This window comes from Talpa occidentalis, unplaced genomic scaffold (genome assembly GCF_014898055.3).
Source record: "Talpa occidentalis isolate TD23 unplaced genomic scaffold, MPIMG_talOcc4v2.1 talOcc4.8, whole genome shotgun sequence".
NCBI classification, from domain to species: Eukaryota; Metazoa; Chordata; class Mammalia; order Eulipotyphla; family Talpidae; genus Talpa; species Talpa occidentalis.
In genome coordinates, this window is record NW_023605194.1 from 60,224,623 (window position 1) to 60,776,883 (window position 552,261).

Sequence of the window (552,261 nt, forward strand, 5' to 3'; positions counted from 1 at the left end):
TATTATGCCTCTTCCAGAAATAGCTCAGGTTGGTGATATGTTAAACTGTGACAGAGGGAAACAGAAGGTACTGCTTTCTTCTCATTGTAAATCATTGCTTTTTTTCCTCAAAACAGAAATAATCAAAGTCCAAATACTATTATTACTGCTCCAATTTCATCAGTGATTTAAGACATATGTTACTAGAATTTCCATTTAAAAATCCATCCCTTGTTCTGTATAAAATTCAACAGAACACAGGGTAAGACTTAAACACAAAGGTACTGAAAAGTTTGTGAGTTCTTGAATGGAATTCTGTGATCTAAAATCAATCCAGACTTCAATCAAAATGGTGTGATGAATGTCGATAGTAAGTCCTGACAACCTTTCAGTTCTCTTATCTCCAATCAGATATCAGGGTCTCCAAGCAACAGCTGAAATGCTGAAAAACATTGTGTTTTCAACTTAATGTTTTATTTCTCATATTGTCTGGAGCACGTTCTCAAAGTTAAAAATACTTGGAGAGTTTATCAAACTCCCAATGCCAAGATTATACTTCCAGCCAATTATATCAGAATGCCTTGGGGTCTGAATCTGGCATAGACTTCTTTTAAGGATCTTTAGATGATTCCAATGTGCAACTAAGTTGGGAACTGCTATAATCTTTATTATTTCACCTTTTTTTTAATCTTTTCTTTTCTCACTTTTGTTAAAAAGAAAAATACAAGAAAAAATATGACTAAGTTAAAACAAATAACCACATCATATTTTGACATATATTTATCTCATAGGAAGTATGAATTTGGATATAATTCACATTGACCTCAAACCAACTCTTGGATCAAACTAATTCTAAGAATGAGAAAGTCTCTCTTTAAACAATTCTTAGCTTCAAATTCATACTACCCTCTCCACTTCCTCCCTCTCCCCCACCATAGACCTGCTTTAATTTTCAGACAGTAATTACCTAGGGGGCAGACAAATTTCTACTCAGTCCTAATAAGTATTCTAAATTCCAAGAACAAGAGTCTTGATGTTATTTAAAATCTTTGAAAATAAATGGAAAAGAGTACTCTGCATGTATAATCAATGTAAGACAGAAGGTTTGAGAAGAGTTTTAAATTTAATCAAAATGAAAAATTAGTAAATACAGGAGTCTCCTTATGAGAAAAATCATTAGTTCTGGTCAAATCATAGTTATTTATTACAAAAGTTAAGCAGAGAGACTTAAGCATACAATAATATCAATCCATTAAGAAAATCACTGGAACATCTTATTACTTATTCCCAGAAAAGTGGAAGTACTCATGATGTTTACCTCCTGAGGACTGAATTTGAGTAGATTTTATTTTATTTATTTGTTGAAATATCACCTCATTCTAGTAAAAATCTACAAAATGTTTTTAATTCCATTAAAGCATAATCATAGAAAGTGTTAAGTAATCTACCATGCCATATGCTTGTATTTACTTTGTCCAAGTTAACTAATGTAGAGCAAGTATTTTTGTGATGAGCTAGAAAAAAAAAAATGGGACTTTTAAAAAGCAAGCAGAACCATTGGGTTGTTCTGTTTTTTTGGTTTTTTTGGTATGATGTTAATATTTGGGGGCTTTTGAAATTATCACTTTTTAAATACCTATCATAACTTGTGCATCAATATTTGTCTTCTGTTATTTCTTCATTGCTTCCTAGAAATAAATCTTCATAAAAATATTAAACTAGTCAATCAACCAAGTAAGAAAAAAAAAAAAAACCCAAACCAATCATTTAAAAACATCAAGCAGGGGCCTCCCCTGTAGCGCAGTGGTTGAGCACTGGGTTGCTAAGCTGCCCGCAGCCTCTGCAGTGCCAGTTCGATCCCCGGCCACAGAGCGAGGGTCCCACATGGCGCGCACACCTCTCCTGCCTCTGCAGTGCCAGTTCGATCCCCGGCCACAGAGCGAGGGTCCCACATGGCGCGCACACCTCTCCTGCCGCCCACTGCTCCCCTCAACAGTGCACTTCGTCGGTCTGCCTGCTCTGCTCTCCCCTCTGGCTCTGGTGAATTCTCTCACCCTCCTGCGCTTCTGACTGTACCCAGTGCTTGTATATTTAAATAAATAAATCTTTAAAAAAAAATCAAGCAAATTAGAACTGGGTTCTAAATTTTAGCAATTAATATATAGCTTAGTGAGAATCAAAATCAGTCTCTGTTACACAGGAAGAACTAAAAAACAGTGAGATTCGATATTTATTTTATTACCCGTAAAAAAGCTGCATCTTCTCAAATTGCTGTTCTTCTACCCTATTAGAATATCTAGATTACCTTTAACTGAAACAAAATAAAATTTTCTTAGATTACTAGTTTTTCCCACCCAAGACTGCTCTAAATAGTGAGATTACTAGGAAAATGAGATTTTCTCTGTTTCCATCTGCTATTTTTTGACTTATGAAGTAGAACATTTTTAATATTTTAAATAAAAAAACAGGTGTAGAATAGTCTATTGCCCCCAAAATGTTGACTATTTTAAAAACCAGTGTTCCCATATAGTGTCCGTACACAAAGTAAACGCACAGGTTTAATAGGGATAACAGTGTCTATCTAACACATAGACTCATTCATGGGAGACAGCCAACTTGATGCATCCACAGTTCTTTATTTTATAGGAGACCTTATACTTAAGCTAATAGTGAAAAGAAATGGATAACCAATCTAGAAATGAAAAATAATTAAGAAACTAAAAGACTCCATTCATTCCAAAACAGCTAGGATAAAATACAGAACACTTCTGGATCTGCCTCTCCCTTTCAGACTTTTCTCCTATTGTGAGAGAGAAATCAAGAAAAAGAATATGCCTTGTTTACTCTTCTCATACTGTTAGCATGTCTAAGGGGAGGAGAGATATCAAGAAACAGCACTTCAAAGAAAGTGAACCACCCCAGGAACTCACCCCAGGAACTTCTTCAAGCTGAAAGAATATTAACACCACAAAAGCTTTAGCATCTTCTCTCTGGGACACACATTCTGGTTTGCAAGGACAGTGCTAGCTTGTGTCTGTTGTTACACTTTATAAATATTTACTGAAGCCATCCCCTTACTCTCGAGTGTTCCAGTTTAGACAATTAATGACACAGTGATTCTGTCTTTATAGCTCTTTTTTTAATATTGTAGAATCAGCAGTTACAACTTAAACTAAAGGGTCCGCTGCTTATGTATAACTGGGATAGAAAAACAGTTAAACAGAGAAGATTGTATCATCTTCCCTAGCTGTCCTACCCAGTCCCTACCAAGTCCTTGTTTTCCTCCCTGTCCCAGGGGTGGGTCCCTAGTTCTGCCTTCAGTTGACAGACCCAGCAGCCTAGAGGCCAAACTGAACAGGGAACAGATGATAGAAAGTTCATGGGGACAAATGCTGAGGTCATCAAGATCCACAGGGTGTTAAAATGGTCACAAAGCATTTTTCCTTGAATCAAGTTACTTACACCCCATACAAGAAAGGACTTCTTATGTAAACCTTCACTTTAAAACATATGTTGCCATTTCCCCTCTTCTGTGTTTTACAAATTTTCCCAAATATTAATTACTTTTCAACTTTTTAACTACGCCTTTATAATTACTCATCAACTATTTTTCACAAAAACCCCTCATCTATTCCTATATAACGGTTTTATTATTTGTAATAGAAAATAATATTGACAGGTATTTCCCCTTTTTATAGAACTTAAGTTTTCCTTTTTCTTTATTCTCTTTACTAATATTGAAAATTAAATAAACTTGACAGTCTCTATTACTATTAATTCCCAAACCTATTCTTCATAGGCTATACTATCAGTCTGTGTTTACTATGCATCTACTCTTATGCCAGAAACTGTGAATACAATTTTTTTTTTCTATTTCTTTCCTTGGTGGGATACACAGTCTAGTGGTCCATTCTCTCCATTTCTTTATAGAACTGATTATAAGTATCCTTATTTAAAGTGCATCATCTGGCAGGTTTTGTCACTTAGTCAGAATCCCAAAAATAAACCAACTCTATTCTAAACTTTAAGTTTCCACTATTATTGCCAAATGCCAGGTTGGTATAATAAGCTTTTTAAAGATAAGTTTAATGCCTGAACTATTATTCATATTTAAATAAAGTGAGTTTTTAAATGTTTTCCCCAGGAGAAAAAAACCTATGTACAAATAAAAAATTTTTAATTAGAAGTTCAAAAGCTTTAAAATATGAATTGACACTCTAATGTAGATTTTTAATGCTACTGAGCAGGTACCCATGATTTTATTTACTTGAAAACATTTTGGTCATTAACTATTTCTGTTATCTAAATAAGCTGTGTTTATAAAATTTAAAATCCTATTTAACAAAGTTTATTATATCTATTTTGCAATAAATGATTTGCAAATAATATGCATCCTTTTGTCAAATGTAAACACTATTTTGAAACTTAACATTATCTGTTGTAAGTCCTGAGAGACTTTGGGGCTCACAGGCTTATAATTTTTAATGTAATTATTGGTATTCTATTTCTATACCTTCAGGAGTTTTCTACTTTTTCTGAATGTAATATAACCACATCTTATTATCTCCTACCTCTTAATGAAAAGCAAACTGTCAACAAAATGCATTTCTAGTTTCTCGGTGTTAAACAATTTCTTGCTTTGTTTCATTTTGTTATTATTGACTTTATTTATGTGAAGTTATTTAGCTGATAGCAGAAGTACGAGACAAAAACAGTATTAACAAGTGTGCATAAAGCACTTATTTTTGTACTTTGAGTACAACGTTTTATAGAATTCTCTGATCTATCTAAATACATTAAGCAAAATTACACCATTTCTTCTTGGGAAAATACTAATTGGTTTGGAAGATATAAACATAATGGGCACTGTAGAATCATCAATCACATGAAATGAGCAACAAACAATACAATATTGTGATGATTAGTGTAATTCCAGGATGTTGAAATGATTTTAATTGAATTTTCAAGTACCATTATAAAGTTTTTAAAAGTATCAACATGAGTTGATGATTTAATTTGTTTCTTTTCTGAAAATGAAAGTTTTATTCTTTTTGAGTAAATACCAGAATATTAATAATCCATAATTGCAATGTCCTTTTGGTGATTTGGTGAATTTACATTTCATCTTTTATAAGCACTCCCTCTTGTGCAGCTCCTGAGAGTAAAGGTAACTTTTAATGACAATTGAGGGCATTATTTTCCAATCAATAAAGTTTACAAGAGAAATACAAACTGAAGATGAGAAGACATGGCTCCAGGAAGGGGAGGGTCTCTCAAGTCATCATCTGTCCTGGGTGCATCTGCTGATCCCTAATGGATGAGAGCAGAATAAACTATCCCCCAGAGCCAAGTCCAGCCACCTATCTCTGGTTACTCCTTGAGTCAAGAATGATTGCTATACTTTTAAAGGACTGAGCTAAAATGTTATCTACATTTTTAAAAGTTGTTATTTTTAAAAAGAAGGAAGACTTTATGATCAAGACTACAGATGGTCCAAACAACCTAAAATATTTACCAGCAGATCCTTTACAAATAGTTTGCCAACCCACCAACTACGCTGATACCATAGTTTCCTTAGTAGGGAGCTCCCCCCTTTTATGTACCAAATCCTGCATAGCAATGATTAAATTTGGTTGCTAGTAACAATACCCAAAATAGCAGTGGTTCAAATAAGATAGCAATTTGAATTGTCCCTCACCCAGACATCTTAAAAGGCAGCACAGGACTGATATTGTGCTTTACAGCATCATGAACAGAGGTCTTTCTTCTTGCTGCTCTACCTTCATGGTTTCCCCATCATGGTCTAAGGTGATGGCTTTAACATTCCAGATAGAAGGAAGACAAAGAAGAGGAAAGGACACCTACGAGATCTCCTGAAAGATTTACTAGGTGTCACCACAGCAGTATGGTTTACAACCCATTGACCAAAAGCTAGGTACATGACCACCTCTAACTACAAGAAAGGAAAATGGAGTCAGTCTGGGTGACCATAAAAATGTGCTCACTATGAAAGAATGGAATGAAAATTGAGGAAAGTTAGCAGAGTCTGACAAAAACAACTACATCATAGAAAAGATCTAAGGATTAACTTAAGTAAAATCCATGAGAACATCTGGTGCGGGCTGGGCACAGGCTAGATACAATGAAATTGTGGCTTCCCTTCACTAACTAAAAGGAAACTGACAATTTGCCTCAGAATTTCTTAGAGTATTGTCACTTCCTGAAAGTATAGCTGTAGTAGGGAAGGTCCTACTGATACCAAATCCTAATATTCACACTGCTGTATAATCTGTTTCCTTTGAGAGTGGCTGCACCTAGTGGTTCACTTCTAATGACAGAAGATAGCAAAGTGATGGGATCACTTCTGGAATAAGTTGATACAAGATTTTGATTTCTATTTTGCTGACATCTTGCTGACTCTTCTCGTTTGCTCCCTCTGATGAAGTCAGGTGCCAGGTTGTGAGTTGTGCTATGATAAGGTTCAGATGGCAAGGCACCAAAGGCAACCTCCAGTTAACAGTCTGTGGGGATCTAAGTCCTGTAAATAATCATGTGATTGGTCTTGGCAGCAGATCCTCCTCCTCCTGAGTGTCGCTGCAGAACCACAGGCCAGGCTAATTGGCTGATTGCAGAGTTTGAGATTCTGAAGTAGAGGACCCAACTACTCCCATATAGACCATGAGGTAACAAATACAGTTTTCTTAAACTGCTAAATTTCAGGATTATTTGTTATGAAACAACAGATAGCTAATACCATTGGTATAAAGCAGCAAATGCAAATGTGCTTGTCATCTGAGATTCACTGAAGCAGTTATGTAAAATGAGAGAAACCAATTCTCAATCTTTGAGATTATGAAAAACTTGCTGTTGTCAGTGTGCAGGAACATATGCCCAACATAGAGGATACAGGCTAAGGAGTTAAATATACTTGATAAAAAGGATGTGCTCAAAAATGCTGGTTTAGAAGAAAGAAGTAGGGGGTGGGGGTAAAGGAAGGAATGAAGAATATGGTGAAATAAGAGAGGAAGGGAGAGAAGAATAAAGGCATCTAGGTCAAGCATCAAACAGAAATGCCATACAAACCTTTCTGGCTATGGTTTTCTTTTTTTTTAATGTATAATACAATAACATTTTTATTTTTTATATATTTATTTTATATATTTTATGCATATTTTATATATTTATTTTATATATTTTATATATTTATATATATAATTTTATATATTTTTACATAATTTTTCATTTTTGTACAATGTATGCATTTTCGTCTTGGTTATAGTCCCCATACAATTCCCTCTACCCATTTGCCTGTGAACTATCACCATGGTCCCTTGTGCTCTTCCACCCTTGTTTTGATCCTACTCCCTTCTCCCCCACTGTAGTGTGTCTCTGGTATATAGTTGCCTGTTCATTTTGATTTTTACTTTATTATAATTAGTTTTTTTTCCTGATCCCTTATCTGGAGCCTCTACATTCCTGCTATAATAGCATTTTTATAAGAAAAAGCCCAGGAAACCTGTATTTATCTATGAATATGAGGGGAGGGCTCATATATTTATGGACCCACACACACATCTATGCATATATAATAATTGTACCTAATTATGTGGACTCAAAGGAAATCTGTAAGACACACAGCAGGTTGTGACAATAAGAGGGAGATTGGAACAGGTAGAACAATTGGAAAAGGAGTAAAAAACTGCACTAAAAAAAAAATCTCATAAGCATGTCTGGCTGTGGTTTTCCAAGAGCTTTAGCAATTCAAAGAATGTATAAGGTTTTACCATGAGATACCATCTCACACCAGTGAGAATGGCACATATTAAAAAAACTAGCAACAACAAATGTTGGCGAGGATGTGGAGAAAAAGGAACTCTTCTGCACTGTTGGTGGGAGTGCAAACTGGTCCAACCACTATGGAGAGCTGTGTAGAGATTTCTGGACCTACTAAACATAGAGCTTCCATATGATCCAGCAATTCCACTCCTAGGTATTTACCCAAAGGACACAGAAACATCAATTCCAAAGAGCACCTGCACTCCTATGTTTATAGCAGCACTGTTTACAATAGCTAAGCTTTGGAAACAACCCAAATGCCCAAAAGTAGATGACTGGATCAAGAAGATGTGGTACATATATACCATGGAATATTACTCAGCATTCAAAAAAGATAAACACATGCAATTTGCAGCAACATGGATGGCGCTGGAAGGGATCATGCTCAGCGAAATAAGCCAAAAAGAAAAAGAAAAATACCGGATGGTCTCACTCATAGCAGGAATCTAGAAAACTTAAATAAGGGACCAGGAAAATGAATATAAGAAAGTGAAAATCAAAATCAACAAAAAACTATGAACCAGAGACACTTTTTGGGGGTGGGGGGCGGGAGGGGAAGGATTGGGGTCAGAATGGGGCGTTTGCAATTGTATGGGGGAATATAAAAATAAAATTTAAGATTAAAAAAAAAAAAAGAAAAAAAGAAAACTCTGGAATTGAGAAAAATGAAAAAAAAAAAAAAAAAAAAAAAAAAGAATGTGACTGTCTACAAGATTAAAAAAAGAGTGCCCTCACCAAAAGTCACATCAGCTGGCACCTTGATCTTGCACTTTCCAGCCTCCGGGACTGTACGAAAATAAAATTTTGTTGTTTAAGCTAAAAAAAAAAAAAAAAAAAAAAACAAAGAATGTATAAGGTTTTTGGAAGAAGTGGAAAAAGTGGGAGAAAGTGATTTATTGTAGAGACAGAGTATCATAGAGAAGCAAGGAAAAGATTGTGTGCTCTCATCCCCCAAACAGAAAACAGAAGGGGAGAAAAAAAAGAAAGCATTAAAACCCTTGAACACAGGGACTTTGAAGGCCACTCCCAAGCAGCACCAACCACAAGATAATAAGATCTCAGAGAACAATAACTGCAGAGCAGGTTCAGGCAACCTTGAATGCATGTCCATGCCCCAAACATTGTGGGGACTTCTAAAAAAAAATCAAAAGTACAGGTTGTCAGAACAGAGACATTGACATTCTCACAAGTTATCTCTAATGACCCACTAATGGAGAATAAATCAGGTATGTTCACTATACCAAAGGTTGAGACACAATCACAGAAATGACAGGAGAACGCTTGGCAAGTTTTTGTTATCATCTGTCCCACAAGATGACAGTTCATCCAAAAAATCAAGTTGGTTATAGAAAAATAAAGGGATGATTTGTCTTTTGTGCTTATGCTTCATAGACTTAGACCTACTGTTTCAGCACTCAAGGTCCACCTCAACATGGTTCCAATTGTTCTTTTTAATGGTATGCTACCTCTCAGAGTTGCTAAGAGCATATTCTTTGGAGTCTCATCATAACTGCATTTGCTCTGCCAATTGCTAACTTTGGGGAACTTGAGAACTTCCTTAATTTATCTGATTGTGTTTCTCAATCATTAAAGAGAAGCTGTATCTCCCTCATGGGGTTGATGGGTGATTGATCATGACTATGTACATTATATTATTCACCAGTGTATCAGACATGGTAAAGAGTAAATATTGATGTCACTATTATTATGAAAATCTATGAATGGGGCTTAGTAGCATTCTGACGAACACATAAAAATCAAGTTTACAGATTTGTAGAGCTGTCCAAATGGAAATGAACCAACTGCAGCCTATTCCTCCCACTGATATCAAAATAAAACCTTAGCAGGCAGCTTGGGATAGGAAACCAAAATTTTAAAAATGATCCATAATGGTACTGGGCTGGGGATGAGAGAGGGTGGAGAAAGGAGTTTGTCCTTTTCAACTCAGTATTTAACCTGAGGATGACCCAAGTCACAGAATTGTGTGACAAGTATAAACACTAAAAACTTTCAGATAAAGTCCCCTTCCAGCCAGAAGACAAGAGAATGGAGTTCCTGAGAACCCCACAGTATGGGAGAAATAAAACCTTCTGGGTGGGTGTAGGGTAAGTAATTTTCAGGTTTTTCTTCCCTCCCACCATTAGGATTGCCCTGCCAGATGGGGCATCTACATTTTGTTACATTGTTATAGTTGTATTGTTTACTCTGTGGGGCTTACTGCAATATTGAGATATTCAGGGCAAGAAGCAGAGACAGGAGAGAGAACATGGGAGAAGGGATGAATGAAAGCCGGAAGAGAGAGAGAAACCCAGAGTGAACACTTGCTGGGGGCTTGGAGGCTTCCTGGCCCCCCAACACTCCTGTCTGCAGAGTACCTGGTTGCTGCACTACATGTAAAGCTCAATAAAAGCCTGAGAAAGCCACTGAGGGCCCCAGGACTCTCCTTTACCCGGTCTGCTCGAATCATAGAAAACCTGCTCAGTGGCCAATCCTGCCACTACAATTGGCGTAATCGGTAGGATGGATTCAATGCAGATGAATGTGCAGCCCTCCGAAGACCTCAGGAGGGACTGAAGAGTAGCGGACTGTGTTTAGCTGTGACAATGCTGGATTTGCCATGGTAGCAAAGGAGGTGACCAGAGTCCAGGAGCTGCGGGAAGCAGACTCTCCTTTACCCGGTCTGCTCGAATCATAGAAAACCTGCTCAGTGGCCCATCCTGCCACTACAGTGGGGTTTTTTCTTATTTTTGTTTCTTGTTTTTTCCTTTCTTTTTTTCCTCTCCCATCCCTACCCCCCACCCTAACTCACTGGAAGACTGAGCAGCTGCAATGGCAGTGAGGAGCAAGCAGCAGCAGTACAGGCACGACAATCCTTCAAAAAAAATTCATCTCCTTCTTTCAGCAAAGGGATCACAATGAGGCCCCTCTGCTCTGAAGAGTATGGGGGAATTCTCATTTTAAATAATGATACTTTCTCCTGCCACTTTACCTAGAAAACAAACCCAATAGTGTAGATCTGCATGAGAACACAGGAAGCAAAAACCTGAGGAAAAAAAAACTCACCTTTTTAGCTAGAAGAACTAGAAAAAGGAGTCCCTAGTGATAAACATAGAAAAATCCCAAAAAGAAGAGTGCTGAAGAGGGAAAATTCCTGAACTGTGCAGATGAAACTTACTTAGAAAAAATGAAAACGGCATGACAAAGATTATTATCAGGATAATAAAGTTCACTTCATAATGATAAAGGAGTTAGAAGATCTAACAGTCCCAAACACATATGCACCTCATAATGGAACTTCAAAACACATGAAGCAAAAACTAATAGAACTGAAAAGGAGAAATGGGCAAATGCATATTACGGTAAGAGACTGATATACCACTTGCAATAGCTTGTAGAACAAATTGGAAAAAAAATGAATGAAAATATGAAAGATTTGAAAAATGCTATCAACCAACTTGACTTGATCATCATTTTAGGCTGCTTTGCTCAACAACAGGATATATATTCTCTTCAAATGGATGCAGAATATTTACTTAGACCATATTCCTGGCCACAAAACATCTCAATTTTTTTTTTAGATTTAACTCTTACAGAATATGTTCTCTGATTGCCTTTTCCACTTTACCTCAGTGGAATTAAATTGAACATCAATGACAAAGTTATCTGGAAAATGCCTTATTTGAATGCTAACTAGCATACTTTCCAAAAAATTAGTCCAAAGAAAATTAGAATATATTTGAACTAAATGAAAATGAAATAACAATTTTCATATCCAAATATGAAAATATTTGGAATACCTCCAAAAATAGTACTTAGGGAGAAATTTGTACAATTAAACACAAGATCTCAAGTCAGTAGTCTCTCCTATTGTCATCTTTTTTAAATATAAAAAGAGGACAAAACAAAATGTATAAAAATAATAAGATGTGAGTGAAAAGCAATGAAATAAAAAACAAGTAAACAATACATAAAATCAATGAAACCAAAAGTTAATTGTTTAATAATTTGATCAAAATATTAGCCTGTATCCAAACTGATCAGGAGAAAAGGCAGTAAGTATCAGCTACACCAGATTCTATAGATATTCAAATATAATTAGAAAATTATTATGAACAAATTTATGAAAATAAATTCAGCAGTTCAGATGGGGAAATTCCTTGCAAGATACAAACTGCCAAAGTTAAATCAAGAAGAAAAAGATAATCTGAAGAGTTGATGATATTAAAGAAATTGAACCTATAGGTAAGAACGTCCCCATAAAGAAAATTCCACATTCATATGGCTTCATTGATGAATTCTACCAAATATTTAAGGAAGAAATAATACCAATTCTACACAAACTCTTCTAGAAAACTGAAAAGCAGGAATATTTTCTTGCTTATTTTATGAGGCTGATTTACCCCAATATCAAAATCAGCCAAAAGAAACTTCAAAAGAATACCTATGTTCATAACAATGTTCAATCCATTAGGAATCAAAAGGAACTTCCTCAAAATGCTGAAAGCATGTTCAAAAAAACATAATTAACATTGTTTTTGGGAACATAAAGTGATACAATTCCTTTGTAAGACAGTTTGGTAGTGTCTTAAAAAGTACACTTACTATATGATCGGCCATTTCACCAATCTATTTATTCAAAGTAAATGAAAACACGCAAATGTTCCTATCAGTTTTATCCATATGACCAAAATCTATCCAAATAATAGGATACTACTAATCAAGAAAGATATGAAATACTAATATACTACATGAAAGGATTTAAAAATAATTATGCTAGATGAAGGAAACTAAATATAAAATAGCACATACTGGTTTATTCCCATTTTCTAAAATTCTAGAAAACACAAAATAATCTATAGTGACATGAAACAGATGAATGGTTCCAATGGTCAAGAGTGAGAAAGGCAGGGATTTACAAAGGAACACCAGGAAATATTTCTGAGTGAATTCTATGTTCACTCTCTTGAAAATGGTGGCATTTTCACAGGTGAATAATTATATAAACATTTATCAAATTGTGTAACTTAAATATTGCAGTGTATTATATACATCAAAAGTTAAGCATAGAGCTATCATACGTTCTAGTCATTCTACAGCTAAGTAAGGACCTGAAAAAAAAAAGCCTACCCATACAAAAACTTTTACATGAATGTTCATAGTAGCTTTATTTGTAATAGTCAATGACTGGAAAAAGCCCAAACATTCATCATCATGAATTGTAATGAGGTTTTTTTCTGAGTATATATCTCTCTCAAAATGTATCAAATTGTACAATTTTCTTATACATATAAATATATATGTAGTTAACTACATGTCAGGAAGACCTCAATGTTAGAAAAAAATGGATATGAAACAGTAAAGATATCAAATATTAATAGTAAAGATAAGTAGAAAATCAACAGATGAGGATTCTGGAGATTTGAGTATTAAAAAGTATTGACAGGTGATGGTACACAGGTGACCTGGTGGACTACACCTGAGAAAATGGGACTATGTGGGGACTACACCTGAGAAAAGGGGACTACATGGGGACTACACCTGAGAAAAGAAAGTGAATGCTGTGAAAAAATGAAAAATGATATAAAAATATATAAATAAAAATAAATAAAATACTCATTAAAAAAAAAAAGTATTGACAGGAAGAAAGGACAGTAAATTGCCTTATAACCAAAACCAAGTCCTTCCTGATACTATGATGTTAAAATGATTGGACTTAATGCTCTTTAATATTTGTCCCAGTTCTAACAGGCTACACTACTATTTTTAATCATTGACATCAGGGTTCTTCAAAATACACTTAAACAGACAGCTAATGAATTTCTTTAAGAATCTTCAAATTCAAGTAAACCAAGCCCACCCTCCACACTTCCCATCCCCAGGGAAGAAATCATATCCTCCCCAAACTATGCAGAATCTCAGAACAACTGCCCTAGGCAGTGAAATGTTTTCAAAGGAAGTCTAGTTTATTCTTATCTTTGTAGACCCTGCAGGCCTGCAATTTTACTGACATAATCCTACAAATAACCTTCTCCAGTTCTAATGAGAACATAACCAGGGAAATCTTAATCTGAGAGATAATTACCCTCTCTGACCCGTTCTTTCCACAGGCAGTGGGTAGAGTGTGAGCAGTATTAGCCTATATTCTCTATCTGGTAATCATAAAAATTTAAACGTGTATGTGTGTGTGTGTGTGTGTGTGTGTGTTTACATTATAACTCATGAGTAGTCAGTGAGTTCTGGCTTACTTTTGCTGATAAGAGCTGGGATAAATCATGAAACTTGCCTTGTCTCACTGGCTTCCTGTTAAAGGTTTTGGACTTTATTGTTAGCCTAATGTATCTCTAAGCATTTTGGGAAGCAGGTTTCAGTGTTCAGAGTCCCATTCCCCTCAACCAAATTCATAAGTTAAAACCAAATTCATAAGTTAAAACATTGATGAGATTAAACACTCCACTTGCTGTTGTAAAAGTGAAAATATTCATAGGCTTGTGATTGAGCAGAACTTGGAAGACAATAATTCTCTCATCTTCTGCATAGTAGAAATTTCTTAAATGTGCATAATCTTGATAAAGCTCTGAAGTATCTGGCTCAAAGCCAGGCACCAACATGGGAATCAAAAACCTGAGCTCCAGTCCTATTTCTGAGCTCTACCAACCTAACCTGAGTCTTTGTTGAAACTGCATAAGCTGTCTGAATGGTCAGTTTCCTCCTCTGCAAAATGAGATCAGATGTTCCACACTCTGTTGCTTTGAGGAACTAGGTGGGTAACCAAACAAATGAAGGGTCACACTAGGACTCTACAGAGTAGAACACAGTCCATTCCCTGCCTCAGTGTATTCGTGTCATTAAAATTGGGGGGAAATATATGAATAAACTAAAACTTGCCTGTGGCTGGCAGTTTTCCAACTCTGGGTCTCAAAGATTGCTAAGGTTCACTCTAGCTCAGGAAGCCCCACAGTCCGAATCAAAGCAAGCACTGTCTGTCATGGTAGTTAGATCAAGTGTGACATCCAGTGGCCAAGTTGGCTAATGACACCTGAGACTCAAATGTCTGGGGGATTCTAACCTCTTAAGCACCTGATCTTGTTGAAAAGAATTCAATTCAAGGGAAATAGAACTAGCCTTTCCACTGGGTTGCAGGCACCTGAAGGGGAACTTTTCTCATATATGCTAGTCATAATCCACAAGAACTGTGAGACCAATGTTTTCATCCACCAAAATGATTTTTTTTTAAAAAAAGGTATGGAGGTTAACTAACTTGCCAAACTTACTTGCCAGACCTACAAGTAAGAAATTGTAAAATAGGGGCCTCTCTGGTGGCACAGCGGTTGAGCACTGGGCTGCGAAGCTGCCTGCAGCCTCTGCAGTGCCTGTTCGATCCCTGGCCACCGGTAAGGGTCCCACTTGGCGCACAGACCTCTCCTGCCACACCAGCTGCTCACCTCAGCAGGGTACTTTGTCAGCCTGCCCTCCGTCAGCCCAACTCTGGTGAATTCTCTCACCCTCCCGTGCTTCTGACTGTACCCAGTGCTTGTATAAATAAATAAATCTTCAAAAAAAGAAAGAAATTGTAAAATATACTTTGACCTTTAAATCCAGAATCCAGGCTGGATCTATCATTCTAGGATTTTAGGGAGCATGTTTCCAAATGTGTAGTCTATAAGTGTAGAAGTCTGAGGCTGTTTAAATAATGAACCCCCCCAAAATAGCTAAATACTTAGGAAGGATGGAACCCAAGTATTAGAGAAAATCCATAAATTTAATCATTCCACAATTGAAATAGGCTTTACCAAATCTTCTGAATACAAACTGTGGTCACAAAGAACCTTTGCTTTACCCTCAATGTAAACCATCACTCTGACAATTGGGAGATTAGAAATGAATTTATTAACTCCTTCATGGCAAGAGTTGGCAGCAGAAAGGAGATAAAAGAAGTAACAATGACTTTAATTTTTTTGAATGTGTAGATAATGCCATCAGTACAGAGACAAAAAGTCTGATGCCCTTTAAGGTCCAAAGTTTTGCTCTGTACAACCTAGCATAATATTTATGTCCATGATGACAACCCTGAATGTCATTAACAGCAATGAAATTATTCATTGAGTTCTATGTTTACTCAAGTAAAGAAATATGTAATCCAATTTCAAAAGATTTACCATCCAAAATAGTGAGTGAATACTTTCTGTGCAGTCAAATAGGTTATCTTGAATTGGTATTGGTTTGCCCATTCTAATTCCCAGGGCACAGTCTACTGGAGTTAGATGACTTCTCCTACAGAGGCAGAAGTTTTTCTAAAATTGGTCTTGGTCTATGGCACAAATATGGGGGCACTGTTCCCAGACAGATCTATTTAAAATACTCATTGTTTGCTTTGTTCTGATAAAATCTTAGACTCTCTCAGTTCAGTCTCACAGCGGCACATTCAAGAAGCAATTTATAAAGAATTCCATTCTTTCTTTATATTACCAAAATGACTTTGAAGGCAATTCAAATATAAAGTTCACTGTAACCATGGTTAAAATAAAAGTATCACCTACTCTCTCTACTTTCCTCATACACTGCATTTTCTCTGGAATCTAACCTTTTTGAAACCCCTAGGAAAAGCTCTCGAAGCTCCTCTACCAACCATGCTATGCCTTCTGCCTGGAATTTCTCCCATGTCCACCTCCCTTCTCGACTTCATTATCTTCTTAGCCATTCCCACTTGTCAAAAGTTAATGCCTGAATTAGGGTTTAACTCAAATATAATAAAAGCTCCTCTGCAAAATACTCCCTTGTCCTCTCACTGAGAAAAAATTTCTACTTATAATTTGGCTCTTCTTATTGCAATGTGTAATGACACCCCCTTGTATTAATTCCCCCAGAGCTTCTGAATGCTTAGAGCATCACCTTAATATTTTTATCCTCAGTGTTTCATTTGTTGCCTGACCGGTAATTAGGTGCTCGATAAACATTTGAGGAATGAAGTAAAATATACATAGATTAATTTGGTTTTGGATGGTAGGAGGAAATAAGGATATCTTCAAATTTCAAACTCCTATAATAGAATTGCTTGGGATGTTGATGTGGAACAAGTGAAATATTTCTCTACCTTATGAAGACCATAGAAGGAAAGAAGTCAGGAGAGAAACAGAGAGTGGCTCTGACCATAAAGTACACTATAAATATCTTACAACTTTATACAGCTAATATGCCTCAGTAAAGGTGAAAAAAATTATAAGTCATCACTGCGGTAGCCACACATTTCAAGTTTATGAGGACTGCAGAGAATTCAGGACACTGCTAATCTGTATAACTCCCAACATAACACTAGAAGAGTGAGCAAAGTTAGATGCTATGCATAAATAAATAATAAATAAACTCAATAAATATTCATAAAATAAAGAGGAATGCAGTAGATTCTTCACAACATTTCCAAGAAAAACAGATTCAGAGAAAACATGAACAAGTTCTAGAGTCACCAATTCTATGAATTTTTAAGATCTAATTGTTAGCAAATTTCAAATACACAATGTACAGTATAGTTAACTACAGTCTTTATGCTGTTCTTTACATCCTCATAAGACATTTATATTAAAACTGGAAGTTTGCACCTTTTGATCACCTTCACCCATTTTGAAAACTTTGACTCCCAACACTCACCTCTGACAGCTACTAATCTGTTTTCTGTTTCTATGAGTTTAAAGGTTTGGTTTCAATTTTTCAGATTCCATATAATAAGTGAGAGCCTACAATGTTTGTCTTTAATATATTTCATTGGGCATAAAGTCATAAATACCCATTCATGTCACAAATGGCAGAGTGCCCTTCTTTTTAGTGGCTGGATAACACTCACATGACTGTAAATAACAGATGATGCCTAAGAACCTGGAGAAAGTGATGGCCCATGCTGACGGAACTAGAAATGCCTAAGTTTCCCTGGAAAACGACAGAGAAAACAATGAAAAAATTCAGAGTAGCAGTATGCCGGAATGATACACTATTGTGATGCTAGCACTGTCACTTTCTACTACATACTTTGCAAAAATTGCTTCAACTCAACTCCTCTGTTTGTAAAGCAGACATAACTCACAGGCGGTAATGAGGTATCCATCAGTGAACACATGTGAAGCACCTAGCACTGTATCTGGCATGTGAGTAACCAATACTTCAAATGTGTTAAAATAAATCTATGTTGGGCCTCCCTGGTGGCGCAGGGGTTAAAGGCAGTGCTATCAAGCTACTGGCAGCCACTGCAGCATGAGTTTGATCCCCAGCCAGGGAGCAACCCACATGGCACAGCAGACCTCTCCTGTCTCACCTGCTGCTCCCCTCAGCAGTGCATTTCAGTAGGTCTGCCTGTTCTGTCCCCTGCTCTCTCTGGTGAATCCTCTCACCCCCCACATCTCTGGCCTATAACCTAGTTCTTATATACAAAAATAAATAAATCTTTATAAATAAATAAACAAACAAACAAACAAATAAATAAATAATAAATATGTGTTCCACCAGTCTAAGAAACATTGAGTCAGACAAAGTTAAAAGTTTTGCCTCCACGGTATCTAAACGTCATTTTGAATCAGTGAGAGAGGGACTGGGTAGATACCAGTTCCCAAACTTATTGGACCACAGAACTTTTTTCATAACATTAATATAAGCAGTACTAGGAGCAGCAATTTGGAGAAAATCTAATGGACCATTAACAAATGTTCCTTGCCTTCCTTCTCCCACCCAGACTTGTTTACCTCTCAAAACTATCATCCAAAACAGATACTTTGGTCCTTGAGACTACAAATATGTCAGTACTACCAGGATTTGAGTTTTTAAATCTTCAACTTTATTACTGAATGCTAATTTTAAAGAAATAAATGATTCAACATGTATTGACAACATACTCATGATTGTTGTTTAAATTCAATTAAGATGGTGTGAGTTTCTCAAAAGGAATCATCTATCAGAACATCACAATTTAAGTGTAGCTAAATGATGAGATTAAAATATGTGTTCTTAGATAAAAGGCAGATTTTCTCTCACTGTCAGATGATAAATTTTTAGTTTTAATTTTAGTTTACTTCCTGTCTGATTCAGTAGATGGCACTGCAGATTTAACATAACGAAAATCCTATACAGTGAGTGTAGATTCATCCTGGGGTGACTATATCCTGCATTTCTTCTGTTCTCTCTTTTTTCCCCATGTTGTTAGTCAGCCGAGATGGAAAAATGTATATTTTGCTCAAGGGAAGAGAGAATGGAGTAGAGTAAGAAATGGTTTACTGCCCCTTTTCAAAACTCTAGCTGTACATCTTATCTCTTTCAGAGGGGCATACAAAGGACTCTAGTCCAGGGAAGTCAAATATAAAACGAACATTTGCCACTAATCCAGTATCCACCCATGTCAGACAATAGTAATCAGAACATACTTCCCCACTGCACCCAAACACCATCTCTCAATCTTTTTCAATCTACTTCTCCAAATTGCCACTATGAATTAATCAACAAAGTCACCAAAGATGAAATCTATTTATAGTACCTCTCATAGAGTTAAGAGACTTTTTTCCCCCGCAGATCAAATCATTAATAAGAGTTAAGAAAGTTTTCTGAAACTTACTAGATGTTTTATGACAGAACGAGGACAGCTTCCAAGCCTCTTGACTCATTGATGAGTTTTATTCCTCCCTCTTTTACTGCTAGCAAACTATTTAAGTACAAGCCCTGAGGACTAAGTCCAGATAATTAAGTGCAAGGGGTCTGTCTGGTCTCACATGGCTTCATTTCCTCTTTTGCAGAAAATGAGGGAAAGAATAGGCTGAAAGTTAAACGCAAAAACTGTCTGTGGGCGCCTCTATTATTTGTGCAACAAGTCTTGCAGACCAATTTTATCTTGGCTCAAGAGAGAATCCCACTGTGTTGACCTAGAATAGCTTCTGCGCCAGTGCTCACCACTCAATATGCCAAATCTTTTTACCCCTTGACTTTTAAGGCAATACGATATCAATTGTGAGTCAAATGGCAGTTCCATTCATTATGATTGCTTCTTCAGGAACTTTTCTATGGTTTTTCTGTTTAGAATTCTGTTGCTCTTATAGTGCTTCAGGAAAAGCTGAGTGTGAAGCCCTTAAATTACTTCCTGCTTCTTTTCTTCCCAAAACTACTAATCATGTTCGAATGGGCATTTCTAGATGAATTCCAACCAGAATTTTAAATATCATATGCCCAAAAGTAATGTGTAATCCTTCATCTCATTCCAGATTTCCAGTTAGCTGCAACTCTTAAAGGTAATGCTATTCTCTACTAGATTTGAAATCTCAGGCATTCTAACTCCTGCCTGTATTCACTCCTCTTAAAAATGTCAACACCTCCAGTGATAAGGGAAATAAAATTAAAAATAAACAAATGGGGCTAAGTCAAACTAAAAAGTTTCCGCACAGTGAAAGAAAGCTGCATCAAAATGAAAAGACACCCCACTGAATGGGAGAAGATATTTTCACAGCATATCTCTGCCAAAGGGTTAATATCCCCCAAAAAAAAACCCTCATAAAACTCAACAACAGAATTAAAAAATGGGCAGAGGACCTGAATAGAAACTTCTCCAAAGAAGACACACAGATGACCAACAGGCACATGAAGATGTTCATTATATCTTATTATTGGAGACAAGCAAATCAAAACAATAAGGTAACACCTCACATCTATGAGAATGATTATTATTATCCACAAAATAAAAAAGTTTTGGAGAAGATGTAGAGAAAATGAACCCTTTTATACTGTTGGTGGGAGTATAAATTGGTGCAGCCATTATGGAAAACACTATAAATTATTTCTCAAAAAATTAAAAATAGAAATTCCATCTGATCCAATTTATCCCCCCAAAACAAAAACACTAATTAAAATATGTAGATACACTTCCATATTTACTGCAGCACTGTTTACAACAGCTAAGAATTGGAAACAAGTGCCCATCAATTGGAAAACTATTCAACAACTTTAAAAACAGATTCCTTCTCTTTGCAACTACATGAATGACCTAAAAGGAATTATGTTTAGTGAAATAAGGCAGGCAAACACAGTACAATGTTGCTCCTATGTGATATAGAGAAAACAAACAGATGAATTAAATGACTATGGGACCTATTAGTGGCTACTAGAAAACAAGAGGAAGGGGGAGTGGGTAAATCAGGAAAAAGGGGACAATGATATGATGAAGACTGGATTTGGACTTTCAGCAGTGAACTTAATGTGGTATATATATGCATGTTGATTCTCAATGACAAACACCTGAAACTGGCATGATGTATATTATAAGGCAATGTTACATTAATAAAAATAAATTAGGGGTCCTCCCCGGTGGCATAGTGGGTTGAGCACAGCGAAGCTGTCCGCAGCTTCTGCAGTGCGTGTTCGATCCCTGGCTGGCCAGGGAGATACCCACATGGCATGGCAGACCTCTCCTGCCTCGCCCGGTGCTCCCCTCGGCAGTGTCTTTGGTCCATCTGTCTGTTCTGCTCCCTGCTCTGTCTCTGGTGAATCCGTTCATCCTCCCAAGCTTCTGGCCTATATCCCAGTTCTTGTATAAATAAATAATCTTTTAAAAAATTAAAAATAAAAATAAAAAAATTCAAAATTTCAATGTAATATTTCAAGCATATGGTAAAGTCAAAAGAATAACAAATGGAACCCATGTACCTGCATTAAATTTTATCAAAAGTTTGTATTTTGTCATAATTACTTAACGTTTTTCAAGAAATTAAAGTACCATGTACTTTAGTTGGGGACCTAGGAAACCCATTAGTTGGGGACCTAGGAAACCTATTCCTGATTTCATCCCTTGCCCCCCTATTTTTCTCATTGTTTCAGTCAACAAACATTTTCAAGTATCACTAAGTATCTGGCACTGATCTAGGAAGGGGAGAAAATCAGTTAATGTAACAAAACCCCTGCTTACATGGCACTTACATGGTCTCCAGGTTTTTTTTTTGATACATATTTTTCTCATTTATTTCATTGTGTATATCCAAAAACATCATAGTGTGTTTTGCATGTTTTCAGACTTTAAATACTGCATCTGTTGCATCTGATTCTGCAATACACCATTTTTGCCTTCTATTTTTGATCATTATCTTGAGACATACTACTCTAGTTGACATATGTTAACTATTCTACAGCCTTCTGTTGTGTCAGAAATCATCACTTATTCCATTTTCCTTGTTAAAGGGCATTTAGGTTATCTTGCAATTTTTGACAATTACATATTATTCTGAAATGAATAGCTTTTCTCCTCAGTGTCAAGTTTGCAGGGCTTCCTTCCTACTCCACAACTTGTCATATTGCCTTGTTCCTTCGAAGTGCTCAGTCTGTACGTGTTCTTTTGAACAATATTCTAGGATTGGTCAGAATTTTACTAGTGCACTAAACTAGCTTTCAGAGGGCATTCCAGATCCTCTAAATATCTTCAAAAAAGAATTTACTTATGCCATAGATAAGATAAAAACTATGCCCTGTTCCAAAGATGGAATTTTATTGGAAGAAGTGTTCAAATAAGATGAATTGGTGCAAGATATCCTTTATCATCTTTGGCACAAGTTTCCTTGAGCCCATCATGCCTTTATGCTCCTACCAATACAGTGATAATGACTGTAACAGTGCTTCTCAATAATGATGCCCGTTAGCAGCACCCGGGAAGATTTTGCAATCCGCTCACTATGGGCCTTTTATCACAGTAATAAAATGAAAATGTCTGGGGGTGGATACAAGGCAACTGTACATTTTTTATATGCTCCTCAAGGATTTCTAATGTGCAGCCAAGTTTGAGAACCACTGAGCTATGACAGTGGTGAGCCTCAAATGATGGGCCCCCCTTCACTTGGCTGTTCTGAAGAGTTCTGTGCCAAATTTTGGTCAATATGTACAACATACTTGGCTCCAAAAATGCATATTGTTCTGATACTCTAATTGATCACCACTGGCATTCTTGTTATTTTTGTAGAATTGTTTACTGTCCTGACTATGTAGTTACATACTTCCAAAGCTAAGTCCTTCCATGTTCCACTAAACATGTGATATTTCTTTGGCATCACCTGAATGTTGTTATTGCCTTTTATCTGCAGAAGTTTGAATGCCCTTTACCCCTCTACAACATATCACAGAAATACTCATTTCAATGTTCTACATCACAGGTGTCATTATTATGGTTTGTTTACTTGTTAATAATTAAAGTAAATTGCAAACATTCATCAAATTTCATAATATTGTCTAATCTCAGGTCCTGGAATTCACACAAATTTTTTTATCAGTCCTGAAATTTGTTCTTCCTACCAGTTATTAATCTTTTCAAATGACTTTGAGAAGGGGTGTTCTGATAAAAGAGATAGAAGTACAACTATTGGGAGAGGGAATAGTACAAAAATACATTATTGACAAACCAAGGGAAATTTCAAAATATCATGAGATTATTTTGTACAACTCTAAAATAAATATAACACAGCTAAATTGATAACTTCCTGAGAAAATTAATAGTAGAAAGTTTAAGTAGGCCAGTATTCACAGAATAAAGAATATCATGAAAAAACATTTCCACAAATTATAGATTACAGGCAGGTAGGTAGATAGGTAGGTAGGTAGGTAGGTAGATAGATAGAACCCACCCATCCTAGATGGTTCCACAAGGAAATTCTATTAAACTTTTAAATCAGATTACACCAGATTATTAGCATATAACCCCAGAGATACAAATACTCCAGAATACTAAAAATGAAAAGCTTCAAGGTTTTGAAATTTTTATATAGTTAGTATTAATACTAACCTCTGACAAATTATGAAAACACACATACAACAGATGCCAATTGCATTCATAAATACTGTTGAGAAATCTTAAATTTTGGAGAATTCAATAATATAAAAAAGTACAGCGCTACCAAATGAGTTTTATTTCAGGAATGCAAAGATGCTCAATAGTGGAAACTCCATTAATTTAGAAAATCATATAACTAAAGCTAAGAGAAAAATCATGCAATCACTCCATATATGTAATCATGTAATCAATTCATATATGTCAAGAAGACATTTAAGAAAAACAATATCCAGTCAGGTTAAGAGTATTCAACTATGGCCCAGAGAAAACCAGCAATAATCCACAGTTGTGATTTTGTTGACATTTGTTAAGTAGACCCTGGGTATGTCAAATGGTGAGTTGTTGCTGGTAAGCTACCAAAGACCACACGAGCTATAAAACTTCCACAAAAGACAACCAGGGGGATTGAAATAGAGACGTTTATTGCTCAAGATCCTGGAAAAAGCATACAGCCTGCCTCAAGGGGCCACAGCAGTGAGTCAAGGCTGGGTGCAGGTAGAGAAAGCAGTAGAACCTGAAGCACAGATCTTTACTAGGGTCCCTACATGAAGATTTTTGGCATTGCCAGGGCAAATCCAAATGAAGCAATTCTGAGGTAGATGCCTCAGAAAGTTGAAAGTAGAACTAAACATGACAGAGTAGTCCCACCTCTGGTCACTGTAGGGTAAATGATTATCAGGCTTTTCTGCCCTCCTGCCATTAGGATAGATGATGGATCCCTGCAGTCCTGAATGCATGCCTGATGGCGGGCACCTGGAGTAGGGTGTGGGCACATGTAGATGGGTACACCTGGGCTAAGACTGGGCTTATAAGGGCGGCGTCACAGGGACACAATCAGAGTGAAACAGAACCACCAGAAGGAGAACAAGCAAGAGCCATAGGGGAACCAGCAGAAGGGAGAGAACAAGACCATGAGAGAACGCAGGAGAGCCCAGATAGAGTGAAGATTTGCCAGCGTCTAGGAGGCTCCCCACCTCCCCCCCTCCCCAACCCCATCATGTACCTGGTAAAATCGCAATAAAAGCCTGAAAAGCCAAGGAGGGCTCCAGGACTCTCCTTTACCTTGTCTGCTCGCATCACAGAGATCCTGCCCTGTGCCATCCTGCCCTTACAGTAAATAGCCAAAGAAAATTGTAAAGGCAGGAATGACCACAGTACTGGTTTTCTGATCCCATGCAGACCGGGTAAAGGAGGAGTCAGAGTCCTCAGTAGTTTTGCAGGTTTTTTATTTGGGGTTCACCAGGCATATGGCAGGCAGGGGTGCTGGCTGGGGGGCTGGCAGGCCTCCCAGCCCCCAGCAAGTCTTCACTCTATCTGGGCTCTCTAGCATTCGTTCTGCTGCTTCTCGGCTTCTCTTTCGGCTTCTGCTTCGGCTTCTACTGCTGCTTCTGCTGCTGCTGCTGCTGGCGTCCCCGTGACGCCGCCCTTAAAAGCACAGTCTTAGCTCAGCTGAATCCCATCTACCTATGCCCACACCCTATTCCAGGTGCCTGCCATCAGGCATGCATTCAGGACAAGGATCCATCATCTATCCTGATGGCGGAAGGGCAGAAAAGCCTGATATTTTCTCTACCCTACAGTCCACCCCCTCAGGGTTTTCTGCCATATAGTCTTCATATATACACAATTTTCCTTAACAAACATAAACAATGCAGCCATGGCCCACAAAAGCAAATACATCAAATATAACAAAATACAATATAACAAAATACAACAGAACACAAATAAGTCCAGGCAGGGCACCAACCTAGTGCAAAAGACAATTATTGGTACCAGCAGATGAGCCACCAAATCTGGTGCCAAAGGCACTGCTCATACGAGGGAGGGGAACCACTCCACGGCATCTACTATATCACACCAGGAGCCGTCAGGCTTCCTGGCCTTCTCTGGCTGTAGTCTCGGCTACATGCCACACACCGCATCCACCCCCAGGATGCACTAGCTCTGGGATTGGCAATTTTATTCTGTTGGGGGTAATCGCCAACCCTCAGGGTTTCTGTCTGCAGTCGCTCCAACACTCGGCCTTCATAGCCACAATGCGACTCGCAGACCCCTGCACTCAAGCCAACCCACTGCACAAGCACATGGGTCGGGAATCCAAACTCTACATGCGGCTTGGGCTCCACCCCAGGCCACATTCCCCACCCATCCCCCAAGGACAGGTTCCTCAGCTCCTCACCCTCACTCAAGAATGAGCAGGGCATCACCCACAGGTGATTTTATGAGACTCACAGTGCTTCAGCATACCCAGGCTGCTTAACAGCCGCTTAGGGCTTCTCAACTTAGCATCAGCACCAGCTTTTGCCTTCTCAGTTGGCTTTTCTCCTCCACCTGGTTGCTGGGCATGCACAGGCTGCTTTTGGCCATCAAGGCCCAGTGGTCACCCCTAGATTCCCATCTCCTGGGGTTTACAAACAAAACTGTTCCACCCCCAGGGTCCCAAAACATATCAACCTGCAAGTCCTCCGCCTTCTGGCAGGATTGTCAGTCCATCAGTCCATCAGTTCAAGTCCATTGGCCTCTCCCTGCTTCAGCAATGTCCTGCTGCCTCAGGGGTCATTGGCTGGTCCTTTCCGGTGTCATTGCCTGGTCCTCTCGGGCGTCTCCTCCATGCGAGGTCTCGTCCCACAGCTCCGGACCGTATCCACCTTCTGTGCCGCCATGGCACCTCCAGCGTCATCACAGGCAAACAGTCTGTTCTCCTTAGTCCCTCCAGGTCTTCCGAGGGCTCCAATACCCGTCTGCATGTATCTTGCCGACTTACGCCAATTGTAAAGGCAGGAATGACCACAATACTGGTTTTCTGATCCCATGCAGACCGGGTAAAGGAGGAGTCAGAGTCCTCAGTAGTTTTGCAGGTTTTTTATTTGGGGTTCACCAGGCATATGGCAGGCAGGGGCGCTGGCTGGGGGGCTGGCAGGCCTCCCAGCCCCCAGCAAGTCTTCACTCTATCTGGGTTCTCTAGCGTTCGTGCTGCTGCTGCTGCTGCTGTCCCCGTGATGCCGCCCTTAAAAGCACAGTCTTAGCTCAGCTGAATCCCATCTACCTATGCCCACACCCTATTCCAGGTGCCCGCCATCAGGCATGCATTCAGGACAAAGATCCATCATCTATCCTGATGGTGGAAGGGCAGAAAAGCCTGATATTTTCTCCACCCTACAAAAATATAAACAGAAAAAAATCTACACTCTCACATTTTTTGCAGCTTAGATAGACAACGTGTCAAGAGGCTGGGATCACCTCTTCCTGGAAAACAACCATTAAAAAAAGAGAGAGAGATGCATCCCTAGAAAAATCCAGGCACTGGAACAAACTACACAGCCCCAGGACTTCCCCAGGGAGTTCAAGAAACAAGGTTGGTGGCCACTGCGGGGAACTGCCAACCTGGGAAATTGAGAACCCATGGCGTAGTATGACCACTGAAAGCCCATACCCAGCAGGCCAGACCCCATAAAGAGCCCAACAGCAGAAAGAATGACTTTAGCGTGAACTCAAATTCCCCGGGAAGGCAGAGGAAGGGCGTGCGTGCTTCCCAGCCCCGAGAAGCGGCAGGGCGGCCACGGTGGACACCAGAGTGTTAACTGGGCACACCTGTGCTGGCCGCGCACCCAGGGCTGCCTCTGAGGCGGCTGCAGATTATTCTGGATGGGAGCCTGGAGACCCGGATATTGCCCGTCCCACTGGGAGGCCCGAGCTTCATAGGTCACGACCCTCAGCTGAAAGGAATAACGGGGAAGTGGCGACAATCTAAGCACAGAATACAATTTACCGTGGGACAAAAACAAGAGGTAGGTGACTAACGTCACTCCTCAAACCAAGATCAAGTATTAGAGCCCTGGACACCCCCTCCTACCTCCACCTCATACCAGTATAAACAAAGACGAGGACCAAGATAAATCCGCAGCGCCCTAAACACAAACACATGCATAAGTAGCTATAAACAAGGCACTATTCATGCCTAGGAAGCAAGGTACATCTCAACACAAGGTGGAAAAGCAAAATGAGAATATTATATCCTACAACACTTTCCTACAGATAGGAGTTTAAAGGCCTATTCAGACAATCAAAAGCTGAAGATTTTGCCAACTCTGTCCCTCCCCTACAGGAAATGTGGAAAAGAACTCTCCTATCTACATCAAAACAAGAAAATGCACCCAGAAAAATGGATGTAGGGTCAGGAATGGACACAGTGCAGGTTTTCTAAGATCCCATGCAGACGGGGTAAAGGAGGAATCAGAGTCCTCAGTGGTTTTGCAGGTTTTTATTGGGATTACCAGGTACACAGCAGGCAGGGGCGCTGGGGGGCTGGTAGGCTGGCAGGCCTCCCAACCCCCAGCAGGTCTTCTCTCTAGGCTCTCCCGCCTTCTCCCTGCTTCTGCTTCTCTTGCTTCTCTCTTGGCTTCTTCTGCTCCTTTCTCGGCTTCTCTTTTGGCTTCTACTAGTGTCCCTGTGACGCCGCCCTTAAAAAAAGCACAATCTTAGCCCAGGTGAATCCTATCTACATCTGCCCACACCCTGCTCCAAGTGCCCGCCATCAGGCATGCATTCAGGACCCCAAGGATCCATCATCTATCCTAATGGCGGGAGGGCAGAAAAGCCTGACATTTTTCTCTTACCCTACAATGGATAAGGAAATAGATGGAATAAGAAAACTGAAGACAAAATGGCAGCAGCCAATTTTCATGTATGAACAATCACCATAAATGGAGAATCACACTTCCTTAGCCACCTCCACCTACTGATGTTTCCTGAATTCCTTTTCAGACCAGATGGCAAGAAGGAAGCACACTGGGTCTGTGAGATACTGCTGTTTCCTGGTTAGGTTTAATTTGGAGAGGAACTGGTGGGTGCCTATACTAATCAATATCACTACTGTTCACATTATTTATTACCAATTTTTTTAAAACTGGAAAACTATTATTTCATCCATTCACAAAAATACATTGAATAATTTTGTTCAATAATAAACTGAGATATGGGGAAATTCTGATATCATTAAGAAGATCAGAGGGAAAACAGATGACAGAATTCCTAAGAAGTTCACATAGATTTTAGTGAAAGGGAGAGAAAATCTTTTCTTATTAACCTAAAACAGCAAACTAATAGATAGCTAATGTCTTCTCTGAGCTTGGCACTGTGTTAAATTTGTGCATAAACCAATGTGTGAGATACAGATTTTGTTTTCAAGGGGTTTAGGAGTCAATTGAACATGATAAGCACATTACCACACACTGACTTCTACCGAACACTATTTTGTAGAGGAAAGGTAATTCAATATGATGACAGATGTTAAAGAAGAGAAAAGGCAATTCAATATGATGACAGATGTTAAAGAAGAGAAAAGGCGATCCATGAAGACTCAGATAATTATTTAAAAGTATTGGATCTTGAAGGATGTATAGATATGGGCAGGTGTAAGGCAAATCAATTATCTTTGTAGAGGAAGACAGTCTTCAAGGAAGGGATGATACCATCACGGAGTTTTTCTTTAGATTGAAAAGATTAACATAACAGCTGGTACAACAAGGAAGAATTATTTTAGCACAGAGGTTAATTGTTCTAGGCACTTTTAGGTTTCATTTCCTCAAGAAACCTTGCCCCAACTAGGTTTCTACCTTTCTTTTAAATTTAATAAGTCCTTCAATTATAATTATCTTTGGATCATTGTCCTGACTAAATTCCTTGTGTTTTTTTCTATACACATTTTCCCATAAGATTGAAAGATCTGAGAGGACAAGAACTGTTCTCAAATTCGTATTATGTATGATTCATATTTTACACATCTTTCTCTCTCCCTCTCTCTGTCTCTTCTTTCTCACACACATGCACACGCACACACAACACGCGTCCCTTTGGCTGCTCACACATGGTATGTATAACATACGCTATGCCCCAGTGTGAATAGCACAATTTCTTGTTTGAGTAGTCACTCAGTAAACATTTGAAGTATGGATAATTTGCATTTGAAGAAAATATATCACCAAGTCTTTGTGAGTGCATTGATTTATATTACAATGGAACAAAATGGAATCAAAGAAAACCTTTAAGGTCCAGGTTGTTTGGCAGAGAGGGTGGTGCATTAATACATTGCCCTTACTTTCCATCTGTTAGTTGCTCTTTGCTTTCTTTCCCCCACTCTTTACCTTTGTCACTCTTCTCCATAGAGTTCAAGGCTTACGTGAAGGTCTGGATATAGTGGTACTTTTCATTCTTTTTGTTCTATTCCAATTTAACAGTACAAAATCTTATCATACAGTGAAAGAAAATGAAGAAACATGGTTTTATTTTTTTTTAAGATTTATTTATTTATGTATACAAGAGCTGGAGTGTAGACCAGAGGTGCCGGGGAGTAAGAGGATTCACCAGGGACAGAGTTGGGAGCAGAGCAGGCAGATCTACTGAAATACACTGCTGAGGGGAGCAACAGGCGACACAGAAGAGGTTTGCTGTGCCATGTGAGTTATTTCCCTGGCCTGACCTAACTGGTGCTGCAGTGGCCCTGGATATCTTCACAGTGCCGAGACTTAACCCCTTGTGCCCCCAGGGAGGCCCCAACATGTTTTTTTTTTTTTAATGTGGCCTCCCTGTATGAAGCGTAACTTTTTCAGAGGGCAAGTCAGGCTGAAGTTAGGTTATTTCCACACATACGTAGAACTGTATGTGTCCTTCATCATTTCACATAAGAAAAACTAATCCTTTGAAACAGTATCACTTTCTCGAATGGGAGAGCATTTTAATTTTTTTTTTCAACAATTCATTAGTCAATGAGAAATTCCATTGGAAGGGCCTCTGTGGAGACATAACAGATGCTCAGGGCGAAGGCAGATCTTTCATCTTCACTCCCCTGGGGAGAGGCCTCTCAGCCTCAAATGAGTAAGTAGTCTTATGTCAAAGAATCAACTGAGAACAGGAGTTATTTAGTTAAATGATGTGTGTTTTTAGGAGGTTGTACAGGGTGGGCAAAGGATCATAGAAATGGCACTGGTGTTCAGTGGGTGGGGTTAGACTCTGGATTCTACCACCACTTACTAGGGGCGGGTTTAACTGGAGCTATCTCAGCTTCCAGAGTACATTAAAATGCTCTGATATATACTTTTGAATGAAAATATAGACTAAAGTTTTTCTTTCCATTCTTCTCTACCTAGGATGATCTTTATGATTGTTACGTACAGATATTTTTTTTTTTCAATTTCCAATTGGTCAAAACTTTCTCACATGCTACACTTATGTGCACAGGATTCTAGGAAGTGTAATCTTTATTCCATAGATCATAAGCTGAGTTAAAAATAAGGGACTCAAAAAGTAAAGAAGTAGGGGAATTGGACTTTGGTAGATAATCAGCAGCTTCGACCAAAGACTATTATTAAACAAAGTAGTAACACCATCAGATATTTATTGAACATTAAATGTGTGCAGTGAAAAGTAGCCTTATTGTGTTGCTCTATGTTTATCCCTATTTTATAGATGAGGAAATGGAATCTCAAAGGGCTTAACAGCTTGATCATTGTCACACAGTTGGATAATAGAGCTAAAACATTAACCACGTTCTATTTAGTTCAACATTTTCCATAAGACAGTCTATTTACACTACCTCAGTTTGCCCAATGGACCTACTAGTTACAGTTTTTATGTTCTTTAAATTTAGACAAAACATTTAGCTCTTATTGACAATGAAATGTCCACAGTCTTTTATCCTTCCGATAAATATCTACTTTTTAAATTTTATATCGGGCCTCCCCGGTGGCGCAGCGGTTGAGCACTGGGTTGCGAAGCTGCCCGCAGCCTCTGCAGCGCCAGTTCGATCCCTGGCTGCTCCCAGGCCACCAGAAGAGGGTCCTACATGGCGCGCAGACCTCTCTTGCCGCTCGCTGCTCCCCTCAGCAGTGTGCTTCGGTCCTTCTGCCTGCTCTGCTCCCCGCTCTGGCTCTGGTGAACTTTCTCACCCTCCCACGCTTCTGACTGTACCCAGTGCTTGTATAAATAAATAAAATAAATAAATCTTTTAAAAAAATTTTATATCTACTTTATTTGATTAGTTCTAAATGGGAAAAGGAAGTGACTATAAGGTGGGGTGGGTATAGAGTGTCAGATGTTGTTTAGTAAACTTAGCAATAGTTTCAGTTGATAGTAATCAGCTGAATTTCAGTTAATTTCAGTCAATAATCCAGGTGATCATATATAAACACTAGGAAATTTTGGAGTCTCAGGGATCCTCCTAAAGTATGAGTAATGGAAAATCTGGTTTAAATTTATAAGCTTATATTGGCCTTTGTCCATAATAGCTCATGAATCAAACAGAAAAATGCTTGTTAAAACTTTATCATTTTGAGATAACAAACAGTAGTACATTATAAGTCTTGTCCACCTAGAAAGAGGCCAGTTAATAATGAGCCCCTCATAGTTAGGTCCATCCATAAGATGGCTATTATCATCAAAATAAATTTTTGACTCCTTGTATCACTGAATCATATTATATATAATATCAACCCAGAGATGTTTTTATAAACTGTTTTTTTTAAAGATTTATTTATTTATTTATACAAGAACTGGGGTACAGGCAAGATGTGCAGAAGGGTGAGAGGATTCACCAGAGACAGAGCGGGGAACAGAACAGGCAGACTGATGAAATACACTGCTGAGGGGAGCAGCAGGTGCGACAGGAGAGGCCTGCCTCGCCATGTGGGATCCTCGCCATCCCGCGGGGATCGAATCCACGCTGCAGAGCCTGCAGACAGCTTCATAGCGTGGCGCTCAACCGCCAGCGCCACCAGGGGAGGCCTTATAAACTGTTAATATATCGAATATAATTTATAAAATCCATGACTGACCTTCCGAATTATAATCTTGTAAAATCCATGACTGATCTTCAAAATCATAAGTAATTCCTAGCACACTGGTCACCTCCGGGAGGTATTTCCTCTGTAAGCAGTTATATAGGTTCAGACATAGAAAAGCACTAATCAGTTTTATTGTCCCACATTTGTCTCCTTTTCCTGTGGTTAGATAAATGTTCTGAGAGGGGGAGGAAAGAGAGATTGACTTTTTTATTGTACTATCCCACCCAAAAAACTAGATCCTGATAAAATTTCAACAGCTGTTGTTTCTTCTTGTATCACTTAGCTACTTCAAAACAGGTTCTTGGAAACTCTTACTAGATTTCAATACTAATTAAACCCTATTTCATTCTTCATCAATGTATGTGTGAGCTCATGACTATATACTTTTGTGCAATTGTAGCTGGATGTGGGTGGTTGAATGAAAATAGAAGCTGCGAATGAATCTAGATGCAGGTTTCACTTGCAATTTATATACCTGGGACTATCCTCAGAGGTAGAAATCCAGGGAAAGAAGAGTTTATCTTTCTTGGTTGCCACTAAGTACTGTAGACAATTCATCAAATGAATAACTTAGTGGAACATTATTAAATTACTTTACCTCCTGCAAATTAATCTTTATAACAAAAGAATTAAACCTATTTTGTCCTATTAATACTGTTTGTATATTGTGTCATAGTTGAGCCAATACATTTCGTTAGATACAGAGTAATACCACTAAAGAAAACTAAGAGGACTGCAAAATAGTAAATTGAGAGACAATATTTCAATAAATTCTTCCCATAACATAAAGGGAGGAAAGAATCTCAATATTTAATTGGTCTGCTGTGATAGTATCTTCCTTCAAGAAAGGATTCTTTTCTTATAATTCTTTTTTCTTTCTATTTTCATCAGAATTATTACATAGATTTCAAACTTGGTACTGTCACATTAGCATAGATATAAGTAGATGGAGAAACAAAATGAACTAGCATTTGTTGATATCTCACCAAAACCTTGAGAAGGAGGTATTGTTATTACCATTTTACAGAAAAGTTAAACCAAAGTTAGTCTGAGGAGGGCCACTTTCTGACTTCAAGGGCCATAGTCAATGCCCTTCACCTTGCTGATTTCCTGTACTGGCTACTTCTAATATAGCCACTGCTATTTATTTATTTATTACATCATTATTCATTTTTGAACAATATTTGCTTCCCCCCACTGCCTCAGGTATAGTTCCCATTGAATTTCCTTCACCAATGCACCCATGCACTCTCACTTCAGTCCCCTGTGCTCCTCCCTTGCTCCCTCCGATCCTCTCCCTCCTCCTCCCCTGCAGGATGTCTCTAATTTATAATTGTCTGTTTTGTTTTGTATTGTTTTTTTACACTTATGTCTCATTTGGTTCCCCTATATTCCTCCTGTAAGTGAAACCATCCGATATTTTTCTTTTTCCTTCTGACATTTCACTGAGCATAATTCCTTCTAGCTCCATTCACTTCTGATTGCTGAATAGTATTCCATTGTGTATATATGCCACATCTTCTTGATCCAGTCATCTACTTTTGGATATTTGGGTTGTTTTCAGGTTTTACCTATTGTAAATATTGCTGCAAGAAACATATGGGTACAGGTGGTCTTTAGAATCAATGTTTTTGTGTCCTTTGGGTGGATCCTTAGGAGTGGAATTGCTGGGTCAAAGAGACATCCCAATGACTAGGAAAAAAATTTTGTACTTAACTGATAAGGGACTGATCACAAAGATATATAAAGAACTCACATGACTCAACAAAAACAATGGAAACAATCCAGTCAAGAAATGGGCAGAAGAACTTAAAAGATATTTCTGCAAAGAGGAAATGCAAATGGCCAACAGGCATATGAAAAAATGTTCAACATCCCTTATCATCAGGGAAATGCAAATCAAAACCACACTGAGATACCACCTTATACCAGTAAGAATGGCACGTATCAAATAAACTAGCAACAACAAATGTTGGCAAGAACGTGCTGAGAAAGGAACTCTCCTACACTGCTGGTGGGAGTGCAAACTGGTCCAACCACTATGGAAAGCTGTATGGAGGTTCCTCAATCTACTAAAAATGGAGCTGGTCACTGATTTTTTTAAAACTTTCTATTGATTTCATTATGGAGTACCTATACTCCATAATTGTACAAGTTTTTGTTTTGTGTCTGTATTTTTCCCCTTTGCTTTTGACTTTCTTCTACTTAAAACACAAAATATTTGTAAAGCTTGTTAAATGTTCAAATGAGTTTTATTTTTTAGAATTAGAAATCAGTTGCAATTTTATTCATAAAATTATTAATCAAAACAGCAAAAGTAGATTTGAAATGGCGGTAAAATGAACATTAAGATGCTACTTAGTTAATTCAAAGAAATAAAATACCCTACCCCCAAAATGAGATCTCTCCTAAATAGGGTCTTTAAAGCATTAACTTAATCACAAAAGCATTTCTTTTTTTTCATTTTTTAAAATTTTATATATTTTTTACATCATTTTTCATTTTTGTACAATGTATGCATTTTCATCTTGGTTTTGATCTTGCTCCCTCCTCCTCCCACCCCCGTAGTGTGTCTCTGGTTTATAGTTGGTAGAAGATGTGGTACATATACACAATGGAATATTACTCAGCAATCAAAAAAGATAAATTCATGCAATTTGCAGCAACATGGATGGAGCTGGAAGGGATCATGCTCAACAAAATAAGCCAGAAAGAAAAAGAAAAGTACCAGATAGTCTCACAGCAGGAATTTAGAAAACCTAAATAAGGGACCAGGAAAAAGACTAATTATAATAAAGTAAAAATCAAAATCAACAAAAGCATTTCTTGAAGTGGAAAATATTCACTTGTTTTAATATGAAGAATTACCCATAGGGAGAAACATCTTGCTGTTAGTACGTCACAAATCCTTTCTGCAACATAAATACAATCATCTTCTGCCTTAATTTGAAGCTAGCACTACCAAATTCTTAAAGTATATTGTGACTCCTTTTTGACTTTTGCTCAATGTAAATGGATAGATGTGTTTTATACTGACATTTCCCCTATTTGCTGCCAAGCTTATAATACTTACATAATAAATTAGAGGGGAGGCCTCCCTGGTGGCACAAGGGGTTAAGATGCAACTTATGAAGCTAACTGCAACTATTGTAGCACGAATTTGATCCCTGGCCAGGGAGCTACTGACATGGTGCAGCAGCCCTCTCCTGACTTGCCCACTGCTCCCCTCAGCAGTGTAGTTCAGTCAATCTGCCTGTTCTGTTCCCCACTCTGTCTCTGGTGAATCCTCTCACCCCCTGCATCTCTGGCCTGTACCCCCGTTCTTGTGTGCATAAATAAATAAATCTTTAAAAAAAATTAGAAGGGGAAAAAAAACTCAGTTCAGTAGTATATGTTGTGATTCTTTCATCTTATAAATATATATAATAGATGTCAAATCTTACCCACAACCCATATAATCTCAATTCCCAAAATTATAGAATATTTATTTCCCATCACATTTTAAGAGTTGCATCCTAGATGATTCATTTGGCTTTTTACAATAGGTAAATCAATTTTACAATTTACTCTAGTTGTTGATAGTGATAGATGACTCTCATAAGTAAACAATGATAGATGAGACCAGTTACCATAAAATGACCATATTATGGCGAATAAAAAATAGACATATTACTAGGTCCTCTAAACTGAAAGAACCAAAGAAACTCTTTTGGCAGGTGACTGAAGGAAGGATATTAACCCACTGGCTAGTGTGTTGGTTTCCTAGAACTAACATTAGCAAAATACCATAAACTGGCTTAAACAACACTAACATGTTGTCTCAAAGTTCTGAAGACAAGAAGTACAAGACTAAAGCATCAATAGGGTCGGCCTCTTCTGAGAGCTTGAGGGAGAATCAGTTCTATGCCTCTCCCCTTTCTTCTCATGGTTTATGGGCAACCTTCGGCATTTCTTTGCTGTAGACTGTACACATTGGTTTCTATCTTCATATTCACATTATATCTTCTTGCGCGCATCTCTTTACATGGCATCCCTTGGTAAAATACCAGTCAATTGGATTAGGAGCAAACTCTTCTTGGGCATGACTCCATCTCTACTAAATACCTTCCCAATGACCCCATTTCTAAATACAGTCACATTCTGAGGTCTTGGGAGTTAAAACTTCAACGTATCTTTGGGGTGAGGACATAATTCAACACATAGTAGAAATTCAAAAAAAAAAAAAGGGAAAAAGTCACCATGACATTTTCCCAGGATGACTTGTAAAGATCTGTTTTCTGGCTTTACACAAATTTGTTGAAATTTGTCCTAGTCACAGAAGAAAGTATCTAAATTATAGACTTCATGGGGACTATAATCAGTACAGTACGCATAAAGCAGCTTTCAGCTGTTCTACCAATAAAATGTAATAGTGGAAAACAAGATGGAAGTTTATTTTCCCCTCAGTTAATCTTCTGAGAATAAGCAGCCAAAGAAGTATTTGACTGTCAGGGGCCCAGGTATATTATCGCCATTTTTTTTTTTTTAAGATCTATTTATTTATTTATACAAGCACTGGGTACAGTCAGAAGCGCGGGAGGGTGAGAGAATTCATCAGAGCCAGAGCGCGGAGCAGAGCAGGCAGACCTACGAAATACACTGCTGAAGGGCGCAGCAGGCGTGGCAGGAGAGGTCTGTCACGCCATGTGGGACCCTCGCCAGTAGCCAGGGATCTAACCAGCGCTGTAGAGGCTGCCGGCATCTTCACAGCCCAGTGCTCAACTGCTGCACCACCAGAGGAGGACCTATTATCGCCATCTTAACATGAGACTTCCATCTTCTGGGAGCTTGAGGGAGAATCAGTTCTGATGGTTTACAAGCAACCTTCAGCACAAGTCCTTTTGAGAACACAAGTGGGGAAACAGAACTTATCACTTCTCCTATCAGAACTTATCAGAACTTAGATGGCCAGACACACATGTCAAATGCAGTTCTGGACTGCTATCAGCTGAGGAAGGCAGTCCTCGCCCTGTGACTGACTCAAACTATCACTACAGAAGAATGGGAGAGCAGATATCAGGTGGCCACATCCGATCAACCCAGTAATACTTCTCAACTTCCTGCACATTGCCTTCTACCAGTCCTATGTAAATGCTCACTTATAAGTTTCCAAGGCTTATTCAATCCTTAATTCATTCAGCTTCTCTGCAACCTTTGATATAATTGACCTTACCAGCACTCTTTCTTCCTACTCTCCTAGTTTTCCTAATTATTTTTGATCCTCCTCCTGTTCCTTCCTAAAAGTGCATATTCCCCAAAGGCCTGTCATCTCAGGCTATTCCCATTGCCCCGTAAGCACTTCTTGCAAAGTTATCAGCTTTCTTCATTTCGACTGCTGTTTTCTATCTCTCTGTATTTTGCCATATTTTATCTTCAATACCCACACTTCACCTTTCCAACTCTGGGTTGAACGTCGCTACCTGGACATCATGTTAAATTTCAGACACAGAAAATCAAGTTTACCATCATCCCTCTGAAACCTCTTCCTTTTAATCCTAATTCAAGTGTATACTGTTATAATTGCCCAAACAATGTTTCAGGGTTTACATTTTTTTCAACTGTCTTTCTCACCCTCCCAATCTAGTCAATCAGTAAAAATGTACATCCATTTCAACTGTAGAGTTTCATATATTCCCCTCTTCGTACCCATTCATGAAGTTGGTTGTTGTTCTCATAATGACTTTAATAATCTCTCAGTCTAGACTATTTCAGTAGCCTCAGCTTTTCGCTCACTCCAATTCTTCCAACACTAATATCAGAGATATTAAGAGAACAATTTTTTTTCTTCTTCTTTTTTTTTTTAAGATTTATTTATACAAGCACTGGGTACAGTCAGAAGTATGGGAGGGTGAGAGAATTCACCAGAGCCAGAGCGGGGAACAGAACAGGCAGACTGATGAAGTACACTGCTGAGGGGAGCAGCGGGCAGCAGGAGAGGTCTGCGTGCCATGTGGGACCCTCGCCTGCGGCCAGGGATCAAACCAACACTACTACAGAGGCTGTGGGCAGCTTCACAGCCCAGCACTCAACCGATGAGCCACCAGGGGATTCCCAAGAGAACAACTTTTAAAAAGAGTAAGAAGAACATAATGTCATTGGGGTCAATCGTGGATTCAGTTCTCAGTGGAGGAATTTTTTAGTTCCTATTGTTTTCCAGAAACTTACATGCATCATCTTACATAATATTCAATGACAGCTAAGTTAACAGCTAAGCTATTAAGCATATACCATATGCCAGGCACTGTGTCAACAACTTTAACTTATTTTAATCTCACAACTGAAAGAGTAGATACCATTAATGTTCTCATTTTATACATTAAGAAATTGAGATGTAGACGTTGAGGCTTTAAGAAATTAAGTAATTTACTCAGGATATGCTACTGGATAAGTGGTGGAACTAGGATTTGAAATAGTTTCCAAAATTCCTTCTCTTGATCATTAACATATATAACCTCATAGAAATCATAGCCATTTTTGTTATCACCATTTCATAAACCAGAGATATTGAGTAAGCCTCCCAAGGTCACAGCCATAATTCAACTTCATGTTGACCAGACTCCAAAGTTTAGGGCCTTTCTACATTACACAACGTCCATTTATGGTAAAAACTACTACTCAGTCCCTGTGAAACATCTTGCATTTGTGGACTTGAAGGTAAGAGTAACTGATAAAAGTGACAATTAGTGAGCATAATAGCACCACCATAAGTTTCAGAAAGACATCCAAAGTATATACACCCCTTTTGGTGGTGGCATCCCTTTTATTTACAAAATCCTACATGCTAGGTTGTTTAAATTCCACTCAAGTCTTTTCGTCTGCATTATAATCTGGGTTTGTTGGCCATTTAGGGGACACAAGTGGATGGGTAGAGCCCTTTGTACTTTTTGTTCCAAGCTTGTCACTATTGTGATATTAAGCTCTTATGCTCAGTTAGCTTAGCTGATATTAAATAAAAAATGAGTATGTTATATTGAATAGGAAAGCTACAATAAAAGAGAAAATATTATCAAGTCAATCTTTCCCAACTGCTGGGGCAGGCATGGGAGTGTTGGATCTCCTGTTATCTTCTGCTAGTGTTCAGCCAAGACCTCAGACTTCTAGTTTGTTCCTGAAATTATGCATGCCAAAATACTTTAAAGTTTATATGGATGGCCATTTTTTAAGAATATGTAAGTACTTAAATGACATAGGTTGGAACTCTGAGTTCCATCTAAAAGAATAGTGTCATCTTTATTGACTGTACTTGACAATAGGTATAGGAGAGGAAAAAAAAGATGATACATTTGAAACATGGATGAAAGCAAAAATAAAAAGGCTCTTAAATTCAGTTTCAAGACACATACTTACAGTCCATGAAGACAGAATGGTGGCATCCAATGTCACTGAAATCTGAAAGCCAAGATTAGTTTCCTTAGCTATAAAAATGTTTTATTAGCATAGCAAAGAGAAAATACATTCAAAACACATTTATGATATTTGTTATGAGGCCCAAGAAGGAAAATGTTAATACAAATATAAAACCAAATGCTTACTTATGAAGACAAAAGATTAATGCTATATCTCTGACGATTCATCTCTTATACTCCACTATAGCTCAAGTAAGCCTACCTGCTACTCTTTCTACCTAGAATGGCCTACTTGCCCTGCACACATACGTGCAAACATAAACACACCATTACATTTCTCCTAACTGATATCCTTTAGGTCTTAGCTAAGATGTTATTTCTTCCAGGAAACTTTGTACTGTTGTTCACATGGTCTTCAAGACCATAGAAGCTGCCATCTCTAACCCCCTCAATTCTGGTAGCAATATGGGTCATCTGTACAGCAATTTTGTCTGTCTACTTCATCCATTAAACTCTAAATTCCTTGATGGCAAGAACTAGCTCTGCCTTCATCATTATTTTATCTTTAGGGCTCAGCATAGTGCCTGCCATAAAGTATAAAGGTGTTTGATACAAATTTGCTAAATGCATATATTTTCAACAGAGAAAGCAAGTGTTGTCATCACTAAGGTTACGAAATGTACTCTTTTCTAAAATGTATTTCCTAGAGTAAAACTAGTTCCAAGTATTTCAAAGATCCATAAAGAAAGACATACAGTTATTACTTCTTGTCTATTGTAGTAATAGTGACAAAGAGGCTCCTTCTAGCTTTTACCAATGAAATTTGAGAAGTGATAGGTGTCACTTCCTGGTGAAAGCTTTAAGAACTGGTGTAAGATTGATTCCCATGTTCACTTGCTCCATAACTGAAGCATGTGTCTCCTTCCCTTAATTAGAGAAGCATGTTTTGAATGAGAACTTGTCAGGCTGCATTCCTGAGTGAGAAGATATGGATCAGATCCTGCAGCTGATCTTGATGGATGTGGTGAGATCAGAAAATTTCTAATGTTGCAACAACTAACCCATTTTGGCTGACACACTTAAATAATAGCTACTGCCCTATCTCTTCTTTCTTGCTATCAGAAATTTCCTCCCTTTCTAGAGGCATAAAATGCCAAATATTCTTTCTTAGCCTCCACTGTAGCTATGTGACACAGTTCTGGCAGGGAAATGTAAATTCCACTGTGTTCCTACTGAATATTTTTCACCTACTAAAAAGTGATTCTAAGGAGAATTCCCCTATCCCTTTTGCTGCTGTTTGTAATTGTATGAAGTAATGAGGTAGCCATCTTTTAACTGAAAGGTCTAATATTATAGTTAAAAAGTAAAAAAAAAAAATCCAAATACCAGTAATATCACTGAGTGTTCAAACCTAAAATTTGTCACTTCAAGAATTGCTGCTACATGAGATTATAAATGTCTTTGGTGTCTGGAACCCATGTTGATCAGGAATATTTTGTAACTTACAGCTGAATACATTCTAACTTAGATGCAGAAATTGCAAATTTCTCTCTCTGGCATCTTATATATCATGAAATTACAAAATCCAGTCCCAGCCAATATATCAGATTGGATGCACAGAAACCAATAACATTTGGAAAAACTAAAGACATGAAAAGATCATCTAATGATGAAATGTTTCAGGTAAAGATGAAATCCATATGCTAATATTACAAAAGTAGTGTTCTTCCTTACTTTGGAAAAGCATAAGAGGGTACATTGGGAAAGGATATTTTCAATACTTTCATTCTTAGCCTCTTTGTTCAGAATTATCTCATTAAAAAATTTTAACATTAAAGCTATTTGCCTAAGAAACTCTTAGTTGTCCTAGTATTAAAAAATGTCAACCATATATATTTTGTCATCACAAATCTTTGCAAGGCAGGAAGAAATTGATGAAGTGATTTTCTTATGTTTAGCTAGTTACTTACAGAAGTCATTTATATGACTTATAAATGACCTGATTTATATGGAATCTACCAGAATTTCTTCCATCTCTTAGAAAGAAAAAAAGGTATTCATTTGTCTCCATCTCCATCAGAAAATATTTTTCCAGGTGTAATTAGTAATTTATTATTAAACATTCTATTAAATATTGGCAATTTACATAATACTTATTGAAAAATATAAAGGAATTATTCAGTCCTTTTTGTAGTCACAGCATCCTTCAAAACAGAGCATACATAGTTCAACAAATAAAAATAGACACTTTGACATGAAAAACAAAATCTTTTCTAAAGAAGTTCACCCGCCAACCCCAAATCCTGTTTTGTACATAGTGACCAATTTCAGGAATTTTCTCCACATGGTTTGGCTCATGAGCCACTCCCGACAGCAGCCACAGACACATAAGATCTGTGTTTTCATATTAATTGATTTGTCTCTATGTGGTGTTCTTTTATGCTTGGGAGTAATTATGGTTCTATAATACAGGGATCTGGTTTAATTTTATATACAAACTACAGAAATGGAACTGCATGGGTTAGAATAGATGGTAGCTTGTGATAAAACAGGTTTCTGTGAATTATTTTGGATCAAGAGTACAGGTGGACAGCGGGCTGGGTGCAGAAAGATCAATAGCAGGTGACAGATACAACAGCTGCCTTGGCTCAGCTGCCAATAAACAATCAAGATTCACAGGATCACAGGCTGAGTTTCAATGGAAAGTATGGAAGTGGTGGAAAACAATTCATCAACTCTCTGAGTCATGAGAAACACATTTTAAAATCATATCATCAGTTCTAACAGGGGGTCAATTATTTATAGAACCAAAGTTCTTGTAGACCTCTGAACTTTTATACTAAATAGTGGTGTCATTAGGAAAAATGATTGCTACCCTTTGAAATATTGATTGGTTAATTCTTCAGCATTAACTTTTGTGGAATCAGCTTTTAGAGTAATGATTAATCAAAAAGTGTTCCAGGTTCATTCTAATGCAATATAGCATGCTTAAGTGGTTGTTATATAGAAGTGGAAGTTAGTATCATCATTATCAATTATTGTTATATTAAAGCTTTAAAACTTGCCTATGGAAATAAGGATAATTTCCCCTAAAATTCTAAAAGCTTTTACATACATACAGAAGTGTGACTTCTTTTTAGAAATTTATTTTTTCAGTCTGGGAGTTCCTAATTAATTTGGATAATTTTAAATGCAGATAGTAATTTCAGGCAGTTGATGCCAGATTGTCATCTCATTCTTTAGGATTTTCAGTTGGGTATTCACAATGCCCTAAAATAACTTTCAAATCCTTTTTCCAAATAATCTGGTACCGCTCTCCCCCCAGATTAGAGTACCAGACACATGATACACAAGCTGTAATTGCAAATTACTTTTAATGCCTCCCCAGAATTTATGCATTGAATTGGGTATCTTCACCTTCAACACAGTCACCCTTTGACACTTAAACACTTTCATACCAAACATGATCTCCCTAGCTATCATCCTGGGTATGAGAGCACGTAAATATTCCATGATTGAACGGCTCCAAGTGAGTGAGTTAGTGAGAAAAGGATAGATATGAATTAAACTCCTCTCTGAAGACTCTCCAAAACCAGTAATATTTTTCTTTTAATATCTACACTAAAACAAAGTTTTGTGATTAGGGGGTAAACCTGATTAGTGAAAACAGTAAAAAAAAAAATCATACAGAACAAGTCTTAGGAATGAGAGACACAATTCAGTGGGAGAAGGGCACTTAGGAAAACACAAGGCATGATCAAAATGTTACAAGTCTGACTGTCTCATAATTGGGCTCCTAAGGCAATTGCAGAAATGTTTTGAGTATCACCAACAACTCTGGATTATGCATATCAACTCCAGGATGACTGCTTTCAAAGCCTATGCTCAGTATAGAAAAACTGGTCTCTAATTTTCATGCTAATTTTTTTCTAATTGGGCTTATATATTTCTGGTCAAGCTTACATAATTTTTTTTTTAAATATAACTGTGAGAAAAGGCCCTGTTGCTTCATGCTAATATCAAACCCACAAAACTTCATTTTTCTCATCTGCAAAATGAAATGATCAGATTAGGAAATTAGGTGATCTCTTTAAACTTTTCCAGTGCTAATGTTCAATAATTCCATCAATTACTCCAACATTTCAGAGATTTCATATGAAGGGAACTGTCCCTTTAAAAAGTCACAGGGTTTTAGACCAGCAGATACAAAGCTGCTAGAGCAAGATAAATGGGACAGAGTTGTGCACACTTGTGCGCACGCACACACAACACACACACAACACACACACCACTTCTGTCCCATTAGCAGTAAACTCTCTGCCCCAAACAGGGACAAATGTAGAAGTCAACATAATGTTTGCATTCATGTAAAATCAATTATGTAAATAAGAGTGCAGCTGTTCTTCAAATGATTTGTCAACTTTTTACCAAGTAGTTGTAACTTCAAAAGTGGAGGAAGAGCTTTCAAATGGAAGCAGGATGGGCTTGAATAAGTTCTGCTTTCGACTGTGTCCAAAGTATTTTATTCTGTAGGTTCCAGGCTGGGCAGTCTCTGGAATATGCCATTGTATTGTTGTATTGCTATGACCTGAAAGTCCTTTGTGCCAATAGAAACTGTGGAAAACAAACAAGCCCATTTTTGGTCTTTAAATTTATGATTAGAAAAGTGTATAATTATTCATTCAATGAAGATTCAGTTAGTTCCTACCGTTAGGTGCTATTCTAGATATAGAGGCTACTAGCAAGAAACAGATAAATATCTACTATCTAGAAAAGGAACTTTAAGAAACAGTCATTTGTATAAACACTTTATTTTCTCTACTTTTCTAACTACCTAAATTCTAGCCATCCCAGGAAGCCTTACCTGATATTCAGAACACAGGATATCTTCTGCTTTAGTACTGGACAGCATCCTTTCAGCCCTTACCATTCTTTGCTTCAACTGACACTTCTTTTCACATCTAGATTCATTTGTTATAAATACATATTTACTTAGCACACATGCCAGAATTTATTTTAGAGGCACTGGAGATACAGCAGTGAGCACAATAGACAGGGTCCAAGGTTTCATGGAGTTTTTGTTCTAGTAGGGCAAGAGTGGAAAGAGAGGTAATAGACTAGAAAATCAAGAAATGATCTCAAAAGTGAAATGTGGAATGAAGAGATTAAGACCAGTATTCTGTAAGATGTCATTTTTACTGAGTATGTCTAAGGGAAAAACATTGTAGGAAAAAGAACAGAGAATTGAAGTCTAAAGCAAGAACAAAGTTGGTTCAGCCAAGGTATAGAATGAAGGTTAGTATGACCAGTAAGTAGAAGAGTGAGATGAGAGCTAGATGGAGTCAGATAAATTAGTTCTTGTAGCCATGACAGGCAGCTAGACACTCTTCTAGAGATAGTGAAATACAATGAGCTAACTGACTGATATCCTCCTCCAGTTACTAAATCCCGTGGGCATAGATGACATTTTCAACATTTGATGTTTCTCGGTGATAGGCCCAGTGCTCCTAATAAATAGTTGGTGATACTACTGCTGATGAACAAGGGAGAGACCTTTACATATCCTGTGTGTATAGCTATTATGATTTGGGGTTTTTGAAAATAAGTCATCCTTTTATAATTACATGAATAACTATTTTTAACAATAAATGCATATTTATAACTTGTTAAAATATACCCTAACAAGTCCTAAAGATCAGCAGAAAGATTATGCCCATATTTACATTTGGCTATCACATGGACCACAACATGGCATTTATTCTCAACCATGTGCACCAACCCAACATGCAAATAATTACTTAGTTTGGGGCTGTCTGAATTAGACATACATTGCTAAAAAATTTTTTCACTCCCATACCACTGTCCTGTGGTGTGAAATGTATACACAAAAACAGAAACATTTTCTATTTTAGACACATTGTCAGATCTTCTAAATATCTATTCAATTGCCATATTTGGTAACAACAGTCATAGACTTGTCACCATGGAAACTCCATGAGCGTAGCCCATACTGTACACAAGTCCATAAGAGTTTTAGACTCAAACTTCTTGTGATTTAGTAATTCTAATAAAGAATCATCAACCATATGCAAAATAGATTGGGTTTAGATTTGTCATTTTCCCAGAAGGAATGTCGGGTTCTAAAGGACCATCTCAACATCTTCACCCATTTCACTCTATTTGCAAGAAGGCTATCTAGCTTTTAGGGGAGCTATGAAAATGGGAAAAAGCAAACTAATAGTGTTTATAAGAGCTTATAACAAATGTTTATAAGTGACTGTAACCCATTAGCACCTAATCTTACAGAAGCACATATCACACTGTTTTGTAGAAAAATCAAATCAAAATGAAATCTAATAAATCAACTAAATATGGACAGAAGATTCCTTGGGAATTTGATATCACCAATATCATGTATTGAGTCAGTTTTCTCATTTGTTTTCCCTGCATTACTAACCAATGGTTTTCAAGACTTAACAGACAAAATATTAGATAGGCTTACCGAGTCTCCCAGGAAGCATCATTATGCACTATCTCCCATTTGCCTGAAATGGCCTCATATTTCTCCACAGTGAGAAAGGTCGGATAGGTCTGAAATGCAATTAGTATAACTGATCAGACACAGACACTCACAGATTGAACCTGTCTGCAAATGCTCCCTATGTTGATTGTTTGCTAACTTACAATTCCTTCTGTGAAAATCATATAATTTCACCTAAATTCTTAGGTGTTCCTCTTAACAGTCTCAGCAATGTTTCAGAATGCAGATTTATCCAGTTTATGAAAACCAACACTATTTTTTATAGAAAATCAAATTAAGGGCCTCCCCGGTGGTGCTAAAAGCAATTCCTGTATTTTGTCCAAAATGGATTCCTAGAAACCAAATAAGCAGCATATTTTATTTTCCCACTGGAAAATAGCTATAATAATTTGTCTCAGAGCCAAGAATCAGCTTCAAACACAGAAAAGATTTGAATAATGTAACAACTTAAAAGATATGAAGGTCACAACTCTCGAATTTTCCTTAGGTGGGACTTTTGTCTAACTCACCTTTCCCCATCACAGGTCTTTGTACCTATTATTTATAGGTGTTCAAATAAACCTTTGTGAATGGATCACTTATTTATGGAATTGCTTAAAATTATTCTCTAATTACTCAACTTATGGCTTCTGTTCAATGAAAAAGTTTTTATAACCATGAAATTTGTAAAGAGATTGATTTCTGGCCAATAGGGCAGAGTGTCACTCGGAGGCCTGAGATGATATAGGAGAAAGGGTAAGCCCCAGTGTATAGATCTAGAGTATAGATTAGAGAACAAGTCTTAGCTGCTGAATAAGAACTATGTGACTGTCTTTTCCCTACATCTCAACTTTAATCTCTTCCAGCCACATAATTAGTTATCACAAATAATTTAGTCTCTCTAGGGCTCAGTTTATTCATCTGTAAAATAGTGATAGTAAAACAACTCACTGAGTAGTAGTAAAGATTAAATTAGATTCATGTGATAATGTATAAAACTACTTAGCCTAGTCCCTGCAAATACTTAAGTGTTCAATAAATAGTGGTGATAATGTAATGAATACTTATTTTTAAAAAAGGTGCTGGAAATTGTTTTATGCCAGTCCTACAGCATTTGCAGAGATTCTATTCTCATTATAGTCTTTTGTTTTCTTTAAGTTTTTTGTTCTCCTGTTCTCTCCATGGTAATAATAATGATATTTCCCCACTCTAAGGATCAGATGATAACACATCCTGCAGTTCTGCTATGACATTTTGATATCTTCAGAAAATAATATTATATACATATAAGTATTTGGAAATAGCTAGGCTGTTTAGTGAAATTATTTCAAACAGGTGCATATTAATTATTTTAACAGCAGTATATTCTTCCCAAAGTCATACTTGACAATGCCATATTATCACTAGAATGTATCTAGTTATTGCTTGCATAGTGATATCAATATTCTAAGGGAGTTATGGAAAAGTAAAATTACTTCATTTTATTAACAGGTATTATATATGTATGTACTTTTACATGTACTTATGTATGATTAAAACAAGTGCATGACATGATATGTAGCAAACTATTGACAATGACTATCCAAAAAGGCTTATGGAAAGGGGTACTCTCACATTCTATTTGATGTGCAGATGTCTGTTTTCACATTTGGACATGGATTTCTTATGTCATTTTTCAAGATTAATAAATACCCTATTAGAACCAGTGGCAAAGAGCAGAGAAATGGTCTGCAAGGCAGAGTAGAACACATTGGCAGCAGCTCTGAGCCAGTGGTATTTCCACCGGGGTCCACAGTGACTCCACAACAGTAGAGGCAGCACTGCTGAAGAGAGAGAGGAGCCAAAGACTTCACTCTCGCTTCCTTGATTTTTTTAATTTAATTTTTAATTAATTAATATATATATTACATCATTGTTCATTTTAAAACAATGTTTGCTTATTTCCCCCCTCAGGTTTTCACAGAGTTAGTGGAGTTTAAAATTTTGAATAAATAAATATTTGACTGTTTTCAAATGTATATCTCAAAAGTCAATCCAGTTCTTTATGACTTTTGTGGTAGGTGACCCTAAGTGAATGCCAGTTAAATGTTTCTTCTACGCTTTTTTCCAGACTCAATTTCACATTAATTGTACCCACTGAAAATATTCCCTCATTTATAAAATAAGATGAAAAGCAAGCCAGACTATTTTACCTTTAGTTGTTAATCTCTGGAATATTCCAATGAATGAAAGGCTAAGAAGCAGATTTAAAATTTAAAAAAGGATTATTGATGCTTACCCGGTTTTCTGCTGAATTCTTTGGGTTAGCACCTACAAATGTAACTTCAGCAACTTCTCCCTGAAAATAAAAATTCAACATATGACATCTAATGGAAGAATTTTTTGCTGTACTCATATTTGGGTCATTACTTATCAATTGGTGTATGGTCCTGAGTGCCTGCCTAGATTTTATTCTATCTAATCAAGCAAGTTATCACGTAAGAATATTAGAGAAAATACCCTTGGCAGAGATAGGCACAGGAATCTGGGACCAGTAAGTTATTTCAGAATTTTTAGCCAGTAAATTTGTTTTGGTAGAGTCAAATACCGATAAAGATGCAGAGCTATAGTTAATATTAGAGACAGCATAGTAAATAGCTTCTTCAGTCCTTAGTATTTGTTCATACCGTTGTCCTACACACACACAGAGGAAATGAACTGAAGCAAGTAAGAACAATTAAAACTTTCCATGGATGATTCATACATGTTAAGTTACACTTTACACGTAAGATACAAGATGAAGTAACAAGATGTATAGATACCTTCCCACCTGAAACTAGAAAAACTGGACAAACATACTAAACAATGGTTCAAAGAGGCGTAGGCATCAGGCAATGAAAATGATGATCCTTAAGTGACAGAAAACAAATGAGTCCTGGAATAGACCATGCATGATGCCTTCAGAGAGTTTATAGGCCACAGTACAAGGAAATTTCAAAAGATTTGGGCAGTCAACCTAAGTCAAGTAATAGATGTGGAAATCCAGGAAGGACAAACAATTCTGAGTTCCTAAGGTGGGGTAACAAGAGGAGAGCCACAAACATGGAAATCTCTGGAGATTTGTGGAGTGTGCTTCTGAGCTCTGCAAGCATGCAAAGAATTTACCTAAAGGGCCTCCCTGGTGGCGCAAAGGGTTAGGACACAGCCCATGAAGCTATCTGCAGCCACTGCAGCACAAGTTCAATCCACAGCCAGGGAAATATCCACGTGGTGCAGCAGACCTCGCCTGTCTTGCCCACTGCTCCCCTCAGCAGTGTATTTCAGTCAATCTGCCTATTCTGTTTCCCACTCTGTCTATGGTGAATTATCTCACCCCCCACACCTCTGGCCTGTACCCCAGTTCTTATATGCATAAATCAATCTTAAAAAAAAAAAGAAATTACTTAAAGCCAGGAAAAGAACACTTAAAAAGAATTCGAGAAGATAATTACCAGATTTTTCACAATTCACTATTAAACACAACTGTGAAAAGTTCTAACCCACCAGCTAGACTGGGAAAACTCATAATTTTAGAGTTTTACCACAATGTGTGCAGGAGCAATTTTCCCTAACATAAAAGCTGCTTTGGCCCTGCCTAAAATATTTAGTGAGACCCAACAGGATCAAATTGTTTCAATGTAACTTAATAACCACCTAAAACAAAGCTCAAAAATATTTATAGTAATAGAAAAATGTCAAGCACCTGACAAGAGAAAATTTACTGTGTCTGATGTTAATCAAAAATTACCAAGCATATGAAGGAAAGAATAAAATTATTCTTAATGAGGTAATTCTCAATCCAAAGTGACCCATAAATGAAACAGATGATCAAATTCATTGATAAGGACACTAAAACAGTTCTTGTAACTGTAATCTGTATGTTCAAAGCTAGTAGCATGAATACATTAAGTTTGGATGCAGAAGAAATATAAAAGACCTAATTCCACCCTTGAGATATAAAAACCACAGTTTCTGAAAAGAAAGTACCTGCATGAAGTCATCACATTAGACATTGCAGAAAAAAAATGAATGTGATAACATAGCAAAAATTCTGTACAAATAAAAAACAGAGAGAGGGGACAGAGTGGGGGAAAGTGAATAGAGAAATGGTGGGCTGTAGAGCAACTTCAAATTGCTTCATATATAGTTGGAGGTTTTAAAACATAGGAGAAAGGAATGCAGGAAAAAAATACTTGAAGAAATAAATTTTACAAATTTGCTAAAAATTATAAGCCTTTAGCCAAGAGACTCAATGAAGCTTATTTAAGCACAAGGAACTTAAGGAATAAAACATGAAAGCTCATTGAAATCAAATTGCTTAAAACCAGAAGTAAAAAGAAAAACATTCTACAGCAATAAAAGAAAAAGACACATTAGAAAGAGAACATGTAAGGGTGACAGCAAATTTGTCACTGAAACTATGCAAACCACAAAACAATGGAGGAACATCTCTAAAGTACTGAGGAAAAAAACAAATAAGAATTCCAAAGAATTAAAATATAACCAAAGAGCTAGAGAGAGCTAAGCGCTCTCACCAGGGAGATTACCAAATTAGTCAATCTCATCAGCATTTATCAAAATTCTCCAACCACAATCAATTTGCATTTCGCTTCAGAAATCACTATGTCACTTATAGAGCAATCATCCCTGCAGTCACCGTTATGGCTCATATATATATTTTTAATTTTACTTCTGATATCTGGTTATGCAAATTGCCCTAAACCTTAAAAGTGGTTCTTTGTCCTTGAAATGTTTTCCCCATTCACAATTTCCTGTTTACTCACACTCAATCTTAACAAGGACAAACAACCTCACCATAAATACAGTATGCCAATTCAAATAGTAATGATAGAGGACAGGCAATTTTTTTTTTAAGATTTTATTTATTTATTTATGCAAGCCCTGGGTACAGTCAGAAACGGGGGAGGGTGAGAGAATTCACCAGAGCCAGAGCGTGGAGCAGAACAGGTAGACCGACGAAGCACACTGCTGAGGGGAGCAGTGGGCATGGCAGGAGAGGACTGCGTGCCATGTGGGACCCTTCCGGTGGCCGGAGATTGAACCAATGCTGCAGAGGCTGCGGGCAACCTTGCAGCCCAGCGCTCAATCGCTGCACCACTGGGGAGGCCCAGTACAGGCAATTTTGACATAACATATTAAGAAGATCAATATGTCCTTCCTTATTTCAAAAAATAATCATGTATCTAGACAAACCATCAAAGCAGCCATTTTTGGTACTTTGTATATCAACCAAAAACTAAGAAATGCTTATTAATCAAAATTGCACAGATATTTGGCATTCATGCCTAGGGTTATTTTGTGGTGCTACAGTTCAATCAGAGCAGGGAGACCATGAAATCAACTGCTTTGGGGTCTCCCTGGTGGTGCAAAGGGTGAAGTGCAGCACTGTGAAGCTGTCTGCAACCTCTGCAGCATGAGTTCAATCCCCGACCAGGGAGCTACCCACATGGCACAGCAGACCTCTCCTGTTTCACCTGTTGCTCCCCTTAGCAGTGTATTTCAGTCAGGCTGCTTATTCTGTTCCCCACTCTGTCTCTGGTGAATCATTTCACCCCATGCACCTCTGGCTTGTACCCCAGTTCTTATATGCTTAAATAAATAATTTTTTTTTTTGAAAAAAAGAAGTCAACTGCTTCGCTGCTGTAGCAGAAAGAACACACTTGATTTGGTACATAGTCATTTATGGTGGATGGAAAACTCCTCAGGCTAGCAGCTAGGGTAATGGACAATTTTGGGCATTGAAGTGTTTTCAGAGGTAAGATAACCATATTGGTTTTGATAAGCTCTGCTCAGTCCTGGAATGACCAGAAGTTATGAAGCTTTCCCTATCCTTGATTTAAAAGACTATTTTTCTGAGCACCAATGAAGAAAAGGAATAATTTGGATTTTAGAAAAACAATAGTAATCACCTGAGCATGCACAGCAAAGACCACAGTAGGCACAAGCAACCCACATATCCCTGGCCAATGGAGTCTATGTACGGAGACCTGAGAGAGCTCCAGTAGGAAACTAAAAGTTAGGAAAACCAAATGATCTGACACAATGAGATACCACCTTACACCAGTGAGAATGGCACATATTAAAAGAAATTATAAAACAAATATTGGTGAGGATGTGGAGAAAAAGGAACTCTCCTACACTGCTGGTGGGAATGCAAACTGGTCCAACCACTATGAAAAGCTGTCTGGAGTTTCCTCAGTCTACTAAAAATGGAGCTACCATATGCCCAGCAATTGCACTCCTAGGGATCTACCCAAAGGACACAAAAACATTAATTCAAAAGCATACCTGCACCCTTTTGTTTATTGCAGCACTATTTATAATAGGTAATATGTGGAAAGGAAACAACCCAAATGCCCCAAAATAGATGACTGGATCAGGAAGATGTGGTATGTTCTATGAAACCAACATTACACTAATACCAGAACCAAACAAAGACAGCACAAAAAAAGAAAATTACAGGCCAATCTCCCTAATGAACACTGATGCAAAAATCCTCAATAAAATCCTTGCCAACATAATCCAACAATGCATCAAAGGGATAGTACACCACAATCAAGTGGGATTCATCTCAGGGGCACAAGGATGGTTCAACATATGAAAATCCATCAGTATAATCCAACACATCAACAAAAAGAAAAATAAAAACCATATATCTTATCAATAGATGCTGACAAAGCATTCGACAAAGTCCAACATCCATTTATGATGAAGACCCTTGAAATTCTCGGGATAGAAGGAACATAACTTAACATGACAAAAACCATATACAACAAACCCACTGCCAACATTATTCTCAATGGTGAAAAGCTGAAGGCCTTTCCTTTAGGATCAGAAACAAGATAAGGATGTCATCTCTCACTACTGCTTTTCAATGTAATACTGGATGTCCTAGCCAGGGCAATAAGACAAGAGAAAGACATACAAGGAATCCATATAGGGAAAAAAGAAATAAAAGTATCACTATTTGCAGACGATATGATAATATACATAAAGAACCCTAAAAACTCCACAGAAAAACTACTCAAAATAATCAACCAGTTCAGTAAAGTAGTAGGATACAAAATCAACACACAAAAATCAGTAGCCTTCCTATACACAGTCAATCAGAAGAAGAAGAAATAAAAAAAAAAACCACCCATCCCTTTTATAATTAAAACCAAAAAAAAAAATCAAATACTTGGGAATAAACCTAAGAAAAGAGGTGAAAGACCTATATAAAGAAAATTATAAAACACTGTTAAAAGAAATTGAAGAAGACACAAAAAAATAGAAAGACATCCCCTGCTCATGGATTGGAAGAATCAACATTATTAAAATGGCCATCCTCCCAAAAGCAATATACAGATTCAATGCTATTCCAATAAAAATCTCAATGATATTTTTCAAAGAAATAAAACAAATACTGATGAAATTCACATGGAACCACAAAAAAACCCGAATAGCCAAAGCCCTACTGATGAAAACAAAGGAGAAAGGAGGTACCACACTTCCAAACTTCAAGCTATACTACAAAGCCATAATAATTAAAACAGTTCGGTATTGGAACCAAAACAGACACACAGACCAATGAAACCAAATAGAGAGCCCAGAAATAAAGCCACAATTATATGAACAACTAATCTTTGACAAAGGAGCAAAGAATATGCAATGGAACACGGACAGTTTGTTCAATAAATGGTGCTGGGAAAACTGGACCTCCATGTGCAAAAAAATGAAACTAGACCACCACCTCTCACCATACACAAAAATCAACTCAAAATGGATAAAAGAACTAGACATAAGACCTGAAACCATAAAATACATAGAAGAAAATATAGGTAAAACACTACAAGACATACATCTCAGAAACATCTTTAAAGACTCATCACTGTGTATAGGAAGGCAGTGATAGTGAAGGCAGAGATAAACACCTGGGATTACATCAAACTGAAAAGCTTCTGCACAGCAAAAGAGACATTAACCAAAACAGAGAGACACCCCACTGATTGGGAAAAAATCTTTGCACTCCATCCAACTGATAAGGGACTCATCACAATGATATACAAAGAATTCACAGGGCTCAACAAAAACAAAATAAACAATCCAGTCAAGAAATGGGCAGAAGAACTCAAAAGACATTTCTCCAGAGAGGAAATACAAATGGCCAACAGGCATATGAAAAATGTTCAACATCCCTTATAATCAGGGAAATGCAAATCAAAACCACACTGAGATACCACCTTATACCGGTAAGAATGGCACATATCAAAAAAAAACAAGCAAGAACAAATGTTGGCAAGGATGCGGTGAAAAAGGAACACTCCTACATTGCCGGTAGGAGTGCAAACTGGTCCAACCATTGTGGAAAACTGTCTGGAGGTTCCTCAGACTACTAAAAATGGAGCTACCATATGATACGGCAATTCCACTCCTAGGGATCTACCCAAAGGACACAAAAACAGTGATTCAAAAGAGCACCTGTACACCTATGTTTATTGCAACACTCTTTACAATAGGTAAAACCTGGAAACAACCCAAAAGCCCAAAAGTAGATGACTGGATCAAGAAGATGTGGTATATTTACACAATGGAATATTACTCAGCAATCAAAAAAGATAAACTCATGTTATTTGCAGCAACATGGATGGAGCTAGAAGGAATTATACTCAATGAAATAAGCCAGAAGGAAAAAGAAAAATATCAGATGGTTTCACTTATAACAGTAATATAGGGGAACCAAATAAGACATCAGTGTAAAAACAATAATAATAACAGCACAAAACACAACAGAGCAAAAACAGACAATTATAAACAAGAGACATACTGCAGGGGAGGAGGAAGGAGAGGGGTGAGAGGGAGGGAGGGAGGAGCACAGGGGACTGTGGTGATGGTGCACCGGTGCCTTGGGGAAGGAGATTCTATGGGGACTCAATCTGAGGGGGTGAGGGGAAGCAAATATTGTCTAAAAAATGTAAAAAAATGATAAATGTTAAAAGAAAAAAAAGAGAAAAAAGATGTGGTATGTATATACAATGGAATACTCTTCAGCAACCAAAAAAGATAAACTGAGGCCATTCTCATCAATGTGGATGGAGTTAGAAGTATGCTCAGTGAAATAAGTCAGAAGGAAAACGAAAAATATCAGATGGGTCACTTATAGGAGGATTATAGGGCAACCAAATATGGGATCAGGGAAAAATAATTTAAAAACACAACAAAACAAAAATAAAGAGGCCACTATAAATCAGAGATATTCTGCAGGGGAGGGGAAGGAAGAGGGATCAAAATAGGGGCAGGAAGAACACAGGGGACTATGGTGATGTTGCACAGGTGATTTGGTGATGGAAATTCTATGGGGACTACACCTGAGATAAGAAAGCAAATGTTGTACAAAAATGAACAATGGGGCCTCCCCGGTGGTGCAGCAGTTGAGCGCTGGGTTGCGAAGCTGCCCGCAGCCTCTACAGCGCCGGTTCGATTCCCGGCTGCCGGGCGAAGGTCCCACACTCCCCTCAGCAGTGTACTTCATCAGTCTGCCTGTTCTGTTCTCTGCTCTGGCTCTGGTGAATTCTCTCACCCTCCCACGCTTCTGACTGTACCCAGTGCTTATATAAATAAATCTTTTTTAAAAAAAAAGAACGATGTAAAATATATATAAATAAATTAAAAAAAAATGATCTGAATAGTAAAAGCATACCCCAGCCCACACATATCTGTCAGCAGAGATTAAAATTCTTACTCCCTAAGACATCAATATACAAAATCTAACCAATATTTGTCAAGTTAACAAGTTATGCAATTACAGGGATAACAACATGTGAGATTTAAAAGTAAAATCAAGAATAAAAACTGAGTGGTTATCAGCAGCCAAATCTTGAACCAAACTCTCAAAAACCTGATCATAGAACTTTTTTTTTTAACATGGTACAGGGCACCTACCAAAATCCAAAAGCGAAAAAAAAAGCACAGACGGGTGAAAGATTGACTGTTTTTTCTCCTAAAGTCAGAAACAAGACAAGGATGGACAGTCTCACAACTTCTATTCAACATTGTGTTGGAGAGGCTAGTCAGTATAATAAGAGGAAAAGACGATTAAAGGCAGCCAGAAAAGAAATCCCAAAGGCAATAAGAAAATCTGCTTTTATTTGCAGACATTTAACTATTTATAGAAATTTCTAATGAATTCACATATGCACCCAAAAACTTTTGAAATAAATGATTTGGCAAAGTTACAGGATATAAGAACAATGTAAAATAGGAGCAGTGCAAATCTTTATTTTTTTTAAAGATTTATCTATTTATGCATACAAGAACTGGGGTAGAGGTGTTGGGGGTTGAGAGGATTCACCAGAGACAGAGTGGGGAACAGGCAGATGGACCAAAAAAAAAAATGCTAAAGGGAGCAGCGGGTGAGCCAGGAGAGGTCTGCTGCACCAGGTGGGTTTCTCCCCGGCCGGGCATGGAACTCATGTTGCAGTGGCTGCAGATAGCTTCATAGGTTGCATCTTAACCTCTTGCTAACAGGGAGGACCGCAAATCTTTATTTTTATGTGCTTTTACTATCTTTGATTTAAGAGATTTCTTTTCTGAGAGCACCAATGAATGGTCCCATGAAGAAAATGAATAATTTGAATTTTAGGAAAACAATAGTAACCACCTGAAAATTATTTTCCCAATCTCATGTTTTCAAAGTCTCTGCAGATATAAGAACAATTATTAAAATTATCATCACTAACAGCTATTCCATGGCATAATTAGAAGAAGATAATGACAGTAAACACCTTTGCCCTCTCCTAAAACACAGGTTTGTGAAGGATTCCAAGATCCCTTTGTGAGTCTTACCATTTTATATTTTTGTTTCAGTGGTATCAGGACATCCCCAAATTTTTGGCCTATCGGTGTATTATCCTCAATATTAGGAATTAATGAGATCAACAGTTGTTTGAAAAATGGAGGTTCTGGACCACTGTTCAGGTCGGCTACTGTATCCTAGAACAGAGAACATTTGCGTAAGGAATACACAAAGCAGACTTAAAACCCTTTGCTTACCCCCCACACCAGCAATGCATTCATAAAACACAAACACACACACACACACTTTAAGAGCTAACACATTTAGAAAATGTAAGCGGAACTTTGCTAGAATGTGAGCTTAGACATCTGCAACTTAAATTTCTGTTACTGGAAAAGAATTTGGGTTAAAAACAAAACTTTCACTTCCCTAGGATTATACTCCAGTGACCAGAGATCAAGATCGGAAGCACATTACACAGGGTTAGATTGGGAACATTTGTTTTTCCATTGCATGACTGTAAAGGGCTTAACACATGATAGTCTTTGTAACATGATACTGTAATTAGTCTCTAATTTTTAAAAAGTGTTGAGTCACTCCAGGGAAGCTTTCTTCCTGGATCCTTTTCTGAGATAATTAAAGAATGTAATATTTACATTTTAAATTTAAAATGTTCAGATCAGCCCATATCCTGACTGGTTTTATCTGTATTTTCCACATTTGCCACCTTTAGTAAAGTCATCATAGTGCTAATCTCAATTTTTTTTTTAAAGATTTGTTTATTTATTTATACAAGCACTGGGTACAGTCAGAAGCACAGGAGGGTGAGAGAATTCACCAGAGCCAGAGCAGGGAACAGAATAGGCAGACCGACGAAGTATACTGCTAAGGGGAGCAGTGGGCGGCAGGAGAGGTCTGCACGCCATGTGGGACCCTCACCCAGCGGCCAGGGATCGAACCGGTGCTACGGAGGCTGCAGGCAGCTTTGCAACCCAGCACTCAACCGCTGCACCACAGGGGAAGCCCTAATATCAAATTTTAAATAGCTTTTATACATATTTACTGTACTTTATTCCTTACTTTTTACTTTTTAGATTTAATATTTCCAAAAGCCCCATAAATAATGTGTTTAGATTTCCATTTTGCAAATGAGGAAAATAGGCTTGGAAATACTCAAGATCACATAGCTCATCTTAAATACATAACCATCAAATTTATTCTGAAAAATATCTCTGCAAAATGAATCAGACTTTTCTTCCTAAATATTACTATGAAATTTGAATATATATTTCCACAGGAAGAACTACAGGCCTATGACTGTAATAAATAGTGGTTGTCTTTAGGGATGGGTTATAGGTTTTTGCTTTTCTATATAATTTGAATATTCTACAAAGTTTTTATAACTTTTTTTAAAAAGGTATCAGACCTAAAATTTGGGGAAATGTTATAATAATCATATAATCAAAATATATCCTAAGTAAATATATCATACTAAAATTCCAAACACAAAATTAGTAAATAATTATGTGAAGGTATATATAATTACAAATATTCAACTCTTTGGGACTATAGTTGTTGCAATTTCATTTCATTTCATTTCATTTGTTTTAATTTAATATATCCAGGTTCTTTCTTTGGATGGACTTTATCTTTGTTATACAATGTTTGTTTCAGTCTTCATTGGGCTTAAAGGTATAATAAAAGGGACTGCTAATTAAGCTATTTATTCTGATTGTGACTAATCTTCAAACTCCACAGTACAGCTGCATAAATAACTCTTCCAAAGAGAAGATTTCCATAAGTAGAGTTCCTTTAAGTAAAGGAACTCTTTACTTAAATCCTTTACTTAAAGGAACAGATATTTTAGGTAGATATAATGTGAATATGCATTCCAAGTTACTACTACACTTAATAAATCTAAACCTTTATTGATAATAACAGCTGTTATTTTTAAACCAACAGTAAAGTAAAAACATGTCACTAATTATAAGATTCCTGTGATCAGAAGACACATTCCACTTTCAGAAATGTTACAATTGGGAAAATGGGCATGTCAGAATTGACCTGTTCAATTTGTGAAGTGATTGGAGAGAATGGAACCAGAATTAAGAGAACACTGATTCAACATTAACTTGTAATTACAGTAAACTTTTCACCTCCAAGCTTATTTGCTCATCTGGAAAAAAAAAAAAAAACAGTGAAAAATTTTATCTCCATAAGTCACATCATGATTATGAAGATAGTATGAAGTAATATATATGAAAAAAGTTTGTCACCACCAATAGATGTTAATACTATCAGCTTTATTTCTCAAGGATACTTCATAACTATAACTGTTTTTAATATGAAGGTCTTTAAAGAAATTGAACACTCAAAGTCAAAGTTTTCTTTTGTCTCCTACATCTCCCCACACCTTAGATACACATGTAAACAATTTTGGCTTACCGTAGCAATGGCTTTAGCAAGGACTCTGAAAAGCTGGATGTAAGCAGACAGAGTATGAGGTCCATAAATTGTAGATGCTGCCTCATACCGCTGAGCCTGCAAGAAAGGCAGAGCAGACTCGTTCACTCTGCTTCCTAGCTCAGTCCACTTACACAGCGATCATGTAGGTAAGGGGTGATATCTGGTCAGCTCACAAAATTCAAGATTCATTATGACAAATGAGGGTGGGCATTTTTCCATTTACTAGCTAAAGTAACTTTTAAAGACAGTGGAATATGCCGTTTGGATTGTTAATCCTCTTAATCTGAGAGTAATAGCTCCTGAGTTTATGTCTATTTTAAGTGCCTGTAATATAAATTTTAAGTACCAGTGATATAAAGAACATGGAGGGGGAAAGAGTAAAAATCAGAGTTTTGGTCATTTTCAGATGAACTGGTTGCTGTTGCTACTATCTGCAGAAGGACATTTAACCCATCATAGAGCTAAGAAATAGAACTAAATGCATCTCCTTTTAACTGAACTCCAAGCCTGTAGTTGTTCTAGTCATAACATCAAGGTCATCAAATCTAAAATGGAATTCACCATTCCATACATATCAGCCTCCCCTGCAATATTGCTCATCTTTCCAATCTCCTATGGCAATGATCTTAGACTCTCTCATACTTACATCTCTCTCTCATCCAGTAAGCCTCCAAGTCTTGCCACTCTAAAATCTCTTTTAAGTTCTATCATTTTTCCTCTGTCTCTACTGCTTTATCAAATCCCAAATTTGAGCACTCCTTCCTTGGGATTTGATTGCAGTTCCCCAAACCTTTCCTATTGAATCAAAGTTCTGCAACATATCATATAAGATTTCCATCAACTAACTCTGCCTCCCACTCAGCCAATCTCATGCTTACTTCATGTTTACTCCATGAAACCCAACTAATTATGGACCTTTAATATACTTTATCTTTCCTCTAGACCTTTGCATATTTAGCTCCCTCAATATAGACCACCTTTCCTGACTTTTATTTGCCTAATTAGTCTTTATTCATTCTCAAGAACTCAGACAGATGTTACATCTTCCACAAAGTTCCCACCTTCAAATACTCAGTCTAGATTGGGGTGCTTTCTCATACCTTATGTGTCCTTTTCACAGAAACGTAATCATTCATTTTCTTCTCTTTTATAAATTCTAGTGGTCTTGAGAACAGGGGCAGATTCTTATCCACTTGTATACCCTGATAGTGGCTAGTATAGTATATAACAAGATATATATATATATATATATATATCTGTTGAATGAATGATAATTACTTAATTCACTAGGCAATCATAACTAAACTTCTTAGACTTAAGGCTTACTGTGAAGATTACTTAAACTCACATTTACAAGTCCTTAACTAGTACATTTAATAAATAATAACTATCAGTGGGAGCCCTCCCAGTTTCTATAAAAGATTAAGTAACCTAAAGCACTACAGATAAAGAATGCTGAACAACACAACCTAGGTTTATTACCAGTGCTGGTGAGAAAATATTTTATTTCAGGGAAAATGGAATTCAGTGAGATTAGTATTCTGACTGGAATTTAGAAATGGTAAACCTACAACTCCCAAATATAACAGCTGGCTTATCGTTTTCTTATCTACCCGAAAAAAAAATCATTTCTCTAATACACCATTATGGGAGAATATTGACACAGGGCATAATTCAATTAAATGACAAGAACTTTTTACTTTACTTGCTGTGAAAAATAATAAAGCAGGGTAAGGGTGGAAGGGAATGGTGGCAATCATTGTGGTAATGGTATTCTTTACCTGGTATTCTTCATAGGTAGTAATGTAGTGTGTATAAACATTGCATAGACCGGAAATAACAACAGTCATATTCTGCCTCCCATAAGATGCAAATTCCTAGAGAAAGGTAGAGTCCAATAAAATGATCTTTCATCTAAAAGCACATCATTTCAGTTATATTTAACACACACTCACTGATGAGAATTATTAATATATCTCTCTTAATATTCTTCCTAATGATCAAAACTATCTCAGTGTGCTGAAGATTAGAGTCTTAAGTTAAACATCATAACTCTGCACTATACACATTGGCAAGTTGATAGATCTGAGTATCTTAGTGATTTCATTTACAGATGTCAAATCTTTATTAATAAAATATAAACATTTTATCAATACCCTAAAAAGTATAATGGATATTGTGGTTATTTCCAACTCCAAGTAATAAGACATTTGTTAATAATGTCATATGGGAATCATTTGCAACATTTCTAGACTGTAAAGAAAATCATAATAAAGATTAAATACAGAATTCCCAACATATGTTAAGTTTCATTTAGATAGAACTTTAAGGGGCCTCCCTGGTGGTGTAGGGGTTAAAGTCTCAACACTACCAAGCTATTGGCATGAGTTTGATTGCCAGCCAGGGAACTAACCACATCACACAGCAGACTCTCCTGTCTCACCCACTGTCCCCCCTCACCAGAGTGTTTCAGTAGATCCGCCTGTTCTGCTCCCCACTCTGACTCTGGTGAATCCTCTCACCACCACCCCCATACCTCTGGCCTATAACCCAGTTCTTATATGCATAATAAATAAAAATAAATGTTAAAAATGTTTTAAAAAATAGATAGGACTTCAAGATAAGGTACTTAAAGATTACTCATATTTAATCAATAAAACCATATCAATTTTTTAAATATTAATACATAAATATCAAAATATTTTTAGTTTAACCATACCGCTCACATTTTTTTTAGATTTCTTATATAGTTACTATTTCATATTCACCTCTAGCCATTACTTTTAAAAAGTTTACAACTTATTCATCTCAGGAAAAATTAGTTTAAAAGCTACTAGATCATAGGTTTGGGGAATTCTTTTTTTTTTTTTCACCCAACATGAATACACAGATATTTTATTTCATTTTAAACTTACTGCTTGAACTGCCTCCCGAAGTCTTCGTCCAGACATGGTCCTGAGTCAAGAAAAGAGAATTATTGAAGTATTTTCTATTCAAAATATATGCAAAACATACACATAAACTTACAGTGAAATCCAAAAAGTTATCCTGGCTCAGCAATATAATAGTAAAGTATGAAGGAATTCATCAACCTTGCAACACTAAAGTAGAGCTTTTCTTCTACAACTATTCTATCTTCAAGGCAAATTCTAAACTGAAAACAGACAACTAGAAGGTGGGAAAGAAAATCAATGAATAACACTGGCAAAAGATCACAGTCATTTTTCTTTCATGGATTTAATACAATATATTGCTAGGTTAATAAATGCTGAGGCAATTAAAGAACATACTGCTCCTGTCTACACAGGACTTACCATGCCATTCATCTACTCAATCTTTCAACAAAACACTAAGCACCTACTACAAACCAGGCCCACTTCTAAGTGCTACTGATACAATAGTACGGAGTCTACATCCTAGGAAGGGAAGATGGCCAATAAACAAATAAAAAATGACAATTTAGATAGACCAAATAAAGAAAAAGATGAAAATAAGTGCTATGGAGAATAATAAAGTATGGAAGAATGAATGGTGATGGTGTCGTTGTGGTGTTGATGATGGTGCTGGTGCTGATACTGGTAATAGTGGCAGTTGTGGGTAGACAGTGGTGGAGACCATGACTTGCTTTTGTGTTAGATATCTGAGCAGAACACTGAAGGAAGAAAAGAGTTGGCCATAGCAATAACTGGATGTTAAGTGTTTCAGAGAGAAAAAAGCATAATTTCAAAGCTCTAAGGTAGGAATGTATGCTTGGTAAGCCTGGCAATTGCAATGAACCCAATGTAGCTGAAGCAGGGTGAGAAAGTTAGGACAGTGGTCTGAAACCAGACTGGAGAGGTTGCTGAAGAGAAGCTAACATAGGAAAATGTATGATATTGTAAAGGTTTGAGGATTTGCCTGGAATAAGATGAGAAGCCTTTAGAAGGTTTTGAAAAGTGACATGATTTCATTTCTGTTTTAAAGGGATTACTCTGCCTGTTGTTTTGAGAAGACTATAGAAGAGTAAGGGAGGAAGCAAGAAGATGGGACAAGAAGTTATGGTAGTAATATAGGAGAGAGATAATGGTGACTTAAGTCAGTGTGGAAGAGATATAAATTGTTGGGTGGAATGTACAAAATTTGCTAAAAGATTCAATGAAGGGAAAATTGAAAAAGAGAGAAATCAGGGAAGACTCCAATATTTAGGGTCTGAGCAACTGGGTAGATATAAAAAAGATAGGAAACACTGCATAAGGAGAAAATTTTAAACATTCTTCCTTGTGGTGAGCACTCCTAAGATTTACTCTGTTAACAACTTTCAAATATATCACAGAGAAGTGTGAACATAGCCATCATGTTGTGTTACATCCCCTATACTTATCTTACAACTGAAAGTTTGTACCCTTTGACCACCTCCATCCAGTTCCCCCAAGACCCATTATTTATTTATTTATTTATTTATTTTTTAGACTTTTTTAAGATTTATTTATTTATACAAGGACTGGTATACAGTCAGAGGCGCAGGAAGGTGAGAGAATTCACCAGAGACAGAGCAGGGAGCAGAACAGGAAGACAGATCAAAGACACTGCTGAGGGGAGCAGTGGGCATGGCAGGAGAGGTCTGCTGCACCATGTGGGATTCTCCCTGGCCGGCTGGGATCGAACCCGCGCTGCAGAGGAAACCCACCCCATTTCTAAAAAAGATTTATTTATTTATGCATACAAGAGCTGGGGTACAGGCCAGAGATGCAGGGGGTGACAGGATTCACCAGAGACAGAGTGGGGAGCAGAACAGGCAGACTAAGTGAAATACACTGATGAGGGGAGTAGCGGGCAAGACATGGGTTTCTCTCTGGCCAGCCAGGATCGAACTCGTGCTGCATTGGCTGTAGATTGCTTAATAGTGCGGTGCTTAACCCCTTGTGCCACCAGGGAGGCCCCAAACCCCATTCTTTTTTAAATATTTTGTCTATTTAAGATAATGGATATTAATAATACTTATTTGGCTATCATTTCCACAATATGTAAGTCAAATACAGTGTGATGTGTTGATTATATCTCAATAAAAGTGGAAAAATTATTTCCATATTTCTAATATCAAAGCTGATTGCTTCAAGTATATATTTTAATATTATTTCAAGTCTTTTTATGGACACAATAATTCACAGGATTGTGTAAATACAGAATGAGTTTTCCAAATGTTATTTGAGTGAACTTGATCCACTAGTAAAAGGCATCAAGAAAATTATGCTTCAGAGGCCCCACCATAAGAGGTTAGGAATATTTGTAATTGTTGCCAAATATAGCACAGAAAGGCTCAATACAGTGTTATCTGCTCATGATAAAAGGGATTCCAATAGAAACTTCTATACAATAAGCATATTCAACTACAAAATTAAAAAAAAAAACTTACGTCAGTTCCCCAGGAATAGCAGTTATAGCCAAGGATCCAATAGTAATAATCTGAACATCAACAATATCTGGGTGCCAGGGATTGGGGAATGACAGCTAGAAACCCAAAACATGAAAACTGTGTTAGGATTATTCTTCTTTCTATGGTCAAGAGATTGTGTTCACAGAGGTTTCTTTATTAAAGGATTTAAGATTTTTAAGAGCACAGAACTGAGCCTACCAGAGGAGGAGGGAGAGAGAGTCAAGTAAAGAGGGTAGGGGACCCAGAGGATTGTGATGGAGGACTATGGGGTTTTGGTGGTGGGTGTGGTATGGTAACATACATCTGAAGGCATGGGCTTAAATCATAGACAGTATGATAAACAAAAATTAACTCAATAAAAATAAAACAAAGAAAAATACCAGATGATATCACTCATAGCAGGAATTTAGAAAACCTAAATAAGGGACAAGGAAAAAGACTAATTATAATAAAGTAAAAATCAAAATCAACAAGCAACTATAAACCAGAGAAATACTTCAGGGTGGGGAGGAGGGAGTAGGATCAAAACAAGGGGGTGTGGGAATTGCATGGGGACTATAACCAAGATGAAAATGCATACATTGTGCAAAAATGAAAAATAATGTAAAAAATACATAAAAAAACAAAAATAAAACAAATATAATTAAAAATAAAAACAAATACAAATACAATAAAAGCAATACAAAGCCATTCCAGATGACTTTTGGTATTTTAGCCTTCTATCATAAATTTTCTTATTAATTTATGATATAGTTTTAAGTATTCTTTTGTCATGCTCCAATCATCATTTATTTTCTCTTGTTAATGGTATCATTTTTATTGAGATAACATTGATTTACAACATTGCATATGATTTAGGAGTATATGTCATACCTCTTCAGATATATGTTACCATGCCACACTAAAATAGTCATTTTACTCAAAGCAATATATAGATTCAATGCAATTTCTATCAAAGTTTGTAGTAAATATTCTATCTAGTCCTATGAATCTCAATTGCCAATGTTTCTATGACTTGGACTTGATTTCTCATCAATTAAGTTTTTGATGGACATGTTACTGGAATAATAATGTATAAAAGATGACCAAGAGTTCTCCTAGAGTACTGTGGTAACTAAACTTATAGAAGATGAGTAAGGAATTCCATCTTTTGGAAGAGTTAACTTAATGGATTCATTTTTTACTCTAATAGCACCTTAATTTTTCAGTTTCCAAGTCTTGCCTTAATTTCTAAGTTTTCTCCAAGAGTTTATCTTTTAATATGTTTACATTAATGTAGAATCTTTCGCTTTATTCATTTCTTCTCTTTCTCCCTCCCAAAGAATTTTGATTGAATATTAGGAAAAATTGTATTTAAAAGATTTTTCCTATGTAAACAATCCAAGACTCTAGGAACACTGGAATGACCTTTTGAAATTCAGAATGTAAAAACCCCTGTTCCAAACAAGGATCAAAACAATATTGCTGTTGTTAAAATTATTATCTGAACTAGAAGAAAACTGCGACATGAATGTGTTCCTTTTTATATGACCTGAAATATTCTTTCTCTACAGAGATTCTGTGTGAACTCCCAACCTGGAGTCAACATAAATTAATCCTAATAAGGTAAATGTCAGCCTTATTCTTTACTTTCTGATATTCCGATAGATTCTATTATCATAAATGAAAAATTTTAAGTCAATATATTTAACAGTCATACCCCTTGTTCCTTATAACTAGGCTTACAGCATCCTATCTTAAATATCAAAAATTTGATGTGATGTAGGAATATCTGAATAAGGTTGTTAATGTTAATAAAGATTTACCATTCATATTTGATAACACAAATTTTTAAATAACAATATGTTAATTTCATCATAATAATCAAAATGCATTACCTCACCAGTGTGAAGAAGAATTGGCTTTGGTTTATGACATTCTTTGATTTCTTCAGATGGCTTGCCTAGGATCTGATCTCGAATAGTTTCCCAAAATGGAATCCCTTCAGTCATCCCTATTAGAAATATTCTAATTAATAAGATTCCAATGCACTAACAAAATGTCATCATCTTGACAGTGTACACAAATACTTTTAGGAGTTTCAAAGATTTTATTAAGGTTGCTGTTCAATGATTCCAAATATTTTGCATAATAGAAGAGGTAGTCTAAAACAGGAGACTTTATTTAATCAGATCCTCAGTTTAGTCAACAGAATGAAAGAACACATTTTTTTCAACACTCTTGACACAAGCAAAAGAATTAGGTTGGGCCCTTGATTCATACCGTATATAAAAATTAATTCAATATAGATTAGACATAAATAGAAGAATTAAAACTACAAAATTCTTAGAAGAAAATAACTGTAATTCTTCATGATATCAAATTTGGCAAAAAAAAAAATTCTTAGAAAGGATACCAAAAGCATGAGAAATGAGAAAAAAATAGATCATTTTTATTTAATTATCATTAAACTTTTTTTTCTTTGAATAACATAGTCAAAAAAGTAAAAACATAACTAACAGGAGAATATATTTGCAAATCATACTTCTGATAAAGATCTTGACTACAGAATAAAGAACTTTCACAACTCAATAATAAAAATAACCCAATTTAGAAATGATAAAACTATATAAACAGACATTTCTCCAAGGAAGATGAACAAAGAACTAATAAGGACAAGAAAAGATGCTTGGTGTCACTGAAATGCAAAATCAAAATCATGAGATTCCACTCCAAAGCCCTTGGGTGGCTAGAATTGAAATGTCAGATAATAAAAATTGATGATCATATGGAGAAATCAGGGCCCTCAGAACTTCTGGTGGGCATGTAAAATGGTATAGCCATTTTGGAAATCGTCTGGAAGCTCTTTGAATGTTTAAACAAAGAATTTCCATATGTTCTATGATTCTACATCTAGATATATACCCAAGAGGAGAATGAAATTATATACCCATGTAAACACATGTACCTCAATGTTTATAGCAGCATTATTCTTAATAGGCAAAAAGTGAAACAACCCAAACATCCATCAGCTGAGGAATGCATAAACAAAATATGGTATAACCATTCAATGAAATATTATTGAACCCTAAAAGAGGAATGAAGTACTGATACATATTGTAACACAGATAAACTCTGAAAACATGACACTAGTTGAAAGAAATAAACACCAAACATCACACATTTTATGACTCCATTTATAGGAAATGTCCAAAATAAGAAAATAAAAAGACAGAAAATTAGGAGTTGCTTAGGTCTGGGAAAGATGGGACTGGAGATTGTGATAGCCAAAATATATAGGATTTCTTGTTAGGTGATGAAAATGTTATAAAATTGACTGGTAATGATTGCTCATATATGTGAATATATTAAAAACCACTGAATTGTACATACTAAATAAGTGAATTATATGGTATTTAAAACTTCAGATCTGACTAAATTAAATATTACCAGGAAAGATGACACTGAACACAGAAAATTGCATCTGTATTCATTATTTTTTAATTAATGGTTCCAAAATATGATATAAAAAAGACAACAAAAAATTAAGCCAAGTTGTTGCCTGTGGATTATTCCATGTTTGTTTCTACTTTTTCTGCTTTACAATGCATATTACAGTGATAATCAGAACAAAAGTATACAACCTATTTTGATCAGTGATAAATTTGTGGAAATACAAACAGGAAGAAGACCTGGGATCACAAGTTTTAGAATCCTAAAGACCTAAGGAAATTTTGCTCTAATAAATGAATCAAGGAAAAGACATAGATAACCAGATGGAAGAGCTGACTCATACTGTTGAAGGTACAATCCTTCTCTACACCCCCTCACAGCTCTAGTCCAATTTAAAATTATCCATCCATGGCAGACGATTGGATAAAGAAGATGTGGTCATGCATCCCTTAACAACATTTTGGCAAAGGATAGACCACATATATGACAGCAATTCTAACAGCCAGGTGTGTAGGAGGCTAGACCACGTAGGTCTGTGTAATTATACTTGGTGATATTCACACAATGATGAAAACACCTAATGACACATTTCTTAAAATGTATCTTTGTAGTTAAGGAGCAAATGACTGTATTTATACAATGGAATGCTATTCAGCTATTTAAAAAAAGATGAAATGCTGCCACATAGTTATCAACAACATGGATGGACATAGAGGAGATTATGTTTAGTGAAATAAGTTACACTGAAAGAAAGACAAAGACACTGGATGATTTCACTCATATATGGAAGATAAAGAAGCAAAATAAATGAACAAGTAAAATAAAAACAAGAACAAACTCTTATAAGAAAACAACAGTGGTTACCAGAAGGGAAAGGAATAAAAGGATTCAGTGTATGGAGGAGGACAGTAACTAGACTTTGAGTGGTGAACACACTGTATATACAGATGTTGGAGTATAAGACTACACCTGAAATCTATATGATATTATAATTGAATGTCATATCAATAAAAACATTTAATTTAAAATAATAAAAAATTTAAGTCATTTTTAAAAATTGTCTATCCACAAATTGAAATACAAAGAAGTTTCTATTTCTACTTGAATCAGTGGAAAGCTAATTTTAAAAAACACCTATTCTAGGGCCTCCATGGTGGCGCAAGGGGTTAAGCACCGCACTATGAAGAAATCTGAAGTTTCTGCAGCACAAGTTCAATCCCCAGCTGGCCAGGGAGAAACACACATGGCGCAGCAGACCTCTCCTGTCTCACCTGCTGCTCCCCTCAATGGTGTATTTCAGTCAGTCTGCCTGTTCTGTTCCCCACTCTGTCTCTGGTAAATCCTGTCACCTCCCGCATCTCTGGCCTGTACCCCAGCTCTTGCATGCATAAATAAATCAATCTTAAAAAAAAAAAAAAAGACGCCTATTCTAGGGAAATCTGTCATGTAGAAACCTGGAAAACCTACACACTCCTGAGCTAACAAAAATAGCAAATATATTGGCTACCAATGAACCTGAAGAAAATAAGAGATCGGAGCCTTCAGAACCTGCAAGCACAGATTTCATCAAACTTCCTCACCCTGTGTAAAATTGAGGCCTCCAACTCCGTCAATAGTGCCAGCTGCAAAACTGAAGCCCAATGCTGGTTTACAGGTTTTTGCCTAGGGGATAGAATTTGAAAATAAAAACAAAAAAGAAACACAAGTTGAACTTGCAGTAAATCATGAGTTAGGGCCAGAGCTTTACCCTCACGTCATCATCAGTGCGACTCAGTGACACTTACTGTATGTGTGGAATTGAGAAAGACAGTGACATCTGTCATATTCACCCACTGATGAGCTGAAGCCAGGGGTCCAGTCACCTCCTGGGTTGCTAAGGCATATAATTCCTAGAAAATTGATACATGCTTAGTGTTGCAAGCAAAAAAGCCAAAATGAATACTATCACTCTATCCAATAGTATTAGCTGTCAAAGTTTATCTCTCAACCACATTTTGCTTGTTGGTTGCTTACAAATGGCTACTACAGATCTCTCTTCTTCCCTCTTCTCCTGTCTCCTTCCCTTCCCTTTTCCCTCCCCCCAGCCCCAGTTGTTTGCCAGAATCTTGAATCCCCAGACATGCCTGGCCCATGTCTAGTCCCCAGAAATATGAAATTTCAGGCATAAGAAATTCAGGAAATTTCTATGGCACAAGAGAGCCCAATCTCATTTGGAAGACAGTCAAGAAAACCAAAGTTTAGGAGTAGGTAAGCCAAATTACTCTCTCTGCCAGGTGAGAGGGTGCCCTTGGGTATTCCCTGTCAGGGCTAGTGCCAGGGATGCTTTGAAAGACTTCAGGCCCCACTCAATCTGTATTAATTTTTCTACCTGCAACCTACTGTTTAATGTCCTTTTTTTAAAAAAAAGATTTATTTATTTATGCATACAAGAGCTGGTGTACAGGCCAGATGTGTGGGGGGTGAGAGGATTCACCAGAGACAGAGTGGGGAGCAGAACAGGCAGACTGACTGAAATACACTGCTGAGGAGAGCAGTGGGTGAGTCAGGAGAGTTCTGCTGGACCAGGTGGGTTGCTCCCCGGCCGGGGATCAAACTTGTGCTTCAGTGGCTGCAGATTGCTTCATAGGTTACATCTTAACCCCTTGCACCACCAGGGAGGCCTGTCATTGTTCATTTTTGTACAGTAATTGGTTTCTCCCCCAGGGATAGATCCCACAGTTCTCCTGCTACCACATCATTGGTGAACCGTCACCATATTCCCTTGTGTTCTTCTCTCCTCTGTTTGGTGTGCTTTTTTTTTTCTTTCTAATATGGTTAATTGCTTTTTTTCAATTCTATAAGAAAACTGAGTCTAAACCTGTTTTAAAGTGTTTGTTGTTGTTTTTATTTTATCTGCATCATAATATAAGCTAATCCTACTTTAGTACAAATCCCTTTGCCTGATACTAAATCATTTCTATTCTGTTTGCATCCCAGTTTTAATAACCACATGGGAGCACTCAAGGTAGGTGGTCAGGAGGTTGTGCCTTTCTGAGAAGAGATGCAAATATGGAGCGAATCTCTGTGACTCCCAGGCCCAGAATGGTGACAGAATTTCTGACACCAAATAGTGCCATGGGTGCTCACTCTAAGTAGAATCTGTTTATTTAGAACAACTCACTGACAATAAATCCACAGTAATTAAAAGAAACTGCAGTAGAAAGTCTGATGTCTAGTGTTTTTAAGTGTGCTTTTGTTATTCCTTAATTGCTCCTGAACCATTTTTAAATCGTTGGAATAAATAGTCACACAAACATATAAACACATGCACATACACAAAACAAAGGTATGTAAATGATAAAAAGTAAGATATTTCAACTATCTTTATCAGACATACCTCTGCTACAGGTCATCCTATGTCTTTTCAATCAGAAACCTGTCTCCATAGCCCCTGACATGGAACATGGGGGTAAAATGGAAGACAACATTTGGGAAGGGTATAGGGTAGAGTATTTCACAGTAATCTCACTGGATACCCATTCTCTCTCCATCAAAAAGTTAAGACATGGTTAGGTGACTTCACAGGCAGAGATCTGAGAAACCTCTGAACATTTGGATCTTGGGGTCCAATCTGAGACCACAAAAATTGAGAGCTTTACAATTAAGCATCCCACTGTCAGAAGTACTCTGGCTGATACAGAATGTTTTCCTGAGTACTTCGGCTTACATGTACTTCCTGTCAGAAGTCAGACGCAAGCAGAGTGCTTGTGAAAGCAGACTTCCAAAACACATGAATCAACTTTCCCTCTCAGACTCCTCAGCACAGCTTGTGAGCTTGCTGCCCTCCTTAAATTCCTTTCTCATGAGCACCATGAGGAGATTTTAAAGAACAATTTCAAATGAAGATGAAAGAAGCTGGGCCCACAGTTTACCTTTGCTTTCTGAAATAAGGCCCGTCCTATAATTTGTGTGCTGTCCAGCATATCTTGTCCAGGTCCCATGGCCATGCACATGTTGGGCTAAGTCAAAATGATAAAAAAATGTCTTCTTAGTGAAAGCGGTTATTTTAAAGAATGGAAAATTACAAGTGAATCTAAGAAGCAGTTTTCTTAAGCCACATTCTAGCATTTCTTTTCAGATACTCTTTCTGTTTACAAATTATGAAAGACAAAAAGCACTTATGGAATTAGAGCAGTGAGCATCTTTAAAAACCTTCTATTCTCTTCCCCATTTATTAAGGAAACTGAAGAAAATAATGACACTGAGGCTAAAGTGGGTTAGAGGATTTACCAGAGATTATACTGATAGCTAACATCTGACCTTATGCAATGTTATATGTCAGTGATATCTCTATAAACTTGAACAGGGGAATAAAAGCAAACAAAAAGGCTCTTAATTGATACACGATGAAATATGAGTAGAATAGGTAATTCACAACAATGGAGCTGTAAAAGAGCGTTCAATATTAAAATATGATCAATTTCATGAACAATTCAATATAATTTTAAACGACAAAAAGAGAGGTCTGCATATCACGTTGGCCAAGATTGAAAAATTGACAAAAGTGATATCAGTGAGCAACAAAAGTGTTGCTCATGCACTGTGGAATGTGATTGAGAGGGCACTGGGTAACAAGTAGCAGAAGTTAGATGTGCTTTTTCTTTGACAGCAAGTGCACTTTTAAGAATCTAATCTAAAGTGACACACATCCACATGTGAAATACTCATAAGCTTAGTGACCATAGCATATTTACATGAAGGAAGGAAAAATTAAAAAGAAAAATGGTGTGAAAGAAAAATGAAGGGAAGGAAAAGAAATACTTTATGGTAGGAGACTGGCTAACAAATTATAGTACTTAAAATTGAAAAATCACAGTACCAATGATGTTTTAAGTAAATACTGGTAATAAGGAAGCAGTAAATAGAACAGCATAAAATTACGCATACATATATGTGCAAGGAGGCATAAAAAGTAGTCTGGGAAGAGGTATATTAAACAGTGATGTTAAATGGTGTGGGGGCGGGGAGCATGTTCCTTTAGATAAATTTCATTTTCTGAATTTTTCAGTATTATTATTGAATACATTATTGATGTATTCAATCATATATCATTCTTTTTTAAAATGTTAAAGTGATAGTCTAAAATTTTTTAATTATTTTCAAAGGATCACATTAAAGCAGAAGACAGGCAATACTTATCCACTTCCCTCCTCTTCTCTTAAGTGATTCCCAATTTGGTTTAGAAAGTCATCTTTTCTTTTATTTTTTTTTTTAGGATTCTATTCTTTTTATTTAAATCTATTACAAATTTTTTTTAAATAATAAATTTTATTTTTATATTCCCCATACAATTGCAACCTCCCCATTCTGACCCCAATCCCTCCCCTCCTGCCCCCCACCCCCCAAAAAGTGTCTCTGGTTCATAGTTTTTTGTTGATTTTGACAATAGCTAAGCTTTAGAAAGTCATCTTAAGCAACACCTCTCTCATTTCCAGCTCAATCAAAGGAAACCAAGGGATTCCTTAGGCCTTGCCATAGATTAGTCAGGAACTCCAAGTTAACTCAATCTGTACATAACCTCCCCGCAGCAACTATTTTGGTTCAGGAACAGGCATGGGACATAGTTTGACCCAATCAGACTAATGAGAACTTAGATTCCATGGTTGGAATAGAAGTTTTCTTGTTTTAATCCAGAGAAATGTCTCAAAATGTTTTTGGTACTAATTTGTGAAAAAATGCCAAGGCAAATGTTTCAGAGAGTCCAAGTTTGGGGAAGGTTATTTAATACTTGACATTTAAATTGTCTTACAAATAAAAAATAAAATAAGTCAATTAAGGGGTAAAACAATTTTACCTGAGAAATTTAGCAGGTACTTTTGAAAATAATAGGTTGTAAAAGGTCAATGTACACTTGATGAAGACATATTTGTAAATTAAAGATGAATGTATATGAGATACAAAACCAAAGATTTAGTGTGATAGATACCTACCCCACCAAGGGGACAAGAGCTATTGGCATTATCACAAGATTCTCCCGTGTCGATGCAATGTGGACCAGCAGTATTGGGAGACACATCTCCTAGGTTTGATGAAGCAAAAGCTGCTACATAGGGCCCCTGGCAAAAAAAAAAAAAAAAAAAAAAAAAAATCCAATGGTCTTTTATTCTTTATTTCCTATAATGTTTCCAAGAAAAGTGTAAACATTCAATCCACTCTGATGAACTATTCAAAATCTTTTATATGCATTGAAGGATATACAATATTCTGAGAAAATTTTTATTTTTGAAAGTCTCACAATGCATTCAGCATATTATTATTGACACATTATTATTAATGATATTCCAACTATTGATAAAGTTGTTTCAAGTAGGAGTTTCAAATTTGTGCCTCAAACAGAAATATTTTGACAAGAAATACAGTGTACAACAATAAATTATAAAATGCCAACCCATCAATCTATTCTGTGTTATTTTATCTGGAGCTGAGAAAACCATTGCCCTTTAAAAATAAATATCCTGTTGGTTTTAAAAGAGTCAATCCAGGTTTTCCTGTTGTAAAACTAAACCTAAATATAGCATCTACATTCCAGTCCTTCCTTCTCTACACTTTATCTCTTCAACCTAAAAAAACAACACATAACCTTTCAGGGGGTTGCAAGGCATTAACCTCAACCCAATAGGTCTACCATTTCACTTTAAATGTCTTTAGTTTTCTTAGAGAAAAAGATAAGCAAATATCAGAGATCATTTTTTAAAACCCTTTTTTTATGTTCTTATATATTGTTGTTTATTTTTGTATAATATTTGATTTCTCCCTCAGTGGTAGTCCCCATAAATCTCCCACCACCACATCACCCATGAGCCATCACCACAGTCCCTTGTGCTCTTCCCTCCTCCATTTTGACCCCTCTCCCTCTCTCTCCCCTGCTGTCTGCCTCAGATCTATAGTTTGCCTGCAAGTTTTGAGAGATGACTTTTTTTAATTCTAAAAAGATAATTTATATTAAAATGCTTATCATCCAGTCAGTGATCATAAACCAGAGCCTCCTTTCTTTTTCCTAGGATGCTGGATAAAATTGAAAAATAGAGTTCTGTCAACAAAGGAGCTAAAAGGTCAGATATTGATAGAATGTTCTTGATGCTCATATCTTTATATCAGAATGTCTGTTCTAGACAAGGACCTGGACTCTTATCCTTCATAGGCTATTCTGCATTTGTGGCTTCTCCCATTTATCCATCTGTAGCCTGTGATTTACACAGAGCTGAAGAGCTTTGGGGCACACAAGGACTGGGTTTCTGGTCCCGCATTTCTGATGCCAGCCCTCACTGCATTGCAAAGTTACAAATATAAGTGTGATGGAAAAGGGTTGTCTCTGATTATGCCTTATTGCAGAAAAGTAGAATAAGGTCCTTGGAAGGAAATTTGACTTTAAGAGGGAAGTCTAGATTAATGTGAAGGACTTACCACCTGTTGTTCAGAATCTTACACTATTCAGAATGCATTTAAAACTTTTGTAGCTCTGAAAACAAAAGTAAACCTCAATATAGTTTTCATATAGCCAAGTTGATCCAAAACAACTATATATCATGAAAATCTTGAACTTGTCCTTCCTTATCCAACTAATTGTAACTTTATAATGTCATCAAAATAAGTACTATTTGAGACAGAGTTTATTAGCCATTTCTAATTTTTCATTCCCTACTAGGGAGAAATAAGAATTATTTCCATCCCTAAGTATATGACATTCATGATGACACTTTAGAGATTAGAAGCAGCTCTTCTAAACATTGCATGGATAATGATAATTAATCAATTAAGAGGAAATTTTTGACAATATAAATTCTCACCTCTCCAGGTAGATATCCTTTGTTCTTCTCTTGTTCAAAAAGGTAAGCTGCATAGCCCACATTGTCACTATTTACAAGATGGTTGGTGTTATTCATGCTCACTGGGTGGATGGCAAACCAACTATAAAGGAACAAGAAGCCTTATGTTAATGAAGAGATCAGAGAATTAGGCCCAAAAACTTCCTACTGGAATTTTTCTCCAATAGTAAATACATTTTTGACTATATGCATTCACATTTAGTTTCTTTCATTGTTAATAAAAATTACAAATATGTACTCAAGAAATCTGATCATTTATTTAAAATTATAAAATAATGTTTTATAATTTTTAATTACATTTATTTTTAATATTTAAATTAAAAATACAAAACTGTATTTTTAGATTTCATCATCATCTTCATTATAAGCTTTTAACAAGAGCCACAGATCCACTCTATAGATGGAATTCAACCTCTAATGTACATAGTTGCCACTGTGTAAAAATATAGATGTTTAGGCTGAAGGTGTTCTAGAGTCAACCCCAAAAAGTTACTTGCAAGCTTTTTATATTTATGGAAAAACATTTTTAGTTCCTTTTTTTTTTTGTCTCTTTCTCCTAACACTCATGTTCTGGGGGTAATTCTAATTAATTAGCATTTTCCAGGTATAATTTAGCATTTTCCAGTTATAATTTAGCATTTTCCAGTTATAATTTTATTGTATTCAGTTTGAATGGAAAAAGGGGTGGTGGCCATGACCATTCCAACCAAATATTTCCATCCCATGTGATCGCACAGAGGTTAGTTAAATTCAGCCAGACTGCAACCCCTCCAGCACAATCAAAGGAAACCTGTAAAACAATTCTAACAACATCAACATTTAGCACTTCTTAAGCAGAAGATTTTACACAGGATTTTATTTTATTCTCACAAAATCCCAAATCAGACACTATCATTATCCTCATTTTAAAATTAAGGAAATGAAGTCTCCGAGTAGTGAACTAAATTGACCAAGGTCACACAGTTGTAAGTCAAGAAGCACAGTTGTAAGTCAAGATTTGTCAAACCAATAAAGCCCATGTTGTTATTTGTTCTCTTATTTGCTCTGTCCCTTCTGTTCATTCACTTACTCATTCAATACATAGTTATTTCACTTTGACCCTGTGCCATATGCTGGAGACATAGAGATGAATGAGATATTACTCTTGAAAAATGCTTCATGAGGATGTGACATTTGAAAGATGGGTCTTAAAAGACCCATAGGAACATGGCAAGGGAATCGCTGGAGAAAACTAATTTATAGCCATGGACGAAGATGGAAAGGGGTGCAGTGGTTGAGTAAAAGTACAGTTAGGGTGGCCAGAGCAAAATGGATCAAGACAAGGAAAGAGAGTGGTTGAGAACATACTGTAAAATTCTGGAGACCTGACTGACCCTTGGTCTAATAAGTCATCTTCACAAGCTCTATCCTATATGCCAGAATTGCTGCCTGAAGATAGTCTTTTTCAGAATGAAAAATAAGATTTAATAATGGGTAACTAACTTTTGCATCTCTGCAGAGTATTCCTTTAGCAAGGAAAAATTAAATCCTGCACTACCTTCCCCTAATATCAGCATATCTGATACTAGTTGTCAGGACAACTTAGAACTAGAAGCCCCTCCTATCAATAATAATTACATTTTTAATGTCAATTACTCATTGTTCTCATCTCTATATAAACTGAATTCAAACGTGCATTTATTGGAGAGAAATCTGCCAGCCTGCTTCCCAGATTTGAATCCTCAGTTTGATTAGCTAGTAAACTCTTTTTCTATCATGAGACTTTATTTTCATTTAACATGATTATTCCATTCATACAATCAACATGAAATTATTAGCAGCCAAGTATATAGTTGTATTGTGAGATATCATGTGTATCTACTACTTTCAAAGAGCCACGATGTATCTGTGAAAACAAAGGCTACAAATTTTGGTCTTAGACTGTAGACTGGAATGCTTATTTATGTAATTTATTTGAGGCCTTAGAAAATTATATTTTTCTCTACAAAACAAAAAAAATGCGTTCTAAAAGTTTATATGAATTTCACAATAAGAAGCTGTATAACTCCTCCTTTGCCCTTTGAAATATATGCTATTAAAATATCAGGCTTGTCAAAGTAAACAAAGTACTATCATAAGAGATGAATATTCCTAAAGACATGTAGAAAGACAGTCACTTTAAGAAGGCTGCTCACATTTTTATCTGGTCGAAAATATTCATCAAACAATGCTTAAAAAAGGGAAGAATGGTGCGAAAATGAAGTTCAAAAAAAGGAAGAATGGTGTAGGTAGTTTCAAGAGAACTTAGAAAACATACGTAAAAGGATGAATATACCCCTGGTAATAAATTTTTTTTTTTAATATTATGTCACAGTACAACAGGAAAAAGTATTCAACTTGAGTCTTCATGCTGAAATGAAGAATACTGAGGAAAAAAGAGATTTTGAATCTTATCCTAATTTGCACAAAATTAGTTAAAATTTCTGAATCTGTGTACCTCCCTGGTGGCACAAGAGGTTGTCAGCACTATGAAGCTATCCCCAGCCAGGGAGGTGACCCACATGGTGCAGCAGACCTCTCCTGTCTCGCCCATTGTTCCCCTCAGCAGTGTATTTCTGTCAGTCCACTTGTTCTGCTCCCCACTCTGTCTCTGGTGAATCCTCTCACTGCCCCCGCTCTGGCCTGTACCCCAGGTCCTGTGTGCATAAATAAATCTTTTTTTAAAAAATTCTGAATCTGTTTCTTTTTTTTTTTTTATTAAATAATAAATTTTATTTTTATATTCCCCCATACAACTGCACATGCCCCATTCTGACCCCAATCCCTCCCCTCCCGGCCCCACCCCCCAAAAAGTGTCTCTGGTTCATATTTTTTTGTTGATTTTGATTTTCACTTTCTTATAGTTATTCTTTTTCCTGATCCCTTATTTAAGTTTTCTAGATTCCTGCTATGAGTGAGACCATCCGGTATTTTTCTTTTTCTTTTTAGCTTATTTCGCTGAGCATGATCCCTTCCAGCGCCATCCATGTTGCTGCAAATTGCATGTGTTTATCTTTTTTGAATGCTGAGTAATATTCCATGGTATATATGTACCACATCTTCTTGATCCAGTCATCTATTTTTGGGCATTTGGGTTGTTTCCAAAGCTTAGCTATTGTAAATAGTGCTGCTATAAACATAGGGGTGCAGGTGTTCTTTGGAATTGATGTTTCTGTGTCCTTTGGGTAAATACCTAGGAGTGGAATTGCTGGATCATATGGAAGCTCTATGTTTAGTAGGTCCAGAAATCTCCAAAGAGAAACCCCACCAACTGGGAGAACATTTTTGCACCCAACACTAATGATAAAGGACTGATCACAAAAATCTGCAAAGAGCTGATGAAACTCAACAACAACAAAGAAAATACTCCAGTCAAAAAATGGGCAGAAGAGCTAAAAAGAAACTTCTCTGAAGAGGAAATGCAAATGGCCAACAGACATATGAAAAAATGTTCAACATCACTTGTCATCAGGGAAATGCAAATCAAAACTACCATGAGATACCATCTTACACCAGTGAGAATGGCACATATTAAAAAAACTAGCAACAACAAATGTTGGCGAGGTTGTGGAGAAAAAGGAACTCTCCTGCACTGTTGGTGGGAATGCAAACTGGTCCAACCACTATGAATCTGTTTCTTAAACCAAAAAAATTAGATCTCAACCATGCTTGTAAATTAATAAATAGTAAATTAATATAGAATGTTATTTTCTCCTATATAACTGAAGCATTTGAAATAAGTATCTCTGAGGTTTCTTTTAATTCATTGTGCACTTTTTACTTGGTAACAGAAAAGAAAAACCCATTACAATATTGAGCTTCTTAAATGTTCTAAAACAATAACAAACCCATCCCAGGATCCACTGGACCACACTTTTTCATGGACTGATTGTACCTTGCACAAAACTAAAGGGACCAGTTCCTTCTTGGTTCACTGAGCTAAGGAAGAAAGAGCTTTCATGTGATTTGCACATAAAAGCTGCAGCCATCTTCAAACTAAAAGTCCACCAATAGGGAAAGGGAATATCATGCATCCATTCAAAGATGTCTATGAAGATGAATGATAACATGGGAGCATTGGGATAAGTGCAATATAAGAAGCTATAGTGGGTTGAATATTGTTCCCCAAAAATTTATGTCCACTGGAATATAATGTGATCTTACTTCAAAATAAATTCTTTAGATAGCAAGAATTTACCTTTACCAAGGTAAAGAGCAAGGGAGATTATACTGGTTCAGCTTAAACCCTAAACCCAATGACAGATGTCTTCATGTTACAGGGCAACCTCAAAGGGAAACAGGATGGCCTGGATGTGAGTCCTCACCCATGTGCTTAAAATAACTCTTTGGCATGAGGTGGGTGGGGGTAGACTCCATGAAACAACACTGAGTTGAGTTTATTCAAGACATACTGTTCCCCCAACAATAAGAGTAAAGAAATAGAGACACTCAGACATAGAGAAGTAAGCAATAAGAAGATGGAGGCTGAGATTAGAGTGACATATCTACAAGGATTTCTGGCAATCACAAGAAGCTAGGAAAAAAGCATGGAAAAGATTTTCCCTCAGAGCCTCTGCAAGGAACAAACTCTGCCAACACCTTGATTTTGGATTTATGGTCTCAAAACTTGTGAGAAAATACATTTCTATTATTTAAAGTCATCCAGTCCATAGTATGTATGGCAGCCCTGAGAAATTAACATAGGAGCCATATGTTTTCGTGGCTTAGAGCACTAGCTCTGGGGTTAACAAATTACTTAGCCTATTTGAACCTCAGTGCTCATATAACTAATGTAATAATAATATCTATCTCACAGAATTTGACAATTAAAGGAACGAATACATCTAAAATAGTTAGCATTCAGAAAGGGGGTCAGAAAATCAGAGAAAATGAGTCAATAGTATAATGAAGGAGGGAATTGGACTTTTAGAGGTGAACATAATTATATACAGATGTTGCTTTATAATGATGCACATCTGAAATCTATATATTGTTATAATACATTCATAATAATAAAAATAATTTAAATTTAAAATAATTTAGAATTTTCAAAGTGTTTAGCATAAAGATTAGCCTATACTAAGAAAGAAATATATCATGGGGCCTCCCCAGTGGAGCAGCGGATAGAGCGCCATGCTGTGCAACTGTCTGCAGCCTCTTCGGCATGGGTTCGATTCCCAGTCAGCCAGGGAGATTCCCACATGGTATGGCAGACCTCTCCTTACTTGCCCACTGCTCCCCTCAGTAGTGTATTTCAGTTCACTTTCCTTTCTGCTTCCCACTTTGTCTCTGGTGAATTCTCTCACCCTCCCTATGCCTCTGATCTGTACCTCAGTTCTTGTATAAATAAAAAAATAAATCTTTTTAAAAAAAAAGAATGAAATAAATCATTACTGATGATGTTGCTCATACTGATACTGATGCTAATGAACAGGAGGAGGAGGAGGAAAAGGTAAAAGAGGAAGAAGAGAGGGAAAAAGTGAAAAAAAAAAAAGTGTGTATTTTTTTCCATAAGATTAATACAATCTTAAAATACATGCTCTGTGTATATGTGTGCGTATAACCCATGTGATAGGGGCATGAAATACTTAAATGAGGAAACTCTGCTCTCTTGTAGCAGAGCTTTGATGGGTTGCAAAACAACCATATGCCCCCCTATTTCCCAGTCCCATCGTCAGGGTGGAGGCCAAGCCCTCATGTACAGAGGGACCACCCAATTTTTATTAGATATTCATAAATGGATAATAAGCCTTCAGCATGTTAAGTTACTGGACTATCACACCTGCCCGCTGTTCCTGGCTTTCATTACCTGGGTTAATATAGGTTTTCTTCCTCCACAAGTCTCCTCATCCACCTCAGTACAAATCATTTGGCGAAGGAAAAAAGGGTGTTTCATTGTATTATACTGGAAGTTTTATTGGATCAGGAATTTTGCCCAAAAGCTAATCTTAACTTTAAATAGGCAGATGTAAAACATGGAGATCAGACTGCTCAGATTTTTAGAAAGACAATGAATTGTAGCCAAAGAGGGTCTTCTGAAAGAACAGGTAGACTAGGGCCAGCATCCTAAAGAAACTTTCTACATTCTCAGATTCAGAGAGGCAAACTCTCCACTACTCCTGTTGGCTTCATAAGTCATGGATAAAAAAAAAACAAAAAAACCTTTGATATTATTATCAGATATCCAGTTTGTGTGGATTCCATTAAATTACTACTATCAAAATGCTTGAGAGCTAAATAGTATGACTAAGCAATCAACAAGAGGAAAACAAGCAATGGCCTAAAGAAGATTTTTCAATTTTTTGGTGTAATACTTAGCAACTGTTGTAAGGTATGAGAATGTCAACATTGCCAAGAGCAACTCTCTCCTCATGCTTCAGTAACAGGAATGTAAACCATCAAAGCCTTTGTAGAAGGCCATTTGGCAACTTAAAAGAAAATTTAGTATTAAGCAGCTCTCTCTGAGCAAGCAATCTCACTTCTAGAATTTAGCTCAAAATCATTGGCAAATATACAAGATATATATTCAAGAATGTTTATCATAATGTATTTTATAATGAAAAAACTATAAGCTAAATATGAAATGGTTGCTGGTTACCTGCATACCTTATCATACATAAAATGGAAGACTATATAGCAATATTGAAGGTGATTTTAATACTAAGTAGTATTGAAAAATATAAAGTGTTTCTAAATTTAAAAAAAGACAAATTATATATGTGGAAAATATCACTTTTTAAAAAAATATATATTTGATTAGGAAAAGGTCTAAAAGACTATGTAACAAAATAGTAATAAAAGTTACTAAGTTCCAGGTTTACCTGAGGAGTTTTTAATTTTCTTTTTTCTTTCACTGATGAAATTTTAGAAAATATATGTGAAAAATTAAGATTAAAAAAAAAAAAAACCACTTGGTACAATACCAAAAGCAATCTCTAATACAAACTCTGGACTTTGGGTGATATAATGATGTGTTACATGAATTTATAACATATGTACCACTCTAGCAGTGGATGTTGGTAGTGGGGCAGGGTACATGTGTGGGATGGGAATTTCTGTACTCCTGTTTAATTCTGCTGTGAACCTAAAATTGCTTTATAAAATAAAATTTTATAAAATAATAAAAAACTACCCTTTCCTAACATAGCATCACTTCCATCATCCTGTGGACCAAAGCAGTTGGCAAGTGTCAATAGGAAAAGAAATCATTTTAAACCTCTTGCTGGAGATGTGGAAAATCACTATGTATAGAATACAAAGGATAAGGGTGATTGTTGCAGACATCTCTGTAATCTACAAATGCCATTAAAAGTATTTTTTTTTAATTCTACCAATCCTAAAAATGTAGAAGAAAGAGAAGCACTGAAAACATGAGACAAATAGCCCAAAGTGAAGATATGTAGAAAAGTTCAACTTTAAAATACCTTTTGTGTCCATCAGTAGATTGTAAGAAAGTCTTCATAAATTGGGTTTTTCTAAGTGTGTGCACAAATAATTCAGTAAATTGAACAAATCATCATCCATATTTTTTTTTAAGGAGCCTTTAAAGGGCCACCTTACATAACCCTTCTCTGTAAAATGAGTTTTCATTGTGTAAAACAGAAGGAATGGAGCAATTACTCAAACATCTGCTAGGCTTTCTCACAGGGCCAATGGATAGGAGTCAGAACATACCAACTCTCACAGGACTGGTAAGGTGAGAAAAAGAAATAAGTCCTGCTACTTCTGCAAACTCAAGGAAGAAATTTGGCAGAGGCAAAGCAATCAGAGGAGGCAGAGTAATGAGGCATCCTGTCCTGTGACAACACGCAGGGGCCTGCCCTATGGCTTTCCTTTTGCTGCAAACATTCAAAACCTCTGTTTTCTGTCTTTAGAGTTTTTTCATACATGTGGAGTCTTCCTTCATTGGGCCTCTCGAGACTGAGTTTCACTTTCTCCGTTAGACAGCAGACTTGTTCTTGGAGGTGTCGCCTGGAGTTCATAGTCCAGCTTCCATTTTAATTCAGAGTACAAAACATCACAAATATATTCTCCACATCTGGAGACAAATCATTTCCTTTTCCTGCATGAGTACTATCAGTCAAAAATGACAGAAATATTTTTCCTACTTTCAGATCAACTGGAGCAAATAGCAGCCTCACGATAATTGAGGACTTGATGATGGAATGGTTTCACACATGTAATTCTGTTTCATTCCTCAAATCACCCACTCTTCCTAGACATTAAAAAGGCCCCCAATTCCCAATTTCCAACTTCAAATACTCTAATGATTTTCCATTCCCATGGTGGAAAAACCAAACAAAGCCTTTACTGTGGCACCTAAATTCTACCCCTAACTTTAGCTCCCAATGCCCTGCCCCTGTTGTCTCTGCACTCCAGCCACACAGACCTGCTATCAGTTCCTCAAATGGGCATCAGAACTGCACATGCACTCCATCTGGGTTAAATGTTCATTTCCACCCCCAATTTTGCCAGTTGATCCCTAGCCTTTCTGCAGTTTTCAGTTTCATTTCACTTCCTTGGGTAAGCCTTTTCCAATCTCCATAAGCAAATCAAATCCCTGGAAGACAGCTCAACTTAGCACTTACCTCAATTATGTTGAATGTATTTGTATGACTATTTTAATACATTTTGTCTCCATTAGCAGACTGTAAGTTCTATAATAACAACAACTACCTCTATTTTTACTTATCAATGTGTCCATATTATCAGTTCAATTCATAACACATATATTCCATAATAGTTAATAAATCTGTAGGGTAAGAAGACCCTACAGTCACATTTTTAAAATATGAAGCTGAGTCTCAAGGAGTTTAAGAGATTTTCTTAGGGAATTACACAGGCATTTGGTTGCAAGGTATTTGATTCCTGATTTCAAGGCCAGGAAATGGACTGAATCCAAGGATCTTCAGGTCTGGGCAGTGTTGCATGACACATAGCAGGCACCTAGCGCAGACTATTGAATGAAGAAATGAAAATAAAAATGAAAGTAGGAAGGAATAAATTTGACCTTCAATGTGGCCTTCAGTGTGCAGAGAACACTCTTGGTTGTGACATTGAGAAGGTCATCACCTTTCTAAGGCTCAGCTGACAATGATCTCCATGAAATTCAGAGATCCTGTGCTTCCAAATTCCTATACGTCGGCATCTGTCTAACAGCAGGACCCTACATGTGGTGGTGGAGTTATTTAGCAGCCCAGGTTTGACTCTACGTTTTGTATAATTTTTAATGTACTCCAAGAGCAATTATCACTGTGCAACAGAGGTAACTGCAGAAGCAATTACATCAAGGATAACATATGGTGACTATGGAAACAATGGGAAATTATTGCAGAGTATCAAGCAAAGCAGATGGAAAAGCATTATTATAACCTTGGCAATTGACCCTGGGACTTCTAAGTATTCTCAGAAACAAAAAAAACTGGACAAAAGGATAGAATTTGAGTTTTAGTTTTGCATTGTTAAATGATTCAGCAACTAATATAATGGAATCATGATGGAATCATTCAGCCAAGAGTTAAATAGAAACTACAAAGGAAAAGGCACTTTCTAGGGAGGCATAGATATATGCTGTTACCCTGGACCATTTCCTAACCAAACTTCCCACTAAATTGTTCCACTGTCTAGAGCTAGTTGACCTCTCCAATTTTATATCTCACTCTCTCCCTAATCTACCCCATGCTCTGGACTCACAACTCACTCTGTTTTGTTTTGTAATTTTTTCCCATTACTCCATGATAAACCCCATGGTTCTTTCAGGTTTAGCAGAAATGTCATTTTTTCTGTGAAACCTCCTAACATGCTCCCATGAAGAATTAAGTGCTACCCCATCTAGTTATCACTTGATGCCCAAGGTCTTGATGCCTGTAAGACCTCTGAAGACAGGGGTCATGGCTTATTTATCCTAACATACCCCAAGCATACAGCTGAATGCCTGACATTCAAGAAGTCTACTGAGTTAAATACTTAGTGGAAATTAATCAATAGATGGATTCATTGTAATCAAAAAATGAGTCCTATTGCATTAATCCCTAGAATCAAGTATATCTGGAAGTAATTAGTGATTCCCACATTAAACCCAGAGAAGTAACTCTAATGCTAAGAATTTCAAGCACTCTGATATGTCAATAATAGAGTTATTTAGAAGGCATAGATATTAATCATCTTCTTACCATGAAATATAATAAACTCTTCTCTCTTTCAGGCACAGAATGTTTCACATGAATTATCTTATTTAACCTCCCAACAACCCTTAAAAGTATTATTATTCTTATTTTCAAATAGAAAAGTAGAGGTATCAGTGGATAAGTAAATTTCCCCCAACCATAGGCTTAGTAAATAGCAGTATTGGGATCTGAACCCAAATCCTACACATAAAACCTGAACACTAAACCCTGAATTTCTTATCACCAAGTTATTCTCCTTCTGGTTAGAGGACCAACCCTTGTATCTGAACTGTGAGTCATACTCTTTATCTTTAGTGTTTTTCTTCGCTTCTCATTACTGTTAATTTTACTTTCATAGAAACTTTCATTTAGATATTTCATAATTATACCTGGAAGATTCCTCTCACCTTCACTAACATTTATAAACATTTTAAGGACTCACTTTATCCCTCAATTATAGAGAGAAGAACACCAAGATATGGAACAGTTATATAACTTGGTCAAAGTCACATAGCTAATAAGTATCAGAGTCCAGAGTAACCCCAAGCCATCTGATCCTAGCAGCCCAACACTATCGTACATGTTCCAGAGGGGTGGGGGATTTCTGTATCATTTGGAATCCCACATGGAAGGTGTCTGGGTCTACGTTACCCACCCAATTGGTTCCTGAGTCAATCCAATTGAAACAGCCAACATCACATAGGAATATGGATGCCTTCCCAAATCCATGCATTTTTGTAAATATAAAATAGTGCAAAATATCTGTATCAAGTGGTGTTTTACCTCATCTGCTTCCAGGCCTCATTTCTGTTTTCATCACTAATTGGTATTGTCCTGCATTAGTGTCAACTTAATCCTTTTAGGAAAATAAAGGTAAATATCTCAATCCCATAATTACTGTCCTGGTTGATCAGATTGTTTTCTCATTTTGTTGAGAGGTCATTGTCTACCATCACAGTTCTCCAGATGAGGTCTTGACAAAGCAATAATCACTAGCATTTAATGAGTCTTTATAAAACGTGCCAGATAGTGCTGATCTCTGCATCCAGATCTGTTTATAGAGAATCAATTTACTAGCTTTGTCTTACAGTAAAGAATCCTGGGATACTGAGGACACTGACAAGGTCCTTTGGATGGATCTCACAAGTCTCTGACTTTGCAATCTAGACTCTTCACCATTCAGCTGTTCTCAGTCTCTGCTGCCACTAATCTAGTATCTTTCTCCCACTCCCCTCAGCCCCTGTAATTAAGGAAAATTATTCAGACAGAATTCAATTTTCAAAAAGTAGAGTACCTTAGAAGGCCCAGGTCATCGCCATTCAAATCTACCATTTTCAAGACTACCATTTCCTTGTCCGTGTCTGAAGAATACCTAGTCAGCAAAACAAAGAAACTTAGTCAGCTCTTTATTAGAACCCAGTCCTCTTACATTACAAACAGTGGAAACTGACACAAAAACAAAACCACACACCTCTCTGTAAGTGAGGCGATCTGACATGCTGTGTCCTGGGTACTAACTGTACCCAGGACTCAGAAATGGTTTGTGATCAGAGATTAGGGCACTAGGCCAGCTCACTGGAGATGAAATACACATTTTTCTGTAATATATGCAATACTACATGTCATTGAAATTTCTTAAAAAAAGAATTTGTCTTTGAAATTTCTACTTATATCAAATTTAATGGACTATCATAACAATAGCAGGGAATATGCAAAATCAAAAGCACTTATGACCTGTAACTTAATGTATTCTTTTATGCCCTTTCATAGGAAATCAGATTCTATTTTCTAAAAATCAATTCTTTTGAAAGTTACTGAAAAATTGCAGACAAATGTGAAACGATAGTCATCAGGTTGAACTGAGGTCTTACTTTATACTGACGTAATAGCAAAGTACTTCTCTGTGACAAACCTTGTTTGTTGCTTGAAAAAAAAAAAAAAGAAAAGAATCATCTCGCTTAGTTATTCCATGTAATTGCACTAGTTTTATTTCTTCTTCCTTCCAGTTTCCATATTGTTCTATCCCCTCTCTCAGATGCATTCTCCTGAACTAACATGACTTCTTCTGAATAACAGTAAGAAAAGCTATTCATTAACTTAATGAATACATGTTCTGCACATTTTTATCTCCATTTTACAGATGAAGAAACTGAGAGCCATTAAGTAAATTACCAGAGGTCACAAAACTAGGAAGAGATAAAGTTAAGATGAGACCATTATTGTACCCAATTCCAAAGCTCAGAGTCCTTCAAGTGTGCCCAACGACACCCACAGCCAGCAGAGCGGGAAGGCACAAGCGTAGGTCGTGTGTTTTTCCAACTCACTTATTATTTCTGCTTGTCATAGGTTATAAACATGTTTTTAAAATTATATTAACTTTTGGGCCTCAGTGGCGCAGGGGTTGAGAGCTGGGCTGCGAAGCTGCCCGCAGTCTCTGCAGCACCAGTTCGATTCCCGGCCGCTGGCGAGGGTCCCACATGGCGCGCAGACCTCTCCTGACGCACCCGCTGCTCCCCTCAGCAGTGTACTTTGTCAGTCTGCCTGTTCTGCTCCCTGATCTGGCTCTGGTGAATTCTCTCACCCTCCTGCACTTCTGACTGTACCCAGTGCTTGTATAAAATAAATAAATTAAATTAAAAAAAAAAGTTTTAAAAAATTTAAAAAAAATTATATTAACTTTTAAGATCCCATGGAATTCATGAGGTAACAACCCCATTCTTAGATTCTATTTTCTAAAGGACACACATGATTTTGTTTTGAAAATTTTGCCCTCACCTTGCTCTCTCTGACTGTGGATTCTGAAGGTAAGAAGAAGGGCTTCGGTTGATCTGGGTATCATTCACCATTCCTTTACTGATAAAGATTTTGCCTGGTTTCATATTTCTGTGTGCAATCTCAATGCTCTGTGGGTTAAAAAAAAAAAGGTAGGAAATTTAAAACCATGGTGGGTATAATGACTTAGTCATTATAAACAGAAAAGAGCCCTGTGGACAATTAGCTTTGTCTCCAAACTCTCCCCACCTGGGACAAAAGCTGGAAAACCACAGGACTGGTGTCACTACAAAGGTTAACAGATGTGGCCTTCAGCATTGAGATAGAAGTGCTGCGCATAGAGAGATACCTTTATGGATCAGCACCTTTCTCTCTCAGGCAGGCTGGGCGAGGAATGCTCTGCCATTTCAGATGGCCAAAATGGGAGACATGCCCCAACAATGCTGGCATCAGATTTGTTAGTATGTACGTGTTCCCAACCTCCCTACCCACCCTATACCACCACCTCCTAAGGCAGTTTTGACTTAGAACCACAGTAAGAAATGCATTTTTCATCATAAATATACACACCAATATACATATCTTAAAACAAAGTTCACAAAAGAAATGATATTCTTACTGTGTTATGCACTCTATTTTCTAGTCTATTTTACTCTGGTATTTTAATGTTTATTGCAACCCATAAAGTTGATGTCATAAAGACTTTTATAGATAACTAGCCAAAGTATGAAAACTTTGTTGTAAACAAACTGTTGCCTTTGCCAGTTAGATTTCCAGATTTAGGGGCTGACTTTCTGAAGAGAAAAAATGAGAGAGAGACTTAACCCAAAAGGCAAAGGAATGAAGAAAATATTAGTAAGCGTTGTATGCAAGAAAATAATAAGCTGGAAGACAGGAAAGAGAGGGCCTAAAAACTATCCAAACCAAGACTAGGAGGAGGATTTGGGCTATTAGCAGAGAGTACCATGTGGGTCTCGAGCTGCTATAGAGGACTTGAGAGGTAAGGGTGTGTGTTTATAAAATGGTTTCCCTTCTATGCTTTTTGGAAATACAAGGAAAGATTGGAATCACTTGTAATTACTTTGGATTCATTGATGCATTTCTTTAAGTGTGACTTTATACAAAGAAACCAATCACAAGGCACTTCATACATACAAGGGTTATATACAAAATGTTTTGTCTCTTTAGACAACTGCATGAGGCTTACTGACATAAAACTCTCCTCTTCCAATCAATTAGTACCTCAGGCCTAACATCCCACAGCCTGAGCTACAAGGGAGTTCAGTTAGGGAAAGACAGATACTAAAGCTATCCTCAGGTTAAGCTCCTCCATGGACTCTTCACATCACATCAAATCACTCCTGAACACTGTAAACAGCAGTAAGTAATGGCTGCAAGTGGCGCATCTGCCTACCTTCATGATGCCCGTGACCATGTACTGAAAAGTTCGATTGCTAAATCCCTCACTGGCTAATACAAAGATAGTATACTGGAAATATCCGGCAGGACCTGAGTGTGTGTGAGTACCACTCAAGATAACGTTGTCTCTTCTGTACAGGGAGCCATATTTACTCTTCAGTCTGTTCAGGACCTTTAGGAAACAAACGAATAAAAAACAGAAATAAGAAAAGGCAAACAGGAGCATGAGCAAAGGCTCTGATGTGTCTAATCACTAATCCAAATCAGTGACATCTCTTATGAAGTGCCCTTCACTCTATGCTTACCCATACCATGTGTCACCATAGTAACAACAATAATTGCAATAGCTAACATTTTATAGGTTCTTGGTATGTGTAAGCACAATGCTATGTATGTATTACATATTATCATTTAAAAGATCTTTAAAACAACCCTCTCAAGGTAGGTGTTTTTGCTGAGAACACAGAAATGTAAAAAAGGTAAATACTTTGCCCATTGATCTAATCAAGACAGAAGAGCCAAAATCCAGATCCAAGTCTCCCTAATTATAGAACCAATACCTGTACCTATTCATCATTCAGCACATACTATTAATATCCGGTTACTGTTCTAAGCACTAGGAATATAGAGGTTATTATTCTGAAAAAGCTTTTATTCAAATAAAGGAGAAAGAGTAAATACTTAATGTATCATGTAGTGATAAATGCTATGAAGGAAAACATTGCTGTGTAAGAAAAAGAAAGTGATAGATGTGATGAAAGCTTTTTCAAAAGAGGTTGCCTTTCATCAGAGGTTTAAATAAAAAGTTCAAACTTGTCATGCAATGCCTGGGGGAAAAGTATCCTGGGCACAGGGAGCAGACCATGCAAAGATGTCCTTAATGCCTCTCTTTTAAAAATGAAGAACTCAGTATTCCCAGACAAATTATTGGCCTGGGGGAAGCCAATTTCTATGACCTAAGGAAACCCTACCAATTCTGTGCAGAGGGTCTTATGGAAAGGGACTATCACTCACTAGTAACCTTGGAAATGAGCCTTTAGCCTCAGCTTCGCCTTCAAACATCTACATCTCCCTACCAACATCTGAGTTCAACCTTATGATACAGAAGTGATCAGATATGACTTCTGTTCTAGCATAAATCTTAATCTAGCCACTCAGGCATTCCTAACCTACAGAAATCATGAGCAAAAATACATGAGTATTGTTACTTTAAGCCTCTGAGTTTTCCGGATGACTTTTTGCAAAGCAATAGATAGTTAATACAAAAATCTCAGTAAATGTTTAATGGGTAAGTCAATCAATGGACATCAAAATGCATAATTAGTGACATTATGTGGCACATCCACCTCAAGAAAATAGCACAGATAAAATTCGTGATCTTGAGGAGTACCTATTTCCCATTATGCTTTAATCAGCAGCAATCTTAAGTTTGGTATTATTGTGGTTTCTTTGTGAAAGATGTTTTGACTTTTTTATGTCAAAAATCCTTAAAATGATCCAGCAGAAGTACCAAAACCAAAGAAACCACTTTCAATGTAGGGTTCTATCACATAATAAAATGATGTAAGCTCATTTATAGCTGGGATGAGCTTATCTTATGTACTTTGTCCTGTTTACTTTTGGTTTCTGTCAAGAGTAGTGTGTTGAGAAGACATCTGATTCCAAATCTGAGCTTAGCAAAAAAGACTACTTTTTGATCAACAACACTGTCTACCTCAAGAATGGCATAGGCAGTGGCATGCTAGTAAACTATATCCCTGAAGGAAAGGGAAAAAAGCCCTCATTCGTATTGATTGCCAATTTTTGCAATCCTTAGCCATTGTCAATTTCAAGCTACCGAAAGTTTAACAACTAGCTTGTAAAATTCCTGAATACTTAACAACTGACACTTGTGAGTGGGTACAAGCCAATTTCCATCTATCACAGGTAGATAGGGAGTCACAGCAACCTACGTGCTACATACTTAAAAGACATAAAGACATCCATTCAACCTCTTCTATTTTAGGTGAAGAACTACACCACCCTCATTCTAGTCATGTGGTTACTGAATCAGGAAAAGGATCTTACAGATCATCTTGCCTCAATAACCTCTTCATGGCCCAAACATCTATTGCTAAGACACCACACATCCTCATTAGCAACCCTGAAATACCAGGTAAATAAGGAAAGGAAATATGATACAGCCAGACTACATCCCCCTGACCAAGTAGCCCACATTCCATTTCAATAAGTTTTCACAGGAGTCCAACAAGATGGCAGAGTGAAGACACTGGGCTTGCCTCCTCCACACACTCACAAATAAATTTTAGGAGAACAAAGTCAGTAACCACTGAAAGATAAAAAGACAAGTCCAATATATTTGGAGCAAGGGCTCAATGAAAGAATAGGAGAAACTTCAACTGAACTGTGTTTACAGTCCAACCAGGGCAGCACAACCCACAGAGAGAGGGGCAACTGCTATCTGGAGCATTCCTACAGGTGTTGATTCAGAAGTGTATAGCTTCGTTGGGGACTTGAGATCCAGCACTGCCCTCTATAAAGGGATGTACAGAGTTGGTGCCCAAAACAGAGGGCACACTTTTGGGGAATTATAGGAGAGGGGCATAGAGCAACGATTACGAACTTGAGTCTGAAGCTCCCAATACAGAACAGTTGGAGCCCATGGGAGGACCAGCAGGGAGAACCAGATGAGATCACCTTTATCTCCTCAGAAGAGGCTACTAATTGCAGTGAGACTAGAATATTCAAAACACCAGTCACCACCACCCCCACCCAGGCTAAAACCAAAATAACAATTGAACACTTTCACTAAATAGTTTAAGCACTTCTTAACAACTGAAGTAAATACTCCGGGGTAAAACTCTGTATGGAAAGGGAGGCCCAGTGTGCTTACAAATATTTGCTAGGAAGGGAGGGAAGAAGGGAAGAGAGGGAAAAGAGAGGAAAAAGGGAAAGAAGGAAGGAACAAGAAAGGACAGAACTGCTGGTCAACTTTAAAATTCCCCTAGGCCTACTCCCAATTTTTATTCTTAAAGAAGGATAACGTTAGGATTTTGGAATCCAGTGTATTTCTTCAGGTTTATTCAAGAATCAAGATCTAAAAAACTAAAAATTATAAATTTTTAATTTCAAAATAAAAGAAAGAGTATAAACAGCTCACAAATGCCTTATCCTAAACTACAATCTCTGAGGGAAGCCAATTTCTATGACCTAAGGAAACCCTACCAATTCTGTGCGGAGGGCCTTATGGAAAGGGAAACCCTACCAATATAAAGTCAGACACATAGGACTTGTGGGAAAAGAAAAGGAAATAAAACACTAAATCATTTAGTAACAGTGTCTGCAAATAATCATTATAAACAGCATGTTTCCTATTTTATAAAGAAGTGGTATTTTAACACAGAGCAAAGTTACGTTAATGTCTGCAGCTCACTTCCTAGCCTTCAGTCACCATTCCATTTCCTATTACTGACACTCCTGAGAACATGACAAAGGGTTGGTAGGTCATTCTATTTTCCTGCCCTGCCTCACTGCTTAGAGAACTTCCTTAACCATTCCACGCTGGGAATGCCATCAATCTTGAAGCTGAGAGTGAGACCCTGCCTAAAAACAGGTCTTATAAATAAGGTTAAAGGCAATTGCTTAGATACTTTTATTTTTCACATCTTCCCATGACTTAACTTAATTAAGAGAGGTCATTTACAAGCTTCCTACTGGGCCTCAGATTGCATAGGGAAGTAAAAATGAAGAAGAGATGGTTCAATGGTGCCTACTATTGACTTGGCAGCATCTACAAACTAACACATGAAATCCCTCTCCTCTCCACACTCCGCCCTGCAAGCCTACCTTCTGATTCTCCTACTGGGCTAAAGACCCCATCATTTCCCAAACAGAACTATTTTGGATTCCTTAGAAAAACAGTCGCGTGCAGTGGGACTGTGTACACACAAGATGCCTAAGATTGAATCCCACCTTCCACTGTTCCTAGCTGACAAATTATTTTATTATTTGCAACTCTGTTTCCCAATCATCAAGTGGCATAATAATAGTACCTCCCTCATACAGTTGTTTGGAAGATTAAATTAATTGATATATGTGAAGCACCTGAAGGAATAAATTAATTAGTGTAAATGAAGCACTTAGGGCAGTGCCTGACTCATCACAGAAACAATGTTAAGTGTTATTTTTATGTCTTTTCATCCCCAAATCTCATTAGCACTTAATTTGACTTCTTGTCACCATTTTTTTCTTATACTCCATTGGTTTCAAACATTTGTGCCAGTCTCACATGAGATAGGGAAAATTGCCAGGCAAAGTTAAAAGTTCTTCCTGAAACCCTGACTTTCTAATTATTTCAACCTTCAAAAGCCTCATACTCCCCTGATTAAATTCTCTCTATTTGAAATGCTTCCTGTGATACTGTTTTCTCAACTGGACCATCACCAATAGAGCCTTAACATTAATGTAAAGAATCTGCCAATTTGTGTCCTCATTTCTAGTTCCAGTCTATACCAATACACCTAAAGCGTCATTGATTAATTATTCAAAGGAAAATTGTGTTTGCTTCATTTCTCCACTCAAAGTTTTCAAGAATCCTCATCACCTGCAAAATTAAAATCAATTTTGCATCCCAGGACCCCTCCAAATATAACCAATACACCTCTTAGCTGTATCTCCAACTACATGCCTACATACACCCTGGAAGAACTAAGCTCTGTCCCTTGGAAGAAGAGTCCACATTCCTCCTTGTGTTCATGCTGCCCCTCCATATGCTCTCGCTCCCTCCCCAGATTAACCATTTAAAAAGCTGCCCATTTAGAAGGGGGAAGGATAGTGGGCAAATCAGGTGAAAGAGGACAATTGTATGGTTAAACAGACAATTGGATTTTTAATGGCAAACTTAATGTATATACACATGTTGATTTTTAATGATGCACACCTGAAACTTCTATTATGGTATAATGTTGTATCACATCAATTGGAAAAAAGCACAAAGTAAAATTCTGTCCATTCCAGTGTCACTTCCACTTTGAAATGTTGCCCCTAATTTCCATTTCCTGAATCACCAGTGATGGTTTTAAAATACCATTTGTCCACAAATTTTTTGCTATTCCTGCCTTCATGTGCAGTTTAACTTTCCTACAGTTGAGGGTAAGCTGGACTTAGTGAATTTCTCCTAATGAATAGAACAAGGTGAGAATGATGGTGTGTAACTTCTGAGGTTAGGTTATAAAAGGCACTATGGCTTCTTCCCATTTCTTTCTCTTGAGTTACTCATTCCGAAGGAAACCAGCTATTATGTCATGGGAACACAGATTGGGTAACTGAGGTCTTCGCCAATGGCCACAAGTGAATCTTCATGAAAAAGGGTTTTTCAGTCCCAGTCAAGCCTTCAGATCCCTGCAGCCTTTGCCAACATCTTGATTTCATGACACCCTAAGCCAAATCCACCTCATTAAGCCTGTCCTGAATTTCTGACACACAGAATGCCTGAGATAATGAATGCTTGTTGTTTTAAGCCTCTATGTGTAAGAGCTATTTGTATCAGTAGGAAGAGATAACTAATATTATATATCATTGCATTTTACGCCAATGAATTTTGGTTATGTGCCTATTTCTGCTACAGTCCTTTCTCCTTCTCCCCAACTAAGCAGTAAGCTCAAGAGGGACATGGACTATGATTCATTTAGTTATGTGTTCCCAGAAGTGACTAGCAGAGTCTTATAAAAAGCAGGTGGTCGATGCAAGATAAAAGAATGATGCCTCTTTTAAGAATGTGTCTTAGGGATCAGAAGTGTGTGTTTAGAACTCAGCTTGTAACTTACTAACTGACTTTGGGAAAGTTATGCACCTTTATCCATAACATGGGGATAATAACAGACCCATTTTAGTTATGTGGTAAGTGTAGATAGGGAAAATGCTTAATTTTCAGCTCCTTGTGTTTCCATAGATGGCAGAGGCTTCCATTCTATTCCCCACAGGAAGTGACCTCAGAGAAATGTTTTTAAGTCTTCTCATCACCCCTTCTCACAGGCCTGTTCACAGAGCAGAAGACAATTATCTAAAGAAGGGGGGTTCAGGGCGTCCCCTGGTGGCGCAGGCAGTTGAGCGCAGTGCTGTGAAGCTGCCCGCAGCCTCTAGAGCTCTGGTTCAATCCCGGCCGGCCAGGCAAGGGTCCCACATGGCGCAGCAGACCTCTCCTGTCTCACCAGCTGCTCCCCTCAGCAGTGTATTTCTTCAGTCTGCCTGTTCTGTTCCCCGCTCTGTCTCTGGTGAATCCTCTCACCCCCCCCGCGCATATGGCCTGTACCCTGGTTCTTGTATAAATAAAAAAATAAATCTTAAAAAAAAAGAAGGGGAGTTAGTGATTAATTGGCACTCTCAGACTTCTAACAAGTATTAAATAAGAGAACAGAAGGTCACCTGGAATATAATAAGCATTCAAAAAACATTAGCATGAATAAAGTGGCTGAGTCATCAGCCCATCAGTGAATTAAAAGCAAAATTTAATCAAGAGGACATAGAATGAAAAGGTAATTATACCTCATATAATTATGTGCTGGATTGTCAAGAGTTTATAAAGTTGAGGGCAGGAGAAACTTACTGGATGAGAAAACCAGGAGGGCTTCGTTGTTGTCACATTCATCCACAGACTTTTCTTATAAATCGTGTCTTTGCTTTCTCACTTCACTTACCTCTAGCCTGAGTCGCTGAGATATCATGCCTATGTCAACGCTGACAAACACCGTTCGATTTGACCCATCAGGTTCCGCCATGATGAAAGCACGACTGTATAATCTTGTGAGGATGCCCCTTGCATTCTGACCATATTTGCTATAACCCATCTAAAGAGGAAAAGAGAATCAGAGCCACTCTGTCACAGTTTCCTGCTACCAGAAACCAGGCACACCCTGACAAGAATAGCCCACTTAGGGAAGACAAATAAGATAGCACATGTGTTTTCAAAAACAAGGTCCACATCATAAAAGAGGCTTTACTCATTTGTGGAGAAAAATACAGAAGCTGTATTAATGGCCAACCTGCAAAAAAGGAGCTGGTGTGGTTTAGGAATTTCTTTACCACCATGGAGATCTTTCAGGGTTTTTCTGTTCTTTGAAAGAGAAGCTTTTCTCCCACCTGTCTAAGGTAATACACAAGGAAATAATTCCCCTCCCACCATCCCATATTGCCCAGGAATGTCCTGAAGATTGAAGGCTCCCTCAACTCAACTGTTTGATGAGTGATTTCTTTTTCTGGGGGAAAAAATGGTTGCTTTATGATGAAGTAATCTTTACTGAGAATACCTAATCCTGGCTTTTACCATATGGTCCCACCCTAAGCCAAGTGAGATCAAATACATCTACCCCAAACCCCTTCTTTCATCACATCATAAAATCCACCTTGAACACTATACCCAGGTCTTCAGGATGCTTTCTTTACTGCTTACTCTAAGTCTCCTGTGAGTGTTCATTTAGGATTCACATTCCAGAGTCATTTTTCAGAGCAGACCGGAGGGAATAAATCCTGGAATCTGAAGATTATTTGGTATGAAGGAGAGAATCCCATCAAACAATCTCCATGCTCTGCTTTACTCAGGAAGGACTGGTGTAAATAGACACAGGTTTTCCCCGTCAACCAAAAGTAGCGTGTCCTATGAAACCTAGCAGAAGCCAAAATGGCATAAAGCAAAGATGCAATTGCCACTAACTTAAAGAGAAAAATTTCTGAACATTCCCAGGACCAAAAAAATAACCAACCAAGATCATGTGAAATAATACATAAAACTTAAACTAACACCAATATATAGTAACATCAGGAAGTTTATGATAAATACACAGCTTAAGAAAGTAGTTCCTAAGGAAGATGCCTGACTGTGCCACCCTGCCTTGTATAATAGCTGCTGCAAACAAGTACTGAACACTATTTTTGCTTTTCTTGTTTTGTCATAAAAGCATAAATCCTCTTCTGATTTCCCTCAGTGAAAGCAGGTAGTCATAATGTAGTCCTTTTGTAAATGCAAAGTGGCATAATGTAAACTTTTAGAAAGTAAAGGATACCTGTATTTCCGCAATCAGAGCCAAGAAGTTGCATGCTTCTTATAGCTAATAGATTGGCAGTCTACAGGCCACGCCCAACACATAGAAGTGTTTTACTTGACTCATACAGTGTTGGCCCATACTGGGTTTCCAGTTTTAACTAGAGTTGCTACATTTTCCACTTGAGAGATGTAAATTCTCAGATCTTCAATCCAAAAGTTCTCTGGCTTCACTTGAAAAAATACTAAGGGAGAGCAACCCTAAGTCCACAATCTTACAAGGCAGCAAACAATTACAGCCATGCATTTTGTAGTTGCAACATAATCCCCACCACTCCCTACTGCCCCCCACACTGAGTATTCATGAGCTACTGATCTTCTTACACTGACCTGCCTGAGTCATTTATGGTACCTGCTTATTCCCTGTAGTATTTGAGCTTGCCCACCCTACCACTTCATAAAACAGTCACTATCTTAATAAGAGTTATGGTTCAATATAAGTTTCTATCTTCCTTCTAGTTCAATATTCATAGTATTAGACATCTAGAAGATGATGATGTAATAATCCGGAATAAGTGCAGGATAACAATAAATTTCAGTCTTTTTGAGGGATCCATGCTTCACCTACCAAATTGATATCCGCTACTTGTCCTGTGCAGTCAGCTCGCCCAACTCCAATATGGTAGCCACTGAAATTCTGAAATAGAGGAGGCTCTGTAGGTGTGGAGCCCTTGGTGGTTGGAGGATTCTGGGTGCTTGTGGTTATGGGGTGCACTGAGCTTTGAGGTGCTGTGGAGCCCTTGGTGGTTGGAGGGTTCTGGGTGCTTGGGAAACCTGAATTTAAAAACAGAATAAGACATATAAGAAACAACATTTCAGCCCAGTTATTTGTCCACATCAATTTGAACACATAGGTTCAGGTTCCTGATGAAAAATCTTTGTAGTTTCTTATATTTAGTATGTATGAAATAAGAAATGTCTCAGGAGCTTGTTTCATATCATGATTCTGAGGAGAGTTTTTTCTTAGATTGAAGATGTTTTGTATGATCAAGTCCTCCATAAAATGTCCTTTAGCTTTTCATCACAAGCCATTTCATGTCAAATCATTACCCTCATTCACTCACCCTGCACTTCTGCTCCAGCTGAACAAATCAGCTGCCAGTTACAGGAGCACGGCCTACTCATCCCATTTCCTGTGGATTTGTTTCTGTCATTCTTTCCTCATACAGGTAAGGATGTATGTACACACACACACACACACACACATATGTGCAGGTGCACATGCAGAATGATATACAGACTAGAAGGGCAGGTATCAAAAACAAACACTCTGGGTTTGAAATCTGACTTACTGTTACAAGGCAACTTCGGTGTGAAATGGGTTGGCCTGACTGTGGGTCCTCACCCATGCACTTAAATGGGATTTACAATGAGATTCAACTGCAGGCACACACAGAAAGGTTAATAAAGGGTTCGTTTACAAAAAGGGGGAAATGAAGAAAGGAATAGCTCAGGGAGAAAGAGATAAATTGGTGAATGCATCCTACAAGTTCCACTAAGCTGGAACCCCAATAGCACACTGAAAGCCAGCAAAAAAACAAGGACCCCCCCAAGGCCCACATGCCCAGTTATACACCAAACCTGGCAGCTTAACTCCACCCTCAGTTCCCAGCAATCCTCCCTTTGGTGACATTTTGGGATTTGTAGTCCTTGTGCCTTGGATCTCTTTGGACTGGGGCAGCAGTGGGGTCCATATAATCTATTTGTGGAGTTTGTTCAGGACATCCTTTCCCCCCAACATTACCTCTTACTTGCTAAATTAATGTCTTAGGCTATTTCACTCAAGCTTTCTCATATGTAAAATGGAGGTAATAACAATACACTACTTAACTGAGGTTGTTTTGAACAATAAATATACTTAAACATATTAAAATTCAGAACAATGACTGGCATACAGCATTGGTTTTATTTACATATTTAGATATCTTACATGTATGTTACTTGTGTGTTCATTTCTACCAGGGACAACAATCAGGAGTGGCCAAGGCAGCAAATATCAGTGTCACAAGGTATTAGTCATCAGAAAGTAACTAGACAAGATATTAATAACTAATTTCTTCTCATATTAGAGAATTTTGGACCTCAAAAATAACCTAGAGCTTACCTACTAGTCCAATCGCCTCCATTTTACATATAAGAAAGCTGAAACCCAGAGAAGTGACTTACAAACATTTCAAGCATATAACGAATCTGGTACCCAAACCAGATGCTTCAACTCAGAACCTGTTATCTGTTCAGCCACAGTCTAGCTGGAGTTAGATGCCCTATTGTCTTATCCCCAAACCCATGTTTCCAGCAAGACATCAAGAATTGCAAGGAAGGAAAGAGGCATCTTTGCTATTGCTTCATTGCTACCAGTGGAAGACTGTAGTGCCGCAGCCAAAGCCAAACCTCGTCACATAGCCAAAGGCAGGTTCTTAGCAATCACTCTCAGTTTTCAAGTCTGTATGATGGTGCCAAGACCAGTGCCTACCTTTATAGAAGTTTTATGAGATTTTAGTAAGAAAATGATGTAGACTCCTGACAACAAGTTCTTGACCCACAGTAACCATTCAATAAACAGAAATTTCTACTCTGAAAATAGTTACTTTAATAACTATAACCTCCCCGAGTTGCAGCCTCCAGATTCTTTAATTTTAAAAGCTAAAACTGAGTCCTATGGAGCCTTTCATTTCTAGCAGTTCAAGACTCTGCTTTGCCCACTACTGGAACAGAGAATCTCTATTGCAGTTTGCAGGGAATTCTAAGCATGAGAATATGCTAGAGAATATACTGGAAAGGTGAAAAGGTAACCAAAGAGAAAATTGAGGTGAAAATTGCTCTTTCCTTCACCATTTGGCCTGTGGTCAGTCCTCCTTTTACTTTGGTCAAAGCATTCAATCTCTACCACCAACTCTACTCATTTTGCAGGTATATTGTCTAACACACCAAAAACTGCCTATAAATGCAGTCTATACTGCTTTTGCTGCATTCCATACATTCTAGAAAGTGGTTTCCTCCTTGCCATTCAACTCAAAGTGTTTTTTTAATTTCTTCTTTGATCCTCTCATTAGTCCAGTGGTCTTCCAGTAGTGTGGATTTCAATCTCCAGGAAGTGGGAGGGTTCCTTGTTTTCTTTTCATGATTTATTTCTAGCTTGATGCTTTTATGATTGGACAAGAGATAGTTCGAATGATTTTGATCTTCATGTATCTGTTGTTGTTTGTCTTGTGGCCCAGAATGTGATCAATTCTGGAGAATGATCCATGCACACTTGAGAAAAATGTGTACTCGGATTTTTTTGGGTGCAGTGTCCTATAGATATATGTTAAGTCAATGAGTTCTATGTCTTTATTTAGGGCTCTAGTGTCTTTGTTTATTTTTTGTCTTGTTGATCTGTCCATTGCTGAAAGTGGGGTGCTGAAGTCTCCCACTAGATATGTATTTTCTTTAATGTCTGTTTTCAGAGCTGATAATAATTGCCTAAATATTTTGGTGCCCATTAATTTGGTGAGCATATGTTGATGAGAACAAATACTGATGAAATTCATATGGAACCACAAAAAACCACGAATAGCCAAAACCCTGCTGATGAAAACAAAGAAGAAAGGAGGTATCACACTTCCAAAATTCAAACTATTCTACAAAGCCATAATAATTAAAACAGCTTGGTATTGGAACCAAAACAGTCACACAGACCAATGAAACTGAATAGAGAGCCCAGAAATAAAGACACAATTATATGAACAACTAATCTTTGACAAAGGAGGAAAGAACATGCAATGGAACACAGACAGTTTGTTCACTAAACGGTGCTGGGAAAACTGGACCTCCACATGCAACAAAATAAAACTAGATCACTACCTTTCACCATGCACAAAAATCAACTCAAAATGGATTAAAGAACTAGACATAAGACCTGAAACCATAAAATATATAGAAGAAAATATAGGTAAAACACTACAAGACATAGATCTCAAAAACATCTTTAAAGACTCATTACCCAAAGCAATGATAGTGAAGGCAAAGATAAACACCTGGGATTACATCAAACTGAAAAGCTTCTGCACAGCAAAAGAGACATTAACCAAAACAGAGAGACACCCCACCGATTGGGAAAAAATCTTTGCAAGTCATTCAACTGATAAGGGGCTGATCGCAAAGATATTCAAAGAACTCACAGGGCTCAACAAAAACAAAATAAACAATCCGGTCAAGAAATGGGCAGAAGAGCTCAAAAGACATTTCTCCAAAGAGGAAAAGCAAATAGCCAAGAGGCATATGAAAAAATGTTCAACATCCCTTATCATCAGGGAAATGCAAATCAAAACCACACTGAGATACCACCTTACATCAGTAAGAATGGCACATATCAAAAAAACAAGCAACAACAAATGTTGGCAAGGATGCAGTGAAAAAGGAACTCTCCTACATTGCTAGTGGAAGTTCAAACTGTGGAAAGCTGTCTGGAGGTTCCTCAATCTACTAAAAATGGAGCTACCATACGATCCAATCTGGCAATTCCACCCCCAGGGATCTACCCAGAGGACACAGAAAGAGTGATTCAAAAGAGTACCTGTACACCTATGTTTATTGCAGCACTATTTGCAATAGGTAAAACCTGGAAACAACGCAAATGCCCAAAAATGGATGACTGGATCAAGAAGATGTGGTGTATATACACAATGGAATATTACTCAGCAATCAAAAAAGATAAACTCATGCCATTTGCAGCAATGTGGATGGAGCTAGAAGGAATTATGCTCAGTGAAATAAGCCAGAAGGAAAAAGAAAACTACTGGATGGTTTCACTTATAACAGGAATATAGGGGAACCAAATAGGACATTAGTGTAAAAAAATAATACAGTACAAACCACAACAAAGCAAAAACAGACAATTGTAAACCAGAGACATCCTGCAGGGGAGGAGGAGGAAAAGGGGTGAGAGGGAGGGAGGGAGGAGCACAGGGGACTGTGGTGATGGTGCATGGGTGCCTTGGGGAAGGAGATTCTATGGGGACTCAATCTGAGGGGGTGAGGGGAAGCAAATATTGTCTAAAAAAGGTAAAAAAAATGATAAATGTTAAAATAAAAAAATTTTTAAGTGCAGTCTATACAATATTCAAATTCATTTTTAACAGTAAAAGAGAGAGAGATGTATAAAAATACCATATGAGTCCATAAAATGTCATGAGGACAGATAGCTGGCATTCAGGAGGGCCTGTGGATCCCATTCAGAATTACAGCTGCCCCCACCCTGGCCCATCTCCCCATTTCACTACACTTACAGAACCTTATTGGCCCTCATGAGTATCTAAGTTCAAAACTCCCCTCTCTAAAGGTTTATACAAATTAATATTAAATGATTCTTTCATTCTCCTTTGTCTGCAGAAGAAAATGATGCCAAAAAAGTAGACAAAGGTAAAGAGTAGTTACGGAAAAGAACACATTACTGTGAGTAGATCAGCAAAAAAAGTATAAGACAAGCAAATGCATGACATAATGCCAGCCAACTGGTGATTTGGGGCAAAGGTAAACAAGATAAAAATTTCTACCAATACGGAAATAGTAATTAATATAAATGTTGCATGATCATACCAGACTGTTTAAGTAAATATTGAACTGTCCTGCTATCAGCATTATCAGTAGACACTGTCTCTTGCCTAAATGTCCTGTAATCAAGAAATTTCATGCAGGCCAAGGAACACCATCCAAGAAAGCTACAACACTTGCCTTTGTGGTTTTCAATGTTCCCACTAGTGATAAACAAGAGGCTGAGAAGGGCCACTGTGATCGCCGTCATCATCACAAGAACAAAAATCAGCAATGATTCCAATGTGGTAAAGGTGCGTTTAGCCATTTTTCCTGGGGAAAAGCAGAGATGGAAGAAGAAATATGAAAAGCAGAAAAAGATAGAATCACATATTTAAAATGTATGTACTTCCAGCTGTCCATGGGTTAAGATGCCTTCTTTTTTTCATAAGACTAGGTAATACCAGGGACAGTACGTACAGAGCACACTTGCTACTACTTCTATAATGCAAGCCTGTGGCAGTCAAGGCCAGTCACTCACTCTTTGATAAACTTGGATGGGGTTTTCAAAACCTTCTCAGCACAGTGCTCATCCTGGAAGCTACCATCTATCACTTGGAAAGTACGCTAAAATCTATTTGCATTCCTTGGCTACATCACACTGCTTTCATTTATGGCACTGATGCTGTTTGTGATTCTGTACACTGGTCTCATCTGGAACACTTCTGTCAACAGAGATGATGGATGCCCCACACTACCTGTACTTGTGCAAAAGCTGGCCGGGGCTTCTACTGGCCAGAGTTCTACTCTGTGATCACATATTAAGTAAAACTGCCTTTCCCACATGGACGTGAGACCCATAAACTTTGGTCTTTAAATTCCATGTTCTAACTTTCAAATATTATGTGATAAGTATGGAAATGGGGCTTGGCATAAAAAAAGGGGTGGGTATCTTTAGCCTCAAACCAGCTGTTAGTAAAATTTCCCTCTTCGATGATCTAAAGGATCCCACCCATTTTGCAAGCCCTGTATCAAAAGACAGGGGAAAGAGTAACTGCGGACAAAGGATGAGGATAAAGACCATGCCTTATGTTCTACTAAAAAACAAAATGTCCTTACAGATTCTTTAACATATTTTAGGAGAATTTATTATCACTACTATAAAAGGTAAAAACATATTTAATTAGCAGGAGAAGGTGTAATATGGTAGTTAAAAAATACGGTTCTGAAATCTCCTCCAGTATTTAAATCTCATTTTTGTCATTTACTAGGTGACTGGGAAATCCCAGGCAATGAACCTCAGTTTCCCCATCTTTAAATAGGGATAGGATGACATATAATAATTTTAGTACCCAAGTTACAAAGTTTCTATAAAAATAAGATCAGGGCCTCCCCGGTGGCGCAGCGGTTGAGCGCTGGGTTGTGAAGCTGCCCGCAGCATCTGCAGCACCGGTTCGATCCCCGGCTGCTCCCCGGCCACCTTTAGAGGAGAGTCCCACATGGCGCGCAGACCTCTCCTGCCGCCCGCTGCTCCCCTCAGCAGTGTACTTCGGTCCTTCTGCCTGCTCTGCTCCCCACTCTGGCTCTGGTGAATTCTCTCACTCTCCCGCGCTTCTGACTGTACCCAGTGCTTGTATAAATAAATAAAAATAAATCTTTAAATAAGTAAATAAGATCAAATGATATAGGTAATTATCTGTTCCATGTAAGGTAATAAATGCTCGAAAATGTTAGCATTTATCACTAGGTTCCTAAATAGCAAAGACTGTTCCTTCCTGTCCTTAAAGGGAGGTTATATAAGGTTATTATCAAAATATTACCGGAATCATAAGTAGGATATTAAAACCCATTTTCTTAGCCCATGATTTAGTAAGCCTGAACAATGAGATGGGATTAGACCACAGGATTTGCCCAATATGAATAATACTTGGCTAAAATGTTGCTATCATCAAGAGTTGTAAATTGGTAACAGGAATGTTTAGTATAACCTGGAAAAAACTGGTTTCAATTTGACTTAGTTGACAAGATAAAATGAGGTTATAATTTGTCTATAGGACCTACATTCACAAATCTGAAACTTCGAATTTTCTTTTAATGTATTTCATAAAATATGGCAACACTGAGTCAGCATTCCCACATGCCAAGTATTTCATAAAACTTAGTGGCTTCTGTTCCCTTTAGATGGGGCATGCCTTCTCCAACCTGCCATAGTGCCTAGCTAGTGGGCTTCATCCATCTAAGTTGTCACATGGTATATGTAGTTGTTTTATTTTGCAATCCCTGCGCTCAAGGTTAAAATAAGTGTAAGCACTAGCAGTAAGCACTTCAAGGGTTGTTCTAAACTCGAAGTGGACAGACACTAGAACATCTTCCCAGATTTCCTGATTATTTTTCAATTTTCCTCATCTATCAATGTCACCACCACCAGCAGGGATAATTTCAAAATTAGGGCAAAATAAAATAGTTCTGTATCTTGATCTCAATTTTCACATGTAAAATATGCCTCTAAAATGTAATGATCCCAAGAGTTTACTAGTTATTAGCTGCTATTTCAGTAGAAAACTTCAAACCCGGTACACCTTCTTCTTCTCAAGGTTATGGTGATATGGTTTTGGCACAAAGAAGACAATTAAAAATGGAAGACAAACAGATGGAACTTCCAGCCCCATAAGAATCTGTGTGCAGATTTTGTCTGTAAATGTGGTCACGTGGTAGGGTCTGCATAACAAACAAAATCATACTATATCTTTTTTTGCTAGTTTTGATCTACTAAACTGGTTGGCGTCACCGGCCTTTTAAACAAGTCAACAATAACACTTGATTTAAAAATAGAATTTTCACCTTAGTAGAATTTTAATGATATACCTCATATATTTCTCCACCCTATGAGGTAGCCAACATGTTGGGCCAGCATATTACCGCACTTTTTGAAACCATTAACACTAATTTTCACTGATTGTTAAAATCTGAATTTTAAGTATAGAGCAAATGCCTGTCTGTTCTCAGAAGACAAAATGTACCTTGAAAAATTGGATCAATTATTACATTTTAAAGTATTCTACATTTCCAAATGGTTATTATTTAATCCTGAAAGGTCAATTATGAAGCTCTAATGACACAATAGTACTTGCCATACCTTTTCCACACTGAGGCCCTTGCTTTTCTAGAGTGTGACAGTAAAAAAAAACACTTTGGCAAAGCAGATTTTCAAAGCTAAGAAAATGCAGTGAAATTTCAGGGTTTCATCATCTCTGAGATGATTAATGATTCAAGATATCTCCCTCCCCCTCCAAGAAAATATATGCATTCTTACCTGATTCTACCACTCAAAACAACTTTTGTGTCCCAATAAAGTAAATGGTTGTCCAGAATCTTACTTCCTTCCTCGTTGTAGGATGCTATTACAGGTCTGACTTCTGAGACTTATTAAGTAAAAGATTTTCACAGTCCTGTCAGGAATGTTAGAGATCTTATTAGCATACCTTTATGGGCTAAAGTTTATTGATAACAAAAAGCTTATATGCAAACTCTTCCTAGGATAGCCTGATAGCGAAATAGAAATTGCAGAAGGTCTGCTGATTGAAGGTCATTTCAGTCTGTACATAATTATTCCAGCATGACAGGTTCTGTGCAGTATCTACATCCTAGATCACCACCTGCTTTACTTACCATAGGTCACTAACAGCAACCAAGAGTGAGAATATATGGTGGACATCAGTGTAGGCTATGGGTCCCACTGGGTAATATTTATACCAGTTTCAAAACAGAAAAAGTGATTTAAATTTTTAATTTTCATGTATAAAAGAATACAGTTTTACATTAACTGAGACTATGAATAATGATTATACAAAAAGGCAAGGATCCTGTGCAACCATTAAACATTAGATCGAAGTGTGCTGGACAGGCCTTGGGTTTGTCTCTAGCTTCAACAGTGTTTGCACGGAACAGACTTGGGATGCCCTTTCTATCAGCCTCCGACCACCCTCCAACATTTTTTACAGTTGCAAATTGAGGAACCATTCTCTCTGCAATCTTCTTCAAGAAAACCCACAACCATTGTTTGGGTTTAGCTCCACATTGCCTGACAACCATGAGCTCCCAGGTTCAGAAGAATTACTCCACCAAGGTAGAGGCCACTGTCAACCGCTTGGACTACCTGCATCTATAGGCTTCCCTACACCTACCTCTCCCTGGGCTTCTATTTCGCACACCACAGTGTTGCCCTGACTGGCACAGTGCGGAGAAGCACGAGGCCGCCCAGCATCTCTTGAAGCTACAAAACCCACATGGCCACTGTGCCCCTTTCAGGGTGTCCAGAAGCCATACCCAGATAAATGGGGTAAAATCCTGGAGACTATGGAAGCCCCTATGGTCCTGGAGAAGATCCTGAACCAGCCCATTTTGTTTTTGCATGCCCTGGGCTCTACCCCTGCAGACCCTCATCTCCATGACTTTCAGGACAGTCACTTCCTGGACTAAGAGGTGAACTGCCTCAAGAGGATGGGCAACCTCCTGACTAACCTCTGCAGGCTGACCCACCCCAGGCTGGGCTGGGCAAGAATTGCTTAAAAGGCTCACCCTTAAGCACAACAGGAATCCTTCACAGCCCAGCAGCCTCTGAGGAGCCCAAATGGCAGCCCATTGGTTTCAAGGGCTTCAGCCTGAGACTCTCACTGAGCTCACCCAGTCTTGGACCAAATGAAAACAATAAAGCTTTTGCAGGAAAAAAAAATGATTTTGAAATATTGATTTATAATGATGTATACCTGAAATCTATATAGATAAATCTATATCTATAAACCAATGTAACTTCAATTAAAAAAGTATATTGATCCCATTTGTGTAAAGTATATATTATATAACTCATAGTCACAGTGCAAGAAAATACAACAAAGTGTTAAGTAATTTATCTCCCAGCCAAGCACTAACCAGCATCAGCCCTGCTTAGCTTTCAACATGTGGGTGGTCAGGGTGGTATGGCCATAGACAAAAGGGATCATGATGAGTGGAATAAGTCAAAAGGAGAAAGACAATAACCAATGTGTCCCTTATACATAGAATATAGAGAAAGTAAGCAAAGGAACAGATAAAGCCAAACTTAAAAACTAACCCTAGAAAAGCTAATTAATAAACACAGGGATCCAAAGAGAGAGAGGAGTGAGGGTCAGGTAGGGAGGAACATGGTGGATAAGGTGACAGGCCCTGGGTGCTTTGGTAGTGGGCGCACTACAGCAATAACACTGGGGGAAAGTGGCAGGGGGGTCCTATACTCCCTAAATACAAACAATGATGTAAACCAACATTACTTCAATAAAAAGAATATTAATTAAAATATCAATATAAAAAAGAATAATTATCTAGAAGATTATTGGACATTTTTTCATCTTTTTGATTCTTGATGTTTTCTAAAACAGTCACATAGTACTTTTGCAATGGAGAAAATAAAATGTTTCCCTTGTTTTGGAAAGTATATATTATTTAAAAATGGCCCACAAGAGAAAGAGATGAAGAAATAGGCCAAACTCCTTTTTCTGTAGTAAATCCAAGCTATTCATGAAGCAGGTTATTTAATTCTTTGCAGAGTTTGTAGTGAAATGGTCTCCCAAGTTTCAGTGGAAACACTTGAGATATATGGAAAAGGAACTCAGTGTCTCAGTTACCTCTCTGCCACTACAGGGAGGAACAGGGTAAATTATATTATTAAACAAGTATGTACATTAATGTTAGAATTCTTGGTGTCCCTCAACAGAGACCAAATCTAGCTAACTTAGAGCAGAGAGGAAAAGAGAAAAGTATATCCACTGGAAGGCAGCAGCACAAGAATTTGAAGATCCATGCTCAGGAAGGCTAAAGGTCAGGGCAAAGTGTTGGTATAGGAGCAGGAGCTCTTGACTGAAGAATCTTTTTAGGGCTTCACCAATGAGATGGATGCACTCCACAAATTTTAGATTTTTGGGTTGCTCCACTCAGGATTCAACATGCATACGACTGGCCTAGCTCAGATCATTCACTTAATCCTCCCTTTAAGGGGATACTTAAACAGAAGTTTCAACAAGATCACGCCCTAGAGGGAAGGTTAGTTTTCCAAAATAAAATTCAGGTAGATACCAACTAGCAACCTGCCATCAATTTTCCTCTCCCACCCTTCTCCTTTGCAGTGGGATGCCGCGGACCAGCACAGCAGTAGACGATGAGGCCACCTCAGGGTTGAGAGAAGCGTGCAGGGTGGTCAGGGCGTCAGTGAAAGAAATGACAAACAGACACACTTCAAGAGTGAAAATCTGAGTGTAATTTTCTTTGCGTTTGTGACCAATATATATATGTTTTCCAAAAGCACAGGAATGAATATCAATGAAATTAGCTTGCTCATGGGCTCAGTCTATCACCATCAGGGAGGTGATCTACATAACAAACAATGACCATTATAGAAGAAAGAAGGAAGTTTAGAAAGACAAATAAGGGATTAAAGTTTGTAGTTCTAGAAAGACGGGATAAGATTTTTAGCATTCTTGTAGTGGTTCTTGGTGGTCGTTATCTTTTGATAAGCTTCTGCCTTTTCAGGGAACTTCCGCTGAACTTCCTCTGCTTCAGGGTGTTATGCTGTTTTCCCCCTGCGCGCTGGTTGCCCAGCCAGACCTAGGGACCGTGGCGAAAGCCATTCCTAAAGATCACTGCGGGGGGAGGTGCAGCAGGTATGTAGGGTTTTGCTGTTCTCCCCCTGCGCGCTGGTTGCCTAGCCGGACCTAGGGAATGTTAACCCTAAAGGTCACTGCAGGGGGAGGTGCAGCAGTGGGATAACCTTTAAAGTGCTCTGGTCATCTCTTCCAGACCTCTCCAGCCATCTTCTTCCCCCTATACAAGCAGCCATAGCTTCTCATTTACTCAGCAACCTGCTAGAAAACCCATAATCTAGTCAGATTATTATCATAGCAAATAGGATTTTCATAAAAGACAATGACATAAAACAGCATTTCTTTCAGACAACATTTGAGTCTATACCTGAAAAGTAAGGGGGTGAGAATCAAGGAAATTCTAAGCACTGTCATAAAGTCAGTGGAGGAAAGAGGTTGGGCCAAGGGTTTTGTGATGCACATTAAAAGAGTTAGTTCCTGTGTCCAGGAATAAGACTACCTTGGGGTGAGGGGCAGATATAATCATTGCAAATATTTTAACCCTTTCATATATTTTATTTCCATCTAGAAAGCCCTCAGGTAAATCCTATTAGCTAAGACACGATAACTGTCCTTCTCTACACTCCATCCCAAGACACTTACTCATGCACACATATTCCATTCATTTTACAGATGAGCAAACAGGCACAGATAGTTTAAATGGCTTCCAGAATAGGTAAGGATGGTTTTGAAGTGAGCATGATCCAGTAATAATTATCCTAGGATGTGAACCCAAGTCTCCAGATTCTTAGACAAGACTTCTTGCTTTTTACCAAACTCTTACTGTCTACATCACCCCGGCTTTGGCCCTGGCGTGGCCATCTCTGCAGACTAGCCAAGTCCATGTGTCCACACTGCAGTACCAGATGATGAAGCAAAGCAAAGTCCTCTGCCTCTTATCCTATCATAGAGAAAGAATGTACCCAGCACAGGATAAAAGCAGCTGGGGAGAAACAGGTAAACTGTATTTAAACTAAAAAAAGGTTTCTCCCAAATCCTAACTCCTAAATCATCAACCGATAGTCACTAGCATCACAAATTCTCTTAATATTTTACTAATGCATACAGGGTAGTAATCTTAAAAATCTTAATAACAAATTTCTTTTTTTTTTTGAAGATCTATTTATTCATGCATACAAGAACTGGGGTACAGGCCAGATGCGCGGGAAGGTGAGAGGATTCACCAGAGATAGAGCGGGGAACACACCAGAGACAGAGAAGGGAACAGAACAGGCAGACTGACTGAAATACACTGCTGAGGGGAGCAGCGGGTGAGAAAGGAGAGGTCTGACACACCATGTGGGATTCTCGCTGGCCAGCCGGGATTGAACACGCACTGCAGAGGCTGCGGACAGCTTCACAGCACTGCGCTCAACTGCCTGCACCACCAGGAGAGGCCCTTAATAACAAATTTCATATGTTCCATTGTCATATTCTTTTTCAATGCTTTAATTCTTGGAATAAAGATTGTTGTTTTAAAAAAACACAGTGTTTCATATAACAATCAGATTGTGGACTTCGAACACTATTTACTGCAAAAGGAACAAGATATCTTCGAAGAAATAGTTAGTTCTAGACCCGGGGAAGGAAATAGAAAAACTGAATCTGCAACATTTTTTCACTCTAGAAATCGAGAAGCTGATCAGGATGGTTAGAATTGTGTCAAAAAGTCTAAAAGTTCCCAGCACACACACACACAAAAAATGAATCATATTTAAGCATCAATCAAAAAAAGATAACTGCATTCAATTAAAGCATTCAATCATTTACTTAAATCCATGTCATAATAAATTTTTAAAAATTCAATGATTACCTCTAAGAAATGCTAGGATTAACTTGTTTTTCAGGAAAAAAAGATGAAAGGAAAAGGGAAAAGGTGGGGAAGGATTAAGAAATTAAAAATGTACACAGCTTCTCCCATATAAGGTGTTGGGAAAGCCAAATTGTTTTTAGGGACAGTTTCTCACCATTGAAGGATTTCAAGCTAATAAATGAGGAGAGAATAGCAGACTTAGAATCTAAATATTTTGTAAACTACTGAAATGATGGATCTGGCAATCAGCATCAATAACTGACTGCTTATGCCACCAAAAGAGACAAAAAGATTGATGTGCACAATCTCCCTTCTCAAGCATTCTTACCAAAAAAAAATAAATAAATAAACACGAAGTGTATCAGCCTCTACTACTAAGTGTCTGATTACAGCACTGAATGTGTTAGAGGACAATGGAGGAATTCAGTTAGCAAAATTCATACTATGAGCCTCTGTATGATAAATAACACTGTTCCTTTAAAAGAAATTGAAAAGGGGAAATTGGAAGGAGGAAAGATACGGAAGGCAGAGGAACAGGAAGGAACTGAGGGAAGATGATGAAAAACAGGAGAAGGAGAAATCGTGGAGACTCATGAGAACGGCAGGGCCAAAAGAGTGGAAGGCAGAGGGAAGCTGTAGATTAAAAGAGGCCAAAGAGACTTATCAATGGACCGTATGGCGTTAGCACCAAACTGTCATTATTTGGAATCTGATTCAAACAAGCTATTTTAAAAACATAAGAGGCAAGCTTCAGAGATGTCTGAAAATTCATCTCTAACAAGGAAAACAAAAAAGAACATAAACATTATTATAATTAGTCTTTTTCCTGGTCCCTTATTTAGGTTTTCTAAATTCCTGTTATGAGTTAGACCATCCGGTATTTTTCTTTTTCTTTCTGGCTTATTTCACTGAGCATGATCCCTTCTAGCTCCATCCATGTTGCTGCAAATTGCATGAGTTTATCTTTCTTGATTACTGAGTAAAAAGCAAAATCAACAAGCAACTATAAACCAGAGACACACTGGGGGTTGGGGGGAAGAGGCTGTAAGATCAAAATAAGGAGGGTGGGAAATGTATGGGGACTATAACCAAGATGAAAATGCATACATTGTGCAATAATGAAAAATGATGTAAAAAATATATAAAATAAAAAAAATTTATGGTCTCCCCTGGTGGTGCAGCAGTTGAGCACTGAGCTACAAAGCTACCCGCAGCCTCTGCAGTGCCAGTTTGATCCCCACCAACCGGTGAGGGTCCCACATGATGCGCAGACCTCTCCTGCTGCGCCTGCTGCTCCCCTCAGCAGTGTATTTCATCGGTCTGCCTGTTCTGTTCCCCACTCTGGCTCTGGTGAATTCTCTCACCCCCCTGCACTTCTGACTGTGCCCAGTGCTTGTATAAATAAATAAATAAATCTTTAAAAAATAAAAATTTTAAAATTTTAAAAAAAGAAATTTAAGTAATATACTGCAAAAAGGGAGAACATAAACAATTGGGACTACTTCAAATGGAAAATCTACACAGATAAAGAAATTGTAACTAAAACAAAGAGATGCAACTGAATGGGAGAAAGTATTGCACACCATATATCTGACACCATATAAGTAACTGATATCAAAGATATATGAAGAGTTCATACAAGTCAACAAAAAGAAAATTAATATACCAATCAAAAAATAGGCAGAAGAGCTAAATAGGCACTTCTCCAAACAAGGACATGAAAAAAAAAAAAATGCTCATCACCACTTATCATCAGGGAAATACAAATCAAAACAAAATGAGATACTATCTCCCCTCATACCTGTGAGAATGGGCCATTTCAAAAAGACCAGAAACAACAATTGCTGGTAAGGATGTAGCATATAAGGAACTCTCTTACACTGTTAGTGGAAATATAGACTGTCTAGACCTGTAGAAAACAAAGTGGGGATTTCTCAAAAGGCTAAAAATGGACCTGTCATATGGCTCAGCAATTCCACTCCTACGTATCGACCCAGAGAATACAAAAGCACTAATTTGAAAGCAAACTTGCACACCTATTTTATTATAGCACTATATACAATATCCATGCTGTGAAAACAACCTAAGAGCCCAAAAGCAGATGATTGCATTGATGTATATATATACATATAAATAAACACAATGGAATATTACACAGTGATCAAAAAGATAAACTCATGCCATTTGCAGCAACATGGATGGAGATGGATGGGATTGTGCTATGCTTAAATAAGCCAGGAGGAAAAAGATAAATAATGATGTTGTCACTTATATGCGGAATACAGAGCAAAGATTCAGACATAGCCAAACTTTAAAAACAAACTTTTTTTTTTTAAAGATTTATTTATTTCCATAAGCACTGGGGTACAGGCCAGAGGCACCGGAGGGTGAGAGAATTCACCAGAGACAGAAAAGGTTGCAGAAAAGGCAGAAGGACTGAAAGCACTGCTGAGAGGAGCAGCGGGCGAGGCAGGAGAGGACTGCCGCGCCATGTGGGAATCTCCCTGGCCGGCCGGGAATCGAACCCGTGCTGCAGAGGCTGCGGACAGCTTCACAGTGCTGCGCTCAATCCGCTGCACCACCAGGGAGGCCCCAACTTTAAAACCAAACTTTGAAAGCTTACCATACAGCTGAGGCATCCAGAGGAGGATGGGGAAATGGAGGGATGAAAATAAGGTGGAGAGAGCACACTGGAGTGTGGTGGAGGACTATGAGTACCATGCTGGTGGGTGTGCTATGGAAACTACACCTGGAGGAAATTCTATGCTTCCAAAATACTAACAATGATGTTAACCAATGGTATTACAATTTTAAAAATCATTCTAAAAAGAATGATGAAAGGGAGAGAGGGAGGAAAGGCAGGAAAGAAGGGAGGGAAAGAAGAGAGAAATAAGAAGGGAAGGAAAATGGGATTGCAAAAATAAAATCAGAAAAATAAAAATATTTCCCCCCCCCAAAAAAATAAGTGAAAATAACGAGACAATTGGGAAATTTTGATGATATTGAAGAACTGCTTAAAACATTAGTGTGATAATGATATTGTGATTATACTTAAAAAAAATCCTTCTCTGGATACATTCTAAAACAAATTTTAAAAAGAAACAACAATGAAAATACCAGATTGATGGATGGACAGACAGATGAGTGATGATCAGATAGGAAAGAAGTGTTCTTTAAAATGTCAGTGTCAGGAGAGAAGTGGGTTAAAGACACATTGGCAGATTTTATAGAGCGTTCATGCAACCTATTTTCTAAACCAATTTAGTGAGCAGACTGGACCTCATCTGCCTAGAGTTCCAGATTCAGTCTAGGTTCTGCCTTTCAGATGAATTAGTGTGAGACTTTGATTCAGAACTGAGCCACTTAGGGAGAGAGGCAAGTCATGATACCCACTTTATTGGTCTGGGTCATGGCTGCATGACTCAATGATGAGCAGTCTGTCACAATGAATTTTTTAGTAGATCTGAAAAGAAATTAATTTTAAGGACACAGGCTTGCCATAGTGGTAACTTAGCACTTCATGGATTTTGCAAAACTAAAAATTTTGAACTCCAGTGCAGACCCATAATCAGTTGACTAGAGATTCTCTTTTTCCCCTGTCTCAGTTCACTCTTGACCTCAAACTGCAAGCCATCGAAGAACGGTCCCTTCTGTTCCCAGCTGTCGAGAATGTTTCTTATTAAACCCCTCTGCACATGACATAGACTGAGCTTGAGAATGCCCCTAGGAGATGTCTTTACTGCCATAAAGGCCCCAAGTTCATTCAGTGACTGTCAGGGCATGCGAAGAGGGTGCATGATGGAGAAGCGAACCACAGTTTTCCTTCCCCTGGGATTCACAAAAGCCCCTGTCCCCAATGTTACTGACAGTTCTGCTTTCTCAGAGAAAAGGTTACATAAACCACTCCAGTGTTACAAAGTTTACCCCTCAATTTAATCCCAGACCTTCATTTAATACAAAGAAAAAAAGGCAAGAGAAGAACTAGAATTTGGAATCTGCAGAGTGAATCTTTTTCCTTGGTGATCTTCATCCCTCTGTGTTTCATTTTCCTTATTGGAAAAATGGAGAGTAACAAAAATCTACCTTGCTGGAAGATTCACATAGACATATTTTTTAAAGCTCTTTGCTAAATCTACAACATGAAATAAATGACTCATTCGTTTTATTAATTAGGTTGAATGTGAATGCCCAAGAGTGGCAGATTCCTTAAACCTTAAGGACAGTTCTTTTCTTGATGTGTTTATCATGCTTAGGCCTAAAGATCTTCCCATCAGAGTTTGACAAACTGGGCCTTGGAAAGGAGTGGTACTTGCTATTTTTAAAACCTCCATAGGATTTTAAAATCAGATAAAATCAAAATTGCAAAACTTCCCCATTTTTCCACTGTTAAACAGTTTGGAGTTATATAACCTTTGCAGTGTATTTGAACATTATTCATCCATGATTTATCTTTTTCCAGGACCACCGATAAGAATTTATTGCATTTAGCAGTAACAAGCTTGACCTGTTTGTCATACAAGATTATGAAGGCAGATTGTGGGGATCGTGGACTGCCGCTACATTTATCATTATTTCAGAGACAGGATGATAATATATTTTGGTGTAATTCTTCTCTGTTACATAAATCTCAGATGCTTAGTATCTCCCATCTGTACTGTGCACTTGTGCACTGTCCTTTGATAGAATTTAGAGAAGAGGGCCTCCGCGGTGGCGCAGCAGTTGAGCGCTGGGTTGCGAAGCTGCCCGCAGCCTCTGCAGCGCCGTTTCCATCCCCGGCCGCCTGGCAAAGGTCCCACATAGTGGGCAGACCTCTCCTGCCACCTGTTGCTCCCCTCAATAGCGTACTTTGTCAGTCTGCCTGTTCTGCTTTCTATTCTGGCTCTGCACCCTCCCCAGCTTCTGACTGTACCCCAGTGCTTGTATAAATAAATAAATAAATCTTTTTTTTTTTTTTTTTTAAAAAAAAAAAAAAAGAACTTAGAAAAGAAAGAACCAAGAGGAGCAAAAAGCAACTTGCTTTTATCAAGGTCAAGTGTGCCTCGATGTTCTCTCCAGCCATTAGTGGAAAGCCTGACTGGAACCTGACCTGAAACCATAATGTTCTCCTTGTCCTGGGCAGAACCAAGGCTAGGAGAAACACTGCCTGGTGAGAATTGCTCTCTTCCCAGTTCAGAACAAAGGTATGGCAACCAGTCACAAAAGAACCTTAACTGGGTCAGTCAAAAAAGCCAAAGGGGAAGGAATCTGGTCCATCCCCATTGTGGAGAGTAAACATATACCGTGTCTCACGTTAACTCTTGTTGTAATTTCTCTGACCCATTCCCAAGGATTTAAGAGCCATGGATGAGAAAAAAGTTCTTTCTCATTTGTATCTACCTGAAAAGACAATGCCTATGGGAGAACATCCTGGGTTTGTCATCAAAAATACCCAAGCTTAAAGGATACAGTCAATGAAATGAGAAGGGATATCTATCTGATGTTCCCGCTACATCAATGATCAAGGCTTGATGTGAAAAGAAACTGAGAGTTTGCGTCAGACCTGAGGGGTTGAAGTTATGGTGGGAAGTTCCCACCTCAGATTAGGAGGTTTCCTGGGAGTCAAATTGAGCAGCCCAGGCAATCTATGACAGAAAATCAGAGTTGTATGACATTGGGAGAGGGGAGTGTGGACAAGCAGGAGCATTGAGCCTGCAAGAATCAAAGGAGGATCTAACTCAGATATAGAGTCAAGGCAGGTCCAGGAAGGGATGGAATCTAAGAAAAAGCAGATGAGGCACAAGTCCAAACAGCCTGGGGGTTTTGGGCATAGACACAGATCTTCCACAGGAACTGCTTGTGATATCCTTTTATGAGTCAGTAGATTAGAGACTTAGATGGGCTGGGCAGGCTAATCACATCAGGACATGAAGGACAACTATTTATTGAGATATTACTATGTAGATACTTGTAAATCAGGGCAAAAAGGACAGCTGTCTTTTAAAAACAATAAGACATAAAATGAAACCAATGTTTGGACTTTTAGTATGATCCATACACTGTTCTAAGAAAATTACATTAAGTTAACCTTATTTAATATTTACATAATCCTATGAGGATTTCTATCCCCATTTTACTTTTGAAATGAATAGCTGAAAAAAAAGCATAGAGATATTAAATAAGTCAAAGATCATACTAACTGGAAGACTGCAAGAGACTAAGCTGGATTCAAAACCAGCCTTTAGAGGCTTCTAGCTTAACCAATTACACTATGAAATATAACTATCTGTCCTTTACTAGTATTAGTATACCTGATGCCCTTAGGGTAACAGAAAAATAATGCCTTCAAAGTAGTCAAAAACACTAAACTAATAAGAAGAAATCAAAAACTCAAGAGATTGCAAGAAGAGGTAAGGTTCTAAGTTATCTCTCATCTCGTCCAACCCTCCTGTCATATAGATAAGTTACTTGCCCAAGTCACCAGGCACGAACCTTGCAGCTCTCATCCATATCTGATCTCCACTCCTCTGTGGGTACACAGAAGGTTATGCTTTCCAGCCTCCTGGTAGTTTTGGATTACAGGTCAGTGGGCTGTGAGTGGCAGTGATGTGTGTCACTTCTGAATTGAAGTATTTAATGTGAAGGCATTTAAGCTACGTGAGTTCTCCATAATTTCCTTCTCTGCTGCAGTGACCCTGATAACTGCAATTTACAAGATCCCTGAGTCACCACATAGAAGAAATCTACATCAGAGTCATCAGACCAGAAGTGTACTTTGCATAGACAATAAATAAATGCTTAAGTGTTAAGCAATTAAGATTAGAGGGGTTTACTTGTTACCACAGCAAACCCCTCATCTATCCTGATTCACAATCATCTGTGCAATCATAACATAGTTAATGATTATCACCAGTTCACAGATTAACATAAGTTAATGTAATGACTCTTAAGCTAAATTATAAAACTTCCTTTAAAATTTCTTCAGTCTAAATAATGCTCCAAATCAAATGGTTTTATTTCTGGATAAACACATGCAGAAAACTGAAATTGGGCCCCTAACTTATACTACTCACAAATATCATCTCAAAATGGATTAAAGATGCAAACATAACACCAGAAACTGTAAAACTCTTAGAAGAAAATATAGAAGAAAGGCTCTTTGACATTGATTCTTGGCAATGATATTTTTGGATCTGACACAAAAACATAAGCAACTATCAATAAGGGGGACCACAATGAACTAAGGTGCTTATGTACAGCAAAGCAAGCCATCAACACATGAAAAGGAAACCTACAGAAGGGAGAAAATACATGCAAACCAGAGGTGACATATAGGGTTAATATCAAGATATAGAAAGAACCCATACAACTCAAAAACAAAACAAAACAAAAGTCTGATTTAAAAGTGAGCAAAGGAACTAAATAGATAGTTTTTCCTAAAGAAGTTTTTCCTAAAGAATGGAATGCCATTTCCCTTCAAATGGCAAACATATACATGAAAATGTACTTAGCATTACAATAGATCTGAGGCATACAGTAAGGGAAGCAGAACAAGGAGGGAAGAACACAAGGGGATTTGGTGATGGTTCATGGGTGATATAGTGATGGGAGAACTATGGGGACAATTATGTAAAAAAAAAATTCTTAATAATAAAATTAAAAAAGAAAATGCACTTAGCATTATATTTCAAAGTATACTAAAATCTGTGATTCTTGGATCACATTCCATGCTATCTCAATTCTAAGACATGGTTAAATATGAAATAAATATAAAAGGTCTCCAGAAATTTACAAAATAAAGTCCATGCATTTAATACCAGAGGGGTTCTTTGGCTCACACAGAGCTTTGTGACTTTTAATTTATATACAATCCAAACCAACAGCTCTTTTTCTTCCAATCATAGAAAATAAGATTACTCCAGGTCTCTGGAAGCAGGCCCACTGGTAGTAAAAGTGAAAATGAGTCACTCAGTCCATGACAGTCAGTGGTTAGAGTGACAATTTAAGTCATTTTTAATAGTTTTTAAGACCACATAGAATGTATAACGATTAAAAACATTTCTTCTGCAATGATCATGTACTACTTCTGTGATACAAAGGTAATTTTTTTAATGGATGAAAGTAGGATATATAAAAGTCACATTTAATTCTCCAACTGGGTGATAAGAGGTGGACTACACACTTACAATTCCATGTTGGTTCACTTCATAAGTTGGTGGCATGATTATATGAAACATTTAGAAATAATGAAGCATCAGCTAATTTAGTCAGAGCAAAGGGAACAGAGTCTGTTCTACCTGCTTATATATTTTGCTAATCAGAAAACTGGCTAAGCTGACTTTTCATGCCCCAGTGAGATGGTCCTTGGATCCACCATAAGAGATAAAGGCTCTTCAGAATTGGGTAATTATATTGGCATTTACCTAAGATAAATGATAACATCCAGTCGCATAGAACTATAACCAAGTTGTCCAACCTGTTGCTTCATAAACAAGTCCAAAGGTAAAGACATGATTGAAGACAAGCGTTTTTTCCATTCCAATGTATAATTCAGGGTTGACATGTTCAAAAGATGTCACTACTGGTTTGACCAGAGCACTGACCAATCAGGAGAGATCCCAGGATAAGCAACTGGTATACCTGTAGCGATCATTACTGCTGAACATCAACAAACCTTGCTGAGTTTATTTTTAAAAACTGGAATTATTAATTGGCTGAAGTTTCTTTTTTCAAAGACCAATTCATTGACATATATACTTTATGAAAAGAATCAGTCATCAAGAAACAATAAAGCCCTCCAATCTGCTAAACACTGCTAAAAAATTGTTTCAATCCATCATGAAGACAGGCCACCAATTGTAGGTTTTACATAAACCCTTAAGAGCACCACCAAAGGGAAAAGCAACCAGAAAACTGGCACTGTGTTCCTGACAGGGGCACCAGCACTGTTGATTTAGGATACCTCCAGCCAACCACAGTTCTGCCATAATGAAACTGAATTATGAGATGAAAGAAAACATCTTGTGCTAGTTTAGGTGGGTTGTAAGCCCAATTATCCTTGAAAATCCTTTGGAGGAAGAAAATACAACCCAATTTGTAGAAGGGAAAAATGAAACCATAAAAATACTTACAATCTTGCCTGGTAAGAGATTCTCTATATTGCACTTAACGAATAGCACAAGTCAGAATGTGGACACATTTATCAGTTCTCCTAAGTGCTGAGTGCTTTACAGCAGGTAAATAACTCAGTGAAACTTGCCCATGGCTGCAACAGGAATGCACAGAAGTGAAGATAAATAAATAGCAATGGGTGTTGGAAGATAAAGGGGCCTGTCCCAGTCAGAAAATGTGTGTCCAGCTAAAGAGAAAATTCACTACTCATTGGCGCCCTGCAGATGTGAAGTCCTAACATGGACAGACCTTCCCATTTATTAATGAAAAGTCAGTAGTGTAGAAATTTCTCTTAAATTTCTTGATATTAAATGTAGGCAAAAAATATTGAAAAAATACCTTATTATGTTATAGTTCAACACTATGTGTAACAAAGTGAACATATGCAGGCCACAAGTTACAATCTGACTTAATCAACTGCTTCCTTCATTCAAAAATATTTTCTGAGCATGAGATACTGTGGTAACAGATGCTGCACTAAGCATGAAGGATATAGTTCTTCAGACACAACTCCTGCCTTCAAGAATCTTATAATTTTTTATCGCCATTTCATTTATTTTTTTCCCACCACTTATACTCCTTTGACTCTTTCTCACTCCTCTTCCCTTTGAACCTCACTTCACTTATGACTCTCTCACAGTTTATAACTATTTTGCTTTGTCAGTTTGATACAGGGCAGCAAGGGGCACTAAAACTGGCCAAGGACACTGTCCAAATAGTTTGCCGGTTACTGTCTTAAGTATTTTACAATAGCGCACAATTGTAAGACTACTTAGGCTCAGGGAACAACAATGGGATTTATTTAACAAACCAGGGAAAAACAAAGAGTGACTGAGGCCAAAAATTACCTTTATCTCACCCAAAGCAGTGTCCAGTGTTCTTTAGTCTTAAATAAAAGCAGCTAAAAAATGGTGTCTTTTTGCCACTGAGGATGCAGAGTCTCTCTCTCGAACAATAGGCCACACATCCAAGATGGGGTCTTTTTGCCTCTGTCAACCTGGACCATGCGACAGCCAGACTCCAGGTCAGGTTTTAACTCACAAAGACAGCAGAAGATGCAACAGGAGAAGCTTGCTGGAATGTCCCAGCACAGCACCAGACAAGCAACACTTAAAGCAGCAATTGTAGTGGCTAAAAGACCTGACAAAAGGCCACACTCATGCAGCTCAGATTGGCACCTGGCTCTGGCTCTGCCAGGCTTAACAGCAGCAAAACCAGGAACAGTTTCAGTCACTCAGCTACTTGCAAAGCCTCCGAACTTTTTCTCTCTGAGGTTGGCTCCAGGAGGTCTCCACCTTCAGAGGCCCACAACAGCCTGCTGGAAGTTCCGTGCGGTGGGGGCCAGAATCCATTGACCCCAGATGCTAAAGATCCAAACACCTTGAATCCTGAAGACTGAATGAATGCGCTGCTGCTTTTGTAGTCACTTGTATTTCTTATCTGATAACCCACCCCAAAAGGTGATACTTTTTAGCATTTTCCCTGGGGCTGTCTATTCTTACCAACAATTCTCTTCAGGGGACACCACCTGTTACTGTCCATGGTTTCAGCCACCAGTTACAAGTTCATCTTCTATGACTCCTTGTTTAACTCCCAATTTGTCTTTGTCTTTCTGATTTGCTTTACTACATATAATTCCCTTAAACACCTTCTGTTTTTTGCTATAAATGTTAGCTAAAACTTCATCTTTTCTTATAAATGTGTGTATACACATTTTTGCGTGTATATACCACATCTTTTAATCCAATCCTCTTTCAGTGGGCACTTAGATTGCTTCTAAATCCTAGCTATTGTAAATAAAGCTACAATAAACATTTTGGTGTGTACATTTTTTGAGTTGATGTTTTCATGTTCTTCAAATGGAGTGGGTTCGGGGAAGGGTGAAGAACTGTGACCATTTGCGACTCTCCTTCATAATAAGAAAGCATGACATGCCCAAAGGCCCAACAATAAGAGAGTAGATGGAGTTTGGGAGACTCCAAGTTGTTTGGTAAGACAAGAGGTGAGAAGGCAAAAGGGGTTACTGGAGAAAGATGTGGCAAGTGTGGTCAGGAGAAACCAGATCAAGAAAGGCCTACCATGTATGTGCCCAAGAAAGAGTGAAAAGAAATGGGGGAGAAAGCGTTTCTCTCTGTTGATTATCTATCTGGGGAATACAAAGACAGGTACAAAATAAATATGATGGAAGGTTGCACATAGCCATCTTAAACAAACGGCTCTGGGGGATCCTAAAAAAGAAACATCAGGGCCTCCCTAGTGGTTCAAGCAACCGGTTAAGCACAGCACCATGAAGCTCCCTGCAGACTCTGCAGCACCAGTTCCATTGCTGGCTGGTCAGGGAGCTACCCACATAGCACAGCAGACTTCTCCTTAAGCTAAGACAGGATATGGTCTTATAGGAAAGGGCCAACTCTCTGGTTTTAACCACACCCTCTCTAGCCCATGGGCCCATTGAGACCCTGAGACTGAGAGACACTAATGTATAGACTTTTATAGGAGAGCAATCAAAGAGGCAGCTGAGAAAATTAAAGAAGAAAACCTGGAGGCTTTAAAATGTGAGGTTAAGGAATTTTAACGTAGTGACAGCAATGAAGAGTCAGTCCTGGGTGTTTTTGAATAAGGTAAAGACATAAAGAGCTGCATTTTCCAAACATTCACATAGCAAAACTGGGTATAATGGAGCAGGCACAGGCTAGCAGAAGGTGTTTCTTTTCAATCCCCTGGTCATGACAGGCATCACTAACCAATCAAGAGATTTTTGCTAGAGAAACCCAAATACAGCCTCCAATTCTCCCCAGGTTTAGTGCTCTGATGATGTAGGAGGTGGAGTTGAAAAGCAATTCGGAACCTAATGGTCACCCTGATGGTGGAGACAACTACCTACGAGGTGACCCCTTTTTCAGAGGGAAGGAGAATTAAGGTGGCATGTGGAGGTGGCAGTAGAAATGGAAATGGGGAGTTAATTCAAGAAGTGTGGGTACAGTATGTCATTTGGAATACTCAGTGTGGGAGATAAAAGACAGGGAACACCAAATACCACTCCCAGTTTTTAAGATTGTAATGAGAATTGTGGTGCCCTTAACCAACAAAAGAAACTTGGGAAAACAAATAGATTGTATGAAGAAGAAGAAAATGGATTCATTTGAGTGGAAAAGCCAGGCTTAAACACATTAAAATAAGGGTCCACGCTGAAGCTTGGAAATATGGATTATAAGACAAACCATTCATCTCATGAATAAAAATTTCTTGCAAGATCCCAGTAACATTGAAAGAATGTGTATGGAAGAGGAAGATATTTCTTATTTTTCCTAAAGAATATTGCTACATTGTCAAAGACTTCTGGTGGAACTCAGAAGAGAAAGAAAAGTTTAAAAGTGGCTGCAATACAGGTTTTTCTTTCACATGAGAAACGGTTGGCAGGAAGGGCCCTTGACAGCACAAGTGGAAACCTGAAGTTCCCTGCCCCAGCCCTCCACCTCCACACTGTGTCTAAGCTCTGACTTCATGGAAGACTTAATCCAATTAAGAAATCTATTGTTCTGCTACCTCTACCTTGAGATGGGTTTTCACACAACAAAAATGGAGACCCATGCTCAGAGGAGAGGTGTGGAGTGGTTAGTCAGTTCCTATACAGAGAGATAAATTAAAAAATAGGGCTTAAAGTATGGGTTCTGGATGAAAAGTTTTTGACTTCAAATCCCAGCACTGTCCTGACTCAAGAAAGTCACTGAACTCTATACATCCATTTCCTCATCCGTAAAATGGGGAGGATAAAAACTATAGTTTCCCTCTTCTTAAGGTGTTGTGAGGACTAACTGATAAGTACATTTTAAGTGCACTTATTAAATATGACTGTATTCCTATTACCTTTTTTTTTATTATCGACACTTTTATCAAGCACTGATGAATAATTCCTCTCATACATGAGTAAAATCCATTGGAAGTTCTCAAACTTTCTAAAGGGAAGATTTCCTTTATTTTAGCATGACTAAATGAGGCACTTTAAGAATCTGCTAATGAATGAATGAATGCCGTCTATAAAGGAATGTCCCAGAGACTTTCCTATCATAAATACATTTGCAGGTTTTTTCATCAGCTTTTCTTCCCCGACCAGGCCAGTCTGAAAATGCAATCGGGAAATGTGGGTAGTAATAAAAACAATAATGGGAACATTTCCAGGAGACTCTTGAAGGCCCTTAGGAACCTCATTTCTTGGCAGATACCCAAGAAACTTGCTTTTATCTCTTAAGTGGAGGTTCAAATTCTCCTTCAAGGTCACCAGTGCCAATCTCTGCACTGCCCTCTTGTGTTTTCAATGACTGTCATAACCTGGCAATGACTAAGCCCCGGCTACTTTCTTCCCTTCACTTTAAGTGTCTTATTGTCCCTGAAGCTGTTCTCAATAAGGTGTGAGGAAAAGTCTCATAAACCATGGATACAACTGTTACAAGACTCTCCTTTGTGGAGAAATGTGGGACAAATTAATTCCCTCATGCTGAATGGGAAGACAGGTGAGTGGTACTACTTAGAGTCATGGCCAAGTGACCCCTCCCTTGCTACAGGGAATATGGGTGCCATAGTTCCTTCTCTTCAGGGTGATCCCCAACTTCAAATCAAATGATACTGGTGATACTTGTCCTCCTGTTTCTGGGCATGGATAAGTGGCCTTCTCAGAGTTTCTATACCATTTTCTTCAAAGTTATCCATCCCCACTGACGCTAAGAGAACTTCTGGAGGCTGCCCTGAGAGGTGGTCTGAATTTGATGGTTTCCTTTCCTCCCTCTCAATTTACACTAGAGATTTGATATGCTCTCATCTTTTCTCACCTACTGGCGACTTGTCCTTGTCTCTTAGCAGAAAGATAGGTACTTCATCCTCTAAAAGAAAATGAAGAGACTGGCAATGATGTCACTGCAGAAAGGTTTTGGAAAGGTGCCTATTTGGAAGAATGTTCATAGCCTAATCCCGCATCTCTGCTTTAGCCAGTGAGGCTAGGTTTCTAGGTATCCCTTCATAACTGTTTCCTTTCCACAGAAATGATGGGAATAGAGCCTGCCTCTTTTCATCCTCCTACCAAGAATCTACTTCACAGGATTCTAGATGCAGGAAGAAGAACAACTGTATGACTTTGCTGTGTAATCTACAGATTGTTGAAAGATGTTAACTGTCAGAACAGTGATTCCCCAGAGTTAATGCCTTAACCAATTTCTTCCTTTTCAACGTTATACAGTATTCTGGAACCTACTATTTAATGAGTATGAGTAATTTGGTGTTACAGTCCCATCCTATTCCTCTCTGTATCATCAGGATCAATCACCCAGGATCCTAATTTTACAAATGAAACAACTAAAGCTCAAAGCAGTTCAAAGAGTTAATAAATTTTAGGCATGGATTTGAATTCACCTCTTTGACTCCAATTGCAGTGGTCACGTCAACCTGACACATAATAAATGACCACAAAATTACTGGCAGATACATTAGCGAATAAGCTCTTGTCTTCAGCAACCCTCACCTTTGGAGAACTTTCTCTGCTATCACACGCCCTATTTTCAAATCACTAGGCAACTACTAAGAACATAAAAGAAATCAAACAGCTTGTTACATAGGGTGTAGAGTGGAAGCCGTGGAATAAAGACTGAACACACAAAACTGCAAAATCCTGAAATTGTACAGAAAAGCAGGAGGACACAGAAGGCATAAGACCAGGAGTAGACTCTGGGCAGTCTGAGGGGAGAGCTGCTTGCTGTCAGTCTCATCTCACCTCAAGGACAATATATACCAGTGGTTTTCACAAGTTATTTCTCATGAAGCCCCTAAAAGAATATTCTTTCTTATATAATCCACTTCTTTGCATAATTTTCAAGATGACATCTCAAGTTAGTTGCAAAAACTGTATTATCTAATTTTCTGTTTATTTTACACACATTTAAATATATTCTGGCCAACACTGGAGAAACACAATCAGCTTATTAGATTTACAGAAAATAACCACCACAGATCCTAATTAGCCAAACCAACTTCATCATCATAGAAGACAAGTCATGATTTCTTTTAATATCTGAATTTTTTTTTTTTAATTTTCAAGAAACATGTCCAAACATGTCATGATAACCTTCTCACTCTTTTTTTTTTTTTAAAGATTTATTTATTTTTATACACGAACCGGGGTACAGGCCAGATGCATGGGAGGGTGAGAGGACTCACCAGAGGCAGAGCAGGGAACAGAACAGGCAGACTGACTGAAATACACTGCTGAGGGGAGCAGCGGGAGAGACAGGAGAGGTCTGCCGCACCATGTGGGACCCTCGCCGGCTGGCCAGGATTGAATCCACGCCGCAGAGGCTACGGACAGCTTCACAGTGTGGCGCTCAACTGCCTGTGCTACCAGGGAGGCCCACCTTCTCACTCTTTATTTGTAATTCTCAATCAAAAAGACAAGGCACAGAGTCCATGGGACGAGTTAGAAACCTAGACAAGTGAGATGTGGTCAGTATCTGTTTGATTTGTTCCTACTGGTTTCTTTCTAGAAAAGTGTGTTCTGAAATCTCCCCTTTGGATGATGCCCAGGAGTTCTCCATGTACCTTAGAACCGTAGTGATGTGTGTGCCTGTGGTGTGATTCCAGGTGAGTGAGTGAGAAGTTTTGCCTGTATTTTCCACACATGAGTTCTCAGGCAAAATTTTAGTTAGAAAGCAGTTCAAATGATAGTCATGTATTTAGAAATTCACTCACACACATGCTCACTATTGCCCATATGCCCCTGGGAATCTTCAGGCAAACTCACCTACAGTGCCATGTGCAATGCCTTCACTGTCCTGCTCATACCAACTAGTTGCCTTCTTCTTGGGACTCCAACCACTCAAGTACCTGTGCAGGTCCTTTCACTCACCAATCCTCTGCTTCATAGCCCAGCTTCCAAATTATTGATCCTCACTACCTTTTCCTTCATTCAGGAAAATTTCCATCATGTTGGAAAACAGTTATTTACAGAGGCATTAAATTGATTTATGTGAAGGTATTGAGTCCCAGGTCAGGCTTTCAGCAAGCAGCAGCCTGGACCTTTGCTCTAGTGCTGGGATTATTGGTATGCCTCTGCTGCCTTCCAGCTGTCTGGGGAAACTGGACTCTCCTTTTGTCCACCTTGAGATACTGTTCTAGTCTGTTCTGTGGGCAGAAAATTCCCATGTCTTCCTAGTCCTTAAAAGTCTAGGCTGTTTAAAGTAAAAACTGTTAACTTGGACGTGCTAAAAAGCTAAGCAGCATACTTACTGGTTCAGTAAAAAATTCTAAATTTTTTATTTGACCTGTGAAAAGTTTAATTTCTTATTAAAATTATTTTATTTGGCAAAAGAAAACTAGAGAGAGAAATACAGCTTTCTGTGAGCTAAATTCCAAACCTCAGATTTCTGATAAGAGTCTAGGAACAAGAAAACTGCAAAATATCTTCATCTGTCTATCTCTTCTCCTGTTCTCCTCATGGTCATGAAGTAAGTGTTCTTTTCTCTTAGAAATGCTCTTGGTCTCAGTGAGGTGGAGCAGAAACAATGACTTTGAAAACAAGTTGATTTTTCTCCACTTGCCTTTAAAATGGCCCTACCCTTGGCCCTTAGAGCTTTTCATAATGGTTATAACAAGACATTTGCTTTACAATACAAGGATCTAAACCTCCTGATATAAAAGCATTTTAGAGAGAAATTTAGCTAAATAGGTGTATCAAACCTAAGTTATTTGAGAAAATAGGCTATCTTTGTTTCAAAATGGATACAGTTCTGGTAAAACTGCCTAACCCTCTAAAATTTCTTTAGAAAATTAATTTAAAATGTGGCTTGAGAAAACTAATGCAAAATTTCTGCCTCAGTTAAAGTCAAAGGACATGCAAACTTAAAAATGTTTTCATCTATAGGAATTAGTAAAAACTATTTGAAATTTTAAAAAAGTTCTCAGTGTCTTTACAAATATCGGTAAAATTAGTATTTCTTAAAATTAGCACATGTAGTCAAAATTTTAAATGAAAGTCAAGAGATTTCTCTGTGTGTTTGTTTTTCACCTCCAGAGGGTTACTGTGTTCAAATTATAAATGGTGCCTATATAAACTCTAAATTAAAAAAAGAATTGAGATCATGATTTAGAATTCTCATTAAACAAAAATTAGTTTAAAACTTAATGGTTAAATTTGAAGCATGCATGCCTTAAAGTTGTCATGTTCATTTTGAATACTTTTATTCTATGTTTAAATGTGTTGACTTAAAAAATAGGAAGCTTATGGTATTTAACAAAAAGAGTAAGCTAGTCTATGTTAACAGAGATAAATTTGCTTATTGATGTTTATACCTAAACCTCTCTTGATTAAAGTTCTTTTCTAAAGAGATTAATCTACTGCCTCTTCCCTTGGAGAAGTACATTTACTCCCCAGCTAAATGCCCTAATTGACTTCTATCTTCCCCTTGTCCTAGCTAAGAAATTCAAGATAGCATCTAAAGACATGGAGGAGTTACACAGTAGTACTGAGACGTTCACATGTAAACAGAAAATATATATGATATTAAGTCTATCTAATTTTTCTTGCTTTTATTAATCTATGTAGTGCTTGCCTAAAAAAAAAAAAAAAGAAAGAAAGAAAGCCCCTGGTGTATGAAATTGTTCCATTTGTAACTCTGTGATTAATTTGAAATTCCTGATCCTAAGAAAAACCAAAGCTACAGGGGCTCCCCGGTGGCGCAGCGGTTGAGCACTGGGTTGTGAAGCTGCCAGAAGCTGCCCGCAGCCTCTGCAGCACCGGTTCAATACTCGGCTGCTCCCCGGCCACCAGAGGAGGGTCCCACATGGCGCGCAGACCTCTCCTGCCGCCGCTGCTCCCCTCAGCAGTGTGCTTCGGTCCCTCTGCCTGCTCTGCTCCCCGCTCTGGCTCTGGTGAATTCTCTCACCCTCCCGCGCTTCTCACTGTACCCAGTGCTCGTATAAATCTTTGAAAAAAAACTAAAGCTACAATTGGCCTCTCTATCTTAAATCTGTTCTTTTTATCATTACTTAACTGGTGGCCCACATCTCCAAAAAACAAAGATTTTACCAAGCTTAATAATGAGAATTTGTTGACTCTCTAAAGTCATTTTATATAAAATTACTGAGCTTTCAGGTTTATCTTTTGCTCCTTATTGTAAGAAAACTAAAATTTAATGTCATCTCATCTAAAAGAAAATTAAATCATATATTGACATGTAAGTCATCTAGTCCAAAGGGATGATAGTATAATACTATTAAGATGTCTTACAATCTAGAGATTAAAAACTAGGATATAACAACTGGATGAAAGTAAAGTGAGGTGTGTGTTTAAAAACAAAAATGTAGTTAGAATGGTGTAAGGACACAGGGCAGGAATGGACACAGTGCAGGTTTTCTATGATCCAGCAGACTGGGTAAAGGAGGAGTCAGAGTCCTCAGTGGCTTTTGCAGGCCTTTTGTTGGGATTTACTGTGTACATGCAGGTAGGGGGGCCCGGGGGGCGGGGAACTGGCAGCCCTCCCAGCCCCCAGCAAGTCTTCACGCCATCTGGGTTCTCGGGCGTTCTCTGCTTCTTTCTCAGCTTCTGCTGCTGCTGGCGTCCCCGGGACATCGCCCTTAAAAGTCCAGTCTCTCAGCCCAGGTGTACCCACTTCAGGTGCCCGCCATCAGGCATGCATTCAGGACCACAGGGTTCCCTCATCTATCCTAATGGCGGGAGGGCAGAAAAGCCTGATACCTTTTACCTACCCTACAAATGGTTATCTTACAGGTCTTGAAAAGAATTTAGTGTTGAAATTAAATGGTTATCTTGCAAATGAAATGGTATAAAAATAGAAAAGCAAAAAAGTGTTAAAGTCTAAGAGAGAGTATCTTAGGAAAAGAAATTTTATGTGCCCAAATGACTTGCTACAAGAATATTTAAGTTTAATATCGATATTATACCTATGTAAAACCAAATATTAGGGCCTCCCCTGGTGGCGCAGGCAGTTGAGCACCGCGCTGTGAAGCTGTCCACAGGCTCTGCAGTGCAGGTTCCATCCGGGCCAGCCGGCGAGGGTCCCACATGGCGCGACAGACCTCTCCTGTGTCGCCCGCTTCTCCCCTCAGCAGTGTATTTCGTCAGACTGCCTGTTCTGTTTCCCACTCTGTCTCCGGTGAATCCTCTCACCCTCTGGCAAATCTGGACTGTACCCCGGTGTAAGGGCAGGATTGGTCACGGTGCAGGTTTTCTGATCCCATGCAGACCAGGTAAAGGAGGAGTCAGAGTCCTCAGTGGTTTTTTGCAGGTCTTTTATTGGGGTTCAGCGGGTACATGGCAGGCAGGGGTGCTGGGGGCTGGGAGGCTGGCAGTCCTCCCAGCCCCCAGCAAATCTTCACTCTATCTGGGCTTTCTGGTGTTTGTTCTGCTTCTGCTGCTGCTGGCGTCCCCTTGACACCGCCCTTAAAAGCCCAGTCTTAGCCCAGGTGAATCCCATCTACCTATGCCCACACCCTATTCTAGGTGCCCGCCATCAGGCATGCATTCGGGACCACAGGGTTCTGTTATCTATCCTAATGGTGGGAGGGCAGAGAAGCCTGACATTTTCTTTACCCTACACCCGGTTCTTGCATAAATAAATAAATAAATCTTTAAAAAAAAATGTTAGTCCTTTATGATAGAGAAAGGGACTGAAGTATTCTCAAACTGCTTATATTAACTTTCCATAGCCGAGTAAAGACTAGGTAATTTGAAAATCTAGGTGCTCTTTTACCTTCAGATTAACTGAGAAGAACTTTATCCTGTCAGCATGGCTGAGCCTTGTCAAAGAATTAGATCTGCGCTTTAAAATCTTTGTTACTCTCAGTATTTTATAAAATTCTATGCTTGTTATCCTTAGGACAACTTCCCTAGAATCAAAATTCTAAAATAATAAAGTTTTTGTCTTGAAAGCGCACCTAAGACACCTGATAATGTTGTTTTCAGGGTGGAAAACAAATTAGGTCAATCTGGGTATACTGATACCTCCATAGGAAACATTGTCATAAAAATTATAACACCTTTTCAACATGAATGTGAACTAAGAGGAGTGTACATCTAAGACTTCTGAAAACCTAATATGTTCTGTGTGGCAGACCCTAGCACCAACCCCAATGGAGTTTGCAACTCCAAGACTCTGGTCACAGAAACAGGGACCATATGATTACCTGCCTCCTTCAGAGCATGCAAAAGGTAATTTTTAAGCCCTTCAACTATGACAAACCAAGTGAAATTACTTAGGAGCCTAATGAAACACTTATGTTATTTCAGACTAGACTTACTGAGGCCATCAGAAAATATCCTAATCTGGATCCAGAGAAAAGCCATTCTAGCAGTTCACTTCATTAGTCATTCTTGCCCTGACATCAAGTACAAGCTCCAGAGACTGGATCAAGGGGCTCAGATTCCTTTTCCCACTTTTTTGAAATATAGCCTTCAAGACCTCCAGTGACATGGAGGAGACCAACAAGGCTGAAAAATAAGGGCCCAATATATAGCAGCTGCCATTGCCAGCACCTGCCACCTCAGACTCACCTGAGGCCCCAGGCACCCCCACAGTGTTTGGGACATCATTCTCTCCTTTTTTTTTTTTTTTTTTTTTTTAAGATTTATTTACTTATTTATACAAGCACTGGGTACAGTCAGAAGTGTGGGAGGGTGAGAGAATTCACCAGAGCCAGAGCAGGGAGCAGAACAGGCAGATGGACCGAAAACATTGCTGAGGGGAGCAGCGGGCGAGACAAGAGAGGTCTGCTGCGCCATGTGGGATTCTCGCCAGCTGGCTGGGGATTGAACTGGCGCTGCAGAGGCTGTGGGCAGCTTTGCAGCCCGGTGCTCAACTGCTGCGCCACTGGGGAGGCCCCGGAACCTCATTCTCTTAAAGGGCCACAAGCTTGCCTCCACTACCACCAACTGGGACCCCTCAGTCACAAGTGTCTGATGAGAGCACCCAAGGGCCATGCCCATCATACAGGGCACCAAAAGAGGGACAATCCCACTTTCCAGAGAGGGAGGGCACTAGGCCTAGGCCATAAGCAAGATGTGTGGAGAAAATGACCTTCAGCTGCCTCTGATTATGAAGAACCCAGTGCAGGAAAAGACATTTCTGATGGAATCCAGAGGTGAGACAGGGTTCCCCTATTTACTGTTTCTATAGACAAGACTCAGGTGACCTTAGAGTGGCAAACAAAGATAACACCTTCTTGATGGATATGGGAGTCACGTACTCTGCCTTATTCTGATTCTCCAGACTGACCTACTGGTTGAGTGGCCTCCTCACTGATACTGATGGCCAACCTAAGCGGGGATGCTTTTGTTACAGCACTGCTGCCCTAATCACAACACGAACATATTGTTTATACATTCATTTTTGGTCTTGCCTTCCTAAAATGGAACATCATGACCAAACTCCAAGGTAGTCTCCAATTAGCAGAAAAAAAGAAAACAGGAAACTATGGTAACTGTTGGGTTTACTCAAAAGGAGACCGGACTTGCTCATGACTGAGGTTGGGAGATTTTGTGCCTTTTTAATGAAACTTGCTGGGATTTCTTTGCTTGTTTTCAGTTTTATTTATTTTTGCATAGGAGAACTGGGGTACAGGCCAGAGGTATGTGTGTGGTTATTCACCAGAGACAGAGTGGGGAGAATAACAGGCAGATCTACTAATAAACGCTGCTAAGGGGAGCAATGGGCAAACAGGAGAGGTCTGCTGTACTGTGTGGGTTTAACTCCCTGTCTGGGGGGTCTAACCCAGGCCATAGTGATGATAGTGCTGAGACTTAACCCCTAGGCCACCAGGGATGCCCCAACTTGCTGTTTTTGAATTCACACTTCTAAGAAAGTCAAAGAAAATTTAGAAGTATTAAAAAGAAGCATCTGGATTACAGATACTCTTAAAAGGCAGGCTATACAAGGGCCTAGCTGGCCAGTCGATCCTTGGGTCTTTAAAAAATCAACTCCTGTCCTGACTGTTCTGCTTGCTTATTTCCTTACTAATTTTCTTCATTTATTTCTTGTTTGGGCCCTGCATCCTCAATGGCCTCATCAAGATCATCTCCTCTTGCCTGGAGGCCATCAAACTCCAAATGGTCCTCCAGTTGGAGCCCACTATGAAGCCTCCACCATCCTTCTTCTCAGGTCCCTTAGATCTCATCCTGCTATGGAACACCCACTGTTCTTCCTTGATGCCAATACTCAGCAGGAAGCAGTTACAGATCAATTGATGCCCCTAGTCCTAATAGCAGTTAAGGGTTTCCATCCATAAAGGTGACAATGAGTCATTGGGTAGGCAGACAGCTGCCAGGGCCAGAGTTGTGCAGGGTAGAGGGCCTCAGAAGATTAGGGAGCCTCCAGAGATAAAGATAGTAAATTCCAGTAAATTTACTGCCCTGACAGGGGCAGTAAAAAAAACTCTTAGATAAGGCCTGAGAAACAGGACAGAATTCTGGCATAGCCGTATTAACGCAAGGGGAGTAAGACCACCGAGGAGAGTAAAATAGGACCAATCACAAAAGGCCAAGGTGGCTTTAGAGGAACTAGAGGGAAACAATATAACCTCTAGACACAATCCCACTTAGTGGCGACTATTGCCACTCCTGGAGTACCACAGGCCTCAGAGTTCTACTGTGTATCTATCCCTAAATAAATTTCCTTCTTGCTCCCTTGCCTGAGCATCAAAGTTCCTTCTGTGGCTTTATGAGGCATGAATTTGTATTTGTGGTAATAGCATTAACTGACAGATTGTCCAAGTTTTAAAGCAGTGTTTGCATTTTTGGGGGGAAATCATATTTACCAAAAGCAGTCTCCCATTGGTTAGAAGCTATTTGGACACTGGGCAGGAAATAGGTAGGTGTTTCCAAAACAGTTTTGGACGAGTTTGATCATTGTGCAGGGGAGACCTAACTTGTTTACTGGGGTTAACAAGCCTCACCCTAGCCTGACCCCATTACCCCCTAACTTAAATCTGCAGGAAGTGCCATCTGGGAAAAAGCCATGAGTGAGGGCTGGTTGGTGAATGATGCTGCAGCACCAGGACAGAGATGGATCCAGACAAACTTTAATTATGTCCCTGTAATCTCGGAAATTTCATCAAATCCAAGTCTTTGGGGATAATTCTAATCTATTCTGAATTTCAATTTGTTTTTTTTTTTTTTTTAATGCATAGAATAGAAAAAGTTACCAAAGCGACAAAGGTGACCAGGCTGAGTACTCATGAAAAGACTTGGAATTCTGAAGGTTATTTCAGGTCACGCTGCATTCACCTGCCACTGAAGTTGTAGAAAAAAGCAAAAAAAAAAACAATCCAAGCCACTGCTGCTCTCACTCATATGGTAAATTTGTAGAAATTTGCTCTCTAAGCCTAAAGATCTGAGTCTTACATTTAAAACGATGAGTCCCAGGGCTAGGAAATGAAAATGGGCTAGGAAATGAATTTCTGCCACTTCACAAATTCGGCAAGTAACTCTTCAGAACAAATCTGTCTCTCTGAATGTAGATATGAAGATTTACAGACAAAACAGCCAAAAGACAACTTCTGAATTCCACTGTAACTATGACATTCAAATGACCTGACCAAACAGCATTGGAATTCAGATAGAATTAAAGAAAATCTGCCATTGCAGAATGGAGAATATGCCCCCCCACCTCCATTCCTGCTATTTTCATACTAAACAGCAGCCTAATAAACATCTGTTCCTTTTCAGTGTCCAAGGGATCTTTGCTTGCAAACATGAAAGACCATTGCTTCATTCTCTCGGGAGAAAACAAAACACTATTAATCAAAGCAAAGCTACGTACCTAGACCTGCTGCGGTATCTGCTTGTTCAAAACAGCATGTCATTCCTTCTTGCCAGCCAGAGTGCCAGGACGCTTCTGAATCCTCATCCTCTGCTCCTCTGAACAGAACTGCAGGTTAACTCTTGGAGGCTGGATGCTCTAGCCAGGGAGCCAAGGTGCACCAGCTTAACTACTTATGTGCTGACTCATGCTCAGGGCAGGACGATCCCCTACTGAGCCTGCTTTTGTAGCCCAGCTCTTGCACCATCCTTGGAAGGTCACACCTGGGACTCATCGTTTTAAATCCTGCACAAACCCAACCCAGGAAGGAGTCATCATCTTTTTACAGACTAATCTGCTTCTCCTATTTCATTTGGAAAATATTACATTATTTCTTTACCACATCAACTGCACACCCTTGAGGGGAGTTGCGAACAAATGAGGGGAGACCATGCAGAACAAATCAACACAGAGATGTAAGTTCAGACCATTCTAAATGAATGAATTACGCGCTGGGACAGGGGATGCACCCACTTTTCTAGAAATGTATCTAGATACTGAAAATTGATCACACGTGGTCCTTTGGCAGTTTAGGGAAACAAGTAGTACAATGTTTACATTGTCCCTGGTGTCCTTCCCAGGCAAAAGCAAACTTGAATTTCCTGCAGTTTTTCCTCGGTTGTGACCTACATGGTTACTAGGGACCCTAGGGTGAAAGTTCATTCTAACATTTTGGGACCCAGATTAGCAGGTATCAAAGGCAGGGAAAAAGAAAACAAAAATTTTTAGCGCCTTGTAGGGTAAGGAAAAATGTCAGGCTTTTCTGGCCTCCCGCCATCAGGATAGATGATGGATCCCTGCGGTCCTGTATCCATGCCTGATGGCGGGCACCTGGAGTAGGGTGTGGGCATAGGTAGATGGGATTCACCTGGGCTAAGACTAGGCTTTTAAGGGTGGCGTCACGGGGACGCCAAGAGAAGCCAAGAAGCCAAGAACGAACAGAAGCCAAAAGAGAAGCCGAGAGAACGCCAGAGAGCCCAGATAGAATGAAGATTTGCTGGGGGCTGGGAGGCCTGCCAGCCTCCCGGCCCCCAGCACCCTTACCTGCTGTGTACCAGGTAAATCCCAATAAAAAGACCTGCAAAAAGCCACTAAGGACTCTGATCCCTCCTTTACCCAGTCTGCATGGGATCATCAGAAAACCTGCTCAGTGTCCATTCCTGCCCTCCACACATCTGATAGAGTCTTTGCAGTCCATGACATTCCAACAATTTCACCACACAGGAAGCACAAAAATCTAGAATTCCTAAAGAAAACTAGTGCTGCTTTTCCAGTTATTTTTTGGTTATTTAGAGGAGTACCTCTAGGGACAAAAACGTACCCCTCATCTCAGGGAAGTCCCTGATTTTTTTTCAGGCATAGCAGAGTCCATCCTGAGCCATACATGGATGTAGAAGTTGGATGCAAGGCAGGGAGAAGAGGTACAAGACTTGGGTAGGAAATGTGTTTTGGAGGCAGGCAAGACAGCCATGCAGCTGAGTGGAAACCTGGGCTTAGGGAGCTATGACCCAGGTTCCTTATTCTTAAGACCACCTAGAGTAGTAGTCCTGCCAGCTAAGGTTTATTACCTACTAATGGGGATCCAAGGCTCTGGGGCCTTTTTGCCTAAAGTGCATCCACCTTGGGGACCTACAAACTCCGGCACAGGGAATGCAAATCCATCGGTGCATAGAACACATCCTGGAAACTGAATGTAGAGTAATAATTATGGTGACAGCAATAGGTGTGGCTACAGTGCTGAATGCTTACTGAATGCCAGCAAACGTGCTCAATGCTGTGCATGCAAGCAAAATTGTTCTGTGTAGAAAAGAAAAATGAAACTCTTGAAAACAATATAATAGAGTTATTTTGTAGGGTAAGCGATTATCAGGCTTTTTTGCCCTCACGCCCTTAGGATTGATGATGTATCCCTGTGGTCCTGAATGCATGTCTGATGGCGGGCACCTGGAGGGGGTGTGGGCATGTGTAGGTGGGTGCACCTGGGCTGAGACTGGCTTATAAGGGCGGCATCACAGGGATGCCAGCAGGAAGAGAACCAGCAGAGAGAAAGAGCAGAAGAGAGAAAACGAGACCACAAGAGAATGCCAGGGAGCCCAGAAAGAGTGAAGATTCACCGGGGGCTGAGAGGCCTGCCAGCCTCCTGGCACCCATGCCTGCCATAACCTGGTAGACTCAATAAAAGCCTGCAAAAGCCACCAAGGGCGCCAGGACTCTCCTTTACCCGTCTGCATGGGTTCATAGAGATCCTGCTCTGTGCCGTCCTGCAGCTACATACGTCTTCAGGAATGTCACATATTTGGACAGGGTTTTAGGTTTTCTTCTCTTCCCCAAATCATACAGATGAGAACTAATGTCAGATAGGTAGGCCGGAATAAATCTTATACATTTAAGTGATGAGAAAGAGACTCCAACATCAGGCAGAATCTGTGTCCTCTCTTCTTCCAGGCCTCCTCCAGAGGAGTCATCATGTCACTAAACTCTTGTAATGGAAAGTGAGCAGAATTGATACACGCCAGGTTCATGCTGGCCTATAAACCTGCCCTCTGTGTGATCCTCCAGGTTCCAGGCACAGACTAGGAGGGAGAGGCCCACAGTGACCTTGGAGGCTACAGAAAGATGGAAAATCTTCCAACAGCCTGACTGACTACATAGGGATATCTGCTTACCTTTGCTACTGCTTTTAAATTATGAGGGCAAAAATGAATGCCAACCTAAAGATGCATTTTTCAAAATTTGAATCCAGGTGGGTTTGTGACTGACAATAGAGAACATGAGACTGAGGCCATGTGACATCTGAGAATGGGTGTAGGGTAGATAAATTAATCAGACCTTCTGTGCCACTAGCCTCTGTGGCTATCACCGGCGGCCTCGATCATGTTAATGCAGAAGGCACTTGGGCTGGAGCATGCATGCCTGATTGTGGACAGCTGGGCCCAAAGAGCATGCACGGGCACGTGCATGTGTGAATGTGCATACCTGTGCAGAGAGGAGGGGATGAAAGGGCAGCATCACCCAGGGACTGTGACTGCAGCTATGAGAGGACCACCTGGAAGTGAGCCACAAGACACTAAACTGAGAACACCAGAGAGAGGCAGAGAAAGAGGCCAGAGAGTGGTCTCCTGCCTCCCAGCCTTCCTACCGGCCTGTGCCTCCCTCCTCTCATGCCAGCCTCCCTGCCCAGTGTGCCTATGAGCCTAGTTCCCTGAGAGAGCAATAAAGTCCTGTAAAGATCCACTGAGGGCTCCAGGACTCTCTTTATCCATCTGCCCAAATCAACAGTGAACCTGCCCTGGGCATGCTTGCACTAGACTGGGCAACAAAAGGCCATGGCTTCCATTGTTTCCAGGACACTAGCTCTTGGAACTATTAAAACACAAAATTCAACTTAGCGTATTTTCAAGATCATTTTGGCTTTATCAGTGATTCATGTATCAGGCAGCTTCCACATTAGCAGAAAGAAAGGTGGAAAGGAGATTTGAGGAGCTGTACAAAAAGAAAGACTATCACTGGCAGAAGGGAGGAAGTTACACTGGGGGAAAAAAGTCAGTTGATAACCTCAAGGTGTTTTTCCTTTTGGGCACAGCAGGGGTCTATCGGGTAAATTACTTAACTAGTGCAGATCAGGGGATTCCTGATTGACTGATTTTAAGATTCTATTTCTGGGAGCCTCAAAACTAAGTCTCAGTTCAGTGGTGCGGGGCTTAACAGAAGCAACTCTATTTTGGGGTTTGTTGACTTGTCTGTAAAAGAACCCTGAGTCACTGTGCAAGAAGTGTGGATACCCAGAAGCTGCCACGCAGAAATGATCACATGTATGGTCTCAACCATGGTTCAATCACAGTGGCTTAAACCTGCCTTCAAGCCCTCCCCATGAAGATTCCAGATACACAAGTAGTCTCTTAGACTCCAAACCAGCCTATTCACCCACTGAACACCATGGAATGAACCCCAGCAATACCATATGGAACAGAAATATTACCCAGTCAAGCTCTGCCCAAATCCCTGACCTACAAAATCATCAGCTATAAGAAAACAATTGTTATTTTAAGCAACTGTGTTTGGAGCCGTTTGGTATTTAGCAAACATAATTGTAATATTCCCCTTCAGGGCCTGTGCAAGGTCCCCAGACCCAAATCCAATGAGTGCATGATGTCTTCTTAACATTAACAAGCAATTCTCACACATCAGCAGGATATGTGAGAATTAAAGTCAGTTCTGTCACAGTCCACCCAGAGATAATATCAGACTCAACAGGTAAAGGGCTCAGTCTCCACGTCAGCTCAACAGCCGCTCAGGAATTCCTGACCTTGGCACCAGCTTTTGCCCTGTCTCAGTTGCCTTTTTTGATGCATCTCCCGGCTGGCTGCAGAGGACCTGGCAAGGGTTTCCTCCCTCAGCCAGCCTTGGGCTGCTCTCACACCTGCCCCTGCCCCCACTCTAATCTATCCACAGGGCTGTTGCCCCTGCAGCTCCCTGGCTGGTGGAGAGCAGCTCCCTGGCTGGTGGAACACAGCCACCTGCTGTGGCCCTGGGCATGCCGGGCAGTGCACAGGCTGCTTTTGGCCCCGAGGCGCACCAGCCACCCCTTGATTCTCATTTCCTGGGGTGTGCAATTGATCCCTTCCATCCCCAGGTACCATAGCCATGACATCAACCCACCAAAGTGCCCCCACCTTCTGTTGGAATTGTTAGTCCATCAGTTTTTATCTTTGTGTCACCACAGGGTGAGCTCTGAATGCTGAATCGTGGTTCTCTTTCTCCCCAATGAGTCTGCTGCCTCAGGGGTCCCCTTGGGCCATCTCCATAAGGTCTTGACCCACAGCTCCAGGACCTTGTTCATCTCCTGTGCTCCTGCGGCATCTTTAGCTTTTCCTGCAGCTCCTGGACTTTGGCTACCACTGTGCTGCCATGGTGTCTCCCACCTTGTCCTCAACTCCATCTGCAGAGCCATGAGGAATACCCGCCCCTGAGTCCTCAGACAGGCATCATGTCCATTCAGTGGTTCCTCCACTGTGTCCAGAGCCTTCTCCACCTGCACTGGGGACTCAGCTGCCTCAGGCCACTCTGGAAAGGCACCCACACAGAGGAGCCCGCCAGCCCTCAGACTCTCCCGAGGTCTTCAGTGTCCTCCATGCCTGTCTGCAAGGAATCATCCTGCCTTCTTGCCACTGGTTGAGGCAAGCCCACAGCTGGCAAGGCAGGGAGGCCGAGGAACTGAGGGACCAGGAAGCCGGCAGCAACCAAGCCCCCAGACCCCAGCGAATCCTAGTGCTTTCTCTGAGCTATCTCTGGCGTTCTCTGGTGGTTTTGCCTCTCCTGTAGTCACTGGCTTGTCCACCTCCTAGGGTTTCCCCGTAGCCCCCACTTCTGAGTGATGCTGCCCTTAGAGCACTGCCCTCTAGGCTCAGGTGTGCACAATTACCCACACCTGCACCATGCATGCTTCAGGTGTCCACAATCAGGCACACATGTGCCACACCACGCTTCCAAGCATCTTCTACATCAACACCATCAAGGCTGCAGTGACAGCCACAGAGGCTAGTAGTGAAAAAAGCCTGATGAATTCACTAACCCTACAGCATCTGAATGACTGTAGTGTAAATGGAAGTGATCAGGTTTTTTTCTGCCCTCCGGCCATTAGCATCTGTGATGGACACCTGTGGTCTTACATGCAGGCCTGATGGCGGAACCTGGAGTGAGGTGTGTGGATGCATGAGTGGGCATGCCTGAGCTGAGAGGCTGAGCATAGATGGGTGGCAGAGAAGAGAGGCACGGAGGCAGAGGACTGCGTGGCGGAGTGCAGTGGAGACAAGTGAAGTAAACCATGAGAGAACGCCAGAGAGTGAAGATTTGCCAGAATCTTGACTGCAATGATCCTGCAATGATCAGGCAGTATTTATGCAATTGGTATTTATTAATGTAGTTATTAAGTGTCTACTGTTTGCCAGACACTTTTACTGATGACAGAGGAGTGCACAGTCCTCCTTTTCATGGTGCTTCCATTCTAAATGGAGGACGACAAACCAAAAATAAAATTAAATAGAATTTATTAGGTTATAAGTGCTGAGAAGTAGCATAATTAGAGGTGAGAGAAGATTATTTGATAGAGTACAAGCAGAGAGTCCATCTCTGATAGGTGATGCATCTGAAGGCAGTGAGAAGAAGTATAAGTCATGCTTATGCTTGGGAAGAAAGCATTCCAGAAAAAAGGAGTAACAGACATGAAGGTCCCCAGCAAAATAATGATCAATGGTTTGAAGAAAAGGTTGTCAGGATGACTTGAGTAAAGAAAGCAAGGGAAGAAGCAGATGGAAATCTGGTTAAGTGTGTTGGGCAGAGGTGCAGTGGATGGTCAGGAACGGTCTTAGAGGTCAAGGTGAGGACTGCAGATTTTGCCTCAATTAGATGGAAAGTCATTCAAGAGTTTTGAGCAGAACGGTGTCATGATCTGGCCCTTAGAAAGCTTACTCTATTATTTACTACCTAGACTCTCTGTGGAACACACTGCAGAGAGGCATTCATATGAGTATATGCACATGTGTGTATGTATATACATATACATGCATACACATATAGAAAATGTATACCATAGTCAACCTTATCCAAGGCTTTGCTTTTGACTTCTGGCTGGTGTTAGGCTGTGTTTAGCTCCTGAAGGGGCAAGGAGTGAGGATGCATTATGTTCCCAGCACAAACTTCCTTGTCACAGCAGGGACCATTATAACCACTTCAGTGGTCATGAGGCGTCTATACCAAAAGGGCAGGTAATTTTGCAGGAGTTTGTTAGCTCCATTTCTCCACAGGATCTAAAGATAAACATATAAAGCAAACAATCTTAAAAAAAAAAAAACTGTGTCTGGTAATGCTTTTCATAGTTTCACCAATCCATGGTTAACCTTGGTCAGAAAATACTACAGATAATGAGATATTTTGAGAGAGAGAACACATAATAACAAAGCTCTTATTAAAATATATTGTGGCAATTGTTCTATTTTATTCCCACTATTGTTGATGTCTCTCTGTGCTTGACTTATAAATTAAGCTTTTTTATAGGTATGTATGTACAGAATAAAAAACATAGTATATATAGAGTTTGGAACTAGCCACAGTTTCAGGCATTCACTGGTGGTCTTGGAATGTCTTCCCCAGGAGTAAGGGAGAACTACTATACAATAATGTTCTTAACTGTTTATTTATTATTTTTTTTAAAGATTTATTTATTCATGCATACAAAGAACCGGGGTACAGGCCAGATGCATGGTAGGGTGAGAGAATTCACCAGAGACAGAGCGGGGAACAGAACAGGCAGACTGAAATGCACTGCTGAGGGGAGCAGCGGGCAAGACAGGAGAGGTCTGCTCGCCATGTGGGATTCTTGTTGGCCAGTTGGGATCGAACCGGTGCTGCAGAGGCTGCAGACAGCTTCACAGTGCTGCGCTCAACCGCCTACGCCACCTGGGGAGGACCCTCTTAACTGTTTTATTAATAATATCCAAAATTTAGAAACAGTACAGAGTAATGGGTAGACAAACTGGTACATTTATTCAATGGAATGCTACTAATAAAAAGAGATGAATCATAAATACAAAGACAAATGATTGAATCTAAAAATATTATACCAAATGAAAGAGGTCAGGCATGAAGACTACATACATAGCACACTCTGGGGAAGGGAATGGGGGGAATCAGCAGTGGAGGAAGGGCAAGTGTTTGCCTCTGGGATAGGTGAGGTGAAGGGCTGGCCAGGACTGACTGGGAAGGGTCATAAGGGAACTTCCTGGGAGATAGTAATGTTCTATGTCATGATGACATGATAGAATTTCTATTTAAAATTGAACCAAAGGATAGAAAACAGAGTCTCACTCATGTGCATTCCAAAAACAAAATTTAAGGACCAATAAAAACTGAGAGACTGATTTCCCATAAACATCTGATTTATAGAAACTGAAACTCACCTCTTAACCAATGAAAATTCTCCAAAAATCTCTCCTCATCCTTGTTCATAAATTTGCAACTAGGACTTGTCAAACATTCAGAAAAAAAGCAAAAGCAACATAGTAATTGGTAGAAGGCTGGTTATACACTTATCAAGAGAAAAGGTTTAAAGTTGGAAGATTCAAGCCAAAACACAGAATGAGACTCAGGTAAATTATTACAAAGCAACTTATCAATGAGCAAACAGCTTATTCTTATTCTTCTTAGGATTGGTTACAATATTCAAATTTTCTTAAATGATAGGTAGTTAATCAAAGGTGACATTATGTAACTCTTGGAAGTTTTACTTATGGTTTCCAGAAGCATAGACAAGAAATGCTCTAAGTTGGACTGACTTACAAAATAGACTGAACTGAGCTTTATTTGTATGATTTTGGGCTGGTTTTGTTTGCTTGAGAAAGTTTTAAGAGTTGGCCTTTGTTTTTGAGTCTAACAGACTCTAACTAAACTGTCCCCTCCATCCCTGCCCCAACCACTCCATGGGCTGACACAATCATGATTTATTACAGTTTTCTTGTCCTGAATTTCAATCCCCGTCATTCCCAAATAAACTTTTTTTTGCGCATTTGAACTTGCCTTGGCTTACCTCTTTGTTTAAATTGACATAGGAATTTGAGTTACATAGGTGCTGAAGTTTTTTTTTTTTTTTAAAGATTTATTTACTTATTTATACAAGCACTGAGTACAGTCAGAAGCACGGGAGGGTGAGAGAATTCACCAGAGCCAGAGCAGGCAGCAGAACAGGCAGACTGATGAAATACACTGCTGAGGGGAGCAGCGGGCGGCAGGAGAGGTCTGCGCACCATGTGGGACCGTAGCCCGATGGCTGGGGATCGAACCGGCGCTGTGGAGGCTGAACCGGGGTTGCAAAGGCTGCGGGCAGCCTCGCAGCCCAGCGCTCAACTGCTGCACCACCTGGGAGGCCCTGAATGCTGAAGTATTTGGGAAGAAATGAGGCGATAGCTCCATTCATTTTGAAATGCATCCAAAAAATAAGAATAATAGATAATAGACTCAAAAGGTAGGATTACACATGATAAAGCAAGTTACAATAACAATAGAAACTAGTAATTCCTACATGAAACTGAAATTATTACAACTTTAGTGTCCACTTAAAATTTTTCAGAAAGGGTTTTTTGTACAGAAAAGTTTTGTATAGAAAGGGTTTCAAGGCTGAATAAATTTGGAAACTACTAGTGAATTAAATTTGAATAGAATACTTTTAGAGAAGAGCCTTAAATATACTGATAAAAATGCTGAATGTGTGTGTGTTCCCTAAAGATTCCCCTTCATCTCCTTCAAAATCAAATGAGAGAATTGAGAACTGGGAAACAGCCTTGAGTTTGCCAGTACTAACACGTTGCCTGCCCTCCAGGGGTCCGTGCAGGGTGACTGGGGTCCCCTGGTCTTCAGCCCTAATCCCCTAGCTCATTCCCCCCCACAGTTCTGGACTCTAAATGAGAACAGAAACCAGCAGGTCTTTCTAGTGTGCTTGGCTGCCTTCCTGCTCTGACCTCCTTTTAGCAGTAGGAAGGTTGCCATCAATTCCTCATCATTTCTGTCAAATGAAAAAGACTTGGATTCGGGCCCCTTTCATTCCCAAGAAGAAAATGGATTTCCTAGGGCGTGGGCAAAAATCATTGTTGTTGCTGATTTTAATTGGTGATTAAGCCCTGAACATCTTGAGAAATTTAGCCAGTTTTGATAGCCCAGATCTGCAGGAAGCCAAATTGTCACAGTTCTCCATACTCGCCATGTGTTAAAGTGACATTTCAGATACCTTCCCAGTTAATTTTGGCTACTTTTTGTTTGAATTCACACTTGGTGAATGTTAATAGTATGTGGGGGTTATGTGTGGTGAATACATTGACATTTTCTCTACTGAAGAAAGAACCTTAGCTCCCTCCTTGCTCTGAGAAAAGAAAAACCACCACCACACACAAATTTTGCTGTGTGTTGGGGTACATTTGGCTCAGGGGATTGTGCAAGAACAAGGAACAAGACCTTCTGGCTTTATTCCTTGTTTCTATCCCTTTGTCCTCCCACAGTTGCACCCCTTATTCCTCAGGAAATCCAGGTTCCAGGGGAGACCTGGTTAGGCATCCTTCTGGCCCTGAGGGTTCGGGGTGTCCACTGTAAGCCAAATGGGGACAGAGATCCAACTCCATGGAGTTACCTGGTGTCAGCACACCAGCACACAAATGGGATTCAGAATCTGGGGCAATGACGCTTCCAAAGTAGAGATGTGACAGCAGCGTGAATTGGACACAGTTTCTTTTTAAGTCATTTGCTTTATATGCCCATTCTTTTTATTTTTTTAAAGATTTATTTATGCATACAAGAGCTGGGGTATAGACCAGAGATATGGGGCGGGGCGGTGAGAGGACCCACCAGAGACAAAGTGGGGAACAGAACAGGCAGACTGACTGAAATACACTGCTGAGGGAGCAGCGCACGAGACAGGAGAGGTCTGCTTCGCCATGTGGGTTGCTCCCTGGCCGGGGATCAAACTATTGCTGCAGAGGTTGCAGACTGCTTCATAGTGTGGTGTTTAACCCCTTGCGTCACTAGGGAGGCCCTCTATGTTCATTCTTCCAGCCCATGGAGAAGTGGAGCTAACAAATGCCTACAAATTCACCTGCCCATTTGGTATAGGTGCTGGAGAGATCACTAAGCAGTTGTAATGGTCACCACTGTGACAAGGAAGTTTGTGCTGGAAACCCACAGCCCCTCCCAGGGGCCTGCACACAGCCTAACACCAGCCAGACGTCGTAAGCTTCCGTTGGCCAACAAAGCTCACCATGAACACACATCTCCTAAACCTGCCAATGATTTTAGAGAAGCTTTCAAATAATTTATTTTAACTGTCCACTTTTTCCAAAATGATGTATTTTTTTTCCTGTTCCCAAAAAATCCTAAACTATCAGGGAGCATTGTAACAAAGGGAAATCTGACTTTTGCCTTTCCATGGTCTCTTTATTAAAAAAAGAATGCATGAAAGACAGCTTTAGTTGAAACCTCCTTTTCCTTTCCCAACAAAGTTTCATGCAGATGAATACTATTACCACAAAGCAATTCAAACAACACAGGGCAACAGAACCAGCAAGGGGACCAGACCCCAAGTAAATCATAGTCTCCAAGCACGCTTCTACTTCATTGCTAACCTGGCTCATCATCCAAGTGACAGTGTCACATGCTTTTCCGGGCGATCAATACTCTAGGTACTATAGTACATGCATATCAGACATTCAGAACACTATTTTACCAAAGGTATTAAGATGTAAATTGGTTCAGACTGCTCATAACAATATGCTCAGGAGTTCAAATTAAAGTCTTAGTCTGGGCTTGGTTTCTTATCTATGAGATTTTGCCTGAGAGAAAAATTTGCCAAAGGGCACAATCTCTGTGAACAGCAGAGTTGAGATTGAACCAACATTCGAGTTCACAATCCATATCCCTCATATATACACCATCATTCCTCTGGCTCCTCCTGGGTCTGTCTTTCTCCCTAGGCAATTACTTTCTTCTGAAAACAAAGGAGTCATTTAGTCACCAAATCTTATATTAAGTGATACACACAAGATAAACAGAAGTGTGTAGCTCACTTCCCAGAGAAAAGACAATTTCTTTCAACTTGTGATTTTTTTCCTTTATCCATTCCCCAAGGTTTTTGGGTCTCACAAATAGGTACCAACACAATCCACTATGACCGTCAGACCATAGTCTCCATAGTTGCATATTTTCATTCCAAATGGCACCACAGTGAATGGTTAACATTGATTTCAAGAGTGGACAGGATGTCTCTAGGTTAGATACTTTAGCAATGATCTAAATGATTCACATCCTTTCAGAAACTACTCTGGGTTAATATTTGAACATGTCTGAGCACTACTGCATCTTAAAAATAAATTCATAAGAGAGAAGTTGGAAAAAAGTGAAATAAAGGTAAATGTAATACTCTGGTTGAAGTTCTTGCTAGAAATAACATGGATAGGATAAATCTAAAGCACTTTTTTTTAAAGATTTATTTATTTATTTATACAAGCACTGGGTACAATCAGAAGTGCGGGAGGGTGAGAGAATTCACCAGAGCAGCGCTCAACCGCTGCGCCACCGGGGAGGCCCTAAAGCGCTATTTCTTAAACTGAAAAAATCTTTGGGTCATCAAGTATTTAAAGTTTATCTTAGTTCACGTTTGAAAAATGGTTTATTAAAAATATGAGAAGCAAGCAATCGACTAAACAAACAAAATACTGTCATTTTGACATTAGTAGGTCAAGCATCCTGGACTATAGGTGCCTGACATTTTCCCATAAGTTCCTTTATGTAATTATACTGTTATGAACCTTCCCAGGTATCAGTTTGGGATATGCTACAGCGCTGGACAAATAGAGAAGTCAAAAGGAAAAAAAAATTTTTTTTCAAGGGAAGCTCTAGAATTTGGGTTGAATGCTGGATTCCACCCTAGGTCCTCTGTAGACAGCATATTAAAGATTATATAAGTATCATAATTAAGAAACCTAGAGAGCACACCTGAAGTTCCCAGCACATACTAAATAAAATTCACCTGAAATTATCCCTCCATTCTCTAATCCAGTGTTAACTTCCTGCATATTCTTTTAGACATCTGGGTATTGAAAGTTATGTCATTAAAGCAGACCCTAAAAGCCATTTTTAGTTATATACATAAGATGCTTGACTTGTAATGACAGCAAGACAAAGTTGTTGTTTATTGTCTAGGCCCTTAGCTTACCTAACTGACAAAAAAGCACATCTCCTCTCAAGCAGGTGTTATCAACTGTATTACAATATTCCAGAATGCATGATTGCTCATTTTTCCCGGGTTTTGCAGGCCAGAGCACAATGAGGTATGTCAGTTCATGAAGCAGTACAGCTAGAAAGGAAGAGTAATCAAGAAGTGAAATTCTTAGTACATATGTTGCATGTAAACTTGTACTAATGCATTTTTTAAATAAAAATATAATAGAGGAAAAAAGATCTTACTTTTAGCATCCACCAATAATTCATTTTCATTACTCCTTACTTTCCATGTTAACATGCAGCACCCGGTCAACAGTCAAAGTCTGGGAAGACTGAAAGTTAAATACAAACCTATCCTAAAATTTTGCCCTGTTTGCCTGAAGACCCCCCCCCCTACATTTTATCTGAGATACTTGTCCAAAGCTCCAAGCAGGAAATCTTACTAGTTTTACGTTTCTAGTTTAGATACATTTTTTTTTTTTTAAAGTAAAGACAGGTGTGTCTACCGTGAATATCTTCCTTTTTTAAACCACATGAGGGGGCCTCCCCTGTGGCGCAGCGGTTGAGCGCTGGGTTGTGAAGCTGCCCGCGGCCTCCGCGGTGCCGGTTCGATCCCAGGCCACCTGAGGAGGGTCCCACATGGCGCGCAGACCTTTCCTGCCGCCCGCTGCCCCCCTCAGCAGTGTACTTCGGTCCTTCTGCCTGCTCTGCTCCCCGCTCTGGCTCTGGTGAATTCTCTCACTCTCCCGCGCTTCTGACTGTACCCAGTGCATGTATAAACAAAACAAATAAATAAATAAAATAAACCACATCAGGTCTGACCTTTCACTTTTTAAAGTTACTCTGCATTACCACTGATTATCAAGGTACTATTATTGTAGTTCTCATTTCAGGTTTACTTTTCTGTCCATCTAAACCGAAAAATCAGTATTACTTTAAATTATAGAAAGCTCTTGTTAGTGGACTTGATTGAAGAATTCAAAGTTGTTAGTAGTTTGAATTTACTGTGTCTGTGATTATTTTTAATGTATTTAAAAAAAACATATTTAACCTGTAGGTTACTGAAAATTAGAGTATATATAAGGAATCTCTAGGAAAAAGAAATGTGATCAACAAGCACCACATCTTCAACAAACTTAAAGAAGAAATTCCAAACTCAGATTTTTATCTTGCTTTAATGACTTCCTTTATGTCTTCTGTGAATAAGATGAACATATTCGAAATAACAGCCATTTATTTTAAGTATCAGTTTTTATTAAAAAGTGCATTTTGATTAATTTATGATCTAGGTAAGCTGTTAAAGTATCAGTATACTCTCTGGAATAATAACTTTACAAAGATTTAAAACAAATAAAATTTTAAAAGCCTTTTTATTTCCTTCACCATTATTGTTTTACAATACAAATATCACCTTGTGAATACACAAAAAAGTCCTACGGAAGATAATTCTGCTGCACGTAAAATACAGAATGGATAGATATACTTTTTCATTCTTAAAAAACTATTTTGTTCTCCACACTGGCAAGAATAGAATAGAATACTTCCCCAAACATACTTATGTTAGGCGTAAACTTAGAGTTACATGCAGTTTCTGCACAAATATGTTTTAAAGAAATAGATCTCTGTTTTGTTGTTTATCAACAAAATTGTCATGAGAGTATGGATAACTAATTTATAGCTTTCAAGTTTTAGTTAAGTGATCATTTTCAAAACTCTCTTTTTTAAAAAAAAAAAGTATTCATGGCTGTTTTCATAGTATAGTTAAAATCGAACTACCAAATAGGAGATAAAATAATTCAAGCGGTATATGACAATGCCACCTGCTCACAATATGGGAACAGGCTCTGACTTTCTAATTAACTCCCCAATCTTTAATTCATAGCAATTTAAAAACCATAAGCAGTCTTCTGATTTCATTTAGCTATAAATGCAAAATTTAGTAGTGTATACATATATTTATATTTTCATGGAATACTTTATTTTAAATAAAAACATTAAGATTGCCTACTGACCATACAATCAAGACAAGAAAGGCACTAGAAACATAGACAAATTTCTCTCCCAAGAAGCATTTTTAAATTTCAACTCTCTTCTCTCTGACATGTAAAAATCTTTAAATTTGGTTTTCATAACATCATTTTGAAAAATAAAGTTAGGAAATACTTATAAAATCACTTTATAACAGAATCTTTTTTTGCACTTTTTGACACACTGTCTTGGCTGATTTTTACAAAACCCAAAGTTACCAAACCTTTCTGTGTCTGTCATTTTTATTTGAATATCGGTGCAACAGGTAGAAAGATTTCAGAATCAAACCCCATTCAGGTACTTAGAAACCTTCATAGAGACATTTGCTAGAAAATGGCTTACAGCCCAATCTTTGGGGCAAGAGATATGAAAGTATGTTTTCCCAAGAAAATAATACGCTTTATTTCCAGATGTGACTGGAAAGACCAGAACTTATGATATAAAAGCTTACATTTATGCTGTTGCATCATATACAAAGGAACATGGTGGTCGCAGGTTATGTAAATACCAAACTTATGAACAGGGTATGTGTACAGTGCATGATAGGTTAAATTTTCTTTATTGTTGTCCAACGCAGGTCCTTTGGAGAGGAAAAAAAGATCACAGTGCTGACCAGGTAAATCAATAGGTTAAGTCAAGGTAACTGTTGAAAGATAATAGGATTAGGGAGGTGTTTATTTTATGGCATCTTCTCTCATGGAGTTCTTAGCACTTAGGACAGTTCCTCTTTCCCCCCCCCCGCTTTGTACAGCTGTTATGTGTCGTTCACCAACCGGCTGTATTTAACTTGTCTACCAAGGTGGACTACTGGCCAGGGGAAGGGCCAATGGTAAGATCGAGGCACAATTCCTTGGACATTCTTTTCAAAGTACTGAAATGGCCTGTACCACCACACCCTGGCCAGGAGGTTCATCTGGGAAGCTTCTTTTAGCACCTATGATAACAAAGAAAAGCAAACCCAATCAGGAAGAACAATTCATCGTTCCAGCTCCCAAAGGAACACACACCTTTCTTATCATCTTTATTTGAAGTTCAAACATTTTTCATGTTAAAACTCACAAAGGACTCCAGGCCCACCCTATGTCTACCCACACATCCAGTTACTCAGTTTCACAGTAACACCACAATTCTATACTCTGCAATCATCTGTACACTGGGTTAACACTCTGGCAGAAAAACCCCAATTCTGGGAGTGCATGGAAAACTCATGGCTTACTCAATCTCCTATCTATAAGTAAATACCTCAATTCAGTTTTTAGTTACTCTCTTCTACAATTAAAATGAACAGACTTAATGAAAGGTTGGTGAGGGCCAAGGATAGGAAGAAGGCAGGAAGGTAAATCAAGCAGCAGGTAGGCACAACATAGAAAATAATTTTCAAGGACGAGAGTGTTCTGGAAGGATGTCAATATATTAATTTATGTCATTATATAATGTAATACTGTCCCTTATGTCATTATATTAACCCATTTCTTGTCCGTTTTTGATTCTGAAGTGGAGTGGCATTATGAAAGACAAAATATTAGCCTACTCCCCATTTAGAAAAGAGAAACCTAAGACATCTGCAGATTCTTCATACTTTTTCCCCCTGCCACACCAGTTGCACCAGGCCAGGAGCAACTGAAGTTGAAATCAAATGGGGGTAAAAACTTACTTGCTGATTGGCCATAGTGTGGTACCACCAGAAGAGTCTCGTGGTGATGTAATATGCCACCACCACGTCCACAGTGTAGTGGTCATGTGCTAAGAGAATACAGAAGATTCCAACCACGCTGAGAAGCCAGCAGATCCAGTGATACCACCAGAGTCGTCGAGGGGAATCTGAACAGAGGAAAAATGCAATAGCTCCATTATTCTAGTGCCACTAAGGGCACACAATGCCACCTTTACTGCAGTACCCAAGGTTTAAAAGGACAGGTAAGGACAGGTTAATGTATCAAGTTCCACTGAAAACATTGCTCACTGACATTTAACTAAATTTACTGACAAATACCTTGGGGTTAATGCTCTCTATAAAAATAAATACTTTTGGTCTATAGAACCTTATACATGTACTAGGCAAAACTGATGAAACTGTTTTATCTGCTTTCCAATCTCTGCAACCACACACTAGTTTGAAAGTCTTTGAAATTTGCATTTTCCAAATACAACTAATAGACTATCCAAATGCCCAGAGATTCTAGTCCAAGGGCATTCCTAAAGTCAGGGCAGTGTCAGATAAATACTTGTGATAGTCGTCTAAACTCTATAGGAATGTCAATTGAGGGAAGCATCAAAATCTCTATTAGTGCAGGTCTTTCTACCTGTATTCTCATGAATGGGCTTCAGAGGGTCTGAAATTTTAGGCAAAAATGTTTGAATGTGATCTACGCTCCCAGCATGGGAGAAAGTTCAGGATTTATTGGATTCTCAAGGAGACAAGAATCACTCATTCATTCAACTAATATTTATCACACATTTACTACATGCAGGACAGCACCTGCTCTAGCTACTGGATGAATGAACAAAACAGGCAAATAATCTCCTTTGTGAGGAGTTCCCTTCTTAGTAGGGAAAAGAGATAATAATTACAAAAAATAAGTAAATTATATATCATGTTAGGTGTTAAATGTTATGGAAAAATAAAGTCAAACTGGCCAAGTCAGATCAGTAGTAAAGGTAAAGGGATGTTTGCAATTTCAATGGAGTGGTGGTGCTGGTAGAGTTCTTATATATGTGCAGGGCTCCATATGCCCTTTCCAGGAAAATGTGTATTTGATACCTTAACAATACACCACCACAGAGAGGCTACTATTCATTCTCCAAGCGATTTTATTAATGTCTACACATACCATCTATTCTAATTTTCACCACCTCTCCCTTACCCATGAAATAGTTATCAGCATCTTGTTCTAAAGATGAGAAATGCAGACTTAGTGTAAAGTTTCCCCCTTCTACCCCTGCCACTGACAGGGCAGTGACAGCACCAGGATTCACCATCAGAGCTGGTGGCCCAAGTCTTCAGAACTTCCCACCATAGCACAAGACCTTATCTTTAAGAAGAGTAAGGCTTAATCTCATTAAATTATTTCAGGTACTAGCTAGAAGGGGGCAGGAACCCCTATCCTCACCCCCAGGGCTGCTGACATCAGGCCTGTTCAGCTCCCATTTTCTATGCCTGGTAAATCCCAGACAAGGACAAAATCATACCCTGCCAATTGTGAGCAGACACAGTTAGAATTCACTCTATTTGATCACATACTAAGTATAAGCAGAACATCTACTCTCCCTTCTCTTTCTTAGGCCCCGAACTCCATCATCTCTTCTCCTCCTGTTTTCCCTTCATATTTTAAAACCAAAACTGTGTTTCCATCTTTCAGTCCAACAACTGTCCCCTTTATCCTCACAATCAATCCTGTTACATGCTGACTCTTCTTTGTTTATCACGCTGAGCTCCCTCCACTCTTTTCCATCCCTAAAAGCATCATGGTAGGTCAGACCATCACCATCTCTTTCCTGGATTACAAAAGCAGCTAGTCTCTAAACTTTCTTCTTGGTCTCCAATCTTGCCCCTCTCCACTCCATCCTGCCAGCTGCTACAAGAGTGATTTCTCTTTCTAGAGGACAAATAAGACAACACTGCCCCTTCTGGCTACAGTGGGCACCATATTTCCATAAAGTGGAACTTTGGGTTCCTTCTTGTGGCTCATAGCATGTTCTGTGCTCTGGTTCCAATATCTCAGTTCATTTTTCATTTCTCATGATTACCTCTGAGTATTATTCTCATTACTACTCTGAATTCCAACAACACTAAAGTTCTAGAAAATGTCACATGCTCTTTCCTAGACACTACCTGATTGCAGTGTGTGTCCCTTCTCTGGGGTGCCAGCAACCTGGTTCTAATTGTCACTCTCCATATAAACTATTTTTTTTTTTTTTTTTTTTTAAAGATTTATTTATTTATTTATACAAGCACTGGGTACAGTCAGAAGCGCAGGAGGATGAGAGAATTCACCAGAGCCAGAGCAGGGAGCAGAGCAGGCAGAAGGACCGAAGTATACTGCTGAGGGGAGCAGCGGGCGGCAGGAGAGGTCTGCGCACCATGTGGGACCCTCCTCTGGTGGCTGGGGAGCAGCCGGGGATCGAACTGGCGCTGCAGAGGCCGCGGGCAGCTTCGCAACCCAGCGCTCAACCGCTGCGCCACCAGGGAGGCCCCATATAAACTATTTTTATAGTTTCTTTGAGACTGTTTCTAATAGTAAAATATTGAGGATAAATGAATTTTTGACAAGTAGAGAAATAAATAATCTGTGGTTCATTTACTACTAAAACAGTAACAGCAATACAAATGAACCAGAGTCTGATGTCTCGCAGAAACACAGTATGAAAGAGAAAAGCAATGGATGCTATATATAGCATGCTATCATTCATGGAAATTTCAAAAACCACAAAACAATGATACACAAGTATAAAAACATGTATGTTTTTTGACCAAGTCAAAAGCTGTAAAAACCAAGAAATGATATGGGAAAATGGGAAGAGGGAGGGATGAAAGGCTTCATTCATATAGAACACTTCAGTTTTAAGGATTATTTGAAATAGATATGGCAAATATTAATATATATATATATATAATTATACCTGCACAGTGTACAGGATTGTTATTTCTGTGTTTCATTATAAAATACATTAAGGACATTTTAAAAGGAAATGTCCTACTCTTCATCATTAGAGTTCCTAACCCATTATTTCTATGAGGGTGGTGACATCAGACCCATACTCTCTCTCAGCTTAAAGCTCAGTGCCATGCCCTTAAAAAATGGCTATTGAGTGAACCCATCATCCACCATTATCCAAGCAGGCCCTGACATTACAATTTGTGTCCTTATGGGAATTCCGTCTGCCTCCTTCCAGTAGCTGTAAAACAATAGAGTACTACAGCTGACATTGAAGAAACAACACTCCATCCAGAAGAATAATTCCTTCCTCCAGATATATTTCTCTGGGTGCCTGCTACATCTGGGTCTGTGGCAGAAATAGTTGCTGTTCTCTCGATGTCTCTAGTCTTGCTTTCACACTTTCCAGAGACCATGGGCAATGGCAGGTGAGAAATTTTTATGCAAGGTAGACTTACACTCTTTGATAAATAAGTAGGTGAGTGTGAGCATGACTGTGTGGCCACTATACAGATAGTCCCCACACATGTTGTGAGAGCCAGTGATAGACAAGCCACCGCCGGCAATGAGCTTCATTATTCTCCGTAGTTGGGCTTCCCAGTCTCCAAAAAGCTGGTGGGAAAAGAGAAAACAAGATTCATTATTAGCCCACATAAAAGTGTTCTATGATTACTATTTATCTTCAGAGTTAAGCTATGTGATATTGTGATTTATAATAAATACATATTTGGTCTTTGTCTCAGTTCCTTGCATAGAGCTTCTACAACCTTTGGAATTTCCTGAGAGATAAATGTATGTTATTCATGGCAAACCTCTTTCAACCACACTTGAGTTCTTGGGAATGAGGTGACTTGTGGAAAGCACCTAAGGATGGAGGCTCTTTGCCAGGAGAAACAACCAGGTAATTATAGGATTGCATTTTCAGTGCTACTTCTCCATCTTCAGGGAAGGAAGAAGGACTGGGTTGAGTTAATCACTAATGGCCAAAGACTTAATTAATCATGCCTACCCTAAAGAAGCCTCCACAAAAAATTGCAAAAAGATGGTGGTTGGCAGAGCCTCCAGGCTGGTGAAAAGTAGAGAGGCATGTGGAGACCACAGCAGTCCCATGCTCTTCCCTAGACCCTGCCCCATACATTTCATCTCTCTGGCAGTCCCTGAGATATGTCCTTCTGTAATAAACTGGTAATCAATAATTAGAAGGTTTTCCTGAGTTCTGTGAGTCGCTCTAGCAAATTAGTAGGGTCTGAGTATGGTGGGTGATTGAAACCTGATTTACAGCTGGTCAGTCAGAAGCACAAGTAACAATCTGGACTTGTGAGACTGATGTCTCACAAATCAGTCAGTGTGAGACTGAACTCGTAACAACTAGGCTCTGACTCTGTATTCATAATGTCAGTGTTAGAACTGAGTGAAAGAGAGTGAAAAGAACAGTTTGGTGTGAGGGAAAATTGCCACCAGCCCTACATCTGATCACAGAAGTGCTCAGTCTAGGTCTTGAGAAGTAGAAAAGACACAGAGGAGTGTCTGTCTGTCTTTCTTTTTTTCTTCTGTTTTTTTTTTTTTGGTCCCAGGAAATTACAGAGGAATAAGCCCTGAACAAAAGAAGAAATGAAATTGGCCAGGATGTCCATGAAGGGAGAGCCAATAAGCTATGTGTGAAGCAGACTTAGAAAGTGAGTAGCCAATGAGTGAGTCAGTGTTAAGGGGCATCTTCAAGGCAATGAGATAAACACAGCAGTCAATAGCTCACACTGTATTGAGAGGAAAGTCACATGTGGGGCTGATAAGTACACAGAAAAATATTAAGCAAAAGCAAGGTGATTACTGACTCTATGGGAAACTGCATAACTTGGCTGTGAATAGTACTTACAAAACTATAATAATGTGAGCACTAAATATTGAGATAAATCAAGTACAGGAGACTACACTGAGAAGATGGGATAAAAATCATGAACTCTTGGAGTGGGATGGTGGGCATAGGGGAGGAAAGGAAGGAAAAAGACCAGAACACATGCAATTTTATATTAGCCCTAAACTCCGCATGAAAGAACGATTGTCCAATATTAGCAATTGAAATTTGAACTCTGGTGAAAGAAATCTATTACTGACATTGTTTTGAGAAAGAAGATAATTCTATAGGGATTGGGAAGCACAAGTATTTAATCCTGGTCTTTCAAAGCTGGAAGAGTAGGCTAATATCCTGTATTAGAAATTATAGGAAATATTATAAATTTTAATATTTTATATATATAAATACATATTCCAATATTGCTATGCAACTTAGAGACCTAAGGGCAAACACACACACACACACACACAAAACAATAAAAAAAACCCTGTAATAAGAGTTAAAGATAAAATTTGACATAAGGAAATGGGAAGACATTCCATGCTCATGGATGGGGAGAACAAATATAATTAAAATAACTACCCTACCTAAAGTGATCAATTTAATGCAATCTTCACTAAAACACCATCAATATTCTTTAAAGAAACTGAACAAAAAATAATGAAGTTTACATGGGGCCACAAAAAGGCCTCAAATTGCAAAGATATATAAAAAACTTACATAATTTAAAAACCACTAAAATCTCAATTAATAATGGACAATAGAGTGAAAAAGACAACTCACCAAGGTGAATAGATACACAATAGATACAAGCCAATAGATACACAGAAAAATATTTATCATTGCTCTAACAAGGGCGATGCAGATTAAAACCACATTGAGATGCCATGTCACACCTGTGAGACTGGCACAGGAGCAGGTGCAGACAAAGAGGGACCCTATTGCACTGTTGGTGAGGATATAAACTGGAGTGGACATTTTGGAAAGCAATCTGGATTGACCTTTAAAAAAAAAATCCTAATAATGGAAATATCACATGACCTAGCAGTCCCACTTCTGGTCACCTATCCAAAGATGAAATCATCAATTAAAATAAACTACTTATTCTACAATGTTGATTGCAGCTATTTACAATCTAAATGCCCGCGAATAGAAGACTAGGTCAATAAGATATGTCATATCCCCAAATGGAATAATATTCAGTCATAAGGAAGTTGCAAAAATGGAAGGAGTCCAAGGGCATTATGTGCAGCAAAGCAAGTCAGAATAACAAAGACAAATATTGGATACTGGACATTTACATACCAGGCACTGTAAAATACTTATTGAAACTTGTGGACATTAATGCATGAAGTGAGGTTTCTGAGGTTAAGAGGGAGCGGGGTGAGGGCTAAAGGCATATAAGAGTTGGTAGCAGAAGAAAAATGATGCCAAAAAAAGGATTAAATTTAAAAACAAGATTCAGTAAAATGACAGTAGGAAAGTAGACTGGAGTAGGATTAAGGTTAGGTTTTTCATAAGTCATACAGAACCATTTTATTTTTTAAATTGCATGTAGGTATAAACATGATTAATTTTTTTTTCCATTTTAAATTAAAAGTTTGGCTTAGGTCTGTTATAATTCCAAATTGTCCTTTCAAAGCTCCAGAAATCATGTTTTCAAGCCCTATCACCACAAAATTTGCTCTCTTACTTTAGCTGAAAAATGTGTGTGGGAAAACTATGTGTAGGCTAGGAGAGAGAAATTATGAGGCAAACAACACACGGAGGAAATGATGCCACATTTACTACTCATGCCCTATGACACCTAAGTTTTCTTTGAAAAATATCTTCTTGTGTTTGTTGAATCTCTGCAAGGGAAAGTCTCTTTAAACTCAAGGGGACCAGGAAAGAAGATGGATGTTTCTAGCTACATAAACAATTTTAATTTATATCTTAAAAAGCAAACAAAGTTAGAGACAAATTTTAAAATCACTGGAGCAGAAGCAAGTTATCTTTATCATATATACTACAATATAAATCATACAAATCAAGTAAATAAAACTAATTGAAGAAATAAAATTTATCAAAGGACAAAGGATGTGACAGGCTGGAGGCACAGATGCTGTCAAACAAATAAAAATAAATATTAACTTGAACAGTTCATTTTTTCCCCACGTGAAATTAGCAAACCTAAAAAAACACTAGTCAAGGGCGGGGAAGGTACAACAGCAGAGATCTTCTCAGGCAGGCTCCTGGGAGAGGAGGGGACAAGGTGCAGAAAAAAGAACACAGACTTTCACATTACCCTTCATACTTCTTATTTTAGTTTCCTCCCCAAATCTGCCACTACCATTTTCAGAGTCCTCCAAAAGCTGCTCCACACATTCTGCTCAGTGAATTTTGTTGTTGTTGTTGTTGTATTTGGTGGGAAAAAAAGATGGAATGTGCTTACTGCATTGTAACTGCAAGTGTAACCTCCGCTTCAGTGGGCTTTTGAACGTGCATTTTTGAAAGCAGAACTATATTGGGAGGCATGGGCATCAACACTCTCTCAGTAGGTACTGCAAAGCTGTGACAAGAAGGTCTCAGACCTACACTACTATATGACTTAAGGTCTCCTAGGGGCATAGAGAAATCAATATTCAGTAAAAAAATAAAGCAATTTTCTTCAACATCTAATGACTGGTTAAGAAATTAAACTGGTCAAATCACTTAAGCAATAATAAGGCACAGAAAGAAACCAAGAGCAGGAGAATGTGGGAGAGGCATATGATTAAGACCACTCAGTACAGTCACAACCAGGGAGCCTCTGATCATTGAAACAGTATTTTCTCAATACTCCCAAGTATTTCCTCAATATTCAATAACACAAAGCACTTATGAGTGCCTGTTTACCTTCATTCAGTCTGCAGATGGTCTAGTGTACTTGTTCTACTTCTCTTACCTGCACTTGAAGAACAGTGAATGTCCCATTCACTGTTTCAGTCCCTAACGGCAGGAGAGGAAAGATCTGGAGCTAAAAATGCATCAAAAAATGCTGCATAAATCAATGACTGGTGCTAAAGAACAGAAATGCCATTAACTGGCCCTTATCAAGGCTTCCTCTCACAGCAGCCCTGAAAACTCAGTAAGGCAGGTCCTGAATCTCCTGGCTTTGGTGCTGCAATGGGACCAACTTTTCTGACTCCATGTGCCAACTCTGCTACCTGAGCACTGTCAGTCCCTCAAAAACTTGAAGAGAAATCAGGGCCTGGATACATATGAAGTAACTTGGTACTTTACGGAGTTAATTTCGTGCTGTCACACTTGACTCCAACAACATGAACAGACAGGTGTATCTCAAAGTGCTCATTCATTCATTCATTCACTCATTCACCGAGCAACTCAATCTTTAATCTTGTTATGGAAGAACAGTCTTCCTCCAAAATGGAAAATTCACTATTATGTGACCTTGACACACCAGGAAAACTGCCTTTAAATAACCACACTGCAAATCAGACCTGCCGAGGGAATCAAGCTGTGGGGAGCAGGAGGCCAGTGGTGTCCCTGTCACTCCATATCCTAAGCAGCCTGCAACTGAGAAACACACTACACACTGCAGTTCCACGCGCAACTTCAACTCCCCAAATGTCTAAGGCCCTAAACAGCAAAATCATGCCACGTACTGAATTACAAATGCCAGAGCACACTTCTAACCAATGATGGGTACTTAAGAAATAATACAGGCTAGGAAAATGTCCTTTAGTGGGACCATGAAGTTTACACAGGGATAGTAGTGTCTTTATAGGTGCCTTTTAGAGTTCACAGAAATGGTAAGAGGCTCAAACTGCCCCTTATAATTTCTCAAACCTTTCTACTGTTACTTGAGTAGTCAGTAAAAAAAGACAGTAGGGTGGTTTTTATAATAAAACATTAACTTTTTTGGTACAGAGTCCAACATTTTTTTGCACACGAGAATCTAAGCAAAGGTTACAGTAGCTTTAGTTAGAGAACCAAGTATTAAAGAGTGCACTTTCTTATAGAAATTACTCCTTTACTTTGGAAGGGGTGGGGCAGCTCTCATGTTTGGTTTTGTTTTAGAAAGTACCCAAATGAATTCTAAAAAATCTGTTTTTATAAACATAACATTTTAAACTTTAAACTAATTTCTAAAATTCAGTTCATCTTTCAAACATCTGCATTCTGGAGTGGCAGTGAAATCCATAATCCTGCACTAAAAGCCACTGCTTTTGCTGCCAGCACTAACGTTCACCTTTCTTTCTCTTGTCCTTTGATGGAATTTCATTTACTCTGGCAATTACGAGAATTGGAGATTTTAGTTACTTAGTTTTCCATTATGCCCCTTTTGACTATTTCCCTCTCCCCACCCTCTTGACCTTAGTGACCTCACTTCATTTATTTGTGTCTGCTAGTTTTTGTAAGTATTTTGCTTTGGTGAATAGTTCACTATGTAAATACACAAAACTTTATCATTCTGTCTTGCTTTACCACATAATTTCCTGGAATTTCTTCCATTTTTCTGTAAATGACAACATTTCATTTTTTCTTATGGTTGAATGGTATTCCATTTTGTAGAATCTTCTCTATCCAGTCCTGTATAAGTGGACATTTAGTTTGTTTCCATGTTTTAGCTATTGTAAATAATGTTGCAATAAGCATAGTTTTTAACCAGAGACACTCTATGGGAGGTGGAGGGTGGGGAGGGGAGGGATTGGGGTCAAAATAAGGGGGTTGCAATTGTATGGGGAATATAAAAATAAAATTTATTATAAAAAATAAAAAAACAATAATAAAAAATAAATAAAAAAGGCTTGGATTCAAATACTAGCCTTTTCAGATACTAAAAAAAAGAAAGAAATGTAATCCATTTTATATGTTATTTAAATAAATATAGTTAAATAGAGAAAATAATATTGATTCTTTGCTCAATGAAGATTTATTGTTCTTGACTGTTTTATCCTTTAAATCAAACTTCCCGTCCCAGTTATTTTCATGGAACTCTTTTGCAAATTGCATATTTTTTTGCCTCCTTATACAAATTGTTTTCAATTTGATTTTAACTTTCCTTGCTTTATACTGCACTGTTACAGGGATGGTCCAAAGGTGTCCTGAGTTTACATTCATAGGTCAACAATGAGAATAAGTCCATCCCACACTCCAGGTTGAGTTAACCATCTAGCGGGGGCTCTGGATAAACCATTTTTTACCCATTCTAGTTTCAATTCTCTCGTGTGTAAAATGGCAAGAACAAGACATCTTATCCTCGACCCTCACTGACAAGAGAGGTAATGTTTGTAAAAGTGATTGCTAAAATTATATACCACAGTACAAATTTAAGATAGCATTTCAACAACCAAGGTAGGTGAATCTTCTGGTGGAGGGGTGAGAAATTCAATGCCTAGCAGCCAACAAGTGAAATTTGGAGGGTTCTCCTTAATAATACAGGCTTCACAGATGCTCATCTGTGATCATAAGAGACTTTTTAAAAATCTTCCTCCAGATGGTAATCGTTTCACTCTTGGAAGATTAAATGTCCTCCACAAATACTGTATCTACCTCGACCGATCTAATGTAGAAAATGTTCACTAAACATATCCTCTTAGAACACACACATACACCTTTTAAATAGATTTTTCCCTCCACTAAGCTCAAAGGATTTGACTTTGCATCTATTGCTCTGTTATCAAATGTATCCATTAATTCCTATATCAGGCAGGTTTGTTATCAGGGTGGGGTGAGTTGGGTCTCCAGATGATTATCAGCAGGGAAACACTGCTGATTCTCCAATTAGAATCCCCTTTTCTCCAGTAAAACCTTTAACATTTTTTCATAGGTTCTTGTAAGGAGACTTATCAAAGACTTCATAAAATCTTAAATAAAGGTCAGCTATTGATTCCCATTCCCCTACAATGTTATTCATCACATTAGAGAAATCTACTATTTCAGCCAGCCAAGAGCCCTTTTAATAAAATTATATTTGCTTAAAGCGTTGAGAGATCCTTCGGCCTACCTTGACATGAAGAGAAAATTTAAGAGAAAAAGAAAAAACTTTTCAGATTTTTCTCTTGAATATTTCTAAACTAAAGAAGAGTATAATGAACACTTGTAGCCCCTTAAGGATCATATATAAACAACATTTTTCCATGTTTGCTACTCTGTCTCATCCTTTTTTTGTTTTCCTGGGCCATTTGGGTATAAGCTAAATACATTATGACATTTCATCCCCAAATATAAAGATCAGGATATTCATTTTCTTTTCTAGTCACACTCAAAACTTCACAGAGACACAATCCTGTCACAGATAACAGACATCCTGAATTGAACTTCTGCACTGTCTCAATAATACCTTTCATGGCCTCCCTGGTGGCGCAAGGGTTAAGATGCAACCTATGAAGCTGTCCGCAGCCACTGCAACACGAGTTCGATTCCCCTGGTCAAGGAGCTACCCACATGGTGCGGCAGACCTCTCCTGGCTTGCCTGCTGCTACCCTCAGCAGTGTATTCAATCTGCCTGTTCTGTTCCCCACTCTGTCTCTGGTGAACCCTCTCACACACACACTCCCCCACACACCTCTGGCTTGTACCCCAGCTCTTGTATGCATAAATAAATCTTAAAAATAATAATAATAATACCTTTCATAGCCCCGCCCCCCAATCAAACTAGGATCTAATCAGAAAATATATATTGATGTCATTTGTCGATACTTTTAATTTTCCCTAGTCTACGACAGTTTATTGCTTTTTTAAAAATGAAAATGACCTTTTTAAGAGTCCAGTCTACTTTCCTTTTCGAATACCCCTCAATTTGGTTTTATCTGATTGCTTATGTTTAAATTCAGGCTAAATGGTACAAATATTACAGAAATGATATGTCCACTCAGTGTATCACATCCAAGCATCTAATGTCAATTGTCCTGCTACTGGTTTGATCCCTGGGTTATGGAAGTGTTTGGAATATTTCTCCACTAAATACACACCTTTGCCCTTTATAATCAGTGAAGACTTTGTGATATTGTGGACATTATGCAAATATTATTGCCCCAACCTTTTACCCAATGGATTCGCATCCAATGATGAGTCTTACTTGACTTGTTATGATAGTGGTTGTAAAGGGTGATTTTCTATTACTAGTATTTCCTTTACATCTTTTTTCTTCCCCAACACTAATTTTTAAAATGCTTAAGATTAATGTATTATAATCCATTACTGTCATTATTCATTGTGATGATCAAACAAGGTCACTGGGAGTCTATCAGTGGAGCAATATGGCTTTTGAATGGAACCCACTGGCCTGTACTGTCTGGTGTCTCTGGAATCCTTCCTCAGAATGAAAGGCTCATTGTCTGTTGTACTTGGACACTTGGACAGTGCTTCACACTAGATGGCTGCTGCTATGTAGAAAATCTCTGTCATCTTCCCTATGTCTCCCACACACAGACCTCTCTGCATCCTCCCTATGTCTCCCACACATAGACCTCTCTGCATCCTCACCTCTAATTCAGACCACCACACAAAAGTAGCCTCACCTGTCTCCCTCAGGCAAAGTAATAGGAACAGATTAAGGTCAAACTTTTCACCTCTGCTGCTTATTACTGTTAGTACCTGTAAGCAATAGGGAGGTCAGGCATCTCTGAACCGACTGCAATCTCCTCCTTGTCACTGTTGTGAGAATTAAATGGGAACAAAACCTTTAGTATTCTATCTGCGCGAGCGGGTTTATGTAATGTGGCACCACTCTGAGTCTACCTCCCCTCCTCCCTCCCAAACAGCCTATTCACTACATCCCTGGAGAGATGCCTCTAAGAGACAGATGCGATCACATAATACTCCCTGCTAAAAATTTTCCTGACTTTCTAGAGCCAAACTCCCTAAACAAAGCCCAATCCTTAGAAGGATGACATGACCCCTTAAAATCTGCTCACAACTTGCCTCTCTGGCTTTCTCTCTGACCACTCGGCCTAGAGGCTCACATGCACAGAGGCATATCTAATTTTATCTGCTCCCACAGATTCCTTTCTATCTATTCTCTTTCTTCCACCTGGAAATCTCCCTTTTTCATGTTCACCTGGCAAACTCCTACTCAACCTTTGGAAACTTGGCTCAGAACAGCACCTCCACGCATGCCCAGCAGAGTTTGCCACGTTCCTCTGTGTATCCATGACAACTGAGCACCACGTGCCCATTACAGGGAGGACTGAACAAGGAAGAGAGTAATCAGCAAGGTTACATGTCCACCATGGCTTCGGGATGTCTATTTGTGAGAGAAGGGTGTTCTTGTCTTATACATTTGTGTATCCTCAAAATTTACCATGCACAGCACAGTTTCTATAAAAATGATTGTATAAGAAATAAACAACCAGCTTTTTTTTTTAAAATCACAACAAGTCACATTAAAAAATCTGCCAGTCTCACATTCTGGGAGTGTGAGTCTCCTGGTATCTCTCACTTAAATAAGAAAATGATTTAGAAAGTGTAGGGTTTATAAAATCATGTAAAAATTCATATAGCAAGTGTTCACCATAAAGAAACAGGAATAACTGTACATTAAGGAAAAAATGTATAAGTAATGGACAAATAAGTGTACTGAAATAGTAACAGTAGGTAGGGACAAAGATATGGTCAAATTTTTCTTTTTGTATTTTTCATTGCATCTATAATGACTATGAAATTTCTTTAAAATGGAAAAAATCATCTTTCTTTACAGGGAGAGAAAGAAATGATTTACTGCACTTCTATTTTTTTAATCCCTGAAAGTGGAAGAGAACAATGGAGCAAGAAATGGGTAAGTGAAGAAGAAACTTGGCGTGGGGAAGGATACTAGAAATCATATGCAAGAAATAACAAAAAAGGAAAATGAACAAAAAAGGAAAATTACATTGACAATGACAAACTGGAGGCAAGTATAAAATTAGGTAAAACCAGGCACTGACAAAGTTCCACACAATTCAACAGGATGACACAAAGCTATTTTGGCAATAGAACACAGGCTCTATTCTGAACTACTGAAAAGGATGGCAGAAGCTAATCATAATATCAAAATTTGTCAGTGAGGAAGGCAGGATGGGACTCAAGAGAATGTAAAAAAGAACTAAAATAGGCTATAAAATCCTAAAGAGAGGTGGGTCTTTTGCATTGTAAAATGGAACTCATATCAGAAAAGAGATCCATTAGGTTGGTGACTACTACATCACGGCTCAGTAGTGAATTGAAGTAAGTGCTTGATCTTTCTAATACGTGAAATGCAGAAAAGCTGACAGAGACAGAAGAGAATGTGTAGGTCTTTGTTGTTATATTTGATTTGTATTGTTCCACTAGACAATTAACCTCAGACGCAATCCAAACATAACTCTTGTCCAACAATAGGCTATGTTCACATATGTTGGGGTGCGGGAAGAAACATGCCTTTCAAGTTCAAGATCATCATTTTTGCTGAAAACACTATATGAGATTAATACATTAGCCAGCTAAGTACAGGTTTTCTCCACTATACAGAAGTAGAACATTCTTATTAGGTTATATTTTGGGTTTAGAAACACTCAAAAACTTTCCCATGTAAGTGAATGGCAAGAGCACTCCCACACCCCAAAAACAATCTATCAGATCCTACCTAGTTGGAACAGTCTACTTTCAGACAGCAAGCAAACCTGAATTCTGCTGTAACATAATTCTCTTTTTGAAGGAATTTATATCTAAGGTCACCATGGAGACTATAAAACAGAACCCAACATACATCTTACTTTAATGATTAACCACTAGATTAATTCATATGATTTCTAAAATTAAAGTTGAAAATAGCATAAGTAATTTCTTCTCTTCTGTTAACATTAGGCTGCTGTTTTTGTGAATCTGGGTCCTAAGGTATTTTATTTTCTTTTGTAATTTATTAAAACAAATTTTCTTAAGAAAGCTTAGAGCATCATCAAATTCTCACATGCTTCTACCTTTAAGACAACAAATGAATCCTAAACAGCTTTGGAACAAGACAATAAATGGTAGTTTTCTGGTTTGTATACATACTCCTTGGGGAGAAACTGTGATCAGAGTGTGTCAAAACTGTGACTGTGGAATATACAGAAATTGAACAAAAGGTCCAGAAAAAGACAAAACTTGCAAGCTGACCATAGAGCTGAGGCATACAGCAGGTGAGGAAGAGGGAGAGTGGTCAAAACAGGGGAAGGGAAGAGCACAAGGAACTCTGTTGGTGGGTCACAAGGGCTATGTTGGTAGTGGGAGAACTTACAGGGACTACACCTGTAAAAATGAACAATGTAAGAAAATAAATTTAATAATAAAAAACCAACAAAAACTGTGGCAGCCTCCAGCGTAAGCCCTGCACAAAAATATACTGGGATACAGGACAAGTGCTTCCCAGAAAGTACTATTCTAGAAACTGGACACACCTACTTCCTTCCCATGTTTCACAGGGGCTTGCCATGATTGCAGTAGCATTTAATGGGAGGCCCACTTTTCTTCCTCACCTAATCATTTCACAAGATTACTTCTCCAAGCCATTATATTCTGTAAAGAGTTCAATGCCATCATATGAATGAACAATAAGAATAATTTTCAAAATTACCACTGCATGTACTTTTCTTAGAATTCATGAATTGTAATACTGGTGTTAAGGGAAGAATTAAGTATAATAATCACAGTGTTTAACATAATGGGGGAACCAAATTTTGGTTCACGTGACTATGATAAACAGAAAGTCATACTCTCATGCTAAACTCTCTTCCCTTGTAGCTTAATGATGATTGATAACTCTAGAGTATCCACCAAATGACATGACTAAAACGGTGTCTTAAATCAAGGGCTATCCAATCAAGGGAGCACTGCACACTTACACCTGTTTCTGGTCTTTTTATTCATACCACAGCTTTCACACCATCTAGAATATGACGACTCACAAATATTAAATTTCTAGCTCTCATTTTCCCCTCAACTTCAGAAAATATTGCTAACTGTCCCAGATTCCACTTAGATATCTCTCAAGTATCTCAAACTTTGCTCAAAATGAAATCATCATCATCACATTCCTCTTTACCTTGTAATTATCCCAGGCTAAAATCAAATCACCTTTGAAATCCTTCCTTTCTATTTTCACTCCCTACATCAAATGTATTATCAAGTTGTATTGATTTGGCTCTTACATATTGTTCAAATCTCTCTTCTCCTTTCCATCACTAGAGCCAGTGATTTAAAGTTATTATGATAGCACTTCACACATTTATTATATTAGGTACATGTCTGGACTAGATGATCTTAAGGTGCTTTCCACAAAGGCAGGGACTTAGCCTTGTACTCTAATACCTAAGACACAGTAAGTGCTTAAACTATGTTTGCTAAATAAATTTTCACTTGATGAGTAAGAGTCCAGGACTTGGTTGAAGCATGATAGAAACCAATCGCAGAAAAAAGGCATTTTTAAGACAACCATGATATTCCATGAACCGGTAACTGGTACCAAATAATAACTGTTAATTATGTTCAGTGTATCAACAGTACTAAAGTTATGCAAATAAAGTGTTCCAAATTTTTAGAAGCATAACAAGGGATATAGCAATAAGATGACATTGTCTGTGATTTGATTTAAAATACTTCAAAATAGAAAAAAATAGGGGAAGCAAATGTAGCCAATCTTGGTCATTACTGATTCTGAGTGTGGAATAAATATATGCAGGGTTCCATAAGTTTCCCTACTTTGGGATAGATTTGGAAATTATCAGAAAAAAAAAATTCTTCAGAGAGCACTGTTCTATAAGAGTCATTACATTCAATGAGTTTTTACTAACAATTTTTGCTAAGTGTCCTAACTTTTTACCCCTTGTATTGCAATTTCCAAAAGACTATCACAGAATGATGCCCTAGTCAGGATTTCTGCAATACTATAAATCAGGAAACATTTAGATTTTTTTTTTTTTGCATCAGTTCCTGCCATTACCCCTGCCTTTTACCAAGAAACCCTTAAGTTACTTTCATCATGAGAGCTTAGATATTCTGATGACTCAAGCTGATTTTTGTCAGCAGTATAAGTGCCAATGCTAAGCAAGCTTGGGCTTGCCTGAAACTGGGTACAGCTGCAGATCCTGAGAAGAAACAGGCCTAGAACCATGTGCTAGAGAGCACGTACCCTCAACATTGGATCTCAGATCCATCTTCAAGTGTGCATGGCCAATTGCATTTCTATTTAAAATGGCATGGCCTGTCCTTGGTGGAACATGTTCCCAGTGCAGACAGACTTTTTCAGGAGTTGAATGAAAACTTAAGCAAATGTCCTAAACCATCAGCTACCAATGAGAACATACTGCTTATCAAGCCAGTCCCAGCCAAAGTTTACATCATTGGATTCTCAATGGCAACAAGTTATTTTCTAAAAACTAGGAGCTGCAGGCAAGTGCTTGAGAACTTTTATACAGATTAAAGAAGCTGTGAGGTTGGTTTCTTGGAAGGGTTAAAAAGCAAATGGAATGTTCAGGGTGGTAAGACTGCAAGGGGAAAGTTGGGGTCATTTGCTTTTTATGAAACTTTCTCCAGAGTTAAGGTGCAGTTTGTAGCAAAAGTGGAAAAAAAGTAAGAACAAGTGACCGCTCTTTGTTTAAGTGGGAAGGAAGGAGGATCACCGTAAGGAAAACATCCAAAATTTCCAAAATTGATAAAGACAATGCTTTAAAAATCCAAAGTGGACTTTCAGCCTTCTGAGGTTCTATCAGACAGAAATGCCTTCTAGAAGGAACAAAAATACAAAGGGATGAAATGAAACTGAACGGGTATAGATGTTTCACTAGCACAAGGGCAACCCAAAGACATGATTCCAAGCCCATCAGAGTATTCAATATTTTCTCCTACCCAAATTAAAAAGCTTAACTAATCGCTTTTGCTAATCATTTCATAAAGTTCCAGTGATCTCCCTAGTTGAAATTATTCAAGGTAAAAGTTAGAGGTAATAAGTATCATGCGAATCTGATAGGTAGAGAAAATAAGAGAAGAATAAAGTCTATTAAAAAAAAAAAAGCAATAACAACAAGAAGGCTTTTGTGCTACTAGAGAAGATCAATATGGCAAAACTCCAGAGAGTAGTGATCTGGTCTGGGTGGGTGGAGGGTGCGAGGAGACAGGAATAGTGTCTCTTGCTCTGCTGCTATGGATCACCACTGTAGAGATTAATAGAAGGAAAAAAAAAAAAAAAAAACACCATCATTTGAAACTGAACTTTCTATCTGAGAGAGGGAGAAAGCATATAAAAGCTTTTGGATCTGTGTCAAGGGAGCAAAGATATTTTGAAAGTTTGGCAGGAAACCAAAGAGCTACACCCACATGCAAAGCTTAACTGCTTCCAGCACACTAACTAGACCACATATTTCCCTAGCTGGGAAGTGCTGGCAGGGCTTGGAAAATTTGAGAAGGGTAGGGCTGCCTAGCCATATTGCTTAGTAACATTCCCAGATGAGGATGGAGAGACGAGACTATATTCTGAAGAAATTTTCACCTTTAGCTTTAGTCAAAGGACTCTTAGGCAAGAGGAAAAACAAACAAAAAGGGAAATTATAGTGTGGAATGGTTTACCTTCGGAGAGCAGTTGAAATGCATACCGGGTACTGGTAGTGTAGTTACATACATTGTAATACACCGATACAGGTACAGCGTGCCAACTATGCAGAAAAATCTTCTGCTAATAATAGACCTAGAAAAAGGGAAAAACAGGGCAGACACTCAGTCATGAAATTCCACAGGTTCATTTACTTTAAGCTTTCAATGACCCAACAAAACAAACCCCACAGCTTTTTGAGAAGTTGAAACTAGAATGTTACAGCCATAGCTAATAGGAGCTAAGGATTTTGAGAATGGTTTTTTAAAAATAGTCACTGGTCAAAAGAGTTTAAAATGTTCTGCAGTGTTAATTAGGCTTTGAGAGGCCTTACATTTGAGTTGACATTCAACTGATGTACAACTGGGGCCTATTCTGATTTGTTGGAGCTGACTCGGTTCCCGTGGTTAAACATTAAGAGAGTGTCTTTTCTGTCACAAAGGGAAGATGTTCAAAAAATTAAAATGACATTAAAATGAGGATTCAAAACGATTTTGACATTTAATGAGTCAAAGACATTAAACAATTTTATTCATATATCCCAGAAACGGATTCTTTTAGCTGACCTTCAAGAAAGCACAATGCCAAGAAAAGAGCCTGTCCGGGTGATGGCACCTGAGCCTCACCTCTCTCTGTTCACTACGTGGTCTCGCGATAGCCTATAGCAGACATTTTTGAGTCTCAGTCTCCTAATCTGTAGACCAGGGATAATAACGTTAGAAATAATGTAGAGAGGGCCTCCCCAGTGGTGCAGCGGTTAAGCGCTGGGTTGCGAAGCTGCCCGCAGCCTTTGCAGCTCCGGTTCGATCCCCGGCTGCTCCCCGGACACCAGAGGAGGGTCCCACATGGCAGACAGACCTCTCCTGCCGCCCGCTGCTCCCCTCAGCAGTGGATTTCATCAGTCTGCCTGTTCTGTTCCCTGCTCTGGCTCTGGTGAATTCTCTCGCCCTCCCGCGCTTCTGACTGTACCCAGTGCATGTATAAATAAATAAAAAATAAATCTTAAAAAAAAAAAAAAGAAATAATGTAGAGAAAATCCTTGTCTTATATGCACGATGGCAGCCATTAAGTGCATAGGATTTGTAAATGTTTAACAAAATAAGCAAGAATTAGAAAGAAAAATCTTTTCCATTTCAAGTTGATCTGTGGTTCTAATGAAATTATTTGCTGTATATATGTGACTATGCAGATTGAGATTGAGAACTCCCCCTTAATAGCAAACCCACATAGGCTTACTTTACTTAAACTGTACACATTTCAGTTTATCCTGGGACAAGAATATTCCTTTCTACTTCCCTGTTCTACCAGAGGCCAGAATCAGTTTTACAAGTATCTGCTTTCTCAATCTTGAGTTCAAGTTTCAAGATTGGTCTGAGAAATCTGAGTTGAACAAAACAAATAAAGACAACACACAGGCATTCCCCTGAGAACAATTAAATAATGTAAAGTGGGGCAATATTAGATAATAATAATAATACTAGCCTATAAATATCTAACCAAGAATACTTGAAATACCAAAGTGAATTTTACCAAGGTGGATTTTAGATCTAAAAGGCATATATATTCAAAGACATATTCTAATACATAATTTCTTAAAAAAGAAAATACTTTCCCACCATCACTAGCCATCCTGCTCAAATCAACATAAATTATTTGCAATTTCACTTGAGCTATAAAAGAAAAACCTGTTGACAGAAAACTGTTAAGTCTATCCAGATCATATTCATCTCTTTAGAGGAACGACGACAACAAAATCACTGCTCTCATTCAATTTTGGAAGAGACTACTATCTTAAAATCACTTTGTTTGGTTGTTTCATGGTATATAGTATACCCACATACCTCAGCTAATTATTTCCATATCTCATATCTCAGACTGGAGTCACAGGAGTAGCAGTGAAAGGATTTCAGGTTAATCTGAGAATGAGGTGTATGAAAAAAATGATAGAGAATGAGGAAAGACAAATCCTCTCACAAAAAAATATAATTTTAATGCAACAGTCATGGATGATTTAGTCACATTTATTCTTTGACTTGAAGTGAAAAGTCAAATGACTTTTTCCATGTGACTCCATCAGCATTAATGAGGTAACAAGTTGGAAGTAGCAGTTCATAAGAATCTTCTGATCTTTGGCATTTTTTAATCTTTTTCAAATCAAACTTAGTGTGTAATGCATGCTAAATTTTTGTGTGTGAATCTTTGTGTGTAATGCATGCTAAATTAGGATCTCTAAGCACAAATTTAAAAGAGCATGATATGTTTTGAAGAATTGTCTGCAGTTAAGGTATTTCCTTCCTTAATCAAAGAATTTCACACATTAGAATTCTTATTTAAAGGTTTAAAATAAGTTCAAGATGTGTTTTTTTAAAAAAAGGTTAAAGTAGTTAAAAATGTAAGAAGGCAACAAAAAGTCACTGAGGAAAACTTTATGAGATATTACCAGAGACTGAGTGCCAAAAATAAGATGCACATGTAATTCTCACAACCACAAGGGACTATGGTGATGGTGCATGGGTAAATTGGCGGTGAAATTCTATGGGGACTACACCTGAGAAAAGAAAGCAAACATTGTAAAGAAGTTAACAATGATGTAAAATATAAATAAATAAATAATTTTAAAAAATCCACAATGGTCCTTTTATCATATGGGAAACATGTCTCCTTTCAAGTTGGAAAGAGGTCTGTTTTCCATCTGCTCACACTTTGCAATTACTATCACTTCACAGACACTTAGAATTGGTCAGAGTTATCTATTCTCCCAAGTATTTGTGTGAATAGACACAGTATTTTTTTCCTGAGAGGAAAAGAAAAACATACTTGTTAAGTTTGATTATAATAAAATATGAATAAAAGTGTTAATATTTTATAGATAATTATTAAGACTTGCTAGAAAAGACTTGTGAGAACAGGTGACTTTATTAAACTTTTTCATATCCCTACTTAAAAAGGCAACAGTGGTCAGACCTGGTTAAATACACCCAAATCAGGCTTTTCAGAGCAGTACTACACTGTTGTCAGCATCTAGTACAACAGTCTAAAACCTTAAAGGGAAAAAAATGAAAAAAAGGAATTAATATAGTGGAAAGTAAAATGAAAAACTAGAAAGTTCTTTTGCTTCCTACAAGTTCTCTCTTTCAACTAAACCACTGCCAGAAGACATACAATTCTTTCAGCACTCGGACCTAGTCTGTAAGCTCTTGATGGGAACTATTCAGCTCTTAGCCAATAGATCCTGAAATGCAGTGGTGGAGCTAGGTAACAGTCTAAAACTAAGCGGTGATAAAGAGGAAGGCACACACAACTGGAATAGAATCAAGGAGGCAAGCATGGAGGTCAGTGTTTAATTCAGGACCATGACTAGATTGCAGTAGATGCTACGTGGACAAGGTGACATTGAGCTTATCTTTCAACAGGGCTTGCTCAGCCTTTAACAAAAGCTCACTTGGTAGCCTGGACCATCTTTAATAACTTCCTTGTAAATTTGTTTCCTGTCCACAAAAGAGTATCACTTTCTTATGAACTATAAAAATATTATTGAGGTATTTCCCTAGGCTGTTATGAATAGTAGCTAGAGCTTTGCCAAGTTCCCCCTGTATACCACTCTCTGTGCTATTTAATTTTTAAAATAAACTGTAGGGCAAGACTATCATCCTATGTAATGGACATGGGAATTGTAGCTCAGAGTTTAAACTGAAACAAATATTTTACACAAGACATAAATGTTTAGGAAATTGTTTCCAATTATGTAAGAAGTCCCAAATTTGAGAGTGCACTGCTGTACAGCTATAGATGACTCATATTTAAATGACATTTTAAAATCTACTTAACTCATATTTTCCATTATTTTATACAGTATTTCACACTGATCCAAACTCCACAAAATAAGCATTTTGATAACTTACTAATTATTAAATTAGTAAAAAATAGTATATTCTTTTAGCTATCCAACACTAAATATATCCATTTTCCATTATTTCCAGTGTATGCCCAGTTAGATTTGCTAACAGTTTCTCCATTTCATTCTGAAATGTCTTATACTTCTCATTCTAACTCACCTGAACCCACAAGGTTCCTGTTTTTACTCATGCCTTCCTGAAGTCCATTCCACATATAGCAGTCAAAATACAGAGTACAATTTGTTCTTTAAAATTCTTCCAATGATTATAAATACAATTTGAGCAAAATCTAAATCCTTTACTTAGGCCACAAGGCCCGCAATGATGTGGTTTGCCTTTCTCCAACCTCCCCTTCCCATACTCTGGATGCCAGCTTCAGTCCAATGCCATTGGAGTAGTTTGAACACACCATGTACAATCCCTTCTGCCTTAGGTAGGACCTCTGTGCTGGCCATTCCTTCTGCCTGGAAGCCTAGAACACTGCCTGGCATTCAGATTTCTGAGACACCATCTATCCTATATTTAAAAAAAAAAAAAAAATAAAGTTCTCTATCTCATCCTGCAACTGCACTATCTTCTTAACAACCTCCTCAACCCCCTATATTCTGTTGAAAGTAACTCTAAACAGTTTCTGAAATCTGTTTTTCTCCCTTTAATTCCCTGCTACTAACCCTAGAGTCCCTGAATTATGACAACCACTTGCCACTAACTGCTGAATTTCAAGTTACTTTATCTGTCTTGTTTTAACTATGAATCCCAGGACCTGAGCAAAAGGAGCCACTCATTATTCCCAAAACCCTGGCTTCTTGCTTTTGCCAGCAGGTTTCTTCCTGTCCTCTCCTATTACCTGGTCTGCTATAATCCTACCCACCACTCCAAATACCACACCTCCCCATAAACCCTTCCAGATGTCTCCAACTGGAGCCATCCTTTACTTCATCCTTCACTTCAGAACTTGTCTCTATTTTATACTATTTTTAATCATGAGGCTGGCATAGCCATTACCAACAGAGGGCCCAATCCTTCTATTAGAGAATGCTCTTAAAGTTGTACTTTACTCATCATTTTGTCCCAGTAAGTTGTTGCAATACTGGCAACAACATGTGGTTCTGTGATTAAGAACTTCACTTCTTACTTCCTGTGACTTTACTGCTTCTTCCCATAAATGTTTATCCTTTAAACCCCTTCACATATCTGCTGGGATTAACTGGCCCTGAAGTAACCAAGCCTTTACTTTGCATCCTTTCTGCAACTGTGGCCACCGCTGCTTTCATCCAAACAGGACCATAAACCCTGGGAACTGGGGATGATGTGAGTCCTGTCCTCTTTCCCCGCTCCCTCCCTGTGTCCTTTCTGCCCTGATTGGGTTTCCCTACCCATTACAGGAGTCTCCACCATTCCAGTTCATGATAACCCAAAGCTAATTTGGTATTTAGGAAAGAAAATTCCAAGCAAAGATCCATAAACAAATGAAAGGGAAAAGAACAAATGCTACACAACAAACAGTAAAGTGAAAATACATATCCCCTCTGGCAGAGCTACTGCTCATTAACTATTTTCTGGGTACCACACTGGTGAATCAGGGGAATGAGCAGACCCATGCACCAGCTTAGAAATGCATCTGTCCAGGGCCTCCCTGGTGGCACAGTGGATTGAGCGCAGTACGGTGAAGCCGTCCACAGCCTTTGCTGCACCAGTTCAATTCCCAGCCAGCCAGGGAGATACCCACATGGCGCAGCAGACCTCTCCTGTCTCACCTGCTGCTCCCCTCAGCAGTGTATTTCAGTCCTTCTGCCTGTTCTGTTCCCTGCTCCGTCTCCGGTGAATTCTCTCACCCTCCCACGCCTCTGGTCTGTACCCCAGTACTTGTAAAAATAAATCTTTTTTATTTTATTTATTTTTTTAATAGAGGCATGTTTTATTTATATATTTGTTTGTTTGTTTATACATGCACTGGGTACAGTCAGAAGCGCGGAAGGGTGAGAGAATTCACCAGAGGCACAGCGGGAAGCAGAGCAGGCAGAAAGGACCGAAGTACACTGCTGAGGGGAGCAGCGGGCGGCAGGAGAGGTCTGCGCGCCATGTGGGACCCTCCTCCAGTGGCCGGGATGCAGCCGGGGATCGAACTGGCACCGCAGAGGCCGCGGGCAGCCTCGCAACCCAGCGCTCAACCGCTGCGCCACCGGGGAGGCCCTGTAAAAATAAATCTTTAAAAAAATAAATAAAAAACATTAAAGTTAAAAAAAGAGAAAGAAATGGATCTGTCCAGAAATCTAGTGTCTTTTTGTCTTTTAAAAATCCAACTCAAAGCGATTTTACAACTTTGGTTTTAGTTATTTTGACCACACTCCTGATTAACATGTATTATTTATGCCATTTAATAAAAGGAAAAATTAGAGTGTAAAGAGTTCAACTGTTAGCCTGGGGTCCATCACTCAGAGGGCCACAACACAGCACAGGTCTCAGATACCAGTTAGTTTGTATTTTTACTAATGAAACTGTCAAATTTAAAAAAATGGAGAGCCACCCTGGTGGCTCAAGGGGTTAAGTCTCAGCACTATGAAGCTATCTGCAGCCACTGCAGCATGAGTTCGATCTCTGGCCAAAGAGCTAACCCACATGGCATGGCAGACCTCTCCTGACTCGCCACCTGCTCCTCTCAGCAGTGTATTTCAGTCAATCTGCCTGTTCTGCTCCCCACTCTGTCTCTGGTGAATCCTCTCACTGTGTTGTCCCTTCCCCTGCACCGTCACTGCACCGCTGGCTTACACCCCAGCTCTTGTATGCATAAATAAAATTAAAAATCTTTTTAAAAAATTTTAAAAAGGAATGGGCTTAGATTATTTTTTGAAGCCCCATTTAAAAGACTGCAAAAGAACTTCACAATTAAGTTCAGAAAATGATCCACACTAGTGAATTTGCAAATAGCAGGTGATTTTATAAAATTATTCCCACTGAACCCATCTTTAAAAAAAATTACTTCCTGGGTTAAAAATAGATTGAAGCATAAAGCAAAGAAAAAAAATGTTGCTCTATATGATACGAAAGACATCAATATGATCTATTTGAGACATGACTATCTATGTAACAAAAGGAGGGGCATTTCTTGTTAGCATTTTGGGATATTAACAAAATAAATACGTGCATATATGTGTGTATAAACATATGTGTATATATACACAAAAGTGTATTTATACAGTGTAAATACATCTATGTATAGCCAGGTCTTTCCTCATTCCTTCCCTCCAACAAAACTTAACCACTTAGAATCACACTCTCAGGGCTTGTTCAGTGACAATTAGTAGAACTGAATGATTAAATATTGCTCCTGGGCTAATGGATTATCCTTAAAAGTAACCCATTTTAAGAGGGTTTTTCTAAAAACATCGTAAGACATATGTCACCAGCAGTGGTTAACAGTTATTAAGTTCTAGTGCAACACTAGCATAGTGCAACACTCAATAAATGTTAACTGCTGCTCTTATTATTTATTCACAAAAGTGCATATGTGCTAGGCACTGTTCTGGCTTTAAGATACAGCAGTGAACACAAGTGACAAAAAGGCTGCTTGATGGTACTTAGTTCTAGTGGAGGAGGTGGACAATAAACAACATAAACAAGCAAAATATAGAGCACACTGGATAAGTACTGAAGGGTAAAACTAAGCAAGAGTGCCACTAAGGGAAGGGAGGTTACAATTTGGAGGTAAGCTGATCCGATGAGGTGTAGATAGATATGAGGAGGTGAACAAGGAAGATACCTGTGGGAAAAGGTTCTGGAGGTCAGCATATGTGGGTGTTTGCTGACCAGCAAGGGGGTCAGGGAGCAGAGTGCATGAGGACATGAGATCCTGGGGGGTTCTTTAGTTACCATGAGGATTTTGGTGGAAGGAGAGCACAAAAGCCAACTTAACCCTTACAGAAACACACAGTACTGAATGGATAAGTGACTAAAAGGAAGCAAGAACAGAAACCGAGGCCGGAGGGGGCTCTTGCACCAACCCTGGTAACAGATGATAGTAGTGAAGACCTGGGGCAGCAACACAGGAGGTGAGCACAGGCCGGATATGCAGTGGAAGCAAATGCCAAACCCAAAATCGAGACAATTTGGCTGAAAATAATGGAAAGGAATAACAATATTTACTTGGGCATGGGGCAGGCGTGGGGGCCAGGTGGATGCCAAAGCTCAGTCAAATGCTTTACATATATTATCTTACTCAATCCCACACACAACACTGGAATGGACACTCCTTATGAATCCCATTTTTGTAGGGAGGAAACAATGTGACTATGGCAGTTGGGTAACTTGACCAGTTACACTCAGATAGTAGGTGACTGTAGAAAGAAGATCATCTTAAACTAGCAATATTTACAGTATCCTAATGCTTTACTGCAGCTGTCACAAAACGAACATCTTGGTGGGGGAACAGATGTCACTTTTATATTGGATCATGAATTAATTAGCCATCCCTGGTGGGTTTTTAAAGAAGAGAGGAAGAGATAATCCCTGGTCATGCTATCAAAATAGAAGGCAAATACATGATACAACTCAAAAATACATAAACAGATTACATGTATATGAGCACACAGAAAAATATCAAAAGGGACATGAACCTACATGATACTCATTTCTGACAACATAAGTAACTTTTCCCTACTTGTTTATCTTCTAAATCACCTACAAGTCAGATGCATTACTTCTTGTTAGTATTATAAATAAAAATTAACTCACAAAAATTGCTATTTACTACTTTTTTCCCCTCTCTTGCCCTTTTATCCTAATCCTTGGCTTAAAAGCCTTTTATAATGTTTATGTAAATTTAAAACCCAAAATTGCTGGGATTATGAATTTAGGGAGTTTCAGTGTGAATCTAGTTTCCATACAATTCCTAGGGCTTAGGGTAGTATTTAAATCTTGGGACCTCCGCTACATGCAAAAGAATGAAGCTTGACCACTACCTCACACCATACACAAAAATCAACTCAAAATGGATTAAAGAACTAGACATAAGACCTGAAACCATAAAATATATAGAAGGAAATATAGGCGAAACACTATGAGATTTGCACATCAAAGACATCTTTACAGACACATCACCCAAGCAGTGATAGTGAAGGCAAAGATAAACAGCTGGGATTACATCAAATTAAAGAGCTTCTGCACAGCAAAAGAGACAATAACAAAAACAAAGAGAAACCCCACCAACTGGGAGAACATTTTTGCACCCAACACTAATGATAAAGGACTGATCACAAAAATCTGCAAAGAGCTGATGAGACTCAGCAACAACAAAGAAAATAATCCAGTCAAAAAATGGGCAGAAGAGCTAAAAAGAAACTTCTCTGAAGAGGAAATGAAAATGGCCAACAGGCATATGAAAAAATGTTCAACATCACTTGTAATCAGGGAAATGCAAATCAAAACTACCATGAGATACCATCTTACACCAGTGAGAATGGCACATATTAAAAAAACTAGCAACAACAAATGTTGGCGAGGGTGTGGAGAAAAAGGAAATCTTCTGCACTGTTGGTGGGAGTGCAAACTGGTCCAACCACTGTGGAGAGCTGTGTGGAGATTTCTGGACCTACTAAACATAGAGCTTCCATATGATCCAGCAATTCCACTCCTAGGTATTTACCCAAAGGACACAGAAACATCAATTCCAAAGAACACCTGCACCCCTATGTTTATAGCAGCACTGTTTACAATAGCTAAGCTTTGGAAACAATCCAAATGCCCAAAAATAGATGACTGGATCAAGAAGATGTGGTACATATATACCATGGAATATTACTCAGCATTCAAAAAAGATAAACACATGCAATTTGCAGCAACATGGATGGCACTGGAAGGGATCATGCTCAGCGAAATAAGCCAAAAAGAAAAAGAAAAATACCGGATGGTCTCACTCATAGCAGGAATCTAGAAAACTTAAATAAGGGACCAGGAAAACGAATAACTATAAGAAAGTGAAAATCAAAATCAACAAAAAACTACGAACCAGAGACACTTTTAAGGGGGCGGGGGTGGGAGGGGAGAGATTGGGGCCAGAATGGGGGGGCTGCAATTGTATGGGGAATATAAAAATAAAATTTATTATTAAAATTAAATAAATAAATAAATAAATAAATCTTGGGACCTCAACTGGCATAATTTAGAGAAGGTTAGCTAACTTGTTGGCTAACATGAGAATGAGGAGGTACAACATGGCGTTCAATCTGTCACCTGTCTCCTTGATAACTATTTTTCCCACTCCAATAATGCCCCAGTAAAGGAGGCCTGCAAAAGCCAAGGAGTTTCAGATTATGTGGGAAGATAACAGGATAGAAAAGATGCCCAGAAAAGGGGGAAAAAAACCAGGATCTCAACCAGATGCATGATGGGTGGAATTAGAGGAGGAAGACTTGCTAGAAATAGAGAGGAAAGAATCAGATTAGGCACTGCCGATCAGCTGTCTTCAAGTCAAAAAGCATGACTGAAGCTGGTGGCACAGGGGACTCCCAGTGTGGTGGTGAGTCACACCTCAGAGGCTACAGGACAGCAGTGGTTACAGCAGGGCTCAGCATATTTTCTGTAAATCACAAGGAAAAACAACATGTGATAGCTGTCAGCGTTCGCAGCTCCACCCTGGAGCAAGCGTACATGTTTCCTGAATGCTAATGACACATAAATCTCTTAATTGAACCTGTTTCATTCTATCTGTCCTGTGTATGTCGAATCTTGCCACTATATCTGCTAAGGAAGTACAGTTCCAAAGGACAGGTGTCTGCTCTATCAGGACATTTCTAGCCTAGATTTAGACTGAAGGCCCCTAAATCCCTACAACATTCCAAGTGGGACCCAGGGCAAGTCAAGAGCTACTCTGAGTTTCAGTTAAACTCACTGAGAGAGGGAATGACACTTACTTTAAGGGTTGGATTGCACTAGATCAAATGAAAAGGCATGTTTAAAAAAATCTTATTATTCAAATAGCTGTTTTGGAATCTGCCATGTGAACAGAGCGATTTTCTGACAACATGGATGACAAGGCATGGAAAAGAATAGACTCAGAGGGAACACATAATGATGTGTCTGCATGTGGAGAAGGAACAGAAAGGATGGAAAGACATGATCCTGAGTTCCTATCTTGCTTTATTGCTGGAAGATCGTTTACTGGCCAACTAAATGGGCCAGGTACTGTAAAGCTACAATAACATGGGAGAATTTTTGTCCTTGTGAGTTTATATTTAGATGGTTTGGACAGTACACATTTTTAAAAACTTAGATGTTGCTATGAGAACAAACAAAAGTTCTTCCAGAAGATAACCTTTGCGCAGCTTTGTTTTGCTCATGGCTGTATCCCTAGCATATAGTCTTCAACAATTCTTGATAAGTAATTAAATGTAAATATGTCCTGAAGTTCCATTAAAAGTTAACCTGTGTCTGTTGCATAAAGTCAACCTATGTGACATGATGTTAAGAAAAAGTTCTTGAAAAATAAAGTGTTGAATAGAAATGTGGAGAGATCTGCTTTATATTAAATATTCTGTATCAGGAGCTTTAATGTACTTTAGTCACAACCTCAAAGACTTAAAAACAATTGAAAAAATGTTGACAATAACTGTGGTCATAAACTACCTTGGGGAATAGGAGCACTTTGATCCAATCAACTTAATACAACAAGAAGCAATGACAGAATTAAAATGGGATACAATGAAAGATAAATGTTGGTGGTAAGTCTAGTCTGTGAATAAGACACAAACCAAAAAAACCAAATTAGCATCTGACAGCAACAGCTGCCAATCAGCACAATGATGATGTCCTTGGAAATTATATTTCTTTCCCAGAAGTGAGTATTTTGGCAGATACCCTCCCAATAAACAGTCCCCAAAGCCAGAGCATTATCAAAGGATAACATACAAAGCAGCCTCTGAATACAAAATACAGACTGGTGCCAAACATCTAAAAATCCATATCAATAGTTTCATAGTGTCACCCCAGAAAAGCCACAATGGAAAAATCTATCTGTTCTCTTCTGCAAGATGAACAAAGATCCCAGAAATACTTTTCAATAGAGACATCATGGCAGGTCTTAAGCAGGATCTGCCAGCACCATTTCCTTTCCTACTTCTTTCCCTTAGGCATGTGATCAGTTTTCAAAGAATCCACTCAGTTTCCCTGTATCTCTATGCAACTGTTTATGCCAGAATCTCTTCTCCCCAACATGCCTCAACCCCTAAGCTCCTTCAACTCTATTCCAACTATCCAATGGCTCCTTCTCTTTTTTCTTGGAATCTTTTTACCTGCAATATTTAATTTATCCTTACAAAACACCCCCACCAACCACAACTCTCACCAAATGCTTGGTACTACTCCTCTGGGCCAGTATCCAATCCCAAATAAGCCACAGTAGAAAACACTAGGATAAATATGTGACCTGACTTTGTTTTGCAATAAAATATATTCAAGCAAAATTGTGTAAACTCCCAAATTAGTGAATCTGATCTCCTCACTAAATTCCACACAAAATTAAGACATTCAGAGAGACCCAACATCTTTGTATGAGAAAGATATTATAAAAGAGCATGCCCTGTGGCAAAAAACATAAGGAGCTCTAAATTTAGCAGAAGCCATAGCTTCCTCAAAGAGTTGAAAGAGTTCATGCCTTCCACCATTGGAGCACGAATGTATTTATTGGTCAAACTGAGGTACGTGAGTCTAACTCACAACCACCTTCTACCTGCACTACTTTAATGGTGTCCTAATGGGTCCCCTACCGCCACTTTTAATTCACTGTTCTCTACATCACAACCAGTGTGATTCTTTCCAAATACAAATTCCTCTCATAATTTATCACACTTGAAACAAAATCCTAACTCTTTACTTGTGGCCCACATACCCTACCTGACACACCACACACACTTCACTGACCTTCTGTGTCACCACTTTCTTCTAGCCCACTTGGCACAGAGTCCTTGACACTTAGTCAAGGAAGCCTCAGATTCTGTACTTACCATCTCTCCTGTCTGTACTGGTCTGTCCCAACGCCTTGCCTGGTATTTTCCTTCATTTGATTTTGGTGTCTACGCAACTATTACCACATTGGAAGTCTTATCTAAAATACTATTCCCCTTCCCACCAGCCAACACTCTGTAACCCTTTATATGGCTTCATTTTTTTGCATTTTCCCTATTACTAACTGACATTATATGCTAAATTGTTTACTGACTGTTATATGCAGGCCAGAATGTAAGTTCCATGAGAGCACCAGGGGCCTCTGCTCACTCTAACTAACACCACTGGGGTCTACAACAGAGCCTGGCACATACTAGGTTGCTCAGTATACACAAGCTGAATGAATAAATTTTAAATGAGCACTTTCTATGTGCTAGACTCTGTACCAGATCATGCAATGGAAAGATAAGTGACAAAAAAAGGATCTACTCTTTCCCTTTGAGAAAGTTACAATCTAACAAGGAGACACTTAGTATAATGGAATGTGGTATGAGTTTGTTCAAGGAAAACTGTGGCACAGAGTAGTTAGAGATGAGGTAGGATTATACATTGAGTTTGATGCTAAGGAACTAGCCCCACCCCCATCCCATATCCCCTGTACATCATTAAGTAGAAAGAGAGAGGTAATGGATTTGAAATCAGAGTTCACAGAACTTTCTGAGTATTTATATACAAGGATCTAAGGAGTTCTAAGTTTCTAGGTACAGCCATTGCCCACATGAAAGAAAGAAGGTGAAAGAAAAGAATGTTAGATCTGGTTGCCAACAAGGTGGGCAGGATTATCTGTGATCACCATACTAAGTCATGATGACTTCTCTGCTAGCTGGAACACCCTTGCCTTAGAAATTCTGCAGTCCTGCTCCTTGAACCTCTCTGCCAGGTGTCCTAATAGAGCTGAGCCACGCGTGTCACACATAGGTGTCACCATGTTAGCCATGACTTAGCCATGCATGAAAAGTCCTTATCAAATCTGTAAGTTTAACAAGTTCTTTATCATGCTTTCTTAAAACAAGGGATACCTGTTTTGCAGTGAAGTCTGACACAAATGCAGAGATTTCCAGGAATTTTTCCTAGTCAGTGGCTTGAAAGTCCAATTCTAAATGGGGAAACAACATTATTTACAATTTTAAAAATTAAAAAATTCTCTAGGTTAGGCATTATTGTTTTCCACTTCACAATGTCATGGAACTCCCACATGGATATATGTATATATAAACATATATACATACAGACATGAGGGGAAGATGTTAAGAATGAAAAAAGGCAAAAAAAATTTTTTTTTAAGTACAAAAAACCCAAAACATGTTTACCCATAAAGGACAATTACATAGAACATAAGGATAGAACCAAATGTCAGAAGGTCACAAATTCAACATCAAGGTTTTCTAGCACCTCAAACATCTGGCTGATGTCAAGATTTCAGTGATCTCACTTCTCAATTAATAAATCACCCTCTAAATCCAAGTTTCGGATTTTCAGCCTTTGATGATTCTTCTCTAAAAAGTAGAAAATACAGAAGCAAAAGGAGTAGGCTGATTTTATTTTAAAAGGCCCCAAGACTCTTAAAATGAAAGCAACATGCCCCTTTGGGAATTACTGTTCAGCCTTAACTCCTAGAAGCCGTATAAAAGATGCTCTAAATGGAAAGCCTTCTGATGGAGGTTGGGGAAAGGGGTCTAGGTCTAGACTGAGAAGAGTTAAGCACAAAAACAGCAAGAGTTTAACTCTGTTAAATAAAATATTCCTTAACCAGAAGAACCCATTTCTCCAACATCTGAATAAAACTGCTATGCTGCAACAGGCAAATAAGTAAAAACAAGGGGTGTCTCTGATTCTACACAGCATTTTAATCTTCTTTCTGAGGGCCAGGGAAAGGCTCACCAATACCTACTGCTTGAACTATCAATCTGCATCTGTCTGGGGTGCTACATACACCAAAGTAAGGTCTCCAAGAGGCAGCTGGGAAACCAGGAGTGTGTCCCCCTGCACCCCTCCCCCCAGGAGGACAGAAGCAGGAATGTTCAGGATTATCCTACCAGTTGGCTTCCATTTCCCATGTCTCTGACTTGCCAACATGGAAACCAGAGAGTGAACTTCAAACAACTCCTTCACTGGGCGTACTCTACATCAAAAGAATGCTCTGCAGCTAATAATACTCATAATTGGCCCATTCAAAAATGTTAGAATCAAAAAAAACGTAGTTATATAGAACAATAGAAATAACTACACTGAGAGGCCCCTATTTTATCTGTGAGGAAGACAAGGCTCCTGAGATTTAGATCAGTCCACCCCACCCAGCATGTTAGGGCACGGCCAGGTTGGCTGTCTGTAGCCCATTCATTCTGCCAAGGCACAAACCAACTAAGTTACTGCTATTAAATAATTTATACAAATGACTCCAGTGCTGGCAATAAGTGCCATTAATATACAACGTTAGAAAGCATAAAGGGAGAGAGATTTGAATAAAAGTCCATGCTGAGAGAAATATACTTTATAGAAACTAGTCCTAAAGATAGGACACTTCTTAGAACAAGAAAAAAATTACTTAAAAGTTACACTTCTGTGACAGATTTGGATTCAAATATGGTATGACCTGCACAACACTATATAATGGGGCTGTGAATTATTTGCTTGCATGTAAAATTTTTTAAGGAAAACAAGCACACAAACAAAACAACAAAAATTCAAGAAACAAATTTGAGTTGATCCTGCCTTTGTGAAGGAAAAGTACTGCAGTTACTTTCTAAGGGTCTTTTAGGAAAAAGGTTTAGAAATAGGAAAGCGAAGTCAAGTTTGGCAGCTAATGAATGTAATTAACAAATTCTAAGCATCTCATATTTCTAAAGCATGTTCTTAACAAATAGTTAAGGCTAAATAAGCCTCTTAAAACTAAAGCAAATATAAGGTAGTCTTCTTCCACCAAATCAAATGCAGCCCAAACCATTTTTTCTATTTTGAAGCTAGCTTAAAATCTAAGACGCTGGCCCCAAAATAAACATCAGCCACTTAGTCAGTTTCCTTCATACAAGGTTAAGATAGTCCTTTCCTGGCAAAGAATCAGAAACTGCTTTTATTTTCATTTGCAGATATATAATTTATAAGGTGAAGAAACACAGTCCTTATGAAACATAGCAGGAAAAAACACTCATCATTTTATGTTAGATAAAACACAGCATAAACTCAGTCAACACTTTATTTTCTTGATTCAAAAATGTTTTTCTTAATATTCAACCATATTGTGAGGTCACAGAATACAGTTCACTAGAAACTCAGTTCCCCAACAAGCCAGTTTCCAGCTCCGTGCATGGAATTTATAAGGAAGTTCTGATAATGAGTAAATCAAACACATGGGTGATGGTGTTTAGTTTGCTGAAGGCAACCTGAAAAAACAGCCTGCCTGAGGTAATATGTATTTCTAGAGCTTGGTTCATGAAAACGATCTTGGATCCACCAGAATCTAAAAAGAGATGCCTGTTTACAATCCCACGAAACTTGAATGGAATGGCCACATATAGCTGTAAGTCACTAGATTCTAGAAGGTACTGAACCATTCAAATTCATCCACAGCCCACTGACCTAAGTCTTTCCCCAAGTGTATCATTTTCCCAACAGCCCGAGCCACTGTGGAACAGCATTCTGCACTGTGTATGAAACATCCTTAAATACATATTGCTAAGTTCCAGATGTCTGACCTGATGCAATAGGTTATACAGGCACTCCTGGTATATAGGCCAACTGTCAACAATTTATTTGATGGGTTAGTAACACCAAGACTAGGCAGTTTATCTGTGTTCTCTGATGGTGTCTGAGGGTTTTCATTCCTGTGAAGTGAAACAGAACATCATTCCTAACAATTCTTTTCCTCACGCTCTATGAATCTTATACAAAACAGGCAATAAGCCAGCATTTTCTAAAAGCTACCACAGTTTCAGTTGGGTATGTGGTTGTTTTATCTTTTTTTATGGAAATAATATACGTTGATTACTAATCCTTGCTATATTTCATTTCCAAACAAAACATAACAGGCGTGAGCTGTGGATACTCCCCAATTATGTGATTTACTTACTTGTATTTTAGGAGCAGCCACTGAATTAACCAGAGTCCTACAAGGATCATGCCGTTAATTTCACAAATAGAAAAGGCCCACTGCACCCGGTTAAAATGGTCAAAAAATGTGTCCGGTAGTGGAGGCTGCACCTCCTTAGGAGGTACTCGTTCATGGACGACCGAGATCATCACTGTGGTGAGAACGAAACAGGAAAGTGCGTAAAGAAAGGCCAGAAACGTCTTGCCCCACTCCATGGGGTACTGGGAACGCTCTGGTTCTGGCATGGGGATCTTTATCATCTCCTTCCTATATCCATTTGGCATCCCATTGGGTTTGACCTTGATGCTGAAGCTACCATCAGGTGTGGGGATGTCTGTGCCAATGCTGAGGTGCCCGTTGGCGTGGCCGTTCTTGTGCACTTCCATGTGGTGTTCCATTTTTAAGGTCTCGATCATGTCCAAGAGCCGCTGCCCATTGTCAGAGGAGACTCGGCACAAGGGGGGCTTTGTGAAATCCTCTTGAGTTAGGTTGATCAAGTCCCGGCCTGTGAAATGTTCCAGAGGCTCACAGTATTCTGGCATAGCATTCTCCAGCAGCCAGTCTGCCACCTTCTTGGGTGACCAATAAACCACTTCCTTCATTGTACTGGCAGACAAGAGGCCGTCCCCAGCTTGTTCCCGCAGGTCAGCAGCCTCCGTTCCTACAGAGCAGGACGCTGTCCCTCCGTGGCTTGTTCATCCTGTCAGGCCTCATGACAGAGACGAGGGCAGCAAGACAGTCGGGCAATTTTTAAATACCTCATGTAGCTGTCGGGGGTTCCTGCGTGCTTGGGTATTAATTCACCTCATTTTTTGACAAGATTCTTCCTTCTGTGGAGGCAAGAGAAAATGTCAAAATAGTTAGACTTTCAAACTAATCCCCTTGAAATGTAAATTTAGTTACTGGTGAAGTATAATACACAGTCCTCAACTATGTTATTAACTTAAAGAACTACTGATTCTCTGGCTAGTGTCCCCATGAAAAAGCATCATAAATTACCTGCAATGGATAAGATCAAGGAGAAATGTTTCCCAGTCTTTCCAATGACATATTTGCTAAGAAATAATTCACTAGTGCTTTGGACACTGCTCAGTATGGATCAGTGATTCTTCGCACACATGCTTCCTGAGGTAATATGAAAGAATATGGCAAATATGCTTCATCTACCATTCTATCTGGTGAAGACATGTTTTAAGATGTACATAACAGGGCCTCCCGTGGTGGCGCAGCAGTTGAGAGCAGGGCTGTGAAGCTGCCCGCAGCCTCTGCAGCACCGGTTCGATTCCCGGCTGCCGGCGAGGGTCCCACATGGTGCGCAGACCTCTCCTGCCTCGCCCGCTGCTCCCCTCAGCAGTGTATTTCATTAGTCTGCCTGTTCTGTTCCCCGCTCTGGCTCTGGTGAATTCTCTCACCCTCCCACGCTACTGACTATACCCAGTGCTTGTGTAAATAAATAAATCTTAAAAAAAGAAAAAGATGTACATAACACAAGAGCATTTAATAATAAATATTACAGAAGAGAAACAGAAATTTCATTCAAAATCATCTATTCAAATATTTTATACTCTTTCACTCCCCCTCCCCCAAATCAATGAGTCCCTTATTTCAAATGTGCTGGGACACCAAATTTGTAAGAGTTACAAATGCAGCTGCTTGGGCTAAAACACAAATGTAATGAAGGGTCAGGTTCCTCTTGGCTCTGATGACCTTTACATCCCTTTGTGGGATCCACTTTCAAAGTCAGTGATCTAGTCCAACTCCCTCATTTATAAGTGACAAAACTGAGTTCCAGAGAGGTCAAGAAATTTGCCGTGGCCAAATGGTAGCTCACATAGAAGAGCTAAAACTTAAGTTTCTCATCCCAAGTTCAGTGTATTTATTTATTAAAATACTTAATCAGTGATGTGGTAATACCCAAAATGTATATCTGTAGGGGAGATTCAAAATCACATAAGTTTATACATGCATGAATATAAGCATGTAAGTTAGGTGTTTCGCATGACATATATTTATAACACACATATATGAAGTCTATCTATTTAACTACACATGGTTTGTAAACACTGCATCAAACAATGGGGAAGAAATATATAACATATTAACTTTTATACTTGATGATGGGCCTAGAGGCATTTTCTACTTTTTTCCTACTTTTCTTTCATTTGCATGTATTATTTTAATAATGTCATAGTCGGGCCTCCCCGGTGGTGCAGCAGTTGAGCGCTGGGTAGCGAAGCTGCCCACAGCCTCTGCAGTGCTGGTTCGATTCCCAGCCACTGGGCGAGAGTCCCACATGGCATGCAGACCTCTCCTGGTGGCCGCTGCTCCCCTCAGCAGTGTATTTCGTCAGTCTGCCTGTTGTGCTCCCAGCTCTGGCTCTGGTGAATTCTCTCACCCTCCCGCGCTTCTGACTATACCCAGTGCTTATATAAATAAATAAATCTTAAAAAAAAAAGTCATTTGAATTTTTTTTTTTTTAAAGCAAGACAAATTCAAAATAAAAGACCTAGTTCTATAACAAAGCATTGTCATTTTAAAAAAAATGGCCTCTGGCAGAAGAAAAACCAGAGTTTTGTTCTTAGCATTTCCCATGCATAACCCATCAGTTGAGTTTCAGTTTATTCATCTGTAAAATGGGTGTAATCCTCTTCTCACAAGGTTGTTGTTAGTGTCTTAAGAACCAGATGTGACAGTTGATGATACATAATCTAGCATCAAAAGGGGTTGTAGGTGCTAAATCCTTGGTTTTTCTTTCTCAAATTTTCAATCAAATCTTAATGGCCAGTTTAAAACATACTGTGAACCTTGTGCAAAAAGCTGGTATTTTCTTTTGTGCATCCACTGTGCACGCCCCTTACTCCCCTTCCTTGGCACACAGCCTGTGGTTAGCGTTTGCCTAGAATCCCCCTCCCCTCACCCCTCACCCCTGAATAGTATGAGTGACCAGGAAAGGGCAATGATCTAAAGTGTTGATATATCACATCCTCGGACTCAGAAGGTGCCCAATCAATGTCTGCTGGACATTTGGGATATGTCTCTTACACCTAGATGGTTTAATGGACAAGCAACCTACTGACCAATATTGAAAACGCCTTTAAAACTATTTGGATGGTCAAGGACAATAAGATATTCCTCAGAGAAAAATATGAAACTGAATGAATTTGTGATCACTTAAAAAACACTCTAGAGCCTCCCCTGGTGGCACAGCGGTTGAGAGCTGGGCTGCGAAGCTGCCCGCAGCCTCTGCGGTGTCAGTTTGACCCTGGCCGCTGCTGAGGATACCACATTGCGCACAGACCTCTCCTGCCTCACCCGCTGCTCCCCTCAGCAGTGTACTTTGTTGGTCTGCCTGTTCTGCTCCCCACTCTGGTGAATTCTCTCACCCTCCCGCGCTTCTGACTGTACCCAGTGGTTGTATAAATAAATAAGTAAATCTTTTTAAAAAAAAAAACACTCTAGAGGAACTTCGATGGTCACTAGTTCTGTCCAGAGTAACCAGAAGACATGCTAAAATAAAGTCCTGGCAGAAGGTCTTATGGGGATGGGCATCTCTTAGCATCAGAACCCAGACTGCTCCCCAAATTATCTTTAGTAGAATTAGAGTACTTGCCAAGGAAGCCCTCAACATTTTAAAATGGCTGTGAGAACTTTAAAGAAAAATTCTCAGTGGAATGATCAAGCCCAAGGCATGAACAGGGGCTTTTCAGGTAGATTCTCCAGCTTGCCCCTTTTCCCAAAGCAGTAAGTCTGCCAAGAGAGGAAACTCCTCAGAACTACAAAGACTAGAACAAGATCAAGGCACATTTCACTCTTTTTGAAAAGGAAATCTCCTCTAAAGACATAATACTCTTGGGCTTCACTGGTGGCCCAAGGATTTAAGCACCGCGCTATGAAGCAATCCATAGCCTCTGCAGCACAAGTTCGATCCCCAGCCGGCCAGGGAGAAACCCATATGGCGAGGTAGACCTCTCCTGTCTCGCCTGCTGCTCCCCTCAGCATTGTATTTCAGTCCGTTTGCCTGTTCTGCTCCCCACTCTGTCTCTGGTGAATCCTCTCACCCTCCCCACCACCCGCATCTCTGGCCTGTACCCCAGCTCTTGTATGCATAAATAAATAAATCTTAAAAAAATATATTTTTTAAAAAAGACCTAATACTCTTTAAAATAGAAAAAAAAAAAACAAATGGTAGGGAACAATAGAGTGTCATGGGACAGATGGACACACACAGACACACACAAACACACACTTGCAAGCCTCCATCTAAATGAAGAAACACTAATCTTGCAAAATCAACACCATTAGACAGTTTTGATAGCCAGAAGAGCTCTTAAGAGACAGCAATATATTTCAATGGCTTCCATTAATTAGGACAACAAAATTCTTCACTCCTTAAGAGTCCCTGTGCTTCCCCTAACTTGGAATCATCCACCTACTCCCTTTTAATGAGTCCAGATTCTTTCCTTGGTTTTTAAAGCCCTTGTTTGCAAAGTCTTTTCTTTCCTCTCCCCAAATTCCTACATCACTGATATCTGTGACACACAATATAATTTAACTATCTTGTGTGCATGGCATGGTGGAAAAAATATCAGCTGTGAATCAGGGAGCCTGCAGGTAAGACCCAACTCAGTTACTTCCCTTCTTGACAAAGTCCTTTAACCTCTTCAAGCCTCAGTTTGTGTGGGGTAAATGAGATTAATAACTACCCTGCCTTTGTCACACAGCTACTACTGCTGTGATACTTCGATCATATACAGGGAGTGAAAGCTATTAATTTACTCCAGGAGTCACATTTATTCTTTATGTAATGTCCTGCTTCCTTTCTAACAACCAACTAGGCCCACAGTGACATTTCACACATATTTACTGAAGCTGCCATTTCCAAATAGCAGTGTTTTTAAAGCTCAACCATTCTGACACACATCAAATATAGAGTCGTCCAAATTTCACAAGAAAATAAACCTTTATTTTTCAAGCAAGTTTTGAAGCTTGAAAATAAAGGAATACATGCTGTTTTCCTGCAGCTGATGCTGAAATCATGGCGGTAACTGCTGGACAGCTACTCAGTACTTCAAAGACTACAGCTAAAAGGGAAGGATTTACTCAAAGGCCTCAGAATGCAGCTGTGTAAGCAGAGGTGAATGTTATTTTTCCCTACATCCACACCCTCAATTTAGAAAAATTGTGGCATCAGTGAAAAGGGAAGTGCAATTTGTTTTTTTCACATCTAGACATAGAAGACTGTATGGTAGGCTGGGTGAAGAAAACACAACTACCATCATCACACAGAAAAAGTTACACTGAATCTATTACTAGGAGGATATTAAGAAATAATTGTCAGCTGAAATCATTGTATTAGCGTATCAAAACTTAAGAAGAGGTAATGGAAAAATAAAATCTGTACATAAAGAGTCTTACAATACCCCAGTATTTGAGAGGTAGACAAAATGCTAGAACCCCTGTTCTTCTGTAATTTTTAGACACTAAAAGTCCAGTGACGTTGCAAAGTAAAGAACTAATCCTGGGTTAGATGGAGGCCCAAGATGCTTTCTGGGGTAAATAACCCTTGGACAACAATCCTTGCTGTTGTTAAGTGACAACAACACATGGCCACTGTAGAGTCTAAACTCAAGCAGGGTTTTTAAATGGGTCTCAATTAAGAAAAAATAAATCTGTTAATTTGGTTCCAATTCTTGAAATAGATATTTTAGACTTCATATCTTGTAAGTCATCAGATAATATGTCATTGCACACTATAAACTATTTATAGTTAGTTATCAAAGTCAGACCTTTAAAAATCAGAAAAATAAGGGTGGAGCAATTGTCCAGGTAATGAAAATAATATCAAGCAAAGACACTAAATAAATCATTTAAGTTCATTTAGCTTTGCTCAAAAAGAATCTATTTTCTTATCTTACCACTTGCCACTGCCCAGAAATAAGACATTGCTGTCCTACCAGAAAGTTACTATATAACTTTCACAAATGAACATTTGTGTTCACAAATGAACACAAAGTACAATACCACAAAAGGTACAAAACAACTATCCATGGACCAATTGCTTAGAAAATTTGAGTTCTGACACTTATACTTGTAAGTGAACAAGACCCTGCCACAACCAAGTATGTCTGGCAAAAGGCTGATTTCCTGGCTGGGTTCTGAAGGCTGCTTCTGAAAAAGATAGTAACAGACAAATTCTGTAAAGGCTTGTAATGGGAAGAACTATATTCCTTATCCCTTTCCAACGAAGAATGCAGAATGTAATCTACCTATCTTTGTTTACTGTGCTTTCCTTGGTAGCTTCCCAAACTAATCTTCCCTTTCTCTAGGTGACCCCCTGGCGCCCACCAAGACCTTTTGTCTTAGCTAAGCTGTTCAAATGGGACCTGAAGCCAAGTGGATCAGTTGCTCAGTCATGCTGGGTCTCTCCCATGTATGCAGGGGGAATACAAGTTATTATTAAATTTCATTTTGGCCTTTTCTATTGTCAATTTGCCAGTCTTGATGATGTTTATTTGCTAGTCTTGAAGAACCCAGAGGGATACAGAATCACTTCTTTCGCACTCCAACACTCTGTGATTAACTTGTACTGAAACCTCAGTACTTCCATTTCCTATAATGAAATAATTTATTCCATTTGGTTGTTTCATTAACTTGGGAAATGTGCCTATACCTGATAGTGCTTTGGATAACATAAAGCAAAACATAAAAAATGTAAGGATTTATTATACTGAATATAATTTCTCCTACTTCAATGATTCAATGGATTTTTGAGTACTATGAAATTAAGAATTGATTTTTTTTAATGATTTTTAAAGGTACAATGGACCCAAGATTGAACAAACATAGCTGGAATGTCAGTGAAGAAATTACAGAGAAGTTCTATATTTCTAAATGCTGACAGTGGCAAATGACAACAGGAAACAGTATATACATAATTAGTTTTACAAATATATATTGAATTACTGCTTTTTGCATCAAATCCCTAAAAACAAAAGCAAAGGTATATAGGGATATACACATGTTTTAGTAGCCCATACAATCAACTTAACGAAAGATCAAAATTTGGTCAACAATACATAGCTTGTTGGACTTTCTGACATGAAACTATCTGTGGGTTATTAAAGAACAACACAAATAAAGAATTGATATTACTTTATTATGAAACATGTTTTAAGTCCAGATAAAGGTCTTGGTAACTCCTAGAACTTTCCATAAAAGTCAGTAATAATTTAAATGAAACTTTTAGGGAACAAAAGTCCACTAAAGAGGTAGGTGTTTAATTCCTCTCTAATGCAGTTTGGATAGTTTCTGAATGCTTTTCTCTAAACCAATTTAATTTGCTGTATTTTTTTTTGTTATATAATATACTAACTTAAATAGGTATAATTCATAAAATTACATTTATTTGAAGAAGAATAAGACTAGAATAATAATCACGTGGCTTCAGTTGAAGGCCCTACATATTTATTTCAACCTACAGTTTAGGAAATCTTAGAAGATTATTTTTGATGACTTAATCTTTAAATTGTCTTATATTTTAAATTTCTATTATATGCTATATTCACAATTCCACAGTTAAACTCTGTTTAGCAAATAAAATCATCACCCCTTATCATAAGGCCCCTTGAGCTAAGTATATGTTGACCTATTTTGCTTAGATAAAAGAAAGAAGGACTAGAAATGTACATATTTCCTGTCTGGTCTACCTCTAGATTGTCAGAAGAGCCTCATGTGATGACATCTTTTGGTCTCCTCCATGCCTATTTAATGATGTTTGATACTTTGATTTTCCAAGTTACCCTTTAACTTACCCAATTGATAGCCTCCATTTATTAGCCTCCATTTATATGTTCCCCTTCAAAATGACCCATTTCAATGTAGATAGACCTCAATGTTTCACAGGGAAATAGATGATTCTGACTGACAAAATTAGTAGATACAACAAGGAGACATATTCCTTGTACATTATAAATTATGGTTCTAATTTGTACTCTAATAATATGGAATGAAAATTCTTACTCATTGTACATATTTAATAACCAGAAAGCTCAAAGAATTATTTATTCTGGCAAAAATCAGAAACGACCTAAAAGTTCTATAGTAATAATTGAAGTTGTCATTATGTAACAGTATGATATAAACTAGTAAAGTCTCTACTAAAGATTGGATTTTATTTTTGTATGTACAGTTTTGTCAAACAGGTTACAAAAGAGAATGACACCCGTTTTGTAAATGCACATGTATTAAAAATACTCCTAAGGAAAAAGTCTGGACAGTTTAGATCAACTTCTAACTGCTACCGTTGGGTAATAAAATTATGAACTAATTTTTGGGTTTTTTTTTAGTATTTTATAATTTCTCTGATAAAAATATGTAACTTGCATTTACACTTGATCTTAGCCAAAAGGCCGAGAAGCGATTGTAACTTGCATTTAGAAAAGGACTTTTTCTTTCAAGTACATTCTCTGCCTTAAACATGTAGGCTGCATTCTAAAATTAAAAATTGGTATTTTTTACATTAGCTTTTTAAAAAAAAATATGAAAAGGGTTTGCAGATTTCTCTAAATAACCAGAACTTCTGCCCTTTGTGTATAATTAGGTTCCTAAATCCTTCAAAATCCCCAACATAATGGTCCCAGGATAAGTCAGGATATAAGCTAAACCAACAACAAAGATAAAGTTGAAATTTTAACTAAGTGCATAAAGAAATCCTGGTCTCAGATATTTCCCATGATTTCAGAGAGAAAGCAACAACAAATTGTCAGAATTATAATCGTTCCATCACCTAGATTTTCTTCAATATCCATATAGGCGATCTACTGCCAAAAGTAAAGAACTCTCTGGAAAATATTGCCTTATCGTAAAATAAGGACAACTTGCATAGCTCTAATGATGAGTAATCAGGATACATTTTCCTCTTGGGGGTTCATTCTTAGAACCCAATTACAAAAATTCTGAAGATAATCTGTTCCCACTCAACTGATTAACTGCCTCTCTAAGCCTGAAACCAGCAGGACCATTTTCACATTCATCTAGTTAATATGTATTCTTGGACACAGACTCAGTCCAGCAGCACTCAAGAAAGTTAGGATATAATCAATGTTTTCAAATTCCACTGGCTCTCTCGCAGCCAGTGGACATGCACAGCGGTGATCTCATCTGGCACAAGAACACTGGCAGCATCACACTTAACATTTATTTCCATTACACCCCACTCTATTCCTTTCTTTTGTTCCCATTTTATTTTATTTTTTTTAATGAGAGCTAAAATTTCTCTACTTTACTGCAATTGAGCTGGAATAAAAGACTGCGTGTACTTCCTGAGTCTATCATAAAGTCAAAAGGGCAATGAAGAAAAGCCAAGGTGTGGAAAAGGTGAGGTAATGTTTTACTATCCCTTACTTTTAAGGAACTTTAGGACATATTTTAGAGCATATCAACAGCCTTGGTTATTTAAACTGTCTCAGTTTACTCATCTGTAAAGTCAAAGTAATACTTAGAGCTGCAATAAGCATTAGAATTATCACATGGAATTTAGCACATGGATAATAACAGGAGCTTTTCAAAGCATCCATGGGAGGAAAAGTTCAGATCCTTTCTCCTTTCCTCTCTTTCCTACATAGTCAAGAGACTGGGCAGGAGATTACAGGTGGCTTCTGGAAAGTGGGGATGGTGGCAGAGTCAGCATCAGAGTAATGAAGTCATTCTGTCCTTGGTCCTTCCTCATCCCTGTGTCTCCACATCCAAGATAAGCAAGCATAATAAAAAAGAGCTGTGCAGGGAAGTCATTCCACCAGGTTCTCAATTTCATAGGAGAAGGTTCCTCGCCCTCAGGATCCAGGCAGGAGAAGTCCATCAGGGTTACAGAGACTAAGACATTGCAAGGACTGTGGCAAACAGGACAGGAAAGTCATTCCCATGTGATCAAACTCAGTTGTTGTTTTTTTTTTTTTCAATTTAAAATAACTAAACAAAATAAACTAAAAAGAAACGGAACCTGGTCCATGGATTGACACTGAGTGACTTCATGACTATGTCTAATGGGCCACTAATTCCTGGAGATTCTACCATGACAGCTGTCTCAAATCTGCTCTCCTTTTCTTATCTCCATTTGTTTCTGCTTTAGCTTTTCTCCAGTCTGACTCAACCCGCCTCCATACTGTCATCAGATGGGTCTTTCTGGCATCTGACCCGAATGCCTCACTTGATGCGCAACACCGCGGGTGGGCTCCCACAGCTTCTGAACAGGGCTCAGAGTTCTGAGCTTAGTGCTAAGGCCTTCTATGCTACAACTTATTTCTTTAACTTTACCTTGCAACTTTTCCCAACAAGGAAAAGTCTGTGTCATACACATGCACAACTGTGTACTATCTATAGTTTCCCTCACAAACCATTCATTGCATGCTTCATAAGTTGTTTTTTCCCCCTCACCTAGAAATCCTTCCCCATCTTACACTTTTGCTCTTTTAGGATTATGACCTGCAGAAAGCCTAACACACCGTACATACTAAACAGATACCCACTGAACATATGAATAAGCAAGACAACTGCTGGTTCCAAAACAAGGAACCAGTGATACAGATCTTCCTGGATGTACATCAAGCATAACAATCTAAATAAACTTAATTGCTAAAATTTTAATATCGAATCCATTTCAAAATAAAGAAAGGGGATATCCCAAGTGCTGAAAGAAAAGGAATCACAAAATTCATATGCCAAAAGATACAAGCTAACATATTCAGGCCAGAGGGAGACCAGCCCTGGACCTAGCAGTCAGGTGCTAAGGGTCTAAGATCCAAGCCTGGGCAGCCAACACAGCCTGAGGCCACATCAAGGCAGGAAACAAGGGCTAGAGAAACTGGATCAGGAATTTATCACATAACCATGAAGACTCCAAATTTATACCATCTGTGGGGTGTGGGCTTTCCAAGCAGAGAAATTAATGAAAATATAAAAGAGAAGTACAAATGGCCCCCTAGGGGCCCTTCAACAGACACAGAGTTCACAGGAATCCCTGGAAAGAGTAATCTCTGCCAAGGATGAACAAGCAATTGAAAACAATAAATCACATGAAGAAATAATCTATCATGAGGGTGGCAAATGTGACAAACAGGAAGTTTAGCATGCTATGAACTTGAGAAAATGTTAGAGGATGCTGTGGGTGAGACCGTTTAAAAGATTGTTTAAGGAAGGCAATGGGAAATCTGAGCCTCTCTCTTTGGCCTGTGACCTGCTGATACCTTAGTAGGAAAGGAGAGAGAGCAAAAGATTCAAGGGAGGTTATTAAAGGAAGTGGAATCAGAAAAAAAAAAATTAAAGTATATATGTTTAAAGGCAGCTGACAGGGGATTTTTTTCATACCACCAAAACTCAAATAACCTACCACTCATGGGCTCTTTTGTGGGGAAAGAGAGGGATAGAAAACGGCATCTATTTGATTAAAAGATAAATCTGATTCAAAAAAGAGGTCTCACTGAACATATGTATTCATTTCTGTTGCCTCTTAAAACTCTCCTGAAATCATAGTACAGAAATTTAAAAAAAAAAAAAAAAAAGGCAGCGAGAATGAAAGAGGTGTTAACAGCAGCACAAATTGCGAGACTGAGAAGCAGATGGGCTGGAGATAACTGACAGTGTCCCAGGAAAACAGAGCTCTAACGCAGCAAAGGGAGAAAGCTGAGAAGCAATCAGACTCTAACAGGAGTCTTAAAAGGAGGAGGACTTGGTGGCATAGGTACTTTGCAAAATGTGAGTGAAGGTGGAGCCATAGAAGGACTGGTTGTAAGACTGTTTAAAAAGTTACCAACAGAAAGAAAAAGAAAAATACCAGATGGTTTCACTTAAAGGAGGAATGTAGAGGCACCAAATAAGGGATTAGGGGGAAAAAAGTAATTTTAATAAATTAAAAATCAAAATCAACAGGCAACTATACATCAGAGCCATTCTGTAGGGGAACAGGAGGGAGAGGGATCAAAACAGAGGTGGGAAGAGCACAAGGGACTATGGTGATGGTGCACGGGTGAATGGGTGGTGGGAATTTCATGGGGACTACAAAGGAGAAAGCAAACAAAAATGAAGAAAGATGTAAAAAATATATTAAATTTTTTTTTTTAAAGTTGCCGCCAGATTCTCACTTCAACAGCTAAACAAAGACCTCTCCTTCCAGAGGGGACGGGGACCTTTACTTGCTGGAAAAGGGAAATGAAGAGTCACCAGGATAGAAGATACCAATATAGCTGACAGCAGGGGCAGTGCACTGAAAACAAGGGATTAGTATAAGTTGCAAACAGAAGTTAAATCAGACGTGCCCAAATCCTTTAGATACCCAGAACACGGGAAGCTAGGAAGGAAACTAACAGGAGGATGAATAGATTTTTTTTTTTCCCCCTGGGAACCCCAGACAGTGTAAGAGAAAAGAGCACTGATTGTTTTGTACTGAATCCACACAAACAAGCTCATGCAAAGAACTTTCAGACACTGTATTTAATGCTTCCTTTAAGACCTGAATGGAGGGCCGCCCCTGTGACACAGCTGTTGAGCGCTGGGTTGTGAAGCTGCCCACAGCCTCTGCAGCGCCGGTTCAATCCCCAGCCACCGGCGAGGGTCCCACATGGCATGCAGACCTCTCCTGCTGCGCCCGCTGCTCCCCTCAGCAGTGTACTTCGTCAGTCTGCCTGTTCTGCTCCCTGCTCTGGCTCTGGTGAATTCTCTCACCCTCCCATGCTTCTGACTGTACCCACTGCTTGTATAAATAAATAAATAAATCTTTTAAAAAAAATCTGAATGGATACATAAAAACAGACATTTAATGAAGAAACTAATAAATATGAAAGCCAGAGATTAAAACAAGAATAACAAAAAAAGAAACAGATTATGTAACTATGTTAAGAAAAACTACTATTAACATTTTCTTTTTTTTTTTTTTTTTTTTAAAGATTTATTTATTTATTTATACAAGCACTGGGTAAAGTCAGAAGCGCGGGAGGGTGAGAGAACTCACCAGAGACAGAGCGGGGAGCAGAACAGGCAGACTGACGAAATACACTGCTGAGGGGAGCAGCGGGCGGCAGGAGAGGTCTGCACACCATGCGGGACCCTCCTCCAGTGGCCGGGGAGCAGCTGGGGATTGAACTGGTACTGCAGAGGCTGCGGGCAGCTTCGCAACCCAGTGCTCAACCGCTGCACCACCAGGGAGGCCCATACTATTAACATTTTTAAAGAGATAAGGAACAAAGACAAAATGGCACCCCAAAAGATACTCACTTAAAAAGCTCTTGGAAATCCAGGGTAAATATGAAAAATTCAATTAGAATAAACCTGGAAATATCTCTCAGAAAGTAGAATAAGACAGATAGATGGAAAACTGAGAGACAAGCCACAAAAGCAATCTAGGAAGTTCAATATGACAATAGTAGGAGTTCAAGAAGAGCACAGGAAAAAAAAACAGGGACGATACTGTCAAAGAGATCATTCAGGAAATCTTCTCAGAACTCAATGGGTTATGAATTGTCAAACTGAAAGTGTTTGCCAAGCATCCAAGAATAACAGCTGAAATGTATAAAACATGTTTCTGTTGTTACTATCCTGTATTAATTATTCTAAAGGGAAAAGAGATCTTGAGATGTTTCAGCCCCCTCCTTCCCATTGTAACTATGCTTTCTGCCATTTGACCCTAGTCACAGCTTCTCATCTCTATCCCTGACCTAAGAGCCACTGCAGACACCAAGAGAATGTTCATGCTATTGAGGGATGACCACATGCAATTTCAAAATATGCTATCTGGCATAAGTGTTACTTTGAGCTGAAGGCAAATAAAAGGAAGCAGACATAGGGTGAACTCTCTAACTTCCCCCAATTTGCCTAAAAGTAGGACATAAATTTTTGGAAGTATTCCGCCTCCCCTCTAAACATAAAAACAAAACAAACAAACAACAACAAAAAAACCAACCAAAAACCAGAAGTTAATCACTGGAGGTAACTTTTGAGTCTTATTAATTCAAGAGACAACATCAGAGGAATCTGCAAACTTTGCTAAAACTAGCCCTTACCTATCATTAATTTCCCCATATATTTGTTTTCTGCCCCTAGAAACTCAAAGTCATTTTCCTTCCTCTTGTCACTATTCTAAAATATATTCTTCTTTGGGTAACATGCTATATAAATCCAAGTTCTTAACCATTCCTTTGAGTTACTCATCAGTATGTGTTCCCATGTTTATGTGCCATGCAAGTTAATTTATTGTTTGTTTTACTCTTGCTAGTCTTTTGTCAGCCTAATTTATGGGATGCCAGTCAGAGAACCTAAGATGGGTAGAGGAAAAATATTTTCCTCCCTACAGAATCTAAAAGTAGAATTTTTATTGTATTTTCAAACTGCAATAAAGGCAGTGATGCATCCTTAATATTATACAAAAGATGAAAATAGTAGCATAATATTTAGATACATTTTATATACAATGATAATCCCCAGATTTTCTAAGGCAGTTCAGATTTCAAATGTATTTTTCCTTGTCTCATACACCACCAAAGTGTCCTAACAGATTTAATACTGAAGTTTCTGAACTACTCGCCTAGAATGCTTCTGTAATTAGAAAGCCTTAGTTAAATGTGTGCTGATGTTTTACTCAGAAGCACGGCCACTTTTGGCAATTCATGGTCTTCTGAAAACTTATGGGGGTCCAATCACCATGAGTGAAATAAGACAACTAATTTAGAAAATACCTTAGGTGCTTAAATACAGGGATACCTAGTGCTGGTAAACAGCAGACAGTAAGAAAAGGACACATTTCTTTAATAGTCCACTGAGAATTAGAAATAACCACTAGCCAAGTAAGCAAAGCTTTTCCATTTCAGTGAAAAAAAGTCTAACATATCTTTTCTAAACCTACATTTATTAAAAATAAATTTAACACACTGAAGCAAAAGAAAAGCTAATTTAAGGAACATGATCCTGGTGTACTAACACTGTATTTCAAAATTAATAACACAGGCCTAGCTAGGAGATGTCAAGTTCAAGTCCATCTCCCAAAATAAATTTCTAATGCTTACTTTGATAGTTAGATGAGTACAAACTAGTTTTAGACTAGACAGAGTCCCAAAGGATAAACTATAAATTGAAGGCACAGTCCATATCCCACCACATTCTAATCTTCTCATATAAATGGCTTCCCCTGCCTGTTTCTACCCCTGGCCCCTTTCTCTTGGTCTCCTGGATGTTAACAGAATCAAGGACTTCAAGGAAAGCAAGTGTAGGTCTTCTCTACCTTTATCTCCACCCTCCAAAAAACTGCTATCTTAAGATAGCAATTAAGCCAACTCTTAAAAACGAGTATCCATCAACTGATCAACTTCTCTCCATTTACCACTGACTGTGACTTCTTGGTTTTAGCTGATAACTTCCTAATCTTCTGGGGTCTGCTTTCACTGTGTTTCTTTATGAACTGACTAATGGTTACTAGCACCAAAGCTCAGGACTCTAAAGGGATGGTCCTAATCCATCAAGGTGGCAGCGCTACAGCACAGGTTCAGGTGTAAAGAGACACGATACATCTCAAGCTTTGGACTAAGGCAGACCACCACCAGGGGGCAGCAGAGAGTTTAATGAAACTACTGAATATATACTCATCCCACAACATTTCCAAAGTTATTAGGAGTTTAGAGACATCTCCCAACAGAGATCCTGACCTAAGTAACACAAGAAGGTAATAGAATCACAAGAACTATAACCCCTCTTTTCTAAACCATTGGCTGACATTCCTTCTACTATAATTATGTAATTCTAATGTGCCTCTAGTGACTCTGTGAGGAACATTTACATCGTTTACTAGGCAAACATACTATATATCTGAACTATTTGGCAATCTCACCTAAGCCAGAAAATGTCTAGGATGTAAGACCTCAAAGAAGTACAAAAGCCTACAACTAACGATCACAGAGTTTACAAGAACTAACCCTAAGACAATCATTTAAATATTATTTTTAATATAAAAATTTAATAAGCTTTATTCTTTGGCTTCCATAATTACAACTTAATGCGACAAAATTAGAACCTTGTAACTAAACCAATGATGACAGTTGTAAAGAAATTAGTAAAATTATGCAAATTATAAAATCAGTTGACAAATAGAATGATTGAATTTCTTTTAAAAAGATTTTAAAAGATCTGGGCCTCCTTGGTGGTGCAGTGGTTGAGCCCTGGGCTGCAAAGCTGCCTGCAGCCTCTGCAGCGCCGGTTCGATCCCTGGCCACCGGCGAGGGTCCCACATGGCGCACAGACCTCTCCTGCCGCGCCCGCTGCTCCCCTCAGCAGTGTACCTCGGTTCCTTCTGCCTGTTCTGCTCCCTGCTCTGGCTCTGGTGAATTCTCTCACCCTCCCACGCTTCTGACTGTACCCACTGCTTATATAAATAAATAAATAAATCTTTTTTAAAAAAATAGATTTTAAAAGATCTGAACAAGCAGAGCTAAAGCTAAATTAGATAAAATCAGTTCTTTACTATTAAAGTCACAAACATATACCACTATTATGTTATACTGAAATAAGTTAGAAATATGTTCTATGTATCTTTCTATCAAGTACACATGCATGTATGAAATCTAACATTAACATAAATGTGACAGCTAATGTATACAGTTTTAAAACAGTAATCACAAAAATACCTGCCCAAATAATCCAAATATGAGAAGACAAGTGATAACAAAGACAAAATATCTTTTAATCTGCCAGAGATTGCAAATATGAATAGCTCTTAAAAATCAGCTAAGACATTAAACATTCAGGTAGGTCAATTACACACAGGCACATTAAAAAAAAAATCCAACAAATATGGAGGAAAAACACATTCAACCTAACTATGAAAAGTAAAAAGAATGGGAAAATGCCATTTATCAGCTATTGAGTTCTCAAAGATGAAAAAGAACAACCATGTAAAAAAACATGACCAAGTATCCAATTTCTTCCAATTCTACCTCTGAAGTATATCATAAGTCCATTTATTTCTCTGAACTTCTATGCGACTACTTCAGTCAACACCGCATTTATTTATATTACTGTCATAGTCTCTGTAATGCTATTCCTGGTTCATCACCCCATCCAAACTCCAAATGAATTCTCCATGAAGCAGCAAAGAGAACGTCTTAAACTGTGTTACTTCCATATTTGAAATCCTGCAATGCTTCCCACTGCTCACAAAATAAAATCTATACTTGTTATGTAGTTAAAAGACCCTTCCTAGCTTTGTAAGAACAAACACCATCACTGTACAACTCCACTTCAATTACTCTAGACTACTTTTACGTCCTATATGCCTCAGAGCCTTTGAACACACTGTTATTGCTACCTGGTAGACTTTCACGCTACTCTTCACTATTGGCATCCACTCAAACTTTCAGGCTTCCTGAAACAAGTTTTCTGTGATAGTTCTCTTACCTACATCTAACTTGTTGAGTTTCTTTCTGCCTACCAGGATGGAAGCTCCATGTGGGAAGATCCCTGTGTTTTTTCACGATCTACCCCCACGAGCCAGCACAGACACTAAATATAAATTTCTGTTCCATGAATGAAAAAAGGAATAGTAGAGGAGGGAGAGAGTCAACTCTATTTGTTTCAAGAACGTAGGTCTTAATTCCAGATTCTTTACAGCATGAAACTGACCAGATTATTCTCTTTAAAACTCACTTTCTCCTACCTATAGAAAGAATAAACCCATAAACTATTTCATTAAAAAAAAAAATATTTTGTAGGGTAGTCCAAGTCAAACATGGGAGTGGCGTTGGATGCTGGATTTCTAGATTGCTTGGTCGGTTCTCGCCTCAGTTGGGGTAGCCTATGTTGAAGGGCGCCCATGGCAAGGAATGTTTAGCTAGCATATGGAAAGAGCTTACCTGCTTCCGTATGTTTCGTGAGTGGGAGTGAGCATGTGAATGTCTTCTTGAAGTCACACTATGGAGAGCATAAGAAAGTGTAGGGGACCTTGGCCCCACCTTTTAGACTTGTATCAAATAATGACCATCATACTGACTCTTCCACCCCTCTGCTTATGGCAGGAAGTGGATTAAATAGATTGGTCATACAATTATAAATCAGAGACATCCTATAGGGGAGGAGGCAGGAGAGGGATCTGAGGGAGGGAGGAGCACAGGGGACTGAGGTGATGGTGCACGGGTGCGTTGGTGAAGGAAATTCTATGGGGACTACACCTGAGGGGGCGGGGGGAAGCAAATATTGTTTAAAAATGAACAATGATGTAAAAAATAAAAAAAAAATAGATTGGTCATAAAAAACATATTTTAAATAAGCAGTGTCGTAACAAAGAAATACAGCTAGAATTTCCAGATGGGAAAATAGTATCTTTTTCCTTTAATCATATTTCTTCCTTTTAAATTTACTTTAGTAGGAGAAGAAAACAACACTGAGGCCTGTTGGCCTCTATAAAGAACTTAATTCTGTAAGCATATAAAATGAACCAGCAATCCAATTTTTGTACTAAAGTAAGCTTCAGGAAATTTCCTTAATTTTTGTTCTTCAAATTAAGCCTTATATTTTTCAAAGTTAGCCTAATCCTGGGGTTGGAGATGACCTTACATGTCTTATGCTCTCCATGCTGTGACTTTAGGATGACATTCACATGTCCATGGAGCATGACAAAGTAGGTAAGCTTTTCCCATATGCTGGCTAAACACACCTTGCTATTTAATCAAAAAGTATCATAGTAAGAAGCACAGCCTAAACACAGGACTTCACAGATGTTTCCCAACAGCTTCTGAAGGTATGCTAACGTCTAGATCCTTAAAGGTGAGTTATTCATTAATCTGTAGTATCATCTGAGACCTTGATTGGAACTGTAAGAGATACAGGCATACCTGAGCAACACAAAATCCAGATGGCATGTCTCAAATCATTACCTAATGTTTCTGGTGCCTGCAGTTCCTAAAGCAGACCTGCAGGTGTCACTGTCCTGAGTTGTATTTTTTATACCCAGATGAATTTTTTTTTTTTTAATTCTGTATACATCAACACCTAAACCATTTGGCAAAATGTCAGGTTCACACACAATGAGAACATTATGTTATCATAACCTGAAAAAGTAGCATAGCTCATTAAAAGCATTTCAAAATCTTGTCAAATGATCTAAAGATATAAACTGCAATAGCAAAAGAATTAATTTTCAAACATCATAAGTTATTTCAGTATAAAAGACAACCAAGGAGCTAGGGAAAATATGGATTTAATTTGTAAAAGGACATAACACCATTCATGAAGATCATAACTGAAAAAATGACTAAATAGCAATTATGTGCTACATTGTAGGGAAAAGAATTTCTTGGGCTGAGGGTAGGATATAAATTTTAACACCTAAAAATGACAAAAATGGCTTCCCTATAACTTCTGAAAACTAGATTCTTACCACAAAATGACAGTGTCAGTTCCATAGATGCCTACTCCATAGCTTGACCACATGCCACACCTATGCTAGAGTAATCAAGCGACACACATAAAAAAAAAAATCCTAAGTAAGTCTGCTTGTAAAGAGCTGAGGATATATTACAAGATGATCTTGTTCTTTAAAGGAGCTTGATGATCAGCATTCCAAGAGCAGTTTACCAAAGCACTCTGGCATGATCAAAGGCAAATCAATTCCACTGAAGACACAGCTCAAATCCATCTTCTATTTGTAATCATAATGAGTTTGATATAGGAAAAGCCAGCACTAAAGAGTAAGAACTGATAGTTATACTGAATTTTATAAAAGTCAAATTACTGGACCAAAATAAAGCCAAACATTTTTGAGCACCTACTATTCATAAGGCATTATCTTGGGCATTCTGTGATCCAATGGGATACATACATGTGGTTCCTGCCTAAGTGGGTTGCAGAGTCCAAAAACCAAATTCTTACTCTCCTGACCCTTCTCCTCCAAACCTACTCCTTCTGCAAGTCTTCTTCAACTTAGTAAAATTGAAATTCCATCCTACCCTTTGCTCCGGCAAAGACTAGTGACTAGGACTTGGAGTACTCTCTCTCCGCCACCTAGATTTAACCTCAACAGGCATAAAATTATATTGCTCATATCAGTATTCAGACACTAATTGGATTTCTGTTGCATGAAAATATACAGTCTGATCTAAAATTTTCAGAGGACTAGTATAACCCCTAGCACAGAAAAGGCTCCTAATAAATACTGCTAAATGAATAAGTGGCCTTAATCATTACTAGAGTCTAGCAAATCTCAACATTTATTCTTAATTAATACCTCTGTTGCCACCTGATGGCTAGTATTCATCATTAATAATGATTTATCAAGCCAGTCTCTATAAGAATGGCAGAATAATAATGCCCTGAACTTGGAGTTAATTTACTATTCCCAAATTATTAGGGAGGAATTTTGTTTCCAAAGCTCATTATTGTATTTAATATTTATTCTTTTTTTAAAAGATATTTATTTATTTATTTATTTATTTATTTATTTATTTATTTATTTATTTATTTATTTATACAAGCACTGGGTACAGTCAGAAGCGCGGGAGGGTGAGAGAATTCACCAGAGCAAGAGCGGGGAGCACAACAGGCAGAAGGACTGAAGTACAATGCTGAGGGTAGCAGGGGGCGTGGCAGGAGAAGTCTGTGCGCCATGTGGGACCCTCGCCAGTGGCCGGGGATTGAACCCGGCGCTGCAGAGGCTACGGGCAGCTTCGAAGCCCAGCGCTCAACCACTGCGCCACTAGGGGAGGCCCTTAATATTTATTCTTAATGTACTATGCATCCATGACAATAATTCATAATACAAGAAGGGTAGTACAGAGAATATGTTAGAATTATGGTAGAGATGTGCAAAGAGTGTGAAATAGGAAATAGAAATAACATATGTGAAGATACAATACAGGCAAAAACAATTAGATAAAAACTAGTCCATGATATGCATTATTTGCCAAATTTTGTAACATACTTTATGTTGCAGAAATTCCATTTCAAAGAATATTATTTACAGAAATGTTAACAAACGAGTCAAGTTATGTTAAAAATGCTCACTATATCCCTGCTTACATAACAGAATTTCCAAAGGCATCTAAACATCCTTCACTGTGGTTTGGATAAAAAAAAGATGGTGCCTCAGCACAACAGAACATTATGTATACATTTGAAAGAATGATATGTATTTGAAAATGGCAGCAAGTCTAAGATACAGAAATATTATTTTCACTTTAAAATGTACTGTCCATATTTCACTGTATAAATGTGCATATGTATGTGTAAACAAAAAGTCTAGAAGGATACACAGACATTGGCTATGGGGGAACAGGGATGGAAGACTAGATTAGGTGAGGGAATTTCACTTGTTTGTACATGACTCATATGAGATAATTATGTATCAATTTGTGCTTTAAAAAAATAAAGATTAGAGAGAATGCAAGAAAAGAAGAAAGAAAATAAGAGGAAAGGGAAAGGAAAGATGACTGAAGAATTCTCAAGTCCAAGGTTACATTATATTGTTTAAATGTAAATAAATGATTGTCTAGGGACAGCTGCCTGAGCCAGACAAATCACCGGGTTCACCACCTCTTGCGGTACTATCTTCTAGGGACTACCCCACTCCTTTGGAAACCAGGTTTCCTGGGACCTGTCTCAACCTTGCTGGCAGTGGCATTCTGGTAAGAAAAATAAGTAAAGAAAAAGAGAAGAGAAGGAGGACCTCTTTCTGCCTCCTTCCTATGCCTCCTGCAGGCACTGCCATTCAGTCCCAGGGCAGAGATCACTCACTCAGTCCAAACCCAACAGCGTTGACAAAATCCCCAGCAGATGCACCCAGATTGAGCATTCCCCATAAAGACTCATCAACCAAGACCTACCATGGTTACCAAAATAAACCTCTTTCCATCTAGGATTTGAATAGACAGGTTTCTAGAATACAGACTTTTTTATTCTCTTCTAATGCTGCAAGTAGTAAAAGCATGACCAGCAGAACACAAAGAGATGGGGCTAGCATGGCACTGGGGACCAGGCTAGAAAGAAGCTTGGATGTTGTCAGTTCCTCCATGTCCTTAAGCTCATCACCAGTCCATGTGATAAATCCCAGACAATTAGAAGAATCCATAGAAAAATCTCCACGTCACTGTCTACTTGGCTTCATCCTGTTGCCAGAGGTTGCAATGTCATGATAGGTGGTATATAAAGACCATTCAGAACCTGCTTCCCTACTGTTATTTATTTGTACCCAATTTTCCACCCCGCTATATTATCTGCACTATTATTTATTGAATAGTGTTCTTTAAAATGACTTTGTTCTGAATTCTTGCCCTAGGCAACAATATCCGTCAAAACAGATGATTAATACTCTGTTAACCCCCTTAACTAATGAACATTAAAGTATACAGAAAACTGAGAATTTTGAAAGTGTTATCTAATTCCCAAGATATATGAAAACAGTCTGAAAATAATATCTGGGAAAATGTACAGAGGTGCAAACAAACTGCAAATGTATTTGGAGAACATTGCCTATGCAAAAATGGGGTGCTGCCCACAACCACCATATCTTTTGTCATTAACTTAAAAAATCACAGTAAGTAGAGAAAGAGAAGAGTGTGGGGCACACGGGGTGGGATGGGGGAAGAGTCCCTTTGTGAGCTTCCTTTATCACTATTTTCAGTTACTTCAGATTAAACTGCTTTGAGTCTAGGAAACCCACTTTTGTTCTGAAGCTTATGTTTAAAATACAACTAAAGTGGGGCCTCCCCGGTGGCGCAGCGGTTGAGCGCTGGGTTGCGAAGCTGCCCGAAGCCTCCGTGGCACCGGTTCGATCCCCGGCTGCTCCCCAGCCACCAGAGGAGGGTCCCGCATGGCGCGCAGACCTCCCCTGCCGCCCGCTGCTCCCCTCAGCAGTGTGCTTCGGTCCTTCGGTCCTTCTGCCTGTTCTGCTCCCTGCTCTGGCTCTGGTGAATTCTCTCACCCTCCCGCGCTTCTGACTGTACCCAGTGCTTGTATAAATAAATAAATAAATCTTTTAAAATAAATAAATAAAAATAAAATAAATAAATAAATAAAAATAAAGTGCTTGAGGTGGGGTGATGAAAACTTTTCGGAGAGGAGTTGTCCAACATAATGAATATACTTAGTATCACCAGTTTGTGTGCTTTAAGCTGGTTAATATGGTAAATTCTAGGTTATGTACATTTAACCACAATAAAAATCTTAAAAATAAAAAAGCCAAATATACTCAGCTAATAAGCTGCAGACTCAAGAAAATTCTCACAGTACATGTGGGCAGATATGCACGGCTGAGAGGGATATGTCTGACTTTGCTTCTTTTCTTCTGTCCCATCTACCTTTTATGGGGTTGACAACAATGTAGGATGGAACACAGAGCAGTTTAGAAAGAATCAAATGGTATCCAGCCAGTGGGATAAATATTAGCATCCCCTTCTGCAAGAATATAATATGATGCTTTTATTATGTGGCATAAAGAAACCAGAACACCAAGGCTAGTTTATTTATTGTACCTGTACTTGACTCAGCGGATCCATATCTAAAGGCTGAGGGCCCCTTTAAGGGCGTTATGGACTTACATGCATTTCAGCTTGTGCTGGGTGGGTTAACACTGTAACTGTTCAAGGTTAGACATGACATGACTTGCAGCCCAAGAAATGTAGCAAATTGCTTATCATGGGACCCAGGGCTGCATTGCTCAGGCACCTTGCTTCACTCTGGGTAACTCACCTCTGCAGATATAAAACCAAAGTAGAAGGAAGGTCTTTTTCTAAAATTCTCTGGTACTGCTGAGGTTAAAATTATTAGATAAAATCACATTGTCAGGTTATTATCTTGATACAAACATATATACTTTTCATATTAGGTAAGTTTTACATAAATAAACTTGGAAATTAAGAACTATGAATTTCAGTTGGCAACAATCTCAGAAAAAAAAAATAGTTCACATGTACAACAAGAAAATGACCAATGAATCAGTGCCCTTTAAAGCAATTCCACAGAATTTTAAGTTCTCTTCTCAGAAAATATTGAAGATTTGGAAAAATGCATATGACATTCTATCTTGTCAATTGAAAAGCAAGTTTCTAGTCAATATGTGTATGGCATGGTTGTGGTTTTGTGTCTACATTACATATTCACATAAATATTATGTCTGTATAAATTTAGTTGTACATACCAAACTGACAAAGCGATCCCTGCTGATTTAACAATTCTGTATATCGCTTCATAGTTCAACATTTCAGATGAACACATTTCTTTAATCAACAAAAGGCTATAAAAATAAATACATATTTTGAAGGTGGATGATCTCCCCCAATATACACACACACAATATACACACACAAACGTATTCTATCTTCCCACCCCACCTGTACCCCAAAACTCCCAAACATACTCCCTTTCTCTATTATCAATATAAACTGAGGGAAGCGACCTGGTGAGTCAACAGACTAAATTTAGCAGATAGATCTAAATTACAGTTCCTCTCAAAACAGCCCTGAAATAGCTCTTGTCTTATGAAACTGAGTTTTGTAGGTTGGTCACTCTACGCTTCATTTTATGAGCTTCCGGCTTTATCAAATGGCCATGGGAATCACATATTATTAAAAATAGCACCACAGCATTCTAGCTGACGCAGTATCTTGGCAAATAGCAACTGGTTTTTGTATTTCTGTGAAACTCCTAACACACATAAATCATAATAATAAAGGTGAAAGTCTTTAGTAATAAGTTATTAACTTCAAGAGTTATAAATGATAGTACTTAAGAGTACTTAATAGATTCTTATTAAGAAAAAATACAAAAAGAAAAACGAATGCTTAAATCTCTTATTTAAGTAGTTCATAAACTGTAAGATTATTCAATTCTCCTAGCAAAACACCTCGAGTAGATTTATTGTACCTTTTTTGTAGGTGAGGACAGGGAGGCTCAGAAAATAAATCATTTTAAGTTACATCTTTGTGTACGGTAATTCTATTACATCAAAGAATTATGCAAAATTCATGGCTAAATTACTTAAAAATGAACAGATCTCCTTTCAAGAAGTAGAACTATCACTGATATGATAATATACATAGAGAATCCTAAAAACTCTACAGAAAAACTAGTTAAAACAATAAATCAGTTTAGTAAAGTAGCAGGTTATAAAATGAACACCCAAAAATTAGTAGCCTTCCTAAATGCAAACAATCAGTCTGAAGAAAAAATTAAAAAACCTATCCCATTCACAATTGTACCCCCAAAATTAAATACCTGGGAATAAACAAAGGAGGTGAAAGAACCTATACAAAGAAAATTGTAAACATTGTTACAAGAAATGGAAGACGACACAAAGAAATGGAAAAACATTCCCTGCTCATGGATTGGAAGAAACATTATCAAAATGTCCATCCTACCTAAAGCGATCTATAGATACAACACAATTCCGACAAAAATTTCAACATCACTTATAATCAGGGAAATGCAAACCAAACCCACAATGAGATACCACCTCACAATGGAAGCAACACAAACTGCTGAGGATGTGGAAAAAAGGAACCCTCTTACTCTGCTGGTGGGAATGCAAACTAACCCAATCATATGGAAAGCTGTGTAGAGGACCTTCAAATTACTAAAAATGGAGTTACCATATGCCCCAGCAATTCCACTTCAGGAATCTACCCAACGAACAAAAACATCAATTCAAAAAGGACACCTGCACTCCTATGTTTATTGCAGCACTATTTACAATAGCCAGGATATGAAAATAGCCTAAATGCCCCCAAACAGATGACTGGATCAAGAAGATGTGGTATATATACACAATGGAATACTACTCTGCAATCAGAAAAGATAAACTAATGTCATTTGCAGCAACATGGATGGAGCTGAAAGGGATTATGCTCAGCAAAGTAAGTCAAAAGGAAAAAGAAAAAGATCAAATGTTTTCATTTGTAGGAAGACTACAGGGAAACCTAACAAGGGGTCAGGAGAAAAAAAAAGACAAAACTAGGAGGCACACTATAAATCCAAGACACAGCAGGGGAGAGGCAGGGGGAAGGGAGAGAAGAGCACAAGAGACTATGGTGACAGTTCATGGGTGATTTGGTGGTGGGAATTTTAGGGGGATTACACTGCAGGGAGAAATCAAACATTGTACAAAAATGAACAACAATGTAAAATAAATAAATATATTTTAAAAAAGATCTACTTTTTAAAGTTGAAAAAACTATTGTACTATATTTTGTCAAGATTTTAAAAAACATGCATGATTTTCTTTCAAACCTGCATTCTACTCTTGGGCTTAAGCTTTAAAACATCTTCTAAATTATACACTATAAACTTATATGTATTTAAGAGTATATTTACAAAAGTTTTAGAGAGCTGAGTAGTGAGAGAGAACCACAATATTTTTAATATTGAGATGCAGAAGGATATAGAAATTATTTGAAAAAACTGCAACTAATGACTAGTTTTTGTTTTCCTTGGTAAAGGTATAAGTAACTTTGATTTGGACTGCTCATGTGATTTTTAAAAATTCCCTTAAATATAAAATTCTCCACTGATACTGCCCCACATATACACACAAAGCTATACTTACATCATAAAATTTTATATGCTTAATGAAATTTATGCACTGCTTTTTTTTTTTTCAATAGGCACAAAGATACTGCGTAATGGAATGGAATTTAGGTCAAGGCTCCTGTTTTCTAACACACATACTTAAACCGGAGGCAGGTACACACATAATGGTAAAATGGGCTTTACCAACTACTAGATGACATTAAATTCTTGCTCTTTCCTTCACTAATAAAAACTACCATTTGAATGATCTTGGGGGAGATACCTAACATTTCAGCTTCTTGTTTACTCATCTCCAAAATGATATGAAATAATATAAATCTCAGATGGTTTAAATTTTAATTTTAAAATAATTCTAGATTTACCAATACAAGCTGCAATAATACAGAAAACTGAAGTATATCCTTTTTCCAGCTTCCTCTGGGTTAACAGACAACCACAGCGCAGTTATCAAAACAGGAAATGAGTGCTAAATAATACTAACTAAAAAACAGATCATGTTTGAATTCCACCAATTTATCCCCCCACCCCCATATATTTTTTCTTTTCCCACAACCATTTACTATGCGGAAATTCCTCATCTCTTGCCTTTCAGCCTTTCATGACCCAGATACTACTGAATAATAGTATTCTACAGAATGTCTCTCAGTTTGGGTTTCTTAGATATTTATCTCACTATTAGAATGAGTTATGCATTTTTGGCAAGAATACACCAAAGTGATACTGTGTTCTATCCAGGCTGTCACACCATGGGGGACAAGATGTCAGTGTCTTATTACTGGTAATGTTAATCCTGAGCTGCGTTTGAGTCAGTAACCGCACAGTTGTTTCTGTACACGCACAGCAAGTCTTCAATAAATGGCAGGTAAAGTGATAAAGTTCAGACCAGGAACAAAAGTTGTAGGATCAGGCTGGACTTGGGTTCCAGTGCTCATTCCACAAATTCCTGCCAAGTAACCACATTAAATCTTTTTAACTCCCCTGGTTTCCTTCTATCCATAATAAAGTCAAAATTACCTGTGAAGTTGTTAGAAAGCTGGTATAAAGTGGCTGAGAAAATGAGATGAAATAAAATTAAAGTACTCCGTGACTGGAATTTATGAATTCCGTTTTCCTTGAAAACGGTCACTATTATAAGCTTTTTAAGTAAGTTACTATTTTTCTGTAAAATAAGCACCAAGACTTAAAGAATCCTGAGATCTGAGGGGAAAAAGTGAGTCTGGGGCGCTCTGAGTCGAGGTTTGAATGATGTCAACAGTGGGGTCTGCGCATGGGAGTGCCAACAGCACCTGTCTTATTACTCCAGCTCAACTTTCCATGTAGTAAACTGCCACTGAAAGTAGAGCCTGAGAACTTTTTGTGTCTATGCTTGATTTTTAATACATTAATCACTTTATTTTGGATCCCTGCAATATATCCTGGAGGCCTCCGTCTCATCTGTTCTCTTGCAAAAGCACCACCCTCTTTGCTTGCCAAGAACTCTTGCAGGAATTTTTAGGCTGTGACACAGGACATCAACTTTTTTTTCTCCTACAGCTGCCTCTGCTGTTGATACCTGGGTGCAGATTAGCTAAGAGGACAATTCCAGCACACATGACATGTGGTAGTTAAACTATATTATAAAGCATTCCCGCCTTTTAAAATATAAATCTAATCCTGAAGGAACCAGAAAACACAGGAAACTTAAAACTAGCCTTGGCAGGTAGGGATACAAGGATCAACATTTTAAACACTTCTCCATCATAAAACTAATGAATGACTGCACAACACCTTTGTGGATTTAATCTCAGCTTTGGAAAGTCCTATCATTATATAAACATGAAAATAATGTATTGTACTACATCACAGACTTCTTATAGCTTAGCTCTTAGTCACAAAGTGTTAAAGTATTATTATATGTTGAAATAATTAGAAAATCTTTATGCGATATTATAGCCTTCCATTGGATATTAATATCACTAGCCAAGTTCTACAGCTTCCATGCCTCACAGACCAGGAAGTTAACAGTTACTGACATGCTCAGTGCCAAAGTAGGAACTGCATGAGCAGTGCTATGAACAAACCAGTCTGACAGCTGGAGATCAGGCCTATGGCTCCAGGTCAGGGCAGTACCTCGGCCCTGATGCGTCTATGTTACTTTGAGGACCAATGAATGTTCAAAGGCAGCTGGATATCAAGAGTTCAACATCTTTTCTCACCACATTTCTATACACACCCCCTCCCTCAAAGGGCAGGCTCATTACTTCTTTGCTTTCTCACGATTCCTCCTCTTGGTAAGGGCAATGAGAATTGCTAACATTATTGACAGTTTACTAGAACCTTGGCTTTTTATAATTGCCAGCTCACTGAACTCGAAGCAATTCTATGAGAAGGAATAAGAAGCCTTATCTCTTTATGAGGACAAGTGAGGACCTGGGCTCCAAAATGTGTCACACCCAGGGCAGCTCCTCCAAGTGGATGCTACCACTTCCCTCAGATCACTGGGTAAAACTGACACAAGATTCTCATTTTCTCAAAATGAGATGCATTATTACCACAAATCTTGTATCATGCAAATATTGTCACTTCTTACCCTCCATTGTGAGAGGTATACTTGTGGGTCAAAATATTCCATCACCAGGGAGGCCCCAAACACAGGGCTCTCAGCCTCGGCTCCTTACCCGGGTTAACATGCTCACTGTCACCAGACCTGCCTCACCAGCCTGTGTCCAGCAGGTTTCCCGCAGAACCTGAGCTGCAGACCTAGCATTCCTCTGGGGCCCTGCAGAGTCTCATGCATCTACCACACAGAAAATTCTGAAGGACTAGTTATGTTTTCCACAGTGCGAGTCACATCAGGGGACAAACTGCCAGAGAAGGAATTTGCACATAGTTTCACGTTCCTCAACTAGTTAGGGAAAAGTGTAAATATGAAACTGGGGGATTCTTCCAGAGGAGCCTTTCCCAGGCCAAGAGCAGTCTGCCTATTCTGCCCTCTCCCCCCAAGTCCCAAGCCCCAAGGAGCCATCAGAAGAAACAAATATGCGATTTAGATGTACTTGTGTGAACTTAGTTACCTTGTATTATCTCTTTCTTCAGATAGAACTTGACCTCCTTATTATAAAAGCAGTATTTTCCTTTTAAAATAGTCACATGCTGCAAAGGTGCATTACAGTTAGATAGAAAAGGGAGGGAGGACGAAGCAGAAAGCCTCCTCCACCCCTTCTTTCAGGGACAATCACCAGTGCTGACAGTTTGATTTATATCCTTCAGGACTAAAAAAATACCATGAATCTAATTATCAAATAAACAAACAAAAAATCCCTCAAGAGAACAGATTTATATGCTCTGTATAATACCATCTGTGTAAGGAAAAGGAGGCAAAGAGACAAATACATACATAAAATATCACTTGAAGGCTTCAAAATAAAGTCAATACAGCTTTACTCCAGGGGGTGGACCTGGCGAGGGAAAGATTATACTTTTCACTGTATACCTTTTCTTGCCATTTGCATTTGGAACCAAACTAATGTATTACCTACTCAAAATACTACTAGAGCTAAATATTAAATCAGAGAAAATGCACTTGTTAAAACTTCAAAGCAGTGCCTATGATAGAGCTGACATTTCATATTGCAGAATGAAACGAATGAGTCTATTTTAGCATAAGAAGAATTACACTACCCATATGACTCTTGGATTGCAGTAACCTAGCACATTCAACAGTAAAATAAAAACACTTGATTAATGACATGGAAAGGTATCTATGATTGATTCTTACAGTGGAATGATATAAACTAAGAGTGAAAGACGGGGCCTCCCTGGTGGTGCAAGGGATTAAGTCTCAGCACTATGAAGCTATCCACAGCCATTGCAGCAGGAGTTCCATCCCCAGCCAGGGAGCTACTCTAATGGTGCCGCGGACCTCTCCTGACTCACCCCAAACTCCCCTCAGTAGTGTATTTCAGTCAATCTGCCTGTTTTGTTCCCCATTCTGTCTCTGGTGAATCCTCTCACCCCCTGCACCTTTGGCCTGTACTCCAGTTCTTGTATGCATAAATAAATATATCTTTACAAAAAAACAGGGCCTCCCCTGGTGGCGCAGCGGTTGAGTGCTGGGCTTCGAAGCTGCATGCAGCCTCTGCAGCACCGGTTCGATCGCTGGCCACCCGTGAGGGTACCACATGGTGCGCAGACCTCTCCTGCCACGCCCGCTGCTCCCCTCAGCAGTGTATTTCGTCAGTCTGCCTATTCTGTTCCCCACTCTGTCTCTGGTGAATTCTCTCACCCTCCCGCGCTTCTGACTGTACCCAGTGCTTGTATAAATAAATAAACAAATCTAAAAAAAAATTTAAAAAAATAAAAACAAGCTACTACCTGCCATTCCTGTTACCTCATCTGGGTTCAAAGGTTCATATGTAGGTACAGAACTGCTCTTTTTGCAAAGACTTCACCATAACTGGTGAACTCTATCCCACAAAACATAAAAGTGCTACAAGGCTCACCCTGTGTCTCATCAGACATTGTAAGAAGCTTTTTGCTTTTACAAATAGAACTGTTCCAAGTACTTTTGTAATTATTCTGGCTGTCCCATTTGCATAATAGTTATGTACTAATTGCAGATGTGTGTTTTATTTGTTAAAACGAGAACCTTGTTTTGACAACATTTGGCTAACCAACCACTTTGACTAAGTTAATGACTGAAAATAGCACTGCCTATTATTTAACATATTCTATAACAGACATTCACTCTGATTCCAGCTGGCTTTCCCTTCATTTTTTCAAAGTAACTTCATATTAAAAATGAGATTAATCTATTTTTCATGAAGAATTTGTTGGCTAGAAAACAATGGTCAAAATATCTACACTGAAACAATGTTCAGTTCTTAATAAAAAAAATTGGTATGTTAAATACGTGTGCTGTCCCTGAACCAAAGGCATAAGCCATTTTTTAGGAAATACACCTGCAGCAGGCATGCTATTTCAGCAGGAAACCAATTTTAACTGCTGAAAGAAAAGAAAGTAACTTTGGAGAAGCTTTGGAGAGAAAAAACATTTTTAGGTTGGTACTACAAAAAGAATTCCTGAATAAAGCATACACTCTGAACAATGATTCCATCCCCTCAAGGAATGTGAGTCTATAGATATTTCATGTCTAGATATTTTGAAAAGAAATGGGAAATTTGCTGCTTGTGCCAAATTCCTATGGAGGTGAAGGAACATCTGAATAATTTCTCTACTGGATCAAACATCTCTAGTCCCCAGGAAAACTTTCAGAAATTTTAGGCTCAAATGAATTGCATTCTGTCACACAGGTAACCCGTGAAGGAAGACAAAAGTGGCAAGGGTCACAGTGGGACTGTAGTGATGAGAGGAGGAAAGTACTGTCATGGGGAGAGATGGTGAAGTCAGGAATTGGATGGCCCCAAAAAGACTGGGCTTGCTGCCCTGGTGCTGCCATGGAGTATGAAGTGGTTAAGGGCACAGTCTTCCTAAGCATCTCCAGGACCAACTGATTTGCTGCGTATTTTCCAAACAATCAACACAACAATATTCAAGTATAAAGAAAAGGAATATTCTAATTTCACAACACATTCTAAAGCAACTCAAAAACCATTCAAAACAGAAAGACTAGGAGACACCAGACTAGAGCAGAATCACTGGCTGTCTCCTCCTGTTCGCCAACTTCTCTTTTGATTTAAATGGTCAGGATGGGGCCTTCCTGGTGGCGCAAGGGGTTAAGCACCACGCTATGAAGCAATCTGCAACCTCTGCAGCACGAGTTCAATCCCCGGCCGGCCAGAGAGAAACCCACATGGCAAACCAGACCTCTTCTGTCTTGCCCTCTGCTCCCTCAGCAGTGTGTTTCAGTCAGTCTGCTTGTTCTGGTCCCCACTCTGTCTGTGGTGAATCCTCTCACCCCCCCATCTCTGGCCTGTACCCCAGCTCTTGTATGCACAAATAATCTTTAGAAAAAATAAATAAATGGTCAGGATGGAATAGTTTTCTCTCACGTGCAATACCACTATGAGACTTGAATATGACAAACTATAGGGAAATCTTTAAAAACTGAAATTAGTATAGGTAGTTCATTATAGTACTCATAGAGTGACAAATGTATAAATGATTAAATTGTCCTGTCAACACTTTTCTGTCTAGGTAACTATAGAAATAAAACAAGATCCAGCCACGAGGTTTTAGAGATTCTTACTATTACTCTATGCTATGGTTTCTGTATGAGTTTATTTAAAAAATACAAATAATTTTAACTTAGATTTCGATTCATCATACAACAAAGGCACAGCCTTTCACCTAACTCTACAAGCTGGGGAGGTAGCAGTCATACCTCTGAGTTCTACTAACTGGACCGTGAACTTCTCACCAACTGGGCTGTCCTCAGGATCCCCGAAGACCAGCATAACAAAGTGCAATGGACAACATTTCCAGAAGAGCACACCTTTACAATGTCACCAGGGCACAGTCCAAGAGTCATTTCAGTAACGAGAACAAGTAAATAACTGAATGACAAACTTGAGACCGAAGTGTTGGCGTAAAATGGTATGATGTCTGGGTTTGCTTTAACAGATTGCCCTCTCCCTCTTTCTCCCCACCATGAAAAAACAGTAGGGCAGGGGAAAGATAGAACAAGAACCACAGAAGGTCAAAGGCTGTTAATGTTGGTGATAAGAATATGGGGTTCAACTTACCAGACACTCTACATTTAAAAAAAATTGTTTTCAAAAATTGCCATAATAAAATGGATATTTAACTGCATTTTAATGTGAGTCCAATTTATTTTACAAATAATATGTGAGCACCCAGAAAGATATTAAGAAAAACAAAATGCACCCAAGAAATTCATGTTGAGTGGTAGGATGAAATCAAAGAAGTCAGCTGATTTCACACAACTACTAAGCAGAGACATTTGCCACAGAAACAGAAGCTTTTGACCAAGCCTCATGTATTCATCATTTACTGGAACACCTCTCTATTTTAAAAAAATTTTTAGACTGTACAATGATGATGATTTAATAAACACTGTGAAATTCCCACACCTTTGACAGTCGACCACAACATACACAGCTGCCCTGATGCTGACCCTGAAAGTGCACCCAAGCACCATACACCTGACACTCCCTGGACTTTCCCAGCAGTTTCCTCAAGAACAAAGCCGTATGCACAGTTTCTCTGCCTGAAGAGACGGCTAGTCTCTGAACTGGGAACTTGACTGTGGTCAAAGCACAATAAAAGAGAAAATAAGGCAAAAAGATGCAGGGCTAGAAACTGAAAGAAGCCAAACCACGGCATACCATTTATTGAGAAAACTCACTCTTAAAGCTTTATTCTGCTTTCTTACTATTTCCTCGTTGCTACCTTTATTCTTCATTTTGAGCTCCAGAGGGGGACAAGAAGGTCAAGAAATACCTGAGAAACTCCAAAATGGTAAATAAGGAGGTGGATCAAGCAATGAGAGACCACTCTGGAAATTTCATTTGATAAAAGTACTGAGTCCTGAGACCAATGACTAAGGGTCTTTGTAGAGACCAGGGACCTTTTCTGTATCTGTCCCTTCTAGACAAGAAAAAATATTTGCTTGGCAAAATGTTTCACAAAATAGGACAACTTAAAATGATTTTGTGAGTGAGCTGATAAAAGCCCAACCCCCAAACCAAGGGGAATCTTTTGCTCTTGCATGTCCCAGAGACTGTACTTAGTTCATCTTCCTAAAGCAAGGTATTCATTACCCAAATGTTTAGAATCCTGACCTTTGCTACCTGAGTCATAAATCCTATCTCTATATTGAAACAACAAACTGGGGGAAAACTGCCATGCAAGCCAATCCTCTGGAATAAAGAGGAAAATTATTTGCATTCCATTCTTACTTCATCCCTCCCAAAGCTCTCAAGAGAAGCTTACTTGTCAGTTCCTCAGTTATGAAAATGTTTATGTTTCCCATTTTGCTTTGGTCACCAGGAAACTCTTTGAGTCAAATGTGGATGTGAAATCTGTGACTGGACAGGAGCTAAAGATGTCAGTATTAACACTAAGAGGCTGAGTGTTTCCTTTCTGTTCTAGAACAAAATTTGCTAGTCACGTGAATTCCTACTTCAGGAAAGATAAGTCAGGAAGGTAACACGTGTGCAGGCATAATGTTGGATTTCCCTTGGCATTTCAGATGTATTTTACGACATATGACAGAGCAGAATTTGTTCAGACTTGATCAAGAATCATATCCACTAAGAAACTCCTGCTATTCAGTTATGTGTGCTTTTCAGTATTGTGGGTTTACTCAGAGGTTTTGATACTTCGGGTGTATGGAAATTCTAGTGCCAGGTGATACAAAATAGAAATGAAAATAAATTTGAAGTTATGTGAAGTAAATACACAAGAGCAAAGAACTAAAATGTTTTATAGCTGCCTATGTGGTTTGCTTTAAATCATATCATACTTAATTTCAGAGGCTGAAAAGCATGTTAATTTTGACTCTAACCTATAGGCTGTAAGTTGTCTTGTTTTTTAGGTTTTTGATTTTCATTCAACACCAATTTGTTTAGCAAGTAATAAGTGGTATGAATCTTTTGCCTAAGAGAAAAGTAAAAATACTGAAGTTAACATTGCTTCTTTTGAGAGGGAGGGCAAAACAAGGGCACTTGCTTTATTAGAGTGTTTCCTGAGAAGTGTTTTAAGGCACAAAATCCAGGCCAAAAGCAAGTAATTTCCCTGTGTATGAATGCTTCTTCAAGTAAGCCAAGTAATAATAAGACACTCTATGTAAGTACCAACACATAAAAGAATGACCAATTTTGAGCTGTCATTTTTCTAAGTTTAATAAAAATGTTTATGGTGGGCATGTATCTTATTTCCACTCTTAACTGACTAATCACTCAAGGACTGGTCCTCCCAATTGCAGTTGACAAGATTTTCTCTAACTAAACCAAGGTCTGGACACCCCACAGTTACTTTCCTCTTGATGAAGAACTTGAACAAAAATAAAAGGGGGGAAAAGTCTATCTTACTGAAATCTCATCTCCTTTAAGTGGTCATGTCCTCCAGAGTCTGCACTTTCTTAAGTTCTGCAGAGTAGGGTGCCTAGACCAACCCCTCCTTTCTGAGGTTAGAGTCTCTTTTCTTACCTTTGCATTTACAATCTTGCCCCTCTAGCCTTACTCTCTCCTCCCCCAACACTTATCTCAATTCTTAGACTGAGTATGGCCCAGCTAGGAGTTGCGCAAAGCAAGGCAAAGGTCAACTCACAATATAAAGGTGAGTTTCTCTAGCCTGTGGATGTTTTAAGATTAATGTTCACCTCCTGTACACACATAGTGGTTGCATTTTAAAAGTACAGAAAGTAAAAAAAAATTCACATCCGTGGAAAGGGAGATATTTTGAAATCATGGATTGCAAGGAACAGGTTAATCTTAAGGCAAATGAGTTACAAAGTGGAAAGAACTAGATTTAAACTCCATTGCTGACTTTGGGAAATTTAACAACCTCTCTAAGCCAGTTTCCTTACATATGAAAACAAAGGTTAACACCACCTACTTCACAGATTAAAGGAGATAAAGAGTTGCAAATCACCTAAGTATAGTTCAGGGACAAAGTAGGTGCTCAATAAACCATGGCTGCTTTTAGTACTCGACCTTCTCACATCCAACCCTACCCTATTAAAAGTAGCTGGGTCCCCAATGTCTCCCCAAAGCATCTCAGGGGTTCTATTACAAAGAAAGTCATACAGGGCAAGATAATGTTAGTTGCAAGATCTTGCATGTTTCAGTAGCGTGTTTTCTGTAAGACATATCCAGTTGCCCATCCATTTAAGGAATCCCTTGACACACTATTGGGAACTCAGAAAATAGGAGGCACACAAAATGTGAACATCAGTTGGTTGAGAAAATTTTGCTCAAAATTAAGATCTTAACAGTAAGATCAAAAGCCAAAAAAAAAAAAAAAAAAAATCTATTCTCTTTGTATCAATACTCCCAGCCCATTCACTAAGAATGAATCTGATCATCCAAGATCTCTGACATGATTGCTAGATTTCAAGATCCAAGTTGTATACTCTGCAAAGAGCATATCTTCACCCTTAAGGAGCTGGTTCACTGCACTAGATGAGAACTCACTCAGGGATGGGCACTCTGCAGGTTCCAGGCAGAATACATGTTCTTTTGCAGTCTCTTTTTATATGGTCACTACTCAATTCAAAAAAGTGCTGAATCTTTAACTATACACATACACACACACACACACACACACTCTCTCTCTCTCTCTCTCTCTCTCTCTCACAATAAAGTGAAATGAAGATGATGAAGAGTAAGAGGAAATATACAGTATGGCTGGCCTGGCCTAGTTCTTAAATGAAAGGACATCGCCATGACACCAAACCAAAGGAGAAGGGAGAAGAGGGCACACGGCCAGTTTATTTTGAACAACATTCTAGCACACATCTGATCACAGCTCATTCCCCCTTTCACGAAAATCAAATTTTAAAAGTCCCAAAGAACAAAGTATCTGTCTTTAGTTAGATTCCTACATCTCTTTGCCTCTGTGCACATGAACTATCTTTTGCCAATAAGCAAGAACTACATTTTACTTTCATTTTTTTTCCTTTTTAGAAGACAAACCAGCTACTACATTTTATTTTCACTTTTTTCTTCTTAGAAGACAGACAAAAGTTGAGGAAGCTGCCTTTCCCATTTGCCAATGTAAAATGTAACAGCTGTTATCTAAGCCCAACCATTCAGATTTCAAATATATTCAAGATAAACATCTATTATTTCCCTCAAAAAAAATAGCTTTTCTCTTCAAGTTAATTACTGATTCATCAAGAAGCCACTAAAAACAGGTGATTTATGGGACCAGTGAAAGGATGATGGTGACAGAATCTGTCTGGAGAGGTGGCATGGCAGCTGAGATGCTAAACTCATTTCATTTCTCTTCAATATGAAATCAGCGAGTATCTTTTGCTTATAAGGTACAATGCTAAAGGCACCACACAGAAATAGATCCATCCCTGGACTCTGTTCTGATGTGCTAATAAATATTTAGGACATAGTTAATATCATACTGCCTAATTTTTTCTCAGTAAAAGAGGAAGTCTTGTTGCTATTTTTTTATTCTCTCGAACGTCTTAGAAAAATTGGGTGGTGGAAAGCAGTAATTATCACTTGAACTCACAATTTAAAATATATATATATATATATATATATATATATATGTTCATCAAATGGAGACCCCAAATCAGACAATATAAAAAGGGTGATTCTTAACAGATCTACAAATGCAGGGAATAGACATATAAAATAAAACACTTGCAGGAACCATGAAATAAAATTATCCTAGATTTTTAAATTACCAGCTTTTAATCCAATGGTTTTAGAAAGAATAAAATAGTAACTTTAAATTTAATTTTTTTAAATTATTTTAACATTACAGAGTTGGTCAATCCAAATGAATGGTGATTTTCTAAGCAATTGGACACAAACAGTACCCCAAAAACAGGCTTGGGATGCCATGACAGAGGCTTTTTAATATCACTTCTCAAAGACAAGGTTCTAGTAAATTCTTTCTATGTTCTAGTAGCATGTTTTCTGTGAAACCATGACATATTCAGTTTTTTATCCAACTACGCCAAGACTTTCCCAATTATTGTCAAAGCCACCACATGAAGAAATTAAGTAGTTGAAAACCATCCCACAACTCTCTTTTCATATAGTATCACAACCATACAGATAGTCTGGTCTCTGTGGAATAGAACAGCAAGAGGGAATAGGAAAAAAAATTACTATTATTCTTCAAGACTGTGTTGAACCCTAATATAACAAACAATTCTAGCCAGCAGTTTTATATGAGCCAAATTACTAAAAAAGTAAGAAAAAAAATATTGATCATGAATATCAAATTCTTTAAAAGTGATCATTTATGTGAAATGCCCCCAAAAGGCAAATCTGTAAAGACAAAGTAGATTAGTAATTGCCTGGAGTGGGGATTAACAATTAAAAAAAAAAAAAGGAGATCTTAGGAAAGTGATGGCAATGTTCTCAATCTGGTTTTTGGTGCTAGCTGCAAATCTTGGCAAATTTACTAAAAATCTTCAATTTTACACTTAAAAGAGGTGAATTTTATGGTATGTAAAATATGTAAAGTTGTGTTTTAAAAAAAAATTGATAGAGTGATGATTTTGACAGCATTTTAATTGAGAATGGAATATAAGGAAGGATGGATGTTCTCAAAGGCTCAGTTCTGAAAACGTTCACCCCAATACTTATTAACATAAATTTCAAGAGATCAAATTATATTACTTTTTTTAAATTTGTTTTTTTAAAGATTTATTTATTTATACAAGCACTGGGTACAGTCAGAAGCGCAGGAGGGTGAGAGAATGAACCAGAGCCAGAACGAGGAACAGAACAGGCAGACTGATGAAATACACTGCTGAGGGGAGCAGCGGGCGGTAGGAGAGGTCTGCGCGCCATGTGGGACCCTTGCCAGTAGCCGGGGAACAAACCAGCGCTGCAGAGGCTCCGGGCAGCTTTGCAACCCAGTGCTCAACCACTGCGCCACCAGGCGAGGCCCTACTTTTTTTTTTTTTTTTTAAAGATTTATTTATTCATTTCATACAAGCACTGGGTATAGTCAGAAGCGCGAGAGGGTGAGAGAATTCACCAGAGCCAGAGCGGGGAGCAGAACAGGCAGAATGATGAAGTACACTGCTGAAGGGAGCAGCGGGGGCGGCAGGAGAGGTCTGCACACCATGAGACCCTCGCCAGCAGCCGGCAAATGAACCGGCGCCGCAGAGGCTGCGGGCAGCTTCGCAGCCCAGCGCTCAACCGCTGCGCCACTGAGGAGGCCCAAATTATATTACTTTCGTGCAGTAAAATGTACACACTGTAAATGATGTCGGGAAAAAGACAACAATCTAAATGTCAATCAATGCAAGTGGTAGAATGAAAAAAATTACAGTATAGTTATCCTCTGAAAGTAGTACAGTCCATACCAAATGGTCATTGAAGAATGTATTAGGAATGTCTCACATAGTCACTCCCACAGCTACAATCTTCACTGTGTCACCCCAGCCATCTCCAAGGTCAGGCTGAGCCAAGAGGCCCATCAGGCTGCAGCCTGTTGGGAGAAGCGGGGAACAACTTGCTATCCACTAGGGGTTTATTCCTCTGGTGATTTACCTGGGATTTGAAAGGTGTGAATTTCTGGAATACCTGAACCAATTGTTTTGAGCTTACTTTGGGGGAAAAGGACTATCTGATCATCTGGATTGGGAAGCAATCAGTGAACAAGAACAACCAGGAAGTGTGCCCTCTGGCTGGGATAAGAGGTGAGGCATAATTCAGATATTCGCCAGTTGGAAGCCTCAGGGCTCTTCCCAGATGCATCTGTGGCACAGTTGAATACCTATAGATTTATTTATGATAGTCTGGGTGAAAAAAAATCAATGTTTTTGACAATGCCAGATTATATATTACACAGATAGATACCTCTTCAGGATATAATGAATGAAAAAGTGCCTAGAACAGAGCACAGAGCAGGACTATGAAAAACTGTGTGTGGATTACTTTTCGTGTACATGTGTTTCCATTTATACTTGGGAAGATAAATATCAAACTGTTCACAATGCATATTAATTAGTCCTTGGAAGTAGAAACTGGGAAAGAGAAAAAGGATTTTCCATCAAAATTCAAAGGGAGTTTGGAAGTATATGCACCAAAGTGCTAAGAAGGATCATCACAGAATACATGGGATTTATCAATACATGGTTTTTTAAAGTTCTTTTTAGCTGTCTATACTTTCTTTTTTTTTTTTGACGTTTTGAAAAATATAATATTTTTTTATATTTTATTTTATATAAGTCTTACATCATTTTTCATTTTTGCACAATGTATGCATTTTCATTTTGGTTATATTCCCCACACAATTGCACCCCCCCTTATTTTGACCCTAATCCTTCCTCTCTCCGGCCCTCCCCCCGCCCCCCGCCCCGCAGTGCGTCTCCAGTCCATAGTTGCTTGTTGATTTTGATTTTTACTTTGTATTAATTAGTCTTTTTCTTGGTCCCTTAGTTTTTCTTTTCTTGACCTACTAAAGATAGAGCTTCCATATGATCCAGCAATTCCATTCTTAGGTATTTACCCAAAGGACACAGAAACATTAATTCCAAAGGGCACTTGCATCCCTATGTTTATAGTAGCGCTATTTACAACAGCTAGGCTATGGAAACAACCCAAATGCCAAAAATAGATGACTGGATCAAGAAGATGTGGTCCATATACACCATGGAATATTACTCAGCGTTCAAAAAAAGATAAACTCATGCAGTGTGCAGCAACGTGGATGGAGCTAGAAGGGATCATGCTCAGCGAAGTAAGTCAGAAAGAAAAAGAAAAATAGCTGTGTATACTTCCTAATTGGAGAGGAAGGTTAGTGGAATTGTCAAGAAAAGGCCTAGATTTAAATCTTGGCTCTTCTGTTTACTTGCTGTGAGCTCTTGAGCAAATCACTTGACCACTCTGTGCTGCAGCTTTCTGTCTCTATACACTGGGCAATAATTGCACCTACACCATCACTTGTGACAATTTATTATAGACAGAAGTCGCTCAGAACAGAGTCTAGCACATATAGAGCGCTCTCAGTGTTCATCAGCATATATATACCATTACCTCATTACTAACAGGAAAACATGAAAAAAAACTTTATTTTTCTAAGGAAAAACGAAATAAAAAACCACAGGCACTTTCTGTTTCATTACCTCAAGTACATGTAATATCAATATCAGAATGTAAGCAGGCACTGTCAGGCACTAATCAAAATATGGGTAGTTTCGGAGGCTGTTTTATGACCAACACTGATGCAACCAAGCTCCCTGTGGGCCACACTGAGGCCAGAGGGTACATGGGCTGAAAGCTCCCAAGAGCCTTGGCTCAACGTATCGTGGACGACGCATGATGTGGCTGCTGCTAAGGCAACAACGCTGCCTCAGGATGGCATAATTAGCATGTGTGGCCAGACCAATGGCAGAGGATTCTTGAAACACAAAAGTTCTAATATAAACACTTAGACCTAATAATTGACCTCAATGGGACTTGTGGCCTCATCTTGAGACATACAATATAAACCAGGGTCAATTATAAGACATTTGAGCCAGCAATGGGAAAAAAAATCACTCACCGTCACATACTAATAACACAAAGCAAAAGTTTGCCTTCCTAAAAAACATCCAGTTCTAAGCTAGTCCTATTTCCTGCACCTTATGCCATAAGAGGTACTTTAAACTTTAGTAGTCCTTAAGATCTTTTCCAATAGCTATCCTCTCAATCTGCAACAATACTAGAAACGCTTTCTAAAGTAAGGACACTTAACACTGGTGGAGTCATTACTCTGTAACAAATTCCTCTTTCTCTCAAAACTCTTTGAGGTGGGTATTTTAAACTCCATTTTAATAAATCAAGGATACCAGAGCTCAAAGAGAGTGTATTCCTTACTCAGGTACACCCAAGTGTGGGAGCACTGATAATCAAGTGCAGAAACGTCCATTTCTAAAGCCTCTGCTTTCCCACTCACTTTAAATCCCACGGTTTTCATTCTCAAGTGGTTCACGTTTTGTTTTTTTTTCCAAGTGCAAAGTATCCTTCTAAGAGGTTTATATGCCACCAAAAATTTATACCACTTAACAAAAAATATTCCACAAAAGCTCCTGAAATTTCCTGGAATTGTATATTTTTACAAAGGTCTCAGGACAGTAATGTTGAATTTTTGGCCTTGTTTCTCCAAAGTGACTGGTTTTCAGCAATGCACCAAGATCTCACCCACAGACCTGAGCTCACTGAGTAGGACGAATCACAGTCACTCCTGCATTCAGAAACTCATTCTAAAAAGTAGAATCCATTCATCTCACTTGTTTATCCTGCTGTTTAAAATGTCAAAGATAAATTCACAAATGAATTTCTTTAAGCCTTATTTAGTCAACTTGATTTATAAGTTAATGATGCAAGGTGGGCCAAAGTGGTGCAAAACTTTTGTGCCTAAAAAAATCACTTCTGAGCTTCCCTCGAAAAAAGCTAGAAATTTTTAAACATGTCTATTTATGTCTATTTATCTCTCATTTCTAGATACTGTATAGAAAAACACACTGCAGTAAATTTGTCTGGGCAAAAAACTAATTAAAGATATCACCCATCAATTTTTTTATCAGTCTGCACCAAAAATGGATGTTTAATAAGTACCATGATTATTCAAAGCAACAATTGTCATTTCTCTAACAATCTGATGTCCAGTTATTTTTGCGTCAAATGCCATTGAATAATAACAGAAGTCAAAGCTTATCATTAAGCTTTGCTATCTCAAAGCTTAGATAGCTCAAGGAAAAACGTATTTTTCTATTCTAAGCTTTTATTTCAGTAAATTCAAATTAATGTCTTCAGAATCTTCATAAAATTATGAAAAATAAACGAAGTCATTAGAAATCTCATCTCATGTTTAAAGGGCATGAAAAAGAGGTCATTGTCCTATTGGTAATTAAGATTAACTGATCTTCTCAGGAAGCTTATCACAAATCAAGAAAATACTGTATCATAACAATGTCCTTTAAAAAGGATACTACTGAAAGCCTTTCATAAGCATGAATAAATATATAAATACACACCATCTAAATGGTCAGGAAATCCTGAATTCTTCTATAGAGATCTTTAATTGAATAAAAAACTAGTCAATGATTTCCCTTGGAGTTAGGTGAGTCACAGTTCACAGAATATGTAACAAGTTTTTAAACACTCAGTATTTTTGTCCAGAATCTTACATTTTAAATGTTCAAAGTAGACGTTTGCTCCTTGAACAAATTCAGAGAGAAATCTATTCTTAATTTATTCGTTATTTTAAAATAGGACTTTTAAAAAATATAACTTTAATTAACACTCTACTTACAAGAGGACAGACATGATTCTCTCTCACTTAATAAGTGCCATGATAGTTCAAAACAATTGTCATTTCTCTAACAATCTGAATGTCCAATTATTTTTGCTTCGAGTGTCACTGAACAATAACTGAAGTCTAAGTTTATCATTAGCTTTCTCAAAGATCAACCTATTTTCCTACACTAAGCTTTTATTTTAGTAAATACAAATGAAATGGCATCAAAATTCTTCATAAAACTATACAGGTCTAGACAAGTAACCATGTTAACACAAAAGAAAGAAAAGGCTGGTGGGCCTCCCCTGGTGATGCAACCTATGAGGCTGTCCACAGCCTCTGCAGTACAAGATCGATCCCCGGCCGAGGAGCAACCCACATGGTGCAGCAGACCTCTCCTGACTCGCCCACTGCTCCCCTCAGCAGTGCATTTTTCAGTCAGTCTGCCTGTTTTGTTCCTTGCTCTGTCTCTGGTGAATCCTCTCTCTCACACACCTCTGGCCTATACCCTAATTCTTGTATGCACAAATAAATAAATTCAAAAAAAAAAAAAAAAGCAAGAAGAGGCTGGTACCAACACACTTTTCACATTCAATATTCTGTCAAATGTATCATGAGATAAATGATGACCTATTACCTTAGAACTATCTCAGCTGTCTAAAAGCTAACTGAACAGTATTTAGGAAGATAAAAATGGAAGAGTTTTGGGTATTTAGTCAGGCATCTATGTTGACTAAAGCTATTCATTCATTCATTCATTCATTCATTCATTTATTGGTTAAAATGGTAAAAAAAAAATTTAAACAGCCTTGTTTATTTTTTCACAATATAAGGATTTCTCCCATCATGTGTAGTCACCATAGTTTTCCCACAACCAATGCCCATAGTCTTCCACCATACTCTTCTCCCCTCCGTTCTTTACTCTCCTCCCTTCCGCTCCATTCCTGAGTGTCTCAGATCTAAAGTCCGCTTCAAGGGTCAGTCTTAGATAAGTTTGTCTTTGTCTGATCCACTGTTTGGATTCTCTAGATTCTACATAGAAGTTAAACCAGCCTGTATTTATCTTTCTCCATCTGGCTCAGAATAAAGCAATTTAAAGTGAAGTTCTCTATTCCAGCTCATTCTCCATCACATCTTGCTCTTCTTGGTCTCTAGCCATCCATTCAACACACTGCATTTCATTTCAGTAATGTTCTAATTGCTGGAGATACAGAAGTGAGCATTACCTGTGACTTCTGGCCACCAGAAATGACCTTGCCAAGGGGCTAAATCCTGATGTTTACTCACACATATGGCTGCTCACAAGCTACCTATTCTTTTTTTTATATAATGCTTTTATTTCTATACATATAAGAACTGGGGTGCAGGCCAGAGGTGTGGGGATGAGAGGACTCACCAGAGACAGAGAGTGGGGAGCAGAACAGGCAAACTGATTGAATACACTGCTGAGGAGAGCAGCAGGTGAGACAGGAGAGGTCTGCTGCACCATGTGGGTTAGCTCCCTGGCCAGGGACGGAACTCATGCCACAGTGGCTGGAGACAGCTTGATAGCACTGAGACTTTAACTCCTGTGCCACCAAGGAGGTCCCGAGATATCCACTCTTAAGAGGCCCAAAAATTGGTGAGAGTTTAGGCAAATAAAAGGGAAAGACTACCAACGACTATTACTCCTTCAAGAGTGGTCGTGGTGTAACAAAGATGGCATGGGGTTTCAGGGCTATGGACCAGGTCATACTGGGATCAGTGGGACCAACTCTTTGTCCTAACTACAACTACTCAGCCCTAAAAATAGCAGAAAGTATGCCCAACTTCTTTTCTCAACTCCCACTTTTTAATTTTTTAAAAGAACATGTTTTTATACTTCTTATGCCAAAATAAAAACAATGTTTTCAATGAACATCAAAAGATAGAATATAACATGGGAAAAAATACAACTGATTTCCTGAATTTAAAATCAGTTCATATAAGACCATACTGTAAAGACAAGAAAACTGAAGGGAAAAAAAGGAGAAAAGAAGTGGAGTTAAAAGGAAGAAGATAATAAACAAATCACTGGAGCAGGCAATTTACAGAAAGAAATCCAAATAGAAAATGGACCTATTGAAAAGATCCGTAAGATAAGCAAGTAAAACCAACGAGATAATTTTTAACTTATCAGACAGGCAAAAAAATGTTAATGTTATAGGGCTGGTGGGGTCGTGGGAAAAAGACGACGTTGGCAAAATAAAACCAGTGTTTCTAGACTAGTAATGTTTATTCTGTTTTACCTGACTATTATGAATTTAACTTATAGTTGTATCAGTAAGGTGCTTATTTACCAAAGACAGACTATAACAACTCCAACAGATAACAACCACTCCCCCCAAAATGTCTGGCAAAAACTAAAATGGCAGAAGACAAAGATGAAATCAACTATTGCACATCCATCTGATGAGATCTTGTACATATCATATTAAACTGAATATGGAAGATTTGTGTGTACTGACAAGAAAAATCTCTAAAAGTATAATAGGAAAGGTACCCCCAAAAAGACTACAGAAAAATATGTACAACTTAATCTCTTTAATAATGTAAAAAGCATAGACCCAGATAGATGCATATTGGTACATATTTAGGTACCAAACATTTTTTTTTTACTAAAAAGATTCACAGGGAACATAATAATGGTTATATTTAAGGGGAGGTATTTACTTTTCTTTCTGTATCTTTTGATACTAGATGTATATTAGCAATGTAGATGTACTTTTATAATATATTTTCAGTGTTATCAGGGGTTACCTGAACCTAAGATTGTGGGCAATTATCTTATCCCCCTTTACTCTGTTTTTTAACAAAATCTAATTAAAAAAATAAAATTTAAAGCATATATTAAGCCATTAACATGTGAATCTCAAACATGTATTTAATAAGTAAAAGGTTTTTGTTAGGAGTGTTCTGGGGGAGAAATACAACAAAGTAAGAAAACAAAGTAGAGAAAAAGAAGGGCATGCAGACAGATCAAATATCAACTCAGGTTCAAGGACAAGGATGATTTTTTTCTTCCTTTCAAATGTTTTAAACAAAATGATAAATAACGCATTGCCTGGCATTAGGGAGCAAGAAGCCACAAAAAATCCAGTCGTTCAAAGCTGTGGCATGTACAAATCTACCTGGAGGAAGTCTTTCCAAAGCTTTCTGGAACAACTGTTTTTTTCCAAATTAACAAGGAAGCAGTAAAACATACACTAGCAAGCTAATTTTTAAAAGCACCACAAACAAATACAACAATGACCCTACAATGAATTATGAAATCCTTTGGCAAATATTTGAAAAGCCTGAGATAAAATCTCAATTAAAAAACTGGCACAGGGAGGAAAAAGGCCCACATGTAACCATAATTCTAGGTTGTAGAAAATATCTTCACAGGCATTAAACAAAAAGTCTGGGATGTCATCTGGCCAGATGGCATTTCATAAATGTGGTGCCAATTCCTCATTATCCATGTATCTATCCAAGGTTTAAGAGGCAAACAGTGAAAGAAAATTAAAGAAATGTAATCTTTAGTCATTAAAGTCGTGAAATAAATAACACAAATAAACAAATTCAAAAGCAATCAGTATTAAAAGTGTGAGGAAAATAATGGAGTACGATTCGGGGGGGGGTGGTGGGGAACCAAAAATCCACTCAAATACAGATACTTCATGCCAATTGCCCTGACGAGTAAAAGAAAAAGTAAAGATTCTGAGAAGAACAGGCTTTTTTTCTCTCTGCCAGTTAGCAATTTACTATCATTCACTCTACCACCTCTGTTATAAAAGTGAATCTGGGCTGCTTCAATCTTTTTTCACTTGACAACACAATGTTGAGTTTTGTGTAAGAGACGCTGTAAAGACAGTGGGGGCTAGGGGGGTTGCTTCCTGGTTCTGGGGTGCTCCCTCAGCAGGCTCCTTCAAAACATGCAGGCTCTCCAGCACCTGTCCATTGGTGGTGTGGTAGTGGACAGCCTCCAGCTACACATCTCCCTGTGCACACCTTTCCTGGGCATACCAAACTATGGGTTTTCAGCCAGTTCTGGAGGCTCAATTTCAGCAAGTTCTACCGGTATGGCGCCATAACAAGTCTCTTTTAAACAGCAGGCCACAGATGTATCCTCTCCAACCAGATCTAGTACACATTCTAGATCTCCATTCTGAGAGGGGCACGTGGTGTGGCCTCCTCCAGGGGTATTGGGTGCTCCCGATTATCCATTACTGTTACTACATTCTATAGAGTTCTGTTTGCTTCTTATTAACCAATTCATCATTGCTCTAAACCCTTGTTACAGCTAACATTCTTAATATTTGTAGGAACACCAAAGTGAGTCCATTTTATATCCACGGCACCACAGGCCCATGACCAGTAATTGTCCTACCCTGGAAAGGCAGCCAATTCCCCATAGTTTCCTTCACATATATTAATCTGTACTTGTGATCTATATACAACACTGTTAATCTTACAAGAACAAAGAAACAAGTGTCATGTCAATGGCCAGAGCACTATCACACATGTACTCAGCAGGGTATAAAAACAGGTATACCTGTGTGAGCAGGTGCTGTGGATCCTGCTCCACCTGAATTCCTGTCTGTGGGCTCTAGTGTATATTTAAACTTAGTAAAGTTTAGTGTGATTAATGGAGGGCCTGTTTCTTTTCTCAGTTAAAATTATTGTCTCAAGTTGGAGAACTTACTTTTCACATAATCTCACAATATTAAAGTGTTCCTTGTTCAAACTACTGTACCTCTTCAATCCACTGTGATTTCCATCCGCAGATTGCAAGGACTGATACACTCTTACCAACCAGAATTCCTGACATAGACCCCACGGCAAACCACACAAGCTTTTGAAAGAGCAAAAACTTGCATTTTTTTTTTTCCAGTTCTGCCACTGGCTGCACGGCCTTAGACCACCTAACATCTCTTATATTCAGTTTGTCTCTCAAAAATAAGAAAGTAGGGCCTCCCCTGGTGGCGCAGGCAGTTGAACGGCGCGATGTGAAGCTGTCCGCAGCATCTGCAGCGCCGGTTCGATCCCCGCCAGTCGGCAAGGGTCCCACATGGCAAAGCAGACCCTTCCTGTCTCGCCCGCTGCTCCCCTCAGCAGTGTATTTCATCAGTCTGCCTGTTCTGCTCCCCGCTTTGTCTCTGGTGAATCCTCTCACCCTCCTGCACATCTGGCCTGTACCCCGGTTCTTGTATAAAATAAATAAATAAATCTTTAAAAAAAAAAAAGAAAGTATTATTTTCCTATTTATAATTTGTGAGGATTAAGCTGGCAGAAGCCAAATGTGAGTCCAGTGCCCAGCATGTATTATCTGACATTGAATATTCTGCAGCTTTCTATACCTAGCACCCTGGTACATGGACAGAGCCCAAATGTACTGAATACTTTATGCTCCAGAGACTAAGAAAGGTTACTGATTCAGAAAACAAAGATAGGTAAGATAGATAAGAAAAAAAAAAAAAACAAAAAACACACCATATAGCAATTCCTCACTTTTTAAAAAATTTTATATATTTTTTACATCGTTTTTCATTTTTCCACAATGTATGCATTTTCATTTTGGTTACAGTTCCCGTACAATTCCCACCCCCCTTGTTTTGCTCCTACTCCCTTCTCTCTCGCTGTAGTGTGTCCCTGGTTTATAGCTGTTTGTTGATTTTCATTTTCATTTTTTTTTAATTCCAATTTTTGGGTAGTTTGCTTGTTTATACATTTTCTTTCTTTAATTTTACATCCTTGTTTATTTTTTTCACAACATAGGATTTCTCTCCTCAGATGTGGTCACCACAATTTTCCCACACCTAAAGCATCCATAGTCCTCTACCATAGTCCATGACACTCTCCTCCACCCACCCCAACACTGTTTTACCCCTGCCCCCTCTTCACTGCCTCCCTCCACTTCTGAATGTCTCAGACCTATGGTCTGCTTTCAAGGGTCAATCTTAAAGTTTATCTTTGTTTGATCTTTTGTCTGGTTTCTCCAGATTCCATATGTAAGTGAAACCATCAGTATTTTTCTTTCTCCTTCTGGCTCATTTCACTTAGAATAGCCCCTTCTAGTTATATCCATGTTGCCACAAAAGGCATGAGTTCACTATTTTTAATCACTAAATAGTATTCCATTGTGTGTATTTATACATACATCCTCTTGATCCACTCATTTGTTTTAGGACATTTAGGTTGTTTCCATGTCTTGGCTATTATAAATAGTGCTGTGATAAACATAGGAGTGTAAGTTTCCTTTCAAATTAGTGTTTTTGTGTTCTTTGGATAGATATCTAGGAGTGGAATTGCTGGGTCATATGGTAGATCCATTTTTAGTCTTTTGAGGGCAATTCTGCACATTTTAAGTTTGTTTCATTATAAAATTCTAAATAACAGTTATAGTCAAAATGCAGAAAGAAGTCATATGATTTTCAATTATATTAAAGCTATTCTACCACTTAAATTAAAAAAAAAAATCACTTCAGGGAGGAAATCTTATTACCCCATGAGCATTTCCTGATTAGGGTACACTGATGCAAATTTCCATTAAATCGCATGTCTTGATAAAAAGGGCTTGGAGGGTGCTGGGGGAAGAAAGAGCACTAGGGAGGGGCACTGTCTTGTGGGTGCAGGACTGTCATCATCCCAGCCTTTCCCGCCCTTCCTCTCATAAAAATCTGGGCACCAACCCCCACTGATTCCTCTTGTCTTCTAAATGGAATCTGGCCTCTCCTGCTTGTAACAACCACTGTCACTACCCACACCCTGGCATTCATGAGGTGTCAAATGGATTACTGCAATCCAGGGAGGTTTACTTGCTTGCAAAACAAAAATGGATCAGGTTATTTAAAAATTTCCCCTGACACCATGATGCCACTCTTCCCATCAATGCATTCAGGACTCCTTTAACCACTCATGAAAATAAGAAGTGATAGCCCTTTCCAAGTTGTCACAGGGGCTCTGAGCAAAGTCAAAAATGGTTCATGCAGCCCCACTCCCTTTCCTCAGCAAGCCCCCCTCACCCTAAAGCACCTGGCAGAGGCCCCTCAAAAACAAAATGAATTCCACTAAAATGGACGCATGCTCTAAGGTCTTGAGTTCTTCAACAGGACAAAGACCCAGTCACACTCTTTTTTGGTTGTCTGGCCATTAAATGGAAGCAGCAACAAGTTTCCTCATGACCAATAATACCTACCTTATGCTGCAACTGTGAAGGAAAAAGATAAAGCCTGACCCTAATGAGCAGCTCTAAGGAAAGGGTGAATACTCTAGGATAATTCAAATAATGAAACATACAGATTGAGATTTCTACAATGATCTCATGATATGAAACATAGCTGATTCCTAATCATTTGCTTCACTCAATGATCACATATCTATTAAATTCCAACTTCGTGCTAGAAAAAAATTTACCGTTATCATAAATTGTTATATGAGTCAGGGCAATAATGGATTCTGCATAGAAAATATTTAGCTGAATTTAACATTTTCATGAGATTATAGTAATTGTAAGAAATTCTGGAAGAGTCAGTGACCCATGGTGCACAGTATATCAGGAATTTATTTTCAATTTCTGTAGATTCAAGGTAGAATACTTTTAGTTGCCAGTGGAAGTTCTCCTCAGAGACTTTCACTTCTCTCAAGTGTTGGTTAAAAAGATAAACACAGGGGTTCTGAGAAGACAGCACTCATGAGGAGTAGTCTAGCCCAGACATTCATTTACCAGACAGTAAAGAACTGCCCTGGAACATTCCTATCCTGACTCCCTATCTCCCTATCTCAATTCTTCTTGTCCTGAACCTCCATTCCTAGGTTCCTCCCATTCCCTGCCAACTTGATAGAACATCAGTTTCTATCTTCATAATTCAATGGCCACATGTTTTAGAAAACATGAAAAAGGTTTCTGTTTAAAAAACCTTCCAGGGCCTCCCCGGTGGCGCAGTGGTTGAGCACTGGGCTGCGAAGCTGCCCGCAGCCTCCACAGCGCCTATTCAATCCCTGGAGGCCGGCGAGGGTCCCACATGGTGCGCAGACCTCTCCTGCAGTGCCCGCTGCTCCCCTCAGGAGTGTACTTCATCAGTCTGCCTGTTCTGCTTCCCGCTCTGGCTCTCGTGAATTCTCTTACCTTCCCGTGCTTCTGACTATACCCAGTGCTTATATAAATAAATAAATAAAATCTTTACAATAAAATAAAATAAACCTTCCAGTTTTCTTTATTCATTGTGATGGCATCACGCAGGAGTCTTTGAAACAGCCTCTTCATTCATAAATTCTGTGTGTCATAAATATCTGTGTGCTCACATTTTTATATAAAAATTCATGTAAAATTGTCTCAATATGTACATTACTATAACCACAATTTTTATTTTTAATATTTAGCCCATTAAAATGATACATCATGTCATACACTTATCCAGTCAAAAAATAAAAAAGTAAAAAACCTTCCAAACCATGCATTTCAGTGAGTTCTGAAACAAGTTGTTCAAAACCTAAACAAGTTGTTCCTACTGTGTACCAGAGACCTGGAATATCAAGATTCATGTGCCATAGCCCCTTGCCCCAAGGAGTCCACAACTTACCTCAGGACAGAAACATGTTTAATGCAGCCTGCTAAAAGAGGATATGAAGAAACGCTTGATTCTGCAAGCCTGAGGGAGGTGGGAATACTGGGAGTTTACTTTCTATAAAAGAGGTGCTCAGCTCAGCAGATACCAGCTGTATCAGGTCTAGCTCTATTGACCTGTGGATCCCTGACTCTGCGTCATCATAAGGAACCCAGTCATCACAAGGAATCCACCACTGGATTCAACCAATGGAGGGAGTTGGCCAAAGACCAGAGGGCAGAAAGAATGGAGAAGTTGCCAGGGGCTCTTCTCACCTGCTTCTCTGCTGAAATTCCTCAATCTTTTTTGGGCTTTAGCTCCTACCTGCACCTGAGTTCCAATAACAGCCTCCACTGTTTGTCCCTCCAGCCAGAGGTGGGTAATGCCTTCCTGCTGTGGCGAATCTCTAGGTCTAGGAGTCCTCAATGTGCCCTGTTGGGCTCCCTCCTGCACCATATACCATATACCTCCTGCAAGTAACTTCACTGAATTTCCTTGTTGTAATCAACCTGCCTTCTTTTTTTCCCCCTACTTAAGCCTGACTAACCAGTTATACAATAACTGAATACACACATGCTGATGATTCATTTTGCTCTCAAAAGTCATCATGCTCTGCTAGAATGCAGTTTAAACTTGAGAAGACATAAAAATTTCAACAATACATATTTCATTTGGTCTAAAAGAGCCAGTGTTAAACTCTAGAAATGGTTGGGGGTGGGGGATTGGTGGTTTTATTTATTTATTTATTTTGGTTTATACTGGAATTCCTTGAAAATAAATCAAATGCCTTAATACCATTTTCAGGGAAGACTGAATCACCTTCCCTAAATGAGATGATGAAATTGTTCTGTATCTGCTCTGCTCAGTGCAGGAACCACTAAGAACAAGTGGCTATTGGGTACCTGAAACAGTTAGTTCGTAAGACTAAGAAATAGAATCTATAATTTAATTTTTATTTAAATATATGCACGTGGCCAGTGGCTAAGGTATAGGAGAGCAAAGGTCTAAAAAATGGTCGTTTTTGTTGTGGGTAAGAGATGCTGCTCCTGGTGATTTTGTGTGGTTTGGTAGGGACTGGGTAAGTGTGGAAAGAAGCACTATAGAAGTATTAGCCCCTTGATTCATTCTATACCTTTTTAAAAACAATTCCTAACCTAACTGACCCCCACAATTATTCAGATAAAGTAGCCAACATGGACACACAATTTATTCAGATAAAGTAGCCAACAGATTCATAGGGAACAAGACTCTTTTGAACACATGGTAGGTTGTGAAGAAAGAGATTTGGAGGAAATGGGGTGGTTGAGGAGAAGAGCAGAGTTGACCCCAGATCCCGTAAGGAAGGAGCTCTCTTTGGAAAGATGTCACATTAGAAATTTTGCTTTGTTTTCCCTGTTTGCAACTCTGTGGGAATAACTGCCTACCCTTTCCTTACTGAACTGTGCAGGTCACTCCTCATTCTCCTTTCATGAGGATTCCCTAGGGCCTTCCTGGGACTGGGTGTTTTATACTGTATACTTCTATATGCCCTGTCAGTGCTGAAACTCAAAGGATTCCCTCCGATCTAGATTCTGTTTCTGGTTAAAAACATTTAATTTCACATCTCTACATGGACATAACCAAAGTAAATGACATCAGACTCCTAATTTTCCTGAGAACTCAGCTTCCAGAAATAAATGTTAAGGATTTCAGATGACTCTCCCAGTCAGTCGTCTGGTATTTATCGAAAAACTGCTCAACTGTACAAAAATCACTTACTATCAACAGCACTTAACTGCAGGAAACTATTCCAGGTTAGCAGTGGGAATGTAAGTATATAAAAAGGAACATCTTATATTAATGAATAGACTTTAAAAGTACCACAGTTTCTATAATCCAGATGCCCAAAAGACTTGGAAATATTATTCTGAGAAATGAAAGTATGTAGTTCAGTGATCTTTAAGAATCTTAGTAATGTAAAAATACACTGAAAAATTCTGGGAAATCTTGGCTATGGACAGCTTTGATTGGGGACGTCTGTGCTTGTTTGGTAATCTGTATAATTTAAATGAGAGTTATAGGCTATGCTAACTAGCAAAGGAGGAATTAGTTTATTATAACTGTAACCATAACAATATACTCAAGAGTTTGTTTTACTCATGTGTACATGAGTCACAGAACAGAGCATCATATTTCCAGAAAGAATAAGTACTCAATTATACTCATTTTTCTTTTTAACATTTTCTAAAGAGCAAAAAAAAAAAAAAAAAAGAAAGAAAAAAACACTATTATTATTATTATTGTATATTATTGTATTATATAGTATAATACCACTATTATGTTATGGTGTCATCACATTCTAATGCTGCTAGTGGCATGGAAATGGACACTCATGATGCCCCGACATGCAATGACAGGGAATCAAGTAGTCCTTGCAGCGTGCTATCACACTGGTATACTCCCCAGTCCAAGGCTGGCCCCTTAATCTTGCAATTTATAAATGTGATGATTGGAGGAGAGGTTCAGACTAACCACATTCATGATAATATTAAAGTAAAAATGCTAATTTACTATCTTGTTGTGAGACAAGTAAACCATACTGTAGACCGGATGCTGGGATCTACCAATCATGTGTTGTGTTTCCTAAAGCATTATTCACAAGGAGGCCAAATTACAATCAGAAGGATGCAGAGTGGGTATGTTTTTGCCTTTCTGTGTGGCCTGACACAGCATTGTGAGGTTAAGAGAGACTGGGAGGTGTAGAGTGACTAGGGCTACACACACTCTAAGTCAGGTTTAGAAGCTAATTATTTGATTTCAAAAGTCCAGTCCCAGGACTAAGATCAATACTGAGACCAGTTTGTACTGCACTAGAGGCAGGGAACCTTCTCCAGAGGCCAGGCTGGCCTCTCAAACTCAATCTCCCACCCCATTTTCCACAGTCCATCTCTCTCAATTCTTCTTCAAATTCCCTTTCAAACTAGCATGCCAATACTTTAACCGAGTTACAATCCTGCCTCAGAAACCATTTGGCCTCAACTTACTTTATCTTTGCTATGATGCATTCATTATTATAAAAGTGTTTAGTGATTTTTTTGAGGGAGGTCTGATATTTTTTTCAAGTCGGAAAGAGGAAGGGATCTGACTTGTTGCTCCCACTTCTGGCACACAGATGCCACACTTATGATAGGACTCAATGAAATGAAGTTCTAGATGAAAGACTTCAGGAATTTCAGAAATGAAGGTTTTAGTAATTTCAGAGCGGGGGTAGGAATCATCTAAAAGTAAGTAAATAAATAGGAACCCATAACCTATATTTATTTATTTATTTATTAAAGATTTATTTATTTATTTATACAAGCACTGATACAGTCAGAAGCGCGGGAGGGTGAGAGAATTCACCAGAGCCAGAGCAGGGAGCAGAGCAGGCAGAAGGATCGAAGTACACTGCTGAGGGGAGCAGCGGGCGGCAGGAGAGGTCTGCACGCCATGCGGGCCCCTCCTCAGGTGGCCGGGGAGCAGCCAGGGATCGAACCGGCGCCAGAGAGGCCGCAGGCAGCTTCACAACCCAGCACTCAACCACTGCACCACCAGGGAGGCCCCACACCTATATTTAAAGAAGTATGTTAAAGAATTCATTAAATGCCAAACTTAAACTACAAAATACGCACTGTAACTTGATTAATGAGGTATACTGTTCCACTCTCCCTTGACATTTTAAATCCCCTCATTCCATCTATGCTTAAAATGTGTTTGGGACCTTTGGGTGAGGCTCTATAGTTTCCAAATGCTAAGAAATCTATGTCTAGATTCACTGACTCAGCACAAGTCCAGGACTGGGGATTTTAGTACAAAACAACACAGAATTTCACCAAGCTGATGCCCATGACTCTTTCAAAAACTCCTGACCACTTTTAGTAGCTCCTGGATTTATCTAACTTCATTCACATCTGAGAAATCAAAGTGATGGGGATGAATCAAAAGGGGGAAAACCATCTGTCAAATCTCAGGAGTTGAGATCAATGGCACCTCTGACAACTACAATTTGTCTATTTTAGTTTATTATTAACATGGCTTGAATATCAAACTCTTGCCTTCTGATCTCAGAGATACACAGTTTTGTGTAACTAGTCAGGGCTCTTCATTAGAATCACTGCATTTTTTGTCAATATTGCTTACCCAGCAAATCAGGAGCCGCTTGAGACCATGAGCATCTGGAACATCACCTTCTATTTCTGTACAACCAGGAGAGTTAAGCAAGCTTGAAGGTTAGCTTAATGAAGGCCTCCAAGCACCAGCAGGGCTTTGTGCATGTTATAAATTTCTCAGAAATGTGTTTTCATCTTCAAGTTATTCGCATTCTAAATGCTACTAAGGTGATAGCTGCTGCGCTTGCCCTGGAGCTGCCACCACTCAGGTGGTGTGAACCAGTCAGGAATTGTCCGAACTGCACCAGGAGGAAAGATTTCCAGATACCCAAGGAAAGGCAACCTCCTGGGGGGTGGGGAGGGGGCGACAGGGGGGCGACAGGGGGATGAGGGGGCGGGCAGAGGCCTTTTAGGGTGGAGAGGTAAAGGGAACTGTTCTAACACTAACATTTGCTGCACATGAAGACTCAATTCACGTGTTTTTATGCAACTTAAACAATTCAGTTCAAATGCAGCAGAAACCTTGAGACAAAAATTTAAGAAGAAAGTCTCTTACTAAAAAATCACTAACTTTAGTCTCCAACCTGCTAAGAGCCTCTTCCTAAGTCAGAGAACTTCTCATTAGAGGTTGCTTATTGCTACCTCCTCAGAAGATGAAAAACTGGGAGATGATCTGCCTTTACAAAGCAGACGGAGGGTGTGTTGAGCACACTCGACGATTTTTCCACCCAAATTCTATCTCAAAAAAATCACGCTCTTAAGTATATACATTAACTCCCAAACTGATGTTAGAGATAAACTACATGTGCCCGGGTTTGCCAGAATGGCAGGAAAACTGGGGGACCTAAGGTGGGTCTCGGGCATCTTGCTTCTTTCTGCATCTGATACACAGGGAGGTGACAGGAAGAGGGATCACGTGAAAGCTCTGCTATATCTTTGCTGGGTAAGGCTAGGAGGGTACAGGAAATCACAAAAGCTGTAAAATTAACACATCTGCACATACACTAGCTGGGTGTGTGGCTTACATCTTAAGGCACTGGAGATTATATATTAGAGAAATCACAATATCAAGAATAGGATGAAAATAGAGCTGTGAATTACACAGCTTAAGAACAGCACTATACATTTCTGTAATGGAGCAATTCACAAACACAAAAATTATTTTCTTGCCTAATTCCAGACTATTATGAAATAGATAGTTTTTGTTGTTCAAGCAATCCATCCCCTCCCTCTATTAAGTACCTCTCACCTTAAGATCGGTTGTTCCCTGCAATACCGAAGCAACACCTCCAAAGGTATTTACCTCTCTTAAATTCTAAAGACTAGAGCCCTATTCATTTTTTGTCTTTTAACCATTAAAAAATTCAATTTCTTTATTCATCCCCTTTCCAAATTGTACATCTTAATAAGCACCATGGAATCCCATCACACACAAAAATGCTAATTTAAAAAACAAAGGCTTACTGCTGTGCCTACGGACTGCGCTAAAGACTTAACAGAAATACCTTGTTTATACTTCAAAATTCTATGAACAGGGATTGGATTTTCACAGATAGAGAAACTTACCCAAATCACGGAGTAGGTTAAATCAGTAGGGTTGAGATTTATGTATAGATTTATCTGATTCTCAAACCACTATAATATAGTCCTCCAGGGAATGAAGCAAATAATATTTTACTATGTTGGTTGCTATTGCAGGATGTCTATGCTGTAAACATCTGCAGATTTCAGAACACACTGATTTTCAAAGGCCCTTTCATAAATATACTCTCGAACCTACTTTGTGGTTTTGCTAAAGCAAAGATCAGTATTCAAATTTCACCAACAGAAACACATAGATTGAAGAGTGTAGTTAGGGTTTGTCAACCTCAGTACTACCAACATTTTGTGAAGAGAATTCCTTGTTGTATCTTATGATTTGCGGGATGCCAGCAGCACGCCTGGCCTCTGCCCATTAAATACCAGCAGCAAACCTCCCAACTCCAGCTGCATTGATTACAAATGCCTCCTGACATTGCCAAATGTCCCAGAGGGGTAAAATCAAAGTGAAGAACCAAACCAAGGAGTAAAGCTAACTACCTAAGAACACATAACTGGTTAAAACTGTATTGATACCAGGATACTAGGTTAGTGGACATTTCTCTCATACTAAGCTCACAGATCCTTAAGAGAAAGCAAGCACACTTGTTAGAGTGCATGAAACGCATGAAATTCAGAAGGTGACCAACACTATTTCACTTTACTGTGAAATACATACTGTCTCTCTGCTTTTATGCTAAGATATACATCCGCAGTATCTAACACCACTGTTCAAACAGTTCCTAGACCTTCTCGGACGCCAGACTGCCCTACTCTAGACACTTTTAAACAAAACTAGAAACGTGCACAATGTTGCTTATGTAGTAAAAGCAAGTGCAACAACAGAAGACTGATACCCAACACACACAATTTACTGTCAGGTTCTGTTTAAGCACTTTACATGGATTACCTAATTTAATCCTTCAACATCTTCAATAGTCATAGGAGGGAGGTATTTGCATTTTATAAATGAAAATGAAGAGACAGAGAGAGCACAAATAACTTGCTCAACATGAGACCTCAGACTCCCTCTTCTTAACCCCTGTGTAAGGTGCTTCAAAAAACTATGGGACTATCTCCTCCTTTGTTTTATATACTCTATCTTCACTAATGCACACATTGTTTTTTTCTCCACCTGTAACAAATGTCCTTATCAAGGTACACTGCTGGCACCTTGCTCAGGTCTGATATCACCCTACTGATGGTCCCTCTTTGAGTATAATAAGACACAAACCTAATGACATATATTGTTATCCAACCCACATCTGCCCATCTTCAGTGAAGAACGCCTAGTGCTTTGTTAAATGTTTTGCAGAAGCAGACATGTCATATCTATAGCAATGCTGATATACTTGTCCAGTAACTATCAGAAAATAGAAATGAGGTCAGTTGGAGATGATGCTCAATACTGAGCATCACTAAGTCCTTTCCATCCATCTCTACAAAAATGTGTGATCCTGCTAGACAACATAAGTTCCAAAGATAAAGTTTACAGGATTTATCATCTCTTGGGTTTGATAATCAAGTTGTCTGGCACACTTCCTCCTTCCCAGGATTTTTACAAAATTACTCCCAAGTGGTTTTACCATCGCACTGGCTTGTCTTTTAACATCCTTAAAAATACAAGTCATTGAAAGCTGCCAGTATTTAGAGAGATTTAAGGAGAGCAAAGCATTCTGGCTTTGCTTGGGAAGGTGGGCGCTCTGTGTCAAATACATGGTGAGAAAGATGAGGTGAGGGTGTGAACAATATCTAGGTCTGGAAATAGATGTTGTAGTTCACGGTCATCTAAGAAGGTGGCGCTCTTCTTTTTTATTATCACATCCCAACAGATGATCCAGCAGATGGATTCTCAGAATTGGCTGCCCCTGGGGGGAACACATGGAGACTGCCCCACCTCCATGTAACAAGGAACGCTTTAGCACTCACAGAATTTGCCTTTCATGACCTCACCATCTTAACAAACAGGTTTAACACTAACCTAAGTGCTAACAGAAATTTAAGAACATTTCACATTGTGTATAAAATACTGCAGGCGTGCACTCACAAAAAACTCAAGTAGTTCACAAACTCAAATCCTTGGTTTTACAATTAGTGAATGCCATTGTTATTTGCGAGGCACAGGAATAACATACAAGTTCAGAATTAAAAGGACTTGGTGGGGAGGGAGTAGGAAAAAGTCACCCCAAACCAGCAACTATGAGGCCTTCACATATCTATTAGGCGGCCTGTAGACTCATTACAAACAGGGCCTGCTTAGTCAATATTTGAAAACTGTAAGCTTCCAGAGTAAATGCATCCTTCCTTGAACTCTGATATTCTGGTAGTGGGGCAATGATGAACTTTTAAAACCCCTTTAAAATCTGCTTTGAACCAAGAACCTCCTCTGACTTATTTCACACAGAAAAACCAACAGCGTGTTAGGAGCAGTTGGAACCACATGGGGGAAATTGCAAACCCTAACGCAAGCTTATAGTGTAAACTAACTAGCTGTGAAATTTAGGGATTTTTATAACCTTGTTGAGGCTGTTACTTCAACAATTAAACAGAAATAATAATACTTCTACCTCCCAGTATTACTGTGAAAACTAAACAAAGTAGTGGGTACAGATGCTCTCAAAGTCTGATAAAAGGAGGCCCTTCCATATTTGGCTCTATTACAGCTTTAAGTGAGACTTCAACAAAAATCCAAATCTCATTTTTTTTTTTTTTTTTTTTAAGATTTTAGACATCTTAAAGATTTAATAAATAAAATATGTTCCCATTCTCACCACATGAGGGGGCTTTTTCAACTACCCCAGTGGTTTTAAGGTCACTTCTCTCAACATCCGTGGCTGTTTCCGAGTAGCAAGTTGTTACCACAGACAGAGGGGTTTAATCTGTTAAACTCAAAGCAAATGAGCTTAACAAGTAGCCTATGAGTTTGGAAACAGTATATAGTTAGGAATTCAAAGTATAAGTAAAAACTCCAAAAAGTTGTTTAAATCATTCCATTTCAGAAGTGATTTCTTTGTGGAGTAACTGCCTTCATAAACCTAAAAGTCAACAGCAAAGAACTTTAACTTTCATCCAGTTACAGAGCCTGACGGTTGATTAGAGTCTACATTTTCATAAATAAAGTGTAAAGACACTATTCATGAGCTTGGAACTCATCTAAGTAACTCCATAATTCAGTTTAAATTGTCCTGTCATTCTTTAAGTCACCAGAATGTCTTCAGTCTACCTTTTCCCTATGGTCATTTTCCTGATGGTGAAACGTGCCTGTTGCCCTGCGTATGTCCTTACTAAAACACTAATCACAGGATTCTGCTTTTCCTGTCCCCTCTGTGTCTCTTCTGTTATAAGAAAATAATGTACCTGCACCATTCAAATCTTATGCACCTCCTGGCTAATGTCTCAGATGAAAGCATTTTTTTTTTTATTTTTAAAGAAGCTCACCGACTTCACCTCTACATAAATGTAAAAGTGACAATTAACTCAAAAGGGTTAAGAGTGAAAAGGCAATAGATCTTAGGTCTCCAGATTCCCACTGTGCTAGTATAGCAAATACAAACAGAAATCAACAAGTGCCATGCATGCTTCTCAGTGTATGTCCACAAATACACAAGCGCAATAACCTGGCCACATTAAATAGAGAGCACAGTATGGAGAAAACATGTTCATTCCAAAACACCAGCACGTGTTTCCTTCTAGCACTGCGCAAAGACCTCACTCTACTAGTCAAAGGAGAGAGCTAAGGAGCTTTTTGTTCAGGACTGGAGTTTGACAAAGTGTCTACTTCCCCAAAACAGAGTAACCAACCCGTCAACACAATCCCACTCCCTCAAAAACCTCCATTAGGAGAACTTGCTAAGGCAAACTGAAACCACCCCCTGATCGTTGGTTCCCAAAAGCATCCGCAAAATTTAGAGCATTTGTTGATGGAACTGACCTATGTCCTGACCTCCTGTTTCAGCGATGACAGGCTGAACGTTCTCAAGTGTAAGCAGTTACTGCCCACCTGATCATCAAAGCGGGATTCTGTGAAAGCTACCATTCCCTCTCCTTCGCTCCGCAGAAGGGCTGTGTTTCTCGGTGTTTTGCAAGGCAAGAAAGGCTGTGGCTCCCTTCTTTTACAGATCCCACCGCCTCAGAGTGCTCCAAGGCTTCCCCCAGGGCGCGTCTGCAAGACCCGCGGCATCCCGGCGGGAGGAACACCTACCGTCTCGGTCTCTCCTCCGCGGAGGCAGCCTCGGAGAAAGTTCCCGGGCGCTAAGTTTGCGCGCGGCTGCGGAGCGCCCAGGGTGCGCGCTTCCCGCCCAGCCGGGCGCTGACGGGGAGGCAAAGGAGGTCAGCGGCGCGCGGCCCCGGCCCCCGGCCCCCGCTCCGCCGCGCGCCCTCGCCGCCGCCGCCCGGCCCCGCCCCGCGCCGGCCGGCTCCGCGCGCCCCGAGCGCCGCGGGCGCCGAGGGCAGCGCTCTCGTGGGGCGGGTCGGCAGGCGGAACCGCGCGGGAGGAAGCGGCGAGCAGGGCCGCCCAGATCAACTCTAGAGGCTCGGCGGGGAGGCCGCGGGTGTGGCCCGGCAGCAGAGGTTTTTTTGGGAATGCTGGGTGTGGCCCTCTAACACAGCAGAAAAGAAATGAGTCAGTCCGTGCAATCCTAACCAATAAGCGTGCTCACTGTCGGTGAAGGCGGAACTTTTCTTGATTTATATCAGGCTTAAGAGCCCCCCCCCCCCTTTTTAACTTCACCCTTTAACAGCGTTAGGCGGTAGATGGTAGATGGTGGATGGCAGATGGCCTTTTGAAAACTCTTACAAAACAAGGTTGAATCTTGTTATGACAGATACTTGCTCAGTGGGTGTTTGCTAATTTCTATTACTAGTAAAAGTTCTTGAGTCAGGCAGTTGTACAGAGAGCGGGGATCTACAATACTATTCAGTGTTAATTTTAGAGCTGAATTAGTTCTTTGGGAATAAAGGGTCTGAAAAAGTGGTGAAAAGCTGATTTGGTGTCTCCTTATAGCACAACAGAATTTTTATTAATGGCAAAACAATTCAAAAATGCATTGATTCCATTTATGCCACAATTAAGCCACCTTTAAAAAAATAAGTGATTTTGAAAATACTCATTCTATCTGGGTAACTATGCTCTATACCTTATTTTGTAATAAAGTATTTAAAAAAAAAACTTTAAATCGCTAGGGGACTAAAGAACTGCTAGTTGATTACTAGTGAGGTCAGTGTTTTTGAAGATTTTTTTTTTTTAAGTTACAAATTAACCTCCTCGGCATTGGCAAAGATCTCCTGAATTTAATTTCTTTATATTGTTTAAAACCAATGATTAGATCTGAAGTGAGATCAAGGATTCTTTCTAAAATGCTAATCTTTTCTCCAAACCAGCTTGGAAGAACAGAGAGAACACTGCACCAGAGTAAAGACAACCCCTGTCCTAATCCCAGTTCTACCAATAAATGAGCAGATGCCTCATCCCATGTAAGCTGCTTCATCTCTTTAAAGTTCCCTAAGAGTTCTTTCACTTGGAAACCAAGTCATGGTTTAAAAAAAAAAGAAAAGAAAAGAAAGGGCCTCCCCGGTGGCACAACGGATTAAGTCTCAGCACTATGAAGCTATCCACAGCCACTGCAGCACAAGTTCAATCCCTGGCCAGGGAGCTAACCCACATAGCACAGCAGACCTCTCCTGCCTCACCAGCTGCTCCCCTCAGCAGTGTATTTCACTCAATCTGCCTGTTCTGTTCTCCAGTGGATCCTCTCACACACACCCCACATCTCTGACCTGTGCCCGCTCTTCTATGCGTATATAAATAAATCTTAAAATTCTTTTAAAAAAATAGAGTCAGATGTAATATAAGCCTATCACCTTACTTATATCCTCAGTAAAGAGACTATATCCTAGATGATGAAAGGGATAAATCTCTCTCCACACCTCTAAAGTAATCTTACTGTCCTATACAGTTTAAGTTGAATTCTGGAATCATCCCAACTCCCTCCCTCTTAACAATTCACTGTCAACAATAGACATGATGACGGCTACTTAGTGTCTTCATGTCTGCAACATTTCTTCCCTTCCGGGTTCAGGCAGTCACTCAGGTTGAGTCTTGCCCTCAGCTGCTGTATCAGCTGCCAAGTGCCTCCCTCTGTGCTCCCAACACATAGCCATCACATGATAAATGCCAAAGTCCAATGTGCCACCATTTCATAAACATTTCCTTTCACTATCAAACAACTATAATTTATAGTAGAAAACTAAAGGAAAACACCCGCCTTACAGGCAACTTTCTTAAACCTTCAAGCAAATTAATAGTATATAACCTATGTGTATACACTTCCTAATGCTTCATACTGAAAAATGCAGTTCTATGTGTGCTCGCAGACATATGGAGACACTGAGACATGAAAGAGGAAGAGAAGGGTAGTACATTCAGGAAAAAAGTGAGAAAATCTACTTTGTTTCTATTGCTTAGGATCCACTCAAGCTTGAAATTAGAGTGGGTGCTCTCTTCAGGAAAGAAAGCTTCATAAATATGTTCACCTGCATCATATCTCAAAGCACTTAAAAGATGTTTACAAAAATCCTTATAGTTAGGAAATAAGGACACCATTATCATTGTTGTTAAAATATCTTTGTAATACAAAACAGGTAATTGTTCTGTTGCCTAAAGTTAAAATACAAAGTCCAGAGACTGCCATTCTACTGTTTAAGGAAAAAAAGCGCCAACAGCCCACAGCCCCAATGGCATGAGGTACATTCATTCGAAAGCTAAGATCACCTCTCCAGCCCTGATCTTCACTTAAAAAACCCTCTTCCGGTGGCGCTGCGGTTGAGCACTGGGTTGCGAAGCTGCCCTCAGCCTCTGCAGCGCCGGTTCGATCCCCGGCTGCTCCCCGGCCACCGGAGCAGGGTCCCACATGGCACGCAGACCTCTCCTGCGGCCCACTGCTCCCCTCAGCAGTGTACTTCGGTCCTTCTGCCTGCTCTGCTCCCCATTCTGGCTCTGGTGAATTCTCTCATCCTACTGTGCTTGACTGTACCCAGTGCTTGTATAAATAAATAAAAATAAATCTTAAAAAAATAAATAATTAAAAAAACCCTCTTCCAAATAACCAATGATCTACTTGCTATTCTATTTTTTTTATTTTCTAACATATTTTTATTCCATAAAATATCTAGAAATTATTATTTTTAATGCAAATATATTTATTTTTTTAAATAAATTTTATTTTTATATTCCCCATACAATGACAACCCCCTTATTTTGACCCCAATCCCTCCCCTCCCCACCCCTTACCCCCATAGAGTGTCTCTGGTTCATAGTTGTTTGTTGATTTTGATTTTCACGTTCTTATAGTTATTCATTTTCCTGGTCCCTTATTTAAGTTTTCTAGATTCCTGCTATGAGTGAGACCATTCGGTATTTTTCTTTTTCTTTCTGGCTTATTTCGCTGAGCATGATCCCTTCCAGCGCCATCCATGTTGCTGCAAATTGCATGTGTTTATCTTTTTTGAATGCTGAGTAATATTCCATGGTGTATATGTACCACATCTTCTTGCTATTCTAAAGAAGCAAACATATCACCTTTGGTGATCTCTTCTCCTTCTTACTAGCTTTCACCTTCCAGACCTACTGAAATCCTTCATTTTCCTGAAACTCTCCTCACCAGCTCAAGCCCTGAGGAATTCACCTCTCCTGCAGAGGCCTACAGACCTTATTCTTTTTTTTTTTTTTTTTTTAATAGAGGCATGTTTTTATTTTATTTATTTATTTATTTGTTTGTTTGTTTTGTTTATACATGCACTGGGTACAGTCAGAAGCGTGGGAGGGTGAAAGAATTCACCAGAGCCAGAGCGGGGAGCAGAGCAGGCAGAAGGACCGAAGCACACTGCTGAGGGGAGCAGCGGGCGGCAGGAGAGGTCTGCGCGCCATGTGGGACCCTCCTCCGGTGGCCGGGGAGCAGCAGGGGATCGAACCAGCGCCGCATAGGCCGTGGGCAGCTTCGCAACCCAGCGCTCAACCGCTGCGCCACCGGGGAGGCCCCAGACCTTATTCTTTATGCCTTCATCTCAAAGCTGACTTAAAGTTTTAAGTGTCACCCTTCTTTTAGAGATCCTCGGCTTTTCTCTCTTACCATATGACAAAAGTCTACCTCAGAATAAGATTGTGTTTCAGAAGCTTGTATCCCCCAGGACCAAGCAGATAGGAATAAACAGTCTTTGCCAACAGAATGATGTTTAAATTAGATAACAGCCACAAAGGAGAAAGGAAAAACTTTCCTTTTTACTGCTGACATATCAAGAATAAACAAATATTATAGTTGTTCAAACCAGTTGGCAAGCAGAACCCAAGTAACAGATGTGTTTCTTTGCTCTTTACGATATGTTCCAACAATACAGAATGCTACTACTGAGAAAGCAAATCTCTTACTTCCTAAAGGGAAGTAAGAAAATAGCGATTACAAAAGAGTGTCATCACATAAAATCTCAATTCCCCAAAAACTAGTCCACTGAAAAGGATAGAGGTATTAAGTAATTTTATCTTCCCTTTCAGGCAAGGAACACATTACAGATTGACAACCTTCCCAAAATACCAATTTCTATTTAAATATAAACATCTCTCTCAATGTACATGGTATAGCCATGAATAACTACCTGTTTACCTACCATAAATACTCTTAACCATAAATGGTGAAAAGGGCACTTCTTCAAGGCAACTTATCATTACAGGAAACATTGTAAGTAACCGTATGTTTATACAGTTTAAAATTACATGACATATGCATTATAGCAAGTCTCTGGCAAAAAGAGTCACTCTCTCTCATACATACACAGAGTCGCTTTTATCCTTTGATTAGTATAATACATTTCTGCTTCTATGAATTAGGAAAAACCACTACATGGGCCTCCCCTGGTGGCGCCGCGGTTGAGCGCTGGGCTGCGAAGCTGCCCGCAGCCTCTGCAGCGCCAGTTCGATCCCAGGCTGCCGGCAAGGATCCCACATGGCGCTACAGACCTCTCCTGCCCCACCCGCTGCTCCCTTTAGCAGTGTATTTCATCAGTCTGCCTGTTCTGTTCCCCACTCTGGCTCTGGTGAATTCTCTCAAACCACCCCCCGCCCCATGCTTCTGACTGTACCCAGTGCTTGTACAAATAAATAAATAAATTTAAAAAAAAAACTGCTACCACTGTTTCTAAAAAGCTGTGTCATAAGCTGTGTCATAAATCAGCTGTCCAGCTATGCAATTATATTAAGACAAAGACACCGACTTTTTAAATATTCCAAGTATAAACAATCAAATGAATTAGTCAACATTTATTACTTTGCAGGTAAGAGAAACAGCAGTTCTGAAGCAGTACAGGAATAAGCAAGGTGGGATGTATTGACTCTAAACCAACAGGAAAGCTACAGGAGTATCTGGTACCTCAAAATGAACTGTTACTGCACTTAGCACTAAAAGGGATTATTCCACAGTTGTAATTTTTAAAATTCTCAAGAAAGACTCACACTGGCCCAGCATGGGACCATGCCCCACCCAAGAGGCTAAGGTCCCTTGATTTGCCCATCTATGCTAAACACCTCGGTAGATTGGTGGGAAAGATCAGTAAGCTCTCCAGAAAGTGAGTTTACTTCCCAGAAGCAGGGCTTATTTGTCTGCCAAAAATACTCATTATCTTTCAGAAATTCTATTTTATGTCTAATGCAAAAGCTTGTCTTAACAGTCTTCAACCTGGCAATAAATTACATTATAGAAGTTCACATTGAGAGTCTAAAAGGTTAGTGAAAACGTATACGGGCATTTGAAATGCACATTACTAGAGACAAAAAGTGTGGTGATTGGATTCTGTGGCCAGTCTTTAAAAGTCTATTTCACTCATGATTTATCTGAAGTACAGTATTAGCAATATGTCTAATTCTGTACTCAGTCCTATTCGTAACATTGTTTCTAAAGGAAACTGTATTTGAAATTCTACCTAAAACAAGAAAAGCATGCTCAATTTAATACACTTGCGACGTTATCTAGTAATGACAGTGGTTTCCATTGCACGCATTATTTTACATTTAATCTGTATATACCAATATAAGACAAGTGTTAACAACTACACTGAACCCATTAGGAAACTGGGAATCGAGAAGTTGTTCACAGCCAAGGTCAACCACGATGTCAGAGCCAAATCAGAGCCAAGTTTCTATTTGACCCCAGTGCTGGGACTATTATGTCTAATTCTCACAGCAGCCAGGCAGGGGTGGGCTAATAGTTAAGGACCAATAGTTAAGGCTAATAGTTAAGCCAGGCTAATAGTTAAGGACCTGGAAAGCTAATGTTTTAGTCTCTGTATAAATATCACATATCCCTGAGGAGAATAGCAGTCAAGTCAATATCCAGACATTGCCTTTCTATCTCATCCTAAGACACTTCTCTGTGGCAGAACAATAGAAAGTCTTTCTCTGAGTAAGGGTACAACTATACTGATGCATTTATATGAAGAAAGTATCCTCATAAAAATGTCTTTACCCTATTGAAGAAAGGGTACAAAATTAAAATTACGAAAATAACTGGTTCAAGTGACTCAGTTCTGCCAATATAAATGCCATGTTGCATTCAACAGCATAAATCATGTCATCACTTTAAAATTTTATTTGGTATAAAATAAACAAGAGGAAGTTTGTAACACATTTGTAAGGAAATACATTAAAATCAACAGTCATAACCCATCACCCAACCTAAACAACAGACCATTATTGGTAAACCATGGCAGTGTGCTGAGTGCCCCTTCCTTCCTACAATCATTTCCTCCTGTGCATGTTGGAAGAAAAAGTCTGAAAGCCTTTGGTCTAAGATGGTACTTCCTAAATTAACCCTAAACCTTCTGAAATCAAAGTGAAGAGATGATCACAAGTAAGGATATAGAAAAATATCTAAATGTAATCCTAAAGAAGGGAAAAGCTAAATTGTGTATGGTTTTAACCCAGAAACTCCTTACTAGACAAACAGACCTCTAGAAACTTTTGATTTTACTGCAGGTCCACAGCCAACACAAGTCACTAGGAACATGAAATTAAGTTAGATCATCTTAGTACTTGTCATATTATATATGTGACCTGAAGTATGACAATTTCAAATTATTCCAAATTGAGGTAAGGTATTACTAAACCAAGACAACTGTTTCTCCTGTGTATTTAGACATCGTAAAAAGAAAAGGAAAGGAGCAATCTGATTAACATCAATGAACTCTACATATCATGCATAAAAGAGCCAAAACTTGAGGGGGAAAAGCCAGAGAAAACAGTCAACAATTTACTAAAATAATGTGTTAAACGACCCATATGCTTCATGGGAAAAATTTAAGATATGTCAGCTGGGAAGTTGAAGAATGTGAAATATTCACCAAAAATACAAATTGAGATAAGGAAGACTTAAAACATAACACGCTAAGGAGGAGAGAGAAAAAGGAAATTAAACCTAACTGATCAAAACTTAAAGAACATCCTGAGGATGGCATACAACAAAGTGGGGACACCAAAATGAACACAGTCACCAACTATCAAAGTGACACTCAGCACCCTGCCATGTGCCTTATTTTATTACAGCTACCTAGATACTCGACATCCAGTAACATCATACTCTAAGATTCTGGAAGGCTTGGTCCAGAGCTTGGATTATTTTAGATCTCCAAATGTCCAGATCTTGACACCAGACATATTCTATAAATGTTAGAAAAAAAAAATGACCAACTTAGTCAACCTTAAATAGAACATTTAAATGACTTCATGAATCATACTCTCTGACAATGCACGAGAAAGACTATATTACAACAGTGGGCTATATCAGTTAAGGCTAATTTATGCAACAGAAACAAGAAATACTGACATTCTGGAGCTCAACAACAGAAAGGTTTATTTCTGGTTCTTGCTTGGTTCCATGCAGGTGACCTGTAGCTGGGCTCCTTTCCTTTTCATTCTGGGACCATGACCTGTGGACACGCTGGTCTCGAGACAAAGGAAAAGAGAAATGGCAGAACCAGGCCATCTCTATGAAAGCTCCTGCTGGAAAATGGCACATCACCGTCATTTACATTTCATTGGCCAAAGTAAGTACTATGGCCAAGCCAGCTATGAGGGTCAACCCTCAGTGGGGTGGGAAAGCATAATCTTCCAACGGGGATGAAGAGTGGGTAGGTGTGAACAGCAAATGTTTTGATACTAACATAAGGGAATAATAAGGAAATGCAAAATAGCTACCCAACTCCTTTCCTTTAATTCAATAATGATAACAGATGTTCTTTTATTAAAAAAAAAAAAAATCCTTCCATTTCTGTGTTTTTTTTATGAATTCCCACTGAATTCCCTGGATTTGCCCAGGGACCCAGCACTACCTCAACAGGAATGCAAAGTCTGTGTTCTCTCATCAAATCAGCCTTGGAGGGCTCCATTTCACCAGCCAAAATGGAGATAATCCTAGACTCTTCCTTTAAAGGTGTTGCAAGATCAAGTAAAACAATGTATTTAAAATATTTGAGCATATAAAGCACTCAGTGAAATGAGGTATTTATTATTCTTAAAATATATTTGTCCCTTAAATCCGTGTCTTTCTAAAATTATCTTTAATCACAATTAGTTTGTTAAAATTGCTTTTGTGTAGAAAATACATTTATTAATGATGATTCCTTCACTTGTCAACACCATAAGCTCCCCTAGTCTTACAGCTGTTTCTATAGACACACTCTTTTCCCATGACTTCTGTTACTTGTCCATTCCCTAACTGGTCAATTTGTTAAGACTCTCAAGAAGTTCTGGAAAGTAAAAGTATTTATAACTTTTATTTCTTCCCCAAATAAAGAAAATTAAAGAAAGTTGAAGATTCTTCATTTGAAATATAATATAGGTTCCAACACGGCTCCCAAATGAGAATGAATAAAGGTCTTCACACCGAAGACTCACTATCTTCCACCTCAGTCCTTATTAACTACTCCCCTTCTCTCTTTGTTTTCTACTAAACTACAATTCTAGCTTTTCCCCAAAAAGAGGTCTTCCTTTCCCACCCTTACCTCTGTTTCTTCTACCTACAGTGTTCTCTAAGCACAGCTCCAACTTATACAAAGATCCTGCCCAAATAATTGGGTAAGTGCACCACAATGCATGCACAAAGATTTTCATCACAGTGTGCTTTACTAGAATGAACAAATAATGCCCATTATGTGCCCACTAAAAAAAAATGGTTTAATACATTATAGACCACACACATGAAATGCTATGTAACCATCTTAAAAATGAAGTAGATGCATATTTAATTGATATGGCATGGTCTCATTATGCTGTCAGTTACATCATTTTTAAACAATGTTTGTAATGATCTACTTAAGGGAGAAAAAAGTCTTATCAATCATAGAAAGAGTTTGGCAGACAACAGGTATATGAAAAAATGTTCAACATCACTTATAATGCAAATCAAAGTCACAATGAGATACCACCTTACACCAATGAGAATGGCACATATTAAAAGAATCTGGCAACAATAAAAGTTGGTGAGGATGTGGAGAAAAAGGAACTCTCCTACACTGCTGGTCGGAATGCAAACTGGTCCAAACACTATGGAGGACCCTCAAATTACTAAAAATGGAGCTAGCATATGACCCAGCAATTCCACTCCTAGGAATCTACCCAAAGAACACAAAAACATTAATTCAAAAGCATATCTGCACCCTTTATTTATTGCAGCACTATACACACTAGCTAAACACAATATATAATAGCTAAGATATGGAACAACCCAAATGACCAAAAGTAGATGACTGGATCAAGAAGATATGGTACATTTACACGATGGAATACTATTCGGCATTCAAAAAAGATAAACATATGCCATTCGCAGCAACCTAGATGGAGCTGGAAGGGATTATGGTCAGTAAAATAAGTCAGAAGGAAAAAGGAAAACATCATATGGTTTTACTTATAGGAGGAACAACGGGAAACCAAATAAGGGATCAGGAAAATAATAATAATAATAAACAAAACTAGCAGGCAACTATAAGTCAGAGACATTCTGCAGAGGAAGGGGAGGGAAAGGAATCAAAACAGGGGAGGCAAGAGCACACGGGACTATGGTGATGGTGGTGGGAATTTTATGGGGACTATGCCTGAGAGAAGAAAGCAAATATTGTACAAAAATGACCAATGATATTAAAGAAATATATATAAATATTAATAAAAATAAATAAAAAGTACAAGCATTAAAAACTGAAAAGAGGGCCTCCCGGGTGGCGATGCGGTTGAGCACTGGGTTGCGAAGCTGCCCGTGGCCTCTGCAGCACCGGTTCGATCCCCGGCTGCTGGCGAGAGTCCCACATGGCGCGCAGACCTCTCCTGCTGCCCACAGTTCCCCTCAGCAGTGGACTTTGTCACTCTGCCTGTTCTGCTCTCTGCTCTGGCTCTGGTGAATTCTCTCACCCTCCCGCGCTTCTGACTATACCCCAATGCTTGTATAAATAAATAAATAAATCTTAAAAAAAAAACAAAAAAAACCTGAAGAGTATGGCAGAATACAAAAAAAAATACATCGTTAAAAATGGTATCTCTGGATAGTGATGATACTTGTGAGCATTCTATCCTTAACAATTTTTCACATTTTTAAGTTCTTTCCAATTAGCATTATTAATTTCTATATTAAAAAATATTTTACAAAGTCTCAAACTGGTATTTGTCAATGTTCATAGCAGCATTGTTCACAAATGCCAAAAGGTAGAAACAATTCAAGTGTCCATCAACAGACAAGTATATAAACAAATATATACACGTACAATGGAGTATTATCCATCTATTTAAAAAAAAGATGTTGTGAAACGTGATAATATGGAAGAATCTGTAAAAAACGTTATGCTAAGTGATGTGAGTTAGATACAAAATGACAAATATTATACAATTCCATTTATACAAGGTATCTAGAATAGGGCAAATTCATAGAAACAGAAAGTGGAAATGAGTTTATCTAGGGCCAGGAGGCAGGAATATGGCATGATATTGCTTAATGTTACCCCAGTATCTGTTTCTTGTGATAAAAATGTTTTAAAAACAGACAGTAGCAACGGTTACTCTACACTGTGACTGTCTTATGCCAATGAACTGTATACTTAAAAATGGTTAAAATAATATTCATGTTGTTTATATTTTTTAAAGATTTATTTATTTATACAAGAACTGGGGTACAGGCCAGAGGTGTGGGGGGTGAGAGGATTTACCAGAGACAGAGTAGGAAACAGAACGGGCAGACCAGTGGATGAGACAGGAGAGGTCTGCTTCACCATGTGGGTAGCTCCCTGGTCGGGAATCAAACTCGTGCTACAGCAGCCGTGGACAGCTTCATAGTACTGTGCCTAACCCCTTGTGCCACCAGGGCGGTGCCCTATGTTATTTATATTATATAAAAGTAAAAATTTATTGATAGTTAAAAAGGTGTATTAATTAGGGCCTCCCTGGTGGCACAGGCAGTTGAGCACAGCTCTGTGAAACTGTCCGCAGCCTCTGCAGTGCCGGTTTGATCCCTGCAGGCCGTGGAGATGCCCATATGGCGAGGGAGACCTCTCCTGTCTCGCCCGCTGCTCCCCTCAGCAGTGTATTTCGTCAGTCTGCCTGTTCTGTTTCCCGCTCTGTCTCTGGTGAGTCCTCTCACCCTCCCACACATCTGGCCTGTACCCCGGTTCTTGTATAGATGAATAAATTTAGAAAAAAAAAAGGTATATTAATTAAAAGGCATCAATTATTAATAGTAAATTCATACTCAATGTCATCACATCCTGAAACTATCCCTGAGCTAGCAGACTCTTACCACACAGGTGTAAAGTCAGGAACTGGGCACAGTGCAGGTTTTCTGATCCCATGCAGACCGGGTAAAGGAGGAGTCAGAGTCCTCAGTAGTTTTGCAGGTTTTTTATTTGGGGTTCACCAGGCATATGGCAGGCAGGGGTGCTGGCTGGGGGGCTGGGAGGCTGGCAGGCCTCCCAGCCCCCAGCAAGTCTTTACTCTATCTGGGCTATCTGGCGTTCGTTCTGCTGCTTCTCGGCTTCTGCTTCGGCTTCTGCTGCTGCTACTGCTGCTGCTTCTGCTGCTGCTGCTACTGCTGCTGGCGTCCCCGTGACGCCGCCCTTAAAAAGCACAGTCTTAGCTCAGCTGAATCCCATCTACCTATGCCCACACCCTATTCCAGGTGCCCGCCATCAGGCATGCATTCAGGACAAGGATCCATCATCTATCCTGATGGTGGAAGGGCAGAAAAGCCTGATATTTTCTTTACCCTACAACAGGTAATTTCTTTTTCTTGTTTCCTGAATTTTTAACATACCTTTTATAATATCTAACACACTTGTTTTGAAATTATAGTTTTCTATGTTCAGGCTTGACTAACAACTCATGAAGTGGAATAAGTCTGTCTTACTAAGCAAGTCTGTAAAATTTACACATTTTAAGACTATACACCTAGCAGTGCTTTAAGCAAAATTCATCTGTATTGAATTGGACTTGTTCAGAAATAGCATAACGTCAGAATATTTAGTCTGTGGTGAGGTTTCTCTGTTAATTATTATTCCCATGTTTGCTTTCAAAGTTACCAAGTCACCCTTATTCAATTCGAATCAGGCACAGGTCAATATTTCTTAATCCAGAGGCAAATCTCTCAAATTTTTATCCATGAGCTTCCTTCCACTTACAATGGACAAAAATTACTTTTGCAATAATCCAAAACCATCCCTGACTCAGTAGGAACTATAAATACCTATTGTTTCAGGAGGAAATCAGGGAAAGAAATGTTTTAAGATTACGTAAGTCTGATTCAGGGAACTGACACAAACAATTGCTTTGAAATATCCAAAGCATTTTTTTTTAAAAAGGTTCAATCAAGAATATGTTTTGAGAATGAGGTGGGTGAGATTTAAAATAAAAACAAGCACCACAATCTTGGTTGTTACTTAGCAATTGCAGGTTTCAATTGTTCCCTTCTAAAGGGTAAGTCAGAAACCTAAAGAAACTGCTTCCAGAAGAAATAATGAGATATCTGATCCAGTTACCTTTCTTTCCCCCATTTTACATCGCAAGATCTTAATCAAGCCATTATGAATTTTAAACTGCCCTGGTTTTGTTTTGTTTTGTTTGGCTCTTTTCTCTCTAGAGACAATTCACTTTAATTACAACTTAATTTCTGAATTAAAAGCAAAGCTTTATGACATGCCTAGTCAGGAGGTGCCCGGGCTTCTTGTTCCCACAGTGGTACTACCCAAGGAAACATAAATTTGAAGGAGTACAGAGAAGAGAGAGAAGGAACTTCAAAGGGAGTGAACAGGCTGACTTATCTCCCAGCACTGTCAGTCCACAGCCAAAAGAGGCAAGGACTGTTAGGGTCCATTATAAAGCTGAGTTAACAACCTGAGAACTCTAGTCACGCACTTAAGAAAATTGGTTTAAATTGTAAATTGGTGTCGCCACTTATCTTCAATTCCAGAAGCTACATGAGCATCACAACTTGGGTTACCAAGCATGGATTCAAAACAAATGGTTTTATCAACTGAACCAAATCTTACCACCAGGGTTGAGAGATAATTGAAAAACTGTGGCTTAGAAATGTCTTCACAACAGGAAATCTACTATCAGTGGCGTAGTAAAGCCAGCTCATGCCAGTCCACTAGAACTGACTGTCATATCCTCAGGATTTTTGGCAAGCCAGTTGTGAAACAGTCATCATTAAAAGTTAAATTATATAAACATACAACTGAAATAAATTATACTAAAAAAAGATAATAGATACTTCAAACTCATTACTGCCTATTTACTATGCTCTTGACGTTATTTGCAACTGCTGTTATCACTTGGAGAAAACCACATAATGGTGCTCAGTTCACTTCCCAACTCCGATTGCCGTGTCTTTGTTGGTCATTTGAAATCAGCCACAGTAGGACTATTTACACCACGTATTGGCAAATGCAAATACTGCGATACAGCTCCTCCTTGCAGGGATAGTTCATAACATGCACCTGCAATGTTAACCTACCCCTGCCTGACAACAGCTTTGGAAATTCAGCTGGTTGATTTTTTTAAGACAAAACAAGAGCTTGTAAACTATAAATCATGATAAAAGTAGAAGAAAAGAAAGTAACATTGTGGCCCTATAATGTACCAGTCATAGCACAAAGTTGTATTCACAAAGTCCTTTGTTTCATGAAAGGTTTTGTCAAGCCCAATATACAGATGAGTCAACTGAAGTTGAAAGGCTGAGTAACTACTCAAAAGCACAAGAGCAAGAGTCAGGTCCATGAATGTCTGAATCAAATTATATGATCCTTCCACTAAGCTATCCCACATATTGGCATTATCATTATCATAATATAACCAAAATTAGTCACATATAACTGTCAGATAATTTACAATCATTAATGGTCTCTGATGTAAGTGTAGACAAAGAACTCAATTTATTCATACTCACCAAGGTTATTCCTATTAACTCCATATTGTACTTACAAAAAGTAGTTAAGAAATGGGGCCCAGGAAACCAATGGGACTAAGCATATCTGTATTTGAGAAGGGCTATTCCACATTTACTATAAAAGGAATCTTCTTTTAATTCTTTAAATACGTAAGTCTATTCACCAAACGGATGCACTGTACTTAAAATAACACACCCTACCAAGAATAATAGTTGTTCCTCGGTATCCAGATGGATTGTTCCAGAACCTCTACCTTGACAAATACCAAAATCTGTGGATGCTCATATAAAATGGCACAGTATTTTCATATAACCTATATATCAGCCCATATACTTTAAGTCATCTCTAGATTATTATACCTAACACAGTGTAAATGCTTTGAAAATGATTATTATGCTGTATTGTCTAGATAATAAAAACAAGAAAGAAAAATCTGTACATGTTCATCACAGACATAAGCAACAAAGATTTAACTACATGACATGGATTCTAGGTCCATGGTCGGTTGAATCTGTGGATATAGATAGAACCAGCAGATTAGGAAGGGTCACTGTAATTTCTCAAATAAAACATCAATTTTCTAAATGGTTTGAACTATTTACTTTTAAAACATTTTCTCTACTAGACCTTGAAGTTATAGCACTGTGCTATTCTTTCACCATGTTTTTTTTTTTTTAATAGAAAATTCACCTCACAGCAAAAAATTTGCAAAGGGCTAATAAAATGTACTTACTGATTATTTAAAAAAATTCTTGTCATCTTGGCTTCCTATAAGTTACCCGCTTCTCCCACTGTTCCAGTACATTTTCATCACCTGTCATGAGAAGAAAGAATCTTATTACTTATAACTCTCATAAAGACCATTTCTTGGTTTCTATTACATTAGTCTTTTCCTTTGTTTATATCCAAAACAGAGAAAAATTCAGTGGTCTCTTCCTTTCGCTCTAAAATCAAAAAGAAAGAAAAGAATAACAACAATGGAAAGGACCTCAAGAGGGAAAAAATTTTAAGAGGGGTGTTTTTATTTGGGGGGCTTGGGGTGGAGAACCTTTACAACATATTCCCTTATATTTCAGGAAGACTTGGTCTGTGTCCTAGAAGAAAGCAGTGTTAGAGTAACTTCCCTTTTTTCCCCTACCTTTTCCTCCCAACCTCCTCCTTACTTTTCAAAAATGGGTGACTCATTTTCTAGGAAGTAAAGGCCCCCTCCCGTGCTAATACCTGGAATCAGCTAATTTCCACATAGAAAACAGGACAGTGGCTGCCTTTTTAAGAAGATCAGACAGTTTCTCTGTTCCAGCTTCTCTCCAGCTGTCCCAGGATGCCTGGGTCAGAGTGATTAGGGCAGAATGCATGTTTCTGTTTCAGTTTCAGGGAAGGAGGTAACTGACACTTCCCAGTTCTCCAATCCTGCTCCATCAGTAATTAAAAGTATTAACTGTGTTGACTCCCATTTGAATCTTTGTTCTATCTCTTGAATTTTAAAACTTATAGGAAAGATGAGTCACTGGGCAACTGAAAACACCAACATCTAACACAGGACAATGCACAGACAAAACCTTGGTCAAAAGTCCTACCATTTACCAGCCATGTGACTTTAGAAAATTCAGTCATTTTTTTCCCCTAATTTCAGTTTCTTCATTTCTGCAAAAGGATAAAGTGTCTTTATGGTGTAGCTATGCGGTTTAAACAAATGAGAGAGACAATCTGCCAAAATCAAGCACACCTTGCTCCAACAAGGATTTTATCCAGCATCAGCAACACTCAATGCTCAGTGATCAGACCTGGTACCGTGTCCAAATATTTAAATAATAGAGGTCCCATGGTATACAAATGAGGGGCTTCCTGAGTCAGTAAAACTCTCAAAAAATAAGTAGGGCTTCCTATAATTCATGGAATAATAGGAGAATAGAAAAGTCCCCTTTTCCAAAAGGAAGTTATACCGGATGGTGTTTTACTTTCTGTTTTTAATTTTATGACTTTTTTTTTTTTTTTTTTAAATTTCATGCCTAGGTCTACGACCTAGGCAAAGTGGTAAGTTCCACTTTCTTTCCCTTCACAGAGGAACCCGGAAAGAAAACACCTCACTTCTAAAGGTACAATGTAGCTATTGCACATTTTACATGAAGAAGTCATGGCTACTAGGAGATAATACTTACAAAGGAGAAACCTCAGAGGATTATTTGAAGCCTCAAGTATTAAGTAATTCAAGGAGAAGAGATTTAACCTTGATTGTGAAATGGCTCCATACACTGAGATACCATGACAGCCAAGTGTCACCTCAGTTACAGAGTCACCAGAATCCTCAAATGATCTGAACCACTAAGGGAATGGGAGGAACATAAAGATAAGAAAGAATGACTGGAACAAATACCACATAAATCCAGAGAACTTCCAAACAAAGAATTTGCCGATGTTAATAAATATAGCAAGGAAAGACAGAAGAGCCAAAAACCGGTACATCACAGCCAAACTGAGACATACCTATTGGCTGGCTATAGCTTTATATGCACACTCACTTAGCATGGATGCCGCTTCAAAGCATGGGAGATGCAGAAGCATTTTATATAGGTTTAAAATAAATAGGCTTGAACTCAAATCTGCTATGTAACAGTATTATGGTCTTTGCCAAGTCATTTAATCCTTCCAAGTCTAAGTTTCCTGGTCTGTAAAATAAGGACAATAATGCACATCTCGGAAAGCAGTTATGTAAATTAAAGATAACATGTGTATAGTGCCTGCCACAGAATATGTCTCCAAAATATGATTGCAATTACTGTGTTCACTAGTGCAAATATGATTATCTATTAGATTCATGGTCATAATTGCAATTATGGCATAGACTGCATTAAATTCAAACTCTAATGTGAACATTTTGGAGAGAGGCTCAAATCAGACCTTTAGCAAAAACATAAAAACTTTCTAAGTTGATCAGAATGAAATGTTAAATGAAAGGCCCCATCTAGCTGACAGCTATTATTAATGTGTAAACAGAAAGCTCCTGTCTCTGCGTTTGTTAGCATTCTTCATATCAGTACTCAAGTTTCTTTTCTTTTTATTTGAAAGAGGGAATGAATCATTTCCATCAGTGCTAATTCTTCTGGTGTGTACTGTAGTGCCAACTACTTAGCAGGCATCTGTGGGAAATAAAAGCCACGCTGAGTGTGACAGACAGCCTCTCTTCCAGGCTAGCCTCAAGTTATAGCCTCCTCATAAATAGTATGGAATTTTCAGCCATGTTTAAAAAAAAAAGAATCATCAGGTGAGACAAAATCAACTTTTTTAAACAGAACTTTCTATCTATCTTGAAAAAGTGCTCTTTTATCCCCTCAAAGTCATCTGCTCTGAGATTCACTCCAAAGAGATGACTTCTCAGGTTCAGCTGAGTTCTCTTCTTTTTATCTTCAAATCCAATGTATACTGCCCACAAGAAAATCAGTCTCGATAAAGTTTAGTCACTCCTGACTTTTGTACAAAATCCATTTTGTTCTCTATAATGGAAAATATTTTAATTGGTTTAAGGAATCGAGTTCATCCTCAAAGACATTAATTTGCCACCACTGTGGTTATTCAAAAGAATCAGAAGTGATTTCATCTACAGATTCTGACAAACTGCCCTTTTGGCAGAAGACACTATGCCAAGTGCTGGGGTTAGAGAAAGGGGCATAAGGTGGTTAAGATGATGTTCATTTAAAAGAATGTAGTGCAATGGTAGTGTCATCAGAATCCAAACAATTAGCTTAGCTGATGCACTTGAAGAAAATAATCTGGATATTAAAGTCCTGGCCAGGAGAGTTAGAAGCCCCGTACCACTTAATTATGACTCATATACAATGTGAAGATTTCACAACAGTCACACAAAAGCCTGGTTTAAAAACAAACAGACAACAAACAAAACACTCTTTTTCTATGTACACTCTATCCTCGAGAGCAAGGCCCATGTCTGCTCCCTCATGGTGGAAGGAATCTGGTGGGAGTCAAGATTAAGAGTATTTGAGAGGCTAGGTGCTAGAGCTAACACCTGCACTAAGGCTGCAAAAATGCAAAGACCCATAAACATGATTGTCTTTGGAGTCTTAGCGTCTTTGCCCCCCAGTTCATTCATTCACTAAGTGGGAGCGTCTGGGTTTGCTCTATGGGAGAGTGTCCTATGATCATTAAGGGCATGTGGTTTGCAGTCACACAGAACTGCATTCTCCAACCTTCTCTGAACACCTCCACCTTGAGCATGTTGAATTTCTCTAGGTCTCAATTTCTTTATCCATAGGCAAAATGGTAGTAAGAGCAATACTAAAACTTAATGTTGTTATATGGGTTAAAGACATAATGGCTGTGAACCATTTAACTCAGCTCATGGCAAACAATAAGTGCTCATTAAATGTTGCTGCTATTGGAAGTATACTGTCCTCATCTTTAAGAGGCAAAGCAAGTACCAGTAAGACATCAGTAAAAAAGGTGTCCCCCAGAGGTCAAATATGTTCCAATCCATTTTAACAGCACACCACAAAGAGATTTAGGGTGAAGTTTCATTTAGTTAAAAAGCACAAATTCCTGTTTTACCTGTGCCTGTATCTTGGGAGCAAAGGCAGTATGGCAGCAACACTCACAGGCTTGTTGGCCAGTGGAAAATAATAAATGTTAAACCTGACCACCGAGAAATAAAACTGTATCACTTGCTTGAGTTTATTATAATAAGTGGCAGAGCTGGGGTTCACAGCCCATAGTCTGGCTTCCCTCCTTGTTCTTAGCCTCTATACAACAATGTCTCCTTGGCAATGAGGAATAGCAGTAACTGAACACTGATGAAGACACAGGCCAGGGAAATATAAGAAATACCCTAAAGATGACTGAAGAGAAGAGGGAACTAACATAAAAGATCAGTTAATGGGGCCAAAGAGTAAAAAGGACAGAAACCATTAATGAGTCTAAATTAGAATCTAAAAACAGGGTCATAGCAAGGGATGCTGAAAGGATGGCACTGTGAAAGTGAACTGATGTTGGTGTTCAGCACTTTTTTAAAGTACAACAGTGATCAGAAGACACAAAGGTTAAGGAGACCCCGGCACCTTTACAGATGTCACATTATGACTCAGAAACAACTGCTTGGGGACCAAGTCACACAATGAAATTACCAGCTGTCAAGGGAGAGCCCCAACAGCATGAAAGTCAATTTTACTAAGATGCTACTTTTCCTGGCATTTTCTCAGCACACAAGAGGGGGAAATGCCACCCAGGGTTACTGAATTCTCTGCAGATGGAAAGACGATAGAAGGGATGAGAAACATGCTCCAAGTTAAGGAGACTGCACAGCAAGGAGCGAAAGGATCAATAGAAGCTGTATTCCTGACCAGTCTCAAATGTGGCCAACTCTAAAATGGCTCCCAGGACCCCAGGCCTGAGTAACTCCCTCCCTCTTGAATAGAGGCTAGAACATGTGATTTACTTATACCAATAGAATAAGGCAAAAATGTCAGATTACATGGTGACATCATGTAAGACTGTCACCTCCTTTCTGCTACAAGCCCTCTCCCTGCAGGCTTTGAAGAAGCTGTTATTCACTGAGCTGCCCATAGAGAGAGGCCCTTAGCGCAGCCTCCAGCAGAGAGAGTTAATGAACAAATGAATTCAGCCAACAATTCAAATCTTCTCCAGTTGATCAGCAGCCCTGGCTGACACGCAGATGTAGCCAGATTCCTGACCCACAGAAACTGAAAAAGTGTGTGCACTAGCTAAGTCTCTAGGTTTGTGGCGATGCTGTTATGTATCTATTGCTGACACAGAAGGGAAGTGAGGTCAGAGCCTCTGATGCAACCACTTGTGCTTTGAAAGGTGGGGACAGTAGGAGCCCTGGGGGCCAGGGTGGGAAAAGTAGGCCTGCCCTTACATTGCTGTTCCTCCTCCTAGGAGTCTCTGTCTCAGACCCTCAGTTTCCTCTCTTTACACAGGCTCTGACCCTATTCTTAGAATTTGGCAGGCATAATGGAATATATTTACCAAGGAAACAACAACCTTATAAATGGTGACCAGGTTCCCGGGCTGACCTGCAAGGGCTATTTATCATGTCAAACAGTGACACACATAAAACAATAAGAGGATTTTGACCATCCTATTGGCTGAACTATGTCTCTATGACTTGACTCATCACAAAAACACTCTAACACAAGAATATTTTTAATGTGATATAATTGACTTAAACCCATGTTCAGAGACAAGTTGAAACTTTTTATATTAGTGGTTTTGAGAAGAGAATAAAAATTAGAACATTCTAAGTTCTACCTAAATCTTGCCAAGATGGGTTCTTTATAAACCAAACATAAGTATTCTGAAATCTTCTGAGCAAGAACCAATTGCCTGTACAAATTAATTTGATTCGCCATTCTCAAGCAGAGGATATAGCTAAGACCAACTCACTGGGTCAGAGACCTCTTACCTCAATTGGCCAGCTTGCTACAAGCAGAAACTGGTAGGGCAATGCTACATCGCATTACTTGATGCTGGAAAATCCCCATTAATCTTCTAGTCCTGATGTGTCAGTTGACAGATGATGACACAAAGACCCAAACACTTTTAAGTGACCTGTTCAAGGCCGCTCAGCAGCACAACTTGGGCTTCCTGTTTCCCAAGCATCTTAATTTAATACTCTTGTTTAACTGAACTAACTGCAGCACCAGAGATAATGAAATCACTGATATCAGATATTCTGTAAGGCAAAAACTATAACTCACTTCCCATGATACTATAAGGCTCCTACTTGTAAAAACTAAACTTAGTGGCAAGACAAAAAAAGACACTGAATAAACATTCATATTAAATGTTTAATCCATTTTCAGAAGCAATGCACACTATTTGCTAAGTAAACTGAAATGCCCCTAAAATAGGGTGCTTTTTCTTATGAATGATCTGCTCTTTTTTAAAAATCAATGTAGGGAAGAAAATCAAAAGAGGCCTACAATAAAGACATGTGCAAGCACATATATTTTATTGCTTTATATATTGCTACTCCTAAACTCACTGATTTATTCCACAGATGTTTTGGGGACACCTACTATGTCAAAGCCTTGTGATGAGTGGTATGTTTAAGGAGCCTATCTGGACATAAATAATGATTACTAACATTTTTAGCAAAAGTAACAGCATCTAAACAAGCATCCACTGCAAAGAGACATTTCTAGTATGTGTTTTGGTAGACAATTGGGGGTGCAGATCTGAGCTCTCTTTTCTGCTAGAAACCTTTGCATTTAAAATAAAGAGCAACTTATTTTTCTGTGTAATGATACTATCCTTAAGGCAGCAGTAGGAGTTATCTAAATAAAAGGGTTAATACACTCCCAGGTCATATACCTCCAAAACTGCTATTATGGGACTTCCCTAGCAGCCTAAAAGCAACTTTTTAAAAAGAAAGTGGCCTTTTACTCAACATTTTCCTTCCTAGTCTTCTCAGTACCAAGAACAAGTATGTATTTAAAACAAATCAGAAAGACATGAGAACTTTTTTTCTCCCACATAGCCAGCAGTTTTCATCAAGAACTTAAATCTCTAGGACATTATTTAACCCCTCCATATTTTAACTGCATCTGAATTCTTTGACATGTAATTACTAATATTACTATAAATGAAAACAGGTAAGTCGTTTACCATGTGCAAGGCTCTTTTCTAATGTTTTACAAGTACTGACTCTATTAATCTTGACAAGAGCACTATGAGGCATGTTGTTATTATTAGCCTAATTCTACAGAAATGAAAACTGAGTCAGAGTTACTGAGAGAACAGGAACTGTTGTTCAGACCACACATCCATTCAACAATGGAGGACTATCCATCATCCTAATAGTCCAGGCTGCTCCTAAACTTCTCCTGGAAGAGGGGGAGTAAATTATGTGAACAATGAGTTTGGGAGAAAGGCCAAGACAAAATGACCCTGACTCCCTTTTCAGAGGGGGCCTCTCCCATAGGTGGAGGCTACCGGTTGTGATGGGGGACACTGGACAGTTCAGGTTGCTCCCTCACAATATTCTGGGGAAATCTGTCCCTCTCAAATATGAAGCACCAGAAAATCCACTTGACCCCAGTCCTCTAATCATCTTCATTTCTAGTCTACCTCTGTATGTTTGCCTCCTATTGGTTACAATGGTGTATTCATTGGTACCAAAATTGGGTGAGAAAGCAAGGTGTTAGTCATCTTCCCAAACTCTGGCACAAACAAGTTTTAAAAATCCAAATGGGCAAGATCTCAGTGAAAAACAAAAAGCAAATATTTCTTTTATCAAAAAGATAACCAAAATTCAAAGGAACGCAAGAGCATAGGGAACACAGCTTAGCGAGGGTGTGCCGAGTGGATCATTAGTGAAGCTGCTATCAAGGGGCATCTAAAAACAAGCAGCACTTTCTTCTCTATGTTGGACCTAAAAACACTGTTTCCTCTCCAAATAAATAAACTGTACTCAGATAACATTTTCTACTACAGTACCTAGTCTCCAGTAGTAGAAAATTCTTAGCATTAATAGCCACATTATTTACATAAAACAGGCAAGGTATTTCAATATTATATGATAAATTATAGTGAGTCTAGCCATGTCTGAATTTTTATCAACAGTATGATACTTCTACCACGAAAGTACAGAGACAAAAATAATACCTACAACTACATCACCTAGGAATAAAAATGTCTCTAATGCCAAGACTTCGTATTTGATTTTTCCTTCACTCTCAAAATACAGTGCTTCTGGTTTTAAAAATACACTTAAATAGCTTTCATTCAGTAATATTGATTTTTTTCCTTTGATATAGAGATATTTTAATGCAGACAGTTTGAGTTCAGGCTTTCTTATTCAAATCGTATTTAAGAATGGTTTCCTTAGTGATATAAGAAAATTTTCAAAACAAACCACATTTATTCCATTGAATATAGTCATTGAATATATTCAGCAGCAAAATTAATTTTTTCATACATGCATCATATGAAGGAAGCCAATCATCTAACGCTATCTGCTTACACAGAACAAATGACTAGCGCTTCCATGTCTTAATGCTTGCAATAACCCTGTTGTAGGTAAGGCAGCTGTAGTATTATCCCTGACTGTATTATGCCAAAGTTAACCAACTTTCTAAGGGGCAGGGTTTACACACAGTTCTATACAGTCACAGTTTGTGCTTTTTCTCCTCCAGGCCATTAAGCAAGATAGACTGGGGAAAAAACCCTGCAAATGAGCAATGATCAAAATTTAAATGGAGAAAAAAGGAAAACAAAGGCTGACAGTGACAAAGTGTGATCTGATGTAACGTGTTGTATGTGCTGTGTCAGCCACATCTATTAATAGCAAAGCCAGGGATAACGAGTAAGAAAGGAAAGGAAAAAGAAAAATCAATTAACATAAAAAACAAACTGCAGGTTGGCAATGGAGAATACGGAATGAAACACCAAGCAAAATAGAGAAATGAGGTGAGGGATTTGATTATAGACTTATGCCTAGACCAGTGGTTGGCAAATGTTTTCTGTAAAGAACCAAATAGTCAATATCATATCCTTTATAGGGCATGTGGCATCTATTGCAACTACTCAGCTCTGCCATTACAGCATGAAAGCAGCCACAGATAATCCACAGATGAACGGACATGGCTGTGTGCCAATAAAACTGCATTTACAAAAAACAGGTCTTGAGTCGGAGTGGGCCTTCTAGCTGTATTGTTTGTTAACCCCTGGCCTAGCCAGCTAACTAAACCACCACAAGAAAACTATGACACATTAAGAAAGCAAAGAGAAAGCTGTTACTGGCAACATAAAAGAATCTAGGGACAATGTAACCAATGGGCTGACATCAACCACCTCAAATGGCTCTAGTCCCACAAGCGCTCAGTATTTGGGGACTCAACACATTTTGATTATGAGACTGCAATGATATATTTATTCAGTATCAGTTTACCCAAAGTTATCAACATTCAAAGAAGCAATCTGCTAAGCCCAATCTTACCACATATTCCACAATCACAGTGAAATCATCCACTGTTCCAAAAGTAAAGAAAACAGGAAGAGGCAAAGGAATTAAATCCTGACTCAAGCCTCTGACAGTTCTTCTACCTGGAAAACTTTTCCTGACTTTTTCTGTAACAATTTCCTACCTAAATCTTGCTCTTCATTTAGGTTTGATGAAACATCTTTTCCTCCAACAAGTTTTTCTCAAACATAGCAGCTGAGGTCAAGACACCTGCCATTACAATTCTATGACTCTGAACTCCTTTACTAATCTTGGTATACAGTGCCTTTAATTCCTTTCTAGCTCAGTGTCTGCTTTCCTTCTGTAAATTCCAGAAAGCTGCCTTCTTCAACACCCAAGGACAAGGCTGACAGTGAGAGCCTCAATTACTAGAAGGTTCTGGTATTTCAAAGTGACACTTGGCACTGACTAAATATATAACATAGCCAGTGATGATCAGCAAAGTATGATAAAACCAAAGAGAGAAAGCTGTGTCCAGGTACCTGTAAGCAAACTGTCCGTATATTAGACAGACAGGAGCGGGTCACCCATTCTTAGGTTAGTAAAGTAGGAAGTTGTCTCTCATGCTTACCAGTTAAAAAAAGAAAAGCAAATGTAATTTCAGTTAACGAAAAATTTTTTTCTTAGCCCTTGCATATTCAAAGTTATTTAGCTGGACAGATTTCAAACAAATATCTGTATCTTTTTTGGTTTATTTGTTTAAGTAAATACACAAGGTCTATATAAAAGCAAAAACATTCATACATATACAGAACTGCTTATATGAAGGGGGGGAAGCAGATTATAAAATACACATAGTATGATCTACTTTTGTGAAGTAAAACAGTAAAGTAACTAAAAGGATGTATGCCCCCAATGTGGTTGTTCCTGGTAAAGGAATTTGGGTAAATTTAATTTTCTTCCTTTTATCTTTCAGTATTTTCTTTTTTTTTTTTAACACAATAACCACATTTTTGTGAAGAGTTTTTAAAAGCTATTTCAAGTAAAAAAATCTCTGCTGATTAGGCAATACTTCAAAGCTGTTTAAAAAGAACACTATATATAGGGAAAATGTGAAACAGGGCAATGCTGTTATTATTTAACATAGCTTTGCTGACTGAGTAAAAAAAAAAAATGCTTCTGACCTCCTTAAATGTTCACCCATTCCTACCAATATCATGATGATGATACATCTTACCATGGTGAGCATCAGCAGACAAAAGCAAAATAGTACCAATGCTGAGAGTGTTAATTTCAGTTTCTAACTACATTCTTACTTTTCCTGGAGCATGATATATTTTAAGTTGGCCTAATTTCTCTCTGGTCCTGGACTCTAAGAACTGCACTAACTTACCTATATCTGATTTTAGTGACCAAAATGCATTAGGAGCAGTTAAAAAACTTCAAAAATGAGATTTCCTCTCTTAGAGGTTATTCCTTAGATCAGAAATTGGGAGCCAGACATTACATATGCTGAAGTAGCAACCTGAAATTTATTTTTAGTGCTCACACTGGCATATTTAAATTCCTACACTAAGTATGTTTAATTTCAATTAATGTGGTCATTGAACATCAGCCTGTATCTGAATCAAAGAAATTATCAAATTTGCCATCTTATAGTGTGTTTTAATGTCATACATTCCTTTTCATAAATATTACCTCATAAGTAATGTCTTGGTTTTAAATAATGTTCTGTTGGTAACAAGTTTCATCCATTAAACATAACTTGAAGATGTTTTAAAATTCCAAATGAAAATAAGGTTTGACACCTCTTTAATAAGTGACTGAAATAAACCACACAAAACAAATTCTTTAAAAAGTGGGTTTAGCATGGCAGTTAGCCTCATCCAAATACAACTGTAAATTGTGGGCAAATATAAAAATCAACTTTGAAGGCACTGGAAAGTAATTAAAAACAAGGAGAAAAGGGCACAATCTTCAGCCCTCAAAAGAAGGAAACTGCATGGGAAAATAATTTATAATTTCAGGACTTATCCCCTGAGGGGCACAACCAGTCTATATTACAGCAGATAAACTTCAAGCAGCAAACCACGTCTTTTTACAATATGGGCCTGACAGTATAAGCTGAAAATTGAGGAAGAAAATTCCCAAAATAAGGAAGTCATGGGTGGGGGCCTCCCTGGTGGTGCAAGCGGTTAAGATGCAACACTATGGAGCTGTTCACAGCCACTGCAGCATGAGTTTGATCCCTGCCCAGGGAGGTGGCCCACATGGTGCAGCAGACATCTCCAGTTTTGCCCGCTGCTCACCTCAGCAGGTATTTCAGTAGATCTGCCTGTTCTGTTTCCCACTCTGTCTCTGGTGAATCCTCTCAGCCCCTGCACCCCAGCACTTGTATGCATAAATAAATAAATAAATCTTGTTTCAAAAATGAAAGTCAAGGGGGATGAAAGCTCAAATTTGGGGGCCTCCCTGGTGGCAGAGGGGGTTGAGCACAGTGCTGTGAGGCTATCAGTGGCCTTTGCCACACAAGTTTGATTCCTGGCCAGCTGGGGAGCAACCCAAATGTCACAGCAGAGCTCTCCTGTCTCGCCCTGCTGCTCCCCTCAGCAGTGTGTTTCTGTACATCTGCCTGTTCTGCTCCCCTCTCTGGTGAATCTTCTCACCACCACCACCTTCCCCGCCCCCCTGTGACTCTGGCCTGTACCCCACTTCTTAAAAAAAAAAAAGCTCAAATTTGCAAATAAATTCTACACTTGTCAACTAAACCCAGAACTACAAGACTCCAAGGACATTAGGGAACTAAAACAATACTTAGAAGCTTTTAGAAAGCTGAGATTCCAGCAGCTGCGCACTTTAGAGGAGTTTAAAGATTAATGTTTGCCCAGTTTCATGGGCCAGTATCAGGGGCCTGATAAAGTCTCCAACTTTCTTCTGAAACCACAAACTAGCACCAGGGCTTAAGAAATAACCACCACTTAACTTAAAGAGTAAACGGGCAAAATGGAAAGAGCAAAGCATAAAAACCAGCCTACATAATATTTAAACTGCTTTGTCATTAATTTGACTGCTTATTTGAACAAAACTCCTCTCCTCATGGGAATATAGACTCCCAAGACTTACAATGTAGTCAGACAATATCAACATACAATTAAAAATTAACAGAAATGTGAGGCAAATGGAAAATATAACTCCATAGTCAAAGACAAATCAGTTCATAGAAATAGACCTATAAAATAATGCAGAATTAGAAGATAAGCACTTAACATAATACTACTAAATGCATTAAATAATCTACAGAGAACGATAATTACAAGGAGTCAAGAAATAGAAATGTTCCTCAGAAATATAAAAACTATTTTAAAAATCCAAAAAGAAAATCCTAGCATTAAAAACTCAATATCTGAAATTTTTAAAAAAATGGACATAATAATAAAGATTTCTCAATATAAAGAATCCAGGCAGCAGCACAGAGAGTAACATAATGTTTTAAAAAGCACCCCTATGACCAGTGGGGCAATATCAAGTGGTGTAATTCACATATTAAAGGAGAGTAGAGAGAATGGGACAGAAAAATACATGTAAAGAAATAAAGGATACAAATTTTCAAAACCAAGAATTGGCAGCAAAAAACAAAGCAGGAAACACAGTTAACCACAAGAAAACCTTATCTAACCATGAAAACCAAAGATAACAACCAAAAAAAACCTTATAAGTAAATAGAGAAGCCAAGACATATTGCACATGTGAGAATAAGAATGGGAAACAGCTCATCAGAAACAGGAAGCTAGAAGAAAGTAAAGGATATCTTTAAAAAGCTAAAATGGGGAGGGGAAAACCTCTCAACCTAGAATTCTATATAGAAAAAAAAATCTTGGAAAATAAGGAATTCTTTTCTTTTAAAAGATTTAATTATTTATGCATACCAGAACTGAGGTGGGTATAAGCCAGAGGTGCGGGGTAGGGGGAGGAGTAAGAGGATTCACCAGAGAGAGTGGGGAGCACAACAGGCAGATCTACTGACATACACTGCCGAGGGGAGCAGCCGGCCAGACAGGAGAGGTCTGCTGTGCCATGTGGGTTAGCTCCCTGGCCTGCTAGGGATGAAACTCGAACTCATGCTGCAGTGACTGGTGATAGCCTGACAGAGCTGCCTTTAACCCCTGTGTCATCAGGGAGGCCCAAAGAATTATTTATTTATTTATTTATGTTTTATATCATTGTTCATTTTTAAAAAGGAACAAAGAATTCTTATATAAATGAAAACTGAGGCAATCAGAAATGACACCATACGTAAATCTGAATCTCCAGTGGGAATGCAGAATCTTGGATATAGTAAACGTGTAGAGAAACACTAAAGACTATTTCTCTTCACTTCCTTAAGATATATTTACAAGATATTCTTTATTGTTTATGTATGTGTACATTTACTTTATATACTTAATATATACTATATTAAATATATTAATACTGTATTGTATAGTTTGTAACACATATAAAATATATGAAGACAGAACAGTGAATGTGAAAAGGTAATTGGAAAATAAAACTATACTGCTATAAATAAAACGTTTTTACACAAAGTACTAATGTATCAATTAAAAAAGCACTATTTATTAAGAGTAAACATTGTAATATGCAGAGAAACTACAAAAACAATAAAGAAATATAGTTTAAAACCTACAAAATTAAACTGTAATACTAACATGTATTCAATTAAATAAAGAGAAGGGAGGAGATAGGACCAAAAAAAAAAGTTCTAAGGATGGAACAAATAAGAAACAATAAAATGGAAAACCTAAAACAAACCATACCAATAATTACAGCAAGTAGACTAAACATTCCAATTAAAAGGCAGATATTGTCAGAACATATAGAAAAGTAGTTAACAACTAAATCTTATTACCTGCAACAGATGCATTTTAAATGCAAAGCTACAGATAAAATACACAGGTAGGAAAGCATCTATCTACGAACATGACTTAAATACAATAACCAGATAAAGGCAATAAAAGAAAGCTATAGATCTATATCACTTTGAATGAAATATACTATTAATGTAAGGACAGATGAATACAACAACAAAGTAGAACAGAGGCCAGAAATGGGGGAACACACATACACAGTGAACTGATTGTCTCTACTAAGATGCCAAAGTAATTCAATAAGTATAAGCATAATTTCAACAAAATGGGCAGAAACAAACAGGTATCCACATGAAAGAAGAATGAATCTGGATCTCTATGCCTCTGAGAGAACTGTATAAGTTCAAGATACAAATAAAAAGCAGGAATGTGTAGAAGAATGTCTAGGCGACCATTAAGTAGGCAAAGCATGGTAGATTTTAAGTGATAAATTGGACTTTATCAAAATGATAACTGCTTTCTGTAAGGCACTGTTAAGAAAATGAAAAGATAACTGCCAACTGGAAAATATTCACAATACATATATTTGACAAAGGACTTGGAGCCAGAATACACAAAGCACTGCTATACTTCAAGAAAAAGCATAAAACATCAAGAATAAAGTCACAAAACCTAATATTTAAAATAACACAAGACTTGACTTGAATACTACATAAAAGAAGACACAGGAATGATAGTTTCAACATCATTATCATCCAGGAAAGCACAGAGACCCCATTACACCCACTAGACTGCTGAAAATACCAAGTGTATGCAAAGGCTAGGCAATACTGGAGCATTTTGTACATTGCTGAATGGCATGGTTAATTATATCATCTTTTTAAGAAAAGACTTGACAATTTTCTTAAACACATTGATCCGGTGATGCAGATCTAAGTTTAAATACAAATGGAATGAAAACACATGTCCAGAAAGAGACTTGTACAATGAAGATCATAGTAGTTATATCATAATAGCCAAGAACTGACCTTCCCAAATGTCCATCAATAGGTGAGCAGGTGAAAATCACACAATGGACTAGTACTCAGCAACATAAAGAAACAACTTATTGATACACCTTACAAAATTATGAATCTCAAAACACCATTCAGTAAAGCAAAATAAGCACAGACGCACAAATACATTCTGTAAAACTATGCACATGGAGTTCTAGAAGAGGCAGAACTACACTGTTGATAAAAATCACATGACTGCTTACCCTCTCTGGGGTGGTACGAACTGAGTGCCTATGAAGAAGATAATTCTGTGGATGCTGAAAATATTCTGCATCTTCAGATATTGATTCACTAAATGTTCAAATAAAACTTGTGCATTGTAAATTACACCCAAATCAAAAATTAGTTCACAAATACATGTGAATTAGTTCTGAAGAGGACACAGTCTCTCACAGGTCAACACTACTTCTCTTCTTATTACCCGGGAGACAACTTTTAAAACCACAAAAACCGAAGGCAAGTATGTTTAGTTCAGTTGTTCCATTTATGAAATACACCCAATCAAAACAAAGGAAAAGAAACCTTTATCTACTTCCTGTAAAAATATTATTGGAACATTTGTTCCAACGTAGAGGAATTAAAAGCAATCTGCCCTTTAGGTTTTAGTTAATTCTATTTATCCATTATTTAAAGGTTGCTTTTAAAGAAACAAAGGGAAAAGAACTCAAAAATAAACTATAAAACAACATACATCCAAAGGTTCTTATCTTACTCATTCTAAAGTATTAAATTCTTGCTGTAGTTTAGGTAAGACAACAGTCTCTAGGGAAATGAAAATGAAAACTAACTGTTCAGTTCTCAGGCAGGTGCAAGAGAAATACATAAACAATTACCTTAAAGAGTAAAGAAATGTTCTTTAATACATAATGGTAAAAACCTCACTTGGGGAAAATACATCACTTCTTTTCCCTCTAAAACCACATTTAATATTGGTGAATAAAAGGTAAAAAGTAAATAAAATAAACTCAGTTATTCTTGAATTCTGAAGGGCAGTAATTTTAAGAAAGAAAAAACCTATTTAGTAACTAACTCCATATATCCATTTTTCTTAGGGTAAGGAAAAACAATGCATATGTTTCAAAGAAAAACCCCACCGACAGCAAGAGGAACCAGGCACTAATTCTGTAAGACTTGTCCACATATCCTCCAACCCAACCTCACAGCTAGTTGACTGCAAGGGAAATCTGAAGGCCAGTCAGGCTAGGCCTCAAAATGAAAGATGGGCTGTGTCAATTCTCACTGTTAGGAATTTAATTGTGATACAAGTCCCTTATTTTCAGTCCTCTCCATAACTGACTTTTGTCCCTTCTGCTCTACTGAAACTATCCATTACAAAGTCAACGATGACCATCAATATGCGAAAGCCAATGGTCAGTTCTCAGTCTCATAAAATAAGACCCAGCAGTAGCAAGTGACACTGTTGACCACTTTTCTGCAATACTTCCTTCCTGTGGCCCTAGAACACCTTATACTCCCTTTTGACTGTCCTCCCCACTTTGGGCAATTCCTTCTCACTCTGGTTTGTGGGTGCTACCTTACCTTTGTAAATATCCCATATTCATTCCATTCTCAGAACTCTTCACTACTATCTTCTGTCCTCCAGGTCAGCAATTCTCAAACATTTGGGACTCAGAGTCCATTTACATTTGAAAATTATTAAGCTCTTATAAGTACTATATCTGTAGTTAGTTACTATCAACATATTTGTGTGTCACACACAAATAATTATATGTCAACATAAATATTTTATTTTTTAATTATTTTTAGGAATTTAATTTCCTTTTTTAATTAATATACTTATTTATACAAGAATTGGGATACAGGCCAGATGCGTGGGAGGGTGAGAGGATTCACAAGAGATAGAGCGGGGAACAGAACAGGCAGACCGAAGAAATACACTGCTGAGGGGAGCAGTGGGCGCAACAGGAGAGGTCTGCTCGCCATGTGGGACCCTCGCTGGCCAGCCGGGATTGAACTGGCACTGCAGAGGTTGCAGACAGCTTCACAGCGCAGTGCTCAACCACCTGCGCCACCGGGGGAGGCCCAACATAAATATTTTAATGTAAATGCATTTTCCAAAACAAAAATGTATTTAGTGAGAAGAGTGGCTTCATTCACATTTTTAAAATCTATTTACTACCTGGGTTAATGGAAAATTGCAGATCCCATTACCTGTGTCTGCATTCACTCTGTTGTGATGTCACAGGTAACTCTGGAAAACACTACTGTACTGTACATCTTAGAACCACTTATAAAAAGTTTTAACTGCCAACTCCCAATAAAAGTCCGAAGACCCCCATGGTTCTCTACCAGTCTTTGAGAAATACTTTAGGTGAAATCCAACTCCATGGTGGTAAATACCATTTCTTCCAGGACAACTCTCCACAAATAGATACCTCTGGCTAGACCCTCTTGAACTCCAGGTTCAAACAGCCAAGTCCCTTTCTCAGTACTCCCATATAGCTATCTAACTAATAAAAACCTCCCCACAAACCCAGCATTTTCTTCTTGCATTTTCCCCACATCTCAGTGAATGATAGCTCTAACTTATCAGCAGCTCTGATCAAAAATAAAAAAAAAAAAAACTTTGGAGAAATCCTAAATGCCTTTCCTTCAAATTCATATGGGACCCATTCCCAAATTCTATTAGCTTTTCTTTATGAATACATCCAGAGTCCCACTACTTCTTACCCCCGCACTACTCTTTCCACCCTAGTCCTAGCTTACAGATCTGGCCCTAGACTTTGGCAACAGCCATCCTACTCTGTCCCCTATAGTACATTCCTCACATAGCAGCCAGAAGAACTTACAACACAAATTAAATGATGTCACTTCTTTGCATAAGATCTCAGGTATCTTCTCCCCTTACTCAGAACAAAAGCTAGACTCTTCATCATATCCTACCATGGTGCTATGTGATATGCCTCCCCCCACCTCTCTGCATTCATATCTAACAACTCCCCCCCTCATTCTCTCCACTCTAGCCCTGATGACCCCTTTCTGGTGCTCATACAGTCTCATCTTAAGGTCTTTTCAAGTGCAATTTCTTCTACCCAAACATATTTCCCTCTTATATCCTCTCCTCAGTCAACACTCAAACACCACCTCAAAGATGCCATTCCCACCATCAGTCCATAACCTTTCCCTACTTTATTTTTCTTTCTAAAACTCATCATTACTTGATGAATTTGTTTATTCTCCTCCACCAAATACAGTAACAGAGATTTTGTCTGGCTGAAAGCTCTATCCCAGTACCTAGAACAATGCCTAATATGTAGCAGGTGCTCGCTTCATACTGTTTGAGTGGACAAACAGAGCCAACAGTCTATGAAGCATCAGGAATTAAAGGTGAAAAGGATGAGGTAGAGGCCAGGGTAGCCACATGTGAGCTAGCTCGTGTGGAAATGTGGAAAAGGTAGCACCATCAAAATAAAGGGTCTGAAGAAAAGGATTTGAGACCTGCTGTTGGATAGCACTACTGCAAAGAGGCCAGAGACAAAATGATTGCCAAATATTTATTTCAAATAGTAGCACTTAAAGTACACTCAAAATGTACAAACACTTTGGGACAAGAGTATTTTGAAGGTCATCTGCATCAATTCAGTATGATCTTACACTCTTTATATACTTAAATATTTTCTTAAAAAAATAAATGGCTCATGCAAAGGAAAATGATTAGCCTACATTAGTCTACTCTAGAAACTTTCAGCCCACATACTAACTTTTCAGTCATTTTCACAAACTAGTTCCCAGAGGGAGATACTCTGTAAGAGTTATATTAAAACTAGGTGCTTAGAGTCACTGAAATTGAGTGAGTCTGACTAGAAAACCCCATAGCAAAAGCACTCTGGTAAGGATGCCAAGAACAAGTACCAGGGTTGCTTAATAATAGTTATCATCTAAGTCATAAGGCCATTAACAGCACGCTGCTTAATGTTTTAGTCAAAAAGAAATTTAAAGATCTTTTTCTTGGGCCTCCCCGGGGGCGCAGCAGGTTGAGCGCAGTGCTGTGAAGCTGTCCACAGCCTCTGCTGTGCGGGTTCGATTCCCCGCCAGCCAAGAAGATACCCACATGGGTTGGCAGACCTCTCCTGTCTCTCCCACTGCTCAGCAGTGTATTTCAGTCAATCTGCCAGTTCTGCTCCCTGCTCTGTCTCTGGTGGATTCTCTCACCCTCCCGTGCTGCTGGCCTGTACCCCAGTTCTTGTATAAATAAAAATAAATTAAAAAAAAATAAAGAACTTTTTCTTTATTCTGACCAAGAAAGAAAAGTAACTTTTGGACTCCAATCATGGCAAATACCCCAAAATTCAGCAGGTTGGTGCAGAGTGACAGGACCATCACCTGCTAACCCTCCAGCAGGAAATGTGAGAGGAGTAGGGAAGAGATGCTCAGGACCAGGTTATTCCCCAACAAGCAAGTCTTTGGGTTCAAAGCCCATGTGGCACTTTCAATTAAATTTGCTACCATTAATGCCGCATCATTCAGACTTCAAAATGACACTGTCCACTCATGAACTATCTTTTCACAGGCCCCATACACACAGTAACAAAACAGGCAATTGTCTCTTAATATGAAAAAAACAGTCTCCTTTCTGTTACTGTCACGTACTCGCCTCCCTACTACGCTACTGCTAGTTTTTACATAATCGGAAGTATACTCTTTTGAAATAGCATAAATAAAACAATCGCACAAAAAAAAAAAAATCACACAATGAACCAAGGTATTTTTAAAGCATGATATTTAAAAAAAAAAAAAAAGTTAAAGACACCCAAGAAAAAGGAGGAAAGGTAGCACTCTCAGCTATTTCTTAAACATTCTTAAGAGACCTGAGGAAGAAGTAATGAATTTTGAGGTTCCACTAGTTGAGCAAAGAAAACTGATGCATCTACCTATCACTTTTGCTTAAGAGCAAAGTTGAATTTTCAGTGCTAATGATGTATAACACGTGTTGCTAGGAACTGGAACACTTCCTAAGAACAAAAATTCCCTTTCACAGTTACCCAGGGTAGTGGAGAAAGCACAGGCTTTCACTGCGGATTTAGATTTGAGTTTGAACCAGCGATCCAGTGCTTATAAACTAGTTGCCTTATACAGGCTGAGCTTTGACTTCCTGGGCCTGAAATAAAGGATCTGGCTGGCTGGACTTACTAATTTCTGGCCTGGGATGCTCCTGCCCAGATATAGGAGGCTCATTCTTTTCTTTCCTTCATGTTGTTACTAGTTACTAAGGTCTTCTCTGGCCACCCTACTTTATATCACAGCAAACACATTCTCATTTTCTCTCTCTTTTTGCCCTACTTCTCCCCCCAACACACATTTTTCCCTGCCCGAAAGTACAACATTCCTATTTAGTATGATTTGGTAGGTTATTTTGGGGCTCTGGGGACACTATTACCATTAATTTAGATGGAAAATTTTTGATCATTCCCAGGGCCCCCAAAATAACTTACCAAACCATACCAAATAGGGACATTCTACTCCTGGATAGCAGGAGAAGCCTGTGCATACACTGCCCTCATATCCACACACCCATCTAGTATCATCCCCATCTAGTATCAGCAGGTCATTTAGCATACATGTATTTGACTTTTTCATCTGGTTTATCCTCTTTCTTCTACTATGCAATAAGCACCAAATTGCAGGCTTGGGATCAATGGGCTTTATTTCCTCCTTGCTCGCTATCTAAAGTATCTAAGGAGAAACTAGAACATAATGACAGCACCAAAAATCTGTCTGTGAAGGAAGCTCTTAAAGATGTCTGCAAGGTTCCAGGGTTTTCATTAGAGATCATGTAAATAGTACATAGCAAGAATATAGTACATATAAATAGTAAATAGTAAGACCTTAGTATATAAAAGGCACTCAGTAAACAATAGATATTATCTTAGGGAAGAGACTATCTTAAAACAGTTAACAGAATATTTTCTTAAACTATGAGACTAATGCCACAGATGACAGAGGACAGTTAGATTACACAGCAATATGAAGCACAAGAGTAAAAGAAGAAGTAACTGGTATATCCATGAGAGTCAGAGATCATTCTGGATTATTCTACATGTAAGACTAAGAAATCTATGCATTCCTTTAGAGGAAACAAAGTTTAAGAGAGGGTTGGGTTTAAAAACAGATTCTGGATTGCAAGTATTATTTATTGGATCACCCCAATAAGGTCCAATCTCTAAAAAAACATTAAGTCACTTTTATCTATTTTGATTAACTCACTTTGATAAAAAAGAAAAACAACAGGATCTGAAAGTGCCAGCAAAATCGTCATGCCTTCAAACTTTTCTTAACAATTGCTTTTTTGACTATACAGGAGTTTGTAAGTGAATATATTAATAACTAATAGTTCTCCATGAAATATTTTAGAAACAAAAGATTTCATAAATGAGCTATTAGTTATATAAACTTTGTTTCTATTATGGTTTGTTACCAAATTAATACAGACAAAAATATTACATATAGTCAAAGCAAAAATAACACATTTTTGAATGTTATCTAAAAAATTTATCAAGACTGTACCAATTAAAAGTCCCTAGGCAAAAAAGAGAAAAGACTGACCCATACCAAGAAAGCTTTCTTTATTTCATTAATAGATTTCTAAAGAATTTCTTTAAAGTAAGAGACTTTTCCTTACTAATCTATATTTATTTCAATTTATTAAAAATATCCACATTTTCAGAAATGCACTGATGCTATGAAAAATACAATGATGAAAGGGAAACTGGGAAAAGTTTGTGTTTTAAAAATTCGAGCAAAAATAATAGTGGATGCTTTGAATTAAATAATTTAAAAGCCTGAAAATATTTATAACGTGGGATGAAAACTATTGTCCTCCTGAGAAACTATTTCCACCAATACTCATAAAAGGTAAATCTTAACAATATTTTAAAAAACAGTTGGATTTTTCCATGATTAAATGTGAAGATCTCTCCTATGATGTTATATTTTACAAAATTAAAACTTCCAAACATAGCTACTTTAAAAAGTCATAATAAACTTCCCCAAGCCCTTCAAATATTAATTTTAAAATCTCAAATCATAATATGGTCTTATGTAAGGGTGCAGCTGACAATCATTCTATTAATCCAGCTGGCATACAAACCATGTTATATCTCTGGTTCCTCACATGGCAGATATTTAAAACACAATGCTAGTTTTCAGAATCTCAAAATACATGACTGTACTAGGCAATCATTATCCCTTTTCTGATCATCATAACTTGAACTCTACACCAATGTAAGTCAAAATTTACTCCATTTAACATTTGCCTAGCACCATAATACATGCTAAAAAAAAATCATTAGTTTAAGTTATACCAAATATATTGCTGTTTCCAGAAAACTGTGCTGTAATGTATCAATGCAGACGGGCATGGGCAGGAAGGGTTCTGGGCATTAGATCAGTAACCCTGACAGCAGGCAACCTCTGCGAGATTCACCTACTTGGGATCCACCAAAAAAAGAAAATTAAAGTTCACAACTGAGCATGTGATTCCTTTAGGTTAGTGAGATGATCTGTTTGAAGTGAACCTGGTTATCAAAAATGATAGAAATAGGCAAAAGAGGAAAAGGATGAGTTTTCCAGAGAGTGTATCGAGTGAAAGCAGAAGAGGGAGTAAGACTTGTGCAGGGAGAGCCAAAGGTCTGCAAGATGTGAGGGGAGAAGCCTGGAAAAAAGGACTGGGACCAGATCACAAGGAGTCCTAAAGGCCAGATTAGAGTGTCTGGTCTTTACTCTGAAATTAGGCACAGTCCCTCCCAGTGGCTCCTTCAGAAGGAAACAAACTCATGAATGGGGCATCAGAAATATTAACCTACCAGTTTGACTAGAGGAAGAGATACCAGAGCTATTAAAATAGACGGCCCAAAGCAGTAAGAGTGGTGACAGACAAGTGAAGAGACGAAAACAGACACATGAAAAGAGGGACATGGTAAAGGAAACAAAGTAGTGAGATTTCAAAACCCATTTAACATGAGCAACAGTGAGTATAAAACACCTAAGGAGAGACTCTAATTTCTCTATCTTCCACCCATAGATGCAGTATATCATATTTTCCCTGGAACAGGGAAAATTAATTCCTTTTTATATGCTATGGACCAGCAATCAATTATTTTTAAATTCTACTTTCATAATTACATTTTTTAAAAGTTATCTGTTTCACCACTGGGGAAAGCTTGGTAAACATCTTAATTCCTCAGTTCCTACAGGAAATACAATTTTGGCAGAGGAATCACAATCCTTCTCAGAATTATTTAGATGGATGAATACAAAAATATAAGTAGTAAAAGAAGTAAATAACCTGTAAGAAATAGGTTGCATATTTTATGTACAATCTAGAACAATCCCCTTCCTCCAACACTGTCATTCTATTTCATTGTTTACATAGCACAAAAATGTTTGTATCACTTCTCTGTATCACTTGTCTCCCTAAACCACCCTCCCCCACTCCCACTGTACTGGAAATTCCATGAAATTTCATTGCTCATTGTTATAGTCTAGTATCTACAATAGTGTATGACACTCAGCAGTTATATGACAGATGAGTGGATGAATGAATATTCCCACTGCTGCAGCACTGCACAACTTCAGGGGAACCATTCATTAATATCTTGTGGGTTGTACAGTGCCTGGAGAGTATTTGGCAAATACAAGCTAAGGCAGTGAGAAAAAAAGACAGCTCAGATACTACTTGACTCCAGTATGTCTTGTTACATTTACAAATTGGGCATAAGTTACTGCTCTCCTGAGAGAGACAGCAGGAGCCTTCTCTCCAGTTTTCAACTTAAGACTAATCTCATTCTTTGAGTAACTCAGTATGTGTTCATGAAAAGGATAGACACTCCTATAGTGTCCTGTAAATAATCAGTATTTTTAACTGTTGACTAAGGATCAGAAATTCCAACTAATGTATCAGCCATTGTAAATTCCTTAGGATTCCCTGGTTACAGACATCTTAGTTAACCTAGCTGTGGCAGAAACACACCTATACTTCCTGATTCAGAGTGGTCAGTTCTATAATACATCAATATCAATCTTCAATTTGAGAGCCAACCCACAATGTTTTTAAAGAATCCAGAAGCAGATAATGGAGATTTCACAGACTGTCAGACTCAGTTTCACAGACCATATCATTCTGATGACAAGGACGTTCTCCTACTATGCATATCAGCGAGAACACAGAAACCGGTCTCTTAAGGTCTTTAACATGTTATACTTAGCACCATTTGCTGACCTCATCACTAAAAGGTTCCTTTTCGCCACCCCTGTTTTATAACGCACTCCATCTCTCCACCTTAAACTTCTGTGGTACCTCTATCACCTTCTATCACCTTCTATGGTCACCTTCTATGGTCATTCCAATGTGAGGGATATAGGTACCACACCCAAGAAGGACTATGTCCCTAAAGCAGAATGAATCACAGGCATAATGGAACACTTTCTGTATGAACATCTATTTCCTTGTCTATTTATTCTTCCCACAGGTCTATATGCCACAGTGATTCTCAGTCTTTACTTCGCAACAGCAGAATCCTTTCTTAAAACTTTGTGGAAGTTCAATATATAAAACATATAAGCACAGCTGTTGCTTGGTGGGATAATGAGGTCATACTTAAATAAGGTCTCAGGGACTTTGGAGCAAAGCAATAAGGACCCATGTCTGAAAAGCAATGGCGTGGTGAGGCTAATGATAATGACGATGTCTAGAAGAAAAGAATATGGAGGGGCCTCCCTGGTGGCACAGGGGTTAAAGACACAGCGCTATCAAGTTATCACCAGCCACTGCATAAGGAGTTCGGTCCCTGGCCAGCCAGGGAGCTAACCCTCATGGCACAGCAGACCTCTCCTGTCTTGCCACTCCCCCTCAGCAGTGTATTTTAAAAGATCTGCCTGTTCTGTTCTCCACTCTGTCTCTGGTGAATCCTCTCAACCCTGACCCCCACACCTCTGGCCTACACCCCAGTTCTTGTATGCATAAATAAATAAATCTTAAAAAAAAGGATAAGGAATAATACATTACAGCTTTGGCTTCATGCTAGCCTGTTTTACGTAGAGTGCTTCTATTAAATGTTCACCTGTCTCCACTGTAATCCTCTTTCTCAGTGTGAGAACTCTAATCCATAGGAACATAGATTCTTCAGTTCAGGAAAGACCACAGCAGTACTGCACTGTGAATGATTCTCCAAGAGAATTCAAAAGCAGCAGGACTCTTAAAGCCTGGGATTTTCTCCAGTTAGTGAAACTACCTAACCCAGGCTTTATGCTGTGTGAAATAATTAGCCGGGCCTCCCCGGTGGCGCAGCGGGTTGAGCACAGTGCTGTGAAGCTGTCCGCAGCCTCGGCAGTGCCGGCTCGATCCCCGCAGCCGCAGAGCAACCCACGTGGCGCAGCAGACCTCTCCTGTCTTGCCCACTGCACCCTCAGCAGTGTATTTCAGTCAGTCTACCTATTCTGCTCCTCACTCTGTCTCTGGTGAATCCTCTCACCCTCCCACGCCTCTGGCCTGTACCCCAGCTCTTACATAAAAATAAATCTTTAAAAAAAAAATCTCATATTAAAAAAAAAAAAGAAATATTTAGCCAAAAGAGGAGGGAGAAAAATGCTTGATAAGCAAGTACACTAAGCATTAACTACATTAAGCAAGTAGTAGGGCCAGGACTTGCAAATCAGGATTTGAGACATTCCATCTAACTATGGAAAAGTTGAAGCTACTTGTCACAGATGGGTCACCTTGAAGAAAGAAAATCTCCAAGCCAAAAGAGAATTTTCAGCGCTCCCTTCATGGACAGCATTCATGCCAAGAAATTTTAAAGTCAGACTCACTGTATAATGAACAGAAGAAGCAATTTGGGTTTTCTCATCATAATCTTAACCACTATTAGTTATTTCACAAGATATATGAACATTGGTGGCAATGATGGAGTTCTTGTTTAATACTTCTGTTCTACCTCTGTGGCCTAATCTGAAGAGGCACTAACTGAACTGAATGAGGAATAGGTCAACCTAATAATCAGATCGAGTATTATGCTATTATTCACTGAAATACTCGATAGTCACTTTTTAGCATGTTGTAAAAGAATACTTAAAAATACAGAGAAAATGCTGAAATTATATTAAGTAAAACAGGATCCAGAAAACTAAATCTAATTTTGTTCTTTTTAAGAGGTATATATATATATATATTCATAGGAATAAAAACTGGAAGACTCATATCAAAATTTTATGATCAATGACTATGTTTGAATGGTGGTTTGCATTTTGTTGTCTGAGTTTTGCAATACTTAGTCAATTTTCTATTTAAAATCAGAAAAAAAATTACAAGCAAAAAGAAATTATATATACAGTAAAACTGACACAGCATTCCTGAAATTTTGTTTTGTGTATCTCATTGATTTTGAGATTCACAGATAAAAGGCAGAGCTCTCCTTCCCTGTGTGGCGGAAGTTTATTCCATCTGCTTTGGAAGGAAGAACTGCTCACAGTCTGCTAAGGTGAGTAGAGACTAATTACTGTTGGCAGCACAGTGTGGGAAGCGGCATGGGGTCAGAACAGACATAAGTCCAAGTTCTCAAGAATGACTCAGTCCATCATAAACCAGAACTGTCACTATTTGGAAACAACCTTATCAATGACTATATCAGATCTATCTAGACGCCTTCAATTCTGTGAGAGTCTGGCTATTTAACTGTTTGTTTTAAGATTATCTCTGCATTAATGCAAAGCATAAAAAAATCCTTGCACAAGTTTGCATTCTAAATGTTACTGCCGTGTGTCATCAGTGAGGCAGCATAATTGTTAAAAGCACAGCCCGTGAAATCAAGCAAATCTCCGTTCAAGCTCTGGCTCCACCATTCCTAACTGCATGAGCCCAGGCAAGATCACAAAGTCACAAGCCTCTATTTATTCATCTTTCAAATAATGCTGACTAGACCTACCTTCCAGGATTTTAGTGAAGTTTAAAATATATATGAATGTAAACATCTACTGATATAATAAAATTTAGAAGCCTAGATATACAGATTCTCAAATCATCTAGCCCACTATACTGCAAAAAAAAAAAAAAAAAAAGTGAAGACCATTTATTCTTAAATTCACTTAAACTTAAAATTCATATCCTCAGGGCAATCTCCCAGCTGTACACACTGAGAAAGATCACTGAACTAATGCTACAGACTTAAATAGATGTTCAACATTTCAAAGAATTTGTGCTCTGGAGCATTTTTGAGAGTTCCGTGTGATTTGTTATATAATTTTTTTTTTTTTAAAGATTTATTTATTTGTTTGTTTATTTATTTATTTATTTATTTATACAAGCACTGGGTACAGTCAGAAGTGCGGGAGGGTGAGAGAATTCACCAGAGCCAGAGCGGGGAGCAGAGCAGGCAGAAGGACTGAAGTACACTGCTGAGGGGAGCAGCGGGCGGCAGGAGAGGTCTGCGTGCCATGTGGGACCCTCCTCCAGTGGCCGGGTAGCAGCCGGGGATCAAATCGGTGCCGCAGAGGCTGCGAGCACCTTCGCAACCCAGCACTCAACCGCTGCGCCACCGTGGAGGCCCTGATTTGTTATATAATTTTCAATAGCTCTATAGTAAAGAGATATAGATAATGATACAACCAATGTCACAGACATAGAATTTTTTAGAAATATGAAAGTCCACTCCTACCTCTTATGTTGGTCTCATAATCATCTAAGAATGTATCAATAAATACTTCAGTTAGAAGTATTTGTGTTAGAAAGTATATGTGTTAGAAAAGTGGCATATTTGAATGTCTCATATCAATAACCCTCTCAGTAAAATTTTGAAATGTGGAAAATGCTTACTTTGCATATGCCAATTAAATATTATACATATAAGCCAAATACGATGCCAAGAAATGGGGGAAAGTAGCAAGTAATAGTAAAAACAGTATAGCAGAAAATTAAAATTCCGCAAGTATCAGGATATTTTGCAAACCCTGCTTCAAAAACGGAGATAGCCCTGTATACTATCTCCACTGCATGCAGTAGACAGACAGACATACCCAGTGCTGAGTTCCAGTTCTGTCACTTACTTTCAAGGAAACAGTAGGACAGCTATTTAACAACTTGGAATCTCAGTATCCTCATCTAGAAAATGAGACTTGTTTAATGTTGTCATAGTGGTATGATTACCAAAGACACAAAATACTTCGCACAAGGCATATTTATAGTGTTATGTATTGGTAGGTTGGAGAAAAACTCTAAAGGATCAAGCAACCATATAAAGGATTATATAACATAAAAAAGCAATGCCATATCAAAAGCCAAACATCTATTGAAGGTCGAAGGATATAAAATACAGGTGATCTTGATCTTGACAATAAACACTGTCGAGCAGATAAGAATTAAAGGCTATAAGCAAGTAAATGAAGTATCCAAGCAGCAGGTATGCTGGTGTCAGGAAACAAGCAGGTCAAAGTTAATGACTAACAGGGAAACAGTCACTCTGATGTAGCCACTACCCAGTCCATGGCTGTGATGTCATTCAAGGTCAGCATAAAATCAGTAAGAGCTGATTTGAAGGATGCACATTCACTGAGTTTGGTTTTTTTTTTAAAGATTTATTTATTTAAGCATACAGGAACTGGGGTACAGGTCAGAGGTGCGGGGGGTGAGAGGTTTCACCAGAGACAGAGTGGGGAGCAGAACAGGTGGACTGACTGAAATACACTGCTGAGGGGAGCAGCGGGAGAGACAGGAGAGGTCTGCTGTGCCATGTGGGTAACTCCCTGGTCAGGGATAGAATCATGCTGCAGTGGTTGCGGATAGCTTCTTAGGTTGTGTCTTAACCCCTTGTGCCACCAGGGAGGCCCACGTTCACTGAGTTTTGCTACTGACTGCCCTAATTCCCAGAAAAGGTAGCAATGACATTTCTGGCTAGATGTTTGTTATCACTTTCGCGCTGTGTCTGTTGTCTTTATTTCTTTATTGTCTTTCCGAAAGGACTCTAGAGGGGCTGAGTCAGAGTTGTTCAAGAAAGAGTTAAAAACGATATATATGTACTGCACAATCAAGTTTAGAAAATAAAAATCACTAGTGAATTTGAGACCAAGGGTGAGGTTCTGCTCTAAGAATGGCCTCCTTCCCCAAGGAATGGCTCAAGTTGCCTTAATGCAGCAGAATGGCTCACACCAAGCTCAATCCAAGCTAAAGGTATTACATACCTCCAACAGCTACTGTTTCGCATTTATGGATAGGTTCCTTTAAAATTATTCTCATGTACGTTTCCTGAGGCAGGTCTTGTCTTCTATTTCATAAGTTTTCCAACCAGACACACTTGTGCATTCCAAAGAATTCAATGGTATACCTAGAATAAGAGGGGTAATTTAAGTTTAACCTCTTTGAAAATGGAATCATAAAACCCTGAAGCTGAAAGACACCTTATAAATCTAGACTGCCTCACTATAAATAAAAGTATTAAAGTTTTAAAACAAGAAATTCACAATTGACCTACCCCACCCTCCTGCCTTACCTTTCCTTCCTTTCACCTTCCCTTCCTTTCTCCTCTCTTTTCAGCTTTATTTGTGGGTGTGTTAAAACACAAAACATAACAAAACGTAACATAAAACTGATCCCTTCTTTTCTCAACTGAAAATTAAAGTCTGCAACTCTCTATCACATAGAGGCGTTTCTTTCATTGTCAAAAATTGATATTCACAAATAAAGCATAGTAGCGCTAATATGAAAACAAAAGATAACATTAAAATTCCCTTCTGTACAGATTGGTAGAGAAATAGGTTGTCACTTCTCTGAAGTCAAAACATTACCCTCATAAATAACACCCTTTGAAGTTACATATGTGTAAATGGGTATGTACATAAACAGGAAGCTAGGGATACTGTTTTGCACCTGAAAAAAGCACAAAAAGAGTGTAGGTATCCATCATTTATAGTTATTTGCACTACATGTGAAGGAATGTGGAATCTAAAGGTAGCTAGCAAGATGGCACTTTAATTTGATCATGTTACTTTAATCAGTAACATTCTAATTTTTTCTGCTAAAATTATCTGTTAGAAATGGGTTCTCAACCCTTTTTAGGATTACATAAGCTCCACATCATTGCATAACTGATGAAAGCTAATCCTATTCTATTACCATTCAAATTTAAAGAGGATCATGACTTCTCTGAAGCCCATCCTTGGACCCCAGGATAAAAATCCTGAGGGCTTCATGTACCACCCTGGATAGCTAATATCTTGAGCCAACTAACAATTTAGGAACAAAAGAAACCTTTTTTTTTTTTTAATTACTTTTATTTGTCTTTTTTTCCCCTGTAAATTCCCATTAAAATTATACTTTAAAAGAGAGAGAAAGACACAATCTACATGACAAGACACACAAAAAGTGTATTATAGCTGAACAAACATCAACAGCATTTCACAAGTTGTTAGCAGAGAAGACTGCTGAGCAGAGCAGAAAAGAACAGGGTAGAGCCACACTGCCAGAGAAGAGAGTCAGCTGGGTGCTGCAGGATGGCCTAGGAAATGGAACTACTGGTTCCTAGGAAGGAAAGTAAAAGAAGTTGAAAAGAGGAGGACTGGCTGGAAAGTCTCCAGGAAAAGCAGTTTTAGACCCTTTACACCATATACAAAAATTAACTCAAAATTAATTAAAGACCTGAACATATAACCTGAAACTATAAAACTCTTAACAGAAAATTTCATGACACTGAACTCGGCAATGATTTCTTGAATATAATGCCCAACGCTCATGTAACAAAAGCAAAGATAGACAAGTGGGACTAGATCAACTTAAAAAACTTTCACACAGCACAGGAAACAGAATGAAAAGGCCAACTACATAATGGGAGAAAATATGTGTAAACTATATAATGAGAATTTAATATCCAGAAAATAGAGAGAATTCCTATAACTCAACAGCAAAAATCAAATAATCCTATATTGTACATTTTATAAAAATTTTAAAAAAAGATTATCCTGGATTATCTAGGTGGGTCTGATAGTAACAAACTTTTCTTTTTTAAAGATTTATTTATTTATACAAGCACTGGGTACAGTCAGAAGCACGGGAGGGTGACAGAATTCACCAGAGCCAGAGCAGGGAACAGAACAGGCAGACAAACGGAAGATACTGCTGACAGGAGCAGCGGGCGCGGCAGGAGAGGTCTGCATGCCATTTGGGACCCTCGCCCAGTGACCGGGGGTCAAACCGGCGCTGCAGAGTCTGTGGGCAGCTTCGCAGCCCAGCGCTCAACCGCGGCGCCACCAGGGAGACCCTAACAAACTTCTTAAATGTGCAAGAGGGAGGCAGAAGACAAGGTCAGGCTAATGAAAAATGAGACCGCATTTAAGCTGCTGTTGTTTATTTTTTTTTTAACATTTATTTTTATTTATACAGGAGCTGGGGTACAGGCCAGAGTCATGGGAAGGTGAGAGGATTCACCAGAGACAGAGTGGGTTGCAGAACAGGCAGACGGACCAAAAGCACTACTGAGGGGACCGAAAGCACTATTGCAGACAGCTTCACAGTGCTGTGCTCCACACACTGCACCTCCAGGGAGGCCCTGCTGTTGTTTCTTTAAAAGGGGAAATGGGGGGCCTCCCTGGTCAGGGGTTACTTCTCAGCACTATCATGCTATCAACCAGCCACTGCAGCACGAGTTCGATCACCAATCAGGGAGCCACCCACATGGCAAGACAGACCTCTCCTGTCTCATCCACTTCTCCCTTCAGCAGTATATGTCAGTAGATCTGCTTGTTCTGTTCTCCACTCTGTCTCCAGTGACTCCTCTCACCCGCCAACCCCTGCATCTCTGGCCTATACCTCAGTTCTTATATGCACAAATAAAATAAATCTTTAAAAAAAAATAAAGGGTAATGGGAGTTGAGATCAAAGAATGCAGTCAGCCTCTAGAAACTAGGAAAAGCAAGGGAAGGGATTCTCTCCTGCAGAGCTTTCTCATGGACAGAAGGGAATATTATACAGACTTATTAGCCCAGTGAGACACATGCCAGACTTCTGACCAACAGAACTGCAATGTGACAGATTTATGTTATTTTTTAAAAGTAGGAGGAGAGGAAAATTAGAACCCTAGATCTTCTCCCTGCCTATTAGAACCAGACAAACCACCTCTATTCCCAGAACAAGAGAGAATACTCTCTGGAGAAAATTATACAAGACATCAGATTCAGAGACATGATACAGGCAGAAATATAGGTTTTGAGATCTATATTTGCCTCTTGCTCCCAGATGTTTCTCCAAATCCTCATTGGCAGGCTTTTATCCCACTAAAGAGGTGATCAGCAGATCACCTGAAACCCCAAAGGGAAAACACACAAGTTATGGTGAAGTCACCAATTTGAATGGCTAGGCCTCTTTTTAAAGGACTTATAGTGAGGCTTGCTAAATAACACATTTCCAGTCCACTTTTTTTGACTAAAGCCTCATCTTTAACTTGAGAAAAATCTCTAACATTAAAATCAGGGACCAAACAAGCTGATGACAAGGAAGAAAACACAGAAAGAAGTACAAAGAGCACAAAAAAAACAACAAAATAATTCAGTTAATATTCTTAAGGGGAAAGAAAAAAATACAGTATCCCTGAAATAAGAACCAGACCCCATTTTCAAAATGAAAATCCAGAGACCAATAAAAATTAATTTGAAATTACAAACATGCTACCAGAAATTAAAAGTTTGGTAAGTAATAAGAAAATGTCTCAGAGGCATAAAAACACTAAGACGAAAAATAGCTAAGAAAAAAAGACATAAGAAAATTAGGGAATCAAACCAGGAGGTCCAAATATCTAACAAACTTGCAAAAAAAAAAAAAAAAAAAAAAAAAAAAACAAAACTGAGAAAAGGGAAGAAAATTATTTTAAAAAATAGTACCAGAAAATTTCCCAAATTGAAGTATACCAATTTCCAAACAGAACCACGAACATGGAAAACCCACAAGACATAGCCCCAATATGAAGTTTCAGAATTCTGGGAATAAAGAAAAAAGTCCAATGTTTTTCAGAGAAATAAAATAGTTTATACATAACTCACTAGGAAGCAGAATAGTCTGAAACATTTCAACCTAATTATCATAAAGCTGTATTACGGACAAAAGATATTCATAATAAAAATTAGATATTTTAACAGACGATTACCTGACTACATCCAGAAAAAGGAGAGGCTGAAAGAGCAAGAAAGTAGGTATGTACAAGGCTGAAAGGTATTATATGAGGAAATCAATGCACAAATTCAAATTTGAACAGATATCAATAAATGGCACTTAAAGCATATAGTACATTGTTTAAGAAGAAGTAGGTATCCCCGGCTGCTGGCGAGGGTCCCAAAAAAAAAAAAAAAAAAGAAGAAGTAGGTAAATACCTAGCAAATGAGTTCAAAGGGCTATGTTTGGGCAAAAACATTAATAATAGGAGTATAAAAGAAAGGGGGATGGCTGTTAGAGTATTATTTGATTTTTAACCAATGTACATGCAATTATCTCGAAATAAAATAAAGGAATAAACAGACAAGTGGACAGGGTCAGATTTAACAAAACAACTCTACAATAAGTAAAAATCTCCAATATTCATCTATGCAGCATGAAAACAGCAACTGACCTATCATGCAAATGGCTACTTATAGCCTAGAATAAAATTTCCTATTACAGCACCACACATGAATCCCTGAAGTGTTATATTACAAATAACTAAAATGATACTATGCTGTGGAAAATGACATTGAATGCTTCAAAAATCTAATACCAATAATTAAGACACAAACATCAAATATGCAATAAAGAGTTGGAAGAAAATTATTTTGAGATAGAAATAAAGAACTGATAATATCATGCTTTATATAAATACATGATTATAAATATACATAGGCAACAAAATTAAATGGTGTATTGTTAGACACTTATGTGTGTATACGTTTCAAAAATATACCTTATATGCTCAAGTTGGCCACAAAATTTGTTTTAATTCTTCTCAGCGGAAAAACATGGAAAATATAAGTCAAGCATAAAATATAAATTAAAAGCCCATTTACCTGAATCATGTTGTTTTTCTTCATCAGTCTTTCTTCCAGTCTAGGAGAAAATAAGAAGTAAAAGTGCATTCATCATGTAAATGAGCTTATTAAGAAAGAAACTAAAATCCCAGTTAACTATTCTTCACCTCTTGTTCTCTAGTCACAGCAAAAAATTGCTTTTTCCTCCACTTTCCAGCTAAATCTGGTATTCTAAGAATATTATATTATGGTATTCAGAATAAGTATTATTAAGGAGAGCCAACAAATATAAATTCAATGCCAGTAATAAATTGCTTACAAGGTGCATCTAATGGTAAAGCACAAGTTTTAAAAGTATACACTTTAATACATTATCTCCTCTCTATTCAGGCAAATATTTGTTAATTGACAACATAGAAAAAGAGAAGAATCAAGAAGGCATGCTTTTCAAACCCTAAAATTATAACTATAGGCAGAAAGGGGTAGCACCATGTTTAAATTTTCATTATTACCAGAATGCAATCAATCGCAAGCAGAGCAACTAAAGACCATACACATATGTGAATGATCAGAGAACTTATAAATAGACTTTAACCCACATCACCTTAAAAGCTTGGAAATACTTCCTCATTTTTATGAAAGACTTTCTCAACTAAAAATAAAGCCAGACCATTTGAAAATATATATGCGAGTATATTTGTAAAATACATATATAAATTAGGATGCCAGCAGAATGGGGAAAGTGGCATCTTTCTTAAAAATAAACAATTGCATTAATGTATTAAAAACATACAGAAAAGCACAGAAAGTCTGAATGGCTTACTTAATTTCCCTAAAGTGAACACACATGTGTAAACACCACTCTTCCCAAAGGTCACCACTGCCCTGACTTCAAATACCAGATTAGCTGTGCCTGTTGGGCAAGGTATAATCATTCAGGGATCTGTCTGCAAGTCCAAGAATCCTTGTATCTGGACCAAACTGAAAAGCTTTAGGGAGAGAGAAGCAAGTCGTCCCTGGCCACAAGAGGATATTATTCTGATAGAGTTTGCTATGTCTGAAGAAGTTGCTTTAGTTGGATGATTGTTCGAGGTCAATTAGCAAATTCCTACAGATACTGTAGGACAGAGAAACTGTTTTACGATATAAATAGAAGGGAAAGGACTGTTTTATTGTGCAGGATGAATGTACGGATGAGACAGAGAAAAAGGTAGAGGGAAGGGGGAGGGGCGGGCGAATTCAGACCTCCTTTCTATCAGAACAAAATACCTATAAAATAAATAACTAGACTAGTATGTGCTATAAGCTAAGCTACTGAGGCATCATTTCATCTGATCTTCCAACTGCTATAAAGCCTGCAGACAGATGCAGATATTAAGTCTCCAGGCAGCTAAGTGTGGTGCGGGAAGTGAGACACTTAGTAGGTGAGGCCAAGCCCTCCCTCCTTACAGCTTCTATGCAGGGTTGGAGACACCAAAAACAAAAATGGAAATGTTCACAGAAAAGAAAACCCTCTGTAATTAAATACAGAATATACTGCATTATCCCTGCTAAGGAAGCATTTAAAGGAAAAGAACCAACCAATTCAGGGTTCACAAAGTCTTCTGAATTACCAAAAAGCTGTCACTTGTAAAGTAGGCCCACTTATCTTTCTGTACCTCAAAGGAGACATTTCAAAAAAACATCCTTACACTTCACAAGATGTAATTTTCTGACATGTGAACTTGTTTTATCACTCGCTCTGTGTGCTTTGCCACTGCCAGGGGGAAATCAAAAGAACACCATGTTCCTCAGAAGTCACAGATGCAGAGACACAAAGTACTATCAGAAAATTATTGATGAGCTTATGATAATACCACCTTCAACAACATGTCACACCTGTGTGCATACTTAATTTTACCCTAAAGATTTTCAAGAAAGGGACAGAAACAGAATACAGTTCAAAAGGGAAACCTTCTATTCTGCTACTTCAGAGGAAATGGAAATGAAATATCCTCAAAAGCTGATCTCTATCAGGCTATATGTGATATACCTACCAAAAAACATGTAGCCAAAAGGGCCTTCGTGCATCCTTATCGATCATTTAAAATACACGTATGTGTCAACGACAATAACTATGAATGTCTTCACAGTTAATAAAATAAGAAGCCTGCAAGGGTGAGAGGTTAGAACCTCCAATTAATCAAATGCAGACATTCAGCCCAGAGAGGGCAGGCAACTTGTCCGAGGTCACAAACTTATCTAAGAACACACTTGGAGGAAGCAGGAGAGGTTTCTAGATGAGGTCTGGGGAAGCCCTGTCACATACAGTTCTGGCTGTTTCATCTAAGCCATTAAACGAAAGCAACCTAATCTTTTTTTCAACTCAAAATCATTTAAAGATTCTTTCACAATTTTCCAGTTTCAAATTGCTTTTGATATGTCCTGAGCAACCGACACTGACAGGCCGTCCCCCCCTGGGATGGGAGAAGTCTTGTTAGCGAGTGGCTTGAGGACAGGAAACAAAAATAGGTCCGGATGGACTCTTTTTATAGATTAGATATCTGCTAAAATGGCTGAGAGCTTTCTGGTGATGTCTTTATGTGGGATCTGGCACAGGGCATAGTAAAAGCTGCAGGCTTGGCTTTGCAGCGGACCAGTGCTGGAAAGATGCAATGTAAGAAGTCCTTTTTTTAAAAAAAAAAAGATTTATTTATTTATGCATACAAGAACTGGGGCGTAAGCCAGAGGTGGAGGGTGGGGGTGAGAGGATTCACCAGAGAGAGTGGGGAACAGAACAGGCAAATCTACTGAAATACACTACTGAGGGGAGCAGCGGGCAAGTCAGGCGAGGTCTGCTGCGTGATGTGGGTAGCTCCCTGGCCAGGGATCAAACTTATGCTACAGTGGCTGCGGATAGCTTGGTAGGTTGCATCTTAACCCCTTGTGCCATCAAGGGGGTCCTAAAGTGAGAAGTTCTGAGACAGTGAGGGAGCAAGTTAACCATGGTTACCTGGTATAGTAACAGCTAGAAAAAAATACATCCAAATTACACTTGCAAGGCTGTGGTTTTACACGTCTAATTAAGGCTGAGTATAGTAAGGGAGGAATCTCTGTAAACATTAACCCAGTGACATTTCGAAGAGTAATGGTGAGGGGAAAAGGCACCCTTGCCTCTTATTCACAAATTATGGTACGCCAAGACTTCAACGCCTGTATATTTATTATTGGAAAACACACTGGAATGGGGAAAGGTTCTGAGAGTAAAAAGGAATGGACATAGGAAGCAAGGTGAAGAAAGACGTATTACAAAGTTCACAAAATTCTTCAAGGTCTGGCAGACTCCCAGTCTACAAGTTTTTATTTGTAGGGTCCATCCATTCAAGGCTTGTTACTTCCTCTTATATCCAGGAGGGCAGTGGTTTCATCTTGGTGACCAATCTGTCTTACTGAATCATTCAATGATTGATTTATTGGGAGTGGCTGCCCAGAGACCAGCACCAGGAGACAATGCCAAAATCCACTGTCTTTGTCCACCATGGACAAGGAAATTGCAGCAGGCATACTTCATTTTTGGCAGCCCTGTCCCAAACTATAATTATAATTCAGTTGTTCCTTCTCAGGGGAAGATGATGTATAATTGGACATGAATTATACAGAGAGACCAGTAACAGCACAAGATAGATGTAATTATATTTTTCTATTTTTATTATATTTTTCTATTAAAATTAATCTTGATTAGAATAGTAACACCACTGAAAAACTCTCATTCTCACTCACAAACAGCATGTTATGCAAGGTAAATCTTAGTTTAAGGAAAGACAAAATCCAAAGTTTTCCTCATCTAATGTCAAACTCTCAATAAAAGCCATTTATTGAATTTTCCTTCTTTCTAGGTTGGAAAAGAAGCTTTACAATCTCTCAGGAAAGAGGAATTGGACCACAGCCGCAAAGCCCCACACACCATGTCTATTCTAGCAGCAAATCGCAGACACACGCAAGGCTAGCAACTCTCTTCACAAAGGGGGAAGACTTTTGACTACACTCAAAATCGCAATCTGACCTTCATTCTAACTTTTTCCAGATTGAAAGAATAATGCAAACAGTCTCCTGTCAGTCAGTCCTCAAACCTCGCCTCAGTTTGCAACCCATCAAGATCATCTTAGTTAAGTCAGAGAGGTTATCAAAGGTTATCAAAGTTGCTTGGCTGATGTGTAAAAGAAAACAAAACATAAAAAATCATCCATTAAGTACCCCAGGAGAGTTGAGTAACTTGTTTCTCAAACATTTTTTCCCCCTTTTCCTCTGTAAAGTGAATTTATAAAGGAAAAAGGACAGTTTTATAAAATGCAACCTACTAAAATGTGGGAAGCGGAGTGACAGGATTTAATGGGGGGGAGTAAATAAAACTTTAGAGACACCACACATACACAAAACACCTGTTACCCCAAAAGAGGGTAAAAAGTGAAAGCAAATGTGCTCCAGAAAATGTTGGAGAGAAATTAATGGGTACAAAGCAAAATGAGTGAAAGCCTTGGTATTACTCCTGAAGATGTGCATGTAACCTAAAAGGCAAACAAGGGTCCATCTCCTCTTCTACTTAAGAACCAATGAACACAGGTGGGACATATAACCTAGAAAGTGAAGCAACCTCATGTATTCAGAAAAAAAGTAACAATCTTTGTTCTAATCTGTTGCCTCTTTAAATTTTCTAAGTTTTGGGCCTCCCCTGGTGGCACAGCAGTTGAGCGCTGGGCTGCGAAGCTGCCCGCAGCCTCTGCAGTGCCGCCAGCAAGGGTCCCACATGGAGCAACAGACCTCTCCTGCCGCGCTTGCTGCTCTCCTCAGCAGTGTATTTCGTCAGTCTGCCTGTTCTGTTCCCCGCTCTGGCTCTGGTGAATTCTCTCACCCTCCCACACTTCTGACTGTACCCAGTGCTTGTATTAAATAAATAAATAAAAATCTTAAAAATATATAAATTTTCTGAGTTTTATAGCTACATATATAAATGAGCAAAGTAAGCTATATACATGGAAGCAAAAAGAGTTTAATTCTCAGAACCTTTAAGTCCACAGTAAGCAGAAAACTGGGCAAAATATTTCTACTTTATGCAAAGAGTGAGGAGGTTAATCGTATTGTTCATTTTTCTAAATGTTATCAGAAAACACATCAACAGAAAATACATAGAGGAGTTTCTTGATAAAAGTAAATCTGATCCATGAAAATGCACTTTACACTGAGGATTTACACCCACAGTAGAAATCTCAAAGATTCTTTTTTTTTTTTGCTTTGTCTTTTTTTTTAATTTTAACATTTATCATTTTGTACATTTTTTAGATAATATTTGCTTCCCCCTACCCCCTCAGATTGAGTCCCCATAGAATCTCCTTCCCCAATGCACCCGTGCACCATCATCACAGTCCCCTGTGCTCCTCCTCCCTCCCTCTTCCCCCTCTCCCTCCTCCTCCCCTGCAGTATGTCTCTGGTTTATAATTGCCTGTTTTTGCTTTGTTGTGTTTTGTACTGTTATTATTTTTTTACACTGATGTCTTATTTGGTTCCCCTGGAATCATAAGTGAAACCATGGATATTTTTCTTTTTCCTTCTGGCTTATTTCACTGAGCACAATTCCTTCTAGCACCATCCATGTTGCTGTGAATGATATGAGTTTATCTTTTTTGATTGCTGAATAATATTCCATTGTGTATATATACCACATCTTCTTGATCCGGTCATCTATTTTTGGGCATTTGGGTCGTTTCCAGGTTTTGCCTATTGTAAAGAGTGCTGCAATAAACATAGGTGTACAGGTGTTCTTTTGAATCACTGTTTTTGTGTCCTTTGGGTAGATCCCTAGGAATGGAATTGCCGGATTGTATGGTAGCTCCATTTTTAGTAGTCTGAGGAGCCTCCAGACAGTTTTCCACAATGGTTGGACCAGTTTGCACTCCCACCAGCAATGTAGGAGGGTTCCTTTTTCGCCATATTCTCGCCAACATTTGTTCTTGCTTGTTTTTTTTTTTGTTTTTTTTTTTGATATGTGCCATTCTTACTGGTGTAAGGTGGTATCTCAGTGTGGTTTTGATTTGCATTTCCCTGATTATAAGGGATGTTGAACATTTTTTCATATGCCTGTTGGCCTAGGCCATTTGCATTTCCTCTTTGGAGAAATGTCTTTTGAGTTCTTCTGCCCATTTCTTGACTGGATTGTTTATTTTGTTTTTTGTTGAGCCATGTGAATTCTTTGTATATCATTGTGATGAGTCCCTTATCAGTTGGATGGAGTGCAAAGATTTTTTCCCAATCAGTGGGGTGTCTCTCTGTTTTGGTTAATATCTCTTCTGTTGTGCAGAAGCTTTTCAGTTTGATGTAATCCCAGGTGTTTATCTTTGCCTTCACTATCACTGCTTTGGTGATGAGTCTTTAAAGATGTTTTTGAGATGTATGTCTTGTAGTGTTTTACCCTATGTTTTCTTCTATATATTTTATGGTTTCAGGTCTTATTCCAGTTCTTTTATGCATTTTGAGTTGATTTGTGTGCATGGTGAGAGGTAGTGGTCTAGTTTCATTTTTTTGCATGTGGAGGTCCAGTTTTCCCAACACCATTTATTGAACAAACTGTCCATGTTCCATTGCATATTCTTTGCTCCTTTGTCAAAGATTAGTTATTCATATAAGTGCGGCTTTATAGAAATCACAACAATTCTTACAAGTAATGAGTCTCCTACTAGGTTTGAAAATGGGGATTTATTTATATAGTTTACAAAATGTAATTCAAACTCATTTTTCAGGGTGTTCAGAAAATCGTTTAAATTTTCATGCACATATAAAACTGCCCTGTTGAAACTACATCCTTGGACTTGGATTGGAGAAGTTTCACAGTACACCTAGATCTGACAGTAAACCCCAAGTCATCTCCTCCTCTCCCCTTTCAGGACCCATCGACCCCACTCACCACTCCCTATGTGTCAACATAATTCACTAAAAATCCCTTCTCTGACTGCACTATTGAACATAGTGACCTGAGATAAGCAGCCTGGGGATCTTAGTAACAACCTTTTGCTCAGTTCCTGGTATGCAACTTTGTCCCTGGTATGAATCTTGCTTCATGTTAGACCATGTACCGCCATGAGGCAGAATGGACCTGAGGGGTCAAATGACTATTGACCCTTTGCTCACTCTTTGGTATGCAACTATACAACTCACCTCTTGGTATGTAGCCATGTCCTATCTGACCATGTACAACTGCCAATGCAAATCTACCTGGAAAGTGGTAGAAACTAAAAGTATATATAAGCCCCTGACTTCCTACAAACCGGGCTTAGCCTTTGGATGCAAATATGCTGAGTCAGCACTGTTGCAATTAAACCTGCTTCTTGTTAGCTCTGGTGTCCACGTTTCCTTAGAGCCATATTTCACTACGTTTCTTTGCTCCATAGTTCCTTAGAACATTGAACATGCTAATGACACTGCAACTCTCCCAGAAAGGGCTGCAGCAATAAACCATTCTCTTGCTTCTCAGTACTCCAAGGACTACACCTTAGAAATTAATAGCCTAGTGATAATGATTCACTTACCTTTGTCTTTTGAGTTTCCCCCACTGGGTGTATGCCTCAGCCAAAAGATAAGTGTCCATCAGGTCAAACAGATGCAGAAGACAAAGGGGGCCTTCCCTCCCAAGTGTAATCTGAGGTCCTAAAGGACTGCCTGAGAATCATTCATCCACTTATTCACTGTTCAGATGACATAAATTTGCATCATTAAAGTAATAACAACCACAGGCTGCAAAGTGTTGCCTTACTTAGGGTTAAAAACAAAATCTTTAAATGGCTCCATTTCCAAACAATATAATGAAGACTTCACTGTCCAGGTAAAAGAAAAATGACTTTGTGGGCTGAATGTATTTTTTTTGTTTTGTTTTGTTTTCTCCTTTAGCAAGTGATAGTCTTGAAATGTATATTTCTTAGTTTTCTCCTGTTTGCAAAAGTCACAGATGTTCTTCAATGATATTACAAAATAAATGTACACACCAGACAAGAAAAATTACCAAATAATCTTAGCTCCCAGTCAGAAGCACTCAACACTTTGAAAAAATTTCTTTCCAGTCCTTTATTCAGGTATCACAGTGACAGGAAATCTTTGTTTGAGCCACTGCTACACTATATATTCTTTTACATTCTGTGAATTTTTGTATATTTTTGCATACTATATTTTATATACTTTCTACATACAATTTTGATATATCTTCTTTCTATACAGTGTTGAGTCATTCATTTTATAAATTTACAACTATATATTGTTTCATAATCATTTTCAAGTCACAACATATGCACATCTTTCTAGACTATTAAATTTTTAAATATTCTTCTATATCCTTACCTGCCTGCCACTCCTCTCTTTCAAGAGAAGATCATTTCATTACTTTGTAGAGAATTAAGGTATTCCCCCCACTTGTAATAACACTTATTTTCTCATAAGTTACCCAGGTTTGTTAGAAGATTTGGAAAACAGTTGGGTTTTACCAAATTTGAGGACATGATACATACTATTTTATAACTTGTTTTCACTCACAATCCATCATAAACATTCCCTATCTCCTTAAATATAATTCTAGGGGTTATCTCCAAATATATTTTAACAAGAATGCCCTGAACCCAATTTTCCATGCTCTTCACGAGTCAAGGCCATCATTAAGAAAGTGGATACTTATAACATGCTGTAGCTATGGGTGAAAGTGGTCTGTACACAAGTCAAGGTGAATGACCCCAGGAAACACCCTGCATCTGTTCTGTTTTATTGGTTTTATCTTTTTTAAGAGTTCTCCAGTATCAACCTTCAAGTCAGTGACGTCTCCCTCATGAAAGTAAAAGTAGATGTAAAATAATTCTCAATCAGTCCTCAAGTGTCTGCAAGGGGCATTATTACTTCAAACAGAATCCTCCCAAGTAACATTCCCACTCTCCAAAGAATTATGACTATAATCATAATAATGAGGGGGGAAAGGAAGAAAAAGAGAAAAGAATGATTTTCCTATTACTATGATACAGGTGATTTCAAAACAGCCTCTACTAATTTCTGAATCATTAATGAAAGATCTGTATCAAGAATTTCAATAAACTTCTTTCCCATAGTTGGTAAGAAATGCCTATCCCTCAACACCTCCAAATTTGTATAAGGGTATTTGTCTAAAGGTATTTGGGTTTCTCCAACACCTGCAAATACTCTCCCATCATTGAAAAGAGGACATTTCTGCATTGGTCATAGTTTCCTCAAGCTCTGTGGGTTACCTAATTAACAACAATCCAAATTCATGACCCAAGCAACAGTGAAATTAAAGATGCTTTTTTAAAAAGATATAATCAACTGATGACCTTTCCTGAATAATGAATCACCTTCTTCATTAAATCTTTTCCAAAAACACACTTCATATTCTACAGGCATAGTATTAAATGAGTGAGCTCAATACCATCAGGCCAAGAGAAGTGTGTTTTTAATCCAAATTAACCCTAACCCTGGCCTCCCCTAGTGGTGCAGGTGGTTGAGCGCTGGGCTGCGAAGCTGTCCACAGCCTCTGCAGCTGCGGTTTGATCCCGGCCAGCCGGCAAGGGTCCCACACGGCGAAGCAGACCTCTCCTGTCTCACCCACTGCTCCCCTCAGCAGTGTATTTCGTCAGTCTGCCTGTTCTGTTCCCCACTCTGTCTCTGGTGAATCCTCTCACCCTCCCGTGCATCTGGCCTGTACCCTGGTTCTTGTACAAATAAACAAATAAATCTTTAAAAAAAACACACACACACACACACAAATTAAACTCTAACCCTGTTCCTAGACCATGAACGCTGCAGTGTCCTGGTTACTCAAGTGGATATAGATAAGTAATTTCTCCAAATTATCTTCTATTAAAGATACAGAAAGGGCAAGGAAATAACTGGAACTGTAAACGACAGACAAAATCCATACCCAATTCATCCACGAAACTCAAAACTATCTGCCACACAACAGGAATAGTCACAAACTTGTCCTGAAGTTCAATGGTTTCAACTCAATTACATCAACCTTCCAAATGTCTCCCTTTGAAAGGTCAAAATCACTCATTAGAAAATAAACACAACTCACAGCTCAGTCAAATTATTTGCCTGAAGCAAACTAGTCATGTGAAGAAATAGGCCCCTTCTTGATAAGAATTAAGTTCCCAGTTGCCAATTTATTTTTTGACTTTGAGAAAGTCTTTTCTACTATCTCTGTGCCTCTTGGGAGAGAGAGAGAGAGAAAGAGAGCGAGAGAGTGTGGTGTGTGTGTGTAATCTATAAAACAGGAAGCTAGGTTAGATGCTGTCTCTCATCTATGATTCTGTATTGAGATGATATTTGCATCTACAATTATTCCAATTATTCTAACTATTCCAAATTATGAACAAGAGTCAAGGTTGATTACTGTTGATTAAAAAATTGCCATGGGAAGCAATGTCATAGAATAGTAAGGGACAAATTTGAAAAAATGAAATGCAAATATGACACCTCGTAGAAGACATTAGAAATATGTGGGGACAGTTTTGGAGGGCACAGTCATTGCAGCCCCTATTGGTATTTAAAGAGTGGGTTTATAGTAAAATAAATACCTTGATATATGTAGGACAGGCCCACACCTGAGGGCCTGCCTTAAATAACAACAATGAGCAACACTGAAGAATCTAGATTTCAGACCACAGCGTTTCTCTTCAGCTGCGTGACTTTCAATGACCTATCCTTAAGTCATTTAATTCTGAGCTTCAAGCTCCTCAAAGGTAAAGTGGAAATATATTAGCAATGTCAAAGGGTTCTTTTGGAGACTAATGTATAGTATCATGGAATGGACTTTGAGCAAACTGCCCACATTCAAATCCAACTCTATGCTCACAGCCTATGGGCCCTTATATGATCAGCTTAACCTTTAGTTTTCTTATTCATAAAACTAAGGCAGAACAGTCATAAGGTTTTAATGAGCAGTGGCTGGATGAAGGTTAGCTACTGTTATTATAGTGCAAGGCTTATTATAATCGGTGTCCCATAAGCACTTCCACTTCATGACTCTCAAGGCCACATTAAAGAGCCTAGAGATGCACTTTCAAAAGCTCAGTCGCTACTGAGCAAAATCAAGAAGAACAATTTATAAAAGTAGAGCCTATTCGCTAGTGATATAAATGACATTTTAGCAAATTATCTTTCAAAACAAAAGTGTAGACTAATGTTTTTGTTTGTTTGGAGTTTTTTTAAGATTTATTTATGCATACAAGAGTTGGGGTACAGATCAGAGATGCGGGGGGTGAGAGGATTCACCATAGACAGAGTGGGGAGCAGAACAGGCAAATTGAGTAAAATACACTGCTGAGGGGAGGAGCTGCAGGTGAAACAGGAGAGGTCTGCTGAGCCATGTGGGTTGCTCCCTGGCTGGCCAGGGATTGAACTCGTGCTGCAGAGGCTTCGGATTGCTTCGTAGTGCAGTGCTTAACCCCTTGTGACAGTAGGGAGGCCCGGGTGGGGTTTTTTTTTTTTCTTTTTTTTTTTAAGATATATTAATAGCATTGATTAGTAAGGCATAGAATACACAGAGGTTTCCAGTTGCATTCCACAACTTAATTAATAGTCAAGAGGATTAAATGGCAAAGCCCAGTTTCCAAACTCCAACTTAAATGCTGAAACATCTCAAAGAAGTAAATGAGTGAATGAATAAAAAGATATGATGAAAAATTATTAACAGCATTGCAGAAATGCACTGACATTAATTTGAAGCATTCCATTCCCATTACCAAATAGGTTAATACGGATGGAGTTGGTAGGAAAACGTTTCATGAACTGGTGTCAGAGAAATGCACATTACAAATTGAGCAGCACACAGTACTTTGACTACAAAAAAAGCAGAGCTTCTTCAGATGTGAAAGACTTTTCACCAACACTCAACATGCTCCCTATATTCAAATAACATGAAGTTGTTCGTCCAGGGCAAGGGATATCTGATACAGTGAGGTTGCCATTCAAGGTTTTAATGGCGGTCAGAATCAAGATTGTGTCCTATCGTGCAAAGGAGGGGTTTAATTAATGATTAAATTTTACCTGCCTGAAACAACACTTGGTTGAACGACCTTACTCTTAAGAGAAAATGCTTTCATGGATGTAATGTAAACAGCTCCTTTTCACAACTGCTGGCAAAAAGAAAACTATGTTAATCAAGCTAAATTTTAAAGGAGGACTGGTTATTACACAACAGATATTCAAATTCTGGCTTTACAGTGCTCAGGAATAAGACTTCCAGGATTTTAAGTGTACACAGACTTCAACAGAGAAGTGTATCCTACAGATAGACAAGTGTGAAATAATGAAGGAGATAGTTCTCAATATTTTCTATAAATGTATTAAGGTCTTAATAGGGGCTGATTAAGTAAATTCCAGTCATTCATACATTGGAACTATATAGGTATTACCAAAAAAGGGCACAGATTTATACGTGCCGATATGTAATCATCTCTAAGAAGTATCATACAATAAAAAGAGCAAAACATGGAATAGTGTGCACACTGTACACAAAATATGTTAAATTTTCTAGAACTTATGGAAGTTCTATATATGGAAGAATACACAAGAAAACAAACTATCTAGGAGAAGCAAAGGAGGCATGGAATGAAAGGGAGGCTTTTTGCTTTCCATGTCCTTCTATGTTGTTTTGGAATTTTTTTTTTAAATCATGTGTATGTACTTCATTTTTTGATTAAAAAAGAAACAACTTGACTCTTTTGAAGTAAGAGAGCAGAAGCTCCCTACCTGTCAATTTTCCTTTAATACTGAATGCAAAGTATTAAATATTCATGACCAAAGCAGGTGGATTTTTTTTAATGAAGACTACAATTACAGTTCCTTGCTTTTCTACAAAACTGCTAAGCACCTTTCCTAAATTTTAGTAGATTTATTTATTTATTCATACAAGCACTGGGTACAGTCAGAAGCACGGGAGGGTAAGAGAATTCACCAGAGTCAGAGGGGAGAGCAGAGCAGGCAGACCGACGAAGCACACTGCTGAAGGGAGCAGCAGGTGGGCGGCAGGAGAGGTCTGCGCGCCATGTGGGGGGGATCAAACCAGCACTGCAGAGGCTGCAGGAAGCCTCGCAGCCCAGCTCTCAACTGCTGCGCCACTGGGGAGGCCCAAAATAAATAATTTTTTAATGGCACTAAATGCCTTGCTGCTTTTAGTGTCAAGCAGGCTGGGTGCCAGGCACTCTGCCCTGCATAAAGCAAACATCACAGAAAATTCTCTGCTGGTTGGAGACTCTTCTTCATCCCTGGCCAAATGCCAAGAGGACTGCTGGAACCTGCTCATATCAACAAATATCAGAGCAATGCTTACTTACAAAAGAGAACCACTCCATGGACTCTGTCATGTCTGCCACACCATGCCCATCACTGCCACTATGCTCACCATCCAGATAAGCAAATGATACCAGGTGCCTGGGAGCACACGGCCCGAGCAGATGCCTCCAACTGGTCCATTCTCAGCAAAACTCAGGCCAGCCCAGTTGATCCTGGACAACAGTTGTCATAAATCTCAAAAAGGAACAATTGTGGCCAGAGCTGCTGCATGGGTCCTGGTCCCCAGTTTAAAGGCAGTCAACCACCCATGGACTTTTGTATACCATATCCCCAGTGATCACAAGGCTTAAGGAGAATAAAAACTTCTCCTTACCAGCATCTAGGCTTGCTTCTACTTTCAGTAGAAGTATGTGATCTTAAGAAAATTGCTTAGCCTCTTTGCTCCTAGATTTCTTCATCTGAAAAATAATAATGCTACTTCCCTAGAGTTTAGACAGATGCCACGGGATAAAGTAAGTGAAGTGTCTGGCAAACAGGCAGTCCTCCATGTGTCAGCAAGTGTCATAACCATCACCTTTAGGCACAATCCTGTAGCAGTCTCCTATCTGGTCTCCCTGATTCTACACTAATGTCTAGTCAATACTAAAAATGGCCTTAAAAATGGGGAGGGGTGAGATCCTCCTGGTTACCTCCACCCTTCACTCCCCAACAGTTCCCTACCACCATCAGGATGAAACCAGAAGCCTCAATGTAAACTTCTCCAGGTTGCACTTACTACAGTACATCATTAACCAGAGAGGAACACTGCCTCCACCCACAACTGTCCCAGAAGAAAATAGGATAAAGGTCATTACCATATGTTCCCAAAACTCTGTTGTATTTTTTTCACTCTTACAAATAGGAATAAGAACTGTTCTGCACTGGAGTGTGAGGTCCACTCACGCCTACTCTGTTAGCACCTGTACAGTGGCAACTCAAATAGCTAGTCACCAACAGGAAAAGTCAGAATCCATCTCTTCAAGCACTACAATCCATACAACCCACAATCACATTAAAGCTGAAAGGTGGTTCAACCAGCTTCATTTCACTTTTCTGTACCAGATCAAATGGACTATGTCATCCTTTAAGATGAACCAATAGGTAACTGAGCATTAGATTCCACATCCTTCAACTGTCCATTTGAGACCAGATGATTCATCCGTCTACCATCTAACACTGGGCTGAACTGAAAAGCATGGTTCTCACCCATAGGTTTCACTTTGGAAACATCTTTATGCACCTGAGTATAAGCCCCTAGTTATTTCTGCACTTCACTTTTCCTCTCAGGTTAAGAAAGAAGTTGCCAAAACACTCAGAGTGAGAGTGTGCTCGTTTCACCCTCCAGGGAATTCAATTTCTAAGAAAAGCCCACTCACTTTTGCATTGAACAAGATGAAGAGACTGAAGACAGACTTCAAGCAAGTCAAGAATAGGGAAATAAAATACAAGATCCCAATGATTTCCTATCACCTTTACTTTTCCATGCTGTTTGGAAAGTTGTTTAGGTAGGCTGGAATAATTTAACATGAGAAATATGTGGCTGGGATAAAAATCCCTTCTCTCCTTCAGGGGTATGAGTTCAGTCAATCACTTCAATAATTTTTTTCATTATTATTTTTATTTGTGGCACACATAACATACAATTTATCATCTAACTACTTTTAAGTAGTTAATGACATTAAACTACTCCCACTAAGGCACAACTGTAGCCACTCTCTCCAGCATTTTTTTCATGAAACTCTGTATCTATTCAACAGTAACTCTTCACTGGCCTTCCCACTAGCCCCTGAGCTACCATTCTACTTTCTGTCTATAACTTGGCTACCCCTGGAGTCTCATATAAGTGTAATAATACACTATTTGTCCTTTGATGACTGGCTTCTTTCACTTAGCACAATGTCTTCAAGTTCATCCATGTTGTGCCATGTGTCAGAACTGCCTTCCTTTCTAAGACTGAATAATATTAAATTGTGTATACCATACCACATTTTGTTTAACCATTTATCTACCAGTGGAAATTCAGGGTACTTCTTCTCTTGGTTATTGTGAAAAATGCAGCTATGAACATGAGTATACAAATCTCTCTTCAAAACCCTGCTTTTAATTTGGGGGTATATAATCCAGAACTGGGATTTCTAGGCCATATGGTAGTTCTATTTTTAATTTTTGAAGAACCATCAAATTGTTTTCCACAGTGGTTACACCAGTTTATATTCCTACCAATGCACAGGGTTCCCATTTCTCCACAGCCACCCTAATGGTGATCCTTTCATTTTTAAATTTTAAAGCTGGTTCAAAGAATTAAACTTAAGTCTCACCTATGCAGTCGATTAAGAATGTTAGCAAACTTGATTCTCGTAAGTATACTAAGTATTCTCCTTCTGAGAGATATTTTAATAAGGCAGATGAGATTTGAAAACAACAACTTTGGACACAAAGCCAAACTATATTTAAATCTAAAACCCCCATTTCTGAGGTAGATTAAGTACCTTCTCTAAATCTCCACTTCCTCATTTGTAAAATGGAGCTGTGGATATCCATTTTTTTAAAGCTAACAGAAGTGTTCAATTTTAAAATGCATACAGCACTTAGCATATGCGTGGCACCTAATAAATGCTAAAATAATAACAGATGATGATAAGCAAGATCTCATTATTTCCAGAATACTACTAAATGGTTTAAGTCACAAAAAAGATCTTACATGTAGCATTTTATATATGCATATCCTTTCCTCATTTATTCAGATAATCCTGTTGTAGAAAATCTATACATATACTCCTCAAACATCAAATCAATACAGCCAAGACAGCATTTTCTTAAATATAAACATATAAATATTCTCCTCCTGACGAGGCAGGATGTTAGGACCTAAGCAGGGGCAACAGAGCATAATAGTTTGAAAAAATGGTGAAGAACTTGTCACATATCTGAAATTACACCTAACCTACTGTAGGGTTAAGAAAGTATCAGGCTTTTCTGCCCTTCCGCCATCAGGATAGATGATGGATCCTTGTCCTGAATGCATGCCTGATGGCGGGCACCTGGAATAGGGTGTGGGCATAGGTAGATGGGATTCAGCTGAGTTAAGACTGTGCTTTTTTAAGGGCAGCGTCACGGGGACGCCAGCAGCACCAGTAGCAGCAGTAGAAGCAGAAGCAGAAGCAGAAGCCAAAAGAGAAGCCGAGAAGCAGCAGAACGAACACTAGAGAGCCCAGATAGAGTGAAGACTTGCTGGGGGCTGGGAGGCTGGCAGGCCTGCACCCCTGCCTGCCATATGCCTGGTGAACCCCAAATAAAAAACCTGCAAAACTACTGAGGACTCTGACTCCTCCTTTACCCGGTCTGCATGGGATCAGAAAACCTGCACTGTGTCCAGTTCCTGACATTACACCTACTTATAATAAAAAGGCAGAGTACATTGTGAGACAAAGCTGTTTTCCTCTGTTCTCTCTACTGATTAAACAGTTAATGACAACTCTTGCAAATACATGGCTTTGGCTAAATTCACATACTGTATTTAAAACATGTCTGAACTAGTGAAGCCTGTCTAGGTATCTTTTATTCTGTATCTTTATCTGGTTTCTCATTTAAATTCAAGAAACTGAGGGGAAAACTTAGAAATCACTTAACCCAAATCCCTACAATCTAACTACTGTTGGGTAGTTAGTCTGTTTCTATGGATATACTAATGAATTAGAGCAAAATCTTAGAGACCAGAAGCAGTTGTAAAAGAAGATAATTGCATTCTTCACATTTAAGCAAATCAAATAAATGGGAATGGATTTTAAATAAAAGTTGAATCAAAACTGTTAATTCATCATTAAAACACTTCAAGGTCCCGTATGTGTGTGTAGGAGGGGACAAGTGTGTGTGTACCCAGCATTTGTCTAAGCACTTTACATTTATTAACACTTTTAATCTCTATGTAGAGCTTCTGATTTCGGTGTCATTAAAATTACAATGCATTGTAAATTACTCCTTAAATTTTTGATATATTATTTATATACCCCACTGAGAAATAGTCACATAAAATAAAAACTCGCAGGCCCTCATTATAATGGCTACTGACTTCAGGTTTCTGGAGTTTTCATTTCTCCATCTTACTAACTTAAGCTCATATTAACCTTCCTCTCCCACCCATATAAATAAGTGGTTGAAACATAAGGGTGCCCAGATAACGGCATTTGTTTATTAGTTCAGGTTTGTGTAAGAAACTCTGTTTCAACCATTGTTATGTTAAAGATGACAAGCTCCTTGGTCAATAAATCAATAAAGGTACATGGGTGTATAATTTTTAAATCTTCTAATTCAATAATTAACACATATTTATGCAATTTTTATATTGTTCTTAGGTCCTTTAAGATCTCAGGTAATTTTTCAATGAACTCTAACTGACCCTAGAAGCTCATGGTAACATTATGAGTATCTGTCATCACAGGGTCTCAGCGATCACTGGGGTGAGACAGAGGAAGTGAGCTGAAAGGCTCTGCTGACAAAACATGTGCTGCAAAATAAAATGCTGAAATTAACTTCGCCCACCACTCTGAAAGACAGATCACTTGCATATTCTCCCCAAAACTAGCTTTTGAGTATACCTAATCCTTCTCAACCTCTACCTCTCTCTTTTTTTACTGCAATTTGACCACCAAGAAAGAATCGTTAAGAAAAAAATATTAGCACTAATAAATAGGGTACTTTGTCAAACACTGTCTTTATGTTTCCCCCTTCACTGGTGTTTGAAATCTGCATCCCACGCCCAGAGATAAACACAGTAAATCCTTAAGAGTCCCTATGGCCCCTGACTAACCTTCACAGCACTAGAAACAGGTCTGCCAGTTGGATTATGTAACCAGTCTGTGAAGCTCAGAACTCCCACTGCTGAAAGAAACCATGGCCACACAGCTTTGGTAGCAGCACCTGGACTAGAAGCCAGGTTTCTCAAATCCTATTCTAAGGCGGCTATTGCCCAGAAAGCCTTGCAACTGCCACTCTGGGTCCTGAGGACCAGCTCAAACCACCATGCGAAGTATCATGTGAATCCTGAAACCATCCAGAGGGCTCCATTAGGTGCAAGCACTCTCATAACCTCTTTCCCCCACGCCCTTTGCATAATTTAATTTTATAAATTGTCTTAATGGCTTCTACAGCAGCTCCCTCCCTCAATCAGGATCAAAAAAATGCATTTAACGTTTATGTCTCTCCAGTCTTTAAATGTTTAGTTTTTGTCAGACCTTCAGTTTTTGTACCCCAAGCCTTTGATATTTCTGAAGAATATATGCCAATTATTTTAGAGAATACCCTCCATTTTATGTTTCCCTTGTTTACTCAAGATTACATTCCAATGCCGCCTGGCTACCACACCAGAGGCAGGTGATACCCACTATCCCTGGCTGGTGATGCTGATTTTTGATCCCTTGTTTCAAGTGTTGTTCAATTCCCACGCTAAATTGATGCCTTTTTTTTCTTTTAATTATTAAATTTGTGAGGCAAACAATGCTACACCTTGATATCAGAAACTGGCTTATGCATTTGATTTATTGGTTAATAAATATTTGCTGAGCTCCTGTTACTTGCCAGGAGTGATGGTGACACCAGAGATACCAAGGTAGGGAAACAGATATATCCCTGCCCTCAAGGAGTTTACATTCTATTTAGGAAAGACAAACAATAAGCAAGTAAAGCATATACGTAACAAGTGCCCTGGTGACAAGTGTGTCCTAGGAAATAAAACAGAGACAGGCACACAGAGGAACTGACAGGGAGTAATTTTATCTGCAACTGCTATTGTGGCCATCAGTTCACTACCGGAACAGTGCAGAAGAGCTCTTCCTAAAGGAGAAACTGCATCTTAATGCTTCTTGCTTAAAACCCAAAGAGTCAAAACTTTGTACAGAGAACCAGGATCTTTGGGGTATATCCCAGTCCCAACCTTGCTGCATTCATCTCCTGTCACCCTCTTTTTCAATTTACACTTTGGCAGGAACACCTATGCTTCCCTCAAATGTACGCTCTGCTGTGGTTCTCCACTCCTGGCCCTTTACTCGAGAGAACTCCCCTCCCTTGTCCATCCAAACACCTCCCCCGGACACACCCTCAATGCCGAGAACTGGAAAAGGGAAGAAATCCAATCTGTAAAGGCTGTCACTCTAACACAAATAAAAACAGGGTTCCAAATTACCTGCAAAGTAAATAGCAGGTATTGATAATTATCTGTTTTATACATAATGGTATATAAAATTCTGTATTATGTACAAAGGTACTTTGTTACATTTTATAATTACCCTATGCAAAGCACTTAATGAAACATGTTTGATTTTTTTCCCCTCATCTCAGGATTAATTAAGGAAAATAATTTGCAGACATAATCCCATGATTCATACACAAAGAAAAATTACTAGACATTTCCTGAATTTAAACAGCTTGTAAATAAACATCATGAATATGTGAATACCCAAAAGCAGGCAGTACAGAATTCTACCTACATAAACTGAGTCACACTTCAATCCAATTCAACAAGTCAAGTCATTTCTAAATACATCCTTATAAGATACTTTGTCAAGTGTTTGATGTCATAAAGTTTCCAAAAAAAAAAAAACAAACACAAAAAAACAGGGTAAGCTAATGACCACACTTCTGAAGTAGTTAGACAATGTGGTGAGATGTTAAAAAACATGGCATCATTAAAACCCTAACCAAAAAAATATAAACTTTAGGACCCATTTTTTTAGATAATTAGATATTACATAAACCATATAACTTTCAGTATGGCTATTTTTTAAAAAAATTAATCATACTTCTTGTTTCATTGTCTATTTTGTAGAACATATGAATGTTTACTAGAGATAGGGAGGAACTGAGTTTAGCTAGGGTTTTTTTTTTTGTTTTGTTTTGTTTTTTGTTTAGTTTCCTTAAGCAGAAGGCTTACTTTCTGGAGAGAGACTATCTTTACTTTCGTCCCTAAGAAAGGCCTGGCATGGGCCTTACCTCCTCTGGTCAACAGGGCCTAACGCCCCGCCCCGGGCTATTCTACCAACTCTCCTCCCCCAGGGGCCTCCAGACCCTGCAGCTACTGCTGATCAGAATCACTTACCTCAGAAATCACCTCTATAATCTGTAAATATACAGCTCCTGAATCCCTATCTCCAGTCTCTCCCCACAAAAAGATGATTTACAAATGAGAAAAGAGAGAGTCAGAACAGGAAGAACTATCTGGAAAGAAAGCTGCAGGTCTATGCTAATCCCCTGACTGGGCTCCCAGGGAGTAAGGGAGAGTCCCCACTGAGGGCTGCTTCTTTCCATCTGTCAACTCCACAAGAGAAAGCAACTTCACCTGTACACCTACTCCACCTCTGCCTCTTCTAGCTGGAAACTTAGTCCTTCAGGTATGCCCAGAGAACAGCAAATATCTGCCAATATTTCACAACATTTTCCTAATGAGTTATTTTAAATTCACTACAGCTTTAGGATTCTGCTACTTAATACTGTGCAGATACCAAACTTGGTTAGGAGAATACTAGGGCAGGAAAAGGGAGAAATACCTCCCTTTTCAATGGCTATGTCCTTAATTTTAAATGTATTCAGGTAGACGCCCTCAAAACCTCACAGGCTTTTTCTAATGGAGTTAAAATATGCCAAGTTACATATATACATCAACTTTTCCATTTTAACAGAAGCTCCAAAATGTGGGATCGACTAGTCACAGGTCAGAAAATGAACTTATCACCTAATATGATTCTCAGCACAAATTAACTTCAGAAAGAAAGCCCAACCTGAAAAAAAAAGTGAAGTAAAATATCAACACAAAACCATCATCAATATGAAATGGCTGCTAAAGGAAATCCTTTAACTCTTGATAGACTCGTGTGAGAGAACAACTAACCCAGCTCCACCTTACTAGAAATGAGAATCCTGGATTCCTCCAAAGGGGGTGAACTCCATTTGTCATGTTGGCAGAAAATCCCCCAAGGAAAGGTTTTAGATGTTCACCTTTCTTTGTCACTGATAAAGGAAATGATTAGTTACACCCTGGGCCAGAGAGGGAAACGGAACCTGCAGGTTTGTGTAAAAACAATAAATGCTGTTTCTCCAGCACATCTGATTAAGAACACACTGTCCTGAGCACAGTCAAGTAAAACATTCTTCCTGTTCCCAGCCTCAGAGGAGGAAAGAACAGTCCTGCAGGCGTGGTCCCCCTTGGGCCGTGGGGTCACCCCATGTGCAGGCGCTGCTTCCATGGTCACCGACACTGACAGCAAGAGTGACTAAGCCTTGGGAGACTCGGGAGGGAAGCTGTCAGGATATGCTGACCATGTCGCTGCACATATTTAACAGACCAGGTTATGAGGATCATATGGGCTCTGTAAATAGAAAGAAAGGAGGTCAAGGAAGTTGAGTGAGTAACTCACTCCAACTCTATGCTATTTTGTGGCTGTCCATCCTCACATGGGAACCCAGAAGCATGGCTGTTTTGATTAAAGAGAAGGTTCTGAATTAAGATGACCATATAGATAAGTGACTAATTCCTACCTAAAAAGTAGGACACACTCTCACAAGTAGAAACACATATCTGGAATCTACTGAGCAGAAAGCTTGAAACCAAGGATAGGCACTCTAAATTCAGGGTATGTCACCACCCTGCCTGCCTAGCAAGATTCCCAGGCACCTCCTCTGGAGATCTGATTCAGCAAGTCTGTAAGTTGACCAGGCACCCCACAGAGATTCTTATGCTCAGACAAGTTGGGGAACATTGAACTGCACCAGTTATACTCCATAACAACAACTTCTCCTTAAGACAATTCTACCTTTAAATCCTATGTAATAATAGCATAGATAATGTCAGCTTGTAAGTGGTAACAATAAGGAAAATTTGTCTTCTCCTGACCCCTCAAATAATGATACAAATAGCAATTTTAAAGAAAGGTTAAATAACATGTTAAATCATGCAGCTAGTAAGTCACAGGGGAAATTCCAAAGCTCTACTCATAACCTTCATACACACAGCCTCCTCTTTTCACAAGCACAGATGCTATTCATTTTTCAGAAGTGATGATAAGTCATTTCCAAAAGCCAAAAGGACCCAGTAAAATATTTCTGAATTACCAGTCCTTTTATTTTATTACTAGTCCTAATTACATAGTCCATGTTGGCTATCTAGAGACCCAGCAAAATCTCTAAGAAAAGTTCTTATCCAGTGCTCACTCAGATTTCTCCTTTAAGAAGTTTTGCTTTTAGCTTCTACACTTTTTCCCCAAAAGGTATGTAAGATACAATCAAAAATAATGGCCTTCTCCTAGAGAAACAATTAGCTTAGTGCAACTGCAATGTGTGATAATTTAGCCCAAAACTGAAAATATATGAGATGGAGGGGTAGATGTTTATAGCCATTTGAAAAAACAAACAAAAAAGATGTGATATATATACACAATGGAATATTACTCAGCAATCAAAAAAAGATAAACTCATGCCATTCACAGCAACATGGATGGAGTTGAAAGGGATCATGCTCAGTGAAACAAGTCAGAAAGAAAAAGAAAAATATTGGATGGTTTCAATTATAGGAGGAATATAGAGGAAACAGATAAGGAATGGGAGGGGGAGTAATTATAATAAATTAAAAATCAAAATCAATAGGTAACTATCAATCAGACACATTCTGCAAGAGAGGAGAAGGGAGAAGGATAAAAGCAGGGAGGGAAGAGCACAAGGGACTATGGTGAGGGGACATGGATGAACTGGTGGCAGGAATTTCACAGGGACTACACCTGAGAGGAGAAAGCACACATTGTACAAAAATGTAGAATGATGTAAAATATAGAATTAAAAAATAGGAAAAAATGTGATATTCAAACATTTTGTAGTTGCTCTCTTTTATCATGTCTAACATTGAATTTAAAAATTGAAGACAAAAAAAAAAATCAAACTTTTCTACTCATCCTGCCTAAATAAAGACTCGACAGCTGTGGTCATGGAAGCTCTCCTAATAAGGGTTCATCTGAGCAGAGAGCTGAGGGAGATGGGGAGCAAGCCACATGAAATCTATGGAGAGCACATCCCCAAAGTGGAAGGAGAGTATCCAGCAGACACTACTCCATCGCCACCCAAAGTATAATCCCCCCAAATTTTCTAGCTGCCCCATGGTACCACCTCCTCCCAGCTGCTTAGGGCTGCAACTGAGTGGGGACCTTTCCTCTCCTTCACATGACTTCTCCCAATCCAGTCAATCAGGGGGTTCCACAGCCTATACCTCTTAAATAATCATCTCCATTCCTCACTTAAGCAACACACGGCCTTACAGACAAAAACCTGATGCCCACAGAAGCCCAGAAAGCTACCTCCTCATATTCTTTACAGTCCAGCCTGCCCCCAAACCCATTCTCCTCTAAGAAGCCAGAGTGCTCTTTTATTTTTAGTTATTCATTCATTCATTCATTCATTTTTAAGGGACAAACCCATTAGGTTTCACAACATGGCAAATATGCTCTCTTGCTTAATGATCTGTTCAATGCACCCACAGCTCCATTCCCTGGGCCTAAGCCTCTGCTCTCAGAGCTTCCCTTCTTTTTCTTGAAGAAAAGAACATATTTGCAACTAGTGGTGCTATCTGCTCATTTCCTATGAGGCAGAATTCCAAAAGTCTAGCAGTCTTTCTTCATTTGGTCCTCTCTGTACCTTTCAACCCAAATTGGCAGTGTTTCTGCTGATGTGACATTGCCAAAAATCTAGTGGGTCCCCATGTTTGTCCAAGGAACCCATACCGTGAGACAAGAGAGTCTGGCATAACTATTTCCTCAGTAATCTGGTCTTTACCCCGACTCTCTTTTTTTTTTTTAAAGAGCTATTTATTTATGCATACAAGAACTGGGGTTCAGGCCAGAGATGTGGGGGATGAGAGGACTCACCAGAGACAGAGTGGGTAGCAGAACAGGCAGACTGACCGAAATACACTGCTGAGGGGAGCAGCAGGCGAGTCAGGAAAGGTCTGCTGCGCCATGTGGGTAGCTCCCTGGCCAAGGCTGCTTATAGATTCATAGGTTGAGTCTTACCCCCTTGCGCCATCAGGGAGACCCCACCCTGACTCTCTTATATAACTGAATGGACACACAGGACACACATTATGTCTTCAGCGGGGGGGGGGGGGGGGGGGGGAAAAAGCCCAACTGTGCCTTGATCTTCTCTCCACAACACGTTTTCTTTTTCTTTTCTTTTTTTAACGATTTATTTATTTATTTGTACAAGCACTGGGTACAGTCAGAAGCGCGGGAGGGTGAGAGAATTCACCAGAGCCAGAGTGGGGAGCAGAGCAGGCAGAAGGACCGAAGGACACTGCTGAGGGGAGCAGCGGGCGGCAGGAGAGGTCTGCGCGCCATGTGGAACCCTCCTCCGGTGGCCGGGGAGCAGCCGGGGATCGAACCAGCGCTGCAGAGGCCGCGGGCAGCTTCGCAACCCAGCGCTCAACCGCTGCGCCACGGGGGAGGCCCATCACAGCACATTTTCTTAACAGTTAAAATCTTCTAATATTAACATCTTTTGAAAATTTCTCATATCATTTTTTTTAATATTCTTTTTCCCCAGTAATTATTCCATCAATCTCAATGTATCTCTCTCCTTTGGCATTTTACTATACTTCACTGATCCTCCTTACAATAGCAAAAAAAAAAAAAAAAATACCAACCACACCTTCGACATTTCATTTGAAAAATCTCTTCAGCTAACTATTCAAATTCACTGCTTAATATAAGTTCTGCTTTCGGCCTCCCCGGTGGCACGGCGGTTGAGCGCTGGGCTGCGAGGCTGCACTCGGCCTCTGCAGTGCCGGTTGATCCCTGGCTGCTCCCCGGCCACCGGAGGAGGGTCCCACATGCCACGCAGACCTCTCCTGCCGCCCGCTGCTCCCCGCAGCAGTGTACTTCGGTCCTTCTGCCTGCTCTGCTTTCTATACAATAACAGGACAAAACTTAGCTCAAGCCTCTCTACTTCATAACAAGGATTGTCTCCTCCAGTTTCCAATATCATGTTCTTCATTTTCTTCTAAGACTGAACTAAATTTATCTGTAATGTCTATATTTCCACCAACATTCTGTTTATAACTACATACATGTTATTTTTTCCTTTAGCCAGCCTCCACCAAACTACCCATGTTCATACCCTACAAGCCTCTCTCCTTTAAAGAGTGGTCTTTTAGGGTCTCCCCTGGTGCACAGTGGTGGAGCGCTGGGCTGCGAAGCTGCTCGCAGCCTCTGCAACACCAGTTCGATCCCCGGCCACAGGCAAGGGTCCCACATGGTGCGACAGACCTCTCCTGTGGCGCCCGCTGCTCCCCTCAGCAGTGTATTTCATTGGTCTGCCTGTTCTGTTCCCCGCTCTGGCTCTAGTGAATTCTCTCACCCTCCCGCGCTTCTGACTGTACCCAGTGCTTGTATAAATAAATAAATAAATCTTTAAAGAAAAAAAAAAGTGGTCTTTAAAAAAAAACACATATATAATCACATCACAGTCTTCTAAATATCCCAATTCTTCCCAACTGCTCTTCAGAATAAACTCTGATCCTCCAAGTCCAGGCTCTCAGGCACAGTCCAATTTTTATCTACTTCTCCTCATCCCTTCTGTCCCCAGGGCTGACCAGTCTCCAAGCTTCTAGGCCTCTTTAGGAGTCTCCAACTAGCCCATCTCCTTTCTGCCCCAGGGCCTGAGCCCCCATGTTCCTTCAGTCTGAAGAGACACCTTCCCCATCTCTCTGCAAATACTCCCTTCTCACCCTTCAAACGTCTAGCTGAAAGTCATTAACACAGGGTAACTTGTCTGACTTCCCATCACACACAGATCCCACACTACACACTTATTACACACTCCTCCTAATACTAGCACAACTAAAATCAGATCATTCTTTCTGAAATTCAAGGTCAGCCCTGTTGTAATAAACTGATCTCTCTGATAGCAAGAACCACACTAGTTGAACTCATTTCCAACTCTCCAGTATCTTTGAAACAGCAGACTTCACTAAATATTTGGGAAGAGAGTGTGTCTTCCTGCTCACACTTCCCTGTGTTCTCCCCTAAGATGAGCCAGAGAAGCTATATAGTTGCATTTTTTCAGTGCACTGCCTCATGAATTTCTTTTCTAATAACAAAAGTTAGGTACTATGAAAAGGCCATGTTAAAATAACTAAATCCCAAACTGAAAGGTCCTAAGTTGAGTCATTTAGATCAAGTTTGTTTTGAGTTTCATTTGATGCCACAGAATCCTGTTCTAGAAGGGAGGTCCAGTAAAGCAGAGCTGCCGATGCCTGAGAACACACAGGCCAGTCACAAACACTCTGAGAACAAATTAAAGTGATGTGAAGGAACAAAAAGCCTGGGGGAAAGGGCAGATCCACAGTTACCAGAATTATGTTATACATTAAAGATAATGAGGGCTATTGACTCTGTGACAGTAAGTAAAAGGGCTGCAAGACTTTCTCACACCATGGCGTCTGCATGCTAATAACAGCCACCATTCAGCTGCACCCTTACCAGGCACCAGATACTCTGTGAAGTGCTTATTCATATATAACCTCTTTTAACTGCACTGAATCTTTGCAACCACACCATGACCGAAGTGGAGGGATGCCATCCTATCAAGGAGGTACAGGAGGCAAAGTCACTTGCTTGAGTTCACAGAGTTAGTAGTTGCTGCGACCCAGGAGTCAAAAGCAGCTCTTTGTTGGCTCCAAAATCTCTGCGAAGCATGTCATTCAGGACTCACAGTTCTAGGATCAGACCAGTATCCAAAGTGCTGGTACCGAGTGCAAATCACCCAGCTGCTCCAGCCCAAGCTCCCTGACTATAGGCCTAGAGAGAGGAAGTCCTTGGCACAACACCAGACAGCCAACTGGTGGCTAAGTCTAGCCAATGGCTTCATCCCTGGCAGATAAACCTACTGACAGATAACATCTCTCCTCAAAGAAGGCCCTGAAACTAAGGGTAAATGCCGTCAGCCACATTTTTCCAACGAACACTGTAATGTTATAAAAATCCTAAATTATCTTTTTTTTTTAAAGATTTATTTTTATTTATTTATACAAGCACTGGGTACAGTCAGAAGCGCGGGAGGGTGAGAGAATTCACCAGAGCCAGAGCAGGGAGCAGAGCAGAAGGACCGAAGTACACTGCTGAGGGGAGCAGCGGGCGGCAGGAGAGGTCTGCGCGCCATGTGGGACCCTCCTCCAGTGGCTGGGGAGCAGCCGGGGATCGAACCAGCGCTGCAAAGGCTGCGGGCAGCTTCGCAACCCAGCGCTCAACCACTGCGCCACCAGGGAGGCCCAAAATCCTAAATTATCTTTTTAAGAGTTGAGCAAAAGCAAAACAGAAGGATTTTATCGCTCTCCTTTCTTGTAGCTGCCAGTAGTTGGAATTTACACAAGCAGCTTCTTGTCTCTGCATCCCATGCAGTGCTTCTGAGAAACAAAAGCCCAGGAACACAGTGACCCTGGGACTAGGCCAGTCAGAGTTGACCTAAACAGGCAGGTGACCCTAAACACTACTTTATCAAATACCACTCACTCTGAAGCAGCAATAGACACCATTCTACACATATATCACTTCTGCAACCCAGGAATCAGCCTGACTCACAGAACTCACCCCTGCACCCTGAACAGCCCCGTGATTTTTATGAACTCTATGGTAAATCCTATCACCTGCATACAAGTCTTACTGTGGAAGCTAACTTTGTCCCTCATCCCACATTAGCCAGGTAACAGCCAACATCCTGTTACAGTAATACCAACTTACCTGCTAGCACCAGGCTTGCCAAGCCAGATCAAGCCAGCAGTAAAGTGTGCTTGGTGTTGGAAGCTCTTTTGCAAAAGCAGTCCTAAAGAGCCTCACACCATCGCCAGATGGTTCAAAGCCCAACATACTATTCTGACCAAGGAGTTATACATTCTGTAATTTTTGAACTAAAAATCAAGTAAGATAGCACTTAAGAGCATTCTGAATATTCAAGGCGCCCAAAAATCTAAGAGTATTATAAGATTCACCACTTTGCTGACTACACTTGAGGTCTGAGACATAGAGGATATAACTTTAAGGGGTCTCCATTGTCTTTGATGTAGGTAGCAGGTTACAGGAGAGATCAATTCTAGAATTGTGGCCTAAGTCAAGTTACTCAAACTAAATTCTTCATTTTCCTCATCAGTAAATTCAGTTAATATCTCTCTCAGTATCACAATGAAATATCAAATGAGAAAAAGGAAGCCATCCCTCTAAGCACAGTGAACGGCACATCGCAAACCATAAGTAAATGCTCCCTCCATTTTTCAGTGGCTTGTTCTTTCTTTCCTCCCTTTTCTAATTATTATTGGGGTAACAATGGTTTGCAAAACTGTGTGTACTTTGGGAGTATAGCTTCATACCTCTTCAAATGTCTGATACCAAACTATGTCCACCACCAAAGTTCCAGTTGCCCGCCACCGCCACCTCATCGACCCTCTGTATCCATTCCTCCCACTTCCCACGCCATTACCATAGCACCGCTCTGTTGTCAACCTAAGCATTTGTGTTTGTCTTTTTGTTCCTTTTCTTTGTTTCTTTATATTCCACGTACCACTGAAATCATCTTTCTGATTTATTTCATTTAGCATTATCCCCTCAAATTTCATCCACATTGCTGCAAATGGAAAAGTTACATCTTTTCCAAAGAAAACATACAAGTGGCCAATAGGCACATGAAAAAAAGGTTCATGGCTTCTTATTACTAGTACTGAAATTAGCTGTCTCTTCTCCCACCAACTCAAACATGATGGTTTTCCCAACAGATTATTTTATAATCTATTTAGGGTCATGGGAGCAGAGGAGGAAAGCATCACAGTTGTGGATTAGATTAGAAACCATTCTTTATTAATGATTCTTAGTGGCACAGGAGCCAGGAGACAAGAAGGATATTTGATAAATGTTCACATACTACAGGCTGCCTCTGCTAAAGCTAGAGCATCAAGTATGTTTTAGGTTCTCAGCAACATTCTGTTGAACAAATATTAGAGCATCCACTTCTATAGTAATAGCTATTTTCTTTGTTCAATTGGAGATAAAAGTACTGAGGCAGCTAAGCTGACAGGTCTGAGTGGGGTATCCTGCATAACTAAAGACTTAACTAGCCCTTGTCTAATCATAGACAAGTAGCAGACACCGAATTCTTCATGGGTATCTAAGTCAAAGTACATTGTTAATCACTTATTTTTGTTGGTGGTGTTGTTTTCATCTTAAATTTCTCTGAGTTTTCATCAAAACATCGTCACATAATCATTTTCACAATGAAGATACAGGATATTTCCTTCACCCCCAAAAAAGCTCCCTCTGGCCTGTATAAATCAATCTTCTCCATCCCTGGCTCCTAGCAACCACTGATCTATTTTCTGACCTTACACTGGCCTTTTCCAGGATGTGGCATAAGTGGGATCACACGCTATATACCCTTTAGAGTCATATTGCTATGTACCCTTTTTTTTAAGATTTATTTATTTATACAAGTACTGGGTACAGGCCAGAGGCGCAGGAGGATGAGAGAATTCACCAGAGATAGAGCAGGGAGCAGAACAGGCAGAAGGATGAAAGTGTACTGCTGAGGGGAGCAGTGGGCAAGACAGGAGAGGTCTGCCTCCCCATGGGGGAAACTCCCTGGCCGGCCAGGAATCAAACCGGCACTGCAGAGGTTGCTGACAGCTTCACAGCACTGAGTTCAACCCGCTGCACCACCGGGGAGGCCCCTATGTACTCTTTTGAGTTTGGTCTCTCACAAAACATAACACATTTGCGCTTCTTCCCAATAAGGGGGTTTCTTCTTCTATTATTGCTGAACAATGGTCCGTTGAAAGGTATATCCCTTTATTCATGCATTTACCTGTCAAAGGACATTAGAGTTTTTTCCAGTTTTTGGCAGTTGTGAAGAAAATTGTTAGAAATATTGGCGTACAGGCTTTTGTAAGAACAGAATACATGTATAACATGTGAGAAATTACCAAACTATTTTCCAAAGTGTCTGCCCCACTTAGCATTCCCACCAGCAATGTGTCAAGAGACTTACAGAGGCTTTGCCTCTTCATCAGGACTTGATAATATTTGTTTTTATTTTGTCTATTTCTTTAGTCATTTCAATAGATATGTAGTGGTATCTCTTTGTGTTTTTCTTTTAGCTTTTGATTTTGAAATAATTTTAGACTCACAGAGAATATGCAAAAATAGTAGAGTTCCTGTGCATCCCCCTCCCTTATCTTACATAACCACAATGCAATTATCAAAAGCAGGACTTGAGATTGGTACAATACTATTAATTAAGCTACAGACTTTGTTCAGATTTAATTGATGTTTACATTTTGTCTGGTTGTTGTTTACCTACAAGTCTATCAAATTTTATCACATGTATAGGCTCATATAATCACCAGCACAATCAGGATGTAGATCTTTCCACAAGACACTTATTTTTGAAAAGGCTTTTTTGGGTTTTTGGTTGTATGTGTTTTGTTGTTATTTTTTTATTTTTGAGAAAAGGCTGGCTCCCTCCCATCTGATGCTGCATTGTTTATTAAATATCCATACTGTGACTGAGAGGTACAAAGCCAAGGGGCTGGAGGAGCTCCTGAAAGAGCAGGCCCAAGGTGGCAGGGCAGGGACGAGCTGGGGGCAACTCCTGCCCCACTCCCAGTGTCCTGCAGCTCTCAGCGCCTCTCAGCTTCTGCAGTAGCAGCAATTGTCCTGGTTGTCCTCAGAGACAGATGCACCTCCTTCCCCGGGGCTGGGATGGGTCTGCTGGACTGGGCTGGGCCAGGGTCCACCCAGGGCCAGGTGCTAGTCCAGAAGAGAAGGCCCAGGTCAGGTTCACAAATGGATCCCACAATTGTGAATGGAGCCTCCTCCTTAGTAGCTCCTCATCTTAGGAGGCAGCAGCCTCAACAAAGTTTTCATCCAACACCATTGCCAATACAGGCACTGCACCCTTTCCTGCGCCGAGTACTCCTATACCCACACCTGTTCCACCTCTTCAAACCTGACTGGCTGCCACAGGGGCTCTGGGGGGCGATGTGAACATCATCTAAGAACCTGAGAGAGATGTGTATTCACTCTGGTCTGCAGTCTTTGATCTTGCTACTCAGAATCTCATCCAGGAAGGGATGGAAGACCACATGGAGAAAATGAACTTTGGGGTACGCTGCACCATCCCTCAGGAACACCGAGGCATCCTCCAGCTTGGTGATGGCAAACAAAGTGATGCAGAGTCCCACACTGTAGACAACCTTACTGGTTGTCCAAACTGGTTCAGCTCCTCAGCAATGGAGTCATTGAGCTTCCTCTCAAACTGCCATGGCTGGGGGGAGCGGGGGAGGTACAGTGGGGATCCACAGGGCACCACCACCTCCAAAAGGACAAACATCCTGCCCTATACTAGGAGCTCTGGGAATGGGAGAGTCAATCACACACTGGGCCTAAGGTGGTGGGGATGCTGAGGCCCCTCCATTCTGTCCCAACAGCTGAGACAACTCCTCCGCCCCACCCCATAGACCCTGGCCAGCAATGGGGTAGCACAGTAGGGCCTGGGGTACCTCATGTGAGGCATACTCTTCTACTACAAAGTGGGAGAAGGAGGGAGAAGGAGCTCTAGGCCCAGTGTTGGGGTGCACATCCCTGTTATGCAGCCCATCACACCTGCCACTGGCTCTTGCCATGCACCACACACCCAAATACCTCTGGCAGTTGCGCAACTTACCCCTTTCAGTTTTATAAACTTCATCTGGGGGAAGGGCTTTGATCAATGTACTTTCTTTTGCCCTTTTCTCTTGACCAATTAAAATTATCTATTCTCAGGCTGCTGTGTACAAACCACTGCTGACAGAGAAGTTCACATTTCAGGATAAGTTACTGTTCTGTTCATTCTTTCCTTAATATATATCAAGACCAATGTAGGCCACAGGGACCAAATGGTGCACAGAAAAGCACTACACCAAGGACTATTTGCTTTCTCCTTAGGTCAAAGACTGGCCAAATGATATACCAAATTGGCAATTGCCCATGTGGTGTTACTTTAGGTCCACTTAGGGCCCCCAAATTTCTTTCTAACCTCCTGCCATAGTAAGCCAAATTCTACCACTAGAGATTCTTTAGTTATAGAGGTGTCCCCACTGATTTAACACCAGCCACGTGAAATTGCACCAGGAAGTGGGGGACAGAGTAAATCATCACTAGCTTCAGACTGATGACTGGCATGACCCTTTCCTCCGATCTGAGGATTATTATTAAGGGCATTATTCAGGGCAAAGCTCCCTCTTCCCATGTGCCCTCCCTCTAGCCTGTACATATTTTCATTACCAGTAATCTCTTTATTTTTAAGATTTATTTGTGTATGCATACAAGAACTGGGGTACAGGCCAGAGGTGTGAGGGGGTGAGAGGATTCACCAGATACAGAGTGGGGAACAGAACAGGCAGACTGACTGAAATACACAGCTGAGAGAAGCAGCAGGGTGAGTCAAGAGAGGTCTGTGCACCATGTGGGTCACCTCTCTGGCTGGGGATCGAACTTGTGCTGCAGTGGCTGTGCATAGCTTCACAGGTTGCATCTTAACCCCTTGCGCCACCAAGGAGGCCCCATCCAGTAATCTCTAATGCTGTTTGTTTTCATGTTTCTTTCCCTTCTATATATCAATAGTTCCAACATTTCTGATTCATCTCTGCACCTTCAGCATCGGCACCCCAGCTCCCATGAATACGGTAGGTGGTCAGTAAATGTTTTCTGATTTTTTAAGAAATAATGATCAGATTCCAATGTATTTACAAGGGCTTTGAGGGAAGGGCCTAGACAGATGGGTGTCAATAGGAAAGTCATGAGTTAAAGGGATGAGACAGTTGGTCAGTCTCAAGAATTTTATCGTGGGGAAGCTAAATATATTATCAGGAATTTGGACATCTGAGAGAGGGAAGGAGTAAGACAGAGGGAGTAGAAGCAAGACTTGCCCACACACGACCAAGATCAAGATCAGACCAGCTTGGTGCCTGCCAGGAAAATGGCAGATAGGCTCTTGAGGTGGAGAAGAGGAGGGGGAAAATCACTCTGTCTCCATTTCTTCATTTCTAAGGGTATTTGCCAAGAATTGAGCTGAGGGGGATGAAGAGTTCAAAAAGACGTATTTGCAGTAGTTGCTAGGGAGTCAGCTAAGAAATATGTAAGACATGACAAAGGAAAAACACAAACAAAACACTTCCAGAAAACAGCTAGTTTGCTGTACATGCTTCTGTCTCTTTCTAAAGAAACTCAAATCTTTCTTAAACTATCACATATGGCTTCCAAAATACCCTGAGTGGGCCCTTCTGTGCAGGAAGTAATGGCCAGGGCTTGAGGGCCCTTGAGGGCTGGCTATAATCCAAAATGCCTCCTGCTAAGTCAGCTAGCAGGTGGAATGCCTCTGGACACACTAAACTGTTAGTGGAAAAAACAAGGCATTGCTCTTGGCTGTTCACTAGTTGAGCATCTTACAAACAGAAATTGTTATTATTTAGTGATCAGTCAATGTATGAACTCCAAAATCCAAACAATGGTTTTGCAATATTAAAACAATTGTTTTGCAATCTTACAAGAACTGTTTGCGCAATTTTAAAGTATCAGAAAAATATTCCAGCCCTTGTTTCCAAAACCATTCACTGTTGAAATAAGTCAGTACATGGCTTCCAGTTAAGACTTTCTTTCCACCAGCACCTTGACCATGAGGCAGACCAGGGTGATATGTGGACATGAAAGTAAACTCCCTGAAGGAAGAGGGCAAGTTGTCAAAGACACACATGTCCCCTACTGGAATAGCTAGCATGTCTCAAGGATAGCTGGCTCAGAGATCTGCCAGTACTATGGCAGGTATATTGACTATATTGATATACAGTTATTGACTTAAATCAATAACTTAACAGGGATCTCTATCAGTTTCACTTAAAACTCCTCGTTACCCATCTATGTTACCCATCATGTTTCTATGGGTAACGAGGAGTTTCAAGTGAAACTGATAGAAAGCTGCCAATTCTATGCTAGTTGCTAAAAACATTGAATTCGTCAGATGCAAGGTGCTGAGTATCAACTTTTCCCCAGTGCCACAAATTCAGATTACACCAACTGCTTCCATTCTCACTGTTTTAACCAAAGTAACAACCAGAAGGACTCAGCTTCCTGGTAACACAGTACACCATGAGGTGCAATATGAACTGGGGACCACAAGATGGTTTTCCCTGGGGTCTGGGGGGATAAAAGCAAAATCAAGTAAAACAGCCCTTCTTAGCTCCAGGTGAGAAATGTCATCAGACACTTGTGCTATCCTTTGGTCTCTAGAGAACCCACTTGGTGTAGCTCCCCAAAAAGTACACCATCCCCCACATGTGTTCCAGAGGCTAAAGCTGCCTTCTGTTCTGCTTCTTCACCATAAACCCCAAACCAAAACTGTCCTTCCCAATCAGATCAGTTAGGGAATTCATGACCTGAGGTATGAAGGACACAAGACTTCTCCCAACCAGAGGTTCGAAAAATAATTCAAGACCATTAACAGGATTTTAAAATATCTCTAATCCCTCTCTCACCCAAGAGGTACTCCATAACTGATTTAAAGACAAGGGTAGCACCAAAATGCATTAAATGCATAGTCATCAATTAATGAGACCAGTTTTAAGCTTTATATTAAGGTCAAAATTAAGCCACTAGTGTCCAAACTGTTTCTACTGTATTCATATACATTTTTTTTTTTTTGTAATATAAAGGACTTAACACAAATATTCCTAACTGCTTTCACATCTGCAGCTTCTGGAACTAGATTATTTTTCAGCAACAAAAGGTGGCAGGGACAGGAGAAACTGTTCACAATGACCCAGAGGAAATGTCACACCCCTTGTATTTTCAAACCCATGAACAACTGTGAATCAAAGCTCAGTCTTAAATCTCATTTCAATTCCAACTTCCCTCCTACCCAAGAAAAGGAAGCATGTTGCTAAGTTCAAAAGACCCAAACAAGATTATCAAAAAGCTGCCTGTGAGCACCAAACAAAAGATAATTTATATAATTTTTCTACCAATACTAAAAATGCAATTCACTGCAATTATGCCTCTGCCTACATACCATTGTGTTCTCTCATAGGTATTTCTAAATGATGCAGGCTAAGCAAAATGCCCATTTTTTCCTAGCTTCCTAATATAAGGGCAAGGAGAAGGGAAACCAACATTTTGGTGATTGTCTACCTACCAAGCATATCAAACTTTGATAAAATAAGAATTTCAGATCACTCAATACCCCTTGCTATCCATTCCCCCTATAGTAACAAAACACCTATTATTTTACTCAACTCCCAGAATAACATCTAGGTGTAACCAGGTTTCTATATTCTAGCCCAGGAGTCCTCAAAATGGGTCTGGAAAACCTGGGAGTCCCCAACACACTTTTAGGTAGTCTATGAGCAAGAACTATTTTTATAATAATACTAAAATGGCATTTGTTTTTTTATAGCTCATTCTCTCACGAGTAAATCAACGATCTCATCACCCATGATGTCACAACAAATTGAAGGCTGAAGCTCACTTGAGGATCCAGCTATCATCTATTAAAGGCAGATATTAAGATTTACAAAAATGTGAAGCCATGGTAATCCTCTCACTAGTAGTTAGGAAAGTTATTTCCCCCAAAAGGTAATTTATTCTAACCTTATTTTTAAATGAATCAATATTTTTTAAAGATTTATTTATTAATGCATACAAGAATTGGGGTACAGGCCAGAGGTATGGGGATAGGGTGAGAGGATTCACCAGGGACAGAGTAGGGAGAACAGGCAGATCTACACTGCTAAGGGGAGCAGCAGGCAAAACAGGAGAGGTCTGCCGTGCCCCATGGTATCTCCCTGGCCGGGGATCGAATTCATGCTGTGGTGGCGGTGGACAGCTTCATAGTGCTGCAACTTAACCCCTGCGCCACCAGGGAGACCCCTAAATTAATTAATATTTTTTAATTTTCTCGCTTTCAACTTATATAGAAAATACTTGCACTGTTCTCCTATTGTTGCTGTAAATTACTACAAACATACAGTTTCAAAATACCACAAATTATCTTACAGTCCTGGAGATCAGAAGTCTAAAAATAGGTCTTATAAGGCAATAATGGAGATGTTGGCAGGGCTGAGTTCTTCCAGGAGCACCAGAAGAGAATCATCCCTTGTGTTTTGCAGCGTTTAGAGGTGACCTGCACCCCTTGGCTCATGGTTCCTCTCCAGCAGAAGCATCACTTCAATGTGCTTCCATCCTTATTCCTTCTCTCTGACACTCCTGTGTTTCTCTCATAAGAACTCTTATGCTGAGGCCATCTAGATAAGACCGCATAATTTCTGCATCTCAAGATAGTAATTTAATCACATCTGTGTTCTCGTCTGCCACGTAAAGTAAGTCACCAGTTCTGTGGATTAGGATGTGGACATCTTTGGGGGCCATTTTTTCTGCCTAATGCAACGGATTACTATAACCCATATAGGTAAAGCTCTTTGTGGTCCTCAATAATTTCTAAGAGTATAAAGAATCCCTAAGACCAAAATGTTTAAGAACTAACTGTTCTGGCATATGAGCAGATTAGATTAAGTCAGTTACTAGGTGAGAAACTAAAACTCAGAAAAGCTAAGTGATTAACCCAAGTCATATAGACTGGGAGTAGAACTTCAACTTGAACCCAGGTCATGTGGCTACCAAAGAATCTTGCATGGCATCCTCTATGCTCTGCAGCCAGTCCCTGAATACCCTGACTGAGACAAAAGGCAAAATACAAATTATTCTATGGGCATTTGTACATGCATCAAATAAAGGGCAGGGCAATCAGCATTCAGATGCATGTATGATGAGTAGGAAGGAAGACAAGTTGAAGAAGCTGTTTAAAATAACCCTAATTTTTCCAAAACTTATTTAGAAAGATACAAATTTCTTGCCTTGTGTGAGAGAGGAGGACAATGTTATGAATGGCCAAGTGCTCCAGTGCAAAGTCAGAGAAAAATGAGCAACAATTCCTGGTAGAAAGCGCAGTGAGGATCGAAGCCCACAAGACACAGGGAGCATGTGCAGCAAAGCACTGCTCTGGTCAGGCAATGGGACCTGGAGCCCAAAGTCAGATTCATGGTCACCTGTCTTGATAATGACTGGCAAACTCCCGTTTTTAACACCCCAACTGCTAAGGACACCTGAAAGGCTGTGCTCTCCAACTGTCTCTTTGCATCATTTTGATGTGACCAGATTCACAACTTTTCAACAGGAAAGAAACTGCACTCAGGTAAACTGTTTTAAAATCAGGCTAATGAGGGCCTCCCTGGTGGCGCAGGCAGTTAAGCGCAGCGCTGTGAAGCTGTCTGCAGCCTTAGCAATGCGGGTTCGATCCCCCCAGTCGAGGAGCAACCCATCCACATGGCGCAGCAGACCTCTCCTGTCTTACCCGCTGCTCCCCTTAGCAGTGTATTTTGGTCATTCTGCTTGTTCTGTTCCCCCCTCTGTCTCTGGTGAATCCTCTCACCTTCCCGCACATCTGGCCTATACTCCAGTTCTTGAATAAATAAAATAAATCTTAACAAATATATATAGAGAGATTAAAATAGCTCATAAATAAATAAATAAATAAATAAATAAATAAATAAAAGCAGGTTAATGACCCAACTCACAATCTTCAAAGGGGCACATTTACAGTAAAGAAAAGGAGAACTAGAACGTGAAAGGAACCAATGGCTGTTCTACCAGAAGAAAGGATGGTCCAGGCCCATAGAACTGAGAGAGTGGCAACATTAGCTTCCTTTCCCCATGCCCACGAGGTGTACACTGGGTGAAGGGTGGCTCCCCAGTCCAGAGAGCAAGCAGGACTTCTTTGGAAAGCACTAGCCACTCCTGGCAAACTTCTCCAGTTCTTCTATTTCTCTCAGCAGCTCCCCAAGAGAGGCTTCTAGAGTGCTCAGCTAACCAGACCATCTGGAAAGCAAAAGCCACCAGTAGAACCTGAACTGACAGCCAACAACCACCCAAGAATAAGAGAACAGAGTAATTACTCATTCGAATTTGCTATCTAAGGGAGAAAAAGCCACAGAATTATCTGATATTTATATTTTCCAAGTGAAAGTGTGAGGCAAATAACAGGTAATTCTTCAGAGAATTTTTAGCCACAGAGCTCAGCATTTCCTAAAAATGTCCAGCAGCTGCCTTTTCTATGATAACAAGTATTACAAAAATCCTACCTGGACCCTACAAAGCATAAAGATTTTTTTGAAGACCAGAGATAGGTCTAACATATCATTTTCATCACAAATTCCTAGCCCACACACAATGGTCAGAGATGTATAGACTGAAAAGGTAGGATTGTCTATAGGTGATATTTCTGCTGCAGAATGAATAAAAAACTATTATATAAGCAACTTCAGTTGACAACCATTAAAAATTTTTTTCATGTCCCAGAAGCCCATGTTTTATAGACCAAAACCTCCATGCTGATTTCTATACCTATTAAGGGAATATAGAATATGAAAACATGGAGTTTTCAGAGATGATGCCTCTAACTCAAAACACTAAACATATTTGCTCATTCCACTTGAGGAAGAAAAGACACACAGCAAGGATCCGCAATGGAATCTTTTATATCTAGGATTCTGGACAAAAAGAAAAATGACACTTTAATAGTAAATAGATTGGGAGGCATAATAAAGGGATGCTGAATAAGAACTATCTTCTTAAAAGTTATTCCAAAAGCAGAGATGCAAATTTCCAAGGGAGTAAATTTTCAATAGGCTAATTAGAAAAGGAATAGATGATCCCTTCTAGCTCCATCCATGTTGCTCCAAACTGCATGTGTTTATCTTTTTTGATTGCTGAGTAATATTCCATTGCATATATGTACCACATCTTCTTGATCCAGTCGTCTATTTTGGGGCATTTGGGTTGTTTCCATAGCTTAGCTATTGTAAATAGAGCTGCTATAAACATATGGATGCAGGTGCCCTTTGGAATTAATGTTTCTGTGTCATTTGGGTAAATATCTAGGAATGGAATTGCTGGATCATATGGATGCTCTATCTTTAGTAGGTCAAGAAATCTCCATACAAAATAAGCCAGAAAGAAAAAAGAAAAATACCGGATGGTCTCACTCATAGCAGGAATTTAGAAAACCTAAATAAGGGACCAGGAAAAAGACTAATTAATACAAAGTAAAATCAAAATCAACAAGCAACTATAAACCAGAGACACACTACAGGGGGTGGGGGAGGGAGGCGGGGAGAGGAAGGACTAAGGTCAAAGTAAGGGAGGGGTGCAATTGAATGGGGAATATAACCAAAAGGAAAATGCATACATTGTGCAAAAATGAAAAATGATGTAGGAATTATATAAAATAAAATATTAATTAAAAAAATAACAAGTTTGCTTCCTTAATAAGCACATCTAAAGGAGGTGATATTCTAACACAGTTGGACCACTGGCCAGGCTGATTGAGCTCCCAGGCCATCCTCAGAAATCTGCATTTTTCTAACCCTTTTGTCAAGAACTTTTGTGCTCACTGACTGATGTTATCAATGTAAGATGGTTATGTATAAAAGAGACCCTTTGTCTCTAGATCTGTGCTCAGACCTTTCGGGGCTACTCAGGTCTGAGACCTCATGCATGAGTAATAAAACTTCTCCTGACCTCACCATTCCTGAAGCACCGCTTGTTCTTCCCTTGCTTGGGTAAAAGGCTAGAATTTATTTCTGCTCCCCACTCTGTCTCTGGTGAATCTTCTTACCATCGGTACTTCTGACTTACATTCCAGTTCTTCTACGCAAAACTAAATAAATAAAATCTTTTTGAAAAAAAAAAGAAAGAAAAGGAATACAGGCAAAAGTATAAGGATATGTATGTGATACGAGTACAGGCCGTGGTTTAGCTAACCTTCAAAGAGGTCAGTTTTGCAGTATTCTTCTATCCCTAAGTAAAAGAATATATCATGAATAGTTCAATGGATCTAAGAAAATTATTAATAAACATGTATTGAAAACTGATTTTTAAAAATTGCTCAGTCACTCCAAACTTAGGAATTGTGATTGATTAGATTCTGCCAGATTACAATTAGATTTTGGACAAATTTGTTTTAATGCATTGGCTAATTATAGGTTGAAAAACAAATCCCAAGAAGATATGGCAGTAACAGTGCACTGACACCTGAGCAAAGAAAGCAGGACATGCCTTCAGGCAACGATAAATATCAGCAATGGGATAGTGCAGCAAGGACCTCAGCTTTGGACAAAGCAGGGAAAACCCAACCTGAAACCAGGATTCCCAAAGGGACTAAAGTGATCCTAGGCCTATGTCCTCCTGATTCCTAGTACAAACAATTTTAGGAACACCTTAAGATTCCAAGACACACGATTATCAGATATTAGTACATAATTAAAATTGACCATGTGCTAAGAAATTAATCACATAGATTTAAACCACCAATGATTTCAGGTAGCGCATTATCAAACACAGAATATGAAATAACTTTTTTGTATCATTTAGAGAGAGGAAGTAAAAAAAAACCAGCGAGCAAAAATAGACCTTCAAAAAATATTCAGACTGAGTAGCACCTGACCTCAACTACTCATACCAGAGGAAAGGTATAGGATAAAAGAAGAGAAACAAGCTATGGTAAACATATGAGTAAAATTAAACAAATGCCATCTCTAAACATACAAGTTATACGGTGAAAAATTTTTTAAAACTGAAATATTGAAAAGAACACATAAATATAGAATGAGGCAGTTTTTATTAGGTGCACTATGAGTTTTGCAGTTTTCTGGAAAGGGATTAAAACACCTTAATTACTGATTGACATTAAAACTGTGAAGTATGCTGTGTATTTTCAGGATAAACTTGTATGTTTTGAAGACTGAAATAAAATGGAGAGTTTCCAAACCAGCAGAGAAAAAAATAAGATCACAAATCAACAAAAACTTCAATCCAATAGAAAAAAAATGAAGGTTATCAATGAAAACTGACTAATCTGGCCTTTCTGTTAGGTTATCAGGATTCGCCTTCTTCTGAGAGATAAGCCCTGTATTTACTGGGATGATGTTTTCTTCTGGAAGTGGATTGCATGACCCTAACTCTAAATTCCAGCTCTTTTGGCACCTTCAGCTTCTACTTCCAATAGTAAACATGCCATGTCCCCAGGCCAGAAAGTCACAGAAACAGAAATCACTCAAGAAAGGAGTTGGTTGTTTTCCAATTTTATGGCAGGTGCTTCTACTGCAAACTACCACACCTGCTTTGCTGCGGGAAGAGGAGAAGGCAAAGACACTCCTCCCGATGGCAGGTTAGAGGCCAGCCCATACCCACCATTCAAACAGGTATCCCAAACCTGCTGCTCATGGCCAAGGTCACTGTGCTGCCACTGCAGCCACAGCCACCGCCGCCACCACCACCACCACCACCACCACCACCACCACCACCACCAGTGCCCTCTATAAAACTCTCGTCAAGCTTAAAACTAAACAAAACTAAGCAATTTATTGTTTGGATATATAGAAAGACATAATAATTATGAGCCAGAATGAAAACCAACTACCAAAACTAATATCGTTTAGTTCAACTAATTTTTCCATTTGGTGGCAAGAATTTTTCAAGAAAGTAAGCAATTTGCTAGTTTATGTTTGGGGCAAGCTCATCATCACATCTCGGATTTAAACTGAGCAGCACTGATTTCAACTACTCAACTTGAGAGAAGACAGCAGACCTGAGACCACAGTCTTCTGGGATGAAGAGTCTCAGTGAAAAATAAATCCAGATTAAAGGAAAAGGCTTGGCCCCCAAATGACTCTCACAGATCTTGAGAAATGTCCCTTTGGAATATTTCCTTCTGGGTTTCTGTGGTTTCAGATCTTGCAGCAGATTTTTCTGTCATTGCCAGACTCAGAGAGACACTATTTCACCACCCTTGCCTCTGTCATCCTTCTCCACAGAGGAAGCTGGCCTCGTCAATCCTTTCCTTCTTCCCTGTCCAAACCATACTGGCCTTTCCTTGGCTGATTATGACTTGTGACACACCTCAGAGACCTGGAAGATCCTCCCATCCATCAGAACAAAGCAGGAACAATTCTGAAGAACTTCAAACCCATGAAATATTTGAGAATGGATACAGCATTGGGTTTGACTTACCTGTTACCTTTTTTCTACACTTTCTGTGATGTTCCCACTTCACTGTTATTGAAATCCACAAAATCCACAACTCCCTCAGTCACTGAGATTTACCTGGAATAATAAGGGCAGGAAATGAGAAAGGAGGCAAGAAACTCTCCTGTATAATCAACCTTGACATTTAAAAAGGAAAAGGGCCACCTGACAAGGAAAATCTCTACCTCAGTCTGAGCGTTTTTTCATCTTGAATCAACACTATTAATAGTAATTTAATGCTTGTAAAAGAAATCATTATTATTTACAAAGAGCTTCCCAATGCATTTTCTCCTTTGAGCCATAAGGTGTTGAGAAAAGGCAATTATTACTTTAAAATGCAGCAGTTTAAGTTCCCAAAGGTTAGAGAATTTTCTCAAGACTATTCAGCCAGTATGTTTCATAGGAGGAATTAGAATCTAGCTGTAAGACTCCTTCCAAACTATTAAATGACACCAAGTACGATGATTTCAACTTGAAAAGCAATTATTATTATTTCTTCTGCACTAGATATACTTTGTTAGTCAACAGACATAGAAATGGCTTTGCTTGCTGAATATCAAAGACACTGCCATCAGATTAAATGTTTACAACAAACAACCCAAAGGGGAGAAAGTACTCACAAAGATAACAAACATGTATATCTTTTTCACATACCCTCCTTTTGCTTTAAGTCATAGTTGCAACTGCTGAACTTCTTTTTTTTTTACATTTTTATTTAGAAATAATTTCAAGCTTTCTGGAGAAAAAAGTTACACAACAATACTAAGACTGCTCACATACTCTTTACCCAAATTTGTCTACTGTTAACATTTAATCCACATATCTAATTGTTCTCTCTCTCTCTCCCCCCCCCAACACACACCTTCACTCAAAATACCTATTCTGAGCCACACAAACATAAGTTTCTTATATGTCCTAGCTCTTTACCTCCAAATACTTCAGAAGTTATTTCTTAAGAATAAGGATATTCTTATAGAACCCTAAGTCATCACCAACTCTAGTAAATTTAATAATACAACAATCTAGCAACATAGTCAATGAATCAAATTATGCACTTTGTAGTATTAGTATTTTTTTCCCCACAATTCAAGATTCAGTCCAGGGTGCAATATTGCACTTAGCAGCCATTTCTCTCTAGCTTCCTTTAATATTAAACACACAGCTTTCCTTGTCTTTTTTTAATTATTTATTTTTTACATCATTGTTCATTTTTAAACAATATTTGCTTCCCACCGCCCAGGTGGAGTCTCTATAGAGTTTCCTTCACCAATGCACCTGTGCCCCATAACCTCAGTCCCCTGTGCTCCTCCCTCTGATCCCTCTCCCTCAGCTTTCCTTGTTTTTTATGGCATTGACACCTTAGAAGAATGCAGTCCTCTTCTTTTTTTACACAAAAGAACATTTCCATTTTGACTTGTCTGATGACATTTCTTCAAGATTCAGTCAAGGTCATTTATTACCAGATAGAAAACTACAGAGGTGATGTTTTCTTCTGCAGGTGTCACATCTGAAAGCTTAAAGTCTATCTCTCCCTCCTCGGCAATGTTAATTTTCAGCACCCAGTCAAGGAATTATTCCACTTATCCAATGAAAAATTAATTTTTCCCTTGCATCTAATAAGTAATCTCTAGAGAGATACTCTAAGACCATGAAAATACCTCGCCATTAAAATTTTTCCCACAGATTTAGTAGCTACTGGCGATCCTTGCCTAGGTGAAACTTTACTATGATGACGACAACATGCAGATTGTTTCAAGTCCAGCATTCTTCCCACATTACCATTCAGCATTCAGCATTCTATATTACTTATTTATCTATTTATAATCAGTATGGATATATAAAGTCCTACTTTTCAATGGTTTAGAATTATCATTTATTTCAGTGCCCAAATTGTCTCAGACTTAGTGGGAGCTCCTTTGTCTTTGTGACAGGCCCCAATTGTGTCTTTTTTCCACAGCAAAAGTCCTGGTTCATCTTGTACTACTTGTTTACCTCTGCTGGATCCAGCCATTTCTCATAACAATCCCTAATCCTTTCCATTAGTACAACACCATTTTGAAACCGTGTCTGTTGATGTCTTTTCATTTGGTATATGAATCACATTTTCCTGCGTCTTTGCATGCTTCTTTTCTATTATAAGGTAGTCAATTAGAAGGTGTTCAGTTTGGTTCTAATGGCAGCTAAATTACTGTCAGTCCTCTTAATTCTGTCAGGCTTGGTTTTATACTTGGCCAAGAGGGACCTATTTCAATTTTGTCCTCAGTCCCAAAAATATGGCCCTACTCTAAGACATGACCCTTACTCCTAAGATGTGCTCTTTCTGGTGCCTCATGGAATGGATAAAGTGTTCAGAGCAGTCTCTTCACCCTCTTAGACCAATTTTTCCACTTCTCTCCATACTACATGGTTTCTGGGATGGTTATCCTCTTCCTAGCCTGGAAGCAGCAGATCTCTGCTGGGTCTCACACGTCCCAGCTTCTGGGCTCCCCTCAAGTAGCTCGCTCCTCTCCAGTACCCTGACAGCCAAATTTTCACTTCTTTAACAGCCTCACCTCTTTAGCAGCCCTGAGTTCTGGGAGGTCACCATGCTTTGTTCAGGCTCCACCCCTCAATATCACAGCAGGGAAAATCAGAGCAAAAGTAGGTCTAACATCATGTGCTTCTCTTCTTTCAAGGATCACAGTTCTGCCTGCCAATGACTGGCAACAACTGCCTCACAGGTTATCTGGTTTTCTAAATTACTAAAGGAGGGAAAATCCAGTACCAGTCACCTTTATGCCCTCAACATGAAATGATGGTTGAGGAATATGGAGGTTAAGAATCAAATATTTCCATCATATAACAAATGCTTTTTATTCAAGCATTTGAAAGAAACTCTCTAGCAATCTATTTCTAAGAAATGTGTGTGTTTGCTTTTATTGCAGCAGTGCAGTAAGAGAAATACTCTCTAGCAGTCAGACAATTCCAAATAAAAAGATGACAGGGAAATGTCTCCCTTACAGAAAGCTGATACTCACTTCAGATAGCCAGCTGGCTAGCACTGACATATATTTACATTTATTTCCATAACTCTTCTTCCAAATGGCAGAACAAAAGCTATCATCTATCCAAAGAAATGAAAGTTAGTTGCTCTTCTTCAATTTTCTTGTTTATGTGCATGTACTTAGGGGTGGGGAGAAGACAACTCCTTATCATATAAATCAATTTCTGGTATATTTCCATTTCTACTTCTAATCATTGGTGAGAGAAGAATCAGGAGAAAAAAAGAGTTAAAAAGAAAACTTGCAATCCTAGATACAAAGTTAATCAAATGAAAACTGGCAGGCAAGGATAGTATTTTCATCACATACTGTAAAGAAAGAGAATTTTGTAATCATAGGGTAATGCATAATAGGTCTTTCCCTGAATGACCAGCAGATAGGTACTTAGGTTTGTAAACATGTGCAGCATGTTCTCTCTCTCTCTTTCTCTCTCTCTTTCTCTCTCTCTCCAAACCCTGTGCCAGGCAGAAACTTGAGACAACTTCTTTCTACTTCTTGAGCATATTTTCTCCATGAGGTACTGGAAAAACCACATCTTAGGAGTAAGGCTCATGTCTTAGAGTAAGGGCTATGTAGAATATAATTTGGGGGTTATCAGCAGATACATTGGCAAACATGCCTTCTTTATTAGATAAGCTCATCTTTCTGCTCACAGTAAAGATGAGGTATTCCCTTACGATCTGTCATTTGAAGTCACCCCTTCTCTATTCTTCATGGTCCAGATCTTAAACATAATCTAAAAATCTCCAGGCTGTGCCATTATTCTTCAGAATTCACAACCATGTAAATTCTTTTTATGTATGTTATTAAATTGATTTTTCCTTAGCAAACCCAATACTATTTTGACTAATGATCTACCCTGAGAAGAACACAAAGTGGTGGGGGACTTTCTCCTGTTTCCATATCTATAAAGCAATGCAGTTATTAGCTCACTCTACAGATGAGCAAATGGGCAGAAACTTCCCCCAAGGTCCCACAGCTGGTGGATGGTGGGCCAAAGAATTTATAACCTTTCCATTTAAACAGCAAATGTATTTAATTAAAAATCTAATAGTACACTGATGTTTCCTAAGAAAAGGTCCAGAATGGCAACAAATAGTGCCCCCCATAACAACCCTACAAGGGTAAGAACAGATGTGAAAAACTCATCAAAATTCTTCTGAAAAGGATAACAGAAAGAAAATAAACTAAGACCAACTATGATATGAATAATAAAAGCCAAAATACTTTATCAAGACAGGATGACAACAATTTCTAAGAATCCAGAAACATACACATGGCTCAAGCAAAAGTAAAGGGGGGGTGGCATTTGAAAAAACAGTGGGTGAAATGGGAAAAGGTGTTATTAGTAGGGAACAAAGAAAGATATATTGTATCAAAGATTAAAAATACTTCTCAGGAGGTGAAGCCAACACATAGTGGAATAGCTCTCTGCCTGCAAACCTCTCATTAAAGCACAATTTAAAAAACAACCTTAGGCCTCACCAGCTATGGCCAGCATCACTGGATCAACTCCCTGCTTATCATTCTCCCTGTTACTCAATAAGATTTCAGGACAGGGAGAGGGAGGGGGAGCCAAAAACATAGGGACCATTCTTGGGAGGACAAACAAAACAGAGGAAGTCAGGACTGGCACTTGGCATCTTTGGAGCTGAGTATGAAATATATTGCTTTCTGACTGATCCTAGGGACAGATCAATCAGCCCCAGAGAGTGGGTTTGATTAGCGTAAGCAACTACAAAACACCATCCCCTCACCGTTTTGTCCATAAGTTGTAGGGAAGTCTGCGAATTTCAGAGACCCATGATACTGAAACAGGGACCTGGGAAGTAGACTCCAGGCAGAAAATCTTCGTTTGATCACAGAGAGATTCAGCAACACAGGCTTCCCAGCCCTAATGTGCACTCCCACTCAAGACTGTGAACACTTACTCAGGCATCTGGGCTCCTCCACCCTCACTTCACTCCCCTACCAGCTTGATAAACAAGGAAGTTCCCAAAACTAAAGCTACAGTACCACCTTTCTTTAGGAAAAGGTCACACAAAAGAAGGCACAACCCAGTGAACACAACATGACAAGAGATACTGGAGGGCCTCCCCAGTGGCGCAGCGGTTGAGCACTGGGCTGCAAAGCTGCCTGCAGCCTCTGCAGCACCAGTTCGACCCCCAGCCAGCCATCAAGGGTCCCACATGGCACGCAGACCTCTCCTGTCGTGCCCGCTGCTCCCCTCAACAGTGTATTTCATCAGTCTGCCTGTTCTGCTCCCCGCTCTGTCTCTGGTGAATTCTCTCACCCTCCCAAGTTTCTGACTGTACCCAGTGCTTGTACAAGTAAATAAATAAATAAATAAATAAATATTTAAAAAAAAAAGAGATTGGAACTGAACACAAGCTTTATGACTCAGAATTGGAGGAAACAACAGAGACAGTTCAGGAGAGCAGACATGAAGATGTTCAATGAAGTTCAAGACTCTCAGTTAAACACAGAAAGTAGGTTCAGGACAACAGAGAATTTATCCAGGAACAAAAGGAATTCTTCACCAAAAGGAACAGAAACTGTTTAAAAAAAAAAAATCCTAAGCAGAAACGTTGGAAATAACTGAAAATAGTCACAAAAACCTTAGTAAGAAGGCTTAATCCTGCTGAGGAACAAATTTTACACATAGGAATAGGAGATTAAAACACAGAAATAATTCAAGTGGAAGAGAAGAAAGTGGATTTAGGAAAAATGAAGAAAATCTACATTAAATATCAGACTCCTTTAGAGGAAGAAACATAAGGATAATGGGCATCTATGAAGGTGAAGAAACAGAAGAGTGCAGAGGCTCTAGTCAAAGAATTAATGGTCAAGAATTTTCCTAATCTAAGGAATGAACCAAGCACAGATGTTCAAGAAGCAGACAGAACACCAAGATTTTTAAATGTGACATAACCACATCAAGACACAAAAGTTATCCAAAAGTCAGTAATAAAGAAAAAATATTTAAGGATGCTGGGGAAAGAAGGCATGCAACAAACAGTCACCTCAATCAGGTTCTCATTAGACATTTTAGCAGAAACCCTATATACTAAAAAAACATGGAATGGCAGTTTCACAATTCTAAAAAAAAGAAAACTGCCACTCAATAATACTCTGACCCACAAAATTATAATTCAAATCTGATGGAGAGATAAAGGCTTTCCCAGACAAACAAAAGTATATGGAGTTTGCCAGCAGGAGACAGGTCTTAATAGGAAATGCTGTAAGAACTTCTAGATGACAAAAAGAACAAAAGGACACAAGCATTCATCAAGGTGATAAAGAAAACAGATTCAGAAACACAAACAAGAACAACAACAACAAAACAATAAAGAGGCGGAAGAAAAGGACACAAGCTTTATGGTCAAAGGAGAAGTCAAGACTATACAAGACAGAGAACAACTAATACAACACTCAAGGTAATCACAAAACAAAAACCTGGAACAAAGACACTTAGAGAAGGAAATGAAGAAACTGAGAGAACTACCAGAGAAAGATGTCCAAGTGAAAAGGCAGATAGAAACACACTGTAAAGGAAAAAACAGAAAGGTAAAACAACCAAAAAACAGAAAAAATAAAAATCAACAAACAACTATAAACCAGAGACACACTATGGTGGGGGGGGGGAGGAGGCATTGGGGTCAAAATAAGGGGGGGTGCAATTGAATGGGGAATTTAAAAATGAAAAAAAATAAAATGAACATTGAATTACATGCTGAGTGAAGAACCTTTGATAATTAATCAGAGGAATTCTGTGCAAATCAATAAATGAAAAACTTCAGAGATAAAAAAAAAAAACAAAAACAGAATGGCCATAAATAAATCTCATATATCAATAATCACCGTAAATGGGAATGGTCTGAACTCATCAACTAAAAGACACAGAAGAACAGACTGGATAAAAAAGCATAACCCATGTATATTATACACTCAAGAATTTCATCTCATATCTAAAGTCAAACATAGACTGAACAATCTAATGCCATTTGCAGCAACATGGATGGAGCTAGACAGGATTATGCTCAGTGGAGTAAGTCAGAAGGAAAAAGAAAAATATTGGATGGTTTCACTTATAGGAGGAATATAGGGGAACCAAATAAGGGATCAGGGGAAAAAATAATAACAATAAAAAAAATGACACAACAAAAATAATCAGACAACTATAAATCAGAGACATTCTGCAGGGGAGGGAGAAGGATGAAAACGAGGGCAGAAGAGCACAAGGGACTAAGGTGATGGATGGTGCATGAGTGAATTGGTGATGGAAATTCAATGGGGACTACACCTGATGTAAAATATATACAAATAAAGAAATTAATAAAAAATAATAATAATTGCTAAGTCATTGAAGATGTTTAAAAAAAAAAAAAAACAGTGAAAGACTGGAGCAAGGAATTTCCAGTCAATAACAGAGTAAAACCAGGATCTGCCATTCTCATATCTGATAAAGCCAAAAAAAGGCAATCAAGAGAACAATTCATCAGGAAGATATAGCTGTCATCAATATTCATGTACTCAACACGAGTACACCCAAATGTAGAAAACAACTATTAACTGACCTAAAGCAACACTTGTCAGTAATACAATACTAGTGAATTGTAACACACCACATCAGTGAACAGAACATTCAGACAGAAAGTAAATAAGGAGGGCCTCCCCTGGTGGCACCACACTATGAAGCTGTCCGCAGCCTCTGCAGCGCTGGTTTGATCCCAGCCAGCAGGCGAGATCCCCCATGGCGGGGCAGACCTCTCCTGTCTCGCCCACTGCTCCCCTCAGCAGTGTATTTCACTCATTCTGCCTGTTCTGTTCCCCGCTCTGTCTCTGCTGAATCCTCTCACCCTCCCGCACATCTGGCCTGTACCCCAGTTCTTGTATGAATAAATAAATCTTAAAAAAAAAGTAAACAGGGAAATAAGTGCATTAAATGAAGTAATAAAATCAGATGGATTTAACAGACATTTATACAATCTTCCATTCCAAAAGAAATATACATTCTTCAAGTGCTCTCAAAGACAGGAACACAAACATATCTCAAAAAATATATGAAGACAGAAATTATTTCAAGCATTTTTTTGATCACACGCTATAAAACTAAAATTCAACCACAAAATGAATTTTTTTAAAATGTGCTCATTAAACAAAATGCCTTTAATAAACCCTGGGTTGATGAAGAAATCAAAATAGAAATAAAAAATTATCTAGAAACTAATGAAAATGAAGAAATAAGCTGCCAGATCCAACTTGACTCACTAAAATGGGAAGTACATAACAATGCAAGTCCCATGTCAATAAACAACAAAAATTTAAAATAATCTAATTCTACATTTGAAGGAACTGGAAAAAGAAGAACAAATGAAACCAAAAATCAGTTAAAAAAAAAAAAAAGGAATAAAAATTAGCATGGAAACAGAAACCAGAGAGATGATACTTTGAAAAGATCAATGAAACCACTGGCTGGCTCTTAATGAAAGGATAAACAAAATTGGTAATAAAAAAAAAATCAATAATCCGTTAGGTAGAATTCTAAGAAAAGAGAAACCCCTCCCAAAAAAAATACCTGAAATGAAAAAGGTGAAATCGCAACAAATACTGCAGAAATACAAAGGATATTAGAAGACCACTATGACTATCTATAGGCAAACAAATTGTACAACCTAGAAAAAAATGACAAATTTTCAGAATCACTCAACCTTCCAGCTGAACCAGGATGAAACAGACAACTTACAATTTATGTAGAGTTTAGTTCCAGTACCTATATATATAACTATATAAATATTAATAAAATAATAAAGAATGAAAACAATTACTGTAACCATTTTTCCATCAAAACTCATAAGCCAAGGGCCTCCCCAGTGGTGCAGCAGTTGAACACTGGGCTGCGAAGCTGCCTGCAGCCTCTGCAGCACGGGTTCGATCCCCGGCCAGCCAGCAAGGGTCCCACATGGCACGCAGATCTCTCCTGCTGTGCCCGCTGCTCCCCTCAGCAGTGTATTTCTTTGTCAGTCTGCCTGTTCTGCTCCCTGCTTTGGCTCTGGTGAATTCTCTCACCCTCCCGCACTTCTGACTATACACAGTGCTTGTATAAATAAATAAATAAATAAATAAATAAATCAATCAATCAATCAATCAATCTTAAAAAAAAAAAAAAAAGACTCATAAGCCAAGTGGGAAAACATCATCAAGTAGACAATATCAGTCTATAGACTGAGAAAGATGCAATCTCCAAAATCTGAAATACAGTGTGAATTCACTAAAGCATCAACACAAGCATCAATTAATAAAACATAAAGTATTCTAAATCTGTGTTTCAAAAGCGAGGGAATAAGTCTTTCATCTTAAGAGATTCTGAGAGTCAACCCTGTTCTTAGTCTTATAATGGGCACTTTACAGGTGTTACTCAATCTTCAAAACCACTCAGAGATTCATCAAATGATCCCAATTTTACAGGTGAGGATTCTGAGCCCCTCAGGGTTAAGTAATGGGCTCTGTGTCATGTGACATAAGAAGCAGAGACTGTTGCTCAAAACTGAAAGATTCACCAGTGAGGCAGGCAGGACCACAATCTCAGGGTCAGACAGAGCCACTCCTCAAAACATTTCCCCAGCACCAATCAGAATTTCAACATCCAATGCTATCTAGCTCTCATTCCCAAGATGTGTTCTGTGCTTTAAAGACCAAGTCACTGAGAGGTGATAGTATGTCACCTGTCAAAGTGGCATAATACTACAGCTCTCATTCCATCATCCTCTCTAGTCCTGCTATCCCTGGCAACAGTCAGAGAAGGGAATTTACAAATTGCTCCAGCTATTCAACAGTGACGAGATTTCCACAACAAATTAGGTTCCACAACTGGGACTCAGGTAAAAGTAAAGTAACATCAATGGCATAACACAAGGTATGTTTGGGCTGAGACTGGATAAAAAAGGAAAAGGTAAATTGAAATATCCTTTTTCTAAGTTTGGTTATAGCAGAACATCTTTATCACAAGTTGTTCACAAGTTATCAGAACAATAACTCTCATACTTTTCTTATTTACAGTTCTCTGTGTTAACCTCACCTCAAGGAAAAAAGAAGGCTGCAAGAAAGTTCACTGTATACTTAATAAGACTTGAGCCTTATGGAAGAATGTGAACTCCACCCCTCAAGGTATGGGCACACTGCAGCCTCAGCACAATACACAGTCTACTGCACATAACAGAGTACATGGACAATACGCACTATATTCTAGGCCTTCAATAATCAAGGGTGGATGCCCAGGCCCAGCACAATACAGAAATGTAGAGAGAAAGGTGAACGGTTGCCCAAGGAAGGACTAAAATCCCATTCAGTCAAGCCTTAGCACAAAACTGCCATTTGGAACTTAACAGTTAGAGAACATGAGACTTCAGATCAGGTTTTTTGAATGAGGGGCTGGGAGGAAGGGGACAAACACATATTACACTATGTGGGGGGGGGGGTGTAGAAATGCCTCCCAACTATTCAAAATATTTGCTAAATACTCACCAGCCTAAAAGACACTGTCTCATGTACTATTTCAGATACATGAATCATTCATATGGAAAAAAAAAATTACTGCTAGCACTGTGTGAGATAGAGCTACACAAAGAAGAAAAAGGCTGGACCAACTAGAGTTTAATGGAGACACAGACTGTAAACAAATAATTACAATACCATGCAATTAATACTTTTGGCAAAGGAGAACTAAGTGTGGGAGGGTGCAGAGGAGGGGATGACTAACCTGCTGCACATTTCAACCCCACATCGTGAGAAAGGCTCTTTCTTTTCCCAAAATCCTTTGAAATTTCCTTGCCCATTCTTCATTATTTTCTTTAAAAAGAAAATGTAGCACGGTCCAGCTATATACTAAATACTGTAAATAGAGACCATGCTCCTCAATCATCACCCCAACCCCATTAAAAACTGCACATTGCCTTAATGCACATTAGGTAAAACATTTCTAAATTAATGGCCAGTAATACTGGCTACTAAAACACACAAACAACTTGAGTGTTTAACTGAGCTGTATCAGATTTTTGTGGTCTTAGTGTTGCCCTCAAAATCTCTAGCCTATTTATCGTCAATTAAATTGTAATTTTTCTGTCCAAAAATCAGAAAGATAGAAGCCAAATATATGGTTTGAAATTATGACACCATCATCAGTAGTCCATTTTATTAAATTATTTAAATGCTCTCCATCACCAAGAAAATTTAAGGTAACATAATAGAAGACATATACTTGAAATAGTCACAAAAATACAGTTATAAAATGAAAAAAGGATATTGATTTTCTAATATAAAAGAATGCTATTGGTGTGACTGAACATTAAAATTATTCCTAAATTTCTGATGTCTACAGCAGGTCACATAAATCTGATATTCTTCCTCTTAGGAACAGAGAAATAGATCATCTTTTTAAACAATGGCTCATGCAACATATACAGAATGCCATCATGGCTTCTTACATTTTTACTAAATAAATGCCATGAGCACAATACATGGGAGGCACTGGTAACATGCATATAAACTTCTCCTCTTTATTTTTTTAATATTTTATTTTATATAATTCTTACATCATTTTTCATTTTTGCACAGTGTATACATTTCCATTTTGGTTATATTCCCTATACAATAGCACTCCCCCTTATTTTGACCCTATTCCTTCCTCTCCCCGCCTCCCCCCCCCCATAGAGTGTCTCTGGTTTATAGTTACTTGTTGATTTTGATTTTTACTTTGTATTAGTCTTTTTCCTGGTCCTTTATTTAGGTTTTCTAAATTCCTGCTATGAGTGAGACCATCTGGTATTTTTCTTTTTCTTTCTGACTTATTTCGCTAGCATGATCCCTTCTAGCTCCATCCATGTTGCTGCAAACTGCATGTGTTTATCTTTTTTGATTGCTGAGTAATATTCCATGGTGTATATGTACCACATCTTCTTGATCCAGTCATCTATTTTTGGGCATTTGGGTTGTTTCCATAGCTTAGCTATTGTAAATAGTGCTACTATAAACATAGGGGTGCAGGTGCCCTTTGGAATGTTGGAATTTCTGAAAAACTCTTAGTTATTTCTAAAAAGGTCATAGCCAAATAGTTTTTCCTGAAAGGTTTTTTTGGGGGGACCAGTCTTACTATGTCTGTGGCATTTCCCTAACCACTATATTAGCAGTCACGTCACTTAGTACTTTTAAATTTGATCTAAAGAGGAGATGTTTCTGTGTCATTTGGGTAAACATCTCCTCTTTAGATCAAATTTAAAGTATTAAGTGACATGACCGCTAATATGGTGGTTAGGGAGATGCCACAGACATAGTAAGACTGGTTCTCAAAAAAACCTTTCAGCGGGCCGGCTGCTCCCCGGCCACCTGAGGAGGGTCCCACATGGCGCGCAGACCTCTCCTGCCGCCCGCTGCTCCCCTCAGCAGTGTACTTCGGTCCTTCTGCCTGTTCTGTTCCCTGCTCTGGCTCTGGTGAATTCTCTCACCCTCCCGCGCTTCTGACTGTACCCAGTGCATGTATAAACAAAACAAACAAACAAAACAAATAAATAAATAAATAAATAAAAACATGCCTCTATAAAAAAAAAAAAAAAAAGAACAAATACTTTAAAAAAAAAAAAACCTTTCAGGAAAAACTATTTGGCTATGACCTTTTTAGAAATAACTAAGAGTTTTTCAGAAATTCCAACAACTATTTTACTATCAGAAAGCTAAAGCAAGTGAAACTGTGCCCATAGTAGGCCTAAACTGGGCCCAACACTAAGCCAGCATGTACAGTGTTAATCTGACTATGCCTCAGACCCCTGTCAATCCTCTGGATATACATTAACCTACCTCTGTTTACAGACCAAAGAGTACACAATTGCGGATAAGGACTAATTGTTCTTCAGGAAAACCAGTAAGCCCTTACCCAGATGATGACTCTCAGGCCAAGTCCTTGCTCACAGCTCCCGTGAGTCTGTAATCCACAATAAACACTAAGCAACGACCCACTTTCTTCCCACAACTGAAACCAGCACCAACCCTCTCCATAAATGACTCCTGTAGGTTCCCTGATTTTCTGCATGTAAACCTCCCTTGTCTGGGGCTTTGAATTCCAGGATTGTCTTCTACCAGTCTGGTTGGTACGTTCCAGATATCAAATTCTTTCCCTGCTTCAAACACTTGGCAGTCATTATTGGATTTTTTTTTATTTTCCACTGCACGCTGAGCACAGAAACCAGCGATTACCAGCAACACAGGCAGTGTTTATGTGTCAGGCCACCACCTGCAGATAGATCTGACCCTTACAGAGGTAGCACGCATTATCCTCACCTAACCAGAGGGGAGGAGCAATCCCAAATGTGTACTCACAGCTTTCCTGCATATTTTTTTTAAAGACTTTTTATTTATTTATGCATACAAGAACTGGGGTATAGGCCACAAGTGCAGGGTGTTGGGGGGTGGTGAGGGGATTCGCCAGAGACAGTGGGGAGCAGAACAGGCAGGTCTACTGAAATACACTGCTGAGGGGAGCAGCAGGAAAGACAGGAGAGGTCTGTTGCACCATATGTGGGTTAGCTCCCTGGCCAGGGATCGAATTCAGGCCACAGTGGCTGGCCATAGCTTGATAGGGCTGAGATTTTAACCCCTGTACCACCTGCATATTTTTAAAGGAACATACATATGCAGGGAACCTGCTGATCTTACCTTAGACTCTTTTCTCAATTTTTACTTTTCTTAATAGTAACAAGCTATTCTATTTGAGAAAAGTGCCACACTTCTGTATGTGTCTATCATTATAAATCCCCTCATCCTTGTATTCCAAGTGTCTTAGTCATTACAAAGACATTTAGAAGCACACTGCAAGAAATACCGCTGTGGCTGTTCTGAGGCATTTAGTATGGGGGTATGCAATAAATATGGCACAAGTGTTAGTCAAACATCCCTGAGTTGTGCTCCATAGCTCTATCATTATGATTAATAATGATGTCATTATAATTAATAATAATGCCCCGTGCATAGCTTGCCATTATGCCATGCACAGGACAGAAGACTCAAGTTCTCCCAATGTCATTTGAACTAGGGTCTGCCTAACTCCAGTTCCTGATCTTCCCACTCCACCCAATGTTCTAAAAGAGAATTGATGGAATCTATTCATCCTGCCAATGATCTGACTTCTCTCTCCTGTCCATTGCTGCCAGGACCTCACCTAGGGCAGAAGACCTGAATATGCTCCCCCTGAAATATGACTGCAGGAGGCCAGAATATGCCACCCCAAATATGGACCTTGGCCATATTTGGAGCTAATTGTTTTAAGAACTAACACAAAAGGGAAATCTCAGAAAACACAACAGAAGTGACCTTTTTCAAAGAGAAGTCTACATTTATAAAGGAAATCATTATAAAGGTGTTGAGCTTTCTGTACTAGGAAAGAAAAATGATTTAAAGACAAAAAAGACTCCTATCAAGACAACAATTAAATCTGCACAACAAACCTTACCCTTGTTTACTATACTTTTCCTAGTCAACTTCCTATAATTTGCCCACACACTTCATCCTTTGTTTTAGCTAAAGATGGAATTTAATACCAAGTTCTAGCCACCTCTTTGAGTCACTCTTCCTGGGTTTCTCCTATATATACATGAGATACACAAATCAATGACCTGCCTTTCTCTTGACTACTCTGCTTACTAGCTCAGGAGCCCTAGATAAGAACTGAGAAGGATAGAAAAACGTTTTTCTTCCCCTATATAACTGTCCACTGTTTGAGCAACTCTATTAGAGATGCCCTTCCTATAAGAATCCCATTGTCCCACCAACTGAGTACTCATGGATACAGCAGATACCAGCTTAGTCCCAGCAATAGCATAAGGCAGGCACTATCCCCCCATTTTACAGATAAAAACCTTCATGTTCAGATAGAAAAATTATATAACCTGGTTGTAGGTGAAATAGACAGGATTCCAACCTAGACTGTGCAAACAAATGCAGGTTTAGAACTGAATTATTCATACTCATATGTATAGATAACACTGCATCAACTCAAATTATTTTGTTAAAGCCCTTAACTTTGATTTATAAGTTATCTCCACAATCATCTCCAAAATTCAATGCTTGAAATGTAGCCTTTATGTCTTTGACCTTAGAGGAGTCAAGTCATCTTTTTCTGGATTGCTGTGACTGGTATACATTGGTAATTGATTTCTTTGGATGTGTGAGTCATTGCTTATTTCAACTCACTTCAGCAGGCCCCAAGTCTGGTCAGAAATACATAATATGCTCTTACCTGGCCCTCCTACCCCATCCACCTCTCTCTCCCTTTGAACTTCTCACCAATTCAAAATCTTAGCACATACAAAGCTCAAATTGTCACTAGCAGGTGTTATGGACACTTGGAACAGAACAACATGCTTTCCCCCGTAACAGTTGGGGTCCTGAGCCCCACTCAGTTTTGCCCACTATCAGATTCTTGGTTCCCTGACCAGGAAGGAGCCTCCTGATAGCAAGAAAAGGCAAGATGACTCTTCAGGTTCTTATCTAGAATTACCTTCTAAATGATGTGTTCCACTTTGTTTTACTCGAATCTTTATTGAAGACAAAGCTTTAATTAAAACTTTATTTCTCAATAATATTTTCCTTTTAATTCCTTTCCCAGATAGGTTCTCATTGGATGAAAATGGACTTCCTGCTAACAAGTTTAACTTTTTATCCTATGGGTAAAAAACCCACTCGGGGCTACTTCCTATTGCCAATGCCAAAGAAGGTCTTAACTGAGCTTTCAGACCTGAAGGTGGGAAAAGCAGAGCAAGGGTACAGGAGCCTGTGGTTTCATGATGAGCCTCAGAAACAGCTGGACCTTGAGGCAACCTCTGAGAGGTTTGGTTTGGTTTAAGATGCATCACCAATGCCACTGCATTGTCATATCAATGAAAAACACTATCCTGCGTTATTATTATATCACATGTCTATAGATTTTCCACACTCACCATTGACTGGTCCCACCTTTACTAGATGAGTATTCACCTACTAAAAAATAAAGAGCATTTCAATCAGAAGTCTAAACAATTTGTTTTGAAATATCTCCTTCCTATATTACCTTCCCATATACTTGGTCTCACAAGTGTGGGATCCAGTCCTACAATGTATTTTTTTTTTTTTTTATAGAGGCATGTTTTATTTATTTATTTATTTGTTTGTTCGTTTTGTTTATACATGCACTGGGTACAGTCAGAAGCGCGGGAGGGCGAGAGAATTCACCAGAGCCAGAGTGGGGAGCAGAGCAGGCAGAAGGACCGAAGTACACTGCTGAGGGGAGCAGCGGGCGGCAGGAGAGGTCTGCGCGCCATGTGGGACTCTCCTCTGGTGGCCGGGGAGCAGCCAGGGATCGAACCGGCGCTGCAGAGGCTGCGGGCAGCTTCGCAACCCAGCGCCCAACCGTTGCGCCACCGGGGAGGCCCCTTACAATGTATTTTTAAAAAATCAAAACTCTTAACCAATGGTTATCTCCCCAAACTGAGAAAGAGGTGCTTTTTGCTTCTCAACCCCAGAGAAGGTGGCAGTGACCCAGCAAGCATCAACTCCAAGCCTGAACTTCTTTGACTTCCCAGCAAGCTTAGGCGGCCAATAATCTCCAGTATCCCTTTAGTAACTCCAGACCCCAATGGGGATCAGCAGGAATCATCACTGGCTCAGAAGCGCACTCTGTCCTCCAAAACTCTTCCCCCACAACCTGGGAGAGCAGAGAGCTAGCAGATGTAGCGGAAAGGCCCCTTCATCTGCAGAACACATTAGCTCTTTCCTGCCTATACCCTTCTTTTCTCAAGAGGAAATGGATTGGAAATCCTGTGCACCCATTGTTTTATTAATAAAACTCTTGGAGGAGAGCTCCATAGAGTAATACAGAGTCCAAGAAGTGAAGCTAGAAGAGATGGAATAAGGCACTAAGATTTTAATGTATTTCTTGCCAAGCTTTATCACTTTTTTTAAACAAAAACAGAATTCTAGGCCATACCAGTCTTCAGAGATTACTTATTACCAAACTAGACAGACAATTATTACTAGGTGAGCTCAGGCCTCACTTTACAGTGTTCCCAGAATAGCAAGTAAGCCCAGTGTGGGTGGGGCAGATTCCATTTCCCTGATGGCTTCGCCATTATGTGCACTCAAAGCTCTGGGCTCTAAACTTCATCTAGAATGGGGATCCTTTAAAGAAAAGACCACCCTACACTCACCCTACACTTCACCTGAGGAGTAAAAATATTATGTAAAAAAAAAAAAATCAGTAACTGAACTTAGTAAACTCTAAGTAAAACTAATCCCAGAAGATGTCTTTAAGGCAAGACATCTGCACCCTTACTATACTAAATGTGACATATGACTGTGGGAGGCAGAGAGGCCGGAAGACAAGCTGACCTGTCTCCTTTCACAAACCTATTTGCTTTACTATCTTTTCTGTTCTTCCCCATGGAGTCTTCTAAAAAGAATCCTGTCTAAAAAAAAGCAAGACCTAAATTCTTAATGGGTTGATTCACTGACATAGCTCTGTGGCTTCACCTTTGAGAATTATAAGCCTACCATGCATTAGGTATCAGACTGAAAACCTGACTCTTCTAAAATTCAGCTCTAATACCTGAGATACTCTCAAATCTCTGACTCAGCCATATTTGGGGGCAAGGAAGCCAAGCGTAGGCTTAGTGGGTATTCCCCAGTCATTTCAAGATCCACGAGTATATGACGTTTCAGGAGGGAATTTCCTAGGTTGAATTTCAAAGTAGGCCAATCAGTATTGGAACTAATGTGTTAGACTTAGTTATCATATATTCCTCTTAACCATACATATGTCCCTTCTTCTTTCCCATCAGTTAATTTATTCAAGTCCTCCCCCCTACACCACATTCATTCCTTGTAATCAGAATCCTCATTGCCTCTGTTCTAATGACCAACTAATTCATAAGGTGTGGAGGATTTATTGCTCCTTATAATTACCAGGAATATTTGGATTTATAAATGATTAAATATTAAAAGCTTTGCATGAAAGGTTGACAAGGCACCTCTTAATACATTAGATTATGGTTTATTTTAGTCACAAAAATAATTATACACACTTAAATATTACAAGTACTAAAGCCCTAAGAAAGAATACTAGATAACTAGAATACTGTACTTAAAAAATAATACAAGTACCATTAATACCATCAATATCGATTAATGAATTAATACCATTCCAGGTTTTTCCCTCATGTTTACATATTTTCTCCATAAATTCTATTATAGCTATTTTTTTCACATATTGTATTCCATGTCAATATTTTTCTTCAACATCTTTGTCAAGGTTATACGATATCCCATTATAGAAATGAATTCTATCTATCCAAACCCCTCTGCAGGACCATCTGGGACGTTTCCAATATTCAGTTCCAATCAATGTTCACTAAGCATCCTCAGAGCTAAATCTCTGAACTCAGCTCTAATCCTTCCCATAGAAATTATTCCTAGAAGTAGGTTTTCTGAGTCAAAGGATGGAGAGACACATTCTTGCTCACCTGGTCAGAGGAGACCATCTCAGGAAAATAGTCCTCTGAGTCATTTCAGCTTACATTTCTCTCAACCTCCTGTAGCTGAATTTTCCTAGGCTATTTCTGTTGCCTTTACTATTAGTCTACTGTCTGATTTTCAAAATACTCAAATCCTAGTGTCTATGGACATCCTTAGCTCAATAAGCTGTATGATTCACCATAATCTCTTAGTCATTTAAAATAAGACTTGAGTAATTCTGTTTGTCCTTTTGTGTCTTAATATTGTGTCCATCTGTCATTTTTCTGCTCTCTCTAGCTGACTGACTGATGTGAATCAGCAAATATTCCAGAGCCCTGTACTGACTTTGATCTTTAGTTCCAATCTTTTCTTCTTCCCACAGTAGCTTTCTCATCTACAGTTTGTGAAAGTAACTCAGACAATTTGGGAGCCCAGAACATGAGCCTCAAAATCCTAAACCCTCCCACTGTTAAAAGATGTCAATGTAGCCACATTTCTCAGATACACTCTGTGGGACACTATTCTTATAAGAAGACAAACCTGAGATGTCAGTAATGAAACACTGAATTCTATGCCATCATCCCCACTGGTGATGTTACTTAGCATCACCCTGTTCATTTTGTGGGACCAAGGTGTCAGAAAACATGCAGTGGTATTTTTTTTTTAAAAAAAAAAAGACTATTTTCTGAGAGGAACAGCAGCTATATCTTGGGATACACTGTACAATCAGAAAAGACTAAGTTGCAAAGCAGAATCCAAGAACAATAGTGTCACTGCTGACACAACTGCCATCCAGCAAGGGGGCTTCAACCATCTGTTTATTCTCCCAGCACAAAACTAAGCTCATATTATACCTCTTAAAACCCATGAATGCATTACATCTTAAATGCCTGGACAGTTTTCAAGAAGCACTGGACAGGTTACAAGTAACCCCAAAGAGCTCCAGTATTTCTCATGAGGGTGTCCATAGCTTTCTGGGTGGGACAATCCTTCATTGTATAAGACAGTCCCAAGGACAGAGGACCATTTATTATTACATCCCCTCAGAATGTTAAATGTAAATATACACACCTCTCATTAACATCATCATCATGATAATAACAAATGTCCCTACTGGTTTCTAAACACCAAGGATGACACCACCTCCTGTTGAGAAGCTCTGCTTCTACTTGGTGAGAGGGAATTGACAATCAGGCAATGACAGAAAACAATATTAAACTGCATATGCAATTGCGCAGTGCAAGCTGTAATACCACAAAGGGTCAAAGGAGATGAAGGGAGGCTAGAGGTACAAGCAGGCTGTGATGTGAATGCAAGATGGAGACCTGGAATTGCTTTCAGAGACCCGGTCCAGGGTTAAAGTTTGCTGTGAATGCTTTCCTATCCACAGCCAGGATTTTGTATGCTTTAAACCTGAACTACCTGAACTAATACAAGCAAAGGTCATCCTTACACACTTAGCAATGCAAGCTTTAAAGCATTGCTATTATTTCTGCATTCTGTTCAGAGCAAGCTTCTCCTGGAATCCTGGGCTTCCAGGGAAAGCAAGAAAACAATGAGAGTCTGCTGAAGGTGAAAGACATTGCCAACCAGTCCCTGCTGGGTGCTCCTGATGCACCTGCACTGCAGGACTGGCTGGCCATTGCTCTGCACAGAGAAACAGGAACTTAGCCTGGTTCCTTTCCACCCAAGTCAGCTGTGTTCAAAGGACCATTGTTCACAGAGGAAAGTGTAGTTAAGCCTCTGGAAACAATACTGCTTGTTGATCTTCTGAGCCCCAGCTCAATAAGGTCATTGATTATTTTCAACCTTAGCCACAATCAGCATCTTCAACTCTTACTGTATAGTGGTGGCAGTGGTGGTATGTTTTCTGATGCTATAATTTTAACCAGTGAAACCAAAAAAGGTCAGTGAATAGCCATCTTCTTTACATCCTGTTTGAAATTTGCTAATGACTCAAAACTGCGGTATTAGATGGTTTTTATCTAGGTATTAGATGGCCGTGGTTCTCAAACTTATAGAACTTGTTTAAAATGCAGGTCTTGAGCCTCCCTGGTGGTGCAAGGGGTTAAGACACAACCTGTGAAGCAATCTGCAGGGAGCTGACCCAAATGGCACAGCAGACCTCTCCTGACTTGCCCGCAGCTCCCCTCAGCAGTGTATTTCAGTCAATCTACCTGTTCTGTTCCCTACTCTGTCTCTGGTGAATCCTCTCACCCCCCACACCTCTGGCCTGTACCCCAGTTCTTGTATGTGTAAATAAGTCATTAAAAATAAATAAATAAAATAAAATAAAATGCAGGTTTCCAGACCTCTGACAGCCTGAGTAAATAAACTGTGGAGGCGGGAACCTGTAATTTAACTGTCCCCACATATTTCTGATATAGGTGATCCATATACATATTTTGTGAATACTCCACACAGAATGATGGCAAACTAAATAAAAAACTAGCTACTATTTTATATTCTGTCTCCTTGAAAACTATTTTTCATTTACAAAATGAAAGTTATACATCTAGTAAATAGAAAATGGAAACAGGGATCAACTTACTGCTGAAAGATTGCTACAATCCCAGTTATAAGGCTCAAGAACTTATACACTAAACCTGTGTAATCAAAATGTGTAGGTCCATATAAAATTTTCATTTTAGTCTCCAGATAAGAGTAGCTGATCTTGATCTTGATGAGTATTTGTTATGTCAAAGAACACTGGATAAAACAATACAATCTTTGATTTGGATAAGCTTTACTAATTTTTCAATATTTCCTACTTTATAGTTATGAAAGAATTCTCTTAATCTGATTACTTGTATCAGATCAGTGTGCAAAATAAGGCATAAAGAATTTATGTAACATATGTAAATATGAAGGCAAAAAAACTAACATGCAGAACGCTATGCATTTTTCTGCTAGATGAGAAATTGCAAATAGGTTTCATGCCATATGCCAGTTCAGGTACACGGGTAAACAAGAAACAGCTGTCTAGAATGTCAGCCTAGGAAAATTAGCAGAGAGAAAGGGAGTGGTGATAGATTAGGCACATTAGAAATATGGTGGCATCTGAGCATACATGATATGCCACCTCTCAGAGTATTTAGCACTCATTATATATACCATTACTTTCATTCCTTCACTCAGCACATATGACGAAGCATGTACTGTATGCCAGACACCCTGCTAGATAATAGGGATATTCCGACAGAGTGGTAAGTACAACCAGTGGGATGGAAGTGATGAAACAAGGTAAGTTCCAGGCTAAGGCTTTACCTGACACAATGGTATATAAGGGGGGAACTCAAGAAAGACTAGAAGTCAACACGATTTTCTAACCCCCTCGCCCTCTTCCCCGCCCCTTCTAACATGATTTTTTAAAGGAGGAGAAAAGTGGAAGTAAATGCTATTTCTGAGGAGCCAGAACCACCATGGCGAGATCAAAGAGGGAGACAGGAATGGAAGGGATGAGGTCGCACAAGACTTTGAGGTTATGAGGTTACGATTTCACTCAAATTGTGGAAAGGTTTGTTCATTTCTGGTTTGGGTTAGAGACTACCAAATGTCTGAGTTGAAAATCTGAAGGTTGTAAGCATGGAAGAGAATAAGACCAAAAGCATTCATTCCATAACTTCTTTCCGATCCTAATTAAATTTTGTGATAGTTATGACACTACACAGGTACCAATAATGGAGCAGAGATGTGATCCTATAAGTCTCTGATTTTCTCAATTATAGCACTTGCTGCATTTTTTTTTTTTACATTTTGTAACAATTTAATACAAGCATCTAGATTTTGCTATTAAAATATTTCCTAATGATTTTGTACTTTCTTGCTTTGTGAGGTATGGCACAAAAACAAAATTTCATCTTTCTTTTGAGATTTAGTATCTTACATACCCTAATGTCCTCATTAGAATGTTAATTTTACCATGCAGAGTTCAGCCCACATAATGATCTCAAGCCCCTAAAATGCGCTTGACTGTGTGAATGGGGATTACCTAGCTCAGCTTGCTAAGGCATCTGTCATACTCTAAGTACACAGCACTGTAATTTGCCTTACTTGGAGACAACACCAGCAGATGGGGTCAAGACCCTTGAAAATGGAATAAGGACCCTGGTTCCTGAGCCAACCATTCTGGGACATCTTGGGGGGAAAAAAAGACTTGTGTCAAATTCAAGTGAGGAAACAAGGATGGAGTCTCCAAAAGTCATAATTAGAATCAAACTGTAGGACTCCTCATGTGGGGGAAAAAAAAAAAAAAAAAAAAAGAACTTTTATTCCTGGAGCTATGCTCTCTTTTCTGATAAAATACAAAACTTCTAGAAAGAAAGCAAATAACTGGCAGTTATTTCACTTTAAGAAGAGTTTTTTATTTCCTATCCGTGGGTTTTAACAGGAAAAGCTAGAGATGCTGACATACACAGGTGGAAGACACTGCATGTTTCCCACCTTTGCCTAAAATCACACTGTCAGGAACCATTATCTTTTCTTCTAAAAATGCTCCCATGGCCACCAGCACGACATCAGATTCTCAAGGCACAGCTTTGAAGTTCCAACAACCAAATTAGACCTTCTGAGAAAGAAAACTAAAATAACCACACCCTATGACTTCTACTTTTCACTCTTCAAAGATTTGCATGGCATACAAAAAAAGAGTATCAACAAAATGGTCCAGATTTGTTGTTGTTGTTTTTTTCCTAAAAATGGCCGGAAGTACATTTATTATTCTCCTTAAAATTATTTTTAAAAATTCAAAAAGATCTGATGCATAAATTTATTTACAAATCACAGTTTTGAAGTTTTGCCACTTGCGTAATTCTTAGACATCTGTTTAAGAATAGATCAAAATACCTGAAAGACAGAGATAAAGAAGAAAAACTAACATTTCGATGTATCACCACCCAGGGTTAAGAGTAGAAAATATGCATACTTGCTCATTAAAAAACAGTCGAGGGTGAAAAATTATGAATAACATGATCAAAATAAAATAGTCAAAAGCAAAAAGCAACAACAAACGTTTACAAGGATATGGAGAAAAAGGGAACCTTCTACACTGCTGGTGGGAATGCAAACTGGTCCAACCACTATGGAAAGCTATATGGAGTTTCCTCAGTAATTGACCCAGCAATTCCACTCCTCGGAATCTACACAAAGGACACAAAAACATTAATTCAAAAGGATACCTGCACCCCTATGCTTATTGCAGCACTATTTACAATAGGTAAGATAAAGAAATAGCCCAAATGCCCAAAATAGATGACTGGATCAAGAAGATGTGGTTTATATACACAATGGAATACTATTCAGCAATCAAAAAAGATAAACTCATGCCATTTGCAGCAACATGGATAGAGCTAGAAGGGATTATGCTCAGTGAAGTAAGACAGAAGCAAAAGAAAAATATGGGATGCTTTCACTTATAGGAGGAATGTAGGGGAACCAAATATGGAATCAGGGAAAAAAAATTACAATAATAAAAACAAAATTATCAGGCAACTATTAATCAGAGATACTCTGCAGGGGAGGGGCAGGGACCATACCTGAGAGAAGAAAGCATGCATTGTACAAAAAAGGAAGAATGATGTAAAATACATAAATTAATTAATTAATTAAAAATAAAAATAAATAAATAAAAGCAAAGTACCATAAAGAAAATTTTGGGAGAAAACAGAAAAGTGAACTCTTTCTACATATATATACACATAATATGTATAAACTAAATTATTTATGCATGTTTACATGTAATATAAAAATCAAGTGTTAATCTATAAATTATATGTAATCTATAAATTGGATTTCTGTTTGTTGTTGGTTTTTATTTTTCTGCAACCCCTCATACATATTGTAATGTAAGGTCAATTGCAAAAACAAAAAGAAAGATATTTTTTCTTCTCACACAGCTTTCACTGTTTTTAAAGAAGCAATTTAACTGTTCTTTCCGGCTGAAGACCTGCCATCGCTGTGCAGACTTGGACTCTCCTTCCTCACACACACGATGCCTTTATTTTAGCAAATGGCATTAAGCATCCACATATGATCTGCCACAATTCAGACAGCCCAGAGGAATAAAGTTAACACCCAAACTATCTTGGAGACCAAGTGTTGACTTTCCACAGAGCAGTGAACATTTCAAGACAAACTTAGATTTTCCATTACAAAACGGTCAGTTAGAAAAAAAATGAGTCTGGAGGAATGCTGGCACTTGACCTAAAGTGACTCCAAAGTCCGCGGCTGATTTTTCCATTACCTGGAACCATGGGAGGGAAGGATAGCAGGCGTGCTCGGCAGCGCACGTAGCACAACTGCACAGCAGGCCTGAAGCCAGCCCTCAATCGAGGTTTTTAAAAAGTCAAAGTGGAGTAAATTTACATGCTATACATTTAACAAATTTTTAACCGTGAAACCAACAGGTCTTGAGGTAAAAAAATCAAATATGCACTAAAACAGAAATTACTTTTACTGACAAGGGAAAAGAAATTTCTGTAGGAAATGAACAATGATGTAAAAAAATAAAAATAGGGCCTCCCCTGGTGGCGCAGCAGTTGAGCACTGGGCTGCGAAGCTGCCCGCAGCCTCTGCAGGGCCCGTTCAATCCCTGGCTGCGGGCAAGGGTCCCACATGGTGAGCAGACCCCTCCTGCCACCTGCTGCTCCCCTCAGCAGTATTTCTTCAGTCTGCCTGTTCTGTTCCTTGCTTTGGCTCTGGTGAATTCTCTCACCCTCCCACGCTTCTGACTGTACCCAGTGCTTGTATAAATAAATAAATCTTTTTAAAAATGATAATAAATAAATACGCACATATATATATATAAATATAATAGAAATTTCTGTAGGGCTGATGCTTGCATTAGAGTGAGCCTCTAAAACAAAGTCTAGCTGATGTTCCACTTAAGAGAAGAGGCAAAGAACATAATGGGGTATGGGGACAAAATAGCTGTGAAGCAGTCACTTCAGCAGAGGAAGTAGATGTGAAGCAGTGACTCCCAAAAGCCAAAGACTCAAAACAATATGAATGTTAAAAAATCAAAAACTTACCTTAGTTTAGCCCAATGACCATTCTTATAAGTAAACTTTTCAGTCAACTATTGAAACCAAACATTTTTTTTACCTGACTTGATTGTAAATGCCTTTTAGCTGAGAGAGGCAGAAAGAGACAGAGGGAGACAAAGAGGGAAAGAAAAAAAGGAAAAGAAAATATTCAAACCCACATTCACTCAAGGGACAGAGAATTAGCTACTTCAGGAGTCATTTAAAGTATGGAGGGGTTTCCCTGGTGGTGCAAGGTGTTAAGACACAGCACAATGAAGATATCTAAAGCCACTGCAGCACAAGTTCCATCCCCAGCCAGGCAGCTGACCCACATGGAGCAGCAGACCGCCCCTGCCACACCCGCTGCTCCCCTCAGCAGTATATTTCAGTAAATCCACCTGTTCTGCTCTCCACTCTGTCTCTGGTGAATCCTCTCACCTTCCCCCTCCCCCACCATACCTCTGGCCTGAACCCCAGTTCTTGTAGGTATAAATAAATTGTAAAAAAAAAAAAAAAGAATGTAGATACACTCCCTTCAAAGACAATCCCAGAGGAGGCATCTCCAAAATGACTCATATGGGCAACACTACCAAATTGTACTGATTTTCCACCAGAGACAATCCTGGGGAAGAAAATACTCCTATGGATATATAGATTCTGATACATTTATTCCTTAAATGTCTGTTATACTCACACATGCTAACATAACATATTCCATGTAAGATAACACCAGGTAACAGTTACTGAATGCTAGGAATTATTTGAAGTGCTTTCTAAATTAACCCAATTAAGCCGCACAACAACCCTGAGAAATAAACCCTCACCATTGCAGGGTGAGGAAACTGAAGCACAGAGAACTAAGGTGAGGTTCACACAGGAAAAGATGAAGCAGGCCTGCTTTGTAAGCGCCATCACAATCACAGGAAGCCAGAGGCCTATATGAGGCACTTCGACCCTGTATGTATCAACCATGACACAATCTTTCTTCAGTGAAGGAAAGCTGGTTTAAGAGCCTTCATTAACTTCACCTTCATGCGTTTCCATCTCTAGGAGAGATTTTTCAGCAACAACTAAGAATTTGTTTATTGCTCAAATTCACTTTCTCCTTATTAGAAAATTTAAATCAAAAGCTTTTATTGAAAAACTAAGGCAGACAACATAACAGTTCTGATTAACTGCAAAGTCCTAGAGAAGTAAAACTGAAATAGATCATTTGTTCAATAATAAACTAAAATGCAAATTTGCAGTTTTAGAGGGTGAAATGTTTTGAAGACATAAAGTACACAGGGAAAAAACAGAAGGATGAACAGGGGCTGGGTCAATGTTCGAGCACTTGCAGCCCAGAGCTGCTCCTCCTAGACACTCAATCCAAACAAACCATGCCCTCCAGGCATCGGGGTCCACTAGCGCTGCCACTTCTCATTTTTCCCAAAAAGAGACTTGAAATATGAGCCATTTATCTCCATTTATGCATTCAATCTATTGAAACTACCTTCATCTTCGATTTGGAGCTGGAAATAATTTGGCGAAATTCCCGTTTCTGTCTAAAAGAGGGAAAAGAGAAATGAAATGAAGGCAGCCCATGCAGCTGCTGCTGAAAGGAGTGTGGGGTGTCAATGAAAGCAAGAAAAGGGGCCACGGCCAATTTTGAGGATGATGATGCAGCAGCTCACGGAAGCCCTACCCCAGTAAGGTAGGCTCTGGAATAGTAAAGGGAATCAGGGGATCCATGCTCCGGCACACTTGAAATTCCTAGCGTTAAAGGAGCACAAAGTGACCATCCTAAACAGTGCTTTTATTTTTGCTTTCTCATGGAGTAATGGTTTTTACACTAATAGAGGAGCATTTTTCGCAATAGCCCAAGATAAACAAGCCAAAAGCCCATCTACTGGTAGTGGGTAACAAAACGTGGCAGATGCACACCATGGAACACTGGACGTCATAGGGAGGAATGAAATAAGTTACCTGCTACAACATGAACTTGAAGACACTGTAAGTAAAACAAGGCAAACATAAAAAGCCACATGCTGTGTGACTCCATTCATCTGAAATATCCAGAGTAGGCAAATCCATAGAGACATAAAGCAAATTATTCATTGTCAGGACTTGAGGAAAGGAGAGAATGGAGAGATTGCTAAATGGTCATGTGGTTTATTTTTAAGCTGGCGAAATGTTCTATTAGTAGATAGTGATGATGCTTGCACAACACGGTGAATGTATTAAGTTACTAAATTGTGTATTTTAAAATGGTGAAAATGATGGCTTTTATGTTATGTGATTTATACCTCAATTAATAAATTAAATGTCAAAAAATATTAATATTTACATTGCTCGGCAATGCTATTTGGAAGAGGAATGGGGATGCAGGTTATTTTTTTAAAAAGATTTAAAGAATTTTTGACTGGGAACTAATTTTTAATATACTAAATACATAGGCTTACTTAAGTAATTGTCTATTCATCTAAGCCCTAGCTTTATTTACTAATCATCATGATAGCAAACAGCATCATCTATTAAATAAACTGCCATATGTAACCTAGCTTCTCTGAGTTAAGACTGCAGTTCAGCCTTTTAATGTTACCATGGGCAAGTTAGCTAGACTTTCTGCATCTTAGTTTCCTCATTTTCTAAAAAAGAGTATGATATATCTCGAATGAGATGGTTAAATCAGTGTTTCTCAATCAACAGCGCTTTTAATTTTTTTTTTTCTTCAGGAGTGAATTCAGGAAGAGGTGCAGTCTCTTGCTTGGTGATTCTGTTAGAAATGATATGGGAGGATCCCAACTGATTTCCTTTCTCTTGATTCTGCTTCAGAAGTTTTCTTGCTAAACAAACAGTACTCTGTGGCAACAGACACAAGACATAGCCACTGCAGTAAAATCCATGGAGCTGGGACTCTTGAAACAAATTCTAACAAGAGATCCTGTTACAACACCCGGTACTTGTCTTTCATCCTTTGTGCCTATTAAGAACTTCATGAGATAGGTATTTTTATCTTCATTTTACAGTTTAAAAAATAACTTGGAATTTTTCTTTAATGAAATGCTATTTCCACCTCAAAGTGGGTGGGTAACACTGTTCTGAAATGATCCTAGCAGAGGCTCCCGTCGACAGGAACATGCCAGTGGACCACAAGTGAGTTTCTAGTTTACTAAATTAAGTCATTTTCATAAAAATGAAGTGGAGATAAGGCAAAGAGCAGTTATTTACTGTATCTAGTGAACCAGATGCAAAAACCATGACATTTGAGGCTGGTAGAACTAAATAGTAAAGCAGGACTCTACTCCAGGATTGGTAACTGTATCCAAAAATAATTTCAGAAGTAAAGGGCAATTTTATTTTTATTTATTTATTTTTTTTTAATAGAGGCATGTTTTATTTATTTATTTGTTTGTTTGTTTGTTTGTTTATACATGCACTGGGTACAGTCAGAAGCGCGGGGGGTGAGAGAATTCACCAGAGCCAGAGCGGGGAGCAGAGCAGGCAGAAGGACCGAAGTACACTGCTGAGAGGAGCAGCGGGCGGCAGGAGAGGTCTGCTCACCATGTGGGACTCTCCTCCGGTGGCCGGGGAGCAGCCGGGGATGGAACCGGCGCCGCAGAGGCCGCGGGCAGCTTCGCAACCCAGCGCTCAACCGCTGCGCAACCGGGGAGGCCCTTTATTTTTATTTTTTTAAAGATTTATTTATTTATGCATACAAGAGCTGAGGAACAAGCTAGAGATGCGGGGGATGAGAGGATCCATCAGAGACAGAGTGGGGAACAGAACAGGCAGATTGACTGAAATACACTGCTGAGGGGAGCAGCAGGCGCGACAGGAGAGGTCTGCTGCACCATGTAGGTTGCTCCCTGGCCGGCTGGGGATCAAACTGTGCTGCAGAGGCTGTAGATTGCTTCATAGTGCAGTGTTTAACCCCTTGCGCCCCCAGTGAATGCCAGTTTTAAAAGCTCAAACTATACCACTAATTTGGTGAACATGCACATATATATATATATATATATATATATATATATATATATATATATATAGTGTAGAAGCATATATCCTCCTAATTATATGCAAAAGAAATGACAAGTTCAACATGTCAGCAACCAATGAAAAACAAGTGAGTGTTCCCAATTAGTCTCTCCACACAACCAAGGCTCAGAGTCCCTCTTCTGCCATCAATCATCTCAGCAGTACAACTTTGAAAAGTTACATAAAACCACCACTGAAAAGGGGTAAATCAGGGAGCTCAATAGGAAATCATTTTGAAATTGACTAGAGACAACCTATGAAAACCAAATTAAAAAATACAGATCCTCCTAACTCAGGCCTTGTGACATTCCAAGCATCAGGGAGCTCAAGTTCAAGAATAGGAAAGGGCTCGCTTTAGTAATAACAGGGCAGAATACGTATTTTAAGACAAACTATTTCTTTTTGTTTAAGTTTATTGTTTGTAAGCAAACAGACTGCTTAATCATTAATTCCTCTTTCTCTTTTTCCCCTGATTATGAAAAAAGAAAAAGCATATGCACAAATCTTCGGTGAGAGAATGGTCCCTTGCAGAGCCTCCCTTTCTTCACCTCTTCTCCAGGCAACCATTGCTAACAGCTCCCCAGGGCAGCAGCTCAAATTCAGATCCCTCTAGCTAATATGTGTATGAGCATACACATGCATGTACATTCTCTCTCTCTCTCTCTCTCTCTCTCTCTCTCTCACACACACACACACACACACACACACACACACACACACACACGAAAACAGTTTGGCCTGATTTTCAGAGCCAACAGATCTGGTTCCAATCTTACTTCCTATTGCCCTTCCTTTCCAATCCTCCACTCCAGCCGACTCCTACAGACTCCTATACTATCTACCCCTGGGGACTGTTTTCCTGGATTCACAAAGGCACAGTGATCACCCTCCCACCCTGAAATGTTCTTCAGTCTGGGAGGCCATAACTGCATCACTCCACAAACCACCTGCTTCTCTCACCCTTTCCTCCTCGTCAATCTTTTGACAACTTTGACCTCTACCCAACACGTAATTGGAGACCGATTTTCCCTTTCCCCCTCTTCACACAAGCAGTAAAAGTTTGAGAGGCAGAGGCAGAGACAGAGACCGCCCTGAGAAAGTCAGAAATTTCAAAACAATCTTTGGATAGATGGCTCCTTAGAGAATTGGCTAATTCCAGAACTGCAGCAGGAAATATACAAGATAAGACAGAAGCATCTTGTAGAGCCAGAAAATGTGTAAGTGTATGCACAAGTGTGTACACACACACAAATGCACACAACTTAGGAAGTGTGTTGAAGGACACAGGAGTCAACTGAAAGAGCTCCCACTGGCCAAGGCAGGTATAATTTGAGCAACAAAATAATGTACCGTACTATTACAAAGCAGAAATTAAATATCCATGACTCCATACTGAAATAAAAGCAAACAAGTAAACAAATGAGAATATACAAATCTTCCCATGCAGAGGAACTTAAAAATTATTTATGCAGCTATTCCACCCTCCGGAAAGTAGAACATAACTCCCTACTCCTTATGAGTGGGTTGCACATAATGACATCCTTCGAAAGAGCACAATATGAAAGGAAGAAGAAAAGGAACTTTATGACAGAGAAACTCCACAAACACTAACTCAGTCAGGTGACCAAGGTCAATATTAACAGTGATGTTATTATGACATTTGTACTGTAACGATGATTAAAATGGTGCTTCATTTCTGTGTTCTTCCTCACAAAACCCTATAAACCTAAATATTCATTAGAAAAACATCGACGAAAAACTACTGCACTATCAAAAACAAGTTGGGCCTCCCTGGTGGTGCGAGGGGTTAAGCACAGCACTGTGAGGCTGTCCGCAGTCTCTGCAGCAAGAGTTTGATCCCTGGCCTGCCATGGAGCTACCCACATGGCACAGCAGACCTCTCCTGTCTCACCCGCTGCTCCCCTCAGCAGTGTATTTCAGTCAGTCTGCCTGTTCTGTTCCCCACTCTGTCTCTGGTGAGTCCTCTCACATCCCCCGCACTTCTGGCCTGTACCCCAGCTCTTGTATGCATAAATAAATAAATCTTTAAAAAAAAAAAACCAAAAAACAGGGCCTCCCCAGTGGTACAGCGATTGAGTACTGGGTTGCGAAGCTGCGCGCAGTCTCTGCACCGCCGGTTCGCTAACCGGCCACCGGCGCGAGTCCCACACGGCAAGCAGACCTCTCCTGATGCGCCCACTGCTCCCCTCAACAGTGTATTTCCTCGGTCTGCCTGTTCTACTCCTGGCTCTGGCTCTGGTGAATTCTCTCACCCTCCCGCGCTTCTGATTGTACCCAGTGCTTGTATAAATAAATAAAATAAAATCTAAACAAAACAAAACAAGTCATATCTGAGAAACAGTCCAAGTCTGGGAGTCTAAGGAGATGTGACAACTAGACATAACGTGGTTTCGTGACTGGAGCCCTGGAACAGAAAAGGCACATTAAGTAAAAACTAAGGCAATCTGAACAAAAGATGATGATCATAAATAGTAATGCATCAATATTGAATTATTAGTTATGGCAAATGTAACATACCATTGTAAGATATAAACAATAAGAGAAACTGGGTACTGGGAACACAGGAACTCTGTAGTATCTTGTAACTGTTCAGTACTTCCAAAACTACTCTAAATTAAGTTTATTCTTAAAATTTTATTTGGTTTCTCTACCTTTCTTATCCCACCCCCAGGCTACAGTCCAAAATATTTCTCTCCTCTGTGTCCTCCCCTCCCATTTCCTCATGCATTGTCTTCCCTAGTCTTTGGATTCTCTGCTACATCCTCCACAAAGTTGTCAGCAAATTTCTAACACACAAATCTGATGATAACACCTTCCTGATTAGGACCATTCAATGGGTCCCCCTTACCAAATCCTGGGCTGGTCAGATAATAAATATTTTAAGCTTTGCCAGCAAACCCTACTCTGTCATTATTGCTCAAGGCAGCCATGTGCAGTATGTAAACAAATGGACATGACTGTTCTACTAACACTGCTTCCCCTTCACTTAGATGAGTTAGGGTCCTTTCTCTGGGAAGTATCTTCAAATACTCCATGACCTAACAACTCCTTTAAAATACAGCATATCTGGAACCCTATAAATCATCTGACACATTAGCTCTTAAAAATCATCATGTAATTTCATTTAATTTGGTGCATTTGTCCTAGCTCTGTTCTTTGCAATCAACTCCAAGTATATTTAAGTTATTAAGTAACACACAAAGTCAGTTAAGACATATTCCAACCTTTCAAAAGACAAACAGGTAATAAGCAACTGAACGAGCATTTCCTAAAGCAGGGTTCAAAGTACTTCATGACATGTTAATAGGTGTACCCACTAAAATGAATCATTTTGTAATCAGCTAAGCCTGATGAATTCTGGGTTCAACTAAATTAAGCAACATTTTCACCAGAGGAATTTTCAAAGCCTTTATTATACATTATGAATCTCCTTAGAGAAGAATACATAACACAGTAACTCTCAAAGTAAGTTTGACCAAGGAACTTTTTTCTCCCTTTCAGTGTCAGTGTCCTGCGAAAACAGAGCACTGTTGAAATTAAGCATCCTCTATAGGGCAGAATGTTCTACTCGTTGTTGAGGTTGGCTGAATAATTGCCCATCAAACGATATCCAAATCCTAATCCCTGGAATCAATGAATGTTACTTTACATGGACAAAAACAGGACTCTGCAGATGTAATAAAGTTAAGAATCTTGAAGCAAAACCCAACTTAAAAACAGCAGCCAGAGACAGAGATAGATATCAGATTTGGTTATAAGAACAATACATCAGGAAGACATAACACTCATGAATATTTATGCACCAAATGAAGACACATCAAAACATAAAAGGCAGTTATTAGCAAATCTGAAAACAGACATTGGTAGCAACATTATAATTGTAGGATAATTCAACACCCCACTTTCACCAATGGACAGAAAATCAGATGGAAAATCAACATGGAAATAAAAACTTACTAGATATTTATAGGGCACCCTAGACACAAAAGCTAAATACACATTCTTCTCAAGTACACACAGAACATTCTCAGGAATAGATCACTGTTGGGTCACAAAGTGTCAATAAATTCATAAAGACTGAAATCATATCAAGCATCTTCTCAATCAAAATGATATTGAACTAGAAACCAACCACAAAAAAAAAAAAACAGGAAAATATTTTAATATGTGGAAAATGAACATTGTACTACTGAATGACTATTTGGTTAATAAGGAAAACAAAAAAGATTATAAAATAGCTGGACACAAACAAAAATGAAGACATAGTCACCAAAATTTTTGAGACACAGCAAAAGTAATACTAACAGGGATATATATATATATATATATAGAAATACAGGCCCACTTCAAGAATAAGAAGGCAAATAAGTACTCTAAACATAACACTTTAAGGAATTGGAAAAAGAACTACCACCACCAAAAAGGAAAAGCCAGTAGAAGGAAAGAAATAACAAAAATTGGAGCAGAAATAAATGAACTAGAAATCAAAAAGTCCAAAAGAGAAATGGAATCAAAAGTTGGTCCTTTGAAAAAAATAAGCAAGATAGACAAACCCCCAGTGAGGCCCACAAAGAAAAAAGGAGGACATTCTAATACATGGAATCAAAAATGAAAGAGAAATTACAACAGATATCTCAAAAATAAGAAAGCGGATCAAAAAAGATTGTTATGAACATCTGTATGGCAGTTAAATTGAATACCTCGAAGAAATGGACAAGTTCTTAGAAATATACAACTTTCTAAGACTGAATCAGAAAGAAACAGAAGACCAGTTACAGGCAAGAAAATTGAAACAGTAATCAAAAGTCTCTCACAAAACAAAAGTCCAGGACTAAACAGTTTCCTCGTGAATTCAACCCAATCTTCCAGGATGAACTAATACCTAATCTTCTCAAACTTTTCCAAAAATCTGAGGAGGGAATGCTTCCAAACACATTTTATGAGGACATTATGAGACAAAGACATTAAAAAAAAAAAAGAAAGAAAGAAAAAAGAAAGATTGGTACAGTGGAATACTACTCAGCAATCACAAAAGATAAACTCATGCCATTTACAACAACATGGATGGAATTGGAAGAGGTTATGCTAAGCAAAATAAGTCAGAAGGAAAAAGAGAAATACCAGACAGTCTCACTTATATGTGGAATATAGAGAAATAAAACAAAGGGTTAGGCAAAAAACAGGCATAGATGTCTAATTGCAGAATTGAGCTACCAGAGGGTTTGGGAAGTGTGGAGGGCAAAGTTGGAGGTGAGGAGAGGGCAGGGGGAGGCTCAATAGACTGTGGTGGAGAATTATGGGGCCTTGGTGGTGTAGGTGGCATTACAGTAACATACATCTGAAGAAGTGGGCTCCTATACCTCTGCATCATATACAGTTTTGTAAACCAGTATTATCTCAATGAAATTAAGTATTTTTTTTTTAACAAAGTGCAATTTGCAAAAACAAAAAAGTTAAGGATCTTAGGGGGAACTGAGAAATTATCCAGATAATAGTCCCATGCTAAGAGTGAAGTGGAGAGTGATCTGACACCAGAAAGAAGAGTCTCAAGAAGGCTGTGTGACCAGGAGGCAGAGTAATACAGCTTCAAGTCAAAAAAGGTCAGCAGCTACCATAATCTAAAAGAGGCGACTTCTCTCCTAGTGCCTCCAGAGGGAGCACAGTCCTGCCAATGCCTTGATTTCAGCCCAGCAAAAACTAATTTGGAACCGACTTCCAGGACAAAAAGAAAAAACTTAGGCTATTTAATCACCAAGTTTGTGGTAATTTGTCACAGCAACCACAGGAAACTAATACAGCCTCAGTGCCAATTGTGGTGTTGTGATCTTTGATGACATTAAATATTCTTAAATGAAGTCAAATTACCCTTGCCTACAATGAGGTCACAATTAGTCTTGGTTAATGAGGTTTCATCATCCACTTATGGGAATAGTATAACTCAGTGGTTAGGACTCTGATCCTGGATTAAACCACCTGGGTTCAAAACCCAGCTCTAATATTTACCAGTTAATTATATGACCTTGGCTAAGGTGTTTATCCTCTTTGTGACTCAGTTGCCTCATCTGTAAATTGGGACTACATTCACAGGGTTGCTTTGTGAATTAGACAAGACCATATATAAATTGAGTAGTTTCTTACACACAACAAGCACTCAGTAAATGAAAACTACCATTAGTGCATTATAATTTTATTGCCAATTAGAGGCAAAAAATCCACTTCCACCCCAAACTGAATCTATTATATGCTTTTATTCTCAGTTTGACACACATCTTTGCCCAATTTCCAGCTTAGAACATTTAAAATAAGCTCAGCAAGGTAAAGGCAGGTGGAAAAGTTCATGCTTCCCTCTCTGAATCACAGCTTTTGGGTATCTAACTTAATAAATATGACAGTTACTAGCTCTAAGATATGTACTTAATGTCATGCATTAAATCTATGTCACTCATTAAAAAGCTAAAGATACACTTTTAGTAGGGGTTACCAATATTAGTTAGGTCAAAGTGTCAGCCTAGGCCAAGTTTCTTAAGTATTGCTAGCCTTTACCTTAATGTTTAGCTAGGCACAGAGCAACAGATAAAATTAGAATGATAAGCCCTAATAGAGAAATAGCACCAGCACCTGCAAACAACAGGGGAGAAATAGGATTTTTGTGTAGTCTGTAAAAGTCCTCCCTGCATGTTGTCCATCTCTTGGTCTCTATTCTCTAGAGACAACCTAAGCATTACCAGCTGCCACACCCTGCAGAGTCACCAGCCCACATAGACGATTAAGAGCTACCATATAGGGCCTCCCGGGTGGCGCAGTGGTTGAGCGTTGGGTTGCGAAGCTGCCCGCAGCCTCTGCAGCGCCGGTTTGATCCCCGGCTGCCGGGCGAGGGTCCCACATGACGCACAGACCTCTCCTGCCGCCCGCTGCTTCCCTCAGCAGTGTACTTCGTCTGTCTGCCTGTTCTGCTCCCTGCTCTGGCTCTGGTGAATTCTCTCACCCTCCCACGCTTCTGACTGTACCCAGTGCTTGTATAAATAAATAAATCTTTAAAAAAAAAAAAAAGAGCTTCCATATAATGCCTTATCACAACATGCTTTAAACACTAAGAGCTTTCACTCCTTATGTCTTGAAGAATCTTCTATTAAAATGGAGTTATCTAAGGAAAGTTTATATTTTAATTCTTTACATCTTAGTGTAAAAGAGCCTAAGGGAGGGTTGACATGAGAAGGTAGAATGAGTCTGAAAAAGGATATACAAAAAACATAGTATCAATGCTATTATTTCAGGTGCCACAATCAAGAATTCTTCAGAAAACTGTGGGTCGCATAACCTACTCTACGTATTCTCTAGAATCTGAGTGCAGTAGCATGTGACAGAAAGACCAAATTAGCATTTGCCTGAGGTACTATACAGCAGAACTACAAGAAAAAGGTTAAGATCTACTTAGAGCATGAGAACTAAGAACATCCAACAAAACTAAACAAAAGGTCACCTCAATTTCCAAGGGCTGTCCCATGTAAACACGTTATCTACCAATACAATGTAAGAGACAGACAACAGAAGGACAGAGATGTCCCATACTTCAGAAGGTGTCCTGTCACAAGAGTTGCCAGGTCATAAAAGGTGAGGATGAAAAAGTGACGTCCACACAACCAATAGATTTTCCACCCCAAATCATTCTTCCCTGTGAGGAGTGATGAAGAAGAAACAGCTAAAACCAGGGTGACTTGGCAGAGACCAGCTCTAGGGACTAGACTTAAAACAACTTGAAAGTCCAGAGTCATCCTTGGAGCCTACAGGGAAGAGCAGGCATGTAGCAATAAACACAGGGAGTTGGGGGTCTCAGAGGTTAGACAGGAGATCGGAATCTCTATACTGATGACTACACACCCTCAAGCATACAACCACAGACAACTGATAAGTCGGACAGCTCAGGTCACACTAACAAGTTATGATAGATATACCCCCAAGTAAGAGGGCTGTGGATGAAATCGAAAATGCCACACTTCTAACCACATTCAAGAAATACAGAGATGATGCCACTCACTCAGCAATGATAAACAGATGCACAATTACGCAGCATTTATTTGTCATTAAATACACACACACAGTCAAGTTGTCCTGGACTGTCAATCAGGGAAAGACAATCCTGGCACACATCAAAACCTCTCTGAGGAGTACTAACTCAGAAAACAAGCTAACCTAATGAAAAGTTTACATGTTCGTGATTTTTAAGAACAACCTCCTTTATATTTTAATTTCAAAATAGAGACTATAAACCCAATGAGGTCAGGTGTGGCAGAAAAATGGTCAGCAGGTCTAAAAAATCAGAAGGTACACATTTCATCCAAGAGGGCAGCATCTCTCAGTACAAGCAAACTGGCAACATGGGGACCCTGGGGTACAGGAGCAGGATGCAGAAGACCCTGGGCAAATACCTGAGACAGATCTGAGGCTGCCCCAACACAGTTTTTTAGGGAATTACAGCACCACTGACAATGCTTTTAAGGTAATAAAAGTCATACAAGTGAATACAATTCAGTTCCAAGGAATATAAATTAAGAAGTGAAAACCCACTCCCTTCTACTCCCTCAATTGTTAACAGAGCAGATCACTATGTATCCTTCTTTTTCTAGATACACAAAATGTTCTACAAGTTGCCTTTTTCACTTAACAATATGTCACAGACATCCCTCCACATCAGTACATTCAGATCTACTGCATTCTTTTTACTAAACAAAAAGAATACCAACTTTCAGTGCTGGGAAATAACCAGATCCAATCCCTTGGTCAGACCCTTCCACTAAACAGATGGGGTCCCCAGAAATCCTGGATACCTCCAATCACCCAGGAAAGCAGCAAGAGCCCCCAAGCAGAAAGCCACACCAGCAGGTGTCACTAGCACCAAGTCATCATCTTTGCCTTCCAAAAAGAGCTTGTACCAAAAGGCGAAACTACCCACATGGCAGGAGAAAAGCAAGAAGGAAGATAAAATTATCTCAGAGCAATGTAATAGACTGTAATCAGAAGAACCTCAAAAACATTAACTTTGCTTTTTTTAAAATTAGCAAATATTAGAACACTAAATTCCTCCAAGTTTCCAAATTAGAATCCACATAGCAGTCACAGTCTACCTACAAAGCACAATTGAAGTAGAGTCAATGCAGATTTTCATGAAGTTCACCATCTTCCTGCTTCAAGATCTTTAAGAAACAGGGCAGGACCTGATTTGCAAATAAGCTACGTAGCTGAGCCAGTCAGAGACGCTACTTACTGGTCTCCAGAGTAAATGTAGAGAGAGCTACACTAGTGGAATAAAGGATGGGGCTGAGGCCTCTGATTCAAGGACCATCCTTATATATATATAGAGAGAGAGTGTATATATATATGCAATCCTTATATGAAAAAATTGTAAACTTTATATTTTAAATATTAATTCTGTTAGTGATTCAAGATACTGAAAAGCTAATTAAGTATTCAGACCTTCAGAAACTCAAGTTTAGCTTCCAAATATAGAAAAAAATCTATCTAAAAATATAAACTCCCTGGAGGCCAAAGCCTCCCTGCATGGCTAACTTTCAAAACATTTTAGGAAACTTGACCTCAAATTAAAACCATCATTTTAGCAAGGTTTTTACTTAGAGCCTTTGAGAAACCATTTCTTAGATAAACACAAATTGCAGAAATAATTTGTTCTCTTATCCTATTGCTAGAATTTGCTTTACATAAGAAATGCTTAGAGTTTTTCCTGACACGCTTTATCTTAGCAAGACCATTTACCTATGGCCAAGCTTGAGACAAGGAGTATTTCAGATGCTCCCCTTGGCCTTCCTCTCCATTCCCACATGGGATCCATAAGGAGCACAATCTTGACACCCTGTGTCTTGATTCCCCTTCTGCCCTCCAATTCCTTAGCTTAGGTTCTCACCAAATCTCAGGGGGGCCTGTGGCAAAGCCCCCTGATTCATTCTGTCTCCAATCTTTTTTTTTAATACCATTCATTTTTGTACAATATTTCTCCTTTGGGTGTAGACCCCATGGTTCTCCCTAACCACAGCATCCGTGAACTATCACCATAGTCCCTTGTGTTCTTCCCATCTCTGTTCTGACCCTTCTCCTGCTCTCTCCTTTCCTGTATGCCTCAGAGCTATGGTACGCCTCCAAGTTTTGTCTTTTTCCTGGCCCTTTGTTCAGTTTCCCTATTTTCCACCTATAAGTGAAACCATTTGCTATTTTTCTTTTTCCTTCTGACTTATTTCACTCAGCATAATCCCTTCCAGCAACATGTTGCCCTGCAAAGGGTATGAGTTTATCTTTTTCATCATTGAGTAATATTCCATTGCTCTGTCACTATTCTTTTCCCTCTGTCATTTGTTCTCTACAAAACTGCCTCAGTAACCTCATTCACTCATTCAATAAAGTACTGTTCCAGGAATTGAGGATAAAGCAGTGTGCACAAATTGTGTCCTTACCCTCAGTAGTACCCCCAGAGGAGTATCAGTAAGTGATCAATGTCATATAGAAAAAGAAAGCAGGCAGGGGTAAAGGGACTGCCTAGCAACTGGGTTATTTGATCAAGATGGTCAACAAAGGTCTCATTCTGAAGGGGACATGTGAGCATGTTCTGAAGAATGATGAAGGGACAAACATGTCAGGGGATGAGAATTCTAAGTAGAGATGTCAACAAGTACACCCCAGGAGCAAGGAGGCCACAGTGGCTGGGGCACCATCAGCAGGGAAACAGTCATCAGAGTTGCAGTCAGAGGGCAAGACCAGGAAGGACCACTCAGCACACAGTGAGAATTGGGAGCTAGTTTGGGGTGAAATGAGAACAGTGTATTCACTCTCCCAGAATTTCCTGAGAAGTAAGAGGAAAGCGTAATTCTCATGATAGCTTAGAAATCAATGTAGAATCCACTGACAAGTTTGAAACAAGTGCCAGGAATGCTGATATACAGAGGTAAAGATTAAGGACAACATTTTCAAGAACTGGTCCAAGAGCATAGCATATAGGTAAGACGTCGCCCCAGTACAATCGCTCGGTCGTACTAGTGACTATCACCATGTTCTACATATCTGTTCATGTCCTGTTCATGTCCTGTCTGCAAGTAATGCTGACTTAATCCCGCAAATATAATCAATGTAAATAAGCTACTCATCATATGCTTTACACAAATCCTAGTTCAATGTAGTACTGTTAATCTTGCCAGAAGATCCAAATCTTAACACTATTCGAACATTATCAGATAATGTTCAGAGACAATTTTAGTGTTTGAATATTCAGTGCAGGTTAAGTTTTTTATAAACACTACTGAACTTTAGTATTTCTTATTTGTTAAACAATTTTTTTTAGATATCCATACTGGGTAAAGAATAATAATGCTGGAAATATTTCAAGAAAGGTAATCCATTAGCTCTTCTTAAGTGCTTCACATCACTGAAATATAAGTATAGTTATTCATTTGGAAAAATGTAAGTCTGCTTTAACCAGTGTGCTTTTAAAAGGAATTAGTAATAAATGGCTTAAATATAGGAATAAAGATCTAGTACATACCCCTCACTAAATATTAAGCAATGTTACTTGTTTACCTGAGGTAGAAAAAAAAAATGGTTTTGCTTGTGCGAAGAGAATAGCTCATATCATAGATGATTTTAATGAAAAGAGAAAATTTTAAGAGGAAAATTTAACAGAAGAAATGCAAAGAAAAGATGTAAATGTTAGAGAAATCAGGTCTAGTCTAAAGTGTGAACTAGCAAAAAAAAAAAAGTTTCAAATCAGGGCAACCAGAAAATACTTTTTTTTTTTTTTAGAAAATACATTTATTGTTAAAAAAAGGATACATTGATATGAGCACAGGGAACCCAAATCTTTTGTAACAAGCAGCAAGCATGACCGCCTTTCACGCCACAGAAAAACACTAGTTTTGTTTTCCAAGGCTATTTCGCTATACCAACAAGGGAAAGCAGGGTCTCTGGTCACAAGAGAAACATGAGAACTTGTCTGAAATAACCCAAATAAGCAACTTTGAATGAGCCAAACACCGCAAGGAAAAATGGCATCTGGCATCTTTTCCTAATGAATTACAGAACTACAAGCATTCTGTCAGTGTGCAAGGACATGGAATTTCAAGGTCTCACCCCTAACAGTCACTGCTTTGGTTTAAGTACATACTGGTCTGAAAGCTACTGTGGACTGCTGCACAATGATCCATTCAGAAAACACCTGGAAAAGAGAATCCTGACTTAAAACAGGCCAGGATGCTAAGGGAAATTGGTAAACACGCCACAGGGTACACATCACTTATCAAAGGCTAAAAGGATTGCACAAGGAAGACCCTGCCTAAATGATGTTTACTTGCCACAATCTTTTCTTTCCACTTGCTTTTGCTTCCTTAAGAATTATCATTATCTAAGCCACCACTACAAAACCAGGCAGCTAGCCCCCTTCTAGCTGCCAGAGGCAAGCTCAGAACTGTCATTCCAAGGCATTTCAATCACTCATTTTTGTGTGTGCTGCATCATCTGCTATCCTACTTAAAAAGGTTGCCACATATACTCAATGCCCAGGCCACTTTTGGAATGAAGGAGAAAGAGAAAAATGATTTTTGCTATCCTGGCCTGATCTCTGAATATGGAAGCTTTATCAGCTATATACTAGAATAAAACCCACTTTACTCATAAGGAAACTGAGCACTAAAGAAGTTAAGTAACTTACCCTAGGTCATACATGCTGAATATAAAATGCTACCCTGGACTGTCTATTATAAGTGGAATTTTAGCAGCTTTCTCAAGAGACTGAGCCTGCCTTTTTATTTTTCACCAGCAGACAAAACTAAGCTTCTCATATAGTGAACTCGGGTAGATAACCACTTCTCGAATGGGATATAAAAGGCAAGTAGGGGGCAAGAATATTCAATGCATGTCCCATCAAAACCCATTCTCTCCTATGTAAAACTAAAGGATTAAAATTACAATTCAACTATGTAAACAGGAGGAAGCATCTGACACCTCTTCTTTAAACACAGGAAAGGAACGTTTTTTAAGTCAGAAAAAAGGAAATAAAGCAGGTATAAATAGCTCAGCAAGAATGTGGTTTCTTAGTGAGAACTTTCACAGTTTTTCCTTCAATTTGTTATATATACCCATACTTGTGCATACACGCTTGTACAGATGTGTGTATACACATTGCTTTACATTTTTTTTCTTGTTGATTTTAGCAATACAACTGCCAGGCCTTAATGCAAGGCATTGAGGAAAGCAAGCAAAATTACCCACAATGCCAACTTTAAGTCAAATCAATGAGGAAAGAGAAGTCCTCTCCAAACAACACTAGTGACCCAACTTTTGTGGTAAGAGACCTGACCATAAGAGCAACAACCATAAAAGTATCTTACTTTGATCCAATAACCCCATTCCTCTAAACACTGTGATCATTTAGTGAATTTCCTTCTACTCTTCAAATGGTCTTTTCACCCAGTTTTGATCACAGGCCTACCCACTACATAGTTTTCCTAACAATCATTTTTTTTTAAAGATTTTTTTATTTATACAAGTCAGAGGTGTGGGAGGGTGAGAGAAGTCACCAGAGACAAAGCAGGGAGCAGAACAGGCAGAAGGACTGAAATACACTGCTGAGGGGAATAGCGGGCAAGACAGGAGAGGTCTGCCACGCCATGTGGGAATCTCCCTGGCCAGCAGGGAATGGAACCAGCACTGTAGAGGCTGTGGACAGCTTCACAGTGCTGCGCTCAACCCGCTGCGCCACCTGGGGGGCCCTCCTAACAATCATTTTTAAAGGCTGCATTATCTGGCAAGGAACCACAAGCATTGGGATAGAACAGTCCTCTGTGTCTGTTAATAGCTTTATGTTTATAATCACATGTTGTTATTCAAGACTGGTCTACAAGCAATCAGGGTGAGCAGAACTTCATACATTTTAGTTCTAGTATTGAGCAGATATAACTTTGAAATCCACACTTTAAGAAGCAGTTAACTGATAACGTCAGTAGTGAAAAATAAGACTAAATTAAAAGGCCTGGTTCCTGAACCTTAAACCAATGGTATGACATGAGGAAAATCAAGATTTCTCTAGGTCTGTCTTCTCAACTGTGATAGGGCTTGTTTGTGTATATATATGTTTTTTACATTGTTGTTCATTTTGTATAATGTTTGATTTCTCCCCTCAGGTGTAATCCCTGTAAAATTCCCACCACCAAATCACCCGTGAACCATCACCATACTCTCTTGGGCTCTTTCCTCCCCTATTTTGACCCCTCTCCCTAACCCCTCCCTGCAGTATGACTTGGATTTATAGTTTGCCTGCTAGTTTTATCTTTTTTTCTTCTTCTTCTGATCCCGTGTTCAGTTTTCCTATATTCCTCCTATAAGTGAAATGATCGACATTTTTTCTTTTTCCTTCTGATTTACTTCACTTAGCATAATCCCTTCCAGCTCCATCCATGTTGCTGCAAATGGCATGACTTTATCTTTTTTGATTGCTCCATAGTATTCCATCGTGTGTGTATATACCACATCTTTTTGATCCAGTCATCTGATTTGGGGCATTTAGGTTGTTGCCATGTCTTAGCTATTGTAAATAGTGCTGCAATAAACATAGGAGTGCAGGTTTCCTCTCAAACCAATGGCTTTGTTTCCTTTGGGTAGATTCCTAGGAGTGGAATTGCTGGATCATCTGGTAGGTTCATTTTTAATAATTTGAGGGTCCCACACAAAACTTTCCATATGGCTGGACCAGTTTACATTCCCACCAGCAATGTTAAGAGGGAGGAACATACATTTCTCACAAACAGTCCCAGAACGCATGTGTATGCATGCATATACACACACACCACCCCCACCAAAACCTCTCTACCCCCCACCCCAATTTACACAGGTAGACCATGCTTTGAAAAATAATGTCATAGAAACTACATTGACAGAGTTCATCTCCTTTAAATCACAGCCTCAATGTTATCTTCAAGCTGTCTAGGAACAGGAAAGCATTTAGGATGTCGCTTTGTCCCTGAGTTCCCAAAATTCCACTTTCAAAACTGACCTCCCTGCTCTGATCTGGTGACTAGGGTGGCCCTTGGTGAGTCCTAGCTCTTCCTCAGCAAAAGAAAACCTCAGCAGAAAAGTTCCTGACAGCTTCAACAACTCATTCCCAGCACCAACTATCTACTTTGAGAGCATCAGAGCAATAATTTCACTCATGAACTAGTAAGCAGCTCATCAGATGCCAGCTTCTATGAGGCACCCTGCAGCATCTAAAAGCATGTGGCAGTACAGTGATAGGCCACCGGGGCCAACGACTTGGCCCTGATTATCACTGCTTTTGAACTCATCATTCTCTGGCCAGATGGAAAGCTGGACTTGCCATATTCCAAAGACCATGCCTACAGGAAGGGCACTCTGCAGACACAGGCCAAGCTGTCTTTTGATTACTGAAATAAAACAAGGCGAACAGGCTGCTAATTGAATTGATACCACATTTATTTTATTTATTTTTTTGAGCAACTACACCACATTTAAACCAAACTTCTCTAAAATACTACCCTACTGAAAACCACGTCAAATCCTCTTACATAAGACACTCTTTTAATGAAACTCATTTCCTATGCAATCAGTCCCATAGTGGCTGGGGGTTTAAGTTACAAGGATCCACAGGTGCAAGGCTTCTGGTTACACTGGTGCATGCTTTGGAATCAAGGTGCTGACAACTTACCTCCAGGTGCCAGAGGCATATGGATGGCAGTTTCCAGGCTCTCGGGCCAGCCCATATACCAGACTCACAGATAAGGAATTACAGGAAGCGTGGGGGACTACGCCTTACACAGAAGCAGATACCAGATAAGGCTTTATGAGACACCAGACCACAGGCCAAGCACAAATAACCTATTGTCCAGCCTGGTGTTAAAATGCAGAGCACAACACCCTTACACCCAAACATGTTTCTGTTCCAGTCATGTGAGCATTCATGTTAATCATTTACAACTTGTGTGTTAGAGTACGGGCTTTCCTGAATCCATTGAAGAGGAGACAGAAAAGATTTGGCATAGTGTGAAATATAACAAATGCTACAAGGCAACAACTAATGCAAGTCAGTGGTGTGGTTCCCTTTGGGGGACAGAGAGAGAAGCATGAAAGAGAAGGCAGCACTTCTAGAGGGCTCAAAAATCTGTTTCTTGGTTTGGTGATGGTAACTTGTATTCACTTGATGATCGGGAACTTTTGTCTTGTGTACTTTGATGAAACTGCAAGATTTTTTTAAAAAGGCACCTGCAAAACCAGTGTTCTGGCCTTTACTGATCACACACCCACTCACAGCCACTGGGCCAATCAGACGACAAGCACATGTGATGATCCCAACCGTAAAACATCCCCACTGGCAACCACACACCCAGCAGCACAGTCATTAGCACTTTATGGGCAAGAGAAAACATCTGAGGATGAGAATTACTCAGATAATGGATTACAATAATGTTTTGGCTGTTGTAAAAGAAAAAAAAATGGCATAGAGCACAGAAGAGACAAGAGCAAATAAGCAGATTACTTTCAAAGGTTACTCCACATAAGGCTTGCCCTGCGAGCCCTTTTTGGCCTGTGCCTCTGGTTTGTCCTAGGGCCGGTTGCAGTTTGTTTTAAGATTTATTTATTTATGCATATAAGAACCAGGGTACAGGCCAGAGGTGCAGGAGAGTGAGAGGATTCACCAGAGACAGAGCAGGGAACAGAACGGGCAGACTGACGAAATACACTGCTGAGGGGAGCAGCGGGCAAGACAGGAGAGGTCTGCCGAGCTATGTGGGTTTCTCACTGGCCGGCGGGGATGGAACCCGCGCTGCAGAGGCTGCAGACAGCTTCTTTACAGCGCTGTGCTCAACTGCCTGTGCCACCAGGGAGGCCCTGGTGGCAGTTTTTGCCCACCTCCTAGGACCTATTCTCCTCCCTCCAGTATTATAAATGCTGAGGGCTGGGAAGAGAGTTAGCATAGGTTTTCTTCTTAACCTAGGTAGACTTTGAACATTTTACCTCCCCAAATTTTCCCTTTGTCAAGCTTTTGATCAATTAAGCAAGGTGTTAGGTACAGTTGCCTGCCCTTGGTAATTATTAAGGGAGCAGGAACAGATTATTCTACTTTCCATGCCCAGGCTTGTGACAGTATTTGGAGCCCAGTAAACATACAAGGATATTTGAAAAATGGAGAAAAAAAATTTTTCTAAAAATTAAGCTATAAGATGCTTATACAAAACCCTGTGTCCACAACCATCTATACTGACACTGAGGAATTCCCTGCTTCCAAACAGCATATTACAATGCAATCTACTTCTGACTTCATCTGCTGGAAACAGAAAATAAGCAATACCCCCTCTGGGGGGGGGGGGAGACTGGGAAAGAATTCTTAAATGCTGCCATTTATGTTACACTAAAGATACATCTCAATAAGGCATGGATTTAGGAGTTAGGTAGCAATGGGTTAAAATCCTAACTCTATCATCACATGGCCCAGAGAAGTCACTTAACCTCTCTGAATCCTCCACTCTGCCACAAGGTGCAAAGTCTTAGGAATGATAGAGCATCTGACCCCTCTTCCTCTACTCAGCTTCAATATCTCCACCTTCTTCCTCCGAGAGTGATAGAAAACTTAGCAAATGGTGGCATCAGACATGCTCTCTGTTTGGGTCTCACCCTTACTGGGTGAATACTGGTGGGAGGAGAGCCCTCCCCATCCGAGGTGCTGGGAATACAGGTCATCACTTTCTCCCTCCCAGTCATTAATGTGTGGACAATCACGCTCCCATGCAGGAACCATGAGTCTGGAGCAAGCAACACAAGGAGACAGGACGGAGAGAATGCAGCTGGGGCAGAGATAATGGGGCGTGCAGGACCGGCTAAAGGCAGCCACGCGTCCTCACTGGAGGGCCACAGAGCAGTGGTAGCTCTCTGCTGGCATGGGCCAGGTCCTGCTGTGGTTCTGGCAACCTAGTCTCCTTTGGTAACCACTTGACATTCCTTCATAAATGCTTTTACTGCTGAAATTCTGATTCACAACCAAGAGCACATGAGCAGGGTAGAAAATTTCTGACCACCTCTGGCTTTCAGAAGCACAAGAGGATGACAGAAATAAAACTTGATCAAAAGATGTCAGAGATGTAACAGCTTAGAGACAAAATGAGCAAAAATCCACACTGCAAAAGTGGGAGTCAATGAGTTCGCCCTCCACTTTTTTTTTTTTTTACCTTAACGTTTATGACAGTTCCTTTGTTTTTGAAAACAAGCTTTCACATTTGCTTGACACAGTGGGAGATGTTACAACCAGAAACATATTGATTTTCTTTGTTTTATTCTGTCAACAAGTTCTTCTGTTCTCAAATTTCTCTCCAAATCTTATAAACTAGAAGGCTATGGATTATTAAATTCCTCAGTGTTCAGTTTAACAGGTCTACTATGGACAAGGACTATGCTATATGCATTTATGGCTAAACTCAACAAATGGAGACATTTCAATTTAAATCTAACAAGAAATTCTGTAATTAGCACTTGAAATTTTTATTTTTAACACACCAGGATAATATTTTGTGAGTAGTCTGGGTTACAATATAAAAACATTCCAGTGTTACAAAACCAAAGGGTTTCAATGTGGTAACTAAGAGCCAAATGCAAATCATCCCAGTAAGGGTCTAAGTGAACCACAAGCTACTGGTGTTGCTTTAAGGTTTTCAATCCGTTACTTAACAGTGTTGATTTCTATGAAAAATTGGAAGATTGGCTGCCCCAATTCCTGCTTGGGCCACCATCTGGCAACACAGAACGGATCCCAGCAGCACACAGCTCTCGGGTGAGTCACAGGACCCAGCCACTGCTGGTATTTAACATCCAATTTACTTCACCAATTTATGTTATCTGTCTGGCCCCAAAAGCATCTGAGTTTAGCATTTTTGTTTTACATACAGCATAAACGTGAGCTGTGAAAAAGTAGACACACATTCATTTCAAATGCTTCCAAGTTTCCTTTTTCCACAGAGTGAACAAAGGGTAAAAACATCCTTCCCCCCCTTAAACCTTCCCTGGATGTTAGACTTTCCAGAAACATTACATCTTTAAAGTACTGATTTTATCACTATATTTGATCATTATACACTTAAAGGTTTGCTTTCAGAAATGATAAAATGTTGTCATGCCTCCCCACTTTACTCACATTTCCACCTTTCAAGTATAGGGAGGAATCTGGGGGACATTTGTCTAGTTCATTAGATAAAAAAGCAGCTGACAATTCCTGAACACTTTTGCAGTAACTATCACATTGCAAACAGAGATATTTATTTTGATTTATTTCAAATTTCTTTCTTGTCCCATTAAAAGGACAGAGAACCAATAAGAAGTTGAAAACAATAGCCACTTAATAACAACTGGTGAATGCTTGAATCAGGAAGCAACAGAACAAAGGGAAAACACACCAAAGAACAAACTAGCATTGTTTTTGAGCCAGAGGGAGTCAGGCTGTCTACTACCCAGAGCCTCCAGCTGCCTGAATGCCCTTCCTTTACCATGTCCAAGCCCATGCCCTCAGAACTCCCATCACTTCCAGCCAATTCATAGTTCTTAGCCTCCCCTGCCTAAACCTTCACCAAAGATTGATTTAAAAAAAAAAAATTAGGGCCTACCCTGGTGGCGCAGCAGTTGAGTGCTGGGCTGCGAAGCTGCCCTCAGCCTCTGCAGCACTAGTTTGATCCCTGGCCGCTGGCGAGTGTCCCACATGGCACGCAGACCTCTCCTGCCACCCGCTGCTCCCCTCAGCAGTGTATTTCGTCGGTCTGCCTGTTCTCTTCCCCACTCTGGCTCTGGTGAATTCTCTCACCCTCCCGTGCTTCTGACTGTACCGAGTGCTTATATAAATAAAATAAGTAAATCTTTAAAAAGAAAAAAAATAGCACATACAAACTAATGTACATATTTCTGGGATTATTTTTCCCCTAGATACATAAGAGAGGTCAACCTACAATGCATTTAAGTGGTATTTCTATGTCCAAAAGAAGTGAAGGCTATAAGCACTGCCTTGTAATAAACAGTATAGCTTGGAAATGTGTTTTTTGGAAGGGACGGACACTAAGGATGCCATGGAATGCAGGCAACATGACATGGCAGAAGAGCACACACTATGGAGTCAGCAGTTTTTTTTCTAGCCGGGAGGCAAGAGAACGTGGTAGATAAAGTGTGGAATTAAGATATGAATGGAGCTAGAGTCAGTGATGACTCATTTACAGCCATACACCCTGGACAGGCAGCTATACCTCCCAAGAGGCTTCATGTTCCCTTCAAAGAAGTAGGAGGAGTGATCTCCACTGTAAGAGGCTGGTAGGAGAGCTTGTGACAAAACCCCCCAAAACACCATCCAGTGTGTCACAATGGCAGCTAATCTTCTGTCTGCTTTTCAAGGTCTTGGGCTGATTGAGGAATTTATGGTTACATTTCTGACACACCACTGCGTCAGCCCATCCAGGGAAAGATGCCATGAGAACTAATGGAAAACTTTTCCAGACTGCCTGGTTTCTCCTTTCCAGAAGGAAGGGCAGGTACCATGGAAGGCACTACCCTCATGGTCCTTAATCTTTACCCTATCCCTCCTTATTAGCAGGGAAAGATAACAACATCTCAGTCTTGATGCCTTAGCAGCAAAGGCAGTAAAACACTAGGGCTCAATTATATAAACTCTCTTGCAGTAAATCTGTTCTTGAGTCTCAGGTTAATTCCTATAATGTTAATAATTCAAGGGAAATTAGCATTCCTTGTGGACTTCAATTATCCTGAATGTTTTTTTTTTCTTTTTTCCATTATCCTGAAAAAAAAAAAAATCAACATAGTTTGACCTCTATGTGGATAGCTAGTGCCACTGCACACACATGAAATTCTTCTAAAATGTGAGAATAAAGATCCAGCAAGTGAAATGAGAGGCAATCTCAAGGTCTCTGTGCTGTTGCTCAGTACCTATAGTTCCCATTAGGGTTCAAATACAGAGTACAGGTCCTTTGATTCTCTGTTATTTCAAAAAGGGTAAAAGAAATTGCTTCTGCCCACGATCCTTCTGGGCAAGCTAACTGCCAAAACAGTCTTGGTCTTTGGCAATAATTTTACCAAGTCCAACTACAAACACCAGTTACCAAATTACTGACAAAAGTAGAAAGACGCGTAAGTGCCTAATAAATTCAGTTCGTATTAAAAACAAGCCCTTTTTCCCTTACTGGAAAGAGCAAACCTACAAAGGTAAACAGGTAAAGAGACACATCTTTATGAGGCCATTGACCCAGTCCTAGCAACCCATACTCCCCACCCCAGAGAAATGACATGTACCAGCAAATGCCCATTTTAATAGTTAAGACTTGAAGAGAACACAGAGAACATTACGAAAAGACAAAGGCTTAAGAGTCAGACGGTTAAGAACTAAGAAAAGCAAATTCGAATCTGGATACAATTCAAACAAAGTCTGGCATCCTTTCCATTTCCCTGCAGTAAGCGCTGCTGTATCTGAGAAGGAAGCGGCATCACACAGTGCCTAGCACATCACAATACTTGAGTGTAAGTATATAGAATAATAACTGTAGGCTGTCTATTTAGCACTTACAATGTGCCAGGGACTGTTCTAACTACTATAGATATACAGTGCACATGTATATATACACATGTATATGTAACAGATACAAAAATCTGTATATTTACAGATATAAAAGTCAAACATTTGTATATATGTATATATGTATTTGTACTAAACATGCAAATATATATAGAGGCTCACATAATCCTTAAAATAACCCTGAAGCAAACAACATGCCCGTTTTGCAACTGAGAAAAAACTAGAGTTGAGAAGGTTAAGTAACTTTCCCACAATCACAGTCCAAGAAGCTAGGATATCTGGCTTACAGATTCAAAACTTAGACTCCTAAATGTCATATGTTACCAAAGAAGATTCTGACAACTGAACAGCCACACAGGAAAATGAGAGAGAATCCACCATCATGCATCCTATAAAAATTCTGACCTCAGGGCTAGCCAGTCACCCCTGAACTTGAAACAGAATCATATTGGGCATTTCCTGGCTACCTGACCACATTGTATTCTCAGGCTCACAGGAGAAGCCACCTTCTTCAAAGACTTGCATCCCTTCTTCCAGGCAAAATGAAGCAAGTCCTGAAACTGCCACTATCATAGGATTGGATTTGTAAACAAGAATACTAGAATTCAAAAAAGATAAACACATGCAATTTGCAGCAACATGGATGGCGCTGGAAGGGATCATGCTCAGCGAAATAAGCCAGAAAGAAAAAGAAAAATACCGGATGGTCTCACTCATAGCAGGAATCTAGAAAACTTAAATAAGGGACCAGGAAAATGAATAACTATAAGAAAGTGAAAATCAAAATCAACAAAAAACTATGAACGAAAGATACTTTTGGGGGGTGGGGGGGTGGGAGGGGAGGGATTGGGGTCAGAAAGGGGAGGTTGCAATTGTATGGGGAATATAAAAATAAACTTTACTATTTAAAAAAAAAAAAGAATACTAGAGGCCTGTTTTACACAGGGTTCCCCTAACAACTGAGGAACCAAATTCAATGCCATCTTTTGTGGGGAGGGGAAGAAGTGAAATTCACCTGCTCTCTGTACACCAACATAACACAAAAAGGGAACAATGTCCTAATTCTTTGCCCATAAAATGGCAGATATCCCCTGGAAGTTCTGCCATTCTCAAGGTCTCTTCAGATGTGTATATGTGTGGCAGGGGTGGGGGATAAAGAAAGGAGTGACAAGGGACAAGAGGTACCCTCCACCAGAGCAGCATCACAGTCATTTGTTTTGCAGACTGGGTTTTTGCAAAATATATTATTTGAAGAACAAGTTCCATCACTAAAACTATAACTCTGGCCTTGCCAAAATTAAAAGGAAACAAAGAACTGTAAAGGTACATAATTGTTAAAAATTTTTAACTAAATAAAAAAACATTATGAATCTGCCAATTAGAAAGTAATCCTTTTTTTCCTTCTAACTTCTTTTTCTCTATGATCTTCTCTTGTCCCATACTTTCCTGTACTTTTTTCTTTTAATATATACATAGTAATGAAAAAAAAAGAGAGGTCCTGCCTCATTTATCTAAAACAGAACACAAACCGGAGCATGTAGCACTAAGATAAAACCCTCCAGAAGATCTAGAGCCATACCAGCTTTCCTGAGAGCTCCCTCTTCTCTCTCCACTGCCATTGGCAGTATCATGCTTGGGGCTCCAGGGACACACACATTCCATCTTGAAAACTTTGGCTAACCATGGCAAAACATTCCAATATCTTCTGAAAAGTTTTTCCTAACTTCTATAGGAAATCAAAAGAAAAATAAAGCAAAGAAGTAAATCTGTTCATCTACCAAAACACCCATTTCTCATCTTCCCAGAGTTATTTTACTCCCAAGGCCCCAACCCCATTCCATATACTACCTGAATTTTCTCCATTGAAAAATCACCCTCTAAGGCATCAAACTGCCTTTGCTAGAGTGGGCAGGACCCCCAGAGACTTTCTTGACCAAAGCTAAGAAGGAGGTCGTAACCCCACAGACACATAACATTCTCACTCAGCCTTAGCTTCTCATCCCAATCTGCCCAAAAGGTGGGTGAGGGATAGGTTAACTCATCCTGCAGGTGAGATCCAACTTTTATAAACACAAATATGAGCAGTCTATCCTTGCTTTGGACCCAACAGTAACCTCTCAATGTTATAACCAAGGCCTCCGACAAAGAGCTGCATACTGGGGTCTCTTGTAATAAGTCAGCAACCTCTGAAACCCCTCACCAAGTGATCTCAGAGGCTCCCGCTCCTTCTTAAAAGTCACTCTTGTCCACAATGCCCTCCCAGTAGCTACCACAGCTGCAGATGAAGGAACATACCCCAATTTGGCAGAATAGCCAAATCCCACAAATGCCACTCTTTCTTCTCAATCCCCTCCAAGAAAAGGGGGCTCCCACAATGGACAGAATATTTCATTCACACTCTTGTCTGAAGAGCAATTTTTCCCATGAAGAAACTGGGCTGTTAAAATTCTCAAGCAGATGAGGGACCTATTCATGACAATTTCAAGTGACAAATGACAAAGTTGTTGTTTGTCTCATAGTTTTTGAATCACAAAATCACCTATCTCATAAATTCAACCCTTAATTTCCTAATAGCACTTCTGATGTCATCACCCATTACACTAAAATGTATATTTGTGATAAACTTGAAACAATAAAAGCTCATTAAAGAATACAAATAATAATGCTCACATACTTGTGCCACCACCATGTTGACAACAGAAACCTCAAAGGATTTTAGTGTAATAACCAGTCAATAATAGCCACCTTGTAGGCATATGTTCTAAATCACCTGGAAATTATAAGTTTTTAGTTCTTCCTGGGTTCTTCATTCAGTAGTGTATAAATACCACACAAAGTTGAAGTTTCAAGTCTTGGGGACATACTAGTTTCAGTAAGAGGAGGAACTGGCAGCTTCTGCAAAGAACATCTGTAGTTCTCCTTATATTTAAAAAAAAGGCCTAATTTCCTTTGCTAACTCTCAAAATTTAGAAGGCCTTTGCAAATTTCAGGCTGCTTCAGTTAAACTGTGAATAGTCCAGGAAAAATTTTTCCCATGGGTGGAAGAAGGACACAACTCTGAAAATCAATGAGGATGAAGATACACAGGAAACCCAGGCTAAGCCCTGGTCAGCTAACTTGACGTCTCTTGTAGGCACCCTCTTAGCACTAAAACTCTGCTCTATACCTGCCAAGTATGGCACATAGTTCTGACCGTTACTTCACTACCATATATACATTAAGAGACAAGAAGACAGACTTAGAAAGCATGGAGAAGAGACAGAAGTAAAAAGAGAGGAGATGTGAATTAACAAAAAGGATCCCTTCCTCCCCTGCAAGAATTCCCAATTTATTTCTTTTTAGTTTATAAAAACTCAACAAACAAATCAGACATCTCTGTAATATGTGCTTCCTGTTCATTTTAATTCAGCCTCAATAACTAAAATTAGCCCTAGGTTGTCAGCTTTAATAACAAGAGTAAGTGACTTTCTAAACTTAGGAAATCTATGAATCCAAGTTCCTCAAAGGTTTGTCATAATTAAAGGTCAATGCTTTTAAGCAGAAAGCAATTTCTCAGCTTTGTACACGGCCCTGCACAAAAAGGAGAATTAGCTTGGGCAAGCTTCCCCAGCAGTCAGCATTGGAAATGAGAAGTTTTCCTTTCCTTTCCCAGTGATGAAGTTAGGGCTATTGAAGTTAGGAGAGACTGCTTAGAGCTGCAAGTCTTCTGAAGAGATCTTCTGCTATCTAATCACCACCCAGGCCAGGAAGCACAATCAAGATCGCATAATGATCAAGACATTCCTCAGAGGGGCTGTACGCCAGCATGGATATTTGATGGTGGATACGGCCAACATTCAGAGAGCACAGGAGCAAGTGACTGTATCACCACAAGCACATCATGAAATTAAGCCCAGGTCAGCTGGCCTACATTAAAAGAACCGTATCACCCTCCTAAAACTGATTATACTTTGCAAGGACCTGCTATCAGAAGTAAGGCTAACAATAGTTTTTTAACTACTCTTCGATCATCTGAGTTTGAATGTTTTGTTGAAGCATTTACTGGGGATCAAAATCACAAATTCAGCCTCACTTGCAGTGCCGTATTTATATGCAATCTCTCTGGCCTGCGGGAATGCCTTTTGTGGGTGGTCAAGGACAAGCGGCATTAAAGCCTATTATTTAGCTTTTCATGTAAGAAGGCTTAATGTGTCAGCTGCATTTTAATCTAAGGATTATATGCTTACTTTCAGAAAATTCCTTTTGGAAACATCAATAAGGATTTTTTTTTGGGGGGGGGGAGATTCTTATTTCTCACTAAGTCCAATTATTTATAAATGTATTGGAATGTTATACCTGTAATAAAAGACTTTACCTAAGAAAGAGGCAGTTACTGCAAGGTCAACAAGAAAGCAAAATCTCTGCTGAGACTATCTAAATATATTATCATACCTTGAAAATAAAAAGAACGCCAGCTACGGCTGGCCACCGCAGGACCACATCTGACCATTCCCCAATGCTGCAAACCTGCCCTGGATTTCTTTTAAAGACTTCCATATTGGCTTCCAGTTAAAGACTGTGGATGAACACACATTTAATTTCTCTCCCTCCTGAAACCCTAATACAAAAAACAATTACTGCTTTTAAAAGTCATACTGTAACAGGGTGGTCCCCAGGAAAGGGGGAGGTTCCCTGCCCCACCCAAGGGAGGGTGGAGCTGAGCAGGAAGAGGAGAAGCTGAGGAAGAGACGGAGGAAGGAAGCAGGATGGAGCCAGAAGGAGACCTGGAGGAGGTGCATGGAGCCTAGAGACACGTGAAGAAACTGCGCTTGTTTTTTGGTCGTGGACTGGGTGACACAGATGTAGGTGAGACCCGTGGGGAGGTGACAATGGCAGCTTTTATCTTGATGTTGATTTTGCTCTTTTCCTTCCGGGCTTGTCCAGTTGTTTGTGACCCTTTTCTGTGGGTCCCCACTGGAAGATGCTTTAGACTTGTAGCAGGCTTTGGGGCCTTGTTTTGGGCCAATCCCATTTGGATGGACTTTTACCCACGAGGGGACGGGTAACTCTGGATGCTTCATTTAGAAACTAGACTCTTTGCCTTACCTGTATTGTTTCCTAGTTTTATTAAAGTTCCTTCCCATTAAAGTCTCCTATGTTTTGTGTTGATGCGGCGGATGGCAGAACCCATGTAGAATAGGCAGGTTTGCGGGGTTTGGGCTGCCCCTCTCCCTGTCCTATAACAATACATCCACAAGGACAAAGAGGAGAGATTAAAATTTCCAACATTAAAGCTAGAAATCAAATAGCCAACTGCAACTGATTAACAGAGCCAAAGCAGCCTTGTTCTCCAAATGTTGAAGTACCATTCTTAAACATGAACATTCAAGAATCATCAGATACATAAACCATCTAATGTGGAAGACAGAAATAAACAGGAAAAAAAACAACTTAAAAATTATGCAGAAAAGGAAATTAATGTCCTCAGAGAGCAAAGAAGAAAATACTGAGATATAACAAGATTCTTTAAAATAGAAGCATTCAGAGAACAACTACCAAAAAAAAAAAAAAGAGTTGTCAGAAAATAAAAACATGATGACAAGCATGAAAAATATAAGAGTTAGAGAGTAAAGTTGAACAAATATTTAAGAAAACAGATTAGAGGAGAAAAGATATTCCAGGACAAGTCAACATCTAACAAAAATTTCAGAAGGAAAAAACAAAGCTGAGAAGAAAACTCAATAACGATATACTGCAAATGCTTCTATATTAAGGACTTGCGTTTCCAGGCTGGAAGTGTCCATGTGGATCACAGCACAATAAATAACAGACCCTACCATCACCACCACAAAAAAATATTATGAAAAATCAGTCACGTACACAGGACTGGGAATCAGAAGGTATCAGACGTCTCACCATCAACATTAGAAGCCAGAAAACAGTGAGCAACACATTTACTAATCTGAGGTTCAGAAATTTCCAACCTCCAGGTTAGAAATTCTACACCAGGCAGACTATAACTTAAATATGAATGTGACGTTCTCAGAGATATAACAACTTAAAAGTCTTACCTGACGGAACTTTTGGTAGGAAGGTTCCAGAAGATATGGTTTGCCAGAATGAGGGAGTAAACCAAGAAAGACAAGAATATCTGGTGAGGGACGCGGGGAGGCTCATATAGGAGCAGGAAAAAATGGTACTTATGGAAGAGTCTATCTCAAGATATGAGGCACAGCAGACAGGAGAGGAGGCAAGACTGGAGCACAGCATAAGACTCCAGGGAAGAGTTCATCAAGAAGACCAAGCTGATAAAATATCGAATTGGTAAGACAATAATTGCCTGAAGATCCTGGGAGAAGAGCCACGTGGAAGGATGTTTGTGGTTAAATTAGTGGTTAAGTGCACAGATTATTTTATTTTTATTTTTTTTAATCTTAAATTTTATTTTTATATTCCCCCATACAATTGCAAACGCCCCATTCTGACCCCAATCCTTCCCCTCCCGCCCCCCACCCCCCAAAAAGTGTCTCTGGTTCATAGTTTTTTGTTGATTTTGATTTTCACTTTCTTATATTCATTTTCCTGGTCCCTTATTTAAGTTTTCTAGATTCCTGCTATGAGTGAGACCATCCGGTATTTTTCTTTTTCTTTTTGGCTTATTTCGCTGAGCATGATCCCTTCCAGCGCCATCCATGTTGCTGCAAATTGCATGTGTTTATCTTTTTTGAATGCTGAGTAATATTCCATGGTATATATGTACCACATCTTCTTGATCCAGTCATCTACTTTTGGGCATTTGGGTTGTTTCCAAAGCTTAGCTATTGTAAACAGTGCTGCTATAAACATAGGGGTGCAGGTGCTCTTTGGAATTGATGTTTCTGTGTCCTTTGGGTAAATACCTAGGAGTGGAATTGCTGGATCATATGGAAGCTCTATGTTTAGTAGGTCCAGAAATCTCCACACAGCTCTCCATAGTGGTTGGACCAGTTTGTACTCCCACCAACAGTGCAGAAGAGTTCCTTTTTCTCCACATCCTCGCCAACATTTGTTGTTGCTAGTTTTTTTAATATGTGCCATTCTCACTGGTGTGAGATGGTATCTCATGGTAGTTTTGATTTGCATTTCCCTGATTGCAAGTGATGTTGAACATTTTTTCATATGTCTGTTGGCCATTTGCATTTCCTCTTCAGAGAAGTTTCTTTTTAGCTCTTCTGCCCATTTTTTGACTGGATTATTTTCTTTGTTGTTGCTGAGTCTCATCAGCTCTTTGCAGATTTTTGTGATCAGTCCTTTATCATTAGTGTTGGGTGCAAAAATGTTCTCCCAGTTGGTGGGGTTTCCCTTTGTTTTTGTTATTGTCTCTTTTGCTGTGCAGAAGCTCTTTAATTTGATGTAGTCCCAGCTGTTTATCTTTGTCTTCACTATCACTGCTTTGGGTGATGTGTCTGTAAAGATGTCTTTGATGGTGCACAGATTATTTTAAATAATTATTAACTCCAAGGAAAACAAAATTTTGCGCAGGGAAAGTTAAAGCAATCAAACTATAGGTATTGTGACTCTTATTTACACAGTGTAAAATAGACACCAAATAAGAAATTGGGGGTGGAGGGGAAGAAGCACAGCAGTATAAAGGGAACAAGTCTTGTGCAGCTATACAAGCTTGGAAAAATCAAGCTTGTATAACGTTACTAAAAATAAACACTAACTTAAAAAAGATTTGACTTAACACTTAGCATTTCATTAGAATACACCTTACAAAACACTCTCAGCCATCTCTAACTATTTCCTGTTTACGACAACTCTGCAAATTAGATTAACCCCTTTACAGAGAGGAGGAAACCACCAAAGCGATATTAGGAAACTAGAGGGCCTCCCCTGGTGCCGCAGGTGGTTGAGCTCAGTGTTGTGAAGCTGTCCGCAGCCTCTGCAGCGCGGGTTAGATCCCAGCCAGCGAGATTCCCACATGGCGCGGCAGACCTCTCCTGACTCGTCCACTGCTCCCCTCAGCAGTGTATTTCAGGCAATCTGCCCGTTCTGCTCTCTGCTCTGTCTCTGGTGAATCCTCTCATCCTCCCACGCATCTAGCCTGTACCCCGGTTCTTGTATGCATGAATAAATAAATCTTTAGGGGAAAAAAAAAAACTTGATCAAAGTGACACAGCAGCAGCAAAGTGGCAGATTCTGGACTAAAGGGAGGAGAGGCACACAAGGTTATGTTGGAAATGTACAATACAGCTGATATTAAAGATGTGGGTGGAAATCTAGAAGGACAGGAGTCAAATCAAATTCTGGATAATACTCATCTCTTTTTTTTAAGTTTACATTACTTTGTATGATGTTCATACAAACTTGAGTATGTATGATCATCACCTTATCTACACCTAAAGTACATGTAGATAAGGTATCCAAAGTAATCAAATTAAAACAAACAAAGCAGGAAGGTGGCTCACAGAGCCTATGGGAGAAAGGAAAGAAGAGTATTTTAATAAGTATGCAGTTTCAAATTTGCAAGATGAACTTAAGTGTGGAGATCTGTCTCACAATGTGAATATACCAACATCATTGAACTATACACTTGAATACGGGTAAGATGATAATTTTTGTTACATGTTTTTTACAATTAAAGGAAAAATCACTTGGAGGGACTATTAAAACAGTTATTGTTAGACCTCACCCCCAGAGTTTCAATTCAGTAGATCTGGGTGGGACCTAAGAATTTCTACTTTAACCAGGGACCGGTTGAGGCTAATGCCACTGTTCCAGGGACCCATGCTCTGTAGCAAAGGTTCCCAATCCTGCATCCACAGTAACTTCACTTGAGATACCAGACAAGTGAATAAAATCATAAGGGCTGGGGCTTAGTGGTAGATTATTCATCGGGACAAGGAGTGCTTTCAAAGACTTAAAGGCAATTATAACATGCAAGCAATTTGAGAGGCTTGGCCTGGCCTGACCCACACTGCCTAGCAATACAGGAGGTGACTGTGATGAACAGGCCTATAACCACTCAGTCACCTCCTGGCTGAATCTTAGCGTCTCACCTATAGAATAACGGCCATTGAATAGGATCATCAAGAGAAATCAGTGCCCATCACACAATGTTACTGACATTACAAGAAACAAGGTTGACCTTGTTTCCTCAGCTATAAAATGGGGTCAGGTTAAAGACAATGAAGAAGCCATTAATATTCAATTCCAGACAACACAGCAGGCAGAGACTTCCCAAGGAGTTAAGAACAAAGTAAGTGGGATTAAATCTAACAACCTATTATGATTCCCATAAGCATTTGGCAAACTGAGGGTCTTTTCTACAGAATTAGTGGCTAATCCCCTTACTATGAATAGGTGTTGTTATTTGGAATATAAATACCATTATAAAGCCAGGTGTGGAAATCAATACTCAAAACACCACCACCTTCATCTAAAGAAAGAACACACTACTGTGTGTTCAGACAGAAGCTCAAATTCCTGAAGACATCTACAATGGTAAATAATTTCTTGTCAAAAGAAGTTGAAAATAAAGACAAAAGCACAGTTTGCTCATTCAAGAAATTCTGACATGCCTCACACATCCTAGATGTGGTGGCAGCCAGGAAGGACAAACCTCTCTGAAGGACAGTTTTCTATGCAGTGAAGCAGGCAAGTCAGGCCATGGAGCAAGCTTTGGGAAGACTGAATAGCATCATTTGTCCTCAAAAACACTACAAGGAAGGCCAAAATTGGGGTTTTATTTCCTTACATGTATAGTTGCATATATGGGGGTGTATAACAGATTATCACAGTGATATTTTAAGTTTCCAGCATCAAGGCCACAGAAAGTACCAAGAAATCACTGTCTTTGTCCTCAGAAAGCAGCATAATCCTCCTTAAATATAGGGGTCATGCCGAAGTCTGACTCCCCAGGACAAGCCTCCTTCATTAAGTCATTTGAATAATTTCCCCCCAAAATTCTTAAATTGTGGGGAAATATTCTTAATAAGGAAAATATTCTTAATATTTTCTTAATAAGGAAAATTCTTATTAAGGAAAATATTCTTAATAAGGTGTCTATTTCTTGGTAGAACTGGCTAAAAGACCTTGAAAGCAGCATTCTGGGGTGGCCCAAGCTTCTCACGGTCAGAAATAACAACCTTACCACATAGTGGTAGATTCAAATCATAGTCCAACCATAAAAGTCTAAGTTTCCTATAAAGATAAGAACACACTGTCTGATTAAATGACCAGCAGACATTTACAAGGTGAGTATCAACCCGGACATGTTAATTATCCCAAGTTTGTGCCCTCCAAATGTGAATTTCTTCACAGTGATGTTTCCTAAATATATAGGGGAAGGGGGTGGGGGTGTTACTCCGTTATATGGAGCTAAAGATGAACTTGCAAATAAAATATAAATAACACTGCCCTTCTTACACATTCAGGGTCCAAACAGCAGGCCTCCTACTCATCAATTTTTTTTTTTTAAATAAAGTCTTTTTTTTTTTTTAAAGATTTATTTGTTTGTTTGTTTGTTTGTTTATACATACAAGCACTGGGTACAGTCAGAAGTGCGGGAGGGTGAGAGAATTCACCAGAGCAGGGAGCAGAGCAGGCAGAAGGACCGAAGTACACTGCTAAGGGGAGCAGCGGGCGGCAGGAGAGGTCTGCGCTCCATGTGGGACCCTCCTCTGGTGGCCAGGGAGCAGCAGGGGATCGAACCGGCACCGCATAGGCTGCGGGCAGCTTCGCAACCCAGCGCTCAACCGCAGAGCCACCAGGGAGGCCCCTACTCATCAATTTTTGAAGAAAGACAAGTGTGGAGTCAGGGAAGAAGTTGGGAGGCCTGACTGATTCGGTGCCACCTTTATAAGCCATGTAACTCTGAACTTCAGCATCCCCACCTGTCTAACAATTCCAAAGAATAACAGCAGTGCTCACTTCAACAGCACATATACTAAAATTAGAATGGCACAGAGAAGATTAGGATGGCCCCCTCACAAAGACTAAAGGCAATAACAAAGACTAAAGAAACTAATATGCATTAGGCGTTGTTCTAAGTGCCCTACAAATGTCTATTAATCTAAACATCCCCAGAAGCCTATGATGTAGATACCTTTATCCCTATTGCAAAGTTGAGGAAGTCAGAGCACAAAGAAATTAAGGTAATCTGTCAAAATCTGATTGCATCATAATTGAAACCATGTAGCCTGGCCCAGATCCACGTTTTTCAATCACTTCTTATTCTGCCCTCCTAGCTCTTCCTTCAGGAATACACCAAAGAGATACAAAAGAATACATCTGGACATGCTTTGCAAACCACAAGAAGATACATGAATTATGATGACAATGATGATGGTGATGACAATGCTTGCCTCCCAGCACCCACTGACCCTCGAATAACTACTCTGAAATACCTCTGAAGGGCACCACTCCTACTGTCAGCAATTAATGCTTCAGCTAAAAACCTGCTGATCGCAGGCCCTTAAGTAAAGCACATGATCTGAGCAATGCAATCACAACTGGCCAATGTCCACAGCCACTGTGACTGAGCCAGAGTTAGGCTAGTGACCAGTATGCTAATTCTGGCAGAATCATAGATGATCATTGTAACGATGTGAGCCTGAAACTGCTGGAGGTCTCCAATTGTGGCCCAAGAACATGCAGTCAAGACAGAGCCTCACATCATCATTTGGATCCCCATATCAAATCCTTCTTGAAGTCAAATCCATCTCTATACTTTCAATTACCTGAGTCAATAGATGTTTTCACTACAAACAGTCTGATTTGGGTTTTCTTTCACTTCTAACCAAGAGAATCATTAAAACACATTTTGATCTATCAAGTTATATTCATCTGCATCTCAGTACTTTGCCCTCTTTGAAAATAAAACTTGAGAGACTGATTAAGTAAATTTCAGCTAGCTAGCCTTGACAAATTAAATGCTCTTGAGGCTGGCGTTCTTGACATGAGAAACCCATATAATGTAGAACAGAAGATCTAGCTTTTCCAGTGCCACAGATCAAGTGATTTGGGCTATCATCAGATTTGTTTCAGAAAATCTGTTCATTTTTAACCAAAGTAGTGACACCACAGTTTCCAACTTTATAAAGGAAAACAAGTGTGTTGTTTATTTTATCTCAGTTTCTCAATTCTCATTTTTCACTTATCTCTAAATCCAAACTAAAAATGAGTACAAAAAGGAAGGATAGGATTAAATTTTAAAAAAGATTTTAAATGCAAAAGGCAGATGGTGTTAATGAATATAGCATTTATTGCTCACAGAGAAAAAAAGACTACACTTTAACTTTATTAGTTTTAGCAACAAAACAAACCAGTATGGAATTTTAATCACATTCATTGAAAGTATTCATTCCTCCTCTGTGATTTCTTCCGATAAATCCTCACAAGAGTTTTAGATTTCACAGGAAAGTACCGTCAGTTACCCAGATCACTGTCTCAGAAGGTGGCAAATGGCATTCCATTTGCTTTCTGATGGTTCCTAGGCAATGTATAAACACTGCCAGGACCGCATGCATTTTCACATCTCCGAAATATTAAACACCGCTAACTATTGTTACAACATCCAAACAAACATCCACTTTCATTTTCTAAAAGATCTCTTGGCCTGGAAGAAGACAGTATGGCCATAAGGACCTATGACTGATACACGTCAACTGCATTTCATTTCCATTTTATTTGTCTGGGGTCACTCTGTAACTGAGAAAGGGACCCAAGTGTCTGCCTTTAAAACACAGCTGAGCAAACATGAAAATGCTAGCTGAGTTAAAACAACATTAAAAGCAAATTTCACTCAAACTATCACTATTTGCAGATGATATGATAATATACATAGAGAACCCCAAAAACTCCACAGAAAAACTAATTCAACTCATCAATCAGTTCAGCAAAGTGGCAGGATACAAAATCAACACGCAAAAGTCAGTAGCCTTCCTATACACAAACAATAAATCTGAAGAAGAAGAAATTAAAAAAACTATTCCTTTTATTATCGAAAAAAAATTAAATATTTGGGAATAAATCTAACAAAAGAGGTAAAGGACCTATACAAAGAAAACTATAAAACACTGTTAAAAGAAATAGAAGAAGACACAAAGAAATGGAAAGACATCCCCTGCTCATGGATTGGAAGAATAAACATTATTAAAATGGCCATCCTACCAAAAGCAATATACAGATTCAATGCTATTCCAATCAAAATCTCAATGTCATTCTTCAAAGAAATAGAACAATTATTGATGAAATTCATATGGAATCACAAAAAACCCCGAATAACCAAAGCTCTCCTGAAAAAAAAAGAAGGGAATGGAGGCATCACACTCCCAGACTTCAAACTATACTACAAAGCCATAATCATCAAAACTGCATGGTATTGGAACAAGAACAGACATACAGACCAATGGAATCGAATAGAAAATCCAGAAATAAACCCACAGATTTATGGTCAACTAATCTTTGACAAAGGAGCAAAGAATATGCATTGGAGCAAAGAAAGTTTGTTCAATAAATGGTGCTGGGAAAACTGGGTTGCTACATGCGAAAGAATGAAGCTTGACCACTACCTCACACCATACACAAAAATCAACTCAAAATGGATTAAAGAACTAGACATAAGACCTGAAACCATAAAATACATAGAAGGAAATATAGGGGAAACACTACGTGATTTGCACATCAAAGACATCTTTACAGACACATCACCCAAAGCAGTGATAGTGAAGGCAAAGATAAACAGCTGGGACTACATCAAATTAAAGAGCTTCTGCACAGCAAAAGAGACAATAACGAAAACAAAGAGAAACCCCACCAACTGGGAGAACATTTTTGCACACAACACTAATGATAAAGGACTGATCACAAAAATCTGCGCAGAGCTGATGAGACTCAACAACAACAAAGAAAATAATCCAGTCAAAAAATGGGCAGAAGAGCTAAAAAGAAACTTCTCTGAAGAAGAAATGCAAATGGCCAACAGGCATATGAATAAATGTTCAACATCACTTGTAATGAGGGAAATGCAAATCAAAACTACCATGAGATACCATCTTACACCAGTGAGAATGGCACATATTAAAAAAACTAGCAACAACAAATGTTGGTGAGGGTGTGGAGAAAAAGGAACTCTCCTGCACTGTTGGTGGGAGTGCAAACTGGTCCAACCACTATGGAGAACTGTGTGGAGATTTCTGGACCTACTAAACATAGAGCTTCCATATGATCCAGCAATTCCACTCCTAGGTATTTACCCAAAGGACACAGAAACATCAATTCCAAAGAATACCTGCACCCCTATGTTTATAGCAGCACTATTTACAATAGCTAAGCTTTGGAAACAGCCCAAATGCCCAAAAATAGATGACTGGATCAAGAAGATGTGGTACATATATACCATGGAATATTACTCAGCATTCAAAAAAGATAAACACATGCAATTTGCAGCAACATGGATGGCGCTGGAAGGGATCATGCTCAGCGAAATAAGCCAGAAAGAAAAAGAAAAATACCGGATGGTCCCACTCATAGCAGGAATCTAGATAACTTAAATAAGGGACCAGGAAAATGAATAACTATAAGAAAGTGAAAATCAAAATCAACAAAAAACTATGAACCAGAGAAATATAGAAAATATTTTTCTATATTCTATGTTCATTACATTACTTTCAATAGCCTCCTATTATGAAACAAATCTTTAGGACTCAAATAAGCAAACAGATAAGCACACCAACAGAAAGAGATTAATTTGTTAAACAGCATTCCAAACTTTATTACTTTGGTATGCTGTTCTTTCTGTTGGAGTTTAGTATTTTTTTATTGAAGTAGCTAAGATCAGCAGCCTACATGGCTTGCTGTGATAAGCACTTCAAAGCTGGCTGGCCCTATCCAGATGTGCTGCCCTCCAATAGTAAATAATTTAGACTTTAAGCCCATAATCATTTCTCTATATGTCACATTACATACACCGCAAAACTGAAGTAATCATCATATCATATAGAATGTTACCAAATTTTGTAAAATAAATAGAGCTGACAAATTAGTTTTATTTTGAGGATTTGGTAATTCTATTTCCTACTATACTTTTGTTTTGAAAGCACAGTCCTGGAATGGAACTTCAAGTTCACAGGAGCATCTTGTAAAGTCAACAAGGGCAATAATCCTAGCTGAAGATCACCATTTTATGCCCAACAGGCACTCTGTAAATATCAGTTGGATAAATAAATGAATAAATACAAGCATTAAGACCAAAATTAATGGGCTCACCACAGAAGTTATCTTTATTATTACAGTCATTACAGAAGTTATTGTTCCCATATTACTATCGTGACAGTAGGACTACTATTAGTATTACTATTGTCTTGCTTTTATGAAGTAAAGTGAAAGTTGGTAAATGTTGTTAAGGGCCAGATGGTGAGTACTTTATGCTTTATGGCCCAAATGGTCACTGTCATATCTATTCAAACCTGGACTCTTTCACAACAATTCAACTCTGCTATTGTAGCACAAAAGAGGTAACAGACAACGCATAAGCAAATGAGTACAACTGTGTTGGAATAAAACTTTATTTACAAAAACAGAACCTGGCCATAAAAACACGCAAATCTCATGTGCACCTCTTTCTTTTTTTTTTTTTTTTTTTAATAGAGGCATGTTTTATTTATTTATTTGTTTGTTTGTTTATACATGCACTGGGTACAGTCAGAAGTGCGGGAGGGTGAGAGAATTCACCAGAGACAGAGCAGGCAGAAGGATCGAAGTACACTGCTGAGGGGAGCAGCAGGCGGCAGGAGAGGTCTACGCGCCATGTGGGACCCTCCTCCGGTGGCCGGGGAGCAGCCGGGGATCGAACCGGCGTGGCAGAGGCCACGGGCAGCTTCGCAATCCAGCGCTCAACTGCTGCGCCACCGGGGAAGCCCTCATGTGCACCTCTTTCTTAGAATGAACACTCCTCTCCCTAGAAGTCAGAAATTGGTGGACTTGGCTAAATTCAGTGAGACATATTTTGCTGTGTCAAAATTGGACAGGGCACGTATACTCATTCTCCACATTGTCCATCATTCCTTAGGGAGCAACATTCACTAATTTCTGTCATGTTACTAGCCTGGCACATGCAAGCCTTTGAATTTACATGCTGAATTCTACAGAGTAAATGGTGTCCACCGATGGTGTCCCAAATCTGTATTTGTGAATCAGTAAGCATAACACAAGAGTAAGCCCATAACTATCAATTATTTGCCCTTCATCTAACACCTAATATCAATACCTAATGAATTGTAAATACTCATTGATTGTCTGTTCTTTGCTGTATTCTGCACAGTCTCCTTGGAGGAGCTGTAGAGAGTAATGAAAGAGGATGAATAAAACATGCCAGCAGGGAACAAAGTGAAAAGGGACATGGTGAGTCATAGGAAAAGCAGCAGGAATCATACAGGATTGAAACACACACACACACACACACACACACACACACATCTCCCAGCTGTGTCTCAATCTTCTACCCGCTGTCTCAATTCCTCCTTCACATCTCAGCAGAAGCTGAGCAGAGATTGTAACCATGGTAAGGATAAAACCTTGTTTAATCCCCATTTCTGCCAGAGGCTGCCCTAGATAGGTGAACCCAAAATTATTACCCTCCTCTAGTAGAATGAATAAACTGCTGTATTTACACACAATGCAATGCTTTGTAGCAGTGAAAATGGAAAACTGTAACTGCATGCAACAATATGGAGGGATCTCTAATATACTGTTGAGTGAGAAAAGCTTGACACAAAATAGTACAATCTGCATTACACACTCTCACCCTCACACTCTGAAAAGCAGGCAAAATTAATTTATACTGCTCGAAGTCAAGAGAACAGTTAGCCATGGAGCAGGTAGTTTGTGTCCAGAGCCCGGAAGGAGACATGAGGCTATATTAGTCATCTTCCATTCTTGATCAGGTGCTGATTACATAGGTATGTTCAATTTGAAGTTATATCAACTATACCTTTACAATATGTGTATTTTCTGCATACCTATTGCATTTCATCAGAAAGTTAAAAAAACAACAACAACAACACTACCTGATATCTAAGTGGCCCAGGGCTAGAAAGCTAGGTGAAGGTCCCTTACAGGGCTCCACACCTTGTCTTGACCATTTCTCAAAACATTTGGTGTCCTGTGGAGCCCTGCTCATTCCTCCACATCCTTCCAAAGCATCACCAGACAAAAGCCAAAGAGAAAAACAGTAAATTAGATCATTCTGTGCTACCTATAAATCCAGTTACAGTTCCTTCAGAATACCAGGAACTTTCAAAAAAACTTTGCTGCCATCACTAACTTCTTCTAAATCAAAAATGATAGCACTATCCCTGCCCTTAATGGCTCACTTAAATAGACTTCTCTTAAAATAATGCTCTAAATGGACAGCTCAAGTTCACAAACATCTACGGAGGAAAGCCTAGATAATCAGGAAGCACTTGGGGAAGAGATCACAAATAAAATGTAACTGAGATTAGGATGTGAAACAGTGTGCAGCTGCCTGACAGCCAACCTGTAAGAAGTGCAGATTTATAAAAACTGATTGTGGAACTGGCCATAGTGTATAATAATTCACAACTACAATGATAGCTGAACACAACCTTAAGATTTAATGTAAAGTTTCAATTCAAGTATTCAAGTTATGGGGCTGGTAATCATTCTGAATTTCTCTAATATTGAATTTAATATAGTAAATTGGCAGAGGAACTCTTACTCTTTTCACAGTCTCCTACAAATTCAAATTAAAATATCAATTAAGACCTTTGATTACAATGGATCACAGAGACGGGTCCACTGTGAATGCTGAACAGGGTGATGGCAAGAGCAGAAATAAGACCCACTGACTTAACAATAAGCATCAGCACCTTGGGGCAGACAGGTAGATAACAGGGTAGGAAGAAAGCATAGTAATCCTCTCAGCCAGAGCACATGAATAGGATTCCTTTTCTTTACATTCAGATATTCCTCATATAAAACAAATATCTATTACAGATCTGCCTATTAAATAAACCATTGTTTAAGATTTGTTGAAATCTAACTTTATATCAGTTATGAAGAGAGCATAAATTCAAAATTACACCTTTTTGCAGCCTCTATGGAAAACAGCAGAGAGTCTTCAAAAAACAAAAAATAGAAATACAGTGTGAACCAGGAATTCCACTCCAATGTATTTATAATAAGAATACAGAAATACCAATATGTAACACATCTATGTTCACTGCATTCACAACATGGAACAACCTCAACGTCCATCAATGGATGACTGCATAAAGAAGTGATGGAACATGACTCAGCTATTTAGAGAGATGAAATTTTGCCTTACAAAACACCATGAATAGAATTGTAGGTGATTATGTTAAGCAAAATAAGTCAGAAAGTAAAATACCAATACCAGGTTTTCCTCGTGTGTGGAATATAAATAATCAAAGCAAGCAAAACAACAAAACACAACAAAAATAACTAAGGAAAAAGTGGTGATTAACAGAGGGGAAGGGAAAAGGAGATAGAGAGATGGATGTGGGAGTCAAGTAGATAATGGCAGATCACACTAGAACTGTAGTGGCTTGTGCAATATGGTATATATACATATGAGGAAGTTTCAGACTCCTGAAACTTACATAGTCTTGTAAACCAATGAACACTTTTTAAAAAACAAAAATTAGGAGCCTCCCTGTGGCACAAGGAGTTAAGCATGGCACTATGAAGCAATCCACAGTCTCTGCAGCATGAGTTCGATCCCTAGTCAGGGAGCTACCCACATGGTGTAGCAGACATCTCCGGCCTCACCCGTCCTCTCACCCTCTGCACATCCAGCCTGTACCCCAGTTCTTGTATGCATAAATAAATCTTTTAAAAAATAAATTAAAAAGCAAAAATTATAATAAAACAAAAATTATACCTTTTAATAGGAAATCATAATGGTTTAATTCAGTGATTCTATGTCACATAGTTTATGAATATTCTAAATCACCTCTACAGAGACGATATGTTTGTCTTATGAACTGATTCTCTAAGAATTTAGGATTAAAATGTCATGATGTCTACAACTTATTTTCATATGCTTCAGCAGAAAAATCTACAAACCTACACATACACACACACACAATGTGGCAAAGGCAAAGACTATTAAGTGTAGGTAGTGAATACACAGGAATTCGCTGTATATTCTTTGCCCTTTTCTATGTATGTGAAAAATTTTGTATAAAAGTCACGTAAAAATCTTTACTCACCATTCAAGTAGAAGGCTGTCTTCTTTCTCCTAATCAAAAATGAATGGCTAAATAAATGCCCAAAGGCACATTCAGGGACCATTCATGCTGCTCTCGCCCTGCAAGAATAAGCAAAACAACATGTTATCACCAAGGATTTTTATTACGCTAATGCTCTCTTAGTTGAACAAATGTTCTTAATAGATGCAAGCCTCTGGGTTAAAATACTACTGTACCTATTTGTTTTTAAGCAGGGGAAAAAGTTAAAAAAGAAAGAAATCGATCCCATCACATACTAAATGTAGGTAACAACTGCTAGCCTGACCCTCTCCAGAAACTTCGGCAACACCAGAATTCCTCAGTAAGTTTCTTTTAATTCACATGGATGTCAAGGCAGTGGCATAAGGCAACTTCCACAGAAACAAAAACTAGAGCATCAAGGGCCTAAGCTTCACTCTGATTTTGGATCTGAGAGGATACTTAGAAGTCATCCATGTATACTCTTAAGACCAGACTAGAATTGTTGGTCATCCTGGAGTCCTTACAAGAAAAGGTCTGCATACCCCATCTACTACCTCACTCAAACTACAGTACATCCTCAAGTGCCAAGCGGCACACAACCTGCAAGTCATATTCATACAGCCCACACCACACCTTACATCTTGGTCTTATCCATTACATTTGATCTTCCCACAGCCCTGTGATATAAGCAGAATTTTCTGATTCCACTTTCCAGAGGGGGCAGCTAAATGTCAGAGATGACAAATGCCAAGGACATTCAACTAGAAAACACCAGAGACGAAACTCCTACTGAAGTCTTCTGACCCCAAGCTCAGGGCTTGCCTCATCATACGGGCTGCACGCTTCTCTCTCCACAGACAGCTGACATGGTGCTCTCCGATAAACCAAATTCCATGCCATGGAGGGATGGGGGTGCACTGCTGCTTGTTCTCTGAGAATATATATTAACAATCATTCTAAATAGTATCATTAATACTGCAATTATGAGCACCAATTATAATTACTATTAGCAATTATACTTCCCTTTGAAACAAATGACCCTTAATGTATTTCCAACTTTGTCTCTACAAACAAATACACACACACACACACACACACACACACACACACACACACACACACAGTCCTCACTCTAGAGAATTCTCTTGAAAGTGAGGAATCCCAGAGCTCCACCAGATTTCGGGCAGGCTGAATGAAGTCTGGTACTATTAACCCCATCTCCACACCTCACATCCTGCCCTTGCACCCACTCCCCTGCCACATGGGCAATCCTGTCAGGCAGGCTGGTACCCCACAGTTACCAGATTTTATACCACTAACTTCAGCCCCATGCTGATTGGTAGGCAACACATTCAGCATTTACAGTCATTTTCATTTAAACGGATGCTTGAATCATCACTAATAAAAATAAGTGCACAAAAAATTTAGTCTCCAAAAAATGTTTATCATGAAATGTATTATGTTAAAACATGCTTAACCATAGTAGCCAGTCTCCAAAATGTACCCTGTGACCCCTCCCCTTGGGCATTCACACTCTCCCAGAGCAGGGCTGGCGTGGGTACCAGCACAACACTGGGGAAATGGTGGATGACTTTAAAGGCTAGATATAAAGAGAAGCTGCCTCTTCACTGTCCCGGGAGGAAAGCGGCTACCAAGTTCCAAGCACACTCAACACCCTACAGAGAGGCCTGCATGGCGAGGAGCTGAGGCCTCGAATCAGCCTTCAGTGTAAGCCCTCTTACAAGCAGACTGCCAGACTGAGTCAGGCCTTCAATGATGTGGCTTCTGTTGACATCTTGACTGAGAAGCCATGAGAGACTCCAGTGAAAGCCACCCAGTCACACTGCTCTGGGTTTCCTGACCCACACAGAACCGTGCGAGATAGTAAATGTTTATCAGGGTTTTAAGGTGCTCTAAGTTTTGAGGTAATCTGTCACATGGTGGTAACTGATACAATAACATATGTCCACTTGAAGAATAATGAAATAAATGCCATGTACCTAATACTAATGCTGTTAGATTTCTGTCTTTTTGGTTGCCAAGTATGCCTCTTCCTGACTGCACCTCCCCCTCCATTTCCTTGCCCCACCTTTGAAAAGCACTCAGCTAAATTTTGTGTCAATTATTATTCCTTTCTTCCTCTTCGCGATTTTACCACATACCTATTCTCAATATGTTGTTGCATTTTGCCTGGTTTTAAGCCTAATATAAATAAAACCAGACAATATGTATTCTTCTAAGCTATGTCTCCTAACATTTTGATGTTGAGATATAACTATGTTGACTGTAGTTGATTTTTCATCACTGTATAATTCTCGTTGTGTGAACAAACCCACAATTTCCTGCTCTATTCTACTGCTGAGGATGATCTGGGGATTTTTTTCATTTTTTGCTATCACGAATAATGATGCCATTTACATTCTAGTGCTCGTCCCCTAGTGCACAAGCAAGAATTTCTCCAGGGTATTCACCTAGAAAAGGAGAGCTGGTCTTTGGAGTGCACATGTTCAACTCTTCCAACTAATGCCAAATTGTTTTCCAAAGTGGTTGTGTACAATTGACTCTTTAGTTGCCTTTCCAGTCTCTCTCCAAATAAGAGGCATGCTTGTTTTGCTAATTACCAGCAAAGCTTTCAACCAACAAAAGGGAAAGCTTTTCCTATTTGCAGCATCACTACTGCAAATAAATAGTACTCCAAAGTAGTGACCCGGGCAGCTGGAACATATTAGTCACAGGACATCAGTACAGATTTGGGAATAATGATGCAGACCCAGCCAGCCCCACACACTGCCCACGAGTGGATTTCTAGACCTATGTTAAATTCATGGACCGTTTTCCTTCTGGTGAAAGCACATACATCTATTGCCCCATCTTACTGCTGTCCTTTTAAAAAGAAAAAAAAATTAAGCCTCATGCAACCCACAAATTTCAAGATTAAAGCAGGAGAGTCTCATCAATTCTAAGAAATGGTGGTTGTTTGGTTCTTAGAGGTTTGTTTTTTTTTTTTCACCTATGAGGCTATAATTCACTATATATGAATTTATGTGTACTAATTCTACAAAGAACACTTAGGTATTCTGTATACAAAAAAGATGTTCTTTGAAAAGAATTTTTAGTTCATTCAACAACAGTAATTTTTATAATTTAACCTGTATGTTTATTAAAAACATGATATCAAATATTTCTGTTGGCATTAAATACTAAATATAAGAAATTCTTTCAATTTGGGAAGAAATGTAACTTTAAATTTTGAAGCTCATGTCATATTATTGAAAGAAACGACAGGAATAGGTGACCAAAAAGAGGTCATTTTCAACTCAACCTCTCAATAGTTCACATTTATCTGTTCATAATCATTTATCTTTCTAAGAGGGAAACTATTATTACAACTATCTTATAGATGGAGGAAAAAACAAGCAAAAAAAAATTCAGTAGTGTACACTCACACAGCTGACAAGTAGTAGAAGGACTTGAACTCAGGCAGTTTACTCCTGGGGCCATGTTCTTAACCACCACTCTGGGCAGATTCCTCAGTCCCCCAAGTCAGTCAGATGGCCTTGCAATAGTAACAATGACAGTAGCTACCAATTGTTAAACACCTAAAATATGCCAAACACTTGCTAAGTGCACTTTTGTATTATTTCTAATTCCCCCCACCTCTTTATCAGGCACAGATTATTCCCATTATATGGAGGAAGAAACTTCAACTCTAGGGGATTAGCAGTTTGGCCAAACGCACACAGGCAATAACATAAAATGGCAGAGGTAACTACTTGAAATCTGTCTCTAAATTCAAAGTTCATCTTCTTCCCACAATAGGCCCTTTGAACAAAATTAAACAACCTAATCCCAGGGTTTATGGTACACAAGTGTTGACTTTAGGTCCCTGAAACAGCCTGCATGAAGGAAACACATGCCATGTTGATAGCAGTGAGCTGGTTCGTGGTGGGCAGCAGGCAGCAGCTGCCAGGTCTCCAAGACAGGCAGACTGAGGCACAGTGGGTGCCCAGAAGAGCAGAGGGCAGAGTCAGGAAAACAGGGCTCAACACAATCTCCTTATTTCATTATATGGGACAGATCAAATGGCCTCTCCACACAAAGTTTGCATCTGTGAAATGGGGATACCATTTATTTCAAATGGTTGCTGTAAGGATTAAAGAGACTAACACATTCAGACCTGGTACATAGTAAGATCAGATGCATGCTTCAACAATGAAAGGATTAAGTGAAAAACATAATCCTAGCTATCTAAGAGGAAAAAAGCAGAGAGCAAATTTTAACCCTACGCTTGCTTCCATTTAGAAAATCTCAATATTCCATAAAGGATGACTTAATAAGTTGTAAAAGGCCATCTTTGTAGCAAGAATTTTTTTCACTAATATTGTGATTCCTCTTCCTGTCCTATCCTAAACAGAATAACCTTGCCAGCCAGATCAACTATTCATGGTATCAGTAAAAGTTAAGACATTCTTTACATAAACACTGGAGCTGGAATGAACTCAAGGTAAAACATCTGATTCATTTAATTTTTCTGTTACTGACTTTGGAACATCTTAAAACATTCATTTCTAATAGCAACATTTTTTCAAAGTATTTCCAGTTTCCTGGAAATCATCCCAAATTGTCTAGCCAATTAAAAAAAAAAAAAAAACTTGATTAAACAATTAGTCAATAACAAACTGAAAAATTCTAGCCAATGCTACACACACATGGGGTTGCTCCTTAGTACCCCCTCTGCCAGATCTAAAGTATGAAATGTGAACTTGATAACAGAATACCTAGGTTAGCTACCAGCTATCTCCATGGTTTCTAGTCCTTTTTGCAGTTAGAGAAAAGATGAGGGAGAAGCAGCAACTGCAGCACTGTGAGAGGGCTTTGCAAAATTAGTCCAATCCCATCTTAACCAATTCATGCAATCTATGAGAGAGCTACAAAGAGGAGACAGAGAACCACGTTTCCTAGAAGACTGAATTTCCAGTCAGTTCTGGTATTTGATCCAGAATAAAGGTGAAAGCCCACTAAGGGGCATTTCTCCACCAATTAGCCAGCGAGGGGCAGAACTGCCTCGGTGTGGTATGAGGTGTCTGAAGAAGACAGAAGCAGCCATTAGCAATGTTTCTACATTATATACACCATGGGCCAGACCTTCTCCTGAGCATGTTCCTATAATCTTCCTTAAAACCCTCATTCAACAGCCCTGAGAGAAAATATTTTAACAAAGACCCCTATTTAATAGATTTTACAAATTAATCCAGATGCTTAAAAAATTAGTAAATGGGCATTTAATAAATGGCTCATAGCATAAATATCTTTTGAACATGGAACATAGGGTCTTTACTTCTCCATAAAAATAGAAAATGCCAGGGCCTCCCCGGTGGCACAGCGGTTGAGCGCTGGGTTGCAAAGCTGCCTGCAGCCTCTGCGGCACTGGTTCAATCACCAGCTGCTCCCCGGCCACCAGAGGAGGGTCCCGCATGGCGCGCAGACCTCTCCTGCCGCCCGCTGCTCCCCTCAGCAGTGTACCTCGGTCCATCTGCCTGCTCTGCTCCCCGCTCTGGCTCTGGTGAATTCTCTCACTCTTCCGTGCTTCTGACTGTACCCAGTGCTTGTATGTATGTATGTATAAATAAATAAATAAATAATCTTAAAAAAAAATAGAAAATGCCATAATAGCACAAGGATTTTTGTAAAAATAAATGAGATTAAGTATACAAAGTACCCAGCTCAGGCTTTTGACCTCTGGAATACAATGGGTTAGGTGTAACTATGTTAATATAAAAAACCAGGCAATATTAAACACCTGGAATAGGGTTAAGGTATAATATTGGGTATAACAACATCTAATGAACAGAAGATATACAAATATATGTAATAGACAGAGGAATAGTAAAAAAGCACATGAATGTTTAACATCATTAATCATTAGAGAAATGTAAATTAAAATCACAGTGAAATACCACTACATATTTATTAGAATGACTAAATGTTTTTAACTGGAAATATCAAATACTGACAAAGAGGCAGAGAAACTAGGGACACTCACCTTGCTGATGGAAATGCAAGGGGTGAAAGGGTAAACAAATGGATATACTCATAGTACTACCTAGTAATAAAAATGAATGAATTGTTGATACACACAATAACATGGACAAGTCTCAAATCTAAACAAAAGAACCTAGTCTCAAAAGGTTCAAGTCTATATAACCCCACTTAAACTATCAAAGACCAGATTAGCCATGGCAAGAGGGATAGGAAGAGGGTTTCACCATAAAGGCAGCATCAGGGGATTTTAGGGCTGATGTTGTTTGTTATGATGATTACATGAATCAATGCATGTATTAAAAGTTATAGAACAATATCCCCCAAAAAAGTGAATATCACTTATGGCAATTTTAAAAATTACTAAAGAATAAACATTTTAAATCATAGAAAGAATTGTAGGTCTTAGTAAATGTCTGGATTTATGACATTTGCTTTGTGGGAAAATAAGGAACAAAAAAGGGTCAAATAGCTCTGAAGTTCCTTGCCAAGTAGACCATTAGGAGTCAGCTGTGCAGCAGTCAAAAGAGGCTGGGAGGTGTCATGGTCTAAGTGCGACTTGACCGAATACTAAGAAATAATACAAGCACATCACCTCCCCTAGCCTTCATTTACCTAATTCTAAAATGAGACAATGACGAAAAAGATCATGAAGGCCCTTTCGGACTACAAACATCGTGAGATCAATTTGTTTTCAAGCTATTTGAGACAGGAAAAGACAGCAAGACAAATAAGTAGAAATTGCCAGCTACAGAAAAATGGCTATCCATCCACACAAATGCCAGCAGGAAACAAAATTAAATGGAAACCACTGATGTGGATGGATGGATGGCAGCCTGATGGTAGTGGAAGTAGCCAAGGGCAGAGAACAGAGGGGAAGAGACTCAGAATGCTACTTTCTTGCATAACAAAAACCAAGAAAAGAGGTTTTGTGGGAACAGGGAACTACCAGGGCTAGAAAAAATCAAGGATCAAATGCTGAAATAGTCAAGAATGAGGACTGATAAAATACAAAACTATACAGATTTTCAAGAGATCAACAGAACAAGCAAATGTGGAAAAAAAAAATAACAAAAAGATTACCATCCAAAATCTGTATGCTGTCTGAGTACATGTTGGTTGTGTCCTAATTGTTTTGTGATTGTATTTTCATCTACCATTATCTTTGCTGTTAGGAGACTAGGATTTAATAAAACATAGATGTACAGTTTTCCTGTAACAGTCCACTTTAGAGGCTGCAAATTTTTTAAATAAAGAAATTAAGAATATGTGTATTAAGTGCTGTGAGCCATTTTCTAGTCCTATATAGGCTTATGCAAGGACTCCAAAATGGAAGAAACTACTTCATTAATAAAATATAAATAATACAACTTAAAAAGACAAAGAGTTTATTGTCATTTTACTAATTTGTGAAGCAAGGGGGGAAAGTTTGAAGTCATTATTCCCAAACTAACCAACTGAAATTAACAAACTTCATATATGTCCATCATACAACCCATAACACATTTATTTTATTTTAGCCACATGAACCCAGAGACATACTGTTACAGGGCAACCCCAACATAAAATGGGTTGCCTGACTGTGGGTCCTCACCCATGCGCTTAAAGGGGACTTAAGCTGCAGGCACACATTAAAGGTTAACAAAGGTCTATTTACAAGGGAAGGGGAAATGAGGAAATGTACAACTCAGGGAGAAAACAGGGAGATATATTCTTAAATGCGTCCTATCCTTTCCACAGACCTGGAATCCCAAATGACCTGCCGAGACCAAACCTGCCTGGTCAAGAGCACGAGCCAAGTGCCTGAGACCCCACTAACATGGCTGGTTTCATTTACAAACAGAGAAAATGGCTGTTTAACTCTGCCCTTAGGTCCTCACAACTTCCCTTTGGGGATCATGGGATTTGTAGTTCCCAGTGTCTTGATGGAGTGGTGGTAGCATCCAAAGAGCTGTATGGAATTTGCTCAGGACATCCTTTCCCCCTAACAATACCACTTAGCACACTTAACTAGAACTGATGGACAATTAGGAAAATTAACAGTTAACACAGCCACAAGCAAAGTGATAGAAAACTTTTCCAACACCATGTCTTTCATCAATTTTCCTCTTAGATGATTAAACATGAAACTCGATCTGATGTCATCTGTTCTGCTGGTTATGAAAGAGGAAAGAGCAGAAGATGTCAGATCAAAGTCTGATCTCTTCCACCACCACAAACTCACTCACTTTGGGCAGATTTCTTCACTTCTTACCTCCCTTTTCTGCATCTACAAAAAGGGGACAATCACATGCTTCCACCTAGCACTCAGGCTACCAGTGTCCAGTTCTAGAATACAGCATGTCTGTGGAGAACAGAGACTACAAATAAAAAAGACAAATGCAAGGTATCATTACTGCTACCCTGTATTGGAGGGAAGGGAATGTATTTCAAATACAAACACATAGTCACATCCCAACTGCCTCTTTGAGGTCCACCATATGCTTCTCTCCCATCACAGCTGGCTGTTGAGCAGATGCTGAAATTGATACAGACAAAACAGTAGTGAAAAAGAATGAGTGCTGCCTAAGCCTCACGGTTTCAGGAAGATTTAAAAAAGCACAGTTGATCCTTTAAAAACACATGTTTGTGAGCTGGTCCACTTATATTCATATTTTTTTCTAGCCACTTCTCTTCTTCCTCAGTCTATTCAACTCCAAGACGCTGAGGATGAAGACCTTTGTGATGATCCTCCTATTTTCTTAGTAACATTTTCTTTTCTCTAGTTTACTTGGTTTTAAGACTGTAAGATACATAACACGCAAGATATGCATTGATTCAATAGTTATCGGTAAGGCTTCAGTCAACAGCAGGTTAATAGTAAAGTTTTGGGGGAGCCAAAAGTTGTATGTGATTACTGACTACACAGGGGTCAGCACACCTAACCCTGTGTTGTTCAAGGGTCAATTGCAGTAGGGCAAACGGATTCAGAAATAGCTCCCATAAAAATCAGAACATCTCCCTACATTTGCAGAGCCCCAGAGTAGCCAGTGGTTAGAAGTAGCCTTCAGAATGCACTTGAGGAAACAGAGAGGGATGGGGGCAGGACATTTTAGCCCCTGGAAAGTAGATCCAGAGCTCAGAAATGGGAACAATGTTCCTAGGGATTGAAAGTAGGTAGAGCTCAGGTTTGCTTGGACACTTAGGGAAAGGGAAAGTGGCCAGAGAACAAGACTACGGAGCCCCTATTATATGTAGCAGAGAGCACTAGGCCCTTAATAGAAAAGCATAGCATGCTAAATGAAGGTCTGACATTCCTGCCCTACATCATGGCATTAAAAAGCTTCTTGAGGGCAGCCCTTATTTAAGTCACATTTGTTTCAGTGGCTGAATCTATCAGGATATTTCTCTCCTCACAGGCTCTATGTGGTTTAGGAAGGGTAATACTACTGGAGAAGTTTACACAGTGTTTATTTGGAGCCTGTTACTCATCAAGCACAGTCCTAGACATGAGAGAGCAATGAACCTGACAGCCAAGCACTTGAACTTAAAGTTCTGTGAAGATGATATCACTGTTTAAAAATAATAATATACATCAAAACACATCAAAATATGTGATACAACTGGGGGCTGGGCATATATGTTCATGAAATAATGTGCTATATTTGCAAACCTTTAAAGTATTTTCATAATTTTTTTTTTTTTTTTTTTTTTGGTGGGACCCTCGCCGGCGGCCAGGGAACGAACCGGAGCTGCAGAAGCTGCGGGCAGCCTCGCAGCCCAGCGCTCAACCACTGCACCACCAGGGGAGGTCCCCAATAAAAATATTTTAAAATGAGAAAAAATAAAGTCTCTAGTCCCTAAGGAAAGAACTGGCTAGTCAGAATGACTCATTTCCAAAGTTTCTCGATAGAGAAATTTTATTGTAATCTATTTTGTTTTTAACATCGTGTTCCACAGCCAAAAAAGCAATCAGGAAAAAAGATGGATATGAACAAGTTTAGACAAATTCAAGCAAACAATAAAATGAGGTTTTCGGTCAGCCTACATTTCTCATTTCTACCTCCTTACCCTCTGTAATGGTAAATGATAAAATAAATAAGAAAAACATAACCACTTTCTAAATCATTGTTGCACTGAGAAGAAGCCCCAAATAATAACCATTACCATTTACTCCATACCTGGGGTTCAGAGAAATGATCCTGAAACAAACCTGGACAACAACCATTATTATCCCCATTTTGCAGACAAGAAATTAAGATTCAAACAACTCAGATAATTAGCTCAATACCCTACTGGGCCCAATGCTGGTTGACTGGCAGAAGAGGCAGCCAAACTCATCTCTGCCAAGAGTCAAAAGACTTGGCTTTGTCTTCATTATACTGGTGCTCCCAATACCTGACATCCTTTCTCTCAAAAAATCCCTACCAGGCAGTTCAAATTAAGAAAAGGAATCAGTCTTAAGCTACACAGTATCAGGGCCTCCCCAGTGGCCCAACAGTTTGAGTGCAGTGCTGTGAAACCATCTGCAGCCTCTGCAGCCGGGGTTCGATTGCCGGCAGGCCAGGGAGATCCCCACATGGCGCGGCAGACCTCTCATGTCTCACTCGCTGCTCCCCTCAGCAGTGTTTTTGTTCTGTCTGCCTGTTCTGCTTCCCGGTCGGTCTCTGGTGAATTCTCTCACCCTCCTGTGCCTCTGGCCTATACCCCAGCTCTTGCATAAATAAATAAATCTTAAAAAGAAAAAAGATACACAGGGCATCCCCTGATGGCGCGGGCGGTTGAGCTTAGTGCTGTGAAGCTGTCCGCAGCCTCTGCAGTGCAGTTTGATCCTGGCCAGCCAGCCAGGGAGCTACCCACATGGCACAGTAGACCTCTCCTGTCTCGCCTGCTGCTCCCCTCAGCAGTGTATTTCAGTCAGTCTGCCTGTTCTATTCTCTGTTCTGTCTTTGGTGAATCCTCTCACCCTCCCACTCATCAGGCCTGTACTCCGGTTCTTGTATGCATGAATAAATAAATCTTTAAAAAAGAAAAAGAGGGCCTCCCCAGTGGCGCAGCGGTTGAGCACTGGGCTGCAAAGCTGCCCGCAGCCTCTGCAGCGCTGGTTTGATCCCCGGCCGCCAGGCGAGGGTCCCACATGGTGCGCAGATCTCTCCTGCCGGGCTCGCTGCTCCCCTCAGCAGTGTATTTCGTCAGTCTGCCTGTTCTGCTCCCCACTCTGGCTCTGGTGAAGTCTCTCACCCTCCTGCACTTCTGACTGTACCCAGTGCTTATATAAATAAATAAATCTAAAAGAAAAGAAGAGAAGAGAAGAGAAGAGAAGAGAAGAGAAGAGAAGAGAAGAGAAGAGAAGAGAAGAGAAGAGAAGAGAAGAGAAGAGAAGAGAAGAGAAGAGAAGAGAAGAGAAAAAAAGAAAAGAAAAGAAAAGAAAAATGAAAAAAAGATACACAGTATCAGAACAGTCCCTCCAAGTGTTAACTCAAGGCAATGAAGAAAACTGAGTAGGAAAGAGAGCACTATCTTGTACAATCCTCTACAGTCATAAAAGAAAGTGTGCCTAACTGTTTTACATTGAGTGGCCATGATCTCTGAGGGTGCCTTAATCATGCAATTGGCCACAAACCTGTAAGAAAAAACTCTTACAGTGAATTTCTAATACCACTTATCTTTGAACATTTGTTACTGTGAAGAGTGTGTAAAACTTGTACATGCAGACAAACAGGACAAACTAGAACGTAGTTTAAGTTTAAACCTAGAATAAGATTTTATTACATAATAAATTTTCAAACCTTAAGAATAACATAAAACTTGAAATATATTCCATTGTTCATTCCAGGAGTCACAATAATTATTCCAGAAATGAAGCACAGATCAGGAAATGGGAAAGGTCAAACTCACTCTATAGATCAGTATTTCTGGCCCGTGGAATTTATTCCTAAAACAGAGGTGTTGGTACAAGGAAAGCGCGTTATGCTTTCCCCATTACCTCCTCCTTTAAGCTGAAAGGACCTAAACCATATCTCCCAGACAGTAAGGAATGACTGGACCCTCCCTCACCCCCTCCACCACCACCACCTCCAAGATAAGGGACGGATCCCGCTGCAGGAGCCCGCTCGTGCCAAGCTGCCCATCACTGAGCTGCAGGCTGAACCATAGGAAACATTTACATGTGCAAACCAGGCAGAGGGGTCAGGAAGGGAGTCAGAGAAGGAGCTATTAGGAAGATAAAATACAGAGCACCTGACAGACCCAAAGAGGGAAAAGAAAATGAAAGAAAGATGTTCCATACCAGTCCAGAAAGAGGTATGGGAGAGGAAGAGTGTTGATGCTGCAGGATCAGAAGTCACGTGCCATCTCAGTTGAGTGGCCAGGGAGGAGTCAGCGAAAAGGGGCTCAGGAGAGATGGTAGATACATTGTAAGCATAAACAGTCTCAAAACATTTCCTCCTCTTCCTCCTTTGACCATAACCTCCTCCAGAGTGGGACCTACTATCTCCTAACCTACCAGCAGGAATAAAAAGACAGATCACTTGGCATCACTGCCCCCACGGGGGTGCACAGGCAGGAGCCCTGCATCTCTGCCTTGTTCATACCACCAGCCCCCACAGCCCAAGCAGAAAGCAAGTCTGACCTACCAGAGGGCTACAAAGTGGCAGACTCAACACCAGTTATCACACCTACAGTCAGCCACTTATTGCATAACAGACAACACACTTCAACTGAAAACAGGCAACAATTTGTCTAGATATCTGATGCCATGCCAGGTACGTTAGCTATGCTCACATTTTTAATAATACAAAAGGATCTTAATTATCGTTTTTCCCAGAGATACATCTTTAATTATATCTTGCATGTTGAACAACGACAACAAAAATCTAGACAGTACTATATTTATTCTTTAAAGCAGAATATTTGACTATTTGCCAAAAGCAACTAAATAAATAAATGATATGATGGAGAATTAAACATGTATGTTATTTTTCCCCTACTTAAATCAAGGACTTTTTAAAATCCAGTCCACATTCTACATACCCATCAGTAAAAAAAACCAAGACAGATGTCAAAAAACAGTATTATGATCATACAACAAGAAAATGGAATTTTAATATAAAAATAAAATCCATAATGCTGTCAGCAAAACTCATGGACAGGCTTCCCTCTTTAGATACATCATGTGCCTTTAGAAAATGGAGCCACGACAAATACAGATTTGACTGGCATTGCTCAAACCATGGGCAATCATATTTGATCCTTATCAACCCTGTAAAGGTACAAAACCTTTCACTTACCTTATCACAAAAATAGGAACCTAAACTCAATTTCCCACATCTCCACAAAAAAAGTACCTAAAACATGTTGCTATGGGATGACGATGTACCACAAAGTTGGTATACCACCAGACCCAGTGTGGGGAGAGTTTGCTACTCTGTATTCTCCATCAGTCCTCCCCAACCACAGATTTGGGAAAATACAAGCTTAAATCACGAGCGCTGGCTGGGAGTGTACATTTCACAGATCAGAACTTCAGCTCCCTAACCAGAAAATCCTGACCTGCCACAGTCAGACAGGTTCACAGACAAGCAAACTGCTGAAACAAATCTTATCTGTCTATCCAGAAAGGGCTCTGATGAGAATGTTTCCAGATAAGACCAAATTGAGGAACCAGCACGATTGCCAGATTTTCCCTCTGGAGGTTCTGACAGGCAAGAGTTATCAGAGCAGAAGATATGAAAACACCAGGCAGTTTTCCAAGAACGGTGATAGGCCTCACTCAAGGTTGCTGCCAAGTTCACGGGTAAGGCTGTTCTGAGGTATTGTGAAACTGCTTTCCTGACCTCGGGCAAATATTAATGCTTTCAGCTAAACACTGCTTAATGTACTTGGATGTTTTCATGTCCATGAGGTAGGCATTTCCTTGACCAAACTTAGATAAGGCAGTCCTCTAGTTACACTGATGACAAGAAGGCACATATTTTCCTTATTGAAAGAAAAGAAAAAAAAAAAACCCTATTTAAACATGTTTGACTGCAACAAATTCGTAGAAGCATTTTTCTTTTTTTTTTTTCCCAAGATTTATTTATTCATGCATACAAGAGCCGGGGTACAGGCCAGATGCGCGGAAGGGTGAGAGGAGTCACCAGAGACAGAGTGGGGAACAGAATAGGCAGACTGACTGAAATACACTGCTGAGATGAGCAGCGGGAGAGACAGGAGAGGTCTACCTCACCATGTGGGAATCTCCCTGGCCAGCCAGGAATCGAACTGGCGCTGCAGAGGCTGCAGACAGCTTCACAGCGCCACACTCAACCACCCCCGCCACCAGGGGAGGCCCAGAAGCATTTTTCTTAACAGCCAAAAGACAGAAGCAAACTAAGTGCCCACAGATGGAAAAATGAATAACTATAATGTGATGTATACCAGTCAATGGAATTATAAACCTCTTTAGAATACTACAATATGAATGACCCTTAAAAACATTATGCTAAATGAAATAAGGTGGACAAAAAGGACAAATACTATATGATTCCACTTATATGAGGCACCTAGAAGAGTTAAATTCATACGCAAAGAAAGTAAAAGAGTAGGGCCTCCCTGGTTGGCGCAGCGGGTTGAGCACAGCACTGTGAAGCTGTTCGCAGCCTCTGCATCGCCGGTTCAATTCCCAGCCAACCAGGGAGATTCCCAATGGTGAGGCAGACCTCTCCTGTTTTGCCTGCTGCTCCTCTCAGCTGTGTACTTTGGTCCTTCTGCCTCTTCTGCTCCCTGTTCTGTCTCTGGTGAATTCTCTGGCCTGTACCCCAGTGCTTGTATAAATAAATCTTAAAAAAAAAAGAAAAAAGTAAAAGAGTGGTTACCAGAGGTTGAGGAGAGGGTGGAATAGAGAGTTATTATTCAGTGGGTACAAAGTTTCCACTTGGGTTGAGGAAAAAAATCTGTGAGCTGTATGGTGGGGATGGTCACATAACAATGTGAATATACTTATTAATAATACTGAACTGAAAAGGTTTATATTATGTATATTTACTGTGATTAGAGCAAAATGAAATAAATGAAATAAAAGATGTTTGTACTTTTAAAAAGCAAATTATAAATCTGGGGTATTTCTTAGTCACATCTTAGAAACATTTTAAAACTATACAGATAAAAATGTATTTCTATCTATTTTTAAGGACCCACCAAAATTGTCTTTAGTTGCCATACTTGGCCAAAACCTGATCTTTGATTTCAATCTGGAAAGCCAAAAAGCAGAAGAATGCTTTCTTCAAATGTGGTTTCTGGATATGCTGGTGATTGCATCACCACGTAGGTTGCGCCACAGAAGCACAGTAAATCACTTACAAGGCACATCCTTTGAATATTTACTGTTAATATCCAGAGATTCATCTCCGAATGGTGGTGAGCATTCCAGATACATCTTGGAAAGAAAATCTCTCCCACTGAAAGGCAAACTATGTAACATCCAAGGGATTTTGTCACATACTTCTAATTCTAAGAAATACTCAGTCATGATGGGAAGACTAGTTATATATATTTTAAAAGGCAGTTTATATAAAAGAAAACTCTATCACTGTACTCTGCAGATAACATATCCATATAACATGCTTACTAACAATCAAAGACCATGCTTACTAAGAACACAGGCTGCTTGAAGGGAAAGTTATCAACTGTTAGAAATGGAGGAGCCTGGGAGAGCAAATATTTGTCATTTTACCACTGGAAAGATTCTTCTGTCATTCTTCTCCAGGTAAGGTGTTAAAATTGGTGTGCAGGCTGTGAAAGCCCAGATGTAGGTGGGGATTTGAAAAACAGCTTTGTTATCTTGAAAGCGAATTTACACTACTTCCCCGCCATACTTGTAGAGCTCAAGGATACATTTTTCTCACAATTGGTTGTGTGAAGCAGCAATTCCATGCAAAAATATCAGGGAAAAAAAAAAACTGTGTAAGGACAAGTCTTACTTCTGCTTCTGAAATTATCCAGATGTTCTCCGTTAAGTACTGCACAAAGCAAAGATAAGGGATTACATCGACAAAACTGCATCATCATCACCAAGGAAATTTTTAGGTCCAGGAGTTAAACAGGAGAGAAAATTGTTGGAGACAAACTACCTCCTGTAATATATTACATCAACAGCTGGCCAAAATGATGATAATAAATTCAAAAATGTAATAAAGTCTTGCTCTTCCCTCCTGCACCACAAATGAAAGTCAACATATGCACAATATCATAGATGTTCACTACATGGATCATACATGCTAAGAAATGAAGTCCAGTATCGCAATGTAGACCTCTACTATAATTTCAATAATAGTAATATAAATTAATACTGTTAATTCATAATATAATGTAATAATAATATAAAATAAACATAAAATAATATGTATATATAAAAATAAAAATAAATTTCAGGTTTATGCTTGTATCCCAAGAGTCAATTCTAGAGCAGAGATTTAGTATTGGCAATACTATCCCTTTTAATATTCCACCTTTCAGCATTTGGTCAAAATGTCCATTCAGGTCATATCTAATATTTATAGAAAAAGAAGGAACATATACCAAAATTGTAACAGTCTTTATCCATGGGATAATATTATTTTTACTTACACAGTTTCTAAAAGGAGGAGGGGGGAAAAAGGAGTAAGGGGGAAAGGGAGGGGAAGGAGTAAGACGTGAAGAGGAGGGCCTGCCTCATGGTGTAGGGGTTAAGTCTTGGTGCTATTTCTGCTACATCATGGGTTTGATCCCCAGCAGGGAACTAACATATGGCACAGCAGACCTCTCTTGTCTCACCTGCTGCTCCCCTCAGCAGTGTGTTTCAGTAGATCCACCTGTTCTGCTCCCCACTTTGTCTCTAGTGAATCCTCTCACCCCCTGCACCTCTGACCTACACCCCAGTTCTTCTATACAAACTTATGTTAAAAGGCAAAAGCAGAATGTCCTTGACCAGTCAGCACAGCACCTGTCAGACTCCAGGAGGTACCATTCAAATAGACAGGCGTCAGCAGGTCCCCTGGCAATCCCATCCCTCATTAACATCCAGTTACCCTCCCAACATTTTAGCCAAAAGTCACTGGATCCTGGTCATTAGACACATGGCATTTAATCACACTCCACTGTCATTAGTCCATCTCTCAGCTGCCCTCTAGTGTGTAGGTCTTGAGAACAGAGCCCCACCCCCACCTCTCCTTTCTCTGTGTACCCTACAGTCCAACACAAAGTCCCACACAGAACAGAAGTTCAGGGCCTCCCCAGTGGTGCAGCGGTTGAGCGCTGGGCTGCAAAGCTGCCCGCGGCCTCTGCAGTGCTGGTTCGATCCCTGGCCGCTGGCGAGGGTCCCACATGGCACAACAGACCTCTCCTGCCGCGCCCGCTGCTCCCCTCAGCAGTGAACTTCGTCAGTCTGCCTTTTCTGTTCCCCACTCTGGCTCTAGGGAATTCTCTCACCCTTCCACGCTACTGACTATACCCAGCGCTTGAATAAATAAATCTTTAAAAAAAAAAAAAAAAAAGAACAGAGGTTCACTAAGCCTGCCTAAGAACACAACAGCTTTACCTATTTGCCAAATACCTCCAATGCCAATTCCACTTTTTCATCCAATACTGTGATGGGAGACAACACTACCAAAGGCAGTGTTTCATTTGTTCTTCCTCAAGCAATTTGCTACCTTCTTGCTTTTAAAGGATTAACCTATACTGTAGTTTTTGGGGGTCCCTGATGTAAAATGCATGCTAGCTTTTAATGAAGGTCTGCTTGGAAGAGCCATACCTACAGTACCTACTGGAAAAAGTGCCCACTGGGAATCTGGAAGCCCAGAGTCCAGGCCAGGCTTTGCCAGGCTCCAAGAAGGGCTTTATTTCCAAAAATAAAGAACAAGATCAAAGCTGCCAACACCATAGGCATAGTCAGGTAGAGGCCCAAGAATCAGGAACAAGAGGCCCCAGACCAGCGAGAGTGACTCACACTGCAGGCAATTCCAGGTGAGCTGGTGACCAGGCTCGCAAGGACCACAGCACAGAGGCCAGAAGCCACAAAACTGGGCAAGGACACCCTCTACTCCTGAAATGACTGTGCTACTGCCACCAAGCCTTCCAGCCACCCACAGAGCCTTTTGTTTTGTGGGGAGAGACAGGAAGGTTACAAAGAGGACAATTTAATGGTACAATATCTTAATGACTTCTTCAAGCTTTCTAGAAAATCCTGTCCTGTGATTTCAGGAAATGGATGCATACAAAGACACAACTGACTAGACCTCACAGGGGCTCAAACTGCCTATTAAGGAATCACTCTTTTTATTGTCCTCCTGTATTTAGTAAATTTCTTCATGACAGAGTCGCTATGTCCATGGTAGAGGGAAGCTTATTGAGGGCAGGATCCAGCTCTGCCCAGTTCATCACTGTGTCACGAGTACCCAGTGAGGTGCCTAGCTCAAAGCAGGCACCCAAACATTACTCCTGAGCAGTTTACTTTTTCAATAGCAGTATAGACCTTTTTTGCACAACAATGTTTTTAGAACAACTTTCTATATGTTCTATATAGAACAACTTTCTATATTCTTCCATATATTTTTAAGAGTTGGCAGGCCTCCCCTGGTGGCGCAGTGGTTGAGCGCTGGGCTGAGAAGCTGCCCGCAGCCTCTGCAGCGCTGGTTCGATCCCCGGCAGCTCCCCGGCCACCAGCGAGGGTCCCACATGGAGCGCAGACCTCTCCTGCCGCCCGCTGCTCCCCTCAGCAGTGTACTTTGGTCCTTCTTCCTATTCTGCTCCCCGCTCTGGCTCTGGTGAATTCTTTCACCCTCCCGCGCTTCTGACTATACCCAGTGATTGTATAAATAAATCTTTTTTAAAAAAAAAAAAAAAAAGAGTTGCCTAGTGCCTAGTGTACTATTGGGTGGAATACATAAACACACAATTTGTCTAACCAGTCCCCTATTGTTGGACATCCCCGTTCCACTCTGAATAACTACCCTGGGATAAAGGGTGGTCTTGATTATTTCTTAAAATGAACCCTTAGAAGTAGAATTGCTGAATCAAAGACCATGTAATGTCTATGCCACCCCTCTTAAAGGCTCCACTCCCTACCACAACCTTGAAGGACAACTGTCATGTACATTGTTTGGGTAAGCCACTGTGGATTTCTCCAGCGGAGGGATCTCTTAAAACAGGTGCCTTTGACATCAACAAAGTCCTACACTATCCTCTCTAGACCTATTTTCGGAGCCATCAGATGCAGAAATCTGAGAAACAGCATCTGCTCAACTGTCTCCTCTTGTTCAAGGGAGAAAAAAATCAGGCTGCAGCATCCCTCTTTTATAACACTAAATTATCTGGGTCTTCCATGACGCCAGTTGTATTCTTTTGTTTCTCTTATTTCCTCAGAGGAATTACCCAACCTGTCTCACCCCTTAAACAGGTAAATGCCAAGTTCCGTATCACTACAGTGAGGCTCTCAGTGTGTGTCTGCCTCCCCCATTTTAGGCAGTCACTGCTCATTAGTTCCTCTAAAAAGGGGACAGTAAAAAGGAAAAACTTCAATGGTACCATTTTAATTTTACATATTCATAAAAATGGACCTTTCAGAGATGTTCCTGGTGAAATGAATGAAAGCTTTCGGCTGTCTCACCAGAAAAAAAATGCACTATATAGCTGTAACGATGTGATGTATTTCATTTCATGACTTCATGAACTATATCCATGGTCCCCAAAAACCACCCCTGGGCCACTGAGGGGGCTTTCAAACAAATGGCCAAAGGTGGCTGGAGAAATTCCCCAGTGTTTTCACTATCATGCCTCTCTCTTTATGAACCAAAGGGCCATCTTCAGGCTTGGAACTTGCCTATGGAAACTTGGAACACTGCCCAGCACAACTGCTGGTAACTTTGTAGGGCCTCTCAAAGTAACTCAGGTGTCACTACACAAACAGCAGCACTAAAGCAAATGTCCAATTACCGACCTCGTGAACGGTTGGCAGAGTCCTTAGGAAGCACAGATCAGGTGCGACTTCACCTCCAGATCACCTGGCACATAACATTTGTGGGCTTGTTTATTGTGTTTGCCCCATTACCAAGGCAAGTCAATGCCAGCTGAGACTGTTCACACCTATATGCTCAACCCCCAAGTCAAAACTGCTGAACCCAATGACTCTGAAGGTTTAGGCTAGAGACTGGGCGCATGGAAAAGGACTTCCACCAAGAGCAGTGACACACACAGGATGTCCTGTGCACTTGGGATCTTAGGGTGTGGTGAGTAAACTAACAGCCTGAGGCAACAACAGGAACAGGCTCTGGAATAAGACCAGGTAGAGGGGCCTCCCTGGTGGCACAACGGGTTAAGCACCGCACTATGAAGCAAACCGCAGTCTCTGCAGCACGAGTTTGATCCCCAGCCAGGGAGCAACCCACCTGGTGCAGCAGACCTCTCCTAACTCACCTGCTGCTCCCCTCAGCAGTGTACTTCAGTCAATCTGCCTGTTGTGCTCCCACTCTGTCTTTGGTGAATCTTCTAACCCCCCGCATCTCTGGCCTGTACCCCAGCTCTTGTATGCATGAATAAATAAATATTAAAAAAAAAATAAGACTGGGTAGAAACACAAAAGTCCACGTGGTAAATCGCCCCAACAACAGAGGGACACAAAGGTTGGACAGAAGGGCAGTCCCAATGCAATTGCTCCAAGTCTCACTCATGGACCGCCCAGTCAAGTGAATGGTGAATGCCCACCAGTGAGCAGCAAGGAAACCAGGGCTCCCTCCCTCCCAGCAGGAATCTCTGCACCACTCCCAAAGGTCCCTACACCACCACAGGCACATGCCAAGGGCCTTCACTTGACAATACTGTGACACAGCTATTATTATTCCCATTCACGAGAGAAAGCCAGTGCCCCAAAAGGTTTTAAACCTGAGTCCACAGCTCTTTCTGTGACACCCCAACTGCTTTAAAAATCAGGGCTCTGGGTCCTTGCCTTTCCCTGTCCTGTCGGCCACCCCTCTTCTCCCATCATCACACAAACAGCTCAACAAGTTAACTATAGCCTCACTTTCGAGCATGGGCAGAGTCATATGCATCCCCGCTTGCTCTGTCTCCATCTCAGAAGACCAGGGTAGCCTGACTCCTACTAAAGGCCATGGATTCTCCCACGCAGGTAATTCTTTTACCCTTTTGGTAGTGGGGCTTTTCAAACTACAGCTGGCATGGCATGTCAGCTTTCTCCTCCTCCACCTACCTGGTCTCACACATTTCCCACTCTCCTCCTAATTTCCTCAAGACTAGCAAACTCTTCTCTTAGCCTCGGCACAACCATACCCCCATGGTACCCTGACCCCCTTTTCAGACTGCTGCTCCAAACTTTCAGCCTGTATTTGTTGGAGGTTTAAAAACTATTGCAAAGCACCAGACCATTAACTGCTCTCTCCTTTCTGATTAACATCCCCATTACAGGGTAAAGGTATCCCCTGCAGCTATCCCCCCAACACACACACACACTTCCTTAGGAGATCACTTCCTGGGGTTTGTTCTCCACCACCCTCCCCATGCCACCCTACCCCTCCAGGACTTCACTTAACATGTGATTCTTGGAAGCTCCATTCCCAACATGAACATCATCACCCACTGGGCTCAGCTGAAGACCCCACCCCTGCCCATAGTCTGAAATTAGTCATTAACACACCTTATAACTTATCTTTACATAACATTAGTTACATCCTTTATGGATTCACATAGTATAACTGCATGAAACTGTTAAAAGACTGAACAACCCACATGTTGTACCTATGCAGAGAAAGCCTGGAAAATACTCGAATACAATCTGGAAAATACTCAATAGTGAAGAATCAAGTACTTATTACTGGTTTTTACAAAGTGGTTTGGAAACACAACTAAAAATGACTAGGGGAGGTAGTGCCAAAATAAGATTATTTCATTAACAGTATAATAACCGACTAATGATACAGAGGCCATGAGCCACTCTTTTCAGATGTCCCCCAACCACAGGACTGGTGGGATATGGGGACCAGATGACTAGTAATGCATCAATCCAAACTCTATCTCCACAGATAAGTTGGCAGATGCCCAAGTTTCCCAAGGCCATGGCATTGGCACATATGCCTTGGCTTGCATGGTCTTTGTAAGGGCATTAAGGAAAGAAGGGATAAGAAAGAAAGAGAAAAACACCGGATGGTCTCACTCATAGCAGGAATCTAGAAAACCTAAATAAGGGACCAGGAAAATGAATAACTATAAGAAAGAAAAAATCAAAATCAACAAACAACTATGAACCAGAGACACTCTAGGGGGGGTGGGGGGAGAGGAAAGGAGGGATTGGGGTTAAAATAAGGGGGCTGCAATTGTATGGGGAATATAAAAATAAAATTTAAATAAATAAATAAATAAATATAAAACTGGACAAGCTTAGGGGCCTCCCCGGTGGCCCAGTGGTTGAGCGCTGGGTTGCGAAGCTGCCCGCAGCCTCTGCAGTGCTGGTTCGATTCCCGGCTGCTCCCCGGCCACTGGAGGAGGGTCCCACATGGCGTGCAGACCTCTCCTGCCACCCGCTGCTCCCCTCAGCAGTGTACCTCAGTCTGCCTGTTCTGCTCCCTGCTCTGGCTCTGGTGAGCTCTCTCACCCTCCCGCGCTTCTGACTGTACCCAGTTCTTGTATAAATAAATAAATACATCTAAAAAAATAAAAAAAATAAAAATAAAAATAAAAATAAAAAAAACAAAACTGGACAAGCTTAAAAAAAAAAAAAAAGGAAAGAAGGGATAAAGGAGAAGACAAAGAACATATTAAAAAGATCCCCAGCAAGTGCTGTTGAGGATGCCGAGAAAGAGGAAGCCTATCACACAGTTGATGGGTGTGTTAACTCGGGCATCCATTATGGAAAACAATGTGGAGTCATCTTAAAAAAATAAAAAAAATAAAAAATACTATGTGAGCCAGTGTAGGGTAAGTAAAGTATCAGGCTTTTCTGCCCTCCCGCCATCAGGATAGATGACGGATCCTTGCGGTCCTGAATGCATGCCTGATGGCGGGCACCTGGAGTGGGGTGTGGGCAGAGGTAGATGGGATTCACCTGGGCTGAGAGACTGCGCTTCAAAGGGCAGCGTCACGGTGACGCCAGCAGAACCACAAGAGCAGAGAACGAATGAGAGAGCAGAGAAGCAGAGGCCAACAGAGAACGCCAGAAAGCCCAGATAGAGTGAAGACCTGCTGGGGACCGGGAGGCTGGCAGGCCTCCAGGCCCCGACACCCCTGCCTGCTGTGTACCTGGTAAATCCCAAAAAAAAGCCTGCAAAAGCCACCAAAGGCTCCAGGACTCTCTCCTTTACCCCATCTGCTCAAGTCTTAGAGATCCTGCTCCGTGTCCTCCTGCCCCCTTAGAGCCAGAAATCCCATTCCCGAGCATCTATCCACAGAACACAAAATCATCCATGCAAAAAAACTTCATGCTCTACAATGTTTATTGCAGGACTACTAACAGCGAGGACATTGAAGCAGCCTAATGCCTATGGACAGATGACTGGATCAAGATGATGTGGCAGATCCACACTATGGAATCCCATGCAGCCATAAGCAGAGATGAAATGCAGCCAATGACAACAAAAATAGAGTGAGTTTGGGGGAATTATGTGTACTAAAGTAAGTCGGAATGATAAAATGCTGGGCATTTCCATAGTAAACCTAACAATTTGACAAAGACACAAACACTAGCAGGCATTAATCAACTCAATGAGGACTCTGAGGTTAAAAGGAAAGGTGAGAAGAAGGACAAAAAGATATAAGGAATGGAAAGGAATCACCAATAACGTCTTAAATATAAATAAATCCCAATTCATTTTCAATGGGAAAAAAAATTCACCAGTGACACTTAAATATAAATAAATTCAGATTGATTTCCAATACAAGAAAGTCAACAATCTCTAAAATATTTAAAAAAAAAAATTCAGATTGACTTTCAATGGAACAAATAAATAATTAAAAGCTGGTTTACTGTCAAGGCAAAAAAAGTTATTAGTCTTCTCCAAGTCTTACATTACAAGGAGGTAGCTAAAAATTAACCAGATGGTTTTAAAGACAAAGAAAATATAGTGTGAAGTGCCCCCCCTATGACTTCCTAAGTGGTTTTGAAGTAGAGTTACAGTTCCTGATTCCCCTTCGCTGGCTGACCACGTACAGCATGTGTCTTCCTAAACTCGTCTCTGTTGCCAGAGTTACCACACTAAAACTGGAAACCCCCCAAACAGAATACCACTTCCAGTTCCACCGACAATACGCTAAGGTTTGGGGTACCTTCTCCTGTGAGCTGTGCTACACAGGAAACCCTGGAGCAGGGCACCTTCTCTGCCCAGGCTTCGCACCCACCCTCAGTGGGGGTGGTGTGCAGCTGCCTCATTCCATGGTGATGTCATCTTCCAACATGTCTGTCTCCCCACAAGCCCCTCAAGAACCATACCATCTCACTCATCTCTTTATCTCAAAAGCTTAAACTGGAGTTCTAGGCCCTTACAGACTCTTAATATGTACCACTGTAAAGACCAGGTTATAAGAAGACTAGACTGCAGGATGTCTGTGAAAAGGCCTCTCTGACCTCCCTTGTGTCCCCTTAGAAATCCTCCCCACCCTCTCTGCCCTTTCCTCTCCAAGTAAACAAACTACCCCTGGCTGCCAGGTCATAAGGAAAAATCTGGACCAATGGTTCTTCCCAAATAAAATTTATGTGTCCTGTTCTCCTCTGAGTTAATTCTAATTTCTAATTTCATAAAGAATCTTGCAACTCTAAAAATGTCTCATTCTGCAGTTTTATGTGTAATCCTGTTCAGGTGAGGAAAATGAAGCCTCAATTGCAAACAAAACTTCTCTAATAACAGTATTTGATTCTTCTTGAGGGCTTACTGTATGATGGAACCACACTCAGTGTCTTTTAGCTTCCAACACCAGGAAACAGGTAGATCCCCTTTTTGTGAGTTTTCCCCCACAGACAGCTTTCTACTATAAATAACCCAGTCGAATAAGATTATCTTCTACCTCTCCACTATCAGGTTATGTACCTTAACACTTTTAAATTTCTCTGTTCACAAATTTTTTCAAGGGAATAAATGGTGGACACAAAATCTTTCTGTGCCTATGGTAGAAAATGAGGAGCGTGAAAAAGAAAATAACAAATCTGGGCATCTTCCTAGAAGCAGATGCATTATACAGCTTCTAATCAGTTTTGACTTGCATTTCCAAAATGTCTCTCCACCTGGGTTATCATGCATCCTGAGCTAAGACACTACTGAAAAGAAAAAGCAGATTTCTACGCTGTGCTGGCTCAGGCATCCCTCTGTTAGCCTAGATACACAGGACCTTGTGAGTTCAGTTTTTATTTCATGAGGTGGAGAGTATTTAAAATGTCTGAATCTGCAATCACCTCACCTGACTGTAACCAGAAGTAGCAGCAGCTGGCTCCACACTGACATTGAGTGTTGTTTACAGCATTCTCAAAGGGTAGTCTCAGGCCAGCAGCATCAGGGAGCATGTTATACATGTCAACTACGAGGACCCACCCCAAGCCACTGGCCTCAGAAAATCTGGAGTGGGTGAGCCCAGCAAATTTCTAAGTGATTCTGATATGGCCAAATTGAGAACCAGCTACCTATGCTAATAAACTCCAAGGTCATGGGAATGCCCTGCTGGACTGACCTGTGTTTCACAACTCTTTACGTAATTATGTTGGCTCCCCACCAACAGCACCTACTCTGGTTATTTTTGCAACTGGCAAAGTCCCCAAACACTAAACTTCTTCAGGGCACTCTTTACTTTGTGAGGCAATTACCTATGCCCAACTCTTCTGTTCTCTAAAAAGGAAGGTGATGATAAAAACATCTTTTTCACAGGAGTGTCACAAGGGTCAAGAACTGAGATAGTGTCTGGCATGTTAGGTTAGCCCTCCACAAATGTGAATGCCTCTGCTTACCACACCTTTGCTGGCATGGCCAAAGGTTTGCTCAGAACTGGGAATACAGCAAAAATAAAACTTGCTTCCTGCATGCTAACCACCTACTTCTGTTCACTCCATTCCAGAGTCCTGACTGAGGACATCCAGGCCCTACAGAGATGGCACCTGGCTCCACTGTCAAGCAAGCACTTGTTCTGTCCAAACTTGAGCACCCACCAGATGCCCAACAATGGGCAACATGTTGAGAAAGTCCAAACTCTACAGGACTATGTTCCAATAGGTCTTTCTGCACAAAAACCATCCAACTCTGGGGCATGAGGTCTCATAATACCTCAAAGACTGTCTCTTACCACAGATAGTTTCCTACTATAAATAACCCAGTCAAATAAGATAATCTGACTTTCCATTAAGTGGGAGTGGGGGGGTGCACTGAGTATTAACAAAAGAAGTCATAGCAACAGATAACATTTATATTGTGATTACCTTGTTCCAGGCACTAGGTGTCTCACAGTGTTAGCTTACACAGGGATACTGAGGGGTCCCTGCTATTTTTAAACCCACTGATAAAGGTTGGGTGAACTGAGGCAATGAAGATTTATGTAAATTACCCACAGTCCCACAGTCCCACAGTCCCTAAGAGGTAAGGCCAAGATCTGTACCCAGGCACCCTACCTCCAGTCAGGGCCCATAAACACTATCCAGAAAGCAACTACTTCCCTGAGCCACTTATCACCACCAATCTCAAAGCTATGATTTTTTACAAGTTAAATTTAGGCACAAAATCCACTTTCATGGGGTTCAATACAAGACCCTCAAAGCCCCTGACAGAAACTTAACCTGGTTTCTCGGGTCCCTTCATCCCTCGCCCCCACCCCCAATCTAATCCTATCCCGTCACTTCAAAACTCTCATACAGCAGCACATCTCTCCTAAATCCACTGACAAGGCACCACTTAACCCCTAATTACATACCATCTGTCACACTGAGTTGCTAATTGTTTCTTGTATATTAGTCTTTTCCTCCCCACTGGACTGTAAAATTCTTTGGAAGTATATATTTTCTGTGAAACCCCATAAAACTAAATGCAGATTTAGAGTGTTGCACCGTCAATGGATTGGCTTATTCACTTTTGCTTGTCTGACAACCTCTGTGGTCATCAGGATTCACTAGTGCCAGCTGTTTCAAAATCTGTACTCACAGCCTCTCCTACATTATCTCCTTTAAGCTCTTCAATAACCTAAGAGGGGTGGCTGCTAGGATCCAGTCTGAGGAAGTTTCGTACCTAGCTGCAAAGGGGAAGAACTTGCCCAATGTCACTAAGGCTGGTGAATGAGAAGGGAGGTTGAAACAAGACCAGTCCCCCCTCTCTAAGGTTCAGAATAAGGAACCAACAGACTCAATTCCTCCTCAAAACAACACGTTGCCTTTGTAAAAACAAACAAACAAAAAAGGTCTTGTGACAGAAGATTTTAAGTTCTATAAAGAAAGCATTTTAAAAAGATGGAATGATAACTATGATCATGGGTAGAATAAGATAGAAAAAGCATTACTTGTCTCCATAATAGTCTATACACACTCAGTGCCATGCCAATCACATTTCCAGGGCACAGCTATTAACTTGACAAGCATTTCAAAATGCATATGGAAGAAAAGGGCCACAAATAACCAAGTTCAGGAAAAAAACAGCAAAGGGAGGGCCCGCCTTGCCATATAAGATACACTGCAAAGCTGTAATAAACATAATTTGGCACAGAAACAGACATATGACTGGAATAGAATAGAGAACTCAAAAAACAGATCCCCAGGAAGAATATCAAATCAGTACATTGTTTTAATGAGAACAGAATTTCAATTTTGGGAAATAAAAAAGTTCTGTAGATGGATGGTGGTGATGGCTACACCAACAGTGCAAATGTACTTAACACCACTGAATTGTACACTGCAAATGTTTTGGTAAATTTTAGATTGTGCCTCCTTTACCGCAATTGAAAAAGGAAAAGATTTTTTGAATCAGTATATTGAGATAAAGTACTATATTGCACGGTTTCATTTACATATAGTTCTAGAAAATGCAAACAAAACTATAGTGGCAAACAGCAGATCCGTGATGGCCAGAGTCTGGGGACAAAGAGAAGGATAAAGGCAACGGGCCCACGGAAGTTTGGGGGGATGGAAATGCACTGTTATCTTGGCTATGGAGATTTTAAAGATATGTACATCTGTCAAAACTCATCTAGTTGTATACTTTAAATGGATACAGCTTACCAAACATAAATTATAACTCTTAATAAAGTTGAAAAAATATTCATGTGTGACTGTAATGTATAATAAAGGTAGCTCCACAAAAAAAAAAAAGTATTAGAAAAGGAACACACTGCTTAGCAGATGATATGGAGAAAACTGGCTCACAAACTACAAAGAAAAAAGCAGGATACCTTCTTTATACCATAAATAAAGATAAACCTCAAGCAGATTAAAAGTCTTCTCATCAAAGGTAAAACTAGGAAATACTAAATACAACTCTGCAATCTTGGGGTAAGGAAGACTCTCTTAAAATTCCTAAAGTGCAACGTAAGGTCAAAATTAATAGACTCGGACAATAACAAAGCTAAACATTTCTGAAAATTATCATTGACAGTCAACAGACAGATGGCACAATGGGATTAGTGTCTGCAAGGCAACACAATAGAAAAATAAACTAAAGCTGGTCAAGAAAATTGTAACAGCTAACAAGTAGATTACAAGATGCTCATATTTACTGAAAAATCACATCAATTCACATGAAGACAATGAGATGGCACTTTATAGTCCTCAAATGTTGATAAAGTTAGATGGTTAATACCAACCACTAGGAAGATACAGGAAGGTCAAGCAATTCAGCAACAATGGAAAATAATTTGGCAGTATTTAATAAAAACAGGTTTACTTATTCTCCTTTCCCAGCCATCTGATTCCTCGGCATATACCCGTGGAGCAGAGTTTCTCAAACATCCCCACGCATATGCATCTCCAGATTGGATATGTCAAAACTCAAATCGATGGATGTTTTAGGGTTCTGGCTCTGGGGCTAGGTTAGGGCCCGAGAATCTGCATTTCTAACAGTTGCCAGGTGATGCTGAAGCTACTGAGTATGGAACCACTTGGACAACCAGCACCCTAGAGACAGCCTCACATACATCACACAGGATGTTCAGCACTGCCCTGCAGCTGTGCTCAGGTTAGCAAGGTGGAAATGAACATATGAGAGATGGAAAAGTATCCATCACTAAGGACACAGATGAGCTGGGGTGGAGGGAGGAAGGGACATGTATAGCAAGCAGGTAGCCTTACACAGTCCACAGCAATGCCCTGGATAAGCCTACACTGAGATCTCACAGATAAAATGCTGAATGACATTTTTTCAGCTTTTATGAATGTCTGAAAGTTTCCACCATAAAAAATTTTAATACTGAATGAAAACGAAATCAAATGAAATCAATAGCACTGTGCCACATAAACTGAAAACATAAACAAAATAACATGACATCTTTCAAAGACACAATCTTACAGAGACACAATCAAATACTTAGCCAATGCAAGAGAGGAGGCTCCTCTGGCAGAATGGGAATGAAGGAGGGAAAAATCAAACAAGAAAGCAGTTTTATCTTGTGCCAAAAATAATGAATGTTAAGACAGTCCTCAGCACCAGAAGTCTAAAAAGTAAAAACCAGAAAAGTTATCTCTAACTTTGGCGGTATTTGGCAGTATTTAATACTGTATTTACATACAATATTACATTTACATTGTATTTACATACAATGTTTGCTTCAATGAAAGCCCCCAACAGCTCTGCATGGTTAAGGGGTCAGATCACCTCCCTCATCACTGAATGACGGAGGAAGATTTTTCTGAAATGGAAGTTTGGGTTCTGCAGAATCCACTCTGCTATAAAGCCCCGTGTTCCTCCCTCTTTGACATATTAGCACTGAAAAGAAGTTGAGCCACACTTATTAATTAGTCATTCACTTCTGTTTTACTGAAACCAAAAGTCACAATGAAAAGACCAAGCTATCTTCCTGACCCCACCCACCTGTCTCCTCCCCTTTCTTCCTTCCCCCCTTCTCCAAATCCATTTCCGCTTCCCATCACGTATCCAAATTAGTTGATAATATATATGGTCCTTCCGGACAGAGTAGTTTACACTTTAAACTATAAACTTTAAAACTAAAACTCTTCTACAAACATCCTGTAGAAGATGTTACACGACCATTTATATTCTTGACTAAGTCTTTAGCAGAAAGACCAAAATCTTTATGACCAGCCATACCAAAAAGTTCTCCATAAGAGATTGCGGTGGCAATTTGGCAGTATTTAATAAAAACAGGTGTACTTGTTTCTCTTACCCAGTCATTCCACTCGTGGGAATATACCCTTAGAACAGTTTCTCAAATGTCCCCATGCATGTGAATCTTCAGACTGGGCACGTTAAAACCCAAACTGATGGATGTTTTAGGGTTCTGGTTCCGGAGGGCTAGGTTAGGGCCTAGGCAAAGAAAAAGTCATCTATAATCTGTCATGACCCCACAAGGGCACAGTGGCTACAGCTTTCAGCAAGCGTCACTGAAAAGTTCACCATACAAAGTGGTAAGAAAATGTATGGAACAATCAGAAAATAAAAATCATCACTGAATGAATTTGTGTGAGAAAATGCAATTGATCCTTTGATGGCACCTTTAAGCAAATCTATGCCAGGAAAGTATGTCTTAGGGCAACAAGAAACAGCTACAGTGAAAGTAAGAACAGAAACAGCAAAGGTAAAACGCAGAAAAGTTACCTGAACCCTCAGCCTTCCCTGCAAAAAACAGAAGAGATTCTCCTCCTTTACAAACAATCCAAAATTTTTATACCCAAAACAATGTTTGTCTTTTCTACAGCAGCACTTTTGATTGGATGTAGAGGGTTAGGAATTACAGATTTTCCTGAAATGATTTATATAAAATGAAGTTTCATAAACAGACCGGACTCACCATGCAGCCAGAACATTTTTTTAGCTTAAAAATAATGTATGGGGCCTCCCCAGTGGCGCAGCGGTTGAGTGCTGGGTTGCGAAGCTGCCCGCGGCATCTGCGGCGCCAGTTCGATCCCCGGCTGCTCCCCGGCCACCGGAGGAGGGTCCCACATGGCGCGCAGACCTCTCCTGCCGCCCGCTGCTCCCCTCAGCAGTGTACTTCGCTCCTTCTGCCTGCTCTGCCTCCTGCTCTGGCTCTGGTGAATTCTCTCACCCCCCCGCGCTTCTGACTGTACCCAGTGCATGTATAAACAAACAAAACAAACAAACAAATAAATAAATAAATAAAAACATGCCTCTATAAAAAAAAAATTAAAATTAAAAAAAAAATAATGTATGATAGCTGTATATAGAGGTCCTTTAAATTTTCATGAGATACATTAGCAAAGCCTATGTTTTTTCGATTGAAGTGCATAATCTGCCACGAGTAGAAAATTAAGGAGCTAACCAAAGGGGAAAAGCAAAAAAGGGTTGAGTTTTAAAGCTTAAATTGAATGTCTATGATCAACACAGGCAAATCTGATTTATGAAAATGTGACACTTTATTCTAGCAATTTTGAGAGACTTTACATTTACATGAGTGAGGAGGTAGGTACATAGCAACCACTGAAAAGCTGGTATTACCACAAAAAACAATTTCAGCTGAAAAAGCATTTATTAAGTATCTACAATTTTTAGAGACTGTCCAAGATGCTAGGGCTCCTTCTATGAATAAAATGTCGTCTTAATAACTGTGTCCCTTTGATGTCGGTTTGATCCACTCCTTGAATTTTTTTTTAAAAAATGATTCCTGATATTTGAAATAACTCACTATTTGCACCAAAGAGTTGCAGAAATACAGTTTATTATTTTACCAAAAAATGCAAATATCTAGGGCCTCCCTGGTGGCACAAGGAGTTAAGACACAACCTATGAAGCTGACTGCAGCCACTGCGGCATGAGTTCGATCCCCAGCCAGGGAGCAACCCACATGGCGCAGCAGACCTCTCCTGCCTTGCCCACTGCTCCCCTCAGCAGTGTATTTCAGTCAATCTGCCTGTTCTGTTCCCCTCTGTCTCTGGTGAATCCTCTCACCACCACCACCCCACCCCACCCCCACCCCGCACCTCTGGCCTGTACCCCACTTCTTGTATGCATGAATAAATAAATCTTTAAAAAAATGTAAATATCTAGTCTTTGAAGCAGAAATAGAAGAAAAACTCTCCTCTGCTTACATACTATCATTTTCTAAGAATAACTAACTTCTTAAACTGTGCATGGTGGCAGCTGCCACCCCCTGCAAGTCAGCAGGTCACAGAGCTAAAGACTCAAAAATATGATGCCACGTTTAAGAGAGGCCAAAAAGAAACCCAAAATAACAGGACCTCCACACTTCTCAGAGAGCAAGACAAGGAAAGTGAGTTGCTATAGACAGAAGGCAGCTCCTGGAGGTTCCCCCAAAGCTGGCACCTCCAACAGCAGGCACAGGCACTGCTTGCTGGCGGCTAGCTGGTTTGGCCAAAGCATGGCTTCAGAGTTGGAAGGCTGCCACCTGCTGAATCACCAAACATCCCTGGGCTTCCCTTGAAGCACTGACCAGACAGGGGCCCATCCCCCAGCTGGCTTCTCCTGTGGACAGCTCACACACAGGAACCAATGAAACGCCCAGCCCTCTCCCTGCACGGGCCTAAACAGCCGACTCGGTTGGGTCTGGACAGCCTGAGGCAACTCCCTTCGCGTTGCTACGTCACCAGCCCCACTCCTGTCTACTCAGAACCCCCGGAGCTAGAGAGCATGGGGAGTTCACACACATCACTGACAGGCGCTTAACTTCCACATCCAGGCAGCCAAGCAGAAACACCCCCATATGTGAAAGCAAAATTATCTGTCCAAACAGCTTTAAAGGTCCAGGAAGGTAAATATCAAAGGAGATAGAAGTCGGCAGGCCCCATAACATAGAAAAGAAACTTCCTTTTCAGAAAGGCTCTACCACTCATGATTTCATAAGACAACACCGCAAAAGTCTGTTCTGTTTGCAGGTGAAAAGAAACACCTGAGAAGCACCTGCGTGGATTCCCTTTACTCCCTCCCCCAAAGCAATCTTCATCCCGATTTACCACTTGTGACTCCCAAGAGGGAAGCAAGCAAGCAAGCGTTATGCAGAAGGCGCCAGGATGAATCCGTTAGCTGGACCAGGGCACCCTACCTGGCCCACCAGTAGCAGCCGCAAGCAAGCCCGAGTATGGATGGTGACAGTGGGAGACCGTCGCTGCTGTCACTGCTCTGCCCTTGACAAGCCGCCCCCGAACCACGGGGACCCCTCTCGCCCGGGGAGAGCTGCATCCTGGAGCGCCTACCCACTTCCTGGCTGCGCCCCGGGTTCCTCCAGGCCTGGCTCCTAAGCACTCTCATCAAGTCGGGTGACCCCGCGGAGTCTCAGACCCACCCCCGGACCTGGAGGCTGTTAAGTAACCCAGGGAGAGGACCACGCTCCTCCAAGAAGAGGGGTCCCACCTGTTATGTTGTCTGGGGGCATCCGGGGGCCGCGACAGGGGAGATCCCGAAACCCTGAACGCCTGGCCAGCTGCGACCCGGCTCCGAGGTACCAACTGTCACGCCGCCACCCGGGCCGTGGGGGTGGGGCCGCGATATGGGGTCGGCCCCTGCGGGTCTCCGGATCGCTCCCAGCCACCGCCCGAGGATCCTCGTCTCCGGTTCTACGGCCCAGCCACCGTCCGCTCCCCCCGATCTGACACCCAGCAACCTACCAACCCGCACGCAGCACCTCCGTAAAGGTACCCACTGGACACCCCCGCCTTCCTCCCCGCCCCAACTTGGCTCCGGGGCCCCGCGGGCGACCCGCCCCCTCCCACCCCCGACGCCGGACGGCCCCCCGCGCCCACCCCCCACGAGCGGCCGCGCTGGAGGAGCGCCCGCCAGGTACGCGCGCGGCACCGCGCGGGCTGCGCTCACGCCCCCTCGCCCCGGGGCTGCCCGCACGCCGCTCCCGCGCGTCAGGCCAGACCCAGGCGGGGGGTGTCGGGTCGGCCCGCGGAGCCCCGCCGTCTTCCCCCGCCCCACTACTCACTTGTACCGGAGTCGCGGCAGCCGCCAGGATCGCGCTCGCCGAGCCCCCACCGCGGAATGGAATCCGGGGCAGGGCAGCGTCGGGGCTCCGCACCCAGATCGCGCTCTCCTGGCGGCTCGCCGGGCGCGCAGGGCGAACCGCTCTCCCCCGCCGGCCCTCCCCGCGCCCGTCCGGCCCGCCGCCGCCCCGGCCGCTGCCTGGCTGGTGCGGACGCTTCCGACTTGCCACCGCGAGCCTGCCCGGCTGCGGAGCATGCCCAGTCCGCGGCCGAGCCGGCCCGGCCTCCCGCACCGCGCGATCCGCGTCTCCGGGTGTTCGTGGCGGCCGGGAGGGCGGGTCCGCGAGGGGCTCACCCCGGGACTCGGAGGGACCCGCGCCCCCCCCGCGCCCCCCGGGGCCGCCGGGGCTTGGGCCCCTGATTTTACGCTCTTGCGATGGACAGCTCGCGGGGGGCAGGGGTGCGGACGAGAAAAGTCCAATGTGCACATTTCCAGGGGGTCTTTCGGGGAGGCCGTAGGGAGCCAAGTTTTGCGATCTGGATTGCTATACGATTTGGGGCAGAGCTGAAAAGTTGAAAAACTGGAACTAATCAGAACAGGAAACGCAATCTCCGCGACCCGGAGACCCAGGGTGGGGAACCGAGCTCGCTACCCGGAGACTCTCAGTCCCACTAGGCCCAAACAGCTGCTACGCTTGCGATGAACCCCCGGCTGCTCAGCCCTGAGACGGAGCGAGCCTCGCCCACGTCGGCCCATCTTCGAGCCTCTGTGTACAGATCACCAGCCCCAAAGCAGTAATGCCGCCCGCAGTGCAAACGCAGCCCAGCCCGTCCAGGCTGCGAAGGCCCGAACAGCTCTAATCTGTGCCGCACCCCCGCCCCGCCCCGCCCCGCCCCGCCCCGCCCCGCCGGCTCCGCCTCCAGCCCCTTTCTCGAAGTTGCGGGGAAAACCCGGAGAGCGGGTGTGCGGGGTGGGAATACGGCGCATGCGCAGTAGGCCGACCTGCGGCAGGTCGCCCGAGGGGAGGTTTTCCTCGGCGCCCAGAGCCGGACTCCAGCCCCGGCAGGGCGCGGACAGCCGGGAGCGCTGACCTTCCGCCGTGGCGCCGTCTCTCCCCGACTGGCATCCGCGCCGCGGAGAGGCACGCGGGGCTGAGCCTGCGGTGGGGTCGGGACTCACTAGTGTGGGAGGGCGCTCGGCTCGGTCTCCTGGCACGTGACTGGCCGCAGCGCACCGGGCAGCCATCTTCCGCTCGGCCACCCAGCCGCGGGCGCCGGGGGAGCGGCGGCGTCGCCCCCGCCACGCCCTCCTGCGGGCTCCAGCCTCGGCTCCGCACCTGCCGCCGCCCCGCCCCGGGCCGCGAGACCCACGGCGCGGGTCCTAGGCTTGTCTGGGCGCGACTGGATCCCGGGGCCGATGGCCTCTGGTTTTGAAGTTGGAGAAAGGGGTCTCCTTCTGGAAAGCGGCGGTACCGTTGCTCCAGATGCCTCGTGTGGGTGGGTGGGTGTGTGTGTTGGCATAAACATCTGGACCGGTGATGGACCGAAAGCCTTCCCCTCTTCCGTGCAGTGCAATACTCCCAAGGCCCATAATGGTGGGCAGCGCAGAGGGTGATGTTAATAGTGAAGGTAAAAATTCAGCTATTTGGGGTCCCAGTGGTCTTAGAACCAACCGCGTCGCCATCACTTAAGAATCACCTAAGAAACATAAAATTCTAAACCAGAGACTCAGAAACGAGAGGTGAGATCCCGCGAGCTCATCGCCGAGCCCACCAGGTGGTTGTGGTGGACATTTTAGTTTGTATTTCAACTATGTTTTACCGCGGCCCATTTTATAGATGAAACATTGCGATGTTACATAGTATATCCCAAAATCAGAGTGGGAGGCCAGGAATTCAAAGGAGGTACTGTGCCCCCACTCCTCGCCCCCATGCTAGCCCACTTTGAATCAGCCCCTCCTGGCAGGCTTTTCTGGCTTCTTCACTGGCACACTATCCTGCCCTCCTGGGGATTAGGAAAATGCCTTTGTCTAATTCGGCTTTAACAAGTGAAATTGAGTTGGACTGCCTGTATAGAGTGTCTTAAGAGTAAGGCTCTGTAAGTCACCGTAACCTAGCTGAGAATTTTTGTCAGTTTTCACCTAGAAGCAGAGGAGAAAGCTTGCTTTCTGGTGATGTAAATTTCTTCAAAATAAGCAAGTGCCAGAAAACTGCTGGCTGGTTTCTGTAGAATGCTATTTATGTAGACAGTCGTTCACGCTTTCCTGAAAACAAGGTCAAAATAAGCATAAAGTGTAGACTTGTGTCAATACAGATCCTCTAATTTACTTCATAATTCCCCTCTTGCCCCCCCAAAAATGTGAAGCTTAACTAAATTTTGCAAAATAGTAACAGTTCTTGAATGTAAGTCATTTTTTAGGGTACCCATTGTAACATTTTCCCCCTAATTTTCTGCATGTTTGGATTTTTTTGGTAACAAAAAAGTTTTTTTAATTGTTTACCCTAAGTTATTTTAAGACTCTGTATAACACATGAGAAAAAAACGAGGTGTAAAACTGTTTCCACTTTATTCCAATTTCATAGACTAATTCAGAGGAAAAGAACTATATGTAAAACAGAAGATCTAAAAAGAAATTGCAGTTTAGTAAAAGTAAATTCTGGTTGAAGTGATTTTAAGAATCTTGAGAGAGTTGGCTGTCATTGAAATTAAATTTAGTTATTGTCCTGCAGTCATTATGGTTTGTGATCCAAAAAAAAAGTTTAAATAATAATTGTCACTCTTCAGTCCACCCAACTGTAAAGAATTTTTCCAGTGCATTTTTTTATCTAGTGTTAATCACCACCTATTGCTTGATTATAAAATTTTAGGGTTCTCAAGTACATAGACTATCATAAATTATATTGTTGTCAAGACAACTGTGGAATAAAAATGAATCACCTCCAAGTCTCAATCTGTCATTAAAATATGTTAAAAATAACACTAATAGCATATACTGGGCCAAACAGTTCGCTTGCCAAAACAGCTATTCTAAAGTAGGTGATTTAGTTTCAGATGAATAACTCCCAACATTAAAGATAACGTACCTGATTAAAACTGGTAGTTTTATCTAATTGGCCTATAAGCAGAAGCCATCTCCCACCAAACCAAAATCAAGGTCAAATAGTGCTCAAGAAGCAAAGAGTCTTAGGTGTGGCCATGGCAGTTTGTCTCCTAAAAGAATCTGGACACACAGAGCCTGAGTAGCAGGAACGAGATCTCATGAGCCCCCTGGATGATCCATTAAATTCATCTAGCCAGCCCACAACCCAGTTTCCAAACCAAGGCTGACCAGAAAATCAAGCTGCACACAATAGGGCTGATTCCAAAGTCTTTGCCCCAGAGCTTAGATCTGGAAACACTCAACAATCTGTTCATTCCTACACCAGAAACTAGGTTTCCTGTCTTACTTCAGTAACTGTTAGGGTTCTCCTGTTGACCAGCAAAAAAAAAACCCTGAAATTTACCTGGAGATTGCTGGGGTAGATCAAGGACAAGTGAAGCTCAGGCAGAAATTGCAGCACTGACCTGAGCCCAGTAAGTCTCCCTGTATCTCCTCTGTACTTCTGTTTATTTCTCCCCTTACAATCTGACTTTTTCTGCCTTCAGTTTAGAAGGAGAAATGACCACTTAAGAGCTCCAAAATGTATTCCTCTTCAGAATAGCAAAAATGACCCTACCTGTATTCATCAACCCTTTTGTCTAGTTGAATCAAGATTTACTGCTATCCTCTGAAACCTAATATTCCAGATCAACCCCCATTTCACTTTCTTCATAGACACTTCTCTGCCTTAGAGGACACAGAAATCTCATATATACATTTGCCACATGTTTATGTCACATTATGTCTTTCACAGTTCTCTGTGTATTTCTTATAGGTGAATCTTGAGCCTCCAACTTAATATTAAATGACACTGTAAAGGGTATATATGTATCTTTCATCTTCCATAGTACCTAACAAAGGACTTGCAAGTAGCCCATAGCAAATACCTATTAATCTGTAATTTATACTTTGCCCCTTTTTACTTTTCTATACTGCATTTTTGTTTAAAATGGGTAAACCGGGGGCAGGGGGTGTGGGGCTCCCTGGTGGCACAAGGGGTTAAACACAGCACCATGAAGCTATCCACAGCCACTGCAGCATGAGTTCGATCCCAGGCTGGCCAGGGAGATACCTACCTGGCGGACCAGACCTCTCCTGTCTTGCCTGCTGCTCCCCTCAGCAGTGTATTTCAGTCGGTCTACCTGTTCTGTTCCCCACTCTGTCTCTGGTGAATCCTCTCACCCCCTCCCCACACCTGTGACCTGTACCTCAGTTCTTATATGCATAAATAAATAAATCTTTAAAAAAAATAAAATGGGGTAAACCACTAGGAATGGAAATGTTCTTGCTATGTTGTCCTTCTCTAATTGGCAACCATCCCTCACAATCTGTTGTGTACATTTAAAAAGGACTTTGAATTCAGGCATTTATGACTGGGCACTGACCAGAGTCTGACGAATCCATGCCATCAGCAGAAGGCTGTGCTCGCTGTCAGACACAGCACCATTGTCAAGACTTGCAATTTACTCCCAGCTCTTCAAATAGTCAAATACGTAACTCAAGGCAAGGCTTAAGTATCACCTCTTAACATGGGGATAATAAAATTCACTGTCTCTTTGCTTCCATGGTATCATGAGGATTAATTGGGTATTTTCATAAGAATATATGTCTATAAAATGTTTTATAGTTAATTAGAGGTAAGCATAATGAAAATATGAGGTATTGTTAAGGCATTATGAATGTTTATTGTATTTAGCAAGTAGCTTCTGTCTAAATACACGGGTTATAGCAACAGCTGTAGTACACAAAATAATGAATATTTGTTGAGTTAGTGTCTCCTCCAGCTGCCACTGCAAATAGGTCTGGATGCTCAAGACTTTTTGGAGGGTTGGGACAAAAATTATGTCTCCTGCACTAAAAAAGAGATTTACATGGAGTGATCACTGGGATTTCATAGAATCTGCTTGAACTCTTCAAAAGCTTCAAATCTAGGCCATGCTATAGGGAGAACAGCAGTTACTGGGGACTGGCGCTTTTTCTGGTACTTCAATAATACCTCCCTTGTAAGATTTTGAAGGAGCATATCAAACTTCTTGCACCAATACCTTTATAGTACAGCAAATAGGAGATACTCCCTCCCCAAACTGATACATGGAAGAGTGAAATATCAACATACTTTAGAACATGGCTGGACGAATTTGATGATAGATCTGTTAAGTCTTGTGTACTGCAATCTACATCAGGGTTTCCCAAACTCAGTACTATTGCTATTATGGGACAGATAATTCTTTATCGTGAGAGGCTGTCAGGTACATTGAAGGATTTTAGCAGCATCCCTGGCCTAAACCAACTAGCTGCCAGTAACCGTCCCTGTTGTGACTGTCAAAAATGTTTCAGACATTGCCAAACATCCCAGTGGGGGAGGAAGGATCACCCTCAGTTGAGAGTGACTGATTTAGATAATGACCGGAGTGGGGTAACTGAGTCAAAATAAACTGGGATCTTGAGGTGTCAAGCATCCTTTGAAGTCATTCAGCAATTTTATATACTATATTTATAGGTTAGGTATTCATATTGCATCAATGAAGCCAATAATTATTAAACTTTCAGTGAACGAGGGTCAAGATCAAGCCCTTCTGAGTATTCTTCTTTTATTTCTTATGTATTTATAATTAAATTATTTTTTTTTAAATTTTATTAATTTTTTAAAATTTTTACATCATTGTTCTTTTTTTGGCATCCACAAATTTTATTATCATTATTTTTTAAACTTTTCTTTTTTTCTTTTTTAAATTTTTATATTCCCCATACAATAAAATTGCACCCCCCTTATTTTGCTCCCCAATTCCCCCTTTCTCCGCCCCCCCCATAGTTTGTCTCTGGTTTTTAGTTGTTTGTTGATTTTGATTTTTTTCTTTCTTATATTTATTCTTTTTCCTGGTCCCTTATTTAGGTTTTCTAGATTCCTGCTATGAGTGAGACCACCCAGTATTTTTCTTTTTCTTTCTGGCTTATTTCGCTGAGCATGATCCCTTCCAGCTTCATCCATGTTGTTGCAAATTGCATGTGTTTATCTTTTTTGATTGCTGAGTAATATTCCATTGTGTATATGTACCACATCTTCTTGATCCAGTCATCTATTTTTGGGCATTTGGGATCATTGATCATTTTTAAACCAATATTTGCTTCCTCCCACCCCCTCAGGTGTAGTTCCCACAGAGTTTCCTTCACCAATGCACCCGTGCACCATTACCACAGTCTCCTGTGCTCCTCCCTCCCTCCCTCTGATCCCTCTCTGGCCTCCTCCCCTGCAGTATGTCTCTGATTTATAACTGTCTGTTTATGCTTTGTTGTGGTTTGTACTGTTGTTATTTTTTTACACTGATGTCTTATTGCATTCCCCTATATTCCTGCTATAAGTGAAACCATGTGATATTTTTCTTTTTCCTTCGGATTATTTCACTGAGCATAATTCCTTCTAGTTCCATCCACGTTGCTGCAAATGGCATGAGTTTATCTTTTTTGATTGCTTAATAATATTCCATTGTGTGTTTATACCACATCTTTTTGATACAGTCATCTGTTTTTGGGCATTTAGGTTGTTTCCAGGTTTTACCTATTGTAAATAGAGCTGCAATAAACATAAGTGTACAGGTGTTCTTTTGAATCAATGTTTTTGTGTCCTTTGGGTAGATCCCTAGTAGTGGAATTGCTGGGTCATATGGTAGCTCCATTTTTAGTAGACTGGGGAACCTCCAGACAGCTTTCCATAGTGGTTGGACCTAGTTTGCACTCCCACCAACAATGTAGGAAAGTTCCTTTTTCACCATATCCTCGCCAACATTTGTTGTTGCTTGTTTTTTTGATATGTGCCATTCTTACCAGTGTAAGGTGGTATCTCAATGTGGTTTTAATTTGCATTTCCCTAATTATAAGGGATGTTGAACATTTTTTCATATGTCTGTTGACCATTTGCATTTCCCCTTTGGAGAAATGTATTCTTTTTTTTTTTTTTAAAGATTTATTTATTTATTTATTTATACAAGCACTGGGTACAGTCAGAAGCATGGGAGGGTGAGAGAATTCATCAGAGCCAGAGCAGGGAGCAGAGCAGGCAGAAGGACCAAGGTACACTGCTGAGGGGAGCAGCGGACAGCAGGAGAGGTCTGCGCGCCATGCAGGACCCTCATCCGGTGGCCGGGGAGCAGCCGGGATCGAACCGGCGCTGCAGAGGGTGTGGGCAGCTTCGCAACCCAGCGCTCAACCGCAGCGCCACCGGGGAGGCCCTGGAGAAATGTATTCTTTTTTTTTTTTTTTTTTTAAATAATAAATTTTATTTTTATATTCCCCCATACAATTGCAAACGCCGCATTCTGACCCCAAACCTCCCCTCCCGCCCCCACCCCCAAAAAGTGTCTCTGGTTCATAGTTTTTTGTTGATTTTGATTTCACTTTCTTATATTCATTTTCCTGGTCCCTTATTTAAGTTTTCTAGATTCCTGCTATGAGTGAGACCATCCGGTATTTTTCTTTTTCATTTTGGCTTATTTCGCTGAGCATGATCCCTTCCAGCGCCATCCATGTTGCTGCAAATTGCATGTGTTTATCTTTTTTGAATGCTGAGTAATATTCCATGGTATATATGTACCACATCTTCTTGATCCAGTCATCTATTTTTGGGCATTTGGGTTGTTTCCAAAGCTTAGCTATTGTAAACAGTGCTGCTATAAACATAGGGGTGCAGGTGCTCTTTGGAATTGATGTTTCTGTGTCCTTTGGGTAAATACCTAGGAGTAGAATTGCTGGATCATATGGAAGCTCTATGTTTAGTAGGTCCAGAAATCTCCACACAGCTCTCCATAGTGGTTGGACCAGTTTGCACTCCCACCAACAGTGCAGAAGAGTTCCTTTTTCTCCACACCCTCGCCAACATTTGTTGTTGCTAGTTTTTTTAATATGTGCCATTCTCACTGGTGTGAGATGGTATCTCATGGTAGTTTTGATTTGCATTTCCCTGATTACAAGTGATGTTGAACATTTTTTCATATGTCTGTTGGCCATTTGCATTTCCTCTTCAGAGAAGTTTCTTTTTAGCTCTTCTGCCCATTTTTTGACTGGATTATTTTCTTTGTTGTTGCTGAGTCTCATCAGCTCTTTGCAGATTTTTGTGATCAGTCCTTTATCAAAACTGCATGGTATTGGAACAAGAACAGACATACAGACCAATGGAATCGAATAGAAAATCCAGAAATAAACCCACAGACTTATGGTCAACTAATCTTTGACAAAGGAGCAAAGACTATGCATTGGAGCAAAGAAAGTTTGTTCAATAAATGGTGCGGGAAAACTGGGTCGCTACATGCAAAAGAATGAAGCTTGACCACTACCTCACACCATACACAAAAATCAACTCAAAATGGATTAAAGAACTAGACATAAGACCTGAAACAATAAAATACATAGAAGGAAATATAGGCGAAACACTACGGGATTTGCACATCAAAGACATCTTTACAGACACATCACCCAAAGCAGTGATAGTGAAGGCAAAGATAAACAGCTGGGACTACATCAAATTAAAGAGCTTCTGCACAGCAAAAGAGACAATAACAAAAACAAAGAGAAACCCCACTAACTGGGAGAACATTTTTGCACCCAACACTAATGAGAAATGTATTCTTAAGCACAAAAGTATGTTCTGCTTTTCCACAGCAGGGATATATGTCATCCCTACCCTTTCCCTTCATTAGAATTGTCAAATATTTTGTGAGACACACTTTTATTTTAAAAGTATTTCTCATTTATCTGAAATTCAAATTTAACACGGTGTTCTGGTTTTTTGTTTGTTTGATTGGCTTTTTTTTTTTTTCTTTTTGCTAAATCTCATAATCTTACCCTAACAGACCCGAAGATCTACCCCTGTCTCTTAAGTTTTGGCTTCATAAGTTTTATTATTTGAATCCTTTGAAAATAATAGAGATGTTATTGAAAAGACTTAAAAAAAAAACGCAGAGATGTGGCATAAATAAATTTGAGAATGGTAAATTTTCTTTGAAAGATGTTTTATTTTTCTATTGAAAATTGTGATAAGTTCTTTAGAATTCATTCAAAGCCTGGTGAAATTCATTGTCTGATTTATTTCACAATACTTCTGATGCTCACAGACTATTTAGCATTTAAATAGCAAGTGATGTTCGTGTATTCTTGTTGGGTGAGTCAGTATATGGGAAGACATGGAGTAGACTGAGACACAAACCCTTTGTAATCTCATAGGCAGCATTACTTTTGCTGAGCTCAAATCAATCACCTGGGAATTTATTAAAAATGCAATCTTCTGGGCCACACCCAAGCCTACTGAGTTAGAAGCTTTAGGGGTAGGTCCCAGTAATCAGCATCTTAAGAAACCTTCCAAATGATTCTGATGTGTCTTAAAGTTTGAGAACCATGGCTTTAGAGCCCTGGTTCTTGACTGTAGCTACAGAGGTGAAACACCTGGGGAGTTTTTGTAAATACTGACATCTGGGTACCATGCTCCAGAGATTCTGATTTAAATGTTATGATTAAGTAACAACTCAGGCGTGAAGATTTTTAAAAGCTTCCCAGTGTGCACCACTGCTCTACAGAATTCATTATCAATTGCCAAAGGGCATTTTTGCAACTGTGCTTTTCGCTCCTGGCCCAGGTCAACCCTATACAAAGAATAAAGAGACATTACATGCTGTAGTTTGAGTAATAGCAAAAGGCCAAGCAATCCACATATATGGTCTCTTTAAATCCCTAGAACTACTCCACAAGGGCCTTCTAGAGTCAAATTGATATAACAAAAAGAGACTAAAATCATTTCCTGATCCCCAAAACCTGCTCAACTGTTCATTAACCCCTTAGGGACAAATCTTCTCATGTCTACACTAGGGATGATATTAGCACGCCACAGGATTTTGGGAATAATTAGAAGAGATCATGTAGGTAAAGAAGGCAGGAGATTGATAATACATAATTATAGCTAGAGACTTTGTGGGAGGGGGAATTTAAAAGGACAAAACTCAGTAATTTACAAATTTCAATGTGTATTTTTACAATAACTATTGAAATTATTTTCTCCTTTTTTATTTCCTCACTTACTGGGTGCAGCACAACCCCCAACCCCCATCACTTTTCTTATTTTCATTGAATACTTTGGTGACCCATCTATCTTTTTAGAAACTTTTTTAAAAGATTTATTTATGCATACAAGAACGGGGGTACAGACCAGAGGTGCAGGCGGTGAGAGGATCCACCAGAGACAGAGTGGGGAACAGAACAGGCAGATTGACTGAAATACACTGCTGAGGGGAGCAGCGGGCAAGTCAGGGGAGGTCTGTTGCGCCATGTGGGTTGCTCCCTGGCCTGGGATTGAACTCATGCTATGGTGGGTGGCTACGGTTAGTGTCATAGGTTGCATCTTAACCCCTTGCGCCACCAGGGAGGCCCCTTTTTAGCAACTTTAATGAAACTGAAAATAGTAATTTCAAAGACTATGATAATAGTTCCACGCTGTTCAGTTTTACTGGGTTTATCACAAGGTTAACAGGACAGTTATGTTTTTTTTTTTAACATGATTGTCTGGTAAATCAATCTTTTTTTTTCCCCTAGCATAGAAGAACTAGGGTGTAGGCCAGAGGTGCAGGAGGTGAGAGGATTCACTAGGATAGAGTGGGGAGCAAAACAAGCAGATCAACTGAAATATATTGCTAAAGGGAGCAACAGGCGAGACAGGAGAGGTCTGCTGTGCCATGTGGGTTAGCTTCCTGGCCAGGGATCGAACTCAGGCTGTAGGGGTCTTATAATGCTGAGACAACTGCATGCCACCAAGGAGGCCCACAAGCCAATCCTTTTAAGTACCTTGTTCATTTCAGGATGGCTATAAGGGGCTTCCCTGTGCACTAAAACTGTCACCATTACCTGATTGTGTGCATTTTCTACCATTAAAAGGAACATTTTTTTACATAGCTTCTTAACCCAAAAGCTTGAGGCATATGAACACACTCAAGTTACCTATTGCAATATGGGTTGGTGTTTGCCTCCCAAGGCTGAGACCTAAGAACTGAAACACTCATCCAATGACTTTGGCAGGCTAGGCATAATGGATATCTGATTGCTGGGAAAAGACATCAAGAACTTGGAAAACCCAATTGGCATAAATTAAGGAGCCCAGACAAGGATGGTTTAACATCCGAAAATCAATCAACGTTATCCAACACATCAACAAAAAGAAATATAAAAACCATATGATAATATCAATAGATGCTGAGAAAGCTTTCGACAAAGTGCAACACCCATTCATGATAAAGCCCTTGAAATCTTGGGATACAAGGAACATACTCAACATCATAAAGGCCATCTATGACAAGCCAACAGCCAGTATCATTCTCAATGGTGAAAAGCTGAAAGCAATTCCATTAAGATCTGGAACAAGACAAGGATGTCCACTCTCACCACTGCTTTTCAATATAATACTGGAAGTCCTAGCCAGAGCAATAAGACAAGAGAAAGACATCCAAGGAATCCAAATAGGAAAAGAAGAAGTCAAACTATCACTCTTTGCAGATGATATGATAATATACATAGAGAACCCCAAAATCTCCACAGAAAAACTAATTCAACTCATCAGTCAGTTCAGTAAAGTGGCAGGATACAAAATCAACACGCAAAAGTCAGTAGCCTTCCTATACACAAACAATAAATCTGAAGAAGAAGAAATCAAAAAAACCACCCCTTTTATTATTGAAACAAAAAAAATCAAATATTTGGGAATAAATCTAACAAAAGAGGTAAAGGACCTATACAAAGAAAACTATAAAACACTGTTAAAAGAAATAGAAGAAGACACAAAGAAATGGAAAGACATCCCCTGCTCATGGATTGGAAGAATAAACATTATTAAAATGGCCATCCTACCAAAAGCAATATACAGATTCAATGCTATCCCAATCAAAATCTCAATGGCATTCTTCAAAGAAATAGAACAATTATTGATGAAATTCATATGAATCACCAAAAACCCGAATAGCCAAAGCTCTACTGAAAAAAAAGAAGGAAATGGAGGCATCACACTCCCAGACTTCAAACTATACTACAAGCCATAATCATCAAAACTGCATGGTATTGGAACAAGAACAGACATACAGACCAATGGAATCGAATAGAAAATCCAGAAATAAACCCACAGATTTATGGTCAACTAATCTTTGACAAAGGAGCGAAGACTATGCATTGGAGCAAAGAAAGTTTGTTCAATAAATGGTGCTGGGAAAACTGGGTCGCTACATGCAAAAGAATGAAGCTTGACCACTACCTCACACCATACACAAAAATCAACTCAAAATGGATTAAAGAACTAGACATAAGACCTGAAACCATAAAATACATAGAAGGAAATATAGGCGAAACACTACGGGATTTGCACATCAAAGACATCTTTACAGACACATCACCCAAAGCAGTGATAGTGAAGAGAAAGATAAACAGCTGGGACTACATCAATTAAAGAGCTTCTGCACAGCAAAAAGACAATAACAAAAACAAAGAGAAACCCACTAACTGGGAGAACATTTTTGCACCCAACACTAATGATAAAGGACTGATCACAAAAATCTGCAAAGAGCTGATGAGACTCAGCAACAACAAAGAAAATAATCCAGTCAAAAAATGGGCAGAAGAGCTAAAAAGAAACTTCTCTGAAGAGGAAATGCAAATGGCCAACAGACATATGAAAAAATGTTCAACATCACTTGTAATCAGGGAAATGCAAATCAAAACTACCATGAGATACCATCTCACACCAGTGAGAATGGCACATATTAAAAAACTAGCAACAACAAATGTTGGCGAGGATGTGGAGAAAAAGGAACTCTTGTGCACTGTTGGTGGGAGTGCAAACTGGTCCAACCACTATGGAGAGCTGTGTGGAGATTTCTGGACCTACTAAACATAGAGCTTCCATATGATCCAGCAATTCCACTCCTAGGTATTTACCCAAAGAACACAGAAACATCAATTCCAAAGAGCACCTGCACTCCTATGTTTATAGCAGCACTGTTTACAATAGCTAAGCTTTGGAAACACCCCAAATGCCCAAAAATAGATGACTGGATCAAGAAGATGTGGTACATATATACCATGGAATATTACTCAGCATTCAAAAAAGATAAACACATGCAATTTGCAGCAACATGGATGGCACTGGAAGGGATCATGCTCAGCGAAATAAGCCAAAAAGAAAAAGAAAAATACCGGATGGTCTCACTCATAGCAGGAATCTAGAAAACTTAAATAAGGGACCAGGAAAATGAATATAAGAAAGTGAAAATCAAAATCAACAAAAAACTATGAACCAGAGACACTTTTTGGGGGTGGGGGGCGGGAGGGGAAGGATTGGGGTCAGAATGGGGCGTTTGCAATTGTATGGGGGAATATAAAAATAAAAATTAATATTAAAAAAAAAAATAAAATAAATTAAGGAGCCCAGAAGAGCTATTGACATGTACTCTAGCTAGCATCTATTGGGTTAGCCCTCAGGGAAACTGCAAAATTGAAGTAGGAGTACAAGAAACAGAAGGCAGAAAATGGAACAGAACCAGAAGCAATGGCTTTGGAATCTGAAATTGAGGTTGAGTTCCAGCCCTGATATGTACAGTTTGTGTGATGTTGGCCAAGTTACTAAACCTCCCAGAGCCACAGTTTCCTTACCTTTAAAATGTGGATGATGAAGGTGATAATGATGATAGTAATAATAACTTCAATCTGGCTGTGAGGATTACTTGAAAATTCATATAAAGCACATAATCCAATACCAGGCACATTGAATAAACACATAACAAATGTTAATTATTGTCCCATGATACCATTTTGAAATAATCTATTACTTTCCCCTCATCGTCTAGCCCCTTTTCCATCTTTCCCTTTGACTCACCCTAACTCCCATTGAGCAGATGGGTTGTTCTGCATTCACAGCCTCTGTTGAAAAGAAAGAGTCAGGTAGCCTTTCTACCTCTTGTTTCCAAAAGTTTGAGCCCTGATAAACTGAGACAAGGTGTCTTGACCAGATATAGGAAGGCTTCTTTTCATCCCAAACTAAAGAGAATTTGTTTAAATGGTGAGAGGAAAGAAGGAAACAAAAATGTATTGTATGAGTTTCCACATAGCTTTTAGGGAGAAAGCCAGACCAGGAGGCCAAAGGCCTCCAAGCCCCAGCATGTCTTCACTCTGGGCTTCTCTGGTGTTCTTTTTCCCCTACTCTCTCCTGCCTCTGCTTCTCTGAGCAGTTATCTCAATAGTGCTGTCATCGCCCAAAGAAGTAAATAACACATCTATAACAAAATGCAGGTGCCCCATCAGGCAGGCAATCCTAATGGCAGAGGGCAGAAAAGCCTGAAAACCATTTACCCTGCAGTGTGTTTCCAAAAGTTAGTTAGAATGGATAGTGGTGATGGTGGTAGAATTTGTGGTGGTATAGAAATGCAAATTAAATGGAGCCATAAAAATAAGGTTATGTTTCCCAAACATGGGTGTTTGTGGATTTATAGACTGAGATTCATATAAAATTCCAGAACTTTCAGTGTCTCGAGATAATTGTTTAAAACATTAATTATTGAGCTCACACTACACATACCCACAGAGATGCTGGGGTGGGGGCGGGGCACAATAGGACAGAAGCAGAACAAGCACCAGAAACAGTGGAATTCGCAAAAGTTACTGTCTGTGGGTGTCATTTACTCTCTCATTAGCACTAAGTGAATCACTGTGGCTTGATGAGCAGCACAAAAAAAAACTTTGTGCAAGTGTGATTGCCAGGTCAAAAACCTGCTTTCCAAAGAGCCTAATCCCCACCCCCCCCCACCCCACCCCACCCCACCCCCACCCCACCCCACCCACCCCACCCACCCAGCCCACCCCACCCCAGCTTTCTTCTTCCCAGAAATCTTTTTCATGTCTTTGTTAGTGTCTTTAATTTTTTAACTGCATTTGAAATGTTTTCTATTATTTCTGCATGAGTAAGATTATGTGTCATTCCAGCCTCCTTGTCAGCTTCTGTTTCACTTTCATTGAATTTGTTGATTGGGTGTGAAGAAGGAGGCATTGTCATCATTTCCAGATTTTATACTTAAGGGTTGATTTCTCTAGAAGCAGTGCGGGAAACCCTACTGCACTACCTGGGAGAGATGGGATGAGACTAGGGAGGCCGCTGTATCCCTTCTTTCTCTCCTTTCCTTGCTTCAGGGAGGCTGCAAGAGTAGGAGGTTGCGGGGAGAAAGGGGAGAGGATACATCGCCTCCTTCCTTCCTTCCTTCTTTCCTTCCTTCCTTCCTTCCTTCCTTCCTTCCTCCTTCCTTCCTTCCTTCCTTCCTTCCTTCCTTTTTTCTTTCTTTCCTTCTTTCTTTCCTTCTTTCTTTCTTGTCTTTCACTTCACAAACACTGAGTACCTCCTAACTGGCAGACACTGACTGGGGAACTGGAAATACAATGGAAAGCAGAAAAAGGGTGGCCTGGTTCCTACCCTCATGGAACTTAACGATCTGGTGGTGAAACAACTAGTTAATGTCCACTTGTCCCCCAGAAATCCTGACCTAATTGAGCTGAAGTAGAACACAGCCATCAGTATTTTTTATAAGCTTCATAGGAAATCCTAATAGGCTGCCAGGGCTGGGAGTCACTGTGGTAGGCAACACAAGTTCTAATCACCTGTTCTTTAGCATTTTGATTTTATCTGAAACAACAGCAAAGTAACTGAAGAAAGATGATATTTTTAAATTTTAAAAATTGACTCTGTTAAAGTTTTTATCTTGAAATAATTATAGATTCACATTAAATTATAAGAAATCATACAGAGAGAACCCACGTACGATTTACCTAGGTTTCCCCAGTGTAACATCTTATAAAACGATAATGCAACATCACAATAGTAATACTGCCTTCTATACAGTCAAGATACAGGATATTTTCAGCAATGCAAGAATCTCTCCTATTGTGCTATTAGAGCTACATCAATCCCTTCCTATTCCCTCCTTAACCTGGTGACCAGTAATATATTCTCCATATTTATGACATTGTCATTTCAACATTATTATATAAGTAGAATAATATAGTATTTGATCTTCTGGTATTGGTTTTTTTTTTTTCAATATAATTATCTGGAGATTGATAAAGGTGTTTGCATGTATTAGTAATTTTGTTCTCCTTTTTGTTGAATAGTAACATTCCATGGTCTTATACAATAGTTTGTCCAATCATTAATACATTAAAGACCATCTGGGGTGTTTTCAGGCTTAGGAGGTTAGGACTAAAACTGCTATAAATATTTGTGTACAGATTTCTATGTGAACATAAGTCATCATTTTTTCTGGGATAAATGCCCAAGGGTACAATTGTTGGGTTGTATGGAAGTGACATGTGGAAACTATCAGACGTTTCAGGAGTGGCTAAACCATTTCACATTGCCAATAGTGTGAGTGATCCAGTTTCTGCTCATTTTCATCAGCATGCTATATCACGATTTTTTCTTTAAACTATTCTGATAGGTGTGTGGTAATATCTTGGGGTTTCACTTTGCATTTCCCTAATGCTTGGCATCATTATCCATTTTGTGTGCTTAATTTTCATGTGTACATCTTCTTTGGTGAAGTGTTTCTTCATGTTTTTTGCCTATTTTCTAATAAGGTTGTTAAATTTTAATGTTGAATTTTGAAACTTCAGTTTTTATGTTCCAGAGACTAGTCCTTTTTGTTAGGTATGTGGCTTGCAAATATTTTTTTCCCACTCTCTAACTTACCTTTTTTTACCCTTTAGCAGGGTCTTTCTCAGAGCAAAAGTTTTTCATTATGATAAACTTTAGTTTATTGATGCTTCCTTTTATGAATCATGTTTTTGATGTCAATGTTAAGAACTCTCTGTCTAGATCTAACCATGAAGATTTTCTTCTATGTGTTTTACTAAAAGTTTTATAGTTCTATGTTTTACCTTTAAATCTGAAATCATTTTTAGTTAATTTTTGTATAAAATGTGACTTTCAGATGAAGGCACACTTTTGCCTATGGATTGCTCAGCACTATTTGTGGTTATAGCATTTTTCATGCTCCTCTTTGGACCTTACATACTCACTTTTATTGTTAAATTTGTCTCCTCATATTTAAAGACTGTTAACTCCAGTTGCTCCTCTAAAAGGGACAACAGTTGGCTCAAACACCCCTTGGAGTCTGTCTACATGTCCTTCCAGAACCTGTAGCAATGGTCAATTACCAGCCAGTTCAGGGACTAGCATTAAAGAGACCATACTCCAGACCCTTAGGTAAGGACAGCTCTATGCTCTGCTCCAACCTGAAGCAGTTACCAAAAACCAACCTCCCCTCTTCAACTTCTCAAATGATTTCGGGCTGTATATTTTCAAGGTGGATTTGCTGGAAGCTTGCTTGGAGTGGAAAATTCAGGATAGAAGTCTCACTAGGCCAGAAACCAGAGATGGTTAACAAGTTGTTAGATAAGCTATCGAGGTTTCACATGTTCAGGAATCAGAGGTGGGAGCAGAGAGGATTGTCCGTTGTTACAGAAAACCAGCACAACCAGACCCCAAAATATACATTCCACAAAGTAATTCCATCAAAGAGCAATATATGAGTATATACCTTGCTCTAGGAAAATGCAGTTCTTGCCCTTTAAGACTCCTGCCCACCTGTATTTATAGAGGTGACTTTTTCTTAATAAACTTGCCATGTATTGCTGAACAAAGACTGCTGAATTCATTCTCAGAGGGACCCAAGAACCCCATTCACTGAACTCCAGCACCTTCAGTTAAGTTAGACTGTCTTATTCACTTTGGACCCCCATATTTAGATCTGTTCCACAATGTAGCAAGCTCTTATAAAATGTCTAATGAAAGAAAGAATATTGAGCAACTTGGTAATAGAATATTGTATATATAGATGTTTTATGATCTTGAACCTTTGGGGCCTTAAATATTTGCTATTTATTCATCAAACAGTGCACATTTTTAAAAATGATTTATTTATTTATACAAGAACCGGGGTGCAGGCCAGATGTGTGGGAGGGTGAGAGGATTCACCAGAGACTGAGCAGGGAACAGAGCAGGCAGACTGACAAAATACACTGCTGAGGGAAGCAGCGGGTGAGAGACAGGAGGTCTGCCGCACCATGTGGGATTCTCGCCTGCTGGCCGGGATCCAACCTGTGCTGCAGAGTCTGCGGAAGCTTCACAGTGTGGTGCTCAACCTCCTGCACCACCAAGGAGGCCCCAAACAGTACACATTATACACATTGTTCTTTGCAAACTGTTGCAATACTACAAAATGTCCTTTTCCTTTGAAGTGAGCAACCTTTCGCAATCAGTGCTTTTCAATGTGTGGTTTCCAATCATCTGTATGAGAAGCATTTTGGAACTTATTTAGGGATGAGGATATTTAGGCTGAAATATTTAAACAAAGAATAATTGTCTTTTCCAGGGCCTGGATATAAATGAAATTGAGCCACAAATAAAGTGTGTTAACTGAAAGAAAAAATATGATTAAATGGTTGTGAGAGTAGGTGGGAAATGAAGGCTATTCTACTATACCACAGAAAGAATATTCAGGGCCAAAGGCACACAGGAGCAAGCTAGCTATAGCCTCTTTGAGGGAAAAAAGAACTTTTTTAGTAGAGAAGAGAGCAAACAGGAATTCCTAAGTATTAACAATGGATGGATTTTAACAAGGGAAATAACTCTTGCCCTCAAATGAGTAAACTGAAATAACCCACAATAAATAGTACACACCCTACAGCCATTGAAAAATTTTTAGTATTGGCAGTGGGTGACTGGTTTTCATAGTTAGGTAAGAAAATTGTTAAATTAATTCACAAAGTCACTTTTCTTTCACTTAGGTATAACTTAACAAGTATCAGGATTTACCTCCCAGGCACTATAAGTTAGATGAAGAAGCCTATTCTAACCAGAAATATTTTATGTGTAATATAAGCAATAATCACATTGTTATCAAACAAAATTCCTTTTATTCCAATAAACTGTTCTAACGAATAACATGTGACTTCTTCAGTTATCTACACTGAAAGAGAGTCACATGCTGGGCCTAGGTAAATATAATGCAAGAGTTTGCAACCCTGCTGTTCATTTGAACCACCTGGGGAGACATAAAATGTTCTCAGGTCAGGGGGCCACTCTCAGTTATTCTCATTCAATGACTTCAAGGAAGGTTGAGATTTGGGTATCTATTTTCTAAAGAGACATCACCATTCGCTGGCAACCCGAAAAAGAATCATTAAATTTAAGTCGAAATGATCAGTTGCTCTAGGATTGCTGCCAAATCTTTAAAGTTGCTGCTAAACCTTTTAAGTTCACAACCTTGACTGCTTCTTTCACTCATCTGAGAACTAATAAAAATCCTGAGGTCCAAGTAGCACCCCAGACTAATTAAATCCAAACCTGTGGGGAAGCTATTTGTAACTGAAGTCAAAAGGTAGATTTTAACTGGGTGGCTTTTACTATTAGAAGTGTCCAACAGGAATTAGAATAGCATATGGTTCTTTGATTCTTAGGAAAACGAATCAGTCAAAACATTTCTTTAAACTGCTGCTCATTGCTTCTGTTCTACTGTCACTCTTTATGTACTGTTTGTGAAAGAACACTGGTGCTTAAATGTCATTTCAATACCTCTCATCTGAGATCGTGTCCCATAGGTAAGGAGTCTCTGTTACAGATTCATTAGGATTCTGTTGTGGCTAAATGGTGAGAAACAATTGTCTCAGCATTGACCTAAATTAGACCTCTGGCAAGGAATTTCAAGACTATAATTTACTGCATGCCTGTGCGATTAAAGGACAGAACTGTCTGTCTCAAGAAATAGGCAGTAATGAATAGAAGTCTCATTTTCAACAGATACTGCTGCATACTTGACCCTACCGTAATGAATTTGCTAACAGTTTATTATGTTTAGAAACAACTAGCTGTGTGTAGCATTGAATCTGTGCTAGAGTTTCCTTTTTTTTTTTTAAAGAAACATTTCTTTGTAAACAAGTAACTTCTTTAAATGGTGTGAAGCAATTCTCCAGGGCCATTGTTTTGAGTTGTCTTTTGTTCTTTTTAAAGCAGTCAACACATTTTACAATATCACTGATAATCATTTTAAACTCAATTTATCCCAAATCACTGACAGACCATAAATATAGTTTTGTCTGGTTACAATAGTGGAAACAAAAGAGGCTCCCGTTTAGTGAAGCTATATAATAACTTGGATTTTCAACTTAGAGAAAGGAGAATAGTGATAGAAATGCACTCACTATTTGTGTTCATGTTTAACATGTATGGGCCTCAGCAGAAGTGGAAAGTAAATCTAGTTTCCTTTATGGTTTCCACACCCTACTGGGAGCCTACTCAAATGCATTAAGCCTCTCCCTTCCAAAGCTGATATCTTCCCCTCTCAAATGTTATCTTTTTTCCCCTTTTCTTTTTTATTTATTTTCTAACATCATTGTCCGTTTTTGTACAATATTTGATGTCTCCCCTTACATTTATTTGTTTATATTTATATGTATTCCCCATAAATCTCCTACCACCCATGAGCCATCACCAGAGTTCCTTGTGCTCTTTTCTCCCCTGTTTGGATCCCTTTTCTTCCCCTCCCTTGCTGTATGTCTCAGATCTATGGAAACCTGTTCTATGTTTATTGCAGCACAGTTTACAATAGCTAAGATATGGAAACAAGCTAACGTCCCAAAAAAATATGATTGGATCAAAGACTTGTAGTGTATACACACACACACACACACACTCACACACTTACACAATGGAATACTACTCAGCAATCAAAAAAAGATAAATGTTACCTTTAAAAAGGAGATTGATTATTTATTATTTATTTGCTCCTTAACAGAAAAACTCATTTTTAATGAACCCCCTTCCAAGGATATTTGCATTTAAGACTTATCTTAATTATTCTAAGTATAATAATAATAGTTATTATTACTGTTAAAAAGGAACAGTCATAGCCTGAAAGAAGAGAGGTGGAATAATATTGAGTTAGTGGCTGTGTTTGTACTATCAGTCAGAGTTGCCTGGGAAAAAATCCATTATATGTAATTTAATCTTAAAATAATATAAAGAAGTATAATATTATACAAAGGTCTTATTGTGCCAAAAGAAAGAAATATGAATTCAGAATATTTTAAAAAATAACTGGTTTACATACTTTTTTAAAAGAGAAAGAAAGATGCTATCCATGCCATTATCTAGAATGAACAGAATAAGAGCTCTGAGGGCTCTGAGATCCAGCAAATTTTTTTTTAAAAGATTTATTTATTTTTATACAAGAACTGGGGTACAGGCCAGATGCGTGGGAGTGCGAGAGGATTCACCAGAGACAGAGTGGGGAATAGAACAAGCAGACTGATGAAATACACTGCTGAGGGGAGCAGTGGGTGAGACAGGAGAGGTCTGCTGCACCATGTGGGTAGCTTCCTCGCCGGGGATCAATCTTGTGCTGCAGAGGCTGATGTTAGCTTCATAGGTAGTGTCTTAACCCCTTGTGCCACCAGGTAGGCCTAAGATGCAATCTTGGAAAGAATTGAGAAAATGCTTCCCCAGAGGCAGAGAGTTTTGAAGTGAGGAGCTATTAAAGAAGTTAATTTACACTTCCATCTATTTAGACAAGACAACCTTTTAACCTGAGCAATCAATACATTTCAGTACTTGCTGCTCTCCCCCTAACTTTGTACATCAATCACCTCTTTGTACACCCCTTAGTTCCACTCCCTCCTCCAGGCTTCAGTTCCTCCCAGAATGCTGGTCCCAGGATGACTTAAAGGCCTAAGGATTTTTCTTCCTCTTTCCCTAACAGTCATACCTCTTTCTCTGAGATACCCCCGTTACACTCTATAAAGAAATTCTTTCAGTCCTACCCAAACCCTGTGTCTGGGGCCCTAGCTGTTATTTATACCCCTTGACCTTGTTCTACTCTCTGGCTTAGTGCCTTTCTTCCTCTGAAATTCTGGCTGAGGAAAGCAGCATTTTGTGCTCAAGACAGGCACCATGTTCTCCCATCTTTAGGTCTCTGTTCTCTATTGACTGTACCACAACGTACAGCCCATCACTGCGTCCTATCAGAATCCTGCCCAACTTTCACACCCAGCTCAGCTATTCGGTGGGCACAAGGGTAGCAGAGACAAGGCACCAGGACAGTCCTGATCACAGTCACATAGCCTAGACACTCAGAGTGGCCTGGAGTTGGCCTGTAGCACTGCCCTTTGAACACAACTGTGCTGTACATTTTTAGTCAATACCCACACCAATTTCCACAGTTCAACTTATCAAATATCAAAAGAAAAACATGTGCTCAAGTTCCCATACCCAAACCATACATTTCTTTAGCACATACAGCAATTATCAAAAAGTGAGCTACAAAGTCAGTGTCCTGCCTGCCCTTCTGCTCTTAGCTCTATATTTTCTACTCTTTCACTCTCTCTCTCTCTCTCTCTCTCTCTCTCTCTCTCTCTCTCCCCATCTCTCTATCTTTTTCTCTCCCTCCACCCTCCTTTCTTCTCTCTCCATCCCTCTCCTTTCATATATATTGATTTTTAGACCTTTGCTGCTACCGCTTTATGTGTCATAATCCTGCAGGGAATCGAGTAGAGGCTTCCAATTAGATTCATTACAAGTTCCCTTAAGAAATGATTAGGAAGGTGGAGTCCCAGGTGGGTGATTCCCTCTGTAATCCCAGCAGCATTTTCAGTGTGCTTGCCAAACCAGACCAGTGTTTAAATGCCACACTTACTACTCAATCATCAAGGGATCCTTGGGAGTTTGCAAAACTGTGGGTGCATCTGAGCATAAAGTTGTGCATTACTGAATACATTCATGTTACAATAGAGGAAACCAAAAATATTGTTCTCTGCTATCTGTTGTCAACTGGCAGTTCATGATCACTGTTAATTAGTGCATGGACTCTGGTAGTCAGATGATGCTGAGTTCAGATTCTAGTGACAACACTCACTAGTTATAGGACTTTGTGAAAATTACTTAACTTCTCTGAACCTTAGTTTTCTTGTCTGTAAAGTTGGAGCCACAATTAGACTTTGAGGACAAATGAAGTCAACAGAATACTGAGCATATAGTGTTCAAACAAATGACAGCTATTATTACTATGAAAATTCACATATCCAATGGAATGTGAACTACTTCTAATTTCCAAAGTCATACTTTTGAAGTTGTTAAGCTCTTTGTGAACTCATCAGGCTATAAAGATGATGGGAAGAAAGGAAAAGGAGACAGGAGAAGAGGTTTACCTATTCTCACTGGGTTCCATGTTCTCTATTGCCAAGTTTTTTTATGCAAATATGATAGAGATCACATTCTTCCTTTTTTTCCTTTATACATCTCATTTCCTGCAGTCATTCATCTAGTACAGCTTGAAGAAGTCCTTAATCAGGATAGAGGAAAATGTGATGTCAATGAAGTCCTTCTTTCTGCTCAGGTGAGTTGTGGGAAAAGACAAATGGACAAACAGAAGACAAATGGACAAACAAGTAGCCTGCCCCTCCAGGTTAGAAAATGGAAAAAAGTAGAAGAGATGGTAAATAAACTGAGGGAGAGCTGGACACAGAAGCAGAGTCAACCCATGCTCTACTCTCAGTTAAGAATTCTGAGAGGGGCTTTCCTGGTGGCACAAGGGGTTAAGATGCAACCAATAAAGCTATCCGCAGCCTCTACAACACGAGTTCAATCCCCGGGCAGGGTGCTACCCACATGGCGCAGCAGACCTCTCCTGACTAGCTCGCTGTTCCCTTCAGCAGTGTATTTCACTCAGTCTGCCTGTTCTGTTCCCCACTCTGTCTCTGGTGAATCTTCTCACCCCCCACACCTCTGGCCTGTACCCCAGTTCTTGTATGCATAAATAAATAAAATCTTAAAAAAAAATCAAAAAAAATTCTGAGAGGAAACCGCTATGTAAGATGAACTACACCACCCTAGGATGACCACAGCTCAATGAAGATGATGGAGAAGCACAGTTCAGCAGAGGGCCTGCATGTCCCCTCCAAACCTGTCTTAGTTCTTAAAAACTATGGAAGGACTCTGGAAGTTCCCACAATTCCTTGTGGGAGACAAGTAACAGAAGTGTAGCCGTAGGTCCTGCTCTAGTAGGGCCTCTGTGATTAGGTGTAAGGTAACCTAACCTGGATAGAAGACCAATGTGTAGGCCAAGGGTCAGATAGCGGGACTGGCTCATACTTGATGGAGTCTACAATATGGGCAGATATAAGATGGGGTAGGTGTGACCACACCAAGGAACTACACTGCCCTTGGGGAAGCACTATTGCACGCCTGATTGTATCAGCTGACCTACAGCAGAATCACAAGACAGATAAAGGACTAGCTCCCTTGTCATGATGGGCTTTACATGCCCAGACACCATGCTGGTGGAGAAGTGCTGACAGAGAAGTGGGAAATGGAAACACCGTGCATCTGCCCGGAAAGATTTTAATTTTTTTTTTTTTAGCAATTCTTTTTTTTCTTTTAAGATTTATTTATTTACTTATACAAGCACTGCGTACAATCAGAAGCATGGGAGGGTGAGAGAATTCACCAGAGCCAGAGCAGGGAGCAGAGCAGGCAGAAGGACCAAAGTGCACTGCTGAGGGGAGCAGTGGGCGGCAGGAGAGGTCTGCGCGCCATGTGGGACCCTCGCTGGCGGCTGGGGATCGAACCGGCGCTACAGAGGCTGCGGGCAGATTCGCAACCCAGCGCTCAACTGCTGCGCCACCGGGGAGGCCCAGGAAAGATTTTAATTTTGTCCTAAGAGATGTCTGGCCTTTGCCCTGAGTGGTAACCTCTCACCCCTTGGAATATCCTGCCTCTTAGGCATCCTTGTTCTCCTGAGAGTCTTAGAGCATGTCAAAAAGTCTTTACACGGGGCCTCCCTGGTGGTGCAAGTGGTTAAGACGCAACCTATGAAGCTAACCACAGCCTCTGCAGCACAAGTTCGATCCCTGGCCAGGGAGCAACCCACATGGTGCAGCAGACCTCTCCTGACTTGCCCGCTGCTCCCCTCAGCAGTGTATTTCAGCCATTCCACCTGTTCTGTTCCCCACTCTGTCTCTGGTGAATCTTCTCACCCCTTGCACCTCTGGCCTGTACCCCCATTCTTGTATGCATAAATAAATCTTAAAAAAAAAAAAAAGGTCTTTACTAACAATGTGACCGATGGTAGGGGCTCTGGAGGTTTTGGAAGCTAAGGTTAAGCTTGATCTACATGACCGAGTCCCAATTAAAACTCTGGGTAGCATGGCTCAAGGTGGCTTCCTGGCTGGCCACCCAGCTTTGCTAGGAGGAGTGAGCATTGTTAGAGACTTACTGGGAGAGAAAAATTGGAAGCTTTGTTCTTAGAACTCTCCTGTATTCTGCCACAGGTACTGCTTTCTTTGGTCCATTTTAATCTGTAGCTTTTGTTGTAATAAACCATAATTGTGAGTGTAACAGTGGTCAATGAGTCCTGTGAATCTTACAGCAAGTCATGAAGCCTGAGGGTGGTCTTGGAGACTTCCCATCTCCATGTGTCTCATGGAGACACCTGCTGTGGCCATTGGAGAAAATTTTGTCCATTAGAGAACACAGAGAAGCCTCATTGTCATGCTGAATTAGAGTGACATTTTGTAAGTATGTAGCCTAAGGACTCCTTCACACTCCAAATAAGACAAAGATGAAAGAATTAGGATTGTACTTCTTTCTTCCCTCAGAGCATAGAAGAGGACATGGGCATTGCCTTCAAAGATTTTTTTTTTTAAAGATTTATTTATTTGTGCATGCAAGAGCTGGGGTACAGGCTAGAGGTGTATGTGTGGGCGGGGGGCGAGAGGATTCACCAGAGACAGAGTGGGGAACAGAACAGGCAGATTGACTGAAATACACTGCTGAGGGGAGGAAGGGAGCAGTGGGCGAGTCTGGAGAGGTCTGCTGTGCCATGTGGGCTGCTCCCTGGCCGGCTGGGAATCAAACTTGTACTACAGAGGATGCAGATAGCTTCAAAGGTTACGTCTTAACCCCTTGTGCCACCAGGGAGGCCCTGCCTTCAAACATTTTAAAGCTCTCGGGTGAAAAGGAACTTAAATTGGTTTGTCTGAACAAAGGGTTATATAAAATTCAACTGAGACAAGTTATGGAGGAACAGATTTCAGGTTATTTTCTGCACAAACTTAGTTCTAAAAACAAAAGGGACTGGCTCAAAGGTAGTCAAGATCCTTATCACCAGAGATTTACAAATAGATCTGGATGAAATCTTGGACTCAGTTTGTGTCCTTAGATATAAAAGCACAAATAGATCATACACTTAAACAAGATATAATCAGGCAGTACAATTTGACTGTGTTTCTGGCTTATGTTGCTTAGCTTATGAATTAGGGTCTCCCTGGTGGTGCAGGTGGTTGAGCGCCGCACTGTGAAGCTGTCTGCAGCTACTGCAGCGTGGGTTTGATCCTGGCCAGCTGGCGAGAATCCCACATGGCGCAGCAGACCTCTCCTGTCTCACCCGCTGCTTCCCTCAGCAGTGTATTTCATCAGTCTGCCTGTTCTGTTCCCTGCTCTGTCTCTGGTGAATCCTCTTACCCTCCCACACATCTGGCCTGTACCCCGGTTCTTGTATACCTAAATAAATCTTTAAAAAAAAAAGAATTAGTTTTAAAGAGACTTTGAATGTTGAGTGTTCTGTCCCTCATTATACAAGTAAGGATATTGAGGTCCAGTGAGGGAAAGGACTTAGCAAGAGTGCTGCCATGAGTATGAGGGTGATCTGGCCCCAAGCATGAGATTCTAGCAAGTAACACCTTGATGGCTTTCAAATCTTTGACTGCAACCCACTAAAGAATGTGAACTTGGATATACGAACATACATAATGATCCTGAGGCTGCACAAAACAACTTCCTTTACTGTATGTGATGCAGTCTAACTCCTCTTCTATTTTCTTTTTTTTTTTAATGCAAGTTAGAGCCTCTAAATTGATTTCACAAACCCAAAGATTGAAAATATACTACAGTAAAGATGCTTTAAAAATGGATACCTTCAACTGAGCAAGTGTAAAAAATTTTGAAATGAGAGTGACTGGTGCCTTGTTATCAGTAAGACTCACTTTGTGAACTGTGAGGGATGTGGTCCAGAAATGCAATTCCCCTAATCTTCATTAATCAAATATTCACATGAAACTCACTATAGACAGAGTAACCAAACATTCCAGCACACATTAATTTGGGTGGTTAAAAACTAAAATATGGGGGCCCTCCCTGGTGGCACAAGTGTTTAAGTCACAGCACTATGAAGCCACTGCAGCATTAGTTTGATCCCTGGCCAGGGAGGTACCCACACGGCGCAGCAGACCTCTCCTGTCACCCTGCTGCTCCCCTCAGCAGTGCACTTCAGTCAATCCGCCTATTCTGTTCCCCACTCTGTCTCTGGTGAATCCTCTCACCGCTCCACCCTGTACATCTGGCCTAACCCCAGCTCTTGTATGAGTAATTAAAATAAATCTTTTAAAAAAAAAAAAAAGCCACCAAAAATGTCAAATAAAAATAATGGATAACACCCAATAGTGTTTACCACACATTGCTGAAAGATACATGAGGATAATAGAAGAAATCAGTAAACACTATGGGGCGGGGAAGGAAGGGGAGAGGAAGGACTAGGGTCAAAATAAGGGGGGGTGCAATTGTATAGGGAATAAAACCATAATGAAAATGCATACATTGTGCAAAAATGAAAAATGATGTAAGAATTATATAAAATAAAATATTAATTAAAAAAAGAAGAAATCAGTAAACAACATAAAATATAGTCAATGTAAGATTTCAGAATGTTTCAACCAGTTTGTTTCCAGTTGCATAAAGGAAAAGAGTTTGGCACACTCTCAGGTTTCTGACTAAATCCCTGGCACAGACAAGAACTAAATGGTCTTAGCACCTCTGATCCTCCCTCAAGACAATTGAAAGCATTCCTGAAGACAAATGCATTTTGATTGGCCCTCCAAGGAGTGAGGGGTTGTTCTCTTCTCAAGAGAGAGAATCAAGAGAATTTGGATAAATCATCTTCACCCATCTTCCTGTTTCCCTTTTTACCAACTACAAGCCTTTTGGGTACTGCACACCAGCTCCCTGGTTTCTCTGGCCAAAGAAGTTTTCCTTGTCCATTTTGCCTAGTGGTTTGTTGTACCACACACTTCTGCTATCACATCCATTAAATGATTAAATCTTTTGTTTCCCTAATATTTTTTTTTCATACTCAACTGTAAATGCTGAAGGAATATAAATAATTACTTATTGGGTCTTCTACGCCTAAGGATAAAGGTTGAGATTGAAAGGAATTGGATGGCTGTTTTTCTGGGCCAAGGGTAAGTCATGAAAAATATTCCCCCTCCTGCAGACCCTAAAGGCAACCCTACTATTTGTTTACAGGGTCTCTCTCTTTTTGAAGTTACAGTGGTATGGAGAAAACTGGACTGGCAGTATAATTATTTTTAGGCATCAGCTCCTATTTACAAAATGTTGGTCACCTAATGGGATCATAAATCAAATCCAAACAGTTTCATTTGGTGTATATGTTCTTCATTACTCACTGTAGGGGAGAGAGTTGGTATAGGGAAAATATTTTTATTCCCCTCTCCAACAATGGTATAATTCTGAACCTTATAGGATATCACACAATTCTATTGCTTGATTATTTTATATCAATTCTACCCTGTCATGAGGCAAAATAAATAGCTTTTGAAAACTTCATTCTGTGGTCCTTATTTGTGGTTTTACAAATAAAATGATGCAAGTGTTGAGGCAAACAAAATGCTTAAAAATCTGTCAAGCAACATCAGTTTTGCATAAAAAAGTACTCAGCAACTGTTTCAGTGGCTTTTCTTTGTTGTTGGCAGAAATAATGCATGAATAGCATGCTAACTTAGAGGTGATTTTGAGTTTCATGACTATATAAAAAACTGAGTATTTAGTTTAATAAGAAATATTGGGAGGGAGTTGTGGTAGAATTGTTGGCTTATATCTTGACAAAGTATCAGAGGGAAGAAAGAAGGAGCACAGGGGACTGTGGTGATGGTGCACGGGTGTGTTTGTGAAGGAAATTCTATGGGGACTACACCTGAGTGGGGTGGGGAATAAAGCAAACATTGTTTAAAATTGAACAATGATGTAAAAAATAAACAAAAAACTTGACAAAGTGATATGATTGAAATGAGTTAAATATTAGCCATGCTTGGGCCTCCCCTGGTGGCGCAATGGTTGAGCGCTGGGCTGCGAAGCTGCCCGCAGCCTCTTCAGCTGCAGCGCCGGTTTGATCCCCGACCGCCCATGAGGGCCCCACATGGCTCACAGACCTCTCCTGCCGCACCTGCTGCTCCCCCCAGCAGTGTATTTCATCAGTCTGTCTGTTCTGTTCCCTGCTCTGGCTCTGGTGAATTCTCTCACCCTCCCGCGCTTCTGACTGTACCCAGTGCTTGTATAAATAAACAAATAAATCTTTAAAAATATATATATATATTAGCCATGCTTAATATTTTATATGTTATGCCCCATTACAAAAAGTACATGGATCACATTAATGACTTCTTTGGATCATAAAGATAAAAATTTCTATTCAGATGAATACCATTTCATTATTACCTGCCCTGCTCCGTGAAGTTAAAAAACATAATATTCATATTTATTTATAATAATACAAAATTCCCATTTTAAAGCATGGTGGCCAATGAAATGTTTAAGTTTATCACAGTACATTAAAAGAAGGGTTTTTTTTGATAGGTTGTAGAATACAGCAAGGGCCTCCAATGAGAAAGTCAGTGTTTATTTGACACACTTCAGCACCAGACATCAACCACTTCCAATTCCAAGTTCATTGCCAGATGCTCCTTACCCCTAAACTTCTGCAGATTTCAAGACTTTGCAAGGAGGAGTGTTGAAAATATTGTCAACAAGTTACTTTAGGTTGTAAGCAGTAGAAACCTACTTAAACTAGCTTCCTGAGGAGAAGTCATTATCATGATAAAAGGAGGACAGAAATAAATGAATTCTCAAGTGATGAAAAGACCTGGAGGAAACTTAAGTGCCTATTACTAAGTGAAAGAAGCCAATCTGGAAAGGTCATATACTGTGTGATTCCAACTATATGACATTCTGGAAAAGGCAAAACCTGCAGATTGTTAAAAGATCAGTGGTTGCGACAGGCTGATTAGGGGAGGAATGAACAGGTGGAGAAAAAAATGAATTTTAGAGCAGTGAAACTAGAGTGTATGATTTTTATTTTTTTAAAGCTTTATTTATTTATGCATATAAGAACTGGGATACAGGCCAGAGGTGTGGAGGGTGAGAGCATTCACCAGAGACAGAGTGGGGAACAGAACAGGCTGACTGACTGAAATACGCTGCAGAGGGGAGCAGAGAGGTCTGCCGCGCCATGTGGGTAGCTCCCTGGCCAGGGATTGAACTCCTGCTTGCTGCAGTGGCTGAGGATAACTTCATAGGTTGCGTCTTAACCCCTTGCACCACCATGCCCCTACTGTGTATGATTTTTAAATAATTGAGACATGTCGTTATGCTTTAGTCCAACCCACAGAATGTACAACACCAAGACTGACCCCCAAATGCTGGGATATACAGGTCTGGTGTTCTCCTCTGATTTAGGGGGTCTGAAATTCCTCCCCTGATCCTCCTTGGACTCCTTTCCTCTCCTTTCCCTTCCTTCTCTAGGTGCACAACCTAGTAAACTCCATGAATGCCAATCTCCAGCTTAGATTCTGCTTTCCAGTGGTGACTTAAATAAATTGAGACAAGCAAAAGTGAGTTTATTAAAGAATTAAGACTCAAAACTTGAGCCCAGGTATAGTTTCCAGGTACCTCTGGGAAAGTTGCTCTTACTCTCAATCTCACAATGAGAATCTTACATTGTCTACAAGGACATTTTGCATGTTCAAGGATTTTTATAGAGAAAGTCCAGAAAGGTGTCTGGTTATGTATCTATTTGATGTTGTCTATGTGTTGAGGAAAGCAAAGAGAGTTGTTAAATTTATCTTTTTATTTCAAGTTTTGTCTTCTGGGAGCTGGGACCTCCAAGTCTGCCTTTTGTTTTGAAGTTACTGATTTACTTGGAAAGAACTTTTGTTGTCGCTGATTTCTTTGCAAGGCCAGTCCAGTTGTGCCTTGACTCTTTAGCTTGTGCCCATTAGTTGAGACCAGGGAGAGGGGTGCACCTTTAATTGGTGATTTTAGTTTCACCAGGGAATCTAATCTGTGGCAGTCACCAATATATTTTCAATCACGTCATAGCTGCTGCAGATATCTTGAAATATTATATATGTTTATCCCATTTCAACATTATAGTAGTTATTAGGCTACTGGCTAATACTATTTATTTTATTTTATTTTTTAAGATTTACTTTTATTGGACCTCCCTGGTGGTGTAGGCAGTTGAGCACAGCGGATTCGATCCTGGCTGTCTGGGGAGATACCCACAGGCAAGAACCTGTGCCCTAGTTCTTGTATGTATGAATAAATAAATCTCAAAAAAATTTTTTTATTTATTTATGCATACAAGAACTAGGATGTAAACCAGAGGTGTGGAGGTGAGAGGATTCACCAGAGACAGAGTGGGGAGCAGAACAGGTGGATCTACTGAAATACACTGCTGAGGGGAGCAACAGGCGAGACAGGAGAGGTCTGCTGCCCATATGTGGGTCACCTCCCTGGCCGGGGATCGAACTCCGGCCTTAGCAGTGATAGGGCTGAGACTTACCCCTAGGCCACCAGGGAGGCCCCCAGAACTGGTTAATCTTTTGGTAATCACATAAATCTTATTTTATGCAGGATGGCAGAATATGTCACCCCAACACACACCAGTGGCATATGGATCATTTTGAGTCAAAGTTACTTGAAAAACAGCAGGGACAAAAGGGCTCTCTGACTTTCCCCTTTTTCATCTTTTTTTTTAAAAGATTTATTTATTTTTATACAGGATCTGGGGTACAGGCCAGAGGCGCGGGAGGTGAGAGGATTCACCAGAGACAGAGCAGGGAGCAGAACAGGCAGACGGAGGAAAGACGCTGCTGAGGGGAGCAGCAGGCCCGACAGGAGCGGTTTGCTGCGTCATGTGGGGTTCTCAATGGCCGGCCAGGATTGAACCCATACTGTAGAGGTGGTGGACATCTTTACAGTGCAGGGAATCAGAGCTGAAAGAAATCTACACCGACAAACCTCATAATGAACCTGCATCTTACTAGTCACTTCTCTACTAGCAACCAACCTACCTCAAGCCCCCCTGCTTTGCTATGTTTTCACAATTTTTTACTATTAATAGTCCAACTCAGTGTATGTGTTCAACTCTAACTGCTTCTTTGGGTCTTCATTTAAAGAGGGCTCCTGTGTCATGTGAAATTTATGGTAAACATCAATAGATCGTTATGCTTTTCTCTTGTTGACCAGTATTATGTCAGTTCAATTCTCAGGCCCAGCAGAAAACCCTAAGAGAATGAACTTTTAAGAGGTAAAATTTTGCCTTCCTACATGTGGATGATATTCTGAGGGGTCCATAGGCTTCACAGGACTGCCAAAGATAATAATTATCTGCCCTTGACAGATAACTGAGTACAAAAATCCTGGAAAAGCTCTCTCAGGAGGTCCTGAGCTTTCTTAAAGTTTAAATGTCTTCCATCTGCCAATGACTCCCTGATTTTTCTTTTCTTTTCTTCTTTTTAAAATCAGCAATGGTAGTGTTAATTGTTAATACTTAGTTAATTTTGGGGGTGTTCTTCATAGTAATATTGGTGAGGGCAGCCTTTAGTGATAATGGTCTTGGTAGTATCTATGAGGCATATCAGAGATGCCAGTTTGATATGTAACAAGTTCTAGTGACCTCTTTATGTTAGTGTATTAACTCATTAAATATAATTATGTCTTGAGGAACTTCTATAGTACTTAAGATTTCTATAAAAAAGAAGCCTGCCACATCCCCTAAAATACATAAAACTTTCTTCAAATGGATGAGCTATAAAAGTTCCTACCACATAACCTGTTTCATGACTTGGGATTTATCCTTAGATCCTAGATCAAAATTAAGGTCCACTGATTTATCCAAAGGACACAAAAATATTGATTCAAAAGAACAACAATACCTCTATGTTTATTGCAGCACTATTTACAATAGGTAAAACCTGGAAACAACCCAAATGCCCAAAAATAGATGACTGTATCAAGAAGATATGGTATAAATACACAATGGAATATTATTCAGCAATAAAAAAAGATAAACTCATGCCATTCGCAGCAACGTGGGTGGAGCTAGAAGGAATTACGCTCAGTGAAATAAGCCAGAAGGAAAAAAGAAAAATATCAGATGGTTTCACTTATACCAGGAATATAGGGAAACCAAATAAGACATCAGTGTGAAAAAATAATAACAGTACAAAACACAACAAAGCAAAAACAGACAATTATAAATCAGAGACATCCTGCAGGGGAGGAGGAGAGAGAGGGATCAGAGGGAGGGAGGAAGGAGCACAGGGGACTGTGGTGATGGTGCACTGGTGCATTGGTGAAGGAAACTCTATGGGGACTACACCTGAGGGGGTTCAGGGAAGCAAATATTATTTAAAAATGAACAGTGATGTAAAAAGTTAAAAAATTAAAAAAATAATTTAAGGCCCACCAATGCCTGTCTCTTGGTCCATACTTAGCAAGTATTTGTTGAATGTATGTTGAATAAGAGCTTGATGGTTATAACCATAGGTGTGACCTGATGTCCTTGACTTTAGGTGCCTCAAGATGAGAGAGTCACCATTGCGCTATTATAAATGCTCAATAATGATGCATATAGAAAGAGTATGAGTGACTATGGCATGAATCCTGTTTCTGCTCTACAAAATAGCACAGCTTATCCTCCACTCAGCTGAATGCCAATGAGAGCCCTTAGTTGATCTTTTCACATCCCCATCCCTCCTCCCTATTTATTCCCTACACACACACCAGGATGAATTTTTACAAATAATATAGCAAGTAGGGTCTCCCTGGTGGCGCAGGTGGTTGAGTGCTCACTGTGAAGCTGTCCGCAGCCTCTGCAGCACGGGTTCAATCCTGGCCAGGCAGGGAGAGATCCACATGGTGAGGCAGACCTCTTCTGTCTTTCCTGCTGCTCCCCTTAGCAGTGTATTTCAGTCCATCTGCCTGTTCTGCTCCCTACTCTATCTCTGGTGAATCCTCTCACCCTCCCACACCTCTGGCCTGTACCCCAGTTCTTGTATAAATAAATAAATCTTTAAAAAAAAAAAGAATACTGTGACAATTTAAAAAAGTAATAATATAGCAAGTAATCCTGGAGTAAGTACCAAGATAATAGTTCATATTTCCCAAGTGTTCACTCTGAGCCACTCACTGCTATTGTGGCATATAATCATTTCAACAAGACTGTGAGGTACTAATCATCACCATTCTACATATATACAAAATAAGGATTATAGAAGAAAAATAACTTTTCCAAAATCACACAGCTATAGTAGGTGGCAAAACTGGGATGATGATTTCCAGTTCAAAGTTTGTCCTTTATCTTTTTATAAAGTAACTTTTATCATGATAATTTTCAAATGCACCCAAAAACACAGAGATTTGTTATATATACAGAATGTGTAACAAACTCTCACACAGATTCAGCAGTCATTAATGTTCTGACAACTTTATTTCATCACTAGTCCCCCCACACACACACTTTTTATCCTGTTCTTTTTATTTGGAATATTTTAAAGCAAACCCTTGCCATTACAAAATTTTGCCCAGAAGAATAGGAAAATCAGTAGAACCCAACATAACACATCAGTGGACTAATGTTTTTAAAATGTTAACCTAGTCATACCATTTCCTGCTTGAATTACTATAAGAGATTCTTCTTTGGATCTACTGAAATGCACTGCTGAGGGGAATGGCGGGTGAGACAGGAGAGGTCTGCTAAACCAGGTGGGCCAGCTCCCTGGCCAGGGGATGGAAGCCATGCCGCAGCGGCTGGCAATTACTTGATGGAGCTGAGACCCAACCCCTGTACCACTAGGGAGGCCCCAAGATTCTTCTTTGGGACAAAGATTTTGGGAGGTAAATCTTTCACAAGATCTCTGCCTTGCTTTACAGAAGGTGTTGCTGCCTAGAATTTTCTTGAGCAAGATAGAGATCTTGTGAAAGATTTACCCCAAATGAGCTTTGTCCCACGTAAGAACCTCAGCATAATTTAAACAGGAATTGGTATGATTAAGTTAACATTTTAAAAACATTAGTTCTACTGATTTTACTATTTTGCTTTTCCGTTGGGTTAGGCCTTCCTTTATCTTTTCTTAAGCATGGAATGTGGAATGTCTTTCCTTCTCCCCATCCTCATTTAGATATTCCTTCCTCAGAAAGATCATTCTGTTTCAATTTAGATTCCAAGTTCTTTTCTAATTTTCCCTTAGCCTATATTTCTTTCTTACAGCTTCCTGTTCTTTGCTTTCATGTCACTTCTCACAAAGGATGATTTAAATTTATTTGCGTGTTAGTCTCTGCCACTGGTCTGTAGGAGACTCATCAGTTTTGTTCACTGATCTACACTTTGCCCAACATTCCTTTTACTAATATATATATATTTATAGTGTATCATTTACAATTAAAAGTATATTTTTAAAGGGAGCAATTATATTAGATTTTGAAAAGAATGGCCTGTTTTGCTTAAATATTGAATCTTCATTCTTTGTGGCTACAATAATAAATGTGACTGTTCATCAATATCAAAATGATTTTCATCATGCATAAGAAAAAAAGACACCCTTTTCCTAGCATATAAAATTTTTCCCCATTGTCCTCAAGAGCTGGAACTATATAACATACTTTTCTTTTGGTTCTAAATACATATTTTTTCAGAAATGCTTTGAGGGTGTTTTAGATCATCAGTAAGAAATTCAGGTGACTTTCTCACAAATGTTGAGTCAGATCCTAGAGATAGGTCTTAAGGCAGTCAGTATAAAATAGTCATTTCCTTTTACTAAGAAGCACAGACAGTCTGGCATTGATTTTATCTGAAACAGCAGCCTGCGTCAGACTGCTAGTTTGAAATATTGTTTTGGGCCAAATTTCTATGGTAGTATGTATAAAATGGAATTATAGTTCATTGCTACATTTTGCTGCAGTTACTGGCATGATGGATTTTAGGTACTCAACCAGAGTACAGTTAGCATTATGATTTAGTAAAGTGGATGAATGTGGAACATTTGTTCTCTTTCTGTTTTATTATAATGTCTTTACTAGATAGTATTAGAAAAGTAATATATGTACATTGTTGAAAATTGGAAAATGCTGTAGAGTATAAGGAAGAGAATGAAAATTACTGATGATCCTGCCAGCAAGAAATAATCATTGCTAATTCTGGCTTATTTGCTCTCATATTTTTCCCAACATGAAATTACTGATATTTGATCCTCCTTTTGATGTGTAAAAGTGTTAGTTCATATATTTTACTGTAGGTAGCTAAATAATGTCACACATATATATTTTCATACTTAAGAACATACTAAAAGGGTCATTTTGTAGCTTGCTTTTTAAATGGATATTATATTTAAATATTTATTAGAAAGATAAAACACTTTGAAAATGTTGTCATAAATGACTAGTCTATTCCAATCTAAGAAAGTATTATCACCTATCTAATGATTTCCTTACTACAGGACATATCAGTTATTTCCAGTTTGTTACCATTATGACTAATAGTGCTCTAGCAAACATCTCCATATATTGATATAATTGTTTGTATTTATTTCAGATTATTGTTATTTTTAGAAATGGCATTCTTGGTTACAAGTTATAAATATTTTCTATTAGTACATATTGCAAGGAATTTGGTTTTAACAAGAAATATGTGTTTTGAGTGCAAAAACCCTGGTTGTTTTGCTCACCTCTGTGTCCTCTGTAGCTAAACTGTTACCTATCATACAGAAGGTACCCAATGAAGCATTTGTTCAATGGATTAACATATGGCACCAGTCAATGAAAATAAAGAGTGTTTCAGAAAGTAGCATTTACTCCTCTCCTGTAACAGATATTTTATAGTAGCTGACAATTTGAACTCTCAAATTACAAAAATTGTAGCTTAGCAGCTCTTTCTACCCACTTGTGTGTGGGTAGAAATGCCACACCCACTTGTGTGTGGCATCTTCTCCTTTCATTTTCCTAATAAACATGTCCTTTTAAAATGTAAAAAAGAAAAAAAAATTGTACCTTAAAATAGAGTCTTCCTTACTAGCTGTGTGACCTTAGGAACCATATATCTTCCTTTAGCCTCTGTATTCTCCTCTGTGAAATCAGAAGATTGGCTGAGATGTGAGAAGTAAAGAAGGTAATTTGTATAGAGATGTATTATGGTGTGAAGCACATAGTAATTGCTCAGTAAATGTTTCCTATTACTATTTTCCATTATTGGGAAATTTTGAAAATACTTTTATTCCTACAAACTGATAATTCCATGTAAGTATCTCAAAAATGAGTTAGGAATTACAGATGAGAAAATATAACTGAAAAATTTATAAGACTTCATAACCTTTAAAATTCCTTGTTGGTTGTTTTTATTACCTCAGGTCTATTTCCCTCTGATGGGCAACAGAAAAATCTTCACAGGGGAGAGCTCCTTCTCCTCGATGGGGAGCTGAAGATCATAGAACCCCACTCTTCAAATAGTCTTTCAAGGAAAGTGTCACCAACAGAAAGAATGACATACATTACAGTGATGCAGACAGCAGCAGAAACAAGGGGACGCAGACTGAGGAAGTACTTTGAGACTTGAACACTCTCTGAGATGGACAGTTTCCTGACCGTGTGTGGCTGGGTAGGTAGGGTCACGGGCAGCAGCACATAGATGCTGAGTGAGGACAGAGCAGGTGCTGCCACATTGGGGCTTGACTGGCAGCAGGTTGGCAACAGGGAAGGAGTGACCCTGGGTGGGTGTGTTGGTGTTGAAAGCCGGGGCCATAGCAAGCATAAGTTTCAGATGTGCTATGTTCAGTCACTTAATCTAGAACTATTATTGTGAGCCTACTATGTGCCAAACACTGTCGTAACCCAGAGAAATCAATAGTGAGCAAACACTCCACCTTTTGTGGAATTGTACTCTAGTGGGAAGATATAGACAATAAATAATAAATGTAATACATACGTGTGTTTTATGTTAGAGGGCGATAAATGCTTTGGGGGGAAAAAGAGCTGTACAATAGCAATGGCATTTGTATGTGGTGGAGAGGATGTCTGCAATATTAAGAGGGGTTTAGTATGAGTAGATCTGGTTCAAAAAGTGGTTGGAGCCAAGGCTTGATAAGCTGTACATATATAGGGTCAGGGATGGAGAGACATTCTAGAGAGAGCACTAGGAAGTACAAAGTGCCCAAATTGGAGTATCTCTTTTTTTGAGAAAAATTAGGGAGTCCAGAGTGAATGAGGGAGTGCATGGTAGAAAAGAAAGGCAGGGAGATCCATGGAGGACCAGTTGGGTACTGCCCAGAAGGTTGCCGACCTGTTAGATAGATCTGGATCAGAGTTTCTTAGCTATGTTCTATGAGCTAATATTTTGCAGTGGAGCTTTCCTTGGCTTATGTCCAGACTGCTCCACGAACGTGTGCATGGACTCTGTCATTAGTCATTCTTCAATGTTTTCCCTTTTGTGGACAAGCCTGGGGAAAGAAGCAGATAAAGGTAAATCCCAGAGAGGTCCTCCCTGGGTATTTGTTCTGGGCAATTTGAGATGTTGCAAGAGTCTGGATGCTGCATATGTTGCTGTACCTTCCATCCCTTCAATGGCATAATAAGGGACACCTCAATTCTTGGGCACTATAACTGTCCCTTTAAACCCCAAATGAAAAGATCTTGCTGAAATGGGAAGGTTTAATTCTCCAAAGGCAAACAAAGTTGTGGCAGTCTTTCCACTAAAATGGCCTGTTTAATTATTAATAAAAGCACTCACAATAATGAAGAGGAAGCAGGTAAGATTAAGGACTATGGGGGCCTCCCTGGTGGTGCAGCGGGTTGAGCGCAGCACTGTGAAGCAGTCCGCTGCCTCTGCAGCACGGGTTCGATTCCTGAGTGGCCAGGGAGATTCCCACATAGCACAGCAGACCTCTCCTGTCTCTCCTGGTCTGCGTGTTCTGTTCCCTGCTCTGTCTCTGGTGAATCCTCTCACCCTCCTGCGCCTCTGGCCTATACCCCAGCTATTGTATAAATAAAAAATAAATCTTTAAAAAAGAAGATTAAGGACTATGATTATTCATGATGTCTATAAGGAGATAGATCACTCCATAGTTCTTCAAAATACTCAACATTCTCCAACTTTAGAGTCAAAAGCTAATATATTTTTTTGAATTTTAAGATTTGGGTGGCTGAACATAGTGTTTTAAAAAGCTGTTTATAGTTTTGTTAGGGGAAAAAGGATGTCCTAAAGCTAATTCCATACAGACTTTGTGGACTCCACCCCCACCCCAGGCCAAAGCCAAAAGACACTGGGAACTCCAAATCCCATCACCACCAAAGGGAAGGTGGCTGGGACCTGAGGGTGGGGTTAAGCAGCCAGGTTGGGTATAAAAGCCAGACACGTGGGCTTTGGAGGGGATCCCCCCATTTTGGCTCTCCACCAGCACGCAGCGTTGGGCCAGCTAGGAGAGTGTCTTTGGGTTTCCAGGTCGCTGGTTCAGGTAGGACACATTAAAGATTTTATTTCCCTATTTTCTCCCTGAGTTGTACATTTCCTTAATTCTCTTTCCCTTGTAAATAAACCTTTTATTAACCTTTTGTGTGTGCCTGTAGTGGAGTATTAGTAAGTCCCTTTTAAGCGTGCAGGTGAGGACCCACAGCCAGGCAACCCGTTTTATATCAGGGTTGCCCCATAACAGTTTTACCATTTTTTTAACCTTCATCTCAGACTCCTTATTTTTAAACATAGGTGCTCTCTATATGAAAATCCAAAGCTTGATGTGTTGAAATTTCAGGAATGTTGAAACATTAAAATAGATATTTAGAAATCCCATTATTTACTTGTTTTGAATTCATGTGAATATACATATAATATAATTCTAAATAGTTAAAGAAACCATTAGGGGCCTCCCCTGGTGGCGCAAGTGGTTGAGCACCATGCTGTGAAGCTGTCCGCAGCCTCTGCAGTGCCAGTTCAATCCCAGCCAGCCGGCAAGGGTCCCACATGGCGCGGCAGATCTCTCCTGTCTCACCTGATGCTCCCCTCAGCAGTGTATTTCAGTCTGTCTGACTGTTCTGCTCCCCACTCTGTCTCTGGTGAATCCTCTCACCTTCCCGCACACCTGGCCTGTACCCTGGTTCTTGTATAAATAAATAAATAAATCATAAAAACAAAAAGAAAAAGAAACAATTAGAAAACTCTGCTAAGAAGTAGAAGGTCAATGGAGTAATAGCTAACTAGATGGAATTAAGCCTTTTTGAGTAGCCACTCTTTCTGTATGTTTATATACCACCTTAACAGATATTTCTTTGTTGGTATGAGAGCTGTTGACCTTATACTTTAATATAGCCCTGAATTTCTCCTTTCAGAAAAAACTCAGAGCAGACCAGTTTGCTCACGTACAATGCTTGCCAGTGACCACACCCTTACAACCAGCAGCTGCAGAGGGACGAGCCTGAAGACATCAAAATGCTTGCCTAGTAGACCCTCTTGTTCAACACCAATTATCGCCCCAGGAACATGTTCTCCTTAATCTTCTCATCTCAGGAAAGGAAATGACCACCTTCTTAGTTGCTCAAACTAAAAGACTGGGTGTAGTCCTATAATTCTCCCCCACACCCCCATACATATATAATAAATGAACTAATCTTAACAGCTCCATATCCAAAAGATGTTGAGATTCTATCCCCTTTCTTCCATATCTTCTGCTTCAAAACCTCCATCCACTACCTCCATCACCTTCTGGCCTTGGTTATTGTGAAAGCTACTGAAGGAGAGACCTCTCCAAGATAAAGTGTCAGATAAAGTGTTTCCAAAGTGTGTCACTTTGGTATCTCTATTTTCTTTTTTTTTTTAGCTTTATTTATTTATTTATCTATCTATTTATCTATCTATCTATCTATTTATTTATTTATTTATTTATTTATTTATTTATTTATTTATTTATTTATTTATTTATTTATTTATACAAGCACTGGGTACAGTCAGAAGCACAGGAGGGTGACAGAATTCACCAGAGCCAGAGCAGGGAGCAGAGCAGGCAGAAGGACCGAAGTACACTGCTGAGGGGAGCAGTGGGCGGCAGGAGAGGTCTGCGCGCCATGTGGGACCCTCCTCCAGTGGCTGGGGAGCAGCCGGGGATCGATTCGGCGCTGCAGAGGCTGCAGGCAGCTTCGCAACCCAGCGCTCAACCGCTGCGCCACTGGGGAGGCCCTGGTATCTCTATTTTCAACATGAGGATCTGCAGGCTCATGAGAATATTTAGCATTCCTTTAACTACCTGGAAGAATGAAAACTTGAGGCATTACCTAAAGTTAGGATTTTTACCAGAAACAACTTTTCTATAGGAGAAACTTTTCTATGTTGCAGTATGCCATCTAATTTCAGAACATCTCCTCTTCATCATATGAGTCAACCTCCCCTTGTCAGGGAGAGAGTAACCCTCTCTCTCCTTGAGGCCGCCGGCACCTAACCCGTTCCTTAGCTCAAGATATTTTGCCCCATTGGCTTTAAAGTCCACATCTATGTAGATTCTCCATATGTATATAATTAAATTTAGTTTTTCCTACTAATGTATCTGATGTTAATTTGATTTCCTGATCAGAAGAACCCAGAGGTTTAGAGAGAAATTTCCTTTCTGCTCTGGCACTATCTAAATGGTCTGCATGTTTCCAAGCTTGTCCTCCTAGTGGCAGACAGAGTGGTTTTTAAAAAACTCTATCAGACCTTTTGATTCGTCTGTGTGAAATCTTCCCCATCTCTTATTACACTAACATAAAATTCAAATTCCTGGGCCTCCCTGATGGCACAGGGATTAAAGTCTCAATGGTATCAAGCTATCACCAGCCACTGAGGCATGAGTTCATTCTGGCCAGGGAGCTGACTCACATGGCACAGCAGACCTCTCCTGTCCTGCCCGCTGCTCCCCTCAGCAGTGTATTTCAGTCAATCCACCTGTTCTGCTCCCTACTCAGTCTCTCATGAATCCTCTTACCCCTCACAATTCTGGCCTATACCCTAGTTCTTGTGTGCATAAATAAATAAAAAATAAATCTTAATAAAAATTCAAATTCCTTACCGTGGCCTGTAAGAATGTTACTTGACCAGGCTTTTATCTGCCATTCTGAATTCATCTTTATCCCTCACTGCTATATCCAGCCACTATGGCTTTCATTTTGTTTCCTGAATCCATTAAATTTGTTCCAGCCTTTATATTAGGTGTTTGTTTTCCTTGGAACACTCCTTCATCCGCCTCATCCTCTCAAGTCTTAGTTCCTTATTATTCAGATGTCACTTAAATACCACTTCCTCAAAGAGGCATTCTCTCACCTCCCTATACAAAGCAGCCCCCACCAATAAGTTCCTGTCCTATTTTAATTCTCAAGAAGATATATTTATTTATTTTTCTTTTGTAGCTGTCTTACACCTATGCCCAGAAAGTGAAATCTAATACAGCAGGAATTTTGTGCCGTGTTCTTAGCACCTAATGTTTAGCAAATAGAGAACACTACAAATAGTTGTTGAATGAATAAGGTTTTCTCCATGGCGTGAGTTTTCATCTAAGAATCTGGCATTGGCTGGTTATCGTTATGTCCAAACCACAACTGTAAAGAGCCTGTTTCTTTCTGGCCACACATCTCATAGCCCCACATTACTAGTGGCCTTGTCACAGGGAGGACATATATGAAGTCAAACACCTCAATGGAAAAGACTCTCAAAACATATGTCCTTGTGCATATAAATCAGTAACATTATGTTTTGACGACTTAGAGTATTTGCCTAAGAACTTAAACTGATGTCAATCTCTTTTCTCCTTGGTTGCCTCTGTACAATAGAGAGGGAATAGCATTACTTTCAGTTTCCCTTGAAACTTAGAGGATATTACAAAAATGATTAAAGAAATTAAAAAAGTAGATGGTGACAATGAGATATCACTATACACCTGTGAGAATGACCCAGATCAAAAAGACTAAAAACGAGTGGCAAGGATGTGCAGAAAAGGAACCCTATTACACTGTTGGGAATGTTGGTGGGAATGTTGACTGGTCCAACCCAGAAAGCTGTGTGGAGGGTTCTCAAAATATTAAAAATAAAGCTTCCATCTGATCCAGCAACTCCATTTCTAGGTATCTACCCAAATAACACAAAAACACTAATTTGAAGAGATTTATGCATTCTTTTTTGTTCATTGCAGCACTATTTATAATAGTTATGCTATGGAAAAAACCTGAGTCCAACAACAGATGAGTGGATATAGATGTGGTATATATGCACAATGGAATACTACTTAGCTGTTTTAAAAAAGATGAAATCTTGGGCCTCCCTGGTGGCGCAATGGTTTGAGCACCGCCCTGTAAAGCTGTCCATAGCCTCTGCAGCATGGGTTCGATTCCCAGCTGGCCAGGGAGAAACCCACATGGTGCACAGACCTCTTCTGCCGCCCGCTGCTCCCCTCAGCAGTGTATTTCAGTCAGTCTACCTGTTCTGTTTCCTACTCTGTCTCTGGTGAATCCTCTCAGCCTCCTGTACCTCTGCCCTATACCCCAGTTATTGTATAAATAAATAAATCTTTAAAAAAAAAAGATGAAATCTTGCCATTTGCAACAATGTGGATGGAAGTGGAGGGGGAATTAAATACAGTTTGATTTCACTCATATGTGGGATGTAAAAAAACAAAACAAAGGAACAAACAAAACTAAATGAAAACAAATCACAGAAATCTAACTGGAGAATTGAGGCTACCAGAAGGGAACAGTGGGATTCAGCAAGGTGGCAGGGGGGCCTAGTGTACTATGATGCTTTGGTGGTGGGTATGGTGTGGTAACAAACATCTGAAGAGGTGTGAACCTATATCCCTAAATCGCACTCAGTATTGTAAACCAATGTTATCTCAGTAAAAAAATGATACAATTGAAAAAATAAAAATATGTGGCCAATGTTTTTTAAACATAGTGAATTAAAATCAAGAACCATTTAATGACCTTACAAAAGGACATACGACTTTGGGCTGTGAAACATAAGAAAAGTTACAGAGGAAGCAAAGGAGTGATAGCAGATTTTAAATAGAGCTGTTTTCATATTTTAGACAATGTACCCCATGAGTTTAGTAAACTTTTGCTTTGGTGTTTAAATATCACAATGGTTTCTTCACTTATTAGTGATTTATTGTTTTCTGATTATTCAATGAGTGTATACTCATTAAATACTAAGAAAACAGATACAATGACAATTTGGCTGTTAGAGTTGAGAGTGAGTTAAACTATACAATGAATATGTGATATGAGACGATATTGACCCCTAGAGGTCGTGCGGTGTGCTGCCAGCGAATGTCTGCAGCTTCTTCACAGCCTTGGGAGTTTGTGGATGCCGAGGCCTCACTGGTAATTCAACATGGGAAAGGAGCACTGTAGGAGAAAAGTTAGACCTGGTTCTGGTCACCAGTGGGCTTCGCTTATTAAGAGGCCTGCTTGATATTTTTGGGCTCCTCCAGGAGGCTGAAACAGGAGAGTCATTGTCTCCTGAGAGATGACACCATTACTGAGATTCAAGTCTGTAGGTTCAGCAAGACAATGGTCGTAGGGGAACAGTGTGAGATCATTCCCCTCCACCCCTACTTCATCTCACCATGCCTGGGAACAATGAAAGGAAATGCATCACCAGGAGGCAGCAAAAAAGCAGCAGGAGCTTTCTTGGTAGCCAAGGTAGAGAGAACACCATAGGTCAATGGTTCTGAGAAGGCTTCCAGGAGTATAGGTTTCAAGTTGGAGTATCCTGGGGCAACAGAGAAGAAGGAAGTACAGCTCTCAGACCTCACAGTAGAAGAACTTTAGAGATACGTGAAGCTCTTCTGATTTCATGGCTTCAGTACTATAAGAAAAAACTAGGGAAGGTGTTCTCTGGACAAGACTGATATTTAATAGTTCATATTTTAATTTACTATTTAATGTATAAATAGTATATAAGTTATTAGTTAATAGAGGCAGTGGGACATCTGAGCTCTAGGATTTGTGTAATTACTGTACATCTGCTTGGTGATATTGAGTCATAGAGTTTATATAAAAAAGGAGAAGGAACAAACTATAATTCAATCTCAGCAAGATGACCACCTTTTTAAAAAGTCATTTTGATATATTTTTTCAAGCCATTGTCCTATATATATTTTGTATATACAATTTCATTTCCTACTTTCTCATTTATAACATAAACACTTCATCTTGTTATAAAACATGTTTTTAACTTTGAGAAATAGTTTGACCACTTCTGAAATTAACACTTACAGTATGACCTAGCAATTTCACTCACAGTTATTTACCTTAGAGAAATACAACTTTGTGTTCACAAGAGCCCTGCACATGAAAGTTCATAGCAGCTCTATCTCCAAATACTGGAAATATCCCAAATATCCTTCGGTGAGTAAATGGATAAACTGTGGTACATCCACACAGTGGACTGCTACTCAAATAAAAAGAAAAGAACTACTGATAGGTTCAACTGTGTTGATGAACTCCAAAGGGCATGTTGAATGAAAGAAGCCCATTTAAAAAAAATTCATACTGATGATTTCATTTCTATGGCATTCTTGAAAAGGTATAATTATAGATAAAGAAAAAGCCCTAGTTTCTTGGTCTGGTGGTGGGGGTGAGGTGGGGGGGTGAGGGGGGTTGGGAGCAGGATGTGACTTCTAGGTCACAGTAAATTTTAGGGAGTAATGAAACTGTTTCATATCTTGATTTTGGTGAAAGCTACATAGATGCTAATATTTCTAGAACTAAGCACAAGAAAAACATTTCATTTGGGGCCTCCTCTGGTGGCACAGGTGGTTGAGCGCAGTGCTGTGAAGCTGTCAGCAGCCTCTGCAGCACTGGTTTGATCCTGGTCGCCTAGCGAGGGTCCCACATGGCCCAGCAGACCTCTCCTGTCTCACCCGCTGCTCCCCTCAGCAGTGTATTTAGTCAGTCTGTCTGTTCTGTTCCCTGCTCTGTCTCTGGTGAATCCTCTCACTCTCCCACGCATCTGGCCTGTACCCCGGTTCTTGTATAAATAAATAAATAAATCTTTAGAAAAAATGAAACATTTCATTTGTAGTAATTTTAAAATAATTCTAAAACAATAAATGGACTAAAATGCCTTTAAAGGCATAATTTTACTAAAATAAACATTTCAGCAAGGATTTTGTTTTATCTTGTACTTACCTCTTCTGGTGCTGCTGGACTATTGCATCCCTCTATCTCTGTTTTTTTTTTTTTATTGTTTGTTTATTTGTTTGTTTGTTTTTAAAGATTTATTTATTTATTTGTACAAGCACTGGGTCAGAAGTGCGGGAGGGTGAAAGAATTCACCAGAGCCAGAGCAGGGAGAACAGACAGACAGATGAGGACACTGCTGAGGGGAGCAACGGGCGCGGCAGGAGAGGTCTGCGCACCATGTGGGACCATGGGAATCAAACCAGAGCTGCAGAAGCTGTGGGCAGCTTCACAGCCCAGTGCTCAAATGCTGTGCCACCAGGAAGGCCCCATCCCTCTATCTCTGTATAAATAAATTTGTATTGAGAACTTTAGGGATATAAATCTTTGTTCAGATTTTGGATTTTTTTTTCATTAGTGTAGATTCTCAGAAGTGGAATTACTGAGGCAAGAGGTATGAATATTTTTAGAACTCTTCATATCTTCTGCCAAATTGCTTTTCATTCAGGGTTATGTCAATTGACCCTCTCACTGTTAGTGTGTGAGATTAAGTAGTTTGGACATTCTTAAATCTCTTCAGGGAAGATATTTAATATCTTGAAGGGAAGAAAGAGACGAGAAGCACAGGTGGGTGAGTGTGTAGAATTGGAGAGAAACTAGACTTTTAGACCTAAGGATTTTGTTTCATATTTTTGTCCTTTTTCAGTAACACCAACATTACTTCTTACCTTTCTTTGTCCTGAAAGCTTTCAGAATTGATTTTTATTTTCTTATTTCTTCTTTCCCCTCCTTCTCCCCACCCCGCAGGGTATGATAGTGTTTTTTTTTAATATTTAAATTTTATTTTTATATTCCCCATACAATTACAACCCCCTTATTTTGACCCCAAGCCCTCCTTTCCCCACCCCCCACCCCCCATAAAGTGTCTCTGGTTCATAGTTGTCGATTTTGATATTTTCTTTCTTATAGTTATTCTTTTTCCTGGTCCCTTATTTAAGTTTTCTAGATTCCTGCTATGAGTGAGACCATCCGGGTATTTCTTTTTCTTCCTGGCTTATTTCGCTGAGCATGATCCTTCCAGCGCCATCCATGTTGCTGCAAATTGCATGTGTTTATCTTTTTTGATTGCTGGTAATATTTCCATGGTGTATATGTACCACATCTTCTTGATCCAGTCATCTATTCTGGGGCATTTGGGTTGTTTCCAAAGCTTAGCTATTGTAAATAGCGCTGCTATAAACATTGGGGTACAGGTGCTCTTTGGAATTGATGTTTCTGTGTCATTTGGGTAAATACCTAGGAGTGGAATTGCTGGATCATATGGAAGCTCTATGTTTAGTAGGTCAAGAAATCTCCGCACAGCTCTCCATAGTGGTTGGACCAGTTTGCACTCCCACTAGCAGTGCAGGAGAGTTCCTTTTTCTCCACAACCTCACCAACATTTGTGGTTGATGTAAGATGGTATCTCATGTAGTTTTGATTTTGCATTCCCTGATTACAAGTGATGTTGAACATTTTTTCATATGCCTGTTGGCCATTTGCATTTCCTCTTCAGAGAAGTTTCTTTTTAGCTCTTCTGCCCATTTTTTCACTGGATTATTTTGTTTTTGTTGAGTCTCATCAGCTCTTTGTAGATTTTTGTGATCAGTCCTTTATCATTAGTGTTGTGTGCAAAATGTGTTCTCCAGTTGGTGGGGTTTCTCTTTGTTTTTGTTATTGTCTCTTTTGCTGTGCAGAAGCTCTTTAATTTGATGTAGTCCCAGCTGTTTATCTTTGCCTTCACTATCACTGCTTTGGGTGATGTGTCTGTAAAGATGTCTTTGAGGTGCATGTCATGTAGTGTTTCCCCTATATTTCCTTCTATGCATTTTATGATTTCAGGTCTTATGTCTAGTTCTTTAATCCATTTTGAGTTGGTTTTTGTGCATGGTGTTAGGTAGTAGTCAAGCTTCATTCTTTGCATGTAGCGACCCAGTTTTCCCAGCACCATTTATTGAACAAACTTTCTTTGCTCCAGTGCATATTCTTTGCTCCTTTGTCAAAGATTACTTGACCATAAAACTATGGGTTTATTTCTGGATTTTCTATTCAATTCCATTGGTCTGTGCGTCTGTTCTTGTTCCAATACCATGCAGTTTTGATGATTATGGCTTTGTAGTATAGTTTGAAGTCTGGAAGTGTGATGCTTTCATTCCCTTCTTTTTTTTTCAGGTGAGCTTTGGCTACTTGGGGTTTTTGGTGATTCGATATGAATTTCATCAATAATTGTTCTATTTCTTTGAAGAATGACATTGAAATTTTGATTGGAATAGCATTGAATCTGTATATTGCTTTGGTAGGATGGCCATTTATAATTGTTTATTCTTCCAATCCATGAGCAGGGGATGTCTTTCCATTTCTTTGTGTCTTCTTCTATTTCTTTTAACAGTGTTTTATAGTTTTCTTTGTATAGGTCCTTTACCTCTTTTGTTAGATTTATTCCCAAGGATTTGATTTTTTTTTGTTTCAATAATAAAAGGGATGGTTTTTTTTTATTTCTTCTTCTTCAGATTTATTGTTTGTGTATAAGAAGCTACTGACTTTTTGTTGATTTTGTTATCCTGCCACTTTACTGAACTGATTGATGAGTTGAATTAGTTTTTCTGTGGAGTTTTTGGGGTTCTCTATGTATATTATCATATTGTCTACAAATAGTGATAGTTTGACTTCTTCCTTGCCTATTTGGATTCCTTGTATGTCTTTGTCTTGTCTTATTGCTCTGGCTAGGACTTCCAGTATTATGTTGCAAAGCAGTGGTGAGAGTGGACATCCTTGTCTTGTTCCAGATCTTAATGGAATTGCTTTCAGCTTTTCACCATTGAGAATGATACTGGCTGTTGGCTTGTCATAGATGGCCTTTATGATGTTGAGGTATGTTCCTTGTATCCCAAGAATTTCAAGGGCTTTTATCATGAATGGGTGTTGCACTTTGTCGAAAGCTTTCTCAGCATCTATTGATATTATCATATGGTTTTTATATTTCTTTTTGTTGATGTGTTGGATAATGTTGATTTGATTTTCGATGTTGAACCATCCTTGTGTCCCTGAATGAATCCAACTTGGTCGTGGTGAATTATCTTATGGATACATTGTTGGATTCTGATAGCTAAAATTTTATTGAGGATTTTTGCATCAGTGTTCATTAGGGAGATTGGCCTGTAGTTTTCCTTTTTTGTGTTGTCCTTGTTTGGTTTTGGTATTAGTGTAATGTTGGCTTCATAGAACGTGTTTGGCATTGTCCCTTCCTTCTCAATTTTTTGGAAGAGTTTGTGAAGGATAGGCACTATTTGTCTCTGAATGTTTGTAGAATTCATTTGTAAATCCATCAGGTCCTGGGCTTTTGTTTTTGGGGAGGTTTTGATTACCATTTCAATTTCACTGCTTGTAATTGGTCTGTTTAGGTGTTCTATTTCTTCTTTATCTAGCTTTGGGTGATTGTAGAGTTGTAGGAATTTGTCCATCTCCTCTAGATTGTTGAACTTGTTTCCATATAACTGTTCATAGTAGTTACTGATTATTCTTTTGATTTCTGCTGTGTCCGTTGTGATTTCTCCTCTTTCATTAATGATCCTGTTTATTTATGCTTTTTCCCTTTTTTCCTTTGTGAGCCTGGGTAGGGGTTTGTCTATTTTATTGATTTTTTTGAAGAACCAGCTCTTGGTTTCATTGATCTTTTGGAGTTTTTTTTTAGTTTCAATTTCGTTTATTTCTGCTTTGGTTTTTATTATTTCTTTTCTTCTACTGGTTTTGGGGTTTTTTGTTGTTCTTTTTCTAGATCTTTAAGCTTCAAGATTAGGTTGTTTCTTTGAGTTCTTTCTTGTTTCTTGATGTAAGTTTCTATTGCTATATATTTTCCTCTTATTACTGCTTTTGCTGCATCCCATACATTTAGGAAATTGGTGTCCTCCTTGTCATTCAATTCAAAGAATTTTTTAATTTCTTCTTTGATCTCCTCATTAGTCCAGTGGTCTTCCAGTAGTGTGGTTTTTAATCTCCATGAGGTAGGAGAGTTCCTTGCCTTCTTTTTATGGTTTATTTCTAGTTTGATGCCTTCATGATCAGAAAAGATGGTTGGTATGATTTAAATCTTGGTGTATCTGTTGATGTTTGTCTTGTGCCCCAGTATGTGATTGATCCTGGAGAATAATCCATGTGCGCTTGAGAAAAATGTGTACTCCATTTTTTGGGATTTAGTGTTCTATAGATGTCTGTTAAGCCCAAATGCTCTAGGTCCTTATTTAGAGCTTTAGTTTCTTTACTTATTTTTTGTCTTGTTGATCTATCCATTGTTGATAGTGGTGTGTTGAAGTCTCCCACTCCATATGTGTTTTCTCTGATGTCTGTTTTCAGAGAGGACAACAGTTGTCTGATATATTTTGGTGCTCCTTCGTTTGGTGAGTGTATGTTAATGAATGTTATTTCTTCTTGAAGTGTTGTCCCCTTGATCATAATGTAGTGACCATTGGGGTCTCTTTTTATCTTTTTGAGTTTGAAATCTGTTTTATCTGATATAAGTATAGCTGTTCCTGCTTTCTTTTTTGGTCCATTTGCTTGTAGGATTGTTTTCCATCCTTTAACTTTGAGTCTATTTTTATCTTTTGTAGCTAAATGTGTTTCCTGGAGACAGCAAAAGGTTGGGTTTTGTTTCTTAATCCAGGCTGCAACTCTGTGTCTTTTTATTGAAGAGTTTAGTCCATTTACATTAGGGTTAATATTGATATGTTAGCATCTGTATTTGCCATTGTGTTTGTCTTTCCTTTGATTTTATTTATTTATTCTTTTAATAACTTTTTTTTTTGGCCTACTTTCATTGTTATTCGTCCCTCTGAGGTTCTGGCTTTAGGATTCCTTGTAGTATTTTTTGGAGTGGGGGTTTAGTCGTAATGAAATTCCAGAGTTTCTGTTTGTCTGGGAAGGTCCTTATTCTTTCTTCATAGAGGAAGGAGAGTTTTGCGGGATAGAGTATTCTTGGTTGGCATCTGTTTTCTTGGAGTCTGTTGACTATGTCCCTCCACTCTCTCCTTGCCCGTAGTGTTTCTTCGGAGAAGTCTGATGTCAGCCTTATTGGTTTTCCTTTGAATGTTATCTGTTTCTTCCCTCTTGTCAGCTTCATTATTTTTTCCTTGTCCTGGATTCTTGGGAGCTTTACTATTATGTGTCTTGCTGTATTTTTCCTTTCATCGTGGAAGTTTGGTGTTCTTCTTGCTTCTTGTATATCAATTTTCAGCTCCTTCTTCACATTTGTGAAGTTCTCTTCAATTATCTCTTTGAATATTATCTCTGTTCCTACATCTCTCTCCTCTCCTTCTGGTATTCCTATAACTCTTATATTTCCTTTCCTTATGGAGTCAGATAGTTCCTGAAGTCTTTCTTCAGTCTTTTTCCTTCGTACTTCTCTTCCCTTTTCTGTTTTGTTTCTTTTTATTTCTGTGTCTTCAAGAGTACTTATTCGTTCTTCCATTTCATATATTCTGCTTAATTCTTTGATCTCCTGTGTTTTTTTGCTTCCCCCTTTAGGGACTCAATTTCATTCTTCTGATTGTTGATTATTTTTCTCATATCATTGTTTTCCTTTATGAGTTCTGTCACTTTTTTAATGATGGCAATTTTAAATTCTCTTTCTGAAAGGCTCAGAAGTTCTTCCAAGTTACTGTCATTGCAATCTGGGGGGTGGTTTTGTTTTTGTGGTGTGCTTTTTTCCTGAGGAGTTGTTAGGTTGCGTGTGGTTCTTCTACTCCCTACTGTCTGTTTTCTAATTTGTCGTATGCATTGGGACACTATGTTGCTGGGACTGGCCGGTGTCTTGGGTGAACTTCTCCACTCCCCTCTGGCTCCTCCGGGAGCCATCTGTCAGTTTCAAGCAGTCTTTACTGAAGAAAGGTTCCTGTTCTAAAATGCCGATGTGGCGACACACTCCCCTGTGTGCCTGGTCTGCCCCGGCGGTGGGTTCCCGTTCTCCCTCAGGGCTCGGACTGCAGGCCAGAAGGGGCCTGGCGTGGGCGAACTTCCCTGCTCACCTCTGGCTCCTGAGGGAGCTTTCTGCTGGCTTCAGGCAGTCTTTACTGAAGAAATGTCCCTGTTCTAAAATGGCAATGCGGGATGCACTCCCTGTGAGTCTGGTCTCAGGCACACTCTTCTGCGCTCCCGGTCTGCCCCGGCCATGGGTGCCCACTCCCCCTGTGGGCTCAGACTGCTGGACGGAAGGGGCCTGGCATGGGCTAACTTCCCAGCTGGCCACGGGCTCCTCCAGGAGCCTTCTGCCGTTTTCAAGCAGTCTTTTCTGAAGAAAGGTCCCTGTTCTATGGGGTGTTAGTGACTTTTTTTTCTGGTCGCTAGTTGGCGCCAGAGATCTCGCCTATTGTCCTGGGGAGCTGTTTTTTTCACCCTGTGGGACAGGGAACAGAGCGGGAATGGTAGGGTAACCTCAATGGCTTTGGGGTGCTGTGTCTGCCTTGTGCCCCACCGTCATGGAGAACCCACTCCCTGAATTTCGTGCCCCGAGTCTCAGTTCCAAAGCCCTCAGGTCCAGGACGCAGGCTGTAGCCCAGTTCAGTGACCGCAGAAATGGCACCTTTTGCACCTCACTCCCATGCCTGTGCGCCTGGTTCCGGATTACTCAGTGAGGGACTTTCACCTCAGTGAGGGACCCCGCACATCTCCCCGCAAGCCTAGGTTGCAGGCGTGGGGACCTGGGCAGCCGGGATCCGCGTTTGCTTTTCAAGCGTGCCGCTTTTCCACGCAAGCTTACCGGCTGGCCCGGGGCTGTATGTAGATCTCCGGGGGTCTCTGTTGTTCTCTAATGGAGCCCGGAGCCGTTCGCTCACCTCCGTGGCGAATCCTGCAGGGTTCTCCACAGCTCCAGTTCACGGGGTGTGGTGGCTGAAGTAGTTCCTTTCCACTCCCAGTCCTGCTTGATGGGCAGTTTGTTCTTGTTGGTCGTTTTAGTTTGTTTTTTTTCCTCCTTTCTGTTGGTCGGAGAGTGCCGACTTTGTGGGTGGGGGAGGGTAGCAGGGTTCTGCGCTTTCCTCCCTTCTAGTCCTCTTTTATGGCAACTTTCTTCTTCGGGTAGTTTGCTGGAGTTGTCCGTTTATCTTCCGTGTCCCAGTTCTCACTGGGACCTGCCGCTTTTCCTCCCTATTAACTTTTTTTTAATGGGAGATCTTACTTATAGTGTCTCCTCACCACCATGTTGATCCCCCTCCCTACTTTGAGTATGTTAATGGTCACTGTCACAGATTCTCTCCTCCTTCTGTGTTTAGTTACAAAGTTGCATCTTGAAGTCCCACAGACTTCCCTGGAGGTGGGGCAGCTGGATTGTACTCTGGGTTCCAAATCTCTGGATCCTCCTCTGGGCTCCGACTTCCTGCCAAGTGGGACAGGGCTTGTGGGGGCCTTCAGCTCACCTCTGACTGCGCAGGGAACCTTCTCCCTCTGTCTCCACGGGGAGCCTTCTGCTGGTTTCAAGCAGTCTTTATTGAAGAAAGATCCCTGTTCTAAAATGGCGATTCAGAGACAGGCACACTCTTCCACGCACCTGGTCTGCCCCAGCCGTGGGTACCCACTCCCCCTCTGGGCTTGGACTGCTCGTCAGAAGGGGCCTGGCTTGGGCAAACTTCCCAACTCACCTCTGACTCCTCCGGAAACCTTCTGCTGGTTTCAAGCAGTCTTTACTGGAAAAAGGTCCCTATTCTATGGGGTGTTGGTGATTTTTTTCTGGTCGCTAGGTGGCGCCGGAGATGTCTCCTAGTGTCCTTGGGGAGCTGTTTTTTTTTTACCTCGTGGGACAGTGGAACAGAGTGGGAGTGGTGGGGAAAGCCTCAACGGCCTTGGGGTGCTGTGTCTGCCTTGTGACCCAGTGTCGTGGGGATCCCACGCCCCAAATTTTGTGCCCTGGGTCTCGGTTCCAAAGCCCTCAGGTCCAGGACACGGGCTGTAGCCCAGTTCAGTGTCTGCAGAAATGGCGCCTTTTGCAGCCCGCTCCCACGTCTGGGCGCCTGGTTTCTGACTACTCAGTGAGGACATTCACCTCAGTGAGGGCCCCCACGTGTCTCCCCACAAGGCTAGGTAGCAGGCACGGGGACCTGGGCTGCCGTGATCCGCGTTTGCTTTTCAAGCGCGCAGCTTTCCACACAAGCTTCCCAGCTGGCCTGGGGCTGTGTGTAGGTCTCCGGGAGTCTTTGTTTTTCTCTAATGGCGCCTGGAGTCATTTGCTTACCTCCGTGGCAAATCCTGCAGGGTTCTCCACAGCTCCAGTTCACGGGGTGTGGTGGCTGAAATAGTTCCTTTCCACTCACAGTCCCGCTTGATGCGTATTTTGTTCTTGTTGGTTGTTTTAGTTTTTTGTTTTTTCCTCCTTTTTGTTGGTCTGAGAGTGCCAACTTTGTGGGTGGGGGAGGGTAGCAGGGTTCTGAGCTTTCCTCCCTTCTAGTCCTCTTTTATGGCCACTTTCTTCTTCGGGTAGTTTGCTGGAGTCACCCGTTTATCTTCCGTGTCCCAGTTCTCACTGGGACCTGCCGCTTTTCCTCCCTGTTAACTTTTTTTTAATGGGAGAGCTTACTCGCAGCATTTCCTCGCTGCCATGTTGATCAGCCCCCACCCCCAAATTTTTCTTTCCCCTCCTTTTACCCCTAATACAAGAGCCGTCAAGTTACCAGAGTAACAAGCCTGTGACACAAAAACAACTAAGCAACTCTTTCAAAATATCAATTATGTGAAAGGCACTGTGCTAGCCATCACAAGGAGAGAGGAAAGAGCAATAGTGTGGTCTCTGCTATCATAGAGAGAGGTGAATATAATAATACTTGCCTGCCCAATACTACACTTTCCTCTTCTACTTTGCTAATGCTGATGGAAAAAAAAAAAACCAAAAAACAATAGATTCTGTTTACTCATTTAAAGAAATAGCTACTACTCAGAGTTGGGTTAATACATTTTACCAAAGATGTGGAATTAATCAATGCCTTGCAAAATGGGTGCATCCAATTAAATACATATCAAATAGGAAAATGGCATATGCAGAGCTGGCAGCCTTTGGTAAGGAGGAAGAAACTGTGATTGTTTCCCCTTGATACCTTGTATGAAAATAAACAAACACCATTTGAAAGCATCCTCGCCTGAGGTGAATAGAAAATGACTCAAAAGACAGTTCCATGCATCAGATTGTTAGGGGAAATGGACAGGCTTATTCCCCAAAGCAATGTTCTCTCACAGATAGAGATATTGTGTACAATGCATTGGGAAAGCTTGCAAAATGAAACATCTGTTTTGCATCTTAAGCACCAAGACACTCCCAAGATATGTATTTTCACTCTATATTATAGCTGCTGCAATGATGAGCTGAGAATGAGTTTGGAAGGTTCATTTCTTTCCAATAAAAGGTTCATCATCTCTCTCCAACTTTTATAATAATTATTTCAGATCATTTTAGATAGGAAATTGAAAGAGGCAAGAGAAAAGGGCTGACAGACTGAGGAGAAACTGATGATAGAGGCAATAAACCTAAGAAAAGGTCAAAAATGAATTTTAATGACGTCAATAATGCCTTCAGTTAATTTAGCCACGTACGCAAAACCATTATGTTACATATATGGAGTGGTCTTTTGGTTACAAGTCTTTGTAGAATGAAAGGTACATTATGAAATGCAAAAACCTCCTGTATTTAGGATCTGAACAATTGCATAGATGTTTTAGAATATAAAATGTGGATATTCTGTTATTGATTGTATTTAGAACAGAAGCTATTTTCCCCTTGTAATAACATTTAATTCTTTCTGGATGCCCTCAATTTTCTTTTTATTTTTTTTAAGACTTATTTTTTTAAAGATTTATTTATTTATTTATACAAGCACTGGGTACAGTCAGAAGCGCGGGGGCGGGTGAGAGAATTCACCAGAGCCAGAGCGGGCATCAGAAAAGACAGACTGATGAAATATACTGCTGAGGGGAGCAGCAGGCGCGTCAGGAGAGGTCTGTGCGCCATGCGGGGCCCTTGCTGGTGGGTAGGGATCGAGCTGGCGCTGCAGAGGCTGCGGGCAGCTTCTCAGCCCAGTGCTCAACCGCTGAGCCACCAAGGGAGACCCAATGCCCTCAATTTTCCCGACCAGGTAGAAGTGTACCATTTTCTAATGTACTGTTGGTTTTCAAGCTAGACTAGTCTTCAAGTTTACCCCACGTTATAATATGCAACACCAACTTGGGTTCCATCAGGTGGCTAGGTGTGGAAATTTTTTAGGCCAACTTGAGCACATACTACCTCTTTTCTTACTGAGATGCTGCATTATTAGAGAGCATACATGTTGCTTTCCACTGTTGCACATGAGGGCACAATCTTTTCTCCTAAGCCTTGGATGCTGGATTTCCTCTTTGGCTCTTCCTTGGATTCTCAGGTAAGAGAGGAGGCAAGGTAAAAGAGGAGGGAACAACAACAAAAGGAACAGGCAGAAATTAAACAAAAAGCATATTCAGTGAGAGATTTTAAGGATTAAAAAGTGAATCTCTCTCCTTTTTTTTGACATAATTTTCAAATAATCACCACTATCAAGACCACTTTTTTGGGGGGGAAGTTGAAGAGGAAGTAAAGCCAACATCCGGGTACCTAGGTCTTTACTTCCTTATGATCCCTCAGAAGCGGGGCCTGTGGTCTTGTATCAGGTAGGTGGATGCCAATATGCAAGTGAATTTTGGTTCAAACTGTCCAGGTGACCTCATGCTGTTTCCCCAAGTCAATAATGCCTGAGAAATACTTCTGACATATTGATATGCCTTAATCACCTGAGGATTCCAATTCAGTAGATTTAGTGTGGAGTCTAAGACTTTGATTTCCTAATAAGCAACAAGTGTTGCATATGATGCAAGACTCAGAGTAGCAAGGGGCTAGGGGGCATTCAGATTTGCCCTGTATATGTGACTTTGTATTCTATGTTTTTCTTTTTAACTCTAATATCTTGCTTACTTAACATTTTAATGAACATATTCCCTATGATATTAATCATTCTTTATACCTGAAGTTTTTAATACTTGTGTAATATTTAGTTACTTAAATGTGAAATGATTTATTTGACTTTAACTTTTGTTTGAAATTTAAAATGCTTTGTAATTTTAGGATTCATAAACTATGGTGCCATGAACATTGATGTACATAAATCTTTGTCTGAATCTCTGCACCAAAATGTGCAACCATATCAAAGCATTCAGTTAGAGCCAAAGAACTTAAAAGGAAAATGTGCAAAAATTAGATATATAAAAACAAACACTGAGCTTTTGTTGGTCACTTAATGATAGAAATTATGCAATATTCAGAGAAGTACATTTTTCCTTTCACCTTGGTTATAATGTGTATTTTCAAATTATGCCAGAAAGCATAAAGCTTGAAAGTGGTTGCAACTTTCCAATAGTAAATAAATTTTATAACTTAGAAGAAATGAATAAATTCCTAGATATAGGCAACCTAACAAAATGGAATCAATACTTAGAAAGAGAAAACCTGAATAGATAAATAACAAATAAGAGATTAAATCAGTAACCAAACATCTGCCAATAAAGAAAACCCCATGTCAAAAAGGGTTTCATGGGTGAATTCTACCAAACATTCAATGAAGAATTAGTACTGCTTAAAATCTACCCCCCCAAAAAAGGTTGAGGAAGGTACAATTCCAAATTCACTTTATGAGGCCAGCATTATCCTAATACCAAAACATGATGAAGACACCCAAGAAAAGAAAACTACATACCAGTATCTCTAATGAGCATGAATACAAAAATCCTCACCAAAATACCAGCAAACTGAATTCAACAGCAAATTAAAATGATAGTGCACCATAACCAAATGGGATTTATCCCTTGGATACAAAGATGGTTCAACATACACAAATCAATCAATGTGCTCATTTTTAATCTTTAAAATCTCTTACTATTCTAAAAACATTCAATAACAGAATATTCACATTTTATTTATTTATGCATTAAAGAACTGGGGTGTAGGTCAGAGGTGCCTGGGGTGAGAGGATTCACCAGAGACAGAGTGGGGAGCAGAACAAGCAGATCTGCTGAAACACACTGCTGAGTGGTACAGTGGCCAAGACAGGAGAGGTCTGCTGTGCCATGTGGGTTAACTCCCTGGCTGGAGCTCGAACTCATCCTGCAGTGGCTGGTGATGGCTTGATAATGCTGAGACTTTAACTCCTGCATCACCAAGGAGGTCTGATTTAAAACTTTTTCAATCATTTAAATTATTTCCCATAACAACATGGAAAGAAGAAAGGTATATACTGTATGTGAGAGATTATGTTTTTACTGTTCATATAAAAGCACAAATTGTTTTTAAAAAATCATTCTTCAGCAGAAAAATGGCAAATAATATAGATATAGGTAACCTAACTTTAAAAATAAACAAATAAATAAATAATCTTTAATAAATAAATAAGTTTAAACCATTGTGCATTTGAACTGGTTTTATTTCTTTTTTATGGGTTATATCTTTGTGTTTATAATTAGTAAGACTTCCCAAACTCAGAATGAGGTAAACACCTATTTGTCTTTTCCCATAGTTAATTTATTGTTTATTTTAAAAATCCATCTGCAGCTCAGTATATATAAATCTTTAGTAAATATGAGTATTAATTTGTAAAGTGGGCATCTGACTTAATTGTTTCCCAAATGGTTAGTCACAAGTGCTCATATCATTTATTAAGTAATCCATCTTTTCCATGTTCATTTGAAATGCTATCTTAAGTTAATGTTTTCTTTGAGCTTATTTTCAGTGGCAGAATTTCTGAAAACATTTATTAACAGAGGATAATGTTTTATGTAATTAGCATTTGGCTTTGTACTTCAACTTTCAGAATGGAACACTATGAACAGTCCTTGTTGTTACTTTTGAAGTTAGAGAATGTGTAAAAAAAATCTGACATTGCTTTATTTTAAAGTAGAAACTAGCAATTTTTTAAGCTGTGTGAGAACTTAATTTTCTCTCGGGGGGGTTTGCTGCTGCCACTTGCAGATTTCCTAGCAGACTTAATATCTGGTATTGGGAGTTCTTAAGTCTGAGGAAGGAATACTGATTACTGGAAAGAAGCTTTATCAGGAATACTAGGGTTTTAAAAGGAGGGGGAGGTTATGAATTAAAGGTTTGAGGAGATTTGCTTATCCTGAAGATTTTAAAATCTATCTAAGAATTATGCCCCCCCCAAAAGATATGTTGAAGTCCTAACCCCCAGTATCTCAGTATGTGACCCTATTTGGATATAGGGACTTTGAAGATGAAATTAATTAAATTAAAATGAGGTCATATTACAAAAATAAATGTAAAGCTATTCTGTTCTCATGGATTGGAAGAATTAGTATTGTTAAAATGTCCATACTACCGAAAGCAATCTGCAGATTCTGATGACATTTTTCACCAAAAATAGATCAAATAATCCTAAAATTTATTTAAAATCACGTAAAACCCCCCACATAGTGAAAGCAACTTGAGAAAAAAGAAGAAACTTCTCAGAGGCATCAAACTTTCTGATTTCAAATTGTGTTACAAACTTACTGGTTATATATCACGTAACCAACACAATTTAGTATTGGCATAAAAACAGATCCTTTCTCTCCCTGCCCCCTTCCCCCCTGACTCTTCCTCTCTTTCTCCCCCTCCCTCACCCCCCCCACCACCCACACTCACAGCACCATGTGAGGACACAGAGCAAGAAGATAGCTATCTGCAAGTGGAGAGGAGAGATCTTACCAGTGACGAATCATGCTAACACCCTGATTTCAGAATTCCAGTCTCTAGAACTGTGAGAAAAAGATCTGTGGTTTAAGCCCCTAGTCTATAGTATTTTTGAAAGGCATCCTGAGCTGACTATCAAAGCAAGTTAAACATACGTGTATTTTTCTTGGGAACTAGACTACTCCTTGCCACCCAAACTACAAATTCAGAGCTCTGCAGAGCCCTCATTTGCTCTATCTATATCCTTTCCTTGGATATCTACCTCAGCCAGGCCCAAGACTTTAAGTACCTTGTGGATGACACTCAAACTAGTTCTCGTCTCTTCCTTCTGCTATGGATACACGCTTTCAAACACCTTCTTAACTGCTCCTTTAGATAAATAATAGGCACCTCAAATATTAAGTAGTCCCTTGATTGAATGTTCCCATTTGCCAACCATGCCCCATTCATGCTGATATTTCCACCATAAAAGTTATCCTTGTCAGTTCTACTTCTGAATTAGATTTTCATGTTATCTCCATCTCTTAGTTTCACTGCCACCACCCTAGATGAGCACTCTGTCTCTAGTCTTTCTGCTTTATAGTCTTTCTTAATTTAATTTTTACTTTACTAAGAATATATACATGTACAGAGTTTAAGAAGGGAAAGGGTTCAACAGTATCACCAAGACCAAACTCAAGCCCTAAACTCTTCCCATTCACAATTTCCAGGGACATTACTTTTAATGCTTCCACTCAGTTATCTTGCTTAGGGGGTTAGATTTATTCATGTATAATTTACATAAAGTGAAATTCATGCATTCACCAGTTTTTAATGTATACAATTCAAGCACTTTGGAATAAATATATACATCATATAACCAACACAATCAAACTACAGACTATTCCCTATACCCACTGGGTTATTTTTTAAATCTTAAATGGAATCTTGTTAACCCTTTGGGTAAAAAGTCTTCAATGAGGGAGGCTTCCTGGTGATGCAAGGGATTAAGTCGGAGCACTATTAAGCTATCACCAACCAACTATCACCAACTGTGGCATGAGTTCGATCCAGGGCCAGAGAGCTAACCCACATGGCGCAGCGGACCTGTCTCACCCACTGCTTCCCTCAGTGGTGTATTTCAGTAGATCTGCCTGTTTTGCTCCCCTCTCTGTCTCTGGTGAATCCTCTCACCCCCCAACCACACTTCTGGCCAAGTTCTTTTTTTTTTTTCATTTAAAAAATTTTAATATTTATTTATTTATTTTTTTAAATTTTATTTTTATATTCCCCATACAATTGCAACCTCCTTATTTTGACCCCAATCCCTTCCCTCCCCGCCCCCCACCCCCCATAGTGTGTCTGGTTCATGGTTGGTTGTTGATTTTGATTTTTTCTTTCTTATAGTTATTCTTTTTTGTGGTCCCTTATTTAGGTTTTCTAGATTCCTGCTATGAGTGAGACCATCCGGTATTTTTCTTTTTCTTCCTGGCTTATTTCGCTGAGCATGATCCCTTCCAGCTCCACCATGTTGCTGCAAATTGCATGTGTTTATCTTTTTGAATGCTTAGTAATATTCCATGGTGTATATGTACCACATCTTCTTGATCCAGTCATCTATTCTGGGGCATGTGGGTTGTTTCCAAAGCTTAGCTATTGTAAATAGTGCTGCTAAAAACATAGGGGTGCAGGTGCTCTTTGGAATTGATGTTTCTGTGTCCTTTGGGTAAATACCTAGGAGTGGAATTGCTGGATCATATGGAAGCTCTATCTTTAGCAGGTTGAGGAATCTCCACACAGCTTTCCATAGTGACTGGACCAATTTGCACTCCCACCAGCAGTGCAGGAGAATTCCTTTTTCTCCACACCCTCGCCAACATTTGTTGTTGCTAGTTTTTTAATATGTGCCATTCTCGCTGGTGTGAGATGGTATCTCATTGTAGTTTTGATTTGCATTTCCCTGATTGCAAGTGATGTTGAACATTTTTTCATATGCCTGTTGGCCATTAATATTTCCTCGTTGGAGAAGTTTCTTTTCAGCTCTTCTGCCCATTTTTTGACTGGATTATTTTCTTTGTTTTTGTTGAGTCTCGTCAGCTCTTTGTAGATTTTTGTGATCAGTCCTTTATCATTAGTGTTGTGTGCAAAAATATTCTCCCAGTTGGTGGGGTTTCTCTTTGCTTTTGTTATTGTTTCTTTTGCTGTGCAGAAGCTCTTTAATTTGATGTAGTCCCAGCTGTTTATCTTTGCCTTCACTATCACTGCTTTGAGTCATGTGTCTGTAAAGATGTCTTTGAGGTGCATGTCATGTAGTGTTTCGCCTATATTTCCTTCTATATATTTTATGGTTTCAGGTCTTATGTCTAGTTCTTTAATCCATTTGAGTTGGTTTTTGTGCATGGTGTGAGGTCATAGTCAAGCTTCATTCTTTTGCATGTAGTGACCCAGTTTTCCCAGCACCATTTATTGAACAAACTTTCTTTGCTCCAGTGCATATTCTTTGCTCCTTTGTCAAAGATTATTTGACCACAAATCTGTGGGTTTATTTCTGGATTTTCTATTCGATTCCATTGGTCTGTGCGTCTGTTCTGGTTCCAATACCATGCAGGTTTGATTATTATGGCTTTGTAGTATAGTTTGAAGTCTGGGAGTGTGATGCCTCCATTCCCTTCTTTTTTTTTCAGGAGGGTTTTGGCTATTCAGGGTATTTTGTGGCTCCATATGAATTTCATCAATATTTTTTCTATTTCTTTGAAGAATGACATTGAAATTTTAATAGGAATAGCATTGAATCTGTAGATTGCTTTTGGTAGGATGGCCATTTTGATAATGTTAATTCTTCCGATCCATGAGCAGGGGATGTCTTTCCATTTCTTTGTGTCTACTTCTATTTCTTTTAATAGTGTTTTATAGTTTTCTTTGTATAGGTCCTTTACTTCTTTTGTTAGGTTTATTCCCATGTATTTGATTTTTTTTGTTTCAATAATAAAAGGAATGGTTTTAATGTAATGGTTTTCTTGATTTCCTCTTCTTCAGATTTATTGTTTGTGTATAGGAAGGCTACTGATTTATTGTGTGTTGATTTTGTATCCTGCCACTTTACTAAACTGATGGATTAGTTTCATTAGTTTTTCTGTGGAGTTTTTGGGGTTCTCTATGTATATTATCATATTGTCTGCAAATAGTGATAGTTTGACTTCTTCCTTGCCTATTTGGATTCCTTGTATGTCTTTGTCTTGTCTTATTGCTCTGGCTAGGACTTCCAGTATTATGTTGCAAAGCAGCGGTGAGAGTGGACATTCTTGTCTTGTTCCAGATCTTATGGGAATGCTTTCAGCTTTTCACCATTGAGAATGATATTGGCTGTGGGCTTGTCATAGATGGCCTTTATGATGTTGAGGTATGTTCCTTGTATCCCGAAAAGTTCAAGGGCCTTTATTATAAATGGGTGTTGTACTTTTTCGATTGCTTTCTCAGCATCTATGGATACTATCATATGGTTTTTATATTTCTTTTTGTTGATGTGTTGGATTACATTGATTTTCAGATGTTGAACCATCCTTGTGTCCCTGGAGTAAATCCTACTTGGTTGTGGTGAACTATCTTATGGATGCATTGTTGGATTCTATTGGCAAGGATTTTGTTGAGGATTTTTGCATCAGTGTTCATTAGGGAGATTGGCCTGTAATTTTCCTTTTTTTGTGCCATCTTTGTTGGGTTTTGTTTAGTGTAATGTTGGCTTCGTAGAACATATTTGTCAGTATTCCTTCTTTTTCAATTTTTTGAAAGAGTTTGTGTAGGATAGGCACTAATTCAGACTGCTGAATGTTTGGTAGAATTCATTTGTGAAGACTTCTGGGCCTGGGCTTTTGTTTTTGGGGAGCGCTTTGATTACTGCTTCAATTTCACTGCTTGTAACTGGTCTGTTTAGTTGTTCTATTTCTTCTTTGTCCAACTTTGGATGATTATATCGTTCTAGGAATTTGTCCATCTCTTCTAGGTTGTTAAATTTGTTTGTGTATAAGTGTTCATAGTAATCTCTTATTATTCTTTTGATTTCTACTGAGTCTGTTGTGATTTCTCCTCTTTCATTTATAATCCTATTTATACCTGTTTTCTCCTGTTTTTTCTTTGTGAGCCTTGCTAGAGGTTTGTCTATTTTGTTTATTTTTTCAAAGAACCAACTTTTGGATTCATTGATCTTTTGGATTGCTTTTTTAATTTCTAATTCATTTATTTCTGCTTTATTTTTATTATTTCCTTTCTTCTGGCTTTAGGGGTTTTTTTTTGTTCTTTTTCTAGTTCTTTGAGATGTGAGGTTAGGTTGTTTCTTTGAGTTCTTTCTTGTTTGTTGATATGAGCCTGTATTGTTATATATTTTCCTCTTATTACTGCTTTTGCTGCATCCCATACATTCTGGAAAATGGTGTCCTCCTTGTCATTCAACTCAAAGTATTAATTTTTTCTTTGATCTCCTCATTAGTCAGTGGTCTTCCAGTAGTGTGGATTTCAATCTCTATGAAGTGGGAAGGTTCCTTGTTTTCATGATTTATTTCTAGCTTGATACCTTTATGATCGGAGAAGATAGTTGGGATGATTTTGATTTTCATGTATCTGTTAATGTTTGTCTTGTGGCCCAGTATATGATCAATTCTGGAGAATGATCCATGTGCACTTGAGAAAAATGTGTACTCAGATTTTTTTGGGTGCAGTGTCCTATAGATGTCTGTTAAGTCCATAAGTTCTATGTCTTTATTTAGGGCTCTAGTGTCTTTGTTTATTTTTTGTCTCGTTGATCTGTCCATTGGTGAGAGTGGGGTGTTGAAGTTTCCCATTATATATGTATTTTCTTTAATATCTGTTTTCAGAGCTGATAATAATTGTCTAATATATTTTGGTGCCCCTTCATTTGGTGAGTATATGTTGATGAGTGTTATATCTTCCTGATGTATTGTCCCCTTAATCATAATGTAGTGTCCATCTATGTCTCTTTTAACTTTTTTTAATTTGAAGTCTATTTCATCTGATATAAGTATGGCTGTTCCTGCCCTCTTTTTTGGTCCATTTGCTTGTGGGATTGTTTTCCAACCTTTTACTTTCAGTCTGTGTTTATCTTTTGTGGTTAAATGTGTTTCCTGGAGACAGCAGAAGGTTGAATTTTGTTTTTTTAATCCAGCCTGCTACTCTGTTTCTTTTTACTGATGAGTTTAATCCACTTACATTTAGAGTTAATATTGATATGTTGGCATCTGTGTTTGCCATTTTGTTTGTCTTTTTTTGTGATTTTTATTCCTTGCTTTATTCTGTTCTTCTTGTTCATTCCTCTGTCAGTTTTGGCTTTAGAAATTCTTGTAGAATTTTTTGGAGTTGGGGTTTACTTGTAATGAATTTCTGGAGTTTCTGTTTGTCTGAGAAGGTCCATATTTTTTCTTCATAGAGGAAGGAGAGCTTTGCAGGGTAAAGTATTCTTGGTTGGCATTTGCTGTCTTGAAGTTTGTTGAATATGTTACTCCATTCTCTTCTTGCCTGTAATGTTTCTTCGGAGAAGTCAGAAGTTAACCTGATTGGTTTTCCCTTATAAGTTATCTGTTTCTTCCCCCTTGCCTGTTTCATTATTTTTACCTTGTCTTGGACTTTTGCAAGTTTTACTATTAGGTGTCTTGCCATAGTCTTCTTTTCATTATGATAATTGGGAGTTCTTCTCACTTCCTGTATGTCTATATTCATCTCCTTTATCATACTTGGGAAGTTTTTTTCAATTATCTCCTTGAATAATTTCTCATTTCCTATGTCTCTCTCCTCATCTTCTGGAATGCCTATAACTCTTACATTTCCTCTCTTCATGGACTCTGATAATTGTCTAAGAGTCTCCTCATACTGCTTCATTTGCACTTCTCTCTCCTTTTCTCTTTTGGCTCTTTTTATTTCTATATCTTCTATAGTACTGATCTGTTCTTCCATTTCATCGATCCTGTTTTCATTGCTTTTCCTAGAGTTCTTTATTTCTTATAGTAATCTTTTTATCGCCTGCATTTCTTTTCTTTCCTTTCTTAAGGTCTCAATTTCATTCTTCTGTTCAGTGATTATTTGTCTCAATTCATTTTTTTCTTTTTTGTTTTCTTTCTGCTTTTTAATCAGGATGATTATTAATTCTCTATCTGATAGGCCGAGAAGTTCTTCTGTGTCATCATTGAGCTCTGGTGACTGTGTTTCTTTTTGTGGTGTGTCCTCCTGCTGGCTTGCTTGGTTATTTATATTTTACCTTCTCCCTGCTGTTTGCTTTCTAATTAGTTCTATGCGTTGGGACATTGTGCCACTGGTGTTGGTGGGCATCTCTCTGGAGTGTTCCTTTAGGGGTGTTGGAAACTGTTTGCCAGACTGAGACCAGCACTGGTAGGCCAAAACTCCACCAGGGTGTTGATGCTGTGTTTCTGGGCTCTGTCTCTTACAGTTCCCTCCCTCTGTATTTACTCAGTTTCAACAGGGAATTAGCTAGTTGGTGATTTAGTTCTGGGCATGAGGTGGTGCCAGAGACCCGTACTTGCTGACCTGTGCTTTTTCCCAGTGGTTCTCTGAGTAGCAGAGGGTGGGATGCAGGGGAGCACCTCAACACAGGGGTTCTTATTCAAGCCAGGTGCTGTGTCTGACCTGTGTTCACCAGATGTTGTGCCTGCATCTGTATGGATCCCACGCCCTGAAGTCTGCACTCTAGGTCTCAGTTCCAGGGCTATCAGATCCAAAACGCTGGCTGTCACCCTGTGCAGTGCCCGCAGCTATGGCGCGACCCATGCTCTGGATCCTGTGCCTAGCTATCAGATCCAGGATGGGGTCTTGCTCCATGCCTTATTTCCCTCCTTACCCCCGTTTGTGTGGCCCACCCTCTCTCAGTGCCTGAGGGTGTTTTTGTGATCCCTGGTTTCCAACTACAGGGTGTTGGTGATTTTTCTTCTGGTCACTAGGTGGCGCCAGAGATCTTTCCTAGTGTCCTTTGGGAACTGTTGTTAACCCGTGGGTCCGGGGGAACAGAGTGGGGAAACAGGCGTGGAGAGCCTCAACGGCATGGGGGTGCTGTGTCTGCTTTGTGCCCCACCATTGCGGGGATCTCACACCCCAAATTTCGTGCCCCGGGTCTCAGTTCCCAAAGCCCTCAGGTCCAGGATGCGGGCTGTAGCCCAGTTCAGTGTCCGCAGAAATGGCATCCCACTCCCGTGTCCGGGCACCTGGTTTCTGATTACTCAGTGAGGACATTCACCTCAATGAGGGCCCCCGCGCGTCTCCCCACAAGGCTAGGTTGCAGGCGCGGGGACCTGGGCAGCCGCGATCCGCGTATGCTTTTCAAGCGCGAAGCTTTTCTGCACAAGCTTACCGGCTGGCCTTGGGCTGTTTGTAGGTCTCCTAGGCGTCTTTATTTTTCTCCAATGGCACCCAGAGCTGTTTGCTCACCTCCGTGGCAAATCCTGCACAGTTCTCCACAGTTCCAGTTCACAGGGTGCGGTGGCTGAAATAGTTCCTTTCCACTCACAGTCCTGCTTGATGCGTAGTTTGTTCTTGTTGGTCGTTTGAGTTTGTTGTTTTCCTCCTTCCTGCTGGTCGGAGAGTGCCGACTTTGTGGGTGGGGGAGGGTAGCAGGGTTCTGAGCTTTCCTCCCTTCTAGTCCTCTTTTATGGCAACTTTCTTCTTCGGGCAGTTTATCTTCCCGAGTTGCCCTTTTATTGTCCATGTCTTAGTTCTCTCAGGGACCTGTTGCTTTTCCTCCCTGTTAACTTTTTTTTATGGGAGGTCTTACTCGCAGCGTTTCCTTGCCGCCATGTTGATGACGTGATCCCTGGCATAGTTCTTATATGCATAAAAAAAGTTAAAAAATATTGCTAATTTACACACAGTACTTGGGGAATAATTAATTGTAAGCCCCCTAGCACAACTAGTCTTCAGGATCACGTTTAAAGTCAAAGCATCTGGTTTTTTTTTTAAAAGATTTATTTTATTTATACAAGAACAGGGGTACAGGCCAAATGTGCGGGAAGGTGAAAGGATTCACCAGAGACAGAGCGGGGAACAGAACAGGCAGACTGACTGAAATATGCTGCTGAGGGGAGCAGTGGGCGAGACAGGAGAGGTCTGCCAGGCCATGTGGGTATCTCCGTGGCAGGTTGGGATCAAACACGCACTGCAGAGGTTGCAGATAGCTTCACAGTGCTGCCCTCAACCACCCGTGCCACCAGAAAGGCCCCAAGGCATCTGTTTTATGCTCTGATATTGTAATGATTCTGAGTGATGGCGACATGGGGGGCAATTGAGATAGAGTGAATTAAGTTGTTAGTTTAAAAAGTACCCACTTGTTTATAAAGGCTGATAAATAGACATGCCAGAGGCAAGGATAGATGAAAACCTGGTTGTTGTCAAGGAGCTCCACTTTCAGGAAAATTAACAGGTGGTCCTAATAACATACCTCTGAAAAGTGGTATAAATATAGAACTGAATTAAGCCAATTTGAGTTGCTTATGAATCCAAGTCTGTGGTCCAGAAGCCTTCTCCAGGCATCAGCAAAAGCCACCAGGGACTTTCCTTCTGGGAAATGGTCCTTTTATCTCTGTAAACAGAGGCCTGCCAGGAACTCTCTGCACCAGGCGCTCCACTTTGTGTCTCTAGTCTCCTGAATTTTGCCAGAGGTTCAGATTTCTCTCCCCCTCGCATTTATTGCCAATTGAATTGTATACCTGTATTGTTGTAATGCAAATCCCCCCAAAAGTGATCTTGGCATTAAAATTGAGTCATAAATGAAAACTCTGCTCCAGTGAGATCTAAAACCAATGTAACAGCATCTTTTTAAGTAAAACAACAACTTGAACAAAGAATGAGGGGTTTCATCACAGTATAATGCAATTAGATGCAAAAACAGGGAAAGCAGGATGCTTCAATTAGAAATGCCTTCAGTAACACATTGGGTGTCTTCTCTCTGTACTTCAAAGTGCCCCCACCCCACTCTTCTGGCTGAATAGTTGATGATATTTGAGAAAATCTCATGACTCTTGTTTCTATGACGCCAACTCTGAGTCCTTCCTCCCACTGATCATTCTTTCCTTGCCTTCTTATCTGGCTTCTTTTCTCTCTCTACCTTAAACCACACATAGAGACTTAAGTGAGCAAAAGCTAATACTTACTTCTGTTTAGTTGATACTCAAACCTAACTCTGAATTCTCTGCTGCTCCAGACTCTCACAACACTTCATGTACTATTTGGTATATATCCTACCAAATTTTTAATTTTAATTCCAGATGTTCCAACTTGTCTCATCACCTTCTGCTGCACTCAAGTCCTTCAGCCTATTTCTTCTGATATTTAAGGTGAGAAAAAGCAGTCTATTTGGTACTCATTTACATTCAATGAACCAGACAGTTAACAGATTTGGCACTCATTCTGTTGGACTCTGTCTCGAGTCCATATCCTATCTCTTTTCTTACGGTCCCTACCATAATGGCTAATATTCCCTGAGCATCTCTTGTTCAAGCATGATGCCAGGGGGTACCACCTCACCCAATCCCTATAGCCATTATATGAGCATATCAGTATCAACCATTTTCACAAATGATATAGTTCTAATTGCTGTTGTACAAGTTCTTTCTCTTTCTAGAATGTCCTCCTTTCACATTCTTTTGGAAACTTATCCTTCCTTTAAAGCCCTCAGGGAGCTCTACATTGCTTTTTGAAGCCTCCTTCCAGCTTCACTATCTCACATTGGTCTGTTTTTTCATAGTGCTTTAGAGTCTCCAAGTTAGTACAGAATTGTTCGTTGCCTGTAATGTATTTTAAATTCATTGAAAGTTTTTTTTTTCTCCAATTATGGAAGGATACATGCTTATAAGTTAAATTTAAAAGGTATAAAAAATGATTACTATTAAACTGCTTTTTCTTTAATTTTTAGGCATACTTTTTTGTCTCTGTTTTTATCTCATGCTTGCAATTTACTATTATAAAATATTCATTTCCATGATCACCATCAACATCATTTGAAATTACTGAATGATGTACCATCACGTAGACTTATATATTTTCTGTATGCTTGCATTAAAGGAGGATGTGTGAAAAATTATTTATCTGATACATATTAGATAATAAAAATATTATCAGTTAGCATATTAATTGATTTGTGTCTTACTGAAGCTGCAAAAAGGAAAGGAAATCTGTTCTTTTTATAAGCCTATTTACTGAGCACAGTGCTGTGCTCTGTTACAAAGTGCTAGGTCATTGCAAGGGAAATAACTGTTTCCCCCCCCCCTCATTATGAAGTAAGGTGTACTTACTGCAAAAAAATCCAGAAAACAAAGAGGAACATACTAAAGAAAATATTATATATTATTTTGTACATATTCATATTGTATAATTATATTCTATGTTCACATATATAATTACAATCCTCAAAAATAATCACTTTAAACATTATCAATACATATTCTTTGAATCTAGATTATTTTCTACATGTCCACATACACAAAGTTGAACACATATATGAAACAAATATCAGACACTCAAATTTTTTCCCTTAAACACATGCAATTTTGCACAATAGTTCCTTCCACAGTGGAAAGTGTCTTTACCTTTTTAAAAAAAAGGGTAATATGCAATAGGGCCAGACTCTCCAAAGTGATACACTTGGTAAATATTCTCAATGTAAGAAAATAAAAATGCAAGACTTTTTGTCCTAGCACATTTAGACTAAAATGAAAATTTATGCACACTCATTTTAAATAAATGAATCCTAGCAATAGAGGCTCAGCAAGTTCAAGGTAGAGGAGCAGATTGGGGATGTCAGCTCTTGCTTTTGTAAAGTTTTAAAGCAAATGATTTCTAGGCTTCTAGGTGTGTGCAGTATGATAAATTCCACAATATGTGCAGCTTAGAGGTAGAAAGGAAGAGTGAGAGGACTAGTGAAAACCAGATGAATTCAGTCTTCCACCTAATACTAGCTGCAATGAATGACACCACTGTTTGCTCTGTCAAACAGAGAATTGCTATTAATGACTGATAGTAGCTTTTCATTTTACACATTATTTTAATAGATCTTGGAAAAAATCACACATAAAGTAATTCATTTCTTAGTACTTAGCAACAACTAGTTAGAGAAGTCTAAAATTGTCTCATATTTTTGTCTTGCTCCTGTCTTATGATTTCCCAAAATAAATATATTATCAGAAGGAAGAGTTCATGGGCAATGTCACACTTTTCTTGAGTCAGCTAATTATATTTCTGTTTTTACTTAGAATAAGATTAATTTTCCTATTCTGCTAATAAACCATGTGATAGCAAAACATTTTTAATATTCTTATGCTAGAAAAAGATGCCTTGGGGATATTTTGGAATGCTCTGGGAAGCTATTTCAGATAACCACCATGTGTATGAAGATTCATTTATTCATATGAAATGTTCGATGCCAAGAAAAATTTTATTTAAATGGAACCCTTTTGAAATAAGTTTTTTGGGCTATGGACACTGATTTCTTCTAAGAAATAAAGTGCCTATGTAAATGAAGAAAAACTAAAATGATGGTAAACAAATATTGATTAGGTTGGGCAAGTAATCAGATCTTTGGTTTTATAGATGTTGCTATTATATCATTAACTGTATGTAAGTGCTTATAATCACGACCTGCAAATGGAATAGTAGCTTCCTGAGCCTCATAAATATTTTTCAGCTCCTTCATCCTGAATTCCTTGCCTAATAGTCATCCTTTCAAGGAAGAAAAGGACATAACAAGTGGTAAATTGTGCTGAGACTTCTTTAAAAGTCTGTAAATTCACACACCATCTACTTCTAAAAAACCCTAGAACCTATAAAGTATAGACATAAAAATCTTCTCATAAGGAAATTAATGGCAGTGTATTTAAAATATTAATAATTATTAACCATTTTCTTTCATATCTTTTGATTCGCTTTTAGTTCCCACAACTGATCTAATTACTTGTGGCATTATTTCACATGTCTTCCTCCTTTAAATAAATAATTTTTTCATCCCGCATTACTACTTGGAGTAAATAGTTTCTTAATTTCACGGCTCTCATTTTATTTACTAAAAATTTTTCAAATTTCTAGGGACGTTCCATCATCTTATTATTCTAGGATTTGGTGGGGAGAATGTATGCTTCGTGGTCTATACTTTTCAAGACTCTCTGTTTTACACCTTCAGAGTCATACCTTCCATATTGTTAAGTCCTAGCATACAAGCTGTCCCCAAAGCAAATTCCTACTGCCCTCATCATTTTGGTCGAAGGATGGTAGTTACTATTTCCTTCTGAGGATGTTTGGGAATGTGATGAAATGAAGGTGGTAGCAATAATCCCCTAATAGTAGTGGATTCTACTGCTCCCACTCCTTAAGTACTTTCTCTCCACTAGGTGGTGCTGTTGAGACAATATCGGGCTTGGAGGGATGTTTGCTTGGCACTCCTCCAATCAAGGAGCCCTTTTTTTTTTTTTTTTTAAGATTTATTTATTTATTTATACAAGCACTGGGTACAGTCAGAAGCGCGGGAGGGTGAGAGAATTCACCAGAGCCAGAGCAGGGAGCAGAACAGGCAGACTGACGATACACTGGTGAGGGGAGCAGCGGGCGGCAGGAGAGGTCTGCACGCCATGTGGGACCCTCACCCGGAGGCCGGGGATCGAACCGGCACTGCAGAGGCTGCGGGCAGCTTCGCAGCCCAGCGCTCAACCGCTGCGCCCCCCCGGGAGACCCCAAGGAGCACTTCTTTTCGCTTTCACTTCTCTTTCATAATTATCTTCCATAAAGACCCTTTTGAGTGCAGAGGGAAACCTAGTTTGAGTGTAAAATTTACTGTCCCACAGTTTTCTCAGGATACAAACTTCCACACTTAATCAAATTCCAGAGCTCTTTCTCCTACCTCCATTCTGATAAATGACAGTAGATTGCAAGTCTTCCCCTTGGTTCTATGATAAAATGATTCTATCATTAGCTTCATATTCAGAGAGAATAGCTTTCTATTTCTGGGTGGAGAAGTTTTCTGCCTTGGACATTTGTGATATTGAAAGCAAAGTACATCATTCTGTCCTCATCTTGTTTGACACATTCCCCATGTCTTCATGTCATAGTATCTCTAAAACAACGCACACCTTTTTTTCATTATTAAACTCCCTTTTCAGAGTTGTCTTCTGCAGCCTATAATCTTCCTTCCCTAATGTCTTTAAATTCAACTAAGAGGTCTTTCTTATGATATCTTCCTGTATCACTTCTCATTACCAAATTTAGGTTGGCAGAACACTTTTTTTTTTTTAACATTACAGTTCTTCTAGTTGCTCAAGAGTAGGCATTCTTAGCTGGCAAAAGTCAGAGGGTAACTAAGGGCACAAAATAGATTAAGACATTGTTTGGTGGTTGATTTTTAAATCCTTTTTGACAATATTGGTTCAATTTTAAAACATACTAGTCTTTAAAAAATAATAACTAAACTCTTGTTTAAAAAAAAATAACCAAACCCAACTAATAAATATAAGAGTAAGATGTGTTCATTCTAATTATCTAGAAGAAAATATCTATCCCAAAATCTAGAAAGAATTTTCCTTTTTTCTTTCTATCTTTTTGCCTATATCATAGGCATGTGTCTATGCAAGTGTCCTTTATTCTTCTGGCCCTTTCCCTAATAAACTGTTCTTTAAAGATTGATGTATTTATGCATACAAGAGCTGGGGCACAGGCCAGGGGTGTGGGGGGTGTGAGAGGATTCACCAGAGACAGAGTGGGGAGCAGAACAGGCAGACTGACCAAAGTCCACTGCTAAGAGGAGCAGCAGGCGGACGAGTCAGGAGAGGTCTGCTGCACCATGTGGGTTGCTCCCTGGCTGGCCGGGAATTGAACTCTTGCTGCAGTGGCTGCGGATTGCCTCATAGTTTGCATCTTAACCCTTGCGCCGCCAGGGAGGCCCTAAACCTGTTCTTTAAATATAACTAACATCTTGTCTCATGGAGAAACCCGCCTGCCTGGGAAACTCGCCATGTGAGTATTTGTCTGAGTCAACAACTGTAGGGGGCTTTGTATGGCAGCTCCACCCCTCTCTGAGTTATACTGCCCTGGTCTCACTGTGAACACAATTCAATTAGATTTTTCCTACTCCTTTCCACTGAACTGCTATTCATAGTATGTGTTATAGTTGTCTGTTTCTCGTTTAGGGATTAGTGCCTTGGTTTTGCCCAATTTAGTTGTGAGTATATGGAGGAGGCAAGTCCAGTGTCTTAATTCTGCCACTATTTTGCTAGGCACTGCTTTTGCGAAATTTTGTAGATAACTGGTGCTTTTACAGACTTTTTTGAATGGTGGTACTGGTTTTTAAGTTTATTTCACTCCAGAACTCCTTTTGCTCAGTAGAGGAACATCATTAGTATGAGTTAAGTATTGGTCGATATGTTGACTATTGAAATGTTGGGTGATGCATTGAATACTAAAATATATGTAATTCCCAAGTTATGAAAACTCGGCTGGAAAAGACTCATATATGTGAATGACTCATTATACCTTAATTTCCTTCTCATTGTCTTGCTGCTCTGAAAAGACACCTTGCTATCCTTGCTGACAGCACCACCTGTTGACTAATACCAACAGCCCATGCTGAGGAATTTTCTTACCACCTCTTTTTTCTCAAGGTCATCATGTATTTTCAGTGCTAGAAATGTTTCTTACAATTCACTGCTGGGAATTAGTGTATTAGACTAAAGACTGTCACACATACCCATACATTCTTTTAAATTCTTTTCTTCTTATACCTCCTTTTCTAACACTTGTCTAGTTACACCAGTCACATCTCATTCTTCTACTTTTTCCATTCTTTAACTACCAACGACTGCTTTGCCTTTTCCATTGTCCTTTATTGTTCTCTAATCAATTTATCAAGTTTTTTCCCCCCTTAACACTGGTTTGGAAATTATATGTTTTCTTTCTATTCTTTCAGTAGTTGTCATTAAAAATATTTTAATTGAATGTTTATTGTTGTTACCGTTCCATCTGTGACTTTATATGTAAGTTTTCCTTTTTTGTTGTACAAGCAAACACATCTTTACATTCTCCACTTTGAGAAATTTTTCATCATCCCAAACTAAAATTCTATATCGAATAATTAGATATAGTTAGATAGAAAAATTAATTCATCCTAATTCTTCTCTCTCCTTAGCCCTTGATAAACTCTATCTTAACTTCAATGTCTACAAATTTGCCTATTCACATAAGTGGGAACATACAATATTTGAGATTCTGTGTCTGACTTCGCTCAGTATAATGTTTTAAAGGTTCATCCATGTTTTTTTTTCAATTTCTTTTTCGGATTGAATACTATTTCATGGTATGCATATGTACCATATTTTGCCTATCCATTCATCTTTTGTTGAATATTTAGGTTGTTTCTACCTTTAGACTATTGTGAACACTCCTGCTTTAAACTTTGGTGTATAACTTTCTGGGTTTTTTAAAATTTAAAATGGTTTATAACATTATATAGGCTTCAGGTGTACAAGTTTTTGTTTGAATCATTGCTTCCAATTCTTTTGGGTTTATTCCTAGAAGTGGAATTGCTGGATCACATTGTAATTTTACACTTAACTTTTGCACGTGCTTTTCCACAGTGACTGCACCGTTTTACATTCCCACCAGCAGTGCATAGGGTTCCAGCTTCCTCACATCCTCATCAACACTTGTTACTTTCTTTTTTTTTTTTTGAAGATTTATTTTATTTATGCATACAAGAACTAGGGTACAGGCCAAAGGTGCGGGGGATGAGAGGATTCACCAGAGACAGAGTGGGGAACAGAACAGGCAGACTGACTGAAATACACTGCTGAGGGGAGCAGAGGGCAAGTCAGGAGAGGTCTGCTGCGCCATGTGGGTTGCTTCCTGGCTGGGGATCAAACTGGTGCTGCAGTGGCTGCAGACAGCTTCATAGGTCTTAACCCCTTGCGCCACCAGGGAGGCCCCCACACTTGTTACTTTCTGTTTGCTTGTGGGGTTTTTTTTTTATATGTGTGTAAGTAATAGCCATCCTAATGATTATGGTTAGACTTTATTTGTATTAAATTTTTTTGAATTTGCAAAAATACAGATTTTTAATTTGCATTAATTTCAAGCACTTTCTCATGGTTTATTAGGAAAAAAACACCAATCTAATATGCCCTCTCCCCCTGAGGCAATCATCTTTATTCCTTTTATTGGTCAAGTTGGTATCCATTTTGATGTCTCTCTTCATATTTCTTGATTTTTAGTCTTTGGTATTATTCATTGACTTCTCACTGTGGAATACATCTGCTCCCACCACATATGCACCTGTATTTTTCCAACCCTCATGATACAGTCACAGTACATTTTCTGTTTGATTATATCAACCAATATAACATTTACATTAATATGATCCTGCAAAAATGACTCCAGCTTAGCCATATAAGAAATTATAATTAATTTTCTTTCTTGAATAATTTTTTGCTTTCTCCAAAGCTAATTATTATGTTTTAGCAGTTTTTCAGTTTTCTATGTATTTATCATAGAAGTGATACAGGAAGATATCATAAGAAAGACCTCTTAGTTGAATTTAAAGACATTAGGGAAGGAAGATTATAGGCTGCAGAAGATAACTCTGAAAAGGGAGTTTAATCCTATTGTTTGCCAGTTCTCTAAATCTTCAGACATTTAGTTGCCTTGATATGATCTTCCTGATGAAATATCTTTCATATACTTCCAATAGGCTTTCATTCAGTCATTATACCTGGAACTTTCTTTCACCATCATTCTGGGCTTCTTTTCCTCACTCCTATGGAATCCTGTCTTGTCCTGTATGCCTGGTTGTCTACTTGTTTAGTTCTTGTTTTAGTGAAGATGGTAAGTATAAAGGCCAAGTGGTCTGGCTATGTGATTTAGTTAGGGTACCTCTAATGTCACTGTTTTTAGTTTTTCTTCTGCAGGGCTGGTCATATAAGACTCTTCCAATCTCCTAGTAATTTGGATCTAGGTAAAACAAGGTAGTTGGGTAGAAAAGGATTGGCATCCAATTCGCATGCATCCTCTTAACGTTACACTTATGAAAAAAGTGCCTCCAACCTTGACTCCAGGACAGAAACCTGTTTTACTCTCTCCTCTCCAGTAAGAGGAGTGCTAGTAAAAGCTTCTCATGTTTGGAAGGGGACTGATGACCTGAACATTTCTTAAACTTTCAATGAATCATTCTCATTTCAGTTTTACTTCTTTACCTCAATTCCAGAAGAATCTGATACTTTGAGGAATTTAATGTGGAAAAGTTGCTTTTTGTTTTTTCTTGTTGCTGGTGAAGTAATTTAATTTATGGCGTAAGGGTCTGCTAAGTCCTTTACAACTCATCTGCCATCTTTCAAGTGTCCAAAATTTTGTAGTTGTTGTTTCTTCTTTCATTTTCCCTATCTTGTGGGCCTTAAAAAAAATCACCATTATTTTAACTGCACTTGTGTGGGACAAAATTTGGTTTATGTGTTTAATTTACCCTCTATACCTGTACATCCCATTAAATTTTTAGCAAGCATAACTTTATATAATGAAGTAGAATATAATCAATATGTTTATTCTTCTCAAAATGCAAAAATACAAGGACTTTAGATAACCTTAATACTGATTACCCTAGGTTTCGTATTAATGTTTGTTTTAATTTCATTTTTAGTTGTAACTCCACCCCATGTCAGGTATCATTATTCCTATTATTGTTGTTTATGAACATGCTTATTTACAGATATCTAAAAGTGTGCAATTTCTTGACTCACTTGTTTCTTCTTGCGTCTTACTCTTTCCTTCTGGGATCAATGTCCTTCCTACTAAAGTACGTCTTTATTGAAGATGCTGTTCTGTTGATACCCTGCTCAGAACACTTCACTGTACTGGGTACCCATCTCCTAGTTGCTTCGAGTTGGCTGCTATAGCTTACATCCTTTTCCTGAAGATTGTCTTCAAGTCAATTTCAGCAAATGCCTTGAAGCTAATACCCTTCTCCCAAGGGTAGCTCACAGACAATAACTGATTGATGTGAGGACAGAAAACTCTGTGGTATCACTCATCCTCCAGAACTCCCTGTGGGACCAGACTGAGAATAGTCTAGCTAACCTTAAATCTTTATCAGCTTACTTTCATGTCCTATTCGGCTTTCATTTCTCTCTTTCAGATTTCTTCTGGGAGTGATTACTCCTTCAGTAAACATTTAGACAGGATTTAGATCTGAAGGTCTGTTTCAAGGGTCCAGTCTCAGGTGGTTGATAGCAGTAGTCCTATAAATATGGGTATGCAGATGAGATCCTGCAGACTGATTATTTGCCAGTTGGTTCAATGAAGACCTCCTCATCAGAGATAATCCCTGGCATGCTATTGCAGTGCAAGTGTTGCCCCTTTAACTTGTGGTGAACCAAGATGCTGCAGGAGGCCTTGATGCCCCAGCCAGATAAGACACTGGCAAGCAGCGAAGGTAAAGGGCCTCACACCGCAGGGCAGGGCGGAAGCTAAAGAGCCTCACACCGTGGGGCTGAAGATCTAACATTCCTTCACTTTTTGTTCTTGGTCATAAAAGGAGAAAAATTTCCCAAAAAGTACATTAGGCTATAAATTATATGTATCAGCAGACTGCAAGCAATTGGCATGGAAATTTACCTGTTTAGAAATTAGTTACCACACAATTCGGCCCAATTAACAATGGGAGACAATTGATTGTATATAACTGACAAGCAATCCAGCATAACAATTATAGTATATCCTTGTTTTGTTTTTTAGAAGTTCCTTTTTATTTAGAAGTTTCTTAGGAAAGTTTTTAAATGAAGTTGACTGTGTTAAGAAGTTTGTAGGTGGAAAAAGTTCTGATAGCTGAGCAGCAGCTGGTCTCCAGCTGAAGGCCATGTGAATAAAATAGTCTTTTGATGCTGAGGCTTTAGCTGATAGGGTTGCACTGGCGGCTATCCACTGTCTTAGATAATTGTCTAGCTGAAATAATAAGTTTTAGTGTTAGGTTTGGTTTTTTATCTATTAACCTTGAAGGCTACCGTCTAGCTGGGACCTGTAGGAGCCAGCAGTCCATGGGAATAAAATACACTAATTGTTTCTGCTTTACACATGACAATGTATTTTTTTTCCTGCTTACTAAAAATGAATAAATAAAGACCTGCTGAGTCTCTCGGCAGAAGATACTTGCACCTCACCAAGTGTCAGTGTCTCCTCATTCTACCTCATCCCCTTCCCCTCAGCCCTTTCGTTTTCGCTGACGCCGTCTCATCCTTTCAGGAACCCCTGACACGACGTTTTGCTGGAGGCTGGTCCCCGGCACCAAGATAAGATATAGGTAGAAGGGAATAATTAATTTATGTGATGTACTTAATATTCGAAAGGAAATAGTTATTCAAAGATTGTAGAATTGGAAGCCTGTTGCTAAGTACCATTAATGTATTGACAAGTTTAGATGACAGGATCAAATCCGAGTGTGAGAATCAAAGGGCTTCATTTGTAGCTTTTAAAGACATCCACATCACTGTCAAGAAGAGGCAGACTGAGTTGAAGACCAGACATAAGCCTTAAAACAGACTGGCAAAACTTCAGAGAAGGTGAATTCTCAGTCTGGGTAAGTCCTTTCCACAAAGTCAGGACACTCATAGAAGAGGAGTGAGACTTGGGATGATGATTACCTGTTAGACATACTTGAGACATACTTGAGGCATTTTATCGCCCAGTTTCCCCTGAATACTCTGGATCTACAGTTGTGGCCCACTCCCTTGTTGGAAGATAGAAGATACTCCCCTTGCTCAAAAATCATATAGAACCTTCAAATGAGTCAAGTGTTTTACAAAACAGTTTGGCTAAGAATTTGACTGTTTTTCTCCTGGTTATCAGTCAGTTCTAGAATCAAATTTTAGTATGACCCAAATGCTAAGGAAAGAGGAATATATGACACAGGAACTGTAGGATTTAGCTGATATGTACCAGCAGTGACCCAAAGAATAAGTCTAGAGGTGGATTGCAAGGATTTTGGATCAAGAGGGTGGATATGAAGTTGGGAAAGGGGGAGTTCACTGATTTGGTGCTACCATCTGGTGATGCAGGATTTAACACCTGTCAAGGACCCTGGATTGACTCTTGAAAGCTTGGCATTTCTACTATTTAGTTACATTTCAACTTCAGCTCCCTCATCTATAATATAAAAGACTTGAACATTTGGCCATTCAACATGTAGGGGGCAGTGTGTTTTCAGTATCCCATGAGATAGATGTGGCCCTTAACCTAGCAGGGCTTACAGGGAAAGATTGATAGTAAGCGAGTAAAAAAATAATGTGATTCAGGTTAGTACAACCTTCCTGAAGTAAACAAACAGTGTTCTCTAATCGTGACTAGTGGAAGGAAGGGCTTAATTAGCTAAGATGGTCAAGAAGGGGGCTGGTCCAGAAGATGAAAAAAGTCAGCCATGTAAATAGCTTCAGTCAGAGCTTCCCAGAGTGAAGGAAATGGAAATACATAGGCCTTGAGGTGAGAAGGAACTTGGTGCTTTCTAGAAACTATAAAGGTTAGAAGTGGCTCAAGTTCACTGATATGTTCCCCTGTTATTGTTTGAATGCTTAGGCATTAGAACTCTAAATCTTAGGAGCTTTGTGCTTATAGACAAAACTGCCTTGGATGTATACAGATACAACATAGTAAAATTATCAGTATGAGATTATAAACATTGTCATTTCTTGATAAAAAGAACAATTTCCATTTATTTATCCTGTTAGATGGCAACTACTTTACACATATTCCTTATCTCATTTAATTCTCCCAACATCCAACAAAAGAGCTAATATTACCCTGTTTTAAAGATGAGGAAACCAAGGCTTAGCAAGATTAAGTAACTTACTTGCCCAAGGTCACTTAGTACCAGAGGATTTCTCCCATTCTATGCCCTCAAAATCCTACCCCAGCAGACCTAGTTGTGTATTTAAAAACACAACACTCCAAGGACTTTGTTCTAATTTAAAGCTATGGCCCTGAAATGCAGCAGACCACTTTGTAACTGAGAACAAACAATATAAAAAGTCTTTCCTTGAATGACACACTGAACATCATATTTTTTCTAGTCTGCATCTAATAACTCTTTTCTAAATCTAATAAGACTCTGTTTCAACATATTAGCCTAGGCTTGATTTGGATGGCAGGGCTAAAAAAATATGTTATCTTTTAAAATTTAAATTCATTAAATGAAAGGGGTAGGAACCACACAGCAATAACAATAAGTAAACAGTTAAGTACCAAATAGCACATTGAGTATTTGAAATTTAATGATTTTATCTGAAGAAGAGCCTCCGTTTTTTTTTACATTCCAAAGGGATGTTCATGGTGACTTATTGGGGAGTTCTGGAGAACACTAAAAAAGAATTTACAAATTTAACTTTTATTTTAAGGGCCAATCTAAGGACTACAAATATAGCAATTAAAATTCATGTGTGTGTAAACATGTAAGCAAGCAATACTAATAATGGTGCTGGGCTTTAATTTCTTAAACATAAAGTAGAAAGTCAATGTTACCTTCTCAGAATCCCTGAGGCAATTACAAAGAACTAAATGAAGGCAGATTTTATTGACTCAGAAATGTGCTTGTCAAGTTAGTGCAGGATCAAATTCAATAGCGATTACCTCCATGTAATACTGAAGCAAGGGCAATAATAGGGTACGTTTAGCGAAGTAATTTCAGGTGGTGGAAGAGAAAGCAACTATTTTAGCATAATAATGAAGAGAAGAAATGCTAAGAGGCATTCTGCCTAGTCTGTCTAGTCAAAATGAGAAAACTGATAATTTTGAAGTTATTGCATTCTAAGTTTCCAGTGACTGTCACTCCACCCAGAGAGTGATTGGCAGGGTTAAAGGGATAAAAATTGGGACCCTGGATGACAGAAGCAGAGGAGGGCAGTAGCTCTCAATGTGGACTGTGCATTGCCTTGGGGAATTTTAAGGCAAATCCCAAGGCTTCATCTCAGCAAAGGAATTGGACCTTCTGAGAGTGGTGTTTAGATATTATTACATTTGAAAAACTCATCAGGAGATTTGAATGCATAGTATGGATTGAGAATCCCTGGATTAAAGCAACTCAAGGGTGGTGAAGCAGAATGGAGGGAGCCGAGGAGGAAAGGTATAAAGGGAATGGGTAGCGTGGAGACTGAAGAAGTCACACACCTTGAAGGGTGTGGGACAGGTTGAAAAGAAGGACCAAACCCCTAATTCCCTGAACTTTGTATGGTTTGGGAGATATGATTCAAATGTCAGTTAATGATCATAACTTCTTCTGAACTGTTCATGTGTGACTGGCTAAGATAACTAATTTTAAAACTGAACCACCCCTTCCTTTCACTTACAGACATATTACTGAAGTTTCGTTATTTCCCAAAGTTGTTCTTAAAATGGAAATAGGAATGTTAGGAATGGATTTACTTTCTTAGTCATCCAACATGCATTGTCTGTCATATGTAAATTATTTCAGTTTGAGCTGATATCTGAATACCACCTTGGCCTTGGCTGCTAAATGTCTGTGGTAACCAGACCCTTCACAGGTTTATAGTGTAGTGTTTATAATGGCAAGTTTACATATGAACAGCCTATGTATGATTGATGAGAAAAGACTATATGAACTTCATAGTACCCATAGTACTATTGTACCCCAAAAGAGAAATTCTGAGGAAAAAGAAAATTCTTCAGGCCCAGAGTTGCTGCAAATTTCAGACAAGTTCAGACTGAAGAATGGACTAGGTGGTTGAAGTTTTAAGGATCCAAAGACAGTTTTTTCACGCACAACATAAAAACATCTCTATTGATCTTGACATGACCCGTATTAGTGGTGTGATGGACCTCAGCACAAGTGCAAATGTTATCTCTGGTGAATAGTAGCATTAACTCAATTAGTTTTATTAGCCAGTTAGATGGCAGAACCCTGGAAGAACTGGAAAAATCAGGAAGTTCTAATGAATGAAAAGAAATATCTTAGGTCTGGAGATGTTACCTTGGGTGATAAGACTCTAAATTGGGAGGCTCCAGATTTAAACAAGTACCCTGAACTTTGGCATATTTGGGTGCCAAAGAAAAGAAGCACTGAAAGAGAAATACAGAAACCTGAGTAAGTGTATTATTTGCTTTATATTTTCCAAAAAAGGAAAGTTTCAAATGAGTCAATAATAAAGGTTATATTGACTTTATTATAAAATTCATGAAAGGGACAGCATCCAATCTAGTAGACAGAAAAGAGCTCTAAGGACTTGTACAAAATAAATGACTTTTATAGGCAGAAAGAAGCAGAAACAAGGAAATTATACTAGGCAAACAGATTGCTTATTGCAAGTTTACTTCCCCAATGGGGGATAGCAGGGATTTATCGGGATAGCAGGGATTTATCAGGCAATTCCTAGTTGACTGGTTTAAATTCCTATTTCTGGGAGACACCATAACTGAGTCTGGTTTAGCATAAGTTCCATTTTGTCTACTTTTGCCATTAACATTTTCCTTAATCTAGAGACTGTTTGAACATGTGAAACCTACCCAAATAAGGAAAACAGACACAGGGTTAGGAAGAATGGGCTTGAGTTCTGCTTTTGGAGTTACTTAGTAGATCTGTGCTCATTCAGAAAGTGTGTTAAATACTCACTTTCGATTCAGTCTTTGAACTACTTTTTGTGACTCCTATTTGTACTAGAGACTTAACAAATGAATAGAAAAATGATGATACTTTCCCCTTTGACTCACAAGGGTACATTTTGTTTTTATCACTCAGATTTCAAACTACCGTATCATGCTGGGGATAGAATGTGCAAGCTTAAACAATACTAAGGACCGATTTTTCAAGTAGTTCTAACTCCATGAAGAATACACTATGATGTGGAAATAAAAGATTATATGCCTATCATGCTGTTTTCCTTGCTATACTATTATGTTTTAAGATTCTCAAGCCTGCTCCACTCTCTAATTAAGAAGTTTTGTGAATGCATCTCATAATAAAAATCTCAGAAAGAAAAATATCCCCTTAGAGCTGCAGAGAGTAAATATCGTTCCATATAAAGCCAGTTATGATGGAGAATTTAGCACATTCTCAAAAGTATCACTCCTATTCTCTGAGCTAATGTGACGACTTGTGTAAAAACTACATTATCTTTTTCTAATCTTCTTTAGTTTAATAGAAAACTCTTTTTTTTTTTTAAATAATAAATTTTATTTTTATATTCCTCCGTACAATTGCAAACCCCCCATTCTGACCCCAATCCCTCCCCTCCCGCCCCCACCCCCCAAAAAGTGTCTCCGGTTCATAGTTTTTTGTTGATTTTGATTTTCACTTTCTTATAGTTATTCATTTTCCTGGTCCCTTATTTAAGTTTTCTAGATTCCTGCTATGAGTGAGACCATCCGGTATTTTTCTTTTTCTTTTTGGCTTATTTCACTGAGCATGATCCCTTCCAGCGCCATCCATGTTGCTGCAAATTGCATGTGTTTATCTTTTTTGAATGCTGAGTAATATTCCATGGTATATATGTACCACATCTTCTTGATCCAGTCATCTATTTTTGGGCATTTGGGCTGTTTCCAAAGCTTAGCTATTGTAAATAGTGCTGCTATAAACATAGGAGTGCAGGTGTTCTTTGGAATTAGAAAACTCTTTTAAATCACTGGGACTTTTGAGTATATTGCATATCATGTGAAAAGAACCTTATAAATGCTAGAAGTTCTTAATTCTGATTGGTGGCTCTATGTTATAAATTGTTGCTCAAGTAATAACATTTAAGTTGACCTCTATTTTCTGAAAAGTATAAATTGTAGCAAGATTTCTTCATTAAGCATGAAACCTTCATAATGTCATTCTTCTCCCTTCAAGTGTAAAAGGGCAAAAAGCCCATGATTCTGTTGAGTCTTTGTCTCATTTAAATTCACACTGTTAAATGCTATGATAGAGGTTAAACTAAGTCATTGCTGTCAAGAGGGAGTAACTGTCATATTCAAAGACGGGGTCCAAGAAAGCTTCATGCAGGATATGATATTTAAGATGATGTGATAATAGTAAAATTTCTACAAGCAAAGAAGATAGGAAAGGGTTGGGAAGAAAGCATTTCTACTGGAACGAGTTGTAGTATGTCCAAAACATAAAGAATGTCAAAAACATGTTTAAAGAATTTTGCCTGCTTCAATGTGGTAAGGGGTGGGAGTTGGTCACAGAATGAAGCTGTGTGAATTGCCTGGCTTAGATCAAATGCCGTATTAAATTTTTGAGGACTTTAAAAAATATAAGCTGTCATGTGCCATCCAATGTTTGTGAGTAGGGGACTACTGTGATAAGCTATAGTCTTAGACAAGTAAATAGGGACAGAATACAAGATTTACTGAAGAGGGGAAGAGCTGGATACAGGGATACCATTTTAGAAGCTACCTGGATAGTCTCATGAAATATGACAAAGGCAGAAGTAATGATAAATAGAACAGGAATTCAAAAGAATTGTTAGATGTATAATCATCTGGAAACAGAGAATAAAGAAGGATAAAGGGTTGGATACAGCTTTGGGTTACTAAAAGGGTCTGCAGCATCTCTTTTTTGAAGTGTATACCCACAATACATGCACAGTACACCTCTGGAAAGTTTCAGAGGTGGGAGATGTGAATTGAATAAGCACTGGAACTTTTTCCTAATTCTATTATTTGGAATCCAAAACCCAGTATCATAAACACAGACTGTTTTAGAGGAAGCCATCAATAATAATGAAAATACCTGATACTCTGTCTCTTCTCTATGGGGCTATCCTAACATTTTTCTCTAGAGACTCTAATATTCTTGCCCTAGAATATTCTTTCTTCTAGTGACTTTACAACTTTGCTGACATCCCAGCATATATATATATATATATATATATATATGTTGTTATATTCAAAGATGGGGTCCAAGAATATATATATATAGAGAGAGAATATATATAGAGAATATATATATATATATATTATGTAAACCACTTTCTTATGCATGCAGAATGAGTTTTGTTTTTACCAGGGTTTAATAATTGATTATTATTAGAGTTTCTATAGTTCTTACTTTATTCTTTTTGAGTCAGTAACTTATCCTCTGAGTCTTTTGTCTTAAATCTAGTATTTTTCTTTAAGTTTCACTCACTTGTATGGTAAATACTTTTGGTAATACTTTCCTTGAATATGAATTATGGAAAGTAAATGACACAAAGTAAATAAACAATTGATATGCTACATCATTGTGATGCTAGGTAATTTTAGAGTTCCAGTTTGATAAAAGGGGCTCAGTCAAGCAATAAAGCTTAGCATTAAGTGTCCCAAATGGTTATATATTCAGATTTAATTTTAGAAAAGTTATGGTAATGGAATATGCATTAGCTAAATGAATTATAAATTGTTTTCATCTCCCGTCAACCATATCATATCATTTTCTAAAAGATTAATTTTAATGCAGGGAAGTTTACTCTGAATTATCTGTAATACTTGTTACTAGAACCAAAGACCCTGTCAGCATTTTCATTATAAATTCCAAACTATCGATAAAAATTAAAAAGTCAACATCAATTTATCAAAGGAGGAGGAGAAGAGGGAAATATACATATTCCAATACATTTTCAAGTCATCAAAGGGCAAAAGTAACTCTCTAGAAAGTCAAGACTAAGTAAGGTAGTTTGGATATATATTGTTGAGATGAGCAAAATACTTGTTCCTAGAAGTGGAGAGGATATATTACTGACTGCTTATTTATTACAGTTTATAATCAAGAAGGTCTTGAAATGAGAATATGTATTTATTTTTTATTTCAATCCTAGCTAGACGGATTTAACCAAATTTTATGAACGTAAAATTTATTATCTTAAAAAATTGTGCAACATCTTCTACGAGGCAAGTATTGTGTAAAGTACAGAAATGATAAGGCAGAAGGTTCCTCCTTCTGTGAAGTACATGATTCAAAAAAGAAACATTTTACTTACACACATACACACACATGCATGCACATACACACAATCTATGCATTTGCTTACTGACAGTTCTATCATGTTTTAGGCATTGTTCTAGGTACTGGCAATATATCAACACACACAATTGATAAAAATCCCTACTCTCATGAAATTTAACTTCTGCTTGTGGTTAAGTACAGAGGAAGTGGATTTACTGACGTAAATTCAGGTTCATATGAGAACCCATTCAACATAAGCCTTATAGTTGGTCTAAAGCTTGCTCAGATATATCCTGGAAAGGGCTGGGAAATTGATCCATGCTGTGTTTTCTGAGACCTAAGTTCAGCTGTCCTAGACTGGAGATGTGACAGAAGAGGTTTTTGTTTGTATCTTAAGATCTTGTACATAGCAATTATATTTTCTGCAACATGTACCCACCATATTGATGAGGTGCATCTGGTCAGTTCAGGATGTCTCTTATAAATACCTAGACTAGCCTATGCGTGGGACTATACCATCAGTGTGCTTTTGTAAGTGTATATGTATGTATGTAAGTATATATGTATACGTGTATGTATGTGCATGTGTATGTGTGTATACACATGTGTTATGTGCATATGTATGTATATATGTATATATATATGTGAATAGGAATGTCTAAACTTGGAGAGACTTCTCTTTCAGATTCTCTAAATTTAAATAGCATTGTCATCTGCAAGTATACATTCTCTGAGGAGGCCACTGGAACCAGGGAGCTGGATATCTTGGTTTGTTTAGAAAAACATTACCCTTGTATTTTGTGTAGACTTTCTTCTGTGTTCTTCAAATAATTAAACTCATTTGTCAAAGTAGTATCTATGCATGATCTTTGCATTCATCTAAACCTGCTGCTGAAGCCAGTAAATTTTAGTGGATACGCTTAAGGGAGATTCAACAAATATGATACATGGCCTAGCTTCTACATACTATTTTATTATTGTAAGAAAACTTTTTAAAAACCTGTTAATCTAGGCATTGCATCCTATGACCATATGTTACAGGTGCCAGGAGACAGGTCATCTCTAGCCCAGGTCATCCTTTGCACCAATAAGACTCATCAGAAGGTAAGAGCAAACACATACTGGCATGGAACATATAGCTAATTTGGTACATAGCTTGAAGGAAGCTGACTGGAGAAGAATAATTTGTTTTTTAAAGATTTATTTATTTATTCATACAAGCACAGGGTACAGTCAGAAGCGCGGGAGGGTGAGAGAATTCACCAGAGCCAGAGCGGGGAACAGAACAGGCAGACTGACAAAACACACTGCTGAGGGGAGTAGCAGGCAGCAGGAGAGGTCTGCGCGCCATGTGGGACCCTCACTGGCGGCCGGGCATCGAACCGGCACTGCAGGGGCTGCGGGCAGCTTCACAGCCCAGCACTCAACCGCTGCGCCACCGGGGAGGCCTGAGAAGACTAATTTTAAACAAATATGCTCCCACCATTACTTTTCAATCAGGATCTAAATTTAACATGTGTCTATTGTCTTAGTTGGGTTTCCCTTAAGTAGAGCGTTTTACATGGACTTGGGAACAGATTTTTGTATGTGAATTATTGTAGGAATTGGAAATGAGGGAGTAAAAAGAAGAGATGGGGAAGGGAGAAAAGCCCAAAAAGGATATCCCGTTTTCTCTGATTGATTTGCCAGGATCACAGAATAGGTAGCATTTAGAGTGTGACATCTTACAGTTAGCTTAATGCAACTGAGATTAATCCATGCTGCTGTGTGTCTATAGTTTATATTTTTGCCGAATAGTATTTCACTGCATAGAAATACAACAATGTATTAATACATTTATCTGAAGGAGATTTGAGTTTCTAGATTTTGGCAATTATGAATAAAATTGCTACAAACATTCATGAAGAATTCACCATTTATTAATTTCACGTATTACTATAGATGGAATTGTGTCCCACTAAATTCGTATGTTGAAGTTCTAATCCCCAGTACCTCAGAATGTGACTTTTTGGAGATATGTCATTTTATGAGGCTGTTAACTTAAAATGAGGTGGTTAGAACGGGCTATAATCTAATATATGACTTGTGTCCTTATAAGAAAGGAAATTTAAACATGGGCAGGTTTAGAGAGAAAGCTATGTGAAGGTAAAGTGAGAAGACTGCCATTCGCAAGCCAGAGAGAGGGTCCTCAGGAGAAACCAACTCTGCCAACACCTTGATCTTGGACTCCAGCCTTCAGAACTGTTAGTGCATGATCAAGGAGGTACCAGGAACCCTAAAGCAAAGGGGTGCACACTCAAAAATGGGGTCCTGCCATCTGCCACAGAAAGACACAGGAAACATGTTACTAGTGTGACAGATCTTTGATAGAATTAGAGTACATAGAGAGCAAAAATAAGAGGGGATATTTTTCTAAACAGAACACCCACATTACCCATCTGCTGTGGACAAATTCTCTGCCAAATAAGTTCAAGCCTAAGGTGGGGGCCACTGAGGCCCAAAAGCTTGCCAAAAGACTAAGGCACCTTTTGGCAGAGAAACACAAGAAAGGGTAAAAGGGGCCATGCAAGTCTGGGACAAAAGGAGCAAAAAATTAAAGTACAAATCAAAATAATGGCTGCTATTGTTAGTGCCCCATATATCTTTACTCCATGTGTCTCCTTCCAAGTCTCCCCAAGTCCCTGAGTGCAAGTCCAAGCTGGAGAGCCAAAAGGTCTTTTTCAGCCCACATAGATACTTAGGTCCGCTCTTTGTTCCTAGCAGTCCAAGATGGCTGCATATAAGTGGGGGCAGGGAACATGTACCAGCCCTAACAAGGATGAGAGAAAATAAATGTCTGTTGTTTAAGTTACCCAGCCTGTGGTCCTTTGTTGTAGCAACTATATAAAATTAATACACATATCTATGAAAAGTTAACATTTATTAAACTATGAAATATTCAATATTCCTTTAAACATCTCCAAACTACTTCTACAAGTAATAAATCAAAACCTAAGGATTTAAGAAATATATTTTCTGCACTGTAAACACTTTAAAATGTTTACAATTACAGATCCAACATATTAGATTCCTCTTTAAGACAGACTTCCCTCCACCCCCAATAGTGGTATAGAGAGCCTAGAGCTACCTTCTTCTCTGAAACAACTACCAAAAAAAAAAAAAAAAAAAAGACTGATATGAGCTCTTAGCATTAATCCAGACACTTCAAATCAGCTATACAGCCCTAGACTTTGGAACTAACTTTGTTGCCCACTGCGAGGAAAGAATGGGAGGAGTCGAGGGGGAGCACGTCTGGGCTGAGGGTTGAATTCCCAAGCCACACCAAGGGAAAACCAGGACATTGTAAAATTCCATGGAGGAATTTTCCTGATACCAGGGTGGAGCCAGACCCAACCTGGGGCAGTGGGAGCTCTGTCGACTCTGACCGGGGAACTTGGGAATCCTGCAACTGTGGCAGCATGGGCACTGAAAACTCCCTCTGCTCACACACACACATTGTCACATCTAAGCCAAATGTAAACTATTCCTGGAGTATAAGTGTGGCAGTCCTCACATTTCCCTTCCTTCTGGGAGGCCCAGCTTCATAGGCCAAGACACTCAAAAGGAAGCAACAACTGGAAGGTAGAGAAAGAAGTGAAAACAACCTAAACACAGAATATAGCTTATTGTGGAATAAAATGAGAGGTTGAGGTGACTAACATTACTCTTCAAATCAAGATGGAGTATAAAAGCTGTAGATACCTCTCCTACCTCCACCACATGCCAAGGCAGATTTAGAAGAGGACAAAGATAAATCCCCACTCATAAATAACAACCCATAAGGCAATATACATGCCTAGGAAACAAGGGACATCTCAGCTCAAGATGGAAAAACAAAATGAGGACAGAAATCCTGAGGCAAATATAGAGACAGAAACAGAGAAACTAACTGACAACCAACTACTTAAAAAAAATCTTAAGGGCCATCCTAGTGGTGCAAGGGGTTGAGCACAGCACTAGGAAGCTATCCGCAGCCTCTGCAGCATGAGTTAGATTCCTGGCTGGCCAGGGAGCTACCCACATGGCACAGCAGACCTCTCCTGTCTCGTGTGCTGCTCCCCTCAGCAGTGTATTTCAGTTAGCCTGCCTGTTCTGTTCCCCACTCTGTCTCTGGTGATTCCTCCCACACTCTGCACCTCTGGCCTGTATCCCAGCTCTTGTATGCAAAAATAAATAAATAAATCTTTTTTTAAAAAATCTTAAAATGTTAAATGAGATACTGGAACATCAGTCAAAGGCAAATAGGCAGACACAGGATCTCAGAAAGGAGATCCAGGAACAAAGAGTTCTTCACCAAAAAGAACTCTTCTTCAAAGGGCTATATAAAAAGATCCCAATAAGAGTTTCTGAATGAAATGCAGACAAACTTAGTACTTTAAATAGGATCAAAAAGGCAGAAGAAAGAATTTCAGTGGCAGAAGACTCAAATAAGGAAATGACATATTTAGAAGACAGAGCATCAAAACAAAGGAAAATGAGGAAACTACAAGAAATGTCAGATTCAACTAGAAGAGGAAACCTAAGAATGATCAGTCTCCTAGTAGGGGAAAATAAGAAAATAGTACTTTTAAAAACCTATTCAAAGGAGTAATAAATGAGAACTTCCCAAATCTACAGAATGAATTAAATACGAAAGTCCAGCAAGCAGAGAGAACACCTAAAATTTTTTTTTGAACACCTAAATTTTTAATCTTTTTTTTTTTTAATAGAGGCATGTTTTTTATTTATTTGTTTTATTTGTTTGTTTTGTTTATACATGCACTGGGTACAGTCAGAAGCACGGGAGGGTGAGAGAATTCACCAGAGCCAGAGCAGGGAGCAGAGCAGGCAGAAGGACCGAAGCACACTGCTGAGGGGAGCAGCGGGCGGCAGGAGAGGTCTGCGCGCCATGTGGGATCCTCCTCCGGTGGCCGGGGAGCAGCCGGGGATCGAACCGGCGCCGCAGAGGCCGCGGGCAGCTTCGCAACCCAGCGCTCAACCGCTGCGCCACCGGGGAGGCCCTGAACACCTAAATTTTTAAATGCAAAAAGATCTACAACCAGACACATCATTGTCAAACTATCAAAAATCAAAGACAAAGAAAATTTTTTACAGGAAGTAGGGAAAAAAATAACACTTATAAGAACCCCCAAATTAGGATTTCCCCAGATTTCAGTCCAGACATTCCCCAGGCAAGAAGAGAATGGAAGGAAATATTCACAATTCTAAAAGACAAGAATTGTCAGCCAAGAATTCTCTATCCTGCAAAATTATCAATTTAATATGAAAGGGTAGTAAAGGTTTTACTAAAGGAGCTGGCTACCACCAGAACCTGCTCTTCAGGTAATATTAAAATTTCTGCAAGAAAAGAAAAACTACAGCACAAACTCCTTAGCAAAATGACAACAGCAATATAACACCAATACCAAGAGCAAGAATACTATGAGTTAACAACACGAAGTAATAACGGGGAAGAAGAAATGGGTAGAACACTATGGTTAAATGTTGGAGAGTAGACACCAGCTCATAAATTACCTAAAACATAGGAATTCAAGTAAACCCACGTTGGTAACTACTAACCAAAAATCCAGAATAGACACTTGCAGACAAAGCAAAGAAATCAAAAGAAATTCTAAGGAAAGTGATCTAGAAAAAGAGAGAAACAAAGGGAAAAAGTAACATCAGAAAAATAAATCAAAAACAAAATGAAAATAAATAGTTCATATCCATAATCACCCTAAATGTGAATGGTCTGAATTCACCAATATAAAAAACATAGGTCCTGGGCCTCCCTGGTGGTGCAGGGATTAAACACAGCGATATCGCCAGTCACTGCAGCATGTGTTCGATTCCCCTGCCAGCCAGGGAGCAATCCACATGGCACAGCAGACCTCTCCTGTCTCACCCACTGCTCCCCTCAGCAGTGTATTTCAGTCAGTTTACCTGTTCTGCTCCCCACTCTGTTACTGGTGGATCCTTTCACCCCCTGCACCTCTGAACTGTACCCCAATTTCTGTATGCATAAATAAATAAATCTTAAAAAAAAATAGGTCAACAATGTGGGTGAAAAAAAATTCTATAACACTTTGTTTATAAGACACCCATTTAAAACAGAAAGATAAAAACAAACTAAAAATAACAGGCTGGAATAAGGTCATACACCTTAATTAATAACTCAGAGAGTAAATCAGGAACTGCTACCCTCATATCTAATAAGCTAGACTTTCAACTAAAAACAGTAATCAGGGATAAAAGTGGACACTACACAATGATTGAGGGAATGACTCACCAAGATATAACTAATATTTATGCTCCAAATATAGGAACACATAGTTACATAAAGCAACTATTAACAACCTAAAACAACATATTAATAAAAATACAATGGTTGGAGACTTCAACACATCACTGATATAAAGGTATAGATCATCCAGACATAAAATTAACAAAGGCATAAATATCTTAAATGAAGTATTAGATCAGATGGCTTTACTGAAATTTACAGTTTTCCATCCTAAAAGCAATAAATAAAATTCTTTAATACACACAGAGCATTTTCAAGAATAGATCTAGTTCATTTGCTAGGACATAAGAGAAGTCTTAGGAAATAGACAAAAATAGAAATTATATCAAGCATCTTCACAGATCACAGTGCTATAAAGTTAGAAATTAGCCATAAAAGGAATCCTGGAACAAACCAAAATATGTGGGGACTAAGTGAAATGTTTAGTTTTTTGTTTCAAACTTTTAGGTCAATGAAGATATCAAAGAAGAAACAAACAAAAAATCTATAGGCAAATGAAGATAGAGAGACAAGCTACCAGACTCTATGGGGCACTTTAAAAGCAGTGCTATGCAGGAAGTTCATAGCAACACAGGCCCACTTAAAAACACAAGAAATCTCAATTTAGCAATCTAACGTTGCAGTTGAAGAAAGTAGAAAAAGAACAACAAAAGCACCAAAATTCAGTAGGAGGCAAAAAATAATAAAGATCAGAACAGAATAATTTTAGGCAATGATAGTGACTGTAGACATGCCTTCCTTAAACATTGTACTGTTCGTTGGCTATAAAGAGCTATTCTTCCTCTACATACAGAACTTTTCTGTATGTAGTTTCTTGAACGCTTTTAGTTTTGACAATACTTGTAAGTCAATAAAGGATGCTGAATTTTGGCAGATTTTGTAAAAACATTTCTGGTACGGATCATATTCTTTTTCTTACTTTAGCAATTTGATGTGATGAATTATGCTAATATATTTCCTTTCATTGATGTGTTTTTGAATTTCCTCAATAAATACTTTGTTTACAATAAAATAAATACATAAGAAAATATAGATATATACTATAAAACATTTTAACAGTCCCTTCCTTTGAGTAATTATTGTTTTCTTACTTGCTGAGAAACTTTGTTCTCTGAAAATCAGACTATCTGAAACTTTGTTGTTTGAAATTATATCATTAAAAACAAAATATCTGGGCCTCCCTGGTGGCACAAGGGTTAAGATGCAACCTATGAAGATGCCACTGCAGCACGAGTTCAATCCCTGGTCAGCCAGGGAGCAACCCACGGCACAGCAGACCTCTCCTGACTTGCCTGCTGCTCCCCTCAGCGGTGTACAGTGGTCCATCTGCCTGTTCAGTTCCCCACTCGGTCTCTGGTGAATCCTCTCACCCCCCACACCTCTGGCCCATACCCCAGCTCTTGTATGCATAAATAAATAAATCTTTAAAAACAAACAAACAAACAAACAAACAAAAAACCCATCTGACTCTTGTCTGGAGATTCTAAGACACTTTGACAAGAAAAATCAGCCTCAATTTCCAACCTAGATAAAGAGTTTACTAAAAGAGGGCCTCCCCTGTGGCTCAGTGGTTGAGCACTGGGTTGCGAAGCTGCCTGCAGCCTCTGCAGTGCTTGTTTGATCCCCAGGCTGCTCCCCAGCCCTCTCCTGCCGCCTAATGCTCCCCTCAGCAGTGTACTTCGGTCCTTCTGCCTGCTCTGCTCCCCGCTCTGGCTCTGGTGAATTCTCTCACCCTCCCGTGCTTCAGACTGTACCCAGTGCTTGTATAAATAAATAAATCTTAAAAAAAAAAGTACCTAAAAATTATTAAAAAAAAAAAAAGAGTTTACTAAAAGAGACTTCCGGACACAATGCTCTGTATCAATCTTAACTTTGTAGTTTCCAGGGACTTAGTATTCTGGATCCTTCCAGGACGGGATGTTGACTTCTGATTTGCTTTGTGTCTATCCGAATACTGCTTCATTTAAATTTCACCCAAACTCCACCCTTACCCTAAAGCCTGTAATAATTTTATTATTGGTGCAGCTTCTTTTGCAAAAACATTCTTTCTCTTCTGAACACAATCACCTTTTATCCTAAACAGATCTGTCACTCCTGTTTCTGGACCTTACTGTTTGTCATAAGTGTCTAAACTCGAAAGCCTGAAGGAGGCAAGACTGAAAATTCAATAAAAAATCATAGTACAAAGAGATGAAATAACTGAAATGAAATTCCACAATTTTGCCAACTTCACAATTTTGTCCAAGGTTAACTCTGAGCCTAAATGCTACCAAGTCATGACTCAGCAGATGACTATAAAATAAATGAAGAGATGTGTCAATAGGCAAAACTGGTTTAATACATGCTTATTAAATGTTCAATTTCTCATACGGATGTTATTTTCATCTTTAGGATAGTCACTCAAAATTGTGTTTTTAGTTCTTGACATGGCTGGCATATATTTATCTCCTGCCTGACACCTTTTCTTTCTGACAAGTTTCTACTTTGCATTATCATAGTATCTGAAACGACCACTCTGAGCTGACTAGCACCTTATCACTTTACACTTTTCTTGCCTCCTGTCCTGTGAAACTTAATATTTTGTTTAATCCTAATTACTCCAGTTATTGCTCATGTCAAGAACAGATACTTTATCATTGGGACTTGATCTGAGAGTAGGAATTTCACTGTAGTAATGAGTCCAAATATTAATAGTTAAGAAAAACCTTTTTAAAAGAATTCCAGTCATTTCTCATATACAACCCAAATTATCAAACATATTTTATGCACTCTCTTTACTTTCTTTAAAAACACTGTATTATATTTAATGCAAAACATAGAGGATAAATATAATTAGCACAGTATTCAACATAATTGCTATTTCCTTAAAGAATGTCCTCTAGATTTGCTACTGTTTGCAAAACCTATATATAAGATATACATTAAATATACTGGCAACATAAACAATAACTATTACAAAATACTTCAACTAATACTTGTGCTTAACGTGTAATATAGAAATATTCATTATGAAGAAGTTTTAATACAGAGCACTTTTTTTTCAGAAATTTTAAGAAAATTGACTATTCTTTTAAGAAGATCTAAGATTTATGAACATTTGCTGTCAAAAACTCAGCATAGAAATGACTGGTTGCTGCTTTCCTAAATTTATGTTTATTGTACTGCAATTTAACAAAATTAAAAGCTTGTGTTGAATGTTGATGAGTCCATTGTTTCGCACGAGGAGATAATTCATCCAGAGGATCAATGATATAAATAGCCATTTACTTTTCAATTTAGACTGTTCAATGCAGAATGTACATTTGTCATGAAACTACAGTTAACAGTTCTTTCAAAACCTTGGTAACTTACCAAAACAGAAAAGCAGTATATTGAATCGGAAATAGCATTATTTTTATCAACTAGCAATACCTGAAGAAAAGCAGTGGAAAATGAGAAAACAAAGTTTTCTATAGATTTGGGGAAAATTTCAGGGCAGTTTTTGGAAGACGAATGGCCTGATTTTTTTTTATTGTTTACATCATTGTTCATTTTTAAACAATATTTGCTTCCCTGCACTCCCTCAGGTGTAGTCCCTGTAGAGTTTCCTTCCCCAGTGCACCCATGCACCATCACCTCAGTCCCCTGTGCTCCTCCCTCCCTCCCTCTGGTCCCTCTCCCTACTCCTCCCCTGTAGGATGTCTCTGATTTATAATTGCCTGATTTTGTTTTGTTGTGCTTTGTACTGTTATTATTTTTTATACTGATGTCTTATTTGGTTCCTGATTGTTTTTAATGACTATGGTAGGCTAAAAATGACCCCAATTATATCCATGTCCAAATCTCTAGAACCTGTCAGTGTATAACCTTATGTGGTAAAAAGAACTTTGCAAATACGATTAAGGATATTGTGATGGGAAGATTATCCTGAATTGTCTGGTAGATCTAATATAGTCACAAGGGTGCTTATAAGGGGAGGCAGGAGGGTCATAGAGGAAAAAGCAGAGACTAAAGCAGAGAAAGAGAAGTGATATGTTGAAAGAGCAGAGGTCAGAGTGATGCATGGGGCTATAGGCCAAGAAATGCGGGAAACCTCTAGAAGCTGGAACAGGTAAGGAAATGGCTTCTCCCTAAAGAGCTTCCAGAAGAAAAGCAGCCTTGATGAACCACATTATACTTCTGCACTCCAGACCTGAAAGATAAAAAAATGTGTGTCCTATTACCCAGTAAGTTTGTTGTTGTAATTTGTCACAGCAACAAAACAGAACTAATAAGATTAATTTTTACTTCCAAATTCACTGTTTCTTTTCCTTAAAACGGTTTCATCATAAGGACATTTTTATATTACTCAGTTAACGTTATGGATTTAGGAAGACAATGATGTAGATAATACTTTCATTTGCAATGTATACAAAGTATTGTGTTAAAAGCTTTAATAAAAAAATTAAAAATCCTTACAACCGCTTCAGGTAAGTATCCACTATCACCTTTTACTTATGTGCAAACAGGTTCTATGAGCTTAAATGCTGTATTTAAGGGCCTACAATGGTGATGAAACTATGCATTTACTCATAGAGCATGGACAAGACAGAAGTTATTTTTGTGTTTTCTCTGATAGATTGAGGATACTTGTCTTCAGAGAAAGAATAAAAAACCTGAGAGAAATGAAAAGAAATGTTGAATTGGGAAGTTCCCCATATTCATAATAGCTTAGTTCAATATCCTGAACATGTCCCTCTTTAATTTCTGATTTTAGTAATTTGAGTATTTTTTAGTAGACTAGCTAAAGATTTGTAAGTTTGTTGATCTTTTCAAAGAACAAATTTTTGGTTTCATTGATTCATGGTACTGGTTTCATTGATTCATGGTATCATCTATTTTCCATTTATTCTGCTCTAATAATTACTGCCTTCCTCTTCACAGTTTCAAGCTCAATGAATATAATGCAGCTGTGAATTAATTTTTTCTCAAATGCCTCAAATATAACAAATAAAGCAATTTACTTGTTATATTTACTGTTTAAAACCATGTGAACAATTTTCATATAATTTATAGAAGAATGTTACCATGTCTTTACGAAGATGTTTGGAAAAGGCAAAAGGTCACAGTGAGGACTATCCTAGATTGAATGTTAAGGACATCTTCTTGTTTGTGAATCTTGGGCCAGGATAAAAGGCAGCAATAGCGTGGACATCTTAAGTGTTTATAGAAAAAATTATCTTAAGTCTCTCATTTTAGAATATCATGTCATAATGAGGCATGTCAGAACTTGACCTATTTCTGAAAATAAGCATGACAAGAATCCTTTGATAGCCTGTGGACACTGATTTATCTACCTGAGAGGTAAGTGTGGCTCTAAGTCACACCATTACTATAATGTGGGTTCCACAACTCTGACCAAATATGTAACTCACATGTTCCTAAGACTTGCTTTCTAAGGGTCAGCTTGAGAGAGTTGGCTTCCATTTTACATTTGCATCTCTTGTTTAGCTTTCCCATTCTACCTTGCCTGCCTGACCTAGATTGTCTCTATTACCAGATATCTTATCCTACCCACCTACCCGTTAACTTCCAGGGATACCTGTTTTATAAATTATGATCATTCTGAGTGAGAACCAAGTTCATATCAAAGGGACTAACACCAGAAGATCACCATCAGTGATTTTCTGTTATTCTCAATAGGTGACTTCAACAAAATCAAGAAAAGCACGAAAGGACATCCTAAGGGTTTAAGTGCGGTTGAGAGGTACTTGGATCAATTAGGAGGCTTTCTGTGGAAAGTGATGAACCATTGGCTAAATAGTAAAGATAAGTATCACCTTTGATGACAGGAATCCATAATAGGTACACTCCAGGTTTAAGTTGTCTGCTCACTGACATCATCAAGGATTCTGGTTCTTTCTACTTTCTATTGTGCCATCTCGTGTGATGACATTACTTTCAAGCTGGCTCCTCTCTGGTTACAAGATGACTATAGCAGGTCTAGTCATCACCATTTGGACATGCTGATGTCCAGGGCAGGTGCTGCTTCCTTGTTTGTATCTCTCTTGTTCTCATTTTAAGAAATTTTAAAAATATATTTAAAATTATTGGCCTCTCTGTACTGTCAAGGTCATCTTTCCAGACCATCGATATCATCTACTAAAAAGATGTCTATGCAAAATGATTTATTTTATTTTATTTTTTTAAGATTTATTTATTTATACAAGAGTTGGGGTACAGGCCAGATCGCAGGAGGGTGAGAGGATTCACCAGAGACAAAGTGGGGAGCAGAACAGGCAGACAATAGAAATACACTGCTGAGGGGAGTAGTGGGCGCGACAGGAGAGGTCTGCCGCGCTATGTGGGTCTCTCCCTGGCAGGCAGGGAATTGAACCCACGCTGCAGAGGTTGCAGACAGCTTCATAGTGCTGCACTCAACCCACTACACCACTGGGGAGGCCCAAACCAATTTATTTTAATAAAATTCATGGAATAGTTGCTGAGTGAGCTTGGGATATCTAGGGGTAGGGTTGGGGGAAACTAATAGACTAGTGGTAGGTGAAAAGTTAATTGGGCTTACATTTGGTAAAATCAGAAGTTTGGAGTCAGTAGCAAAAGTTCTGAGCTAGGATTTCCTGATCTATGTGCTGTTTTAATTTTATTTATTTTTTACCTTCTTACTTTAAAAAAGGTTTCTATTCTATAACTTGCCTTGGCTAAATTTTAAAAATTAAAAATTCTAAGTTGTCTCTTTTAATCAATAGCAACTACTGCACCACCTTCAATATACCTATTTTAAGCATTTCATTCACTATCATCTGCCTTTCTTCCAGAATATTTTACAGTGCCAACTGCTATTCAACAGGATCGCCAACTGACTGCTTATATGAAGTGTTGGCTGTCCATCATTCCATCATTTGTCACTTTCTTAGAACCGAAAAAAAATCCTTTCCCAGAAACTGCTTAGTAGAATGCTACTGGAATCTCAGCGACTAAAACTGAGTCACCATGCTCTTTCCTAAGCCAAACCTGGTGGAAAAAAAAAAATAGCTACTAGGATTGGTTTAAGCCAATAAAGATTTTTTTCCCCTAAGTTGCAGATAGTGTGACCTTCCTGAAAGGTGACAATGCTTACACATTGATTCCAAGGGAAAAGAGAGAATAAATGTTGGATGGCTAACCGATGGGAATTGCTGTAGACTTATGTATAACGTTTATTCTTTTAGCCCCAGATACAAGTGACACTTTTTGAAGTTACTGTTCATCAGAAATAGGTAGGCATCAGGAAAAGAAACACAAAGATAGCTCTGTTTCCATTGATTGCATCCTAGAACTGGTTCTGCAACGTATTTGTTGGATGACTTTAAAGTATTAACCTCTCTTTATCTCAATGTCCACATCCATGGCATGATATAAATATTATTCTTTATACATCATGGGATAGCTATGAAGATAAAATAATTACTGTGCATAAACACAAGGCAACATCATTTCCACATTTGAGCTTCTCACGATGCTTGTTTGTTCTATTTCATTTACTTATTCATTCACATATTGTTTCTGAAAATAGTTGCTGAGAGTATTTAATGTAAGCCATAAGATGAATATTTGGGAATCAAAACGTTTTCACCGTGGCCCCTGTAGGTAAGGGGATTTAGCAAGAACTACTTTATTTCGTAGACTACAGAATATGAAACATGAATTGTCCTGTTTACTAAGTGGTTGTAACCAAGTGTGTGAGTCCACAGGTGCTGCTATTGCTTTTCTACCTTAGGTATTCTTGGGTTTTAATATTTACTGATGTATAATATAGGCAAAGCAACCCAACCCCCAAAACATGGGCTTATGGTGCAACGAAACAGTAAAAAAAAACCTGGAAGATTAGTTCACTCACAGGCTCATGAGACCACATGAAATTGACATTAATGGACTAATTAATGTCAATTAATTAATTGTCTTCCTGGTGAAGAGCTAATAGAGAATTTTTGTTCTGAAAACTCTCCATTCTCTGAAATGGTAAGGAATACTGATGACTTTAATGTCAGCTAACCAATTGTCTTAAAGATCCAGTAGGTAAAAGAGATTTTGGAATATAAGCACTTCGGAAAAAAACATATTAAAACACAACCACTGTTGTTTATGCTTATTTTTGAAAAATACAGGACAGAAGAGATATTTTTAACCAAATTTTTAAGCTATTATTTATCTTTGTGTTGGGATAACAACATATCTTGAATGAGGGGACTTGTGGAAAAAATTATGTTTTTAAGCATCAGTGCTTGTCTGTGCAGGAATATCACAACAATATCACGCTAGAACATAAGGTGCATAGCTACAGTTTCCCCCACTTCCATAATAACTCCCTACATAGGAGTAGCAAGGCATAGAAACAATATTGATAATTTAAATTTACCATAATTTTTGTAACCGGTTTCTCAAATAGTTCTGTGGATTTAGAACTAACATTTGATAGGAAGGAAAAATTCCCAACATCAACAACCGAGGAGGTGTTGGATATCAGAAGAGTGGTTTGTTACTGCAAAATAACGCCATTAGCAAGATATATTAGAGAATTAAAACAGCAAGAGACTTCCATTGTTGTGTGTGGTTCAGTGAAGTTCTACTTACCAATTGAAACATGTCTTTCAACAGTTCAGCTTAGCTTTGATATGCCTGGAACAATGTAGTGTTACTGATTAGTGATGGTGTGGGTCCCTTTAAGCAAAGGTATTTTTGTAACCAATGGAATTTGTAATCTATGCAGTATCTACATTCAAACAAGGTTAGAGGAACTGCTGTTGAAGCCTGGATCACTCCAGCCTGATCCATAAACACAGACCTGCTTGTCTATTGACTTATTCTAATTTTGTAGCAACGACAACCAAAACACTAAATCAGTCACTGGCAAAGGAAAGATGAAACAGCAGGGCAGTAAGATATTAGAGATAAAACTTTCTTGGCAAGAGCCACAAAGTTAGTTACTTAATGCAGTCATGAGATAATAGATATCTAGAAAAACTAACCATTTGTCAGTTTACTTGATTAAAAGAGAAGAAATAAGGAACATTTTAATTCTGCTTAATAAAAGAAACTGCTATTTACTTGGTACCAGAAACTATTAAAAGTCTTTTTGTAAAAACTCTCATTTAATCCTCTTAATAATTTAATGACAGATATTATCCCACTTTGCAGAAGAAAACAAATTAAGGAAAAAGTTTAACCTGCTCAAGAGCTGACAGAGAGTAGATGATGAAGCTAGAATTTGAAAACTAGAAAGTCTTACTTCAGAAGTCATACTTTTTTTTTTTAAAGAATTATTTATTTTTATACAAGAGCTGGGCTACAGGCCAGAGGCATGTGAGGGTGAGAGGATTCAGCAGAGACAGAGTGGGGAACAGAACAGACAGACTGACTGAAATACACTGCTGAGGGGAGCAGCGGGCGCGACAGGAGAGGTCGGCAGCACCATGAGGGATTTTCACCGGCTGGCCAGGATTGAATCCACACTGCCGAGGCTGCGGACAGCTTCACAGCACGGCGCTCAACCCACTGCGCCACCGGGGAAGCCCAGAAGTCATACTCTTATTAATGTTTTCTGTGCTTCATAGAAAGCCTACCCTTTTCCCTACTGAATTTAGTCTTTTCCTTATCGTTGCTCCATTAGAAGCCATTTTCTTTAAAAAACCTTTTAAAAAGTATAGATGACTGTAACTTTAAAAACTATACATGACATCATGCAATCTTATGCAAGAAATGACTATTTCTGAATTCCTATGTATAATCTGGCAAAAATAATCTACCCTATTGTTTAATGGTGAATTGATTAGGAAAAAAAGTTGTACTAATGACAAATTTGAATAGAGTTCAACCTTTTTATTGCCACACTGAAAATAACATGCAAACGCCTGTGTACTACCTGATTGGACAGGTGGGCACCTACCTCAATGGGCAGTCAATTTACAGACTATCAAGAGACTTAAAATATGGCTGGCATGAAAATATGAACAGCAACTGTCACCTTCTTAAAAATTTTCAAAGGTCTCGCTGTTTTAAGAATGAGAAACCCATTTTAAGTTAGATGAGTGGATTTTTATTATTAGTAAAGTTATGAAATGATTCTTGATGCCTGCTTTGCCTGTGGAATTCATTCACTTTAATGTTCAGTGGAAGTATGTTTATAGAGTATAGTCACTGGAGAGCTAAGCGTCTCAGCACAGGCATAATTATATTGAACATTATTAATAATAAGAATGCCACTCCTAGTAGCCTATTAGATGGGCTTTAAAAACATAATTTCTGATTCACACAACAATCCTACAATGTATTTTCTAATATTCCTAATTTTCAGATGAGGAAACTATAGCTCAGAGAACTTGGGTAACTTTCCAAGGTCACTCAGCTAGTAAGTGAGCTTGGAGTCTGGATCCAAAGTGTGTATACCCTTTATACCAGTTTTAGCTTTTTCCTAGCCTAAACCATGAAGTTATTGTTTAATTTTATTGTCATCTCAGTTTCACATCAAAATGATTGGAGTTGGTTTGCAAAAGTATATGACAACATAAAATTAACAGATGAGTAATTAAAAGAAGGAAAATACAATCAAGCAAAAGGCAAATTTAGTGTATAAAAATGTATGCTGTAGGTTTTGCAGATAGTTAGACAGCATCTGTAAAGACTGTCTGTAAAGAATGCCTTTGGAAAGACTTGGTCGCTCCCAGGACTCAAAAGATTGGGCCTAAGAGTATTATTATTAGGCAAATATATGAAGTAAAATGTAGAGAGATGTGCCAGGCACAAATGTGTACTAAAAGAACTTAGAAATATCAGGTACCTTAGTCTATAAAATGTAAGGATTAGAAAGTCTATAAAGAAAGGGTGTGTGTTCACTAAATATTAATTTGAGCAAAGTTCTGGGAAAATATCATCACGAATATTCAGGCATAGACATTCTACAAAATGGCCTATCAAACAACAACAACAAAAAGCATTTATCACCCTAAAGTTGGTTTCCTGTCACAGAAAGTCTTAAATTCTGCAGCATTCAAGATGGCATCTATTCTTGGTTTTGCATCATTTTTTTCATTAACAATTCATTAACACTATACTTCTCTGGAACAGAGAGACATCCCAACAAAGAAAAAAGGAGTAAAGATGGAGATGAGGTTACCAAGAGCAATAGTACCTTGGAAGAAAAAGCTACACTTGCATACATGGCCCAAACTTTTTTGAATTTGGCTCATGATGTGAATTTTTTAATACTTAACTTTTCCCAACAATCTCAGAAAAGTATAGTTCAGATGTGACTTGGGGGGGGGTAGGGGGGTGGGGAGGGTGTCAGGCAAAGATTCTGAGCAAGAACCTACCAAAAAACCTACCTGCTAACTTGAGCACGTCATTACACAGGAGAGTTCGGACTTGGCAGGTGGTAAATAGATTAGGGTTGTTTCATACAGCAGATTAGTTCATAGTTAATAATGGCATAAATGTGTTGGGCCATGACACAATACCCCCAAGTAGTCAGGGGTGGTTTCTCTATCCTTTCAGTCTTAGGTTTCAAGCACAATATTTCTGGAGCACTCTCTTGACGATGCAGCTATGCTAGTCCAGCTCAAACTACTACCAAAGGCTCAGGAATCCTTTTTTTTAGGGGGAGGGGAACATAGTTTTCTGTTTTTTTCCAGGTTTTTCTGTGCTTGTACACTACTTATTTTCAAACTTGAATGGGTGAAAAACCTTGGGCTTCTGGGGGACAAATTGGAACATGGCCGGAGGACCTGCATTTTAAACCACTTCAGGTATATCTGATGCTGAGAGTTCAGCGACTACATCTGGGAAGACACAGCAGGGGGAAGGGCCCTTGACATGTGAAAAAAGAACTCTCCTACATTGCTGGTGGGAGTGCAAACTGGTCCAACCACTATGGAAAGGTGTCTGGGGGTTCCTCAGTCTACTAAAAATGGAGCTACCATATGGCCCGGCGATTCCACTCCTAGGATCTACCCAAAAGGACACAAAAACATTGATTCAAAAGAACA

General features: G+C 39.2%; 2 protein-coding genes, 1 non-coding gene and 1 pseudogene across 14 annotated transcripts; 1 reads left to right on the top strand and 3 right to left on the bottom strand.

Annotated features, from left to right (window-relative positions):
• Positions 1–42,055: 42,055 nt before the first annotated feature.
• Positions 42,056–136,981, bottom strand: ASAH2 (N-acylsphingosine amidohydrolase 2). Of its 3 annotated transcripts, none has more exons than XM_037496684.2 (22): positions 136,798–136,981; positions 107,667–107,802; positions 104,555–104,686; positions 99,411–99,616; positions 97,443–97,592; positions 90,743–90,919; positions 89,332–89,459; positions 87,851–87,928; positions 76,334–76,454; positions 74,477–74,602; positions 72,419–72,505; positions 70,292–70,396; positions 70,088–70,169; positions 66,953–67,068; positions 65,055–65,149; positions 62,578–62,617; positions 61,444–61,539; positions 59,642–59,737; positions 57,247–57,393; positions 48,662–48,721; positions 46,366–46,454; positions 42,056–44,477 (listed from the first exon to the last, which is right to left on the bottom strand). In XM_037496684.2, the coding sequence occupies exons 3-22, from the start codon at positions 104,679–104,681 to the stop codon at positions 44,288–44,290; spliced, it is 2,316 nt and encodes a 771-aa protein (XP_037352581.1). In that variant the 5' UTR covers positions 104,682–104,686; positions 107,667–107,802; positions 136,798–136,981; the 3' UTR covers positions 42,056–44,287. The 3 variants fall into 3 exon arrangements, with proteins under 3 accessions (XP_037352581.1, XP_054546187.1, XP_054546188.1); XM_054690212.1 differs by lacking the exon at positions 136,798–136,981 and adding an exon at positions 122,833–123,210; XM_054690213.1 differs by lacking the exons at positions 70,088–70,169; positions 70,292–70,396; positions 74,477–74,602; ... (7 more) ...; positions 107,667–107,802; positions 136,798–136,981 and having other exon boundaries at positions 72,419–72,450.
• Positions 136,982–150,811: 13,830 nt separating this feature from the next.
• On the bottom strand, positions 150,812–447,983 carry SGMS1 (sphingomyelin synthase 1). 10 transcript variants are annotated; one of them, XM_054690075.1, is made up of 12 exons: positions 446,774–446,890; positions 412,712–412,809; positions 342,232–342,324; positions 307,273–307,428; positions 299,756–299,795; positions 294,917–295,059; positions 265,612–265,692; positions 188,654–189,504; positions 171,673–171,790; positions 156,734–156,887; positions 153,275–153,441; positions 150,812–152,554 (listed from the first exon to the last, which is right to left on the bottom strand). In XM_054690075.1, exons 8-12 carry the CDS (start codon positions 189,274–189,276, stop codon positions 152,375–152,377), a joined length of 1,242 nt encoding a protein of 413 aa, XP_054546050.1. In that variant the 5' UTR covers positions 189,277–189,504; positions 265,612–265,692; positions 294,917–295,059; positions 299,756–299,795; positions 307,273–307,428; positions 342,232–342,324; positions 412,712–412,809; positions 446,774–446,890; the 3' UTR covers positions 150,812–152,374. The 10 variants fall into 10 exon arrangements, with proteins under 10 accessions (XP_054546050.1, XP_054546048.1, XP_054546049.1 ...); XM_054690073.1 differs by lacking the exons at positions 307,273–307,428; positions 446,774–446,890 and adding an exon at positions 447,952–447,983; XM_054690074.1 differs by lacking the exons at positions 307,273–307,428; positions 446,774–446,890 and adding an exon at positions 447,864–447,882.
• LOC119234653 (DNA-directed RNA polymerase III subunit RPC8-like) lies at positions 330,682–331,468 on the bottom strand (annotated as a pseudogene).
• On the top strand, positions 404,380–404,487 carry LOC119234943 (U6 spliceosomal RNA). Its single transcript, XR_005122718.1, has one exon. It is a non-coding gene; the product is annotated as a U6 spliceosomal RNA (small nuclear RNA).
• Positions 447,984–552,261: the final 104,278 nt, after the last annotated feature.

Coding starts and splice junctions, on each gene's coding strand:
- ASAH2 (XM_037496684.2), bottom strand. CDS start 104,681: ATGGCTAAACGCACCTTTACCACATTGGAATCATTGCTGATTTTTGTT. Junction 99,617..104,554: donor GAACATTGAAAACCACAAAG/GCAAGTGTTGTA, acceptor TTTTAAATTCAG/GTTTCCCAAGCACCCAGAAC. Junction 76,455..87,850: donor GATGACCTGGGCCTTCTAAG/GTACTCTACTTT, acceptor GTTCCTTTATAG/TTGGTTTGCCATCCACCCAG.
- SGMS1 (XM_054690073.1), bottom strand. CDS start 189,276: ATGAAGGAAGTGGTTTATTGGTCACCCAAGAAGGTGGCAGACTGGCTG. Junction 156,888..171,672: donor ATTTCAACTGCTCTCCGAAG/GTAAACCATTCC, acceptor TTTTCCCACCAG/CTTTTTGGAGACTGGGAAGC. Junction 152,555..153,274: donor ACACTATGGCCAATCAGCAA/GTAAGTTTTTAC, acceptor TTGTTATCATAG/GTGCTAAAAGAAGCTTCCCA.